Source organism: Dermacentor variabilis, chromosome 6 (genome assembly GCF_050947875.1).
Source record: "Dermacentor variabilis isolate Ectoservices chromosome 6, ASM5094787v1, whole genome shotgun sequence".
NCBI lineage: Eukaryota > Metazoa > Arthropoda > Arachnida > Ixodida > Ixodidae > Dermacentor > Dermacentor variabilis.
The window spans coordinates 183,965,532-184,542,247 of record NC_134573.1 but is presented as its reverse complement, the minus strand read 5'-3'; the positions used below and the strand labels follow the sequence as shown (position 1 = coordinate 184,542,247).

At 45.7% G+C, this 576,716-nt stretch overlaps 9 protein-coding genes, 1 long non-coding RNA gene and 1 other non-coding gene across 21 annotated transcripts in view; 6 read left to right on the top strand and 5 right to left on the bottom strand.

Moving 5' to 3' along the window:
• LOC142585938 (plexin-B-like) overlaps positions 1-156,841 on the top strand; it is a 547,589-nt gene extending 390,748 nt beyond the window's left edge. The window contains exons 5-40 of the mRNA XM_075697062.1: positions 7,788-8,361; positions 9,050-9,531; positions 10,729-11,128; positions 11,236-11,412; positions 12,865-12,993; positions 16,580-16,680; positions 47,934-48,081; positions 54,458-54,617; positions 59,233-59,329; positions 59,962-60,070; positions 61,447-61,575; positions 64,543-64,635; positions 71,362-71,446; positions 73,860-74,032; positions 90,651-90,796; positions 98,243-98,348; positions 123,841-123,977; positions 128,620-128,796; positions 129,659-129,755; positions 132,513-132,899; positions 136,052-136,228; positions 138,363-138,606; positions 139,308-139,450; positions 141,477-141,607; positions 141,717-141,776; positions 141,933-142,007; positions 142,218-142,284; positions 142,808-142,954; positions 145,599-145,752; positions 146,259-146,420; positions 149,174-149,358; positions 150,718-150,878; positions 151,941-152,088; positions 152,568-152,708; positions 152,803-152,877; positions 154,984-156,841. Of these exons, the coding sequence (XP_075553177.1) occupies positions 7,948-8,361; positions 9,050-9,531; positions 10,729-11,128; positions 11,236-11,412; positions 12,865-12,993; positions 16,580-16,680; positions 47,934-48,081; positions 54,458-54,617; positions 59,233-59,329; positions 59,962-60,070; positions 61,447-61,575; positions 64,543-64,635; positions 71,362-71,446; positions 73,860-74,032; positions 90,651-90,796; positions 98,243-98,348; positions 123,841-123,977; positions 128,620-128,796; positions 129,659-129,755; positions 132,513-132,899; positions 136,052-136,228; positions 138,363-138,606; positions 139,308-139,450; positions 141,477-141,607; positions 141,717-141,776; positions 141,933-142,007; positions 142,218-142,284; positions 142,808-142,954; positions 145,599-145,752; positions 146,259-146,420; positions 149,174-149,358; positions 150,718-150,878; positions 151,941-152,088; positions 152,568-152,708; positions 152,803-152,877; positions 154,984-155,091 (5,925 nt within the window). The 5' untranslated portion in view covers positions 7,788-7,947 and the 3' untranslated portion in view covers positions 155,092-156,841. The remainder of the gene's footprint in view (positions 1-7,787; positions 8,362-9,049; positions 9,532-10,728; positions 11,129-11,235; positions 11,413-12,864; positions 12,994-16,579; positions 16,681-47,933; positions 48,082-54,457; positions 54,618-59,232; positions 59,330-59,961; positions 60,071-61,446; positions 61,576-64,542; positions 64,636-71,361; positions 71,447-73,859; positions 74,033-90,650; positions 90,797-98,242; positions 98,349-123,840; positions 123,978-128,619; positions 128,797-129,658; positions 129,756-132,512; positions 132,900-136,051; positions 136,229-138,362; positions 138,607-139,307; positions 139,451-141,476; positions 141,608-141,716; positions 141,777-141,932; positions 142,008-142,217; positions 142,285-142,807; positions 142,955-145,598; positions 145,753-146,258; positions 146,421-149,173; positions 149,359-150,717; positions 150,879-151,940; positions 152,089-152,567; positions 152,709-152,802; positions 152,878-154,983) is intronic.
• A 1,741-nt stretch (positions 156,842-158,582) lies between these two features.
• LOC142586386 (uncharacterized) lies at positions 158,583-175,268 on the bottom strand. Its single transcript, XM_075697633.1, has 4 exons — positions 175,065-175,268; positions 168,699-168,931; positions 163,554-163,731; positions 158,583-159,577 (listed from the first exon to the last, which is right to left on the bottom strand). The coding sequence occupies exons 1-4, from the start codon at positions 175,266-175,268 to the stop codon at positions 159,569-159,571; spliced, it is 624 nt and encodes a 207-aa protein (XP_075553748.1). The 3' UTR covers positions 158,583-159,568.
• Positions 175,269-195,597: 20,329 nt separating this feature from the next.
• On the bottom strand, positions 195,598-211,762 carry LOC142585937 (MFS-type transporter SLC18B1-like). 2 transcript variants are annotated; one of them, XM_075697060.1, is made up of 13 exons: positions 211,507-211,762; positions 208,263-208,358; positions 208,106-208,179; positions 207,285-207,432; positions 205,211-205,279; positions 205,048-205,135; positions 204,716-204,867; positions 203,918-204,019; positions 201,283-201,374; positions 199,117-199,212; positions 197,325-197,399; positions 197,151-197,244; positions 195,598-196,194 (listed from the first exon to the last, which is right to left on the bottom strand). In XM_075697060.1, exons 1-13 carry the CDS (start codon positions 211,756-211,758, stop codon positions 196,090-196,092), a joined length of 1,443 nt encoding a protein of 480 aa, XP_075553175.1. In that variant the 5' UTR covers positions 211,759-211,762; the 3' UTR covers positions 195,598-196,089. The 2 variants fall into 2 exon arrangements, with proteins under 2 accessions (XP_075553175.1, XP_075553176.1); XM_075697061.1 differs by lacking the exons at positions 197,151-197,244; positions 197,325-197,399 and having other exon boundaries at positions 196,077-196,194.
• A 16,995-nt stretch (positions 211,763-228,757) lies between these two features.
• LOC142585935 (uncharacterized) lies at positions 228,758-232,905 on the top strand. Of its 2 annotated transcripts, XM_075697057.1 has the most exons (12): positions 228,758-229,335; positions 229,502-229,649; positions 229,854-230,051; positions 230,391-230,568; positions 230,631-231,003; positions 231,096-231,260; positions 231,463-231,646; positions 231,753-231,995; positions 232,059-232,230; positions 232,307-232,452; positions 232,509-232,686; positions 232,767-232,905. In XM_075697057.1, exons 1-12 carry the CDS (start codon positions 229,003-229,005, stop codon positions 232,774-232,776), a joined length of 2,328 nt encoding a protein of 775 aa, XP_075553172.1. In that variant the 5' UTR covers positions 228,758-229,002; the 3' UTR covers positions 232,777-232,905. The 2 variants fall into 2 exon arrangements, with proteins under 2 accessions (XP_075553172.1, XP_075553173.1); XM_075697058.1 differs by lacking the exon at positions 231,096-231,260 and having other exon boundaries at positions 228,762-229,335; positions 230,631-230,781.
• Positions 232,798-234,463, bottom strand: LOC142585936 (P2X purinoceptor 7-like). Its single transcript, XM_075697059.1, has 3 exons — positions 234,220-234,463; positions 233,232-233,450; positions 232,798-232,998 (listed from the first exon to the last, which is right to left on the bottom strand). The coding sequence occupies exons 1-3, from the start codon at positions 234,390-234,392 to the stop codon at positions 232,842-232,844; spliced, it is 549 nt and encodes a 182-aa protein (XP_075553174.1). The 5' UTR covers positions 234,393-234,463; the 3' UTR covers positions 232,798-232,841.
• A 26,991-nt stretch (positions 234,464-261,454) lies between these two features.
• Positions 261,455-329,157, top strand: LOC142585933 (MFS-type transporter SLC18B1-like). Of its 4 annotated transcripts, XM_075697053.1 has the most exons (15): positions 261,457-262,182; positions 266,356-266,421; positions 290,184-290,497; positions 291,681-291,776; positions 300,259-300,332; positions 300,411-300,558; positions 302,128-302,196; positions 303,748-303,850; positions 305,574-305,737; positions 306,389-306,487; positions 307,967-308,055; positions 316,846-316,941; positions 317,051-317,125; positions 325,186-325,279; positions 328,996-329,157. In XM_075697053.1, exons 3-15 carry the CDS (start codon positions 290,237-290,239, stop codon positions 329,098-329,100), a joined length of 1,473 nt encoding a protein of 490 aa, XP_075553168.1. In that variant the 5' UTR covers positions 261,457-262,182; positions 266,356-266,421; positions 290,184-290,236; the 3' UTR covers positions 329,101-329,157. The 4 variants fall into 4 exon arrangements, with proteins under 4 accessions (XP_075553169.1, XP_075553170.1, XP_075553168.1 ...); XM_075697054.1 differs by lacking the exon at positions 266,356-266,421 and having other exon boundaries at positions 261,455-262,182; positions 305,580-305,737; XM_075697052.1 differs by lacking the exon at positions 266,356-266,421.
• On the bottom strand, positions 301,790-352,077 carry LOC142585934 (uncharacterized). Its single transcript, XR_012829154.1, has 3 exons — positions 351,944-352,077; positions 328,419-328,499; positions 301,790-301,842 (listed from the first exon to the last, which is right to left on the bottom strand). It is a non-coding gene; the product is annotated as an uncharacterized LOC142585934 (long non-coding RNA).
• TRNAT-CGU (transfer RNA threonine (anticodon CGU)) lies at positions 342,814-342,886 on the top strand. Its single transcript has one exon. It is a non-coding gene; the product is annotated as a tRNA-Thr (tRNA).
• A 141-nt stretch (positions 352,078-352,218) lies between the features above and the next one.
• Positions 352,219-415,385, top strand: LOC142585932 (MFS-type transporter SLC18B1-like). Of its 3 annotated transcripts, XM_075697049.1 has the most exons (15): positions 352,219-352,346; positions 355,323-355,640; positions 365,661-365,756; positions 365,863-365,936; positions 369,050-369,197; positions 373,803-373,871; positions 374,062-374,164; positions 374,908-375,065; positions 386,233-386,331; positions 387,902-387,990; positions 404,310-404,405; positions 407,736-407,810; positions 408,239-408,332; positions 409,697-409,778; positions 415,271-415,385. In XM_075697049.1, exons 2-15 carry the CDS (start codon positions 355,368-355,370, stop codon positions 415,297-415,299), a joined length of 1,485 nt encoding a protein of 494 aa, XP_075553164.1. In that variant the 5' UTR covers positions 352,219-352,346; positions 355,323-355,367; the 3' UTR covers positions 415,300-415,385. The 3 variants fall into 3 exon arrangements, with proteins under 3 accessions (XP_075553164.1, XP_075553165.1, XP_075553166.1); XM_075697050.1 differs by lacking the exons at positions 387,902-387,990; positions 415,271-415,385 and having other exon boundaries at positions 409,697-409,825; XM_075697051.1 differs by lacking the exons at positions 409,697-409,778; positions 415,271-415,385 and having other exon boundaries at positions 387,888-387,990.
• Positions 415,386-434,080: 18,695 nt separating this feature from the next.
• LOC142585931 (MFS-type transporter SLC18B1-like) lies at positions 434,081-497,347 on the top strand. 4 transcript variants are annotated; one of them, XM_075697048.1, is made up of 15 exons: positions 434,081-434,449; positions 442,163-442,355; positions 459,733-459,827; positions 466,485-466,580; positions 466,663-466,736; positions 476,180-476,327; positions 478,306-478,374; positions 478,732-478,834; positions 489,304-489,461; positions 489,559-489,657; positions 491,158-491,246; positions 492,969-493,064; positions 493,873-493,947; positions 494,313-494,406; positions 495,008-497,347. In XM_075697048.1, the coding sequence occupies exons 4-15, from the start codon at positions 466,548-466,550 to the stop codon at positions 495,104-495,106; spliced, it is 1,137 nt and encodes a 378-aa protein (XP_075553163.1). In that variant the 5' UTR covers positions 434,081-434,449; positions 442,163-442,355; positions 459,733-459,827; positions 466,485-466,547; the 3' UTR covers positions 495,107-497,347. The 4 variants fall into 4 exon arrangements, with proteins under 4 accessions (XP_075553163.1, XP_075553160.1, XP_075553161.1 ...); XM_075697045.1 differs by having other exon boundaries at positions 459,733-460,048; XM_075697046.1 differs by lacking the exon at positions 442,163-442,355.
• LOC142584462 (uncharacterized) lies at positions 447,185-449,034 on the bottom strand. The gene has a single exon (XM_075694607.1). The coding sequence runs from the start codon at positions 449,016-449,018 to the stop codon at positions 447,810-447,812; it is 1,209 nt and encodes a 402-aa protein (XP_075550722.1). The 5' UTR covers positions 449,019-449,034; the 3' UTR covers positions 447,185-447,809.
• Positions 497,348-576,716: the final 79,369 nt, after the last annotated feature.

The window sequence follows — 576,716 nt, the reverse complement described above, 5'->3', positions numbered from 1 at the left end:
AAGCAAGGAGAGGTATAGGGAGGTCTCCCAGACGAGCGTCCGGTTTGCTACCCTACATGCGGAGTGAGGATGCGGAAAATAGAAAGAGGAAAAGAAAGCTGCAGCGATCGAGCACGGCGCGAGCACAGTAGAATGCACAGCTGCACTACAATCGGTCACTGAGGCCAGTGTTCCGCAACAACTGCATTAACGCACGAACACACTTTCTGCGCCATCGGCGGATGGTGCCAGGGTCCACGAATTTCTTTCATAAAATGTTGTAGGCTCTAGAACAGCATGCACCAAGCCGCCCAATTTAGCCTTGTTTTGCAGTTTTAGGGGAAGTCGATGTGTTCAAATGGAGGGATTAGTGATCAACGTGAGGGATGTGTGCTCTGTGCTGAGAATTTTCTAAGTAGGCCTGACGAAGTAAAGAATGGCAAATCATTGTAAGATGAGGTGACGTTAGCCCAGTGGGTCTACGTTTATTTCACAAAACAGGAAGTACGCTTTGGTTGGCTAAAGACTGAGAGACAAGAAATTCGTAGTATACAAAGGTATCTGGTGAAATGTATAAAGCGCGTATGGAAAAATCTTCGACCACAGCCAACTTTTTTTTTTGTCACCGGATCCAGTGAGGGTCGACGCTTGACAATGTATCAGGCACTTTATATATATATATATATATATATATATATATATATATATATATATATATATATATATATATATATATATATATATAGAGAGAGAGAGAGAGAGAGAGAGAGAAACTCAGAGAGAGAGAACGAGAAGAAAGGGGTTTACCCGAGGGGCCCAATTTTCATCAATCGTATCATGAGAAGCCAGCAAACAAAAGCACCAAGGACAACATAGGGAATAATACTTGGACTTACCAATTGAATTAAATTAATGATAAATTAATGGCAATGAAAGTGGATGAAAAAAACAACTTGCTCGTGGGGAACGATTCTACGTCTTCGCATTACGCCTGCGATGCTCTTACCAATTGAGCTACCGTGGCGCCGTTTCCCCATCCACTTTCTTGGGTATGTATGTGTTATTACTAGAATTACTTTATCATTTATTTAATCCAATTAGTAAATACAAGTGACTTCCCCTTCCTCTTTGTTGGCGTCTCAGGATACGGTATATATATATATATATATATATATATATATATATGTATATATATATATATTGTCACGTGGTGGTGACGTTGAATAACACAGTAGCAATACTGTGAACGACAAAAATAACACTTTTATTGGGCGAACCTGTGCCCACAAAACAGGCTACACTTATAGCACAATGATAGCGGCGAATACGCTCGGCGATCGTCGAAAATCTGATCAGCGGGTCAAGCGCGTCGGCTTTTATACAGCAGTCATCGAATGTTCCAGACTAATCGTTGGGACCCGCATGCCTTCTACAAAGTTCTACACCATTCGTGTCAAGCGATGAAATCAGATAACACAAGGTTCGGCGACAACAGACAGCGGATAGAAGCATCGATAACTTTCCAGAAACTTCGGATACATGCAGGCGCGTCCCGCGCTGTGCTATAACATTTCTTAGGCGGCGAAACATGTCGCCCGATAAAGACAAGTACACGCGTCAATATATATTCTGAATGCGTAAGCTGAATAACAACTATGCACGTGCATGCACCAACTAGCCCCGTCTGTTACATTACTGGTAGTTTCCAGCGCAATATTCAGTTTACGTGTTAAGAATATATACGTTCATAGTTGTTCTGAGCTGCATATACAGGGAAAGGCAAAAATAAAGCAATTCACAAGCGAACGGAAGCGCAATTGGGAAGGTGGGAGGCCTTCTAACCAATCTGAACACAACTCTTCCTACTTGGACAGAAACCTCGACCGGACATTCTAGTTACATCTTTCTGTGAGCGCTTGTGCATCCCTATGCACTAAGAACTAATGGGTTGTTTCACATACCACACTTGTCCCCTAAAGTGCAAGGCGAATGGCCAGGCAAGCGTCTCAAGCATCCATCCAAAAATATTTCTCTCTCTTCCTCTCAGAGGTCTAATGGCGGGGTACGGAGAGGGTCAGTAACAGGAAATAACTGAAATAGAGACGAATTGCGGTTGGATGAGAGCTGGCAACGCGTTTAAGAAGTGTTGTAACGGGCATACAAAACACGGCAGTGGCCTGGAAACGCTGGCTGTGTATGCGAGAAACACACCGTGAAGTCGATGCGCGTTTCACGTGAGCCGAAGATAAAGAAGATGCAGAAGGGGAACGCCCCCTGAAGAGGCGCAGCTGTGTAAACGAGATCACATGCAGCAAAAGAACACACAGCATCCCGGCCGAGAACGCCAAGACATAGCGGGAATTGGCAAAAGTGTAGCCAAGTTTGGCGCAATGGCTGGACTGGCTTTCGATCGGGTATTAAAAATGCATCAGTCGTTCGAAACAATAGCAGCTGTTTCGTGCAATACAAGCAAGGAAAAAAAGAGGGACGGAAAACTCGATCTGCGGTGCCCCGTTATTCTGAGCGGCGCCTTTTGATTCTCGCACTTTCTCTCCTGCAGGGAGTTCCGTCTTGCTCCGAACAAAAAGGGCACTTGGGTCCCTACTGGCGCGCTTTTCTTTCAGCCTTCTGTCTTTCTTTCGTTTCATATCGCTGACTTCAAATTGACAACAGTCGGTGCAAACTGTTTTTTTATATATCTATAAAAATTTGTAAGGCAGTACTAAGGCAGCAAAAGGACGACAGTGTGACAAGTTTGCACGCGGGAACAAGACGTCAGTGAGAGGCTGATGTGTTTCTCACTATGATACATAGAAGGTGAAAGCATACATTTAGGGAATTCGGTCTACATTGTGCGTCATGTCAGGATCAACGGAGGCGTATAGCCGTTTTATAGGAGCAGCCTTCAGAAGTTGATGTATGACTCAAGGTCTTTCCATCTGAGAGAACATGGACTCATTGACAGCTAATGTATGGCTTTTCCAGACGGTGGCCTCGTCCCTTTTGCCTCGTATAAAGAAATACGACCTTCGAAAAAAATAAGTGGAATTGCTTTTGAGCCTTTGCTATACGGCAGTTTAATTTTTGCCTTGCGCCCTCAGCAGCCTCCTTTCAATCCGTTGTTTCCTAAGGTGCGCAAACAAGTTTCACTCGAACAGCGCCCAAGACTGGTAAGTGCACTTGAGCATGGGTAAAGGAGAAAAATGGACTCCTTGTTTTATTTGCTCTAGGTGTCTCCGTACCAAAGGCATTTCTAGTGAGAGGGCATACATCCGGTTTAAAAAAAGGGCCAACTTAGGCAGAATTTCAACTTGTCCAGTTAGAACTACCATAAGTATACTATCGTTATTAATATCCGTATAATTTGGTCGCTAGTAAATAAGTGAATAGTTTAAATAAATCATTAAAACGATTTGTGCTTTGCCTTTGCCTGTTAGGCACGACTGATTGAAAGGCATCTCCCCATAACACTTTGGAGTTCTCTAAGGGATCTGTTACATACAAAGCCGAGCATTTCGAGTGGTCAATGACTGGCGGAAGCACATTAGCAGAAAGTTGGCGTACTAAGCAGTGATGCATCAGCTACAAAGTACGCTGGGCGGACAATGTTACTAGCAGAGGAAACAGCTGTCGCTAGATGATTTGTAAAGCTAATAAACCAAAGCTGGTTTTCCTTATGTGGCCGGACCATGCGACTGGACTGTGTTGACGTTAGTGAATTTGTGTGACTGGACTTTAAGCACGTGTGTTCCTGAGTTGACTTTTTTTCAAGTGATTTTTTTTTCGTATACGTGGCCTCCTTTATTTAGGAATTTCTGTGCGAAAGGAATACTCGGCGCCAATTAAAGGCGACAACAATTCCTGAGCGAAGGCTGCTGACTTGTACTCGTTGCCTTCTGCCCGCAACAGACTGTGCGTGCCTTTAGATGGCCCGTATTTCATAGCATTCGCAAGACACCAGTATAATTGCATTTAACTCTATTCCATTATTGCTCATAATTTGTCAATATTTCCCCTTTGTAGTAAATGTTACTATAACTATTCGTATCAGTGAAGACTTGACTGGCTGGAAAAGACGTCGGCCCAGTCGAGGTCCAGTCGACTATCTAAAAAGTGGAATACACTGTCTCATAGTTGTACTTTGCTTAAGCGCTTCACCAATTGTGATGACTTACCTTTAAAAATGAAGAGGTACAATTATTAGGGTATAGGACTTTCGAGAGCATTCATGAATTGGTTTACGACATGTGAGGTTTCTGTACGTGTGACGAACTCCTATAGCTCGCAATTCAGTACAATTCCTACCCCTACTCGAGTCATGATAGACATCAACGACAAAAGAACAATAAGTCAGGAAAGGAAACTCTTTCACTTTAAGGGGTAAGATGCATTGTATAGTCGTTATAAAAAGCGAAACCGAAGATTTGTTAGTCATAAGGTTTAAAGGGTTCTTGCAAGGGACATAGCTTTGGTTCATCCAAATACATGAACATAACAAACAGTTATCATAGCGCAGCCCCTCCTATTTCTTGAATGAGCTCGTAATATTACAGATAAATCTAAAGAACGGGGTTAATACTTCATTCTGTACACGACAATACCAAATACATTTGCCTATTAGTTACTAATAAAAAATTTACCAGCACGAAAAGAAAAACTTGTAGTCATCTACGTCGATCACGTGGTGTTCGACGGAAAAACAAGTTTCATTGAAATTGTAAAAGCTACACCACCTCAATAGCTTTAAAAAGATAAGAAATAAGCACATCTCTTAGCAACAACAAAAACAATAGAGCGAAAAGGTGTGTCCATACGTGTCTTCTTTTGTCCCGTCTTTTAATCGCGCTACCGTACTCCCGTTGAAGTGAAAAGGAGGCATCGATTTCATCTCACCGACTGAGCATTTGTTCTGATGGAGCGTTAGAGACAAAACGCAGCCGTTTGGGCATTGAGTTATCGAATAGAGCGTAAGTTAACAGCTGCCTCTTGGATTCGCCACCTTTGATGTGGCAAACATGTCGAAGTTACCTGTCGCCTCGCACTGCTCAAATACGAGGTTAGTGACCACGAGCCGCATTTTCAGTCATGATGTGAATGCGCATGACGCAAAACCTCCAGGTGGGGGGATCAAAGGACGTTTCCGAATTCACATGTAAGATGAATCAATACTCAACTGCAGTGAAAACTCCTATTTCCTTTATCCGTTTAGATCGAAAGAACTGTCAATGTTATGCTGATCAATGATGGAATGTGTATTTCGTGGAAAAGTAAAATACGCGTGTCTATTCCCATGGAGTTTATAAAATTACTTCTGAATTTACTTTTGTTTCGAAAGGGAGGAAGGACCCACCGTGTGTTGAAACCCTTCAGTCTGTGGTTGGCATCGGTACATATATAACCTTAATTCTTTGTTCACATTTTGTGTCAGACCAGATTTCACTCACAGAAAGAAGGTGCAGTAAGTAAAACAAATTTTTGAATTGCAGCTGGCAGCGACATGGCATGGCACTTTTCCTCTCGGTTCATTCTAGGCAGAAAAGAGCAGCGCCGGTTGAAGTGTGTGCATTCTGTTCGCAAGAAAACGGTCGTCTGCGCAGACGTGCCCCCGCCGTTTGCACGAGGGCACGTCTGACAGTGTTTAGCACTTCTGTAGCTGACTCATGGAGACGCAGTGCTTTCATTACAATTTTTTTCGAACTTGCGCGCAGCCAATGGGTCGACGTTATATTCTCTGGGCATTGTATTGCGAAATGTTTAATTTCAAACGCAGAAGCTAGTGAGATGGCGCGACCTTTCGGTGGGGGGTGACGTTAAGGACAAGTTATTGAATATCACCGAGCTGCTTATACACTGGCCGAAGCTCGCCTCTCACAACAGTGCAAGGAGGAATTGAATATTTTTTTTTAAAGGAAAGCTTATTGAAGACCGTAGAGGTGTAGAAAATTTATAGGACTTCAACACGTAGTTTTGTAAGGACCTGCTTACAGGCATACAAAACACTTCGCCGACTAAAGAACACATAGCAAAAACAAATTGAAATGGGAAAAACATAGTTATTCATTAGGAATAATTTAGAGTAATCGATTTGAAGTACATCTGCTGGCGGCGAGCCTGAGCAATACTTCAAATAAAAAGAAAGACTGTAAATAATTAAAGTTGAATAACAAAAGGTCGTAGCTATTTATAATTCCCACACATGAAACACTGATAGGAATTATGGTCGAATGGTAGAAGTACACTAACACGCTTATGCAATATAGTGAGCGCTAATACATTGAACACACAACCAACAATTCATTACTTGTGCAACAGTTAATAGCTTAGCATACTCAAACTTTCTTTTGAAGCTCATTCAACAACTCTGTTTACACTAATACCGTATATACTCGACTAAGGTCTGCCCTAGTGTAAAGGCCGCACCCCAACTTTGGAAGGCAATATTTTGGGGAAAAAATTCAAAACGTCCCACCAGAAGGCGATCAAGTTTCGCTGCCGCTAGATGACGCCAGCTGCTTTTCCGTCGACGCCACTCGGGCCGGCGCCACCACGTCAATGTTTCTTTCTGTGGAGCGACGTCTCGGCTGTGTTGGCAGTGTTTCCAGTCAGATCGGTGGCATTTCGCCTCTAGAGAAGGAAGCCGCGTTTAGGTCAGTAAAACAACATGATAAAAACGTTTATAAAATGTGATTTTCGGCTCTCCCACCAGTTGCGGAGACAGTACAAACTTCTCATGGGCCGTCATCGGCCTGATTCTTGTAAGGGCCGCGCCCAGCCAAAATTCTAAAAAAAAAAAAAATGTTCGGCCCTTACACGAGTGTATGAGGTACTCTTGACCTCTTCCACTTCTTTTCTATGTTTAAAATAATAAAGTAAAAACATACATGTGCCCCGTGTCGTTTCTACCCGTCGCATAGTAACAAGCCAAACATTAATCACAGGCAGCTCTAGTTCTGCACATCTACAGAGGGAAGTATATACGCACATTGGCCGTTGGATCCGTGGGGACGAATTGCATAAACATTTTCTGTTATTTTTCTGTTTGTCACGTGCGGTCAGAACAGCCGATTGTTACCGTAAATGGACATATTACAAACTAATTGGGGAAGCCCTGCATATATTTATATTCATTTCTTGTTGTTAAAGTCATCGTATTACATGTTATCACATAGAATACAAGCGTAGTGCAAATAATTGTATCTTAATGTCAATATAATGAGTATTAACTTTTTCGTATTGTGTGCCTTCTGGCATAGCTAACTTAAAGCTATCATGACGTGGAAAGTATTGCCGTCATCGAATGGATGTGGCGTCAGATCCAATAATTGCTCCCTGCCTGGCTGTCTATCATAGGCAAGTATTGCATTCCTGGCAGCCAATAAACTAACCAGCACTGTAAATTCAAATATTATTCGTCGAAAAGACAATGCTCCAAGTTCTGCGTCTTTCACTGAAGTAGCATTGACCGCTGTGTAGACAGGCGGCTGCTTGTTTTCCTAAAGTCGTTCTTCTACGCATTTTTTTTTGTCAGAACATTTATCTACCGTTGTTTCTACCGGGTTTATCAAAATAAACGGCTTTGCTGTGCATTGTGAATGACAGTTTAATTACCTGCATGGATGTCACCTGCATGGATGTCACGAGAAAATAAGAGAAATAATTCAAGGTAAATATGAGAAGACTCACCGCTGGGCCATTCTGCCAGCTAAAGTGAGAAAATATAAACAGGAACAATGCTTTATATTTTAATGGCTCTGTTATTTAAGGAGTTGACTTCTACAGTTCCGGCTGCTGCTTCTACTCGTTCGCAGGTCGTCTCCACGGGCGAAACGCAGCAGTCATCGAACCAGTTGTGACGATGTGTCCGCGCACCAGCCCTCGACAGTTAGGCGTCTCGGGCAAACCACCGGAGTGAATTGCGGAGATCAAGTGACGCCTTCAGCTGCTCATCGGAGCGACCGCGCGGAAGAAATGCGCTCCGACGAGAGTTCCGGCCGGCGAAGCGCGCGTCGCGCATGCCGACCGTCATCCGCTTTCACCCGGACAGCGATCGGCTTGGCGCTTGTCGCCTCCCTGGTCGCGGCGACCGTCGCTTCCGCGGCAGTATTGTCCCCGCCGGACCTGAAGAAGTCGTCACCGCCGCAGCAGCTGCGCAACGTGCTGGCGTCGTATACGACGTTCAACGAGACGGTGAACTTCACGCATTTCGTGGTGGACGCAGGCACAGGGCGCGTCTACGTGGGCGCCACGAACTGGCTGTATCAGTTCAACGCATCCCTCGAGCTCGAGGCCTCGGTGCAGACGGGACCCGTCGAGGACAGCGTGCTTTGCTCACCCTCGGACTGCAGCGGTGTCGAAGCCGAACCGACGGACAACATAAACAAGGTAGTAGAAATCAGCTTTGCTGATACCCGCAGGAACGCATTGGCGATTGAAAATTTTACCGTCAGCTTGATTTAAGCATAGTGATACAGAGAAGCAATTCGTAATGGCAAATTTCTCCAGTAACATAAAAAATGTTATTGTTCCGGGAATGGGATATCCACGATCACCAGCTGGATGTAGCGTTGGCATTCATACCCGACATTTAACTAGGAGGCTAGCGGACTGCAGCATGAGGCCGAATTATTTTCAACCTGGGAGCGATGACAGAAAATGAAACATAAGCTAGATGAATTTTGGAAGCAGTCAGCGAGGAGTGGGCTTCGTGAAAACAATATTTCGATCTGACTAATTTCCAAAGTTACAACGAAAATTCTTATGATTTCACGGATTGAGGGGTTACGGTTTAATAAAAATGTAAAAGTTATTCTTGTTATTGTCTGTGCCATCACAGCTTCCAGTTTGTTCACGTCATACGCCATTTCCGGTTACAGTAATCCATTGCATAAGTGTTTCTCACAACCATAAGCAATAATTTCTTGATGGCCCTGGCCGGAATTACTTTTCCAGTTTTTTTGTACGTGTTCTCAGCATACAAAGCACGCGTGTATTACTAAAAACAATTTTTATTCACTACACGCGTACTGATTTAATGAACGTGGCAACTGCCTGGTGTGTTGTCCACCAACAGGTGCTGGTCATTGATTACAAAACACGCAAGCTGATCGCTTGCGGCAGCATCCACCAGGGCGCCTGCCGAAGGCATGACCTCGATGACATCACGCAGCAGGAGGCCCTCGTATCCGTACCCGTTGCGGCCAATGACCGAAACTCCTCCACGTATGCGTTCGTGGGGCCCGCGCACTACCACGGCGGTCGAGGCCCCATGCGAGTAATGTATGTGGCCACGACCAACAGTCGGCAGGGCCCGTACCGGGACATGGTGCCGTCCATCTGCAGCCGGAGCCTGGACGAACCCGGCGGCCGTCGGGGAGCTCTAGGGGGCTCGTCCGACCAGCCTTTGTTCGCCATCATAGAGCAGTCCTTCTCGGCTACGGCGCGCGTGGACATTGCAAACCACATCAAGGATTACTACCTCGTACACTACGTGTACGGCTTCCACACGGAGCACTTTGCCTACTTCGCTACTGTTCAGCGAAAGAGCCACCTGAGGTACGTGCGTGCGGCGCTGTTCGTTGCGGCACTTCGCGCGGGTGCCGTGCTCTTCGTCGTTGACGGGTGCGCGTGCACTGCGGATGCCGAGAAAATTGCGCGTTCCCGAAGCTATAATGTCGATAAGCCACTCTGTACAAGCCACCCCGTCGATAAAGAGCGACGGTGGCAATGTGGGCTTGTTGGCGTGGCATCGTAACGCATTCAAGTAGCGCAAGCAAAAACACGAACGCAACAAGGCACGCACAAACACACCGTGACCGTTCTAGCCTCGACAAAGACGAGTCTTCCCACCAATAAGTTGGCACTACACATTTTATCACTAAACCAGCGTAATATGACTCCTCTGCTGAAGATTGCATGAATGTAAAGACACATCATACTGAGTAATGCTGCGATGCGTTCGACTGGAACCTCATTGCCTGGAGTCCCCCCCTCCCCCCTCCCCCCAAAGATAGCTCTATTTGCCATGGCCGTGTTCAATTACCTAGAGGCCTTGCATGCATTGAGATACCGGCGACGAATATGTAAATTCGTTTTTCTCGTTGCACGCAGTCAACTTTTCTCATACATTATGGCGTTTGACCTTTGCGTTCTCTTTGAGCGATCACGGACCTTTTTAAGAGAAGAAGGATTACAACAAAAGGCACACACACACACACACACATACACGCGCGCACACACACGCACACGCACGCACACGCACGCACACACACGCACGCACGCACGCACGCACACTAAAGTGCGCTTAAAGCAGATATTTTGGCCGTTATCAACAATTTATTGAGGCTAAGTGTCAAGTGCTGTAATGCTTACTTCTACAAAAGAAAGATTTCATTGTCATTAGTCGATCAACAGCCACAAATTAAGTATAAAGTACACACCAATATTCTTAACTGTTGAATGATATTGTAAAGGAATATTCAATGCCCCATTTCTTTCATTTGGTTTAGTTTAAGATCACGTTGTGGAATGCAGGTCATATATGCGGGCTAATGGTTCTAAATTTAAGGGAAGGGTTACATATAGTGAAAATGTGGCGGACCTCAATTGAGACAATTTATAAGTAAAATTAGTAATAGTAAGTAACTAAAGTCTAAAGAACAAGTATTCACGCATCATGCAGAAACAAATATTTCTTTTGTGCTCTTAAAACACACACATTGCTCGGGGTTTCCTCATTTCGCTGCGCCGCAGGGCATCTGAAGAGCTGGGCTACGTCAGCCGACTAGCCCGCGTGTGCACCTCGGACCCGGCGTACAGCACCTACACTGAAGTGACCCTCCAGTGCCTCGGTCCTGATGGCACCGACTACAATCTTCTCACTGATGCTGGAGTCATGGCGGCCGGCGAAGACGTTGCCGATGAACTAGGACTAGAACCTGGCTCATCAGACTCCCGAGTCCTCGTTGGCCTATTTGTCGTAAGCGCCGACCACACCACACGGCCCAGTCGACGGTCAGCTGTCTGCCTTTTCGCCATGACAGACGTGGAGCAGAAGTTCACCGAGAATGTCCACATGTGCTACAACGGCAGCGTGCTCACCAGAAACATGGACTACATTGCAGGAAGCATCAACCAGTGTCCGGAGCCAGGGGTGAGTGCACAGAATTCTCACTTGATATCCATGCTCAACGATTTCTGTCCTGGAGAGGAATCTATAACGAGTAGTCAACGATACCCTTTGTCCTCTACTTCTTGCAGAAAGCGGGAAACATAATCAACTTCTGCAACGAGACCGTCAAGCTCAACGGATCAGTTCCCATCTCTGCGAAGGCGGCGATCACGTACCCCAACGACACGCTGACGTCACTGGCTACCGTCCTTGTGGGACACCATAATGTTCTCTTCGTGGGAACTGCTAAGGGAACGCTCAGAAAGGTTCGCCTACTCTCCTATACCTGTAGCCCCGCAACTTCACATTGCTTCGAGTGATAAGCAGATTTCTCAATAATTCCTAACAACTAATATACACCAAATAGTTCAACCAACAAACAAATTGATACAGAGCATAAGATTACCAGCTGCTGCTTTAGAATGCACATGTAGTAAAGCTCGAGTGACAATGTTTTTGTCAAAGCGAATACTTGCTACTGGCATACATTGCTTTTGTCGTTTTAATCTGAAAGTTATTAGAATATGCTGTTATAACTCCGCGCTTTTTATAACTACGTAGTCATAATCAATGGTTTGATATTTGCTGTCTGACAATAGCTTCCACCGTATTGTTTTATCTCTTGACCCACTGGCTGCCACCAAACGCTTCGGGCCTTATGTGAGCATGCAAGAAATATTTCTAACAGATGTGTCACTTAGTGTGCTAATGCATGCACCTATATAGAGACGTGCATATTTTGCTTGAAATCTTAGAAAAACGATTCTGCCATTACTGCCGTTTTATTTTCGCTCAGATTTCACAGAAAGATTGTAATTTATGGTACGGGTCACATAGTGTAATACTTCGTATAGCTACATGCATGGTATTTATGCTGCTTTCCTTTGCGTCCTCGGTTGCACCGATAAGGAATCAACTTGAAATACCCTCTAAAGCTCTGCTTTTTCGTAGCTTGCTGACAATGGAAATGACGTAGCCGCCATGTTTTAAACATCACGTACACTGACGAAGCCAACTTTATACTTTTTTGACATATCAGACAAGTAACTGTGCCGCGTTTTATCTTGCACAATTAGGGCCATTAATGCGATATTTCAGTGAAATTTTAGCGAGAACAAATTAGTGGTAAGTGGAAAATCGTTTTTTTTTCTAACATATTAAGCGAATATGCATGTGCCTCTACAATGCAACAAAATTTAGCCATTGTTCTTTGTTGACGCAAGATGAAACGCATGTATTGGATTCCGCTTTTGCACGTAGTGTCTTGGCCTTGTTTCATGTTTCATCCGAAACCGTAAATTTAACCCATAAGCTTGTGCGATGACTCTGCATGCGCATCGTAGCTGCTTGCTGCGTTCACTAGGTGCATTTGACTGACGGTGCAGCGTGTTCCATGTTTTATGTTGTAATGCACAGCGCACAATGCGCATTGTTTCCATTATTTGGCGCTGTGTAGTAGCTTACCGTACAATACAAGATCGGCAAAATATCATTCAAAATATAGAACTAAATACTGCGAACCAACCTCGGCTATTGCTCAGTTATTAAGGTAATGTGAGCAGTTCGTGTTCTTTGAAATGCATTTTACTGTACCTTCGACAGCTAATGCGGTGCTGAGGTGATTTTTCTATAAGTATGAACACCATGGCAGACGCCACTGTGGTTACGGTGGTCATCGACTTTGCAATGGAATGAGTCGCGGAGTGCTTTTCTTCCAGATTCTCATCACCGGAGCCACAGCCGCTGAAGAGTTTGAGCAAGTGCCTTTAGATCCGGGACATAAGATCATCCCCCAGATAAACGTGGATGCTGCTCAGAACTTCCTCTTCGCGGTTTCCGTATACAAGGCAAGTAAAGCACGGCCCAGCTGCAATTACTATTCCATTTCCCTTCGCAATCAAGGCGTTGCACAGTACGCTTACCAGCGATAGTCTTTCCTAAGAGAACACAGAAGCAGACGTTATAGTGCGGCAAGATTTATAGTAGGACCATCCTTCAATTGTTATCTCAAAGGGGCGCAGTGAGATGGAGGAGGTTCGTTACGTTCGTCAATATTAATGCACATTTGAAGAGCTGCTAACTTGCTGAAATATTAGTCTGACTGGTTGTCTGGCATGATACTTCTGGTGCTGGTCATAATTAGGATGTACTTCCAAAGTACACGGGGAATGATACTGAGAAGCTGTAGCATTTTATGTATCTTATGCTGTAGTCGCATGTGCTTGGACTACCTAGGGGAGGTTGGGCCTTTATTATTATTATTATTATTATTATTATTATTATTATTATTATTATTATTATTATTATTATTATTATTATTATTATTATTATTATTACTTGTTTTGAAGGTGGCTTTTGTGAGCTGTTTCAGATCACCTTTAGCCCAATCTTCTTCGGTCTGCAGTGTATACTGTGAACCAAAATAGAGAAGTTTATTGTTGAAGAAAGCTAAGAGTGAAGTCTGCGCAAGGATGACACGTTAATTTAATTCCACCGATCGCAAAGCCTGAAAATGCACAAGGTCACGTTTAACTTGATGTCTAAACTATATGAGAAGTAAAAATGAACAAGAATAGGAAAATTAGACGAATAAAATTAGTTGGGCCATGGGTTTCATTGTTATCTATTTTGCTAGCAGTATATAGAAACGTGTTAGCTGATAATTTGTTTGCTCGCATCATAATTGTATCGCTCAAAGTGAACTTTTCGGTTATTTCATGGTCCGACGCAGGCTGACTATTCAAAAGCAACTTGAAGGTGACACAAGTAAAGGGAGATAAAGATAGACAGGCAGAAACCTTCACGGTATGGTGGCCCTTTCCCCTGCATATAACCGTAAAGCTAAAGGATGGCAAAAAAAAAAAATAGAGAGACAGAGAGCAACAGAATGTTCGCACAGGGAACACTGAAACCACTCCTACACAAGCCTGCAGATGGCGCTGCCACTACGGCAAAGGAAAATCCTTGAAGGGCTTAACAGCAAGACACTAACTGGATACAATTCTTTGAAAAAACCGTGAAACGCCTTGAGAGCACGCGTTGGTCAGTTAAGGGCCAAATTCGCAAGAGTAATACAGTAAGATTCCCTGATTAGCCGGCATCCGTGGATGCGCAGCTATACATGGCACGATGCGGCAAAGAGTGTGCCGCCAATTGCCACTCAATTTTATGCTCGAACAGCTTTGATGACTCAGCTTTCGACCGGCTTTCATGAACATGGAAATATACAACACTACGCGGTTTTACTCAGGTATAATATACTTGGCCTGCGCTTGACGGAGAGGAGCGACACAGAGAGAGACTGTGCAAGGTGTCCGTTTCAATCTGGTGCACTGCTCGAGCGCAGCGCGACGCAAAGCTCCTCGCTGACCTGCGTCCAAGCATCCGAGAAGAGCGCCGACAAAGCGCCGCGCGGCACCTAATGGACGGCGCGACGACCCCTCGACACCCTCGCACTCCTCCCCAATTCCCGAGCTCCCTTCGGTCAAGCCCCGAACACTCACTGCGCCGCCCCACGTGAAGCGTGTCAGGTTCAACACGGCTCTGCTCTTAGCCGCGAAACCGACTGAGCGCTGCTCCGTTTGAAACTCCACTCGGGGGATGCAAAAGTTGTCCGCCTCTCTGTTTGCTTTTTCTTTCTCATAGACGCATGCGAGAAACGCGACCTTTGCAGTTGTTTTGCGTTATTCTTTCTGTTTTTTTGACGACGCACGACGCGGCACGTCTTGTTTTCTTTGCGCGCATTTTGCCCGCTTTTGTTTATTTCGTAGCGTGGACCCTGGTTTGCCTCGGTGCAGTGGAGGTCTCCTTTTGTTGACAGCTAGGAGTGTTTTCGGGCAGAGGTAGCAATGAACAAAATAAAGGTGACCAAAGTATTGCATGAAAAGCTGCGAGAGAAAAAGGCCAAGAACGCGATGGAATTTGTCAGATTCTATTTTTGGAAGCGTTCATCGAGGTGCAGTGAGTGCGTGCCGTTGCCATGGCCGCTGTTTGCATTGAATTCTGCTCGATTTGTTCGATCACGAATTACGGGGAGAGTAATTAACGTGAGAGAGAGGAACGAAAGGTAACACTAGCCGCACTGATGCACGAGGGTGCACGCCAAGAAGAGTCGCCGAAGCCAGTCATCGCCAGGTACTGCACCAGCGCCAGCGACGCATAATACCACAGCCCAATATTTTCCTTATTTGGAAATGGTGTAGTCCGTCCGCTGTCACACATTCTGGAGAAGGTCGCATCGGTCATCGGAACAAGGATTAGAATGCAAGAAGCGATTCCCACATGCCCGTGTCCAACAATTAAACAAGGATTGCGTGAACCACACTTAGCCACACGTGAAGAATCGACACTTACCCACAGGTAAAGAGTACGGGTGCATCGCAGAGGAAATGTTGCGGCAGCCGCTGCAGCTGGAGCCGAAGTATAACTGCGTGCCGACAATACTTCGATGTTAGCCTGCTATCTAAGAGCCTTCTGAGCAGCTAAGCAGTCCGGCTCTCGTCGTTTTAATTAACCGAAAAATTCATTCCGCGTCAGTAATCGCTTTCTTTCTTTCTTTGTTTCTTTGTGTTCGAAACGCATAAAAAATCAATGCCATTCCACTCTGTGAAGGTGGATGAACAGCGGAACTCTATATACGGTGAGACACTATATTAATTTAAATAAGGACACACAGAAAACGTGAATTGTCGTTTTAATACAGTCTTCATTATTTTGTCACTAGGGTGACCATAGCTTTGTGGTCGCTATGGTAGACTCGTCGCTAGCAGCATCCGGGCCCATTGCCGCTTCTGCTCACGCCGTGTCGTTCTTCGTAGGCATGCTGTTCTTCCTCGCTCCGCACAATACGCGGCCTACGCACTAGACGGCCGGAATGCAATTGATATGACGTGTCTATGCAGTGCGTGTCGTCACAGCCAAAGAGAGACGCCGATTGGCTATTTACAGTTTGACGTTGTAGTTTTATTTTATTTATTATTATGATTTAGTTTGTAGGTATACTTCACTGTAGCGCTGTCTACGGACGACGCACAGGAGGTGAGCGGAGAGGGTGCGCCGCAGCTTTGAGGCGAACGCAGACGCCGCACTGCAGTGGAGAGGGTACACAGGCGATGCGCTTTTGCTTTGATATCATCGAGGCTACGGCGTTTGTGACCTACGCGCTCGGTCTACGCACGCAGTGATCAGCTGGAAACTAAAGTGTAACATCTCCGCTGTAAAAACAAAGGCTCCAGATGATCTTTTCCGACGCGGGTTTCAGTTCCTTTGATGGGCGGCACACACACAACTGCGGCTGTTACTAGAACAGTGTTGTCTAAAAATCCACCTCTTAAAGGAATATTCTTTATTTCAATGCGGATGTGTCAGTGGTTTCGATGTTCTATATCTTTGTGTTTAGAGCTGTATGGTGACGTCAGGTGATTTTTCCTACAGGTCAGCAAGGTTCGCATCGAGAAATGTCAGCTGTACGAGACCTGTGAATCATGCCTCGCTTCCCGCAATCCGTTCTGTGGATGGTGTTCTTTGGAAAGGAGGTGAGTTCAGATCATTGATAGATTTCTGATCCTGCTGTACGGGACACCGAAATATCATCTTGCTCTGAAGTACCGAAGCCGTCACGCGTAGGCGTACACAAAATATTACGACGACCGTCAAAAGGGCATCGTGTTCTACTGCATATTATGCCTTAATGTCTAACTTCGACACTGGCTTCGTACTTCTACCCGATGCCAATAGCAATTTCATTTTCGCGCCAAATGACATTCTTTACCAGTAGCCCCAACCCTATTCTAAGATTTATTTTAACGCATACGTGCGTACACATCACTAGGCAACGGTCGAGATACCCATCGTCACACTATCGTTCAGCCGCCACCAACTTCGTAATCTGCGGCCGAACTAACTTAAACGTTAGGCCCTTTGCGCGCCAAAGAGCATCTGGTCTTGGGCGGCAATGTGCTCCCCCTTTTGTCTCGCATAACTTCTCGCGATGGTCACGCGAGTTCACTAAGCACCTGAAACTTGTCTCATCAATGCAACATGTATGTGCTATTGAATAAAAAAAAAATAAAAAACTCGGTAACCTGCTCTCATCAACTGTTCTTGAAATGCCGAGAATTTCAGTGTTAATAGCCATGGAGCATCTTTTACAACTGTCTGATCACACAGGCAAGAGATGTCTAATATGTGCAAAGGATGCTCCAGCTAACGCTAACCATGACCTTAAAAATTTTAAATTTCTACAGTATACCATTATTAGACCTACAGTGTTTGGAAAGCAGTCCGCTTCCGCCTTCAGAATAATTTCGTTGCACTAATTACTGAGTATTGATAGAAGAAGTAGAACAACAACTTTATTCAAAGGTCCGGCGAGTTATCCAGGGATCGGGCGAACATCCCCGCCTATGCGTCGGCCACTAGCCCTTGACCTAAAGTTATTTATTTTGTGAGTTCTTGAACTAAGGGTTTTCCGATGAGAAATCCGTTATTTAATTCTAAAGCGTACCATTTTCTGAGCGCGTTATTTTTTGCTGGTCAGGCAATGGTCGCACTTTGTTCTTTCGTATCCCTTTGCAGCCCGCTTTAGTGCCACGGCCGGCGTGCGGGCGCGTAATCACGCGGAACTTTTCGTATTGCCCGCTACGAGTAAAGCTCGCAAAAAATATCTACGCAGTACATAACGCGCTGAAAACTTCTAAACTGGATGTTTTGGGATCCAACAACAGCTTTCCCGTCGGAATTCAAGCATCTGACTGAAAATTTAATGCTTATTGTACATTTGCTGTAATCACCCAAGTAATAATCACAACAAAAATTACCCTGGTGGCAGAAGAGGACTGATGACCTAATGCTGTAGCTATTATAATTGTATATACCAATTTCCTTAAGAGCTTGGCTAACGGTAACTGGGGCTCTCTGTATGGTATTTGAGGCTCTTAGCCAGACGTAATGCTAACAGCAGTACTTTTTTTGTTGGCGAAACGTTCGAAATCCTTGAATGTGAATTGTCGGACCCTATTCGAATCGTGAAGTTTTCTGCACAAGAGAAGGATGTTTGAAGGCAGGTCAACGCGCGCAGTCGCCGGGAATGCGAGCAACCACTTAGCGCATCTGTTTTAATTTCTTCCAAGCGGTGCCTCTCCGAACTACATTATCACACTTTTTGAATCACACTTCCCCAAAGCAAATTTAGATCAGCTAGCGAAGGCGTATTTTTTTTTTATTTATTTGATACTGTCAACCCCGTTGTTGGGGTCATTACAGGGAGGGTGATGTGTCAAGAATACATGATACATAATTTTCTTTCTATGTAACATACAACATACATACATAAGGCTTTCCCGTCTAAGCATAGTCGATTACTGGTTTCTGAATATATACATTTCTGTGATAAGTATAATTCACTGGCAAGGTGGATGTATACCTCCATTTTATCGCTGACGTACGGATTGAGTTCGCTTATTGATCGAATAAATAAATTCATACAACCGCCTGCACCATCTTGGGAGCCTTAAATGTTGCAGTGTGCCATGTGTTATATAGTTCAGCGTGGAAATTCAACTCGGATATACAGAATTTCTACCTTTCGACATCCTTGATGCAGTTATACTTGGCTAAATTTGACCGAATTGGTCGTATGCGACAACTCACTAAGCGATAATAAATACCCCTTTGCTGCCGCCTCCCGTCACAGACAGTGATTTTCGCGAGGCACACGGTTCCTAAACTTAACCTCGGTGGGTCGAACTCACCTCTCGCATCCGAAGGGGGCATCTCCTCACGAAAGCAGAAATTAGAGTGACTTAAAATAAAAAAGACAGCGTTCCCTTGCGGATACGCGTTCACCACAAGGCACGTGGTATCGCACCAGAGATTGCGCTCCTTTTTCTTGCTGCATATCGCGCGCATTTTTCTTTTCCCTCTCGCCTCAAAGAATAGCGTAAGTTTTCATTTCACCTCCAGCTTGCCGACGTGCAGGGTTGAAATGTGGCTGTGAACTGGGGGGGGGGGGGGGGGGGGCACGCTAGTAGGAGCTGCTGGTTGTGGGGAGAATGGTCTCGTGTTTTTACAGCCATCATATTACGCTCGGTTTACGACCCTATAAAAAGCGGAGGCGGCCGGCACTGCAGATTTGGTTATAAGCACGTCCTCCAGCCAAGGTGGCGCTCCCATCTTTTGTCTTCCTTCTACTCCCGTGGCAACACTTCGCAACCGCGCGCTCAGCGCCATCGTGGGCGTTGTTGCAAGTGGAGGGTGAGCTTTGTACGCGCAACGAATGCTGCTACCTCGCACAAAACACGCCGCATTTGGTGAGTGGGAGTGAGCTGTGGTGGTCGTGCTATTGCCTCGTGCACGAGCGGCCATGACGTAAGAATGCGTGAGCAAAGAGAGAGAGACACTTGCAAGAAGAAACAGAACGAAACGAAAGACGCGAATGAAATGAAACGACAAAGTAGCAAAACGCAGGCTACGGCGAAGACGGCAGCGTCCCCGAATGGAGGAAACAGTGCGCTCTTATGACCTTAGCCTGCTATTACTCGGCTCTTTCCACCTGCGGTGGTCATAACATCACGGAGACCGCGATAAGAGGCATGCTTGTTTACGCAAAGTAAGAGGCCAGCTATGAAAATATGAAAATACAAATCAGATGGCGCGCGATGGCGTGGTGTGGAAGCGAGAGTATCGTCACGGGTGAGGAAGCGAATGAGGGCGGTGATGTGTGCCGCAGAACATGGCTTACAAGGTGACTCGATGTACCCAAACTGAGAAGAAACAAAAAATAGAATGAATGGGTAATAAAAGAAAAGGGCCAGAGAGAAAGAGAGCGCATGGAAACAACGAAGCAGCGTAACCGAGACTAGATAGCGGGAATTAAACCTCGAGAAAGTAGAGAAATTGAAAGCCGCCTTGGTCGGACAGGGAGGATGACCAAATTAACGGAATAAACAAGGTCCTGCCTTCGAGCCGAGGCGTCCTGTACGAGGGGCTGCCGTGGCACTCGGAGAAGCAAAATCGAACAAGGCAGTTCTGGCGAGTGGCTTGAGAACGTTAAAACACCGGCTCACCTCCCCCACCCGCAATACTTGCCTTCGGGGCTTCTCGTTTGCGGGCTGCTTGTTCGTCCATGAGAACCGGAACCACCGGGTGCCGCGGCGGCGCAGTAATCTCGACGGAGCTATTTCGAGTAAGACGATACTTGTTTTCCTCGCATCTTATAGCGAAAGAGAGAGGAAACGTGATTAGATATCGACTAGCTTCCGCACGCCGTTGCTCGGCGGTTCCCTCGCTTTACGTATAGATGGGGAAGTCATCGGAGCCGCAACGAGAGATGCCTCCGACGGCGTCTTGCTCGCAGCTCGAAGCATCCGGCCTCGGCTTTCTTTTGCGGTTTCGCGCAAGTCGGGCGCTTGCCAATTTGCAGTCGCCGCGTCGTTACAGGAAGGCTGCGCTCCTGGGAATCGGTTTGGAACCCTGTTGCGCCGATGCTTGCTTTTGTTGCCGTTGTTTTTACTCTAAACGAGTGTGCGGGCAACCACTTTGTCCCGTGGGTCTCGGAACTCAAGGAGCCAAGCCTAAAGTGGTTAATCTTTTCTTCCTTTCTTCATTCTTCCTTTCCTTTGATTGGGCACACGCGTAGAGCCCCAAGTTGCGCTAGATGTGAGTCAGATACGTGCAGGGAAAGCGAGAGTACATCTTTATCTTCTTTTCGCTGACATAAATACATATACGAAGATGAATAAACTCGCGCATCATGTTTCTTGTTCGAGGTGTACTGCGTGTTCTCTGTTACTCGAATAGTCAACCATTACTGTAGTGGAACGCTGACCATAGGTAAGCGTGAATGTAGGAAAGATGCGTCCTGCATGCAGTGCAGCGGCATATCGAAGGTTACTGGATTTTGCCTTCGAAGACGAGTACGACATGCGCCGTACGGAAGTTCATTTAATACTATACACTTTTCAGGAGAAACAAAAAATGCCGCCCGAGCCCACTTTTGTGTGATGCGTAGCTCTCAGTTAATCAAGGACGGTTGATGTAAAAGCAAGTAAAGTACTATATTCCAAAGTGCTTTTCATCTCGTCCCTCTTTCTTGATCTGAGTAGATTAGGCACCATCACATTTCGATTGAAAGAACAGAGAAGCGCAGACGCGGATGCTTCTAGACAGATCGCGGGAACGGGGCCGTATCATGTTCCTGAAATTCAGATTAGGAGTAATGTTCTTCCCGAAATAGCACGTCATCCGAGCGCGTCGCAATTCCTCCTGCAAGCCAGCGCGATGCACGCACCACGAAACCCCGAAAGAATTCCGAAGAAGTTCCCATGATTGCATTTGAAGAGCGCCTGAGAGAGATTGTTGTGCGGCATTGGTCGCAATAACGCGCGCATTTTAGGCGCAGCGCGTAGCCGCAGAAAGCTTAAGTAATGGCCTCGCTGTCTTTTATTCTGTTCCCACTAGGCCGTCTCTTTGTTTCACAATGCTTTTTTATTTTTGTTTGAGGTGCCTGCTCTATAACACGGACTGTTATCCGAATTGTGATTGGTCGAGATGTCGCGTCTTGAACATTTGATTGGCCACTAGAGCATAAGATTGTTTCAGTACACTGCGCCTCTCCCTTTTTCTTCCTTTTTGGTACTAGGCGCAAAACCTCCTAAATACCAAATTGGGAGATTCGTGCAGCGTTTTTGGCACGCTGCAGCTGGAAATAAAAAGGCTTTGCAACGCCATTACTTAGCCACTCTCTTTCTCATTATTTTCCGCAACTAACTATTTTAATGCTCCTCTTGAAAGCCATTATTACTAGGACACCTAATGCGGTGATCAAATGCGTTCTGACTGATTATGCGTAATATTATGCTGTATATAAAACTAGAGAGGTACGCAGTGCAGCCGCAATGGCATGCCACCTTCGTCTTACAATTAACATAAAAAATGCTTAGTATGTCCTGGCCATCAATAATGAAGATGACTTGCAAAAATGATTGAAGACATTAGCCGCCATAGCTTAAGGGTACGTTTGAATATTATTATGCAGAATATTGTTACGCGAAGGACAAGTCAGTAAGACGAGCAACTATTTACAGGTTATATTTACAACAGCGGTTGCAGCGCTGACCGGTTAGATTCACAGCGTTCGCCCAGTTCGTTCTTCCTCCTCTTTTCTCGAGTGATGGCGCCCACGCGACTCGTTCAAACAATCAAATACCACTCGCGTGTAGCATAATCCCCCGGCGGCAGAAGCGAGGTCCCGGAGCGTCTAAATGTCATCAGCGGGAGGGTGATACTGCTTCAGTCGTGTAACGTGCACGATATCACTGGACTGGGAAGCAGATGGGGCGTCAGGGGCGATCTCGTAGGTGACGGGGGTCACGGCACGAAGCACTCGGTATGGGCCTGTGTAACGAGACAGCAGTTTTTCTGACAGGCTGACCTGACGCGACGAAGACCATAGAAGAACCAAAGAACCAGGTGGGAAGTGCTCGTCTCGGTGTCGCCGGTCGTACAAACGCATTTGACTGTCTTGGGATTTCAGAAGGCGGTCACAGGCAAGTTCTCTTTCGTGGACACAGAGGGCGATGGCGTCAAGTGCATATTCACTGGTCGGTGCAGCGTGAACAAGAAGGGTTGTGTCGAAGGGCAGTGCTGGTTCTCGGCCGAACAGAAGGAAAAATGGGGAATAACCGGCTGTGTCGTGGCATAAGGAATTATAAGCAAATGGGACAAACGACAGAGCGAGGTCCCAGTCAGTGTGGTCTGAAGGGACATATTTCGCCAGCATGTCTGTGAGAGTGTGATTCAGATGCTCCATGAGGTCATTTGTTTGCGGTTGACGTGGATAGCTTGTGCCTCGTGGCACAGGATTGCAGGATGTCCGCGATAACTTTTGATAAGAATGTCTGGGGGAGTATGCTACACGCGTGTAGCAATATTAATGTAATGCTCCATAGACTGTCAAGATAACGAGAAATCGTGGTGGTCCATCAGCCCCTGCAATCTGTATAAGAGTGCGTTTATCTTGGCCTGTTAGCCACAGGAAGCCTTGATGATGGGAAAGAAATTTAGAGAAGATTAAAAATGGGTTGGAGCGCATAATGTAGGTATTACCAAGTTATGAATGGCTATCATACTTGATTGCCGCCCTTTAATAGAAAAGTGTACAATTATTGTATTCTCTTGCCAATAACATATGGGGCAGAATCTCGGAGCGTAACAAAGAAGCTTCAGGAGCAGTTCAGGAGCGGGCAATGATCTATGGAACGAAAAAATGATAAGTGTAACGTTAAGATACAGGAAAACATCTGTAGAAGAGAGAGGGAGAGTTAAGTCATAGGGGAAGGGCAAGGTTAACCAGACTGAACCCGGTGGGCTACCCTGGAGAAAAGTGAAAGGGGATTGAAAGGTGAGAAGTATAAAAGAGGTTCACACTTTGCACTGGAACACACACAATCAAGCGTTCATCGTTGAATCAAAACCAAGTGTTCTTAGAGAGCAAACTAGAGCAGTAGATATTCTAGTTGATATTAAGAGGAAGAAATGGGGAGCAGAGCAAGATAAATTCGTGGGGATATACACATTTCCATCGGGTGCGAAGGAAAGTGCTGGCGGTGAGTGAGCCTTTACTCTTTTCTAGCTTGTGCGAGCCAGTGCAGCCCTGCGGAACAATATGCAGATTATTTATCTCGTTCTACGTGAAAGCTACGTGATGCCAGTTCCTTCGAAGTCGTCAAAGAACCACTGTGTCGTCTTTCGATGCTGCGGTAACTACAATATGCAGAATTTTTCTTAGCTGCCAAAACATGCGACGCGCATCGTCAGCCGTGGTGTGCGCGCGTGTTGGCTGTATTGGTTTTTATTCAAGGAAGAGTAGCGGCGTTTCTGAACTGCCCCAATGAATTGAAAAATGACACTACCATGTGATCGCCTGGCGTACGAACTAAAACATAAGAGTGCTCATGTATAGTCAACTTACAGCAACATCGAAACATGTAAGCGCCAATCACGATAAAACATTTGCGTCAGCCACCGGCATCGTTCTCAGGCATTTCAAGTCTAGTGAACTTGAAGTAACTATACTATGTCTACGATGGCTATTTGTGAGGACACAATTTTTCGTAAAACGGTTGTGTGCGCCGTAGATGACAGGACGAATAGTAAGACCGAAAAAGAAATGGTTTCCATCCTCTTCTTCCGAAAAAGAAAAAAAGCCCCACTGACTAACGCCGCACTAAGACCTCGCATGGATATGTCGGATGCTTGGACCATGCGCTATAAAGCCCAAACAGATCTAAAACTCAGTATCTACCACTGCTCCGGAGACTCGCGCAGTCCTCAGCCGATCGCTCGACCACTAGACAAATGTCATTCACATTGTACAGTATCCTGTTCATCGCCGTCGTCGTCATCATCATGATGATGATCATCATCACATCATTATCATCATCACCCTCCTAGGTTTATGTCCACTGCTGGATGAGGGCCTCTCCCCGTGATGCCGTTTCCTCTATCCTGTTATTAGCAACCAAATAATTTTGCTCATAGGCGAAAAACTGGACGCCTAGTCAAGGTGAACAGCTTAACTTACTGCGCGGCAGAACAATACCCACGTTGTTAGGATCGTCTTATGTTCCGTAACTACTCATTGCTGCTAAACCACAGCTTAGAATTGCAGTGATAATGCTGCGGTAAGGCCAAATTTGGGAAACGGAATTTCAGAAATACATAACTGATGGGTCATAGGCTCAAACACGCACGCCACATAGCGCCGGGTGCTGCGTCCGCCCCAACGCCAGCAGGAACTCCGGCCATGCCGACTTAAATAATTTCACTACTACGTCCAACAAGAGCGTTTCCCATTTAGGAGACGCCACGTCATACTCAGTAAACCACGCGATCGCGAAAAACAGCCACTAGAAACGACCACCAAGCGTATATCTTGCATGCTCGTCTAAGTCCAGCATGCCGAATGCCCATAGATGGTACCGCTGCCTATGCGATGTGGCGGCGCTCATTGTAGAAAGAGGTCTATACTAGAGTTACAGAATTGGTGACAAGAGTAAGTGTAGACGGGGATGACGGAGACATAGGTAGAGTGATGAAATTAGGAAATTTGCAGAATGCAAGATGGTGTCAGATTACACAAGCCAGATGCTTTCGTCCTGCAGTGCACATAAACAGGCACATGACGATAATGATTAAGCCTGTACAAGGTCACCGACCTCTGGCGGGAATGCCTCAATAATAGCAAATTAGCAACGAGAGACAGACAGGCATTAATCAGTGCACGGAAACTGAGGCTGACGAAAGGAGCACATCCGCGCCACCTACCGTGCTGGCGCGCGTTAACAGCAATTTTTTTCTGGTATTTGAACTGCTCTCTGTAACTTTTCCACACCTTCTAAACACGCTGTCGGCTTATAAATTCTTGTTCATGAAATTGCTAACTCTATTCACTGCCAGTTGTTGAAGCCATATGCGCTTGGTTTTACAACGAAGCATTTCGTGTAATTAAGTGATTTGTGGTATATTCTTGTATATTCCCTTCTTGCGATATTTTCATCGTGTATAGGATATCTCGTTTCATAGATGATGGCATATGTAAACCGATCAATCGTTAATTAATTTATTTAATGTCCCCAGGAACAACACTGAGGTCTGGATACCGCTGCTACAGAAAAACAACACAAAACTAAAAAATATAAAGCAACTAAGAGTAAAATCTATGAAATAAACAATTTGATGATGATGATGATGATGATGATGATGATGATGATGATGTGCGAGATATTCTGGAGCAATGATGATTTATGGCCAAAGAGTGCCAGAAATAGGAAGCAAAGCAACAATAATAATGAAAATGATAAATCAAACTAATCAATAAAAAGAGAGAGAGAGAAAACAGGGATGGGAAAGGCAGGGAGGTCAACCAGAACAGCATCCGGTTTGCTACCCTGCACTGGGGGTGGGGGAAAGGGGAATAGAAAGAGGAAGAAAGGGATAGAGTAAGCACTGAGTACGTGTAGGAGTGACACCATACACAAGGACACTATAAACGGTCTCTTAAACCGGTGCACTTCAAGTACTGCACTAGTGCACGAAGCGCTTTTCGAGCCAGTGACGGGTGAGGCCACGGTCCGAGTATCTTTCACTCGGTGAACGGTCCCGAGTCCAGTCGGTGTAAAGTTGCCCGCAGAGAGAGGCGTTGGACATCGTAGCGAGGGTAGGCACACAATAGGTGCTCGATGGTTTCCTCGCACCCACAGGAGTCGCACATCGGGCTCTCGGCCATTCTCATACAGTAGGAGTATGCGTTGGTGAACGCCACTCCCAGCCACAAGCGGCACAGCAAGGTTGTTTCGCCGCGGCAAAGGGCAGATGGTAGTTGTAGCCGTAGCGTGGGGTCTAGTTTGCGTAATCAATCTGCAATTGAAGGCATTTGAAATCCAGAGATCTTGGGACTTCTTGCGTGCAAGTAGGCGAAGTTCCCTGGCAGCGTCCGACCTGGCCAAAGGTGTTGGACCTGTCTTGGTATCTTCGTAGGCATACGGGGCAGCCTTGGTGGTGCACTTCCCTGATGTCAGATATCATCTGATCGTAAGTTCTGTGATGTAACGCAGATTTTATACTGTGAAGAGCTGCCTTAGACTCACAAAATACGACCCACTTCTCTGTTGGCTCTATTGGAAATGTACGTCATAGCGGCATGGAGAGCTGCAAGTTCTGCCGACGTAGATGTAGTCATATGTGACAATTTGAATCTAGCTGTAACCTGCCTAGCTGGAACGACGAACGAGGCAGTTGAGCTGGTAGGTGATGTCGAATCATCGGTATATATATATGAATATCCGTGGTCATGATACGTCTGGTGCAGTAATAGGAGTGTAAGTTGCTTCAGAGCCGGCACTGGATGATTGGACTTTTTTGTAATTTGAGGAATAGCAAAATTCACTTGAGGCTGTCGCAGGCACCACAGGGGAGATGAAGGCTTCGCCGCCGGTGTAAAAGATGTCGGTATGCACTCTTCATGGGCGCTAATCACTCGTGAAAAGGTCGCTTGAGGTCTCGCGGCTGGTAGGGAGGCCGAATGATGGTCGGGGATCCTTGACAGATGGCGAATGTGTGCTCTGAGAGAGTCGACAGCTACATGTGTCTGGATTATATAGTCTCCCGCGATGGCAATTGTTGCTGCTGTTGAGGTGCACCGAGGCAGCCCTAAACACGTGCGTAGGGCTTGACCTTGTATGCTCTCCAAGGCGCGAAAGGTCGTCTTGCACGCATTTGACAACACTGGTAGACTGTAACGTAGGAGTCCGAGAAACAATACCCTGTACAGCTGCATCATAGAATTCACAGGTGTACCCCAGTTTTTCCCGCAGAAGAACTTGAAGACCTGAGCAATGGCGACTAACTTCTGCTTCAGATAGACGCAGTGAGTGCTCCACGAGAGGTTGGGGTCAATGATGACGCCCAGAAAGCGATGCGTCTTAACATAGGATACAGCTTGACCATTGATGGAAACAGGATACAATGACATTTGTATGCGCGTAAAACCAAGTAATGCGCACTTTTCAGTAGACACACTGAGGCCTTGTTCTCGAAGATAAAACGCCGTCATGGTTGCCGCCCGCTGAAGCCTGGCTCTTAGCTGAGGGCGAGTCAATGCAGAGGCCCAAATGCAACTGTCGTCGGCGCATATTGAGACATGAACTGTCGGTGGTAGGTACTCCGCTAGTCCTACCAGAACGAGGTTCAACAAAATAGGGCTCAACACTCCACCCTGCGGCACACGACGGCAGGGGTAATGGTCTGAAGTTGGGGCGTCTTCGGTCTCTAAGAAACAGCGCCTCACAGTCAAATGGTCCCGAATGCATTGATATATCCGGCCACCAACTCCAACAGCCTCAAGTGAGTTCAGTATGGACTCATGGAAGATGTTGTCATATGCTGCTTTTATTCTAGAAAAAGTGCTGCAGAGAGGCGCTTGAGGCTTTTTTGATTTTGGACCCAGGTTACGATGTCAATGGCGTTGTCGATGGACGAGCGACCTCGACGAAAGCCCTTCATGGCGTCCGGATAGTTGTTGAATCGCTCTAGGTACCATTCAGAGCGAGTAAGAAACATCCTTTCCATCACTTTGCCGACGCAGCTCAAAAGCGCAATCGGACGATATGATGAGATCTCAAGTGGAGACTTTCCAGGTTTCAGAATGGGGATCAAGCGGCTCGATTTCCATTGTTTAGTAACGGCGCCGTTCTGCCAAGACTCATTGTAGTAGTTGATCAGCTCATTACGTGCGTCACGTCCAAGGTGGCATAGGGCAGCATACGTGATGCCATCAGGTCCTGGTGACGAAGAACGCCTGCAGGTCGCCAACGCAGCATCAAGCTCTTCGAGTGAAAATAGCACGTTCATTTCTTTTACACGTGCCTCAGGGATGTCATTTAATGCTGCGTCAGTATTGATGGCCACGGACCCAGCAACCCGTGCACAGAACTCTTCAGCCACTTGTAGTTCTGAGCGGAGTTGGTAGAGGGCCAGAGCAGCAAAGGGCTTCCTTCGATGCGGAGATGATGGAATACCCGTAACCGCTCTCCATATGTGCGAGAGCGGTTTTCTGGGATCAAGCGACTGACAGAAAGTCTTCCATCGCTTATCTTCCAATTAACCATGCGACGCTGGACTTTCTTTTGTATGCGTCGTAAAGCCCTCAGATCAAAGACGGACTTCGTGCGCCGATACTTCCTCTCCGCCTGTCGGCGTGCCGCACGCAGCCTCTCCAGTTCCATGTCCAAGTCCGTTCGCCTTGCTGTCCTTGTAAGCGAGCAGACGGATGTTTTCAATGCCTCTGCGATCGCTTCTTCGATAGTGTGTGAAAGGCCTTCCCTACATGTGTCATCCATATCCTTCTTAAACTTTGACCAATCAACTGTACGCAAGACAGTAAAGGAGCGTTGCTCAACTCCTCTAATCTTTATGTATGTTGGAATATGGTCGCTTCCATGTGTTTCTATGTCCGTAAACCATTGGACGCTCGAGGCAAAGCGCCGTGACACCAAAGTTAAGTCCAAGCAGCTACTATAGGTCGTGCCTCGCAGAAATGTAGGGCTGCCGTCATTCACACAGCACAAATCATGGTCTGCAGCAAAGGAGGCTAGACTCCTGCCTTTGGAGTCAATTTTAGTGCTTCCCCATAGCTGGTGATGCGCGTTGAAGTCACCTGTGAAAACCCAGGGGCCGTTGTTCATTAGTAATATTTTCTTAAGTCGTTCGCCGTCAAAGTGACCCGCTGGGGATATGTAGGCTCCAATTAGTGTAAATGACACATTCTTCTTTTGGACATTTACGCAGACACATGGTTGTCGTCATGAGGCTCTACCGAGTTAGCGACTTATGTTAAGTCGGTGCGGATGTAGATGATTACTTTCGTGCTCGCACCGCATGTGGACGAGACGAAAGATTCGTAACCGGAGAGGCTGAGTGGAGTTGATGTATTTGGTTCGCAAATGACAAGTACGGGGAAGCGATGTGTGCAAATGAATTGGCGAAAGGCTGATATACGGGTCCTGAGACCTCTGGCATTTCATTGATAGATCGACGCACCTTTAACTTCAGTGCGGAAGGGGACCATTGATCGAGTCATGGTGCTTAGACGATGCTAGCAAGCACTGGATTTAGTGCGTCCAGTATTTGCAGAGCACTTCGAGCTGCTGGTGTTTCCAGCTTGTTCAGTAAGGTGCGCATTGTATTAATTATCGATTTCAGGATATCAGCCACCTGTCTGTCTTGGTCGCACAAATCACCGACAGTAGACGGAGGAGGTTGTCCAGCAAAAGTTTGCTGTGAGTCTGTTGGTGCATGCTGTCGTTTCGGTAGAGCCGGCCAAGATTCTGCAGATGGGATCTTCTCAGTGGCCTTGTTCTTCGCGGTCCTTTCCACAGTGTCTGGCCTTGGCTGTAGAGGAGGAGCTCGTGTTGTAGGAAGTGGCATGCGTGTCGCAGAGGCAGCAGCCTTCCTTGAGGAGCGCCGGCGACGGCAGCGTCACTTCCTGATTTTATCGGCGGCTTCACGATGCGATGAATGATCTCTCGCCATCCCTTTCAAGATGGCCATTTCCTTCTTGATATCTGGGCATTTCTTCGATGTAGCTTCATGTGACCCTCCACAGTTTGAACATTTCATTACAGTCGAGCCACATTTTTCTGCAGCGTGGGGCTCGGCGTAGCGGGGGCATGCTGCCTGATTTTCGCAGACGCTGCTCTTGTGTCCTAGTTTCATGCATTTGCGGCACTGAAGAGGCTTCGCAATAAAACGCCGCACTGTATCTCTGAAGTGTCCCCCCTTAGCATGCAAGGGTATATATTGACCCTTGAACGCAATTTTCACGCAGCGTGACTTGCCTAGCCGCTTAACATCAACGTTGACCTCATCATTGGCTGACTTGATAAGAATCGGCAAGTCGTTATTAAGGTTGGCGACGTCTACGTCGTAGATAACGATGGTGACTACGTCAGATCTCAGAGGGATGTAAGAGCGCACCTGAATGCCATCAAGGTCCGTTACGCTGCGTAGAGTGGTCATAGCAGCCGCGTGCTGGACATCAACTGCCAGTAGATTATTTCGGGTGTTCACTCGAATGTGCGATATTTCCTTTGGCACCAGGGCTTCCCGTGACATCGACACAGATTGCCTGTTAAGTAGCTTCATATTGACGGCGGGAAGCAGGGGCACAATTATGATGGTATTGGCGTCCGGCCTCTGCGTCTGTCTCACTGTTTGCGTGCTTGACGATGAGGACGTCCTGGTGTTCCTTCTCTTCGCTCTGCGGCTCTGCACAAGCTGGAAGTCGTCATTGGAAGTGTCCTCACTGCTGAGAGAGTAGACATGGGTGTCCTCGCTGTCACTCTGCTGACCGATGCGCTTCCTGGAGGCGGCCGCCGCTGTCGCCGCCATATCCGGCAGACTTGCGTGGTCGTCTACTTCCATCACTACCGACGAGGTAGCGAGGACCAGCGGATGAACTTAGGTTCTCACAGAAATAACCCGGAGCTAGAAAGAACAGCGCTCTATCAAAAGACACTTCGTCATCGTCTTTTTTCAATCAATCAAAGGTGTTTATTAAAGTGCCCAGGAACAATCTCAAGGCTCTTGCTGCTGGCGCACTCGCAAAACAATGCAGATGGAAAACAATGCAATCTCTCACACAGATACACACATACATACACACGCACGCACACACAAAAAAATAGAATAATAATTTCGCGAAAACAAATTTTAACAGAGCATAATATGTGCACACGAAGAGAATACATAGCAAGAGTGGAAAAACAAGAAAAAAAATGATTACAGAATGACGGAACACACAACAGATATGAGAGTTTTTGTTCATTTATTGAAATACCTCTGCAACTCCTTTCTGGAAAATGTAAAAATTACGCATGAATATATCCAGGCGCTCTGAATAGGCGTTATATGTCGCCTGCACTCTAGACAGAGGGTAACAAAAATCTGAAGGCTGAAAGGAAGCTGTTTCTTTGTGCATTTCTGCGAAACGTAAAAGCGCACATTAGAAAGCAAGTGCGAGCAGCAGATTTTTCCAAGTATTAATTTGTGAAGAAAAAGAACATCCAATTTGTTGCGTCTGCAGGAGAGCGTAGGTAACGTGAGTGTCTGTTAACTCTATGGAGATGGAGTGTTTTTGAGAGAATCAATGTTTAAACATAGATGTGAACTTTTTTGCACATCTTGACCTGCTAGTGCCGCCCCAAATCACGGAGGTATACTCAAGAACTGGAAGGCATACGCTTTTATATAAATATACAAATGGTCCAGGTTGTTTGGAGTCTCTTGTCACCCAACATAATGTGCCGAGTTTTCGAAGTGCACGCTGCCTCGTTTGTTGAGCGTGGGGTGAGAAACTCAGAGAGCTATCGAAGTACTACACTGCAAGGTTATTCGTTCCCTAAACATTTTTAACATTGTAGGAAAAGTACTGTTAGTCTTCCGCGTGGAGCTTACAAATTTCGTTTTTGATATATTTATGACCAGCTTGTTTTCAGCACACCATGACGCAAAATCTGCAATGTCATTCTGAAGAGCAGTGCAATTATTAACATTTTTTACCGCTCGGAAAGTTTCGCGTCATCACTATATAACAAAATTGAGGAGTTTTCAATGACTGCCGAAACGTCGTTAATAAACAGCGATAGAAGAAGAGGCCCCAGGAGAGACCTTTGAGGAACTCCGCGTGTAACCGCATAAAGTTCTGACGACTGACCATTACCGCTAACGTAGCAGTACCGCTCGCGTAGGTAGCTTATCAGCGCTGTGACAGAGCGGTGCAGCTCAAGTTGTATCAACTTTTGAAGGAGTATTTTGTGCCATACGACATCAAACGCTTTACTGAGGTTAAAATATAAAAAATATAATAATAATAATAATAATAATAATAATAATAATAATAATAATAATAATAATAATAATAATAATAATAATAATAATAATAATAATAATAAATATTATTATTATTATTATTATTATTATTATTATTATTATTATTATTATTATTATTAACTTATTTACCATGCCCAGGAACAACCCTGAGATGTGAGTACTGGCGCACAGATACGTTAAAAAGCAAGTAAGCAAAACTGCAGGGGAATATAAACAAAAACATTGAATAAAAACAACAAGTCTGAAAAGAAGAGTGTGAATACAACAAGATGCAAGGCGAATACAAAAGAAAAAGGAGGAGAAGGGCAGTTGAACAAAATGTGAAACTATGAAACAACAACGCAAAGCTCGGGAAAGAACGATCATGGCGAGTTACGAAAAATATCAAGATCATAAATATAAGCGTTATAAAGCCTGTATTCTGTAGACGGTTGAGGGTTGGCGATGACAGGCAGGGTCTTGGAAAGGTCTATGTTCCCTGGTGATCTTGCACGGAATACGAAGCATGATACAAATGAGGAGTGCGGGACAGCTGAGGATACCATGAAGGAGCTTGAAGAGGAAGAGAAGATCAGCGCGTTTACGTCGGGAGCGGAGTAAGGGCAATGACAATAATCCAACAGTATTAGACAAAGGTCCAATGTCTGCAAAGCGGTGATCGTATACGCTTAGAAACTTTGTGTGCACCCGATCTATAATGTCGCTGTTGAATCTGGGAAAAGCCATTCCAGACGACCGACGCACATTCAAGTTGAGGAAGACAAATAATTGTGTGTAACTTGCGGAAGGGTGTAGAAGACTTGAATTCCCTCGATAGTCTGCAAACAGAGCCAAGAGAGCGCATACCCCGCATAGCAACGTGTTTAGTGTGGGCAGAAGTGGGCAAAAGTGTGAGGTTGCATCAAAAGGTACACCAAGATCATTGCTCTCACAGACCTTATACAACGGCACAGAATCTACAGAGCAAGAAAAAGAAATTCTTGCTGTCTTGCGTACGAAGGTCACGACTTTGGTCTTAGCTGCATTCAAGGAGGGGTCCTTGCACTATTTAGAAAAGGAAAGTAGGTCCGACGGCAGGCGGCGACAGTCATCAACGGTGTAAATTTTCTTTAAAATTTTTATGTCATCTGCATATAAAAGGAAATAAAAGTTCCGAATACCGGACTGAACGTCATTAATAAAAATCCTCTTCTTTTTTGTTATTGTGCAATAACTCCTTGCTCCTCGCCTTAATAGGCTTCGTCGAGTAGCATTAAAGCGAAGCTTAACACTCTGCCTAAGTTTTGTCTGCTTGAGACGGCTAGCATTTATTGTTTCTCGGACACCGGAAGAAGAGCTCGCGCTTTCATGGCATGTTCTGCAGCGTGAACGGCGCACACCAGCGACAAAAGAGCGCTAATTAACAATTTACGTCACACTGTGTCTTATCTCATTAAAGCGATGGTAATCGCGCCGTCTGTGACGCCTACTCGGGCAGCGGAAGGGAAAGTTCCGACGCTAGACGAACTCACGCGGCACGATTGCGACGCGTCCAGAAAACTGCTCAAATCGACGAAAAATAAGGAACCTCCGTTTCCCGCCAAGGCAGAGCACGAAGAAAAGGGAAAGGAAATGGGCCATCAAGGAAGGAAGTGAGGCCCCCTATTAATCCTCGCAAGAAAACAAAGGGATTTCCTTCCGAATCATGCAGCCTCTAAGTTCCCGCTGTTAATCACATGGCGCGCGCGGCAGCTAGCGGCGGAGACCAAGAGACGCAGAAGCGACGCCGAAGCGAGCGGACAGGCGCTGTACGACGGCCTCCGTGAGCGAGTTTTAAGCACGACGCCACCGGCTCGCTGTCACGCCGGCGCTGCTCTCGAGAGTTATTCGGCCGTTTACACGCGCTCCAGTTGGCCGCGAATAAGGCAGACCGGGCCTCGGTAGATGTGCGCAGCGGGTGGCTATAGAAGCTGCCACGCTCGGCAGTTGCTCTGTGGCCGAAGTTTGCAATGCGGCGTGCTCTTGCGTAGGAACAGCCCATGAACGGCCGGTGGTGCTGGCTATCATTTGTCGATAATAATTTGTTCACGTTAATAATCAAACCTCTAGGTCTCTTGCAGTAACATCAGGCGTCCCGCAAGGATCAGTCCTTGGTCCCCTTCTATGTTTAATATATATTAACGACCTACCAACACAGGTCTCCTGTAACGTTCGCATCTTTGCCGATGACTGTGTTATCTATCGCACAATCAGTAACCCCTCTGATCAGCTAACTCTTCAGATTTAACTTGCGTCCAGGACTAGTGTAACCAATGGCTCATGGAACTAAACCCCGATAAATGCAAACTCATGTCATTTCATCGAAAACGTAATCCTCTCCTGTTCCCTTATACAATTTCGCACGTCACGATAGCATTAACACAGTCTTACAAATACCTAGGCGTAACGTTGTCTAACGATCTAACCTGGAACACGCATGTCACTAGAGTGATATCATTTGCTAACAGAAGCATTGGTTTCCTAAACCGTCATATACGTCTAGCGCCACCAAACCTAAGATTGCTTGCATACAACTCACTCGTACGCTCTAAGCTGGAATATGCCTCTGCCATCTGGAGCCCTAACCAAAAATATCTAACAAACTGTCTAGAATCAGTGCAGAATCGTGCCACAAGATTCATCCATTCATGCTATTCATATAATGTCAGTATATCATCGTTAAAAGCAGAATCCGGCTTAACAAGCCTGACTTGTCGGCATCGTATCGCTACTATGTACTTATTTCATAGGTTTTTTTACAGCTCACTTCATCATCCACCCTACATCAGTCCTCCTGCACACATCTCACTCCGCATTGGTCATCCCTTTCAAGTCGCCCGTCCACGTGCGCACACTACCACTTTTGCCACATCATTCTTCCCAAGTTCAGCCTCGGACTGGAACGGCCTTCCACACGACATCGCCGCAATCACCTGCCCATCCACGTTTTTGAACTGTATAATTAACATATTTACCAGCGAGCAAACTTGTACCTAAACATCTTTCCCTTGTGTTTATAATTTATTTTAATTGCTACCCACCCCTTATGTAATACCCCCAATCCTGGGGGCCTTTAAGGTAATCAAGTGAAGTGAAGTGAAAACTGGCCGAGTTGGAACAGGTTCCCAGTTCACAGCTCCAAAAGGCGGAGATAAGAAGGGAAGACACGAGCGCTGGCTTGCAAGTGAAAGCTCGTTGTAAACTGGCGCCGTATAAATGTATAAGAATTAAACGAACGAGACGAGGGGTGACCAATTGAGCGGTTACAAGCACGAGGTGAAGTTACGTACTGTTTAGAAAAAATAACTTATGATCACTTAAACTGATAAGTGGATGGCAGCACATGCACGACCCCTCATGCTTAATATTGTGGAAAGCTTTGGCTATTTCTGCGGGTACGCAGGCCTGTGTGCCTGATGGTTGTGGAACTGTTAGTGAATTCCGGTGAATAACTGCGTGGCTGATTTATTTATTTATTTATTTATTTATTTATTTATTTATTTATTTATTTATTTATTTCGCAATACTATCAATCCTTTTTGGAATTTTTAGAGGAGTGGGGACAAGAACGGGTGGTACACTCAACATTAATTTCAATAGCTTTAGTTCTGAAGCTCTAACATTAGCACGATAACACAAAAAGTACATGTGTTATAGACAAAAGAGGCAAAATGAAGCAACAATAACGGCACTTCGATTTAATAAACACAATGGAAAAAGAAAGCGCTGCAGTAGTAGAACACAATGACTTGATAATGACTTGATAAACGAACGCTGTTCCCTCAAGCGCACATTAACACAACAACCAGTTTGGCCTACGTTTATCATACCACAAGCTATGGGGACCTCATAATCCGCACCCTCACCGCACCGATTTTGCATAAAGCGCGCGGGGTGGTCAACAGAACACGCGTCACCCTGACGAACCGCTCCACCCTCCACTTTCCTCTGAATACCCGCGCAAATGCCGCCGAGCTTGTTTTTTGACGCGTCAACGCCATACATGCTGCCGACTTTTTTTATGCCAGTGTGACACCGAATGCAGGTACGGAATGCAGAACAAATTGCTGTTTTCGAGAGCGGGAACAGGATCTTCAGGGTTGCGTCTTGTAGCAGCATTCATTTTCTGGAACTACCGCTCAAATACGCATGCTACTGGATAAGTCGAAACCCAGAAGACAGAAAACGGTCGATTTGCGTCCCAAAACTTACATGCATGGAATGAGTGCAAGATTTGTACAACTTAGATTGTAAGCAAGACATCGTCAGGCCATTTTTTCTACAATCTTCGTGTGCACTGAGCCAGCATTCAAAAGAGGCTTGACAGTTCTGCGGGAGTAGTTCAAGCATACTTGACTGTCATGCAACGCTAGAGAAAGATCCAAAAACTGGAGCGTGTTATCATTGGCATCGTTGCAAATAAGACTATGGCCTTGACCTCTCTCATGAAAAAAAAAATTAAGGATATAAGAGCTTTGTGTAATTGTTTCTGACGACAGAAACCAAGTATTCATCTAAGTAACAGGAAACACTATGGGTCAGGCCGACTAAGTACATTAAGTCCGACCTGAGATCAGGTCTCCCTATCCAGCCAACCTAAATGGTTTCCTATCATTGCACGAACTGGACGATACATAGCAGCGCTGTGTATGTCGTCTATCGCTGTCCTTGTCCTTCGCGCTGTACGTTATTTTTGATCATGAATTACCAACTAGCCCAAGCAACCACCCTTGTGGACAGAGACATTGGCACTGTCAGGTAGCGCTGTCTGTTTCTCTTTTTTTTTTTGCTTCTTTTTTTAACACAGCGCGGGAAAGAAGAGGATGAAAAACTGCAGCAAGGCTTCTCAAGAGTACATTTGCACGCATAAAGTTTCGCAGCAAAGCACCGCATTACCGAAATGCTGAATTTGTTGTTGTACGATTCCAGCAGCGCGTAACGCATCGGCCCATTGACGCGTCTCTCTTTCATTTTCCCCTCTTGCTTCTTCTCTTGAATTAGAATAACGATGTGGGCGAGAGGGTCTCAGTTCATGTTGTGATTGCAGCGCAAAGCACCCTAGTGCGAAAAGGCAAACGTGAGGTTAGCGGGAAGACTCGGCGCCTGTGTTTGTTCTTTTCGCACTTCGGCGCTCTGCACTCTAATCACGCCAACTCCTTCTCTTGGTAGCGCAACAGTTCATGGCTCGTATTCGCGAAAGTTTTGCTTAAGTTCTGTCCGAGATAGACTTCCGCATCGTCGACAGTATCGTTTTAAAGCCGATCGCTAGCATATTGGCAGAAGAGATAGCACTCTTACGATAAAAAGAGTTTAGTACACGAGGGCGCAGGGTTGTCCTCCTATACTTGAGACTGTTACAATTCCTGCATTCTATCCTCCTTCACTACAACAAAAGCAACAAGGAAATTTGGTTAGGCACAGACGCTAACAATCGCAATGTGAGATACGCTTTCTTTGCTATCATCTTATGTGAGCGTATAGCTGGTTAATTGTATTTTTTTTATGTGACGAGTGAACTTATTCAGCATCTGAGGAAAAGATAACAAATGAGAAAAAGTCTAGTTTAGCTGCATTGTAGAGCACCAAAAGGATTTTTCAGTGAGTGATGTACAGATGTTAGTAGCAAACCAAGCGAACATCGGGCGGCTGTTGGAGCCGCGTGATGACTTGATATGTTCACAACAAAGTTCTTGCCGTGGCTGTTTGTCTTGCGCTTAACGCCGAGCCTGCCACCTCATAGAAGAAAATACGGTTTGTAGTGCTACCTTCCGGGCAAGCCAATGCATAGTGATGCCTATTGCTTACTTCGCGGGCTGTTTTTTTTTTTCTCTTTCTCTCTCTCTCTCTCTTCAAGTACCCATAAAGAACCACCTATATATGATACCTTCACGAGGCCAGCTGCATCTAGTGCTTCTAAACACGCTTCCCGAAATATTGAAATCTACATTACGTTAAAATTTACAGAAATAATCTCAATTGAACACAGCAGATCTTACTGCAAAAAAAAAAAAAAATACTGGGTAGCTATAAGTGTGAGCAACATAGCTTCGGTTCCATACGCTATACACTGTGTCTTGTTTTAATACTTGGCGCATACATGAAACACACTGCATATTCATTACGTAGACGAGAAATGATTAAATATAAATAATATAGGTCCACAGCTATCTATGACACTTATGTGACTTACGCCTATGAAAATTGTGCATTGTCAATTGTCGATAAGTGTATCGAATGTCTGTAGATTTGGCAATTGTAATCGTCGCGAGGGCTACGTAAGTTTCTGCAACTCTCCCCGATATTAGGCAAACAGAATTACAGGCATCAAGTCTCCATGAGCACAGAAATGGCACATCTGGAGAAGCAGCGTCGTTTAAGATGTCGCTAAAGAGCGTACAGAGAAGGCACTCCGCTCTCGAGTCGCTGCAGGTAGGGGGGAGGGGGGGGGGCGAGATGAGGAAGAGCGCAGCGACCGTTGTCACGCGGCGCTCCTCCGGCGACGCTGGGGATCGTCGTCGCAAGAGGGGCGTTGTCGCGGAAGTGGCATTTATCGCACCGACGAGAATGGATGTCGCTAATACGATGATGCATGCTCGGCCGGGTTACGGAGCGAAACCGGCTGAAATTAGTAAGAGAAAATAAAAATGAGCGCAGCGAGGCGCGAACATCCCGAGGCTAGGTTCCTCCTCGTCGTCGTCTTCGAGGGTGTGCGAATAACGACCGCCGTCAAGAGCACGTACTACTATGTACTATACATACCAGGGCCTCACGAAGTGCGCAGTGACTTGGAGATGTACCCACCTTTTTTCTTTTTCTCTTATGTTGCAGTGTAGTGACTTAGAACACCCCTGCGCTTGGTTACTTTGCACGTTCCTTTTACGGCTTTACGCTGAGCGATGAGAGAAAATGCGCTTGCGAAGGTTGCGAAGGAAGGAGTCTAGGGCGAAAAGAGGGGGGAAAAATAAGTCCCGGGAGTAGAGAGATGATGAAAATTTATCGCCATCATACACACTATAGGCTTTTCGCGGCGCGTCTATCGCCTTATATATACAGTCCCGCCTCGTCGTCATTGTTTCTAGCGCGCTAGGCGTCTCTGCTCCTGTCCTTTCGTTTCTTTGCTATCATTTTGCACCGACGTTTTCGCTCCCGCCTTTGTTAGCGAAGCCTCCTCACTGGCTACCGAAATGGCTGCCGGGGCCTCAGCATGTTTCTGAAGAGGCTAAAGTCGGGACGGCGCCTCTTTTTTTTCTGAGAACTAAGACTAATGGCTGTCTGAGTTGGCGCTGATATTGAAAGAAAAGAATTCGCAGAAGAAATGACATTACAAGATGACTCATGGCGATTCATATCGTGTCGCGGCTTTACGGCGAGCCCGAGTGCGTCGTTTACGTCGGGTGGCTGTTGTGTGCTTCTAGCCTCGGCAAAAATAATCGGGCCCCACTGACCTTTCGCCCTAGTTTGTCGTACCAGAAATTCTACGGGGAGGATAAAATAGAGAAGGCAGGGATGTTAATCAGAAAATTGTTTGGTTGGCTACCCTACGCTGGGGGAGGAGAACGATATATAAAAAAAAACAGCGAGATAGGAAGGAAGTACGCGGTGAAAGCTTGTACGCGCACCGACAGTAACACGCATTAAAAGACGTTCGCAAAGAGAGTCGCCCTCAAGAAGCACAAAAGCGCCTCTACTGCTTTGTGGACCACCAAACGATGGGGATGGTACTCCAGTAGCGCCTACACAGACAGCGGCCGATCATCCGGTTGTGGCAGTGCGTTGGAGAGTGAACTCTAGAGAGACAGAGAGAGCGAGAGAGAGCAAGGATAGGAAAGGCAGGAAGGTCGGCCAGGCAAACATCAAGTTCGCTACGCTAGACCGGCGGTAACTGAACGGGTGAATAGAAACAAGAGGGAGAGAGTGCGCACTTTGTGGCCGTCGGAGTATGCACAAGAAGGCTATAAACGGAGAAGGAATAAGCTCTATTGGATTTCAACTTTATGTACTGGCTACGCCCCAGGCAAATTGAGCTAGATTTTGCGCTCTAGATGAATCTACGTGCAACCTATATAACATATCTGATTTCTAATGATCAAATGAACAATGGACGGATTTGCACCAAAGTATACGAAGCCTCGAAATTTGCACAGCGTCGCGTACTTACTGGATTGAGCAAGAAACTACTATTTGTAGGATTCGCATTATACGTATCAGAAATAAAAAAAAGGGACATGGTTCTGAAAAGAAAATTCCTTTGTTACCACGTAAAAACAACTTAGTGCCGCGTTTACTTACGAGCGTGTTGCACCTTGCAGTTGTTGCACCAGATCGCGCGCAGGAGCAGTGGGACCGAAGGACAGGCATCGTTTCCGTTCAGTGTGTGGCGTATGTCTAGGGGTACGCTCGCTGTAAGCGGAAACTAATAATTGCCATATCTGTCACGACAACTCGGGTAATCCTACGCATTATCTTAGCACTATGTTTAGCACTATTTATTTCTGAACCACTGATAGAGCCACACTTTCCCATAACAAATCAAAATAAAGCAGCTGATCGTCCAGAAACGCACAGTAGGTTAGAAGGGCGCTGTAGTGCAGGGTTCCAGACTAATTTTGATCAATCTGGGGTTTTATCACGTGCACCTGAATCAGTCCTATCGCAACAGTCCTATTTGCTGTCTCTCATGTTTGTCACATCCGCCACTGCTAGGTTATGCTTAGTATTAATATATTACGTTTTATTCTTGTGGTCGAAAGTTTGTTGATTGACCACTTGGTCTTAATTTGATAACACCCTAGCTCTTTTAAAACCACATATTATATGTATGTGGCCCCATTTACCCTCTGCTTCGGTGAAGATTTCTTGTTGTGACACGCTCTCGCTCCAAGAACTATGTACCAATAGGCCAGATTGTCGTGTTTGGGGTGGTCGGAAATGGCACTCTGTAGCGTTCATGTCACTATTTAAGTGACGTGGTGTAAGCAGACTCCTTGGCGGAAATTATTCATTCACTCATTCACAAAATTTGAGTCCTGAAGCCCAGTCTTTTCAGACCGAGGCGGGCCGCGTCCACGTCGGCACCGCCAGGCCGAGCCTGGTGGCGTCATCGTGGACCCTCTGGACAGCCCATAGTTGATCTTGATATGAAGAGCTTGATATCATCTTGTGCCAGTAAAGCCACTTTTCTTCGGGGTCGGCGAGAGTCGCGGGACAGCCCGCCAGCATGTGTGATGTCAATGATGCCATCGCACACGTTACATTCTTTCCTAATTTCTCTTTCGGGGTGAATATTATTTATGAAATACGGAGTGGGGTACGTCCCGGTTTGCAGTAAACGTAGCGTGACTGCCTGAGCCCTGTTCAATTTTACGTGTTGCAGTGGGAATCGCATATGCCTCAAGTAGTAATATTTAGTGATGTCGTTGTAACTTAGTAAGTAATCTTTATGCTCCCCGGAATGGTAGTGGGCGTCGGTTCGGTTCTGACCGGCACGGCAAGCAAGTCCTCGTGCCAGGTCGTTCGTCACCTCGTTGAGATTGGGCCGAGTCTCGTCCACTTGTCCCATAAGTGCAGGAAACCATCGGATTTCAGTTTTGATAGTTTCGACCATGTCGATAATTTTAGCCACCGTCCCAGTGACATAGCCTTTGTCAAAGCTCGTAATCGCTGCTTATGTGTTCTGCGTTTTGTCTTCACGAGACAACGATGCTCCTGAAATCACGTGCTTTGGTTCGATGGTTGAAACATTGGAAATCGTATGCAAGCGCGTGATCATCGGTTCTGTTTAGCTGATGCTGAACATTGGCACTTACATCATGTAGAAGGAAAGAAACGTCGCCATATTGGGGTTCTGCATACGGAAACATTGTGGCCACGCCACCGAGGAGTACTAGTTAGGCTCATGTGGAAAGCATCTTGGTATAATCATGGAGACACATATAATGCTGAAATGAATGATTATGTTAAGAATTCGTCTAAACTTAGCCGGTATGGTTGATGCTTATTCTGACCTCAGCGTCTCTTCCTGTCATGAAATTTTCATGCGTGCGAGCAAAAACTATCATCATCAGCAATGGCTCGTGCCACTGCTCGCGCGTTTGTAGTCGTCTCCTTCCCCCGCTGGCTCCGATGGCGCTCATCTTGCCAGCGTTCCCATACTGCCCCTCCCTCTGCGAAGGCGCTGACGGCACTGGCCCACTGCCAGTCGGTGCGGTGATTTCGGTCTCAAATTCTTTGTCTCAGTTTATCGCGAAACGAAATGTGTATAACGAACGAATGTGTATAACGAACGTACAACACGAATGAACGCGAATGCATAAAAATAAATGTGTGTGCATACTTTTCTTCACGATGACCACCGATCAAAGCAATAAAATTGTTCGTGCCGTTGTTCAACATTCTGTGTCACATCTTTGTCGTTTGCTACACAGCTTCACTGGTCACCCAACTTCACAGAGGGGAAGGACTCATAACTCTTTCCTTCCCGACTTTCATGGCGGGGAATCGTTAGCAGAGTGTGCGGGGGTTAGAGCGTTAGTACTGTCGAATAACCTCTGCGAACTACAGGTTAACTTCCATACCACGATTCGTTTATCGAGAACTGTTTTCCGAGACCTACTGCACAAAAAACAATTACTTGTTTCAATTAAAGGGTCAATGTATTTAAACTGCTGCTTTGAGATAAATATAGAATACGCTTATTGTGGAATTCGACGCTCAGGAGGAGGCACCCTCTACAGCTCGGAGCTCACGCACAAAGCAGTAATACAGAGGGGTGAGAGACCTCTGTACTTTGAAAACCATGCGGGGACCAGATAAAGCTGGGCCCCGTGCGAGAGAACTGTGGGACTGTGATTCACTGTTCTCCAACGCTTTGGCTGTGAACTGTCTTTTCTTCATTGCTCCTTGCTTTTGCAACGTCGTATGGATGTACTAGAAGCTGACTTCTCTCTCTTTTCTTCCTTTCATTGTTTTTGAGCGCTCACTGGTAGCCTGTACTACTCGTCTTAATTAGTTTCTTGAATGTCTTCTTTGTCCGCACTGAAGCGCCTTTGGGTTCTCGTGATTAGGTGGCGCTTTACCGCCCTCGCCCTCCGATTTCTTTCTCGCTGTTACTGTTTTTCATCAAGGTTTCTTTCACTATGCTTTCATGGCTTCTGGTTCTTTTCTGTGTAGCTTAAGTTTTACGTCTCAGCCATCGTGTTCTTCTTGACTCATCGGACCGAGTCCGGCATTGCCGTGAAAGAACGCGTCTGTAATTAAGTTATTTTTAGTTCCTCAGTACTCGACAAAGACGTGAGTTTGCTTTATCCTGTTTTATGCTTCTTTTGTTTGTATTTATTCGCTGGCTTTGATAATAAACTGTCCCTGTCAAAGTGAGTGCGCTTCTCGAACCCATTTTCTCAGTTTTTCGCTATATGAGTTCAGCGAAGGAAAACAGCAAAGTGGCGCTAAACAAAAAACGTCTTCAAGGCCACATATATGAAACGCAACGTTTCATGTTACGCACGTCCGCACGTCTAGTATGGTTTCATTTTATGTGTGGCTCGTAAATTAGGAACAAAAAGGTCAGACCAAGAAATCGGCAAAGCACAATTGCCAAGGGCGTAGAGAGCTTCTTTATCTTTCTATCGCGTGCTCCATGTACCCGTGCGGCAAGAAGAATAAGCATTAGAAAGAACAGCGTGAAAATTAGCATTTAGGAAAAGACGAAAAAATTAATCGATAAAACCGAGAACTCACAAAAAAGAGAGAAAAGAAAAATGCATATTTGTGGTCTTATCGCTTCATTGTGCACACAGCAAACTGCCGCGAGTTGCCGGCGTTAAAGAAACGTTGAAAGCAACTAAATAACGCGAATTAAACGAAATAGCACATCATGATAGTATGAATCAACTTTGTTTGCTTTCGTGTAATGTGCAGCTCGATGAGCGCGCTCTCTTTCTCTTCTATCTTGCCACTCGATCCAGGCAGCCGCCTGGTTCTCCTCGGCAGGAAGTGAACCCCAGATCAACCAGTCTGTCGGCTAACTCGCTCCAGTGCATCGCCGAGGTTTCTCCGATGCCAAACTCGGTTACCGAGAATTTATGCCAAAAGAAATTAAATAAGTCGAAGTGAATTGAAACACACGCCTCGCTCGCTTTCGACCAGCCGTAGCGATTGGTGATCTGGTTATTCTGTCGAGCCGTCACATCCGCTGTCTTTTGCAAAACAATGTCCATTTCTTTTTTTGGAGAGCGATGACGCACGTGCAGAAAAAGAAAAGAACAGTGAGACAGGGCACGTCGAGTACTTGGCTGCTTTCTTCAACTTGGCCGATTAAGCGCGGAACGGAGTGTTTAATATTATTCCATTCTACACTTTCTTTGCTATTTTTCGCGAAGTAATTGAAGCATGGAAAGCGATAAACGAGTGCTTTGACGTTGGCAAGGCGCTCAGCTCCAGAACTCTGTTACATGGTCGCTTAATATTGTGCGTAACTTAGGAAATAACTTTAAGATGATATTTCGAAAAAAAAGAATGAAGATAGATATTAGGCATGAAAAAAGCAAGAACCACGGATCCTTTTCTTTTTTTATGCTCCACAATACGAGACTGGCGAAGCGAGAAAAAGCTGTTGCGTCAAGGAACACTACAGTTAAATAGAGATGCTTAATTGTGGATCGAATATGCGGAGTGATCATCCCATCTTTTTAACTTCCTTTTGATGGCATTTTTATGTATGTTAGTTACCCCAGTGAAGGCTGTTTCTGCGCTTTATTAGTTTCCCTAAATACTCTTGTTTAATAAATGTACACTCATAGCTGAAAAAAAAAAGAAAGAAGACTCTCAAGGACGACTTCCCCTCAATAGTCGTGACACAAGAACCACGTTCAAAAGCCAGAGCATACGATAAAGGCAACTGTGTTAAAAAGAGAAAAAAAAACTAATACTCAATTGATGCTCTTTTATTGTGCCGTATGGTGTATTCTGGTAGCCTAACACATTCTTAAAATTTTGTAACATACAGATACTCGTATCGAATTTAGTAACGACGGCTTATTTGCGAATTCAGGGGTCATTTTCTGGGCGTGTCGTCAAAACCAGTAAGCCTCGTGCTGGCTCAAGCTATATGACAACCAAGCCAAACTATAATACATTACCCAGCGTATTGAAAATGCAGCGCCCAGAATATAGTGATTATTCAGGCAGCAGCCGTAACAGCATCATCATCATCACCACCATTATTATTATTATTATTATTATTATTATTATTATTATTATTATTATTATTATTATTATTATTATTATTATTATTATTATTATTATTATTATTATTATTAGGTTTGAGTACATATACATACATACACATAGGAGGAAAGGCAAGGTGAGGAACAGGCTGCCAACCGCCACCGGAAGGGGCAGAACGCCTGCCTACTTTTCAGAAAGGAGGGGACAGAAACAGAAATGGAAGATAGAAAGAAGGGGAGAAAAGAGGAAAGAAAGAGAAAGATGACAAATCTCAAACATGAAGCAGAAAACTCACAGCACAGGTCGCACACAGTAGGGCCGGTCACTGCAGGTCAGGCTACTAAAAATGTTGGAATAGTGCCAGAGCTATTGCCATTTGAAAAACTGTAATATGCTATGAACGTGAACTTAAATCAGTTGCTTCTGGAAAAGCAAGGAGAGCGCGACAAGCCTGACTGCGCCGAGACGCACAACCACTGGGGTACAAACATTCGTCGAGCGCCGTACACCGCAGGCCAAGGACATGATAGGCCCTCACTAGCAACGCGCGCTGCGCACTGAAAGCGGGACACTCCAACATCAGGTGCGGGAGTGTCTCGCAGCAACCGCAAGGCGTACGCGATGGACGGGCCACACGTCGTTGCCAGTACAGGCGTTCGAACACGTTCATAAAGCCAATCCTCAGTTTGAGTAGTAGTGCTCACGCACGACCACGCAAGCCTAGACCGCGAACACGGGCCGGGAACGTTCCGTTTGCGGCGCGCTGACCTCGATACTGCTTGAGTAGGGGGCAACGAATCAGGGGGCGACGAATCAGCAGGCGAGCGTCATCAAGCTTGCGCGAAATTTCAGGGCACACACAGTCGTTATGTGCGCAAGTTGAAGCCAGCCAATCAGTCTCTTCATTTTCGGCTATCCCTGCGTGTGACGGTATCCATTGGGCAACGAGAGATACCCCATACGATGCACTTTTGTTGGCAGAGCCATTAATGATACGCACAACTGCAGAATCAATCTGACTGTGTTGTAATCTGCTAAGAGCAGTGCGGGAGTCCGTAAAGATGACAATCTTCGATACGGGCAACTCCTCTTGCACGTATTTCAGTGCAGTAGTCGTTGCTAGCTCTACAGTTGTTGACGAAGCTGATGGGGTATATGATTCGGCGGGTGCACTGAAATAACTCAGGTGCACCACAAATAACCAAACAGATGTACTACCCTTCCTGACACTAACACTCAGGGATGTTAAAACAGGGCATGACTCGGATGGAACGACGAAATCCGACGTCATCGGTTGCTGGTGGCGTGAAGCGCGGTTGCTGGCTCCCAAGCTGCAATATATTTGTGTGCGTGTGCAAGCACAGAGGGAGAAATAGAGGTAGGAGATGCAAAGCGTATAAATTGAACGGAACAGTCGGAGGAGACAGGAAAAGTAGCTGTGGAAAATAATGAACCGCAAGCACATGCGTGAAGCACCTGGCAACGGTCGTAGTCTTCAAATCAGCCAGTATGCGTGTAAAGAAACACACCGGCCCCCTTTAAGCTACTCGGACTAAAATATAGATCGGGGCTATCAACCTGTAGGCCCTGTACAGACTGTATTGTGAAATAAACACAATTTTACATCATGGTGTGGCCTACATTTGATTAATCATCGCTCCGTACTTAACATTTGTATGTTAGCTATGTGAACACCGACGTGCCTAAAGAAGCATGCTGAATTGCAGCTACGGCCTTTGAATTTGTTCTTTTTCAATTCAGAGACACAACAGTTCAACTCGTCCAAACGTCCAACGGGCTTCGTATAGTGGAAAATGCTTAACTTGAAAGCAGGTCACGTCAGTAGTATTTTCTTTCACGGGTTAAAAAAAGAATCCCACATGGAGGACGAGATGCAAGCGCGCTGACACGTTTCAGTCACGAAGCATACAATATGGGACGCGTACAAATGCCGGTCGTTGTGTGACCTACATTGTTTCGCTATACTGAGCCCCAACTTGCCTGAATTTTCGCGTTTCCAAGTCGTTTCTTTAGCTTCAGTACATCGTCCGAAACTAAACTGTAAGTCTTTCTTCAATCGCTTTTCGTCCCTGCGCAGGTGCACAGTGAAGGCCCACTGTCAGAACGCCACGGGCACCTTGGCTGAGAGAAGCAGCTCGGCGCGTTGGCTCTCTCTTGGCTCGAATAAGTGCATCGACTTCCTCGCCGTGCGGCCAGAACAGCTGCCCTACAAGTCCATGTCCATGGTAAGAATTATTTCACATCACCATCATCGAAGGTCTAGTGCAAACAGAATGTGGTAACAGATAAACAAACCGGCTGCAGAGGTACTCTGTATATGAGCGTTTTAATTACTGCGAAAGGACACAAAAAGTTTACTCAGCTTCTTGAGATTGAACGGCCTGTGTGAACGCCTATGATTGGAACACCTTTTGTATTACCTGTTTCCTTTCTTTTTTCTTTTCTTTCGTTTTTTTTTGTTCCATTTTTTTTCTCCTCTCGCTCTTTGTCGTCTTTACAACACCTATATCCCGAACCCCAATGCAGGGTAGCAAACCGAAAATTCGTCTCTGGTTAACTTCCCTGCCTCTCTCTCTTTCTCGTTCTCTCTGCATCTTCGATCATGTCTCTCTTAACGCAAATAAAAGCAGTTGTTAGCATATCGAACATAAGGAGATGGTTATTTTTGTTTCTTGTGCATGGAGAGTATGCTCCTGGAGTCTAACAGTGGCAATAAAAAAAAGTTTTCGTGCTCATAACATAGAAAACAGTAATAAAAGCAGGATTGATAAGCGATTATGTGCCTTAAAATAAATTCAATTCTGATGGTTGACGTGCCAGAACCACGACCTGATTATGAGGCTTATTGATATGATTACTACCTTGTGAAAATACCGATTAACTTGCACAGCCTAGTTCTTTCTTTAAGTGCACCCAAGTGCATAAGTACATGGGTGTTCTTGAACTTCGCCAACCTCGAAATTCGGTCGCACGGGTGCGGTCAAACCAGCGATCTCCAGCTCAGCAGAGCAACGCCATAGACACCGAGCTACCGTGTTCGTAGCTACCCTCGCCTTTCAGGAGAATACATCGCGTTGCCATGTGTGAGCAAGCGGACGACTCATTACAGCTGTAGATTAGAGGTGTAACAGGTGCAACAACTCCATGTGTACGCAAACCACATGGGTACCAGCGAAAGCCAAGCAGACTTTGGATTCTTGGGACCGCAAGCCACTTGCGTCGCCGAAATTAAAGCGCACTATTGCCTGCCGTAACATGACGGCCACACGTACCAGAAGGGGAATGTCTGGGACGCTGGCACCGTGCAGTTTCCTACAATAATTACTAGAAGGAACTCTGGAGGTAGTTTCTACGGGAGCTGCACGAGGGGCGGTTCAGTCAGAATGGGAATCGTGGTTAGTAAATGAAATTGCCTAAACTTCGTCCTTCTGGCTTTCGATGGCTTCATGACTTTGCAAACTCATCCCTTTCAACAACCCCATACTGCGTTATAATTCATTAAATAAAAAAATAATATTGTGCGATAAGAGGATTCAAACACAGGGCCTCTGAGACACAAGCCCGATATTGAAACTATTACGCATACGCATGCACTTCCACGGACGAACGCGGGCAAGGCAGCGCATTGAGACGTTTGGTTAGTCTGGATTTCGCCGCCGCGACAGGCGGAACTACAGAAATTAGTAGCGATTATGCGTGTTCGCACAGCCTTACCGTCTTCCGAATTACAAAAAAACGCATAACTTTATTTGGAACTTACGCCACTGAATGCCAATAAAGCGCAGTAAATGAAGCCGCAAGGACGTCTGAAGCCACAAGCACGAAGATCAGACAAGTCCATGTACTAACCATCGTTGCCACTATGACTAAACGATCGTAGCGCCAGAGTTTCTGCTAATAATTATTGTACGAAACTAAATCTCTTACCTACAAAACAAAGACGCAAACACTGATCAGATTTGCACGAGAGGACGGAACGCTTTTTTTAATCGCTACTAGCCCAACTTCCTTACTTGTAAAAATGGAATCAAGTAATATTAGAGTCATAAAGCAATAGCACGAATAATACACAAATTGAAAAAAAAATAAAGAAAAGAACACAAGTTCTACGCAGAGTCAGATTAACGCCGTTTTTAAAAGAAAAAGAAAAAGAAACTACTCGGCAGCTCAATGGCCAACACGTTCATTCGCCCTCGACATCCTTCGCGTGAAGCGAAAGAAAGCGCTCGCCCCCACACTGTCCTTCCACTCACCCTCTCTAGATTTTGTACAGCGTGTCAAAAGGTTGCGCGCATTTGTAGCGCACTCGCGGGTTGGTCACATTTTGATGCTGTACACTAGGTACTCCACCAGAAATATCATTCCACGAAAGCTGTGTGCAGGTAAGGTGCAGAGCAAGGCACTTTCTATATATGACCCACGTGGTTTAGTTTCCACGTCAGCAACAAGGTACAGCTGTGTCCAGTCGTGTGGATACGGAGTCACCTTCTGCCGCACAACCCAACTAAACTTTCCGCGAGCGAACTAAAGAGTGCGAGAGATGAATGCGTTGAGCAACGCACACGCTCAAGTTGAACAATAACACTAGAGCTCCCAGTGCGCAGCAGGAAGTGCGCCGTACAAGATCGTACGAGTGGAACAGATATAACAACGCAGAAATGGACACGTTATACTAGCAGAGACGAGGCCGAGCAGAGCCAGTGCATAGTAAGAAGATAAAAGCCTCTTTCCAGCTCTCTTCCGACAGGCCAGCTCCTCCAGCACCGGCTCAAGTGGTCCCGTGGCTCAGTCAACTCGACTAGCTCGGCACCTCTCTCCCTCCCCCCCCCCCTTTTTTTTTCTTGCGGCCTGTGCATCAACATATTAATTGAGTTAAGGACTCTGCGAATGAAGGCGCTCTTCTGCGGCTCGCTGCCCGATAAACCACAGCCAGCCAGTGGCGGCGGCGGCGCGCTGAAGCTCCTCTGTCGCCTTGCGCCTGCTTCGCTCCTACTTGCAATGCTTTTGGCTTCAGTTATGTATTTCGATTGCCAGCAATGAGAGTATGTGGAGGACTCGCTTGTAGTTCCCCTCATTTTTTTTCTCTCTTTCTCTCGTCTCTTCCTCTATCTCGTTTCTCGTAATACTCGCCCATATTTCCTTTGTTGTCACCCTCCGCTTCTCTGGCTCATAAATATTCCCCCGATTATCATCAGCGCTTACCCGTGGAGCGGGCGGAAGGCGGTTCGTGTATTTTTCGTCCTCCTCCTGATCCTAAGAGCGCATCGGCCCCTACGCCAAAAGAGGATTCGGCGTTGGTCGTCCCTACCGCGCTTTCCTTTTGTGTCTGAGGCGCCGAGACTTGTTCGCTACTAATTCAATTGAGCCTTGTTATGACAGTGGTTCGAGACCTCTCGCCAAATGAAAGCAGCGTTCCGTCGGCTTCTCTCGTTGCTCTTTCTGTTACTTATTTTGCTTTCCCTACGGTTGAGCAGCGCAAAAGCTTCTGGTTCCCACACGCTTCTCGGTCCGCCCCATCGACGCGTTGCACCCAGATTTCAGTCGACTTGTTGAGTCCCTGCAGGTGTGGATTGCGAGCCCTCTCTGAGCGCGGAGCAGCAAAACATTGGGCGCGAACCGCCAGCCAGCACGCTAGACAGCGGCGCTTAAACTCAATAACACCGCGAAGGCGAGCCAAGACAACAAGGCCGCCGTGTGCTTCGCGGCGCCGCCGTGTTCCGAAAGCATGGCCCGCGAATCTGTGCAGAGTAAATAAAGAGCATTCCGGAATTCCGCACGTCGCTAGCAAAAAAGAAATACGGCTGGCGGCGGACAATCGTAGGATGGGACGCAGGTGCGAACGCTGATAAGGTGCTCACGCATGGCGTAGTTCCTACGGGGCGTCTATAGTTCATTTTATCTTATCCTTGTTTCGCAAACACGCAAGCTGGCGCTATGTTTCTTTCATTATGAATATTTAATTAAGTTATAATATTTATAGGGAGGTAGGTAGTGTTTATCGATAAGGATGAGCTGTTAACCTGGATGTTTCAGCAGTATATGAAACGACTGCAAACGCTGAATAACGTCGTTCGTTGCTTAATCGCACTTACTTGAATGTGTTATCGCGAGGAAACACGCACGTTTTGTTCTTTGTTTTTATTGTTGGCTGCAGAGAGTATTATTTCTTTTGTAGCGTTTGTAACAATAATTTGCTGTAGTCACGTCCAGAACCGAATTACTATATTTTTTAATTATTGCTATTATAGTTAACACGTATACTGAATTTGAGGGAACACCAGGTCCAATATTATGCTTACTTCTAGTGAGTGTTATATAAGTTCAGTGTTTGGAACACCTTTGACAAAGAACCAGGTGCAGCAAACGTTGACGCCTGGCAATTGTGAGAAGCAAAAAGAAAACATGGGAGCTGGCAGGAAGAGGCCACCTTAGTATACAATGATCCTTACGATCGGTATTCGAGCAGTATATGCGGCTCCACCGATGACTCAAGTTTCCCTTTCGAGTTCCCCCACTGAAGGATAAAGAAAGAAAAATCTGCTCAGGCTCAGCCGACAAAACCTACACTCGAAGTAATGTATTGTGCCACGTCAGACAATCGCCCAAGTTGAATGCAACGAGAACAAAACTTGAAATTTAGTCACATTTTTTTGTCTTTTGCACAGGCACTAGCATTCGAACTAAAGCAAAGGAACGCAGTGGTAACGTCGTGCCCAACAGTAGCCAGCAAATTGGGGCCCTCGTCTACGAACAAGTATTCTGTTGCCGAAAGATCGCCAAGTGAAGCTTTGAAGAACAGAAAAATGAAAAAACAAAGTGCAGTAATCTGTGCGGCAGGCCCATGTCTGACGTTGACAAGCCTGCAAGAGGAACACCTTATTGAAAGAATTATCCTTCCTGTCCTTTAACTCTTTCACCGGGCCTCCCCTTTTTACACTTGCAAGCTACATTCCCTATTCTCGCACACGGCACGCAGGAGGGCGCAGCCTCCGTAAAGAAAATGAGAGAACGGAAAGGCGCTCGGCTGCTTCGCCCACTCAGCCACGCGTCGCTCGAGCAAGAGAGCTTGTAACGCTCTTCCGATCCGCGCCGCCCGGGACTGATGGCTCGGTTTGGCTAGGCTTGAGGTTCGCTGCCGCGCCGGCGAGCACCCTTAATTGGGAGTGACAGTTTCGCAAAAGCGTGCATAATCGAATTTGATTGGACGAAGAAGAGCGCCCGCCGACGCCCGGAGATGAGGATGACACTGGCGGCGCTAAATACGGAAGCACTGCCGCCGATGCAGACAGCGTTGCAATAATCTCCCCCGACCCCCACCCTTTCCCCTTTCCGAACCCTCACATTTCCTTCCACCCTCTTTACCTCGGTGACTTGCTCCGGCTTTCCCCTTGTGTGAATGTTCACGGCACGTTGCTCTGCGCAGCAGAGAGCGAGAGAACGACATCCAAAGGGTAAACGCCTGCCTGACTTTTAATGAAAAGGACAGGCTCGCCCACGAGAAGCGTACAGGGTTACGGTGCCCTCTCGGGCGTGCATAAAACTGTCCGAAGACGCGCACGTCGGCGACCTCGTGCGCACGAGGACGGCGCGCGGCTTACTTACAACGGGTTCTCTCCGCATCAACTCTTTGGCAGTGCAGCGCCGTCGCCTGACTTGTGCGCCCACTTCAACGGCCGTGTCGGGTTGCGTGCAGTTTTAATAGATCCGCGCGGAAGAGCACAGCTACAACCTACATGGCGAAACGTTTGCCGAGACCCTGCAACTAATCTTTCCTCATTCGGCTGTCCCACACTCTTGAGTTCGGTTAAGTGCAAAGTTTGTAATGCCTCGTAACGAGCATAGTCCTGAGCAACTTGCGGCCATGTCCACAAGGTTGCCCTGGCTCGAAGCTTTTGGTGCTCCGTCGAACATGTGGCAGCAGCGCCAATCGACCGCAGTATCCACAGCTACTCTGGTAGCGGAGGTATCTTGCTAAAGGTTTGGACTATTTTAGTTGAGGACTACAATTCAAGGGAGACAAGCAGGTACGTCGAGTCACTGCTCCTCAGTGAGCGTCCCCAATAGCTCAAAACTGAAAATAAATGTATCCGAGTGAACCAACTATGTAGATAGCGCCGGTTACCTTCATTTAGGTTTCGAAACGCACCCACAAGGTACTTACTATATGTTCAACTTCTGCTCCCATGGCTGCGAGCGGCTTCATAATAGTGTTGAAGTTTGCACAGTTGGCGCCAAAAGAGCACAAAGCATAGTGTCTAAGATAAACATTAATATTTGCACAGCCTTGGCACGCAGCCTTGATTTCATATTTCCAGCCTGTAAGAGAACAACATACCGTTTTGCTGGTTACGGTCAAGAAGAGCTCGGTAATTGATTGTTTTTTGTAAATCCCACGATCCGTCAAAATTTAACGCCATCCACACATCACTACCTAGAAAACAAGTGACCGAGGTCAATGCTGCGATGTGGTTGAGACACATGTAGCGTGGAAAATGCTTCTTTTTAAACTGCGTGGAGTGTATACTCTCACAGGCAGAAAACAGCAGTGCAATTTTCCTTGCACTGACCTTCACCCAGTACAAATGCGCGTCCCTGTTGCAGGTGGACCTGGTGATCAACCAGCTACCGCAGCTTCCGTACGGGGCGCACTACCTCTGCGTGTACGGCAGCAGCGCCCCGATTCAAGCGCGCGTCACGCACTTGGGCCTCGCCTGCATGTCGCCGCTGGTGGCGGCTCGGCCGCCCATCGTGCCGGGGAGAGGTGCGTGCGCAGCGCCAATATGGCAGCGTTGCCGCCACACTATTAGGCCTGAAGCCCCGCTTGGACAGAGGGCACACGCATGTGCAAAGCACGGACGCAAGAAAAACGAGGACGACGACACAGACGCCGCCTACTGCCGGCCTTGTATTGCACGCCTTCCTTTCCGCACTGTGAATACCTGTCCAATTTTCCCAGCTTCCTGTCGTGAAAAGATGCCCTCTGAGAGCGTGATTGTATTTAAGCCAAGCTTCACTAAATGCCGCAGCTGAAGGAGAATAGACTGCTTTTTGCACATATTAGATAACATCTCAATAGAAAGCATCACAGAAAACATCGCAGGATGAATTTGACAATTTTCATATTCGTCATATGCATAAATTATTCATGGTCTACTTATCGATAATATAGGAGACTATAGCATCCTATTCCAGTAGCGTGTCAGAAGTCAGGATCATGAGTAGCCTACGTGAAAAAGGAAGAAGAAAGTAACGAGCGTTGCACTTTCTTTTTTTATTAATACGATATAAGGAGATGCTGGCGCACAATTTCAGGCGCCGGCTACTCCTTAGCTCTTGAATGGGTCTAGCCTGCCACATACAGGGTTCAAGATTACACGTAAAATAACCTTTTCATACAAGCACCAGAAATTGTCAAGCAACGTTTTCACAGTAACACTATGACGTAAGAAATACATGGTACATACAATATACAAATTAAATGACTTCACAGTTCTGTAAAAGATAGTCTTCAAAATAGAAATCATACAGTGGCCTAATAATACAATCTTTAGTTAACGGGTGGTACAAACATTGTGTAAATGCATTATCACATATAGTCACAACAGAACAGCCAACGCAACCTTATCTACAAACGCATACATATACACAGCGACATTGAAATGAAAGGAACAGTAAAAAAATTGGCATTGGCTTAGCTCAGCTATGCCAGGATATACGTAGCGAAAGCTAAGGCATAGCATGGTTAGTCCTGGTTAATCTTGATTGCAAGTCCAGGTTAGCCTGGTTGTCTAGCTATGTTGCGGCGTTTAGCCAGTCATTCGGCGCGCTGTTCGTCTGTTTCATGGGCGATTCGCTTCCTCTTCATCTCGTTCCGATGTCGATTTCAGGCCTCTTCTTGCTTATCAGAATTTGTCGCCGTCCGTACTGCCGCCTCAACTGTGGTTGCGGCGCACGCGAGCTCTCTTTTTCAATCCTCCGACATGTTATCAGGCATGCGACGCAGCTGACGAAGCGAGCGAAGGCGAGCGCAACGACGAGAAACGCGGTGTGACGTCATATCAAACAGTGGCGGCGGCGGTAGGCGCGGCGCTGCGCAGCGACGGAACACCTGTGCCTAGGTACTACTAGCCGCGGCGCATGCGCAGTAGTGACTAGGGAGCGAAATAGAGAAATATCCCCGGCGACGTGCGTGTTGTGACGTCATGTGCCTCCTCGGAGACCCTCGACGGTGAAATCACAAGTTTGCGGCCAGTAAAGCTTTCGCTTTAAAGCGCTAATAACGGCCTACAATGCCGCTGTCTTCGAGAAAAGCTTCTAATTCTTTTAAAATGCTCTTCTGTAAGGCTGTTGTTGGCCAAAGACCCAAAACTTTTTTTAAACTGAAAGGTCTGTGGTCTAATGTAATTAGTGTTGATTTAAGTCGGCGTCTTGGTGTGTCGCGATGTGGGCAATCTAGAAGGAGCTGATATATATATATCTTCATCTACAAATCCACAATCCCATTCGGGTGATGCACGTGGTAACGTGCATCACATTGATCACTGCCTCAGATAATGCTGTGTGTATTGAAGTCTCCGCTTATAACTACATTAGAATGAGCTATTTTTGAAAATGTCCACTAGCGCTTCTACTGAAATCCGGTTTGAAGGTTGCAGATATAGATTAATCACTTTTATATGGAGCTTCCCAAAGGATACTTTACATGCGATGAATTCTGGAAAGTCTGAATCGTTGGACTGAATTTGATAAGATGGCGTGTCCTTTCTGACGCACAGGAGCACTCTGCTAACAGCAACTTAATGAGACGCCTTGTATATCACATAATTCTAGAGGAGAAAATCTTCACTGATTCCCGCCTCTTGAATGCAAAGTATTGGAAAGTTGTATTGTACGAACAGTTTGCGAAAGTCAGCACACTTCCTTCGAAGACTGTTGGCATTCCGCTGAAATATAGAGACGGTTTTGTAGCGGTTATTAATGTACTGCTTATTGCAGTTTTGGCCCGGATTGTTTATACAAGAGTGCTTCCAGAGGCAACAAGGCTTTCGCTTCTGGTAGGTTGTTTGCCTCCGGCAGAGCAGATAGAATTGCCTTAAGAGCTGTGAAAAGCATTGACAAAATCAGTTGCACCACCGATGGGGTGGTATGGCCGCTATTAACTGGTTTTACATCTTCAGTAGTTGCATAAGGTCACTGAGAATAATGTGTGCGAATATTGGAGCTTTCTGGTGTATTACTTTCTGCCTGTTGTCGTGTGAGTTTCCGTGGCATTGACGCATAAAACTGGGAGCTTGACTGTGATCCTCTTGCTTAGTCTCTTGATTGCACTGTGGGTTGTCCTCTTGAGGAGGAATATCTTTGTTCTTTATGTTTGCTGTTGTGGTTCCGGTGCGCGCTGAGGTGGGTGACATTGCACTGGATGAACAATCTCAAGGTTTGGGGAGGGTTCATTGCGTCAAGGTTGTCTTGCGTGGATAAGTTCATGTCGATGAATGTGTACCGCTGCCTTGTTCTGAGGGCAGCCTGACTAAAAGACGGCATGGTTACCCGCATTGGTGTCACATTTAGGCTGATGGAGTGACTTGTACTCCTTGTGGTCATGATCTTCTGAGCAGATGTTGCATCGACGTGTGCTGCGGCAGTTTTTCGCTATGTGCCCAAATTGCTGGCAATTACAGCAGTGAAGTGCTGGTCCTAGATATTTCTCGGCATGATGACTGGTGAAACCTAACTAAATTATTCCTGAAATAGTGCGATCGTGTCTAAAAGTCAGAATTACTGTGTGAAGTGGATGCGACTTTAATGCTCCATCTTTCTGGCGGTAATACTTTATCTGTCTGCGTGACGATATAACTCCTGCATCTTTCAATAAGTCTAGGAGTTGCTCGTCTGTATACTGCAGAGGCACATGTCTTTCTTTCCCAACGTTTCGCGTGTATGACTATGGAATGAAGGGCTTGACTTCCAGGCCGCCTACACTTGAGAGCACCATGAGGCGTTTTGCGGATGCTAAGGAAGCAACGCTGATACTGAAACTTCCATCTCTGGTCATCATGAAAGACCATATATTTAATTTGGCAGCGAAAACAATTTCAGCAGACATTGAGGTTTGATTCACTTGCCAAAAAAGTAGTACCTTCGCCTGTTGGGCGAAAGACAACCGGGATGCCTTCTGCTCGTTTTTTCTTATATGTGACCAAAGTAAATGGTGCATCCTCCCCCCTCTCTTCTTCATCACTTGGCTCATAATTCAGTGCTGTATCGTCGTGCTTGCTGTCTTCCAGACGAGATTTCTTGCTCTCGGCTTCACCGTCAGCCATTATTCTTGAAGTCGCCGAAGTTGATTCCGAGTTGGGCAGAACCAAATGTGCCGATATTATGAAGCTTTGTGACGCCTGCAAGCCCCCAGGTTTTTCATTAAAGACTGTAGTATCATTCATATGGGTTGCTTCACTTGGATGTGCATAAGGCTCATGACCAATTTCTCAGCTTCCGACTACGGTAGTGGCAGGGTAATGGCCAGGTCCTCAAAAAAGAAATATCGTAACTGTAAGGCGTCCTGCCCGCTAAATCTTCACACGACGTCTTGTTAGTCAATCGTCGTCAATGCTGACCGTAAATGTCCGAAAAGCAGTAAAGTCAGAGCACCGCACACAGACAGCGACCAAACAGATACACTTCTTCTTCTTCTTCCTCCCTAATAAGCACTGCGCTTATTGTGTGTCTCTGCTAACGAATGGTAAGTTTTCAATCTACATTAAAACGGAAATTCGAAGTAGTTGCTTTTTCATCATAACTAAATCCCAGCTCATTAGACAAGGGACGACCAAGGAAAATAGACAAAGATAGCGCTGACTTACAACTGATTTGTTGGTTCATAGCGCACATACTGTACAAAATACGCCCATAAAGTGTGTGTTCTGTGACAATAAGTCATTTGGAAGTCAGAACTCTGCGTATCTTGTTTCTGCAGTTGTACTTTGTGTAATACGCCAGGCTTCACTAATTAAACCTATCAGCGTAGCAGCGCCATATTACTTCGCACTGCAGCGAATGCTGCATGCATGCACGTACATGTGTACTATAATTCGGTGTTTACAAAAAGTTGCTGGTCAGTTTCCGTGTAACAGTGCCTGTACCAACAAGACCAGAGTACAACCTCCTAAACACTATAGCATCATGCCGAACTGGCACAACTCACGGAAGAATTTCTTTATAATTTGTTGAAAGGTCTTTCATTCCTAGTATTAGCAACATTTTTTTTACGCGTGAAGACATACATTTATCGAGGCAAGTGCATGGCTCCAGAACGCGCCTCCGATACGGCGCCGCTCATTTCTTCGTTACAAACTTTCTTTTTGCATATTTCCAAGCAGACCACGTCATTGTGGACTTGGCTGTGCGCTCCAGTGAGACCGACACCGACTTCATTCACAGAGAGTTCGCCTTCTTCGACTGCAGTGTTCACAAAACGTACGTACATCGGAGCTTGTACGAAAAGAGACAATAATCTTACTTTATTTGTTATTTTTGAACGCATCACCTTCAAGTGCTTTCGATATTTCTCTTGCCTGTGCACGCCACAAAAATCAAGCGCTCATGATCACCTCAATATATCGCAAATAATTTTTAATTATACGCACGTTGAGCATCCCATGTACAGATAATCTAATTATTTACTTGGGTTCTAGTTCAAGTTGAGAACCAAATAAAAAATTATTTCCCTACAGCTCCTATAAGGTCTCTGTGAAAGCACTGAAGTGGGTCACTTCGCTAAGATTGATTTGAGTAACTCGAGGCTGCAAACACATGGTAAAAAACACTCCGAGAAATTATTTTAAGGAGGCTTCCATTCCGGTGACTTCACTTACATGTAAGCATTCTCGTTATTGAGTGCGTGGCATTCGAGTAGAGCCTTGTGAATAAAACCTATGAAAGAATAAACTGGGATAAAAAGAAACTCACAGAAATAGAGAGCTACAAAATAACAGTGTGAGCTTCTGGAGCAGTGCGACAATTCAGATACCTTCTAATCGTATGTTTCTATTGTATATACGTGCAATTTTCTGTCAACACTGACAGTTTCGAATCTGTCGTTGTTTCAGCTGCAAGTCTTGTGTGATGAGCTCGTGGCCCTGCAATTGGTGCCTGCACGAGAATTTCTGCACCAGCAACGCTACCGACTGCGCCCGACGCGTCATCATCGGAGAAAGCGTGCGTTTTTTTAGTTCTTTTTACCATATCATTTCTTTGAGGAATCAAGACCGCCAGATAAATCTCCAGCGCTAAGTCTTTGGAACAACACCGTTGAGAAACCCTTTCTTCGTGTATACAACCTACGGTAGCTTCGCGTTACTATATTTATTCTAATCTAAGCATTCAAAAAGGGAAGAAAACAAAACAGTAACAAGCAGCTTCCTCGTTCTAAAACCTATAGAGAATGCGATAACTGCATGAAGCGTCACGCCAACTGACGTAGTCCGCACTGCCAACACATGCCTAATCAAGCATGATATCGAGCGGAGCCATCAAGTGCGCACCATGCTGGTAATGCAAAATTTAGTTCGGAGCGAAATATTGAGCAATTGGTAATAATTTCCGACTGCAACAAATCGGCCTTATAAAGCAGCGTACTCAGCTAAGGCGGACGAACCAAGGCCAAAGAAAATTTTTTACCATATGGATTAGTTCAAGCTCCTACTTTGTTCTCCAAGCACGTTCGTGAAATGTCGAGATTAAGCCGCCACGCTGGCTTAGCGGCTAATGGTGTTGAGCTGCTAAGAACGAGGTCGCGGGAACGACTCCCGGCTGCGCCGGCCGCATTTCGATGGGGGCCGCTGTGGAGAACGCCCGCGTCTCGTGCGTTGACGGTGCGTCGAAGATCTCATTGCGGTCGAAGTTAAACCGGAGTCCCCCACTACGGCGTGCCTCCTAATGAAATCATGGTTTTGGCACGTAAAACCGAAGAATTGAGTTCAATTCAGGAGCAAGATTGGATGCCCCCTTTGATAGTCCACCAATTAGTGCCAGTATCATTAGCACGGAATGGCGCGATGTGAAAGCGTGGCTGAGCCGCTTTTAACGTTATCGCACGAGTGCCGCTCGGTGAACGTCACAAAGGCCGTTGCCGCCATGCTTCTGCTGTAATCCGGGCGCAGGCCTCAAACAAGCCAAAAGCACTTTGATCCAACGAAGATGACGTTCCCTCGAATGCATCCGTCGTTATTGGTAGCCGCCGTTGGGAAACCGCAGGTTTAGGGCGCACCATAACGCAATATGTTCTATCACTTTTCATACTTCTTATTCATAGCTCATCTAGGTTGCGCACTTTCTTAGTAACTGTCCCTGTGCTCACGTGCTTGTTTTTGTCATCTTTTCTGACATTATTATGAATTTTTTCCCTGAATTTTTCTTTCTGTTGCCGGGATATCGCTTTTTCTCTATCTTCTCTAGCATGCGAGCATGCGCAGAATATTATAATGCCTCAGTCTCGGACGGAGGAATTGTGCATGCTTGGCGGGTTTCCGTTCTCACCTGTCTAAGACGCTGTCACTACGTGACCAACTGCGTGATTTTGTGGCCTCTCGCAGAACTCTCACAACTCACTCATCAAGGGTCGACAGCACTGTCCAAGCTTCAGCATCGACGATGAAATTCTGCTCCCCCATGAGGCACGCAAAGAAATTGCCGTTGAAGTGCGAAATATATTGACACCCCTGGTACGTGTATGTTTCTCTTACTGCTTTCCGGAAACCATAGGAACGATATCATATATTTTATTATTAGTAATATCATTAAACTTACGTTAGGAGATGTTCTTCTTATCCGTGATGTGCGATAAGAATAGAAATACCCTGAGACGACAAAGCCATACAATTGAAGGAGGAGCAGGAAGAGAGAAGCTCACATTTTACAAAGTTACACTGAGGAGCGCTCATCGCTGAGCTAGTCACAGGCGGTTATACAGGCTTGTTCATTTCAAAACACGCAGCAGTGCCTTTGTAGGCTTGCACATAGCAGGCGCACGAAGCCACGGGGTCAAGATGCTCTCCTTTGTAAAGGGCTTGTCATCTAAGTGCCCCAAAGCTATCCGAATGACACTCCTCTCATCTTCGTATGCCGGGCAGTCACACGAGGGACGTTTGGTGGTTTCCGCAACACCACATGTCCTTTGCCCCTTCCCCAGCGCAGGGCAGCCTATTGACCGAGCTCAACCTTGTTGACGTCCCTGCTTTTCCCTTTACGACTTCTATCTCTCTCCGTCATACAATTTCCTTGTCGCGAGCTCTCGCTGCAGATTCCTTGGCGAGCTCGCAAAGGATAGTATATTCGAAAGCGATAAAAATAATTTTTCTTATCTTCAGAAACAACCGCTATTTATTCGACCTCAGCAGGCAGCACGCTTTAGAGAATGGCGTCTCTAGACATGCACAAACGCCGTATCGCGTATTTAATGCCGTTAGACATTCAGCGCTTCGTAGAGCTAACGAGGTGAAAGGGGGGAGGTCTCGCAAACACAGAGTGGCCAAGGTATGTTCTGGGAGGCGTCATACTAGTTCTTTTCTTACCATGGAACTTGCTTGCGTAAAAATGAGGAAGCATGCTCTGTAGGAGCAGGGCAACCAGTAACAAACGAAAACGCTGTCTGGGGGCTGGAGACAACCCGGGAAACCTGTAGCTACAGGTCATTCGTAGTTACCACAGTGAAGTGAATAGGCTTATTTACTGAGCAGTTATGACAATCGACAGTCGACTTTCCATTGTTACATCTCTAATGTTGTTAAATAAAGAGTCGACCGCTCCTCCGAACGCCTGATCTACACTTTTGTACTTCCTCTGCTGGTGTATCCTCTACACAACAATAAGCCCCCCCCCCCCCTCCTTTTTTTTTTATTTAAGCGAAGGTGCTCTCCACGAATACTCAAAGTACAGAAAGTTTAACATTTTCTGCCAGTTATGAATAATGCGAACGGGGCATATTCATCTCTAGACCTCTCAATGCGGCTTCATTACGCCACGTAAAACTCAATATACGTAATAGAGTGCTTCTGAAAAGTCCTTTTTAGAAAGCGTACAATGATGAGAAGAGCCTGCAAATGCGTTCAAGGACATCAGACCTGTCATTTGCGTCGCGTTCCTTGAAGCCTAAATTGATGCGGCTGTTGTTTCAAGGGTATTGATTCATTCTGAGCGGCGAACCGGGCTTAATGGTCTGGAAGGAAGTCATTTATTTTCTTTATTCGTATAAAAATGGAGAACACTTTTGTGTCCGATCCTCCCTATGTGTCGTTATACGTTTCTTCCTTTCATTATTCACACTTTTTGCCGTAGGTGAACTAGAAACGAGAAAGAAAGACCACTTGATTAATGACATTTTTCGCGCGTCGCATACTGGGGATTCTTCTAAACTCCTTCGTGTCATTTATAAGAAAAGAGTGCTACTCTACGCTACATTTATCATACAAAAAGAAAAGCGAGATCTAGAAACTTACAAGTTGAAAGAAAAAGAAGATGGTAAAACGCAAAGCGTTGGATCCGTTCAATTTGTAGCTTCTCTTTTAATCAATACAGTTGTGATCACTGACACGTTCAACTGAGGCTATGTTTTTGACGTAACTCAAGTGCGTTTAGGCGAAAAGGTGCTGAATGTAGACGCCCTACGAAATTCTCAAATTTTAATGTTAGCTGAGATTGCTTAACTTCATTAACCAAGTTAGGCAAACTTTATGTACGTTATTCAATTGTATAAATCACTCTGTCTCACTCATCTCCACAGCTACTGCGTCGCTTACATACTACGCTTAGATAGTAGCCGCGACGCTTATATATAGTAGCTCGTAGAGGGGGAGGTCAGGGGCGGTGGGGGGGAGCGGGGTGGTGTGCTTTTGTGTTGTTTTAGTTGCTTTACAATATCTATTGCAGCTGCAAAGGAAATTTCGAAAATAGCTCCACTAAGAAAGAGAAGCCTGTTCGATAAAGTAAAACAACGTGCGTAGGTTTAAATTGGAAAAGCAGCGCAATATTTGACCGGAGCGGACGCCTTATCTTTTCTTTTTAGTACATACTGCTTTCTGAAAAACAAGCAGGGGGGTGGAAAAGGGAAAGTGAATGAAACTGAGCAAGTTATACAAAAGGATATAGCAAGCATTACCACTGACACAAGAAATAGACTAGCAAACATGATTAAATATACGTTGGGTCAAAAATTTCACAGCTCTGTAAAATAATTTTAGCACATGAAGAAACAAGAAGCAATCACAAGTTAGTTCACGAGTTGTAAAAATATAGACAAGAGTATGGCATTGTCAACAATGAAATTTACCCATAATTATATATGTCAGGCAGGAAGCCCACTTGTTGAAAAAAAAAAAACATTTGAAGGCAGTGCGTTCCGTTCGCTTCTGGGTCAGGGGAAAAACGAGTGTTTTTAAAGGTCAGTACGTGCAAAGAATGGTGTCAGGTCGTGGTTCTGACTATGTCTGGTCTCCCTGGAAAAGCTGGGAAAAGGGTATTTACTAGGATTCGTATTAAACTGCCGAGTGTAGAGCAAGAAAAGAAACTTGAGCCTGGCGATAGTTCTGCGCTGTGCCAAAAGCGAGATCTCGTTACTAGCCGTAAGTGATGAAGGCGAGCCAAGCTCGTAATAGGCGTTAATGTGTGCCTTAGCATTTTCATTTGTTCCGCAGGAAGGATTTCAATGCGTCGTCGAAATTGAAGGCGCCCGGGAGCGGGTGTTTGCTCGGCTCCGGGACAACAAAGTCATCTGCACGGAGAGCACGGTATGCATCACCGAAGGAGGATTGTGCTTGCTTTCGCTGCTGCGACAGTCGGCAATCGGGTTAAAACGTGGGTCCTTGGGCGATGTTAGAATTGGAGCCTTTGTGCATATTCTTGTTCAACAAACTGTTTTTATGCAAGAACAACTGACTTTCGATTTGGGACGTTGCTAGCTGCAGGCACAGTTAGCCCTGCTGTAAATGCTGCAAAGGATGGGTCCAAGCGCTTTTTTTTCGAATAACTCAGCGAATGTACGGTCGCTTTCTATATGAGCTTAAACACGTTGTCTCTGGTCGAATCAACTCCAAGGCAGCACGGCGGCGTTGACATCAGAAAAATTGTTTTAATAAATTCCAATAACTAGAACGGCGTTTGGTTCACCCATTTTCTGTACGCGTCTGCATCGCCGTGCAGTCTTGAAGCTCCTTCGAGCGCAGGCACCGTGTTGCAGCTCATTTGGAACGTGATGAACTGTAGATGCTAGTTATGCAGGTAATGTATTACTCTCGGGAAACGCATCGCGAGGTGAACGGATAAAACCAGTGGATTTAACAGGGCAGAGAAGAGCGCACATATTAGACTTGCAAATGGATCACTTCTATTTACTACCAAACGCACTCCATGAATTATCCTATGCTTCTCTGAACTGTCCATGGTCTTCGCTTCAATTTTACTTGCCGAATTGCCCAGTCACGTGCAGGAAGCATTTAGGTTCACTTGCCTGCATTGATACAACTGCGCAGTCAAAGCATATAATAGATGGCTGGGACGCTGTTCTGAAACTAGTCCGTTCTCTACATAACATTAACCACTGCTGGCTGGTTCCCGACATTTGCGCGCCTCTTGCAGTATTTCTTTCAGACCTGAAAGTGATAGGCTACCATATCATATCAGTGTGCTTTTGAGACTTAAGAAAGCAATTCAGAAGCCGTGTCTTCTTTGAATACATAATGGAAGCAACGCACTTCCGTATGCGGATTACTATTTTACACGTTGGCTGTTGGCGAGTAAGTTAGTGAATAAACTTTATTACGGAGACCAAGCTGCTAATGCCCGAAGATGGGCAGCCACACTATTCCAGGTAGCTGTGGCCCTGTGCTGAAAAACCCCAGAATATATATGTATTTTTTGTCTCCTACAGCCATTTCAAGAGTAGTGGCTGTTGGCGACAAAAAAAAAGATATTCTAGGATTTTATGTGCCAGAACCCCTGTATGATTATGAGGCACACCGCAATGGGGGACTTCGGAATAATTTTGACCCACTGGGATTCCTTAGCGTGCACCCAGTGCACGGTACATGGATGTTTTTTTGCATTTCACCCTTACTGAAATGCGGCCGCCGCGACCAGGATTTGATTCCGCGCCCTCGAGCTTAGCAGCGCAACACCAAAGCCGCTACGACACCAAGACGGGCGACATCAAAAACAAGCGACATTCTTCTAGAGGCAGGAAGCACGACAGCGTGCAGACAATTAAATAAAGTGGTTTAAGAATAACTAAAATCTGGATGCTTCCAGCGTTTTAAAAAATGGCTTTTCGGTCGTGAGGCGCATCGGGGTTTGAGACTGGGGGCACGTCAGCGGCACTTGCACAGTATTCCCTTATCCCCACGCTACATATGCGACAGAGAAAAAAAAGGACATCAAGTATCATCTGCAGAAAGAGTGCAGCAACACACAGTAACAGTGGTGGCAGCTGTACATCAGAGTCATTGACTGCAGCAGCGTTAAGGGACCGAAGCCTGCACGGTCGCAAAGGCGCGATGCCAAACGACGCACACTCGCGGCGGACCGCCGAAGGGGTGAGCCTCACGATGGATGAAGCTGCTTGCGATGGCGGGGGCGTAGCGATTTTCTGTTTCATCGCTGCCCTTATGCAGCACTTGTTACGGCTGTGAGTAAAGTAGTTTCACTCTCGCGCTGTGCCCCTGCAACTCTCTCTATCTCTTCCTGTCGAGTGCCCGACCCGCGGCGCTCAACGAACGGCAAAGCACCTCGGGCTTGCATCTCGTTTTCTCGCGCTGTATCACAGCCGAGGCGTAAGGAGCCACGCGCTGAGGAGATCAGAAGGCCGCTCTCTGACCTGCTAGTCGCGTGCAGCAAGATTAACGTTGGGTGCAGAAACATGGTACGGCTTCAGGGAAACAACTGCGGTATTCAGGAATTCTTTCAGCGGATAGGCCAGATGGGCCTCTTCCCGTAAGCGCGAACCCATTGCCCATGAACACACCAGGCTTCGAAGCTTTTGTTTCTTTTTTTCTCTCCCTCTCTCTATGCAATCGAGCCAGATTTGGAGAGAACGACACTTAAGAAGCACTATTGTTGCAAAGCCTAGCTGCTGCTCGCGACAAGACCCAAAATAAGGCAGCCATATATTTAAAAGAAAACGATGAAAAAGCACTGGGAGAGAAGCAGGGTGCATGCTGCTTTCGGTTGAGTACGATTCTAGCCAGGAATTATGAGCTGTTCTATGCGGCACCGTATTGTTATAACAGAAATGCGGGGTATTCTTAGGGAGTAGAAAATGAGAAACAGACTGAGCCTAAGTGCACTTGCGCAGCGCAGCAGCGTATCCAGTAGGCCTTTTCCTTTTTTTCTGTTTGCCTTGCACACACATGAAGGTGCCGGCAGTTTTATACAAGAGGAGTGGTTCTTACGAACACGAAATATTTTAGGCGAAGCTATAAGATCGGCTAACTTTCGCGTTCGCATGTGCCACTGGTTTCACTTGCAACGCTCGCTGACGAAGTATGCACAGGAAGGAAAAAATTATCATTAATGATAAAAGAAACAAGGAAGCATGAAAAACAAAACAGGCCACGCGACGTAAATTGTCGTGCCCTGTTCCACTACAATTCCTACTTAGAGAGTTTTCATTTTGCCAGGTATTTCGCAAGCAATGATATGAACAGACAAGCCGTTCTGTAAAAGCCTTAGTGGCGCTAGAAAACAAAGTAATGCAACAAAGCGCTCTTGTGTTGCACGAGGCACTGTTCCCGCGGCGATGCGGTGCACGCAACTTGCCGACGTGCGTTGTGTCAGAAGGGTCGAATGAGCACGAGAAGAGAAGAGAACGAGAAGGCGGAGGCAAGTTAGAAGGGATCCTAGGTTAAGCAGGAAGAGATACAGAAGGTGGAGGAGAGGGGGCGTGTCCCTGTTGCCACATTCGCCCAGCGCGCTCGCGACAGCACAGCTGCGCCGAAACGCTGCCCGATGGATAATCGATACGCTGTGTCGTAGAATGTAGTTAGGGAGCCATTCTTCTTAGCCGCGAGCGCCACCACAGGGCGCCCTTGTGGCCCGAGCTCTCTCCCGATGTCGTGCCGCTATTTTGCCCCCTATCAGCCGAAGAATGAGCGAACACCCCTTGGCTTCCTGGTATGCCCCTCGGCTGGTTGTCTTCTTGTTGTTCTTGCCGCCTGCTCTTGACTCCGAGGCATCGCGCTTGCAAAGCTCGAAAGCGAACTCGTTCAGCATGCGGCTAAGAGGAGAACGGGAGCGCTGAGCGGCTACCCACGCATTTTCTCAAAATGAAGAAATGGGCGAGGTCAGCACGAATCTTCATCTACGGTGCTGATTCGGTGCCCGTAGTACAAACGATCGACGACCAAGCAGCGTTGTTAGCGTCCGGAAATCACAGTGAATACAACATAGCAGGTGATCAAAATAGGCTTAATGACGTAAACAACTTGGACAAGAAACGATCGGGGAGAATGAGCAGACGGAGCGCGGAGAGAGCGAAGTGGTAGAGGACGCGGTTGAGAGCTGGAGAAGCACCTGCATGGAAAGCAATGCCGGTGAGCTGAGGAGGAAAAATATTAGCAGGTGTCATCAGGGGAAGCTTACACAAGTGCTTCCAGCACACTGTCGTGAATGAACACCAGTAACTCAACTTCAGCAGAAACTGGAGGAGCAAACGAACAGAAAAGGCTACGTAACGATCACTAAGTATATACAAGGTGAAGAAAAGCGTAATTTTGTTGACCAATCATCACGAGAACAAAGAAATTGAATGAAAGAAAATGTGGTTCTATGGCGTTCAAACTTGTATAATATTATGTAGAACGAACGAGTGGCGATTACTTTTTCAACAATTAGGCCTTGAAAAGCGATAATATGCCTTTACGGCTGTATAATTGCAAGGAACCATCATGAAATTCACGTTTTATTCGGTGTCTCAAAGCGACGCTGGTTTCTTTAAACTCGCCGAAAGCCCCACATCACGGTTATTTCGTAGTTTCTTTTTTCTGTGCAAAGTTTCTTTCAACACTTTAGATTTTCATCCAAGTAATTCATTTCTTGAAATTCAGCAGAAGTTTCCAAAAATTATGTATGTTGCCCTATCACAGAAATCACGTTGACATCTGCTCCCTAGCGCGCTACAACTCCGCAAGTACCCCTGGATGTAAAGTCGACTGTGCTTCCACTATGACCGGCGGCTTTGAGAGAAAACTGTGCTGTGAATTTGGGAAGTGCTTTTCATAACGGAGCTGTATGGAAACCTAGTTTATTGACACTATTTGCACACCTCATCGACTCCAATATCTCGCGGAATCTTGCCGTTACCATAACAGGTTGAGTGCTGATGAGCAGCACAGTAAATGCCGCGGGCGCCGGCGAAGGCTCGCTTCTGCAGCTGCCGCGCTCGAGGTGGCGAGCATTAGTGCGTTATTTGTGTCCGGGACGACGCCGAGCGCTTCGATTGGCGGCAGCTTTCTTTCGCCCCTTTGGCCCTGCAGTAATTACGGGAAACGCGCCAGGGCTCGTGGCCGCCTGACACAGAAGCTCCTGAGGGAGAGAAAGCGTGCGGTTAATGAGAAACACGTCAATCTGTCGCCCACGTCGTCAAGTCAGGCAGCGGTGGACGTCGACGGGTTCTGGCCCCATGGCGGCGCGATATATACTTCGGGACACTTAAAGCGTGCACTGGTATAGAACGTAGAGGTGGTCTACGCTAACCAGGAGACATGTCGAAAACAGTGCGCACACACACAAAGCCCGAGGCGAAGGTGCAACAGCATCACAGGGCACGTGCACAAAGGTAGCGGGAAGGTCCTACAGCCTAACACCTTCCGTGTGATCCTCGAGCTTCGCGTTATTTATGCGCTGTGTTTTGCTAACGATATCATACCTGTAGAATTAGGCGCAGCTTGTAAAGTGGCGTATTATCTACCTTTCCTTTTAAAGAGGACAACATTGCTACTACTACTACTACTACTACTACTACTACTACTACTACTACTACTACTATCACTACTACTACTGCGTGATTGACTCGCCTTGCAAGCCGAAATTTATTACTTTTTTTCTTTTTCTTTCTTTATCTTTTTGGCCTTTAAGATTTTGCGTGTGCAGATATAGGGAGGTGTTACACTGATATAAATGTGAAACTCGGTGTAAAAAAGTTCATTCGGGAAAGCTAGCACATTTATGTTCATAATAAGAAAGTACTATATAGACCCTATAGACCCATGTGCACTGCCACGAATGCACTGATGTATGGCCGGGGCTACGTACTGCTGGACAGAGGCAGTTTGTGAAGTACTCATAGCAGCAAACCGAATTTCTACACCATCGTTCCTTTTTCCTAACGTCGTGCCGCTAACAGTAGTACAGCGGCACGAATGGACGCAAGACAAAACAGGAGTAAAACAAATAAGTGCCAATATCCGCTTGTTTGTTTCACTCTTCTTTGCCTCTCACCAACGCGTGCCTCCGCATTCCCAGCACAACTGAAGTCTCGCCATCTAGCTTATCTCACTGGTCGTCTTACCTGAGAAATAATTCACAAAGCTGCGCACGACTAAGAATGGCATCGGTATTGGCCAATATCGTACCACTCGTATCGCAAGTGGGCCATTGTATATGGTGATGCCCATGTGTCTGCGACAGGCCTGCACAGGTGACGATCGCACAAGCACCTTTATGTTTGAGCAGCGCAGAGAATGTTGCCCGTGGTTATCTGCTGCGAGCTGTCGCTTCTACAGCACTGCACGTATTTAGCCAGCTGGAACGCAAAGGCGGCAGTGAATCACCCACGCAGAAACCGCTGCCGCTGTTCACTGACGAGCCAGAGACGCAGACGTCAGCCGGTTTTCGCAACGAAGAAACAGAAAGCGAGGGAACACGGAAGAAAGGGCAAACCACGGAAGGAGAAATGACGAACGGACGCAAGTCGAGGCTACGGGAACCTGCAACAACAGTTACGACCGTGTCGACATGTACGTTTCGTGCCAGACTGTGACTCAGAAAGTGGTGATTACAAGTGGGAGGGAAAGAGGGGCGGCGGGGTCATTGTGTTATGGCTTTACGAATGTTAACGCAATTTATTTTTGTTCATGTATTTTTAGACTTGAACAATTTGTTGTTGCTTTTCTAATATATGAGGAATTGTTTGATGCTAAGCGCGTGACGTGCAAATAAAGACGCCGAGGCACACGTGACATTTTTGGGCGACAGTGAGATGATGCAGCTGCCATCAACACAAATTTTTGAAAGTGCCCTACAGCTTCTGCGTGAAAGGGTAATTACAAAAGTAATCTCGTACGGGTGATTTTAAGGACTATTTAATACGAATCAGCAACCAGTTGAATTTCACGAAGGTAGCAGATGACGTATGAAGCAACATTTCATTATGCGGTCAGCCCCGTCAAACGTAGCAGCTCTTGACAAATGTGTTACCACGGCAGTATTCTAACTTTCTGCGGTTTGACACTTCTCGTTTGTAGTACACCTACCAAGCTGAGCAAGGAGAACTACAAGCTTCCCTCACTGTTCTGTGGAATGGCGACACTTTCATCGACAAGACTAACGGTATGCTTGGAATTTATTAGGGGTTTCTATCCTACAATGCCGCGGGAATATTGTAACAATTCGATCTCGTGTTCTTTCGAAGCCATTTATTTTCATCCTTCCACACTGACTCAACACTCCCTCTACTATATTATCAGCTTGAAAGAGCCGGAGATTCGCAAGAAAACATAACATTGAGTAAGAGCTATACTCATTGTAGTCTGCTACAAAAAGTTGTATCAGCGCTCACTGTAGGCACGATCAATCAGTCAAACAAATTTAAATTTCCAAATAAGAAATCATGTTCAACAAACAAGGATACAGTAAGGGGCATATCATGCCATGTGCACTGTGTATCACCAAAAAAAATTAAGATAGAAAAAGAAAGCAAGTAACTGGATCGACAATAATAATAATAATAATAATAATAATAATAATAATAATAATAATAATAATAATAATAATAATAATAATAATAGTTGCACATTTGTTACTATAGTTAATTTATTTATGCCTCTGCCAACAACGTACACCCGACCACAAAGGCTTCTGGAGCACAAAAGTTATAAACACTTTGGAGGACGCTTAAGCTTCGCCTTTAAGAGTGCAACGCGATAGCATTCAAAGATTCCTGAGTACTTCTCACGCTTCCCGGCGACTGCAGCTTATGTAAACGTAATGTTTACCGTAAAATACTGGCAGTGAGCACTATGCACGAAGGCGAGCTTTGTGGGGTTTCTTTTTGATTCTGTGCAAGGAACCGAGCGTGCCGCGTCGCTCCTGCTGCGACAAACCTCGAACGGCAGCTGGAAAGCGCTGTCGCGTTAAAAGGCGTTTGTAATTGCGCTTTCGCGTAATAGAATTGTTTTCTCGTATATCCAAATTACAATCCGACGCTATCATGTGTGTACGTTGTGTGTAAGCCGTACTTTACGATATATTTTTATGCAGTTTACATTGAGAAATTCAATTATTTCAGTAACTTCCTTGCTCCACACGGAGAGCCTGCGTGGTTGGGTATGCGTGGTTCGGAATGATCACTCCCAAAACGACGGTCGACGCTGGAAGCCGACGCCGGACTTTCTGCGACACAGGGCCCTTAACGCTATGGAGTTCAAATTATAGCATGCAGGTTGTTTCAGATAACTAGTGTCAAAACTAAAAAAAAACGCGCATGTGCGTCACGATAATCCAATCAATTTCACTGTCCCCTTTAGCAGCTCAGTATTTTTTGGTATGCACTTAGGTTATTATTTAACGATGACTGATTAAAAAACTTGTTAAGTATTGCTTTAAACGTAAAATTCTCAATGAAAAGGTTGTAGAGGCTATTGAGAAATACCCAAATAATTCGTTTCCGTGATGATAGATTCTCTAGTTTTAATTTTTCCGAGCTCGAAAGCAAGTGCACGAGTTGGAAAAGTACCACGTGACCAGGCATTTGCACGTAGAGATATTAGTTCCCTGAAACACGCTACCAAAAATGAGTGACGCAGGTAGACCAAAGGCATGACTAGGCTGCACGCAAAAAATAATAGATGATGGCCACACCTGTCGTCGTCGATGCATGGCCATGCTCTGCCAAAACCTTCTCCCCCTTTAGTTGGTAAACATAAAAAACGCTGGCGAATCTTCAAGGATTGCCATGCGTTATATATCGTATATTATATTGCCCCATTTTCTTTATTACTTCAAGAGACAGGATATCTCGGGTGAATGTGGAAGCCGAGATCATTGCATTCCGTCCATTCGCGTTGCTCAAGGACTGTTCTTGCCTTCGGTCAGCGTGCAGCATCGATCATTCAATCTTGTCACGTTTAAGGTCACTAATGTTGCTGTACGTAAGAACCTAGTAAGCTGATTCATTTTCGAATTTCATGCGCTTTTTTTGCATCTCATAAAAATTTAAGTTACAGAAGCTATCCTCGCGGAAAGAAATTATTGGGATATTTATTAATAGCAGCAGCGGGGGAGGGAGGGGGCGGACGCTCGACAATTTTTCCATTTAAAATTTTGGATGAACATCAGAATTTCAACATATGGTTAGTTAATTGTCGTTCTTTAGCTAAGCTCCCAGTAAAAAAAAAAGCACTTAAACTTAAACACGTAAACTTTTAAAACCATGCCGTACTTTGAGACACGCTCTGAATCGATGGACGGAATGAGATGTTCTCACAACAAATTCTTCAGTGCACCTGTTCTTGCGTGCGCGGATGCGACGACTGCGAAATTGCGTTAATTATTCCGTGTTTAAAAGCTTTTGTGGGCATAGATACATTGATTTTTGTCAGCGTAGGCCCGGTCTGTTTGACCACCCAGAACAAAGCTTAAGATGGAAGAAACCCACGCGAAACAAGAACCGTCTCTGCATCCGAGCAAACTGAGCGTGTGCAGCCCCGGTTAGGCCACCGCGGTGCGCTTTCCCGACTCCCAGTGACATTGTACAAGTGCCTGCTGCTGGGAAGCCACGGTGGCCGCCAGGACTGCTCCCTGTGCCTGACGCGCGACAAGCGCTACCAATGCTCCTGGTGCGGAGGGTCGTGCAACTACGGACCATCGTGCGTCGAGCCGGTCACCACGTCGTGCCCACCGCCCAGGATCGATTGGGTGAGCAGAACGATCTCGGGAGATAAGCCCGTTACTCGATCACGACAGGAAATATTCAGCGCAAACATAACTAGGACTCAAGGAGCCACAGATCCCTTGAGCACTCGTCAAACTCTGCAAGCACAGCTGCATGTGCACAGGCGGCGGACGTCTCTCCAAGTGGATTACTTGAAGATGCGAAGTGGATATTACTTTGTCTATGAATGCGCTTGCGTTAAATTGGCTAATTTATGCAGTTTTATTGCCTTTTTAATCGTTCCCTTCTGTGCACACATTCAATTTGGGAAGTACGAGCACATGCCGAGCACTTCGCACTGCCTTCGCTACGTGACCACTGACTCCATTTAAATTATTTCACCTTGGAGCTGTATCATCGACAAGCTGCAGAACGTGCCATCAGTCAGTAATTATAGCGAACACTCAAGAGACCTGCAGGCGCAGCTATTTTCTAGGCGACGCAGTATTTGACGCATATCATCGGCGACGTGGCTCTGAGCTGCTGGCTATAGGCGTCGTTACTATAGCTGGTCGCTATATATATAGGCGCCAGTTGCTATGCTGGCTGTTACGTACGAAAGGTTACGGACGTCACTCCCAACGTCTCGAGCTGCCGTCGCCTTGCAGCTTGTGAAACAGTAATCTTTACCGGGAAACGTATGCGGGGAGCGATAATTGCTTCGCATTGTTATGAGGAGCGCCTTATCATCAATTATGTGGTTCCGACGCTTGTTTTGCGCTTCGTACGCGTAATTTCAAAGAATGTATGCACTGTTCGCTTCACTTTGCTGAGTGCTTGAAGCCTCTGCCTTACGGGGGTACGAGCCACTGCTCCTGGCCCCGCACGTTCGCTGGGATCGGCCCACATTTTTGCTCCAGGCAACTCGACGCAAGGGACTGGCGCCGCCTGCAAACTAACACACACCCACACTTGTCTCGTCTACACGCAATCTCCCCAGACAGTTATACGTCCCGGACATGTCCCTGGTGTAGCAACCACACAGTGACACTCGCGCACATAACACACGAATGTACCGACCGTCCGGGCGACGCAATTTCGCCACGAGTCACAACACACAAACTCACTACGTGCTCTTGGGAGGCGAGAGTCTCCGAACTGGACCTGGGAAGCCAACTGGCGACTCTCGACCAGGCCCGGCGAGCCGCGATTGCCAGTGGAGCCCTGTCAGAGGGAACCACCCAGGAATAAACCGCGCAACAGTTTCTGCAATAATAGAGTTCCTCCTCTTCCACATTTTTGCTGGTGGACGCGAACGAGAAAAATACCGACCAAGTAGTGGCTAACAGCTTCACTGTAAGACGAGATAATGCCCGAGAGTAACTCATGCATACCTGTGTAATTTTGTCTGCTTCATCAGGATAACGATGCGCGCGCGTGCACAGAAGCGTACGCGCACCGAAATCAGTGCTGCCATTTTTGAAGACCAGAACCGCAGTCAGATAACTTAACGACGAGGTCAGGCTAGTTTAGTTCTTTAAAGGCTCTTTTATAAGTGCTGTGGCGTAAGGTGGTGGGGTACCAGTAATAAAAACTTCTAACGGAAGAACATAGGTAAATAAGTAAAATGTAGGTTCACCTTAAAGAATAAAGGGTAATAATAAAAAGGCAAACGCACGTGTTAGATTATGCATTTGAACAAGAACGGAATAATGATTTGGCAAGACAGAAAAATAAAGCATCAGCAATGACCACGGGGCCACTAGTGCTAGCGACAACATGGGGGAAGGCCTTTCGAATCTGATGCCCTTCAGGAAAAAATATGAAGCGAGGAAGGTAGTTGTGTGTAAGCGTGGTTGAAGTAGATAACCAGTACGTTGTGATATTTTTGTGGCTAGGCTGATGTATGGCCCATGATTGAGTGAACTACAAAAGAACATGATAAAGGCCAAGGACGGCTATAGTACGAAGGTACGAGAGCGACTGTAAATCAGCTTTTGCTTTTTGGGATGATACGCTTACGTCACATGAATAGGATGAATGAATGATTGTATCTGGTCGCAGGATTTTGAAAAGACCGAAGCACGTTAGCAAGATCATTTTAATATGAGTCCCACTTATGCGACGCGTATTTTACTTTGGGCCTGATTAATTATTTGTTCGAAAGAAGTTTAATATGTTGCGGAGCATGACGCAAGTGGCGTCTCATGAAGCCAAGTGTTTTCGAAATCACTTGTCGGCTACGTGTACATTTAGAAAAATGTTTCATCTATGTTGCAGTCAAGAAACGTAAAAAAGTTGCAGTAATAGCATCTTTGTGTCCTGTGGTGAGTGAGAAACTTAAATTCTAGCTTCTGAATAAAGCAGTATTTTCGTTTAGGCCCAGTAATGCTGTAGAAGTTACAGAAAACCAGTATCTTAAGGAAATTGAAGTACAACATTTCCTTATTTTGTAACTCTGTGCCGAAAATAGATCTCATAGTTCTGTAAGCACGACGCATCTAAAGGGGACGAACCTATCATATGAATTGACCACTTACGCAATATTATTAGTGTTTACGAAAGTTTGCAAATGTCCAAGTCACAAATCATTTATGTATTTGATAGCTCTGTGATGTGCACAAATTCTGCCCGCTTTAGGTGTCTCAGCTGGTGCAGTTTACAGCATTCTAATATCGTATTTGATTTTTGAGTTACACAACTGCAACTTGATACTCGAGCTTCTCGTTATTTTTATTTTCATTTTTCTAATGTTTCTCTGACAATATTAACCGCCTATGTAAATATATGGCTTCACATCCCATAACTTCAACGTAAAACCTGGTGCGTTTGAAACTAAATCATAAAGCAAGGACATAAATTAGCGTATAGTTCAGTTTCAGTTATGATATTTCTAGCGCCTGTAACAACGACCTTGATAATTTTGTGTCACCCCTGCCTTCCGACCTCGACAATTCCCCATTCCGCTATGTTTTACTTAGCAGCGAGCCACATATTGTCACTGAACTCGACAACTGTTTATTTTATTTCTTCTGTCTTCATGCGTAAGTCTGAAACAGGACTTTCTTTTGCCGGCATGGCACCTATTCTGTATCATTTGGCTTCTTTGTCAGTTTTCCCATGAAAAGGCAGCTTCTGTGCAATGTTCTGCCGGTACTAACCTAAAAAAACAAAATAAGAATTACAGAAGCACTTCTCAACACTGGGGCGATTGACAACGAGCACCACAGCCCTAATTTCGCTACTGTACGCTGTCGCAACCTGTGGCTAATTGAATTAAGAGGAACCCGTGAACGCCTCACGTCTTCTCCTCGAGCACAAAGCTCCGTTCAGAACTTGCCTCGCTATCTAAGTGATTTATTGCCTATGTTCCTTTTCACCGAGCCTTTCGTTCCGACATCTGTCTCTGGGAAAATACTCTCTCTCTCTCTGTCTCTCTCAAGGTGTTTCAGCGAACACTTTCAAAGTTGTCTATGGCAGATATCACAGATCTAGTAGATGAACTGGTCTACTCGAAGCGGCGGATAATACTTGCGCAAAAATGGAGATGCAAAATCGACGAATTAATGAAAAATTCATTTATTCAGTTTTTAACTAATTACATTGTGGCCCATATTGCAATTTACAAATTATAGGCGTGGAGTTCGCAAGGCGGATCCACTTGGAATGAATTCTCAGGACGACACCAGTTTCAATATATAAATTCCCGAACTTTACAGAGAAATGCATTGGCGTTCTAGTTGATTTATTAACAAAACGTGCTTTCATGCACTGAAGCACACAATTAACTGGAACGCCAAAGCATTTCTCCGTAAAGTTCGAGAATCTATATCTCGAAGCTGGTGTCGTCCTGAGAATTCGTTCCAAGGGGATCCGCCTTGCGAAGTCCACTGCTAGAATTTGTAAATTGGAATATAGGTCAGAAGATAATCAGCTAAACAGTTAATTAGGGATTCCTTATTTTTTTTCAATTTTTCGTTTCAATCTTTTCTGCAAATAGTGTCCGCCGCTTCGAGTAGACCGGCTTATAATGTACAATTGAGCTATCTGCCACAAGCAACCTTTAAAAAATTTTCAAAATTGTGGCTGAAACACCCTGTATATATAAGCTAGCAAACAATGACACCAAGGGCAATGTAGGGGAAAGTACTTGTACTCACGCTGGCTAACACTCCCAGGGTTAGTTCTAGTAGTAAAACATAAATACTCAAGAAAGTGCATGGGGAAACGGCGCTGCGGTAGCTCAATTGGTAGAGCATCGCACGCGCTAATGAGAAGGTTGTGGGATCGTTCCCCACCTGCGGCAAGTCGCTTTTTCAGCCACTTTCATTTCCATTTATTTATCATTTCTTTAGTTCAATTGGTAAGTACAAGTAATTTTCCCTGTGTTGTCTTTCGAGTCATTGCTTGTTGGCTTCGTGTTTTATGATTAATAAAAATCTGGCCCCTTCGTTAACCTCCTCTCTTCTTGCTCATTTTATATATATATATATATATATATATATATATATATATATATATATATATATATATATATATAAAATGAGCAAGAAGAGAGGAGGTTAACGCAGGGGCCAGATTTTTATTAATCATAAAACACGAAGCCAACAAGCAATGACTCGAAAGACAACACAGGGAAAATTACTTGTACTTACCAATTGAACTAAAGAAATGATAAATAAATGGAAATGAAAGTGGCTGAAAAAGCGACTTGCCGCAGGTGGGGAACGATCCCACAGCCTTCTCATTAGCGCGTGCGATGCTCTACCAATTGAGCTACCGCAGCGCCGTTTCCCCATGCACTTTCTTGAGTATTTATGTTTTACTACTAGAACTAACCCTGGGAGTGTTAGCCAGCGTGAGTACAAGTACTTTCCCCTACATTGCCCTTGGTGTCATTGTTTGCTAGCTTATATATACAGGGTGTTTCAGCCACAATTCCACCTGTTTAAGCTTTTTCCTAGACGCTAGAGCTACACAATATCCGCGCAACCTTGAGCAATCGGAAAGCGCGTTTTCCACCCTGGGCCGACGGAGAGGGGAGATTTCGTTCCGGCCGCGAAGCTCTCTACAGCTCAGTAAGGTGCCTCGCGGTGGTCTCGTGCTGAAAATGCCCTCTCGGTGAGCGCATATTTCCCCCCTCATCTTCTAAGAGATTCAATACATGCAAGCATTTGTCTCGCAAACCAGATTTATTTCAAGGGAATTTCCGACGTCTCAATAATTTCTCTCGTCGTATACGAGTGCTGATTGCCGTGTTATAGTTTGTTAACGAAGCTTCCCCTCAAGTCTAAATATTTTAAGGCAGTTTTCCTAGTGTATAAAGCCGCTCGAGTTCACGCTGCTCCTCTGGCGGCCATTTTTCAAAGAAATTATGCCTTCCAACCACTCAGAATGCCGGTGACAGCTTCACGTTTGATCAATTCTGGATATTGTAATTAGTAAACAGCTACTTTTGCTTACATGATCGGCCATGACATTGAAATTGCTGATACAGCGGAAAGCATTGCACCGGATGCACATATATAGAACTGTGTATGTTGAGCGAGATAAGAGCTGCACTATAGGCATCGCAGGCAGTTTTAACTGGAGGAAAACTTGGCAAGTGCGCCTCGAATGATAAATTGTTTTGTCTAAACCGAAACAGCGCGAATTGGTAGGCTGCATGAAAGAGAGACATTCTTATTGAATGACAGGAAGTTATTCGGCATATATCTGGCGATCACTCAGGAAATGGTTGTTGTGGAACGACGAGTCGGTTCTGATGTACTTCGCTATAAAAACGCGCGAGATAGTGTCGAGCAGCCTATATTGCCTTTTGTGTGTGTATATATATATCAATTCTAAATATTGTAAGGCAGTTTGTCGTGTGCGTATCATGGACACGCATGCTTATATCGCCTTCCGTTTCCCTACCACGGTTGCGCTTTAAAACCAACAGCGCGCGCATGCGATCCCATAGATGAGATGAATACATATATATAGAAAAGTATCAGTCATAGCTCTCGTAGTATAGCCTTCTGAGCCGTTTCCCTTTTCTTTTTCTTCTCTTTGCTTTTTCTTTGAAAGAAGTCCTATTAGGGTTATTATAATTACACGAAGGTATTTCGCCCTCGCCAGCAGCAGTACTTGAGATAGCTATTCCGGCGGCTAGCTTCCCACGCTATGCGTGGCGCCCCCGCACCTGTTTAAGCTTTTTCCTAGACGCTAGAGCTACACAATATCCGCGCAACCTTGAGCGATCGGAAAGCGCGTTTTCCACCCTGGGCCGACGGAGAGGGGAGATTTCGTTCCGGCCGCGAAGCTCTCTACATCTCAGTAAGGTGCCTCGCGGTGGTCTCGTGCTGAAGATGCCCTCTCGGTGAGCGCATATTTCCCCCCTCATCTTTTAAGAGATTCAATACATGCAAGCATTTGTTTCGCAAACCAGATTTATTTCAAGGGAATTTCCGACGTCTCAATAATTTCTCTCGTCGTATACGAGTGCTGATTGCCGTGTTATAGTTTGTTAACGAAGCTTCCCCTCAAGTCTAAATATTTTAAGGCAGTTTTCCTAGTGTATAAAGCCGCTCGAGTTCACGCTGCTCCTCTGGCGGCCATTTTTCAAAGAAATTATGCCTTCCAACCACTCAGAATGCCGGTGACAACTTCACGTTTGATCAATTCTGGATATTGTAATTAGTAAACAGCTACTTTTGCTTACATGATCGGCCATGACATTGAAATTGCTGATACAGCGGAAAGCATTGCACCGGATGCACATATATAGAACTGTGTATGTTGAGCGAGATAAGAGCTGCACTATAGGCATCGCAGGCAGTTTTAACTGGAGGAAAACTTGGCAAGTGCGCCTCGAATGATAAATTGTTTTGTCTAAACCGAAACAGCGCGAATTGGTAGGCTGCATGAAAGAGAGACATTCTTATTGAATGACAGGAAGTTATTCGGCATATATCTGGCGATCACTCAGGAAATGGTTGTTGTGGAACGACGAGTCGGTTCTGATGTACTTCGCTATAAAAACGCGCGAGATAGTGTCGAGCAGCCTATATTGCCTTTTGTGTGTGTATATATATATCAATTCTAAATATTGTAAGGCAGTTTGTCGTGTGCGTATCATGGACACGCATGCTTATATCGCCTTCCGTTTCCCTACCACGGTTGCGCTTTAAAACCAACAGCGCGCGCATGCGATCCCATAGATGAGATGAATACATATATATAGAAAAGTATCAGTCATAGCTCTCGTAGTATAGCCTTCTGAGCCGTTTCCCTTTTCTTTTTCTTCTCTTTGTTTTTTCTTTGAAAGAAGTCCTATTAGGGTTATTATAATTACACGAAGGTATTTCGCCCTCGCCAGCAGCAGTACTTGAGATAGCTATTCCGGCGGCTAGCTTCCCACGCTATGCGTGGCGCCCCCGCACCTGTTTAAGCTTTTTCCTAGACGCTAGAGCTACACAATATCCGCGCAACCTTGAGCGGCTAAAATCGACTACCGCGGACAACATCAGTCCCTTTCCACATAAGTATGAGGCTCGGAGCAGGAGCTTTGGCGCTTGGAAGTAACCGTTGGCTTGACGAACCAACCGACTGAGCTACCTTTCCGGGCAACATTGAAGGATCACGAGTTCAAATCACATGTTATGTTCCTTTTTTTTCCTTTTTTTTCTTTTAATGTATTTTCCTTCCTTTTACCACTGTACGGAAACCCTCCTAAAAAAAATTATATATCCTCAATTATGTGTGGCCACACATGTGCAGGTCATAAATACCAGGTTCTCTAGCCGAGTGCCATCCATGCGGTATAACCGAGCTCAGATTGGTCCACCTTGACTGATCAAATAGGGCACCACTGTAGGTTAAATGAGGCGTACAACTCCTGCGGGACCCGCCGTGGTTGCTCAGTGGTCATGGTGTTAGACTGCTGAGCACGAGGTCGCGGGATCGGACCCAGGCCACGGCGGCCGCATTTCGATGGGGGCGAAATGCGAAAACACCCGTGTACTTAGAATTAGGTGCACGTTAAAGAACCCCAGGTGGTCGAAATTTTCGGAGTCCTCCACTACGGCGTGCATAATCAGAAAGTGGTTTTGTCACGCAAAACACCATAATTCAATTTTTAATTTAACTCCTGCGGGGACGGTAGAGTATCCGTCTCCAGTGCAAGAGGACCGTGATTCAAATCCCGGTGCCGCGCAATTCTCCACCGGGAAATACAAAAAAAAAAACCGTGTGTTGAGAAAATTGCACAAACAGGCCTGGAGTGCGGCCTGATCCCGGTGACCAGAACCGGTAACGCACTCTCTCACCAGAGCAGGATTGGCCACCCTGGTGCAATACTTGGCCACAACCTCCTATATGAATACAACAATCAAACCCCGGCCCTCAGTCCCCAGCAGCCGCGAAGCAACTGACCACGGCGGCGGTCAGATCTGTAACGCTGCAGAGGGTGCTAAGAATACCTGGCTCCGGACAGGCCGCCATTGGAATCTGAACCTGGCAACGTTTAACGTTAGAACGCTATCTAGTGAGGCGAGTCTAGCAGTGTTATTGGAGGAATTAGATGGTAGTAAATGGGATATAATAGGGCTCAGTGAGGTTAGGAGGACAAAAGAAGCATATACAGTGCTAAAAAGCGGTCATGTACTGTGTTACAGGGGCTTAGCGGAGCGACGGGAACTAGGAGTCGGATTCCTGATTAATAAGGAAATAGCTGGGAACATACAGGAATTCTATAGCATTAACGAGAGGGTGGCAGGTCTTGTTGTGAAACTTAATAAGAGGTACAAATTGAAGGTGGTACAAGTCTATGCCCCTACATGCAGTCATGATGACCAGGAAGTCGAAAGCTTTTATGAAGACGTGGAATCGGCGATGGGTAAAGTCAAAACAAAATACACTATACTGATGGGCGACTTCAATGCCAGGGTAGGCAAGAAGCAGGCTGGAGACAAGTCAGTGGGGGAATATGGCATAGGCTCAAGGAATAGCAGAGGAGAATTATTAGTAGAGTTTGCAGAACAGAATAATATGCGGATAATGAACACCTTTTTCCGCAAGCGGGTTAGTCGAAAGTGGACGTGGAGGAGCCCGAATGGTGAGACTAGAAATGAAATCGACTTCATACTCTGCGCGAACCCTGGCATCATACAAGATGTAGACGTACTAGGCAAGGTACGCTGCAGTGACCATAGGATGGTAAGAACTCGAATTAGCCTAGACTTGAGGAGGGAACGGAAGAAACTGGTACACAAGAAGCCAATCAATGAGTTAGCGGTAAGAGGGAAACTAGAGGAATTCCGGATCAAGCTACAGAACAGGTATTCGGCTTTAACTCAGGAAGAGGACCTTAGTGTTGAAGCAATGAACGACTATCTCATGGGAACCATTAAGGAGTGCGCAATAGAAGTCGGTGGTAACTCCGTTAGACAGGAAACCAGTAAGCTATCGCAGGAGACGAAAGATCTGATCAAGAAACGCCAATGTATGAAAGCCTCTAACCCTACAGCTAGAATAGAACTGGCAGAACTTTCTAAGTTAATCAACAAGCGTAAGACAGCGGACATCAGGAACTATAATATGGATAGAATTGAACAGGCTCTCAGGAACGGAGGAAGCCTAAAAACAGTGAAGAAGAAACTAGGAATAGGCAAGAATCAGATGTGTGCGTTAAGAGACAAAGCCGGCAATATCGTTACTAATATGGATGAGATAGTTCAAGTGGCTGAGGAGTTCTATAGAGATTTATATAGTACCAGTGGCACCCACGACGATAGTGGAAGAGAGAATAGCCTAGAGGAATTCGAAATCCCACAGGTAACGCCAGAAGAAGTAAAGAAAGCCTTAGGAGCTATGCAAAGGGGGAAGGCAGCTGGGGAGGATCAGGTAACAGCAGATTTGTTGAAGGATGGTGGTCAGATTGTTCTAGAGAAACTTGCCACCCTGTATACGCAATGCCTCATAACCTCGAGCGTACCGGAATCTTGGAAGAACGCTAACATAATCCTAATCCATAAGAAAGGGGACGCCAAAGACTTGAAAAATTATAGACCGATCAGCTTACTGTCCGTTGCCTACAAAGTATTTACTAAGGTAATCGCAAATAGAATCAGGAACACCTTAGACTTCTGTCATCCAAAGGACCAGGCAGGATTCCGTAAAGGCTACTCAACAATAGACCATATTCACACTATCAATCAAGTGATAGAGAAATGTGCAGAATATAACCAACCGTTATATATAGCTTTCATTGATTACGAGAAAGCGTTTGATTCAGTCGAAACCTCAGCAGTCATGGAGGCATTACGGAATCAGGGTGTAGATGAGCCATATGTAAAGATACTGGAAGATATCTATAGCGGCTCCACAGCCACCGTAGTCCTCCACAAAGAAAGCAACAAAATCCCTATAAAGAAAGGCGTCAGACAGGGAGATACGATATCTCCAATGCTATTCACAGTATGTTTACAGGAGGTATTCAGAGGCCTGGAGTGGGAAGAATTGGGGATAAAAGTTGATGGAGAATACCTTAGCAACTTGCGATTCGCTGATGATATTGCCTTGCTTAGTAACTCAGGAGACCAATTGCAATGCATGCTCACTGACCTGGAGAGGCAAAGCAGAAGGGTGTGTCTGAAAATTAATCTGCAGAAAACTAAAGTAATGTTTAACAGGCTCGGAAGAGAACAGCAGTTTACGATAGGTAGCGAAGCACTGGAAGGGGTAAGGGACTACATCTACTTAGGGCAGGTAGTGACCACGGATCCGGATCATGAGACTGAAATAACCAGAAGAATAAGAATGGGCTGGGGTGCGTTTGGCAGGCATTCTCAAATCATGAACAGCAGGATGCCACTATCCCTCAAAAGGAAAGTGTATAACAGCTGTGTGTTACCAGTACTCACATATGGGGCAGAAACCTGGAGACTTACGAAAAGGGTTCTGCTGAAATTGAGCACGACGCAACGAGCTATGGAAAGAAGAATGATGGGTGTGACATTAAGGGATAAGAAAAGAGCAGATTGGGTGAGGCAACAAACGCGGGTAAACGACATCTTAGTTGAAATCAAGAAAAAGAAATGGGCATGGGCCGGACATGTAATGAGGAGGGAAGATAACCGATGGTCACTAAGGGCTACGGACTGGATTCCAAGGGAAGGGATGCGTAGCAGGGGGCGGCAGAAAGTTAGGTGGGCGGATGACATTAAGACGTTTGCAGGGACAACATGGCCACAATTAGTACATGACCGGGGTAGTTGGAGAAGTATGGGAGAGGCCTTTGCCCTGCAGTGGGCGTAACTAGGCTGATGATGATGATGATATATATATATATATATATATATATATATATATATATATATATATATATATATATATATATATATATATATATATATATATATATATATATATGCGGGGAGCGCTGCGTGTTTCTCCTTGTTCTGAAGAGCGCTTTATCAATTATGTGGTTCGGATGCTTGTTTCGTGCTTTTTCTTTATTGAAACTTAGGTTATTCTGTATTTTGTACTCGTAATTTCAAACAATGTATGCTCTGTTCACCAGGACGCGGAACAAGAAAAATGTATCGTAAGTAGAAAGTAACTATCATGGTTTATATACAAATGTTACACGCGTATATTTCCTATGTAGCCCTAGTTGCCCTACTAGTCTCCGCGGATGGCCACTCTCAAAAAAATAAAATAATAATAAATGCTCAAAAAACAAGAAAATAAGTCTTACCCATTCCTTTTCAATTTTGCAAAGGAGCACTATCTAAGTTTGAAAGGGTGTTCTTTTTTCATTAATATTTTTAGGGGGAGGGGGAGGGGGAAGTATCGATTATGTACATAATATGCAAAACGCCAATTTATTACCAGAAACATTACTGATATGAGCATAGAATGACCTAATATTACATGCTGGAAGTTGGGGACACTGTCTCTCAATGTCGGTTGATGCGGCCCCGAAATTTCAATGTTCTTTGGTTACGTATTGGATTTATTGGTACAGCTACCGCAAGTGTCAATTCTCACATAAGGATTTTACATGGTACAATACTGGAACGCAAATTGTTATGCTGTCACAAGGCAAGTGGCCTGATGCAACATTCTGGAATGTAGACTGCCTACATGGTGTCTGATTTGATTCCACTTAACAGAGAGACATTATTGATCAGCTGCCTAACTATAGATCATGTTTGCTAAGCGCTCAGATTAACTGCCTAAACTAATGAATGCCTTAACTACAGTGAGGGAAAACACGGGGAAGGTGGGACATAGAAACTCAAGACGATGAGCAAGGCGAGAACAAGTTAAAAGCGGGAGCCAACGTTCCGGCAGGTGGACTTCTTGAAGGCGGCACATGCGAGACGAGTGAGCGATCTTATGAATACGCGCGCGCGCCTGTCTCGCTAGATGTGATTACGTCAGCAATGACTCGTGTGAGGCGTTCTAGCAAAAAAGCACTGAACGTTCACCTTTCATGTTTACAAACTTTTTTTATGCGGAGAAACACACATGATAAAGCGGCGCTGGCAGATTGTGACATACAGAATTGCACGGCCACGTCGTTGGACTTATACTTCATCACGCCAAGGTCGGGCAGCGTTGTCAAGGGCACAAGCAGGCGTTAGCAAACGAAGACACAAATTCACAAATCCGGCATTACATGTTAATTGCTCCCGATTGGCAAACACATGGGACGTCGTGTGCAACTTCCACAACACTGTACCCTATTAATGAGGTTTTCAAAGAGCCATCCAACCATTTCGAGATGCCGAGAGAGAAAGATCTCCTGTCCAGTGCAGTAACATGTAGAAATCGGTGGTACGGACTAATTAATTACCAGGCTCTCGGTGTCGATATCCGACGACGTATCATTCCTCTATGGCGCATATGGTGTGCGTGCTTTGAGTTTATATTTCACCGCGTGTTTCGCCAATAGTAAGGCTAGTGGATAGAAAGCCAGCACCTGTACTCCACGTAAGGAGCACGGGGCAATGTAAAGAAGATACGTTCAGGCGTTGACTGACTCGAGTCATATCGCTGTAGCGTAATTGAGAATGGTCACGTATATCAGAAAAAGCATCCTGCATAACTAAATTAAACCGGTACATTCAAAAACGCCGCTGCGGTCATGAATATTAGAGCGCAGTTTGCTTTATTAATGTGCCTGAGTCTTCAGGCAAGCCTTGTAGAGACATTCCAGCGAATTTATGCTACACGGCGCCCTAATATTTTTAGCTATAACAGAGGTCAATACGTGCTGTTACGTTGCATGTTGCGAACAGAGTCACTTGAAAGTCACCTAACTATATCCTTGTTCACTTCATCACTAAACCGCTTCTCAACCTGCATCTAGCGGCCGTGTACCGCTTTTGCCTTGCGACTATGTATTCATCTCTTACCATCCGTCGCCCCGAGTAGGCGATCCCGGTGACTACGGAGGCAAGGCTTCATGTGAGCCACTGACAAAAAGGAACATAATTACTACCGAATATCGCGACAACGAATTTTCTGCGAACCAAGTAATTAATGCTGCAGTGACAAGTTTCCTTATGTATTGGCCCGAATAAACAGATTCTACGATCTTATCAACAAAACAACCGACACAGAAAGAGAGAGATAGGGAAAAGAGAGAGAGAGTTATAAGGTAAAGGCAGGGAGGTTAACCCAGCTGAGACCGATAGGCTACCCTGCCCCGGGAAAAGTGGATTGAAAGGTGAGATGGAAGAGAGAAGTTCACATTTTGTACTGGTGTACACATAATCAGGCGTTCCTCGCTCAGTCCATCGAAAGCGATCATATAGGCTGCAACCGAGAAAAAGAAAACTAAATAGAGAGAGAAATGATGCAAAGAAAGGCAGGGAGGTTAACCAGAAGTTATTCCGGTTGGCTACCCTGCTCGGGGAAGAGAATATGGGGAGGGAGAGCGGAAGGGAAAGAGATAGAGTGGATCACAAACCAAACGCGTACACTATAGAGCGGTAGGCGGCAGACTTCTTAACCTGAAGCCCCGTAGACCGCAGGAATTTTGGCATCGCTAATAAGGCCTTCAGCACGGATGCTAAATCGAACTAATCCATGCAGGTTGGTAATTTTGTGGCTGCATGAGTTTCTTCGCAAAAAGAACTAGCTCACAGGAACCTTTAGGGGCACCGTTTCTTCAAATACTTATAAGCACTTTACTACAGTCTATGCCCACAGAACTTGAGAAGAATAAAAATACAGTGGCTAGTGCTGGCATCACTTCGCTTGCAAGTAGTAGTTCATTTATAGCAACAGATTTGTGTATATATAGATGCATTCAAAATACTTGTATAATATGTATGTACGTGTTAGACTCCCAATTTCTCCCTAACAGTTTTGCTCTGACTATGTTCAACAACAGCACATAGCACAGACATGCACTTTTCTCTCTGCGAAACAACAAAAACTAACCGTTACATCGCACACAATTGATGTCGCAACTAATCCGAAAGCAGGTATATCTTTTAAACAAGAGGAGACCATTATTAGCTCACCTTTCTGAAAACCTTTTTTTGAGATAACGTGCAGATAACGAGCGCACTACTGAAAGGCGTCCCTCAAGCTACTGTTAAACAGCTTGGAAATCTTGATCTGCAAAGCCTCTACGAGAGAGCGGTTTAGTGAAAGTTAACAAAAATCGAATGTCACGTAACGAAAAGAAGTGATAACAGTAACCATCTAGCTGACGTGCACATTTGCATGTTTCGCTCGTTAACTTGCGCTGTTCGCGAATTCACTCCTGTCGCAGTTTTGCGGCTTCATTTATCTCGTGAGCGCTGTTCACCGCAGCGTCTAACCCGCTCTCTCGTTTTTTTTCTTCCGGAAGCAGTTATGTCCCGCTTTTCATATTGTTTACTTTTAGTACCGAGCGGCAGTCACCCCGACGGCTGGCTGAAAGTCATTTGAGCACCCGCAGCTATCTAATCGGGTCATCGTAAAAACGTATGTCAACGACTTTTCGGGAGACGTGTTTTGCCGACGCTTCCCGCAGGACCAAATGCGGCGAACTTTGGGGAAGTGCACTTGCTATTATGGCGCACTTTTACTGTTCTCTTATTTCGTTGTTGCACGGTTCTCTAAGAGCAGTTACGCGCTTCCCGTGCATCGCGCCGCCGCGCACGCCGGCTGCAGCTGTTTACCCCGTGACGTTCGGCCAGCTCGACCTTGGTCTGGTTTTAGTGCCGGGACGAGGAGATAAAATTGTTTTCGCTATGCGAAGAGGTCACACTGTCAAACAGTGTGGCCGTTCTCTGCCGGAGAAAGGAAAGAATACGAAACATTTTAACGGAAGTTGAGCATGTAAGCCAACCATGCACAAAATAATACTGCACGTTGTTAATATGGAAGCGTTTACTATTTCATCATGCGTTGTGTCCCACGTTTAAGTGCTCTTGCAGAAAGTAATACTAACCATAAGGCATCTAAGTAATGCCCCGCTGTTTTTCTTTATTAATGGTCTCGGCAAAATTTCTTTGATCAGGGATTATTTTAAGAAAGCGTTGACTTAAGAGTACTACACGAAGAAAGAAGACAGACCCAATGTGACAGGACGATATTTGCGCCTTATTGCTTAGGTTAGTGCTTTTAAGTCAGCCTGTTCTTAAAAGAATTCAATATCGAATAACGTGCCCTATTTATTGCTCTTTTATAAAAAGGCGTAACCTACTTAAAGAAGCGTCTTAATCGAAGTATTTCAACAAACGCAAAACAAAGCTGACGACATAAACATCCACGCAAAAATTTTAAGAACTTAGCTTACTTTGGGTTGCTTTCAGTCGCGCTAGATTTATTGTTTAGCTAAATAGAAAAACGTACACTGCTAAGGTCATAATTGCGAGCTCAACGGTTTCTTTATTAGATGCTGAAAACGTCATGGAAAACACCAATGAACAAGTGAAAGAAGCACATTGAGGCGTCTGCGTATGCAGGCGTTACCGCAGGTTTATAAACATTTGATGATCAGCGCACAGTCATTTCAGAAGGTGTGACGTTCATCCGCTTATAAATCTGCGCTTGCTACTATGTGCGTTTTTATTGCTTGTGCAATTTCTAAGCCATCTGCAAATTCCTCCCTACTCACCGTTTTATTCCTGCTTTCTCTCTTTCTTTCCTCCTCCTTTATCCCTCTGTTCCCTCTATCACCGAGCCGGTTAGCCGAATAGACGCAACCTTCTTCACCTCCCTTCTTATCATTGCTCTGCAGAGTCTACACTTTACGTTATTCTAAGATTGTATGTGTTGCGTCGTAAGCCGGTTTAGATATCCAAGCTGAAGCTGAATGAAGTCGCGATGTACGATGAGGCTTAATGCAAAGGTCGCTGGAAGATGAAATGTTGTAAGCTCCAGAGGTTCTCTTCAACGTTTTTACAAAGGCAAGCATATTTGTTGCAGCGTCACCATTGCAGTAACGCTGCATTATTCTGAGCCTATATTCCGTTCCTGCAATTTACGTTTCTGATAGAGAACTTGAACCCCGCCACGTAATAGCGAGCAGTTACTCATATTAAATTTTTCTAACATCATCCACTGGAGATCATTATCTACGCATCGCAAATGGCCCTGTCGCTGATACATTTGACGGTCATATTAACTGAACTCAGCCAACCACTTTTCTATTGCTCACCTCCCGCATAGATCCACCCTCTCAACGGGCCTGTGGAAGGAGGCACATTGGTCACCATAGAAGGCAGCAACCTGGGCACGAGCGAGGAAGAAATAAGAGACAAGATCCTCGTTGGCGGCCTTCCCTGTGTGCCAGTGGAGTACAACGTGTCAGTCAGGCAAGTACCACAAGTGGAGTGCTAACACAACGTTAGCAGGTCCTCATTCAAGAACGTTTATCGTGTGGACGGCGAAGAGCTTCGCTAATGGCAGTCTTCCGATAAAGTGGAATGGGTGGTATACATCTAGTGTACTTTCTCATATACCGATAAATCTAGAGTGAGTGAGTGAGTGAGTGAGTGAGTGAGTGAGTGAGTGAGTGAGTGAGTGAGTGAGTGAGTGAGTGAGTGAGTGAGTGAGTGAGTGAGTGAGTGAGTGAGTGAGTGAGTGAGTGCGATGGTGCGTGCGTAAAAGCAGGGGGTTTCCCTCTGCTTCAAATGTACGTCAGCTACTTAGAGATCACAAAGGACTATTACAGCAACTAAAGATTTACACAATTTACTAAATATATCATGGCTGCGGCAACAGCAAGGTGTATGGAATTCACAAACGCTGTAGAAAACATAGTTACGAAAGTCTCTGACATGCAAAACATCTCACAAAAACTTCTCAAGACCCCAAAATACACATGTATTTTGGGGTCTAGGTCGTCCACTACAACACTTGCCACAGTTAGAGTTACCTGCCTGGTTTTTGAAAAAGAGCAACAGCTCCTTCATTTATGGGAATAAAAGCTGCTGCCGAGGCGGCTCTAACATAAAGTTGCGCCGCCATCTTACGGCAGCTGTCGGAAGCAATATTGTGGCTGATTGGCGTTTTGATACAACATGTTGGTGAACCGCAGCACAGACATACACAAGGACAAAAGTAATTAGACGACAGACGATAGCACTCGTCTGCCGTCTGGTTTACTCTGTCCTTGTGTATATAAGCGCTACAATTCACCGACACGCAGAAAGCAGCCGTTCAGAAAAGGTTGCCGCGTGCTGCCTGCTCCGCTGAAACACGCTGCAACCTTCCTTGCATGGCTGCTTTTTGCAACTGCCAATAGGCGGCGACACAAGTTTATGCTAGCGTTATTTTGGCAGCAGCTTTAATCCTCTAAACGAAGGCATCGTTTCTTAAAAACCTAGGAAGTAACTGTACCAAGGGTTGCTATGAACGATGTAAACACCAAAATGCGATATCTCTGTGAAAGCCCAAATTTATGTTACTCAGAATTTAGCTTAAAGAAAAAATAGGAGCATCTACTTGTGGAAACACTGGTCGAACAATTGCGCCTGATGCAGTATTGCTGATTTGATAAATGTGGATTTGAACGTCGTTTTCATCAGTTTGAATAGTAATAAAATCTAAACTCAATACAGGGAAATGTTTGATAAATATACGGGCAAATAGAAACTTCTGCGTCATCACGCAAGAAGCTTTGTACATCCACACGTCCTTTAGAAAAAAACATCACATAAGAAGAGCATGGTAGTAATATTTTGGGGCCTTCCACATATTGATATTCTTAACTTAATGATAAAACTAAGCATTTCTAACTGTCTTGTAGGAATTGCAGCAAATTCGCTGTAACAGCACTTGTAATTTCACGCATACTTATGTTCACCATTCTATGTCATACGAAAGATTCCGCAACACTTTTTACCAATTGGGACACTCGCGTCAATTGATATTTATTTCGGCTGAATATTTCCTTTTTATACTTTAAATAATTTGCACTCATTTGTAATAAGATGGTTCATGAAGGTCGTTCATATACTAGTCTAACGAGCATTCGGACTTTGAGTGCGCAAGCACTGAATTAAAAATATATTTTTTCTCTTGTGGTAAGAATGAGCGATTACTTTCAAAGGAAACTGCGTGATTATGAGTTGTAAATGATTAGATCCTAGTTTTCTCATGTCGTTCTTTCATTAAATAAGGTGCTGACACGGTAGTCATCTGGCTGCTAGGGGAAGCTGTCCTGATAAGAGTGAATTTATTATGTTCGGTTAGTGCCTGCCTTATTAGTCGCTTGAAAAGCCATGGTCTCGGAAGGCATTATCTTAATACATGGCTCAAGCCTGGTAACTTGCTACGGCCTTCTTTTCAATTAGCGCCAGAACAAAAAGCTACTGTTCCTGAAAGAAGGCGTATAAGAACAAACACACTCAAGAGCGTCTTCAAAATGGCAAAGGCATTAAAAAGAGTGCTCAGATAAAATAAGTAGCCGCGATAAACAAAAGCGAGGTTTTAGGAACTTTCCACTTTTTAATGGAAGCGCATAAGGCGCACTCTAGGCACAAGCTTTCTTATCTGCACAATTTTCTCTAAATGGGCTCTGCTCTATCTATGAGGACGACGACGCAGCAAGCTCGGGAAAAGCGAAAAATAGGTCGCAAGTAAGAAGAGCTATTCCTCAGGCCAAAAGCCTGGAAACATTCAGGAAGTTTCGAAACTACCAGTGTTACTCCTTGGCTTTGCTTTTAGTTATTTATTGCTTGTTGGTTTAGTTGTTCTGCTAGAAATAAGGGGTCTTCAATGGGTGTCATAGGGCCTTGATCCGTCGTCAACGCCACTGATCGAGATACCCTGAGGTTAGGAACGCTTTCTCGTAAGGAGGCGTGATTGATCAACTTCGTTATTTAACGTTACTGAAGCAAAAGACGAGGCAAACACGATTTCTCTTATTAATCCCAGCGCTAAAAGAGTCTATTAAGCTAATGGGAATAAGTGTCGCTTACGCACACTCGGCGTTAAGGCGCGCTTGCGGGAGAAATCTCGTGAGAATAGCGCGGGCTCTTAAGGCTCTTTCCTGGGTGCTTTTGTTGATGAAAGGTTATCCATTGTGCGTTCATTAACATAAGCACATCAGCACAGTAAGTGCTCTCCCTATGCGGAATCAGTTTATGGAAGCTTTCTACATTTTAATGAGAAACTTTGTCGCAAGACCTTCACTTGTAAGGAAAGTTTTCAGAACTCTCACTTTGATAGCTGTCTAGACAACGTTTCCTTAAGTAAGCATTCTATACTTTGTGAATAACAAAATAACGCTTGTACAAATGATTACGAGTACGAACATATCGTTCAGAAAACGCCGCCCAAAATAGAGGGAAGGAGAAAAAAGAATAGTGGACCGCAGGGATTCAAGGGGTGCACACAATTGTCCTTCAATATAAGGACGTCAGCGCCTGCAGTAGCCTGAGATACAAAAACAAGTACTTGAGATTGTAGTGGGAACTGAACTAGATTCGAGGCTGCTTGATAGGCGTTCTACGCGCAGGAAGGAATGTAAGAAAAACAGAAGAAGAAAAACAAACAAACAAAAAAGACAATGCGCTCCTGCGGCCTTGCAGAATCACAGCCAGATTTCTAGCAAAGCTGTTTGTTTCGAGTGGTTGCATTAAGAATTTCAGGTGCCTCTAATTAAACCACATGCGCTTTAACATATTAGCTGCATATGACTCACCCGCTCTCAATGTTGCCCGTATATAACGTTTTCGAACGCTTTGTGAACGAATTGTTTGCAAAGCTTGAAAGAATTCCTTGCACAGTTATCTAGACACATATAACTGCGCGTGCTTATCTTCAATATTGCTGCCCTTACTTTATCCAAATGTGGGCATGGTGACAGTTACAGTTCTCTGGTGACATCGGGCTGAATGCTGCACCTTTTGTATAACACTGCGGACCGTTTGCATACAGACTTCACTACAAACGCCGTAAATAACCCGTATGCACGGCGCCCACAACCTGCCCCTTCCTTTTACCAAATGTAAATAAGGTGCCTCGCTTCGTTTAGCGAACACATTAGAGAAACCTACGTTGTTCGTGGAACGAAGGAAAATAGAGAGAAAACGTGGGTTCAGTAACTATTTAAAAGGTTCATAATTAATCCAAAGATGTTAACGTTTCTCAACTTAAAATCTGCCACATTATCATCAAACTTAAACTTGGTGTAACGTAGACTTCTTTCGGGACACTGGGAAACAGTGGGTAACGGTCGTATAATGCTTTCAAGCTCTTGTTTATGGTGGTAGGCAACAACGCACACAAAAATCTTCTTCAAATCGGAAGAGCAATTAAAGAACTTTTTTCCCTAAGTAAGCATGCCTCATTTAACTTATTTAACCATTTAAAGTGCAGTAAATGGTTCATTTTATTGTTTGAGACCCAATTCTTGCCATAAAGTGTGGTAAAAGTGCTAGTAGCGCCAGGAGTAATAAGTAACTAATGAATTTCTGAATTGAGTAAAGCTTTGGCGTTGATATAGCTAAGCGGGGGACGAGTGCAATGAACTAGGATGAATGCAATGTGATACATATTAAGAAACTAATTTTCGAGAAATTAAGCAAAGCGAGAAACATTGCCAATTTGAACAAAATGCATTTGCAAAATGAGCAGTAAATGCAAGAATGTTACATCAATTTTTTTGCTATAGTTCTTTGCACATATTTATATGTGAGAAACTAGTGTGCAAAATTTTTATCAACATGTTCATTCAAGACAAAGTTGTCAAAGTTTGCGTAACATTAGGTGGAACAAACTCTTGCTTTGAGAAAAGCAAACAAATCTTCAAGCCACGTGAAAGATGCCAAAAGCACACAGATGCCCAAAATGCGCCAGCTCCATAGCTGTAGCACCCACGGGATGCACTAGGGCCTCCTGTTGCTTGTGTGGCTGCTCGGCGACAACATAAACTGCAAAAAGTATTTTGAATAATATCTATATAAAAGAAATAGTACTGACTTTCGGTTTTGGAATACGAGGGCATGGGTTGAAAAACTCACTAACTCCCAAAATAATAGTGATAGGAATATAATTTTCTTGCAGCGTGATGCAGAATGTTTGGGAATATACAAAATGTAAAATAACAAAAAGAAATCCTGTACAAAATATTTGACTACCACCTTAAGGGATATTTCGCACTGGTGCAGTAGTTAACTGATGTACTTGAACCTGTTATCAAGAAATAAGGATGAATATTTCCCTATTTCCTCAAAGTGTCAAGTTTGTGGCGCAAGGAGTTCTTTCGGGACATTGAGCAAAGTTCCTACGCGTTTCGTAAAATACAGTTGCAAATCTATTGAACAATTAGGTCAGTAATTTGCTGCAAAAGCTGTAACTACGTATGCACTTAAAGCTTTCGTTACCCATCAACGATAACACGGACCCTTTTATCTTTAAACTTATGAGTGTTACGAACTTTTGCTCTCCCAGGACAGAGGAAACAAAAAAATAGGCCAGCAACAAGAGCTGCTCAAATGTTGCTTAATGCACGCATTTATACTTTATTTCTGTCCTGTATTATCAATCAAAAACAACAGAAAGTTGAGTGAGTTGGTGCTGATTTACGGTAACAGGCAGCGTGTCGGATTTTAGTGAACGTGACATGCTTTTCCAGTTCGAAAATCAGAGGAAGTGCGTGCGTCAGCATCACCTTTAGCAGGTGAAGTAACCTCGTTACAGAAGGGCCAGGCAAAAGGACAACGTTTATCCACTGATGTCGAACTAGTGTGTCACGATTTGTACCTGGTGTCAAAATACATGTTTTCATATTCGTTTAAGGATGTGTTGTCTTCGGGGTTTGCTGCAATTAATGTCGTCATGTGGTGTGATAGCTGGGCCTACATAATCTTGTTCGCATTTAAACAAGCGTTTTCTCTGAATATAATGTAGTTGGAGTTTCACGCTACTCGTCGTTCGCGCTGCCTGTTATCACGCATCTTTATCAATCAAGCGAAAAGGTGGTAGCCGTCGTCAGCAAACGGCGGCAACTCCTCTGTAAGGTTTTATCTGATTAGAAAGAAGAAACGAGGGCGTCGCAATTTTTTATTTAACCCTAAATAATTCAGCCTCTTAAGAACTTTCCTGCGCATTACCATACCTTGAGCCCATATTCTCTCTAACTATAAACTCAGTGAATCCGATTCGCGAGGGACACCATGAAAACACACATACAACGTTTTCGAGCGCTTCTACTCGCGCTAACAGCTTCTCTGTAAAACAAAACAAATGAAACAAAGTCCTTGTGTGCGGCACTTGTTCGAAAACCTAGCGCTGTCAGACGGGGCATCCCAGAACCAGTGCGGGAACCTTCGGGGGCAGTAATCGGCTTCTTGACGCTTTGGATATCAAATTACCGGCTGTTTTTTCAGTGAAAGCAACATCACAGATTTTAAGAGGGGATTTCCCTCCAATTTCCTGTGTGTGGCAACCGCGTGTTGTGCATCAATATGTAAGTTCTTTCCTTAAGAAAACAAAGGAAAACCCTTGCATGCGTGCGTTTCCACAAAGTAACCATCTGTGAGCTCCATTACATTACTTGTCTCATTTTCTTGCACCATGCACGTACAGGCAGCGTATTTTCCCCCCAGTATAATTTTTCTTTTCACATTTATACAACACTTAAAGAGTGTGTAAATGACAAATCAAAGACTGCCTTAGGCATAAACACTGTCATCACTCAGCAGGCGCCCCGAACATCAAGCGCGTGAACTGTGGCACGTCAGATGCCGTACTTCTCGCAGTCGAACTAGCACCGACAATTCTTCGACACCTGTTTTCCGCAAAGTTTGAAATTTCCGACAGATGTTATAGCATGCCTTACCCGGCCGACTTCTTTTATTGCAATAACAGTTAAATGGAGGCTTAAGGAGCATTTCTGCCATCGGCGTCGCCGTGAGGTTCCGTATAAACTTGCGATCAAATTGTCGCTGCGTGCCGTATCCTGTATGTGCGAGTGAAAGCGTGCGAGGGTAGGCCGGGGATCGCGGCTGAATCTCGAGCACGCGACGGACGAAAGCGGGGAGGAAGCGTGCCGCGACGGGCTCGGGGGGGAGGAGGGAGGGCGTTCTACTCCGGGTGGCCACGCGCGCCAGACCGGGCCGTTGCATCGTGAGGGTCATCTGCGACGGGGACAGAGTCGGCGCTCCGCTGCGTTTTCACAACTTCGTTCGCTTTGATGCGACCGGCTTCGCGAAGGTCAATTCGCTCGCTGCTGCTGCTGCGTTTCCTCACTGCAGCGTTTTGACAGCGACTTTCCGCGATCATCGAGTTAAATACGTTCACGTTTGCTTTTGCGCACGTGACACGGACACCATGCTTGTTAATTTATTTAGTATGCCTATGTTTGCAAGTTCATACGGCCGATAAAACTACAAACCTTACTTCATATAGCAAGCTGTCCACTAATTTGCTATCCCAGTCAATGTTTCGCCTTCCGGGCCGAACTGCGACTTTTTTTTAGGGATAAGTAAGCGATTTATTAGAGACAGTGGAGGCGCGATTCTATGGCTCAAAATCGGCACGTACTCTCGGTGATTTCTTAGTGGCTGTGGTGTTGGTCTGCTAACTATGAGGTCGCGGAATCAAGTCACAGCCACGGCGGCCGCATTTCGATGGGAGCGAAATGCGAAATCACCAGTGTACTAAGGTTTAGGTGCAGGTTAATGTGCCCCAGGAGGTCCAAATGATTCCGAAGTCCCTCACTACGGGGTGCCTGATAATCAGATCGTGGTTTTGACAGGTAAAACCCCATAACTAAAGAAAAGTGACACGTATCCTTTCCATCATCGCAGAGTTGTCTGCCGGACGCAACCGAGCCCCCATGGGGCGCAGGCGACGTACGTGGTCATCGGGAATCGCGCCGGCATCACCAAGGCACAGGAAAAGTTTCACTACAAGGTAAATAAATGGACGTGGTGCATGCACAGCTTTACTTGGTGTCTCGTCAGGCCTCGCGATCCTGTTCAATTATTCATTTGCTAGAATACTATACGTAGTTCTGCATGGCGTATTTCGAGTATCCTGCATGAAGTTTGCCCAGTTATACGCTCTTGTTATATGCCCGGTTATACGCCTTTACTAGACTGTCGGAAGATGAGACTGCTTACTGACTCGCCATATCGTCGCTGCCATCTGTTCGCTGTCCAGTAGCGCACTGCTCCTTGCCACTGTGACTGACCGCCGTCCGCTTTAGCAAATGTCTGCTGAATCGCCTTAACATTGCGAATTTGCCCCGTTCAAATGCCTTCTGCTTGCATATCTAAAAAAAATATCGATCATAATTGTCAATGGACGTCGAAATGCATGATTAAACAGTGCAGTACATTTACTATATTCCTAAAGCTAAGACCAGACCAAAATCGGAAAGACAAGACTTCGTTTATTCATTGTTTCTTTGCTTTTGAACATTAATCATACGAATGCAGTATCTCCCCGGCCGGTCGCAGCTTTGGTGCTATTGAGCGCGGAACAGGGAAATGATGTATTTTTTTTCCGTTTCTTCGTTTTGTTTGTTGCACGCAGCTATATTTGGTCAGTTGTCTCCACGCAACCAATAATTTATTCCAACTAGCCCTAATGTCGTGGTTAAGGACAAAGCGAATTTTCTAAGGAAGGATTCTATTTATCATATGCGATAGCGGCAAGATGCTCACCGTTCCTTTGTAGTTTGTACTGTAATGGAAAGAAGTTTCATTGACAGAAAATGCCTCACGTCTTTCCCGTGAGTCGAAAGAAGAGTTATGACCTAACCGAAGTTTGTTGTCGGCCAACACAGTTCGTGTCTACAGGAAGCGAGAGTGTTGATGGATCGCCGTGCAACGATCGTGTCGGTGAAAAGCCTCCTCATTCGTGCTTTAAAGCTTTAATGCACGCCTTTAAATATAAAGAAAAGAGAACACTAAACGATAAAAAACCGATAGCGGCATGGCTTTTCTCGCAACAGTCGAGACAAGAAAGAATCTTCCTATAGCCGACACAGTCCACACAGTTCATCATGCTTGCGAGCACGTTTTCACCGTAGGTCACATCGTTATCGGCTCAGCCAAGCGAGCTCATTCAGCGCGATGTCAGACCCAACATACGCGCTCGGCCGAGAAGCACGCACCCGTCGTCAGAGAGTTGCTTTACACAACGGCAGCTTTAATTTTCCGATGGGCGTCAGTCAGCCGGTGCCTGGCACAAAGGCCAAATCCTTCGCTTCGAAAGGCGTCAGGCAAAATCCTTGGCTAGCCAGGGGATTATTTTCTGGCGCGCACGAGCGCGCGTTACGTCCGAGCAAGATTGCAACAGCGTATACGCGTGAGCCTAGTGCTGCCGGAGGAATTTATGATCCGTCCTTCGCATTATGTGCAGAGTGGTCGATTATTGTGGATTAAGCCTACCGCAACTCGGAAAAAGCGTCCCTTGTTCGCCGGAACGAAGGCACAGCGCGACACCACTGACGACATTGCGAAATGCTGTCGCACCGTGGCTACGCATTTATGACACGGGAGATTAGAAGACTGATCACCACTGCGGCACCCGCTTGACGGGTAATGAACGCACGCAGCGAGCGCCGCGCGCGAAGCTTCTCTGCGCCTCTTATACCCCTGACACACGGGCAAAACTAAAGTCCTTTCCAGTAAACCCCTTTTGCTACTCTGAAGGACCCTTTGCAGAAAGGAGTTGCGCCGATGACACACGGCACCGCACTGAACTTCTTTAGATGGTTCTTCAGATGAACGCCGCAAGAAAAATAGCGCTGGCTGTTAAAGCCACAAGAGAGAAAACATTCTTAAAAAGCTGCGCATATAATTACACTTAGCTACTGTAGAACCTGAAAATATATTTTTTTCATTGTTGATGGCTAATAATGCTTATAGTCGTTTATTTTATTGGCGTTTTTGCGTTGTTAGCAACCATTTAACTTGGTCCAGCAACTATGTGCAGCCGGTGTTTTGCTGTGCGTGCAATTATTCTGGTGATACCCACGTTTCTGTCATCCTTTTTCACGTCTATGTCGTCCCTTCCTTTGTGCGCGCAGGCGTAACGCGTTTTATTCAATATGTTATTCCAACAATTCTGGTTTCTTCTGGGTATTTCCTGCGGGCGCTGATTGTGCAGTCTCCATCTCGCGACGTGAACACACCACATGCGCGCACCAAACGACGACGACACTGCCGGAATTCAACATGGCGGCTCTAGCGACGTTATGCGAGCGTTTGAGAGTATAGCTAGAGGAAATCTTCACTATTCGACAAATTCTATTACCGCTAACAAATAAAACATTTTAGCAAGGTAAAAAAGATACCTATGGGCACCGTAGTTGTGTGGCAGGTTTCCTTCTATTGACGAGTTGTGCACGCTGTGTGCGAGAGTAACTCCTTTTCCGCTCGAAAAGTAGTTGCACGATCTCCTTTCCCGAAAAGGAACTTTGCCGTAAAGGAGACACTTCTTTGTCGTGTGTCACTGCACTTGAACGCCTTTCCGGTAGATGTCCCCTTGCCTAAAGGACTTTAGAGTGCCCGTGTGTCAGGGGTATTAATCCATTACCGTCCAGTCTGGTGGTCGGCTCAGTGCCGGCTGCGAGAAGACAGGACGGGCTCTCGGCGTAGCTTACAAAAGGCATTCTTTAAAGAACCAGAAAAATTAGTAAATATGCACTGCAAGGAAATGATAGTGAAAGGAAGTTTTTACAAACTAGATATGAACGCCATTTGACGGCATTTCGAGAAAGCTTGCGATAGATGCACTCACTAATGAGATCAGGGCTTACATTTCAGAGCAGGTACGATAACAGGCGACGTTTCATCATTTTGATATTTGCAACTTGGTAGAAGGATGTGCCAAATGACACCGAGTCGGCCCTCCTAATATTTCGCAAGAAGTTTTTGATAGCGGAAGAGATGCAGGTGCGTAAATAGCACTGCTGCGTGACCGACATAAATTAATGGTTTATATAAGAGCTCACATCGATCGGTACAATGAACAACAAATTCGTCATTCAGTTGTCGGTTAACAATATTTATTGCTCTTTCGCTAAGAGGAAGAGGAATAAAAAAAATGCTAGTGCCAAAAGCAAACGGTTGGTTTCCAACGCAAAGAAGGAAGCACTTCCTTGTTCCTGATTTGCTGTCTTTCTATGATTAATTCTGGAATACAGGTACCTCCACAACGGCCCCCATTTTATTTTTCTTTCCTTTTCCTCTGTGCAGGCTAACAAACTAGACACTTGCGTCCATACATTTCCTTTTCTTGCTCTCTCTCATTCTACATTGAAGGTGGTCTCAAATTAGTCATCCTCCACCTAGCGAAAATCTATGGTTCGACTTACGTCGATTTGCTTATATCAGAATATTCAACGTTGACCAAAATAAGGACATCAAGGACGATTATCTAAATTAGCTTATATTTCTGCAATGAAAGTGTGAGGAGAGCAACACTTCTGAGAGAGCAAGTGCACAAGCAAAATTCGCAATTTAATAAAAAAATACGTGCAGAATGTGCATATTACATGCGCCTGGAATGTTTTTGCCACCCTGAGGCTCCTAGATCCATCATTGCGTATCATGCGTCGCGTTATTCGTTCTTCATGAACCAAGCGCAAGAAAGAAGAGAAAGACCTAGTAAGTACGCCATTCGTAAAAAAAATCCTGTTTTTGAAATAGTACTCATTCTGCACAAAGTATTGTCACTTCTTGAAGGGCTAGTTACAATGAGAAAAAAACGTCATGCACATTAATTTATTGCTGTTACGTCGGCACTATACCAACCTGAGGTTAGTAGCGCATCATAATATATTAGGAAACTGGGATTCAGAAAGAGAGAGAAACAAAAGCGAGGAAAGGCAAGGACATTAAACAGACGCATGTCCGGTTCGCTACCCTGCACTGGGGGAGAAGAGATACAGGGATAAAAAAATGAGAAGTAGAGATAGGGTGCAGTTTCGCGCCCATTTTAATATGCGCCTTAGGCATAGAAACAGCTGCAGAGACCTGTGGATTTGAGGTAATGCAATGACGATTTCGCTGCTTTCTGTGCCATCGACGCGCACGGTCATGGTCGAAGGATCTTTGGTAATTCACGTACGGGGATTGAGACAGTGCTGGATGCAAATTATTCAATCGTCTCTTCAAAAATAAATATGATTGATAATTAATCATTGGTATTTCATTTATCTTTTATTGCAGACATAAGGAGAGAAAGAAATCATATGGGAAAGGCAGGCAGTTCAATGGGAATAGAAACTTTTCGTGTGTTACCGCTACATTGCGGGAAGGGGTGAATAAATACTGAAAGAATTCCAGTGAATCCATGCACATTCAGGAAAACAAAATAGAGGAAGCGAGGAACGCTTGGGAGTACCCAAGTCTTTCTAATGAAGGGGGAACTCGAAGGTATAAACTTCAATAGTGTCTTGATTGGCTTCTTGTGTGGCCGGCATTTCAGGATCGTCTGCTCCAAAAGCGGCCGGTCATCTTTTAATGGTACGATACTATTGGAGCGCAGCACTTGTATAGGCGCCCGTTCCTGCGATGAGCATGGGCGTGCCTCGGCGTCGTACCTCTTGACCGAGCGAACAATGAAAGCGAACGCGGAGCGCAGCCGGAGATGAAAGAAGAGAGCGCGAGGAGGAAAGTGAAGGAGGAAGACGCTAAAGTGAAAGCAGAGGCGGAAAGTGGAGCATTAAGAGTTCTTTCTGGGCGAGTTGGTGCATACTTGACATAAAAATTGTTACAGCGCGAACACATGCAACCACAAAGTATGAAGGACGGGACACAAGCGCTTGTGGCCCGTCCTTCATACTTTGTGGTTGCATGTGTTTGCGCTGTAACATTTTTTTATGTCAAGAAAGTGGAGCAAGAGCGGAGGAAAAGGGGCCTACGCATGCGTTGAGTTGCTGGTGGCCACGGCATCCGCAACCGCGTAGGCGATCGCATCTGCACTTCCGAGGGTGGAGGGGAGGGCAGGGTGCCGTGAAGTAGGAATGGCTACGCTGGTCCATGGCGTCAACTGCTAAGGTCAGTCCATGGTACCAGCGTGTGTGACTGGGATCACAGCTCCTGCAAAGGGCGATGGCGAGTGGCTACGAGTAAGGCTCGATGTGACGCTCCCTTGGGTGTTGTCGCCGCTTACTCTGGTTGCATATCATATTGACCGCGAATAAGACGGGGACAGAGGGAGAGAACACATAAACAGCACGGGCGGTAACTTTCAACTATTTTATTCACAGCAGCCCGTGGGCATATATAGGCAAATGGAACATGCGCAGATCGCAGCAAACAAGAATACACATCAGCTTAGCGTGGCAACCAATTATCAAAAAAATCTATTTCCGATTGAAACAACCTAATGGAGGTATCGCTAACACAGTCTTGGCCTTTCTTTTTTATGTGATAAGCCTCTATCAGTTCACGTGCAGTCTGGTCATGGCTTCTCCCCAGAACCTTTATCTCGTCAAAAAGAGGTACACAGCGACAGGCATTGCAGTGCGCAGGTAAGCGCGCCAATTCATCTTTCGTTAACTTTTGTTCATGTTCCCTGGCTCGATCATTAAGGCACCGTCCAGTCTGCCCTATGTAGGACTTGCCACACGCCAGGGGGATTTCGTACACAACTCCTACATTGCATTTTGCATACGGCTTGGTGTGGTTCTTGCCACAACCTTGACTTCCTCTAGAATCACGGGAGGTGCGGTGGCAGAGCCGCGCCAGCTTAAAAGGGGCTGAAAAGACAAGGGGGACTCCAAATGTGCCTGCCACCTTCCTTAGGTTGTGAGCGAGTCCCGGGAGTCCCCCTTGTCTTTTCAGCCCCGTTTAAGCTGGCGCGGCTCGGCCCCCGCACCTCCCGTGATCCTAAAGGAAGGCAAGGTCGTGAAGAACCACACCAAGCCGTATGCAAAATGCAATGTAGGAGTGGTGTACGAAATCCCCCTGGCGTGTGGCAAGTCCTACATAGGGCAGACTGGACTGGTGCCTAAATGATTGAGCCAGGGAACATGAACAAAAATTAACGAAATATGAATTGGCGCACTTACCTGCGCACTGCAATGCCTGTCGCTCTGTACCTCTTTTTGAGGAGACAAAGGTTCTGGGGAGAAGCCATGACCAGACTGCACGTGAACTGATGGAGGCTTATCACACAAAAAAGAAAGGCCAAGACTGTGTTAGCGATACCTCCATTAGGTTGTTTCAATCGGAAATAGATTTTTTTGATAACTGGTTGCCACGCTAAGCTGATGTGTATTCTTGTTTGCTGCGATCTGCGCATGTTCTATTTGCCTATATATGCCCACGGGCTGCTGTGAATAAAATAGTTGAAAGTTACCGCCCGTGCTGTTTATGTGTTCTCTTCCTCTGTCCGCGTCTTATTTGTGGTCAATATGATATGCAGTAAATACCAACTAGGCCAAAGTGAAGTTCTTCTTACTCTGGTGGCACGATTTCACCCCGACGAAGCGCCGCTCTCGTCGTTGGTAGAACGAAAGCGCGAGAAGAAAAGCGTACTGCGGCACAAGAAGGGCTGTGCGGTGACGATGGCTACGATAGGGCGTTCGAGTAGCGCGTGTCGTCTGTATGAAAACAAGGCGCTGAACGAGCGAAGGTTTGTCTGTGGCGGCTGCTGTGAATCGCACCCACGTGTCGCCCACGCACTGCCTCTCACGATATCCTGATTAGCGAGGTGGTCGCGCCACACCGCTCCATTTGCAATGTGCCGCATGAGACAGATTGTCCGCGCCAGCTACGCTACTCACAGCCTTCTCTTCCCGATATAAACCGCTGACCTATATAAACATAATAGAAGATATTGACACGCAAAATGAAAATGCATATACAGCGGCGCTCAAATTTGGTATTAGGGAGAGAGAGAGAAACAAAACTTTTATTTTTACGCCAGCGTCCGGCGCTCAACCCTGGTCGGTCAGCTACCAGTCCTCACCCAACACGTCTCTGACGTACTGGATAAGCACCGGCAGGAGAATGTTAGTTGCATGGGGTGGTGGAGTGAGCCAGTCCGTCCATGACCGTGGCTTGATGTTAGTGGAAATGTTGGATAGGGCTGACTGCAGTTTGGGTTGAGTGTGAGGGCAATGCCATAGACAATGCTCTAATAATAATAAATTATGGGGTTTTACGTGCCAAAACCACTTTCTGATTATGAGGCACGCCGTAGTGGAGGACTCCGGAAATTTCGACCACCTGGGGTTCTTTAACGTGCACCTAAATCTAAGTACACGGGTGTTTTCGCCCCCATCGAAATGCGGCCGCCCTGGCCGGGATTCGATCCCGCGACCTCGTGCTCAGCAGCCCAACACCATAGCCACTGAGCAACCACGGCGGGTGCAATGCTCTAGGGATGGCTATTCCATGCAGTTCGGGCATTTCGGTGGCCCAGGTAGGCCTTGAATATAGTGACGGAAAAGTGGAGTCACTATTAAGTTTGTTAGAAGTCTTCGGAGAATAGTGCTGTCTTTTCGCGAGAGGTTAGCAGGGGGAGTATTAAAGGCGACTGCGTTGGCGCGAAGTTGCTTTAAAAGTGATGTGCGCTCCTTGTGCAAAGTCTTTCTGTATTCCCTTGGGTCAAATTCGGATGGCCACAGGCACTGGGGACCCAGAAAACTAACTACGCTGGTGAGCTCATGAGCTCGGGAGTATAAGCAATATTGAAGAGAGTGGTTGATAGGATTGAGCCTTGAGGGTCCCCTGTACTAAGAGGGCATGGCGCTGAAAACTCTCCATTGATTTGAATTTGTATAGCGTGACCGGCAAGAAAATCTTTAATGTAATTGTAGAGGCGGGCACCGGTTCGTAACGTCAAGAGGTTGTTGAGGATAGCAGAGTGTTTCACGTGGTCGAAGGCCTTGTGTGTATGTACACCTGCGATTACTCTGGTTTTTACAAGACTGTGCTTTTGATACACATCTTCTGAGATACGAAGCATGGTATCCTGAGTGCTAACATGTGATCTAAAGCCTGTTATTGTGTAAGGAAAAGCACTACTGTCTTCTAAGTGCCAGTTGAGACGGTTAAGGGCTATGCGTTCCATCAGTTTGCTTACACACGACGTTAAAGATATAGGATGTAGGTTCGTGATACAGTTGGCTGGTTTGCCGGGTTTCGGGATATGTATTATTATTGCCGTTTTCCATTCCTCTGGAAGGATTCCGGATTATCAAATATTGTTGCTGTATTCTAAAAGTTTCTCTAACTGAGAAGAGGGTAAGTTATGAAGTGTACTACAAGTAATCCCATCTTTGCCGGGCTTTATATTTCGTTTCAGCGAAAAGAGAGCCGTATGTGGCTCAGCTAAAGTAAGCAGGATGTTTATGTCTGTTGTACTCTCTTCGAATGACTCAGTCAGAAGACAGAAGACCTCGGAAGTTGTCCTGCATTTTGGACCAAAGGATAGAACGTCTGACGAATTTCGTCAGCTATTTCTTCGCGTCTCTGGCCAGAGCTAATCATTATCTTGTCCATGGTGTGTCGTGGTTTTCCTTGGCCCAAAAGTCATTTTAAGATATTCCACACTCTCGCAGTATCTAGGCGGCCGTTGAGCTTGTCACATGTTTCTAACCAGTTTTCGGTGCAAACTTTTTGCGCGGAATTTTGTGCTTCTCATGTTATTTGCTCAATAAGCTTGCGAAGGCCATGATTCTGTTTATGTTTCTTCCAATTCTGCGCTATCCTGTGTCTTTTATCCCATAAGTTAAGCAGATGAGAGTCTATGTGTGGGTTTTCAGCACTACGCGCAATCATTTTGGTGTACTTTTTTCTCGTCTCGCTGATATTCTTCACCCGTGAATGTAGGTTCGGCTGTTCGTCGGCCCTGTGTAGGTCTGATCGGAGTCGGTGCCAGTCAGTAAGTTGTGTAGTGGAAGCTGCGTTAGCAAGGCGAGCCTTAGAAAGAGGAATGCTTAGAGTAACTTCAAAGATGTAATGAACGAGAATAAAGGGGGTTAACCGAGGTGCCCGATTTTTATTAGTCATATCATGAAAAGCCAACAAACACTGACACCAAGGACAACATAGGGGAAATTACTTGTGCTTAATAAATGGAATGAAGAAACGATAAATTAATGGAAATTAAAGTGGATGAAAAAACAACTTTCCGCACGTGGGAACCGAACCCACAACCCTTGCATTTCGCGTGCGATGCTCTACCCATTGAGCTACCGCGGCGCTGTTTCTCCATCCACTTTCTTGGGTATTTATGTGTACTAGTAGAACCTTGGGAGTGTTAGCCAGCGCCACCACTCACAGACCTTGGCGGCGGACGTGGAACGTCCTTTTTGCCGCAGGCGTCACGAGAACGTGATCTTTTTGGGTGAAGGCAACTGGCCAATAAATCCACATATGCTACCTGAGGGCATCAATGTTGCCGGATTCGAGACCCACGTTATGTAATAAACGAGAAGAAAGGGGGTTAACCGAGGGGCCCGATTTTTATTAGTCATATCATGAAAAGCCAACAAACACTGACACCAAGGACAACATAGGGGAAATTACTTGTGCTTGTAATGGCGCTGTAAAGATGTAATTCAAGGCGCTGTAAAGATGTAATGGTCACTTCCAAGACTTTCGTGAAGATTCGCCCAAGTTACATTCCCAATTCCGCGGTACCAGCTTAAGTCGGGGTTAGAGTCACGTTCGACACTGTTTCCTTGGCGCGTGGGCTCGGTTGTGTCATTAAGGAGCGTATACTCGTTATCTTGTATTTTTCTTTCGAGGCGCTGCCCTGCTTTTGTTGTACGCTGGTAGCTCCATGATATTTCATGTGTACTGAAATCCCCAGCTATAATGATGTCTTTGTCCTTATGTAGCTTTGTGTATGTGTCCAACCATTTCAGAGAAGGACAGTCGAGCCTTGGGACAGAGTATGCATTGATAATTAGAACGTCACGGCTGCCGAAGCGGCCTTGGACAGTAACGTGCTCCTCAGTCGAATTGTTTATGGAATCGGTATCAATTTGTATAGCTGGAATATGTTTGGCCATGTATGTTACAGTGGTAATGCAAATGGTCACGTCCTGTGGAGCTCTTTTGTCTCGTTTAGTAATACTTCTTTGGGTAAAGTGTTCATATCCTGGTAATGATATAAGTCCGCAAGCTTCTTGAATTAAAAGGAAATCTGTTTTTTGCGCTTCTCGGTAGATGAATTGTTGTAAGAGAGCTTTCTTCCTTCGAAGGCTCCTGCAATTCCATTGCCATATTCCTAGAGGTCGATTACGGCCTGACATATTACAGCTTTGCCGGTCCAGAGGGCTCATCGACCTTGCACTGCGTGGATGTCTGTGCACGTGCGAATATTTGCGCGTTGGCTACTAGCTGTTGAACGACGACATCTGTGCGTGCAACATTTTGTTTTACATATTGCATTTCAGCCTGTATCGTGCGAATCACTGCAATCTCATTCGTGAGGGTGTCTAGTTGAGCCGTTAAAACCTGGACCGCTCGTTCAAGGCGCTGCATGCTTGTTTGGTCCGGCATGTGCGATAGTGTCATAGGGCGCTGAAGAGCTTGAGAGTACGAGTAATGAAGAACTGGAGTCAGTAAAATAGAACGGGTTGGCTGTGAAGTGTTAGCTGAGGGTTGTGAGGAATTAGTAGGTAGGTTTGGACGGACTGGCTCACCGTTATCAGAGGCTAGCTGGCTCTTGTCATTTCTGGGACGTTTCGGCTCCGGAGTGGTGGATCGCTTGGCGGCCTTAGACGGCGGGCTTCCATTAGGGGATCTTATTATGGATTGGTTGGCACTGCGACTGCAACTCCAGCTGCGACTCGTCTGGCGAAGCACGGCAAACCGGTCGGAAGTAGCGATGGAGGTGTCTGGGGTCCTGTCACTTATAGTGACCCTTGTGTCCAGTTTACGGGGATGGTGTGTGCCCTGTGGCAATTCAGGGAAATCTGATGTATACTGGAAGAGCTTTGTGTTGCGTATCCGTCGGCGATGGTGCTTGGATGCCCGCGAACGCGCCGCGCGGTCCGCTTCTTTTCTTGCTGGGCAGTCTTTCGAAGTCAGCGAATGTTCAAGGCCGCAATTATGGCAGTAGGGGAAGGACTGCCATAATTTTGAAGGAAGGATTTTGAAGTATATATATGTGTCGCTGCGTTCCACTGTGTTGAGTCCTGCCGCCGAGCGGATAGTGTTGCCGAGGGTACCGACATCGATTGCGGCAAGGTTCAGGCATGCCGTGAATTTAACAATCACAGACGTGGCTTGCTGCTGGCGCGGCTCCCTACGGTGCGCCAGTGGCCAAATGTCGTAGCGGACGCCGCTGCTTGCTCGATTTCCATGCTTCATAAATCCGCGAACGCGCGTGGCGTCGGTGGTGTCGAGGTGACGTCCAGCCAAGGACTAGGCTTAGTGGCCGGCCATGTCGGCCAAGTTCTTCCATTAATTGCGCAGAAACGATGAAAAGTTCGTCTCACCGGAAGGTGGGTACGTTGAGACGTCTTCCTAGTACAAGTTTGGAGTCCTATCGAAGAAGGTTCCATTGATAGGGTGAAAACTTCGACGAGCAGATGTGGATCCTTACTGACTCGGCGACCGCGTCTGGCATCAAGGAGTATCCTAATTTTCGGGGAATATTTTTTTGTCTCTCCATGCAAATGTTTCACTCTCTATTACAGTTTTGTACCGGTCTGTATATTGTATGCGCTTCGCCAATCGAATACTTGCGGTCTACGAAGAAAGCCTAAGTTAGCGCCCACTCTTAAAAAAATGGCAAACATTGTTTATTTTTCTAGAAATCAGCATATTCAGCCATTTCGACTCCTAAGTTTTGGGCTTTGCTGACCCCCGACCTCACCTTGCGCGCACTGGCAGCACCGGCTGCCCGTGTGTCGGTGTCCACGTGGTGAGCTGCTCGGGGCAACCTTCGTCATATGCAGTCGGTCTCCGTGCGTGCAGCCCAAATTCAATTCCGCCGGTCCGGCACTGGCACCGCACGTTACCTGCAGAGGAGGCAGAGAAGGAGGAGATCGGATTTGCATACATTTTAATTCAGAACGCTGCGGTAGCTTGCTGCTGCTTGATTTTGTCTACCGCGTGCTTTTTCTGAGGCGATTGCGCGTGAGCCCGGCTTCGGCGGCGCGGAAATTTGTGCGTATCTTCATTGGGGCATGCAGTACGGAAACAGGCGTACGGTATCTTTCTCCCTCCCTATTTTTTTTTTTTGCCTTGGGTGAGGAGGCGAATCCAATTTCGACTGCGAAGACAGCCTGAAACCAACTTCTGCCTATGCGTTATTCAACGTCGTATAGAATGTCATCTCCTGGAAGAAAAGAAAGAAAGAGAAAGAGGTACAGGGACCAGAAAACGATGCGCCGATGATGCTTGCCTTATTCTGCCTTCTTTATTTCACTCACTTTATAATTTATCCTCGTCGGCATGCAAGTTCAACAATATATGGGACCACTAAATTTTTAATTCCCGTCGAAGGTATTAGAGAAGCGTGGGATGGAAGAAAACGTGCAATGTGGAAAAGACGGCTTATACTATGATCTTGTGAGTTAAAAGGAAAAAAAAAGAAAGAAACGACTAGTTTCGGGAAATGGCGGCACGACATGCTTTACAGATGTCCCAAATCAAGTCAAGATAGAAGGGAAATGTGCACCAGGTGGGGTCAGGAAATTTCAATACCATTGGCTGCTTGGAAATGTTTGCATTGTGTTTCGGTGTTGCCATTGCCTTTACGGCACATTCGGCTGGCGACACACTTATTTGACTATCTATGATGTACACTCATAGATATGAGCGTATGAGAGCGCCAAGGTTAGTTATTATTGCATTTTTGGAGGGACCAAACACGCAGATGTTCTAAACAAAAATAAGGATATGCCAATTTTAGTTTAACTCCCTTTGTGTATTCTTGCTGAAGTACTTGCGAAAGATTAAACCTGGGGCCCTATAACGTAAAACTATTCCAATATGTTTCTATTCCGATCTCCTGACGTCAAATTTGCGTAACCACCGACGCAAGCACCGGGCGGTCACCCACGGGGTTGTCTGTACAGACCAATCAAACACTCACCTCGTTCATAAGAGATCACTTTTGTTCGCTTGAAAAACGAATAACATTGCCTACACTGAGCGGCTTGTCGTATCTAATTGGCTGACAAGAGGCGAGGAGAACGCTCAAGTAGAGAGGGATCCGTTGCCAGTGCACTGAAAATCGATAACCGGATGAAGAGGGTGGTGCCGGCGCCTGCGATTGGTCGGCTTTCCCTTACTTAGCTTGTGGTGGCTGGTCGAAAATCGCGGCGGCATGCAACGGAAGCTCAAGAATGACGCTAAAACGGACCCTCAGCAAAGAAGAGTTGGCAGAATGAGGTGGTAAACGTGCCGAAAGTGTTCGAAAACGTTACACGGCCACGCAAGAAGATTTATTATACGCAAATACACCCATGCTTTCCGGCAGGTGCGAGTAGCCAGCGTCTCAGCTATCGGCGGCAGCTATCTTTTATTCCTTTCGGAACGGGGCAGCCTGCCGCTATTCCGAAGAAAATTCAGTTTTGTTCGGCATATTAATGCATCTTTATCGCGTTCACGTCACTTTGACGTGGTGAGTTTGTGCGGTTTTGTGACGTCGCGTGACAGGCAGGTGAAGTGGCTGCAGGCCGAAAACTTTTTACCAATAGCCGAGGGCTAATGTCGAAAAGGGGTCAAATCAGAAATAACTGTTTTTCTTTTTTCTGTCAAATCATGCATAATCAGTATGTACACATCATATCAGATGGGGAGCTATCGCGGTTTTCGTGACGTCAGGTGACAGACAGGTGAAGTGGGGGTGGTCGAAAAAAGTTTTTGACCAATCGTGGAGGGCTGATAGCAGAATTGGAATAGAAAAGTTTGGAATAGTTTTACGTTATAGCGCCCTTGGTATAGACACTTTAGAATTTACAAATCAATGTGCATGATGATAATAACTGTGCAACTCCAGGGGAACGGTCACTCATATTACGATCTTGATTTCCTGTAAATTATGAGAGCGCTCACATTCAGTGTATCAACAAATTAGTAACGAACTACAAGCTCTGAAGCTTTCTACAGGTGCAGAAAACCACCGAATGCGCCAACGTGAAGCAGAAGAACCTGCTTTGTGGCAGACTGTCTGCTCGCAAGTTTATTTGCATGACCGGTAAAAAAAAATTCCCAGGGCAAGTGGCAGACGGCAGCTTGGTGTACGAAATTTAAATTTGTTCAGCGTTGTGAAAGCTGTCTTACAATGGTCAGTGGCTTTATTCACAAGTTGAAGCCTAAACAGCGCAGACAAAATTGAAAGGATCACTCACACACAAGACGCAAGGCGTTCATACATATTTCCATATTGATAAATATTTTGTAACCCAGCAACCGGTAGTTAGTTACCAAGCTGAACATCGGCTTTCGTATAGTCTCCGCTGCCGGGACCAACTAATGCGCAGTCGGCCAACGCTATCATTAACAGAATATTCAAGAACCGGGAAGTCACCATTCGTTCATACGGGTTAACAGCGTCGTAAACTTGACTTCTGAATAAATGCCAGGCCTGACTCGCAAAGCGCTGCATGTTTTAGGCGGATCATACCACCAGTATCAGTTTCAGTAGCGCCGGTATCGGCAAGAGTATTAGAGAGAGCCGTGAAACATGAAGCGCAGCCAGCGTTATACTAAAAGACCAACAGTCTGCTTGCACAGACAACGATCGAAGAAAGAGCGAGCATTCAGCTTACGCATCACTGCACGGTATTAGACCGAACAGCAGACGAGAGCCTCACACCGTCGTCCATGATCTTAGCTGGCTACGCAGCACGAAGTGCTCGAAACACAAGATTACAGGCGCCTCACTCCAACGCACAACCGAAGACACAACGTAGCCACAGATCTCCTCACGCTTCAGCGCTTTCCGTCATGCTTCAGCTTGCAGCTAAAAAGAAATAAAAGAAAAAGATGCGAACAAATTCTCATCAACTGCGTCTTCTCATATATGTACAGCAACTCTTCGCTATTGCGCGATATACGGGCGTTCCCATAGAAACTCTATCCCTCGTTCTTCTAGGCTCGTAGGTTGCATGGCGTGCCGCGGCCGGGAGCAAAGAGCAAAAGAGAGGGGGGGATCTGCTGGGGTTTCGGGGTCCGCCAGCGGCTTAGCTCTCCGCGGAAGCCAGTGTGCCCAAGGGATCTGTGGCAACGAGGCCGAGATGAGCGACGCGGGGAGAACGAGCCGCGGAACGCGCGGCCATGATAAATGGCTCATTAATTGTTCCTGTCACGAAGCACGCCGAGCGAGAGGAAATTTGCTTCCGTGATGCCACGAGGAGGCTGCAGCCACGTGCCGCGCGTGGCTTCGTTGCTATACGGGAACGAATCATTGGCCGGAAGCCGCGTAATAATAAAAAACGGCACATGCGCAATTTCTGATCCTGCCCGCGCTCGCGCTAGTGAGCGTCGCTCATTTCGGGACTCCATGATGAGAGTTCTCGAAGCGGCACGAAGGTGGCGAACATTGGGGAGAGTTTCATTCGTCGGCAGGCACGCCTATCCCGATTTCGCCATCTTTCACGCCATCGACTTTTTCCTGGCAGCCCTGTTACGGTATATTCCCTACTGTACCGGGATAACGTAACGATTCTATTCCAATTGTATTCCTTTCCACTCCGCGAGTGGTGCGAGCGCTGCTCCGCCTGCGCTATCGCCGTAGCCTTCAGGCCGTAAGCGGCTCCTGACCGGAAACGAATGGAATCGAGGGACAGGAATGCTTACGTTACGCCAACGCAGTTTCTCTAGCAGGGGTGAGGGAGAAGAGAGAAATGTTGTGCAGAAATGCAGCGAAGTTAACCAAAGGTAGTTCTGGTTGACTACCCTGCACACAAGGGCAGGGCACGGGAATAAAAAGAAAAAGGTGGCGTAAGCGAGAGAAAAAGATAAACATAAACCACCAGTATCCAGTAGTGTAGCAGTCAGTGTTCTTAATGTCTATCATGTACACTCGTGGGCTTCAGGAATTTTTACTAACTATACATATTATAGTGTCCATAGACTACAGAACAGCAGCTGATTAGGGAAAATTTCCATGTGGCACTGGCGGCGCAAGCTGCAGTGTTCGTTGATAGGAACGCTGTCTGCACAGCCCCGAAGAGTACAGTTTTGAGCGATACATCGAAGGCAACAGCCCTCGGCGTAGCAGCTGCTCTAGCAGATGCTGGAAGTTAAAGTGTCTGTTAATTAGCACACGAACGATAGGAAGTACCTTGTTCGTAATAGAACTGATCAAGAAGGCGTAAGGCTTGTGCACCGGCCTTGTTAAAAACCCACTTTTAGTTTTATATTACGATTTCAAATACTTCTGTGTACATTTTTCGAAATTTTGATGTGGGAAAGCCACAATTTTAGATATATCTGGTTTAATGTCGCGATAGCAATACAGCTATCCTGCACAAACCACAAGACGATAAGTATAAATGAAAAACGAAAGCAACTATGTATAGTTGCATTACCGCAAAGTTGCTTAAAAAAGCCAAACTCGTCTAAGAACTTGTTAACGCCCGCAAAAGACGCAAGCAGCACGCTGTGTATAATTCACCATAGTATTTTCGTCTTTGTGTTTTAATAGCACAGCATGTAATTAAGATGTGTGTTGCTATGGTTCTTGACATTTATTGCATACAGATCATTGCTTATTCCTCAACATGGTTGTGCGTTAGATGGCGGCGTCCTATACGTAAGCATAGAATATACGTATACGAATATAAGTATACGTAAACATAGAATCACAAAAAACATGTCGGCACCAAGAGAGTAAAACGCTCTTGATGGCGACATGTTTACCGTTCTGGAAAGAGGAGTTTCGTAAGATAGAGTTGATTTTTTCGCAGTTACCAATCACATTGCCATTTCGACGTGAGGGCCTGTCGAACAGCTTGGAGACTGTCTTCAGCAGTATTCTTTTAGATGCTCTTTTATGGGCAGGATTCGATGCGCATTCATCCACTTTTTCACTATATACTAATAATTTTGACGTGACTTGGGACCCGGCAGCAAGGAACAGATTTAGCTTGACCCGTGGAAGAAAGTATTATGTATAAGATGCCGCCTATAAGTGGGCTCTGATGCTCACACTTTGAACACAGGCCTTTTGACACGCTTAACGAATCTGTGTACACGACGGCCTTTTTAGGTTTGCTATCGACATTTTATTTCAGTGCAGTCGATAGCTCATATACCTTAGCTGTCATGCGCACAGATACAAATTGTGAATCGCAATTTAACATTGTAAGATGACTAAAATATTTGTAAACTTTAATGCGTTCAATAAATGACCACCGTGTTGTATCGCACTATCCGGTGAATGCTTCAGAGTGACGTTCAAGTACCCCAATCATTTTACACCCAAGCTGTTAAAGAGTTTCGCAGCCGTATTCGTGTGACAAATTCTAACCTACGATGGTGTGCTTGGTATCAATAAGCAAAGCAACCTGCGTCGGAGTGCCAAGCGTTTGCTTGGAAACGAAATTATCACTGACTCTAAAATAAAAGTTGTCTTGCGCACATCTCACACAAATAGACAACATATTTGCGCGGAGCTTTATAGGTGGCAATCTGCATTATCTCACGTTGTGTTTTACCGGCTCCAGGTTCGAGGTCAGCTAAGAGCTTCTATGAGGCGTCGACATCAAAGAACCGCGAGAAATGCAGTCTCTGCCCAAAAGCAGCCGCATTACCAGCAGGGCGGTGGTGATGAATCACCTCTAAGAAGAATCAGCAAACAAACCCCTGTAGTACTTCGGAAGAGTGTGAGGACTCGCGTGTACAGATTTGAAGCATCAAACGCACAGACTGACATACATCTGTTACTCATTCTTTTGGCAGGTATAAATGCTCTGGAAACAATCAAGCGATAGGTAATAATAGCTGCATAGTGTTATCACGGCCATATAAACTATTTATATCGACCTGTCGGGACAATATAGCGCGAATAAGAGAAATATAAGCGGTTACAAGGTTATTCAAAGAAAAGGGAAACAATCTAGAGACATCTTTGTATTAACTATTACCACAATGCGCTCTCTGCTGCATCTCGCAATAATAATCAATATTGCTTTAACAAGGGATGTCGTGGGAGCCATCACGGGACTTGTCTTCACCTGCCCTGGTAGGAACGATGGGTACGGCAGTGACATCCCTCGTCCACTGTAATGACTTCAATCCGCCAGCTTCCCGTGAACATCTAGAATGCCACAATAATGTAGCGCTAGCGTTGAAAGTTGCAGTGGACGTGGCAACTCAGGCGTAAGATTATGTCAAGACACTTATTGCTACTAGGTGTCCCTTCATGTGGGAGTGTCGTCTACTCGAGCATAGTATTCAGAGCAGTGTATAATTCGAAAGCACGGCCTCCAGAGTCCAATTATATCGATATAAGGTGTACAGATGGCTTCCCGTCAAACTTTGTACCAAACTCCACGCCTAAAGCGACACTGACTTTTCTTCGGATGGCGATACCACAAGCATTTCACGTGAATAAACGCAACGCAATAGCTTAAAGGCACACTGAAGAGAGAAACCTAATCAGTTCAATGTAGTATTTTTTTCAAAAATTATCTATTTATTTATATAACAGGAGAACGTCGATTACTGTCAGAGAATATAAAATACAGCCTTTATTTCTAACATCTCGAACTGAAACACGGCAAGCCCCTATAACGCAACAGATTCAAAAGTACTTTCCCTTATTTCGGCCGTCTCTGCGCGCACAAAGCTATCAGAACCTGCAATTTCGACTCTTTGTTACCTGCAGAAGGCAATCAAATCATTCTTTATTGAAAAGTCTACAAAACTCGAGATGGCGCAGTGAATATTCATTATGCAACCGGTAGCTGATGTGGGGACTTCAGCCTGCCTTTGCCAACCGTCTTTCATTGCCCCTCTTTGGTGGCCTATCAAGCCTCCACTCATGATGAGGTTGGTCGTTTCGGTGTTAGAGAAGTTATTTATGAATGAAGCTTCACTTTATATTCCTGTGTAGTATATCGTCAAAAGACCAGTTGGCAGCACCGAACACACTGCGGGTGCCTATGCGACACATCTCCTTTTAAGGGCACGGACCCGCCATGTACACTTGGAATTAATTATTTGCAAGCAGCTGAAAATCAATGTTTTGTCGTCGGTTTTCTTCATGAACTATGAGACGAACAAGAAAGAGTAATCATAATGAAGTGAAATGGATGCACTGCTAGAATAAAGCGGTTTTCCCAAACGTGCGTAAACTGTCAAACGAACAAAGGGAACAGGGAAGCTGAGCAATAGAACAGCTCGGTCCGTAGTTTTTGAGATTACACACAGGTCACTGAAAACACCACAAATGGAAGTTTATGACGGCACTCTCAACTACATCCACGTGTGCGTGCGTGCACGAAAGACAGAAAGGCGCTCTTTAATGCACTGGAGAAGTTTGCCTGCACCTAGCACGGGATAACCCAGATTACAAGTGTGATGCATGGAAAATAATGTCTTGGGTCGATAATTCCGAGAAGTTCATACTATAAACTCGCCGCTAGCACATAAATACTGGCGTCCTCTCTGGTGCGATACGATAAAGTATGTCTGCCGCTCAGCCCTATCGGAAAAGGTCTAGCTCATTTATACTCTCTTCGTGTCTTAGCGGGTCAGAACTATGGCAGCTTTGACAGACATCATAGTTGGTTACTGCAGTTTCTGTCGACATGAATAATTCACCAACGCATTAATTAAACGAAACCTCGGTGGTATAGTTACAAACGAGGAACAAATGCTTTCGAAGAAGGTCCGGTAGATGTTTGCTGCCAGTGTCGTGAAGTTCATTGGACCTAAAAAGCTCAAAAACGTGCGCATCGTGTTTGGGAAGGGAGAAGCCGACATGTGCTGATGGCTTCTTGTTGTCGTCACGAAAATAGGACAGGATGAAAGATAAAGCGAAGCTAACCGGATGCGTCCTTTAACAAAACAGCAGTACTATGGAAAGCAATACTGGTTCGAAGGCCAGAAGCAGATGAGTTCTACGTTTCGATCATGCTTGACTAAGTGCAGGAAAGCAAGATGTAGCCAAATGTAAGCCGACACTGCTGTCAAGAATTCGCACGTGGACGATAGTGAGTTCTCGACCACCTTTACCTCAGGTACGACTTCGCTAAAAGTGCCTTGTTTCTATTTGATCTTTTAGGGTTCAAATAAAACAAGTTGCGACCACCTGACATATATTCCAATTAAAGAAGCGCTATACTTGGATCAGGGCGTATAACTTTTTCGCATACTAGCGCGCTTTGACCGAAGACCTCTAACAAAGGAACTTGTTTTAAAATGCTGTCATCACAAGCCATCGCAGCAGAGGGCGATGCGGGCACTGTTGCAGTTTTTAAGGACAACAGAATTGGACAAGCCGCTGCAGCCTGAACAAATTTTTATAGTGCTGCAAGTGTTACTCTGCTGTGCGGTGACAGTATGCTGTGACATTGACCGACTGTGATTGTGTCTATGCTCCTTTCTTTCTTTCTTTCTTTCTTTCTTTATTTCTTTCTTTCTTTCTTTCTTTCTTTTTCTTTCTTTCTTCCTTTCTTTCTTTCTTTCTTTCTTTTTTTCTGTCTTTCTTTCTTTCTTTCTTTCTTTCTTTCTTTCTTTCTTTCTACGTTGTCATCACTTTACGTCCCCCTGCCCTATTTCCCCACCGTAGGATAGCAAACCGGATCTTCCCCTCTGGTTAACCTCCCTGCCTTTCCCCTTTCCTCGGTCTCTCTCTCTTTTGCACTAAGGGAAGGGAACAGATGCATATAACCTCGTTTGCCCACGAAATGAACATCGTTCGATAACCAACGCTGGCGCATTTGATGGACGGCTCAAATAGGAGCTCCACAGATGTGCTGGTATACACTGGTTGCCTGCCATCGCTTGTGGGTCACTATTGTACACGCGCAAGCCTATTTGTCGGGAGTCGACAGCAAATAACCAACTCCATCATTCACTCCAGGGGCCATCAGTCATGCGGAGCAACACCCAACGTCCGTTCAAGAGCACCGTCATGACCTGCATTCCTCTTGATTTAACCTTAATAATCTATTCCTCGTGAGGCTGCGGCACTAGGAAAATATATCGTGCGGCGGGTAATCTAGCATGTATTAAATGACTGCCAAAAACGACCCAAAGGCTGGTTCCATAATTTTCCTTTAGGACCCAGAGCCCCTCTAGGTGACTGCAGTAAGGCGAAAACCCGGGAAGTAATCAACGCATGGCCTCAGCATGAACCACTATCCTCTCAGCTGCCAACTCCGCAAGCGGTGCGTCGCGATTGCCAGGAGGGCATCAAACATGCCGACGATGAAAAGCCGGCACGTCTGAACGCAGTGCACGTACACCCTGCCATCGGCATATCACAAGGGCCCTGCGCGCACGCCCGTTCCTCTGTCGGGCAAACTTCGAAAACAAAACAAACAGGACGAGCAAAACATTTGACCCAGCGATTTCTTCTTTTAACTGATGTTAATATTATCAAGGCAGCGAAGGGCAGCATCACTGGCTGTTCCTGGTGACGTGGAAGAAAGAGCGCATTGGGTGATCCACGTGGCTGCGCGTTCCATCCTCTCATTGGCCAAGCGCTGCCGCCATGTTCCTTCTATTGGGATCCTCTCTTCCTCTATACGGGGCAGTAATAATAAGCTCTGCTTCCTCACTGAAGGCAGCAGAATGGCTAACTCATTCGTGAGAGCCAGCGCAGAAAGAAAAGGAACGATCCATCTCGGTCGTCATCCGTCATCCACGCCTGGGATTCGAGCGAACGCCCCATTGGCACACGCCCCACGCGAAATAAGGCGCCTGCGGGCAGCAGGAAGTGAAAGGGAAAATGAAAAAAATTCCTTTCTTCAACTCCCACACATCTTTTGGCATATTTTTTTTCTAGGTACGCGGGCGCTGCAGCCCCACCTTGGGTAGCGCCATGTGCGGCTCGCTGGTGGTTGCCGAGCTTTCGTAGATTAGAAAAGAACCGCTCCGCACATATCTGATCTTGCTCTTCTTTCTCCATAAGGCTTTATTTTGTTATGTCCTATATATCCACGACACGGGCAACTTTGTGTTTGGTGCTAAGAAATGAGTTGCTTTTTTTTCCCCGTGCAGCTGGTCCTGAAAGGCAGACTTCGATCGCGGGAAGAAACAGGTGACCCCATTGCAACATTGCAAAAAGGTTCGCTATGCGAAATATGGAATGTTTGCCATGGCCTGGGTGTCTCCTTAGTGTTCCTATTCGACTTGACACAGCGTTTTCATTTCACCCTTTTTGATCCTGAATTGACCAGACCTGGTCATGCACCCCGGCATCCATGACTTTGGCTTGTACTGCTATTTGAACTATTTCATTCACGTCACATTTCTTTTTCTAACACGCTGCCTTTGCATACATTAAGCTTAAATCCTGGGTTAAGGGGATGTAGAGGCCCCTGAAAACCGGGCGCTGCTCAAAACTCTCCTCAACTATTGGAGCGATCTTCCGCTGCGTAATGGCACTGTCTGAAAGAGTAACCCAAATTGAATTATTGGTTTGTAAGTGCCAATAAGCGATGTTATGTTTATGAGGCACGCGGGACTACGGATTTATTGTTACCGCTCGGGATATTTTTTATGGGTATACCTATATCTAAGCACACGAGCGTCTTTGCATTTTAGCACCCGTCGGAATGCGGCTGCCTGGGTCGGAATAGAACCGGCGACCTCGAGCTTGGCAGGGCCACTCCATATATCGACTGGGCTACGTACTCGCCTCGAGACGCGTAAAACTTCAATTGTTTCTTTTTCTTTCTTTTCTTCGGAATCCACCATATAAGAAAACGGAATAAATGAGTTGGAGAAGACCGCAAAATAAGATTCTTTTCTCAACCAAGGAACTGCATTTGCATGGCCAAGTTGATTCCTCATATACGCGGGAATCTGCTTTTATACGTCGACCTAAGCGCACCGGCGTACTCCTCATCTTTGACAGAAGAGAAGCAATGCCTGACAGTCGACCACGTCATGCCCATGTTCAAGAAAGCCACGGCACGCTCTTCAACGGTGTCGCGAAGGCTATTTCTTCACGGCGCTGCCACTGCGCGCGCGTTCAAGTACTGTTTCGTTATCGACCGACACGGAAGCACGAACGCGTTCCGCGCCAGAGTCGCGCTGAACGTGGGGCAGCATCCGCGCCACCGAGCGCAGAAAAGCTGCCGACTCGGGCGCACGCTTCGTCGGCCCATTGTCGGGCACCGGACGCTGTGCACGCTTCGACGTCAGCATGCCTCGTGTGCGAGTTCTGAGAGTGCGACGAAGGAACGGCAGGATAAAACAAAGAACTTTGAATTCCTGAGAACTTCTACGCAATAATAACCACAGTGAAAAGGCACGAGGAAAAGCAGTGTTGTTAGCGAGACGGGCGTGGTGATGATAATGCTTAGTTCGTAAGCTCATGCTTCAGAAGAGAGAAGCACTTCCAGCAAATCATTCCATAATGAACTGGACAAAGCCACGGGTCTATACCTTGGTGAGTACCATCGGCCTTGTAGGCAGAGTTAAATAATGGAAGAGGCGCAAAGGTTTGTTTCAAAGACACTGGACATTGGCCCGATGATATATCAGGTACGCAGATTATAGAAGCAAGGTACGCAAGGTTTCCGCAGCACTGCGTGTGGAAACGTGGCCAAGTCACCGAAAGCCCTTGGGCTCCCATTGAACAGTCAACGGGAGCCCAAGGACACCTTCGTTATAGTTATATTGGGCGACGCATTTTTTCCATTTTACACCAGTCTAAATATAGTCCAATGTAAGCACATTCCAGCATAAGAGCTCTGGTTTTCCGTGCTCGAATGACGAACATTAAGTTGCTGATCAAAAATATTCTTCTTCGCCGAGGCTAATAGAAAAACAAAGGATAGGATAAACTTAGAATATTTCCAAGCTTGAGTCATTTAGTGGCTATAAGCAGTTAACTTGAAGCTTTTTCGTTCGTTCCACTTCTGTCGGTGGATCTTGCCGGGTTTACGGTGCGTCTGACTTTTGCGGAACGCTGTAAGTTGGCTCCACGTAGTACATGTTGCAGTAGTATAGTTCTACATACCTTCTGATGAGCTTTGTGTTCACCTGGATTTCAGTTTCTCTATTTTCGTACTTAATTACAGCACTTAAGGTTGTCCCCAGTATTTACAAATCGGCAGTTTTTATATTCTAAATATTTTCCCTGAATGTTTTCTCATTTTACCAAGGCCGACATTACGTAGCTGGAAAACTTAGCACGACATTGAGTACACTCTTTGGCACGTAATAACGCAACTAAAGACACACTCGAGCCCTTAAAATATTTTGTACATATCTTCGCTTTATTCACTCATTGAAATATTCGCCAAATGGACGTAACGTTAGGTACTTACTAACGTGGCTTTCTTAGATTTAGCTGCATGTCACACTAAAACAATACATATGATGTTGAAAGGTTTGTTTCGTGTCAAATGTCAGCTCTAGCGCTGTAAAATGCTATTCGGACGATGGCCACGCATTTGAGTTTATCCTCGCGAAGTAAACGCTCTTGCCAGTGACGTCAAAACAACGAGTAGTGCGCGCCCGTTTCGGCAGCGCCCTCCTACCGAGCGCATGCTTTTGCTGAACTGAGGCGTAGAAACGTGAACCAAAGTTACAGTATGCACTTGCACTATATTGGGCATTCGTTTTCGCGAATGACGCCTGCACCGGGGTGAAAAAGCAACCGCTGGCGTCTCTTCCCCGGCGCTCGAACTCGTTAATGCTGCCTCACCAGGCGTGAATGCGGCCTCGTTGGGGTCGCAGACGGGGCGCGGGAGCTGCTCCACGCGTTCCGAACGTTCGCGTCACGGAGCGCTCTTCCTTGCCGCTGCGCTCTCGCTTGACAATGCGCGTGTTGTGTATCGGCACGAACGGGGGCAATAAAAATAAGCGCGAACAAGTATGCCTGCCATTTCAGCCGTTTAAGACGCGAGCAACGCCCACAGTCAGGTACTCCATATCGCTGTGATCATTGAAGACCAATTAAACCACCAGTTGTAACTTTTGTGGCTATTAGTTCGCACTAAGTTTGTGTTAGGATCCGTGTGATTCATCTGGACTATGATGTGTCCATGCTACCGGAGACGACGCAACGCGTGATGCACGCCTGATAACAGTCAGCATTACTTCCCGCAACATGACTGGACGATTCACTCCTTTTTAATCCTGTTATGCACCCCCCCCCACCCCCTTATATTTTTGTAAAGGAAAGGTGACGAGGCGTTTTATTACTTAGCAAGAACATTGCTTTCTGCTATATGTTTGCATTTTTGTAATTAGGTGCTTCACATATTTGCCGGTCTTAACACTTCTCAGAAAACTCGCTGCGAAGCATGCACGATGACGCTCTTACTGATGCGCAGCCAGTGGAGCTGACCGGAGTGCAGCCCCGCGTAGGACCTCAATCGGGTGGCACTCGTCTGTACCTGAACGGAACCAATCTGAACGTCGGCAGTCATGTGAGCGTTTACCTGGACGACATCGTGTGCCATGTCGAAAGGTAAGGGTTAGTCCCGAGCGACTTTTGCAAATGCGCTGCTCACGTGCTGGGAAATCACTAAGTGCGAACTTTTAAAGAAATTTGTGCGGTATTTACAATGTTTCTTCGAGGCTCCGCCCGATAACTTACCTTCGACATCTGTGAGCAGAAGACACAGCAGCTTACAGCACTAGCATTCTTTCATGACGCTCTAGGAACGATGGCCGCTTCGATTCTGTCCAGCCTCAGCAACTTGGCAAATACCTCACACGGCGCGAATAGGCGACACGCAAACCCAGCAGCCGCCGTGCAGCCACTCGTCTGAGTGTTACCCGCAGTATGACGGTCTCCGGCGTTTCGGTTGATAGCGAACACTGGCTAACATGCCCAGACGACTGTGCGTATGCCATTGACCTCAAAGCAAGGCGCGTTTCGTGGCTCCAGTATGGTCCACTGGGAAAGTTTCTTTATCTCGCTTTGGTTATGGGCTATCAACGTATGTCTTTCATGGTCTCGTTACATAGTGACGGTGATATTTTAGCCATGCGCTAACGAACGAAGCTGCTATATAAGCCAGCTCGGGAGGCTCACCTTGGGTAGAGCATAGCCTCCCATATGGGAGGCTACAGATAGCGCCAAACGGGAATCACTGATGGTTGCTGAGCTGTCGTAGACTAAATAAGAAGCGCGAAAAGGTGCCGACTAGGGCGAATGCTCCGCCGGCCCATTGTCGGGCACCGCGAGCTATATGAATGCTTCGTACGTCACTGGGTCTCGTATGAAATTTTATAGGCGGATAATGTAACATACGAGTGGCAGGGAAGAACATTGCATTCCACTGATGGTCTTCTCCTTGAATGGAAGGGAGCTTTAGCGAAGTGCCAGGAATATAAGGGACAGACGGATGGAGAGAACCCAATGTGGCACTGTGGGCAATGGGTCCAAACGACGTCCAGGTAGCCCTCAACGGTGCTGCTGGATAGGTTTAACGCACTAGGAGATAGTTGCCGCTAAGAGGATGCACACGAAAACACAGGCACGAAAGAAAAAGCAATCACGACGATTGTTTTCTTTCGTATCTGTGTTTTCGTGTGCGTCCTCTTAGCGACACGCATGTCTCACAGCAAGTACCAACTAGACCAAGCTATTAGGCTCAGCAGAGCTGCTTTTCTTCTTATGTAGTTAAGCGTTGACACCTGTTACGCCTCCTGTGTGCGCCTGTATTCGTTCGCGTTTAGCTACACATCAATGGGCTCAACACGGTGGCCTCCGGCACACACCTGCCCTCTGTCAACCATGCTGCCTTTGTTCTTCGAAAAGTGTTCTACAACACACAGGACGTAGACGAAGCACCTGACATAGCTACTTTTCTCTCCAGAAAAAAAAAAATTCTGAATGAATGCTTAGGTTTTACGCGCCAAAAGCGTTATTTGATTATGAGGCACGTCGTAGTGGATGTCTCCGTGTTAATTTTTACCACCTGGGTTTCCTGAACGTGCACCCTATGCACGTTATACGGGCGTTTTTGAATTTCGCCTGCATCGAAATGGGGCCGCCGCGGCCAGGATTCGATCCCGCGACCTCATGTTTAGCAGCCCAACACCACAGCCGCTAAGCCATCGCAGTGGGTTTTGCCGAAAAAAATTCAACCAAAACGAAATAACTTAGATTTAGCCAGTTATGATGCGAAGTCCTTGTTTCTTGTCATCCCTTATTCAATGCACAACGGTGCGACGTTGGGCAAATGCAGAACAGACTTCTTTCCCTTGATTTCGCTTACTAGAATCCTCCACGTCAAAAGAAAAAATTCAGACATAGCATACAGGGTTTCATCACCTCGGTCTAATATTGAGAGCCGTGCCTTTGAAGGACAATGCCTTTATAGCTTTTGTACGCTTTCACCTAGTCTATAAAGAAGAAGGCAGAGTTAAACGCAGTCTTCGGGATAAAAAGGGATTCAGAAAGAAGAGGTCGCCTAATTTCGTTAAAAGGTCCTTTGCCTCGTGCTCGATGACAAGTCTAGTCACGTAGCGTCGAGAATCAACAGATGGCGGAGTCCGCTCGGTGGTTAAGCTTTGCGAAGGCGTGCAGCGCCTGTAGAGAGAAAAAATATAGCTGGAGATACTAAGTGCAGAGGTAAAATTGGGGAAGACCCTTAGGACTTTCCATTTGCCAAGAGGTGCACCGCTTCAAAATTTGATTACGCCCGCCCAATGGACGGAAATGTCCCGCCGCACATTTGTTCTTCATCGGTGGGAGCGGACTCTTAGTTTACCCTCGGCCAGGTGGTGTACGCACACCGACCCGCACTTTGCTGACGAAGTGTTGACACTCGAAAATGCGTCCTCTGCACTCGTTCTTCCACTTTTTCTTGCGTAGAAGGTCAAAAAATATAAAAAGCTGTTTGTGTGGCTTAAAAGAGTGTCTCCTGTACAGAGATAATATATCTAAGCTTTGGTCACAACGGAAACGTATAAATAATACGGATCCGCCTCTAACGCAGCGGTGTAGCGCGGAACCCACTTGTCCCGATGCTTTCGAGGTGACGCAGGCGTTTGGGACAATTTAATCGCGAGCTACATGTCAGGTCGGCTCGGAAAAAAATGTTCGTTTTATCGTTGAGATTACATTTCCGTATATTCCTGTTTTGGCTACGGCGCTCGTGTTGGAGCTGTTCAGTTTACCATCTCCCATAAAAAGTATGATGTGCACCTACTAGGTAAATCCTTAAATGGATATCACAGTGCGTTGGTGTGGAGCCGTTATCTCAAACAGCAGTCCTATGGGTTCAATAGAGTGTTTATTAGTGGCACCAACATCGAGTGACATTCTCGTTTCTTGCCCAGCATTTCCGGTTCACCTCCTGAGACCACCACCGCGGACGAAATTCAAAATAAATCTAAAAAATAATAGAAAAACATTGTACAGTACAAAATTCATGGCTTTCATTACAGATATGATACCAGAACATAAGTTTAGTTACAAATTGAGTTATTGAAGAAACTTGAATAATTATATTTATTTCGATATCACTGATTACCGCACATCAAAGCACACAATCGTAGACTTTAGAACCCACCACGTGAGCAAAACTTTGGCGAAATTTCTGGAAACCCGGAAGTAGAAAGCGGAAGTAATGACGTGACTAACGACGTCACACACATGGTGATGACATAACCGATGATGATAATGGTGATGATAAATAACCGGCTAATTAATGGAGAACAGTTGCCTGGGACAGACTCAACATCTGCCCAGCAGCGCGGATGTGACGTTACTCTCCCTCCTCTTTCGCTTCTCCTTTCCCGGCGCTCACTCGCTTGCACGCAACAGCTGTACGCGCGCACTCGTTACATGCTCTGACGTCAGCACCAGAGAGGACGCGTAAGGTACGCTTTGTGCGCCGCTCGCTAGGGGCGACGCCCCTCCACGTGGCGCGCGCTGCTCTTCCTCCTCGCCCGCATATCGTTGCGGGGGGAAAAATGCTCGCTTTCTTCACCTAAAGAACACCAACGCCGAGGTGCGAGTGCCACTAACAGACACCTAAGTCAAAGATTAGGGTCGCCTAGCATTTTTTTTTTTCACCTACTTCACAATTCAACCCTGTCGTAATGTGCCTCTGTGAGACCTGTGTTCTTTTTAGCTCTCTCTTCCACTATTACATCATTACTACATTTTCGGTCCTGATGATTCTAACATGTAGTATTTTTCCTACTCACGCATAAAGGTATACTTCAATTAGGATGAAAAACAAGAATGAAACGGGAGTTGAGGTAACCAAGGTGGCATTCGGTCATCAGTTGAGGCCGATGATTATGCTAGGAAATTCGAGTAAAAAAGGAAATACATACACACATGTGTGCAAGTGATGTCCATTCAATAACGAAGAGCATTGCGACTAATAAACCAACGCATCACTGATTTAGCCAGTTATGGTCGGTTACCAGAATTATTTAGGAACGTGTGGTGTTGCCCGCCATAGATTGCACGAAATCTCAGGGTAAGAGAATGCGGCTGCTGTGTGTTCAGGTTCGTTAACTTCTTTCCTCCAGAAACTGAATGCCCTCGGATTTCTTTATTTCGTCGTTCATTCCGCCCCCCCCCCCCACAGAGTACATTACTTAACATATATCATAAAAATCTACGAAGCAAAAAAAAAAAAAAACATATCTGAGCGAGAAGGCGCATGCTAGCGCCTTATGCAGGCAACGCCGAACCAAGGTGAAGCTGATTAAGCAGAGCGAACCGATATTTTGATGGTGGGACACCTATTTCGAATGGCACTTGTCTCACAGTGGCTTTCTAGCTTGATAAACTTTGTACCTCCACAACACTAATATTATGCACAAAAATAAACTAAAGATCCAAGGGAACGCGTCCCCTTTAAATATAGTGTAGGCCCATCTACCGAAACATGTTCCCGCTATTTCAAGGAAATTCACCTGGGTTCGACACTACTTTGGTACGGCGTTGTTTTTTTTTTAATTGCATAATTTTCGTTTTGTAGCTTTATACTAAGCTTCGACACTGAGAGGCTAGTCGATGCCGGCTTCTTTGACAACAAAAACCAGATAAATAAGGGTTAGCCTGTCTGGTGTTTCTGGATGTATACAGAGTCTTTCGCGTATGGTCACACATTTCTCATGCTGTGTGTCACTCGCAGGTCTCTTGCAAGCAGCAGCCAGATCAGTTGCAGAACGTCCAGGTCTCTGTACCCATCGTATCAGGTCTCCCAGCTGATCCTGCGCATTGACGGTGCCAACCTGACCCTGAGCAACCCATTTTTCTACACTGAGGACCCTTCTTTGCACAGAATTCAACCGCTTAAAAGCTTCCTCAGGTGCGCAGTGTAGAATTATTTTTTAGATGAAGAAATAACGACAACTACTTTTCTCATGACTAACATGGAAGTATATCACAGAAAACCAATTGTCACATACATTAAAAACGATACATTATAATATGGCATTACGATCTTTTCAAAGCACGAAATGTCAGCATAAAAAAATACACTTTAAAATGTCGCAAACATCATAGCTACAATATAGACAAGCAAAACTACACAAGCTAGGAAAGTGCATAAAATGTTAAACATACTATATACTATAATATAGCATGCATATACAATAACATCTTCAGTAGGCAAAAATGCCCTTGAAATTGTTATGTTCTAGTTTTCATACACGCTATGAGTGATCTCCATAAACTCGATCAGGGCGGCAATATCACGTTTCTGAAAAGTAGCTGTTGGCCGCAGTCCCAGCCGCTTCTTTAGGCTCATTAGTCTGCGACCCAGCCTCATCGATATGTGTCTAAGATAGCTGAATGGCGGGCAGCTCGTACACAAGCTGGGAACAATTCCCAGTTATAACTGCGTTCCACATGAAACAGTAAGATTTAGAAGACACGTGGCTGGCTCATGTGCAAACACAATTTCTCATGGGGTGAATAAAGCACATTGTAACTGCAAGTTCATTATCTTGCGTTTGATCGAAGTTAAGAATAATTTGTTGATTATTTATCTCATTGTGAACCTTATGCTCTGAAATTGTAGAGCAACGTGAATAATTGGTATTTTATTTCAACTGATATCACAATAAAATTAAATACTTGCTTAGTCATGAATCACGAGCATGCTGTAACCATGCTGGTTGTGCGTAGCATTGAGTACTGATTAACTTTTCATTATATTTACTTTTCAGTGGAGGCAGACACATCCACATTTACGGCACCAACTTGACGTCTATTCAACAACCACGTATGGCGGTGTTCAACAGGTTTCGCCAAGTAAACGAAACGGTACGGTGAATCTCGGACTCCGCTTTCTTATGCTGTTAATCCAGAGGTACACGCACAGACGCGAGTTATTAAATAACTATTTGACTTAAACTATAGCATGCGCGTTACTTATTTTACTTAAAAAATATCATGCGCAGTACCCTCCAGTACGATACAAAAACTGCACTAGAGACAAGCTGTGGTCATTGGGATTAAAAATTCCACAATAACGCCAAATCCAGACGTCGCTGCAGCTGTAGAAGCTGCGGTAGTTTTGAGCCCGTTCTGTCAGTTCATCAGATTATAGCGTATTCTAGATGGTATAGTTAGGTTGCCGAGGTGTGCAAGGAGATTAAGAAATCCGGTGTCTCAAAAGGCACAGGAGGCACCAAAAATTATATACTCTGAGAGCTTGACAGGGAGTGCTCCGACAGCAACGACAAGCGATATCTAGTTCCCTGCAGCCCAGATACAGCAAGTCCTGTTTTCTTAAGTGAGAATAAAACGCCACTTCTCCATCAATATTGCTACAAAAACTCGTGAGTGAACAATCAAGGACCATTCAATTATAACTTCTTGTAGTATGATAACAGGGGAGCGTGTTATAATCGAGAATAGCTCATCATATTTATTCAAATAACATTACATCTTTTTCTGCCGGGAACATTGGCTGAGCGTGAAAATTGAGTAAATACGGATTATTGTACTGCTGGGTCCAGGAGCTGTGCAATGTCACGTATATCTGGCCATCAAGCTTATACGAAGCACGAGAGGCGTGCACATTGGGGGCAGCACGGCACGTGCTGGAACGAGCCACCCTCGAGCGACGCTCTCGCAACGCAGCCGCAGCAGGGCGCTTCGATCCGGCCGTTTTGCGTGTGAGCTCTGCTTACTGATACCTGTGACCATGCGTCTGAAATTTTAAAAAAAATTAATTATGGGGTTTCACGTGCCAAAACCACAATGTGGTTATGAGGCACGCCATAGTGAGGGACTCCGGAATAATTTGGACCATTTGGGGTTCGTTAACGTGCACCTAAATCTAAGTATACGGGTGTTTTAGCAGTCCGCCCCATTGAAATGTGGTCGCCGTGGCCGGGATTCGATCCCGCGACCTCGTGCTTAGCAGCCCAACACTACTGTCACTAAGCAACCACGGCGGGTGTCACCATGCGTCTGGGGAGGAGAACTTACGCGGGAAATGGAGGAGGGTCCCTGGAATGCAAGATGGCAGCGCCGCTGACTGATTGCCTCCGCGATATTATGAGCCTGTTTTTTTATTACTTGGAACTAAGAGTAACAAAGTATGGTGGTAGAACCGCAGTCAGCTAGATTCGCTGTTGAAGGCACATTTCATGTACGCATCGAAGTTATCGTAGCCTGTTTCTCATTTATTTTCGTCTAATATTCCTGGAGATCTGAAAATCTTCTACTAATGCGTAAGCATTGGCCCGGCTGTTACTTCGCTATTGCTTACTAGCTTTTCCTAACTTATGCACATCTACCCATCCCTTTTCCGGGGACCAAGAAATGAAATCCGTGCACTGTGGAAGTTAGTTTCCAGGAAGTTGCATGGCTCCTTCAAAGCGTTCGTATCAACTGAGCGGGAACGCCGTCATAACGGCTTTCAGCACAGCTGTTTCTTCCCTATACTAAATTTCATTTTCTCCTTTTTTTCTTATGACCTTGACGCAGCGACGGCACGGCAGCAAGTTTTTTTACGCTACCAATAATTTATTATTATTATTATTATTATTAATATTATTATTATTATTATGCTGTTATCACATGTACCAATCAGTTATATTTTACTCAACGGCCCCACAGCAGGCTTTTCTGCACACAGACCCGTAATGCGGGAATGTAAGCTTTCAATGCGGCCTGAAGAGAAGGTTTTCTTACTGATCAATTTCTTTTCAATCGTTTTTTATCACTTATAAAGCTATACCAACCATCTATATTTACACTACTATTAACTTCGCAAATTACTTATTTTTGCGCAGATATAATTCATTACACTTATCACCTGACAGACAGATTTTGCTGGGGTACACGCCAAAGTATGCTTACACATTGAATGCTTGTTGCGAGGGCGGATGGTAGAAGATGTTTGTGTGCAGAGTACAGGGTGCTCGGTAAATAATTCCTGGTCATCAAAATTTATCCGCAGCTCCCCAGTACTAAACCTTCGGCAACTCGTGTGTTGTTTTGGGTTGTGAAACCATTATCAGTCAGATACGGTGTTCGGTGCTAGCAGACAGCGTGCACGGGAACGCTGTGGCTTCGAAATGCGGAGCTATACGCCAGCAAACATTCGTTTCGCAAAAGCCGAAACCAAATTCAATCTCAAATGTTCATTTTCTTCTGATAACTACACTGTTACAATTAAATTAAACTTAATATGACACATAAAAACTTGAAGACTACATAAACAGGCAGGTCGAACAATCGAGCCATGTCCGATATTTTGATAGGCCATTATTCGTTCAAACGGGTTCACGTGAAGTAAATGATAACAATAATTGCATATGATAATTTCTCACGTGAGTGTTTGTTTTGATGAGGGGCAACTACATTCTCTACTTTAAGTCAGAGCAACTGGATTGAAGTAGCCCGCAACTTCGACCACATAACGCCTCCTCTGTCGTATACACTTTGTCCGCGTCTTATTTTGGACTATACATTCCTGAATTACATTGTCTGGGTCACCAAATAGCTTGATTGAACATTCCACAGGGCTGTGATTTCACTGCTATCTCTCTTTTCCTGATATCGCAGTCGTGCCACGTGTTGAACGCCTCTGTCATGGTCTGCCCTTCTCCGGCCGTGCTCCTGCGCAACCCAGGGAGGGACAGCAGCTTTGACGACGAGGAAGAGCAGGCGGAGAGCGCCGACGTAGTTGCACACGCCGTTGCCAGAGGGCAGCACCAGAGGAATACGGCAGCAAAGTCAAGAGGGGAATCCGAAGCTGGATCCGAAGGCGACGAGCTGGACGCTGTGCGGCTTCGCATCGGCTTCATAATGGACGATGTTCGATCGGTGCAGGAACTGAACAAGTTCTACCCAGATGTGGCGTCGGACCTCACCTACGTTTCCGACCCGCGTTTCTTTCCCTTCGACAACGACGGTGTAAAGCTCTACAAGGGGGAGCCACTCGTCATTGAGGTTTGTAAAAAAAATCAGAAAATGCAATTATGTATAGGTGTCAGATATTTACAAGGTAGAACAGCGATTGCTTATTAAAGGTAGCCGTTCAGCCCTTAGGTATGACCCGAGCATGATGCGTTTCGCATCACAGGCATAACGTCCTCACACCGATACTTGTCTTGTTCTGAACTGCGTGTACGATCGAGTTTCACGCACGTCTAATGTCATCGACGTCGCGCTCCCTAGTTCTCTCTGCGCTTCGTACAAAACTTTCTCGTAATGAAAGCCGGCTCTGACAATACGACTGAGCAACAACCACTATTATCGCCTCGTTTTATTTCTCCGGCAGTTTTTCTCCATTTAGAAAAATTCGTAGCGAGCATGCTAACTAAGATTTTTTCTATAAATTGGTGAAATATCATTTGTCAATTTCAACAAAAGCTACTGCCATTTATTGAAAACCATTCGAACCAATGTCGATAATTTTATTGAGCCCTGTTAAACATTGCAGTTGTATGCTGCATTGAAATTACAGTCAGAGAAAGTAAGGCACGATGCTTAATAGGAGTACACCTACCTCTCTCAGTCTAGCCACATGCCTTAGCCAGGCTACAGAGCCAGTCTATGCAGGCACTTAGATTATTTACGGCAGTATATTGATTGAGCGTTGCTTCGGATGGTACCTAAATGAGGTCTACCTCAAATTCGGAAGCAAGCACTTAAACCGACGATGATACACGTGTTTATAGACAACTTCACAAAAAATCTCTTTAGTTATGATAAAAGTGTTACATGGGCGTCGGTTTATTATTCTTAAGCTCCTGGAAGGCTCCCTCGCGATATAGTCGAATACCGGCGCTCCTATGTTCACGCCCTTGGATCGAGCCACTCTATCCCCGGACACAGAGACGCTCCTACCACGTACAATAAAATTATTAAATACTTTTACTTTGAGAGAAGGATTTTCCCGCCACCTCACTCCAAACTAAGCAGGCCGCAGGCGGTCACGCTCAGACTCTTGCAAACTAACTCCTACCCAAATCCGGCGCCCCTCAACAGCATATATCCTGAGATTTATCCGAATTGTTCTTGCGTGGCCTGTGGTGAGGCTGCTACTTTGTCTCACATGCTCTGGGAGTGCGGGTCGTCGGGTCTGAAGTTCGCCAAGGAAGAGTGGGACGCGCACCTGCGAAGTCATGTTTTTGAGGACCAAATCCTGGCCGTCAAGCGCGCCCACGATCGGGCCGGCAAGCTAGATTTGTCAGTCCCGTCGTAGGATTAGCCGGATGCGCGTTTTATCGAATTTTGCTGGCCCTAATAAAAGTTTATTCACTCACTCACTCACTCACTCACTCACTCACTCACTCACTCACTCACTCACTCACTCACTCACTCACTCACTCACTCACTCACTCACTCACTCACTCACTCACTCACTCACTCACTCACTCACTCACTCACTCACTCACTCACTCACTCACTCACTCACTCACTCACTCACTCACTAAGTTCACATGTTACGTGACATTACGGTTTGTTTCGTCGGAAGTTTCCAGCGAGGTTATTAACGACGCATCATATCCTTGGCACTGGCGTGAAGACGAATAGGCTTGCACAAAATTCCGCCTGTTTATCGCTTCTTAGTTTCCTTATGTGACGGCGAATCACTGCGTTAATTTTGTTATATATAGTCTGCATTATGGGTGGCCCTTCGTCCTCATCGCCCTTCGTTCCGATCTTCTACGGGCAGCGCATAAATTCTTTAGCTTTAATTCCGGAGTCGGGAAGTGGCCGGGTAGCTTAAGCTCAGCGGTAGCTCATCTTTGCTACGTAGCATGTCCGCCTACAGGTTTCTAGAAGATTCGCCTACGGCGTCCATGTACGTATCCAAAGGCGTCACAGGACAGAACCTTCGGCCGGTGGTTCGAAATCCAGCAATGTTGACGAAGACAGGAGAATAGTCACTGTCCATTCTATCTTTACTCTTATGTTGTTGTAGTGCAAGTTGAACAAGGACAACAAAAAGGCACATCTGACACACACTTTTGTCCTTGTTCTTTCTGTTGTCCTTGCTCAGCTTGCACTACAACAAAATAAGATTTGCCGTACGAACAAGCCCCTGTAGCTATCCTCATCTATCTTTACTCGTCGCTGATGATGCGAGGATGTCCGCTGAGTGCAATGTCAAGTCAATGACACTGTAAGAGGCCCATGGTCGGAAAAACGTTGGCTGTCTGTCATTCGCCCCACAAAGTCCCTCGGTATTTAGAGCCCTAACGACTTGTTTCCCACAAGCATCAGTCACCTTGTCACTCCAGACAGTATGGTGCGCGTTAAAGTCCCGACATATAATCATCAGAGCAGGGCAACCGGAGAGGTCTCTAATGATTTCTCCCAATGAGTCGAACTGAGGAGAGCTCCCATATACGGACGCCACGCTGAGGCTTCGGTTTCCCAACCGCACTAGCACAGCAGTTATCTCCAAAGCACTGCTGCAAAGGTCTTGAACTGGAAGGGCGAAGTGTGGTATTTCATGTCTGACATATCGCATGGTGCGTTGGTTCGAAAATCTCGATACGTGCTGAGATTGCGATCCCTGAGAGTGGCTTGCAATTAGAAGGACATTCATATGTTCATCTGACTGGACTTCTAAAGGAAGGGCCCCTTGAGCAGTAAGTCGGCTCCTAACTGGCGATGCGTCAGTATATCCCATTGCTCTGTCTATATATATATATATATATATATATATATATATATATATATATATATATATATATATATATATATATATATCACGAATCAACTTGTAGTTGTGAGTCGGCGCTCGTGTGTGTACCTTCGTTTCTAAGCCGCCCTAGTCTGTTTTAGCGCTGTTTTGTTTGTAAAGTATAAAGGTCCACCAACAAGTCCCACTTTCCCCACTACTGTTGGCTACATAGCGCTATATTACTTGCTTTGTGTATTATATAGCTGAATAGATTATCAGCCTATGAGACAGGACAAGCGGAAAGAACAAGCGAAAATTAACAGTCTCTGCTTTTACTGTTTGTTCCACTTGTACAGCTTCATGCGCTGGCACTCTATTCAGCTATAGGAATTTACAGAACGAAGTAAAAGAACGTGACAGGATAGTAAATGTATGTCTCAGCGCAACATTTATTTTTCTGTAGGGTGAAATGCTTCGATTGGCCACCACGGAATCCGAAATTAATGTTACAATCGGCACGCGTCCTTGCAACTTAACATCGCTCAGCATGAGTCAACTGGTCTGTGTTCCACCAGACGTTCAGCCTCCAAGCACCGACGAAATCGGCCACCGGACAGAGATGGATTTGCCTGTTGTTGTGGTACGTGTGTATTTTCTCTTTATGGCTAACTCTGAGATCTCCTTACGCGGCCCTTTAGACAACCAAAGTGGACGCATATTCGTAATAAAGGATGACGTTTTGAAAGCGGATACTTGCACAACTGTTTAAGAAGTTGGTGCGATTCCCGTACTTCGCTTGAATTGCTCGAAAGGGTATACATTTGTCAAGCTACACTTTGGCACTGGCAGTTGCATAATAAACAGGATTCCAATACTTGCTGTTTAACTCGTACTTTAGACAGAAAATATTACTGCAGATTTCAAGCCATTCAGGCCTCGAGGGATGCACTAGTTTTCAGGCATTAAACTCTGTGGACTACCCTCAAATGCAGTGGCAGTTTATGCAGTTGCGACTACCGGTGATCAAGGAACGTGTTTCCGGACGACGTAAGGTGGAATACCTATGCACTTATCCACTGATGACAACGGATACCTCAAAATTGATGCTAGCTTTCAGGTCACGTACTGAGTGAAATCGCCTTATTGAGTACTGGCCGACTTCAGGCCCCAGTAGCATAGGCGCTCTAAAAATAATTAAGATCGTAGTGAACTATCGCTGAATCTCTAATAACCCTGTGATTTAAATGACAATGTTAAAAGAGAGTGTGCAAAACCACAATCTGAAAAGAAAGCACCCCGTAATGTATAATAGTGTATGCATGGCTGACTACTTAAATGTCACCTTTTTATGCCAGAAGGCTTGAATAATGAATAATGCATGGATTCATCTGCTTCTGTATATATGCTCTCGTAATGTACTTGTAAATATTTATGATATATTAATCATGAACATCAAGCTAAGAGTGCATGTCCCACAATCGACTTAGTTGTGCTATATGCTTGAATATTGTACACCATTGTTGCTGAAAAACTTCAAAATATGGTGCGAGAGTAGTGATGGGGCCCTACGATGAACAGCATACATGCAAGAAAAACTAAAAAAAGAAAAAAGAACATGTTTGGTGAGGCACTAGGACGACCGGCACGATGTCGTGCTCTTTATATCCTCACAGATAATCCCCAAAACAAGAAACTGGGCTAAAGTGAACCTTGTGCTTCGACCATCTTTGATAGATCTTGGCGTGAGGATGCTCATTTCTCGCATACATCGTGGCCTTATTATCCGATAGCTGACACTGACGTATAAGGCAACTAATAAAATCATTGTGCGGACGGTTTTCTTTGTTATCACCTCGACACGCTAATAACTCTTGTTTTCATTGGTTTCATTGAAAAGGTACTGTGAAGATATAGTGGGCGAAGCCAGATATGAATACACAGACGTTGAGGTCGAGCAATATGTTTAGACTTAATATTAAAAACCTAGTGAACGAAAGAAGCGGTCTAAAACAACTAAGCATAATATATCTGCTATCTTGCCGTCATTCGATATATTTATGACATCTGGCTCCAACAGACGTGCAATGTAGAGCGAATATTTAATAATTCCTTTTTCGCACGATAGTAAAATTTTTGTGTTTGTGTGGATGCTTGCCAGAGCACGTAATCTGGACAGATTACTACGGGTCATGCGGATGTCCACTTTATGCTTGCACACAATCTTCTTAATGTTGTACGATAGCCTGAGGACGTATCACAACGTTTTGTCTGTATGTTGGGGGAATGGGGAGGAGGGCTTATTACGCTCACTATGTAGATTTATTATAACCTTTATGATAGAGTACGCGACTGATGTGGGCACATTTCCGATAAATATTCATATCCTATAGGTTAGTACTACTACTGCATGCCAATGGTTCGTAACCAATCCCCTTTCATCGTTGTGAGGTTCGCAAAATTTTATCCTCAACTTTGCATAAGTGATAGGGTTTAGTGTCATTCATGGTTTAGTGGCAACATTGCGGATTCCTTGTAATAGCGTTTCTAAGAATTCCGCGGAACAGAATTTCTGGCAATAAGAAGAATAATCAAAAGGTCACTATTAAATAACGGAGAATGCATCGACAGGCATAAGCGGCACGGAAGAGAAACCAACTACACTAGAGTGAAGAAAGATACCTAAACTGGCTCTTCCATAACAAAGCACACATATAGATTACACTTATACTTACGCTACTTAAATGTGATGTCCCTTTGTTCTTTTGCTATGGTAGGTACGAGTTGGCAGTAACCTGCGCTATGAAGTGGGCTACTTGCGGTACGAAGTGGCTAAGATATACGAGTTTCCGCCGGAGACTGTAGGAGCCATTGCAGCCGGCGGAACAGTGCTGATGCTTTTGAGCCTCGTAACGTTGGCCATCCTGAAGCACAAGAATTCACAGGCCGAGAGGGAATACAAGAGGATCCAGCTCCAAATGGACACGCTAGAGAACAGCGTGCGGTCCGAGTGCAAACAAGGTAGGACGTCTACCACGCCTCCTGATATTTAAACGACTAAGCAGAAGAGTCTTTACGAACGATAGGACTAGGAAATAATGCTAGCAATAGAAATGCAGTGCTTCCTACTTCCACATCGCTTTGCGATGACTTCACCGATAACTTGCACCTGTTTCACTACACAATTCAGTTACAATTCAATTTTATTACAGCCGTTGTTCTTCCCGTTGAAATCACGGCGCGTTTTCTAACAACACGCATATCTTGAAGTACGAAATCTTAATAAAGAACAAGGAGTGATAATAGACATTTCCTAAGCATCACCTAAATTATAGATGTGCGAGTATATAGTAACCACAATAATTTGGCTACCGTGGCTAATGGAAGGCGAGTGATTTAATATAAATGTATAAACAAGTAGAATGGCAATTAAGTCATTTTGCTTGCAGCAATAGCAGTTAAACTCATGTTATAGCCATGCGGCGACAGCCATTAAAGCCAATAGCTGTTAAAGCCATGTTGGCTATGCTGGCTAAGTGTATGCATCTACAGGGAGAACTTCATAGAGCAAGTGCAAGTAAGAGAGACGCACATGTAATATTTTGATTCTGTTCTTCTGTTACTGTCTTGGCCATTTCGTCCCCATATGATTAGATTGAATATGCGTAGAGCATGTGAAAGCTTTAGTGACCATTTTTTCATTGCTTTTGTATTTTGCGCAGCGTTTGCGGAACTACAGACTGATATGACGGACCTCAACAACGACATTCAAGCGACGGGGATACCCACCCTTGATCACAAGGCGTACATTATGAAAGTGTTCTTCCCGGGTGTACCAAATAGTCCAATCTTGCAGGAGGTCAAAGTAAGTGCGAAAGGAACATTATGAACGGAAACGTAGGACTTTACTCCCGTGACAGATGATTACGATTACATTCAGCCATTGTTTATTCATAATTCAGAACTTCCTCTTGCAGCTTAACTACAAATTGACTAAAGGTTATCTGCTTTCGTTAGTGTAATGCGTGTGCCACCTTGCCTGATCGTTTAATATCAACAGATATTATTCCAGTGACTTATATATGGCGGTGTCATGTTATTTAAGCTAAAGTGACTGGACCAATCGAATGACAAGGCTGTTTGAGATTGAACAAGATGGCGGCGCAGATGTGGAATTATGGGTTACAGACTGAAGGGTAATGAGTTGTCGATTCTGGGCTCAATATAGTATAGTTTATAGCTTATGAAACTTAATCACAGTGCAGTGGCTGAAAAGCGTGCATAATTGTTTTGCTTGCTTCGGCCTTGGCACGAGGCAGTATTGCGCTACGTGGCAGCGTGAGGACTGCTCGCGCCGCCTGTGCGGGAAAGTTAGCGCCACTCGTTAGATGTAGACAAGTTGGTGCTCATGCATTCTCAATGTGTGCAATCGGGCGGCAGAAGTTCTCTGTAACGGAACAATAACCCGTCATCTCTTCGCCGCATAATTCGGCAGTGCCTAACCAGCGGAACCCTGGAGCCGCATGACCGCGTTTCTATGCGACAACTTGGGGCTATCGACGCTGTGCCCGGACGTCTTTCCTGTCTGCATTAAGGTTTCCGTTAACTGTTCTTACCACCGCGACAATCATGGTGTATTACCAGCAAGACAGAACGACGCCGCAAGCGAGAGTAAGCGCGTGAATGACGGACGTGTCTGCATATACTAGGGCGTGTCACTTTACCGATACAGCATCGAAGTACGCTGTTGAAGACGGCAATGTGCGCGCTAGTCGGTACTTCATTTTCTACACTGCCGCTTCGAGGTTCGTTATCGCGAATATGAAGCGAGATTTTAGTGTGAAATCACTAGTTTAAGAGCCTACATGCACCTCGCGTTAAGATGGTATCCACACTTCACACACCAGATGACTCTCGTCAAACCTCATGTAAGATTCGCACCCACACTTTAGTTAACCATAATGCCAACGCACCCCTCGTTCGATTTCCCATTAATAATTACGGAGAACTCCGCCACTGGACGACAAACGCGTGCGAAAAGGCAAGATTTGTTTATGTCAAACGCCGATTACAGAAGTGCATCGGGGGGGAGGGGGTGCTCGGCACAGTAGCGCAGCACGACGAGTTTTAGCGGGGAAGACGGCATAAATTAGACCATCTCGCTGGTACGAAAACACGATTCGGGTCGGCAAGTTCCCTTGCGCACACGCACATCTGGTCTCTCGAGGTAGCGCGTTGTCGCATTACAGTCATATCGTGATGGATTCGCATGGCTATGGCCCATTTACACAACTGTCCTCTGCGTAATAATTGTAATACCACTACTATTTATTTTATTTCCGCTTCTACGGAAATTCGCGGGTGCATTATGTGCGTGGTCACGCTATATTTGTGAAAATACGGCATTGGCTTGCAACAGTAACACGCTTTCTCTGTTCAATTTTGGTCTTTAGTTTCTGTTGTCATGGATTTTTTTAAATTTTATATACTTACAATGAGTGTACGTTCCCCTGGGACACTACATATTAACTAAGCTATGCATGCTAAAAATGGCGATCCTGCAAACGCACCTTAAAGATTCCTGCACTATAATACTCGCATATATTGCAGCGTTAAGATGCCCAAATGTACTAGTCTAAAAGATAATTGTTTTTACGAAAGAAGTTAGCTCTTGCTCTTCAAGAAGGACAGATAGGTGGGCTAGTTTGTAAGGCATTATTAGAAAAACTTAGAGCGCTATAAACACACAGGACGTAGAGAAGCAACACACCAGACATACACCACCAGAACGCGTGCTGTATGTGTTCCTTTGCTACGTCCTGTGTTAATAGCGCTCTAAGTTTTTCTAATTCGTTCTTACTCTTTTACTAAACGGAACATTCCTTTCGCAGCAAATCAACGGCCCTTACAACAACTACGAGGTGGCGATGACAAATTTTGAGATGCTTATCAACAACAAGAGCTTTCTACTGACATTCATTGACACTCTAGAAAACCAGAACACTTTCAGCATCAGGGACAAGTAAGTGTTGCTGTGTGATTTTTGCAGGCTTTGTCGTTGTTTGATAATCACTGGAAAAGGCACTTATATTTCAGAAAACCAAATTTTGACGTCTCCTAATTATTTTCAGAGTGAACGTAGCATCGCTGCTCATGATCATTTTGCTCGACAAAATGGAATACGCCACAGAGTGAGTAAACACAAGTAGTAATGTCCATGTATAGGTATTGTAGACATACAACCAAGTTCAACATGCTTTACTTCATTGACTCAAGTCTAATGATAGGGACTTTGGTAGGTCTGAATTAGGTGTTTTGTCCTAATACACATACAATTCCTCTTGCAGCATATTGCGAGAGCTCTTAATCCGGCTTGTGGAAAAGTACGTTGGCACAAAGCATCCTCAACTAATGCTCAGAAGGTGAGTGAACTAATAAACTGTAGTAATTTGCCCTTTCATCAGGCATACTGGAAAATGCGCTCACGTACATGAAGGTGCAGATACGTTTATGTTCGCAGCGATGAAACGAACGTGATAAACGAATAACAACGTGCATTTTATACATCGCTACGCCAAGCGTGCGCCTCGCAGTATGTTCTAAAAGGCGCCTCTTCTTTTTTCTTCTTTCAGGACTGAATCAGTCGTCGAAAAGATGCTAACAAACTGGATGGCGCTGTGCATGTATGGTTACATAAAGGTACGAAAGCAAAATAACACAGTGGAGTTAGGCCTATATATTTATAAAGCGAAATATATACCTCTCTGTGTGTGGATATGGGGCATGCGAAGCGGCGCATTTTTTGTTACATGTGCCATTTTAATGCAATCTTATAATCCTGAATACGATGAATAATTTTTGTCTTCTGTATACCAACAGAACATTGACTTTAAAAGGCTTATGCCACCACTGACATATTGAAACACGTGCAACTTCAAGAAAAACACGTTCTTTGACCAGAACAAGTTTCTTCTGGCAGAGGAGAACGGGATGCACACGGGCAGACACGTTGGCATTCATATCGGCTTTCTGAGGCAGGCAAATGAAGATGTTCGTGTGTACATAACAAATAATATTGTTTCTTGAAAGATTCCTATTCCCGACCACAAAATGATCCAAAAAAATTAAATACGAACCAATTGCTGCCGAACAGTTTTTAAGGTTGTTGGGATAAAACGCGATGCGAGATGACCACCTAACGTCTTTCTTGTGCTTGCTGCAGGAACACGCGGGAAGGTCACTATTCCTCCTGTTTAGCGCGATCAAGCATCAAGTGGAGAAAGGCCCCGTGGACGCAGTGACACACGATGCTCGTTATTCACTCTCCGAAGAGCGGCTGCTCCGAGAGCAAATCGAGTACTCCACAGTGGTGAGTTACGTCTATTAACGGCAAGACTTTAGTGACCCTAATCGGACAGTTGTATGAAAGGAGTTTAGCGAGTGAAGTCTTTTATTGCATTTCCTGACAAATCCTGCGCACGGACTACGTACATTGGCCTATGCGCGGAAGCAATCAAGAGAATTTTTTGATTGTCCGATTTATATATAAACTGAACTAGTGACTTGGCGCAATAAAAACCACAGAGACAAGAAAGGTGGACAAAGACAAACGCTACTCACAACTGCTTAATGGAAGGATAGAAAGACCTCATGTCTTGGAATTTTGGAAAGTCACCCTTATTGCTTTAAAGCAGTGAAAAATCATGAACATACCTAAAAACCTTTAAGACCTGCCTCTAATAAGGGTGATTTTACATCCCCTGTTTTCATTTTAGGCGCTTTTACCGACCAAGGCCAAAGGCTCGTTTTTACGCATGAACTTCCTAAGTTACTTGTTATGTAAGTTCTACTAGTTCGCGCTAAGTTACTAGTTCAATTATGGAAACCCAACTAGCCCAACAATCAACCCTTTTATTATATATAAATGACTGCCATTCAAAAACCGATTACTTCAAGAATAAAATGCCAATATCCTTTATTTAAATACTGCGCTACTGTGGACTAAACACTATATTTTTCGGTACAATGAACCAGGAAATTCATGTTCTGCTGAATAGCTTTTCCGTCTAGCAGAAAAACGTGATATATGAGTGTATTTTAGAGGGCAGAATGAAAAATCTGAGCACACTTTAGCACTAATGAGTTATGAACACGAAGACATTAATGTTCAATTTAACACCGCTGAGCACTCCTTCGAGTAATGAACTCCACGCGTGAAGCGAGCGCACTGGGACTTTTTGACAAACGCCTCCTCGATAAGACAAGGCTGCTGCACTTCGATCCGTGACGTCGCGCTACCTTGCCCGACTGCCATAATAGCTAATGGGGACGCTGCCGAGTAAACTGCGGAGATTTTGTCGTCACCGCTCTCGTTGCACCAGGCTTGGCAATGGAAATTTTGGTCCAAGTAACATGATGTCATAAAGCAGCACGCGCAGGCCTGCTATCTAGGTGGCGCTGGTTTAGCCAAGTGGGCAAGACACTCAGCCTCTGAGCGTGGGGTCGTAGGTTCGATAGTCGCTTCCCTAGCGTTTTCACCTTCGAATTTATTATTTCTCGTACATTAATTTCCTGATAGAAATTACCGACGCCAAGCTAGAACACCAGCAAGAGCTTGCGCAGGCAAGGAAGGCAAGGATAACACAGGCCTCCGAGAGCGAGGGTGACGTAGCGTCGCGGTGATGCCCTCTCCCCTCAGGCGATGCCTGGCACGCCAGCCAGCGCAGCAGCAGCTGTCACCTTTCACCCGCTCTGCCCCGTCGAGGCGAGCACTTCACGTGACGTCGCAGCCAATGGGAATTTAGGTGCCATTTTTCGGCTACAGACGCCGGCTTTCTCGCTGAATGGACCATTTGATGCTTTTGCCTCAAAATATGAACGTTTTCCCTGCGAATGGAAACATTAGTTCACAGGCGACTGTCCGAAGCGTGCAGCTTTTCCAGTGCCGTCGTACGCGCACGGTCTGCTTTTCTTTGTTGTGTGACAGGTCGTGTGATCCATTCTGAGCGAGATAGTTACTGCGTCCGCGACAGGGATATTCGTTCACCGTGAGAAAGTACTCCTCTTCTCTATATCACTGCGCTCTAAAGCCGTTCTTTGGGGTTCATGACGTTTTCTAAATGAGCACTAAATGCTGCATTAGGTGCATTAGAAAGTACGCTGCTGCGCCAGCAAGATGACCACTCTTACCGCGAGAGAAGGCTTGGTGAACCGGAAAAGATGCAGCACCAGCAAACTCCCACATGTTGCTGCAACAGCTCGCCACCACTTCACTGACAATGTCAACTCGGCTCTGTCAGCCAATGAGGAGTACATTGCAGTTTTAAGGAATCATAGACTCTGCCTAGAAATTTTCTAGAGACCTTCCTCCAAAAGAACGGCCCAAATGACAGAAATACCTTGACAACCATGACGTTACACTGACGATATGGTACTGCGGCCTGGGCGTCCAATCCAAGACGGGAAGATTGGCCTTTATTTTCTCCAGTAAAAATGAATAATTTGTCACAAAATGAATAAAAATAACGTGTTGAGAGAATACTACTTCACCCCTAAGATTGAGTTCATGTTGGTCGGGATAGATATAGCGTCTGGAACGCAAGTTGCATGACCGTGCCAATAGCGCAGGAAATGAGAGCTGCAACTATGTTTACAAGTTAACGCACCAGATCTCTATTAGGTTACACAGTAAAGCATGCAGTGTTTGTCAAAGGATATTTAAGTCTTGAAAAACGAAGAGTTTTCTCCTAAAGCATTATCAGCTTCCGCACAGTTTGGTAATGCTGTCCGTGAAATGCTACATTGGTGTGTTGACCTCATGCTCTATACACAGGCTGCAATTGAGATTACACAGAAAATTGTGATTTTACGCGCATTCCTCACCTCATAGTCGTTTGACACCGATTGTGCAAAAGTTCGCAACGTTTGTGCAGGGTGGGGTCTCCGTTTACACTAGAAAGTCCGCAGAAAGTGTGAGTCTTCGACAAGCAATCCTTCTTGGTGTCTTCATTAAGGTCATTCAGGTCGTGCAAGAGGACCAGGATGAAAAAGTCTTTTGTCGTGTCAACGACTGCGACACAATCAGCCAAGTGAAGGCCAAAGTATTGGACGCCCTCTACAAGAACACTCCATGCTCAATGCGGCCGCTGATATCGGAGGTTGACCTCGGTGAGTGAGCGACACTAGCCTTTGATAAGGAATAGCTCCGACAAGAGCAATTTAATGGAAGAGCAGTATATTAAGTCAGATAGCGATGCACTGGATAAGAAACTCGATGAGGGAACTATTCGGTGCTGCGTAACTAACAAACAAATGTGAAGCTGAAAAAAATTCTTAATATATGAGAAAAAACAATTTAACCACCTTCAAAAAAAAAAACGCGAATTTTGCTTTCGTTGCCACACTGCAGGGTTAGCTCAATCTTGTAGTCCTGGGCCAAATTGCGATTTCTGGGGCATTCAATGTAGCTAATCAGATACCTTTGAGGCCAAATGCAGTACTATTTACGGCTTTTATTATTATTGTCATACTTACGTTGACTGAATACAAGGGTAACATTTTTAATCTAGGAAAAGAAAATATTTTTTATTGATTGCTTTTGGCACTCCGACAAAAACTTTGCTTACAAACTTGACTGTTGGCAAAAAACGACTCAGCCATGCTATTGCATACAGAATGGCGGCACGGAAGAGGCGGTCACCTGATTCTTCAAGACGAGGACCTCACTACAAAGACGGTCAGCGGATGTCAGAAACTCAACACGTTGGCTCACTACGGCATACATGATTCAGCCATCATGAGCCTTGTCAACAAGAAAAGGCGCTACTGCAAGAACGGTGAGCGTGTTGCCGATAAAACGCTTGTAGCTACGTTCAATTTCCTTTCACCCTTACGTTAAGCAGCATTTGCCTCGGATGGTAGAATTCACTCCATACCCGGCGCTGACGTCTCAATCGCATTCGATTACGATCCCATAACGTCAATCGGTCATCACATCTTACCGGTTATAACTATCGTAACTTAGCCCAGAACAGTGGACTCAAAGAAACCTAAAAAACGACGAGGGCGCACCGATCCCTTCACGCAATGCACTTTCACATTTCAGATAAACACGACGACGTGAAAATTCACTGCGTGACTGGGCACCAGTAAATCCTCCAGCAGCAGTTACTCAAAAGAAAAACATTAAAGGCAGCGCTTGTGTATCCCACAGTTCGCATTTCATAAGCGCCTAATGGCGCCTGCAAGAGACGTGGCTGTTTGATCCCGCTCTGGCCCGCTGAATTCAACATATAAATTTAGCTGTTTGCCTTTCCGCCAGTCTTCGATCATACAATGCACTTAATTCTATTACTCTGATACCGCGCCCTGCAGTGATTAGCCTTATTTTCTTCTCTCAATGCCTCGGTGCACACACAAAGCTCTCTGCACTGTCTTGTTGAGATCAGTAACCACCGACCATGTCGACAGCCTTTGTCTCTCGCCTCCTCGCCCCCCTTGTTTTAGTGCTGGCCGTTCGTTGCTGCGCGGTGCGATAAGTATGCCGAGGCACGCACGTAGTCGAAGCTTGCCCGTACAAAAGCCACACAGTGTTATGGATGCTAGACCGTGCCTAAGCTGTATGAAGGGCCACGTTGGCAAGGAACCTGCGTAGCTCGAATTCTTTGGTTCCCTATACACCGGTGCTTTGACTAAATTAACGTCAACAGAAATTTTCTTGTTAAATTACATAGCAGTACACAGACAAATAATACACGCCGTATCAACCCCCTAACTACTTAATGATACTATACAACAACTACTACTACTGTTACGACTACTACCACTAGTAATAATAATAATAATAATAATAATAAAACCACAATAACTCCTATTTTATTTCCAGAGTAGGGCGCAGGCCACGATGTTGGTACTTTGAGTCAATCAGGGCGTAGCCACCGAGTAAACGAACAAGGGATGAGAATATGGCGATTTTTATGGCGTCCGGAATAGGCTCCCCCCATCTACCCATAGGACAAAGGCTTCTGCTAACAATCTCAAGACATCCTTGTCTTCCGCCATCAGACAACATACTACGACTGCGAATTCCCTAATTTCTTCACACAACCCAATTTCCTGCCATCATCGGATGCAGTTAGATTTTCTTGGCACCCATTCTTTTCTTCCGATAATAGTAAGCTATACTCCAGCTATACGCCGAAGTCATACAATGGTCACGGCAGATAACAGCAGAAGCAAAATACAAGAATGAGTGGGACCGGAGGAAACTAAACCTTGTACTATGTACTATGTACCTCGTACCTAAAGTAAGAGGATTGCCTGTTGTGTAAAGCGGCGTCGCCGATGTGCTAAGTAGAGCAGTCGGTCACGATCAAGTGTTTACTGTCGAAAGTTCCGATCAATGGGCGCTGGCTGATTCTCAACGGCCATGACGTGCATATAGTGCCGTGAATTCGGCCTCGGATAATTAGACGGCTGCTGTAGCTTCCACAACGCTGCTTGGCCTTAGTGAGAGAGAATACAGCGACACCCTGCCGCAACACTGCATCCGTGCTCGTGTTAAGTGCCTCGATTCTCGGCCTAACTAATTAATTACCTTTTCGAAAGTTGTCGCTGCTGTTCATATTAAAGTCAAAATCACGAAAGAAATGAGATCCCGCGCCTGTATACGCATAGCTTTAGTCGATAGGAGAAGCCAAGCTCACAAGTGCGGCGTGTGGCGTACTAAACGAGACGTTCAGCAAGAAAAACAGTGTACTTCACCACGAGAGACAAAGAAAATTAGAAGAGAGGAAGTACAGGACAGCAATACTAGGCCCAGTTTAAGCAGTAGAACCTGATACTTTGCCGTTACGACAAAAGTTATTCTCGTGACTCGAGCCAGGTTGTTGGAATCGGGCTTACGGAGTGGAGTTGTGTAACGTGAAGGTTCGGTGTGTAACACAGCAATTTCCCAAGGATATATCAGAGGCCTGTTGTAGGAACGGTCGATTTTGTTGTTCAAGTCTATCTTCACGAAAGCCGCTGTTATTACGACATTAAGTGCTTCTTTTCTTTCTTTGCGGCGATGAGGGTGGAAACAAGAGGTTGCGTTGCAAAGTCATATTTCATGGAAACGAAGTTTCAGTGCCAGTCGTGTATTCAAAGTGTTCTAACTAAAGCTGTTATAATCGTGCCACCATAAGTTCACATGGACTTACGTTTATTCTGTACATTTTAAGACTATACCATGCCGGAAATTAGAACAAGCTAACTACAGCACAATGGGAAATAGGTTATCTTTCTGAAACCACGAGCGCTTCATGGCTACGTGTCTCACCGCTTCCTATACTGGTAACGTTTTAAATGACGTCCAGGCTACCACCTGCTGTCCCATTTTTGCACTCTTTCTTTGCTGTGATAAGTCAACAAGCAAGTGCCACTTGCACCTTGCCCAGCCGACATACATTATGATTGTGACCATTTCAATCTTGCTACACAATAGTTAGCTGAAAGCGTCATAATATAAAGCTTTCATGCCTATTTTGACTGCAACTTTTCCTACCTTGATTTAGGAGCTAAATTGTCAGAATTTTATTTGAATGCAAAGGTACGGCGACATATGGACCAATCAGCACACTACCAGCACGCAACAACAATTACGAGGGTCACTACGGCAGCACCGCGAAGTACTGGCACTTGGTCAAGCCCCTCGATGATCGCCATGAGTCGCAGCAGGACCAGCGGCACAAATCTATCCCGGAAATATTCCTCACCAGGCTGCTGTCCACAAAGGTATTTGAATATGGTGATGCAATATATTGCAACTGTTGCATCATTGACTCATTATTAGGATTTAAAACACCCCTTTTATCGTTTATTTTCTTCCTACTGAACACGTTCTCTTACAGGGTGAGAAGCGGTAAGCTGAACCTTCATGACGCGTTGGTCAATTGACCTGCCCTGATCCATTTTAATACCTATGTCCCTCCTGGTGAACACGAGACGCGCATCAACAATTTGCGTTAACAAAAGGGAAGACTGAAGTGTTGGATACGTTAAGGACGCAAATTCTCCTTAAAAGGGGAGCAACGCTGACGAAATGAGAGTATTTAGGAAATAACATACAAAAGTGTCAGAACATTAAGCTTGCTACTACATGACAGTGCATTACAGAGAAGCAAAGCAGACGTCGTCACCGCGCATGAAAAGCGACGCCTGGGAAGATTTGCAGCAAAATTAACAGTCATTGGATGGAAGTAATGATTGCATATCGCCACAGCACGGCAGCTACCTCTTGTTATACATTCTACGTCCTATACAATGCCGAATAATAATGAACAAGAAAACTGTGCACATGCTTCTCCCTAACGCCGTGCATTAACCACGTATAACAGTCGCGCATAAGGTAACAGATCAACACACACAGAAAAATGAGCCTGAGTACTTACATCAAAGTGAGGAAGACATTTTATAACTATACCCTTACAGCTCCTCTATCTTTAGCTTTGATGAGCTGTAGCAAAAACAGAAAAGTGTTCTCGTTAACTTCTACGAAAGAGACCCTTTCGATAGATTTCATAAAGCCAAGTCTCTTTACACCTAATGAGTCGCATCTTGTTAGGCGTAGTTATGCGCTTGTAGCATGTAGTTTGCATTTTCAAAAGTGTCTACATGTGAAGTCCAGGGGAAACTGTCTCGCTGCGTTTATTATCCATGCGTATTGAATATTATCGTGATTTCACCAGAGCGACGAGCATCGTGCCTCAAAGAATGACATTGCGTATTTGTACTATTTATCATATGCCATCCATACCATTTCGCTTACGACACAGACTTTTTCCTTCAAGATAAAGTTATTGCTCTCTACTTACCGTGGTATTCGTGGTTTCTAAAAGGGTATGGAGGTAACGAGTATTAAACCTACGATAAGGTATTTAATACCGGCGCCCTATAATACACAATGTACAACCTATATAATACAAAAGGTAAACGTGACTTGACATGTAAATTGTACATATATGGGCATTGTAAACTGTTCCTAACATCTCAGAGATGCTAATCGCACCTTTCTTTTGCCTAAGTAGTGCATAAAGCAAAGCAAGCACATAGAAGGAATCAATTTTACGGAAACCCGTGAAACATCTTGCGCAGGGAACCATACAAAAGTTTGTCGACGACTTCCTGCACAACATCTTAACCGTCAACGAGGCACTGCCTTGTGCCGTCAAATGGCTCTTCGACCTCTTGGACACAACTGCGTCCACATACGGCATAGTCGACGCGGAGGTGTGCCATGCCTGGAAGAGCAACAGGTTGGCGTCTGAATGGCATTTAGTATAATAAAAGCTTGCAGATTCTACTCATATACGTATACAAACCACAGGCAGAAGTGTGGAATTTCCCTGAATCACTTTTCACTTACTCCATGCTCGAAATTTCACGCAATAGGAAAAAGTAGCATTTTGGAAAGGTCAAACTTCATCTATAAGATCCATTACAAAAGCACCCATTTTATTTATTTGTTGTGCAATCAATGACATTTTTCAAGTGCTTTAATGGCCAGGGTAGAAAGTGGCAGGGGCTGTTACAACAAAAGCTCGGCGCAATAGCGTACAACTCTCGTATTCGCTCTAGTGTGGTCACATTGACCTGCTTTAAAACAGATAAGTGTATTTTTAAAGGTATTACCTTATTCTGCGGCAACCTTTTTTAAAGTCGCGTAGTAAATTATGCAAGCTCTAATCGCAGTAACGTGGGAAGTGCTGTCGTGGGGGCGGGCAATCGTCTCCTAAGGATAACTTGTGAACTTCACGTTTCAGTTACCTTGAAGTTTTTGATTTGTGTAACATTGATAGTCATTTTGCATCGTAATTAACAATCCAAGAACAGACCACTACAGAAACCAACTATATTTTTTTTTAGGTGTAAGAAGTTTCAATTAAATTTTTTCAACGACTTAAAAACAAAGGTTACGGCACTAATCAGACGAGGGTGAAGTGAGACACAAACGACATATACAGGCGCCAACTTCCAACTGTTCATTGACCAGAGACTAATGAATAAACAGTTGGAAGTTGGCGCCCGTATATGTTGTTTGTGTCTCACTTCGCCCTCGTCTGCTTGGCGCCATAACCTTTGTTTTTAAGTCATGTACCAACTAGCTCAGAAACAAGTTTTATTGTTCAACGAGGTTTTCATATCAAAGTGTTGCGTCCCTTCATATGGCTTTAAACAAAAATATGACAGCTGGGTTTTAGCTGTAACTTGCTTCTACAGTTCAAGTACACATGCATTGTCCGATTTGTACATCTTAAGATTGGTAGTGCAAATTGTTGTTAATTTTCTCTGCTGTTACCACGTTTTCTGTTTTTCAGCTTGCCTCTGCGATTCTGGGTCAATCTAGTCAAGAACCCCGACTTCATTTTTGACATTGAGAAGACGCCAATTTTAGATGCTTGCCTTTCCGTAATTGCACAGACATTCATGGACGCCTGCTCAACAACAGAGCATAGACTTGGAAAGGTACCGGATGTCTATTTTTGACTGTGTTCATTCGAAATACGGACTATACTTATTAAAGATATTTAGATTTTTGTTCTGGAAATACGCGAATAAATGTCCAATGTATATATGTGAGGCCGTGCAAGACGACCCAAATTGCCGATCAAAGATTATGAATGTAAAATGTTTTAACCCAGATAAACGTAGTGTATCCAGCGCAAGAAAAGCACCGCATATTTGAATGTATGCGTAAGTTGGGGTCACACACGCATTTCTCTCTGTGTTGCCTACCTTGGTCTTGAATTATCGCGTCATTCGCGATGTTGTTACAGTAAAAGGCGATAATGGCATTATGCGCCGACAACTCGGCCACGTCACAAGTAACATTTTATTCTACCAATGCGCCTATTTTTAAAGAAACTTTTTACGCTGAAGACTCAGTGGCATTTACTTTGAAATACAATACAGACGTGTAATGTGTCGGGTCTGTCGTGCTGCAGGATTCTCCATCCAACAAATTATTATTCGCAAGAGATATTCCAAGTTACCGAAGACTTGTGTGCAAGTTCTACCAGGATGTCGCGGCGTTGCCTCCAGTTTCCGACCAGGATATGCGATCTGCTATGCATGCGTTGTCTGTGGTAAGGGCTCATATCTCCCTGTAGTCCGCCCGCGCATTGCATGTGAGTGGCGGTAAACGTGTTTACTCATAACTTGCTTTTCTTTCGTACACAGGCGCATGCAGGGGAAGTTGATGTCCTGAATGCCTTGAAAGAATTGTATATTTATGTTACAAAATACTCCGAGCAGGTAAGTCGTGAAGGAGATTTTTGATTCGGTAGGAGAGAGACAGACAGCGAAAGTGTAAACAGATTATATTTAACACATGCACTAAGCAACGCGCAGTTTGCCTACCGTCTGACACTCATGTCACCCACACCCGCGTGTACGGCATTCAACTGGGCAATGTCCAGTAAACTCTCTTCATTTCTTTCTCTCTATATATCTGACACCTTTGTACTGCGTCACTTTCCAAAGAAGGCAATAATGTGTCTGACTTGAAAGAGTTTCGCTCTTCTGGTAAACTGCCAATCTCGATTATGTCGGTCACGAACACACATAAACACAAGATGTCTGCGCCTGTTTATCTGTGCTCTGTCGCAGTTTGCGTGAAAAGCACAAGGAAATCAGAGAACGAAATCACGTCCTCTTCAGCAAAATCGCCTCGTCTTCAGGGTGATATGAGGTTTTATTTTAATCAAGTTTCATGACGACTCTTGTGTCTTTGTAATGGCTGTTTTGGCTGTTGGAAGCCGTTAGGTTGGCTTGCGATTGCAACGTGTGGCATCTGGTGCAGGTTTTCTTAAAGCAAAATCGCATTCGGTGTCAAAATTTCAGAAGCATAAAATAGTAGCTCCCGATGGTCTTCGTCAAGTAGTACTCCACGGATCGAACATCCGTATTATTTTTCTCGCCCTAATATTCGGCTTGCATAGTTCGTGGTAACGTGGGGGAAGTTGAGCTCGAACTTACTACAAAGAGAAAACACATTCAGCTGCAAAAAAAAAAAAAGAAAGCTAGAGCAGAAACTCTGTGTTATCAAAGACCTTCTTTAAGTTTCGTCTTCACAGTGTCCGGAAATTGCACGTTGTCATTCTCCGGCCTTTTAGCTAACATTAGCCCTACTGTGTCCTATGACAAGTTGTATTGTCATCCGCGCCAACGGAGATATACTGAATGACTTCAGGTGTAGGTCGGAAAGGCGAATTTATTGAGAAACTGAAAAGTCGACATGTGGTTTCTAGCCATGATTGGCCTCCGCCACTAGTACCTTTCATTATGAGCAAGATTGGCAATTATGTCGCGTCTGTTGGCAACATTATCACCATGCGCCAGAGTATAGGCTTCCGGAAGGAGTCGCAGCACCTTGGATAGCCATTAACCAACAGCGACCTGCGACTTCGTTAATTTGCTGCTAAAACGCGCTTGATTCCCCAAATAGACATTGGAGGAACAAGTGCAGAGGTTGGATGCATGTGCTTGCTGCTACTCCCTATCTCCATGGATGCTAATGTGCTATTAGTAATTAGATCACTCATAAAGGAATGCTTATTAACATAAAAAAATTAAAAAGAAAAGTACGTCTTCAAGCTACTTGAGTCGTCTCAGCACACTTCTTAAATTGCGAAATATTTTTTCTGGAATTTTTCAAGCCGACGTGGTCAGCGCGGACTGATCTCCCTTTCATCGATTCTTCATTGAATCTACAGAAATGTCTAAACATGTAAAGTAAGGTGCTTTGCTCACATGGTTTAGCCCAGTATTATTACATGTATTTTACAAGTTTTTGCATTTCTCCCGTAATATTGCAAGTAAATGCCCTAAATATAACGAATGGTATACTATTCTAGAAAAAAACTTCCGACACAGATTGATGTTCTAAATTATTTGGTACACAACCTTTCTTCAACTTGAAAGTCTACCATACTAGAAAAATGTTGTTGCCTGTTATTTGTATGCTACCAATCAATCCCGTGTGCACTCAACTGATTGCGGTGGCAGCTGCTGCGGTAAGCTGACATTCCATCGGCGCCACATGTGGTGCTTGTATGATGAACGTAACATTTAGGTCATTAATTTGCAGCAACACAAATTTTATGTGAACCATGAAACCATTGTGGCCATATGTTATGTTAGTTCCATGCGCAAAATATGGAATACTGCACCGTACACGGTGTACACCTACGTCAACGCGTATAACACCGGTTATTCACTCTTTTGTGAAAACCCTAAACTCGTGAGAACCTGAATTTCTCGTACCATGTTTTGTGGTCGAAAACCGCCACGCTGTTATTTTCCCACAGCCGGTGCCACGAGGTAAATTTGATTGTGTTTTGTTCTGTTTACTTCTCTCAGATACTGGAGGCCCTCGAAGATGACGAGGCGTGCCAGGAGCTCCAGCTGGCCCAACGACTAGAGACTGTGGCGTGCACATTAAGCGCTGAGCGAACTTTGCCGTGCTAGAACTTGTCCTTGACGAGCAGTGTGGTGACCTGTAGCAATGCGTAAGGGGCCGCGCACATCCCGAGGCACACAAAAGATGGTCTCCTAGGTCTCGGGGCCCCCTGGGGCGCTCGAAGCAGCACGCACCGGACACCAACGGTGAAGCCATGTGATCAACCGCCATTTGTACAGAAGCCAGCGCGGCGGCACGGCAGCGCGGTTCTCATTGTGGTGCTTGCAGCGTTGACTTCGCTTCCTGCGGCATGGTGGATTTGCGAACGCTGTGGGAGTTCCTTTTCCTGTTCTTCTACCGAGGACAGCCTGCGCCGCGATGGCGCATAGCAGTGTTTGTGCCTATGTGTGAGTGTTTTCTTTTCCAGAGAACCCACATTCGTGCCTGAGTGTGCGCTTACGTGCTGGTATAGATTAAGCTGGCGTGTCTCTGACCGGTTCAGAGCATGTAGCCTATTCCACCGATTGTGCGCCGCACAAGGAGGCAGGGTGTTTTGTATATTCCAAGGCGCGCGTATTTGTGTTACGTGCGGTTTAGGAAAGCAAGCGACTCGAAGTTAGTTGGGATGGGGCTTACACCGAAAGGAGAAATACGAGTACTTCGGCTTTTGAGTCTGTACCTGGGTAGCAGTCTTGAATAATGAAAACCGGAAGTCATGTACAAATTTTGTTTTTGTTTTCAGTATACAGAAATGTGTATTCTTCTCAAGTATGTTTCTGAGGCCACAAGATACTCCTTTGTTACGATACCTCTACGCAAAGACAAGAGACAAAAAAAAGGAAGTGCACAACAGAAGCGCTCCTTACGAATACTCCTTTTTAGCGCAGGATAAGAAATGTATTGATGTCAAGAGCCGGAATTCCTGCACAATAATGCCACATCCACACACTATCCGTGGTGAAAAAAGTAACTGTTGGAGTCCCAAATGATATTTCGGAAAGCTGTCCAGTACTAATGACAGCAGTCATTATACTAGGCCTTATTCCATTTCAATGTAAATATTACTATCGTTTTCATTGCAGAAAATAAATTATGTGCAAGGTATAAAAATGACGGGCACCTCTGAGAGAAGTCGAGAATTCAAGAGAAGCATGAGCGTTTTGCTGTTGCAACGTCGTAACTTTTTCGTATTTACACAAATGTATCGATATTGTACGAAAGTGTCGAGTCAAACTAATGTCAGGATGACACTTTGGGCCGCAAAGCGACGTGCGCCACAGGAGCGCCTCATATTTATGGAATCACGTGGCGAAAATCAGGGATGTTGGCATAATGCTTAAGACGAAAAGAAAAGTGAACGCACTTCATTACAAACGCACGATGCAGAACTTTTGCCTTCGTGATGTTCAGCGTCATGCGCGAAACAGGCATGCTGTTCGTGCGGTGAGCGCTCCATTGCCAGAAACAGGGTCCTAAATGTTTTATTTGTGCATGTCCTATGCACCTGTAATTTAACACACGGTCCAACTGCCTTGTCAGTATTTGCAGTCGTGACCGTCTGAAATGTAGCCTTGAAGAGGCGAAGCGCTGTGCATGACTAAGTCGTAGTGTTCTATCATTCTTTATCATAGGGAGAGTGCTTTGTCTTCTCACAGCCACCTTCGTCACATATGGCAATGTCGGCGAAGATAGTTTTAATTTCGATGCTATTTTTTTACGAAAAAGAAGATACTAAAGTACATTTAGCGCAATCCTTTGTAAAGTATGTTGTGAATAAAGAAAGTGACAGCTTTAGGCACTACTTCAAATATTAGAGTGTTCGTCCTTTATTTATTCTCTCTGAAGACCACGTGGAAATGTTGCGATGTGAAGCAATTTGTTTTTACGTGATTCGAACTCATTCGATTTGAGGGTATACAAATTCTACGGAAAAGCTATAGTGTAGGAAGCTTTAAAGGTTCTACAGATAATACATGCGTCATTTTGTTTAATTAATATGCTGGGCTGCTGAAGATTCGGCCGCCTTTGCGAGTCCTTCGCTGCGGACAACCTTAAAATGCCACTGCAGTGGTACACAGCGCTAACAGTGGTTTCTGACTCTGTGAACAACCGCCAATGAGTCATGTACGTTCCACACAGGCACCTAGGCACTCGCCGCATTGGCCATGTTGCCGAATTACGTTATGGTGCTGACCTCAAAGTCACGGGTCTGATCTCCGGCCGCGGCGGCCGCACACCAACGCAGAAAAAGAGAGAGAGAATAAACTTTATACAAAAGAGCCCACTACTGTAGGTAGCTCCTCCACTCTGCAGTGGGTGGTCCCCTCAGTCCAGGAGTCCAGCTGCCTTAGCTGCCCTTATCTCTCAGTTGACCAGGTTGAGCTGGTCCGTCGAGTTGGAGCTGGACAGAACTCGCTGCCTCCCATTGCCGTGTGGTTGGGTGTGCTATGGGTGCGAGCAGTGGTGTGCTTGCGCAAGCCTATACCACGTAGTACAGCGTTGCCCATTGATCGCAGTGTGGACATTTATAGGGATACAGCACAGGGTATATGGAGTGGTAGATATTCAAGTGTAGATGCCAATGGAGACGTGATGTCAAAACACACGCGTGCCGAGATATGAATGTATCACAAAGAACCACTGACTGTTAAAGTTAATCCCAAGCTCTATACGACAGAGTACTTCATAGTCAAACTGTAGCTTTTCTCTCTGTGGCTTCGTTGCCAAGTTCATCTTCAGAGATGAATGAAATGGCAAGTATGTAACATCGCCGAGCCTTTGGCTCCTCATTGACTGTAGCTACAGAGACACATGTCCTGTAAATGCGCCACTCTAGTGTATCCAAATACAGACAATAGGTGTGATATCTCGGTTCATGCGTTCAAGTGTAAGTCAATTAATAGGTTACTTTGGTAATGCTAATTAGAAAGACATGCTGCACCTGACAACAGTATGACGATCGCGAAAATGCTCAAGAATTTTAAACATTGCCCCTTCGGCCATTTGTCAAAATTCACACTAATGCGCCTGCGCAACTCAATGGGCAGTAATAAAAAAAATGATATGTTGAGAGACCGGCCGATATTTAACAACTTTCCATTAGCAACGTCGGGAGGGTACTAATGATATACGCATATACGGCAATTAGTCGTAAGGTCCCTGCTGTGATATAAGAGGTTCTTTCACATCACCTTACTCAGCCGATGAAGCAAAGCGATAGGAATGATCACAAGCAGCTGAAGGCTACGAACGATGTTGTGTCGTGTGGCCGTGCCTCAATAGAACACGCTGTTAACCTACACCAAGAATCACCAGGTGAAACATCCTATGGTCTGTATTCCCAGCCAAGTGTATTATCGGTCCCCCAAGCACTTCAGGATTATTTTTCTTTGCCAAAACAATTCATGCGTGACTAGCTTCAAACAATAACCAGCTTGAGGCAAATACCCTAAAGTACATGAGACTGTGAGTCGTGGGCGATTTCCTAACGTAATGTCGCCAAATACGGTTCTCATTCCCACTTCTAATCTTGAGAAATTGGTGTGTATACAAGAAAGAGGACATGGCATGTCAATTCTTTATTACTTGCAGTCCACACATATAAAATATTTAATTATAGCTGTGATGTGCTGAAAAATGTGCTAATTGTGCACAGCGCTAGTAGCTAGTAGACGAAGAGATGCAAAAGACTAAATGCTTTTTTGTGTTTTTGAATCACACGAAGAAAGGCGCAGAAGCTGAAGATACAGCAATGACTGAGATTTCTGTACTTAGTGTAAAAAAAATAGAATTTTTGTAACACCATCTCGCAGGATTCACTCATTAAATCAGCGTGTCGTAAACAAATAAAGAAAAATAAAAACGGTGTACATTTATAATTTATATTAATGAAAGGAAAATGAACACTAACAAAAACATTCATCCAATGAGACCTTACTCATGTGCAGTGCAAATGTCTAATATGTGAAACATGAAATACAAGGAAATGTATAACAACTACTTTCGATCCACATAAAACAATTTAGTCTGATATGCATTAAAACGCAACAAAAATTGCTTAACTTTGTTTGTATCGTCTAATGACTCGTTTGTTAGTTGCTTTTTAAGGATATCTAGAATGGTATCAAAGTTCATATTTGTTTCGAGTTGATTGAGAAGCAACCTTTCGGCTGTGTTCGTTCGCGATCCAACAGCCTATATAGGCATCCTGCGCTGAAGCTTTCCAGTGACAGCAGCGCCTCAACCCGGGATCGGCCACTGTTAAGCTACGCCGGCCGTGCTGCGATGATAAGGCGTGATCGCGCTTGAACACGACAGAACGAACGACCTCAAACTTGACCATCAAGATCGGCAAAGCTCGGCGTGTAGCACTCAGGCGAGTGATGAAGCGTGAGCTTGTGTCCTTGCTTTTCAAATATTTCATCTTCATAGCGGCAATAGCGGCTGGTGTCGGTGACACTGGTGTGATAACTGAAAGAGTCGCAGCGCCATCTGGCCGATGCAGGGTGCCTATATTACTTGGCTTCCATCAGCGCCTAAAGCAGCTCATCGCCTCTGAAAAAGAAGGCACATATGGCGAATTAAGAAATGCTGAAAAATTATGCAATAAATTATCCGTTTCGCTTCATTGTATCCTCACCCCAGGTGATCCAAATTTCCGGAGTTCCCCACTAGGCATGCCTCATAATCAGATCATGGTTGTGGCACGTAAAACGCCGTAATTTAACTTTTTTTATTGTATCCTCACGGCGAATCAAAACCATGCTATACGAGTACAGTCTTTAAACATGAACGAAGTAACTTAAGATTGCTGAATGCGTAATATGGCCAAAATAATAAAACTAAGACGACGGCTGTGAGGAACTTACTGTAATTATAAGGCCACTGTATCCAGTTAAGCCTGCCCCGCGATCACACAGTCATGGTTCCAATTAAGTTTGATACTACTGGGCAAACACTATCTATACGCTGGTTCTGTTACACATCTCTTTTCGTCCACAGATATAACTGAAACGACACAGCCGTTTTCTCTAAGACAAAACATCTAACATCTGCTCATTTGAAACTTCCCTGTCAGAGGGGCGTGGAAACAAACAAAGGCCACAGTGGTCTTAATCCCTATCTCCCTTACTACTTGCATTAGCAAAGTAGCGGAACATGCAGTGCATAACAGGATATCGAGACATATTGAGCGCAACGAACTATTCCCGTACAATATGGTTGGTTTCAGGCCCTTGCTTTCAACGCAGGATGTCATGCTCCTGCTCAAAACACAGATAATCGACTCCCAAAGCAAAGATGTAAAAGGGGTCCTCGCACTGTATCTATCCAAGGCATTCGATACAATTGCACATGACTATATCCTTCAGGAGATATCGGCCTTGGACTTAGGAGTTAAATTCTTCTCTTTCGTTGCATCCTTCCTCGAGAGCAGTACGGCGGCCATAAAGTTGAGGCAATCAGTCTCGGAATATTTCGCACTCGGAAACAGGGGTACTCCCCAAGGGGCAGTTATCTCACCCCTTCTGTTTAATATAGCAATGTGCAAGCTGTCGGAAAGCCTTGCAGCAATTCCTTACGTAGGTCATGCATTCTATGCTGACGATATTACAATCTGGTGTCCTGGACGATCGGAGGCTACGGTCGAACAAGCTCTACAGGAGGCTCTGGATGTTACAGAGTCTTTCTTGAAAGGTACGGGACTGGCACTCTCGCCTGGAAAGTCGGAACTCCTGCTGTACAGACAGGCTAGACGAGGTGCTAGGGGACTCACCCCACTTGATCAGTTGCCCATTAGCGTTCGTACCAGAGATGGACACACCATCCCGAGAGTAGACTCCATCAAAATACTAGGGCTTTCAATAAACTCAAAGGGATGCAACGCTAAGACTATAGCCCAACTCACCACGAAAACTGAAAACATTATTAGATTAATTATGAGAGTGTCCAACAAGAAAGGTGGCATAGGCGAGGATATACTCCTTAGGGCTCACCATGCTTTCCTCATCAGCCATGTCATTTACATAGTCGCGGCCCTCAATTGTACGAAAACAGTAATGGAGAAATTAGACACGCTTATGCGCAAAAGTACCAAAAGGGTGATCGTCGTGCCAATCACGGCTAGAACAGAGAAACTCATGACATTGGGAGTACAGAACAGAACTTCGGAATTAATAGAAGCACAAAGATCAGCACAAATTATTAGATTATCAAACTCCAAAGCAGGCAGAAGACTTCTGGATACGGCAGGCCTCCGTCCTAGCTTCGATCAGGGAAATATCCCGCAACTTGATATTCAGACAAGGAACTCCTTTATTGTAGACCCTTTTCCAAGAAATGTCCACCCCCAACACAATAAAGGTCGAAGGTTAGCGAGGGCTAGAACTTTCTTAAAGAACATATCCGGAACGGAGACCTATGTTGACGCGGCGCGACACGCCAGTGCCAACAAGTTCTCCGTAGCCATAGTCGATGACAGGGGAGAACTCCTCTCGGCAGCCTCGCTGAAAACCTCCTCGGTCGATGTGGCGGAACAGGCTGCTATAGCTCTCGGATTACTGGACTCAAAACGCACTACGGTGTACACGGACTCCCGAGCAGCCGTTAGAGCGTTCGCATCGGGATTGATAGCCAAAGAAGCAGCCAGGCGTCTAAACGGCAAACACCCCTCTGACATTGTTCACCACATAGTCTGGTTCCCAGCTCACATGGGACCAGACGTATTACCGGGTCACCTGAACCCCAATGAGATAGCCCACGACCATGCGCGAGGTTTCGTATGCCGCGACGGGATGGCGTCTCGGGAGAGTTCGGGAGAGCTCGTCCACAGTGATCCACTGGTTACTTTTCATGAAATCACCTCTCATTACAGAGGGAATAGGCAGAGTTTTCCTTTCCCCCATCACAAGCTCAACAGTCTACAAGCTAGCACGCTTCGTATGCTCCAGACGGGGTCTTACCCCTCTAGGGGCTTTTTGATCATCCTCCACCCGGACATCGATCCACTCTGCCCAGATTTTGGCACTGAATTTAGCTCATTAAATCACATGCTCTGGGCACTTACAGGATTTCAATACTGAAGAAGACTGGACGAAGGCCATCACAGACCCGAGACAGGACGTCCAGCTCCTGGCTGACCAGAGGGCCCGTGAACGAGCGGAGAGGCATGGCCTCTCTGTTCCGACATGGGACTAGACAACGGCTGGGTAGGGACCTGCAGGCCCCCGCTTAGCTCCTCAGGACCCCAATAAAGTCGTTTGCTGCTGCTGCTGCTTTTTTGTTTTTGCTATTTCTTCAACACGTGCTCACTAAGCTTTAGCAAACCAGAGCACACATGGACTTTGGAGTTATCATTACAGACGAACAGTCCTGGAGCAACACCCGTAGTGGTAAATAGATGTCAGGTTAGCCCGGTGGTTCTTACAGCTGACGGGTCAACCATGCATCTACACTGCGGTGTCCTCGCTCTCTTTTCTTTCGCCATTCATAAACGCGTTACCCCATCACAGGGTAGCCAGCAGGTGGTTACAATGGGTAAGCTCCCTGCCGTATCCTCGCTCTTAAATCTTACTCGATTTACGAAAAAAAAAGAACACATACGAACTTCGCGCAAATCACACAGACTTTATCCGCAGGCAGCCAGTTAAAGAATTTTGTCCCCTTTTGTCTCGATTCACTGCCCATGCCGTTGTCGTCACTTTCGTGACCAACTACGTGTTCGTTTCTGTTTATGGAGTCTTCTACGAAGTTGCGGAGGGCAAATGGCAGCAAAGTTCTTGATAATCTAGGAATGTGGTGATTAACACGATTACGTGTGGCTAACGGTGGAGTTGTTGAGTTCTGACGATTTTACGAAACCAGCTGTGGCGTAGTAGTACTTTTCACACTGTTCCCGCCTGTGTGGTGCCATCATTATCTGCCCTCACTTCTTAGAACTCAGAACTCGGTTAGATCACAAGAATGGGGAAAGAAGCGCTTCTCGACAGAATTGCTGCCCATTCCAGCCGACTGCTTGCTCTTTCCTTGCATGCGAGGGCGCTCTTTTATTCACTCGCCTCACCTCAAGCTCTAATCTATTACTGTCTGAGCGTGCGCGCTTGTGAAGCGTGCTGTCGGGTTGAAACGCTTGGCGGTTTTTCTTACTAAGCGCCCATAGCCACATATCGTCGCTTTGCGCACCCCACGCAACAAAACAACTAAAACAAGACAATGAAATCAAGACACAGAAGCAGACCAAAGCATGCGGGCGCGTGTTGCTGCAGTATACTTTGTCCTGAGCGCACGCTTTGTCTTTGATGTACTCCACTTTCTGTCGCGACAGTAATCCCGTGCACGCATGCGTGCGTGGGCTGCGCTTCCCACGGCAGCGACTTGACATGCTCTCTACGTGAATGTACATGTTGCTTGGCAGTTTACGCAAACAGGCATTCCCGTTTTGGCTCTGGCGCGTCGCGATCTTCGTGTGAAGCATGACGGGTTCTTACGTGTGTCAGGGACATACGTTAACGCATGCAGCGGCACACGAACTCACCTTCAGATCAACAGATTTATCATGCAGTGCTGACACTGTGGTGGGCAAAGAACTGGGTTCAGGCATTCTTTCTTGCAGAAGCTGGGGCACTTCTTGGCTGGCGCTGCCATGACCAGGGCCAGCAGACACACCACCAGTACAGCAATGATAAAGATCTGACGAAGTGTAGTCATAGTGCCTGCAATAAGAAAATGTTTTGCAAATAATCTAGGACTGAAAAAAAAGAAAAGCTGGTTTAGGTTCTCAAGAAGTGCTTTCCGACAATACGTGAATATGTTTTGAGATGTAACGTTGACTTTCCAAATAGATGATTTTCTTGTTTCAAGCAATTTTTACAGTTTTATTAAAGTCACGGATGTTATCCGAATAGAATAAGATAATCAGATGTCTGTGCTTGGCGAATAGTATTAGTGAAAGCTGAAATAACTGGCAGGGCTACATTATTGAAAAAGCTTACATCCGTTTTAGTAGAGTAGTTTGCTGGGCCAGTTGGTGCATGGTGAACGTATAATGGTTTCCAATAGGTACGGACGCGAGCACAAGTAAGTAGAAACGGACAGGGAATGTGGACAGGGAACGGACAGAGAGATTTGTGGAACGTTTTCAAAACAAACTTCAGTTGTAAGTCCAGCGTTGTCCTGTCCGTTTCTACTTGTGCTCGCGTCCGTACCTGCTGTAAACCATTATACGCTCACCTTACATCCTTAGGGTCGTATCTTGTCCCGCAACAATAATCGTCATCTGACGTGCCCACATTTGATTTTTTTTAACTCTGCGAGTCCGGTATTTCCAAGTCACGAACGGCTTGCGCGTTATGAGCGTGACATAGCATTCTCTACAGGAAAATAGCGAGCGATGAGTTTTCAAGAAAGGAATCTAAAGCAAGGCAGATGACGATTATCACTGTGGGACAAGATAAGCCCCAAAGGGTGTAAACTATTTTAAGAGTGCACACACTCATGTAAATAACACTCTAAAAGGCGTATTAGATGTCGAAATACTTTTTTACACCCTTACTTTCAGCGAAGATTCACTCTTAAAAAAAAGCTGCCCCTCTTTGGGGCTCATCTTGTCCGACAATGATAATCGTCATCTGTCTTGCTTGCGTTTCCTTTCTTCGAAAATAAGCGCCTGCTAGTTTCTTCTCGAGAATGCTATGTTACGATGATAACGCGCATTCCGTTCGCAACCTGGAATATACCGGGCCCGCAGCGTTAAAGAAAAGAAACGCAAGCAAGGCACATGACGATTATTGTTGTGGGACCAGATAAACACTATAGGGTGCAAACTATTTCAGTGTTTTCTAAATGGGTGCATTAGTGAGCAGAGCACACTTAGTGCACTCTTTCATTAAATTCAGGGTGCTTAAAGGAGTTTTGTGCGAGACATCATCATCATGAGACTATCTTTATGTCCGCTGCAGAACAAAAGCCTCTCCATGCGATCTCGAACCCTGTCCTGCGCTAGCTGATTACAACTTACGCCTGCAAATTTTTATAATTTCATCACCTATGGAGGGGGGGCGGAAGTGGTGATTTCAGCCGACCTCGACTGCGCTTTCCTTCCCTTGGCACCAATTGTGTAAGTCTAATGGTCTACCGGTTATCTTCCCTCCGCATTACATGGTCTGCCCATCTCCATTTTTTGCCTTTATGTACACTAGAATATCACATATCCCTGTTTGCTCTCTGATACACACCATTCTGTTACCGTCACTCAACGTTACGCCTAAAATTTTGTTCTTCCATCGCTCTTTGCGCGGTCCTTAACTTGCTCTCGAGCTTTCAAAATTTAACTCTTCAAGCAAGTACAAAGCCAATAAGCGTTCATTTCCCGGCAGTGTGCATCAAGTCATTATTAAATTAAAATTAAATTATGGGGTTGTACGTGCCAAAACCACTTTCTGATTATGAGGCACGCCGTAGTGGGGGCCTCCGGAAATTTCTACCACCTGGGGTAGAAATTGCTCCCGTGCTCCTAAATCTAAGTACACGGGTGTTTTCGCATTTCGCCCCCATCGAAATGCGGCCGCCGTGGCCGGCATTCGATCCCGCGACCTCGTGCTTAGGAGCCTAACACCATAGCCACTGAGCAACCACGGCGGGTAAGTCATTTTTCACGTCATATGTGTTCACAGTAGGCTATGGATGTCCACCTGCTACTTCATGTATACGGCGTCCCCGGTGTTGAAGTGCGAAGACATAACTTTTTTTGTTCGCTTGTTTCTTGCCCTGCCTTTTGTTATTTACACTAGCTTTGTTTAGGTTGGTTTAGCTCAATATTGTTTGATAGATCAGCTGCCAATCGTACAGGCGCGTCAGCCCTTCAGAGTTCTTGAGGCGCATGCTGTTTGAGGTGTAGCATTGGGGCCAGCTCAGTAATATGCACAGTAAGGCTTGCGCTGTTTTAGGCAGTGTAAGTTGAAATAAGCACTCGATCGCAGGTGCATCTTATACCCATAAGAACAAATCACTTATTATGGAAGTGGTGCGTCCCGTTGTAGAGTGGAAAGGCGCAACTACTTTGTCCTCTTATTTCCTTTTTGCTTTTCACATCCTACTGCTAGCTGTGCTTATATTGTTTCACCTTGCCGCTGATTTATAGATAAACTGAAGCGCAGAAGAGCATAGCGTCAGCCTATCAGAGCAGCTAGAAGCTCTAGCGCGCTCTTAAGGCCCTCTATTATTCCCTTCTTCGTGTCACCAGAGTAGCTGAGAGGGAAAGCTTCCGACGGGAAATCTGTAGGTCAACAGTTGAAAACCAGGCAGCGTGGCTTTTCTTTTATCGCTCTTATTTTTTTATAAACGTTTCAGAAAAACAGTTCGGTATTACTTCAGCGGACGTCCAAAAGACTTTGGTACTGATCGAATGAAATATAAAACATTGTGTGCATTTTGGCAGAACGAACATTGGGGAAAAATATTTAATTCCAAAAAACCACCCTTTCAACTGGCTGTACTAGTTCGCCAAACACCATTTTCTATGGGTATAAGGGCATGAGTAAAGACACAAGAAAACTCCCTTAAGAGGAAGCTTTAGCTCGGGCGCTCGCATATAAATACATCTAAAAGGAGAATTCGCTTTTCTCGGCAACCACTGCACCAAATTTGACGAGGTTAATTTCATTTAAAAGAAAAACTTAAAATCTAGTGAGTGTTTCTTTCGAATTTTTGATTGCGGTCATCTTTTCTTTGGTAAAAAATTGGCAGAAATTGCAAATTTCACAAAACGATACTATCAAGTTTACACCTCTGTAACTCAGCAATTAAAAATGTTATAGTAATTATGTGAATTGCGTCTAATAGTACATCCAAAGCGGACAAAATTCATATGTCACACTATAATATAAAATATATAATAATATAAAAATATTAGAAACATAGCTTTTGCAGAACCCTTATACACAATGTACCAATTTTACGGTAGGTATAAAATGACATATTGTATTTATCCGCTTTGAATGATCTAATGGACGCCATTTAAAGAAACGCGATATCTGTACTGGATGCAGAGTTATTAATTTGTAAACTTCGTGCTTCTATTTTTTTCGAACTTCCGAATGTTTGAAAATTCTTTTTAAAAAATTCAGGCCCTAAATAGAAATGGCGCTTCCTACAATCACTAGAATTTGCCTTTCTCTCTCAAATGGAGCAAAACTCATTAAAATCGGTCCTGGACTTATCTCAGAAAAGCGTTTCTTCGTTTTACATATATCTGAGTGGGCCGCGTCGGAGGTGGGGCCGAGCTAAAGCTTCCTCTTAACGGTCCAATCTTCCCTAGTGTGTACCAACTCTCCGCTGAATATGCCCGTGCTTATAAGATCATCAAAGCTAGGGATTTCGCGGGATCGAATTTCGGCCACGGCGGCCGCATTTCGATGGGGCGCAATGCGAAAACAACTTCATTTAGGTGCACGTTAAAGAATCCCAGGTGGTCCAGATTTCCGGAGTCCCCCACTACGGTGTGCCTCACAATAAGATGGTGGTTATGGCACGTAAAACCCCATAATTTTTTTTTAAACGTAAGGATCAGTGTGCTTTGCCGGTAAGTGAGCCGAGCACATCTGAGAGCGCCCAGTATAAACGGCTTCGGTTATGCCGCGGAATACTTTGAACGAGAGAGTTGCAGGTTTAGTGGTAGATTGTATGCCTCAAGAAAACAAACAGTGACGATGAAACTAGTCCAGCTTGGGCAGTATGCTCATCTAGCACCTCCGTTTCGCTGAAACGAAGCCACTGGGTGCATGACTTCATTAAATTGGCTTCATTGGATTGTTGAATGTTCTGTTTTATTATTTCTTCTTTTATCTACAGAACAGAATACCTCTCCGAGCGCATTCTTGAGGGAAGTAGCGCATAACACATTGTTGAGATATCATACGAGCACACCGCCCATTCGTAACCGGAAGATAAAGCGGAATGTTTCTGCCTGCAGTTACGTGCCCAACGCTTCTTCTAGCGTATATCCCGCGACAATGAGACGGCGCGGAAAGCTTTATACAAATGAAAATTTCAGCAAGTTATGCATTTTCATACATGAAGCATTGACTGAATAGGGGTACTGGTTTTGCAACAAAATAATTACTACCAAAGCATTGCGTATTGCGAGTCTGACTCGTAAAAAGTTATATTTCTCAGTATTCATTAAGATAACCCTGAAGATTATCGTATCCTGGCGTTGGCACGTAAAAGCTCAGAATTCAATTCAATTCAACCGTGGACATTCGCATGGAGGTTACCATGAAGTCCTGAGAAGACGCGTAACTGGTGCCAATAATGGTGCTAACATCTCCTTTCCGTTTATATAAATAAACAAATGTAATATACCATGAATGTTTACAACCGAAGATGAGCAAGTGACGCGGTAAGAAACCGATGTAGCTCAACATGAACGAGGTTCGTCCAGTGCAGGAACAACTAAAGACGCCAATATTTAGATACGTATTGAATGAAATTGTGCAGAGCTTGGGGCTTCTAAAAACATCTTGCGCGTATGTCAATTCCACCTAGCTCAAACAAAGCAACGCTAACCATGGTACGAAGTGCAACCAATAAAAGCGGTTAATATGGTAAAATTGCAATGCGCAAACCAGGCGAAGTTGGTCACAAGCCATTATACATGAGCCCAAAGCGTGGATTCACTAACCCTGTTCGTGCACCTTGCTCCCTCGTGGTAGACCGGCGGCGTCCTACGGATGCAAAGACGCGCAGTTTTATGGTGGCACGTGTCAGGCCGCCGTGCAAAAGCCCGAGCGCTATCGCTTGCTGATTGCAGGTGTTTGCCCCGTCTTTTGTGGGAAATACGTGCGAAGATAAGGGTCCGACGGGACAAGAGTTCACGCGATTGCAGACATCACATAGGCTGAAAACTTCGGAAAGCTTTTGGTGCGGTATTCTTGTGTCATAAAACAACGGCATACTTAAATTCACCCTGAAGAAGGAAAGAAGAACAATTGTAGATAACCAGAGTAAAAAGGTAGGGGAGTGGGCGATCTGCACTGTGCACTAAGCTCAACTTGGGGACAAAACTATTTTACAAATTAACAGAAAGTATACAACACAGGGTATTTACGGCAATAATTTTGCTATTGCCACTAACAATGCTTCAGTGATGATTCGGGATGGCCCCCGCCTTCAAAGGAAGTTATTTTGTTTCGTTGTCGCTTAAGTCGAGCGTATACAACTACACGTAAGGAAGTAAGTGGGATTTAGGAAGAATACTTTTACAGCGAAGTTGTTTGAGCGACTTGAAGCGTTCGAAAATGTTATGTGGGTGTTTTCGTGGTGTCCTGAGAAAACGAAGTCAATCACCAAGTTTCCATTTAAAATATTTATGGGACATGTTCGGAATATCTTTCAGGCAAATTTTGAAGTCTCTGGGTTAATTAGAGGCAATAACAAAAGAACGAAACTCCCGTGTTCCGCCTGTTTAGAGGTGTTATGTGAAATGCTTACAAATTTTTCACGCTCACCTGGAAGAAGCAGCAATGGCAGCCTTAGTGACTGGTGTACTGGATAATGGTCAGGGTGTCTACCAAGTTGAGGTTTCCAAATTCCCTGAGTTTCCCTGGTTTTCCCTGAGTGCCTTTGGAAAATTTCTTGAGTGATCCAGAACTTTGTCTTATGTCAAGACGGGCTGACACCACGTCGCCCGATGCTGTCATTCTTTAGCAAGCATAAAAAAAAAAGCTGATTAATCCAGTTTGAACAGTAAGGGGTAACGTTTATTTTATTCCAAATGAAAACAGAATGGAGGGGTTAGTAAAATGCACAGCGAATAAAACATCTTCAAAAGAAATTGTAAAAATCATTGCAAATAGAGTCAAACATTCTCAAATACGAATAAAAAAGAGATGCATATAGAAGCAAATATTTTCGAATATGAACTATTTCTACGAACTGATAACAAGCTTATTGGTATGAGGCCCGAACTTTGTCACAAGTGAGATTCTCTCGCAACAGCTGGCAAGTCAACCTCGACTGTCCTCACATTCTCTCAGCCCGAGAACAACGTTTCAGTGTTGCGTTTCGCTGCTTTAAAGAGTTTATTTTGGTTTGGATAAGCGCCACCAGCAACTTCACGTCAGCCAACATTTTGTCTTTTTGAGCTCAAGCTCCTTCAGAACAGTGGCAGCACGTTCTGAAGGTAAATATGGGCTCTGTAAAAAAAATGTTAAACAAGGACTCGTTACCCACTCGTTATCCGCCGTTCTTCCCAGTGTCACGAGAGAACCAAGTTGAACACAAGCGTTTTATGAATCTCTGTCTTCTGCCTTCATTATGACTTTTCCGATAAGTTACTGATCGCTTGCACTTAGGTTATATTCAGGCGTTCCACGAGGTGCGTATGTCATAAGAAAATTAAACGAGGTACCTGGTTTATAATTGGTGAACCAGCTACATGAGCGGCTTATGAGTCGTGCGTAGGAAGGCTTCAAAGAGTGTGGGACAATTGCGGCTTTTGGAGTAAATTACGTATTTGTGTCCTAGGCAGCGTTATAAACATGTTAGACGAACTGCGCCAAATTTGACCCGTTGTCCTGAGGTAGCTGCCACCGAGCCTATATTTATTTAAAATATAGGTAACATAACGGGCAATGCTCAAGCGAAGTTAGCAGTGTGTGGATAATCTACAGCTTTTGTAAAACGCCCTTTCAGTATGCTCCGTAAGGTTTTCCTTATGTTTTCCAAAGTACAAATATTATGTTCCTCCTACATAGCTCTCATTTGGTGAAAAGAGGCGGCCAGTTAAGAGTAATGTGTAGCAAAATTTCAACGTTCTTGTACTTTGCAAATTATTACTTAACCATACAGTTTCCTCCTTATTTTCATGCCTAATATCAGGTTCCTACGTTGTTCCCGGTGAAATAAGCTAGTCATATTGTTCATAGCTCGTGTAAATAAGGGACACATTACAGGTGATCTGTAGATAAAGTTCAAAGTGTGTGGCCTAATTAGAGATTTTTTAGTAAACTACGTATGCAAGTGCTCCGGAGCCTTATTTGTGGGTTTTAAAAACGGCAAAAATTTAGCCCACTTTCGTAGAAGAATCAATTCTCGCCGTTATTAAACTTAGCGAAAAAGAAGAAAACCTTATCACGAATGCGGACGTCAAACTTGATATGTGCGGCTAACTTACAGTCTTCGCAAACTATTCCTTTAGCAAATTGTCGGAAGCGTTATACTGCCGTTATCCTCAATGTGCGCCACTGTACTATGAGAACTGCCTCTCATACACCAAATTAACATTCGTTGTATAAGCAGGCAATGCTAGGGACGATATATGGGGAATGGTCAACGCTTCTGGCTTAATTACGATTGTTTCAGATTATTACTGAACCATCTATTTTCCATATATACATGGCGGTTATATGAGGCGCCCAGCTCATCCTTAGTAAACTAAACTAGTCACCTTGTTTATATTTCATTTAAATTGGGGGCAGGTTAGAGGCGATGTTTAGGCAAACTTCAATATGTGTGGCTGAATTAGGGCGCAGTATTTTAGTCCCTGTCCTGAGAGAACTGTAATCGACATCAGGATCAAATGGGGTGAAAAGGAAAGTAACACTATGTATGATTAACTTAGTCTTTCGAAAAAAATGATTAACGAAAAACTCGACTGCGTCATATGTGGGCAACGTTTCAAAGTGAGTAGTTTAATGATTGACAAATGCTGGTCTCAACGTGACTGCTCGAAAGAAACAAATTCATTGGGAATTGGCCTTTAATTCTCCAAGACCCCCCCCCCCCAATCTACTCTTTCTTTAGGGGTAGGGGGGGGTGTGAGTTTATAGCAAGCTGGGAATATGCATATTTTACCAGATGTGTTCGTGAAGAGGTTTGCGGGCGGGACTATACCTTTCGCGTTCTCATATAAAACTGTGAGTCGAATCGCATTCCGCAGGCAGAAAGGAAACCAATATATCTGTTTAGTTTAATACGTTCTCTGTGCGAGCAGGCCCTGGTCACGAAATTCTTCGTTAATCAAAAGAGCATTAAATGCAATGCAATCCTGCACTGTGTTATCAGTGCCTAATGTTGCCGCAGTTACTCTTCAGCATTACGATGCTGTCTTTATGTCCCTTACTTCCAGGATACTGCAGCGCTGTTGCACAGCTTACGTCGTTCCTTGCGTTCAAGGGCAACAGGTGTATTACGAGGCCTAGAGCAGTGGAGGCGCTCATATATATTAAGTACCTGGAGCTCTTCCATATCCCTCCACTCTGTCAACTACAACGTTCCTATCCTCATACGGACTCATTCGCGGTTCCCATAAGAGCCGCGCTGAAAAGGCACGCACGTGAACCACGTCACGTGCGCTCCGTTGAGGCGCGTACGCGACGTGGGGTCACACCAAATAGGAATTTAAGTGCTGTTTCTCTGCTACAGACGCCGACATTTTTCCTCAATCAGACATTTGATGCTTTCGGATCAATAAAAGAGTAAATGATTGGCTCCAAATAGTCTGGGAAAAATTTGGCTGCTGTAAGATAGCTTTATAGCTATCGATTAGCACGTATTTCGAATAAGTGGGCGCCTCTGTTCGTTCTCGCGATAAGTCAATCTCGTTTGTCTTCACATACGACGGGGTCTGAAACAAACTACTTCCTGCCCAGCGCGTCGCAAATAGAGCGTTCTCACCCTGTGTTCGCGGTCGAGGCTTGCCTCGTCACGCTAGAGTGCAACTACTTAGGCTAAGGCTTGGCTGTGTGAACGTATGCGAACGTCTATACAGACGAGGCCGTATGGCCAGACCATCGTGTACGTCTTACGGTTGCTGCGACACACTTCAACACCTGATATTGGAGTGTCGAGCTTTCAGTGCGCTCAGCGCAAGTCGCTAAGTGACGGACCATCACCTTTTTGGGCTAGGTGCACGATACTCGACGATGTTTGTACCCCAGTGGTTGTGCGTCTAGGCGCGATCACGCCCATTGTGCTCTCCTTACTTTTCTAGAATTAACTAACTTAGGTTCAAGAGAAGAAGTAGTTTAACGACAGGAAACTGCAGAGAGGTCGGCCGGAAAATGAAGCATCTGGCCTGCTACTCTACGTGAAGGAAGGGGAAAAAGGGAAGAAAAAGGGTCACAATAGGGGATGATAATGGGAGGAACCAGGTGAAGGACAGATTGCATAACTTGTATCACAAGCGTGAATCCAGGCCCGTGTCGCCTAAGAAACGTGAAAGAGCAGGCATTGTCTCTATCGTCTGCAAGCTCTGTGGCCATGCGCCTAGCAAGAGGTCCTCCGTCAGTGGTCTATTGTGTAAATGTCTCAAGGTATCTGCCACTGTCAGTCTTTGCGCGCATACTTAGGCACACCACAAGCACATGGTCAACAGTGCCATGCACTGAACAGTCCGGGGAGTCTGTCCGTCCAGTGATGTGAAAGTATTTGCGCGTGAAGGCGACGCCTAATCACAGTCTGTGTAGCAGGCATGCATGAGGGCGTGGAATTCCACGCAGAACAGGAAATTGCATATCGTGATCCAGCCTTTTAAGGCGGACGTGACGAGCGTATGGCTGGGCCCAGTATCTTCTCGTCGCACTCATTAATTCCGACAGGAGGCATGCGATGTCCGGTCTCGAAAATGGCACTACACTTGGCAGGCCATTGCTGAGGACACGCCTTGCTGCAGCATCGGCCATATCATTACCACCGAGCCCACAGTGTCCCGGGATCCATTGCAACAACTATGCGGTGGTGTTTTTCGTGAGCGCATGAAAGTAGCTCGGTGATCTGCAGTGCCAGAACCTGATATGTGGTGTGGCGCAGGAACCATCCGAAAATTTGCAGCGCGGGTTTTGAGTCCGTGAAAATGCACCACTCTTGATGCCTTTCCCTGCAGATGTGGCGAATCGCTTGCCGAATAGCCACAAGCTCTGCCGCGGTTGATGTTCAATTATGATCTAGTATGAAACCTCGAGTCATCAGTTGGGCTGGTATCACCACAGCTGCTGTCGATGCCTTTGGTGACGCGGAGCCGTTTGTGTAAACATGAACATATGTCTGGTATTCTGACCAGATGTATGCCAGAGCAAGTTGTAGTCCGCTAACGGGAACGAATGATTTCTTTAGTATGCCGGGGACATGCACGCATACGGAAGGTTGAACCATCACCCACGGTAGTTTGACGGGGTGATATGGAAGGGCCTGATGCTATGTGGGGTAGATGGCAACGGACTGCACTTGGGAAACTTCTGTCCGGACGCTCATGTAGAACCCACATCAATGTATGGCAATGGTGTCGTCTCAGTAAGCGTAAATACACACGAAGTGGTTCGTGGGACAGGTATATCGATAATGGGCATACGCGGGCTTCTTCAATAGTGCCTTTGTTGGAGGCAAGCCGTGGCAAGCCGAGGCATATATTAAGTGCCTGTGCTTGAACCCTTTCTATTGTCCGTAAGGAGGAAATGCTCAAGTTTGAGAGTATCGGAAGGCTGTATCGAACGTAGCGTACGAAAAGAGACTGATAAAGTCGTAGTAATGAGCCTTCCGTTGGGCCCCATTTCATGCCTGCTACGAAGCGTATAACATGGCAAAACAGATTAAGTTTTTGCTTCAACATATTAATATGCCTCGACCATGACAAACCGCGGTCAATGATAATGCCCAAGAATCTGTGGTGGGAGACATAAGGTATTGTAACACCGTTAATGGAGATCTGGTAGCGGCAGACGAGTTTGCGCGTGAATCCAACCACAGCACATTTTTCAGCTGCTAAGAGCAAACCCTGACGCCGCATGGAACGTAAAGTAGATGACACAGCACGTTGTAATTTCGCACGTAGTTGTGGGCATGTTGTACCAGAACCCCAGATGCAGATGTCATCTGCCTATGCACTGATGTGGATATGAGGTCGAAGTTCACTTACCAGGCCAATCAGTGCCACATTAAATAATGTTGGGCTGAAAACTCCTCACTGAAGAACTCCACGGCATACCTGATGACAATTAGTCTCTCCATCAGGCGTAGACATGTAAACGAAACGACCGCTGAGGCAGCTCACAATCCACAGGTAGAGCCGGCCACCAATGCCCAAGTCATCTAGGGTATCGTGAATGGCTTCATGAAGGATGTTGTCGTAAGCCCCTTTAATGTCCACGAAAACAGCGGCGACGAGTCGGCGTCGACGTTTTTCATGTTCCACTGTCGTAACGAGGTCGATGACGCTGTCAATCGAAGAACGACCCCGCCGAAAACGGGTCATCATGTTCGGATAAAGATCATTTCTCTCCAAAAACCATTCGAGCCTCGCCAGGACCATTCGTTCCATAACGTTTCCAACACAGCTGGCTAATGCAACTGGCCGGTATGAGGTAAGCTCATAAGGAGTCTTTCCAGGCTTCAAGAGAGCAACCAGGCGGCTTATCTTCCACTGCTCCGGAACAATACGGGAGACCCATGTGTCGTTGTAATAATTGAGCAGCGCAGTGCGACCATCCCTGCCAAGGTGAGAGAGAGACGAGTACGAGATCCCGTCAGGGCTGGGCGCAGATGAATGCCGACACGATGCAAGAGCAGCCTCTAATTCGCGCATCGTAAAGAGCAAGTCGTTGTGGTCACTTGGGGAAGGTGGCGCAAAAACTTCGAATTGGATTGAGGCTGGTTGAGTTGTGCCCACAATCTACCTCTACATCCGCTACCTCTACGTGCGCTACCTCTACATCATTGCGGCGTTGGTAAAGAGTACAAAACCCACTAGAGAAACCCACGAGAAACAAAACCCTGTACAGCTGCAACATACAATAGACTGGTGTACCCCAGTTTTTCCCGCATAGAAATTTGAAGACCTGAGCAATGGCGACTAGCTTTTTCTTCAGATAGACGCAGTGAGGGCTCCACGAGAGGTTGCGGTGAATGATGACGCCCAGAAAGCGATGCGTCTTAACATAGAATACAGCTTGACCATTGATGGTAACAGGATACGATGACATTTGTTTCCGCGTAAAACCAAGTGATGCGCGCACTTTTCAGTAGACACACTGAGGCCTTGTTCTCGGAGATAAGAAGCCGTCATGGTTGCCGCCCGCTGAAGCCTGGCTCTTAGCTGAGTGCGAGTCACCGCAGAGGCCCAGATGCAAATTAAAATTGAGACATGTAATGTCTGCGGTAGGTAATCCGCTAGTCCTACCAGGACGAGGTTGAACAAAATAGGGCTCAACACTCCACCCTGCGGCACACCACGGCAGATGTAATGGTCTGTAGTTGGGCCGTCTTCGGTCTGTAAGAAAAAACGCCTCTCAGTCAAAGAGTCCCGAATACATTGATACATCCGGCCACCAACTCTAACAGCCTCAAGTGAGTTTAGTATGGCCTCATGGGCGACGTTGTCGTATGCTCCTTTTATATCCAGAAAAAGTGCCGCAGATAGGCGCTTGAGGCTTTTTTGATTTTGGACCCATGTTACGATGTCAATGACGTTGTGGATGGGCGTGCGACCTCGATGAAAGCCTGTCATGGCGTCCGGATAGATGTTGAATCGTTCTAGGTACCATTCCAACCGAGCAAAAATCATTTTTCCATCACTTTGCCGACGCAGCTCGAAAGCGCAATCGGACGATATGATGAGATCTCAAGCGGAGACTTTCCAGGTTTCAGAATGGGAATCAAGCGGCTCGATTTCCATTGTTTAGTAACGGCGCCGTTCTGCCAAGACTCATTGTAGTAGTTGATCAGCTCATTACGTGCGTCACGTCCAAGGTGGCATAGGGCAGCATACGTGATGCCATCAGGTCCTGGTGACGAAGAACGCCTGCAGGTCGCCTACGCAGCATCAAGCTCTTCGAGTGAAAATAGCACGTTCATTTCTTTTACACGTGCCTCAGGGATGTCATTTAATACTGCGTCAGTATTGATGGCCACGGACCCAGCAACCCGTGCACAGAACTCTTCAGCCACTTGTAGTTCTGAGCGGAGTTGGTAGAGGGCCAGAGCAGCAAAGGGCTTCCTTCGATGCGGAGATGATGGAATACCCGTAACCGCTCTCCATATGTGCGAGAGCGGTTTTCTGGGATCAAGCGACTGACAGAAAGTCTTCCATCGCTTATCTTCCAATTAACCATGCGACGCTGGACTTTCTTTTGTATGCGTCGTAAAGCCCTCAGATCAAAGACGGACTTCGTGCGCCGATACTTCCTCTCCGCCTGTCGGCGTGCCGCACGCAGCCTCTCCAGTTCCATGTCCAAGTCCGTTCGCCTTGCTGTCCTTGTAAGCGAGCAGACGGATGTTTTCAATGCCTCTGCGATCGCTTCTTCGATAGTGTGTGAAAGGCCTTCCCGACATGTGTCATCCATATCCTTCTTAAACTTTGACCAATCAACTGTACGCAAGACAGTAAAGGAGCGTTGCTCAACTCCTCTAATCTTTATGTATGTTGGAATATGGTCGCTTCCATGTGTTTCTATGTCTGTAAACCATTGGACGCTCGAGGGAAAGCGCCGTGACACCAAAGTTAAATCCAAGGAGCTACTGTAGGTCGTGCCTCGCAGAAATGTAGGGCTGCCGTCATTCACACAGCACAAATCATGGTCGGCAGCAAAGGAGGCAAGGCTCCTGCCTTTGGAGTCAATTTTAGTGCTTCCCCATAGCTGATGATGCCCGTTGAAGTCACCTGTGATAACCCAGGGGCCGTTGTTCATTAGTAATATTTTCTTAAGTCGTTCGCCGTCAAAGTGACCCGCAGGGGATATGTAAGCTCGAATTAGTATAAATGACACATACTTGTTTTGGACATTTAGGCAGACATATTGGTTGTCGTCATGAGGCTCTATCGCGTTAGCGACACATGTTACGTCCGTGGAGATGTAGATGATCACTTTCGTGCTCGCACCGCATGTGGACGAGACGAAAGATTCATAACCGGACAGTCTGAATGGAGTTGATGTATTGGGTTCGCAGATGACCAGTATGGGGAAGCGATATGTGAAAATGAATTGGCGAAAGTCTGATATACGGGTCCTTGGACCCCTGGCATTCCATTGAAAGATCGACGCACTTTTAAGTTCAGTGCGGAAGGGGACTATTGGTCGAGCCATGATGCTTAAACGATGTTAGCAAGCACTGGATTTAGTGCATCCAGTATTTGCAGAGCGCTTCGAGCTGCTGGTGTTTGCAGCTTGTTCAGTATAAGGCGCATTTTATTAATTAGCGATTGCAGCATATCAGCTGCAATCGCTGTCTTGGTCGCGCAAATCGCCGACAGTAGACGGCGGGGGTTGTCAAGCGAAAGTTTGCTGTGATTCTGTTGGTGAATGTTGTTGTTTCGGTAGAGCCGGTCAAGATTCGGCAGATGTGATCTTCTCAGTGGACTTGCTCTTCGCGGTCCTTTCCACATTGTCTGGCCTAGGCGGTGGAGGAGGAGGTGGTGTTGTAGGAAGTGGCATGCGCCTTCCTTGAGAAGCCTTCCTTGAGCAGCGCCGGCGACGTGAACGTCGCTTCCTGATTTTTTCGGCAGCTTCGCGAGTAGATGAATGATCTCTCGCCATCTCTTTCAACATGGCCATTTCCTTCTTAATATGTGGGCATTTCTTCGATGAAGCTTCATGTGATCCTCCGCAGTTTGAACACTTCGCTACAGTCGCGCCACATTTATCTGCAGCGTGGGGCTCTCCGCAGCGGGGGCATGCTACCTGATTTTCGCAGACGCTGCTCACGTGTCCCAGTTTCATGCATTTGCGGCACTGAAGAGGTTTCGCAATGAAAGGCCGCACTGCATGTCTGAAGTGTCCCCCCTTAACACGCAAGGGTATATATTGACCCTTGAACGCAATTTTCACGCAGCATGACTTGCCTAGCCGCTTAACATCAACGATGACCTCATCATTGGCTGACTTGATAAGAATCGGCAAGTCGTTATTAAGGATGGCGACGTCTACGTCGTAGATAACGCCGGTAACTACGTCAGATCCCAGAGGGATGTAAGAGCGCACCTGAATGCCGTCCAGGTCCGTCACGCTGCGTAGAGTGGTCAAAGAAGCCGCATGCTGGACATCAACCGCCAGAAGATTCTTGCGGGTGTTCACTCGAATGTCCAATATTTCATTTGGTACCAGGGCTTCCAGTGACATCGACACAGATTGCCTGTTAAGTAGCTTCATGTTGACGTTGGGAAGCAGGGGCCCAAATATGATGGTATTGGCGTCCGGCCTCTGCGTCTGTGTCACTGTTCGCGTGCTTGACGATGAGGACGTCCTGGTGTTCCTTCTCTTCGCTCTGCGGCTCTGCACAAGCTGGAAGTCGTCATCGGAAGTGTCCTCACTGCTGAGAGAGTAGACAAGGGGGTCCTCACTGTCGGTGTCGCTCTGCCAACCGATCCGCTTCCTGGAGGCGGCCGCCGCTGACGCCGCCGTCGCTGGCAGACGTGCGGGGTCGTCCACTTCCATTACGACCGAGCAGGGAGCGAGGACCAGCGGATGAACTTAAGTTTTCACAGAAATCAACCGGAGCTAGAAAGAATAGCGCTGTATCAAAAGACACTATCAAAGACGCCCGAGATTTCACATCTACCGTCAGGACATTCTTCCATGCGTTGATTCTGACCTCTTGGACTTGTCCCGGAATCACCTGGTCGAAACTTTGAGTCAGCCGCTGTCTGTTAATGGTATTCAAGTTAGCCGTCTCCGATGTGGCACTGAGAACTTGTCAAGTGCGTCAATATTCTCTGTGGGCAATTCTCTCGCTGCTGATGTCCGGCGCAACGCGCTAGGTTTGTCAACAGTCTTTGTAGTCGACTCACCAGCTGTTGATGTCCGGCGCAACTTCCTTTTCGGGCGACGCGATTAAACAGGCGTGAAGCTGCTACTGTCGAAATCCATCTCAGTCACCGTAGAGTCATCTGCCGAATCTGGAAGCTGCACGTCGGTGAGGGCCGCAGCAGAGAAGGCATCAACCGGCCGAGCAGCAGTTCGGTTGGCTGCGTCGCCGGGAAGCTGCACAGGACGTGTGCACGCCATCCCAAAGGATAACGCGATCGCTGTGTACATACAATATTAAAAAGTTACAGAAAAGTGCAACAGCCGAAAACACAGACGTTCTTTATCGCCACTTCTTCTTGTGATTTGTACCTCTAAGAATATTCCATCTTTTTAACATTGATTACCAACGTGACCTGCAGTGAACAGCCCTACTGTGTGTGATCTGCACTGTGTATTCTACTTTATTCTTCGAAATTTGTCATCTTGCTATTTCTTTCCTCTTTCCTCCCCGGCCCCTTCTTCCCATCTTCGATTTCTATGTTTCGACCTCCTCCTTTCTAAAGAGTAGGCAGGCGTTGTGCCCCTTCTGGTGGCAGTTGCCAGCCTGCTCCTTGCTTTCTCTTTCATGTCAAATGTATATATGTTTTCACAAATAATAATAGTAATGTATGATTTTAGCCGCTACAACATTTTGCACAGCGCTATGATTATTTACTACATATGAATTTGCACGAAAATCTTCGTGTCATACTTGTGTGTGCTGTTACATATAAATATAATTGTCAGTGTTTCGAATTCTTGGAATAAGCCACGATTTCTTTTTTTGAACGCTAAAAAATGCTTGCACAAATACCTTCGCGCGTGGCAAATTTTATACACATTTATAACGACCACGACAGGCACATGTCGACGCTGATACTTGGAAGAATGGTGGTATAATAGAACCAAAGCTCACCGTGGCCGATATGGTGTGACGTCGCGCTATGCTCAACCTCGGAAGCGGGTGCAGGACTCACGACCTCCCGCACCCGAGGTGGGCGGCCAAACTCTAGCGTACGCGTGCGGTATCATCGGAGTAGATTACACTAATGTCGGCAACTTACGTAAAGAAGACATTACATTACAGTAACATTACAGGCGATTTCCTGCAATGTTACTTTTCAGCAACACAGCAGGAGCACAGCCTCAATGAAGAATACAAAGGCTTCACAGTGAGCCGCAGTTAGATACCTTCCCTTTACGCACTTTCACAAAAATGTCAACAGTTATCATTTTAATGTATCACTCTCGTCCTCCTCATAAAAAATCAAGTTTATCACCCCCCTCCTCGTATCTTACTTCACTGAAGCCTGGGGCCATATAACGTACAACTATTCCAATATGTTTTTATTCCAATCTCAGGACGTCAAATTTGCATAAGCGCCGACGCAAGCATCGGGCCGTCAATCGCAGGGTTGTTTGACCAAACCAATCAAATGCTCCCCTCGTTCATAGGAGGTCACTTTTGTTTGCTTGAAAAACTAATAACATTGCCTGTACTGTGCGGCTTGTCTAATCTAATTGGCTCACAATTAAGAGGCGAGGAGCATGCTCAAGTGGAGAGGGATTCGATGGGGCTGAGCCGCTGCACTGAATATCGATAACCGGATGAAGAGGGTGGTGCCGGCGTCTGTGATTGGTCCGCTTTCTCTTACTTAGCTTGCGCTGGCTCGTCGACAATAGCGGCGGCATGCAACGGAAGCTTAAGAATGACGCGAAAACGGATCCTCAGTAAAGAAGAGTTAGCAGAAGGAGGTCCTAAACGAGCCGAAAGTTCTCGAAAACATTACACGGCCACGCAAAAAGTTTATTACACGCAAATAAACCCATGCTCTCCAGCACGGGTGAACTATAGCAAGTGCCAGAGCGATCGGCACCAGCGATATTTTATTCCTTTCGGAACGGGGCAGCCTCCGGCTATTCAGAAGAAAATTCAGTTTTGTTCGGCATATTAATGCAACTTTAACGCGTACGCGTCCCTTTGACGCGGTAAGTTTTTGTGGTTTTGTGACGTCGCGTGAGAGGAAGGTGAAGTGGGTGCAGCCCGAAAACTTTTGACCAATAGCCGAGGGCTAATGGCAAAAAAGCGTCGAATCAGAAATAACTATTCTTGTTTTTTTTTTTGGTCAAGTTATGCATAATCACTGTGTACACGTCATATCAGATGGGGAGCTATCGCGGTTTTGGTGACGTCGCGTGATAGACAGGTGAAGTGGGGGTAGTCCAAAAACGTTTCGGACCAATCGCGATTGGCTGTTTGCAGAATTGGAATAGAAAAGTTTGGAATAGTTTTACGTTATAGCGCCCCTGGTTTCGGTCGCTATTCATAGGCATTTATCAAATATAGCTCTCGGAGCAAAGTGTTATCGTCTGTTGAGCATTGAGCAGGCGCTGTTTTCTGTCACAATGCCTCACGCTGTACATGAATTTTCTGAGCCCGTTCTTTGAGGATTGGTACTTCTCGGCACATTTTGGGAGAGAACTGCGCTTTACCTTTGCTTTGTGCATTTGCCTTCTGTCTCGTGTATGTTTAAACCATCTCAGCGTCCAAATAAAGCTGATGGCGATGGAAAGAAACAAAGTATGAAAAAAAGAAAAAAAAGCATTATTGCGGGCGTAAGCGTCCTTTCTCCCGCCTTCATCGCAATTACTCTTGCAGAGAAGCTGGTCCCGAGAGTGTGAGTTGCTGGGTGGTGATGGTAAAATGGTTTGGAGAGGAGGGTGCCTTCGGCTGCGTAGCGCCGCGTAAGGGTTTTAGCAAGCGCGAACCAAGTGGAAACGGAATGCGCTGGCGAATTTTGATGGGCACGTGTGTGCGGTGCGCCGTGCTTGCACGAGGGCGATTTTACGCTTTTTCTGCAGGGTTCGCTGTGTGTGAACCAGAACAGAAAAGCAAGGAAAACGGAGTTATACTGTGACGTATGTGGCGCAAACAACGCGAAAGTTCGTTTTTATTCTTGCATTCTTGTTTTCTTGCATTCTCTTCACTTAGATTAAATTAAAATTGAGATAAATTCAAAAAATATAAACACTGCTACCGCTGCTTCGAAAGACGTCTTTCTGAATTTCCTTGATACGCAAAGCCCATTGAAATGGCTTTTCCTTTATGATCATCGTCAGCTTCCACCATAGTTCATATGTACATGTATGTGCATTACCTCATGATAATAGGCCGCCCACGATAACTTGTTTTTCTGTGCGGCCGTGGGAGTAAGCTTATGCGTGTGCCTTCGCGCGGCTTATGGGTACTTTCTGTTGGCCTTCTTTTGTCTTCTTTTTCTTCTTTTATTTCACTTCTCGTTTTGGCTTGGCTCACTTTCGTGTGCTTATGTCAGGATAACAGTGGTGACATTCACGTTGAACAGAAAGATTGATTCATTAGCGAAACGTTTCAAATATTAAACTGATTCATGTTGCTTTAATACGAAAAGATAGGTTTGGATATTGGTGCGTTTAACTTGTATAATGGAAGTCTGGGATTTGCTTCTTAACAGTCGGCTTCAATTAACGCCGCTTCTCAGTTTTCATTCCCTAAGCGACACTGCAGCACAGACTTCAAGTCAAGTAGTGTATAATCTTTAATGCACTTCAAAGAGACAATTATTGTGGCACCAAAGTGCAACGCATTGGCACCTGCGCATGGTCAAACTGATTATTATAGCAAGAGAGAGATAAAACTTTAATGCGTCCTTGATGGGGTCTCGGGGGTGGGAGGATTAACCCCCGACCGCATCAAAGCATTGATGCGGTCGCGGCGAGGCGGTACTGCGAGCCCGCGACGACGACGACCGCGATGGCGTTCTAGTTGGGGTTTGCGCTTTGTCCACGTAGGCTACGTCAGCGGCTTGGTAGTAACGCTTTTGTAGTCGTTTAATTGTGTCTGCACGTCGCTCCTGATTGTGTTCAGGGTGCATATTGCGAGACATGGGCGGGATAACTAGCTGAGCGCGAAAGTTCGGAGGGACGGGTAGTTTTGGTCCGAATTGTGTGGTGTAGCTTATGGCTAGGGTACCTAGACTGTGCCTGCCCGTGGTAGAAGTGGCAAGTCGTTTCTATTGGCTAATGCGACGAGCTTCAATACTCTCGTCTGTGGTGTTGTGAATGCCGAGGGCGTCTAGTTTCTCGTCAGAGGTAGAGATGGGAAGACGTAGGGCTTGTTTACAGGTCCTCTTGATCATGGTATTGTCTGAGCTTGAGTCTGAGGCTGAGGTACGGGGCGATATGGGTGGTCCTGCTCAGGGCGTAGGCGGTTACTAAGCGTATCAGGTTGTTTTATTTCATGCGGTGATGTTAATTTGCGATGCGTGCAATGAGGCGAGTAGTTTGGCGTACATGAATATCTAATTGCTTGAGTATCACCGTGTTTATGCCGTTTTGATGGATTCATAAGCCATAAATACGGATGCTAGGTACAGTAGGTATGCTTTGCTGATGCACGTGGAGTTGTATCTCGGAGGGGGGGGGGAGGGGCTGAGGGCGTGGACGTCAACCTCCTCAATTAGGCTTGTATAGAAGGATCTCTGATTTCTGCGGGGAGCACTCCGCGTGGTTCTACATATGCCACAACCTCGTTGATGGCTTGCTGCAGCGTGTCTGGGATGACCCCGTCGCTGCCACCGGTGACCCACAGGGTGATGTCGTATGCTTAAAGGCTATGCTTGAGGTTGGGAATGCTAGCTAATCAAGGCGGTAGTTCGAGCAAGGCCACGTTATATAAACACAAAAGGGGACAGAACCAATCCTTGCGGCGTGCCTTTGCTGCTGAAGTGAATAATTGGCGACTGCAACTCTCCGATGGTGACGGTGGCTGTGCGACCTGTAACGAAATTCTTGACCTAGTTACATGTTCGGTGTCCAACCTGGAGTTGTGCCAGTTCTGTCAGTATGGCCTCATGCGGGGCGTTATCGAAGGCCTTGGTTGGGTCAAGCCCCAAGGTGGCTGTGATGTCCAGCCTGGAGCTTTTCACGCCTTCGATAATTTCGTTTTGAGCTATGATATATTCAACAAAAAGTTTAGCGCGGAAGCCAATCCCGGTATTGGGAAAGACATCGTTGTCTTTCATGTTTGTGTGTAGCAAGAATAATTATTAATGTTTCATTATGCGTGTACAGTCGAAAACAGGAAGCTGGAAATTCTCTTAAATATTCTTCGTTGGTTCAGAGCATGAAAGGTTTGTTTGCCTATTGCGAATTGATCATATTTCAGTTGATTACTATTCTGTGGTTGCTTCATTTGCCCGAATTTTCAAATTTAATTTAATAGCTTGCACGATTTCTGTCAGAAGACTCCGAGCTGCATTAGCCTATAGAAGTGAGCATTAACTGTTACGTCTAAAAAAACTAAATAGTGGGGCTTTACATACCAGTAGCCCGATATGATTATGAGGTACGCTGTAGTGGGTGACTCCGGATTACTTGCGACCACCCGAGGTTTCTTAACGTGCACACAATGCCCACGGGAGTTTTTGCATTTCGCTTCTATCGGAATAGAGTCGCTATGACGGGCATCTGATTTCGTGACCTTGTGCTTATCATCATCATCATCATCATCATCATCATCATCATCATCATCATCATCATCATCGTCGTCGTCGTCGTCGTCGTCGTCGTCATGGTCATCATCATCATCATCATCATCATCAGCGCAACGACAAAGCGACTAAGCAACCACGGCGGGTTAGGTGTAGAGACCCTGGTAGATGAGATTGACTTGATGAAAGCGAAATTAAAATAGAGAGAGAGAGAGAAGAATAACGCTCTATGAAGAGGTTAGCAAAGCTTGGCCTGCCACTCGAAATGTAATATACAATGGGGAGTAAATGAAGATGCGAGAAGAAAAGCACATGCAAGCAGACAAGTGAAATGGAAGCACCCCTTGCCGTGATACGGGGCATGAGCCTGAATTTCGGAGACATGTGCGTGGTAAAGTTGAAGGTAGAAGTTTTAAAGTGGGCTATGAACAATGAAGCATTGCTCAAAAGTTGTTTGTAAGCTAGATAGTAAACGTACCGATAGGACACGCAAGAAGCAAAACTAAATGTCCTCCACTCGTCGCAATGTATGGTATATATGGCTACTTGCCATGACTGTACACACGCAGTTATCGACGCTATCTGTCCTCTCTGGCGTCAATACGAAACGCGCCTGATACACACCTATGGGCCCGAAATCAATAAGTGCTCCCTTTTGAAACACGAGCAGTCATAACAACTTCGCGACAAGGCGTCCGTTGAGACGTCACCACATAGCGGAAATCTTAAAATCACTGCGGACGCTGGAAACACCGGATGTCTAAAAAAGCTTCAATCATTTTCCAGCGAACGTGAGCTTGTTTGAAAAACGACCTTATTTTAATGCCGAACTTTTTTGGCAACTGATTTTGTTCACCTCATTCACAGCCACGTGCGGCGTACTCGAAAATTAAGAAACATATAGTCACCGCGGTGACGCAAACAGAGATAGTGCATGCGGACAATCCGCCAAACGAGGAGACACTTGGCGAAAAATCGTAATAATCGCACAAATCCTGGAAGACTTTGAATTAGCCACCGGGAAACCGCAGGAGGATCTTGTTACGAGTGACCCTATTGCTAGCCCCTACTCGGATCATGAGTATATTCCTCCGTTTAATGTTTTGAAAAGGTAGAAAAGTGCTACTTTTAGAGGTGCTTTTACTTTTGTCTCGGTAACATATTGTCGTTATCAGTTGAAAGGAGAGCTTCCTAAGTTATGTACTGTTAGGGTTGGCGTCTGGCACCACGTGCAGAGAAGAATTTCAACCGACCACCTCACCCTGTCTTGTCGAGATGAAGCGTGACTTCCTAATTCGCCATGACCGTTTCGAGTGTCTGCCTGTCTGCCGGAAGCCCCGCAGCGTACAAACCTCTTGTGTGTGAGTATGTGTGTGTGCGAGTTTAGAGAGGCCCTTTCCTCGAATTGGACGTTGAGCAGAAGCTCCACGAAGCCGCAACGCGCAGAAGAGACGGGCAGGCGTCTACAATTGCAGGAGGCGTGACGACCTCCTCTCTGCAGCCAGCTCGGTATAACCAGAGTAGGCGGGGCCCTCTTTCTTTGCCGGTCACGTGACGTCGACGGAAGCAAGATCCCGCCCGCGATTGTAGAGAACCCATGTAAGGGGCTCCGAAATGTACTTTTACTCACTTCATGCTCTTCTCATTTTCTTTCATCTACCTTCGAATAAACCGTGAAAGTTTCGCACTAGAAATGGTCTCGCCTTTGCTTGGTCGCCATGGTCTACCGGATGCCTGCAGCCCGCCGACAACGCCACGCTACCCAATAATTAACGTCGGTCGAGCTTCGATGGGCAGGCGCAGCTACAACTCAGCAGCAATACGATACGCTACCCTGGAGTACGCAACAGTACAACCACTGGCGAACTCTTATTTCAGAAATCTCGCCCTTTTGTGCACAGATTACTCCACATATTGCAGAATTCCCTCCTTCCCCACCATTGTCACATCCTCTGTGGCGGAAGGAAGTTCGAAGAAAGATTAGCATCGCATATTGCGCGATGTGCAGTGCAGCTACCTTTTAAAAAAAAATAAAGTACTTCTTTTGAGAACTCCCGATTTGTAGCCGGTGTGAGCTTTAAGAGGAAGCCCGGGTTAAGGAGCGACTCGGGCTCAACTCCGATGCAGCCTTTTCAAGTACATGTAAAAGGTAAAAAAGTTTTTTTGAGGCACTCTCTGGGCCAATTTTAATCAAATTTGTTGCATTTAAGAGAGGTCGTTAAATTCTAGTGACTGTTAAAAGTGGAATTTCAATCTAATGTCTGCATTTTGTTAAAAAATTCAAAATATTCGCAAGTTCAGAAGAAATTGACTAACGAAGTTTATAAATTAATAGCTCTGCAGCAAGAACAGATATGGCAGTTCTGTAAACGGCATCCATTAGATCATTCAAAGTGGACAAATTTGATATGTGAATTTGTATCTTACGTGAATTTGTTACGTTGTGTACAAGGATTCCGCAAAAGCTCTGTTTCCATATTACTGAATTGTTTTAGATTAATTTGTAGCATATCAATTTTAGCATATCATATCAGGTGTAGCATCAGATGCAATTCACAGAATTGTGATATCATTTTTCCTTGCTGAGTTACAGAGCTGTAAACTTGATAGTCTTGTTTGCTAAAATTTTTTTCGCCTATGTTTAATATAAAATTGAGGACCTAAATGAAGAATTCAAAGCCAACAGTCACTAGATATGAAGTTTTCTTTTAAATGCAACAAACTTTGTCAAATTTGGTGCCGTGGTTGTCGAGAAACTTGTATTCTTCTTTTACAGGTATTCAGATAGGAGCTTCTGAGCTAAAGCTTCCTCTTAATTAACAAAAATTAACTAGGCAGAATCAACGGTCATTTTTGAATCTATGTAAAGTCTACGTGAAGCGGTTGTATAAATGTTATAAAACTAAAAGCAATTCATGAAATTGTTCGCATTTTAATCTAGTGCAACGCATAATCTTATGCAGTGTTTATGTTTGTTCACCGCAAAGGTCAGAACTTTGTGGTTAGGCAATAGTTCAGACAGCCCTGCTATAAACTCTGCGGCGTGGACTACACGATCAGCTAGTGGTGCGAATAAGAGAGCTATATTATCAAATAGCGCAGAAAGGAAATTACGTCACTTTTCAGTATCTTGCGCTGCTGTGGCATTATAGGCAACAAACATGCCAATGAAGCTGCTAGACGGGCTCACGAAGATGGCGTCCAGGAACCCACGCCACTGTCAGGAAAGGATGCAACAGCAAATCTTCGCATGCTCGATCTTAGTGTAAAACAATCAATGTGGAACACGCCAGGCTTCCAGCGTTGCCCTCTGCAACGTCTGGACCCATCGAACTGGCCCGCATTCTCAACTGGACTATCTAGAACCGGGACAACTGTTTTCCGCCAGCTGTGGCGTAGTGCATCTTTTACAAAGGGTTTAGCACGCCACATCCGAATGACTGACAGTGCTGCCTCTGACCGCTGCGGCAGTGAAGAAATAACCGAATATGTACTCTGTCATTGTCCACGCTACAGCACCCAGACCGTCACTAGCGATAACATAGGTTCTAACATGAACGCTGGTACGCCTCAAGGACGGCCCGCTTTCTTATCAGACGACCTTGGAATGCCGGCTTTAACAGTCCTCAGCCGGAAAGCGACTGAAGACCCTATAGAGAAGTTCCTCCGTTCCTGCGACCAAGCTGAATGATACTGACACTCCGCGTTATTCTTTTATGTTTATGCGTGTGTGTGTGTGTGTGTTCCTCTCTCTCTCTCTCTGCCTGTACATTTACTTTTTATTTTTCTGTCCCCTCTTAATTCTTCCCCAGTGTAGGGTAGCAAACTGGAGGTTTGTCTTCCGGTAACCTAGGCTTTAGAGATACCTATGAGACAACAACAAACTGCCCCCTGCATTACGAGAACCAAAAGACGCCCGCAGCATCCTGCACTCCGTTCCATGCATAGCAGTCAGTGCTATGGGAGCTACGCAAGAAGTTCCGCCAAGAAAAGTTATTACTCCGCGCGTTTCGTCTGTGCTTCGCACAGCATTCCGTCCGTGCCTCGCTGCACGCCAATGGCGTTCGCTCCTGCGAGCATGCTCGTGAGGCTCCTTGCGACGGATTGCAAATAAAGAACCCGAAAAGAACAAAAAAAAATAAAGTTATCTAAAACAACGCAATAGCAGCCGTGTACCACAATGTGTTTCTTTCTAAGGATTAAAACTTGTTTCATTCAATACCGAGACTATATAAAAAAAACATCTGAGCACAATTGCGGTCAAAAAACGTCGAACTATATCCAAGTGCGAACGAAGCCACTGCAAGAAGTCTCTCTAGCCTCCACAGCGTTGACCCCTATGGTGCATGTGTCCCAAAGAGCCGTCACACACCAGATGCGTCAAGCAAGGCACCGCAACGCTGGGCCGCGCGTGGCACCACGCCACGTGCTGATAGACCGGCGGCTCTTGCTCGAGGAACGGATGAGTGGCACGCGACAAGAGGTGACAAAGAAGGGGACGAAGAAGCGAAGCTCGAGTGACATTTTTGTGTTGAGTCTCTTGTGTTGACGGTGCACAGGTTCGGCCAGAATCAATTAGTTTTCTTAGAAACGGCTGTCGTAACTGTTAGTTATATGTTCAGATTTATGCGCAGGTATGGTGCTTTATTATGCAGTAAAGAGGTGGGCCCACTCGCTGTACTTTGCTTAACATTTATATTTATAGGCGTTCGGCTTTCTCCACCCTAAATCCTATTTCTATGTCTCCTGCCGTTCAACCATGGCGACAACTACACATTGCCGAAATTGGCATTGCAATAATTAAGCGCCATTTTAACCCTTCATTAACCCAATAGGTGCTGTTTTCACATATTTTACCATTAGCATTTATGTCTTAAAAGCTTCAGCTCATGATTCCAAAATGTAGTCACCGTAAACGTTCCTATTCGCTCGTAACAATTGAAATGGGGCTATAGAAGAGTATCGTTACGTTAGATTACGTACGGTACTGAAGCGAATACCCGGCTTACTAGATCTTAACAGCTTGTCGCAATAATACCGGTGTTTCCAGGTGTTTCCACTTATAAGTTTATGAGGGAAGGTTCGAAAAATCAGGGTAACGGAGGCAAAACCTTCGTTGCCGAGGGAAACGAGGCCGTTTTCATTTTTGACTGACTCTGTTTGAATACAGTGATGACAGAAGTGAAAATGACCACGTTAAGTAAATACTAGAAAAACGTGTTAGTACTGCACACTTGCCTAATACTAGCCAACAAATAAAGTCCCACAGTACTATATAGTCCCTCACTGCGGTAAGTAATGTTTTGTGGGCGTTCACATTTGCTTGTAGCATTTGCTTGTAGGTCACGGAAGCTAAAAGCGCGGGTTACTGACGTCCTGTAGAATGGTGCCTTGAAGTTCCGACTCCTGAACTTAGTTTTTCTGGCAGCTCAACGGTGTGGGCTGTAAAAATCTGTAGTAATATCTTATGTGTACAGCTGCATGCGACAACAGAACAGTGAACCATGAGATATTACGCCACGATATACCTTTGCCTTTCAAAGTAATTTTATTAGCCATGTGCTTAGTGGCAGCATCAAGAGGTACTTATTCCCAGATTGTGGTATCCATAAGAGCGGCGCCTGATTGGCAGAAAATTTGGCTATTGTCTTCACCGATGATTGGGCGCCAGTCAATACACACGCTTCGAAGGCAGAACACTTGCGAAGGTGGCACCTTGTTTTTGTGACATTGACATTGTTTATGACTATGTGGCGCTTACAGACAGTTCTACATTTTTCAGTCTTTCCTTCACCTACTTTCCCCTTTTCTCTTTCTTTCTTTCACACCTTCACTCTCCTTCCCTGGTACAGGGTAGACAACCGAAGATATCCTCCGCTTAACCTACCCGTCTTTCCTTTGCTTTTATCTCTCTCTCTCCCTTTTCCTTGTGCTTATGTTGTTTATGAACCAATCTGCAGCTGGAAAAATAGGGCACCGAATCGCCTGCGAGTCCACAAACATTAAAAATAAACCCAAGCGCGACTATGTTATTTTAAAGAATAAGCAGATGCGCGAGAGAAATAGAAGAAAAAAGAAACCACAAGGAAAACAACCAAAGGAATAAAACATATAGTTAATCAAGCATACCTTATAATTGCAGGTTAAAAGCGGGCTCAATACGCATGCTATACACGCATTCAGTAAGTGGGCACGAAATATCTGCCACACATGAACATAGAACTTAAGACGTAGCGCGCATTATAAGCACATGCCGCTCATATGGATCTTTACTACCTATATTTGGCCGAAAATACAGCTGTATTGCAGAAGCGAACAACCATGCCGAAGCGACCAATGTCGCAAACAATGCGTGCAAAATGAGCACGACCCCTTTTTAATGAGGATAAAACCAGTAAACCATTTCTCACTTGCTTTGTGGAGTACGTTATCGGACAGGTTGGCGCGCACCGTAAGTGTAGTGTATGGTCGATTGGTGCGTACTTGGAAACTGTTATGTTAGTTTATGGTATGAAATTCCATTTTCGTAACAGAAACTCCATACAAACAATACAGCTTTCCTTGCTATTTGACGTTTCCAACGGCATCGAAATCTAAATGCTCCTCATGATGAGAAATTACGGCATTTGAGACAAGAAAACAGGTCTTTTCCACTTCTCTAATCCGGTCGTCCCCTGTTCTACTTCTATATATGCCTTTCTCCGCGGCCTTGAGATTGCTGCAGACACGTGACTCGTCAGCACTTTGGGGTTGAGCGGAGTGTTTATGTTGCCTGTGTGTGGCCTGTCTCTATGGGCATGTTGGCAGCGATGAACAATGTCTCCTTAAATGTGTAGTTTTGTGCCAGCCAGGTAAAGCATACGCTTAGCATGAACTACAAATCAATATCTTTCTGATAGAGCTCAACTACCCGAGGAAAGACGTTTTCATTAAAATTGCCTCACGTAGAAGCAGCTGCAAAACCAATACCATTTATTTCAATGCGGCAATTCTGACCGGCTTAAAGGCCAAATGGAACGAAATTTCGCTTTCGGCTAAATTGGTTATGAATGAGTAGTGTTTACGAGTAAAGTAATATGGGCAAAGCCGCGGAGCGGCCTGTAAATGGCATCTAAGCAGACCAAGCGTGATCTCGCTGGTCAGCGTCTATGACGTATTTCCCAGCCCGTCGCCCCCAACATTTCTTCTTTCAGTGCTCCGCGGGTAGTCGCGTGCGCCGCCTAATCTCAGAGGTCATGCCCAGCAGCCGCACATTTTAGGTCCTGCGTCACTTCCTGAGAGAAGTAATGGCGACGTAATCTTTTCAGTTCCAGTGCCAAGACTATTTTTGCGAGCTTTTGATGACGCTGCCACTCGTATTACAGATGTAAGATTTTGCAAGGAGACTACCTTACATATCTACACTATATAATGCACAGGCCTCTTTACTCCATCAAAAATTTAATTGCAGTAGGCTTTTAAAATGAAGCACGGTTAGAACTTCGGAAAATTATGTATAAACTTGTTACACGCCGCAGGTAATTACACATCTCTAGATATATTTAAGTGTGTGTGCACATGGCGACATACACGCTGATGTTCTCATTTCTTTGTTTTCATTTCTGAATGGGAGATTTTGCCTGCCAGAAATATCAGAACTGACACCTTGGGTTCCCTCTACGGGCCTAATTTTTGTGTGACGCTCACTGAAACTAAGGGTTTAAGTGGCGGGGTCTAACTGAAGTCTAATAATAAAAGAAAGCACAAGCGCAGTACTATATAGCCAACCATGATTAATCAAATACATCTTCCTTTCCGGCAGTCCTTCTACAGGACAGCTATTTTAATGAATAATTTACTTCGCGCCCATTCCTCTTTTTTTTTTCTGTTTACAGCACCCTTTTCCTGGATGTTATTTCAACTTATTGGCTTACCGTAGTTCAAGTCCTCACATGTTCGAAAAATAACCGTCCGTTGTTTTTTTTTTAAATATACTTCATTCTTCTTTTCCGAGCAACTTCGCTGAAGTCGCCGTTTAGCGAAAGCGATGGGATTACTTGCAATGTTACTTGATTGGTGGCATGTCGCGCCAGCACTTATCCTCAGTCCATTTCGCGAACGGCGGCGACGTCGGCACGTAATATTGATTTCTCACCAGACACTTTCGTTTAACTTGCTATTGGCCTACATGGCCTACAGACATCGTTTGTATGACGGGCTCCGTTGTTACAGAATGCCCACAAACGCCCTTCTCCGGGAGTGTTGCATGGCAGGAAAGAACGCTGAGGCGCCAGACTTTACGAAGCCTTTCTACGAAGTGCTAGCTGTGTAGATTAGAAGCACCGCTTCAACGCTTCTTTGTCTCTTATGTACTTGGTTATGTTGGGTCCATGCATGTGTGTTAAGCGTAGTTTCATATTTGCGTGCAATGGGAAACTACGTGTCGTTCTAGTGAAGTTATTCCCTGCTTACTTCCTCATCAAGACTAGGTTCTTTGGCCATAAGAAATGCGAGATGAAGTTTATTGAGCACATCCGACTAACGCGGGTGCAAAACTTTGGAAAATAAGCGACCCTTGCTCACTTCACCATCGTATATAATTAGCAAAGCATATGCCATATTTATCCGACCCGCCGTGGTGGTATAGTGGCCGTGGTGTTGCGCTGCTAAGCCCGAGGGCTCGTAATCGAATGTCGGCCGCGGCGGCCGTATATTGGTGGGGCCGAAATGCAAGAACGCTGGTCTACCATGCATTGGGTACAAGCTACTTTACAAGTTACAAGTACAAGTTAAAAAATCCAAGTGGTCAAAATTAATCCGAATTCCCCCACTACAGAAAGCCTTATAATCATATTGTGGTTTCGGTACGTAAAGCCACAGAATTTAATTTTTAGCCCTCATCTGAACACGCATGCACGTCGATGTTGCACTCTATTGTATGCCACCGGGGCCACATATTTCTTGAAGCCATTCATCACAATGCCTTATTGTCTGTCCCCCCTAACAGGGACGTACCCAGGATTTTTTTTCGGGGAGGGGAAGGGGCAGGGGCCCAACACAAGGCAACATTTTTTATGCAAATGAGGGGGGGTGCCTTTATTAGTACAAAAGGGAATAATGCCTACCATTCGATTTAAAGACGCGTAAACCCACCAAATAGAAATGAAATGAGGTGTATCTCACAGGTACGCCTGTGAGATACACCTCTCCTTTACTTGGCAAACAAGGAACCACATCAGATGCACTCGCGCAGGAAAGAAGCGCAAGAAGAACACTGCCAAGAACAAGTAAACAAGCGAAAGTGTAAAATAAAGATTTCTAGTAGCGTTTTCTGAATTAGCTCTAGAAGAATTGTATAGGAATTTATATTTGCGGAACAATCACAATTCTTTTGGATCCCTCGTTTGCTGCTCTACCAAATGCCAAAACGGACTCGCATTGTTATTTGGGAAGTTGCGTAACGATGCGTAGCAGCCAGTCCCGTACAACCGCGTAGAGCGCAGGACGCTGCGGTTCGAAACGCAATGCGCCAGCCGCAGAAGGTTAAACAACACCCCCATAAGCAAAGCAGAGAAGTGGCTAGGTCAGTCGGCTCGATTGACAACTGTAGAAGCGTCATTCAATATACGCAGAATGATTCCCGACTTCCGGCACCGTTTTCTCTACTTCGTTTTTAGGTAAAAAGATGTTGATTCATAAATATTTTCACCAGCAACGGTTAAATTTGTTAATTCTCGCCTTTCCTACCGGTTTGGCTGTTGCCTTTGCTCTCTCACTTGGTAGATCTCTTAATTTTTCAATTGATTGCGACTCTTGTTCCCAGCTGCCAATTTTGCGCGAGATGGGCTGTACAATTAGCGAAAAACCAGACAAGGTAACGGTTAACATTCACGTCGCTTATGGGTTTAACGGTTATTGCAGGGTTTGATGATGGCACGTACCCAGGGGGGGGAGGGGGAGGTGACCCCCCCTGGGTACGTGCCTGCCCCCTAACAATCAAGTGATAATGTGGAAACTGAATTTAATTGATTCCTGAGAGCGCACACATCATATGTCCCCGCCCCCTTATGTATTACACGCCGCGTACAAAACTACTGAACGTGCCCCACTCTGTTCACTGCCAGGGCAATCCGAACACAAGGCATCAGAATGAGCTTGCTCCAACATTCATATTACACTAGAGCAAACGTTATCCGCTCTCAGTATCCGGCCACACTACTAAAACGGATGAATTATTGCCCAGAATACTTACAACAAGCAAGTCGAAGGCTCTTAGTCAAGCATGTTAGGAATACGGTGACTCCAGAACAGGTGTAAAATGTGTATTTATCACTTTCCCGCTGACCTTGGGCTTCCGCCAGCCGCACATTGGCGGTTCAACTGTCGTTACTGCGGAAACACCAAAGCTTGCTTTTTTTTCTTCTTCAGTTTTACCAAAGACGACAAAAGCTGAGTGTCTTGTGAAAACTAAGGAGGGTTTGCCGAAACCATGAGATCAACTTGTTTTGTGGTGTCTATATAAAAAAAAATTAAATGTCTATGTAGACACAAGTCCAAAATCAAAGCTGGCAGATGGAATAGCACACTGTGGTATAAAGTTTGTAAACAGGGATAAGGTGCCTCAGAAAGGCTGGCCAACGTTTCGATAGGAGGACCTATCTTCGTCAAAGGCGGACGCAAGGAACTTGTGGCAGCCCAGGTCGAAGAAAGACCAAGGGGCTTTGTAGGCAAGTAGTAGTCGCATATCAGAGGGAGGAGACGATCATTAAAAAGACAGGTGACAGTTTCGTCAGGGATCACCACTCCTGTGGTACGCTTCGTTCTCCGTTGTGTCGCGAAGGATAGTCCGCCTCCGCTTCGAGTTTCTGATGCAGGAGCCGAAATTCACAACAACCTAGAGAAAAAGAGACGTCCGTTTACATAATAACAGGCAATAGTTAGAAAATGGAGCGACTTTGTGATTTGAAGTTACCTACATATTACTATATATACGGGGAACTATTGAGACATCGCTATAATTATGTTAAAAGCAGAAACTGTTCTAAATTTAGCTATGATTCCTGGGTGTTCGAGGGAAAGATAAAGGAAGTTAAACATTCAGTACGTCATTGCGTTATGTAAGCTACATTTGCTGCCTCAGCAATGCTGCTGATATGTCATGGTACTCTTTAAGTTTTTGTTTGCATTTGTGATAACAAAAATAAAAATAAAGCGATAGTTATCACACGTACGTACAAGCTTTATTAAAAAAAAACTACCACCTATAAATCAGCTAAAATATGACCTCACCAAAGATGTGTCTGTAAGCTAAACATCTGGTTTTAGTGAATAAGTAAACAGAAATAAATTCTTTGGTGAGCCTTACATTTCTAGGACCATACAGTATACCCGGAAGATGCTACAGCAATACGATAAACACCCTATATTTAGCTTCGTCAGCCTCTTCCTAGCGTCTCGCATTTCTTTTCCCTGGCCATGGGTGTGTTCGCGGTCACGATCGAGCAGCCTCTTGGAGACCTTGAGTGCTAAATATACTGTGACCACCTGTTTCATGTCGCAGAGTTGAAAATAAAAGTTGTTGCGCTAACACGATCGCTTAAGTTTATGCCTATCAATATGTAAAATAGCTTAAATAATTTGCCATAAATGGTCCTTAACTGTTGCTCTTAAAAGATCGTTCTACTAATGAAACCTGTATCATATAGGCTCATTGTTTCGCTTTCTAGATGCCTTATATTAATTTGATTTCTCACACTATATCCCAGTCAAGAGCAGCTGGAGTCTTCCCATGCAATATCGGTTCCACCGGCTCCATCGCCCAACCTCCGAACATGGGGATAACATACTCACACCGATGGCCAACGCAGCAAGCATGAACAGAGATGCATTCTCGTAGCGTATGTTCTCTGCGGCATATCTGCTCAGCAGTGGTGCCACCGATGACCTGTTGACCGAACAGTCGAGGCGGCAGTTGTGCCACTGCTTTGTAACCCACACTTGAATTCGAGAATAAGTACAGCTTACCCAAGAGTAATCGCACCGAAGAGGAACCCACAAACAGAAGCGTAAGTCCACATACTGTCTGGAAACCCTCGTTCACTTTCATGTGCAGAGTTGCAAAGAGAATAAAATATACTCATTATATTGCCTACGCCAGTACACAAACAATCCTTCCTGCATAATTCCACATGGGCACTGGCTTATGTACATTTGTGTTTTTCTTCGTAATTTTTTTCCATAACCGCTCAGCTGTAGTGGGACCATCTGTCCTGTCTTCCTTCTTCGCTTTGTCCCTCGCTTTAAGTGCTGCCATTTCAGAGACGAACCAATACCAACTCTCCCAGTTTGCTAGCATTCTCTCTGCTTGCGAATTTCGTAAAACGACACACCAATAATCCCAGCCCAAAACTCTAAGTCAAAATTGAAATACGTGAGAAAATCACGGGAGAGTGTTCGATGGCTGAAGTTAAAGATAAAAGCGAGCGGCTAAAATATTTCATAAATGTACATAGTAGGTGGTGTCCGAACCACGCCGAGAGGCTTCCGATTTCATCACGCAATGTACGCCTATGGTGTGCAGAATGAAAACTATACTGGGTGTCCCACGTAACTTAAGTCGAACATTAAGAATGTGCAGATGCCACGTAGCTGGACAGAACGAAGGAATGCTCTGCCTAATTAGCTAATTAGTCTAATTAATTATTCAGATTCTGAAATATTATATTTAGATGATAAGTGTCAATGAGAAAATTGAAGAGCCACATGAAAAACTCCAGGATCAGCTTTCTGCTGCTCGATACGTCTACATACAAGTGCTTTACTGAGCGTGAAAGAATCCCGCAAATACACGCAAAATTGTCGCGCGACTGGCCGCTCGAGGCGTTTTGCATGAACTTGTATTCGCGGGCTTGTATAGCTTCCTGTATAGCCGGAGCGTCTGTTCTTTATGAGTTGGCGCGTTCATTGTAGTAAAGTGTATGAGGAAGTGATGCACAAACGTCGGTGAAATTACGACCTCCCGTGAAGAGAGAGAGACTACGAGTGTGGCCTATAAGACTAACCGGCTGTATTGTTTGTGTTGGATATGCTCTTGTCCCGTGCGGCGGTTTCTTCTCTTGTCCCTCTTGAAACCGCGCTTAGCAGTATTCATTTATTGTCTTCACAATGCACAGTGTATGGCATATTCTTAAATGTAATCTTAGCCTGTTGGCGCGAACTCAGAGGTGTGCAGCGTTTTTCACGTGGCCCTACATAAGCGCAGAAAAATAAATAAATGATGTAATGAATTAAACGGAAAATGAATAAACAACGTACACAGGATAAAATGAATAAAACGAAAATGAATAACACAGAAAAAGCCAATGAATGAATGCCTTCGACAACTAAATAAGACGCTGTATTAGACGACACCTTCCGACTGGTATTAACCTTTTTCATTACTTTCATAAGCATACAAGCATACATACTTATGAATGCTTCAGCGCAGTGCCAGACGGGGACAAGCAAGCGGACCGACGCACAAGTGCTTGCGTGGGCTCACTTATCTGCCCCTGTCTGTGGCTGTGCTAAGTCACTCCAGAGTTAACGCACTCGTTTCTGTAGTTGCCTGGAAGCGTGTTGAGTGATTGAATGAATGAACAAATTCACGAGAACAGAACCTGCCACATGAGAACTAAGAATAATGGCTGCCAGCTAGAAAACTCGCTAATGAAATAATTGCTCCATTAAATGGTTGTGGCAAAAAATAAGTAACATAAAATATTCACTTGTATAAGCCGATGTACACGTATATAACTACAACGTTGAACTGTCTTACATGGCTTTCTTGAGTGCAAGGCTGTAGCTGGCCACGACCACAGCAGCAGCACCAAAACCTATCATGGCTTGGGTGAGGTATACGATCCACAGATATCTGTAGAAAGGAGTCAAAAAAGGTATTTATGGCGTAAATAACAGTAAAAATGAAACGAAATGATACAGATCGCGAGAGTCATTACAAATTAAGACTGTGAAGAGTAATCTGTAATACTGAACGCTTTTTTTATCATACAAGAAATTAAGCGTTCAATAAATTTGCTGTAAGTAAAGTTGCTCGTTACTATCTCGCACTTGATGAATCAAACATTTTTGTTGCCTGTTCCGGCACGCAAGCAAGTGCAGACCCTATATAGGCCCGTCCACGTTTGAGGTTCGCGCCGCGGAGTAGTGCCGCGGATACGCGAACATTGAGTGCGCCCTATCGGCATTCGCGGAATTCATGGTTTGCCGCCACACTCGACTCTCTGTAGGTCTAAGAGATGGAGCTGCTGACGCCAAAAAAAAAAACTGACCCGAACGGGTTCGTTTTATTTGTTGTAAAGTTGAAAATTGTTCTGGATAGTAGCGCCACAATTCCCATTCCAAGTAATATGCTCGTCCTTTAGTCATTTTTTCTGCAAAAAGAATCATTCATCGTTAAAGACGAATTCGACGGCTTAAAGTGAAACATTGAAGAGACATGACAGAGCCCGATCGAGTAACAGACAAATGTTCTGACAAAGTGTCAGAAGACATTATTTCATCAGAACGACAAAAATGACACGCAGGAATACACTCAACTGAGAAAACATAGTAAAAACCAAGTTAAAACAAGTAGTCTATTGCTGATAGACGGTATAATGCAGTGTTGATAGGGTAATATTTCGATGCTTACGATAGTGCTCAGCCGATACACAGACGTTGCACAGAACACACTATACGTCTTGGAATGGAGGTAGGAGAGGGAAATTTCTTGGAGTGTAAATGCTTACCAGAGTTACATACAGCTTTTAAAGGTATCTTCATCTATTAATAAGAGTACATAAACCGTGGATTTCACAATAAATTTGAGTTACCGTATACGTTCGATTATAGGCCGCTCATGAACGTGTCGGTCCACTTGCGCGTTCAAGCCACATTCCGATGAGCAAAAAAGTTTAAAAAACGTATGTGAAGATCTGTATTCCAGTGAACGAAAGCTAGAATGAAGAAATGGCCAAAGCAGAGGAGGAGGAAAGCATCCAGGCGGCTCAGTGCTTCACGGCATAACACAACGAAAGAAAAGTGTTTGGGCTCATAGCAGAATGCGTATCCCTATGCCGTAGTTACAGAAGGGCGATTCAACGAACCCAGATGCAAGGGCTTGAATTCAGTAGGGAGACACGTTATCCATCAAATAACTGCACCCGATAGAAAAGCAATACCAAGAGATTGAAATGTTGGGCCAGTCAGTCAGAAGTGGTTTGTTTTCAAAACATGGGGGCCCATAGGAAGTGCAGAAGCTCGTGTCCTGAATCCCAGTAGCAGGTATCCACAGAGTAGTGCCATTCGAGAAACACAGCGATTTCATATAAGTCAAAAACTCGCGTTAATTCATATTAAGTAAAATTTCCCTTCTAGACACGAAAAGGTAACTGGGCCACTCAAAATGAGAAATGGCATCCTTGATGTGTTTATCGTATTCAACATACACGTCCATGTCGTTATCTCTTAAACAGTTGCTGGATAACGACGAATGCGGTGTACGTATTGCAATAATACCAGATGCATCTAATGCAACAGCATCGCCGGTTCCAGAATCTTGTAACGCTACGCCCTACACAAATAGACTACATAAATTTGTGTTCGTAGGTGTATTTTTTGTAGTTTATTTTTATTTTTTGCTGTACTTTGAGGAAGAGGATGGTTGCAAAAGAAGTAAGGACAAATGCTACTGTTTCCGTCTACTTTTCTAGTGACACGGCAGTTCCAAATACGCATACGCCCGTACGCCCGGAAAAACTTCACTGTGCACAACCTCTGAAAGAATTACTAAACTACCAGTCCCACGCTAGTCTCCTAGTCGCAAACACTCTTGATTACGCTGTAGGTGCATATAATTTTGAATTTTTTCTCGAATAATATTGTGTGGTCTCTGTGAAAAAATATGCATACACAGTTAGCTGAAGTTGGAGCGGAGACTCACGGCTGAATCGGCAGGAACGGAGCGGGACCCACGAATAGGAACGCCCCGGCCATTATCATAAATCCGAGCAGCACCGAAACATCCTCTTGTTCCTGCAGGAAGCCATGATATACTTCTGTTTCCACGAAGGGAAGCCGCGAAATATTTTTTTTCACCGCCACCTCTAAAATGGAAACAATGAGAGAACCAAGCGAACTAAGACAAAAAATGATAGTCGTGAGAACAAAAAACGTTAACCTTACAACTTGCGCCTAAAGCGCTTTTGCTCTATATATATGGCAAACTGCCTGCAATTATGCATCACTGTGGCACTGCTCGTGATGATCTAGCAATCCTTAACGCTTCAGCTTCCGAGCTGTGCTTGGTATGTATTTATTTTGCATCCTCCTTCGATGGGCACTACTCCAATATGCAATGGTTCGAGATTATCGCATGTATATATGGCGTACATATACATTATAACAGAAAAACTGCAGCATCGAAATCGAATGCTATTTCCAAAGGCAGCCATGGTGATGGTGGTTCCCACATAGTAGAGCCGTATGTGGTACGAGGATAGCAACAGGGTGGACGCCAACGTTAGTTCGGATTCATATTTTCATGTAGCTGAAGCTAATCTGTCATAGCATGTATACCATACGTCACAGTCAAGCATCAACTTTGAGATCACACTTATTTGCTGCATTCAGCCTTCCATCAAGCAAAAAAAAAAAATGGTAAACAACATTCCCGTGGTGACAGCAGAAGCTAAAGTAACAACGCAATATTAAGCCGAAAAAATTTAAGACATAGAAGGAAATGCATGATGTGGAATGTTATCCTCCAATCAAAATATGTGTACACCTTTCCGATGCTGAATTTAAACTCTGGCGTTCTACGTACCGAAACGAAGATTTGATTGCGATCTGCATCTTAGTGGGGGACTCCGGAAATTTAGACCGCCTGGGGAGCTATTAACTCTGCCCAGCTAGAAGAATAAAACCGGCTGAAGGGCTCACGACAGGCAGTGAAAGAAACCAGGGAGACATAGCGCACTGCTTAGTTAGAAAAAAGAATTAACTGATTTCTTTGGCTTTACGCGCCAAAATCACGATTTGATTTTGCCGCACGCCGTGGTGGAGGACTCCGGATTAATTTTGACCACCAGGGGGAGCTTTAAGGTCCCTCCGACGCGCGGGACACGGGCGTTCTTGCACATCGCCTCATCGAAACGCCGCCGGTGCCGCCGGGTTGTGATACCGCGACATCGTGCTTAGCAGCGCAGCCACATAACCAATAAGCCACCACGGCGAGTAGAAGCGCCTGAATGTGGCGCCACCTCTCCAGCTAACGCAAAATCGGCGTCACGGAACTCAAGGGGCCGCTGGCGCTCAGCGCTCAATGCCAAAAGATGACAACTTAGAGTATATTCTGTTGTATCTGCCTTTTGAACGTCGCTATTGCAAATAACCAATAAAGCTTCCGAGTGATAGAAGTTACAGCTTGAGTGGTATTGTGAACAAACATTATGAAGAACTCAGAAGCAACATTTTTTGTATCTTGTTTGCGCAGTAACTAGTCTATGTAACGCGGTTCTGTACGAAGGGTTGGGGGCCAAAGCCTGCATTAGTTCACGCTTAGACTGACTGCCCCGACAATCTCGCTGTGTTGGCGCAAAGTTTCCCACATTTTCTCGTCTGAGGGCACGGAAGACGACGCTATCATTGGCTCAAGATCACTTGAACGTTACGGACCACCGAAGCTGAAAGGATTTCGTGCATAAAAAATGCCAGATAGAAACAAGTGCTGTTAGATGGAGTAGCTCGTTGCTAGATTTATCAAACATGTTATTAACGCAATGCAGACCCGGAGACAAATACTATAAGCAGTCCCCACATACGGTATACTACGAAATGTGTAGTCAAGATTTTGTGGTTTTGTGTATACTCTATGTCCCATTCGATTTTGCGTTGGGATCGTGTTAAGCAAATCAAGGGCAGCTTAAAAAATTTACACACATAACGGTGGAAGGAATGTTTAAAGACTTAAATATACCCCTTATATTGGTGAAATTATTCCTCCCTTTGCTTTGAGCCACTTAATTAAGATAGAACTCAACACACGGCAGCAGTTCTTGCTTACCATTGCTGAAATTGCTATCGCTCCCACAGGTGAGCCACTTAGTTTCTAGAAGCTGTCCACCCAGTAGTCTTGAATCGACACTGCGCTTTCGCATTTTTGAACGCATTTTGCAGGCATAGAAGCCGATACTGTGCTCTGGAATAATTGAGCTACCGCATTTAACGTCGCAACACTGTTGCTGTGTCAGACGCCATCAAGTGGGGAAGGGGGCTCGGGGATAATTCTGACTACCTGTACTTCTTAAAACCTACCCCGAGAGTTGGCTTATTTTACGACGTGCGCCTGCTGGAACACGGTCACGATGGCCAGGAATAAAAGGTTGCAAACCAACCTCCTTCAGCAGCAGAGAATCATAGCCGCTGAGGCACCGCGACAGGTGAATTGTCATGAATATAGACCGCGCCATGCACATCAATGGCAATTGTGGCGCTGTGTGTAATCAATAATTTGGAACAAACCATATTTTTTCCCACATATGTGCCGCCATGCATACAGCAGGTGTAACAAATCTTACCATCTTGTATGTGAAGAAGTATCCCCAGAAGAGAGCTCCGAGTGAATAAGAGATGTAGAGAGCAGAGAACACAGCAGCCACTTCTATGTCGGGAAGCCGGAACTGTTAAAACACAAAGTACGGGTTCAAGAAAAAGACAAGTACGAAAGGCAATAAGGCTAGCATGTAGCACCATTAGTACAAATGAGGTACAGATATCGCTCAGAACAAGGGCGGGTGCCTATCGTGTCATACAAAGGGAGCGTAAATTATAAGGCGATGACTCAACCACTCCGAGATATGGACTATCAATAACCTTTCTTTCTCTGTTACTAGGTTTTGCCGTTTGCATTAGGGAGGAGGCCACGGAGGAAACGGCAAACCACGTCTGCATTGCGTGTTTCTCTTTTCCGGCTCTACTTGGCAATGCGCAGCTCGTCAGCTTCGTTAGGTAAAGCGTACGTGCACTCATGTGCTTTTTTCTCTATAAAGCTATAAGCACGAACTAAAGAAACCAAATCATTTGATGTAAAACGCACGCAATATTACGGAGTTTAGTCAGTCAAATGCATTAAAAGAACCTTCAGTAAGTGATCTTTATTAGTATCATATAGGCGAAATGTGCTGAATGAAGTTTTTTGAATAGCGTTTGTTGCACGCGCTAGTAAAGCATTCAATAAAAAAGCGTCCGCTGCTCATCCGAGCAGGGCATCCACAATATGTTCTACGCCTTAACATGTGGTACAGTCAATATTTTTAACGAAGGGCCTATCAAACGCGACCACGAAGATTGGGGTAAACTTTATAATAAGGGCATACCTCCCCTTCCTTGAGGTGGAATTCCAAGGTGCCGTCGTGGAAGCCGAGGGCCGATATGGCGATTGCGACATTTGCAACGCTGATAAACATTGGAGCGTTGGACAAGAGGCGGATGGCACTTTGGTCTGGTTGGTCTATCGGAATTTTAATTGCTTGAAAGAAAGGAAAAAAGCTGCGTTTATTGCACAGGTTTTACGCTTACGTCCAATGGAAATTATTTTGAAGATGCACCTTGAGAAATCTGAAGAACACCGTGTTAGCGAAGCCACGAGTAAAACTCTTAGTGAAAGATATTATTATTCTCTCGAGGAATAAAGGAACTATAGGCTTACATTTGGCGGGAGACCGTAGCAGTATAAACGGCGCAACCAGAAACATAAAGCCACCAGAAATGAAGAACGGTATACCATCTGGCCACCACTGAAACGGGACAGCTTTCGTCAAGTCGTAGAGGTGAAGAATAAAATAAGAGCACATATCAGAAGCTATGCGTACCTCAATGAGAGCAGTTCCAACAAGGAAGCCCACTGTGTTAGATATTCCGTACACACACTCCATAGAAGACTAAAAAAAAGAAATTAATTAGGCTAACGTCAACTACGCATTTCTTTCATTCATTCGCAAGTGCCTTTGCAAACCGAATATTCTTACGAATAACGTGGCATTTCAGCAGCCATAACGACAGGGCGTGGCCCGGGCATGCTACATACTGTACAAATGAGATTGAACAGAACACTTGCACAATACTACAATGCTTGTCAATTAATATCATTCCGTTCACATTGGTGCATTCCCCAAATGCCCGACCATGCTGATAACGCAGACCCGCCTTGGCGGCGCAGTGGCTCTGGCGTTGCGCTGCTAAGCACGAGGGCGCGGACTCAAATCCCGGCCGCGGCGGCCGCGTTTCGATCGCGGCGAACAACAACAACAAAAAAAGCGCCCGTGAATCGCGCATTCGGTGCACGTTAAAGGAACCCCAGGTGGTCGAAACTATTGCGGAGTCCCCCATCACGGCGTGTCTTATAGTTACATCGTGGTTTTGTCACGTGAAACAGCAGAATATGTTATAATAAGTGCAGCAAGGCACCTGTCCAGTGAATACCGACGGGCGAAAGGAATATACTCGTAACGGAAGTGGCACTATTCCAACTTTTATACACACAACACCGTCAGTTATTATAAAGCTCCTACAAAATAAAATATCTGACTAGGACAACACGTAACAATTGTTTTAAGAAAATCTTCCCAGGTGATCCGCCAAAAAAGCTTTGGTAAGCATCTTAAACGTCCTTGAGAGAACGTGGGTGTGCAACTGTGTCCATGATTTCCCATAAAAATGGCAAAATGAACTACTTATTGGTACCGAATTGCGGAGGACGTTGTCAGAGAACAACATTATCTGACAAAGCAAGACTCGAATGGCTTTGTAAGCCCAACACTCCATGCGGCGTAAGCTAGAATGAAGCCTTATACCGGGAAGGTGTCCACACAGGCGTATGCGTACAACGCGTGCGACTTGATGCCTTTTATGTGTTCGCACAAGTCTTTGCCTGGATGGAAACATGTGGCAAGAGCACCTTCGTGTTTTCTACTTTCGAATAGCCAAATTTATGGTGACTTCCATGCAAATTTCTTTTTAATTTACATGTACATTACTAACAAAATCAGTAAACGAGTAGCCCTCTTTACACCGAAAGATCATAAAACTTTGGCTTCTTCTGTCTTCTATAGCACTGAGGTCAGATTGGGCAATACATGACTGAAAGAGGTAGTCAATATTACACTTCCGTTAATACGCCTAGTACCTTAATCTTGAGTTTTCATCGCGAGTCCTATAGAGGCGCCCTCTGCTAACATAATATAGTTAAGAGTAACATTAAGTAAAGCGTTGCCAGTGGTTTTTTATCTGCTTTCCGGTATTTATGAAACTCGCTTGTTTGCCACAATGTACAAGAAAAACTGACAGTATGACTGCAGATAAAAGGCTACAGGATTCACGAGCCCACAGCCCCTAAGTAAATACATTTTTGGCGGACACAATTCTCGCAAATGCAGCAGACAGAAGACGTAAACTATATCATTAACAAAAAAACAAAGGCCAATAGGCAAATTATAACATCTCGTGTGAGAACAACATGGTAATTATTATTATTTGTTTATAACACATATACACATATACAGAGGTAACAAGAAAGGGAAAGCGAGTATGCAACAGTGAAGAAGAAGTATACATTTCATGTAGCTCGTCAAACTAGCAACCCAAATAACAACGTTCCTGGTATGATAGTTGTTAAGGAGCGAAGGGAATGTAAAGCGCAGACACCGTTTGCTTGAATTCAATCGAGGTGTACGTGAAACTCAAAGCTCACCATGTCTCCGACATGAATTCAATAAGGCAGCCATTTATTTAGTATATACTATGCGTGAACCTGTATGCACTAGTGAAAATAAACACTTATTACACAGCTCCGCGAACTATTCTAGAAGCATTGATGGACTCCTGGAATCAAAATGTGATGTTAAGATTGCCTCTAAAAAACAAGTGGTGCAGGCTAGACTCACTAACAATTATTATACCACAGCTCCGCTGGCTCCTAAAGGTGGCGGCTGCATAAAGCGTCACCACAAAAAATGCATAGAAGAAACCGAACACTGTTCCGATTGTCACAGTAGTGCCCACAAATGAGCTGCCTTCGCCGATCCAATACGTAGACCTACAAAAAAGGAAAAAGAAAATATTGTTGCTGTAAGAATCATCGAGTAAATCCCAATTACTTAGCAATTCATTTTTTAGATTTGAGTGCGTATTTGTAGCGGAAAATTGTTGCAGAAATGAGAGCGAGACAGAAATAAAAGAACCAGCAGGCGGAGGTTACTCTGGCTTCACCTAGTTTGCAGGAGTGCGCTGTTGGAGAAACAGGCGAGATGAAGAAAAAGGGACAGTAAGAAGTATAGGGATAGAAAGAAACAATAAATTCCAAGTCTCTGCATGCTTTGGCGCGATATCGACTTGCAAAGTTAACAGCGGTTAGATTTCGAGCGACAGTGCAATACTAATGTTTTCAGAGTATACCACGCTTTCGGATTACACCCCCCCCCCCCCCCCTACTCCTGCTAATGGTTCTGATGCCATCGTGATGCCCTTGCTTAAATTTTGTACTGTCACTTCCCTGGCCAAAGTGATTTTTATGAGGGATATACTACTTTCCACTATCTATAAAAATTATTTTCAAAATTATGTTTAGGTAGCATTCGAAAAAATCAACATTGAGTGAACATCCCGAAATTAGGCTACGTTCAATGCGCTAGTGCAGCAATATTGCGTTAAATTAGGCGCCAGTTTTCATACGTTACATCGGTAATAAAGCTTGCAGTAGCATGCCTTACCCGTAAAATGATACGCATACAATCATGCCAATGAATGCAACAATCAGAGTGGTTTGAGGTGTGAGGCGCTGAACCTGCAAAGTTATAAACATGAATGCATTTATGACGCACAGACAACATAAAGTTACATTTTAATCCCATTAAGTATTTAACTTACCAGTGCCGTATTAAGAAGGCTACCAAGAAGCATGGACGCTCTTGTGCTGGCATACATGATGTTGAACTGCCAATGCTCTGCTCGTTTTTCCGCCGCCTGAAAATGACCCTAAGATGCACCGATTGTACACACACCACATGACAGCCACAAAACTTCAGTAAAGATTATTTGTGGCAGGCGACGCCCCAACCCAGGAAAATTTCTAAGACTAAAAGCTTCCCCTTGCAGCCATGTGTTGTGGCGTCAACTTACACTGCGACCAGTAAACGGAAGCAATACACGGAATAGTGTTTTACGCGACAACGTTTCAGGCGAACGACCATGACTTATCCATAATGATATAGAAGGAGACAATCACGAAGTGATCATCGAGGCCGTGACAAATTATGCCATCGTATAGCAAAACCACAGCGTATCGAGAAGCGACCGACTAAATATTTCACTAAGTTTGGTGTGTTACCCACTATACACTTTGATTTTCGCGCAGGTATTTCGCCAGATTTCGCACTACTCTCTTTTACTGAATATATTAAGCACGCCCTAGACTTGGAAGGTTTTTCCGGTGCCCGGTTCATTGAGCTCTCCAAGGCTTTTGATTCTATATTTCATTATATACCCTTAGCTAAACGTAATTTGAGTGGTAGGTAGCGCGCATGAACTATTTTCAAGCTACGTATCGAAGAGTTAGCAAGTTGTTTGTGTTTCTAACATTCTTTCCACGTTTAAATCCACTGACAAAGGTGTCTCCAAGTTCCATACTCAGCCCCCTTTTATTCCTAATTTATATTAATGACCTGACTGTAAACGTAACATACATGTAGTCAAGCTTTCTTCTATGGAGATGATGCAGCGATAGTTACAAGTGACAGGTCCACTGATACGTTAACAAGCAAGCTGACCACTGACATCACGAATATTCACAACTGGTGCAAAGGTAATGGTTTAATAATTAATGCTAAGGAAACACAGTTCGTTGTCTTCCACTCGAGTAAGAACCCTCTTTCATCTACTCCTGTCATTAATATCATCTAGCACTACCTCCTTAGTACCCCTCAGTGCACCTTTCTAGGAGTTGTTCTTGACGCCCATCTGAAGTATTCCCATTGCATTCCTTAAATAAGGAAGAGGACAGCCCACGGTCTAAGAATATTAAGTAAAACACGACCATTCTTCAATTTACCTACTTCATTTAAGATGTACTACGCCTTAATGCACAGTCATGTTGCGTGCTGTATCAAGTCACGGGCAAGTACCCATCCATCTCGCATTTACACTTACACTCCAACGCCTTCAAAGCCAAGTCATTCGTAAATTAACATTCAGCCAACCATTCACCAGCGCATCTTCCTTAACTCAACAGCACGGGGTATTATCAGGGTACAATTCGTTCAAATATAAATTGGGAATTCTTGTTTTCAGGTCTCCAAACGGTATGATAGCAGCCGATATATTGCAAAAATCGCAGCTGTTCAACACTTACCCGACTAGGATTGCCTCGAACAACAATTTTTACTACCATGTGCCCCCAATAACTATAGCAAACATACTGTTACTTTTGCGGCTGTTCAGTTTTGAATACGATACCATTAAGTACTAAGCAATTGGTACCTTTATGAGCGCTTCAGAAAGAGCTTTTTTAATTTATTATTTTCTCTTAAACGTTGTGTAACTAATCTGCCCTGCTGTATTGTTGTCATTTTTTTTCCTTTTAATGTTTGTGTGCCTTTACATTATTGCCTGTGCTTATATTCTTATGGTGTATATTACTCATGTATATTTGCTGTGTTCCCATTGTTACAACTAATTGCATATTGTTAGTTTGTTGCCATTTTTGTATTTATCTGTACTTAATTTCTCTACAGGATGTCCCATTTCAGCCGTTGGCGATGGGGCCTCTTCCTGAATAGTCACCCCAATACGTTTATTTCATTTCAAATAAAGATCCCCCCCCCTATTAAAAAAAAAGATTCGTATTAACGCTCAATTTTTCACTGATTCAGTTCCTATTTAGATATAGATAAGGTCCACCGCTCTCGACATTTCTATCTCGTAGAAAAATTGCCGGGCGAGTTAGTACATGTTTATAATAAAAAGATGAGCCCAAAATATTACAAATAGAAGCAGCATTGATTTTGTGTTTTTTTCTTCACTTTCATGCTATTTTGGGGCCCTATAACGTAAAACTATTCCAACATGTTTTACGGTCACCAGCAGTATTGTCTGAACAGACCAAACAAACGCTCTCCTCGTTTCTAGGAGGTCACTTTTGTTTGCTTTAAAAACTTTAAAAACGAATAACATTGCCTACACTGAGCAGCTTGTGTTATCTAATTGGCTGACAAGAGGCGAGGAGCACGCTCAAGGGGAGAGGGATTCGATGGGGCCGAGCCAGTGCACTGAACATCGATAACCGCATGAAGAGGGTGGTGCCGGCGTCTGCGATTGATCCGCTTTGCCTTACTTGGCTTGAGGTGGCCGGTCGAAAATCGCGGCGACATGCAATGAAAGGTTAAGAATGCCGCTAAAACGAATCGCCAGCTAAGAAGAGTTGGCAGAGTGAGGTCGTAAACGCGCCAAAAGTGTTTGAAAACGTTACAGAGCCACGCAAAAAGGTTTATTGTACGCAAATAAACCCATGCTCTCCGGCAGGTGCGAGTAGCCACTGCCTGAGCGATCGGCAGCAGCCATCTTTTATTCCTTTCGGAACGGGTCAGCCTGCAGCTATTCAGAAAAAAATTGAGTTTTGTTCGGCATATTATTGCATCTTTAACGCGTGCACGTCACTTTGACGCGGTGAGTTTTTGCGGTTTTGTGACGTCGCGTGACAAGCAGGTGAAGTGGGTACAGCCCGAAAACTTTTGACCAATAGCCGAGGACTAATGGCGAAAAGGCGTCGAATCGCAAATAACCATATTTTTCTTTTGTTCGGTCAAATCATGCATAATCAGTGGGTATGCCTAACATCAGATGGGGAGCTATCGCTTTTTTCGTGACATCGTGTGACAGACTAGCGAAGGGGGGTTGGTTCAAAAAAGTTTTTACCGATCGCGAAGGGCTGATTGCAGAGTCGGAATAGAAAAGTTTGGAATAGCTTTACGTTATAGCGCCCCTGGGCTTGTTTTTTCGTCTTAACAACGCTTCGGTCTCCATCACGACCAACATGTGTGCCGTACACTTTTCGTTTACAGCGACACATCAACTTTCTGTGTGACAGACATTATAAAGGTAGAGGTTGTACACCTACCAGATGCGGTATGTAGGGAGAAATAAAGGCGAGTGAAAAGCAAGCGGTGCCATACAATGCCAGAATAGGGAACCTTCTCAGCACTCGACTCCGCGCCGGTGGTTTTGTGTCTTCCCGTTCCTGGGTTCGAAGCTCCGTGATTTTCTCCGAAAGCACGACTTCTTCGGGCATGGTGTCTGCGTCATTCTCGCTGAGCGGAGCCACAGCCGTCATCTCAACTGTTCTCGTCCGAGAGCGTTGAATGCTGTGCATTTCGAGACACTGGTGGCAAAAGCAGAAACTTCACTCAGCGTCGAACACACTTTCATCGATGTGGAAGAACATTCATGGAGAATATACACAATACGAATACTAATTTGAGCAGGTTGTTGCATACTTGGGCACTTCGAAAAAATAAAAGCGAAGATGTGCTATAACAGGACATAAAGGAGACGACACACATGAGCGCTCTCAAGTATAATGTTTATAGTGGTGAAAACAAATATATCGAGTGTGTCATCTTCTATATATCCGGTTCTAAGGCGTTCTTTTGTTAATTGCCTATGGAGGGTATATTCTTTACTGGAATGGTGGAGCCTTCTTTACTATTTTTTCGTGCACTCCTCTCACTATGTGAAATTACTAGGGTGGTTATAAGATCCGTAAACGTTACAAGCGCCGGCGCTGGAAGGGTGACACAATGGCTGCAGTCGGAAACCTCTTGACGTTCCTTGTATATATCGCAAGCAACTGACGCATTTTCTCAAACATATGTTCACAATTATTTTGTTAGAAATACATGTGCAAAGTCATTACAATAGGTATGCGAGGTCATTAAGCATTCCTCCTATATAGATTAAATAAGATAACTCTCTGCCGGAAATCCTGCGTGAATGTATGGTACCCTTTTTTTGTTTGTTGTAACATGTGGTCACGCGTTTGTGAATCTATCGTATATATGAGCCTATCAAAACGTCACCACACGTCAAGGTCCAACTCTCCTAAATTTTAAATTTTCTTCGTATTTCCCGAGTTCCACGACTCTATAAATATTTTTACAGCTCCGTGCAAGTTCTTGTAGTGCATTGACGACAATGTTTTCTTCAAATAAAAGACTAGCCAGATGGTAGTTTTACAGGATAAAGCTGAAGGACGAATATTCGGCGAAAGGTTAAAGTGCTTATTCCACGAAAACTTCTTTTTTTTCCGCCTAAAGGCACGTCGAACAAAAGGGTAGCACGCACTGCAAAGTGTTATTGCGACCCAGCAGCGCACGCAAGAGAGATGGCATGTTTGGAGGTGCGTGCTTGGAAGTCGTGTCACTTGAACTATCATTGTTCCTACATTTATTGGGTTGCACAGAAGCCACTAAAAACATCATAGTTCCTGTCTTATATTGTGACTGGTCCTATACTTTTTTCTGCTTGTTCACGTAAAATTTCTCTTTCTCCATACAAGCCAGTATATTATCAAGATATCGTTTGCATGTCATAGCCACAAATCTTTGGCTTTTCGAGCTGGAATTGCAGTGTCTCTGTCGCTGGCGCAGTGTCAATACTTATAGATACTTTATCACCATGTGATCTGAAGAAAATAAATCGCAATACTAAATGAAATGTTTTATTTCTACGATTGAAACAAGAACAATGGATCATTTATATTCAATAGACAACATATCGTTTCGGAAACTTACGCACAGAATGACTTCACAGCAGTAGATACCGTTTCCTTTTTTATCGACTGTTTAACCGATGCAAGCACCGTTTATTAATGTCATAAAGACTTTGGTAGCGCCATCACACTAATTTGTTTATGTGTGTACCAGCAAGAATTTTTATGGAGCAACGAGGAAGCAATTGTATTCATCTCAAGCACAATACACATTGCCAATGAAGTTCTTTCGCACTGCATGAACAATAAAATCCCAACGACGCATCGCTACCGCATTGTGCCAGGGTATGCAGGCCTAGGAGTATAACCACGGGCGTGAGGTACTGCCGCTTCAATTATTTACTGCAAAAAATAGTATTTCCTATATGGTGTGCAAGAAACCTTTTTAATCATGCACTGCAAAACATGTCATAATGCAGTATAGCATTTTCCAATTTTGCGGATGACAACGCCGTAGGCAATGCAGGGCAAGCGCGGAGTCTAAAGTCTGTATGAACCGTATTTTGAACAGAGAGTCTGTCTTTGTGAAATCTGAGGAATAGCGCTTCAAGCGAAGTTCTCAATGGCTTATTGTTGAATCATTTGAAAATGTCGGCTCTTAGGTAACCATAGTGAACTTTTCAAATGGTAAAGCATTGCGGTCAAGTAGCTGGACTATAATAGTAGCCACTCTATGGCACAATATCGTCGACGCAAGCACATAAACGTAGATATTTAAGCACAGGGCAATAATCAAAAGGCAAGGAGTAAAACTCTAAACAGTACTTGCCGAGGAGAGTACGGCGGAGCTTGGTGCAGAGGCAACCGAACGAGCGACGCACTTCTGCGCTGAATTCAGATTGTCTTGCGCGCAGCTCTTTCTCCACCGTGCAGCGTCCTTGACGTGTAGCGTAATTCGGAAGGCCCATTATTTAGGAAGCGGACGTGACGTGACAGACCGCCAACACAATGCGCTTGCAGGCGTGGAATTCGTGCACCGGGAAACTAGGCAGAGGTTCTGAATGAAAATGAGTTCCGCCAATTTTTAGTTGAGAACAAATGCAGGCGTGCGAAGAAAGAACAATACCATGGCGTTCATGGCCATTTCTAGGTCTGGAATATATAGGAAAACTAGCTTCCTATCGGTCTCTGCAAGAGGTAAACGTACGACTTTGCGTAGAGACGGACAAGGGTGCTAAAGTTATGCAACGTAAGACCATATTTTAAAACAAAGACGAAATGAATAATTTGGACGCACTCCTTTAGTTTCTTAATGGTCTCGCTGCCATACGTGTTATTTATTTATTTATTTCTTTATTTGTTTGTTTGTTCATTTATTTATTTACGTATTTATGCGTGCATCACAGGTTCCAATCAGAGCATTGGGTCATGGGGGAGGAAATACAATAAAGTTACACAGAAAATAAACAGTACCAAAGAAAAGGAAAGTGGCTGCCAGAAAATCTGTACGCAATATTGAAGGCAGAAATTGAGAGTATAAAGTTTCGCGGAATGTTTCACTATCAGTGACGGATACAAGGCTCTCAGGAAGATCGTTCTAGAGTGCAATGGGCCATGGCAACACTGAGGAATTAAAAGCTTTGGTTCTACTCCTAGGCGGAAAGTTTTGATTTTTACGGAGGGAGCTGGGGCCCGACCAGCTTTCCAAACACCATATATATATATATATATATACATACCTACCTATCGAACAGTGCGCAGAACAATTCAATAGTCACTTCTCAGGAGTTTATAAGAAGGAATTGCCCATTTACAATCCACTGCTGCTTCCAGAGGCCGATGTCCAGATTCCCTTTTCACCCATTCGAATATCTGCACTTGGCGTGGCTCGTGCAATTGAACGCCTACCTCACCACACTAGCCCAGGACCCGATGGCATCAACGCGAAACTGCTAAAAATTATTTGCCAACACACAGCTTTCCTGTTATGTTTCATTTTCCAACAGTCACTCGATACGACATGTGTGCCAGAAGATTGGAGGTCCGCTTATGTAATCCCGGTATTTGAATCTGGTGACAGATCCGTTCCTAGTAGTTACAGGCTAATTTCACTAACACCGATATGTTGTAAGGTACTCGAACACATATTATACACTAACATTATGACTCATCTTAACCAGAAGAACTTGCTTCAAAACAACCAACATGACTTCCGCAAACATTTATCGTGTCAGACACAGTTATTTGATTAGTTTTCTTTGATGAATCCCCCCCTCCCCTATGTAATGCCCGCATTGGGCCTTTAGGGTATTGAAATGAATCAAAAATAAGAATTATATATATATATATATATATATATATATATATATATATATATAAGAAGGAAATGTTTCCAAAACCTCATGTGCCTTTGTTTCCCTGCTTCTGCCAAGAATATTTATCTCTCCGAACCGCGGAAGCATTCCATATAAAGAAAAGAGGAAAAAACTGTGTTAGTGATACTTCCGTGACCTTCTTCAAAAGCGAAATGTCCTATCTGGAACGGTTTGGCAGATGATGCATGATGGTCATTGTGCGCATGTCTGTGTCTTTCCTTATATTTGCTAATTTTTTGGTGAATAAAGATAGATGAAGTTGGCGCTTGTCCTGTGTCGTTCTCCCCACTTGTGATCCTCTTAGTTGGCGCTGTTCCTTCCTAATTCAAGTATGTACCATCCAGCCCAAATGAATGTTGTCCTGAATCACTAATACTGCATCGCCTTTCCGTCGAAACTGGAGCCTCTCTCTGTCTTTTCTTTTCTTTTGCTGTGGGTCCGAGTATAAGCGCTCCTGACCATGACTGCTGCTGATTCTGATCTCGAGTGAATCCGGCTAGGCCTCATTTCGGTGACTGAGTAGTTGCGCTAATCGAAGAAAACATATTGTTTCTTGTACAGTGGAGTAGCCGCCAGTATTTCTATCATTCCTGAAGTTTAATTCGACAGTTGCAATTAATTAACTAATTCGAGAAGTACTGTAGTAATTTTCAAAGTGTTAATGAGGCATTTCTAGGCACCCCAAAATCCCATCTAACAGCGGTGTTTTCAGCGACGTACTGATTGCGTGCAATTTTTTCCGACTGGTAAATAAACGTTATGAAATATGAAAAATACCGCTTGACTGCGCCCCCTCCCCCCACTTCATAAAGCAGCATCCTCAAATTAGCTGAATGAAAGCAACTGCATTGCCTGTCGCAAACCCAGAGAGACAGCGCATCACCTTGATAATGGTATACGGAAGAAGCACCAACAGCAGGTTTCGCGGCTTAGCAGCTCTTCCTTCCTCTCTACGTCACAATTATCCGTCTTTCAAGGCCGACTGATCACAATGATAACAAAAGCCCCTCGATAACGCGGCCGAAGCTCCGCTCTGACTACGCGCGAAATGCCAAAAGTAATGCAATATGCATAGCCTGTTTCGAAATCCTGGCTTTGCTCACACCGTATCGACAGTGTGCGCGCACAGCAATATTTCGCGCCTGAAACTTGCTTCGGACGAAAGCCGAACTAAAGTGACGGTTTCAGTTTTGATGAGAGTGTATACGGTGCTGCGAAAACAGGTTCATGGCATAAATTAAAAGAGAAATAAACAGAGCGGGAAGCGACCCAAAAGTAAATTAAATTATGGGGTTTTACGTGCCAAAACCACTTGCTGATTAGGAGGCACGCCGTAGCGGAGGACTCCGGAAATTTCGACTACCTGGGCTTCTTTAACGTGCACATAAATATAAGTACACGGGTGTTTTCGCATTGCGCCCCCATCTAAATGCGGCCGCCGTGGCCGGGATTCGATCCCGCGACCTTGTGCTCAGGAGCCCAACACCATAGCCACTGAGCAACCACGGTGGGTGGGAAGCGACCCATGTGTATAGGAAAGACCACACAGATGCATTCAGGAAAGTAAATAACCACTTATAAATAAGTCGAAATGGCAATCAGGACGCCTGCACACACACACACACACACACACACACACACACACACACACACACACACACACACACACACACACACACACACACACACACACACACACACACACACACACACACACACACACACACACACACACACACACGCACACACACACACACACACACACACACACACACACACACACACACACACGCACGCACGCACGCACGCACGCACGCACGCACGCACGCACACACACACGCACGCACTCGCACGCGCGCGCACACACACACACGCACACACACACACACACACGCACACACACACACACACACGCACACACACACACACGCACGCACTCGCACACGCGCGCACACGCACACACGCACACACACACACACACACACACAAAAAAAAAACTTTGACCAGATTTGAGTATGGCTTGATTATCTATGAATTCGTAAGCGCAATTGAACGCGAGCAGCTAGAGGAAGTGTTCGAATAGGTCTCCTTCTGCAGCTACGCAGTACTGAGTCCGCTTTATCACATCTTCAGTGGCCTTCTTGATGACCGACTCGAATTGTACGGCAGACATCAGTTATCGTTGTCTTGAGCTATAGTGTGACTTCCAATCTATTGCGCATGAAAAGTCGCATACTGCCAATTTCGTGCTCGGCTGCTGCTGGGTGCTGGAGCCCCATCTTGCTGATGCCACAAAAGTGGAAGAAATGGAAGACGACAGCGGGACTTCGTTGAGAAGCTCATCCACCACTCCAAGAATTTCTTCCACGTAACGCTGTCCAATCAGTGTGTTATCGAAGAAGATGGGACTGATTATAGAACCGGCGCAAATTCCGCACCCCACATTGAACGACCACTGGTACTGGTGCCGATTGTGTTTTACCCAGTGTGCATTGTAGTCACTCCAATAGTGTGCATTATGCAAATTTACCTGGACGTTTCTGTGAAAATTGGCTTCATGTGTGCACGTAATGTTGCTCAAAAATTCCGGGGATTCATCGGCTTTTGTGAGGACCCAATTCGAAAAATCTAGACGGTAATACAGATCCCTAGCTTGCAAGCATTGGTGCTGATTAAGGTGGTACAAGTGAAAGGCCATCGTTTATTATCCTCCATAGTGATGACTTGGAAATCGGCACCTGGGCGGCCACATCGCGCATGCTAGCATGAGGGTTTGAGGCCATAAATGCTTAATCACCCGTGCGTATGCTATATAGGACTCAAAAATGGAGTCTTACGATGCTGTTTCCTGAAGCTGCCAATAGTCGACGTGTTTCGTGCACGCCACACTTCCATGACTGATATGTATTTGCGGCCTTTCTCTTGTTCTCATTTGCAGCTCCCAAGGTAAGGAAGATTTTTACTTTCTGCTCATTACAGAAAGACTGGGATGAAACAAAACGCACTTTTAAACCTTTGCACTGACGTTGGGAATTCGTTTTTGTGGCGATAGGTCTTGTGGCACAAAAAGAAAAGAATCATCCGTGCACTTTATCTACGCTAAGACAACAGCTATTACAGCTTGTTTCCAACTAACACCAAACGCGACGTGTTACTCCGGCCGAGGCGCGGCATATAAGGCACAAGCTCGATCACAATGTTTTACAGGGAATCGCTATATGGCTAGCCGATTCGTTCATCCGTCCGATTGTCGCCTGTACGCCGAACACTCCTCCTGGGTGACCCCATGTGAATGCACAAAAAGAAGTTCAAGAGGGGCACGCGATTGGCTGCGCGAGTAGTGACGTGGTTGCTCTCCGTCGCAGCCGTGCGGGCGCCCAGCAGTTTCTCTCCGGCGCCGAAATGGGTAGGCCACGCTTCATATGTACTCTTTAAGAGCAGGCAGCTTTTGATCTGCAATGCCGCGAGGAGAACCGAGAACGAGCTCGTCTACGTCGTCCTGATGCAGCAGCCCGAGCACAAGAATAGGCTAGTGCAGCCGTACGCAAGCAGCAACTGCGTACCGAGGATTCGGCAGCCTACGAAGCCGTCGTTTAATGAACCGTTGATATTAATCCAGTGATAAACACCGGGACCGCACGTTTCAGCTTCGCTGGTTAACCATCTGTACGGAGTGCTTGGGCGGTAATTTTTCTCTTTATTTCCTTCGTTTCGTTCTAGCCAACTCAGAGGGAGCCTGTTCGAGGACGCTGCTTTATGGTGCAGGTGGGAGCGCAGTCACGTGGTCATCATCATCACCAGCCTGGTTACGCCCACTGCAGGGCAAAGGCCTCTCCCATATTTCTCCAACAGCCCCGGTCATGTACTAATTGTGGCCATGCCGTCCCTGCAAACTTCTTAATCTCATCCGCCCACCTAACTTTCTGCCGCCCCCTGCTACGCTTCCCTTCCCTTGGGATCCAGTCCGTAACCCTTAATGACCAACGGTTATCTTCCCTCCTCATTACATGTCCTGCCCATGCCCATTTCTTTTTCTTGATTTCAACTAAGATGTCATTAACTCGCGTTTGTTCCCTCACCCAATCTGCTCTTTTCTTATCCCTTAACGTTACACCTATCATTCTTCTTTCCATAGCTCGTTGCTTCGTCCTCAATTTGAGTAGAACCCTTTTCGTAAGCCTCCAGGTTTCTGCCCCGTAGGTGAGTACCGGTAAGACACAGCTGTTATATACTTTTCTCTTGAGGGATAATGGCAACCTGCTGTTCATGATCTGAGAATGCCTGCCAAACGCAGCCCAGCCCATTCTTATTCTTCTGATTATTTCCGTCTCATGATCCGGATCCGCCGTCACTGCCTGCCCTAAGTAGATGTGTTCCCTTACGACTTCCAGTGCCTCGCTGCCTATTGTAAATTGCTGTTCTCTCCCAAGACTGTTAAGCATTACTTTAGTTTTCTGCAGATTAATTTTTAGACCCACTCTTCTGCTTTGCCTCTCCAGGTCAGTGAGCATGCATTGCAATTGGTCCCCTGAGTTACTAAGCAAGGCAATATCATCAGCGAATCGCAAGTTACTAAGGTATTCTCCATTAACTTTTATCCCCAATTCTTCCCAATCCAGGTCTCGGAATACCTCCTGTAAACACGCTGTGAATAACATTGGAGATATCGTATCTCCCTGCCTGACGCCTTTCTTTATTGGGATTTTGTTGCTTGCTTTATGGAGGACTACGGTGGCTGTGGAGCCGCTATAGATATCTTCCAGTATTTTTACATATGGCTCATCTACACCCTGATTCCATAATGCCTCCATGACTGCTGAGGTTTCGACTGAATCAAACGCTTTCTCGTAATCAATGAAAGCTATATATAAGGGTTGGTTATATTCTGCACATTTCTCTATCACTTGATTGATAGTGTGAATATGGTCTATTGTTGAGTAGCCTTTACGGAATCCTGCCTGGTCCTTTGGTTGACAGAAGTCTAAGGTGTTCCTGATTCTATTTGCGATTACCATAGTAAATACTTTGTAGGCAACGGACAGTAAGCTGATCGGTCTATAATTTTTCAAGTCTTTGGCGTCCCCTTTCTTATGGATTAGGATTATGTTAGCGTTCTTCCAAGATTCCGGTACGCTCGAGGTCATGAGGCATTGCGTATACAGGGTGGCCAGTTTCTCTAGAACAATCTGTCCACCATCCTTCAACAAATCTGCTGTTACCTGATCCTCCCCAGCTGCCTTCCCCCTTTGCATATCTCCTAAGGCTTTCTTTACTTCTTCCGGCGTTACCTTCGGATTTTCGAATTCCTCTAGACTATTTTCTCTTCCATTATCGTCGTGGATGCCACTGGTACTGTATAAATCTCTATAGAACTCCTCTAAGTACACTCTAACTAAGTAACTCTAACGCTAATCTAAGTACACGGGTGTTTTCACACTTCGCCCTCATCGAAATGCGGCCGCCATGGTCGAGATTCAAACCCGCGGCCTCGTGCTCAGCAGCCTAACACCATAGCCACTGAGCAACCACGGCGGGTCGAGCGCCGAGTTTTGAAGAAAGGAAACGCAAGCAAGGCAGATGACGATTATTGTTGTGGGATAATACACCCAAAGGATGCAACCGTTTTAAGAGCGTAGTTTCGTGTTTGTGGACCGAACGATCCGTGCATCGGTTTCCCTTCCTGTACAAATATTTTACACCAATGCGCGCCTATGCATATATTTGTGCGTGTGCGCGTGTGCGCTTGTATGAGAGTGGGTGTGACGCGTCACAAGGCCTTGTTCTACTGGAAGCATTGCCCCGCCACGCAGACGACATGAATGTCAATGAGACACCATGTTTCTGCCACGTGGAGTTCTATAGCACTTTCGCCGCTATGTGTACAGTGCTCAATGAAGAAAACGCGATATTCGGAGAGCCTGAGTGGGGCACTTTTTGCACCACTGGCAAGCAGTGGAGGCATCGAGATGATGCATTTTTGAGTAATGTGAAAGCCAGGGCCTTTGCGGCGCATTTCGACAGCATTTGGCGCCTCACCCATCACCCAGCGCCGACCGGCAGCACAAAAAAGCGCAGGCCACGTTTCAATCACCGAGTACTGCACGTACACAGTAAAATAAATAAGTTTTAAATGGTGCTCAAATCACGTTCAAGATGAAGTTCAAAACCGCTTTGCAATCATAGTATTCTCCCCCATGAGTTCCTAATTTATAGCGTGTCTCTTGCCAACGACATATAGTGGGCTCAAATACTGGCGAGCGTCTTTGCAACACCGATGATAGAAGTGCTGGAGGGAGTAACTTACACGTATATTGAAAGTTTCTTGTGTTTTCTCGGATGCATATTGGCGGAATGGCTCTCTCTCTCTCGTCCCTGACGCGTACACACATACACATTTTCTTTTTTATGAAGTTGGAAGAAAAGCGAAGAAGCTAGAGGCAACAACATAGCTGAATAGAGCTATCTGCGCAGTTGCAATAGTCCTGGTATTGCCCTATCAGATGAAGCTGAAATTGAATACTACAAAATTCATGCAGCCCTTGGACAAAATGCAGCTTCAGAGAAGTTTACGTACAGGTTCCCCCGTTTTCGCAGTCTTCCAGCGCAGGGTAATAAACAATTGAAAAGAATTATGCTTGAAAGCTTTAAAACCAGTCGCGTCGCATTTCCAGTCTTCTGTTCTCACTGTGGCACGCTTATTCTGTGAAATGACGCGTTCTCCACTTTCGTCGTGCTCTCTTTATTTCGCTTTCTGCGTACGAACTCTCGCTCAAACCTTGAAACGTAGGCTACCAGCGTTATAACGAAGCGAGAAATAAAACAATGAAAACAGATGGCACAATAAACACACCAGCTTCAAATATACACGACTCAATTCTCCTGTTGTCCTACAGTCCTTGAATTATTCAAGATCAGATATTCGCTCTTGAAGGAACACGGTTTTCCCAGACGCACAAGAGACACAATGAAATAGACAACGCGACTTTGGCACGAAATCTAAAAGCGCGATAATATGAAATGAGTAGAGAGGCGCATTTGCAAACTATAAAGGGCAAATAGAGCGGTATTTTATTTTAACATATTATTTTAATCTTGCCGCATGCAACAAGTGGCTTATGCTTGCGTGGTTACTGGCTAACCGAACACACTTTTGCATTGTCCACATAGTTCGCAAAGTGCTTCCTCACAAAACAGGCTTGCCAGTAGCAGTATAATCACCGCAGCATGCCGGTGGCAGCAGAAAAAGAAAAAAATTACGTCTGCCTTATATTCTTTAGTAAACCAAGAGAGATGCAAAGCGTAAGTAATTACAGAAAATACACCAGATGAAATTATTAAATTTTACAGTATTGTATTTCATGGTGGCAGTTTATCGCGATAGCAATTATGTGGTCACTCCAGGCGCATTTATGCCGTCACTGTCGCCGTCGCCGTGATGTTCCTTATAAAGTCCAAGGGTCATAAAATCGTCGCTGCGCGCCGCATGCTGTAGGTTCGAGATAAAGCGTGCGAGTGATCCGGCAATCTCGGCTCAATCTCGCGCACGCAACGGTCGAAAGCGGGGACGCGCGCTGCCTTCCGCAGCGCACAAGGCTTCTGGGGGAGGGTAGAGAGGGGGGAGCGGGGGCGCGCGTTCTTAAAGTCGCTTGATAATTTGAAAGTACCGCCACTCTTTGAACTCTGCCGCCGCCGCGCGACCTCCTCGCCTCCTCCTCGCCCCTTGCGTGTCCCCCCCACGGGAACCAGTTTTGCCCCCGTTTTTCTGCTCGACGATTGGTCTCCCTGCCGTTGCCCTTGGAAACGCGTGGTTCTTGCGTTTTGCTTGTGTTTTTCTTTTTCGTTCGCGCCATTTTCCTCCTGAGCACGGCTGGCTCGGTGCTTTAGCTCGGCGTAGCGAACGTTGTGCGCAGTGTTTCTGGTCTATGTGCTAGCGCTATGCCGGGCTGTTGCGCATATAACTGCAGCAAGAAGCCTGAAGATGGTTATGCCGTTTTTATAATACCACAACGAAAGCGTAACGGCTTGCGTAGGAAGCAGTGGCTGCATGACATTGGCCGAAGCAACTTTGTTCTGACAAAGAACAGCGTTGTTTGCGAGCTGAGGAGTCTTTCTTATAGCTCGTAGCAAAGCATCCCGTAATGCTGCATTTTTTTATCATTCTTCCGGCCTGCTCACCAGCGTTTTTGTTGCGGTTGTCCTCAGTATGCTTAATATTCTGGAGTGGCTCCATCACTTCGCACGTCGCTAACTGTTGTTATTCAGTCGGAAGCGCAGTATTATTGATTCTGCTTTGCGCCCTGAAAAAATTAGTGGCAAGTATCCCCGTAGTATTGTAGGTGATGAGCGTTCACTAGTCAAAATTGAGCTTTTTTTTTAAGTTTTAAGGCGAAAGCCTTTAGATCTTTATGTTTCAAGGTCGCGTTCTAAACTAGACGTATCACGTGACCCAAGGAAGGCCAGAGGGGACCCAAAGCATGTCCAACCCTGTATGAGAGAATGATTACCCAAGCTAATTAATGAATCATTAGTGGTTGACATAAGGTGGATTAGGGAGGATTAGGTTGATTAGAGTGTATTAAAGAAGATTAAGGTGGATTAGAGTGCATTACGAAGGATTAAGATGCATGAATAAAGATTTAGGTGCGTGGAGGAGAATTAAGGCGCGCGATTATGGTGGATTAAGGTGAAGTGCTGATGAAAGGGTATTAAGACCGATTGGGGTGGATTAGGGTACATGAACAACAATCCAATCAGTAATCAATCATTACTTTGGTAATCATTAATCATCTCTTATACGCGGCTGCACATGCTTTGGTTCGCTTCCCGCCTTCCTTCGGTCACGTGATATTTTCTGTAGCTCCCAATGGGACCTTGAAACAGAGGTCTAAGGCTTTCGCTTAATAAGCCACACACAAAGGGATGTGTCACAAGCAATACTAGACCAGACGCACGAAGTAAAGCATCTGATCATGTGGCAGAAAAATTGTCTGGAGTATAGAACTCGCCTCAAAGCTCCCTTTAAATCAGTATGCCCCGTTCATACGGCTTTAAGAAAAAACCAACCTCCTCATAAACGTTGCCTCCAGCATTATCGATGCTGTTATTAGCATTTCTCAAAATTTTCAAGCCCACTGGGGCGCGCAACTGGCCCAACATAACACGCCTCCATAGAATCCTGCGGCCCGTCCGCGGGAGCTCAGGAGGAATAGCGTGCCGTGCGCAGCCGGCGGGCGAGGAGAATCGAGGAGGAAAGCGCCGTGAGGAGGAGAGTGTCGCTACTTTCAAATTATCAAGGGGCTTTACGCGTTCTACGCCGCGAGTGCACAGCCAGGCCGCTGTATCTTGAAATCCATCTGCGGCGGCTACACAGTCCGCGCTGCGCTGAGTTTTCGGCACTTACTTGGCGTTGACGTGAGCGGTGGCAGGAAGGTCAATTCGCTTGCTGCTGCTGTCGAGTTTCCTGACTGCAGCCTTTCGACAGCGACTTTCTGTTTCCGCGGTCATTGAGTGAGATGTGTTCACGTTTGCTTGTGCGTGCGTGACACCATGCTTGTAAATTTATTTAATACGCCTATGTGCACTAGTTAATACGGCCGATAAAACTACTATTCTTACTTCGTATAGCTGTCCATTAATTTGCTATCGCAATCGATGTTTCGCCTTTCGGGCCGAACTGTGAACTTTCTTTTAAATGAATTTAGAGGAGAAGTTGGCGCCTTTAGTGCCACTGGTTACTCCTCGTCGCAGGACTTACAAAACTAAAAGATTGGGCAAATCCTACCCACTGTGTGAATCGATGTTATGCGAAGCATTTTGCAGGCACCTAGCTTTATAGCATTGTTTCAACTCTCGCAAAACGACGTCAGGCCGACCAACGGGTTTGTGTAATTTGAGTAGCCTGTTTGGGACGCTAGCATACGTGTCTGTGACGACGGCCACGTTGAAGACGACTGTGTGGCGGCAACGGCACGATTTGTACGCCGGCCGTCCAACGCGAGCTTACGACGTGGCAATTGTTTGTTTCCACATAGGCAGTGGACGAGCGTAAGCGAGAGAAACATGAATTGTGATGTCATCGGCGACCTACGTGTTATGTAAGCGTGCTTATTCCTATGGCTATGTCATGTGGTGTTTGTTGAATCGACGCTGGCAATTGTACTCCGGCGAAGAAATGCTAAAACATGATTAACTTGGGCGATCATGAAGTCGGTACAACATCGCAAAATTTTTACGTAGCGTGTTGCTGGAAAGTGCCGAGAAAAAAATTATTGAGTAGCTCCACTCTGTGAAGGTGGTTGACCAGCGAAGCTGTTTAGCACATGACACGAAGGTGATACGCAATTTCGAACAAAGGTACGAATTGATTTATTTCATGATCGGTGGTGATCGTGACGAAAGGTACGCACACTCATTTATTGTATTGATTTGTCTATTTTACTCTCATTTGCCTATTTTACTCGCAATTGCAATCATATTCTTTGACAATGTGAAATCTATGCATGTACGCCGCTGGGTGGTCGGTTGGGCCGGATCGACGGGGCATCGCAAAGGATATGTCTGCAACACGGACCGCTCCCTTTTCGGTACCGACACATCCACATTGAATTCACCGACAATGACAGCAGGGGTAGTGTCATCGTAGCCCATTCACGCAAACTGAGCAACAATTAACCTTGCGAGACTATGAGTAGCTGTAGTAAACAACTTATCGGGGTCCTGAGGAACGAGGCAGGGGGCCTACTAGGTAGGTCTCTACCCAGCCGTTGGCTAGACCCATGTCGGAACAGAGAGACCATGCCTCTCCGCTCGTTCACGGACCCTCTGGACAACCAGAAGCTGTACGTCTTGTCTAGGGTCTCTGATGGCCTTCGTCCAGTCTTCTTCTGTGAGTCATTGCACTGTTGGCTTTCTTACAGGAGTATGAGCCATTGATGATGACAGTTTTCGACATGCGGTTCTGTATGTTGTATGCATGATTACAAAGAATATAAGCACTGTTAGCTTCACTTTGCAGAGTGCTTGTAGCCTCTGCCTTACGGGGCTTTGAGCAATTGCATTTTTTGCTTGCTTACGGGAGCATGAATGCTTACGGGGGTATTGCTGGGTGTGGTCTACACCCACCGATACCTTCACAAGATTGTACTTGCACGAGACTCTGAATGTAGCGTCTGTCACACTCTCGAGACAATAGCTCACGTACTTTGCATGTGCCCTCAATATGCGGCCGAACGAAGAACACTCAAATGTACAGTTGACAGCTTGAACTCCCGCCCCTTTTCAGAAGAAAAGCTTTTCGGTGCGTAGAGGAGTGTTCACAGTGCCCGACGTGCCATAAAATCACTTTAGAACTTTTTAAGTGAGACTGGTTTAGACGATCGCCTCTAGAAGCTGTGAGACGTGCAGACAGTGCGAGATGTGTTTGCGCAATAACTTTTTGTGGCAAGATTACTTTTTGTATGGACAAGATTACTCTTACGTGCATTGCGTCTACAGTGCGCATCCGCATATTGGACAACGTGTATATAGTATCTCATTGTACCATTACATAATCACCCGCCACCTACTTTTCCCTGTATTTCCCACTTCCCCTTTCCCCAGTGAGGAGTAGCAGGCTAGAGACACGCTCTCCAGGCCGACCTCTCCTCCTTTCTCTTCAATAAAATCTGCTCCTCCTACTACGGGGGTATGAGCCATTGATGAATGTTTTTGTTCGCGGAGAACAAAAATGCAAGGAACCCTAGGTATATACAGCTTCGCTGTAAAAAGGGCCGATGCCGAAGATAGTGCGGTCTAACACGGTACCTCAGGGCGCAAGCTGTCACAAAGAACACGAGGAAGTGGAAGAGAGAGTACACGCTGAGCGTTTCGAAGAGCTGGCTGGCTTTGGAATGAGAGAAATATGCGTGGGATCGTGGCATAATAGAGCGGCGGGCTGCTATGCTTAATGACTGACGTTACGATTCCAGTGCAGGGCACACATTATTTTCTTGTTATTAAAGCGAGGCGAGAAAGGAACCGACCGACCGACCGACCGACCGACCGACCGACCGACCGACCGACCGACCGACCGACTGACCCATTCACCCGCTTACCTACCTACCTACCTGCCGCCATAGAGTTTCATAAATTAATAGGGGGAACTATGGTGCTAGTATCTATAGGGGAGCTGCGAGTAGAGTTGATCAGCCTGAATGGAAATGACACTACATGGACTTCGTCCTTCTGGCGTTAACCCAATTCGTGACTTCGAAAACTGATCACGTTAAAGAAAGTACTGCGTTATAAATAATTAGGTAAAGAGTATTAAAATTGTCCGACGGCAGGATTCGAGCACAGGACCTCTAGCACAGAAGGCCGGTGAAAACCATTATGCCACGGACGCAGGGAAAAGCGGATCCCCAGCAATTAGCAGCAATTATGCGTGTTCGCAGTGCCTTGTTGCCTTCTGTATCTAAAAAAGTATATATTGCTTTGAAATTTAGGATAATGAAAACAGATAGCGTAATAAACGAAGCCGCAAGAATGTCTGAAGTCACAAGCAAGCCGTCAAATTCATGTAATCCACAATTTCCATGGTGACTGAACGATTGCAGAGCCAGAGTTCCCACTAGTAATTATTGTGGAAAACACTATGACACCAAGATTTAGGCCAACAGTGCTTCGTATTAAAAGTATGAAAAGCACTGAAACGCACTGAAACGCACTGAAGACAATCAAAGAGCATGAACATCTGCAACGCTCCGTACACGAGCAAACGGGAGGCACAGAAGATAGTACAAGAATACTGAGCCATACACAGAGCTCTGCAAACAAGTGAAAGTGTAAAAAAAGAGTCTGAGAACACGCGCCGAAGTTATGCGACTGTATCTATTATTTTTTAAATATGGGCTTGAACATCACAACTGCAGCGAGATGACAGGGTTTCCACGAAACTATGTGTTGAGTACCGGACTGGACTTCTGTAATTATGACATGCCCCTGTAACAACTTTAGCTGAATTGCTCGTTAATGAGAACCAGTAAATACTAGTTGTCTCGATTATTATAGCGCAAATTCTGTTAACCACCACTACTTTAACCAAGCTATGAGATTCAGGAACAAGAATTATAATTTTGTCTCCTATGCCCTTAAAGGGATACGGACACAAAAGTTGGCGGGTGATTTTATGCGTGAGAACAAAAGTTGATCTCTTGAAAAGGACGATTACAACAAGCTGCTTTGAAAAAACGAACGAGAAACATCTTTCTTTTGCAATTTTCTGTTGCGCCTTGCCTCCAAGCGGCCGCCGGCAGAAGCTGAAATTTGACGTCATGACACCCTCGCGCGCGCGCGCGCGGCCAAGGCCAGCCAAAGCCGTCGCAGTCTTTCCGGAGTGTCGGTCGCTTGCCGCGTTTGTTTACCGCTATCGGCGATCTTCGCACGTGGTCCGTCTGAAACGTAATCCCCGTCGGCGCTCCACGCTGGTAGCGAGTTACACGTGTGTTCCCACGGTCGTCGATTGGTATCGACGCATTCGTCGCGGTGGAAGGAAATGCCCAGACACTGCTGCGCCCAAGGCTGTTATAACAGCATCGTCGGTCGTGACTCGCCGTCACACACGTTTCCCAAAGACGAGAAGGTGCGTAAACTTTGGATACGTGCCTGTCAGCCATCACGCCCAGCCTGGAAACCTCTAAAAAATGACTTCATTTGCGCGGACCACTTCGTCGACGATGATTATGCGACAAGCCCGGCTGTGCTGAAAAGCCTCGGCATGCCGCTCAAAGGGCAACGCCTAAAGCCTGACGCTGTGCCCTCGGTCTTCTCACGAAAACGCAAGGCAGGAAGGATCAGCGGCGCGTTTGAAAAGAGGAGACGAAAAGAGGTTGGTACCGTTTCCGTTCATTTGCCGCCTTCCCGTGTAGTTGCTCACAAAGACGGCATAAATAACTATGCGTGCATGACTGAATACACAATTTCGTCACCTGTACATTCTACCTACGTGTTTTGTGCCCCGTTTTCATGTGCACTCTCGTATTCCTATCTTGCAGATCATTGATCAAATATTGCAAGAACAACCTACCACAGAAAAAGCCTGCCACACAGAAGCAGTTCACATCCAAGGACCACAGTGTGATGCTTGCGAAATGCATACACCTCCAATTGATCATGTTCCGTTTGAAGAAGTCACCCAAGCAGGTACATTTCATAATTCACGAATAACAAACGTATTTCATATTTGTCAATGGAGCGTTTTATCTTAAAAAGAGCGATTTTCTTTGCGTGGGTGTAAAGGGAAGAAAACAAAAATGCACGTAAAAATCTTCAGGTCATCTTGATAAAATTTTATGCTTTGGTGTGTGTTCATTAAATAGTTTTGTCAACTGTTTCCATCTCTTTCAGTTTCCCGTGAAGGCAGTGCAGAGGCATGTACAAATAGCAGGCAGAGCAGTGAGTGTGAGGCACATCAGGAGAAATGCTCTGCAGCACTTCTCCAGCAATTTGCAGCAGAACCTCACGCCGCCAATGAAAGACAAATTACAGCAAAACCACTTCAGGCTGATGCAGCTGTTCAGACATCAATGATCTGTAGAGACTGGGGTAGGTGTATCAGAGGAACCAATGTGCATCCTTATGTCACTGCTCTTTTGTAACTAGCCTCGCTATGCATAGCATATATACGTAACAGCTACCAGCATAAAATCTTTGCACTGTCATTACTAATCAACGCACCTAAAGTTCTTTTGGCACATTGAGCCAGATGGTGCAGGTATGTCGTTTTCCACCGCACTAGGAACAACCTGGACACAGACGAGTGCACCTTCGCGTCTGTTTTTTCTGTATCCGTGTTGTTCCTGGCGTTTTGTTGAAAATAGCATATCGGAGCAGTTCTACTGTTGCTGCTAAATTATATTTTCGCTTATGCTATTTTTTTTCCAGCAACACAGGTTAACATCCACGGGGACAAACGTAGTATTTCAACTAGCTCCTTTATGCCACCACGGTCTTCGACACCATTGCCAGAATGGACGGATGCATCTGAAGACGAAATGGATGAAAATGAAAACCGAAATCAATATGATCCTTCCTATGTACTCTCTGATGTCAGTTTGGATAAGTATGTATTAGACCATCATATAATATTGTGCAGTGCTCAAACAAATCTTTTTCTTTTTTCAGAGACAGCACTGTTAACACAGCGGTGCCTCTTTATGAAGAGAGGAAGTTCATTGTTTTCGAGTCTAGCCTGGATGAACTGCTCTCGGTCTGCCCTCTGTGTTCACATCCATGCAGAGCCATTGACAAAACTGTGAAAGGCATATTATTGCAGGTGACACGCATGTGCATAAACCATCATGTCTCTACATGGGCAACACAGCCAATAATTAATTGGAAGGCAGCTGGTAGCTTGCTTCTTTCTGCGGCAGTATTTTTTTCAGGCTGCAAAGCTTCGAAGTTTTATAGAGCACTAAGGAGTGTGGGTGTTGCCTGCAGCAGTGACAAAACACACTTCAGAGTCCAAAATGCATTCGTCATTCCTGCAGTCACCAAGGTGCGTAGGCTCATCAAATTGGTTAGGTCATGTGACCAACCTTACAGTGTATGCATATAGATTCATGAGCCGTACACGTTCACTACTTCAAGGTCTGGACACACCACCAAAATGTGCTTTTTGATGAAGCCATTGGCCGTCCACTCCAGGTTGCTGGGGATGGTAGGGCAGATTCCCCTGGACATTCTGCCAAGTATGGCACATACTCTATTCTGGATATAGAGCAGAACAAGGTGTTGCACATCGAAACTCTCCAGGTAGTTATTATTGTTGCATGAGAGAGTGCTATAGGAAAATCTGCAGGCTTGCTTAGGAGGTAATGGGTAGACTAGTTGGTTGTACACAACCTTTGAGAAACAACAGCGCTGTCAATAAGACAGCACTGTTGTTTCCCAAGAAACCTGCAAGCATTCGTGACTACATGCACATGTGCTTGGTTTAATGATGCTTATGTTGGAGTCAAATGAAACCAAGGGAAGCAACCATATGGAGCTTGAAGGACTCAGGAGGACACTGCAAATATGCGAGGCTAATGGCCTCGAGATTTCAACTCTTGTGACTGACCGTCATTCTCAGATAAAGGCATTTACATCAAAGGAGACCTGCATAGAGCACAGCTTTGATTGCTGGCACGTTGCCAAGAGTAGGTTCTGCATTAATAAATTTTTTAGAAGCACAAGTACCATTAAGATATCTGGGCTCTCAAATTTTTATTCATGATGCATCTGGTTATCTCTATTTTTGTACAGTGCTCAAAAAGAAGCTGACAGCCGCAGCGAAGCTCAAGAAGTTTCAGGAGCTGACTCTATGGATTCCTGCTGTCATCAACCACCTGTATTGGTGCGCCCTTTCAAGCCGGGCGCAACCTGAGCTAATTCTTGCCAAGTGGTGCTCCCTTGTCCGTCATGTCGTTGACATTCACGTACATGATGAGAGCCTTTATCCGAGGTGCGAGCATGAGCCATTGCCTAAGAAGAAGTGGCTGGAAGAAGGTATGTGGCTTTGAAATTTTGTTTTTTCAGTATTTTTGCATTATTTCCAATGAATTCCTTTAGGATCACCAGCGCACCAAAAACTGAAAGCCATCGTCCTAAACAAGGCTTTGCTCAAAGACATTCCTCGACTATCCACGAGTGCACAAACATTTGCTGTTGAATGCTTTCACAGCACCATCACTCAGTTCGCACCGAAAAATACCCATTTTGGGTATTCCAGCATGGTAGCAAGGTAAAACATACTTTGTGCCTAAGCTGTTTAGGTGGACTGTTGTGATGTAAACGGATATGGTCCTGTTTTCTTTCAGAACACGCCTTGCCGCACTTCACTATAATGAAAATAGTGCAAGGCAGCAAGCAACCACTGACAATGGGACAAAGAGGTGGCTGGTCAAATACCCGAAGGCAAAAAAGGCTGCCGTTGTCGCACCAGTGAAAGAATCTTGCACATACGGTACTTCGTTTGCGTGTTTTTGCACACACATTGCCATTTACTATGCTTTGTTCCAGGCTATGTGAAAGAATTACTGGAGTGTGCCGTGGACCTGTGCCAGAATGCGAGCTCCTACAGGGAGGCATCGGCACGTTCAAGTGTGAACGTGCCCCCTCCACTTTCAAGCAACTTTGAACGGGCTGACAAAGAAGCTCTCGTGGCAGCACATACAAGGCGCTTTAATATTTTACCAACGTAAGGCTACTTTCCTTTCATGTTGCAGCTGGAACTGAAGCTTCTTGTGTAACCACTTATTTCCCTGTCTCGTGTTACAGACTGCAGTAGTTCACTGAACAAGACACGTCATTCTGAGAAGAAAACTCTGGGTGTTTATTCAGGAGAAACTGCCATCATGCGTCCAGGTAGCCAGTGTAATGCCCTCCTGGCGTAGGGAACTCTTTCCTGATTCTGTGGACAGCACAGCTTGGCAAAACGACCCGGTTACCTTGACCAAGTCGTCTGTACACCCACCAAACAAACTGTCGGTAGGCAGTGTATCGGTATTGCCTGCAAAAAAAGAAACACACGGACAACAATGTAGATTAAAAAATTCACTTCGTGTTTTTCTATTGCATACCATGCACTGTTCGTTTGAATTCATCTAACAAATAAAACGAGCCCTCGATTCATTCCCTCTGTCTCGTTCATGCTATGCACCAATAGCACGAAATATATGCAGTGGTAACAGGGCTCCAGGATTTTTTTTTCTCGCCTGATTACTGATTTCTTATTGTACTTACTCATTCAAGGTGCGTTGTCCAAGGTGGTATGGGCAGTAATGCTTCAACTTGAGGTATTCCAGGTCGAGTATGTGCCTATTGAGGCAATACAATTGAAAAAGCGGGTGCTTCGTGATGCATTCATAAGTTTCAGCGGCGTTTGCCACCTTTTGCTGCTCTGTACAACAGACCCTCTCTTTTTCTGTGGGCATGTCGCCGCAGCGGTGACCGCAGGAGCACCTGTTGAAAGAAGGAAAATTACCCTATCAATTGCTGTGCAAGAACAAATATTCTCGGGTTGTGACAGAAATTGTTCATCCTGTGGATGCATGTTATTGTCACAAAACAAAATAGTCATGTTATGTACACTTTCGCTGTGTCTAATATCGAATTAAAGCATATGAGCGCCGTTTTAATTTATAAAAAATACAAAAAAGCGACTGAATGAACGCCAGACAATTTAAAATGCACAGCACATTTATCTACATTGCTTTTTCACCCGTTCCTTTTCAACTTGAAGCAAAAAATGACGGGTTTTCATTGGTCTCTGCATGATCAAGCCTCGGATTTCATGACTTGATGGTTCACGCAGCATTTCCCTAGTTAATGTTACAGCCAAAGTTTTTTCTTTCTCTATGGCCACATAATCGGTGTAGCTAAGTGATCTGGTTGACGGGTCCCTAGCGCAGCCGCTCATCTCAACGAGTTCAACCAGTAAATGGCTTCTAATGGCGTCAATGTTACAGTAGCCGTAAACGCAGGGCTATGAAACAGCTGGAAAATTCCACACCCATGCTGTGCCTCGTCACGCAAAAACGAACTGCGTAGCGGTCGAAAGCCCACCGCGTAGGTAAGCACAAAGCGACGAGCTACGATGCTCTACGATTCAGCCATAATAGCTGCCACTCTGCCTCGCGTAGGTCACGAAACTAGGCGCTTTACATCCTACGTAACATTACTTTCCAAACTGCTGCCGCTGCACGTTAATTTTACTAGAAAAAAGGCTTACCATGTTGCTGGCCCTGGCTGCCTGACCGGCACGTCTACGGCCACCTGCTCCTCTTCGTCGCTTGACGCGGAAGGCTCGTAACCGTAAGCGATTATATTTTTTGCCAAGCTGGAACGGTCCTCGTCTTCAGAGGTATACTCATCGCTAGTAGAGGTGCCTGAACCCGTATCCATGCTCGCGATGACGGCGGCGGCGCGCCTCGAATGACCGCGGCAGGCCGGCTGGCTATCCGACGAGGGTGTCGTGACGTCACGCCTTCCGACTCGCGTGGGCCGGGCGGCGTTGCGCGCGCTCACAAAAACGTCAAAAATAAATCCATCCGCTGAAAAATGAGCTAAGTGGCCATTTGTTCTCGCTGTACTCGCACACTGAGGACTCATTTTCAGCATTTTCGTAAAATTTTCAGATTTTGTGTCCGTATCCCTTTAATGATCAGACACGACGCGGAACCATCCGTCACATCGTATAGATAAATTTTCTTTCAGGCTATAATTTTGCTTAGCTGTTTAATTTTTGAAAATAAAAAATAAATTGCTCACTAGCCTACATATACCGTATTAATTCTCCTTCTTTCTTCTTTGTTACGATTGAGCAGATAGCTAGGCACTATTAGAATGACAGCGCGCCAGCTACCTCTGTTGTTGTCAAAAAGTCAACAGGGACAGGAAGTTGAGACGTGTAGGCACTTACGTTACCGCGCAAGACCCTCAGTAGTTCATCCCCTTTAAGAAGAAAGCAAACGTCAACAACGCATGTTAGCAAGCTCAGCTCAGCCATAAACTTTTCCACATAAAGAATGTAGACAATAAACAACGAAACGATATAAATAAAACGCCAATTGAAAAAAAAAGTGGTTTAATTGAAGAAAGATACTTTCAACAGACCGCTGACACTCCGTTCCCCAGACTTGCACTTCGATAGAATACAGCAAGCTGCTAATTCCAAAATAAATCCAGCCACAAAACTAAAGGAACTCAACTTACATAGATGTCACACACACCCACACAAGTAATAAAAAAAAAGACTGAAACATTAAGATTACTAAAATAAGAAACACATGATAATATTTGAATGGTTAGCTTTGAGCAACCAGATCTTGAACGTCATTAAAATGACGCCAAAGCATTTATTTTGGTTTCGAAACAACGTCAAGCCATCTAACCGCGGATCGAAGAAAGTGTGCAGCGCCGTGGAAGTTGGAAGCGACGTTGTCAAAACTTACGGTCAGAAATTCAGAAAACATTTCACAGTTGTTCAGTCTATTGCCACAATTTATAAAGACTGCAATTAATCAAAGAGTGATGACACTGTGACGTCAATGTAGCCGTGTTTGACAAATATTTGAAAAGTTCGGTGTACAGCATAACTTAACAAGTTTATACGTGCAGTAATGGCATGCAGAAGTCAGATAAAATCCGCCATGGACCACAGACCATACACTAACTTAAACTTATCAAAAGAGACATACAACAACATTAACAGACGATACCATCGTCAGAGTTTCAACAAACCGTAGTCGCGAACGTTTAGGCGCATGTGGTAGCTGGCTAAGTTAGGCCAAACCTATAGCTGCTACAGCGTCACATCGCCTTGGTGAGGAAGAGCACGGACAGGGGGATGTTGACATAGCCGCTTGTTTTCGCGTCAGTGGAAGTGTGAAGAAATAGGTCGAAACACGCTGAACACACTGTCGGAGGCTTCGAGGCTTGACAGCTCACGTCAAGGCGGCCTGCGCAGCTTGTTTTCGAAAGAAGTTCGCCGTAGTAGAGCTACGCACAATACGCCGGGCGGTACAAGAGACTCGTTGCTGCGAACTTGGCAAGTTGAACACTCAAAGACGATAGTGGCACCACAAAACTATAAACAACTATCACGAAGCAGATGACAGGTCATACACGTCACTCAGTGCGACTTGCTGGCGCCATCTTTGCCCTCGCGACATGGATGGCAATGTGTCGCAAGACAGAAAAGCAGGTTTAGAACTCTGATCGTGCAGTGTACGAGTGCAGTATATACTCTGATCGTCCACTGCAAGAACAACTGGCCAGAAATGAGATACGAACTGCCGCTGTCATTTTACGCGTACGATGCTCTTACAAAATGAACTATCACGGTGCTATCTTCCCCTCCACATCCTTGTGTATTATATCTGTGTAAAAATTGGCCTGGGAGTAGTAGCCCGCGTCAGGACTCACGACCAACATGGCGGATGTAGGACATAATTTGTGTGGCAGGCTTTACGCGATGCGTGAACTTGGGAAGAGGCAACTGTCTCATACACACTTGTGGGGCCGCGCAAGGAGCAGTGCAATGACGAATGCTAGGCATAGCGTTAAAAGACAGAAAGAGCGGTTTGGATCACAGAGCTAACAGGTATAGCCGATATTTTAGTTGAGATTAAGAGAAAAGAAGGGAGATGGCAAGGTCATGTAATGCGCAGGTTAGATAACCGGTGGACCATTACGGTTACAGAATGGGTGCCAAGAGAAGGGAAACGCAGTCGAGGACGGCAGAAGACTAGGTGGGGCGATGAAATTAGGAAATTCGCGAGGGTTAGTTGGAATCGGTTGGCGAAACAGAAGAACTTGGATATCCCGGGGAGAGGCCTCTGTCCTGCAGTGGACATAAATGATGATTATGATGGTGATGACGATGATGATGATGATGATGATGATGATGATGATGATGATGATTCTACCTGAAGGCACCCAAGCTGCAGGGTTCGAGTATCTGGCTATGTAATGAACGAGAAAAAGGGGAACCAAGGGGCCAGTTTTTTTGTTAGTCATTAAGCTAACAGCCAATGACACCACGGAAATCATTGCGCAAACGGCGCCGAGTAGCTCAAATGGTAAGAGCACCACACGCGTAGTGCGAAGACATCACTTTGTATTTCATTTGCAGCCAGTTGTTTCTTCATCCACCTTCATTTTCCCCGCATTTCTCTTTTCTACATTTTCATTCAAGCAAATCATTTACGCAGTTATTTACCGGACACATGGCTGTTGGCGTCATAAGACTGCAGCTATCAAAAAGTCACGAAGAGGTGTGACAGCATGTCTTTGTTTTGTCTCGACACGACAAAAGGCCCCCCGAAGAAGGAATGTGTAAACTCTCCAATTGGTTTGAACTAGCGTAAGAAAGAGGCACGCCCGTATCCTAGTATAGCAAATTATTGATGACAAAGCGTAAGGTTAGTGCGTACGGGGGCTGAGTAAGAGACCTGACGTAGCGTGCCAGGCAATCAGTCATCTTAGGGAGACCTAAGTATAGGCGAAGAACTGCACTCCAAGTAGCAAATGAGTTTATTTTGCGCATTGCACTAACAGAAAGCAAAACTGCAAAATTAAGAATTAGCGGTATGCGAACGAAGGCTGAGAGTGGGGCCTTCGTCTGGCCACGTGCCGCCTCCCTCCGCCAGGCGGTAATATATAATTTGTAATGCGAAAGCATTGTATGGCTCATCAAGCGGAAATTCCGGAGGTGTAGCCGGAGGTGTAAAAAAAGTCACGCAGAGACGCACCCGTGCCACTGCTCACGCGTTCGTCGTCGCCTTCTTCCACAGCGGGCTCCGATGCCGCTCATCATGCTAGCGCTTCCATACGGCTCCTCCTGCGAAGGCGCTGATGCACTGGCCCACTGCCAGCCAGTGCGATGATTTTGGTGGTGGTGGAAGAAACATTAATTTCCACTGATATGAATGGTGGGGGCTAAGCCCCCTACATGGCACTTGGGTGCTCCCTTACTATTAGGGGGCGCCCTTACAAAGCGAACGACAGCCCTTGGAGCGCGATCCTTCTTATAGCACTGGAGATGATCCGGAACTGATCTTGAGCGGAAGTGCAGGTCAGAAGAGTCTCCCAGTAAGACTCCGCCGCGGCAGGTGATGGGGGCTGAGGGAACGTGGGGTATGTGAGGAGGGTGTGTAGGAAGTCTCCTGGTTTGCCGCAACGTTTGCATGTTGAGGGGAATTGGTCTGGGTATCGGTCATGTAGTAGTATAGGCTATCGAGCAGTCCGAGTTTGTAGTCGTCTCCAGTGTGCGGCCTGCTCTATGGTTAGGGATGGGGATGAGGTGTGTGTATTCCCTCGTTTGTCCCGGTAGTACGAGAGAATATCACGGAAGGAGAGCAGGCACTCCCCAACCCGTAGAGGGGGCTCGGCTCGTACTGCCCGGAACGTCAGACCTCGGGCTAAGCACTGAGCCTCCTCGTTGCCAGGGAGGCCGGCATGTACTGGTGTCCAGATTAGGGTTATGCGGCGCCGGGGCTGCCAGAAGCGTAGTTAGCGCGCAGCGGTGCAGGATATGTAGCCATTGGTATAGTTGAGAATGGCGGATTTGGAGTCAGTGATAATTTTGGTGGCAGATGTAGAGGTGAGAGCAAATGCGATGATTGCCTCTTCTGCCTCTTTGGTGGAATTGGTGACGATTGAGCTGGAGGTTAGAAGCGTTGTTTGATTATCGGCTACCGCCAGATCCATACGGGAGCCTGATGTATATTACGCTGCGTCCACGTAGACCCCCTCATGGTCCTTGCCATACTGTTTGTGGCGGGTCCGAGCCCTTGCTAATATGCGGTTCCCGTCTCGCTCAGGATTCATGTTCTTGGGGACAGGGGTTATGTCGAGGTTGAAGCGGAGGATAGGAGAAAGGGGGACCCCCTCGGTAAGCTGTGTAATTGGGCTTATGCTCAATTGGGATAACAGAGTGCGGCCAGCCTCTGAGTTAGACAGAAGGTATATATGTGCCGTATAGGTAGCCTCTCTGAGTTCCTCAAAGGTGTTGTGGACACAGAGTTTGAGGAGTCGGTCGTTGGATGTGCTGGGAGGAAGGCGCAGAGCTACTTTCGTGCAACTCCGTAGGAGCGCGTTTACCCGATCTCTCTCCTTCTGTCGAAGGGGTAGGTATCGAAGAGCATATGCGGTGCGGCTTATTATGTAAGCCTGGGTAAGGCGAAGGGTGTTTCCCTCGCGTAAGCCAGCCCGGCGGTTCGCTATGCGGCGAATTAGTCGGGTGGTCTGTTGAGCGTGCGTTTGGAGAGTCTTTATGACTTCTCCATGCGCGCCATGAGAGTGGAGAACTAGACCTACCACTTGGATTTTGGATACTAGTGCGAAGGTGTGGGTACCTAGCGTAAGGATGATGGGAGGCACGACTGAATCATGTTGCTTGTGGCGGTAGAGAAAGAGCTCCGGTTTCGAGGGGGAGCAGATAAGGCCACGCTCCCGTAGATATGTGTCAATGGTGGCTAGTGCCAATTGTAGGTGTTCTATTTCTGCGTCACTGCCTCGGTTTGTCCAGAGAGTGATGTCGTCGGCGTAGAGGCAGAAATAGATGTCCGGGATATCAGCTATTTGTTGGGGTAGGTGAATGAGTGCCATATTGAATAATATAGGGGAAAGGACGGCTCCCTCGTACCCCCAGTGTGATACCTGGGAGGCGGTGGTCGCCGAAAGTAAGTGTGGCTGTGCAGTGGCTGAGGAAGTCTCGGATATGTAGTTGTACATCCTGGGGCCGACTCCCAATGTTGTAAGGTTTTGTAGGATAGCTGAGTGTGTAACGTTATCAAATGCGTTCGTAAGATCCACACCTAGTATAGCTTCGGTGTCGTTGGTTTGGCATACTAGAATGTGATGTTTTATCTGAAGGAAGACGTTCTGTGTGGTAAGCCCCGGACGAAATCCAAACATGCAGGTGGGCATCAGATGATTGCTTTCTAGGTACCGGCAGAGCCCGGTCTGGAGTACGTGTCCCATCAGTTTGCCGACAGAAGAGGTCAAAGAGATGGGTCTGAGGTTAGAGGTGAGAGGAGCTTTCTCAGGTATAGGTATGAAAACGACTTTGGCCTCGTCTGGGCCGAGGGCTGAGGACGTGTTAAGCCTCTGGAGTCCAGCCTGAACTTCTGCTTCTGTAATGGGTTGGTCGAGAAAGTCGGTAGGGGGGCCTGCATAGTCGGGGTGTGTAAAAAGGAGGGTGTGTGGGGAAGTATAGATTTCGAGGTTCCTGGAGGAGTTCCAATGGAGGTGTATCGGAAGAATGTATGAGTTTGGTGAGATTGTGTCTTTTTGTAGTCTTAGACTTTGTGTAGTCTGACTGAGTGTTTAGACTGAGTGTCTAAAGAGGTTCCAGGTCTGAGTTAAACTCATATTGCCATCTAGCTTGTTGCATAGTGACTCCCAGTTTTGTCGTGAAAGAGTCGCTGCGTGCCTCTCTATCTTTTTGTTGAGACGGGCGATGCGTCGTCTAAGTGTCCTGTTCCAACGCTGCTTTTGCCTGCTTTAGCTTCCCATAAATGTAGGAGACTGGAGTCAACTGTGTCGCTGGGGTAGTTCTCCCATAGGGAACGAGTTACGAATCGGACATCACTTTGTAGTTGTTTGGATCATTCGTTGATGTTATTGATGGGGGCGCAGGTGCGGGCTGCTCTAAATGATTGGAAAGAATCCGACTTCGTGAAAGCGGAGCCTCTGGGAGGTCTGCGGGGTAGTTGAATTTCGATGATGCAATGGTCACTACCCAAATTCTCTTGTGAGTTCAACCATGTGGCGTGAGGTAGGCGATGTGCGAACGTAAGGTCTGGTGTAATGTCTTTACAGACGCTGGTTCTCTTGCGTGTAGGGGAGGTATGGTCTGTGAGTAGGGAGAGACCGGCTTGTTGCGCTGCTAACTACACCCGATGGCCTTTCGGTGTGTCATGTGGGTAACCCCAGGCCGTATGCGGGGCATTAAAGTCTCCTACACCGAGTAAGGGACACTCGTTTGCTATGCGCTTCGCAAGTGTAAAGAGGCGTTCGAAGTTGTTTTGTAGGCACTTTGGGTGGCTATATAAATTTAGGACAAAGAGACTGTTCGCTCGAGCGTGTTGCGGTACAAGCTCAATTAGGAGGTGATCGATGGTTTGAATCGCTAGGGGATGGGAGATGGTGGTGATTGAGCGACTAACTAGACACGCTACCCGAGAGGGTGGGGGGGATGCGGGCAGAATAGGAGTATAGCCAGGAAGGGGCGGGGGCACGTGGAATGCGAGATCCAGAGGCAAGAGTACTTATCTGGGCTTCCAGTTTGGCGATAAGTTTACGAAGGGCGGCAGCTTCTTTTCGGGCTGCTGTAGCTTCTGCTTTGGCCGCCGATGCCTCCTCCTGGGATTTCGCAAGGTGGTGCTGTAGATTGGGAGTCGCTGTCATGGATGCCGTGTGCTTGTGAGAAGAGAGGGGAGTGTCCCAGGCTTGCTTCAACGTCGCTGTCCAGGCTTGCTTGTGTTGGTTGGGCGACAACTGGGGAAAATTGTCCCCGCATTTGACGAATTCTTGATGCTGCGTTTGTGCGTGGGTCGGCTGTTTCCGTGTCTGGTGAAGGTTTCGTCTCTTGCACGATCCCGTGCCGGTAAGGTGAGGGTCCTCGCTCAGAATGCACTTAGGCGTGCGAGGAGGCACTTGTTGCGGATGTTGTGCTCCACAGCGGGGGCAAAGATTGGTCTTGGGGCTTGGGAATACGTCATGACGGTGACCAGGCTGTCTGCAATCGGTACAGGCATCCGGACTGCCGCGGTATGAGGTGCAGCGGTGGATGGCTCCCATGTATTTGTTGGAGTTCAGGAATGCGCTTGCGTCGAAGATGATTAGGATGGAGTGCGTCTTTCCCATGCGTCGAGCTGCTAGTATGGTGTACTCTGGATTTTTTCTGACCAAGTCTTGGTATACTTTCGTTGGAGTCTCGTCGTCGTAGGTGTTTGCGATGACTCCTCTGGTAGCTCCCGCTTGGGGTGCCACGCAAGCTGAGCATGGGTAGGTTCGGTCTCCAATGGTGAGGGAGGTCAGCGTCTTCAGAGTCTCGCCTGTTGGGAAATGTGTTGTTGCCATGGTGAGAGCATTGTTGGTCGGGTGGATGCACAGGCAGAAGGCGTCCGGTAGAGTGATTTGGAGCTGCGTCTGCACTGCCTTCCCGAGTCGAGGTGTTGGGAGGTCTAGGAGTCGCATTTCATCTCGCGGGCGAACTACCAGTCTAATAGCGTTGGGTGGAAGCGGCGGCAGTAGCTTGCTACATTGGACTGCGAGGTGAGCCTCCTTGGTCGCCTGTGGTAGGCGGGCCGGCGAATTGCCGCTGCTGGTTGCGGCTGCTGCGTCGCGCACCGCGATCCTGGCGTTCGGGTTTGCTGCCTCGGAAACTGGCTGGTGGGAGGCGTAGACTGTATTTAGAACTGGTGTCCAATCGTCTGGCTGGAGCTCTTGTGCGGTTACGGTGTGGTCTTCAACCATTACTTCCATGTTAACGGCTGGCGTCGCCGGCGGTGCCACCGGAGTGGCGGAGTCCGAGTGAGGCTTAACTCGGCGGCTGAGCCTCTCTGGCCGATAATTGTTCTTATCACAAAAGAGGTCGGATTTCGCCCTGAATGGGTGCCTTCCCTGTCTTCCTTAGGCACTGATGTCGCTTTTCGAGCAGATTAGTGGCTGTAGTAGAGATTGGGTAGGAGTAGCACGTACCATTTGACGAAGCTGATGTTGCAGGCATCCGCTCGCGGTGACCCCTAGCGGCAAAGTGATTTCGGTGAGCTACGTCGTGCGCTCCGATGGAGGAACTTCCGACGGAGATTGTACAAAAAGTCACGTGGCCACAGAGACAGACCGCGCCGGTGACCGGTCTATATAGTATAGCGCCGCGCGTTGCGGCGCTGCCAGTCAGTGCGGTGATTTCGGTGAGTTCTGTAGGGCGCTCCGATGGAGGAATCTTCGACTTTTCAGTCAGTAGCTGCTCCCGGCTTCTTTGGAAGTCCATGGAAGTACGGGAACGAGGCCGCGGCACGTGATGCGGTAAATGATACAAGACAATGCGAAAACAATATCATACACGTTTCTTAAAACAAGCCATCACCCGGAAGACGTCGCAATGCTTTCGCTTTCATCCACGTAGGGATGCCTAACTGCCTTTGACTTTTTATTACTGCTATGTAAGAAGGTGTAACCGTCCCTGTAAGGTGACTAAAATTTCTCCCTTTGCTTTTATTTTCATTTCAATGATACAAATAATAAATGTATTGGTTGCTGTGCCCGTGCCCTTTACGTCATGAAAGCAAGCTTTTTTGCGATTGACTAAGGGAAATTTTTTCGGTCGGCCTCTTCAGTGGTGGTACCAAACCACAGCGAACGCACAGGGGGAAATTATAAATTTACAGCGCGTTCCCTGATCACACCAAGTCACGCTCGATTTCAAAAATGTTCTGACACTACCGAAACAATGTTATTCCTGCAGACTATAGGTGCATGCAAACAGCAGAGTCAATTCTGTGTCTCTCTAGTCTTCTTTGAACTGACAACCTCGTGTTCTTTGCCGAGCACGTTTGTGTTAATACCACCGTTTGTCTTTGCATTAATGACGCGAGAAAGAAAGCATAAAATCTGGCTTTCGGCATAATACGGGTCATTATTGGTTCACATATTTCTGTTATCTTAAACCATTTCGGATGGCGGACAACTCGCCATTTGCATTTAAGCCACTGCTGCAATAGTTCCTTTAAGCAAAATTTACCTTCTCTCCCGCGAAATATATGATACATGCGAGTAAATAAGCATTGGCTTAAAGTTAGTTTTTGCTTCAAGTTGGAGTATCACCCTGGAATCCTTTGTCTCAACTGATAGACGACTCCGACCAATACTGTTCACCGCTTTAGTTTTCTGCATGCTGTAATTTTGTGCAATAACGATGTTAAAGTTTTCCTGCGCTAACTCGTCCTTTTCGTAGGTTCTCTTCTTTGTTATCTATCGTTGAAATATTTGCGAGAGTTTGCGGAGGGTTGCCAACAGAAGCTGAAAGCCACCGGTGGTAAGTATATAAGCAATCGCTAAGTGAGAAAGAAGAATATGGGTAGTGTACGTGAGCGCCCGAGGGAAGAAGAAGAAGAAGAAGTTTCTACTCCAGAGTGTGAAATCCTAGCTATAAAATTGGCTCTCCCGGGATGTTGTCCTTTTACCATAGTTAATGCATATTTTCCATCTGGCGTACAGGACACTCGCACACTGGATAGTGTTATTAACTATTGTGGACGTGACATTGTGATCTCAGGTGATTTCAATTCTCACCATATCTCATGGGGTTTAAGAACAGATTTATGCGGCACCAGATTGTGGAACTGGTCATTGGACAATCGCCTCACGTGTGTAAACTCCGGATCTATTACGTTTGTTAGAGGCCGATCTTACTCTTCACTAGATCTTACATTCTCTGGCCCGAGTCTCTTGGTAACTTCTTGGTCGACTATTGATTGTTCGACAAGCAGTGATCACCTTCCAATAGTATTTGACGTTGCACGTCCGGTAACATATATAATTGATCAGGTTCGAACCTTCATAAATTACAACATTTTTAGAAAATGCTTACGAAATGTTCTTTCATCTCTGTCTGATGCGCCTACAGAACAAAAAACCACGATTATCTGTTCCGCTTTGGAAAGTTCTCAAAAAAAGGCTCAATTTGAGATTGGATTGAATAAAAGAAATTCTTACAGTCCTTGGTGGAATGAAGAATGCACCCGAGACTACAGAAAGAGAAAAGCTGCTTGGAAAAAATTATTGCATAGCCAGAGTCCCCAAAATTGGAGTGACTATAAATTTTTTCGAGCTGTCTTTAAACATACAGTTTCTAAAGCCAAAGATGAATTCGACTGTAAGCATTTTGATTTCTTATCTAACAATAAAAATAAGCGTGCATTGTTCCGTTTTCTCCGCGGTAGAAAGATTCTTCCACGTCAAATTAATATTGCCTCTATAATCTTAAGTAGCGATGAAATGAAACAATCACTGCAAGAAATCGCGAAGGGATTAGAAATAAGATTTTCTTGTGTCTTGCCACGTGGTTCTCGCTTACGAAGGGCATCAGATGATTTTACAGAAATCTACATGTTAGAATTGGCTGAAATCGTGGAGCGACTTCCAGATTCAGCTCTCGGTGTGGATGGGGTAACATCCACTATGATCAAAATTTTATTTAAGGAAGCTCCTGATGACCTTTTAACTATTGTAAATTACTCAATTCGCTTCTCATGGATTCCGTCTGCGTGGAAATTTGCTAAAATCATCCCTATTCTTAAAAATCATGGGGAAGGATATACAATAGATAACATTAGGCCAATTGCGCTAACTTCAAATTTGGTTAAATTAATTGAAAGAATTCTATATGCCCACATGATTAAATTTATACAGAACAAGGACTTGCTTAACCCCTGCCAAATTGGATTCCGACCATCATGTTCAATTTGGCATGCTCACGTGGACCTAGAAAGTAGAATAAAATTAGCACGGCGCCAGAGGCAAAAAGGTGCTCTTGTGACATCAGACATTTCCAAAGCCTACGACAGTGTAGAACACTTAATTTTATTAGATATATTGCGAAATTTAGAGATTCCAAATTATTTTTCCAACTGGATTAGTGAATTTTTAAATGGGAGAACATTTTACTGCAGTCTGAGAGGCGTTTCCCCGATTACATATAATCAATCACGAGGTGTTCCTCAAGGAGCTGTCACTTCATCATTACTATTTAATATTCCGATGTGTTCCATTCGTCTTCATCAAGATGTACAAACATACGTATACGCGGATGACATTGCTTTCTTCGCATCAGACAGTGATATTCACTCTCTATATTATCGACTACAAAACTACCTCAACGCCATAGAAACCTGGTTAAACAAAATTCGCCTTTCACTTAACGTTAGCAAATCCTCGATATTGGTTTTCCCTCTTAACACTCCCGTTAATATATCGATATCCTATCGCCTCGAGACTATACCTCAAGTGGAGTCGGTGAAATACTTGGGTGTAGTATATGACGGTTCCCTCAGCTGGCTCGGCCATATTGACCATATAGTTAAAAAAGGAGTACGAGCAGTTGGTATGCTACGTAAGCTGTGCAATAGTCGGTCCGGAATGCGGAGAGATCCACTTTTAATGATATACAAAATGTATGTCCGGCCCATTTTAGAATTTGGATGTGTTTTATTTTCTGGTGCCCCAGCTTATAAATTACGACCCCTTGTTCTACTTGAGCGGGAAGCCCTGCGACTGTGTTGGGGATTACCGAAATGTGTTGCCAATAACATATTACACCAAGAAGTCAGGTTGCCCTCAATATTGTGTAGATTTCGGTTACTGACGGTGCAAACAGTATTGAAATTGTATGAAACCCCTATTACAAGATTGAAATACATATTCATTTCCCAGCCTGCACTTTTCTTCGGAGTACACTGGCATCGTTTTCATACACCACAGGTGGTCTTCGTACAAACATTGATAAATCCCTTAAATGTACGTCTCTGGGAGGTACCGCCTATTTGTGATGTGCGAGAGAACCTACAAATTATATATGATGACATCTACCCAAATAATGCAAAAGATCTCTCTTATAATATATTAAACGGCCTATTACAGGACCATTTATTGAGTTTATCTATAAGTACGGTCATTGCGACAGACGCCTCACAGTGTGCAGAAAAATCTGGAATTGGCATTTTCTCTCCCGCACTGAACTGGTCATTTGCAATCAGGATTCCGGACTTTTATTCTGTATTTTTGGCTGAATTTCTAGCTGTGGTCCTAGCCTTACGCAAACTAAATTTGTCAACATCGGCGGTAGTAATTATGACAGATTCTTTATCCTTATGTTCCTCGCTCACAGCAAATGGTGTCACTAACCTTTTACGTACATTTCATTTTCTAGTGCCTGCCCACATAAATTTAATTAGATTGCTTTGGGTGCCTGGGCATAAAGGATTAGTCATGAACGAAATGGCTGACAGTCTCGCGAGAGCGGCCCTCAGTGGCCCTGTATTACCATTACTTCCTACAATAGCTTACCTGACGACTACTAGATTCAGGAGATATACAATTACTCAAGACTTTTTGAACCCAGCTGTAGCAAATTTTTCAGAATATCGACACCTCCTATTCCCTTGGCCTAAAAATTCTTTTCACACCAGAAAAACTGAAGTCATCTTTACCCGATTACGTTGTCGAATACCAAAATTAAACTTCTATCGTCACAGGGCTGGTCTGGTGCCCTCCCCTCTGTGCCCAGTCTGTGGAGAAGATGAAACAATAGAGCATTTTTTCTTATTCTGCCGCCGTTTCACTTGTTTAAGAAAAAATCTAGAATCAAGATTTACACAGCTTGGTTTGAGCTTTTCAATTATAAATATCCTTTCTCTAGGAGCCTCCTCTCTTGGACAGTGCCACAGGGATATTTGCTCAACCGTGGAGGATTTTATAATTGCTACAAAGAGATTGTCTTGAATCCTTAAACATATTATTTTTGTTAATTTCCTCCAGTTAGCTTTACCATTTTCAGTTTTTAATAAAGCTAGCCTAATTTCATCCAAATCTTGGCCAATCCCCCACAGTGGGTGTGTGCCATCGCATAAGGACTACCATACCATACCATACCAAAAACTGGCTGGTCGGGAGGCGTAGGCTGTATTTAGAACTGGTGTCCAGTCGTCTGACTGGAGCTTTTGTGCGATTACGGTGTGGCCTTCAAACCGAACTCCGGATGGCCTCGGCCAATTTTCAACAAATCACCGAGGTTCGACAGTTTGGCCGAGGGGGCATTCTTTGCTGCTCGTCAGACCAGGCTTGTGTTCAAGATTTGCTGAAGTACGGTGTTTTTGCGACACATCCGGTGAGCAGTTTCATTCCTTATCACCTTGCATGTACCAAAGGCCTAGTCCGCGGTGTCGGCATAAGTCTATGTCCGGCTGAAATCTTGGAAATTTTTTCAGCGGCAGGCGTGATTTCTGTGTATCGTTGCAGCCGTGTCGTTGATAATAAGCACATGTCCACTGAAACAGTCATAGCTACTTTCGCTGGAATGAACCGCCCATCGGAAATCAAGGCATGACCACTTATTTATATACCGAGTTCAGCCTCTATCACCTCGCGTCCTTCAGTGCCTAAAGTGCTGGCGGTTTGCGCACTCGATAAAAGGCTGCAGGTCAAACACACGATACCGAATTTGTGGAGAAGGTCATCATTCAAATGAATGTTCTTCCCGAAATGAGTCCTGCTGCCTTTGCAGTGGTCCCCACCCCGCAATTGAACCTAATTGCCCTGCAAGGGCAAAATACATGCAAATCCTCGAAATAATTGACAGACGTCGATGCTCTCGTCGTGAGGCCATTGGAGAAATTCAGAGCAGATCTCAAGGGTATGCTGGTATAACGGCCCGTCAAACATTGTCTATGGAGAACTCAATCTCTGAGGCTGTGGCAGCTTCAGTAGAAAAGGCATTGGAGAAAGCAATGGAGCGCATCATGACAAATCTCACCGACTCTCTTGTTCGTGTGCTGTCCTCACAACTAACTCCGTGGCTTCAACTAACTAATAAACCTAACATTGAGGATCCGGTGTCGGGTCTACCGCGGAGTCCACCTATTGAAATATCGACCGCGCAGCCATCCACAAATAACGATTCACCAAAGCCATCAACTCCTAAGAAAGTCGACCAAATCTGTCTCGCCGACACAGATGGGGTGGAAAATCAAGATGTAGATATGGACCCCCGATTTCTTCAACGAACAGGGTCACCGACAAAGAAAAAATATAGCTCTCCCATCAACTCCAAAGCAAAAAAGTACGTTAGAGAGACTCCGATTAAGAAGGACTTCTTAAAAGAGAACGTTTTAGACCAAGTAGTCTCTGCTGCTCGGATTTATTCACCATAGGAACTTTAACAGTAATTCAGTGGAACTGTCGTTCCATACTTTCGGCCACAACAGATTTATTATATCTTATTTCTACATACTCTCCAGATATTATTATTTTACAGGAAACTTGGCTTGCTGCTAGTCAATCTTTTCATCTAAAAAATTTCCGATGTTTTCGATTGGATCGCCCATCCCGAGGCGGTGGTTCAGTGTTGTTTGTCTCATCAAAAATCTGGCATAGAGCTACTATAGCATGCCAGATAATGTCCCTAGACTGTGAAATCCTAGCACTGGATATAATACTACCTGGTTGCACACCTTTTTATGTAATTAACACGTACTTCCCCGGTGGAGTACAAGATACTCGTTATCTAGATATCTCTATTGCTAGCAGTCAGAAGAACATCATACTAGTGGGAGATTTTAATTCTCATCATGTATCGTGGGGTATCCGAACGGACACTTGTGGCAAACGCCTGTGGCATTGGGTCTTAACGAATCATTTCTCCTGCTTAAATTCGAGAGCACATACTTTCGTGCGTGGTCAGTCGCGATCGGCCCTAGATCTTACGTTTGCTACCCCGAGCATGACAGTCCCCTCCTGGAAGACTATAGATTCCGGAACTAACAGTGATCACCTTCTTATAATTTTTGAACTGCTTACTCCGTTAACTAGTTTAAATAATAATATGCGTACTTTTGTTAACTACGAAAAATTTAAACATGCTTTAAAATCAGCTTTACAAGCCCAAGAAGGCATGGAGATTGATATTAAAGCAATGAGCCTATGTTCAATACTAAAACCGTCATCAAAAAAAAGCTAAATTTGCGGTGAAATCTTATAAGGATGGATCATATTGTCCCTCGTGGGATTCTGAGTGCGAACGACATTTTAGAAGTAGAAAAGCTGCATGGAAAAAGCTTTTATACAACCAGTCTCCTGTTAATTGGGCTGATTATACATATATAGCTACCACATTTAAACAAACAGTCTCAAAAGCTGAGGATTACGATTCCAGGCACTACACATACCTTTCGAAGTCTAGCAATAAAAAAGCCCTGTTTAAATTTCTTCGATCTCGCAAAGCTCTACCGGCCCCCGTGAACGTCGAATCTGCCGTTCTATCAACAAAAGAATTATCAGAATCACTTGAGAAAATTACTCAAGGACTTGCGCGACGTTTCACACATCAATTGCCGATAGGACTAAAGAAACCTGCCTTGGTAGACGACTTTCTAGCAGTAACAGCGACAGAGCTTGAAGCCATTATTAATTCTTTGCCGGCGTCAGCCCCAGGTCCAGATGAAATTACAACAGGAATGCTAAAAGTTTGATTATGCGCATCAGGACCTACTAAACTTAATAAATTTTTCTCTCAAGAATTCATGGGTTCCAAGAGGGTGGAGAGTAGCTAAAATTATCCCACTATTAAAGAAAAAATCATCCGAACTTGACTTAGAAAACATAAGAGCAATTTCTCTTACCTCAAATGTGGCCAAATGAATAGAAATGGTTTTTCACGGCCGTATAACAAATTTTATGCAGGATGACACCCTTCTCAGTCCTTGTCAGATTGGATTTCGTCCGGGCCACTTAATATGGTGCGCCCATGTAGGTTTAGAGAGCCGCATTAAACTTGCTCACCGCAAAGGAGAGTACGCAGCTTTGGTGACGCTAGATTTAGCAAAAGCATACGACTCTGTAGAACATTGCATTCTATTCGATAAGCTTCACTGTACCAATTTCCCAAAATATATAACCGCTTGGATCTGCGAATTTCTAAGGGATAGAGAATTTTATTGTTACCAACACGGTATTTCGACGTCTAAACATAAGCAGACAAGAGGTGTACCACAGGGTTCCGTTCTTTCCCGTATATTATTTAATATTTTGTTAAGCACCATTCCTTTGTCTCCGGAAGTATAGGTTTATGTTTATGCGGACGGTATCGCATTTTTTTCCTCCGCAAGCAATATACATTCTCTACAACAGTCGTTGCAAAATTACTTAGGAATGTTGGAGACATGGCTAGAGAGATTAAGTATGTCATTAAATATTAGCAAAAGTGCGGTCTTAGCCTTTCCATTAACTGCACCAGTATATATATCTTTGCAATACCGACAGGAAATCATTCCTCAAGTTGACGAAGTCAGGTACCTTGATGTTATTTACGATGGAAAACTCACCTGGCGCAGTCACATTGAACATATTAAAACAAACGCAGAACGAGCCGTAGCTATGCTTCGCCGGCTCAGCCACCGCCGCTCTGGACTACGCCGGGATACCTTATTAATTATTTATAAAATGTATGTTAGGCCCATATAAGAATTTAGCTGCTTAATATTTTCCGGTGACCCCGCCTACAAAATTAAACCTCTCATACTTTTAGAAAGAGAAGCTCTACGGTCATGCCTCGGGCTTCCTAGATTTGTTGCCAACGATGTTTTATATCAGGAAGCCCATATACCCACCCTAGATTGCAGATTCCGCATGCTTACGGTTCAGACATATTTAAAAATTTATGAGTTTTTAAAAAGGCGTACGCAATATGCTTTTATCACTGAACCATCTGAGTTTTTTCAGGTATCGTGGCCAAGATTCCACAGTCCTAAGATATTATTTGTGCAAGCAACAATTAGATGTGGCCATATGCCAAGTCTGTCATTCAAATAATGACTTAACAGACCTCAAAATTGAGTTCGAGGATATATTTCCGAATCATGCTAAACTGTTACCAAGGCGAGATTTAATTAATATCTTACACGACCACCTATACCAACTAACCAATGAAAATGTAATAGCCACTGACGCTTCTGTGTGCAATGAGAAGGCGGGAGTGGGGATCTTCTCTGAATCTCTGCAATGGTCTTACTCGTGTCGCCTTCCCGATTTCACACCTATATTTCAAGCAGAGTTATTAGCGAATATATTAGCGTTACGAAACCTTCCCCAAAACGGCCCATTAGCTGTTATTGTGACCGACTCGCTATCTGTATGTGCAGCACTGACTGCATCTTTAGATACAAGAATTCAAAGAACCTTTCGTTCGATGGTACCTCTGTACTTACGGAAAGTATGTTTGCTTTGGGTACCGGGACATCATGGGTTACACTTGAATGAAATGGCCGATTCACTCGCACGAGCATCCCTCAACGGCCCTATCGTATCTGTTTTGCCGACATCAGCTTATGTCACCGCGGCTAGGTACAGAAATTTCGCTATATCTGAAAACTCTGCAACATACATACTAACACCGTCTTCTGATTTCCACCATCTTGTCTTCCCATGTCCTTCAAGATGATTGGAAGTTTCTTTTACAAAATTGAGATGCCGTATACTTCCTCTAAATTTTTACTTACACAGGTCTGGTCTCGCTATGTCCCCTCTATGTTCTTCTTGCAGTGCACCTGAAACTATCGAACGTTATTTTCTTTCCTGCCGCCCCTTTATAATAGAAACAAAATTATTAGTACACTCATTAACCAAACTTGGGCTATCGCTAGCCTCACCAACCATTCCTTCTTTTGGTGCGACCTCACTGAGATCCAGCCACAGGGATGCTTTTCTTGCAATTTACAATTTTATTAGAGATACAAAAAGAGTACCTTCCTAACTTTCTAAAATTATTAATATTTTCTATTATTTCATTTATTTACGTTAACTTATTTTATCAAACTTCTTCACAATATTTTCATCACACGTCTAAATTACAGTTCTAGCCTCACGCTCCACAATTTAAATCTAGTTTGGCTTTACTTCTAAGCATACGAAAAACCACCAGCTTCTTGGCCAATCCCCCATAGTGGGTATGCGCCACTGTCTGGGACACAAGACTAGACAAGACAAGACAAGTAATGCAAGCAGGGCGATCGCTGTTCTCTGTTCCCTGTTCCCTGATCTCTGCGGGGAATTGGTCAAGTATCGGGCGGTTTTATTTTCGTTAGTTTTGTTTTGTACTTTCCTCTTATTGTGTCGTCAATCTGGTTGTGAGTTCCTAATGTCTCTTTCTTCTCCTGGCCAGACATCTTTCCTCTGGACGGCTTCGCTTCTCACTAATGACATGCCTATAGAGGCTTTCTTGCGCAGGGGCATTCACAGCGTTCTAGTGGCCCCAGTTACGACCAATGGAGGATTCATCCGCGTGAAGAATCCCAAGGTGATTCAAGAAGAGCTGCAGAAAGCAACCCTGCATTTCCAAAGCATAACCGATGTTCGACAATTTGGCAGGGGGGGCGTTCTATGCTGTTCGCCAGACAAGACCTGTGTCGCTGACCTTCTGAAGTGCGAAACGTTCGCGAATCACCCGGTGAGGCCTTTTATTCCTGCTCATCTAGCTTGCCTTAGGGGTTAGTTCGTGGAGTCGACGCGAGTCTGTGTGCTTCCGAGGCCATGCAGATGTTCTCCCTGGTAGGTGCCGTCTCCGTCTGCCGACGTTCACGCATTTGTGAGAATCAAAGAGCCCCCACAGAGTCGGTTATTGTCACCTTTGCAGGCACAAATAGACCGTCAAAGATCAAGGCGTGGCCATTAATATCAGGGTGGAATAACAGGGTGGAAGCAATTTCTCCCCGCCCTGTGCAATGCGTTCAGTGTTGGCGATATGGCCACAGTATTATGGGATGTCGATCAGAGCTTCGGTGCCGCATTTGCGGAGAAGGCCACGATGGAAAAACGTGTTCCTCTCAGAGCAAACGATGCTGTTTGTGTGAAGGTTCCCACCCTGCGGACTGTGCGCAATGCCCTGTGAGAGACCAAGAGCTCGAAATTCTACAAATTATAGAACGGAAACGGTGTTCGCGTCGTGAAGCTCGTGCACTCTCATTAGGGAAATAATGTGGCTATGCTGAAGCTGCTGCTCGTTACTCCAAAGCAATGGATGCATCTCTTGGTGATGTTGTAGCTGCTGCCGTAGAGAAAGCTATGGCAAAAGCCCTTGACAGTTTATTTACGAACCTTTCAGAGACCGTTGGACAAGTTCTCACCTCTCAGTTGTCGCAACTTTTGCATGTTACTGCGCCTCCAAGTGTTGCTTCTAAAATCATAGTCTCTGATGAGAACATAGAGACACACGTATCGGCAGAGGCCTCGCCTCGCAGTACTGATGCCTCCGAAGCTCCCGCAACTCATGTAGAACATGAGGGCTTTCACAGTCACGAATCCGGTTCAGATACCATGGAGAACATGGATTTGGATACTAGAACTTGTAAACGTCGGGCTTCTCCATACTCCCCGAGAGCTACGACCCTCCACAAACTAAATGCTAAAGAGAGTGAAAATAAGAGCTTATGAAAGGATGGTTTCCTAAAGGATTACACTCTACCGACGGCAGTTAATACTGCCGGAATATCGTCAACATAGGAAGCTTGAAAGTGCTGCACTGGAACTGTCCTTCCATTTTTGCTGCAGCCGCTGATCTCTTATATCTCTATGAAGATCTTTCTCCTGATTTGATTATTCTGCAAGAAACTTGGTTATCCACATAAAAGAGTTATCATTTAAAGAATTATCGCAGTTTTCGTCTAGATCGTCCTTCTCGCAGATGGGGATTATTATTTTTCATCTGAACAAAAATTTGTCATAGAGCTAAAATTAGTCACCAGTCATTCTCCACTTAAAGTGAGATTCTAGCGTTGGATGTAACGCTTCCTGGATGCGCCCCATTTTCGATAATCAATGTTTATTTTCCTACAGGAGTCCGCAATACAGGCTCTCTTGATGCCGCGGTTGCCGCATGCAGAAAAGATATAATCATAGCTGGTGATTTTAATTCTCACCACTTATCATGGGGTTATCGGTCCGACTCTTTTGGTAAACGATTCTTAGATTGGGTTTCGTCAAATAACCTTAATTGTGTAAATTCGAGAACCCCAACTTCTGTATCCTGCAAATCGCGTTCGGTGTTAGACCTTTTTCCAGTTCGGGCTGTGTAATTTCCTCTTGGTCTGCTATTACCTCGGCAACAAATAGCGACCATCTTGCAATAACTTTTGAAATAACGCGCCCAATTAATTTGGTTGAAAAGCATGTCCGCACCTATGTTAACTACAGTAAATTTCAAGTTTCACTGCGATCAGCTTCAGAAAAACAGGTTGGCCTAAATGATGAAGTTAAGGCAGTTAATTTGTGTCAAGTGCTAAGTGAAGGTTATAAAAAATGCAAGTTCAGTATGCAGTCAATTAAAGGTGGTACTTATTGACCATGGTGGAATCCGGACTGTGCACGCGAATATAGAAGAAGAAAGGCAGCCTGGAAAAAGTTACTGTATAATCAATGTCCACGTAATTGGAATGACTATAAGTTTGTTGCAGTTACATTCAGGCAAACAGTTGACAAAGCGAAACAAAATTATAACACCAAACATTACAATTACCTATCGCAGTCTAGTAATAAAAAAGCCCTATTTCGGTTTCTTCGGTTTAAAAAGATTGTTTCAGCCCCAATAAATGTTGGAGTCTCTTAGCTTAGCTTCCACTGAATTAGTGCAGTCACTGGAGGATATTGCAAAGGCTTAGAGCGCCGATTCACATCACTTCGACCCTATCATATAGCGGCACCTGAACCAGCTAATGAGTACATAACAGTCACATTAGAAAAATTAATGAGAGAGGTAAAGATGCTGCCAGCTTCAGCCCTAGCTCCTGATGGCATAACTACAGCAATGATAAAATTATTCGAATTGTCTCCCCTGGATTTGCTTAATTTTATAAATTACTCGATTAAAAATGCACGGTTTCATGCAGATTGGAAGGTTGCCAAAATAATTCCACTACTCAAAAAGCCAGGTGATAGATATACAGTAGACAATATTAGACCTATTTCTCTGACCTCAAATCTTGCAAAGTTAATCGAGAGAGTTCTGTATGGTCACATCGATAGGTGGATAGGCGAGAACCAAATATTAAGTGATTCTGAAATACGATTCAGGCCTGGCTGCTCAAATTGGTGTGCTCATGTTGACTTAGAGAGTAGAATTCAACTCGCTCGCCGCAACAACCACTACGCGGCCTTAGTGACATTAGACACTGCGAAGGAGTATGACAGTGCCGACCACAGTACTTTAATCAACAGACTCAATAGTGTGAATCTTCCACAGTATATAATTGCATGGATTCAAAATTTTCTAAGCGGACGAACATTTTATTGGTATCAAAACGGTGTTTCTTCTAAAGTTACAAACAGACAAGGGGCGTCCCTCAAGGTGCAGTACTTTCTCCAGTATTGTTCAATATTTTACTCGTACACGTAGCCTATATATGATACACGTAGCCTATATAAAACTTTGCACTCGTATTTGAATCAGATTGAAATTTGGCTAAAAAGAATACAAATGTCGCTAAATGTCAACAAAGTGCGATCATTGTCTTTCCCTTAACTTTTCCTATCCGAATAACATAGTCGAATGGCCAGGATATTCTTCACGTCGCAGGTACATTCATTATAAATATCTGGGAATGATTTACACCAAAAAGCTTAATTGGCAAACACACATAGAACACATCGCATCTAAAGGAGCACGCGCTGTTGGTTTATTACGAAGAGTCTGCAGCAATCGTTTTGGAATGTGCAGAGAGACCTTGCTGATGATTTATTGTATGTATGTGCGCCCGTTCTAGAGTTTGGATGCGTGTTATTTTCAGGAGGTCCTACGTATAAGTTAGTCCTCTGGTTCTTTTAGAACGCGAATCACTACGACTGTGTCTCGGCCTTCCAAAATTTGTAGCCAATAATATTTTATATCATGAAACTCACCTGCCTTCTCTTCAAACACGATTTCGTATACTGACAGTCCAAACATTTCTACACATCTATGCTTCTGGCCAGAGACGCTCCTTCTATATTTTTATTCGAGAACCAACTGCATTCTTTGAGAATCAATGGTCCAGACTGCATTGTCCCCAGGTAGTTTTTGTGCAGAAGCTATTAGAGGCATTACAAATATCAATCCGTTATGTGGCTTTTCAAAATTTACCTAATTCGACAATAAGTGTTGAATTTGGCGATATTTCCCAATAACGCTAAGCTCCTACCTATTCGATACCTAAAAGGTTTATTATATGACCATCTTGAAAACCACCAAATAAATGCAGTAATAGCCACAGATGCTTCTGTCAGTGAAGAGCAGGCCGGAGTGGGCATTTTTTCGACATCATTAAATTGGTCTTTCTCTCTTCGACTACCCGACATTACGCCAATATTTCAAGCAGAGTTATTGGCGATTATCCAAGCTCTACGGAAACTTCCCACATCTATTTCTTCAGCCGTAATCTTAACCGACTCCTCGTCTGTTTGCTCCGCTTTATCTGTGCCCAATTCAAGTATCATTCTCCGAGAATTTCATTCATTCATTTCCCAACGTTTACGCCTCATCCAACTGGTATAGGTGCCAGGGCACGTGGGGCTCACTTTAAACGAGTCAGCAGACGCACTAGCAGCGGCATCTCTTAAAGGTCCGGTACTGAGGATCCTAGAACCTTCGGCATACGCCACTTCTGCGAGATTTTAAAAAAAATTTCCATTCAAGAAGTACACGCCAAATCATGTGTATTAGATAACGCTGATTTTCAGCACCTTAGATTTCCTTGGCACAGCGGATGGTGTGCAACAAGAAAATTTGAAGTTTCATTTACGCGTATGCGTTGCCGAATAGCACGGCTTAATTTCTATTCCCATAGGTCTGGTTTGGCACCTTCTCCTAAATGTTTTTACTGCAATGAATCCGAAATTATGGATCATTTCTTTATATAGTGTCGTAGGTTCAATGTGCATAGAAAACGACTTCTAGAAGGTCCCTTCCGCCAACTTGGATTAGCCATTACGTAACCTATCAATTTGTCTCTGGGGGCGTCGGCACTAGGACACTGTAATGGGAACGTATGTGATGGCATATATAATTTTCTAATGGAAACAAGGAGACGTCCATGCTAATTTTACTGTTTTATTTTCCACAAAAAACCAAAAATATTAACTTCTAACTTTAAGAAACTATAGCATGAAAATTATTATTAACGATTTGAATTCATTTAATATCTCATTTTCAGTAAAAAAAATCCTATTTAAGTATTTATTCTTTTTCGACCCACTGCCGCCCGATTCATGGCCAATCCCCTGTAGTGGGTTGTGCTATAACTACAGGCACCAAACCAAACCGAACCAAACCAAACCTGAGCCTCCCATAAATTATCATCCTGAATATCCTGGCCATTGCCCGTGATTCACCAGGCGCAATGCGATACACTTACACTGACAATGTGAAAGATAAAAATATGTATATACAGGCGATCTTTGGCAATAGGTGTTACAGGGTCGCGTCTGTTTCCCACTGACGATCCTGTCTTCAGTCATCCTCGATGCACTGGAAGATCGCGTTTCATGCGCTCGTTCTCTTTGCTCGTCCCGCGTGTACTGCTGCAATTTCGCAACATAAACGACCGCTTGTGCGAGCAGCGACTACATCTGGTGCCAGGATGTCCGCCGCAATGTTATCTGGCGCTTCCGACAGCCTCCTTTTTCATCGACCTCAAGGTCGCCATGCACTCTCTCGGGTCTTGCGCCGTAGATGATAAACTGAAACACGATATCGCCGAGCGTGCGAGTGGAGCTCACGACGAGCACAGCCCTTCACGGTCGGCGTTGCTGCTCTCCAGTTTCGCAGGGGGCTTGTTTTCCGTTGCCCGCAGGGGACGTCGCCAAGGCAACGATTAATCTTTCTCAAGCTGTAAACAAAAATTCTAAGACTACGCAAGCGTTTGTATTCCCTGGCATTTCTAGGTGAATAATGGCATCTGATTACCAGCAGTTTTTGCTAACATCTCGTTCTCCCTTTAAAAGTTTACTTTAGGCCAGGTTAACAAACGTCTCTTTGAAATCTTCATAACTGATAATATCATCTGAGAACCTTGGATTGCTGACAATCTGCTGTATATAGACGTTCATGTGCAGTGTAAAGTAATAGCTGAAGCGAGTTGAGTAATAGTGAAAGGTTGCTGCCAGTTTTACAATATATATATATATATAATGAAAGAAAAACAAGATACACAAATACCTGACATACAACGAGGCCTGATAACATAACAAAAGAGGAAACCACCGCTGCTTAGTATGTCCGAATATAGGCTTCCTTAATCAACCCTCAGCAAATTATTTGTTTTTAAATGTGGCTGAACATTTTTATGCATTAACTAGCATACAATACTTATTTGCTTCATTTGGCGCAATTTATTTCCGCAAGGTGTTTCACTAAAAATAATAAAGACCATGAATCCACGGTAGAAGAGTGTTTTCTCTTTGTTTGCTTGTTTTTTCGTTGTGGCTTTTTTTTACACCGTAGAAATGCGGCTATCGGGAATCGATACCATGACTACATACCCAGCAGCCATAGCCACCGAGCTAATGCAGCGGGTTTATCTGCATTTGACAGATTTTTATCATACATCCAATCTTTCCCCCTACCTTTGTCCTATTTTCATCCTATAAAAATACTTTATAGCAATACGATCCCAATAAAAGAATCTAATATGACACATAAGACACTTATCCAATATTCTTGTATGATCATATAAGACCACCTTTGACACATATCCAATAATAGTGTATGATCACATGAGACCACATGTGAAACATATAAAATGTTGTATGATTATGTGAAAGCAGATATGATTAATATGTGTCGATCTGTCATCATACTAGATTATTAATCATACGATCATACGAGATATACGTGTCCCATACATTGGGAGCACGTCGAAAATTTCCTGGTGGTCAAAATTAATCCGAAGTCCCGCACAACGCTGTGCCTCATAATAAAATCGCGGTTTTGGCACGTAAAATCAAGAATTCAATTCAACGCCATTTTTCTATAGGTGTCATACGTGTCATGATATTGTTAGATACGGGGTCGATAGGGCACCTAAAATATCATTCTGAAAATTTAAGCTAAGTTACAACTGTGCTTAAAATTTCAACACCATACTCTAAGTTCATCAGAGGACCCGAAAATTGCCATTTTCAACCGGACCCACACTAATATGTAATCAATGATCGCTATGTTTTAGTAGGTTCGGGCTGCTTGCCCAGCTTGAGTAAAAAGAAAACCAAAAGTTATCAGTATCCCCGATCAATCAAGAAAGAGGGGATAAAGTGATGGAATGAGACTAAACACTTCGTCCGTTGTTTATACAAGCAGGTCGGAAAACATTGGTAGCCTTCGAGCGAGGCACCGCGCCGTGAAACGCGGAACTCCTCGCTGGCTCTGATTCGAGCCGGGGGCTCAGAACAAAGCTCGAGTAAACAAGCGCCAGCGCGCAGCCTCTCGACGCCCTCGCCTCGCATTCCTCTGCGCCGTCTGGGGCGTTCGCTTAGCAGCGCTCCGTCTCGGTGCACTAGGGGGCGCTGCAGAAGTTTTAAGCCTTCTACAACGCGATCACTAAGCGCCTAATTTCCGGTAAAAACTTACTTGGCAGATTTTGGGAACGGCGTGTAGAACAAATCATTTAACGCGGCTTTACTAAACTCAGATTTTGCAATTGAAGAAGTCGTCACGTCAAAGTAATATTACGAATATTAATATTTCTATCTTGTGTCCTAATTTGCGTGTAAAAATCGAATGTTACTTATGAGAACTAAGAACATCCGGTACGAACTTCCGGCAAGTCCGCTGCGGGTTATTGTGAATGTCATAGCTAATTATTAGTTGTTATTAAGGTGATAACGCGGTGAAGCAGACGGCACTGGGCACCACTTTAATATGAGCTGTTTAGACCTGTTATGGCGTAATCACGGGCAAAACAGGGCTTCCCTACGGACAACGACTTCAGCCGGCATACGAATATCCCACCAACAAAGACCGAAACTGCTTTTACTGCATCAACTTAATTCTGTACACGAAACGATCATAAAGTTGCCGCCTTTTGTATTCATAACGTAGAGAAAACAGCACAATGTCTTAATATCATACTGTATTATTCTGGATTTATGAAAATTCTCTGATTTAGTACGCAACCTTAAAAATATGTATTTTAAATGGAAAATAAGCTAGAGAAGGCGAAGCGGCTTTAAACTACACAACAGTTAAAGCGGCTTAATGAGCCATTCACCATCTGTTGATGACGTGGTCATTCCAGTGTTTAGGCAAACTAATTTGGGCTCCCCGCGGCAATTTTAGTAAACAATTAAGGATCGATTCTGACAGTGTGAAGCCTGACTACGGCGTCAGGGATTCCTTCGTTGCCTGAAACTGCATCGTTAGAAATTGAATCTCGCACCTTGAGCGGTATGAGATTCTGCAGCAGGGCAACGCCCGTACACAATCGCAAATGATTTTCGCGCTCATCACGGCAAAAAAATAAAGAACACAATAGAAAAATACTAAAAAGGATCAGGGAAGCGATCTGGTCTGCATCAGACGTTTACGTCCGTCAACTCGCCGTAGCGCCTTTCCCTCCATAAGCGCGCCCTCTCCTGCTGCTGCCTCTCTCTCTCTCTCGCATGCCGGCGACTGGTCGGAAAGCGGAGACGCCACTCTTCCCCCGCTAACCAACTCTCGAGCGCGCTCGCCAACGCAGCGATTCTTCCACTTCGAGAAGCCGCGGGCGAGTGCGACGTTAAGCGTCGACGGCGCAGCGGCCCGCCTTGGCTGTTTCGGCGGTTACTGGCTCCTCCGCGAAGGAATGCGATATTTCGGGAAGTCGGGCCGAAGCCTGACGGCGAAGCTACACTGAGTCAAAACAGGCACACCGCGCTGTCGACATGCCCGGCCTTCAGCGGGCCGACAACGCAGCACCGTTGCTGTTCCGCGGAGAAGCGCACTTGTGGCAACACCGCGGAGTCGAGGCGCGCGTAGCGCCCCACCAGAAGCGCCTCGGCGTCGCGAGTCGCCCCTGCGAGTTGAGCGACTGAGTGCGACGACGCCTTTGGTCGAGCGGCGCACAAAGCGACGCTCCTCCCGCTGCCTGCGCCGGGAGGGCGACCAACCGCCGCTGCTCGAACGACGAGTGGGGGACGGCTGCCAAGAAAGACGCGACGTCACCACAGCGCGCGCTGAAGAAGAGCGCACGCGTGCGCGACGCGCGCGGGGACGACGTTTAGCGGCGGCGACCTTGTCGGGCTTAACCAACCTGTCCCGTCGGAGAAGAAGAACCCATTCCTTCTCGGACTCTTTTGGCGGACTTCTTTTTTTTTTTAGTTTAGTTTATTGTGTGTCTTCTTTTTCTTCACTCGGCCGTCGGAAGAATAGTGGTGGGACGAGTTGCGCAGAAAGGAGCGCCGACGGAAACGTGTGAGTGCTGCAACTTGCTTGCTTGCTTCTTGTGCTGATTTTCCCACCAGTTCCGCCTCCTTCGTGCAGCCCTTTCCCGGGGGAACACTGACCCCTTAGCTAACAGTCAGAAAGGCGCACGCGGCAGCGAGACAACGTCGTTTGCATGACAGTTTACCGAGAAGTATTTCTACAGGCTGGCGCTTACGTGAGTAAGGAGTGGAAGTTGTCCTGATTGCAATAATGTCGCCTTTATGGCATCAAAAACGCGCCGCTGTGACTGTTGTGCAATAGCTTATCTTTCACTTAACTTTTACGCACTACCAACAGTAATCATCACAATATTTTGCTGCATGTGAATTCTGGCGTGCTTCAACCAGTTCAACCAAAACAATAAACAAAGAAACACAAACAAACAAAAAACAAGTGATGGTTGGTAGGCTCAAGCGAAACTGAACTCTAGATGCTCTTTATTGTGTGCATGTTTTCAGAATTACTGTGTTATAGAAGTTAAAAACTATACGCATTTGTTTCATTCTGAGTATGTTCGCTAAAGTTCGAATTAAAGCATTAGCATTTTCTAGAAGACAGCACGAACACCAGTAGTAATAAAATGTGCCACCAATGCAACCAGAAATATATGCTCTAACTGCACAGTTCATGGCTTTTCCCCGCATTGTCAAGCAGTAAGTGATTTCATCTCTACGGAAACCAGACCTTGTACTGCAGAGAGAGAGAAAAAGGAAGTAAGGTACACGCAGGATAGTTCACCAGGTTGCAGACAGTGAAGGTGACATTACAGTTTCGTGCACGTAGTCTTGGCGGTTTCCTTGAAAGAACAACCAAGTGTCACACTGCGCTGGTCAAAGAGATGAGAGTGACAACTGGGAATAACAGAGCCCAAAATTAGCAACGCCTGTAGCGATGACGTTTACATTAGTCCTTATATAGCTAAAATATAAATCTAAAGAGATACATTTCTTGCCACATAGAATTAACTGGTTACGGCTTTGCAGTTGGTATTTGAGTAACTACGTTGTTCGATCAATGTGAACCTAGTCCTGCGCACAGAATTGTCTTCAAGCCTGCAGTATTCATGCCAAAAGGAAGGTAACGGTGCAACGGAGGAGTGGTTCATGTGTAATAACTGCTTTACATGTAGGTTTAACTTACACATCCAGCATAAGTAGCCCTGTGTCGTGGCAGCGTGCTCATTCGCTTTCGGGATATTCAGAGGATTGCGTTTTCTTTTTTTTTATTTTCGATTGTGTCATTCGTATCTTCCATACGTAGATTATATACAGTTCGTGCTACATTCTGTTTTCTGTTTAACAATATTAAGCGGGAATTACATTTTCGCACACGAAGTTAACAATATAACCGGAAGCAAGCTGGTATCGTCCCTGACCACACACGCGAACTTAGCTAAGCCTTCACGTATTAGTTCAGCAATGGTACACGTGCGCTATACTCTGACTTGCTGAGAAATATGCCTCACGCGTTCAAAATAAATTCCAGGCCAACGCAAAAGAATCCACTCGTGATTACTGCATTTACTGCACGCCACAAAGTTTCGGCAGCAGTTTACCTGTGATTGCACTGCAAGATTCTATAGAGGGTAATCCTATTTAAGTTATACGGAATTTTAAAAAAAATTCTTGCAGCAAACAGAATAATTCATGTCGATGAGCTGGATTATTCGAAAAGGCGGCCACTTCTAGCACACGAAATTGAAACACATATTCAAAGAATTAGCAAAAATTGACTATATAACTCCTCAAGTAGTTTTTTTACGGCACATATTGCAATTGCAGCCTGTGAGCTTGCAAGACGCGTGCACTTGAATTGAACTGCCGAGATATTGCACCTGTTTCAGGATTTTCTTTTCCAAAGTGTGAGCCGAAATACATGGACATTCTAGATGCTTTTGTGCTTCAATGCATCCAAGAGCGTTTTGTTAAATAATGTAAGCGGAACAACAATGCATTTTCAACGCGACGTTGATGGCGCATATCTTATATTTGGTGTCATTCTGGAAATTCCTTCGAAATGAATACGTCTGACAATCTCACCGGCTACAATTAGAAAATTGTAGTATGTGCCGTATATAAAGTATTCAATGAGGAACTTAATTAGCGATTTTTTTTACTTGGCTGAATATGTGTTTGTTTTTTGTGCAAGCAATGTCCGCTTCTCTGAACAATCCCGCTGAAGGACTGAAATTATGGATATGCAATAGACGATTTTTAAAAATTGCATAAAACTTAAGAATGATCACCCTCTATATGCATGCAACATTTTATAGAGCCTGCCACATAACAGAGCGTTGGCAACCCTAATGCTACACCAGCGTGCTTGCTGACGTATCCAGTGCCAACACCGGAGCACGTGCCAACTGTCTTCTTCCTATCTGACATTTTACCCGCGTGAGCCCATATGTTTAAGTCATATAAAATTCAATATAACGTTACAATTTTCCATAACAATAACTCACTCAGTCGCTTAGAAAATAGTTTTTTACGTCTCACAGTGTGCAGGTCTTCACAAGAAACGAAGCTGCCGTGAGAAAATGTCGTAATTACTTACAATATACAACATATTGTATTAAACCTCTCAAGTTTACATCAGCAACAAAGGAGAGAGGACGCAACGCAAAAAGCTGCGTTGTTGTAGCTTGAGAGCCACCCTGCGCCCTCTGCCTGCGTGTATAGCCCAGCAGCTGATCACAACAACAGTGGAAGTACGCATTCACAAACACAAAAGAAATGCAGCCACAAAATATCTACATCTGACATTTGCATGAAGTTACGCCTCTACTATCACTGGACGTTATTTGACGAAAACTACTCCACATATTCTGTGCACAGGAAACTCATTTACAATCAACCGAGATACAATGCAAGTAGAATGAGTGTACACGAAGCTATATATATGTTCTAATCGCAAACTATATACATTCAAACATGCGAAAATGTTTGACTAATTTATGCCCTGAAGTATCTTCAAGTATGATGTTGTTCTTTTGCAGAATATTGAGATAATGTGATAAATTATATGTCAGTGACTGCTTACCGTGTGCTGTGCGGCAGAAAGGTACACACCATAAAATTTTGTTCCGTGTATTGTAGGATAGAATCGAACGAGTCAGGTTGAGACTTTATAAAAGGAACTCATTTATAATGGAAACATAGTTTTTATAATTACTTGAATGGGAATAACTATGATATTGTCATGATATTAAACCTTCGTATCAGCATTTCCTAATGACCTTACTATTGATTCAGTTCAGTTGAATTTTGCTGTCTTCACTTAAACGAATTCTCAATCTCTGCCACCTCTGCGAGGCAACAAAATATTTTAAAAAATCGGGGACCGTATCTGCAAGAATAATCTGTCGCTACAACTATTCGTAAGATGAGGCGCCAGCGAATCGTCATAATTGACATATTATTAGCGAAGGTGGCTGACCGATGGCAAGCAGTACTATGCACGGAAAGGCTCATGAGCTTGGCAAATGATGCTTGCTTGTGTGCCCACACGCACATAGCGAACACGCACGAAAACACACTTACACGCAAACGCATGTGCAGTCACGCACATCTTTCCCCCACGCACGCATAGACATCTTGTAAGGACTCAGTACAGTGCTACGTAAAATTGACGCTACCAAAATTTTATTCTAGTATTTTGCTACAGCGCCGCTTACGTCTACAAAGACCGTCTCGCGATATCTACTCATGCTAGTGGAGCTACGGATTTGGACGCGCTTTTCCTCGCGCTGTTTTGCAGCCTTCTGAAGGTTGTTCTGAAATTTTCATGTCATTGTCTTACTAAGAACATTGTCAGACCGGAGCTGCTTCGATGGCAAAAGAAAAAGAACGAAGAAAAAATAAGAAAAAGAAACTAACCATGCCAAATGAATGAGGGAATCTCACGACTAAGGTGAGTTTTTGTCAGTACAGAGTTTCTCTAGGAGAAGGCGAAATCTCGACAGCACGTCACTTCTGAATGCACAAAATTACGTTCATTCAACTACAATCTCTCTTTTGTTTCCGTAGACGCATGCGTAGAGAAGACATATTACATCAGTATGGATGTTTCAGTGGTAGCGCTTGCTAAAGGGTCACGTTTAGCTGTTTTTACGTTAATTTATTCGTTTTAAAGCAAATTTACATTTTCCCTACATGTATGTAGCTGGAGGTGTACTGCTTCAAACCTCTCCAGCCAGTGGAAACCTGAACTGAGGGCTTCACCCTATAAGTAAGCCACCCCACCTCATTAACAATACATAGTTTTTTTCTCTCTCTCCTGTTGAACACAATTTAACCCTTCGTACCCACCTACCTAAGGAAAGAAGGATCTGCTGGTTGTAGTCCCCAAGGGAAGCAGTCCCATTACTGCACAATTTGTTGTACAATTCAATGCATAAACATTTGCGTGCAGGATGTGTAGAAGCACGAAATACAATTGCTAATTTGCTAATTCCTCAGATGGCCCAGGAGGCCGGCAATGAACGCCGAAGGTTTAGCTTGCTTGCAAGCCAAGGAGCTCTCGATTTGGTCTTAATTCGCCCCCATTCCCGGCGCTACTTCATGACCCGATCTCTCTCAACACAGCCTTAAACAGCTCACGTACCATGGCTTTTTCCCATGCGGCCAGAAAAAGCTTGCGCTCTGCATTCTTGTAGTTTACATACGTATACTGTCTTCGAGATTATAGAAGCAAAATGAGTCATAGCAAGAACCTTTTATTTAAGGCAAAGAAAATGCGTCGATCATTGCACAAACATTACCACTGCACATTTTTCGCTTGAAAGCTGATCAAAATAGATGTAGGGCGTTAGCGCTTGACCAGACAAGAAGAGCAAAATATAAAGAAAACTGTGTGCATTCATCGGTTCACCCGCAAATACAGTGCTCAAAGCACTGCACCCTAGCAGCGGTGTAGGTGGGTTCTTTTGATTGGCAGCGTAGGGAAAAACAAAGGGCACGGAGATGTACGTCTAACTGCGATTTGTCCCGGGGGAAGTTGATGGTACATCTGAGTTGGTCATACATGTTCACGCCTTTTGCTTTTCGCTAAGTTGCGCAACAGGTACGCACTCCGTAGTTCGCCCTTTAGTCGTTTAGTACAGTAAACCAGGTTGCGCGCCTAGAATAGGAGCATCTGCTGATCTGCACGGCCTGACTGTGGACGCCTGAACGACAACTCGGCGAAGGTTGTGCCATCTAACTTCACGTGCATTTGAGCGGAGCAAAGGATCTTGTGTTGTAAGCTGCAAAGAAGCGTATACAACCTACTGGCATTTCGGTGGCTATGACAATTATGGAATACCTATATTTCATAGCACGTTGACTTTCGGGCGGGGATGCCACACAAACTGATTAGCTTATTCACACAACGGCATGGGTGGAGTGTGTATGTGTGACGTGCTTTTGCTCGAAAACAACAAACATAGCTGCGAATTATCAAGTGCCGCTGGTAACAATGCTCCTTGTGTGTAAAGTGGTCGATGACCCCATTTGTTGAGCTGCCTCTCAGATTAATCCATCATGCAGCGCAGTCCTACGTGTCTGCAGTAAAGTCAGTGCTTGCAAAAAAGAAAGGAAAAAAAAGACACTGAAGGCAAGAATCACTTTTGTGCAGTAACTTCTCTTCAAGTACGCTAGTGATTTCTCTGCTCGCATTCCATTGTGAAGGAAGTCTTGTTAGTAAGCTGCATGGGTCGACATTTCTTGCGTTACCGAGTGCTCTTATGTAACCAGATAAACAATGATGGGCTTCAGACCCAACTGCGCTTTATAGATGCACTCGTAAAAAAAAAACGTCGCCATTTTCACTAACTATATACTAACATGGTACTTGTTCCAAAAAGCACTACTTTCTTAGTAAGTGCAGGTAGTAAAATGATGGTTAGTACTTTCGCTACCTGCTGAAGCTAGCAAAAGGCACTAACTTAGTACTAACTAAATACTACCTTGGTAGTGCAGTTACTAACGCAAATGAAATACAATTACGGACAATACAATGTGGCCTATTCGATTTAGAAGTGCCGCTTGCATTGGCATATGAAGCCGAGGGTATTGTAAAAGCACAAGAAAGCAAAATAATAAATATATGTGAAAAAACGAGAGCCGCGTCCTTTCGCCATACAGTAAGGCATAACTTAAGTGTATATAAACGTAATGTATACCAGAGATATTAAGGCGCACTGACGCCAGGTAAGAATGTTCTACATGTCTCCAACAATAACGATACACAAGAACGCAGACATAGAACGGCTAATGCGCTAAGCAGCTTTCTTTCTTTTTTTTCCAGCTTGGCGACAAGCCTCAGAAGAACTTGTGGTCATAGATAACACTCGTTATATATGGGTTAAAGTATCAAGCATTGACACCACACAGCACTTCCTAAAAGATCAAAATCAATAGTATTTATAGCCCTAATTTTAGGCAGCACATGTTAAACCGGTGAGGACCTATGTATTTGGTTAAATAATCAGAGCTTTGTGCACAAATTTCTAAAGCGTACTGTCTTCGCATATGCGTGCGACGACGTCGCACATAACAGTTAGTTTAGCATGATGAACAACACTGCAGTTTATCTCAATTTTGCATAAGACTGTCACAATGACAGCATAATAGGCCACGTCCAGCGATTTAGTAGTAGCTCAGTAGTTACTTAGTAAAATCTACTAAGAAGCCTTCCTGGCTAGTAAAGGCAGCACTCACTGGCTTTACTAGCAACTGGCTGGTACAGAACTAGTGAGAAGGTGGTATGCGTGTGATTGCGTGTGCATGTGTGATTACTATGTATTTACACAGTAGTCTAGTAAACGCGTGCATTTACTAGCTGTTCACAAACATTATTTTTAAGAGTGTGGTTTTCGAGTGGATTAATTTGCCGGCAACTTTTGCAACGTTAGGTCCGCCTGCAGCAAGCAACACTCATGCTCGTTTTCTGTTCGTAGTAAAGAGAAAGCAGCCTCGCCAACGTGTCGAGCAGACCGGAACAACGCCTTGGTGAACTAGCTCGAAAAGCGTGGCTCGCGACACGCAGGGAAGGTGAGCCCGCGCTTGGGCCCGGTGTGTTTGTACCGGTTCGTTCACCGCGGAGCAGAACCTCCGGGGGCAAGCCTGCGTGTCGAGCGCCCCTCGCCCTTTCCCCGGTTGGCGTTCGTCCAGAGCGATTGAGTCGGGCCTCTCTGCTCGTTGACGAGCGCGGGTACTCCTGTCGGGGTCAAAGCAGATGGATGGCTTCCCGCCGCCGACGGAGAAGACGCGCGCGCGCTCCGCCAAAGTGGAGAGCCACGCATCCGTCCCCTTCTTCCTCTGTGTAGAGAAGACGCGGACGTCTTGACGTTTGCAGAGGGCGCCCGCAACGCGTCATCCGGCGGTACGTACGTACGCGAGGTGACGTAGCGTGCGCGTGTCGTCATGCGGGTCTGTTCGTATACACTGCGGAGGCGGGGGCAGGCATGCGGGAAGCGAAGAGTGCGACAAACACGGTTTCCCAACCTACCTTTGCGCGATGAACGCACGTGAAGACGCGGACGCGTTGTTCATTACAAAACTAAATTGCAAACAGTGGGGACTGCGCGCAAGGCTGCACCTGCGTGATGAGCCAAAATGCTACCGGCGTCCTTGAATACCACGTCCTGTGTGCCGCTTCACGTGGTTTCTAGTTGACGATATCCTTGAAGCATATGGGCATGCAGAAGTGCTCACTCAAAGTGGCGCAAAAACTACGTGTAGTGTCTGTTGAGACTGTTTTGAAGCCGGTCCATATTCTGGATAATTCATGTTGCTGGCACCCTGAACATCCGTTGGAATGACCACGCCGATCAAGCCGCCCGATGTGCACGTGAAAGCGGCGAATATGTTTTGATGCCGGTTTTACTAACAGAGGCTGCGGCTGGTCGGTGATTAATGTCCCGCGAATGTACGTTGCCCCTTTTGGACTCGAACGTTTCCACCATAGTCGTTTACGTTCTTTGTTTTTGGATGTACAGATGCATCTATCGGCTAGGTTACCACGACCTGAACAGACCATGTTGTAACCTTTGGGGTTAAGCATCGCATTTACAAATTCTCATGCCTTCCCTATTGGAACGACCAACAGCCCCACGTGCCAGACATGCAGCTGCAATGAGACACTCGGACATTATCTGTGTTGCCCGCACTATAGTGACGAGAGGGAAATGATGTACATAGCGCTGGACCAATCGCAATATCGTTCACTAGCAGAACAAAAAGTTCCAGACCAGCGTTTCCAAAGAACATCCACGCAGAAAGCTCTATTTGAGCTACTAAGGCTTCTGCTGTCTACGAGCCTCCGTGACATACTTTAAGAACGATGCCCGCTACCACTCTAGAGCACGCGATTTGTTAGTGCTCGTCAGTCTTTCATCCGTATCTTTCCTTTATTCCTTACTCCTTCCCCCGTGTAGGGTAGCCAACGGGAACTACCTCTGGTTGCCCTCCCTTTCTTTCTATGCATCCTTTCTATCTGTCTCTCTGGTCGTTCGGAATGTAAAGTAGGAAGTCAGCCACAAGTTTATCGTTACTACGAAGGGTTTAGCTAGCTGGTGGAAGAGCCGGATGCAGAAAACAAGCCTTCTCCAAAGCATTCTTTTTAAACACATTACTTCTGCGGAAACCCAGTGTGGACGCAAGTATAAAACGGAAAGAACGTATATCCATCTGAACTGTAGCAGGAACAACAAATGGTGGTTGCGCGTGTAAATTTCCTTTCCGTTATATCTCCTTCGCTATCCGTCGGCATCCTTCTTCCTATTTGAACCATTCTCGTTTCTTCAATTGACCACCAACTTTCAGAAGAGCCCATTTGTCTGAGCGGGGCCCCCCTTAAGTGCTTTGAGTTGCCAATTAAATCACGTACGTATGGTCACATTGCAATTTCCTCGTTGTGCGCCGGCTCTACAGAAAAAAATCTTTAACTGCGCGGCGCTCTACAAACGAGAATGTTGTACTTGTTTTCTCTGCAGGTTCAAGGTATTGTGTGATGAACTGCAACTTTCTCGTTAAGGGTCACTTATTGGCGTCATTTCTTGGATTTCGAAATACCCCTCGCCAGCGCCATGCTGCACTCATCAGCGCCCAATAGAAGGGCGTTCATAAGTGAAGAGAGCGTTAGTAACCTTATGTTTCTTGTTACCATGCGCAGTACTTTTTTCATATAACGCAAGTTACTAGGCAGTTCCCTTCTTCTTTTTTTTTAAAGGACTGCAGAGCGAACTGAAGCAATGAACGTGCAGGTACAGGAACCATCAAATCGCCACGAACAACATGAAAGTTAAGCCGCCAGAACACCGAGAATACCACAGTGCTGGCGTATGAACATCCGTCAGCGGTAGCAGTAGGAATGACTTGTGACGAATGTCATAGACTCGAGGCGCTTTCAGCGCATGTGTGCTGCCAGCAGAATAAAAACTACGGTGCAACACATGATAGAGTGTATAAGCGCGACTGAACGAGGACGTAGAAAGAAACACATACACAGAGACAGCGCTTCACTTTCAACTGCAGATATCATTTTCGCTCGCATCAATGTATATATGCCGTACGAGTGGAAAAAAAAACCTGACAGGAATGAACAAAAAACATTCAGTGGTGCATATCGATGAACCGTACCAGTGTGCAAGGCATGCTGAAAACATATATTGCAACGGTTACAAAGATAAACCGAGGAACCGTATCTCCTTTTCAAATAGCGAAACTGAAGGCTTGCTCACACACCTTTCCTGTAATTTTGCAATTTCGTAGGCTTCCACTATTTCCCTTGTCATCCTGCTTTGAGCCCTAAACAAAATCGAAATACTTTCAAACATGGGTTTGTAGGAACAATCTCGGCAATAAATACCCAAATGACCCGAGATTACCCTAGTGGCGTTATATCGATGCTCTTTTAATCTCTCATTGATGCGTCTGCCGATTTGGTCAACATACGTCCTTCTTGAAAAAGGGGTACCAGCGAAACACCCTTTCTCCTCCTTCTTCAAGTTCATTATGCACCAAGTGGCCCAAGAGTTTGCGCCAATTCGTTCTTTCGCACGACAGCGGAATTGCAAAGACAACGTTATTAGTGCAGGTTACAAATTGTTTGCGATGCTGAGTAAAACATGCGTGCCTTTTGTTATGTTATGTATTAACCTGTTTGCATAGCTTCTGTAGACGTTCAGCGGCAGATAAAACCACGCGCACCCCAGCTTTTGCCGCTATTCTTCCGAGATTATGTAAAATGCAATGAATGTATGGTATCACAGCAGCTTTCTTTACTCTAGCAGTGGCATTGCTTTCATTCGATGCGTTTCTACACTTCCTGCTTAAGCCCTCCGCGACAGAGGTGCGTATACGCATCGGGTAACCGTAATCTGCCAGGCGCTTGGCCTGATCTCTAAACCTGGCTCCCACTTTGTGGTCACATGACTTTGTCAGATACTTATTGAAGCACGGTGTTACTACTGCGCGTTTGACGAATTTTGAGTGAGCAGAATGAAGTGGTAGGACTAGCCTATTGCCTCTCGGCTGATTCCTCCAGCAGGTCTTTTGTGGCGAAAAGTACAATTCCAAGTCTAAAAAGCTTATGAAATTGCCTATGGGGACTTCATGTGCCAATGATGAAGGGGACAATACTTCAGTGAACGAGGTTACGGTTTTTGAAACCAGAGACAAAATTTTCTGATTCGTTATTTAAAATGATTAGAAAATCGTCAACAAATCTGAACACTTTCACGACACCGGCGTTATTTTTCAGGCGTTCATCAAGAACCTGGTCACAGTTAGCTGGATATAAGTCACTTAAGCAGGGAGCAATACATGACCCAATGCATATGCCATCTCTTTGTTTGACATTTTCCTCCAAAGTCACGTATGTCTAGTTAGCATAAAAACGAAGAAGTTCTAAAAATGTGTCGCAAGTCAAACCAGAAGCGTTTTCAAACAGAACGGCTTCAAACTTGTCAATACATTCAGTTACATATTTCATCACGTCATTCTGCGGGAGAGAATAATACCGGTCCTTTATATCTATAGAAAAAGCGCAAAGTTCCTGTCTTGCCAGACTTTAAAGAATTACACCACTTGTTGACGAAATGGCTACCCAAGCCTTTGAATTATACATGAGGACAATGTATAATTAAAAGGCTCGAGACAGGGGTTGCAGAAGAAGCCTTCAGCATCAACAAGCCAGGTACACATCGTTGGTGACGTGGCGCGCTGCCGGACAAGGTACAGCAATACTTAAATGTGGGCCGATGTTCGCGACTGAGCCAAGAAAAGTCTGCTCCCGATCTGTTGGCAATGGTACGACAAGTGTCAAAACGAAAACCTGAAGCAGAGTCGGAAAGGTGTGTATCAAAGGGAGTGCGAAACCCTTTGCGAAAGGTCCCCTTTGAACAAGACTCTTAAGTTCATGGAAGATAATGCGCTCGCACTTATCCCTGCGGATAAGGAGGGTGGTTTTGTGGTGATCAACAGGAGGATGAATAATTCAAAGGGTCGTGAAACCATTTCTCCATCTTTTAGGGTCCACAACGAGATAATACTTAAGAAAGTACAAAATGAAGCAAGGAAGCTGTGCAAAAGCTTCAAACTAGATGGTTTATCCCAGTGTATCGAAAAAAGCACGAAGGGGTACATTGAATTGTTTTTCTCAGCCAAAACGCACAAGCCGCAATGCCCCCTGCGAGTGATAGTGTCAGAGAACGCAACCTGGCAGAAACTTGTAAGCATGTTTTTACAAAAGCACTTAAAGCTCTTGCCGATCGACGACAAATTTTTGGTAACTAAGTCTGTACAAGTGGTGCAATCCTTTAAAGTCTGGCAAGACAGGAACCTTGTCGCTTTTTCTATAGACTTAAAGGACCTGTACTATTCTCTCCCGCAGAATGACGTGATGAAATGTGTAACTGACTGCATTGACAAGTTTGGAACGGTTCGGTTTCAAAACGCATCTGCTTTGTCTGGCGACAGATTTTAAGAACTTCTTCATTCTTATGTAACTCGACATACGCGACTTTGGAGAGAAATGTCAAACAAAAAGATGGCATATGCATTCGGTCATGTATCTTTCCGTGCTTAAGTGACTTATATCTTGCTAACTGTGACCAGGTTCTTGATGAACGGCTGAAAAATAACACCGATGTCGTGAAAGTCTTCAGATTTGTTGACGATTTTCTAATCAGTTTAAATAACGAATCAGAAAATTTCGACACTGGTTTCAAAAACCGTAACCTCGTTCACTGAAGTATTGTCCCCTTCATCATTGGCACATGAAGTCCCCATAGGCAATTTCATAAGCTTTTTAGAGTTGGGATTGTACTTTTCGCCACAAAAGACCTGCTGGAGGTATCAGCCGAGAGGCAATAGGCTAGTCCTACCACTTCATTCTGCTCACTCGAAACTCGTCAAACGCGCAGTAGTAACACCGTGCTTCAATAATTATCTGACAAAGTCATGTGACCACAAAGTGGGAGCCAGTTTTAGAGATCAGGCCAAGCGCCCGGCAGATTACGGTTACCCGATGTGTATACGCACCTCTGTCGCGGAGGGCTTAAGCAGGAAGTGTAAAAACGCGTCGAATGGAAGCAGTGCCACAGCTAGAGCAAAGAAATTTGCTGTGGTACCATACATTCATTGCAATTCACATAATCTCAGAAGAATAGCGACAATATCTGGGGTGGTCGTGGTTTTCTCTGCCCCTGAACATTTACAGAAGCTATGCAAACAGGTTAATACAAAACAAAAGGCACGCATGCTTTACTCAGCATCGCAAACAATTGGCAACCTGCACTAATAACGTTGTCTATGCCATTCCACTTTCGTGCGAAGGAACGTATGTTGGCTAAACCAGCAGATGCTTCAATGAGAGATTGAAAGAGCATCGATATAACGTCACCAGGGTAATCTCGGGTCATTTGGGTATTCATCGCCGTGATTGTTCCTGCAAAGCCATGTTTGAAAGTACTTTCATTATGTATGGGGTTCAAAGCAGGATGACAAGGGAGATAGCGGAAGCCTACGCAAATGCGAAATTAGAGGAAAGGTGCGTGAGCAAGCCTTCAGTATCGCTATCTGAAAAGGAGATACGGTTCCTTGGTTTATCTATGTAATCATTGCAGTATATGTTTTCACCATGCCTTGCACACAGGTGCGGACCATCGATATGCACCACTGAATGTTTTGTCTTTTTCCTGTCAGGTTTGTTTCCGCTCGTATGGTATATATACATCGATGCGCGCGAAATTAAAATCTAAAGCTGAAAGTGAAGCGCTGTCTCTGTGTATCTATTTCTTTCTACGTCCTCGTTCAGTCGCGCCTATACACTGTATCATGGGTTTTAACCAACTAGCCCGCCAACTTCTTTTGACCAAGTGGAACACACCATGAATAAGCAGCCGTATGAAAAGAGTGAAGAATGTTTAAGCAGGCAAAGCATCCGCCAGACCGAATCAGTTATCAGCAGCATTACTTGGCTTTATTTTACCAGTTAGAATACTTCAACATGATCAAGCTATTTCCTGCATAGATTGCCACACAAAATACATTGAAAATTTCAAGCCCAAACGGAAGCAGAGTCGAACGTAGCCGTCTTGCGAAAGCCACACTCGAACAAATGTTCACTATCCGACAGCAAAATCTGTTTTATGTTAAATGCGTCAAGTTGACCAATTCTGTATGGCATAAATGGAAATCAGTAAGGTAAACAAAACCACAAATACAACAAGGCACTCGATTAAATTCTGGTAACCAATCGAGTGATACATTTTAACCGACGCAAATTAGCGAAGCAGCCTCTGCGCTTAAAGCTTCAAGTGTCCAGATTTTTAACACAACGTTGTTAAGTAGGAGCAAAGACTACGATGAACCCAGTCCAAGGTGCACAAATGCAACGCATTTATTGTCGCTTATGTGATTCCTTCAGGAGGAAGATATATATGAAATGCTCCCAGAAAATAAAGGCAACCAATTTGTTTCTGCAAGGGTTTGATTACTTCGAGGACAATTGGGCTTTTGCGAAGTCTTGCTTTTGCTTTATGTATGGCCTTTGTGAATGCACCGTCTGCGCCTTCCACGTCATCTCGACACAAAGTAAAGGAAGACAAAAGGAAGGACGCGCGTTCAAAATAACACAATTCTCTCAGTCTGCAAACGGCATGTGGTAGTATACAACGAGCAGTGCGGCTAAATATAGGCCAAGGAAAAGTGGGGTATGTAGACACACTGCATCATTGGACTATGCAAACGTTAACAAAGAAAACCGAATGTGAGAAAAAAAAAACAGTTAATGAAGGTAAGATACCCCCTTGTGTACTTGCGGACAACTTTCTGTGGCTATGAAGGAAAAGCTATGGAGGCAAAGTGCGCACGAGCGACAGAGCTGCTGGAAAGAGTCTCGCGTTTTAATCCAGGTCAGTTTAGGCTGGCGAAGACAAAATATGGACGCCTTACTAGCAACTCTTAATTCAGATAGGACACACCACTCAGTATAAAGGTTTACTTACGTTTGCGGCTTTTCCTTTCGGCGTCTGGGGAAGCGCTAAACCGTCGCACGCGGGAGCTGCGTAGATTCAGCGTCTGTTCCGAGCAACCAAAAGCGCCGTCACACGCTGCCGGGCTCCTCGGCGCGGTAACACACGTGCAGCTGCCACGCGCCCGTAGCTTTCTTTTCGTAGCCACAGAAAGTTGTCCGCGAGTTTAGCTCTGTCTCTTGAACTCGTCCATGCTACAAAAAGTTATGCTGGTGTCAATGGGAGCTATGTATGTGTATATGACAATATCTATGCGTTTTTCTTGTTGTTTTTTCCAAGACTATGCCGAATATACAAAAATCGCCTGTGGCAGTAGCACAGTTATGGAGCTTGACTACTCGAGAATGCGGATGTAATTGCACGTGAAATGAAAATGCATAATCGACTAGCAGCAACATTTCAATAGTGAAGGGTTTAGCTTATTTCTTTAAGGTACAAATAGCAATTTGAGCATTGTAGCAGGAAAGTTAACAACAAAGTTCGATCGCTTGGAACGAATTGTCAGGATGACGCCCGTTTCAAGAATGAGGACGAGGAAAAGAAGAAAGGGCAAGCAGGGAGCCCTTTCAAAATATTGGCTCCCAACACTGGCCTCACCTCAAGGCGCTACGGCTACATGAAAGACGCCTGGGCATTGTGGCGTGGCTGAGGTGTGTGCGCAGAACGTGCCTGAATATAGCACGTGTACATAGTTACCTGTACGCTATCCCTATCGTCTTCCCGATTTCCCCTCTCCAATTTTCCTTCTATTTAAATCTAATACGCAGAGCAGAAGGACAGAGGCATAGGTCCTCCGGCCGACCTCTCTGTTTTTCTCGCAAAAAAAATGTTTTTCTCTTTTCATAAACGAAGCATTAGGGAGAGCACTGTATTTTTACTGCAAATTTTACGGCGCATGTTTCAAAAATTACGCCATCCTCATAATACGCTGCAAGTACATGCATGTCACACTTCGTAAATTGCAATGCGTACCGTGAAATATCTAGTTAGAACTATAATTAGTGAAACTTCGGTAATTATTCCAGCACGCATTTCTATTTATTACGCAAATAATGTCCGCCTCTTTCAGAAATTCTGTTCAAAGATTAGGACTGTAGTATCTACTCCAGACTATCTTTGAAAATTCTGTATATATGGCTTAAAAATAACGAAACTGGTATATCTTCGTACTAACGCGCTTTCAACAGATCAAAATAAGCAACACGCTTAAGTCTAAGACAGTCCAGCGTGTAGATTTAGGTATTTTTATCGCGTCTATCACGGGCGCTTCGTTATTGAACGCTTCCAAATTATTGAATGAATATTAGTTAAACGAGTGATTCGTGAGTTTTACAGAAACTAAATAGAAAAACGATCCGACAACCATTCTGTCATATTAATGTAGGTTAGTAATTTCGGTCATCATGTGTTACTTAACAAAACCAATTGCTTTGCGTCTACATCGTAGGCGCGGCTTCGTCAAAGTTCTATTAAAACGTACCATGAATGTAAACTTTCTCGCCCTTCAATGAGATGGTCCTGGGGCATTTTCACATTCTTTCGCTATTATTGCACTGTCCTGCTGTATTTTCTGTTGATAAAGTGTTCCCTTAAAACATAAATCCCTTTAGGGGTGTTCTGTTATATTTTTGATAATTTTTGTATTTATGAGGTATTGTAGATCATTACTGATGTTTCGTTCATCTTTCTCTACATATGCGTCCTCTGTTGTATGGATGTCAGGATAGCTAGCAGCATACGGAAATTAATAAATAAGAACTGCAATTCAATAGAGCAGATTGATCTGCCAATAGTGACTGAATTATAAAAGGAAAATATATATGATAATATCACGAAGCTATTCCTTGATTCCTTGCACATCCCCGCAGGGCCATCTGCTTCAGCAGGTGTTTGGCGTGTTGCGACACCACGTACCCGAGCACACGAGGGTTGGACCCTGCCGCGTGTAGCAGTGCACGGCGTAGCCGTACTTGGGGAGAGGGAGACCCTGGGGGTTGAGCCAGTGCCGGATGTTTGGACCTTTAAGGCGCTCCGGCGGAGGCAATACACCTCTTTGGCCTCTGCTTCAGATAGACGGCACCTCCGCACTGATCTACCTGGAGGAAACAGGCAGTCGCCTTTTCCTGTCTCTCTCTCCTCAAATCTTCGTCTCTTTCCCCCCTTTTTATCCTTCCCTGTATTCTTCTATTTTCCATTTACTTCCTTTCTTCCTGGCGGCAAGGTTTAACCTTGTGTGGCTATCCTACCTTCCATGGGTACACTATATTTGGTTATAGTAGCGGCGTATGACTGGAGTCGTGCAGACGTATGCAAGCTCTGCCGCGCCCCCACGTTGGGCTCCGTGGTAGGCAATCGGCACTGTTGCCGAACATACACATTTTCTTATGGCAGCACAAACTTCTGTTGTCTATGATCGGGGTCTGAAAAGATGCCGCACCGACGCGCCGTTCCAGTTATCCTTTCGAAACAACGTACCATCATTTCCCAAGTGCTGCATAATCCAAAGCGAAAACATTATACTAGTAAAAAAGCTCTCGCCGTTTCTAGTGGCCAAGTGCCTGAAAGGCCAAATCGGACTGATATATAAAGCCTCCAAAATGTCTAGTGGGGAACTCCTTGAAACAAATGACAAAGATCAAGCACAAGAACTCTCGGAACTTACCAATATTGGTGACGCAACAGTAACGATTACAGCTAAGCGAACAATAACTACAAGCAAGGTTGTGATATCTGAGGAGGACTTTCGTGGCCTGAGCGATGAGCAACTGTTCGAATGTTTCCACGAACAAAACGTGACTAAAGTACAAATAATTGTCATCAGCAGAATTGATGAATAAATCCCCACAAAACACGTTATACTCACCTTTGGAACAAGCGTAATGTCTACCTCCCTGGATGTAGAGTACGTAAAAGTAAAGGTCAGGCCATATCTCGAACCCTAGACAATGTTTCAAATGCCAAAGGTTTGAGCATGCTTCACATGCATACTGAGGACAAGCAACTTGCGCTAAATGCAGCTCCAATGATGCCGAATCCGATAGTTGCACGTCTTCCCGACCAGGCACGTACCCAAGGGGGGAAGGGGAGGGGCCAAAATTAAGTGGCATACCTCCTCCCGCCCCCCCTCCGTCCACACCACCAATCCTTACACATATTCCTGAAGCACCGCCAAATCAAGTTTGAGACACTTGACAGCTATTCGGCGGTCAACATTCTGCTGCCTCTTTCACTACTTTAGGATGGCGGTAGTTATCGGCATCTCCTGGGATGTGAAGGCCAGTTTTTTCATCGATTCGGTGCCCGCGCGATTAAGTTGAGGTGCACTCAGTTGTCACCATCTATTTAAATGGTCACGCGCATCGCTGTTTTTTCGTTAGTTCAACCTTCTTTGTTTAGACTTATCCAGGAACCAGGAAAGGGATTCAGTTCGTTGTAAGATGGTCTGCATGCTCTTGGAACGAGTGGCGGCAGGAAAAAATGCCAGCTGCCTTTAACTTTTGCTTTTGCCTCATCACTTCCTCGATTGACGGCTCACCGCAACGCTGGCAGATCCTCGGAACCATGGTATGAGTTAGGAAGAAAATTAGATCATGGGAACCACCGTCCATCATCAATCCCTGCATCAACCGCTAAACCCATAAACAATATGAATATCACTAGCGTGAATGTCAACCGTTACCTTGTCTGGTTTTTCCCTAACTGTAGAGCACCTCTCGTGCAAATTGGCAACTGGAAACGAGAGTCGCAAGGAGTTCAGAAATTACGCGATCTACTAAGGGAGAGAGCCGAGGCAACAGCCGAACAGGAAGAAAAAGCGAAAATTAAGAGATTTAAACGTCGTTCGTGAAAACATTTATGGGTCAAAATCTTTTTATTTATGAAGAAAGTGCGGAAAGCGCCACCGGAAGTGGAAAATGATTCCGTGTGTTTTGAATGACGCTTCTACAGTTATCAGTCGAGTCGCCTGACGCAGCCAATTCTCTGGTGTGCTTATGTGGGTTTTTTTTCTAACCTTCTGCGGTGGGCACAGTGCGTGTAGAACCGTAGCGCTCGGCCTTTTACGCGGCTATACGGGACCGGCGGCTACACATCGTTACGCAACTTCTTAAACAACAATATGAGTCGGTTTTGGCAGTTCGTAGAGCAGTAAACAATGGATCCAAAGGACCCTGTGTTTGTTGCCATATATATATTTCTCTATAATTCTTCCAGAGCTAATTCAAAAAACACTATCATAAATCATTATTTTAGACTTTCGCTTGTTTACTTGTTTTTTGGTAGTGTTCTTCCTGCGCTTCTATCCTGCGCGAGTCCATTTGATGTGTTTCCTTGTTTGTCAAGTAAGGGAGAGGGGCACCTCACAGGGCGTACCTGTGAGATGCCCTCTTATTTCATATCTCTTTTGAGGGTTTACGCGTCCTTTTGGAGAACGGCAGGCATTATTCACGTTTGTACTAGTAAAGTACCCCCCCTCCGCCCTTCATTTTCATAGACAAGTTACCTTGGGTTAGGCCTCCTCCGAAAAAAGATCATGTGTACGTGCCTGTACCCGACATTTCATTAACTGCAAAGGAGACAACCCTGCTTAGTCGCGGTCTTGCCCTTGCTGCAAAAAGAAAAGAAAGCAATTGCACTAAATGTGAAAGGAAAAAATCTCGTTCTTTGAAGCAAGCAACCGACTATAGTTCCTTTCGAGGAGAAATTACGGCGAGTGACGCAGGTGGAGGCAGCGTCAAATAGACCTCAGGAGTCCTCCGAGCCCACGCACACTGGTCACGCGTGATCCCTCCCGCCCCATTGCTGGAAGCAGCCAGTGCGGCTCCATCCTCATCGAAGGGCCTGCAGACACCAGTCCCTCAGCGCGCACAAATCCGTCGAACCCTAAGAGGCCCATGACACGTGTCTCGGCGCCCAACTCCCGTCCTCTCGGACAGAGCGATGGTGGTCGACGCAAATACCCTGGTGTCGTCGACACCGAAGGACAAGTGTTCTCGCGATCGTGGAAAGAGGGAGAAAGTCCCAATAACCATGCTGAACAAGAAAGTGATAACGTAAAGGTTATCGCTTCTTTGTGTCAGCCTTCTTTAGATCTGTGTTACCTTACATCTTTCTTATTCTCATTCACTTTTAATCCATTTTATACCTTTCAGTTTGAAAATGGCTTTTATCATCCACTGGAATTGTAGTGGGCTCTTACGCAACTTAATTAGGTGACATCAAAGATATTGTCGCGGTACAACGCGGACAGAACACAGGGAAACATTCTTCACGAACAACAGGACAATCTGTTCAAGAACAAACAGAGCACAGACACGTCTTCTTCGTCATCATCCAATCTCACTTTTACCCACTAGGCGGAGTCCGTTAGTGCTCCCATCGTCGTCGTCTGCATGGAATACACGCGTAATTTGTCCCTCCCTACGAGAGCATCGTCCCGATGGTACACAAGAAATGTGAGTTGCGGAAGTAAAGGCCGCTAGCATAGTTATTCGCTCACATACGGCTTCATGCGGACAACGTGCACAAGTTCAGGACGTTGTGTGCGGCGCCGCGTGCAGTTGGGATTTTCGGGAACGACCTCGTAGGTGGCATCACTGAGTCGCCGCAGTACCCGATATGGTCCGAAGTATCGGCGTAACAGTTTCTCGGAGAGGCCTCGTTTCCTTATGGGTGTCCAAACCCACACTCTGTCGCCGACTTCATAGGTAACTACTCTACGGTGAAGATCGTAGCTGCCTGCGTCGTAGTCTTGCTGCTGGCAGATCCGCAAGCGCGCGAGCTGCCGAGCCTCTTCTGCGCGTTGCGAAAACACATCGGCATTTTTTTCTTAGTTTCTTCTTCACTGCTTTTAGGCTTCCTCCGTTCCTGAGAGCATGTTCAATTCTATCCATATTAAACTTATGTTAGCTGTTTTACGTTTGTTGATTAACTTCGAAAGTTCTGTCAGTTCTATTCTAGCTGTAGGGTTAGAGGCTTTCATAGATTGGCGTTTCTTGATCAGATCTTTCGTCTCCTGCGATAGCTTACTGGTATGCTATCTAACGGAGTTACCACCGACTTCTACTGCACACTCCTTAATGATGCCCACAAGATTGTTGTTCATTGCTTCAACACTGAGGTCCTCTTCCTGAGTTAAAGCCGAATACCACTTCTGTAGCTTGATCTGGAATTGCCGAATTTTCCCTCTTACGGCTAACTTATTGATCGGCTTCTTGTGTACCAGTTTCTTCCGTTCCCTCCTCAGGTATAGACTAATTCGAGTTCTTACCATCCTTTGGTCACTGCAGCGCACCTTGTTGAGCACGTCCACATATTGTATGATGCCAGAATTAGCGCAGAGTGTGAGGTCTATTTCCTTTCTAGTCTCGCCGCTCGGGCTCCTCCACGTCCACTTTCGGCTATCCCGCTTGCGGAAGAAGGTATTCATTATCCGCGTATTATTCTGTTCCGCAAACTCTACTAATAGCTCTCCCCTGCTATTCCTAGTGCCTATGCCAAATTACCCTACTGCCTTGTCTCCAGCCTGCTTCTTGCGTACCTTGGCATTGAAGTCGCCCATCAGTATAGCGTATTTTGTTTTGACTTTAGCCATCGCCGATTCCACGTCTTCATAGAAGCTTTCGACTTCCTGTTCATCATGACTGGATGTAGGGGCGTAGACCTGTACAACCTTCATTTTGTACCTCTTATTGAGTTTCACAACAAAACCTGCCACCCTCTGGTTAATGCTATAGAATTCCTGTATGTTACCAGCTATGTCCTTATTAATCAGGAATCCGACTCCTAGTTCTCGTCTCTCCGCTAAGTCCCGGTAGCACAGGGCGTGCCCGCTTTTTAGTACTGTATATGCTTCTTTTGGACTCCTAACTTCACTGAGCCCTACTATGTCCCATTTACTGCCCTCTAATTCCTCCAATAGCACTGCTAGACTCGCCTCACTAGATAATGTTCTAGCGTTAAACGTTGCCAGGTTGATATTCCAATGGCGGCCTGTCCGGAATTGGCAATAAGAATTGGGAAGAATCAGATGTATGCGTTAAGAGACAAAGCCGGCAATATCATTACTAATATGGATGAGATCGTTCAAGTGGCTGAGGAGTTCTATAGAGATTTATACAGTACCAGTGGCACCCACGACGATATTGGAGGAGAGAATAGTCTAGAGTAATTCGAAATCGCACAGGTAATGCCGCAAGAAGTATAGAAAGCCTTGGGAGCTATGCAAAGGGGGAAGGCAGCTGGGGAGGATTAGGTAACAGCAGATTTGTTGAAGGATGGTCGGCAGATTGTTCTAGAGAAACTGGCCACCCTGTACACGCAATGCCTCATTACTTCGAGCGTACCGGAATCTTGGAAAAACGCTAACATAATCCTAATCCATAAGAAAGGGGACGCCAAAGACTTGAAAAATTATAGACTGATCAGCTTACTGTCCGTTGCCTACAAAGTATTTACTAAGGTAATTGCAAATAGAATCAGGAACACCTTAGATTTCCGTCAACCAAAGGACCAGGCAGGATTTCGTAAAGGCTACTCAACAACAGACCATATTCCCACTATCAACCAGGTGATAGAAAAATGTGCGGAATGTAACCAACCTTTATATATAGCTTTCATTGATTACGAGAAAGCGTTTGATTCAGTCGAAACCTCAGCAGTCATGAATGCATTGCGAAATCAGGGTGTAGACGAGCCGTATGTAAAAATACTGAAAGATATCTATAGCGGCTACACAGTCACCGTAGTCCTCCATAAGGAAAGTAACAAAATCCCAATAAAGAAAGGTGTCAGGCAGGGAGATACGATCTCTCCAATGCTATTCACAGCGTGTTTACAGGAGGTATTCAGAGACCTGGATTGGGAAGAATTGGGATAAGAGTTAATAGAGAATACGTTAGTAACTTGCGATTCGCTGATGATATTGCCTTGCTTAGTAACTCAGGAGACCAACTGCAACGCATGCTCACTGACCTGGAGAGGCAAAGCCGTAGCGTGAGTCTAAAAATTAATCTGCAGAAAACTAAAGTAATGTTTAACAGTCTCGGAAGAGAACAGCGGTTTACGATAGGTAGTGAGGCACTGGAAGCGGTAAGGGAATACATCTACTTAGGACAGGTAGTGACTGCGGATCCGGATCATGAGACTGAAATAATCAGAAGAATAAGAGTGAGCTGGGATGCGTTTGGCAGGCATTCTCAGATCATGAACAGCAGGTTGCCATTAGTCCTCAATAGAAAAGTTTATAACAGCTGTGTATTACCAGTACTCACGTACGGGGCAGAAACATGGAGGCTTACGAAAAGGGTTCTTCTTAAATTGAGGACGACGCAACGAGCTATGGAAAGAAGAATGATAGGTGTAAGGTTAAGGGATAAGAAAAGAGCAGATTGGGTGAGGGAACAAACGCGAGTTAATGATATTTTAGTTGAAATCAAGAAAAAGAAATTGGCATTGGCAGGACACGTAATGAGGAGGGCAGATAACCGATGGTCATTAAGAGTTACGGAATGGATTCCAAGGAAGGGAAGCGTAGCAGAGGGTGGCAGAAGTTAGGTGGGCGGATGAGATTAAGAAGTTTGCAGGGACAACATGGCCACAATTAGCACATGGGAGAAGTATGGGAGAGGCCTTTGCGCTGCAGTGGGCGTAACCAAGCTGATGATGATGATGATGATGATGATGATGAAGAAGAAGAAGAAGAAGAAGAAGAAGAAGAAGATGATGATGATGATGATCGGCGTCTGTATCAGTGTCGTCAAAGTCGTGTGGAAGCATCGCATCCAGCATTGTTCGTACATATCGTCCGTGAAAAAGGGTGAACGGAGTCATGCGCGTCGTCTCTTGTTTCGCCGTGTTATATGCGAAGGTAATATAAGGTAGAATGTCGTCCCAATTTTTATGTTCAACATCTACGTACGTTAATAGCATGTCTTCAATGGTTTTGTTTAGGCGCTCTGTTAACCCATTGGTTTGTGGATGGTAGGCTGTTGACTTTCGATGGGCTGTTCCACTTAGCAGCAAGACGTGATCTAAAAGTGCAGCCGTAAATGCGGTTCCTCGGTCTGTTATTACCACTGCTGGCGCGCCGTGTCGCAATACCACATGCTCAATGAAAAAGCGCGCTACCTCGGCTGTGATGCTGCCCTGGATTGCCTTTGTTTCAGCGTAACGTGTGAGATAGTCGGTTGCGACGATAACCAAGCGATTGCCTGCAGTAGAAGTAGGAAGTGGGCCCAAAATATCCATTCCGATTTGATCAAATGGTCTTCGAGAGACCTGGACGGGTTGTAGGAGGCCGGATGGTTTCGTCGGAGGCGACTTGCGCCTCTGGCAGTCGAGACAAGTGCGAACGTGATGTTTCACGGCGGTTGTAAGTCTCGACCAGTAGTACCTTTGCTGCACTCTGGCTAATGTTCGTGTGTAGCCTATGTGACCAGAAGTCACCTCGTTGTGGCAAGCTTGAAGTACTTCCGTACGAAGAGCTGTAGGAATGACAAGCAGATAGGGGGACCCGGTCGAAGAAAAGTTTTTTTGTAAAAGACCTTGGCCCGTAAACAAAACGACAACAGCCCTCTTGCGAAAACTCTAGGTGGTTTCGCAGATCTTCCCGCCAAGTAATTAATTAGTTCAAGCAACTCAAGGTCGTCCCGTTGTTGTTGCGCGATGGCGGATGTGTCCATAACACAAAGAAATGCTGAGTCTTCTTCTTCGGGCGGAGCAGCTGACTCTATCGGCGATCGAGACAAGCAGTCAGCATCCGTATGTCGTTTCCCTGACTTGTAAGTGACAGTCATGTGAAACTCATTGCAGCCTTAGGCTCCAACGAGCCAGTCGTACAGAAGGATCTTTAAGGTTTGTCAACCAACAGCGTGAATGGTGGTCGCTGATAACTGTGAAGTGGCGGCCATACAAATATGGCCTAAATTTCAAAACCGCCCATACCACGTCTCTCCGTTAAGGGACGTCCCTCCTGTGGCCTTGTGCTTACAGAAAACAAACCTAGACGAAAAACACAATAAAAATATTAAAAGGTTTGACTGTTCTACGGCGCAAGCGTACTCAGGAGAACCGGCTTTCGGGTGGGGTAGTCAGTGTTTTGCAGGGCGTTATTGCTGTTAGAGAATTAATTAATTATGGGATTTTACGTGCCAAAACCACTTTCTGATTATGAGGCACGCCGTAGTGGAGGACTCCGGAAATTTCGGCCACCTGGGGTTCTTTAACGTGCACCTAAATCTAAGTACACGGGTGTTTTCGCATTTCGCCCCCATCGAAATGCGGCCGCCGTGGCCGGGTTTCGATCCCGCGACCTCGTGCTCAGCAGCCTAACACCATAGCCAATGAGCAACCACGGCGGGTGCTGCTAGAGAAGTTGCCATTACAAGTCACATAGAAGCCGCTGCTGTCACCGTTTTAGCACACGAAACCATAACCATTTGTTCAACATACATTTCACCGTATTCGCATTTTACTGTAAGATATTGGGAGTTAACTTAAAGCAGCCACCTGAAAATTTTTAATAGCGGGTGATTTTAATGCACATAACACGTTATGGGGTAGCAAAACAACTGACACGAGGGAAGAAACACTTGAAGATTTTATTCTAATAAACACCATATGCATTTTAAACACTGGTGCGGCAACCTATTGCTCCCCAAGCACAGGAACTATGAGTTGTCTAGATCTCACGCTGTGCTCTCTATCTCTCTTTATCGATTTTAAATGGAGCGTCATCGACAATCTCTATGGTAGTGACCATATGCCTGGCATCATTAAAAATTATCTCCTTTCCAGACAATACGGTCCAGATCACCTCGTTGGAAACTCCATCTAGCAGACTGGACATTCTTCGGCGAAAAGGCCAGTCTGGATGACATATCAGCTGACCTAACGATAGATGAAATGAATGAAAAGATTGCTGCCGCTATACTTGCTGCAGCTGAACAGATAATACCGCAATCCTCCGGCTTCTTAGGAAAAAAATTAAAACCCTCTTGGACGAATGAATGTATAAAAACTAAAAAATTACAAAACAAAGCGCGGGGTAGCTTTCGGCGATACCCAACCCAAAATCACCTCGTCTCTTTCAGGAAGGCAAAAGCAAAAGCCAGGTATACAGGCAGACAAGTCGAAAGACAGTCTTGTAAAGACTATGTATCCTCCTTAAATAGCTCGATAACATCCAGAAGAACGTGGGATCAGTTTCGTAAGTTTAGAGATAGCTATGATCCTTACACTATCCCCATACTCTCACCCCCAGACACGCAAACAAATTTAGAAGAACAAGCAAACATATTAAGGCAGCATTTCCATGACATACCAAGCTCAGTAAATTACGCTGCTAGATTTCAAAAATATAAGCAATCAGCAGAAAAACTAAAGCATCCAACCACAGCTGAGGTCGGATTCTTTCGGTGACCAAGGTCAGCAGCATGCATTTGAGCCGTCATCCGACGGGATCCGCCAGCACAGCTGCCTACAACCATCACAACACCGTGCCGCTTCACCGTCGCTAGGCACGATGCAGCCGACCTTGTTCCAAGGTAAATATACCTGGTAGCGAAGCTTCCATAGGAGCCCGTACGTTCAAAACATGGCGGTCCATCTGCGGTTCATGGGGCTTAGCGCCATCTGTATGTGGTGGGAACACTTCCGGCGGAAGAAAAAATAATGTGACGCCATGTCCGTTAAAAGCAGAAGTGACGTCATTTTGTTTTCGAAGGCGCGAAATTTGTTTTGTTGTCCTTCCTTTGGAGCTATATATTCAAATGCCCCACCATTCGACTTGATGGGCGTTCCGAGCTTTCAGCGTGGAAAGCGATGCAGGAAAAGGCCAGCCATACGGTTGTCGAAATCGCATCCCTGCACAGAACATACTTTCTTTGGAGGCCGACGCAAGCTTTAGGTGTATAGTGCTGATCCTATTGTCGGATGCCAAGCCCGTCGGCAGGCCAGCGCAATCGCACGAAAACAACCACACAATTATCTGGCGGTCGTAACTCACAACTTTTGACTGAACAGATTAAGAAGCGATGAAGCTACCCGCGCCACCAAATTCACACAAACTTCGACAAGCAAGAAAGCACAAACTGTGAGGGGGGCGTATTTCAACAGGTGACCTTTACGAGTGCGCCTTTCAGCCCATTTCAAGACGTACATTGCATTGCGAGTGATAGTGGCGTCAACGCCCCCTGTAGCGATAGGCGCTGAAAATAAATGCATTTATTAATAATAATAAAAGAAACTTGTATTTTCTTAACTCGTCACGAATATATAAAATTGACTAGGAATTTTATTTTCGTTGAATGAATCTAACTATGTCTCGTTTGAATTAAAAAACGCATTTTTCTTTCCCAATGTTTGTTCCCTCCAAACATAGTCGCGCTTCAATCGCTTCTCCCATAACCCCCCATGCTGATGTCGGTGACAATCTGTACTGAACCGCTTTTCGCCCGAAGCTTCGCGACCTATTTGAATCGACCTTGCTTGTTCACCCAACGCCCGCTTGAGAGCAGCGCGATACCACTGCGAAACCGCTCCGTCACGTGGCTTTCTTCATATTTCGCGGGCTTTCTTCGCAACCCAGAAAAAAGGAATACGTGAGACGTATCTTACAGGAAACAACTCGATCGATGGTTTGTGAAGGTACTCCACAAACCTGCTTATCATACTTGGGCTGCTCAGCAAATAATTACAAAGTTGGGTAATTAAACTTGATTAACGAGTGAGTTATGGGGAAAGGTTACTGAGTTACTCTAGGCTATTGCGAATACTATGCGTTCGATTCAATTCGTTTCCGACGCGCCTTATATTTTTAAAGTCTTGGGTCAAGTTACGTGGGAAAGCCTGCATATAGCTTCGATGTAAAAGTATCACCCACAACTCAACAGACATAACATTGCCTTTCATCGCATGGTTATTTACTGCCAACATGACCGAGAAACAGGAAGGTATCTTCAACATGATAACGCTATCTTTCAGTGGTACATTGATGATGATTATGGACGTTTAGATGCGAAATAGTGAACCCAATGGCCTAAGTGAACATTTTCGAGGGATAACATTCTCCCCCATCGCAATAAACATTAATAATTAAGCAAATATAATGAAAAGTAACGCATTCAAAGAATAATAAAATATAAGTAAACGTGTAACATTTACAGCCGTGAGCATGTCTATAACTCGTGCAAATAAGGTAACACTTGTTAAAGAGCAGTTCGGTGGGCTGAGGTTTAAACAGCGCAAAAGTCCCGTAATCCGCAGTGCCACACGGCCTCCAGTAAGCGCGGTTACGTTTCAATACACCAGTAAACGTTGTAGGGAGAATACGATAACGGCGAGTTGTGCGTGTCAAGCTGAAGCTCAGTGCTGGGGAAGATCAGTGCACCGTCCATGGACGTTGAAGAAAATGCTTTTGTCGAGTTGCCGCACGTACTTTTCTTGTTCCTTGAGAACCTCTTCTCAATTCCAGACAAATGACAAGGCGCCACATGGAGCGCTGAAATCGGCCGGTGCCCGTTCACCATGGGAACGTCGGTGCCGGCGCCAACGGGTGCCGACAACTCCCCGTGTGAAGGTCACCGCAAACGCGGAGCCCTGTCGTCGCGCGACGAAGAGGACGCCGCCGCCGGTTCCGAAAAGGACTCGCGAGGCGGCGAGAACCGTCTCCGGGACGCAAGCGTGCTGTCCAGGCTGAGGCAGTACACATGGCTCGTGCCGCTCATACACACCCACTTCTGGGTGTCGGCGGCATTCTCCCTCATGCAGCCGTACTATCCTCGCCTCGTGAGTGCTGATAGGTTTAGTTTTGAACCTCTCACGCATGACATTCTCTGCAGACGGTATAAAGAGTACTGTGGTGCCAACCTGTCGACCGGTTATTATAGCCGCCTCCTCTCGGTGTGAGCCTGAGCATACTTTCACCTCTTGTCCTTTGGCTATTGAATTCTACAAACTAGGCACAAATGTTCACACTTGCCAGTCAGTCAATCACAAAAAGGAGGAAAGAAGGTCAGAAATAAAGATTCATTGATGGGAAGCACGTAAATTTTCTCTCCTACCATAAAATTAATACGGACACCTGAAGAACCGGGGCGACTGGCTCATCATACAATATTTATTTGCTGTCGCAGTCCTTAATAAAATAGGTTGACACACTAGTCATTCAGAATAAAAAGAAGTGAGGAACTTCTGTCAAAACAGGCGGTCTCCGCTTTTTCTCAGTCAAGAGGAAAGTGGTGTTTTACCAAAATGTCTCGTATGATGACAACTTCGACCATAACTTCGTAGCACCCCCCTCACCCCTCTCCATTTAAAAAAAGTATAGAAAAAAATAGGAAGGAAATTGTGTGGCTTGCTGACCACTTATAATGTAACGAAGAAGCCAAGCCACTAGCACGGGGTCTGTTGACGTCTTCGCAAGTATAGTAACGTGTAATGCGTAACGGCCTTCTTGCTGGCCGATTAGCATGTGAGAGCTAGTCACATGTTGAAGACTCACAGAGGGCAGACGTAAAATTGTGTTCCTTGTGTTTACACGTCCGGTTGCTGAGATTGAATTTACTGACGCTGTGCGCAATGGCTGCTGACGTGTTATTGAATAAGTGTGGATAGTAGGCAGGCGTTGTGCCCCTTCCGGTGGCAGTTGCCAGACTGCTCCTCGCTTCCCCTTTTTTGTCGAGTAAATATATGTTTTCAAATAATAATAATAATAATAATAATAATAATAATAATAATAATAATAATAATAATAATAATAATAATAATAATAATAATAATAGTAATAATAATAATAAAAATGTGAATAAAACTTATAACTCGTAATAAGATTGTGGTTTTGGCATATAAAACCTCATAATTTTTTTGCTTTTATTATGCATCAACAGACATTGGCCCTGGCTAATACAGAATATGAAAGCATGCAATCTTTTACTGCTTGCTTTGATTTCTCGCCACGTTGTTGTTGCAGGCGGCGAAAGCTGGTCTCGAAGCATGGAAGTACGGCTTCGTGTTTTCTACCTTCAAGCTAACAATGCTTCTTGGATCCATATCCACCGAAAGACTTGTGAGTCCGCAATCCTGTATTTCATCGCCAAATTCACATATTAATTTTCTGATTCTCTTGCTGCCTAAGTGGGCTGACATACTCATATGTCTTTTGATCGCGTCGCACTTTACCTAACGTACCGTTACTTGGAAGTTGGATTTGACGCATATTGGAAAGGCGGAAAGGCGATATAAGCCTTTCCGTTTCTCTACCAAGGCGCAACCGTTGTCTCGCAAACGGAAAGGCTTATATCGCCTTTCCGTTTCTCTACCACGGTTGCGCCTTAAAACCACGGCGCTGCAAGTTTGCTTTCTTTTCCTTCCCTCTTCTCGGCCCTTAAACTGGCTCTCTTAAATACTACACGCAGAGGCAAGAAAATGCGCGCTTTAGATCCTATAGATGAGATGAATATTTACAATTATTATTAGGGTTATAATTATATTCGAGTGCTGATTGCCGTGTTATAGTTTAACGAAACTACCCCTCAATTCTAAATATTGTAAGGCAGTTTGTCGTGTGCGTATCATGGCCACGCATGCTTATATCGCCTTTCCGTTTCTCTACCACGGTTGCGCTTTAAAACCACGGCGCTGCAAGTTTGCTTTCCTTTCCTTCCCTCTTCTCCGCCCTTAAACTGGCTCTCTTAACTACTACACGCAGAGACAAAGAAACAGCACGCGCATGCGATCGCATAGATGAGATGAATACATATATATAGAAAAGCATCAGTCATAGCTCTCGAAGTATAATATAATATAATATAGAATAGCTCTCGAAGATAGCTATTCCGGCGGCTAGCTTCCCACGCTATGCGTGCCGTCCTCGCACCTGTTAAAGCTTTTCCTAGACGCTAGAACTATACTATTCCTACGCAACCTTGAGCGATCGGAAAGCGCGTTTTCCACGCCTGGCCGGCGGAGAGGGGAGGCTTCGTTCCGGCCGCGAAGCTCTCCACATCCCCGTAAGGAGCCTGGTGGTGGTCTCGCGCTGACGACGCCCTCTCGGTGAGCGCATATTTCCCCCCTCATCTTTTAAGAGATTCAATACATACAAGCATTTGTCTCGCAAACCAGATTTATTTCAAGGGAATTTTCCACGTCTCAATTATTTCTCTCGTCGTATTCGAGTGCTCATTGCCGTGTTATAGTTTGTTAACGAAGCTTCCCCTCAAGTCTAAATATTGTAAGGCAGTTTGTCGTGTGCGTATGATGGCCACGCATGCTTATATCGCCTTTCCGTTTCTCTACCACGGTTGCGCCTTAAAACCACGGCGCTGCAAGTTTGCTTTCTTTTCCTTCCCTCTTCTCCGCCCTTAAACTGGCTCTCTTAAATACTACACGCAGAGGCAAGAAACAGCGCGCGCTTTAGATCCTATAGATGAGATGAATATTTACAATTATTATTAGGGTTATAATTATATTCGAGTGCTGATTGCCGTGTTATAGTTTGTTAACGAAACTAGCCCTCAATTCTAAATATTGTAAGGCAGTTTGTCGTGTGCGTATCATGGCCACGCATGCTTATATCGCCTTTCCGTTTCTCTACCACGGTTGCGCTTTAAAACCACGGCGCTGCAAGTTTGCTTTCCTTTCCTTCCCTCTTCTCCGCCCTTAAACTGGCTCTCTTAACTACTACACGCAGAGACAAAGAAACAGCACGCGCATCCGATCGCATAGATGAGATGAATACATATATATAGAAAAGCATCAGTCATAGCTCTCGAAGTAGAATATAATATAATATAGAATAGCTCTCGAAGATAGCTATTCCGGCGGCTAGCTTCCCACGCTATGCGTGCCGTCCTCGCACCTGTTAAAGCTTTTCCCGGACGCTAGAACTATACTATTCCTACGCAACCTTGAGCGATCGGAAAGCGCGTTTTCCACGCCTGGCCGGCGGAGAGGGGAGGCTTCGTTCCGGCCGCGAAGCTCTCCACATCCCCGTAAGGAGCCTGGTGGTGGTCTCGCGCTGACGACGACCTCTCGGTGAGCGCATATTTCCCCCCTCATCTTTTTAAGAGATTCAATACATACAAGCATTTGTCTCGCAAACCAGATTTATTACAAGGGAATTTTCCACGTCTCAATTATTTCTCTCGTCGTATTCGAGTGCTCATTGCCGTGTTATAGTTTGTTAACGAAGCTTCCCCTCAAGTCTAAATATTGTAAGGCAGTTTGTCGTGTGCGTATGATGGCCACGCATGCTTATATCGCCTTTCCGTTTCTCTACCACGGTTGCGCCTTAAAACCACGGCGCTGCAAGTTTGCTTTCTTTTCCTTCCCTCTTCTCCGCCCTTAAACTGGCTCTCTTAAATACTACACGCAGAGGCAAGAAACAGCGCGCGCTTTAGATCTTATAGATGAGATGAATATTTACAATTATTATTAGGGTTATAATTATATTCGAGTGCTGATTGCCGTGTTATAGTTTGTTAACGAAACTAGCCCTCAATTCTAAATATTGTAAGGCAGTTTGTCGTGTGCGTATCATGGCCACGCATGCTTATATCGCCTTTCCGTTTCTCTACCACGGTTGCGCTTTAAAACCACGGCGCTGCAAGTTTGCTTTCCTTTCCTTCCCTCTTCTCCGCCCTTAAACTGGCTCTCTTAACTACTACACGCAGAGACAAAGAAACAGCACGCGTATGCGATCGCATAGATGAGATGAATACATATATATAGAAAAGCATCAGTCATAGCTCTCGAAGTAGAATATAATATAATATAGAATAGCTCTCGAAGATAGCTATTCCGGCGGCTAGCTTCCCACGCTATGCGTGCCGTCCTCGCACCTGTTAAAGCTTTTCCTAGACGCTAGAACTATACTATTCCTACGCAACCTTGAGCGATCGGAAAGCGCGTTTTCCACGCCTGGCCGGCGGAGAGGGGAGGCTTCGTTCCGGCCGCGAAGCTCTCCGCATCCCCGTAAGGAGTCTGGTGGTGGTCTCGCGCTGACGACGCCCTCTCGGTGAGCGCATATTTCCCCCCTCATCTTTTAAGAGATTCAATACATACAAGCATTTGTCTCGCAAACGAAGCTAATGAAGCTTCCCCTCAAGTCTAAATATTGTAAGGCAGTTTTCCTAGTCTGTAAAGCCGCTCGAGTTCACGCTGCTCCTCTGGCGGCCATTTTTCCAAGAAATTATGCCTTGACTGTCGCGGACTGTCAGTGAATGAATCGAGTGAATCGACAGGAGTGAATCGACTGTCGCGGACAACACCAGCCTTTTTCCACATAAGTATGAGGCTCGGAGCAGGAGCTATGGCACTTGAAAGTAACCGCTGGCTTGACGAACCGACCGACTGAGCTACCTTTCCGGGCAACATTGAAGGATCACGAGTTCAAATCACAAGTTATGTTACTTTTTTTTTCTTTTTAATGTCTTTTCCTTCATTTTATCAGTGTACGGAAACCCTCCTAAAAAAAGATTATATATCCTCAATTATGTGTGGCCACACATGTGCAGGTCATAAATACCAGGTTCTCTAGCCGAGTGCCATCCATGCGGTATAACCGAGCTCAGATTGGCCCACCTTGACTGATCAAAGTGGGCACCACTGTAGGTTAAATGAGGCGTACAACTCCTGCGCGACCCGCCGTGGTTGCTCAGTGATCATGGTGTTAGACTGCTGAGCACGAGGTCGCGGGATCGGACCCCGGCCACGGCGGCCGCATTTCGATGGGGGCGAAATGCGAAAACACCCGTGTACTTAGAATTTGGTGCACGTTAAAGAACCCCAGGTGGTCGAAATTTTCGGAGTCCTCCACTAAGGCGTGCATAATGAGAAAGTGGTTTTTTCACGCAAAACCCCATTCTCCAATTTTTAATTTAATTCCTGCGGGGACGGTAGAGTATCCGTCTCCAGTGCAAAAGGGCCGTGATTCAAATCCCGGTGCAGCGCAATTCTCCACCGGAAAATACAAAAAAAACGTGTGTTGAGAAAATTGTACAAACAGGCCTGGAGTGCGGCCTGATCCCGGTGACCAGAACCGGTAACGCACTCTCTCACCAGAGCAGGATTGGCCACCCTGGTGCAGTACTTGGCCACAACCTCCTATATGAATACAACAATCAAACCCCGGCCCTCAGTCCCTAGCAGCCGCGAAGCAACTGACCACGGCGGCGGTCAGATCTGTGACGCTGCAGAGGGTGCTAAGAATACCTGGCTCCGGACAGGCCGCCATTGGAATCTGAACATGGCAACGTTTAACGTTAGAACGCTATCTAGCGAGGCGAGTCTAGCAGTGTTATTGGAGGAATTAGAGGGTAGTAAATGGGATATAATAGGGCTCAGTGAGGTTAGGAGGACAAAAGAAGCATATACAGTGCTAAAAAGCGGGCATGTACTGTGTTACCGGGGCTTAGCAGAGAGACGAGAACTAGGAGTCGGATTCCTGATTAATAAGGAAATAGCTGGCAATATACAGGAATTCTATAGCATTAACGAGAGGGTGGCAGGTCTTGTTGTGAAGCTTAATAAGAGGTACAAATTGAAGGTGGTACAAGTCTATGCCCCTACATGCAGTCATGATGACCAGGAAGTCGAAAGCTTTTATGAAGACGTGGAATCGGCGATGGGTAAAGTCAAAACAAAATACACTATACTGATGGGCGACTTCAATGCCAGGGTAGGCAAGAAGCAGGCTGGAGACAAGTCAGTGGGGGAATATGGCATAGGCTCTAGGAATAGCAGAGGAGAATTATTAGTAGAGTTTGCAGAACAGAATAATATGCGGATAATGAACACCTTTTTCCGCAAGCGGGTTAGTCGAAAGTGGACGTGGAGGAGCCCGAATGGTGAGACTAGAAATGAAATCGACTTCATACTCTGCGCGAACCCTGGCATCATACAAGATGTAGACGAGCTCGGCAAGGTACGCTGCAGTGACCATAGAATGGTAAGAACTCGAATTAGCCTAGACTTGAGGAGGGAACGGAAGAAATTGGTACACAAGAAGCCAATCAATGAGTTAGCGGTAAGAGGGAAACTAGAGGAATTCCGGATCAAGCTACAGAACAGGTACTCGGCTTTAACTCAGGAAGAGGACCTTAGTGTTGCAGCAATGAACGACAATCTCATGGGCATCATTAAGGAGTGCGCAATAGAAGTCGGTGGTAACGCCGTTATACAGGAAACCAGTAAGCTATCGCAGGAGACGAAAGATCTGATCAAGAAACGCCAATGTATGAAAGCCTCTAACCCTACAGCTAGAATAGAACTGGCAGAACTTTCTAAGTTAATCAACAAGCGTAAGACAGCGGACATCAGAAACTATAATATGGATAGAATTGAACAGGCTCTCAGGAACGGAGGAAGCCTAAAAACAGTGAAGAAGAAACTAGGAACAGTCAAGAATCAGACGTGTGCGTTAAGAGACAAAGCCGGAAATATCGTTACTAATATGGATGAGATAGTTCAAGTGGCTGAGGAGTTCTATAGAGATTTTTACAGTACCAGTGGTACCCACGACGATAGTGGAAGAGAGAATAGCCTAGAGGAATTCGAAATCCCACAGGTAACGCCAGAAGAAGTAAAGAAAGCCTTAGGAGCTCTGCAAAGGGGGAAGGCAGCTGGGGAGGATCAGGTAACAGCAGATTTGTTGAAGGATGGTGGTCAGATTGTTCTAGAGAAACTGGCCACCCTGTATACGCATTGCCTCATAACCTCGAGCGTACCGGAATCTTGGAAGAACGCTAACATAATCCTAATCCATAAGAAAGGGGACGCCAAAGACTTGAAAAATTATAGACCGATCAGCTTACTGTCCGTTGCCTACAAAGTATTTACTAAGGTAATCGCAAATATAATCAGGAACACCTTAGACTTCTGTCAACCAAAGGACCAGGCAGGATTCCGTAAAGGCTACTCAACAATAGACCATATTCACACCTTCAATAAAGTGATAGAGAAATGTGCAGAATATAACCAACCCTTATATATAGCTTTCATCGATTACGAGAAAGCGTTTGATTCAGTCGAAACCTCAGCAGTCATGGAGGCATTACGGAATCAGGGTGTAGATGAGCCATATGTAAAAATACTGGAAGATATCTATAGCGGCTCCACAGCCACCGTAGTCCCCCACAAAGAAAGTAACAAAATCCCTATAAAGAAAGGCGTCAGACAGGGAGATACGATATCTCCAATGCTATTCACAGCGTGTTTACAGGAGGTATTCAGAGGCCTGGAGTGGGAAGAATTGGGGATAACAGTTGATGGAGAATACCTTAGCAACTTGCGATGCGCTGATGATATTACCTTGCTTAGTAACTCAGGAGACCATTTGCAATGCATGCTCACTGACCTGGAGAGGCAAAGCAGAAGGGTGGGTCTGAAAATTAATTTGCAGAAAACTAAAGTATTGTTTAACAGTCTCGGAAGAGAACAGCAGTTTACGATAGGTAGCGAAGCACTGGAAGTGGTAAGGGAATACATCTACTTAGGGCAGGTAGTGACCACGGATCCGGATCATGAGACTGAAATAACCAGAAGAATAAGAATGGGCTGGAGTGCGTTTGGCAGGCATTCTCAAATCATGAACAACAGGTTACCACTATCCCTCAAAAGGAAAGTGTATAACAGCTGTGTGTTACCAGTACTCACATATGGGGCAGAAACCTGGAGGCTTACGAAAAGGGTTCTGCTGAAATTGAGGACGACGCAACGAGCTATGGAAAGAAGAATGATGGGTGTAACGTTAAGGGATAAGAAAAGAGCAGATTGGGTGAGGCAACAAACGCGGGTAAATGACATCTTAGTTGAAATCAAGAAAAAGAAATGGGCATGGGCAGGACATGTAATGAGGAGGGAAGATAACCGATGGTCATTAAGGGTTACGGACTGGATTCCAAGGGAAGGGAAGCGTAGCAGGGGGCGGCAGAAAGTTAGGTGGGCGGATGAAATTAAGACGTTTGCAGGGACAACATGGCCACAATTAGTACATGACCGGGGTAGTTGGAGAAGTATGGGAGAGGCCTTTGCCCTGCAGTGGGCGTAACTAGGCTGATGATGATGATGATGATGTATTACGATCAATTTCCTCTGACCTAGACGTTGCCTCAAATTAAACTAGAATACCTTAATCTTAACCTCCATGACGATTGACAAATAACACAAGAAAGATCCACTGTTGACAACTGTTTTCTTTCTGTTAGCTACCATAGGACTGCAATCACGAGGACAACGGTAGCGTTCGGCAAATGCAGACAGTAACGAAGGAAGGGGAAACAGATATAATCGCGTGTTTATTTTTCCCTGGCTTTACAGTAGAATATTCGTTACAAACAAGATTGATAGGCTAGGCGCCTTCCACTTGAGCATGTTTAGAGCGTTTATCAACCAAGACAGCTAATAAAAATTAACGGCAGTCAAACTTAGCCTGAACCGAGCTCAGTCGGAATTTTGTTTCCCCTGCCCGCCAGATGTAGCGTCTTCAGGTAACTGCGCTTTGAAAGTGCAAGCGTGACTTCTTTAATTACTAGGCGCACCAGTGCTTCCGTTCTCTATGCTGCATCAGTTAAATATAACTACACAGCGACGGCGAAGGAAAATATTTTTCAAAAGAACTACCAGGTGATTCCATATCACCACTATTTCAATATTTTAGATTAATCAATGCTTCATAATTTTTCTAACGGACGGTTGAGAAACAGCAGGGAAATGTGTGCATAGCAGGAAATACATTCGATAATTTTTTTTCATAAATCTTCATTACTGGCCACATTGTGCGCCAGCTATAACTGCATCTGCTTTAAATATTTCCTCCGAATTTCCCCTCAAGATGCGACGATTTATTCAGGTGTGGGTCTCCCATTTCGTGGCGGGTTGTGACCTCCCACTTTCAGTAGAACGACGGCAAGTAAACAGTGCATCTGTCCTGCATGAAATGCGTGAAACTTTCAGTAAGCTTTTTAGAATGTTTTGGAACAAATAGATTGTTTTCGTGTCTTCATTTATGCACTAAATTAGTGATGCACCACATCGAAGTGCTGTGACGGATCACAAGAAACCTTAATTCATAGAGACCTACCGAGGTGCCCTCTTTGTCAAACGCATACTGACTACGTTGCCTGCCACCATCAGGCTGACTGCAGGCGTCTTAGAGGAGCTTACATGCTATACTCTACAGACCCGAGAAGTGAAAAAAACAACGTACGCACCAGGGTTTGGAGTGTCAAGAGCCCCGCGGGAACCGCACTGCGCATCCGGAGGACATATATATGATGAAGGCGCGGTATAGCCTGTACGCATTTGACAAAGGCTATAGATAAACTTTTATATGGACCAGATTCGAATAACGCTAAATTAGACGAAAATTTTATAGCAGGGAACATATGGCCGACATACCAGTGTATCTATATGGACAACATTTCCTCTAGCTCTTTCGTGTAGCTTTTAATTAAGTCGTTTCATCACTCACTAACTCTTGTTGTCTGGAAAGCCGCATACTTATTTTCACTTATGATGTTTTCACTTGAAGATGCTTTCACTTATTTCAGATGATTCTTTCGACTCCACTTAAATGCTACCTCTGCGGCCAAGTTGGCTTCTTCCTGTACAACGTCATGTTTGGGTAAGCTGCAAACACCAAGCCCCATCTTCACGTAGCACCGCAGACAACGGTGCGCGTCCATCTTCCTTCATGCTATAGGTCCCTCTACTGGTCACCGGGAGGCACCGTCTTCCTGGCCCTCTCCTTGGTGGCAGTCATCTTCGGCGGCTTCGTGCAGACAGTGTACCTAGTCTCAGCGTACTCAGTAGTCACCTCGGAGCTGCACCAGAGCAGCGGTGTCATCATTGTAAGTCATATGCTCAGCGAATGACCGGACATATTACCAATCTTAACTCGGCTGTTCCGTAACAAGTGGGTAATTTCAATCGATGCTGCTCAAACATTGTCTTCGTTAAGAAACGTTAGCATTCCAGAATTGATATCATTGCTTGCATCACTGTGGTGATTTGTTTAGGCATTTTTTTTTTACTTGACGTGCAGCAGATGGTATTAGCAATGGGCCAGGGAGGGGCATTAAATAATAAATTTGGTTGTATCTTATTTTTCACAATAACGACAGTGACTGACAGTAAGAATGTACGAAAAGTGGGATGGCATAACATACTCAGCAGTAAAAGAAACAAGGCCCTGAACAAAAAGAAAATGTTATGCACATCCAACACACATGTCGGGATCTATGCGAGGAGAATCCTGCCACACTATGCAATATGTGATGTCAAGCAATGTTTTGTTTATGTATTATATAAACAAAAAGGTGCCCGTAAACGCAGAAAAGCAGTTCTTGCGAATGCGTACCGGGAGACGCCGACACAGCGATATCATGAGAACGAAGGCGATATTTCATTTTTATCGAAACAAGAATGGTGGGGAGAGTAGTGCACAGAAATATATGACGCAAATTTTGGTGGTAAACTTTACTATTAAAGCGAATAGCTTTCTTTGGCTCTCGAGGCCGTGTTCGAAGTCGGTGGCTGGCAGTCGGCGTTCGCTAGTCGGTTTGCCTTTCACGGCCAATATGAAGGTGCCGATGCAAAAAACGCCAACTGTTGTAGCTCTTTGAGACGCACGTGCTCTCGCGGGAGAGCTTTGGGGCGTCTGCAGGTTTAGATGCTGTGGTAGACCGCTCGATGTATATTACCTCACTGAAGAAATACACGCCTTGAAGCGATTCATTCCTTTATTAAAATGATTAGGTTCCTAGAAGTGTTCGACTATCAGCTTTCATTGACAATCATATTCGATAGTTTCCGCAGAACCGCCATTTGCTCGTTTCCTTTCTGCGTTTTTGACATAATAAAACTGGCACATGCTCTCGCACTTGCTACACGACGCGCGACATGCGCCACAATCGTCTCAAAGAGGTAATTGGCGTTCGCACGAGGAGTACGCGTTCGAGTCCACTCCAATGCTGCTAGAGCCTGTTGGGTTGAGAGACCAAGGTCCGATCCCACCATCAAACACGTGACTGTGTTATTAAAGCGGAGCTTCGAAATCAACAAAAAAAAGTTTATACTCACAAGATGTACCTTTCGATTCTTCTTGAGAGATCGCAGTGCCTTTATATAGTTTCCTGGTGGGAAATAAAAAATTCTGTTTGTGGCTGTGGCACGCCAGTCAATGAAGCCGTTCTTAAATCCTAGGGCATTGGAAAATTTTCAAAAATTCTTTGTTCTCTCTTCGTCTTGGTGAGCTTTCTCTCGTTTCCTATTTAGTTTTCTGCCTAGAGCAGAAATGTATGTCTCATAATTTTTTGCAGCGTTAGGACCTCTACAGGAAACGCTTAAAACAATTTAACCCAAACAAAGAATACCGCAATGTTTCACACCCGCATGTCTCATTTTCTTTCGAAATTCAGGCCATCATGGAATTCATGTTCGGATGCGGGAACATGGCTGGTTCCGTGCTCGGAGGAACTCTGATCGACGTGCGTAAAGTGGTTTTCTTTTTTCTTCTCATCGTTCACTGCTGCTAATCATGCGTATATATAGAGGTGTAGAAATGTCAGACTACGAGAAAAAAACATGGTCACCCTACGTCGCCACAGAAACATTTCAGGACATAGTTTTTTTTAGAGCGCCGCTCTTAGGCATCCGTTGCTGCCGCGAGCGTCTGCGTCGGCGGCACCACCGAACGAGCACAGCGAAAGATGAAAGAGCGAACGCGGAGCGCAGCGGGCGATGAAAGACGCGAGGAGAAAGGCCGAAGAGAAGCGTGCAGCATAATCATGAGGCGGAAAGTGTAGGAGGAAGAGAGTACGAGGAAAGGGTGACAAGAAAAGCGTAGTTCGGCGACGGTGGCTACGAGATGGCGCCAGAGTAGCTCGCGTCGCCTGGCCGGTCTCTCGGCGGCAGCTGCTCTGAATCGCGGCCACACGTCACTCACGCGCTGGCTCTCGCGATGTCCAGATTAGCAGAGGAGTCGGGCCACATTTCGCTCCGCTTGCAACGTGCCGCGCAAAGCAGATTGTCTGCACCAGCCAGTATATCGCGAAACGGAAACACCTATCGAGCTGCGCTGACATTTCGCATTAGGGAGTATCGTAATCGTTGGTATATTTTTAGTAGAAATGAAAAAAAAGAATAAATATCAAGAATGTTAGGAAGAAATTACCTACTGGTAGAGAAAGTAGGAGGTGATGCATTAGAAATACACACATAAAAGCCCAGAAATTATAGTTAACGCAACCGAAGAAGGCGAGGGAGAAATTTTAACCTCAACTACAACACAAGGATATTGCCCAAACCTAATTTTCAACCCCGTCTTGCAAGTTTCTGCATTGCAAGTTGGATCAATCATATAAATGAGCCTTTACAGTTAATGCAGAAAACGGATTATGCCACAATATCTGGCTGAAATTCATCTCACCAGCCTGACCTGCTGTCACATGAGTTGTGAAGACAACACGTGAAATTGCGCCAGGCGTAGTTGCTAACGAAATCCCGCATTTGTCATCGGGACAGGACGTCCCACTGGATTGCAGAAATGTCTGCTACTACCGCAAAAACACCTGTTGTGGCAATAAAACGACGTCCCAGAATAGGACAAGAATGTATCTCGATACGACAGATAATTTGTCATACTTTTCGGCAGTGCTAATATAAAAGGCAATTCTTTAAAACACGGAAGGTGGCTATAGGGAGAGAGAGATTAACAGGATGTAAAAGGCAGGGACGTTAGCCAGATAAAATTCTGGTTTTGCAGGCAGTTATACCCTATGAGCAATATGGAAGCAAGCATGCAAATTTCCTTCAAGACGGATGGCTAAACATACATGGCCCATATAAATGTGTTCAGTGAGGTTAAATATTCTTCGGGAATGCGAATTGTTACATATTAAATGACCCATTCGAGCTCACACATTAGGAGTAATCGTTACGTAAAAAGGAATTCAGTGTTTCCTTTCATATTGCCCACGACCGGACATGAGTTTTCAGAGTTCGTGACCGAATTCTTAGAAAAACTTTCTTCGTCGCAGTTGTGGGAATACCCTCTGCCGTTCTTTGTCCTGGGCACCATAATCATCCTATCGATTCCATGGATTATCAAGCACAAGAAGGTCCCAAACAAGCATCCCGAAGGCAGGTAGCCTTCTGTTCAGCGAGTCATTTATTGCGTGCATTAGACAAACAGATATATTATTGAACAGGTTTCCTGTTAAGTGTGTTTAGCGGGTTTTAATGACATGAAGAGTTGCATGCTTTCATTATTTTCACATTAACACCTGTAGCGCTTCTGTGGCCCAACACGTAAGTGTAATGAAAAAAATTAACAATTTCTTTATGACCAATACTTTAGTACTCTTCACTACCTTCACGAAATCTTGCGGTAGAAGTTTTATCCAGGTGCAGAGTGACGCGACGTACCGCGAAATATATCATGGCATGGAATTAATGACCATAACCATCATGCACACCTCCACATCAAAACACGCATCGTACCAGGCCCCTTGAACCACATGAGCACTTCACTACGATCGCTTGCACGTGGCGAAGTTTGCGCATCACTTGAGTCAAGCATGTGCCTCGCAAAAGAAAGACTGTCAGTTCAAGATCACAAAAAAAGAACAAAAAACGAGCTCATTATAACTTCAAAGGTTCAGCGCAACAGGTAGACACATGAGAAAATAGAAAGAGCACAAGGGCATTTCACTGCATCTCCGTGCACACGTGGCAAACATGGTGCTTCGTTCAACTGTTTACAAAAGATCTCGACACTCTGTCAGGCAGGTATTTGCATTCATGTAAAGCCCCCTTTACCAACTTTATTTCATTTTATACTGTTTACACTTCAAACTTAAGCGTGATTCGGAAATTTCGCTGTAGCTACAAAACATTTCTTGAAGTCAACTCGGTTAAACTTCTGAGATTAGCATCACTGGTTTAATGTGATCGAACTTATAGGGCTCATTTTAGTAGTGCCATGTAGCACACTCTCTGAAACGTATTGCGAAAGGCTGACCAAAAGTGGACGCTACCAAGTGCAAGCGTTCTCATTCAAGCCATAAAAATTATAGAATTCAATAATTTATTGAAACAACTCCAGTCGAAAGTTTTTATTAGCGAATTTACTGTGACTTGAAAGTGATATGTCCAGTACGAATATCACATACTGTAATTGAGCTTTATAAAAGGCAGAAAAGCGATGAAGCGAAATAAAAACGATGTCGCCACTGAACACAGTACGAATTACTTTTGCGTTACAAATACTTTCAGTTCATTTCAAAAGATTCCCGAAGTTCGTCGTACCCTGGTAGAGCCGCTACTCTCGTTGGTGTATTTGCATGGATTACTCTCGGCATGCGAAGGTTATCGATTCGGCTCACATCTGCGATAGAGTTGTCTTTTCTTCCACTTGTGTTTAGCTTTTCGTTTATGAAATATATTAACTTTATCGTAACTTGAATCTTGATTTTTATTTAATCACAATGTATTGTAATAACGAACACTTCCTTTGCAAATGCTTTGATTGTTTATTGTCCATTGGCTTCATATGGTTGTTACTAAATATTGAGCCCATAGGTACTCGCATAACAGGCACCTACGTGTACTACCCACATGCCCTCGTAGGCTCTTTAGTATGGTCCTTCCTGTTTATGATAATTCACTGATTTTCTTTTTCTAGTGCGCGGTCTTGACCTTTGCACCCTTTATTATTGATATTTTCGTGAGCTCCCACCTCTTCATTTGGCTTAACCTGATGTGCACATTGAGCCACGTTCTGCGGTGTTTGCTTGCTAATCCTTATTTGATGACAGCGATACATCGTACATTGTCAATTTCAATTTGAAAAATCTTGCTCCAGCTTCAGCTCCGCCTGAGGAGGCCCTGATGCAGGAGCAAGGCTCGCAGAAAAAGCTGTATAGGCTTCTTTGGGACCCACTGTTCATGGTCAACATGGTAACCCTTATGCTCTCTTGGGTCATCATGGGTTTCAACGAACCCACTCTGGAACCATACTTGAGACAGGTACGTCGCTTCACGTACGTAGGGATGTGAATGACAACGGAGGAACAATCCGGCTTATCCGCAAAATGTTTTTAAAACAAACAACAAAATAAGATGCTGGTGTTCACTGTGTGCGAATGGCGCTTTTGCATTAATTGAGTTCACAGACGTAGGAATCACTGAAGTCTGCAATTTTTTTTATTTACCTACAAGACATGATATTGCGTAAGCATGAATTGCTACCCTGACGCATACGGGACACATTACAACTGTGACGGGGGTGTTTAGATACTCAATCAATTGAAAAAATCCACTAATGAACCCACCTTAATTGAGAGTTCATGTCGCATATCAAACCAGCTCGACGAACCAAAAATATGTGAGAAGTACTTTTCGAATGCTCAAACAGGCTCTGGAATATCGAAGACTTGCAGGGTACAGGTGGCAGGTCGTGTGGCGATGTCGTGGGGCAGAATACTCGTGTTCCGTTTGCTTTTATGCTTTTTGACAAGGTTATGCTTTTCTGAAATGCGTCGGTGGCAAAGCTTACCAGAAGATTTACGATTACATAAACGCGCCACTTCAAAAATTGTACTTAAAAAACGCATGTTGACGTTCAGCGTCAACTGTATTTGTTTGAACTGTTGTTCATATTTTATATGTTCGTTTCAGTTCAACCTCAGCAGCACGAGACTTGGAGTACTGTACATGGTACAGTTTGCAAGTTACACCGTGGGCGCGGCATTCGCGGGACTGTTTTGTTACGTCAAGGTGAGCAATCCTGTAATTACAATGTGTTGGGCATGCAATATTTGTTTAGGAGATTACACATGCCTCCACATTAAGATAAAATATTCATTATTCCCTATCAAAGCAAACTGCGTGCGGTACTTCGGCCTTTTGCGAATGAATCCGTATGTATCAGACGTACCCGATAACATGCTTGACTTTCCTGCAGTTATTCGTTTCATATGTCGTGTGTTATACACTGTAAACCTGGCTCGGCTACTTGTTTTTAAAATCATATTAAGATTAACCCATATTGTTGAATAATAAAGTAAACCGCCCTGAAGCCCGATAGGCGCTTAATGAGCATATTACGTTAATGTCAAAGCAAGAAACAATCAGATGGCCCAAATATCAACAGCTGAGTGCCTCGAAGGTAGCAACCGGTAGCCATTAAAGAGGACCAAATGCGTGCATTATAGCAAACAATATATGTGATCAAATGATTCAAAAACTATTTGCTTTGAATGCGGTTATCATTCTTTGCCTACTTCAGTTGTTTTGAATCTATCTATCTATCTATCTATCTATCTATCTATCTATCTATCTATCTATCTATCTATCTATCTATCTATCTATCTATCTATCTATCTATCTATCTATCTATCTATCTATCTATCTATCTATCTATCTATCTATCTATCTATCTATCTATCTATCTATCTATCTATCTATCTATCTATCTACCTACCTATCTATGTAACGCCAACCCAGGAACCAAGTTGTCTACCACCTTGTACTTCGAGGTGTGTGCTCGTGGTCCCGTTCTATCATCGCTATTCTAAATTCGTCATCCGATTCTCGTCATGCCATCGTCGTCTCGCCATTGTCTTCACACAATGGTTGTCATATCATTATCGTCATTCAGTAGTCATCATGGTGTCGTTTTACCCCATCGTCATCCCTTCAGTAAAGTTATTATATTGTTTGCACACCGTCGCCGTCGTACAGCCTTCGTCTTTGCATCGACGTGAATCCTTCTTCGTCATGCCATCCGAATCATGCTGTCTTCATTGAATAGCGAGTATGCCACCGGTATCTTGCCATCGACGTCATTGCCTCACTGTCACACACTTGCCATCGTGCATCCGTTATGATACCATCACCGTTATGCCGTCATTGTAACGCCATTGTCGTCCCACCATCATCATCATGCAGGCTTCGTCATACAGTCATCATCAAGCCACTGTCGTCAAACGGTCGTTGTCATCGCAATGTCATAATATCGTCGTCATACTGTCGTCGTCATTGGGTTGCCGTCATAAATCAATCACCGTCCTCCACTCATTGTCATACCGTCGTCGTGATACCATCGCGGTCATAAGATCATCGCTATTCTAAGTTCGACATCCAACGCCCGTCATGCCATTGTTGCCAACAGTCTTCGTCATACCATTGTCGTACTGCCTTCGTCATCGTGATACCTGTGCTGCCGTAATTTTTTTGTATTTTACCTTTGCGCAGATGGCAGCATTCTTTGCTTTTGCCGGACAACTGATGACGGCGTTTGCCTACCTGATACTAGGCCCAGCGCCATTTATTCAGCAAGACCCGTAAGTATATTCGACTTTTTTTGCGCAACCATACCAGGTCATTTTATTCAGCCTCGCAAAAATGTTTGTGTACACTATAAATTTGTATAATATTCTGTTCCAAGGATTATCGCACAGAGTACGTAGTGCTCATTAGCATTACGCGCATCTAACCGAGCTACAGGCTCATTGGGTTAGCAGTGCTGTAAGGAAAACTTGGCATCGTTAAAGGACCACGCAGCGAGCCTCACACTCTACACATTCGTTATAGTCGCCATTTCGCTTGACACAGTTGACGAACGTTGAGTCAAACCTATTGCTAAGAATGTCAGACATGTTCAGCCTAAGCGTTTGGCAACGAAGCACACCAGCCGGGCTCCGCCTTTCGCGACACTACCACCAATGTGTTTCGTACTCGGAATAATAGAAAAAACTCTGGCGCTAGCATCTGAGTCCACCGTCGGCATGGCCAGCGTGAGAATCATGAACCGCTTGTACACGAATTTGCTAAACTTCGTCCTTCTGGCAACAAATTACACTACTGAAGCTCGTATATATGTAAAATGATTACCAACAATTAGTCTAAGCTACACTCTAATTTATGGGATATGATCTTTAGAAGATTAGAAATAAATATATTTGTTTAGAATATAAAAATATTTACTCACGTGAATATATCGTGCAGAAAATTTTTCTACATTTCGCGAAAGGCTTGCTAAATGTGTGAAGTATTTAGGCGGTGGAAATAAACCGACGAAGCGAATTAATTATGAAGTAGCACACCTAACTCGCTCTAATGAAACGCTTCTGGGGTAGACCGCTACGTACTTGAACCACAAAGAATAATAAGAATAAAAACTGCAATGTGGCTTGTCAATGAATCCAAGCCAAATCATTCAATGACCCATCTAAGCTACCAATGGCTTTTATGGTGGCTGAAGGATCGCAGAACCAGATTTCTTGCAAGTAGCCATAATAAGGAACTCTATAACCACGACAAATTCATTCCTTTATGAGAGGCTCTATTTTAAATTATATATTTCTGCCAATATCTCTGAATATGCGCTTTGTCTACATGTTTTAACCAGCCCAACATCACCAGGAGATAAGGTGGCCAAAATAACAGATTCAGCTACTAAAAGGGCGGAGTATATTAAATACGGTACATTGCTAAAAACAAGCCTCACTAAACATGACTTCAGAGACAATGATTATTCCGTGGCGAAACGCCTCGTGATTTACGTTGTTTCTTGACGTGCTATAACTAGTCTCCGCAATTCAAAGTTATTTGCGTCAAGGGGCCTACTGTAACGCGTACGATGCCTTTCTACGACGTATTAGCCTTTTTTTATTGCGATAATAAATATATGAATACTCCAGGCGCATTGGAAAATGAGCGTGTGTTTGAGTTTTCGCATAACAGAATTATGTTTTCTGGTATATTATATTTACAATCCAACGCTATCACGCCTGTAGGTTATGTTCAGGTCGTAGTTTATTCAATTAGTTCAGTAACACCTTCGTTCCACGCGGAGGGCCTGTGCGGTTGTGGTTCGGAATGATTTTTCGCGAAACATGGTCCAACGCCGGCACCCGACATTTGTGAAGCGGGACCCTTAACTCTTTCCATACCGCGCCCATTGGACATCGTTAGCCCGCTTACGATGGTTTGAAACGCCGGTTTTGAGACTTTCCACGCCGCTCTCGGACACACTGCGCTATCGGACGTGAAGGAGGAGAACTATTGTTTGGTTTTCTAAGCAGCGAGTCTGGGGATGTTGCCTGTTCGCCGGACTTTGAGAGCGAAGACGACGGAAGCCAGCCTGGAACATTGGCGGCAGCTGCCCGGCTTGCCGAACTGTAGGGCTTGCCCTTAAAGTTTTGTGCTGGAATACCGGTCCAGTGAAAAATTGTAATTTCTTTCGGAGATAGCGCCTATCAGACGGCAATACATTTTTTATATCTCACAATTTTTGTTCGATTTCTTTCTTAGTAGATACAAGCATGTCTTTACAAACATTGTTTCATTTTATGCCACGATCTTGATTCTGGCAATTTATATCTTTTTAGTACATACACCTGGTTAATAAAACTCTTATGCGTGAAAAGTGCATTCATTTTGCTTTTTGTTTATATATTACATAAAATATTGAGTGCAGTAGTTCCTTCAGAAAAAAGATATCTAGCGTAACCTAGAAAAACACTTCTCCATGGTAGGGAAAAAGTTAACGCTATCGTGTTAAGAACGCGCCCACACCATTTCTCCGACGGTTGCAGGCGGCTGTTCAAATCGGCGCGCGGGTTGGGGGTCGTTCTGCGCATGCTCCGACGAAAGCCGCCGACACCGCACGCGTCGAAGTTGCCATTTAGCTGCTGCTACGAACGCCGCTGGCTTTTTCTCTCAATGGGCCATTTGACACTTTCGCATCAGAACTCTTAGCCATGCATAACTGCGCTTCTCTAAATGGTAGGAGCAATTTTTCATGAGGCTTTCGCGATATGCGAATAACTTCATTAAACAAGTAAACCATGCAATTTTGTAGAAAGCTAGAAAACACAGCAGCTCAGTGCAAACATGCTATAAAAGCTATTCGGGCAGAAATTCGACTTACGCTGATACCTACGAATATTTTAGCATATTAAGCAAAAATTACAACAGAAACTCCACTGGGAGTTGTCTAAGTATGCGTAAGCATTGGGCCACTTGCTTATATCCATGCCGCCCGGTGTCATTATCTATGTTATGGAGCTTGGTCTCACTAGTATAAAGCTTATCATCCCTTAGCAGTCGTTATCAACCTTATCGGATTAGTTCAGCCCCTTATCAAACGTTATCTGTTATCAACTGTATCGGACTATATCTGATATTTAGCAACCCTTATCTGTCCCTATCAACGTTATTCGACATGATCCCATCCTTATGAACTCTTATTGGTCCTTGTCAACCTTATCGGATTTGATCCGATCCTTATAAACCGTTATCATTGCTCATTAACATTATCAGAATTGATCCAACCATTATAAGCCCTTATCGCTCTTCAGCACCTTGTCCATCCGCGTCGAACCCTTATCAAACGTATGAGACCCATATAATCCCTAATCACTCCTTATCAAGTCATTGATTGCTTATCCGTCTGTGTTGCGCGACGTGAAGTGCATGAGCCCTAATAGGTCGGGGGCATTTCGGTAGCGGAGCATGTGGTCCTCAATCGACTTTCCTATTTCTCGGCCAATAACGAGATTTACGCCCACAGTATGATAGGATTCAGAGCAGGCCTATCCACACAGGATACTATGAAACTGATTAAGCATCAAATCATAGACAACGTCTCTGCCCACACTCGGGCCGTTATGGGGCTTGATCTTGAGAAGGCCTTCGACAACGTTTTACATTCGTATATCCTGGCCTCAATATCTCGGCTCAATGTAGGCGAGAGATACTACAATTACGTCAGATCGTTCCTCTCGTATAGGAAGGCTACCCTCCGCGTGGCCGATTCCGAATCACAACTGCTGGAACTTGGCAAGAGCGGCATGCGACAGGGGGCGGTCATTTCCCCCTGTTTATTCAATATAGCCATAGTCCGCTTAAGCAGAAAGCTTCTCGAGATTGAAGGCATCAAGCACACAATGTATGCTGATCATATCACTATAAGGTGCACAGGAGGCAATGATGGTCAGGTTGAGGGAGCCTTACAGCAGGCAATGGACACTATCGAAACCTATCTCGAACCCACCAGTCCCAGATGCTCACCCTTGAAGTCGGAACTCCTACTGTATAGTCTCAAGAAACGCGGTCCAAGGCCCAAGGGGTGGACATCGTTAGAAGACATCAACGTATATACAAGAAACGGTTGCCGCATATCCAGAGTCGATTCGATCAAGGTCTCGGGCATGATCGCTCAGCCAGGGGGCACAAATGGCAAAACTATAGGCAAGCTAATTGCTAGCACTGAAAGTGCCATTCGCTTAGTTCGGAGGGTATCAAATCGGCATCATGGACTCAAGGAGGATAACCTCATTCTACTAATGCATGCTTTCGTTCTGTGCCACTCTACATACTTGGCAGCCATGAATCAATGAAACGGGCTGAGCGGGATAAATTGAATGCACACCTGAGGAAAATCACTAAGCGGGTTCTCGGGTTACCCGTATACACTTGCACAGAGCGCATAATGCAGCTTGGCATTCACAATACTATGGAAGAGATTGCAGAGGCCCAGGAGCGCGCACAGCTAACTCGCCTCACTATAACGAAAGCAGGCAGATCCATCTTGCAGGAACTCGGATATCACTCCAATAAAATAGCGTAGGAGTTCTCTGACGTTCATCCGTCGATTCGTGAGAACATTACGGTCGCACCAATACCTAGGAACATGCACCCCGATCATAATCACGGTAGGAGGGCAAGGGCGGCCAACCTCCTTAGGCAAATACACAGTGATCACCGACAGGTCAGCTTTGTGGATGCCGCTACTTGTAAGGGACGTTGGGCGTTCACCATCGCCCCTGTCGATGGTCGGCAAGGAATCACCAACGGTGCCTCGGTTCGGAAAAGGGACTCCGAAATAGCTGAATAAATGGCTATTGCACTAGCCCTGCTGGATAGCTCACGGGTTGTCATCTATAGTGATTCAAGATCTTCAGTCAGAGCATTTGAAAAAGGCACCGTTTCCAAACAGGCCCTCAGACTTCTTGCGGGCAAAGCGATCACGCGCCACTTCATTTATTGGTTTCCCGCACATCAGGGTCAGATAAAGGGTGCTCCTCCCAACCTCAACGAGTCGGCTCACGGCGCTGCGCGTGAACTTGCCCACCGCGCTACCCTCGACCAATCGGAAGCCGACTCCCCAGAGAACAGGGACACGCCCTCCACCTACAGCGAGATTAGTACTAAACACTATAGTATCTCAGCCGTAGAACCTACTTTCTTCCTCATCCGCGGCTCAATAGAGCTCAAGCACTAACGCTCCGTCTCCTACAAACGAATTCGTATTCCAATCCGTCGCTCTTACATAAAATCTATCCGGATACTTACACCGATGGTACTTGCCACGATTGCGGAAGCCACGTTAAAACGCATGCTCTGGCGGTGTGCCCGGTCACGCTCTATCATCGATAAGAGCTCGGCCAGATGGCAGGCGGTTCTCCGCAGCTCTATTCTCGCTGACCAACTCTGGGCCATACAGCAAGCCCACGATACGGCCGAGAAGCTTGGTTTTCCGGTTCCCACGTGGGAGCGGCCCGCTTCTTGAATACTCACTATCTGCAGGACTTCAAAAAAGTTTTAGCATACTATACCATTTCGCTCGGTGAAGGAACACCCAAGGAAAGAGGTATGCCGTCACCGCCGAAACGCAACGGGAATGCGGCGTGCTTCACATTATATTTTCGCGAAATCGGAACTTTCCTGAAGTCTACAATGCTCCAAGTCGGCTCTAGATGTGGTTCTAGAGGTTGGTTTTATTTCACCATCACCAAATCTTTCAAAAAGCCTTCACTAAAACAGCTGTTTTATGCATTATTTTCTTTTAGCGATTGATCTTACGTGACGGACTGGCTTCCTTGTTGAATAGGCATATAAATGCTTACGCATTTATAAAGGGTCATCAAACATGAAGGTCATCTAATAAGTTGCCCTATAGATCGTGGAATCTTTCGCCGAAAAATCTCCTCATGGATATCACGGTGACCGTCACTTAGTAATGTCTCTCGCTAAGCATGTGGCTACTTCTTTAGGAGCATCAGGATAGATTAGTTAATTAATTGAGACTGCAAAATAGCGGATAAAAACATGGGCGAAACTTCTACCCTCGCCAAGTTCTCGATCCCTTGTGTATCTCACTCTCGCTCACGTGTACGTGACAGTCTCCGATTTCCAAACCGCCATGTCGCCATCCAGAATACCAATCAAATGCAGTGTGCTATTATAAAAACATAATGAACCCGGATACAAGCTCAAAATTGCAAGAAAACTTAATTAAGAAATTACTGCAGCATACAGTAAGGAATCCAGTAGAAAACTTCAGTGCTAATTCTTTCTAATAGATGACGCTATAGATAGCAATAACAAAACTGTGGACTCGCTGTCATGCAAGCTGCAAACATCATCTTTGATGGAGATGATGTTAGCCTATTTTTTTTATGCGACTTCATGCAATATCACATTATTAAATTTCAGGATGAGGTGGCTTGTTACCTGTCGCTGTCCTCGTAACATCATGCGTATGTCAGTGCGTCCACAGAAAGCGCAGGGGTCCGAGTTGCTGTGCGCTCAATGTTCGGTACTTGGGCGTATAAAATCATGCGGGTGACATGTTTGACAGCACTACGCGCAGCCTTATGTGCTCACAATGACAGTCAACTAGTTATTGCTTTTGGAGACGAACGAGAACTTATTTGGTAGCATTGCTCTCCCTGAATAAAAATAAGCAGCCTAGCTAGCCACATAAACGACATGTGACCTGAAGAGGACAGCATTCAATTTGTATTATTATATTTGCTTATTTTATTCGTTTAAAAGCGGCGACTACAACAACTCCTCCTTGTCATTCAATATCGCACCATTTTTTAACCAAGGGCGCTTTTATGAATTGATGCGGTGCGTCGGCTGAGTGCTTTCTGGAATTCTTATCAGACTCGAATGGCCCCTCCACAATATTACATTTACAGTTCTGACCCTTGTCTGACAGATTCTGTCTGACAGTTCTGACAGATTAAAATTTACAGTTCTGACCCTTGTCACGGTGATCTCGTGGACGCCGCCATGTTTGATCACGTGGTGACGCAGCCATTGCTTGCCCCAGCTAGCTCTGATGACTCCATGCTTACAATGAATGGGCATGACGCCGGTGCGAGTCAGTAAACCTCTGTTTCGGCGGATACCGTAGACTGCGACTGGGTGGACGATACGAACCTTTGGCTACAGCTTCAAAGGACATGTAAGTGCCCTCAAAGCTGTTGCGTACTCCAGGGTAGCGTATCGTACTGCTGCCGAGTTGTAGCTGCGCCTGCCTATCGAAGCTCGACCGACGTTACTTATTGGGTAGCGTGGCGTTGTTGGCGGGCTGCAGGCATCCGGTAGACCATGGCGGCCAAGCAAGGACGAGACGATTTCTAGTGCGAAACTTGCACGGTATATTCAGAGGTAGATGAAAGAAAATGAGAAGAGCATGAAGTGAGTAAAAGTACATTTCGGAACCCCTTAAATAAGTTTCTACAATCGTGGGCGAAATCTGGCTTCCGTCGACATCACGTGACCGGCACAGAAAGAGGGCCCCGCCTCCTCTGGTTCTACCGAACTTGCTGCAGAGAGGAGGTCGTCACGCATCCTGGAATCGTAGACGCCTGTCCGTCTCCTCTGCGCGTTGCGGATTCGTGGAAGTTTTCCTCTAGGCCCAATTCGAGTAAAGGGCCTCTCTAAACTCGCACACCCACGCACACGTACACAAATAAAAGAGGCCTGTACGCTGCGGGGCTTCCGGCAGACAGGCAGACACTTGAAACGGTCATGGCGAATTAGGACGTCACGCTTCATTTCGACGAGGCCTGGTGGAAGAAGGTCGGATGAGAGAAAGTTCTTTGTGCACGAGGTGCGGGTCGCCAACAATAGCAGGCGAAGTCACGCCTCATTTCGACGAGGCAGGGTGAGATGGTTGGTTGAAATTCTTCTCTGCATGTGGTGCCAGACGCCAATCCTAGCAAAGCTCATTACGTCTTGTACAAACGGCGCAAGCAGCGTATACGGCTCTTGCACTACAAGCGGAACTAGAGGTGTATTCCAAGCTGTCGAAACTTCCCGCTTGTGAATTAAATCAAGATCAGTGCCTTTTGCTCTTCTATCTTTATTTGCCAGATACTCTGACGCAGCGGGCTTGTCCTCTTTCTTAGTAAGGTTCATCGGTGCGGTCACTATCGGATTGTTTTTCTTCCCAATCGCTCACTGGTGTGTTCAGTTGCGGTGGATTTGTTCTTGCCGTGCACAATACTTGGAACATAGGTGTCGTCTACCTTGTGATAGCTTTTAGCAAAAACGTATTGTCGCTGGTCACCCGCTTACTCTGTGAATCATCACGAAATATTCCGCTTCGAACTTTCGTGTGCTGTCGGTGCAGTATGTCACTCATGTTTCGGCGTATTGATTCAAGAGTGCGCCCATTCACTTACGTGGGTGATAGAGTGGGAGGAGGAGAGTGGGAGTGACTGTGTATAAATAACCCGCAAGAAACTTAGTATATGCCAGGAAGGGGCGCTATACAATCTACCTGTGTAAAGAACGATGCTCTCTTGCCGACTAGCTATGGTTGAATTACTTTCTTTAGAAATTAATGATCCAACGCTGGCTTAGTGATTATGTTATTCTCGAGGAAAGACATGCATCGCGGAGAGCTGCCAAAACACAGGCACTCCTTGTGTAGCAGTGGTCTGTGAACTTGGCCGCACAAATTCATTGCCTTCCTTGATGTGTCGGTCACTATTTTGAAACCAACTATACTACGAATGTCTTCTCTCTACCATTCCACATTTTGTAACATCAATCGATCACAGTGCGTTGGCGATCGCCCAGTCGCATATCGGACAGCTGATTTCACGGTAGCAGGGAAGAAGCGGTAATGGTTTCGCATTGGTGCGCTTTCGCCTGAGGCAACGTGCGGTGAACCGCCGAAATCGCCATCTCATTACTTCGCGAAAAGGGTTCATAGCAGCGGCTAAACTTCAGAATCGCCTTGCCAGTAAGATCTCTTTGAAATACTGAAATTTAGATGTAAAAAATTCCAGACTAAGATTATGTTTCTTTGTCTTCCTCCAAAGGCAGCTCTGGATGGTTTACGTCTCCCAGACGTTCACGGGTGTTGGAATGGCTGCTCAATTCATTTGCAGCTTCTCATTAGCGCTCAGCCATACAGCGTAAGTGTCCTTTTACAGCTCCGCCAAGTACCAGTATTTGACTACCTATTCAAAAGAAGGTTAATAATGTGTCACGTTTTCTTTTCTTTCTTACCCTTTTATTTTGCAGTAAGCGGGGCTACCCGGACGACATACGAACTACCGGATTCGTGTCAACTGTTGTAGTGACATTCTTAGTTATCGGGTAAGTGAAGCGTGTTACTAGTATTATTTTATCGCTCTTTCCTGAATCAATAAAGAGCCAAATAATAGAAAACACGAATTTTATTACCATAATGCGTAACATTATATGGCTAGTCAGTCGAAAAATTCCTTCGAAGCCAGAGAGGCTCTTTCTCAATACAGGGTGAGAATGCGCAGTTTAAACCCATTGTGTGCGTGGTTGTTAGCTGCCATCTGAAGTCAGGGACAAGTAAACCATTGTATGCGATAACCATAGGCGCGCCGGCACAAAATATTCTGCAAGCGCGTCCACTTTCGCCGTTCCCCATACGCCATGCGTAGAAAGGAGGCGTTAAACATAGGCCTAAAATGCCGAAGCCTATAATAAAGATGGGATAACAAGCAATATGCGACACCCTGGTAAACATCTGCTCAGTGAGGATGGAGTGCGACTAAATGTCATCCAAAACAAAATGATGCGTCACTCGTGCATGCATTAATTACGAACACATACAGCCGTACCCTCTCCGGTGTATATGACGGAATTAGGCGTTTGGTTATGCCGCGCCAGGCATCGCACAAACAAATTAAGTGCTACCTCCCTGAACGGCAACTGTCGAAGATATGCATAGCATTATATAGTAGTCGCCGTAGTGTGGAAAGTATATCTCCGGCAATGTAAATATGTGGCATCTGTCTGCTCGTACTCCTAACACATATATAGACAAAAAATACATGCTGCATCAGCATAACGCCCCCAACCCACCACATACACACACATACACACATCATTACCATACATAACACATTCCGCATAACGCCGACCGCCATATAACGCTACGTTTATCTTGGACAGCTCCCTTTCAGGGAGGTTCCGCTTAACTTTTCTGTTCGCGGGGAGGGGGGGGGGGGGTGCGGAATTCATGGTAACATGTCTCGCCGCAGGCACGTTTCTATGCCTCTCTAAGTGAGTCAAAGTAAAGGCCAACGCTTCTGTATCAAATGGCAGCAGTACGATTAAGTTTGGGGCAGGATTCCTTACGCTTATTAAAGGATATATTATGCTGCGATGCGAGATTCTGCGAGAAACTACGTGAAGCCATCGCGCAGTTGAGTAATGCATATTCGAAAGTGTGGATCCTACATTGTTCCCTATAACTTGTGTCAGTCGCGTTGCGCTGTTAAAGATGGCGGCCAAAATTAGAAAGTCAAAATTTGCGCTGAAGAAAGGCTGCATAATCTGCCATAATTACGGTAAGCCAACTTGTTTTGGAATACACGAGAAAAGAGACCTCTCCCAGTAAATCAATAATTTTTAGCATGAGATTTATATTGAGTTGGCCACGCAACCTCCGGCTGTAAGAGTTGGATGAAGGCAAAATGGATTGTTACAGATAAAGAAGAAGGTGCGCCGAGCACGTGCAGTGGCCATGGGCGCTGCTCACGCAGTTTCTGCCAGACGACGAACGAGTCAGGCGTCCAAGTCCAGGTCTAATCCCCATCGTTGTTTTGCTACATTTCAAGTGGTACCGAAACCCGGCTCTCCCGGAGTGTCCCCCGCGGTGTCGTTCTACCGCGTTGCCTTGACAAAGCTGCACATCCCGAGCTTTTCTGGCGAGTGGCGCGACTAACAAGGCCTTTGCAACGAGTACCAGGCAAACATTTACGGCAATGACTCGCTATTCAAGATGGGAAATTTAAATATCTGTTCGCGGAGCTGTCCGCATCAGCGAAGACGGTAATTCAGGGTCTCCGTCTCACCGAGGCAAACTACGATGCCGCCATCAAAGTGTTGTCTGACCAGTTCGGCCGTCGCGACATGGTGCACGATGACCATCTGGACCACCTACTCTCAATGACACCTGTTCGTAGCTCAGCCGATGTCGACAAGCCTCGAAATATCTATGCTGAGATTACTTCCTGCACAAGCGCACTGGAGTGTCTTGGCGTTTCACCAGACGAGTATGCTGCTGTTCTGCGACGCGTCATCAAGAAGGCCTTACCACCTGACCTTGGTCTCATGTACCGCCAGCGGCCGAAGGAGACTTCATCAAACCACGCTGACACGGCAACGGTTACAGCAGACAAGGCCCAGAAAAGTGAAACATCCTATGACCTTCTTACGAATGCATGCCAAGGCAAATTAGGAAGGTGGTCTCGACAAAGCCAGCTCATCAGCAAGCCAGTGGCATCATCAAAGTGAATCGCGACCTGTGAAGCTAAACCCCACCTGTGCATCGGCTCTATCAGCTGAAGTAAGATCGCCGTACATGCGTCCCTACCTCCAGTGCAGCACGTCGAACTAAACAGTTCGGGAATGCTCAACGTCGCTCCCTTCAGAAGAAAAAAACGTAGGAGGCTTCACGCGCTCAGACTGTGCTTCTGTTGCGCCAAGCGCTACCACGCCGCCAGTGAATGCCGACGCCCCAGAAGTCTGCAATCTGCCCACTGTGCTGGACAACGCTTGGCGCCGCTGTGCAACGTCCGTACTGCAAGTCAAAACCAAACAAAGTGTCTGGGCAACTCGTGTGCGCAGTTCGTGCAACGCGCAGGTGGGCCGTAGTCCATCGACACACCACCTCGAGCCACATCCGTGTTTACGAGGGACACCGGATTGATGCTCGTATTCCAGCAGATGGGCAGATCTTGGGCTGTCGCACCAGCGATGTCAATTTTGCTGTGGCTCCTTCTAGACACGGGCTATCAGCGCACTTTCCTTCGGCAGGACATTGCTCGAGCACTTAATTTCCCTTGAAAGAGCGTAGGTTAGGGCGTGTTGGTATTCCATAACTGAGGTTTTTTAGCGCACGAAAAGAAACGAGAGACAGAGGCAAGACGCGGACACAGCGCTAACTTCCAACAATTGTTTTATTCCACGAAGCGGTACCCATATGTGTAGGTAACAGACAACACCGTACGCATGCGCATATGTACTGATTTCTAATCAAATGAGACAGCAACGAGACATGTGTAATGGAAAGTTAAGATGATCTCGAAGATAAAAAAACGACCATGCATAGCCAAAAAATTTTTTTTTGTAATTGCATGATTAATATATCATCTCCATCAGGCCACCCTCTGTGTCACATTTAAAAAATCGAGTTCCTTTTCTGAAAGATCGATTGAAGGCGCGCTAACACTAGCGCTCCCCACACTAGCGATCTTCGCCGCTTCAATAATCTCACGTGTTGTTTGCGTTTCGCTTCTTCCTATCACCGTGCACTGTATATAAATGGGACTGCACCCATGCTTTCTGCAGGGAAAAGCCAAATGCCCACTCCTCCATTTCGCAGATTATTTGCGTGTTCACGCAACCTATGATTTACGCACCTTCCCGTTTAGCCTATGTATTTTTTGCCGCACGACAGGGCCAGTTCATACACGATATTGTTCTCACAAAGAACGTAGCATCAATCAATATTGCGACAAAACTTTCAAACAGCCGGGGTATATTTTGAAAACGAAGGTGGCGATCCATACACGATAAAAGTCCTAGGGCTTTACTGGAAGAGAAGCGATGGTTCAATCGTACGCAATACAGAGCATGTCATTGGGTTTGTGTCAACCATACGTATAGCAAAATAACGATGCTTCAAGACTTCGCAAAGCTGTACGATCCTCTCGGATATTCGCGCCATTCCATGTTCTGGCCCAATTGATTTTTCAAGATCTCTGGAAGTTACAGCACCCACGAGTAGGTCACTGCGAGGAATGCCTGGTGTCCCACGTTTCATATTTTGAGTACGTTTCATTCACCCTGACAAGTCAACAGGCCGCAAGAACATCCCATTGGAGTCACGGAGTTGCACGTTTTCGCAGACCCCACTCTGAGGGCGTATGACGTAGCAGTCTACGTGTGTTCTGAATTGATGCATTCACACGCGCGCAGTACACATCTTTTACTGAGCAAGGAACAAATTGTGCCGTTAACATCCATATCGCTACCTCGTATAGAGTTTCTTGCCTGCTTGACCGCTGCCCGCTTCTACGACTGCATGAGAAGGATACCTTGTTTCAAGGTAGTAACACCTTTCTTCTGGACAGACTCTCAGGCAGTCATTCAATGACTGTCACAATATCCCAGGCGTCGCAACCCGTATGTTAGAAATATGGTCGCAGAAATACAGTGACCCATAGCTGGCGACAAATGGACCCACTGAAGAAGCAAAGGAAACCCGGCCGACTTACGCACAAGCGGTATCGCGGCGATAACGCTCCTGAGTTCATCGCTGGGGTGCGAAGGCCCTACTTGGCTTTCTATTCCCATGCACACATGGGAGGCCGACGTCACATGATCAATTCCCTCAACCGCGAACGACATAGCTCCGGAGACAGCACGCATCGTCACCATCGTGCAACCGCAAGCGTTACTCCAGGTCGCAGACTACAGCCAGTTCTAGCGCCTTCTTCGGGTTATTGTTAAAATCTACCGTTTCGTTGACCACACAAGGCTACAACAAGCCTCACATATGGTTCACTGACTGCTCAAGAAATCGCACGAGCCGATCATGCATTACTGGATTAAACAACTCCAGCATGCAAACTTTCCTGACGACGTAGAAGGACTTTCCGTTATCAAACCGGTACCTGTTTAATCTAGCCTGCTGCTTCATCGGTTCCTCGTCGACAATGGGCTCATCCGAAGTGGAGGACGTCTGCAGCTTTTGACAGGCCCTCGGTAAGTTTGCCACCCTGCAGTGCTTCCTGGTCGCCACGTTATCACTCAGCTGCTGATTCATTCGACCCACGAACGGGTGCTTCCATCAAGCGTCGACAAGACACTCACCGAGCTACGCGAACGCTTGTAGCTGCTAAAAGGACGCCAAGATGTGAAGTCGGCCTTGAGAGACTGTCTGATTTGCAGAAGACACAAACTGACACCAGAGTCCGCACCCATAGCACCAGTGCCACGACACTAGATTTCATAGGCGAGTCCATTTACAGTTGTCGGGGCTCACTTCTGTGGACCACCTTATTGTCATCCCAAAGCTTACATCGCCGTCTTATGTGCGGTAACGCGCGCTCTTCATTTTTAGCTCACACTGACATGACAGCCACCAGCTTCATCGCCACCTTTCGGCGTTCCATCTATCCTCGTGGCATTCCTACGACCATTCATTCAGACAACGCTCTCTGCTTTCATCACTGCGCTCGACAACTCGGAAATCATCCTGCATCCAGTTGGGCAGATTTCGGCGGTGCACGCTGCATTGAATGGAAGTTCAGCATCGAGCAAGTCTTGGGGAGGATGGTGGGAACGATTGGCCTGCATCGCCAAGAGCACACTGAAGCGCGCTCTAGGTGACAATTCCCTATGCTTTGAAGAGATAACTTTCCTTTGCGAGGTATAGGTGAACATAAACAGCCGTTTCTTAACATATTTGTCTCAAGAACCTGATGAGTTATGCCCACTAAAGCCTTCACGCTTCTTGCTTGGCAAACGTGCAACATGCTTGTCTAAACAGTTGGGTGCCATGTTACCCCTATCAACAAGCATCCATCTGCGACCTCGAAGCATACATCGACAAGCATCAACAGACCATCTCTGGAAGCACTGGCGCAAGTACTTAGTGCTTGTACGCTCCGCACACGAAGCGACACAGAAGCTGCCACCATGAATTCAAGTTGGAGACGTCGTCCTGGTACACGAAGACGATTCGCCGCCTCTCCTGTGGAAGGTGGCCTGGGTAGCCGAACTGCTTCTTGGTCGCGACGGCTCGCTCGAGGGTGCTGCCTGAAGCTGGCATCTGGCTCTGTGACAAGGCGTCCTGTGCAAAGGGTTTACTTTCTTTAAGTTGGCAGCCTTTAGCAATTTTGTGGCCCGCGGGAGTGTGTTGCAAATAACGAAGAATAAGGTGCACGAAACATGGGCAGCGGCCACGGGCGCTGCTCGCGTATTTGCTGCCAGACGACGAACGAGTCAGGTGTCTGGGTGCGGGTCTATTCTCCGTTACTGTTTTGTTACAGTGACCTTGTTTTATCGTTAGTTTTCTTCAGATCAGTGAAGTTATGTTCAGGCAACACTCGGAGCCCGTTTCTAGCCTTTATGCAAGACAGATGGCCCACCATCCCATGCATTTAAAAGCATGTCTACGCGAAATCCCCCTCCACCACCCCGCACACATTGAGCTCGAGAAAGGCGCAACGTTCGTCAGCGAAACGACGAACAGAGCCCTCATAAAAGGCGCCTCATCGGCGACAGCTGACGTCTGCTTGAACTAAAAGCTGTTATCATACATATCACAGCTCAGCATCTATTATAACGAATACAGAAGGCTAAATGAACTTTTGCACATGTCGTTAGTCACGGAATGTTAACGTACGGGTGGGATCGAAGGCAGGTTGCGGGCAGTTGCGAAGCCAAAATTATAGTGACACAAACAATATTGAAGCTTAAATCGAAGTGTGGGGCTTCGCAATTGATTTAAGTGGCAAAGCGTCAAAATGTTAACGCATTAGATCCTGAATCAACTTTTACAGAAGTGGAGAAATGCATTTGAAGTTAAATTAGGCTATTTCAGAAAGACTTTACCGTAAAAAGTAGTTACGTTAAGCAGAAGAGAATTTGTTAGAAAGTGTTAGATTAGGGGACGCAAGCGTTCAGTCCCCCTAGCACTTGGGCGACTGTACTGCGCATGCGTACACCCCTCGGTGCATGTGCAGTGCCGTCCCTCCGAGCGCTAGGAGTTGCATGCCCACAACACCCCGCTTACTGAACGTCACCATGGCGCGCAATTCAAATTAGATTTCGGATGTTCAGGTAGACGCCGCTATTTGCGATTTTGGCGCCTATTACGCGCCAAACCTAGCCAAGTGAGCCAAACGCGGTTGTCCTGAGCAAGTCGCAGTGCGCTTAGCCAGTAGACTCGTCGCGGCACCCCACGGCGGCCGCGCTATCTGCGCTACATAGCAGACTGCAAGCCTCATGCAACAGCAGCGTTTGCTTTGTGCACGACAGGGATAGACTGCACGCTCGTGCTCATATGCTCCTGCCTGGCTGTGCCGCGTGTTGCCGACCGGCTTTGTCCTGCACCAACTTGGGAGATCGATAGCATCCACATCTAATTTGCACATTTTGAAGCGCTATCAAAACCTTGATTATCGCGAAGCGTAATCTGCCAAGGCGCCTAACCAGAAGCGGCCAGGAGTGAGGGCACACTTGCAAGCGTGCGTGTGGTCTGACCTTAAGTTTTCCGTGTTTCGAGAGTAGTTAAGCGTTCAAAACTAGTCGAAATGAGCGAGACCTGACGGCTACGATACCGATAACTAGAGTTGCCAAAGTTTAATTTCTACGTGGGCGGCCACGGCCGAGCGTGATCAGACGATAGTCGGCTTTTTCGGAATGGCGTAATCGTTTTAAAAATTCGAAAGCATATATTTGCTTACTTCAGCCTGTTCATTAAACTGCGCCAATAAATATACATAATAACAGTGGGAAGCACCCTCCTTCATTGACGTCATCTATTGGGCAACGCCAGCCGCGTATGGGAAGCCGCTATGATAAGACATAAAACGTCCAGAAAAGAGCGAGGAGCAGGCTTCTGTTGAAAAGGGAACGTTTGAGAGAAAGGTGACTTCGCGCCTCGGCTTGCGAGCTCGACGCGCCGCGCGCGACTCTAAATTTGGCTGAGATGTGCACAGCAGCGTATGCTTTTTCACCGAGCCCGAGGGGTGGTTCAGGGCCCCTTTAGTATCCACTTGATCGGATGGCAAAGGGACTTGGTCTACTTTCAAATGCTACGCATAAAACCACCAACAGAGGCTTTCATCCGCTATCAAGAAAAGAAAGTTGTGGGTTTTACTCAGCGCTGACGACGATATATGCGCTAAGTTTTCGCAGAGGTTTCGGTACCGCTTAATATATGTTTACTAAAGAAAGAAGTGCTATGAAAACGATTAATACGTATGCTGCGTTTAATCATTGGTGTGCGGTGTGAAGCGTAAACCACCCATACACCATCTCCTTTGAAGCGCCTTTCCCGCAACTGTCGTTACGCCATGCTATAGCTGGATTTATCCATTGTGACAATCGACAGGTTACTACGAGTTTCAATAATTATTATCTCCTTTCCATTTTTCCAGGGCCATTACGACGCCCCCAATAGCAGGGTACCTCGTAGAGAAATTCAGCTACAGACCGGGATCTATGTTCCTCTTCGGCATCCTTTTATTCTGGGTAAGAGAAGCCACTCTACGCCCACTACTTGTGAGACTAACCCGTTAGCACAACAGCTGCTTAATCTGACCCGTTGCTACGTAGACATCGCGTATTGTAAGATAAATTGCGAAATAGGAAACTACACGTAAAGCTAAGGTGTGCCTCGTCCTGTCATGTTCTATGTTTTTCAAACGTATTTGTTGTGACGAATTCTGTCCCCTCTTGACTAATGTTATCAGGGGTTGACGAGCTTGGAGTAGTCCTGGTACCTAAGAGTTGGGCCACGAGGGCCGTCTCACCAAGTTGAGCAAGGAACATATCTAGTATCCGCTTGAGCGGACAGTTGTTTACAACGGCTTTCACGATGGTTTCTAATTCAGCTGACATATTACATTATGGTCGGCATATTATTTCTGTGCATTTCTATCCAGCTTTGAGTGTGCAAATAAACACAAAAATTTTAGCACACATCTGTCGCTCTACAAAGTTTTTTTTTAGTCATCTTATCAATGGATTCGCAGTATTATTTGTAATACATCTGTTCAGTCTGGTACAGTGGGACGCTTAGTCCTCATCTTAGTAAAGATTATTTATTGCTAGCCAACTTCTTCAATGCCTCGAATGTAGACGTGATACAGCCGCTTAAGCAAGGGATTCTGATTCAAATATGTTGCGTTATTTGGAATGGCTTTAATATGTTATTGTATTCTGCAACCAGCCATAGTAACAATAAAGGAGGCCAATTATAAGTGTAAGTCAATGAATGGCACATAATAGTGACACAAGAGAGAGAGAGTAAGGAGCGGGAAGGCAGGGAAGAATTAAAGAAATTCGAAGGCTGATCTCTTAACATAGCAAGAAAGACTATGCTGTGAGAAATTGATGCAACCGTGTTTGCCGAGAGGTACGCCAGGTGTCGCGCTGAGTAGTGCCTTGAGCAAAACGAGAACAAGGTGAAAGCAGGAGCCAACGTTTCGTCAAGTGGACTTGTCTTCTTCAAGGCGACATATGCTTTCATCGCCACACTGTATATAGGTAGGGTTCTTCCAAGGGGGGGGGGGAGTTTCTTCTAAAGTACTGCCTTGTTATTTGAGGGTTGAGCTGGTTGCCTAAGGAAAAAACAGGCCGGAGCTAATATTCGCAGCAAGTTGAGACATGCGTGTGCAGCAACATAAATCCGGAGAACACTGAGCACATCCTAATGGAATGGGAAGCGATGCACCCAGTGATGCCCGGAGGTAACGTGCACCTTCCAGAAGCGCTTGCGTTTACATTGGATGGAAGCATCAGCCGGTGAGCAGTCAAGTTAAGCAAGAGATGTTTAGACTATTGGTGAAAAAAAAAAACAGGGAATAAATTGATATGGCTGCATCCGTTAGAGGCATAGGTAGTGATACAAGACAGATATAGAGAGGCTTTGAGGGAAAAAAAGATTGTGAATGTTTATACAAAAATGCTAGAATGAAAAACGTATGCAGTACATATTAATTAATCAAGCAGGCTAGGTGACTATTTGTCACCACCCCGTTCTAAAGCAGATGCCAATAAATCATCGTCATCATATATGGCATGATGGCTTTGGAAGCTCCCGGTAAAACCACAAATGAGGCCCTCCACGGTGACATGGGTTGGGCCTCATTGGAAGTCTGAGAAGTGCAGAGCAAAATTAGTTTTGAAGAAAGACTCAGGAACACGGATCAAAATAAATGGGTGTCCAAAATGCACAAGTACCGTTTTCAACTCCGTATTCCTACACGCGGACCTCGCTGGTTGCCCGTACCGCACCCCGGATTTTGGTGATGCCCTACTCTCATTGATGGATATCAAGGAAATTCTGTGAGCAGGCCAAGATTATATGAGCCATTTGTGGCTCGTCACCTGTTCCAATAGCCTTTCCAAGCAGAAGCTCGTCGATAAAGGTGCGCTTCCTAGCCAACGATTAAGGTGCGTTGTCATCGATCCAGATAGCCGGAACACAAAAATGAAGCTTCTTTGGTTGCCTCCTCATCCAGAGCAGAAACATATTGTTGATGCATTTTAACCATATGGCACGGTTAGTCCATAATTAGAGAAATGTGGCGTTGTAAAGACATGGAGATTTGGCAGATGACGAATCGTGATGCAGTTCATGCTCAAAGAAGGCGTCTCTACAAGTGATGATTACAAGTGTATACGGCCGATAAAACTACTATCTTTACTTCGTGTAGCTGTCTTCAATTTGCAATCGCAATCTAATGGTATACTAGTTTGCTAATAACAATAATAGCAATTTAGCAAATGATAATTCATAGCAATACAATAGTAATAGCAATACTAATTTGCTATTGCCTGTCGGGCGAAACTGCGACTTCTTTTTTTTTTTTTTTTGGAAAGCCATTTCTACATACAAAACCAGGGCGGTTCCAAAGCACTTAATGCTTAACTTTCTGGTATAAGATAATACTATACTAATCTGCTTTATTCCAAATCCGCCACTAACCCTTCGTGGTAGGTCAAAATAGCTTAGGCCTCGCCCGTATGGGCATAAAAACACATCGGAATAGTGTTACGCCCACCGGCCTTGGGAAAGCGACGCACGCCCGCATAATAACCGACTGCAGCGCGCGCGTCTCTCCGTCAGCCTACTTCTCTCTGTTCTTCGCCCCAGCGGAAGAGCACCGCGCTGCTCGACCCGCTCAAGCGTGTTCTCGCGCACTCTAAACGCAATCGCCCTGGCAGTTCCGACAGTAGCGACGACAGCCGGGAGTGGCCGCTCTGCGCTGGCTACTTCCGGCTAGTCTAGTGTTATAAGCTCAAAAATTATGGCAAACTATGCGGGAGGCGCCGTCGCGCGCTGTGCGGAATGTGAACGGTTGAACTGTTTTTCGGAGAACGAATCTGCTCGCTGTTCGCGCCACTGCCGAAGCATACATGCCGAAGCCGTTCTGGCGCAGCGCGGTGCAATTTCGGTCAATTTTATGTGTTTAGCGCAGTTTGGCGCGGGAATTTGCGTTTGTATCAAAATGGCGCAATTGATGCAGAAGTCCCACCACTGGCATAGCTATATAAATAACTAATGAGAGACAACTGCGCAGTTTACGGCATCACTGGTGCAAATGAGGTGTGATCGAAAAAATACCTTCTTTATCTCTGCGACACGGACTCAAATGTAGCTTACCTGGTGATGTGGCTTACGAGAAATTGCAATTTGCTGCCGAGCATGAGGTCGAGTTCTCGATTCGCGTCCATTCTTGTAGTACTACAATGCAACGAAAAAAAAATGAAAAGCGTTTGTTTACTGTGCAGATTTTCAAGAAAACCAGCTTATGAAATTCAACCCGCAGCTTTCCTCTATGCGGTCTGATTTATTGCCCTTGAATTTATTTAAGACGTTGAACTCTGAATGAAGTTTTAAGTGTATATTAAACATATCCGTTGAGACACCCGATATATCTCAATGTGCAAAAGCGATCAGTAGCTCGGAAGCTGCTACATGAAACGCTTGTTCATGAGAACGCCGCGACGGCACACGTTCGCAAATTCAAGATCGCCTATTCCTGGCACAAGAACACAAGGACTTGTAATAGTTGTCGTGCTGAACGTCAGATTGCATCAAGACATATACCCTAATCGAAAAGCTTTTCAGTCACTGGCTTGAGCGTGAAAGATAGTTACCATTTCTCCTGAGTTCTGCACCTTTGTTCGCAACAAAATGCGATGCACTAAGCAACGATAATATTTTTTTTCTTTTTCAGACACCCATAACGCTTCTCCACTGGATTTATTTGATGTACGTTCAACGCACGAGGAGTGCCGACGTAGCATTGCAGGATCGGTCCATTTCTTCTCGCAAGTCATAAGTGTGCCAGGAGTTCTCACTTTCTGTCAGTAATAAATATATATCCATTTTTTCTAAACACGATCCTTCTTTACACTAGCGCGATGTTCGCGTATTTTATTTATCAGTTTCTCAAAAGCTCATACCATGTAACTGACGATTACATGAGTTGTACTAGTTTTCAGCCGACTTTGTAGTGTGAAATGTTTTATTCAGCAACCCTCTCTTGTACTCAGACGCTGCATATATAGTAGATTTTTGTCGCTCTCAGTATCCATTGCGGTGAACACGTGTAGTGACTTTACATGTTATATTACATTGTGGGGGAAAGCGGTTGGGACAGGGCTGCGACTGAATACGAGTAAGCTGGCTACTTTACAGCGCACCAGCTGGGGGGGGGGGGGCGAGAGCAGGAAATTAGCCAAGAACGGGTGCCGCGCATCTGTCGCGAAGCGACAGAAACACTAGCAGAGAAGCCTGAATAGGGCCTTGCTTTGTGCCCTAAGCATTTTACTTCCACTAATACTACAGCTGCTGACAATTGTTGAATTAAAAGAAGAGCAAAACGATTCGCATATTGGTTCCAAATTTAGAAAATTTGCAATGCTCGCGTAACTTTGCCCTAGGCATTTCAACGAGTTTAATTACTTTACGACAAAGAAATACATCCAGCAGTGTTCCACTTTGGTTGGGGACTAAAAGTTTATGCATCCGTGGAAACGGCAACAGGCTCTCTTTTTTTTGCACGATTTTTATTCGAATTTTGCCTGCCCCCACGGTTAGAGGCTGGTCGAAGTGCACTTATTGGCTCATGAAACAGCTCTTAACAACGAAACGGGTGGAGAGATAATAGAGTTAGTCAGAGATCATAATGTAGATAACACAGCGTAAAGCAACCCAGAAAGCAGCGAAAACAACTTGCATGCGTGAAAACGTCCAGCAAAATTTGTTTCCGTCGCGACAGTCTTTCCCAGGACGAGCCAATCCAGCATGCTTTCAGCCACTGGCATCGCACTCGGCAAACCTAACTGAAGAGGGCATGCCACGAGCTCTAAAAATGCTTTGACTTGCTACGAAAATTAAGGTCGAATTGAGCCGCGAATAGAGAAGTGATAAGAACTGTGCTCTCTTGAAGTAGTGATTCGAAGACTGACATTTTAAAAAAAATCGTGTTGTTGTCAAGCTCACAGTATTATTGAGTTTACATACGCGCACGCGATTTCGCAACAATCTTGAATTAGTCACAAATTTTGGAAAGAAGGGATGGTGTAAAAGCGAGCCGAGCGGCGAATTACCATTATGTGTGCTGCATTAGTTTGTTGCAGAGAATGCAGTTCATCAAGTATGCCTGCTCAGCCGTGGAGGAATTCATAGTTGTTTCAAGACGATTGTCCTAAGTTCTTCATACATCATTATCTGTTTTTACATTACGCTTTTACCAGTTTGTGTAATACCAACAGCTTCCTAATTCCATCCAAATCTTGGCCAATCCCCCACAGCGGGTACAGGCCATCGACTAGGATATCCTATCCTATCCTTTCTATATAGCACTCTTTATTTGCGAAGGATTGATTCGAAATAGAAATGTTTAATTGCATGTGCTTGTATGGGCTTCTGGTTATTGAAAAGTACTTGGCGCCCCATAATTTATAATGCTAGATATTTTGATATCTCTACGTGAGTGTCAATCGAAGAAGAATTCGCTACGTGCACAGAGAATTGCTTAGTTTAGATGTTTAGTTGCCTAATTGATAAAGGTTCAAATAATAAAACGGAAATTATAAACTTTACGGCACACGCTGAAATTACAGAAGCGAAAGTGCATAATTACCACGTTGTAGGAATATTATGAAAGGTGTGTGAACGGCGCCTGTCCAAGCATGTCGGTTTTGCGCGCGCTTCAAGCACTTACCGTAAGATGGCGCGCTCGTATTGGGGCCATCTTAATACCTCGGGTAACAGAATATAAATATCTTGGTATATGAAGAAACGAAGACAATAGATATATGGAAACACAGGAAAAAACAATAACAGTGAAGGGGAAGAGAAATACAGCCACAATGAAGCAAAGAGCCCTATTGGGATACAATAAGTACGAGGTCCTCCGAGGTATGTGGAAAGGTGTAATAATTCCAGGACTTACTTTTAGAAATTTGCCTGTTCGATTTAAATCAGGGGTACAATCAGGACTCGACGGGAACCAGTCAGTGGGTCGCCTCGCATTGGGCGCTCACGGGAAGACTACAAATGAAGCTGTGCAGGGTGATATCGGCTGGAATAGTTTTGAAGTGAGGGAAGCTCACAGTAAAATTTAGTATGAAGAACGGCTGAGGAATATGGAAGAAAGTAAATGGGCTGGGAGAGTGTTCAGGTATCTGTACAGGAAAAATATTGATTCACAGTGGAGGAAAAGAACTAGGAAGCTTACCAGCAAATATGCGGCCTGTAAAACCAGTAAAATGCTTCTATAACGACCTGTACAGTGCTCAGAACAGCTCCGCTACCTTCATTCAAAGCAGTGTTATGATCGACCTAAGTTTTCCGAGAAGCCATCGACTGCCACATCTGGTGACGGGGCGATGCCCCACCAGCAACACGCAGCTGTCCCGGTTGATGTCAACGCCTCATCCTTCATTTCGCTTCAAGACAGCAACGTGGCCCTCCTGACCGTCACGAAGTGGCCAATTATCGATGAAAGGGTCCTCATCGAGAACTCCGACGGCTCCGACCAAGCGCCGACGGCAGAACCTGACGAAAGCCCTAATACTTCCACGGGCTCCCAAAGAAGACATCGACGACCACCAGACCACAAGCCGTAATTAAGGCCATCTTGGCCCCCACATCATGGACCGGCCAAGTGTGAGAAACGTTCAAGCGGGCGTCCCCATGTCGACATAATTCTCCTCTACCCCGAAAAAGCGTTACAGCTTTATTCCCTGAGCAGACACAAAGGCAAGGACGAAAAGAAGAAAATCCGAAGGGCAGAAGCTCGTTGACGGCCGAACTTGACTATCGCGAAGTGGCCAATTATCCATGAAAGGGTCCTCGTCGAGAACTGCCGGGGAAAAGCGTCGACGGCAGAATCTGACGAAAGCACTAATACTTCCACAGGCTACCCAGGAAGACATCGATCACCACAAGTCCGCAAGGGGTTATTTAAGGCCGTCCTGGCCCCCATGTTAACTAGAACCGCTCGAGACCCAGATAAGAGTCGCAACCATGTACCAATGAAGCGAATACAATCTTTCCTACTTTTTTTACTCATCACGATGTCCGGCTTCGTCATCGTTTCCTAATTCTTGCGGTAAAGGCCCACCTCACCCCGTCGAGATCGTATCAGTAGTTAAGAACAGTATACATAGGCTCGTCCTATAATTAGCGACGAAGTTAGAATGGCCAAGCTTGCAAGAAATGACCCGGGACAAAGCGGCAGAAGACGATGGAATATCAGTTGATTTTATCAAAGAGGAGGAAAAACATTATGCTGTTTTACGTGCCAAAACCACGATTTTATTGAGAGGCACGCCGCAATGGGAGGCTCCGGAATAATTTGGAGCACCTGCGATTCCCGCCACCCCGCTATGGCCGGGATTCAATCCCGCGATTTTGTGCTGAGCGGTCCGACACCATCGACACTAATTACAGAGATGACACTAAGGTGGGTACAGAGATGGAGGAGATATCAAGCTTCAAAAGCTTGCCGCCCTTTATGCACAATGCCTCACTACTTCAAGCGTACCAGAGAGCTTGAAGAATGTTAACGTTATACTAATAAATAAAAAGCTAGACGTTAAAGAATTGAATAATTTTGACCACCTGTGGTCAAAATGCTTTTCTGCGCAAAACGCAAACGCGCGGCCAGAAACAGAGCCAAGACAGAGCCGACAGCAGCGCGAAAGCGGAACTATACTGGCTTGCGGAAGGGAAAGCGCACGACGATAAGCTATAGTTCTTTATTTTATGACGCCAAGTTCGACGCTCAATGCAATGGACGACCCCGACAACGACACATTGGCTCACGAAGCTGGGCTCGACTTCAGCAATTTAAGCACTGACGAACGTGGCCCGCTGCTGAGGGCTCGCGCTGCCGGCGTCGTTTCGCACTACTACGACGGCAACTGTATGTCTGTACCCGAGCCCCGCGGCGCTGCGCACAAGGTCCTCCGAATGGTTTCCAAGCCCGGACTGCCCTTTCTGTGGTGATTATGCGGACTTCGAACATGTCCTGTGGGGCTGCGCCTCGGCCGGTCACCCTTTCACACAAGAGGAAATATTGAGGCTAATTAGAGCCCAGGATCAGACCTCTCAAATCTTGGCAGTCCAGAGGGCTCGCGAGAGGGCCGTCAGGTTTCACCTGATGGTCCCCGAGTGGGTCTAGCGAGGTGACGTTGAGTTTGCTTGCGTCTATAGTGGACCAAATAAAGTTGTTAAAGAAGGAAGGCCAGGGCGGTGGCGCTCCTACGCCGCGCGACAGAACTCCTTGGCGGCAGCTGCTTCGTTGACGCGGCCCAGTATGGCAACAGCAACAATTTCACGGTAGTGTCGATCAACCACAGGGGTTCGACCGTTAACGCCGCTTCGGTACGAAACACGTCGTCGCGTGCGGCCGAGCAAGTGGCCATTGCCTTGGCCCTCCTGGACAACAAACATGCTAATATCTTCAATGACTCCAGGGCCGCCATCCGTGCCTTCAGCGTTGGGGCTATGTGTAAGGAAGCCTGTCGCATCCTCGACGGCAAAAGCATCGCCACCCATACATTCACATGGTTCCCCGCTCACATGGGATCCATCATGGGATGCCCCACAAACCTCAACGAACTGGCCCACTCCAAAGCGCGAGGTCTCGCTTTCCGCGACCATGGAGAACTCCAACGCCAGCCCGCAGTGGTGGAGAACAGAGATCAACCGACCACATACAATGAAATTGCACAGCACTTTCATCTCGGCAGAAGAGACTTTCCCCTTCCACACAAGAAGTTAAATAGAGCGCAGACACTGACCCTCAGATTATTGAAAACAGACTCGTATCCCAGCCCGGCTTTATACCACAAGCTTTATCCCGACACCTATGCCACTAGTTCTTGCAGGCACTGCAATGACAACGCTAGCCTAGACCATATGCTCTGGCGTTGCCCCTCGTTACGAGGCACAGAAGAAATCATTCCCCTTCCACACAAGAAGTTAAATAGAGCGCAGACACTGACCCTCAGATTATTGAAAACAGACTCGTATCCCAGCCCGGCTTTATACCACAAGCTTTATCCCGACACCTATGCCACTAGTTCTTGCAGGCACTGCAATGACAACGCTAGCCTAGACCATATGCTCTGGCATTGCGCCTCGTTACGAGGCACAGAAGAAATCAATGTGGACAAGTGGCTCTCCGCTATCAAGAGCCCCGATGCCGGGGCGCAACTATGGGCTGTCCAGAGGGCCCACGATGCGGCGGTCGGCCATGGCCTGACTGTCCCAACGTGGGAGCGGCCCGCAGCGCGCTGAGTCGCGTACCTCAGGACCTTCATTAAAGTTTTGCATCCATCCATCCATCACTCACTCACTCACCACCTGCGGTTCTTAAACGCGCACCTAAAGCTAAGCACGCGGGAGTTTTCGCACTTTGCCCCCATCGAAAGGCGGCCGCCATGGCCGGGAGTCGATACCGCGACTTCGCGCTGAGCAGGCCAACACCACTGCCACTAAGCAGCCACGGTGGGCACAGAGATGGAGGAGATATAAAGCTTGAAAAGCTTGCCGCCCTTTATGCACAATTCCTTACTACTTCAAGCGTACCAGCGAGCTCGGACAATGTCGACATTATACTAATACATTAAAGGGAGACGTTAAAGAATTGAATAATTATAGGCCTATTAGCTTGCTTTCAGTGTAGTATAAATTATTCACCAAGATAGCCCTATAATCAGGGCAACACTTGACGTCAATCAACCAAGAGAACAGGCTGGCTTCGGGAAGGAATGTTTTATAATAGACCACATCCATGTCACCAATCAGTAATTGATAAATGCACCGAGTACAATCAACCTTTCTATATGACTTTCATAAGCTGAAAAAGCATTTGATTCAGTTCAGATACCAGCAGTCATAGATGCGTTGCGTTATCAAGGACTACTGGAGACATAGGTGAATGTATTGAGATATATCTACAAAGAATCCACAGCTACCTTGGTTCTCCAGAAGAAAAGTAGAAAGTTACTTATCAAGAAAGCGGTCAGGCAAGGAGACACAATCTCTCAAATGCTATTCACTGGATGCCCAGAAGTATTCAAGCTATTAGACTGGGAATATTTAGGAGTAAGGAACAACGGCGAATATCTGAGCAACGTTCTGTTTGCAAATGGTATTGTGCTTACGAATTACAACAAATGATTGATGAGCTTAACCGAGAAAGCTTAAGAGTGGAGTTGTAGATTAATACGCAAAAGACAACGGCAATATTCAATAGCCTGGCGAGGGAAAAAGTGTTCAGGATCGCTAGTCACCCTCTAGAGTGTGTGAAGGAGTATGTTTACCTAGGCCAATTACTCACAGGGGACCCTGATCGTGAAACAAAATTCACAGAAGAATAAAAATTGGTTGGAGTGCATACGGCAGACGTCGTCAGCTCCTGACTCGAAGATTATCCTTATGATTAAACAGGATGGTGCACAAACGGTGCATTACACCGGTGCTGACATATAGGGCAGAAACTTGGAGAGCTTGAGAACAAGTTAAAAGGACACTAAAGATTAATATTAGGTCAACGTTGACTATTGAAATACCATCCCTGAAACCTCGAAACGCTTGTTTCATGCGAAGAAGAGACTTATTTTAAAAGAAAATGCATTCTGAAGCGTCCGCGTATACCTCTAGCGCCGTTCAAGTCACCCGCCCTCCGATCGAGGAGTGGTGACGTCATGGTCTCATAGTGACGTTGCACCGTCGGTGAGTAAAACGGCACCGCAGACGGCGCTGCTGCTTTTCTGCGCAAAACGCAAACGCGCGGCCAGAAACAGAGCCAAGACAGAGCCGACAGCAGCGCGAAAGCGGAACTATGGTGGCTAGCGGAAGGGAAAGCGCAGGATGATAAGCTGGTTCTTTATTTTATGACGCCAACTTCGACGCTCATTGCAATGGACGACCCCGACAACGACACATTGGTTCAGGATGCTGGGCTCAACTTCAACGATTTAAGCACTGACGAACGTAACCTGCTGCTGAGGGCTCACGCTGCCGGCGTCGTTGCGCACTACTACGACGGCAACTGTATGTCATGGCTGTACATATTCGCACATATGTAGCTTTTCCGTCGTGAAAACAAAATGCCGCACTCAGCGCCCCGTCTTCGTCCTGCAATTCGTGCGCTTCGGAGAATGCAGGCAAGACCGACGGAACAGCGCTACGGGAAAGCATTGCTTTGAAAGGCACTCCCCATGACTTCAGTAAGTCGGCATTGAACTCGTAATCCTCTGGACGAAAGTGCAGCGAGCACACTATGCGATTTTTTTGGCTCTTTGCCAACGCGCTGTGCCAGAGGTACGGCTTTTAACCACTTCGAACGGAGAGGTTTACTCGTTGGCACACAGTGATAAGTAACGTTGTATTCGCCGCTGCAACTGGCCTTGGCCAAGTTCCGCGGACCGTTCGCGCATCCCACGATATCACATGGACATGGCATTCTCGCTGATAGTTCCAAATGCAAGTTTCGCGAGCCAGCAGAACCAGCGCAGCACGACGCGATAACGAAACAACTGAAACTACATAGCGCGCGCGGCGCAGAGTCGAGCGCGCAGAGTCGAGTGAAAACGAAAACTTTCGACCACCCATACTATTCGAAGGTAACGTAAAAATGCTACTTTTTTCTTAGAATCTAATAGAAGTAATCAAGTAGCATTTTCTTCCGTGTTATAACCTAACGAAATGATCTTTTTAATACGAGTAGTTGATTACTGGTGACATGAATTATGATGAGGAGTGCCTTTGTCATTGGGCTAGTACTGGAATGTCGCTGGGGGGTCTCAAATCGTGTCATGCATTTACCTCAATTTCTCGGTTACTAAAGCTCTGTTCGCGGTTATATTGACGCCTTAGACTTTCTAGAGCAATGCTTTATCACTAACTTGACTTCATAGTAACCTTTAGTGTCGCTTTAAGGACCGCGCAAAGAGCGATGGAACAAAGAATGCTAGGTATAGCGTTAAGAGACAGGAAGAGAGCGGTGTGGATCTGAGAGCAAACGGGGATAGCCGATATTCTAATGGACATTAAGAGAAAAAAAAAGAGCTTTGCATGCCATGTAATGCCTAGGGCAGGTAGCCGGTGGACCATTAGCGTTACAGAATTGGTGCTAAGGGAAGGGAATTGCAGTCGAGGACTGCATAAAACTAAGTGGGACGACGAAATATGAAATTTGCAGGAGCAAGTTCGAATCAGCTAGCGCAGGACATGACGAAGTAGAGATCGCTGGGAAAGGCCTTAGTCCTGCAGTGGACATAAAGGTAGACTCACGATGATGGTGATCTACACGGCAAAAAATTGAGACAGTAGCAGCCGATTTGCGACATCATCCTTAAATCTTGCCAAAAAGCATGCTGACACTCCAGTTAGCTTCATTTCGCGTTTTACGAAAGCAGTTTTGAAAACATTTACCGAAAACGCCAACATTTTCGGTGTGTACATGACAGAAAACTCGGCATTGGTAGCAGTTTCGTAAATTCGGCTGTGTGATTGTGACTCGTTAATACACGCTAAGCGAAATTGCACCCTTACGATGCTTTATCGTGTCGACAACTCACCCCTTTACACCCATAGAAAAGGGTGCTTAAGCTAACTAATACACCCATCTGAAAGGAAGATTTTTCTTTAAATTGCACCCCTTCCCACAATGTGTTTGCCAAAATGCACACTGCGTTTTATTTTTGCAGGATATATTTTAGTCTATTACTACGTTAGTCTTTCGAAAGTCCGCAAAAGTAATCCCGAAGTGCTTATTTATTTATTATTTATGTACAATACTGCTAGCCCTTAGTAGGGGCCGTGGCAGGGTAGGATTGACATCAATAAACATTAATATAGCAAAACAGTAAACGAATAAAGAAAACACCTGCATACGGGTTAGATGGTGCATTCCAGATCGACGGAAAATAAGCGTACTGGAAGACCCACATAACATCCGAGAAATACTCGGGACAGGCGTTAAAGAAAATCTTGAATAGAACGCTATACATGAATAGTAAACACAATTATGGCAGTACAAAGCATTAAAAACAAGAAGTGACACACAACAGATTTACCACATACTATTCAATAAATGCCCGAAATTGGTCCACGTCGTCCACTTCAACCAACTTACTATTAAGGTTGTTCCACTGAACTACCAAGCGAGGGAAATGGATTATGTAAAAGCATTGTTTTTTGTTTGAAAAGGAAGCAAAGTAAAATTATTTCTGCGTCTCGTAGCGTAAGCGAGAGAATGTGGGATGTATTCATGAGTGTTGCTTTTTAATTTGCTTGTAACGGCTTTAAACAAGCAACGCAAGCGCGCTATTTTATTTCTGTCTGATAATGCCCTCAAACATTCTCTTTCCCTTAATTCATTAATGGACGCAATTGCATATTGATTGAAGATGAGCCTGCGTGCTTTCTCTTTCACCCGTTCTAATATACTGATATTAACATAAGTAAATGGATTCCATATTATACTGCCATATTCAAGAAGAGGTAAAACAAGACATTTGTACGATAAAAGTTTAGCATCCTTAGAGGAATTGCAAGGACATCGCTTCAAATGATGTAATTTGGTCATGGCAATAACAGCAATGTACTTAATATGACAGTCTCAACGGAGATCGTGAGTTATGTAAAGACCTAGATATTTGAGTTCAGAAAGCCGAAGAAGTTGGTTACTAAAATTGGCTGAATAGTAAAAAATCAACGGGCGTGTCCTATTTGTAATGGTGAAAACAACACTTTTAGCGTAATTCACACACATCCGCCTTGTATCACACCACTTCAATAGGCAATTGAGGGCAACGTTCAGTTTAACTTGATTATCATGTAAATTTATAAGAGAATACAGTATACAGTCATCAGCATACAATCGGAGTTTTGCGTTACAACTATCAACAATGTCATTTATATAGAGCCGAAAAAGTAAGGGTCATATATGGAATCCTGGGGTACCCCTAATACAACCGGTAGAAATTTAAGTGATCAATTCTTTCAACATGTGGGCACAAACGAAAGTTTGTCAAACACGGCACGAAACAGCCCCTTTTTATCCAACCAGGTTTTGAGAGGAATGGATGCCGAAGGTAAATTAAAGAAAATGTTTTGATCCCTAGAGGAATTATCTGTTCTTCCTTTTGTGGGTGGGTGCCTTGGTCTTGTTCACCTTTTTGTTAGGCAGCTTGTCTCCCAGTTATTCTTCTTTCCTGATGTAAATCGTCCGTTTATATGAGAGATGTCCGATTCGATTGATCAATTGCCATCGAGAAATGATTGCGTCATCTGTCGGAGATTTACCAACGGCTCCCTGGTGCTTCTAGAAAGAAGTTATTGAAGGCTTTTGCTTTCTAGTGGCTCGATGTACTATGGATTATATTTTCACTGCCTCCCGCAAAGAAATTTCTGCTGCACTCATAGACACATTATTTCCTGTTCCCCATTATCGTGCGCCTTACTTGGACTGCTATTAGATAGATGTAGGTTAACGACTCCGTTGAATTCACCCCTCCAACGACATAAGTGCAGAGAATTATAAATCACATTTTGAGTGCAGTACCGCTACTAGCTGCTCGGATACGCTAACGCCACGCTCTACAGTTTCACGCTTCAGTTACCTATAAATCAGAGCCAAGGTGAAACAAATTGAAGCTAGCAGGAACATGTGAAAAACAGGAAGGAGAGCAGAAAAGTAAATGTCTGTTTCTATTTTATAACAGGGGGCGCCACCTCCACAATAAATGCTGTGTTCTTAGCCGCAGAAGATTGTTTCGAACGCATCTGCGAATGTTTATTCGTACCAATAGACTGCATGACACAGCACAAGGTTACTGCATATTATATTGCCCCAGTCCCTATTCTACACCAGAAAGAACATACGCCAGAATATTATGATTGGCTGACACGCTATGATTTGCTGACGATTGGCAGCTGATCTATGAAGCAACACCGAGCTGAAACAACCAAAACGACGACGAGGGTTGAAACTGAAAGGCAGGGTAGGAAATGAAAGGAAAAGGTAGATATTTCTACTTCGCCACCGTAAACGCCATGTATAGAAAGTAACAGGCTGGCATTCATAGCCTACTGTGACCATATGATTGTGATGTTATTGGGGCCGGATCACTCCAGTAAGAGGCAGATGCAGCGCGCAGCAACACAAACGCACATCCGACTTGTGTTGACGTACGTAACACAGATAACGGCACACACACGTGACAGTTCCCCAAATACCCCATAGATGACATGCAGCTATAGCTATGTATCGGTGACTTATGATTGGCCTACAGTTCAGGCGGAAGCGCGTGTCGCCGTGTCGGAGACCTCGTGGAACAGATGTCGGCCAGCGGAGTCGGACAGCAGTGTCGGCCTGGCGGGTTGGACGGCCGGGTCAGACAGCCGTGTAGGACCACCTTGCGTGGCTCAGGTGCCCGGCCGGAGTCAACGGATCGCGTCCACAGCTGGCGGGGTAGCCCTGTGGCCGCTCACCCGAACGCTCGATCGCCCCGGTTCAGGACCGCCAAACCTCCTGGACCAGTTGCCCAGTGGAAGAGCGGGGCGAGGTAACTTCTCAGCGGGTGACAGCGTTGACTCGGGTGTGGCGTAGTGACGCGGGCGGCGACAGCTCCTATGGGCCAGACGCCCAGCGAGGAAGCTCTTTGCCGTCGAACGCCGAACCTCGCGCACTGCTCACGCCACGGGGCCACAGGCCACACTCTCGCGCCACGTTTTTTGAGGCGCCACTACCGACGCTCGCAAATTGGTGTCGATGATGATGATGGTCCTCTTCGCCACCGCACGGCGCACTGTCTTCATATCTTTATGCTTCCACTCCCGCGTACCGTATATTATCACAATGATGTCCTTGAATAACGACTTGGCGCAAGCTGCTAGAAAAAACACACTTATAACTTTTTACTTGGTTGAAATGTTGAAGTGTCGAATGCCTTCAGATTCTGCGAGATATATGTTCTTCACAAAGCACCCACTTAGCCCACCGAAATGAATGAAACGGGGCACTAAGAGCGTCCTGCTGACGAATGCACTCATTGTCAAAAATTTCAGAGAAAATGTTGTAAAAAGAGTGTTTCGACACCCAATCCACTCACGTGGGTATAATTCTCCCTAGAGTTCACCCATCTTCAAATTTGCGACTACGCTATGAGCGCTAATGATAATTATTGTTAATAGGCTTGTAATTATTCTTAGCCACACATGTTTATTAACGATTTAAGCGTCAGTTCTCCAACTGAACATCTAGACCTTTTTTTGTGCGTGTTTTGTCTACCCATTCCAGTAGACCTCCCGAAGAGACTGCATAGTGCAATTTGCCAAATAGTGATAAAGAAAAGAAACTAGTGAAAATAATTTGCGAACGAGAGAGAGAGAGAACATACGGTATTGTGTAGAGAAGTACGGTGTGCAGTAGGAGCGATGCGCAACAAGCACATTTTAATCAATGCCTTAGCGCCGTCAGCAGCGAAAGAAAGCAAACATGAGACGGCAGTGAATTAACTGGCGATGAAAAAAGCCATGACATAATATGAGAGGATGTAATAGTAATCTAAAACGATGATAGTGTTATATTTAGTATAGTATTCTAACAAGTCCTTCATTGTTGCGCTACTCTGCCAGAAGAACCCACAGCACCGTCTTACTGCATAAATCTTGGTCAATTCTGCGCAGTAGGCCGCGAAATTTTATTTCTTTCTTACCAACCAACATACGTGGTCGAAACATAACGAACTCGCTCTCATTCAACCTTTCAGGAAAGGTGAAGGGGTTTATTTTTGGGCAATAAACTCGTTATATGAAAGGTTTTGAGGTATGAAGGAAAACTCCACCATCAATAAACTAAGGTGCATTCTGTGACGCCCTTGCGCTTCAATAGGAGCTAAGATTTTCCAATGAAATTCAGATGAACTTTCTAAAACAGCTTAAATACCAATTATGATTTGATTGAGGCTGTATGCCAAGATTATTATATTCACGGAGGGCTGGTAGTTGCTCGCTTGTTCCCAATACGAGGCAACATAGTTTCCACCTTGCAGGCCCCAGTATCCGCCATCACCGAGATACTGCAACTTATTTTCTAATCAGGAAAAACATAATTTCCACAAACTAACTACCAGTAACTACTCGGGGGAAATTTCTTTAATTCTATTAGTAAGCACAAGTAATTTCCCCTATGTCTTCCTTGGTGTCCTTGTTGGTTGGCTTCTCATGACATGATTAATAAAAATCGGGCCCCTCGGTTAACACCCTTTCTTCTCGTTCTTACATAACGAAGATCTCGAATGCGGCAACACTGATTCCTTCAGATAGCATGTGCGGGTATATTGATCAGTTGCCTTCACCGAGAAAGATCACGAACTCGTAATGCCTGCTGTAGAAAAAAGGATGTTCCCCATCCGCCGCCAAGGTTTGTGAGTGGTGGCGCTGGCTAACACTCCCAAGGTTAGTAGGTTAGTTCTAGTAGTAACACATAAATGCCCAAGAAAGTGGATGGTGTAACCGCACCGCGGTAGCTCAATTGGTTAGAGCATCGCACGCGTAATGCGAAGACGTGGGATCGGTCCCCACCTGCGGCAAGTTTTTTCACCACTTTCATTGCCGATAATTTATCAATTCTTTAAATCAATTAGTAGGTACAAGTAATTTCCCCTATGCTGTCCTTTGTGTCTTTGCTGGCTTCTCATGACATGATTAATAAAAATCTGGCCCGTCGGTTAACCCCCTTTCTTCTCGAACTTGGGGTAAAGGCACATACTTTAGCGCTGTACAATATTCTGAGTACCATGGCGTAAGTTGCAGTTGAATAGCAAATGTGATAAGCAGAACAGCGTATATTCATATGATAACGTACATCACCCGCGGCGGGCGCAGCTGGCATGTTGCCAAGTTCCTTTCTGCACCGGTGCTTTAGACACGTGGAGATATTGTATCTCATATTTGCACAGTACCCGTAAGAGTTGCTGTGGCAAGCGCTACTCCGATTATTTTAGCTATAATTTAATTTTGGCATGGAAGAACCAAAGTGAGAAAGCTTAACATTATCATTCAATATTGTCACGTAGTGGCTACAGGAAAGATAGCAGCAAAACTGGGAATGGCGAAACAAGCGTTTTATTGGGCGAGCCTCTGCCTCCAAAAACAGGCTACACTCGAAGACAACGATAGCGGCGAACACAGTCAGCAATCGTCGAAAATCTCACCGGCGAGTCAAGCGTGTCGGCTTTTATGCATGAGTCATCGAAGGTTCCAGAGTAATCATTGGTGCCCACATGTCCTCCAGAACGTACTACACAATGCGCGCCGCTCATAGAACCAGATTACACAAGCTTCGGTGACATCAGACAACAAATATAACCATCAATACCATTCGAGAAACTGCTGATACATGTAGGTGCGTCCTGCGCCAAACGATAATGTTTGACAATTGTAAGCCGGTGAAAAGCGGTCACGGATGAAAGATAAACAAGTACACGTGTCAATATCGAGGCACCTGTAGATATTCTCACTGCACATGACACTCAGTATTTAATTTCTCTTAAAGTGGATGTTTATTTGTCTGCTTGTTGATACGCCAATCGTTCGGTCGGTTGGTCGGTTTATATAGCACGGAACTGACACTTAAAGCAGCGCTCCAGAGGTAACTTATGTTCGGCGAAGTAAATATTAAATGACGACGTAATACTTCCACCTATAATGTCGACTCACAGCAATCTCTAAAGCACACAGAACTTCTAATCGCGTAATATATTCGATGGCTTCTTTGATTTTGATAAATTTATTATATTTGATCTAATATATTATTGAGCAGCTCGGTATTGCCCCCTGATGCTCTGGCTTATAGTGGAAAGCGTTTCATGAAAGAAGTAGTGACCGCGAGCGCACTTGTGTTCTCCGTAATTAAGTAATAAATGACGGCATAAAACCAGTGCATATAATGTCGGCCCATGGGCATCGAAAACAAACAGGCCTTTAAATAAAATAGCGTATGATGTCACTGAGCAAGATTACAAAGACAAAGATTACAAAGCCTATGATATTCAACGGTCTCCTTAAAGTTATTAAATTCCTTGCACTTGGCCTACTACACACTGATCTTAGCCAAAAGGCCGAGAAGCGATAATGGATTACTACATTCCTGGATCACTTTTATGTGCCACTGGACATGTACTAACTCTCCGCTTATTCTGTAGAATAGATATGGGTCACTGTTACAAAAGGGGCATAGAATTGAAAGTATATTTGCTTACACAGTAAAAAATAATTGTGATAAAAAGCGGAAACTCTTTATTTTTTTTAATTTGCAAGGTTTCTTTCAACTCATAATGGCAAAGCCTTTAGCGATCGTTCAAAAAGACAGGGACGTGACAGATACACTGGACAGCGCTCTCTGTCACGTCCGTGTCTTTTTGAATTGTCGCAAAAGGCTTTGCCATTATAAGTAAACCGTACCAACTAGCCCAAGAATCAGCCCTATTGAATTTCTTTCGACATAGAAAATAGATTTGTAGATTTTAATAATGTTCTTTCTTTATGCTGAAAGACCATGTTTTTCTTTATTTTCAAAGAATCCGTTCTCCATAAGGAATTGAGGGAATAAACTTTATTTCGGAGACCAGACTGTTGATGGCCGAAAGCGGGCGGCCACCCTACTCCAGGTAGCCCCTGGTCATGTGCTGATAGCCTGAATCTGTTCGCCAGCCGTAGCTGGTCTTCAGGTTTGGGCTTTTAATTCAGCGATGCCTCCCGCTGGTGTTCTGTTGCTGCCTAGATAGGCGTTGTCCGCGGGTCCTTTTTGCATTCGACCATGTGGTAAAAAGTGTTTGGTGTACTGCAGCATTGGCGGTCTCTTATATATGTTGAGGGGTACATTGAGTGTAGTAGAGTGCCGTGGAGGTAACTGCCCATCTGAAGTCGGCGTAGTAGGACGGCTTCTTGGCTTCCCACCAAGGATTCGTGCCTCGGGGTCCAGACAGTGTACGTTTCAGGGATGTCTTGGTTTTCTACGATGTTGAATGCGTTCTCCATACGGTAAAGTGAAAAAAAAATATGCTTTTTGCGGTACACATGTAGTTGCTATGCTTCCCTCAGCAAGCATCATACATCCCCTGCGCTCTAAAAATAGTTGCACCCTTTGAGGTGTATATTTGCCACACAACAATAATCGTCATCTGTCTTGCTTGCGTTTCCTTTCTTGAAAACTTTCGGGACTTTCTTGTCGAGAATGCTCTATCGTGCTGATGACACGCATGTCATTCGTGACTTGGAAATATCGGGCTCGCGGCGTTAGAGAAAGGAAATGCGGGCAAGAGAGATGACGATTATTGCCATGTGACAAATATACACCCCAAACGGTGCAACTGCTTTTAGAGTATATGTCTTCGTGACATTGCAGCGTCGACCTTTCACTGTACATGTCCAGCCAATTTTGTGTTTGCATTTCGCCATAGCTGGTTAACGGTCTGGCGCATAAACGCAAACATTGAATTACGCCAAACTTGCGACATACACGATGCATACACATAAACATTGCATGAAATTACGCGATGCATAGAAATAAAATAAATGTAATTATATGCATCGTATTTACTTGTACAGTACTGAATTACCCGCTTCAATAAAGCTTCACCTCACATAGGCTTCAAAACGTGTTTTGCATAAGCATATTGTTCGGCAGTTGTTTCGCATTATTGTTCATGCCAAAAAGTTCCGTCGCATAGTTCTTTTTTCTTTCCTTTTCACATCTCCTGTAGTCCTTGTTTTGGGCATGCTAACCACACACACTGGTTATTATGTAATAGGCTTGTATAATGTAACCCGTCCCCGTTTTGTTCCAACCCTCTTGAATATTACACTTCATTAATAAAACACATCCACACAGTAACTTATCCACGCAGTACGTGATATTTCATTAGTTTGCAGTGTTCGTATTTAGGTGCAGGCGGATTTCGCATAACAAAATAAGAAAAAGAGGTGAATAAAACCAAGGACAGCTGGCACAGCCTCGACACGGTTCAGGGTTTTCAGGGTCAATACATGGAACACCTGTGTCCTGCCTACAATGCCGGGTAAGGACTTTACACGTGATGTACGCTTTTTTGCCTTTTTCTCCTTTTAAAATAGCAGATGGTGTCTGCATTTTGTGTCGAAACACCACACCACATCGCAACAGTCTACAGCCTATAGAGTGAATTGCAGAGCATATTCATACGAATCTAGTGTTCCTTTGCCATATGTGGCCACACGCTCGCGTTAGGCATAGCTTAATAGATACTACCGTGGTCTAAGTAAAACCTTAGGTGTTATCTGCACAATGGCGTTTGTCTCCGAAAGTACTCATCAAATAATAACACTTCGTAATCCATGAGCCTACAACAAATACATGGACAAGTGCGTATGAATGCAGCAGAACAGCGAATTTCCAGCTGTTCTTTGATATTCGCGTGTGTGCTCGGAATGACTCGCGTTCTCCAAGAGTAGCTTATTTCACTCCTGTTTGTTACTCAAAGCAAGCGCCTCCAAAGTACAGGACACATTCTGCTCCTTCTTTAATTCAAATAAACTCCCTGTGCCAAGATTAATGTTCGTGCAACTCGGAAGTCCTTAAAATACGACGCTCTGTGTCCATGTCCTCAAAATTTTTGGTGAAGTTCACGATCAAGAAAGATTTTGTATTAAGATAAAAAAGCCCGAACAAGCGGGCGTGTTAGCAACCTCTCGTTGGGTGCAATATACGCTAAGAAGTACACGGTATGGCGACCCACCATCACAAAAAGTGGCAGTTTCTTCCAAAGCGCGAAGCAATGGCAAGAGCACTTATACCGCTATATTAGGGTCAGTAAATGTCGCTGTATTTCTAATGGTCTCGCAAGCAGCGGGGTATTTAGAAGGCGGCGTAAAAATGTATCAGCATCACTCAGATGCAAAAATCTGGCTTTATGAGCAGTTGCCCTGCACAGTACGATGGCAGTTTGCTCTAGTTTTGGCCCTCATAAAAACAAGAGATCGGCAGCCCGAGATCAGCCCACAGAGAGGGCCGGATGTGGTCTTTCGCGCCATCGCGGGGCTGTCCAACGATATACGAGTGCAGGCGGCTTGGATAACGGCTTTCATGGGACCGACTTTTACGTGCTATTTCTTACGTGCTATTTCGCACCACACCACTGCTCATTTTCTTTCTGCGATATTTATGAAAATACTCTTTCAAGACATGCCAAAGTGTCATAATGTGCAGCAGCGGCAATACGCTTATTTTTTGGCACAAACCTTTATTTTACTTTCCCATATTAACAACACAATTAAAAAAGGAAATACCTTTTTTTGAAAAATATACGAAGTTGTCACTCAGTTCTCAACAGCACGGTGTCAACATCAGGAATATAGCTTTGAAGTTTCAGTAACTGCAATCGCTTATAAAACACATCATGCATCCAACGTCGTAAAACCAACACAAAAGTGTTTGTACTTCAGATTTTTGCAGAAACCAGAGTGCGTAGTTCACACTAACTCCTTCTATATTATGTGCAAAAATACTCACTCAATGTATCTCTCACTCTTCTGTCGCGTTGTTTTCATGGCGCACTAGGCTGAACGCACCATGTGTAAAATTCAGCGTCGAAGCCGCACTCAAAAGGAAAGCGACTAAGTGTCAAAGTTGTATTGCGGTTGTGAAAAACCCGTGAAAAACGTATGGATCTCACGCACTGCCTGAATTACAAAATCAGTGTATACAAATACTCGTGTTAGCCCTTTAATAATAGCACATGTGAAGACGTGGAAAATTTTTATTTTCTATTTTAAATGTACAACCAGTAAAAAGTATAACCACATAAAACAGACATTTGCGGAATCTTTTTCAGTCACAGGGGAAACACCATGCAGACAACAGGAAACGGGCTTCATTCCTAGCCACCTATGGATTCGCTTGTAATTTGTACAAGCAGCTCTCGTCATATGTGCAGCATAGGTGTACATTTTATTTGCTTTACATCACGTGTGTGACACCACCACAGCCGGAAATTTTCTACCGGCCTTTCTTTTCTGACCGTGATTTCGAAGTAATCCCAGTCGCGTGCCGGACTTCTACCTCGTCCTGTGTTCCTACTCTAAACCAACAAATTATGCTTGCTGCCTGTCAGTCAGGGTTAGTTGAAGCCATTTATCCAGAAACTTTCGTACTCAATACCAAAACTCAGTAAGAAAATTTTTACCAGTGCAACATTCATCACTAAAGAATTTAACAATAACTTAATTCTGACGTTATGAGATCGTTTGATGTGAATACTATGTTACGTTAGGTAGACGCCATGTTCACGTCCTGCCGATGCTATCTTGACGTCATGAATGCTATTAAGTTGCTTGGGTTGAACAACACACGGGAATGAACTAATCTAACTTTATTCCTTGAACAAAGTCGCTTATCCTCAGTGGTTCACACTAGACCACATCGATGCCCGCGACGGCTATCATCGCACTCCGAACATCGAGATGCTGGTAGTCTCTGGGAGCAGGTATATATAGTTGTAGGCAGGGGTACATGTATTGGCATTTTAGAAACGTAACGCTTGACATATAACGGGTCTACGACCTTTGCAAGGACATGATAAGTTGCACTTCCCCATGGAAGCTTTCGTAAATACCCTCTAGCGTTGCATTAGAGTATACGAACACCTTCTGTGACGCATATATCAGTGCCACTAATTGATTTCTCTGCAAATTACTCCACGTTCACGCTCAAAATATTTTTAGTGCGAACGCGCTACAATACAGGTTGTTCTCTCTCCATGCCGCTCTTTCCAATGGTACGCGTATGTCCTTTTCTTCCCCACATGCGAGTACGATGGCTGTACAAGAGAAACCTCTCTGTGTCTACTCTGCGAGACACCGACTCGAAATCCGGAAGAAGACAAATACGGCAGTTTCACATGCTATAACCTAGCTGGTTTACTCGATTTGGCTATACTTGCTGAACCAGTTCACGCGGATGTCGTGTGCAGTGCCGCACAAGTTCATGTCGTGAGGGTGCTGCGCTGAACTTAAGCTTGAAAATCGAAGAAACCCCCTGCAAATCTAGGAACAAAGGGCGGCGACGGACGAGTTATGGATGCCACCGGTGCCCCACGAATGAAGCTAATTTCACTAATGGCACCTTGGACTGGTCAAACCAATCATCTGGTTAGGGACGGCCGGGTCCTCAGCTGCTGGAGACAGAGCGTCTCAACCGAACACGTTTCTGCAATTCATAGCGACGCTGCCATGCGAAAGCGCTAGGAACAGGATCAAATGTGCTCTATACTACAACGCCGTCGTTGTACATTTCTACATTACACAAAAAACTGATGCTCAATGCACCAACAAGAATTTGAACATCTCGTTGCTTTAACTTTGTGGCACAGGTTACTGTGATTAGCGCTTTCTGTGATAGCAAGTAAAAAGCGCAAATTCGAATCAACGCGGGCTGTCCAGGTGCTGCCATGTTGTCATGCTGTCGCTGTAGCCGGTGCTAAAGCGGACAGCGTGTGACTATAACTTGGCCAGATCTCACAGCCGATTCGACGGAACGGTCAGCGCACAGTCGACGAAACAGTCATCGAGCTCTCGCTTGAAGCCGATCACGTGGAAGGAATCAGCCGAACACTCTGTCAGTGCTCCTTTTTTGTTTCAACGTAACTGCTTGTTGGCCTAGTTGGTGCTTACTAAAAGACATGTTTTTTGCCGCAATTGAACACTCACAAAAGGAAGACATATAAAGACAACACGGGCGGCACTTCCAACTGATTTATTTTCGGCTGTGTTTGTTTTGGGCTTTATGTGTCTTCCTTTTGTGAGTGTTCAATTGCGGCAAAAAACATGTCTTCAGTGCTCCTTTTCAACCAGCTAAGCATGAAGCCGCTTATAAGAGCGCTCTCGAGTGCTAGAAAACGACCAGCCAAAGATAACATTAGTTTTTTTAATGCCACTCGAAAATGTTGATGACGTTGATGGCAGTTGATGATGCGAATACTCGCGGCTAGAACCTAGCAAAACGAGTAACAGCGTTGGACAGCAGGACGGGTCTGAGACAGATGAAGCGTTGATTTTAGTCATTCTCAGTCGCGTCCAGTTGTACAGCGCTGTTACTCATTTTCTTCAGACCAGCCCAAGCTAGCACGTTATTGCTAGAACCTAATGCTCTGGCACAATCTACAAAAATATTGTGTTGACTTTACCACTGACACAAAGTGCCCGAACAGGCTTTCGACGGCTAAAAGTGGATACAAAACGCTTAAGCAGAGATCGCGACGGAAGCGATGAACAGAACGCCCTGCCACCAGAGCCCTTTTCTCACATCTTCCAAACATGGCGACCCGTGTTTCACTCGGGAGCCACGGCAGTTAACGCCCGACTTCATCTGTCAATGAAATTTCCCGACGGCCTTTCTGCTATAGGCGTACACAGCTCGTGGCCAAGCCTAAGCGTCCCGTCTAGAAGTTGCCGTCCCAACAAAGGCAATTGGATCATTGTTGTTCTCTGTAGATCACGTGCAAGTGCCGCACCAGGATGACCTTGGGTCTTCTTACATAATCACTAGCGAGCGCTCGCGTATAATCATAATCACCAGACATAATCACTAGCGCTCGCGTATGTTCCACAATGTACATCAGTATTCGTTCTGCGTCCACAATCTGATCAGGCAAACTTCTTCCGGTATAGAATCGGGCAGAACATCCGGGAATGTTCCTATACGTGTAGGCGCGTATCACACCGAGTGATGACATGGTAAACGCGGTTGGCCGTTGAAGAGCGATGACCGGAGAAGGCAAAAAAAAAGCAAAAAGAACAAGACACACGTATTAATGTCCAGTGCAAATCGTCACTTGTCGCAGTGGCATCATTCCGTGAAATATTTGTACGCGAAAGACAGACGAGCGGTTACTGCTCGTCTGTCTTGTTTCGCTTTTGGTTGAAGGACTGTATGGTGCGCGGGTGTACGCATGTGTCAGTTTTCCTATTCCTATATATAGCTGTTTGAATGCAATAAACTTGTAGTCGGGAGTCAGCGCTCGTCTTTCGTCTCTCTTCTTTGTCCGTGTTTGAAGTGCCCGCTGTAAGTAATAATAGTGTTTTGGTGATTTCGTTATTCACTAACGCTGCGCTATACTGTGAACTAAAAACAAAGAAGTCATTCGAAAGTTGTTAGCAGAGTTTTAATCCCTTCCACTAAAGTGAAAGTCTATCCTCCCACGACAACAACTGTGTACTGATTTCACTGAAAGTAAACATTCCCCCCCCCCCCCAATGGAATCACAGATATTTCAAAAGCATAGGATGTACCTTTATATGACGGGTATGTGAATAGACCGGGAGACACGCTGCTAAGCTGCGTTGGTGAGTTGTAGCAGCTCTGCAAAATGCGCATTCCGCGCTCTCTTCAGCGACTATTATAGCGCAAACTATAACGTGAATTAATTCAACTAGTTCGTGCGCAGAACTCGAGGCGCTCTGCATAGCGTGCCTTATTTCAAGCTCATATCTGCTGGCGCAGTAAAAAACTGCCTATCACTGCAGAAGCATATCTTGCTTTCCTTTCCACTGTTTGATGCAACATCTTATGCACGCCTCACCTCCTCCCTTCCTCTCGCGTGGGAGAGACTCACCGTTTTCATTGCGAGAAGCGACGGCAGTGCCTCGCACATTTATCTCCACGTATCAGTTTCACAGCGTGCACAAGAGATCTTGTGCGTAGCCACTTTCGACACTTTAGCCTTGCATTCATTCTGACGAACAACCCTCTCGAGGCTGACGTAAGAGCCGTCTTGATAGAAGCACAGCGCCAGCGCTCGTTTGCCTTTTTTTTTATAGTCTCAAAAGCGTTGTTCAAAAGCGTCGCTGTAGCGGGTGGCAAGCAGCTGTTGATTTCCGGTCGTGCAGTCTTCGCATCTTTCCTCGAGCGCAGTGCCTGACGGCGGCTCGTCGATCCCAGTCCGCGCAAGGACGGTTCTTTCCCGCTGTAAAACGCATTCGCCAGGTGCGACAGTTCTATTGAGAGCATCGTGGCAGGTAAATCGATCAATTTTTTTCTCACTTTTCGTGTCGCTCGCGATGCTGTATTATTAGAAAATTGTGAATAAAACTGCGTTCATAAAGGGCTTGCGTTACACTTCGAAATTCTTTGTAAAATTAGCACATTCATGGTCTTTAGAAACACGATGTGACAAGTGGCAAGCAGAGCATGCATACATCCGTAGTGCATGGTGCCTTAGCTCTACAGCTAGCGCTTTGCCATCTCTAACGCACATATTATTGCTTTACTACGTGTTTAAGCTTTAAAAATAATTTGTGAATACCAACACCAACCGGTTTAGGTCAATTACCATCCTTCGCTTATAAACGTATTTTTTTAAGTCATACACATTATTCGTTCATTATAATTTAGGTAGTGTGGTGTTTTCTATTGCTCTATCTGCAAACTGGCGGCATTATGGAAATTCATTTCAAGTGGTTACGCCTTGCAAACCGACTGGCTACAATTCGTAAATTGCAATATGTCCCGTAAAGTAAATAATTCAAATAATAATTGTGAATTTTTTAATTAGTTGAATATGTGTTTCGATTTTTCCTGCAAGTAATGTCAACCTCTCTGAAAAATCCAACTCAAGGACTATAATTATGTTATCTGCAACAAGCTATTCTTAAAAATTCCATAGAAATTAAACATGATCACCTTGTACGTTTATGCAAAAGAGAAATAAAATGAAAAAAAGGGGGGGGGCATGAAATAATTGAGAACAAGTTGCTTAACTATTGGAGTAGTCAAAAAAAGTATAAGGACAGTGTATCAAACAACATTTCACCGTCCTTTCAGGAAGACGAGGACCCTTTCACATAACAGTGGGTATTCTACGCTGAGTATAACCGCGGGACTCCTATCAAAATACCTTAATGTCGCGCGACACGGTTACCAAACGTGTCTAAGGGTTCACTATTTCTTTTCATAAAATACGAGCGCATTTGAATCTGAATAGTTAAAAGTGAATGTGATATACTTCAAAAGAGAGATGCTACTATTTTTGTTCTAATACGACATTTATTTCTGTAAAAATGACGCTGTAATGTAATGACGCTGCAGGCGTCATTACGGCTCGCACCGCGCACACAAGTGTCTGAAGGCTAACGCCATGCACGCACTACTCTTCTTTATGCCATTTCACTTCATCGCCCCCATTGAGCTGCCCCGGGCTCGAGGCTCGAGTGGCGACCGCAGCACAGCCGCCGCTTGGCGCGCTGCACCCTAAGTGGACCTAAGTGGACCGACTACCCCTCGCCCCAACCCGCTTTCCCTAATGAAGCCACTGGACGCACAGCTTGTGTAAGCTGTCTTATTTCACGTGCCGTCAAAATTGCACAAAAATTGTCGCGGTGTTAGCAGTTGGCTTGAACACAAGAACGTAAGTTTGACCCTTTTATGCACGCGTGGATTTCCGACCTGCGCTAGGTGTGCTTCCCAAATAAATGCTTCTATTTGTAGCTCCAGTAAACCGAATTTAAACACGCCGCGAATAGCAGCGATATGCTTCGTTTATATTAAGGCTCATAGCATTACAAGCGTATACCAGTAGTCACAGGAAAGAATTCGTAGCATTTTCTCATTCTTTTTCTTCTACGAAACAGTGTCAAGGTGAAATAATTTACTGAGAGCCATTGCGAATTCTGGCTCTAAAAAATATATGAGCAATGCGTAATATGCAGTGCTGGCCATCACAAGTCATGCCGTCACAAAGTGCAAATAAATATGAACACCTTTAGTCAACAACAGGTACACCTAGTTACAGTGAAACAAATTCCTTACTTGCAGCGCAGTTTTGCTGAGCTTGCTGAAATTCCTGGTTTAATAGACGCTCTCATGAAAGAGGCAGTGAAGAGCAGTTTAGATAACGCACCAAATTATTCACTGGCAGTCTCCTCAAATCACAAATAAGTATTCGGAAGGAATTCGAATGCTACGATAAGTACAAGTGAAAGTAATGTCCCGAATAAAGTACACTGTGCAAACAAAGGAAAGAACCACTTTTCAACTATGAGCAGCAAATGCTCAAGGCAGTAATATTTCTTTTGAAGGTTATGCGACTATATGCAGCGAAAGAGTTTCTCATTAAATATACATAGCAGAGAGAAATCTTTCGCTGGTGCCTTGGCGTAACCAACGTTATTGATGGGCAGCACAAGTGCATACGATTGCCAAAAATTCCATTTTGTGCCTTAGAACAACCTCGAATATTTTAATATTAACGTTCCCGAAGCTCGTTTTTTGTCTCAAGTACGGCAAGATTGCTTTAATATCTCTCTCAAGTTCCAACTTTTGGTGGTGTTAAGATTAGAAGCAATTACCCACAGTCTATTATACTGATACAATAGCTAATTTATTGAAATTCACGAGCGTAAGTGTCCTAATTCAATTGTGCAATGAAAGTGATGTCGTGAAACTAATGAAGTGTAAATGTATAACATATATAACTTCTCTAAAGAACCACATGACGACATTACTGGACATGCTTATTCAAAAAGGAAAACAAAAGAAAAGTCTCAGTGTGCTTTCTAAATGAATCCAAGCTAACTTGCACAATGATGGCCGTAGTACCCACGATTTACGACACACTGGTGGAGCGTTTGGCAGCGCTACATTTCCCATCAGTAAACTTCTGTGCGGGCATTGTGTGAGCGTACCCCCCAGGTAGTCTTAAATTGTTCATCTTTATGTGCGGGCTCCTCCACATCTTTGAAAGCAACAGCTTTCTTTGGCTCTTCTCCTCCCTTTCTAGTTTGTCAGTGCATGGCCATTTATGGCCAACATGGGACATGAGATATCACTAAATATCGCTATAAATAAATAAAATAAAATAAATTAGGATATAAGCACAGAAACAACACCACAGCACCTTCATAGTTAAACCCGGTGCACACCCTTTTGGAGAAATGCTCGGATTTCGGTTTTGAATCATACAGTTGCTTAGTCTCACAGAATGCTTCTGTTCACAGGTATACCAAACTACCAAACGCCGAGGTATCGATTATCTCAGCAATATGCCGGATACCGTGGAAATCGCCAAAGAGGCACCGGAATCAAAAAGTGAACATGTGTACACCAACGGCGCGTTCGCATTCGATCCACTTCATATTGGGAACAATGTTTTGGAAAAACCTGGCCCAGACAACATTGAATCAAGCCACGCCTCGATGCCAACCAAAAGCGCGTTGACGGTTATTCGCCAGAGCCGATGGATGCTGCCGTTGGTGTACACTCACATCTGGTTGTCAGCAGCGTTCTCACTGATGCAACCATATTTTCCACCCTTGGTAAGTACCAATCTAATGAAAACTCCGTCTGTTTCATTGCAATGTATTATGAAAGTTCATTACATTGGAGGAGCCTAAGGATGTTATACGGGTATGGCTTAGCAATTTAATACATGCTTATGGGCAAATCTGGCGCGCCATTTTTAAACATCATCGTTCTGTTGCGCTGTGGCAGGCAAGGTGACATGCGAAGTCAGTGGAAAACAAAGAACACGCGACAAGTGAAGCGAAAACTGTCAACTAGGTTTTATTGAAAGACAAAGAATTTATACCCATAACCGCCATCAGCAGCTGGAGTTTACATGAGAACGAAAAACGGAAAAAAAATGAAAAAGGAAAGAGAAAAGACGAATGAAAAAAATTGGCTCGCCATCCCGGCCCTGCGAAAGTGGAAGTCCAGCGAAGCTGTTGAAAGCCGCCACTACAACTGCTGAGGGGGGCATGCAGTTATTTATTGCTCTAGAGTACTGGTAGTAATGGTAATTTAGAATAATGAGAGCATTAATAATTTGACAGCACGCCGCCGCCCATAGCAGTGCTGCAACAACGTTGCTGCCGTCGCCGCGGCAGCTTGCCCAACAGTAATCTTTACGGGGTAACGTAAGCGGGGAACGCGACGTGCTCAGGATTGTTATCGGGAGCGCCTTATCATCAATTGTGTGGTTAGGGTGATTGTTTTGTGCTTGTTTGTTATTCAAAGGTAAGTTGTTCTGTTGCCTTACGGGGCTACGAGCCACTGCTCCTGGCCGCGCCCTGCCACCGGCATTGGCACACGTTTTTGATGATGGACCCTGACATGAAAAATGCCCCCCAGCTAAATGTTAATAGCTTCACTGTAAAAGCTCCGCCTCCATTTCACCTTGTGAAAGTGCATGTACAGCGAAGCTGCTGCCGATGTTAAGCAAGCAACACCAACCATAACGACGTTACCCACGAGCGCTTGCACGTGTGCGAAACCTGTTGCCTACATCCTCATTCTTCTAGGCCATTCGTCAAGCACAAGTACTTTAGTGAACTAAAAGAAAGTTTAAAAGTACATTGCGACTGAAAATGTGTAAATTACGACTTACACACATGCTGCAGACATGATAGCTTCGGATTGTTATACGAACATACGAGAAAAACATGAATCTGTTACGTGATACCTGAAAGAATAAACCCTTTCCCAGCTACCGTTGGAGGCCTGTCTCACTGTCCATGGCCGCTAGATGGCAGTACTGTTAGCACACAATACTTCCTCATTCCTGTAGACCCTCTACCTAGTGCAAGTGCGTTATTGAACTAGCTGAATTTCTCAAAGTAAAATGCGTCAGAAAATTCGTAAACTACGATTTACACACAACCTGTAGACATGATAGCATAGGATTATAATTCGGATATACGAAAAAACATAATCCTGTTACGCGGAAACCCCAACAGAAAGCCTTCCAGCTGTAATTTGTTTTCGGGTGAGCAGTCCACGAAAAATCACGACCAACTAGAGGCTAACAGCTTCGCTGTAAAATCTGGTCTTGACACGCGTCTCACTTGAATCAAATGGAAGTAATACTCTCTGAGCAGTTGTGTTTGCAGATCAGTGATTGACACTGACGGCTCACTCCGAAGGCTTCTGCACCAGCTGCAACGATGGAAAATGCTTTCCTGATCTCTCTGCTCACATTATTCTCGCGTCTGAGCAGAACTTCCGTACTGTCAGAAAACGTGCTGTCGCATTCTTCTTTTTTAAAGCGCAGATCTTAGGTGCCGGTTCCCGCAACGAACGTCGGCGTTGTGCCTTGTAACCGAGCGAACGAGCACCGTGAAAGTTGAAAGCGAACGGGGAGCGCAGCGGGAGATGAAAGAAGAGAGCGCAAAAAGGAAAGCGGAGGAGCAGGATGCAGTGAAAGCGTGAGGCACAAAGCGGAGAAGGAAAGCATGGAGAAAGAGTGAGGAGGAAAGCAGAGTGCCGCACGAGGCTACGAGATGGGTATTTGTAATCTCAGTGTCGTGCGCGACGCGAATTGTGTAATACTTTCTGGAAGCCACGTGGGCACCGACGACTACACTGAAACTTTCGACGAGTCCTGTATAAAAGCTGACGCGCTTGTCCCGCAGATCGGGGAAAGGGGGGGGGGGTGTATTCTGTAAGAGCCCAGCCAGTGGACTGTAGATTTCTGCCGCTGCTGGTTGGATGCAGCTGTACGAGCGAGGAGGAGACGAGCGGCCCCAGCCAATCAGATGCGGCCGAAATGGACAGTCCACTGGGTGAACTCCTACAGAACACCTCCCCAGATTTTCGAAGATCGCCAACTCTGCTCGCCGCTATCGTTGTCTTTTAGTGTTACTTGTTTTGCAAGGCTTCGCTCCGTTTGCAACGTGCCGCACGCGGCGGATTGCTCGCGACAGCCAATACATCGCGAAATCGATACACGTATAGAGTTGCACTCAGATTTAATTCTCATTAGGGAGTATCGTGATCGTCGGTGAAGTTTTCTAAAATAATGATTAGTTGACAGTTTTGACAGTTTGCGATTCACTTGTAATACGTTCCTTGTTTTTGGCTTACTTCTTGTGTCTTCGTCCTTTCCACAGCCTAGCAGAGCGATTACCACAATTCTAACGCACACCTGTTTTGAATAAAAAGTGCATTCAAATTTGCAGATGCTTTACAATCGTAATTATTTCTGCTAAATATAAAACGAAACCAATTATTACTAAAGAAAAAGCTCAATGCGAGACAGCTATGCCACACTGCAATCGAGCGTCGGTTTTTTATGCCTTTGTTTGCGGTCGCCATTTTCCAGCTTCCTGTACGTGTGACATTTCTAACGCGTTAGGTGGAATTGCAGATGACTTTCTGTAGTCGGTAGACAGTGACAAAGAGGTTTCGTCAGACTCCGACAGCGACTAGTGGCTAAGATTCAGCTGTGTGCATATTGAGGGCTTTTGTATATTCCATAAAGTTGTTTCAGCATGGTAGCTGTCCGACTCAGGCTTCTTTATTATTATTTTTCCTTAGGGCGGTACTATAACTGCCCGTTACAATCGGCGACGCAGTGGAATCGTGCAAATACGGTAAGCTTCACCAACTAGGCCTTGTGCAAGCTCTGCTTGCTTTCATCATTTGAAATACTTTCTCGAAATCACTGTTTTATCCTCTTCTGTGTATGTACGCTGATTATTTCCATAACAAGTTTTACAGCTCCAACTTTTCTTAGCTCGTTGCTCAGTTTCGTGCCGTTGGCACGATCAGCATTGAGAGAAGTGAGCAAGAGAAGCAAGAGAGGCTCCCTTCCCCCCCCGCCAGTAGGCGCTTATATTAATAGAAGTGCACACGACTCCACCTGCTAATCCATCAATGAGGGAGGAGTGCTCGGTGACGTGACGCAAGGTTCGGTCACTGTAACACCACAACATCGTGCTGCCCTCCGCGTCTCATGGGCAGCGGCATCCATTGACTGCGCTTGTCGTCGTTCTATCGGCGTCATTACTTTTTCGTCACTCAATCGTAGTCATGCTGTCGTCATTCAAACGTCATTATGACGATTATGATTATGCCATCGTCACCATGGTGTCGTCGTCATACAGTCGTCGTCACGCATTTGTTGTCGCACGGTTGTCATGATGCCGTTAGGCATGTTCCATACCCGTCCTTGTAGATTTGTCATCTCATTCTTGTCATGCCGTTGTCAACACGCCGTCATCGTCATATACAGTAGTCGTCGTCATCCGATTCTCGTCCTACAGTTGTCACGCCACTGTCGTCACATAGTCGTTGTTCCATGCAGCTTCTTTGCCACCGAATTGTCATCGTGCCATAGTCTTGACGGCATAGTCGTCCCGCCATCGACATCATACATATATCCTCACACTATCGTTGTCATAAAATCGTTGTAATACCATTGTCCTCATGCCTTCATCATTCCGCTGTCCCAAAAGGACTTCTTGGGCAAGTTGGTGCTTAGATTTCCTAGGTATACTTTGTGGCGCAAAATACATTTCTTGAAAAAGGACAGAAGAAAGGGAGACTGTGAAGCGCCAATTGGCGCGTTACTGTCTGCCTTTCTTCTGTCCAATTGGCGCTTCACTGTCTCCCTTGCTTCTGTCTCTTCTCAAGAAATGTATTTTGCGCCACAAAGTATACCTAGGACATCCCGCTGTCGTCAATATGCCAACATCATCACTTCAGACTTGCCAGTGTGCCGTTGTCAAACCCTCGCATCTCGCCTTCGTCGTCATAGTGCTTTCGATTGCGTCAGTGTATACTTAAAAGCCGACGAGCGCTCGAGCTATGGAGAGGATCTTAGTCGTTTAAAGGAGAACGCTAGAGAACATGCTTTGCACTGAAATGTTGAGGAAATGTTGAAATGTTGTCGTTGCAAGGTTTTGTTTCCCATAGAGCACACGTGCAGTGCCGTAGCCAGAAATTTTGTTTCGGGGGGAGGGGGGGAAGGGGGGGGGCTCACTTGCAGCTCGACCTCCTCCTTATAGAATTTGTCGAGGGATCAAATAGATGAATAATAACTGCATTTCCATTGCCAAAGATGCTGGAAACGAATTCTTGTACGCTACGCACTGTCAAGACAAGTAAAACATGTATTTTTCACAAAATAATATATTAGCATGTTCCAAAAATTGGGCCAGAACTCACTGATATCAATCGCTCCATGTTTTCTGCTATTTTACAAGTAAATAAGTTACAATACGAACTTTAGAACTATATCAGTTCGAAACCAGGAAAGCATTGCATGCCACTGATGTCAAAAACGTAAAGGCCATGAAGCGAACCAGTCGAGGGCAAATATTTGAATGAAACTTTGTCATTCAAGAACATTGTTTACATTTTTGTATATTTGCAACGACCAGTGATAAATCTCAATGACGCTGTCCTTCGTTCCAATGTACTGCGTAGGAGCAGGTCACCGGTCGTGTATCGTGAGTGCACCGAAAATATAATCACAACAGAGAGCACATATAAAAAGCAGCTCAGCAAAATATACATTAGAAATGCGAAGATACAGCTTCATGAAGGGCAAAAAAGCGTCATTATAAACAAAGTTCACTGCATTTATACACAAAACCTCGCAACAAGATATGTAAATATACTTATAAGTCTCCAATAAATCTGCAAATCTGAGCAAAAGTGACTGTATGTAATGCGCCGAACAAGGCAAACAAACATGTTGCGCAATATCACAGATCACAGAATCCTAAGGCCCGCCCCCCCACCCTCCCTCCACTTTCCAGTATGCATCGCGGGCGACGGAACGCGCTGCGCTTCCTCGCCGCTTTTCTCCCTTGCACACAAAAGACTGAGCCACCATCGTCGACTCATCAATCCCCTTCGCCCCCCCCCCAAGTTTTCACTCGCACATACAGCATGCAGCGCGCGGTGACGTTATCGACCTTGGGATTTATACGAGACATGACGACGGCTGGAATGCACCAGGAGTGCTCATATAATTGCTATCGCAATAATATAATAAGAATATCCGACAACTGAAGAGCCCCGTGGCCCATTATTTTCCGCAGAAGAAGAAGTAACAAACTCGAACTTTCGCCATGCGACAACTCACTGCGCCGCAACAATGTCCTTCCCTTTCTTTTTTGGGGCGGAGGCCCCGAAATTAAAAGAGAAACGCCAAGAAAAGCATGTTGGCCACAATCGAATGCCTACATTAAGCACCTAATGTGACTACGGGAGTACTAACGACGAAAACGTGAGACGTACGCTTGGTCCACAGAGAATCATACGCATATTGCTCGGTGTCCGACACCGGTGAGACAAAAGACTTCCCAGAGAGGTTGCGATAACATCGAAGTGAAGGTGATGCCCTCAAGCGAAAACGTTGCACTCCGTCGAATTCCAACAGCGATGACGGCGAGCGATCATTGTTTGTTTTTATCGTTTGCTAGCCAAAAAGCGTCTAAAACTCTGCCAGGCCAAAATCCAGTCGGCTAGAAAAAAACGAACGCGAACCGAAGTACGCCTCGCAGTGGTCGGGGCAACACGAGGAAGCACATGAGCTCTGGCTGGCTCCGGCAGCCCGCAGTTAGCGAGAAGAAAATTGAGGCTTAATGTGTCTTCGCGAATGAAAGTCGAAGTAGAAAAAATAAATAAGAACGCAGTCACCTTCGCTGGCTCTTGACATGGATGCCTTGGTGTAGATGAAAAAAATGTTGATACTCTTTTTTGTCATCATCATCATCATCATCATCATAATAATCATCATCATCATCCTATTTTATGTCCCCTGCAATAAGCAGGCCTCTCCCTGCGATCACCAAGTACCCCTGTTCTGCGCCAGCCGATTCCAACTATCACCCGCAAATTTCCTAATTTTGTCGCACCACCTAGTCTTCTGACGTCCTCTACTGCGCTTCCCTTCTCTTGGTGGCCATTCTGTCACTCTAATGGTCCAACGGCTATCTACTCTACGCATTACATGACCTGCCCAGCGCCATCTTTTTCTCTTCATGTCAATTAGAATGTCGTCTATAACTGTTTGTTCTGTGATCCAAACCGCTTTCTGTCTCTTAAAGTTATGCCTAGCATTCTTCGTTCCGTTGCTCTTTGCGCAGTCCTTAACTTGTTCTCAAGCTTCTTTGTTAGTCTCCAAGTCTGCCCCATATGTCATCACCGGTAAAATGCACTGATTGTACTCCTTCTTTTTCAACGATAACGGTAAGCTTTCAGTCAGGAGCTCAGGATATCTGCCGTATGCGTTCCAACGCATTTTTATTCTTCTGTGAATTTCCTTCTCATGGTCAGGGTTCCCTGTCATTAGTTGATCTAGGTAAACGTGCTCCTTCACAGACTCTAGAGGCTGGCTGGCGATCCTGAATTCTTGTTCTCTTGTCCGCTTATTCATCATTAACTTTGTATTCTGCATATCAATCTTCAGCACCACTCTTACGCTCTTTCTGTTAAGGTCCTCAATCATTTGTTGTAACTCGTCGGCAGTGTTGCTGAACAGAACAATGTCATCGGCAAACCGAAGGTTGCTTCCCAGTTGAATAGCTTGAATATTTCTTCCAAACACGCAGTGAATAGCATACGAGAGATAGGGCCTCCTTGTCTGACTCCTTTCTTTATAGGTATCTTCCTACTTTTCTTGTGTAGTATTAAGGTGGCTGTGGAATCTCTGTAGACATTTTCTAAGGTATTTATGTAAGCGGTCTGTACTCCTTCATTACGCAATGCCTCTATGACTGCAGGTATCTCTACTGCATCAAATGCTTTTTCGTAATCTATGAAAGCCCTATAGAGAGGCCTATTGTACTCTGCGGATTTCTCGATAACCTGATTATTGACATGGATGTGATCCATTGTAAAGAATCCCTTCCTGAAGCCAGCCGCTTCCCTTGGTTGACTAAAATCCAGTGTTGCCCTTATCATATCGGAGATTATTTTGGTGAATATTTGATATAATACTGGGATTAAGCTAATAGGCATATAATTTTTCAGTTCTTTAATGTCTCCTTTTTGTGGATTAGTGCAATGTTTGCATTCTTCCAGTTTTCTGGGACCCTTGCAGTCGATAGACACTTCGTATAAAAAGCCACCAGTTTTCCTAGCCTTATGTCTTCATCATCTTTGATTAAATGGACTATCATTCCAACTTCTCCTGCCGCTTTTCCCGGTTTCACGTCTTGCAAGGCCCTTGTGACCTCATCTATAGTTATAGGAGGAGTTTCTGTGTCCTGTTCATTATCATTCCGAACGAAGTTCTCCTGAGTCCTCTGGGTACTGTACAGGTTAGTATATAATTCTGCCGCTGCATTTATTGTACCTTCATTATACGGGATGGTATTACCCTACTTATCTTTCAGTGCATACATCTTACTTTGTCATATGGCAAGTTTCCTTCTCGCTGATTTCAGGCTGCGTCCATTTTTACGGCTTCCTGAGTCTTTCTCACGTCATACTTTCTAATATCACTTATTTTCGCCTTATTGATAAGTTTTGACACTTCCACAAATACTACCTTATCTCTTGATTTGTACACTTTGATTCTTTGTCGTTTCTTTATTAGGTCCTTTGTTACTTGAGAGAACTTAATTGCCTACTGGTTGCCTTGGTGCCTTGCCTACCACTTCAATTGCTGCCTCGGAAGCCAGCCTCGTTACGGTTTCATTCATTACCTCTATGTCAACATCATCATCTCTCTGTTCTAAGGCTGCATATTTGCTTGCAAGTAATAGCCTGAATTTGTCTGCTTTTACCCTTACTGCCTCTAAGTTGACCTGTGCTTTCTTGACCAACTTTACTCTTTCTCTGCTTAAATTGAGGTGGATCCTTGCCCTCACTAACCTACGATCACTACATTTTACCCTACCTATTACTTGAACATCCTGCACTATGCTGGGATTGGCAGAAAGTATGAAACCAATTTCAGTTTTTGTTTCACCATTAGGGCTTTTTCAAGTCCATTTTCTTTTGCTACGTTTCCTGAAATAAGTGTTCATTATTCTCAGCTTATTCCTTTCTGCGAATTCTACCTGCATCTCACCTCTAGCATTTCTAGGATCGACACCGTAGTTGCCAATTGCCTGTTCACCTGCCTGCTTTTCCCCGCTTTTACATTGAAGTCCCCCATTACTACTGTATACCGCGTTTGTACTTTTTCTCATCGCTAATTCAACATCTTCATAAAACTGATCTACTTCCTCATCGCCGTGACTGGACGTTGGAGCATAGGTTTGTACTATCTTTAATCTATATCTTTTATTGAGTTTGACTATGACTACTGCTACCCTCTCGTTGATGCTGTAGAATTCGTCAATGTTGCCCGCTATGTCTTTATGGATTGGGAATCCTACTTCGTATTGCTTCTTATCCGGGACACCTCTATAGCAGAGGACATGGCCGTTATTCAGCAATGTGTAAGCCTCACCAGGTCTTCTAATCTCACTAAGGCCGATAATCTCAACCAATTGCCGTTGTCTGATAGTTCTTCGAAGACACCTGCTAAGCTTGCCTCATTCGAGAGGGTTCGGGTGTTAAACGTTGCAAGGGTCAGTTTTCATTGGCGGCCTGTCCGGACCCAGATATGCTTAGCGCGCTCTGCTGCGTTGCAAGTCTGACCGCCGCCTTGGTCAGGTGTTCCGCAGCCACTGGGGACTGAGGCCGATTTCATTGAGGAGATCATTTCATTCAAGCAGATCATTTCAGGAGATCATTTCAGCATTCGAAGAGATCAGTTCAAGCAACCCACAAAGTTCCGGGATGGAAATCCAAAGCACAACTTTGCAAATGTCAATGCACCTTTCGAATCAAAAGTTTATGAGAACTTTATACCCATAAAGTTCCGGCATTGAAATCCATGCGCTCCGTAGATTCCGTGGCCTCCGCGTGATGCGGTGACGAGCCCTCTAGCCATCAAAACGCCCCTGAAACTTTGTGCTCGCATCGGCTTTTTGCGTTATGTGACTCCACGAGCATGGGCATTGCCATGAAATCCAGCCCGACTTCGCAATGTTCGCGCCGAAAAGTATTGTCGAGGGTGAAAAAGAGATTCTAGACGAATAAATCCAGAATAATTGCCTGCGCCGGGGCTTGTTGTGGTCGGCAGTGCCTGACAGCACAAAAAAAATTGGGGGAGGGGCTGAAGCCTCTTAAGTCCCCTCCTCTCCTGGCTTTGCCCCTGCACACATGCAAAGTGAAGGGGCTAAGACACACAGACATCTTTGGAAGATCTAGACGTCGAGGTCGGAAAGGTATACTAAATATTAAAAAAAAACATCAAGCCCCTGTTCGCGCACGTTGCCGCAGCAGCGGCAATAGGACCCTGTGAATTGGTCCCTGGAGAGTAATAGAGGAAGAAAGCCTCACACAATTTGTAACTCTAACCCGTGTCTTGCATTGGCCGGCCATCTTCTTGGCGCGTTTCCCACGACCCACTGAGCTTCGTGGGCAGTGAGGCACCCTTTACCTGTTGTGATCTGCTTCACGCAGAAGCGATTCGTTTTCCTGACTTCTGCTTCGCTTAACATGTATATATTTCCTCTCCCCCCCCTTGTTTTTCTACGTGCACACAGGCTGAAACGGCTGGTCTGGAAGCTTGGAAGTACGGGTTTTTCTTTTCTGCAGTCAAGGTCGCAATGTTACTGGGATCTGTAGTAAGCGAACGAATTGTAAGTTTAAATTCTTTGAAGTTTTTCAGTTTGTACCCTTTGATCCGTGAACATTATTTCTAGCTATGCAAATGAAGCTTCTAGTCCATCGTTATTTTTCTTCAAGATGGCCTTTGGATCACCACGGAAGTGTTATTTGTCAGGACAGATTGGTTTCTTACTGTTCACCATTCTTCTTGGGTGAGTGTATATCCAATCAACATATGTAGTTAGCTGCATTAGTGAAAACTAGGACCGCTTCATCAACAATTTGTAAAACATAATGCATATGGCTCTATTATCTTTATGCAAACGATAATTGACATTACAGTACTAACGGCAGAATGCAGCATGAAATCGTTAGGTATATATGAAACTTCAACAGTACACGCGATCATAGTTGCACAACGACTTATTCAATTCATGTCACTCATCTTTTCAACTGACGTGTTCCACATTTTAAATGCGAAAGATTTCCTTGCCTGGTCGGTGCCAAGGTTAAAGCAAGGTCACTTGCTAAGACGCGCGGATTTTGTCTTTGAAAAATGTTGACCGACCTTGGCGGTAGTGCAGCTCGAAAAGCCGCTAGACAAAGCGAAAATAAACATATGATATAGTGTGAATAAAGGCAGCCCAATTTGTCGTTATCGGACCCGGTTCAAACGCATAATACAGGGCGAATAATGGCGGCCCGCGGCGGCAGGTGATGAACTCTAGCGTAGACGTGAGCCTCAGCACCAACATGCCGTCATTGTCATGCTGGCGTCGTCATTCTGTCGTCGTCCTACCATTGCATTCATCACATTGCGATCATTCTTTAGTTGTGATGTTATCGTCATCTTCCCGCTCTTTGTACTCTGCTGTTGTCACTGCGTCATTATAACCATCACGCCGTCGTCATCGTCGATACGATCGTCATCACCGTCAAGCCATCTTCGAGCCGTCATCGTGATGCTGTCGTCATCATTTCATTGTTGTAATGTCATTTTCGATATCGCGTCGTCATCACAATCTCGCTGTCATGCCATTGTGGTCGTTCCACCACCGACATTTTGTTGTAGTGATTGCACTGTCGCCAACCCATTGTCGTCATGCCTTTGTCGTCATACCTTTGTCGTCATACTGTCTTCATATTTTAATTTTCGCCATCCCTTTGTCGTCATGCCATCGACGCACTGTCGTCATCCCACAGTCGTTATCACAACAGAGTCATCATGTCGTCGTCGTGCATGATATAATTGTAATAAATTTAGCATCGTCATCCTACGAGCATCACTCCGTCACCGTCACACCATCGTCGTCACTCCAGCGTCCACATCTCATAGTTGACATGCAGTCACCGTTATGCCATCGTATTCATACGATGGTCGACACGCCGCCATTGTTATACTATCGTCTTCACTCCAGCGTCGTCATCCCATGGTCGCCATCTAATCTTTGTCCTGCCGTCATCGTCAAACCATCGTCGTCAAGCCAGCGTCATCATCCCGTGGTCCTCATGAAGTTGTCGTCGCACCATCGTCGTCATACCATTGTCGACTCTCTTTGAAAATATTTGCGTCGTCCATACTTTTCAGAAATGCTTCATATGATAGAAAATTAAGAATAATTTCTGCCTCAAAATTTTCCTTTCAATTTGTTGTTCCACAATAACACTTGAAGCCACAACGATCCAGGTCTTTCTGCTTGACACAGACATAGGATCCGCTAAACTGTTATCCATGACCCATATATAATGTTCTTTCGTGTTAGCTTTGAACAATGTGAAAGTGGAGGGCTTAAAAAGAGTTCTGCTCTTTACAGCCTCTCGCATTTCGGCTGTGTCGCACGAGCACACTGTGATTTGGGTGTGTGTTGCCTTGGAGGGAATGGAATAGCAGGCGACGCTTGCTTTAGGGAATGATTTGTGCGCCCATGCGTACTTCTGTCAGTCTCGCTGATTATCGCCATTCTAAGACTATAAAAGGGCGCGTGGTTGGCATCGGGCGACATAGCTAAAGATGCGCGAGGCTGTACGGTTGAACCCGCATTGCATAAGATACTGTCCCGCATATTTTCATATTGTACATATTGAAAGATAAGCCATTTTACTTATGCGTAGATGTTTGCGTACGTTACCTCTATCATAATTGCGAAGTAGGACGGCCGCGCCACATGGTACGCACATAAAGGGATGCATGCCGTGTTCTCGACATATCACTGATCAAATGTGAAAGTTCCTGTTGCTCTGACAACAATTAGCCCAAGGGTTATCCGGTTTGGTAACAATAGTGCCAGAAAGAGTATAGAACCACAACTGTTGTCGTCAGGCCCAGTTTCACTGGTGTAACCAATCATCGAGAATTAAAAGCGACGTCTTCGAAAGTAATTAGTCCAACGGTGCTATAACGTAAAACAATTCCAAATGGTTCTATTTTATATCTGCAATCAGCCCTCAGCGATTCGTCAAAAATTTTGCGAGCGACCAGCAGTTAACAGGGATAAAGAATTATGCGTCGCACTGTAACATTCTCAAGCCCTACCGACACGTACACGGCATTGCTCAGCAAACAATTGTTCGGGGACGATCCATTTTAGCCGCATTTTTATACTTCCGTTCCCCGCCACCGTGATTTTCGACCATCCACCGAGAGCTAAGTAAGAGGTGCAGGCCAATCGCAGACGCTGGCCCCACAGTCCTCATACGGTTATCTTCGTTCAATGCGCTAGCTCGGCCACACCAAAACCCTCTCCACATCTTGCGTGCACCTCGCGCCTAGTCAAACAATTAGAGAAGAACATGTCAAGGTAGGCAATGCCATTCGTTGTCAAAGCAAGCAAACAAAAGTGACTTTCTCTAAACATCTAGACCGTTTGATTGGGCTATTGGAACATCGCTGCGGGTCACCGCCCGATGCTGCGTTGGCGGTTACGTAAATTTGACATAAGGAGATAAAAGAGAAACAGATTGGAAACGTTTTACGTTACAGGGCCCCGGAATGAGGCATATATACATACAGAAGTGCAGTTTATTAGAAATCGTGACTTGTTTCGAATTATTTACAAAGTGTAAAAGTACTTGAAAGTGCTTCACTGCTAGAAAATTCATTTTAGACTTATGAGCAAAAAATACTTAATTAGTAAATATAACGTGAAAATAAACGTAACTTCGCCACCTTTATTTTTTATCTTTCTTAATATTGGTGAAGCGTAGGGCAATTTTGCGAGTACTTAATAGCTAGAATTATTTGTTAACCAAGCGAAAAAAACCTGCCTACTCTTTACGCACTGCATTTGTCCTCTAAAGCTATAATTAAATTGCGCTTTTCTGGCAGGTTGATGTACTGGTCACCCGGCGGCAACGTTTTTCTTGGACAGTGTATAGTACTTGCCATCGTGGGCGGCTTCTTTTCGACGGTGTTTCTCGTTTCGGCATACGCAGTAGTCACGTCGGAGTTTCCCATGCACGTGGGCCTTATTATAGTAAGTATCATGCTTTCTTTTAAAAGAATCTCGGTTCTATGCATTGGCTAAGTATTTTTAGCAGCAAACTATTCCGTGTTTGAAGTCGTTCTGGAAAAGCGAGGCGTTTGACCCAAAATGAACGAGAAGTGACGGGCAGTCACATTCTTTTCTTTCCGAACTCACACACCATGCTTGTACCAGAAGGTCGGCAGAATTGAATAAGCAAAGAATCATGATTTAGGCAGTGCCCACTTACAGATTTTTTTTTTTACGAAGCACTCGAGCGGATAATAGAAGGAAATCTGTCAAGAAATAATATAGAATTAAGAAAGCGTATTCAGCGTGTATAACGAAGTAATCACCTGTCTTTTATTCGTGACCAAAGTGCAAATCTGAAGATGCCAACGTTTTTTTCTTTATATTGAAAACTCGCTCATGCACCCCAGGCTGCAACGTACGTGCACGGCGTATTTGCTTTTTAATGCGAAAGCGTCAAATAGCGCATTGAGCTAAAAAGATGGCGTCTGTACCAGCGGAACCGCGCTAAGACGGTTTCACTTGCGCGATAACTGCAGCGAGAGAACGCTCCCAAGAAACTTCCCGTCATGGGCCTTATCAGTCTACTGCACCGGGACACAAAGCGCGTTCTTAAGTTGTTACTGGTGGAAAGTCTACTTTGAAGTTTTCAGATAAAAGAAATGAGCGTTATGCCTCAACACAAATGCATAAACATTTCCGGGTAACTTAGGGCAACATTCACTTGTAAAATTGTTGTTATGTACCGAAGAAAATAGCTGAAAACCTGCAGGCTTAAATTTTAACGCACTCTTGCGCAATCACAATCGCAGCCAATGCCTTTCTTGTTCGCTGAATTTAGCGGGCTATGCCAATGAGCAAAACCGGAAACCGTCTAGGGCCTATGTTTGTAAACAGTGAAACGGTCGGCACGAGCCAAAGCCACCTAGAAAAAATTGGAGGACGCTTAAGCTTCGCCTTCAAGAGTGGAACGCGACAGCGTTCCCGTCGACCCGCCAAGGGGTGTAAGACAATGGGCTACGGCGCAGCGACTACGCGCCCCGCATCGGACGCGGTGAGCGTCGAGCAACGCAGCGTTCGGCGCGACAACGAAATGTGCGCCTGAGCAAGCGACGCACGCCTGAGCCTCAGAAACAGCTAGTTTCTAAGGCAACACCGCGTTCACTAGAGGCGCTTTTGTACCGCTCTGAAGCATCGAACTCATGGCTCAGTGGTAACGTCTCCGTCTCACACTCCGGAGACCCTGGTTCGATTCCCACCCAGCCCATCTTGGAAGTTGCTTTTTATTTATGAAATGCCTGCCGTGATTTATCGCTCACGGCCAACGCCGCGGACGCCGACGCCGACACCGACGCCGACTACACCGGCTTTTCTGCGACACGAGCTCCTTAACGCTATCGCGTTAAAATGCACGAGCGCGCCTCGGCGGAGCAGAGCACGCGAAAGGGAACAACACCTGCTTCTGCAGCAACCTGCCTGGTGTTGCGTGAGGGAAGAGGGCTTCATGCCACCTTCGCTTTCACTCTAGGAAGCCTGCGTTATTCACGCGTTCCTCATCCACGCAAGCTCTCGCTGCGTTTTACCTGCGGTTCGCTGAGGCCAAATCAAAACGCCCCAAGCGTCTCAACGCGCTCACTTCCCCGCGAGGTTTTACAACTTGAAGGACTGCTCAGCGGCGCTCAATTGGACATTAATGCTTTTGCATTCCGAACTCATAAGAAGTACCAACGTGTCCTCGAATTTTTTATTTATTTCATTTCGCTTTTTATATACCCACAGAGCCTATCGGCATTACACAGGGGAAGGGGAGGAAGAAAGGGAGGTGAGTTACATACATATGACAGAAGAGCTGATGAACTTCATGCGCTATAGGAGTTTACATACATAACCATTTGTAGCACACACATTAAATGCGTCCATACAGCGCAGACAGAACGCACACTAAACAGGCAGATAATACGAACAGAAAATCAAACAATATTTGCACGTTCAGCATTTTTGCGGGTGTTCACATAACTTAAAATTGCTTGTTTACGCCTTGAGATGTAAAATGAGAGTAGTGTGTTATCTCTAGATAACAAGAAACAAAGTTAAAAAAGAAAAACCAGGGGAAAATAGCACAACTGGTAAGGAGCTGCAAGAATTTCACGCGCTTCGTATAATGTCACAGGAATCATTGATGGCTTTTAATGAAGTAAAAAAAGAAAAGGCTTCTTGAGAAGTCGCCTTCACCACCGGGAGAGGGTATAACTTATTCCAGTATACCGTACTTCTCGCGGGAAAACGTTGTCAGCAAGGGGTGGCTGTCCTACATATATCAGCTATAGAATTTTATAATTGAGATCAAGTCACTCAGAAGTATAATAAGGAGGAAAAATAGTGAGCGATAGATACTACAAAAATTTTAAACATAATTTAGCCCTTCGATATTACAGTAGATCCCAGTGTAATCTTTCTTTTAAATGTGACGTGCTCACTTTATTTTTCAGTAATTGTTTTAGCCACGGTACACTGGGCAACCACGTTCTCAATTTTTTCGGGTTTATATGTGGGGGCCACGCGGAGGCCCCCTCAGTAAACGTACCTGAATAGGGACCATTACCTAAGGAGACCTTCCTAAATACATGAGAATGGAGAAATCATCTTGCATGCCAACCACTGCACTGAATTTCATGAGGTCTATTGCGTATTAAAAATATGCTAAACTATTCCAATGACACGAAGAAGAGTTGACTAATGGTCATCAATTATGTCTTGTTTTGCAGATATATAGAACAATCTTAAAAATGGAAGTCTCAAGTTTACAACTCGTTAACTAAGCAACAAAAACGTTTTCCCAATTCTTTAAACGGCATATCATGAAACAATGTGAACTAGTTGTAACAGTGATTAGGGCCTCTAACGGACGGTCTACAGATCCAGCTTGTAGAATGCTGATATCTCTTTTGTGCAGATTTGCAAAGTACCAAATTTTTGGTTAGAAGTTGGTTATTTTCAGCACTTTTAAAAACTGAATAATGCTGTACATAGAACATTACGCACCGTTCTCTACACAACATGTAGTTTAGTCTTTGAAATGAAAGCTATCTTATTCAAATCATCTCAAGAATTGTTTAACGAGAGCATTTATACGGTTCAGTTGTACATGCATATGGAAATGGCAGCTGACACCAAGCTAAAGGTTGTTACGATGGCAGGCAGCCGCTGCTCTTTGCTCCTGACGTTCTGAAGCCAACTTCATAGCTGTGTGGAAGTGCGGTGAGAAAAAATACAATGTCCATCAACAAACAAGGCGTTAAATCTCATCAAAAGCAAAGTACAATAACGCCATTCCCTTAAGTTTAGAATAGTGCTCTTCCATAAATGAAACTGCATGATGCCCACTCGTTGAAAATGGTGCGCAAAAATCTAAAGAAAAGTTTCATCAAAAATTTCAACTTGTATAAATTCCTATTAAGCGAGAAGTTTCACAGAATAATGTATTAATGAAGATCACAACCGTCCAGAAATCGGCATGCGCCTTGATACACGTAAAATGAAGGATGTGTTTCGCGCAATGTATGAAAACATCTACACTACAGTGTGTGTGCCAATGGTAGTCGACGGTTGCCACTATTTATCTTCCAATACAATATATTTTGGAGGTAATCATAGAAAGTAGATGTCAGTAAACGTACGACAATAAAATAGTTGTAACTTTAAAGAATAGAAAAGCTTACATAGGGGCCTCGTTGAAGTAGTTCTGTTTTGGGCATTTAAAGCTGCCACGGCGTAGTACGTGAGTCCTGGTGTTAAGGCAATGTGTCCCGCCATGTGCTGCGGCCATGAGTGGCGCTGACTAAGACTCGCAGTGCCTAATCCAGCACAGACAGAGAAACACACAATGAAGTGGACGGGAGGGTAGCCATTGCAGTAGCACGATAGCTAGAGCATAGCAAGTGTATTGCGTAAAGTGTGGGTTCCGCTCTCACAGGTGGAACTGCAAATCATCTTTTCGAACAGTTTCAGTTTCCTCCTATGGTCAGGTACAACTTCAGAAGGCAGCCGAATTTGCCCCTCAAAGGCGGGTGCACACGAGCCTCCACCAATGGGCGCGCACTCTAGACTGACGTCATGAGCCACACGGCCGGTGAGACCGCCGACGTAGGACATGGCAGCCCGTGCTTTGAACTGGTCCCAGTCGCACCTGCGGGACTATTTCTTTACTCGGGGAGGCAATCGGCTGCCGCGCTTTGGTCCTCTAGATGGTGCCTCTACTGTCTTCTTAAGTTGTACCTGTCTATAGTTTCTTTCCTCTACACTTTTCTTAGCTTTATTGTCTGTTGGCTTCATACGGTTGGGAGTGACAAGAAATGAAGGCCCTCGGTTTCCCCCTTTTCTTGTTAAAGCTAATAAAGTTAAAGCTAACACCAGGAAGAACATTCACAAAGCTCTTCGATTGTTACTCGTTAGTGTTGGCGGGCCGCCTTCACTAATCAACTGTTAAGCATCAGGAATGGCTGGTATTTGCTCTGACGAACAATTATAGCACCAGGAAACTTTTGAATACAAGTCCTCATCTTTACTCAGAAAGTTCTTTTTCTTCAGGCCACAATGGAGTTCCTGTGGGGCGTGGGAAACATGGTTGGGACTGGCCTCGGCGGAGTACTTATTGACGTAAGTGAAATATATGACCGACTCTGCAAATACTATATAGATAATATATACATGAATAAGAGATTCTTGTATTGCGTTTAAAGTGCTGCCACTTGGACTATTATCTCGCTGTTATATTGAACATCTCCATCCGTTTAGCATCTGTGTCGACGTTGACCTGTAGGCGTAAATATACCCGATTCGTCCTTAGGCCTGGGCCTACCCACTGCCTTTCTTCGTAATAGCAGCGCTGCTCGGATTTTCCCTGCCTTGGACGACGACCTCGAAAAGACTATCTGCAAAACCCGTAAAAGGTAATAAAGAGCTGTAATTATTACAAATAAAGCTTTCCAGGTGTAATTATTGAACAACCTGATTTATGGCAATCCACAAAAAATCCATAGTTAAAAAAACGCCTTGCATAGCTCGCTCCCAGACATCGGAAAATGGGGCTCACAGGAACTCACTTAACAATCATCTAAGCCTTCTTAAAGATACAACAAATGTTGCGCGTATCACATTTCCATGAAATTCCCATTCTAAATGTGCGAGTTTGGCTGGTGCAACTTAAGAATTGCAGCCACGTGCAACGATTTAATAACATCTTATTTATTTGAAAAGCCCTGCCAGTCTGAGTGTCAGGCTTTAAGCTGATGTGGACGATACAGAACCCTAACAGAAAAGCATATTAAAAATTTTTTTAGGAAAGGAATCAGCATAATACACTCTTGGCCCCATTGCTACCACCCTGTTTATTTGATTTGCTAATTTGACGGACTCAATCCATCAGTAAAACAATATAATGATTAATACTGATAGCAGTTTACACAACCACGTAGCGTCACACCCACAGTGGACAAGAAAGCAGCAAACCCACTTATTAACTTCCACCCTACCAGCGCGTAAATACAGGCATACAATGCTTACAACAAGGGAGGGCTAAAAGTAGGTAAACGAAAAATTCTCACAATGTCATATTTCCATTCAAAACAGCTTAGTCATCCCCACAAAAACTGGTAATGAGTTTGCTAAAGTTTCTTTATTTGACTAATTTCAGATGGTCAAGGATGTTCAAGCTCCGAGTCTCCGAAGAAGCAAATCAAGTTACACAAGCTACTCATTGATCCAGTTTTCGTAATTGATATGGTTACTGTGATGTTATGCTGGATCATCATGGGATTTAATGAACCTACATTGGAGCCACATCTCAGACAGGTAATTGGCATCTCAAGGCAGCGCAAAAATTTTGTTGCTCACTTCTGATCATTTCATTCACTCAGTCATTCGTTCGCTTCCACGCGCCGCTGCCTCGGAAAAGCCTACCAGACATGTAGGGAGCACAAAAGGAGCTGTAGAATCAACCGGCAAGGTTTACACAGTCAATATGGGTTTACAGAAGTATCAGAAAAATAGAACAAGCATATCTTGTAAATGGGTTTCAATATTCAACTCCATGGAATGGTCACTTAACTATATTGCGAGCAAGCATGGATTTTCAGTGAGCGACAAAATTTTGCAGATGTGGGTATAGTTTAGAGACTCGACATTGCCCGTGTAGAAAATCTGTCAAACTGCGTTGTGGCCGCGTGGGAAGAAATTAATCAGTTGTAAAACCTCTATCGTAGTGACGATAAACAAAGAAGTCCGTTTTTCTAGGCAGATTTCATTTTTCAACATGTCATATTTGCAGAGTTACCTTCATCTTCCTGTGCTAAAGCCGCAGATCTGTTCACGAGCACTAGAATGTATTCATAAGTTCTTATCTTGACTACTTGCAGGTTGGCCTATTGCCGGTTGGCTAATTTTGATATTTCTCTATACAAATTGAGAACAATCGTTGACTTCACTAACCTATGATCACTGCTGCTTCACCAAACCTATCACTTCTACATTCTGCACTATGCTGTGGTCGCCACAGAGAATGAAGAAAATTTTCTTTTCAATTTATTTCCCAAATGGAAAAGGCCCCCAGAAAATGTAGAATTTTCTTTTCACTTGACAGCGACAAAGGCTCCCTGTGCAATGTAACAGCAAGTAGACAAATTTCAGTCAAACAGACTGGACTAACAGAAAACGCAAAAGAAAGAAAATCAACCTAGCCTGTGCCGAGGCACCTTATTTGTACCGTGCATACTTTAAAGCTACACAAGTAGCAAAAAAAAAAAGAAAATCATAAAAAACACACGTATATATACAGTACATATACAAAGACACCGATGTATGTACCGCACACAAATTCAAATAATGTATTGAATATCAGAAATCGATATACAACAGTCATTCATCATTATTATGAGCATTAAAAATTACAGGCATACAGCTTTACAATGGAACAAACACAACGCGTTAATATACATTCCATATCGATCAAGTTTCTTTAGTAACGCAACATAAAGTCGTGATGAAGCCTTCAGCAACCAATGCAAAGCAATTCCGCAAATCAGACTTTGTGAGGTTAGTAGTGCGAATGCTTTGTTCACAAAATAAATTTAACAAAACTGGAAGTCTACGTTGAACGCTCTGCTAACAGCATTTCTTTCTGTAAAAAGGCACTTCCCAGCACTCCAAGTTGAGCGTGGCATGCGCAGATTTCCTTGTTTTTCATTGTGCCAGAAAAAGTTACATCTGTTCATTATTCTGCAAGCTTTCTTGTGCCTAATAGACAAAATGCACGAGTAAAGATTAGGAATTGAAATTAGATTGAACCGAGGGAAAAGCTATTTTGTGTGCGCATTATAAGACACACCAGCCATTTGCTGAGTGTTCTTTTTTTTGGAAGTACGCGTTTCTGAAAATGTGATATTCTAGCATGTAATAACTTTCCTGTGCCTTTAGAGAAAATTGGCAATACGGAAATGGGAGAATAATTGCTAAGAATATTTTTGTCCGCACCTTTAATTATTAAATCATTGACAACTGCATACTTTCTAGAAACGCACCAGTCAAAAAGCTAAGTTGTAGATATGGCCAAGATGCGATGCAGTTAATTCTGCTATATATTTATACGTCTTATTTGTAAGTTGTAAATATTCTGAGTAGAATTATTTTTCAAAGAGCTAAAAACAGTTTGAACTTCTGATGAACTAGTAAGTTTTAGCTACAGGCTGCTATAGTTTCTGAAAACAAGGTTCACAGCATGAGTTGTGGGAACTAGTAACTAGATTGACGAAAACGTCATTAAAAGCTTCAGCTAAGTCAGTACGTCACAAACTCTGATTGTTTAGCGTTAATGCAATAACATCATGATCGCTAGTAGCACGATTTAACAGCTTATTTATTCTGTTCTACAGAATTTCTGGCTTAAAATATAGTTAGTATGAAAGATATTATGCAAATATTCGGGATGAGCATTACGAATAAACGCGGTAGTTTGATTGCTTTGTTGCCTGAACACCTCACCACTTTCAGGTTTCAGTGTAGTAACACGCAACCCTACAGTGTTACGAGGTACTTCTTTTTACCGAGTTAATTCTTTTTCTTTGCTAATTTGAGGCAACGACTCGTGATGCAGGGTTTCCGAGATCGTTTAGATTTTATTAACACGTTGTGGAAAGGGGGCGGGGGTGAATGCATCATACGCTTCACCACACGTTGAATTCTACACTCCATTCTAACCAAAATATTTTAATTTAGCGCAAATGCATTCAAATGTATTGCAAGTAATGATTCGTGCTTTTCGATTACGAGGTGTAGCTTTGTTGATTCCCTTGCCAGCAAATTTGATAAATATAAATGTAGGCAGGAAATCGCTAAGATGCTATGCGTGAAATCCACTTACACTGCCACTTGGAGCGAGGTTAGTTATAAAGAGGTCTATTACGGTGCTTGTGTGCGACGTGATACGTGCAGGCGTATTAGTGTCATTATCGAACCCTAGTCAAACTACGTACAGTAACGTTCATGTGACCCAGAAGCATTTGACATGTCAATGTAGCCGGGCCCACCTAGACTAAGCGTTATAATATTCTGATTTAAATATTCAAGTAAAGTATCATATTGTTACGGGGGTAACGCATATTTACAAATTATTACTATATACAAGGTTACCACAGCCACAAGCAGTAACGGGTGATGGAAGGCTTTCGCGCGTGCCTCTGGTCACTTCATCGCCGTCGTCTTCGTCCGAGCGACAATAACAGCCCGTTCACACTCTCGTGGTACCACCCTCCGCCCCCCCCCCCTGGGGGGAGGGGGGGGGGTGAGAGCGCCGACTTGGTGCTTGTTATGACGAACCAGAGGGGCCCGTTACGTATGGCTTAAGTCTCACTACGTGCACTGCAGCCGAGGGCGGTGGCGTAGACGGCGGTGGCTGGATGACAGGTTCGATTTCGTATGTAACGTCGGTGACTTGACGTAGCACCCTGTAAGTACCGTCGTAGCGGGACAACAGCTTTCAATCAATCAATCACACAAGCCGGTGGCTGCTGCGCCATCGTCCCTACCGTGGTCATTGCGGAGCAACCAAGACGGCGACCGCTTCGACGGATAACGTATATTTACAAGATAGATAGAATAAACCTTATTTTCCAACGGATAAGGTGGTCTACCCACCCCCCGACAAACAGGTCAGGGGCCGAGTGCCGCCGCCTATGATGCAGGCTTGGAGGTCTTGGGTCCCATCATCCTCTTGAGCCAGTTGTACGAGCCGGAGTTGGAGCTCAGAGTCCGAGCTGCGCAGCAGGGTCTCCCAAGTGTCTCTACCACCTATTTTGTGCGTTCCCCCGGGAGAGTACGGACATTCCCATATTATGTGGTCGAGCGTCCTTCTCGCCCCACAAAGATTACATCTATCGCTCCTGGCCTCGGGGAACATGTGGTTCGCCATAACCGGGTGCGGATACGTATAAGTTTGTAGTCGTCTCCACGCGACTGCTTGTCTGTTGTTTAATTTTGGGTCTGGCAGGGATACCAGTCTACGAGCCAATCTATAATGCTGCGTGATCTCCCCATATTTTAGCATGCGCTCCCCGCTCCCTCGGTCATCGAGGGGGCCCGCAGCGGCTCGGCGGTAGAGATCTCGAGCCAGCTCGTGGGCCGCCTCGTTGCCGGGGACGGCTTCGTGCGCCGGAGTCCAAATTATTTGAATTTTTCTATCTAACTTTCTCTGGCGTAGGATTCTGGCCGCTAAGGGCGAGATCCTTCCCTTGCTAAAATTTTGTATGGCAGTTTTGCTGTCACTGATCCCAAATTTCGCGTCCGTTCCAGCGCAAGCTAATGCGATCGCAATTTCCTCGGCAACTTCTATGTTGCGCCCGTGCAGAGTGACAGCGGTCACGGGAATACCCCGGCCGCTGACGGCCGTTGCCACCGTGAAACTGCCGCTACCTCCTGCTGCGTCTACATAGGCCACCTCATGTTCCGAAATATTACAGAATCTAATTTTTAATGCTTCGGCTCGTTTATGCCTCCTGTCTTTGCTATGTTCCGGGTGCATGTTTTTTGGCAGGGGGGGGGATAATCAGATTTTTTCTCACTTCCCTATCTACTTCCACCTTTCGGGTGGGGCCTCTGTCCGGATTTATACCAACTTTAGCCAATATGGCTCTTCCTGTCCTCGTGGTGCTAAGACTCTCAATTTGAGAGGTTCGCACCGCTTCCACCAGTTCTGCCCATGTGTTGTGCACTCCTAGAGCCATCAGTCTCTCTGTTGATGTACACATGGGCAGTCCCAGCGCTCCTTTTACGCATTTTCTCATTAGAGAATCAATGCTTTCTCTTTCCACCGCTTTCAAATCGAGATATGGCGTTGTATAGCTCACCCGGCAGAATATGTACGCCTGTATTAGTTTAATTAAATTTTCTCATTTTGCCCTTGGCCTTTGCTGGCCACCCGCCTAATTAGGCTCAGGGTCTGTATTGCGTGATTCTGCAGCCTCTTGACGGTCTCGCCATTGTGTCCGTGTGACTGGAGAATCAGGCCCAAGATTCTAATTTGCTCGACTATTGGTACCTCCTTACCCGTTATTTTAATTTTGATCTCCGACGGTGCCTTGCACCTTAAGTGTTTCGGATTGTATATAAACAATTCTGATTTTCGCGGCGAGCATGCTAGGCCTCTCTCGGCCGCGTAATCGACTATGATGTCGGTGGCGGCCTGGAGCAGGCTTTCGATGGCTGAACCCAGAGGGTGATATCATCCGCATATATACTAAATTTTAATCCCCCGAGCTTTGCCAATTACTCGGGGAGTTGTCTCATAGCCACGTTGAAGAGTAGGGGAGACAGCACTGATGCCTGGGGCGCACCCTTACTCCCAAGCTCAATTGTGGGGGTTCCAGCGTTTGGAACCAGATGCAGGCAGTTCTTCCCGTCAGGAAGTCCCTGATGTATCGATATGTCCTGGTACCTACATTAATCTTGTTCAGCCCTTCCAGGACCGCCGCATACTTTACGTTGTCAAAAGCCTTCGTGAGGTCCAGTCCCAGAATTGCTTTTGCATCTTTAGACCTTGAGTCTATTATATGATGTTTGATTTGGAGCATGACGTCCTGCGTACACAAGTGAGGTCGGAACCCGACCATCTCATGTGGCCACAGATCGCCCTGCTCCATGAAGCCCATCAGTCGGGTCTGGACGACGTGCTCCATCAATTTCCCCACGCATGAAGTTAAGAAAATTGGCCGCAAGTTTTCCAATTGCGGAGGCTTCCCGGGTTTCAGTATTAAAATAATGCTTGCCGTCTTCCACTGTTGTGGGAGCTCGCCTTTATCCCAACATTCCTGCATGCGTTAGATAACTAATGGAATCATCGTCTAAGTTCCTGAGCATTTTGTTCGTTACCCCGTCAGGGCCCGGAGCCGACTTCGTTCTGAGTCTTACAATCTCTGCCCTCACTTCCGCTTCTGTGATGGGGGCGTCCAACGCCTCGTTAGGCTCTCCATCATAGTCGGGTAGTGGAGTTCGCGATATTTCCCCCACGAACGTCTCAATTTATTTCTTCAAGAAATAATCATCGTTCCCTACGAACGCGTGCCTAGCTTTTGCCAATCTTATACCGGATTGAGTTTTCGAGCTTGCGGGGTCCAACAAGTGCCGGAGGATGTTCCACATCTTGGAGAGGTTCATGTTTCCCTCCATTTCGTCACACTTGTTGGCCCAATTTTGTTCGCACAATGTAAAAGTATAATCTTCGATTTTCTTATTATGCCTAGCAATCCTTCTTCTGAGGTTGCGGTTCCATTTCTGATTTTTGAGACGACGCTCCATGCTTTGCTTAGCTTCCCACATATGCAGAATACGGCTCTCCGCTATCTCCGGGGCGTTATCCCCTTCGAGCGTTTTTGTCGTGTTTCTAACGTCCGATTTGAGCACTGTCGTCCATTCCTCCATGTTTCTGATGGGCCCCAGTTCCTGCGCTTTCCTGATATCTCTAAACTTATCCCATTCAACGACGGCCGGCGCGCGAGCCCTGCGAGTTTGAAGGCCCTCTTTCAGTATGGCAACAATTATGTAGTGGTCGCTGCCAAAATTTTGATATGAATTATGCCATTCTAGATCTGTAATGTTTTTCGAGAATGTCAGATCTGGAGATGTATCCTTACGCTATTGCCCACCCTCGTTGGACTCTCAGGGTCCGTGCGCAGAGTGAGCCCTATGTCATGCGTATCTTCCCACAGCTGTCTGCCTTTCGGGCTTTGGTGCGGGTACCCCCATTCCTGGTGTTGTGCATTAAAGTCCCCCACTATCAACAGTGGCTGGTTGCTTGAAATTTTGAGGGCCTTGCGAAGCAGAGCCCTGAACCTCACCTTCCTTTGCCTGGGTGAGCTGTATAAATTTAGAAGGAATAAACTAGGGTCCTTCTGTTTTCCGGTTAGAATTTCAACAAACACGTTCTCGATCTCTCTCGACTCTAGATCGTGTTCAATGACCGCGATATTTCTTTTCACGAGCGTTGTGGCCGAGGATTTCTCCCCCCTGCCACTATGAAATGCCTGATAGCCTGACAGTTTTGCGGGTGCTCCAGTTTCCTGGAGGGCAATCGCCAAAGGAGTCTCATCTAATAGCGGAAGGTACTGTTGCAGAATCGACCGCTTGCGCCGGAAGCCGCGACAGTTCCACTGCCAGATTTGATTTTCATTTGCGCGCCTGGCCATTTTGCAGTTGCGTGACGATCTGCTCCATATTCTGTTGCCACCCGTTCATGGCGACCATCTCATTCCTTAGCCTTTGGCATTCCTCGGCCTGTTTCTGAACTGCCCCGAGGACAGCTTGAATTTGGATGTTGATATGGTTCATAAATTCATTAATCTTGGCCTCTAACCTTTCCAAATTTTCGACCCTTTTCTCTATAGCCTCAATAGGGTCGGCGTCTTGAATTTTGCGTTTCGTTGGTGGCGGGAGGGACGCCTCTGTGACCATCTTATCCTCTCCTTGCGGCTGTTGAAGTGCCGCTGGGGGGGGGGGGGTCATCTGTCTAATGGGTTGTTGCGGAGGAGGGGTTGCCTGCCTCTGTGATTTCTTTAAGTTTTGGATTTCGGACCGTTGCGAATCGACTATTCCCTTTAATTTTTCGACCATTTTTTTTTAATTTCACAATTTCCTCGTCCCGTTTATACCTCAGATTACTTTCCTGGGAGACCTTGCCCGCAAAATTCAAACCCTTACGCTCCTTGCTCCTACCTCGTCTCCATGGGTTGGCAGGGTCCCTTGAGCTCGAGCGCCCCCTGGACTGGCTCCTGGCACGGGAACCGGAGCGTCCTTTGGGCGGCGGCGACGGTCTGCTCTGATTTGCTGCCAGTTTTGGGAAAGGTTCCTCGTGGAACTTGGTCTTTTCCCCTTTTGGGTTCGCGTTCTCGACTATGATGTCCCCCACCAGTCGTCGTTGCTTGTTCCATCTTCTCCCACTGTCGCTTCTTAACTTCGTAGGGAGTGCGGAAGAGTTCTCGACACGGGGTCTCCTAGGGCACGGCCTTTGGCACACAGCTGGCATTTCAGCTCACACCTGTGGTCACTTGACGGGTTCTCGAGGCAGCAGCCACGGCACTTGACGTTCGTCGGGTCCGGGCACTCGTCAACGCGATGCCCGAGTCGGCCACAGGCGAGACACACTTCGTATTTTTTACGGTACAGCTGGCATCTGTGCGGTGCCCCGTTGAGGTAAATCCATCTTGGCACTTCTTTCTCCTTGAAGAGAAGAAAGATCGACTGTGAATCTTTGCCCAGCCTGCGGACGCCTCGAATCTCGGGGTTATCCTTGCGGTCTAGGCGGTACAGAATGTCTTCGATGGAGTATCCGAGTGTAACCCCGTGGATGGCTCCCTTTCCGCAGTGCTCGGGGGTGGCCACGTAGCCGAAAGTCTCCACTTGTTCACCGTCGAACATGAGGTGTTTCACGCTCGCGTACTTCAGCTTCCTCTCCGCACTCGTAGTGATGACGAGAACGGAGTGCTGCTTCATATTTGGAGTTATAATAACTCCAAACATGGAAGATATATCTTCCAAAAAGGAAGATATAATTTCTTCTCTTCGCGTGGGTTAATCCCCGCCGACATTTTGATAATGTCAGTCAGATATGCTGTTTCATATTTGGTAAGCTTAACTAGGCCGCCACGTGGTCGGAGAACAATTTTCTCGGCGCCGTCTGGAATGCGCGTATGCTGACGCTCGATAGACTTAGACGCCATTTTCCTGCCTGCTTGCCTCTGCCGGGCTCGCTGTTTCGCAGTTTTCTGTCTGCTCTTCTCTAGCGGCACATACCTTCCTCCTTCGCTAGTGTACCATTGTCCTGGAACCGAAGATTCCTCGGGTGTAGTCGCTCCTTCCATAGTGGCCATGATTCGCACCTTCCGCGCGACCACGAGCGGCAAACGATCCTCCGGTGGGGACGCCGCGGGCCCGGTCGGCCGCGGTAGCCTCAGCGCCTCAGCTTCGTGCTGCGTTGAACACACAAAGTCCAGAAATGGAGGAAATAAGGTCCCACTTGAGAAGTAAGCGGTATCCTCGTGGTCCTCTCGAGTTCTGTCGTCGATTGAGCACAAAACCTAGGAAAACCACATCGAAAGACTGCCGAAAAAGGCCAAAATTCGCGCAGCCCGTTTACAAATTTACAGATTATTACTATATACAAGGTTACCGCAACCACAAGCTGCAGCGACTGATCCAAGGCTTTCGCGTGCGCCTTTGGCCACTTCGTCGCCGTCGTCTTCGTCTGACTGGCAGTAACAGCTCGTTTACCGTCTCGTGGCAATATATTCAATGAATTAAAGCGTATTTCCCTTCGGTGGGCAATACGTCACTGCGATGACATGTTTTTTAGACTTGACAACAAGGATTTCAACATCGAATGACACAAAACTGTACTGGTCGATAATAGCAGATTAAATATCTTTTTTCACATGCATCAATATTCCACCACCAGGTCGGCCAGTTGAATTATTAAAGAATGATAATTTGAGTTGCTTATAACGACACCCTTAGATGTAAACCAGGTTTCCGTAAGCATTACTATAACGAAAGCGAATCGAAAACTTTCTAAAAGAGTACATAACTGGTCTAATATGTTTCATGCCGATTACATATTCAAATGAAAACATTTTAGTCATTTTATACTCTCAGAAGCATACGTGCGCTTTATCCCATCGGAGTTTAACGCCATTTTACAGTATAATGTACTTTAAGCACCAAGAATCAAGTGTTAATCGAATCTTTTCCAGGTCGTGGGAGTGGTGCACATGAATGAAACGCGAATGATCATCCTTCCACGCGAATATATTCCCATGTTTAGTCCACACAAGCTTCCCCCTTGAAATACATTTCTTCTCAAATGCCATGCCTAGCAAACACTTCACAGCCGGGCAGAGATGCTCGTTCATAAATACAATTGTGCTGGATGTACAATCCAAATCGGAAGTCGACAGGCCAGCCTTCTTAGCCTTAAGCAGAGATGCGTCACGTTTCCTTCGGTTGTTGTTTCCCCGTTAGGGTTTTTCCAGGTTCACTTCCTATTATTGCGCTTCCTGGAAGAAATTATCCGTTATTCGAACGCCAACAACATGTCTCCTCTACTAGTCATAGGGTCGATCTCGTAGTTGACGAGTACCTGTTGCACAGCCTGCTTTTTCTTCATTTTCTCAATGAAATCCGCCAGGACCACAGAATACAGAGTTTGCAATTATTTCATTGATAAATCATCATACTCATATACAGTTCTATCTATTGATCATTATGACTGAAAGTTAGAGCATAGGATTATACTTCTTTTAATCTCTATCTCCTATTTGGCTTTCTTACAACGACTGCTACCTTTGCATTATTGCGATAAAACTGATCAGTGTTGCCCGCTCTGCCGTTATGGTTCGGAAATCGTACATCATATGCCTGTTGGCATATGACATTGTCCGGCTCAGCAACACTGGAAATAACTTGGAACAAATGATTGGGGACCATATCTCACCATGTGTAAGGGAAGGATTGCAGATTAATATTCAGGAGACAAAGATGATGCTAATAAGACTGACACGCTAAGGAGATTTTATGATTGGCAGTCGGTTTCTAGAATCTGTGCAAGAGTACGTTTATCTAGGTGAATTATTTGCAGGGGATCTTGATCACGATGATAAAATGTACAGAACTATAAGAATGCATAAGAATACATATGGCAGGTATTACCATATCATGACCGACAACTTACCGCTATCCCTGAAAACAAAAAAAAACATCATAGTAGACGGCTTTTTCTGCATTTTGCCCCCATCGAAATACCGCCGCCATGGCCGGAATTCGATCCCGCGACCTCGTGCTTAGCAGCCCAACACCATAGCCACTAAGAAACCACAGCAGGTATATACCTGAAAACAAAAGTGTACAATCATTCGACTCTACCGATACTAGCATATGGGGTAGAAATTTAGAAGTTATGGATTGAAAAACGAGCGACGGAGCAAAAAATGTTTGGCGTAAAGTTGAGAGACAGGAAGACAGCAGTTTGAACTAAAGAGAATAGAGGCGCATCTGACATTCTAGTTGACATTAAAAAGAAAACAATGGATTTAGGCAGGCCATGTATCGCGTAGGGCAGGTAACCGGTGGTCTATAAGAGTTACGCAATAGTTACCAAGGCTAGCGAAGCACTGTCGACGATTGCGGAGAATTTAGTGGTGTGACGAAATTGGGAAACTTTTACGCATAAGATGAAGTGAGCTGGCTGAAGACAGGGGTAATTTGATATCGCTGGGAGAGGCATTCGCCCTGCCGTGCACTTAAATAAGTTGATCATGATAACGATAATCACTTAGCATAGATTTTAAAGTGAAAGATTTTTCGTTGATGGGACTGATGAGCGCTTCATGTGTGTAAAGCAGCAAATGGGCAGCTATTGGACCTTCAATAATACTATAACATGTTATTGAATAAAATCTTTAGATAATGAAGTCATCCTTTGCAGTTTGGCCTCGACACTACCAAGCTGGGCGTCGTCTTTATGGTTCAGTTTGCCAGCTACACAATTGCGACGCTTCTTTTGGGCCTCTTCTGCCACCTAAAGGTACAGCGTGTCTTTGATTACGCCATCCAATGTATTTTATTCGTTTTGCTTGTCTGAAAATTGGAGAGAGGCGGGGAGAGGCGGTAGTTGGGGGAGTGGGACAGTTCAAATAGATTTAACACAAGTTAAGCTCCGCAGTTGAGCTAGGCAGTTGAGGTAACCCATCATAAAAAGCGGCAATGTGAATATCGCTTCTGTGGTATTTTGTCACCGCTTCGTTGTGGAGAAGTGCAGACGAACGAAAAATCGCCTTTTCGAGTGCACAAAGTAAATAATTAGGAGTTTTTGTTATTATTCTAAAGCCATAACAGCAGGGTAGGCGCGTGGATGAACAAAATCTTCCATATTTGCATCTATGGACTGCTTTCCGCCACTGTGCTCTTAGGCTTCATTAACCACTCTTCCACGGGAAAAGTGATTTCACTCCATCCTGAATCCTCAGGACGAATGAGGCAGCAGAATGAAAGGAGAAGTGAGACACCTGCTCTGTAGTGTGCTACTTGCTGTGGTTACCATTTTGATTGAAGATTCATTCCCCCATAAATTACTATATTTATTCTTGTATGTTTATGAATTGCTCCTATTTTTTAGAACAAGATTATGAGATGAAACCACGTGCACTGCATAATAAACGAATCGGTCCAGAAATTGCAGCATACAAAAGGCGTGGCAAAGTAGTCGTTCAAGTGACAGCTAGCATGTTCAGTGACAAGTACATTTCTTTGACGTCGGAGGCAACTGAGTTGAAGAGTGACCTAAACTGTCCAGACAATAAGCCGCATGCCTTCCAAAATTTTGTGCAGTTGAACATAACTGTATCTACCTGACACATACACAAATCAAGAAATTAGATAAAAATTTCAGCATTGCCATTTGTTGGGCGCGTTCGTAAACTGACATTGAAAGCATATTTGGCGCCAGCGAACAAGGACAGGAGGGAGATTTGTGTGGTGCATTGTGGTTTCGTATCCCTTCTGCCCTTGTTCGCTGGCGCTAAATATGCTTTCAATGTTAGATAAAAACTCAGCCTTTTATCCCGCCTCTCCCGTAGTTCACCGAGACCCCTGATTATCCCCAAATCATTAACCATTAACTGAGTTTATGTTCGCAAATTTTCTTGTAACAGTCTTTCTTGACTACGGAAGGGCTCCAGCTTTTTTTTTATACTAAGGCTAAAACAGCGCGCATTTGAGCACTCAGCTGTGACACAGACGCTTTTTTTAATCCGTATGATTTATGTTGCACTGAAAAATATTTCCTTCATTTACGGCACATAGCACCGAACGTGCATCGCGTCATCTCAGCAACTAATACGCGAACAGGGTCACACTGTTTTTATAGCATAATGCCCCCATTTGAACAAGAAATGGTTGGATGTATTTATTTACGTCAAATGTAGTTAGCACGCAATTGGAATTTATAGTTTGACGAAGTAGTTGAGAGAAGTGGCATTAGCAACCATCTGCTTTCCATTTCTAGTACAGGTATCGAAAACAGGAAGGAAACTAATCAATCCTATATTGAATGAGATAACTTCATTTCCAATCATTTCCCAGCGTTTCTGTTCCAGATGGATGCTTTTTTTGCCTTTGTGGGACAATTTCTTACAGTTTTCGCTTTTCTTATACAAGGACCAGCGCCTTTCATTCCAACCGAAGCGTAAGTAAAGTTTTTTCAAAGCCATTTGTTAACTGTTCAAAGCCATTAATAACAAAAAAAGGACATGGCAGATGCTATGTAACACAAGACTTTGATGTGTTAAGTATGGCTGGTTTTCCCAATATTCGTCACTTCGTGATGACAAATAAACAAGTACATTTATTTCGTAAACGCTTTCAAAAACTAAAAGCCGAGCGGTCTCGGTATAATAATACGTACCAACCCAGAAACCTTTTTCATGACTTGGAACAGATATTCGCACCGGTGCCACAAGCTAATCAACATATACTCTCTGCAACTTAAAACACCCTTTCTGAGCAACTTTTACGTGGCGATCATCTGCTCAGGGGACTAGATCGATCAGAAACTATAATTTAGCAGACTCAACTAAGTGGTCGAATGAGCCACGATAAAGAAACTACTTTGATTGCAACACTAGTGAAATTACGACCATAATAGGTATGGGAGGCCTTCCATAAATTCGATCAGCACATATCATAAGAAGCCAACAAACAAAGACACCAAGAAAAACATTGGGGAAACTACTTATACGTACTAATTGAATTCAAGAAATTATAAATTAATGACAATGAAAGTGGATGAAAAGACAACTTGCCTCAGGTCGGCAACGATCCCACGTCTTCGCATTTCTTTAATTCAATTCGTAAGTACAACTAATTTCCCCAATGTTTTCCTTGGTCTCTTTATTGGCTTCTCATATCATCAATAAAAATCGGGCCCCTCGGTTAACCGCCTTTCTTCTCGTTCTATCACCACATGTGTTACATGACACTAGTGTACCTAGTTTGGTAAGCCAGCGAATTCTAAAAAATGAAACACTGCTTAGCAGTTGCACGTCAAATTCTACGCGATAGTTGATTGATTTATTCCTGGGGTTCAACATCGCAAAGCAAATCTGAAGTTATGACAGGTGTTATAATGCAGACCTCCGAATTCATTTTGACCACCTGGAGTTCTTAAACACGCACATATATCTCACTACACGATCGTTATTGCATTTCGCCCCCTCGAACTGCGACCGCCACCACCGGGAATCAAACTAGCAACATCACGCTGAGCATCAGAACGTCATCGCCAGTCGGTATCGCGGCGGGCTTCCGCGAAGCTGGCGGCTCACCGTCGGAGCTGCAGATAAACGCAGTTCTCGATTATCTATGCTCAGCTTCAAATTGCGGCAACTGCTGGCGTAGACGGGCACTCGACGTTTTAAATGCACTTACTATGAGGCGATGCGGCCACGTTTTCGCGATACCACAGGAGACAACTTCTTTCCCTTAATTAACACCCTTCTCTTGCATTATTGCTATGAGTCTGCTGATCGGATTAATGCTACGTTAACGCGACAAGTTTAATAGGTGACATGAAGCCACTACAGGTGCATTGATTTAAACGATGTGTTCCTCAAGTAAGAAAATTGTTAACTATTCACTGCGCATTGACTGAAAGGTATTGCTATAGGGGCACTGTATCAAATCTGTAACAAAAAAGGCGATCCAACAGTGACTTACATCGAAGAATGGCAAGGTCTTCTTGGATACTTGAGTGTACCATATGGTTTAATTGTTGTTTAGCCTGCGCTACCTTTAGGATCGGCACACATCTTTAGACTCAACAATTTCAGGGATCGGCGCTTTTTGTTGAGTAACGCCACGCTTCCGCTGCAGCTTCCGGCGCGCGCAGTTGAACAAGCGCGTGTGGGCTTAATTTCAGCCTTTTCGTGCTAGTTAATTATGCATTACTATAAAAAGCTTTACGCTCAATTGGTGCATCTTTTTTGTTTCATGCTTCACTTTGACGATTTCTTTAATTGTACTACGTAAATTTGAAGACCTCAAATCACCTTATTTTACATACGTGGTCAGAATGTCCCACGCGCATGGGCGATTATTCATAGATTAAGCGGCCCTGTTGGTCAAACACAACCATTTCGTGCTCTCGCAATAGCCAAGGATGCGTCAGAATTCGCGACTGCTGAGGAATTTTGCAAAGAGCTAACCAGAACAAGCATATCTATGACTAGTTTTGAGTTTCAGTGTTCAATAGAAATGACAAAACAATATGTTCTTGCGTGTTTTCAGTCACAGCATGCAGAATTCGAATACGAATTCGTTATGGCTATAATGTGAGCTTGCATCTTGTAAGACAAAGCCTGCTGCAGGTTCAGATTTCATTACATACCGTATCCTGCAAAACAGGGGACCTAATGGTCGACTGGCACTTTTAAATTTACTCAATGTATTGTGGAAAAAGGAGTCTATCCAGAACTCTTCCAAAACGGCACGTGTGATACATATATTGAAGCCTGGCAAAACACTTCGCTGTTTTTCTTGAATATTTTCGTCCTTTGAGTCTTACGAGCCGTTTAGGTTGCAATGTTGGTGTGAGCAAACAGAAGCACTTGCCGACCACATGACAGGATTTCGAAGGCGGCGATGCACCATGCATGCAATTTTGGATATCGTTACTTATGTTCAACACGAACGAGCTAGGAGAAATCTCACAACAGCGGGTTCTTTTAAGACATTAAACGAGACTGACGCAGTCAGCCATGCTCATATATTGTGTGGCCTGTTACAACGGGGAGTCACTGGAAGGGCGCTACGGTACATATCCAACTTCTTGAATGGCAGATCAATACTTATTCAAACAATGGAAGCAAAAAGTTCCTCTCATAATATTATTCAAGGAGTCCCACAAGGCAGTGCGTTCAGTTCGTTTCTCTTTAATTACGTGATGGTGGATTTACCGCGAAGATTTCTAACTGCGCTACAGTACTCTATATATTTGTACGATGTTTTGTTTGCGTCTCTGGTTCAAGTACCAGCATTGTTCAATCAACTTTGCCGGAAGGCCTAAATATTGTACACAAATTCTTAAAGGAAAGAGGAATGGAACTATCTTGCAGTAAGACGGCTGTGTTGCCTTTCGCCAGAGGGTATCTAAAGGACTTTCAGCTATGCCTTGAGGGTCAACCACTAGACACAGTGAAACAGCACAGATTTCTGGGAGTCGTACTAGACAGGCAAGTTTCTTGGAGCTCTCACAATAAAGCCCTCGAAGCACAAATAAACACAATAATAAATAAACTTCGCTACGTAGCCGGTACGAGGTGGGGAGGGCCGGTTTCTCCCTTACTAAAAGTACATCATCATCATCATCATCAGCCTAGTTACGCCCACTGCAGGGCAAAGGCCTCTCCCATACTTCTCCAACTACCCCGGTCATGTACTAATTGTGGCCATGTTGTCCCTGCAAACGTCTTAATGTCATCCGCCCACCTAACTTTCTGCCGCCCCCTGCTACGCATCCCTTCCCTTGGAATCCAGTCCGTAACCCTTAGTGACCATCGGTTATCTTCCCTTCTCATTACATGTCCGGCCCATGCCCATTTCTTTTTCTTGATTTCAACTAAGATGTCGTTTACCCGCGTTTGTTGCCTCACCCAATCTGCTCTTTTCTTATCCCTTAACGTCACACCCATCATTCTTCTTTCCATAGCTCGTTGCGTCGTCCTCAATTTCAGCAGAACCCTTTTCGTAAGCCTCCAGGTTTCTGCCCCATATGTGAGTACTGGTAACACACAGCTGTTATACACTTTCCTTTTGAGGGATAGTGGCAACCTGCTGTTCATGATTTGAGAATGCCTGCCATACGCACCCCAGCCCATTCTTATTCTTCTGGTTATTTCCGTCTCATGATCCGGATCCGTGGTCACTACCTGCCCTAAGTAGATGTATTCCCTTACCCCTTCCAGTGCTTCGCTACCTATCGTAAACTGCTGTTCTCTTCCGAGCCTGTTAAACAATACTTTAGTTTTCTGCAGATTAATTTTCAGACCCACCCTTCTGCTTTGCCTCTCCAGGTCAGTGAGCATGCATTGCAATTGGTCTCCTGAGTTACTAAGCAAGGCAATATCATCAGCGAATCGCAAGTTGCTAAGGTATTCTCCATCAACTTTTATCCCCAATTCTTCCCACTCCAGGCCTCTGAATACCTCCTGTAAACATGCTGTGAATAGCATTGGAGATATCGTATCTGCCTGTCTGACGCCTTTCTTTATAGGGATTTTTTTGCTTTCTTTGTGGAGGACTACGGTGGCTGTGGAGCCGCTATAGATATCTTCCAGTATCTTTACATATGGCTCATCTACACCTTGATTCCATAATGCCTCCATGACTGCTGAGGTTTCGACTGAATCAAATCAAACGCTTTCTCGTAATCAATGAAAGCTATATATAAGGGCTGGTTATATTCTGCACATTTCTCTATCACTTGATTGATAGTGTGAATATGGTCTATTGTTGAGTAGCCTTTACGGAATCCTGCCTGGTCCTTTGGTTGACAGAAGTCTAAGGTGTTCCTGATTCTATTTGCGATTACCTTAGTAAATACTTTGTAGGCAACGGACAGTAAGCTGATCGGTCTATAATTTTTCAAGTCTTTGGCGTCCCCTTTCTTATGGATTAGGATTATGTTAGAGTTCTTCCAAGATTCCGGTACGCTCGAGGTTATGAGGCATTGCGTATACAGGGTGGCAAGTTTCTCTAGAACAATCTGACCACCATCCTTCAACAAATCTGCTGTTACCTGATCCTCCCCAGCTGCCTTCCCCCTTTGCATAGCTCCTAAGGCTTTCTTTACTTCTTCTGGCGTTACCTGTGGGATTTCGAATTCCTCTAGGCTATTCTCTCTTCCACTATCGTCGTGGGTGCCACTGGTACTGTATAAATCTCTATAGAACTCCTCAGCCACTTGAACTATCTCATCCATATTAGTAACGATATTGCCGGCTTTGTCTCTTAACGCACACATCTGATTCTTGCCTATTCCTAGTTTCTTCTTCACTGTTTTTAGGCTTCCTCCGTTCCTGAGAGCCTGTTCAATTCTATCCATATTATAGTTCCTGATGTCCGCTGTCTTACGCTTGTTGATTAACTTAGAAAGTTCTGCCAGTTCTATTCTAGCTGTAGGGTTAGAGGCTTTCATACATTGGCGTTTCTTGATCAGATCTTTCGTCTCCTGCGATAGCTTACTGGTTTCCTGTCTAACGGCGTTACCACCGACTTCTATTGCGCACTCCTTAATGGTGCCCATGAGATAGTCGTTCATTGCTTCAACACTAAGGTCCTCTTCCTGAGTTAAAGCCGAATACCTGTTCTGTAGCTTGATCCGGAATTCCTCTAGTTTCCCTCTTACCGCTACCTCATTGATTGGCTTCTTGTGTACCAGTTTCTTCCGTTCCCTCCTCAAGTCTAGGCTAATTCGAGTTCTTACCATCCTATGGTCACTGCAGCGTACCTCGCCGAGCACGTCTACATCTTGTATGATGCCAGGGTTCGCGCAGAGTATGAAGTCGATTTCATTTCTAGTCTCACCATTCGGGCTCCTCCACGTCCACTTTCGACTAACCCGCTTGCGGAAAAAGGTGTTCATTATCCGCATATTATTCTGTTCTGCAAACTCTACTAATAATTCTCCTCTGCTATTCCTAGAGCCTATGCCATATTCCCCCACTGACTTGTCTCCAGCCTGCTTCTTGCCTACCCTGGCATTGAATTCGCCCATCAGTATAGTGTATTTTGTTTTGACTTTACCCATCGCCGATTCCACGTCTTCATAAAAGCTTTCGACTTCCTGGTCATCATGACTGCATGTAGGGGCATAGACTTGTACCACCTTCAATTTGTACCTCTTATTAAGTTTCACAACAAGACCTGCCACCCTCTCGTTAATGCTATAGAATTCTTGTATGTTACCAGCTATTTCCTTATTAATCAGGAATCCGACTCCTAGTTCTCGTCTCTCCGCTAAGCCCCGGTAACACAGTACATGCCCGCTTTTTAGCACTGTATATGCTTCTTTTGTCCTCCTAACCTCACTGAGCCCTATTATATCCCATTTACTACCCTCTAATTCCTCCAATAACACTGCTAGACTCGCCTCACTAGATAGCGTTCTAACGTTAAACGTTGCCAGGTTCAGATTCCAATGGCGGCCTGTCTGTAGTACATAATGCACTCATAATGTACTCATAATGTACTCATAATGTACTCATAAGTACATAATGCACTCATAAAGCAAAAGATAGCACATTCTCCGCTGTTCTGCATCGAATCTCTCGTTCATCTGAAGAGAGACCCCAATGATTAATAGATAGGGGCCTTAGAGTGTATTTAGGCATTCCGCCAATAACCTCAAGTTCCTTAGTAATTGCAGAGGCACGTCATCTTCCATTTCCTGTTGTGAGGACGGTTGAAACCTGTGGACACTACTTTCGCGTTTCAGTGCAGCACAAAAGGCACCCACTAGCAGGTGCACTTATTGAGAGAGACAAGGCAAATATCAATTCAATGACTTAGGTGCACAAGAACCTACCACCACATCACGAATTTAGGTTTTCAGATATCCTCTACCCCCCCCTCCATGGTGACTCGTTAATTCATTCATTCAAATAACTTTAATGAGTGCCCTGCGATGTCGTGGGGTGGGCCTTGACCCCGCCTAGGTTTCGGTCAAGGGTTGCTGGCCCTTGGCGACTTCCTCGGCTCGCTGGACGGCCCAGAGTTGGTGCTGCAGGTCCCAGCTGAGCAACGCACACTCCCAGCATGCGCGAAGGCTGTCGCTGTTTGAGGCTACATCAACGTTATCCTGTATTAAAGCCGTACATTCCTATAGGATATGCTCCAGGGTGGCTCTAGAGTCACAACGTGATTCGTTGCTCAAAAAAAAAAAAGAAAGTCGCAGTTTCCCCCGAGAGGCGAAGCACCTATCGCGATAGCAAATTAGTGAATCGCTGTGCGAAATAAGTACAGTAGCTTTAGCGGCCGTATCAACTTGTAAACATCCGCTTACTAACTAAATTAACCATGACAGAATGTGTAAGCGTGACTGAACGAGGGCGCAAGAAGAAACAGACACACGGAGACAGCGCTATCTTTATGTGTCTGCTTGTTTCTACGACCTTGTTTAGTCGCGCTTACACATTCTATCAGATTCAGACCAACTATAGCCCGCCAACGTGTTTCAACTAAATTAACAAGTATGGTGCCACGCGTGCACAAGTAAACATGAACACATCTCACTCGATGAGCGCGGAAACTCACTGTCAGAATGCTGGAGTGAGGAATCGCGGCAGCAGCAAGCGAATTGACCCTCGTGGATCTTTTTCTTCAACGCGAACGAAACGTCCAAAGCACAGCGCATGCGTAGCTACCGTCACTACGTGCACTCTGTAAGCATCGCAGATCGCTTTGAAGATGAGGCCCGCGCTGACTCGCACTTTGGCCACGTAGCAGATCGCTTCCAAGACACGAGCGCCGGCAACGCGTTCCTATGGCGTCCGCCAAAGGCATCTACTACGGCGTCCGCCAATCGCGTGCCCAACGCCGTAGTAGACGCCGCGTTTGTCTCGACTTTGTACGGAGCAGTGGACGATGATGATGATGATGATGATGATGATAGTCATCGAAAGAAGGGCATCGAGTCACCCTAGCAGCCGGAGAAAAACGCCCCTCCTCCCTCGTCTGACACCCCCCCCCCCCCGGCCTGGTGTGCGACAGGAGAGGGCACGCTTCAGGCCTGCGTTCCTCGCTCAAGTACGCGAGATTGAGGCGCGTTCGCCGGCTGACCCTCGCATGCTTTCACTCGCACATACAGCATACGGCGCACGACAACGATTTTATCGCCTTTCGACTTTATGCGGAAGCTCACGGCGACGCCGACGGCAGAAATACGTCCTGAATGTTCTTATAATTGCTATCGCAATAAAAGACAGTCTCAGTTTCGCCCCAAAGGCGAAGCACCGATTGCGATAGCAAAATATTGCATAGCTGTGCTAAGTAAGGATAGTAGCTTTAGCAACCGTATAAACTTGTAAACATTCGCTTTTAACTAAACAATCAATGATAGAATATGTAAGCGTGACTGAACGAGGACGTAGGAAGAAACAGACACACAAAGGCAGCGCTATCATTGTATGCCTGCTTCTTTCTACGTCCTTGTTCAGTCACGCTTACACATTCTATCATAGACTCAAACCAACTAGACCGCCAACGTGTTTTAACTAAATTGGCAAGCGCTGTCGCCCGCGCGCACAGGTAAACAAGAACGCATTTCGCTCGATGAGGGCAGAAACTCGCTGTCAAGGTGCTGGAGTGAGGAATCGCGGAAGCAGCAAGCGGACTGAACTTCATGCAACTCTCGCTTTAAAGTGAACGAAACGTCAAAATCACAGCGCATACCGGCACTACGCGCACTCTGGAAACATCGCAGATCGCTTTGAAGATAATGCCTGCGCAGACGCGCACAATGGCTACGTCGCAGATCGCTTTCAAGACGCAAGAGCACCTGGAACGCGTACCTACGGCGAGGATACAACAGCGTGGCTGTTGTAGTCTCTGTTGTCTCCACTCTGTATGACGCGGCGGGGGAGGAGGACATCGAGGTGCCCTAGCAGCCGCCGTAGAAGAACGACCCTCCTCCCTCGCCTGACCCCCTGCCTCGTGCGCGACAGGAGAGGGCACGCCATAGAGTTTCATATTTAGAAACTCTATGGGGCATGCTTCCGGCCCGCGTTCCTCGCTTGCGTAGCGAGATAGAACCGCGGTTGCCGGCTCACCCTTGCGCGAATTCGCTCACACATACAGCATACGGAGCGTGACGATGACATTATCGCCATTGGACGTTATACGGAACCTCACGGCGGCGCCGACGGTGACGGTGACGCCCACGGCAGAAATGCGCCTGGAGTGTCCACGTAATTTCTATCGCAATAAAATTGAACTCTCGGTTGAAGGCATTACTTGCAAACGAGATACGTTTATGCCAGCGCCCAAAAATGCTAGCGTTATACTAGATGCACTTTCGGTACCCTGGATATATTCAAGCGTGTACAGATGGTTCTTGCTAAACAAAGACTTCTACAGCTGCCTTTGTCATTCCAGAATGGAACCAAATATAGACGTTTAAGCTATCTCACACGACGTAATCAACAGCAGCAGAGCTTTTTGCAATATTGTCTTTGCTACGCTAAACAAATTCAATGCAAAAAACAGAAGAATGGGCCATCTTTTGTGATTCGCAGGCAACTTTGTCTTCACATCATGGTGACATCAACCATTCGCGAAACATGGCATGAGTTTACGAGACATTAAGGAACTCGCGAAAGCAAGTGAAGAAAATCGCACAACAATGTTTCACTGGATACATGGCCTCTGCAATATCCCTGGAAATGTTGCAGCAGACAAGGCAGCTGGAGAAGGACATGTTAATAGCGGTACACATGGTCTGCCTATAACGCAAGGCAAATTGCGGCTCATACTAAAAGAGATCTCAACCCGTGGTTGCAAAGCGACATGGTTTGATCAGAACTCGAAATATTCATATTTATTTCTCATTGACCCATCACTTCAACTTAAAACCCCGTCCACATTTGATAGATACAGCCACCTTTGAAACATTAATTTACCGTCAGCGCCTCGATACCACGTACACAAAGTATTTTCTACGTAAAATTTTAAAAGCTGATAGTCCGGAATGGAGTTGTGGCCACGGGCATAACGAAGTACAGCATCTTCTGGTAGAATGTCCGCGACATGACAAGCACAGGCAGTGCTTAGCACGTGATTTAGTGGTATTAGATTGCAGGCCATTCAGCCTCAGAAATGTCTTAGGTCCTTGGCCAACATACTCATTGCAAAGGCGAGCGTTACTGGCCCTTCAAAAATTTCTAGCTCTCCATGCGGCTATGACGTACGTCACCGAAGGGCCAACAGAGACAGGGGTCGTATTTTGTGATTCTAAAGAAGCTCCTTGCAGTATCAAGTCTGCATTACATCACGGAACTTACGAGCAGATGATATCTGACTTAAGCGAACTGCACAACCATGCTCTCAAAAGAGGGCACAACATTACATTTCAACAGATTCCTGCTCACTGTGGCATCGACGGCAACAACCTAGTTGACAAGGCTGCCCGGTCTGCCCACGAAGATACCCAGACGCGTCCAACCCCTTTGGCGAGGTCGGACGCTGCCAGGGAACTTCGCCTACTTGCACGCAAAAAGTCACAAGATCTCTGGATTTTAAGTGCCTTCAATTGCCGATTACATAAACTGGAACCCACGCTACAGCGACAACTGCCATCTAGCTTTACCCCCGGTGAAACAACACTGCTGTGCCACTTGTGGCTGGGTGTGGCGTTCACGAACGCATACCCCTATCGTGTGAGAATGGCCGAGAGCCCGATGTGCGACAACTGTGGGTGCGAGGAAACCATCGAGCACCTCTTGTGTGCCTGCCCTCGCTATGGTGTACAACGCCTGTCTCTGCGGGCAACTTTACACCGACTGAACTCAAGACCGTTCACCGAGTCAAAGATACTTGGACCATGGCCACACCCGTCACTCGCACGAAAAGCGATTCCTGCACTAGTGCAATACTTGAAGTGCACCTGCTTAAGAGACCGTTTATAGTGTCCCTGTGTATAGTTTCCCTCCCACACGCACTTAGTGCTTACTCTCTCCCTTTTTTTCTCTTTCTATGACCCTTTCCCTACCTAGTGTAGGGTAGCAAACCGGGTGCTATTCTGGTTGAGCTGGCCGCCTTTCCTGTCCTTGCTTTTTTTCTCTCTCTCCCTCTCTCTCTAGAAGTGAGCAATATTATTACGATATCATCGAGCGATGCTCAAGGGACGAGCCGCCGCGAGAACGACGACGAAGTGGGTCTGTGCCCTTGGCGCGAGTGAATGTCGGCCTGGCGCTCTGGTTCCAGTCCAGTGTAAATAGCCTGTAAATAGCCTCTTTCGTCTGTGTCTTTCTACACGTAACATTCTGGTGGAGGTCAGCGATCCTCGTCCTTGCCACGGAACTCCGGAGTGGTCGGGTACATCGAGCTTGTCACCATGCCTCCCGGTGACAAGCCCGCCTCTGCAACTGCTTCGGCTGGTCCGACTGCTCCAATCATCACGGTTGCCCAACATCGCGACCCTGGTGTGTTCTCTGTCCTGGAGGGACAGGACGTTGACGAATGGATCAAGCTATATGAACATTCCAGCTCTAATAAGAGGTGGGACCCAACCATTATGCTCGCCAATGTCATCTTTTACCTTGGCGGCACCCCACGCGTGTGGTACCAGACGCATGACGACGAGATAAGCAGTTGGGACACTTTCAACGAAAAGCTACGGGAACTGTTCGGCGACCCCATTGGCCGCAAGGTTGCCGCGAGATAGGCTCTTGCGTCTCGTGTTCAGACATCTACAGAGCCGTACGTTTCATACATCTTTGACGTCTTGGCTCTATGCCGCAAAACTGACGATGCTATGTCTGAATCAGATAAAGTGTCACATGTTCTAAAAGGCATCGCCGACGACGCTTTCAATTTGCTTGTTTTCGGAAACGTCTCCACAATCGACGCCACCATTAAAGAATGCCGCCGTGTCACACACCACATCACGCGGCTACCCAACACCGCTGCTACGTCGACATGTGAGGGTCGACCGCGTCAGGCCACCACCTGTGACGACGCCACCCATATTGTTCGCCGCGAGCTCGAGGCCGCCTCTTCGACAGCTTTCTCCATGACGCCTGCCGATCCGCCAGCAACCACAATTGCCATTATTCATGCCGTAGGCAGACAGGAATTTGAGAACATGGGTCTGAACTCCGTGTGTTCAACATCTCAACCCAGCGTTCCCCAGTTCTCTACCGGCCCTCCTCATCCCCGACAGTCCTTTTCTACCATATCTCGCCGCAACCCGTCCGAATGGCGTACCCCTGATGACAGACCAATCTGCTTCCACTGCTGTCGCATCGGCCACGTCGCTCGTTACTGCCGCAACCGATGGCCATCGCCTGCTCGGACATACACCGCCACTTATTCCCGCACCTTTGGGCCTTCTGTTCCCTATCTGTTCCCCCCCTGCTCCAAACCTTCGCTACAGCCGCTCGCCCTCACCTCGAAGCCATCAGTCTCGTTCGCCCCAACCCCGCCGCTTCTCTTCGCCGCCTATCGCCTCCCGGGCGCAGCCGGAAAGCTAGGCACTGCAGCTTCTGGAGGTGAAGCTGCGTTGTCGACACTGCCCTCAAATCCTCTGCTCACGTTAAACACGAATACCAAAACCTCCTTGACGTTGACGTTGATGGCTATCCTGTCACGGCACTCATCGATACAGGGGCACATCTTTCTATTATGAGTGCTGCCTTCCGACGACGACTGCACAAGCTTCTCACCCCAGCGTCGGCACGCGTCGTCCGCGTTGCGGATGGCGGTACTGTGCCTATCATCGGCATGTGTACGGCACGTGTTAGCATCGCCAGCCGTACACTCCTGTCCTCTTCACCGTGATTGCTAATTGCCCCCACGACCTCATTCTCGGCCTCGATTTTCTCTCCGCGCATTCTGCTCTTATTGACTGCTCTGCCAGTACCCTTCGCCTTGAGTTGCTGATTCTCTCAGAACCTTCTGACACACCCCAGTACCGCCTACGCCCCACCGGCTTTATTCACCTGCCGCCAAAATCAATAGCCTATATTAAACTCTTGTCTTCCCCACCAATCCCTGATGGCGAGTACCTCGTCACTCCTCTACCCGAAATTCCTCTACAGTATGACGTTACCGTGCTTCACAGTATACTTACTATTACTGCGCACCGCCCTTTCATGCCTATCTTTAACTTTGGATTGGCAAAGCAAATTCTACCGCAAGGTATTTGCCTTGCCAACGTTGATTGTCTCGGCGACCATAACGTGGCAACTTTATCGACCGATGCTTCTTGCGAGCCTAGCAGGCCCATCGTGCCAGCCTCGGCCGCCGATCCCAAGATACAGAAAATGGTTGCGATGGACTTGTCTTCTGCGCAGGCTGAAGACCTTTACCAAGTATTATCATCCTACAGAGATATTTTCGATTTCGACGATCGCCGTTTAGGCCAGACGCTCGCGGTCAAGCATCAGATTCTTACTGGCGACGCTACTCCTATTCACCGACGACCGTATCGAGTTTCTGCGTCGGAACGCCAAGTAATTTAAATTGAAGTGAACAAAATGCTAGACAAAAACATCATTGAGCCTTCTTCGAGTCCCTGGGCGTCACCTGTAGTGTTGGTTAAGAAGAAGGACGGCACGTGGCGCTTTTGTGTAGACGACCGTCATCTGAACAACATTACTAAGAAGGACGTCTACCCGCTCCCACGTATACACGACGCCCTTGGCTGCCTCCACGGTTCCAGCTATTTCTCTTCTATTGATCTTCGTTCTGGATACTGGCAGACTGCTGTTGACGATATGGACAGAGAAAAAACCGCGTTCATCACACCTGATGGCCTATACCAACTTAAAGTAATGCCGTTTGGATTATGCAACGCCCCTGCCACCTTTGGGCGTATGATGGACTCCTTGCTCCGAGGTTTCAAATGGTCCACATGTCTCTGCTACCTCGACGACGTCATCGTCTTCTCGCCCACGAGCGTCTAACAGCTATACTTGATGTACTTCGAAAGGCGAAGCTGCAACTTAACTCGTCCAAATGTCGTTTCGGCCGCCGCCAAATTACTGTTCTGGGCCACCTCATTGACGCTTCCGGAGTACAGCCTGATCCCGACAAAACTCGCGCTATCCCAGACTTTCCGGTTCCGAAGACAGCCGCAGACGTTCGATGTTTTGTAGGGCTATGCTCGTAATTTCGTCGTTTTATTCAAGACTTTGCGGCAATTGCTAGACCCCTCACTAATCCTTTAAAGAAAGGCGCACAATTCTCGTGGGGTACTGCAGAAGCCGCCGCCTTCTCTCGTCTCGTCACTCTTCTCTCCTCACCACCCATCCTCGCCCACTTCGACCCTGATGCCCCTACAGAATTGCGTACAGTTGCCAGCGGTCATGGCGTAGGTGCCGTCTTAGCCCAGCGTCAGCGTGGCCAGGATCGCGTTATTGCTTATGCGAGCCGCCTCCTCACACCATCGGAGCGCAACTATTCCATTACGGAATGAGAATGCCTTGCTGTAGTCTTGGCCGTTGCAAAGTTCCGTCCTTACCTTTACGGTCACCCTTTTTCCGTAGTTTCTGACCATCATGCTCTCTGCTGGCTCTCATCGCTAAGAGATCCTACAGGCCGGCTTGGTCGATGGGCTTTGAGGCTACAAGAATTTTCATATTCCGTGGTCTACAAGTCTGGCCGCCTGCACCAAGACGCTGACAGCTGGTCGCGTTACCCTGTTGACGACCCTGACTCCTCCAATGTTACCAGTACTGCTTGCGTATTTTCTCTGTCGCAGCTGCTTCATTTCGCCGACGAGCAACGCCGTGACGCCTACATCAGAGCACTCATCGACCGTTTTGAACACTCTCCGGCCGACACCTCACTACGCCTCTTCGTCCTCCGCGACGGTACTCTGTACCATCGTAACCTTCATTTGGACGGCTCTGAGTACCTACTTGTCATACCCAAACACCTCCGCTCAACCGTTCTAGAAGAGCTTCACGACGCAACAACGGCAGGACACCTCGGCGCATCTCGTACCTGTGACTGTGTACGTCGCCGTTTTTTCTGGCCGGGCCTTACCCGTTTCGTACGACGTTACGTCGCCGCTTGTGAACTTTGCCGACGACGCATGAAGCCTTCCCAGCTCCCCGCTGGTTACCTGCAGCCGCTCGACATCCCTGCCTAGCCCTTCCATCGTGTCGGCTTAGACCTTCTCGGCCCATTTCCGGAATTTACATCAGGAAACAAGTGGGTTGCAGTCGCGGCGGACTACGCGACCCGCTACGCCGTAACCCGCGCTCTTCCGACTAGTTGCGCAACTGATGTTGCGGACGTCCTCCTGCATGATGTCATTTTGATTCATGGTGCTCCGCGTCAATTGCTAACAGACCGTGGCTGTACGTTCTTAACCAAAGTCATTGACGACATCATGCGTGCCTGCTCAATACAGCATAAATTTGCCACCTCGTACCACCCTCAAACGAACGGCCTCACTGAGCGTTTGAACCGCACCCTTACAGACATGCTATCCAAATACGTTTCAGACGACCACCGTGACTGGGACCAGGCTCTACCTTACATCACCTTTGCGTACAACTCTTCCCGTCTCGACACTGCTGGCTTTTTTCCTTTTTACCTCTTGCATGGCCGCGAACCAACGCTACCACTGGACACTGTGCTTCCGTCCACCACTGCATCAACTAGCGCTTATGCCCGTGACGCTATCGCCCATGCTGACCATGCTTGCCAACTTGCGCGCGCTCGTCTACAAGTCTCTCAAGACAAACAAAAGCAACGCTACGACCTCCGTCACCGTGATGTCAATTTTGTGCCCGGCACCCTCGTGTTGCTTTGGTCACCATCGCGCAAAGTTGGCCTTTGTGAAAAACTGCTTTCCTGCTACACGGGCCCATATCGCGTGCTTCGCCAAGTGACCGATGTCACCTACGAAATCGCTCTAGCCACGCCTACTACGTCCTCTGCTGTGACAACCAGTGACATTGTGCACGTCCCCGACTCAAACACTACAACTCTTCACGCCCCTTGGATATTTAACAGCACCGTGACAGCGCTTTTGCCGCCGGGGGGTAGTATTACGATATCATCGAGCGATGCTCAAGCGACGAGCCGTCCCGAGAACGACGACGAAGTGGGTCTGTGCCCTTGGCGTGCGTGAATGTCGGCCTGGTGCTCTGGCTCCAGTCCAGTGTAAATAGCCTGTAAATAACCTCTTTCGTCTGTGCCTTTCTACACGTACCAATATTCTTGGAAACTATTGTGTAGAATGTTGAAATGTGATAAGCGCATTCTATGGATTTTTTTTTCCCTGACTTCGTAATAAAGTTGCTTCGCTCGCTCGCCTGACTTTGGCCAATTCAATGCCTGGTTTTATTTACCTTCACATTATTCTAATCCGTGCTTTCTTATGTTCTCTGATTTTAGTCCAGTTATGGAAGCGGACTTAGGATTTACCTTAGTGCACTTATGTAACTGGACTTTGTGTCGCTGTGTTTCTCAGCTGACTTTCAGTTTTAGTATGACATTAGTGTACTTATGTGATTGGAACTTCTGTTATTATGATTCCTAAATACCACCTAATAAAAAAGGACAGCTTCAGTAAAACGTGTAAATTTTGGGGGGATTATCTAACGAAATATTCTCCCTAGATTTACACCATCTTGCATTCCAGAATGCTGATGCCACAAACATTATAGCTTTGAGAACTTGATGAGAAATATGAATGCAGTACCCAATATCTCCTCGCAAGTCATTCGTTCTTGGTCAAGAGCCAATTTTCGGCGCTTATTTCTTTTCTCTCTTCAGAGCTATGTGGATGGTATACCTCTCTCAAGTGTTCACGGGGGCAGGCATGGCCGCTCAATTTGTTTGCGGTTATTGTCACGCACTACAACACGCTGTGTAAGTTTCATCACGATGAACTTATTCAAGCATGTTTGGGACACTGACGATACTTGCCGTTAGTTTTTGGGGTAATGAGCGACACCATGAATGAATGATGTCATCAACGTGTTTTAGTCTGCAAATATCTCAAGAAACATCCAGCGTTAGGCGGTTAATAAATAAGCGACCTGCTACTGCAAGTCTTTTGCAACAGGAAATTGTCACAAAATTATGAAAATGTCACTGCAGAAATTTTTGCATTTATGTCTGTATACCATGTAGGGAGGTGGTGGGGCACTGTACAGAAACTGACCACCTACTCCCGTCAGCAAAAGTTTACGGACCACGGGAGCGGGTGCCAGACTTCATTGACGCGCCCCCTGCCAGCGTGGAGACTGCTGCCGAGACCCCGCTCAAGCGTCCGTAAACCTGCGTATCCCATCACATCTCACAGTCTGTTATGGTGCTTCCCTTCCCTTGCTTCCCTGGTAGACTAAACGATCAACCGGCGGCCGCCTGTGCCACTTCCTCTGCTCCGTCATATCTGCGCGGTGTCAGGATTAGGGGCTCAATCCCATCGGTCGTGATCCGTTGTCAAGATTGGAGTCCGCATGAATTCGAAGGTAGCTGGCGCATGCCGTCATCCAACTTATCCACGCTGAGGACGTTGATGAAGGGAAGGACTGCTTCTCATCGAGAAAGAGGAATATGGGTTTATTTAGAGTATTTATATCAGTCTAACATGACTGTTTGAGAAAGTACATCAGTCTAACATGACCGCTTAAGAGAAGTGTGTCGAGCATCCGCACAGCAGCAGTTTTTAAACACTCGGTCCTCCCGCGATACAAAGTGACGCAAACGTTCGTTTAGTCATCGCAAACTATCCGCCTCTCGGCAGGACGGTTTACACACACACATGCACACACACACGTGTTCCCTGTCCGAAACCGACACCACACGAATTTCGTAGAACTCAGAGCCGTTCCGGGTAGCGCGTTGTCTTGCGTCTTGGTCGGTGCGTGGGAAGGAGCCTCCTTCGGCGTTCCCGCGGCAACTCCCCCGCCCGTATGAGATCAGGTCCGCGCTGTCGTGCTGCGCACAAAACCTGCTTCGTCGAACTCCTTCAGTCACAACGCATCCCAGCTGAAGCGACGCGGAGTGGAGGATGCGCGTATTGTCATCGACACAAAGTCGGCTTAGTCACGCCGTGGCTAGAGGTTGGCGGCGACGCTCCCGGAATGTTGCCTCCACAGTCGCAACTGGTAGGCAAAACTTGCACGGCAGCTGGCCGTTCTTAACAGCGGCTGTTTCACTGAGTGGTTGAGGCCAAGCTGGTTCGCAGTCCGTCGTGCATTGCATTTCTCCTGTTATCTCGGGGCCTACCGCCCACTCTTACACGTTTTGAGATTCTGTCAGAATGGCTTGCTTATTACTACGGTGCTATGTTGTCGGAAGAACTTCCAACATTTGCTACCGACGTGATGCTGCTACTTTCATAAAGTGCCGATAAAGGTCGATCCACACGACGGACCAAATTGCGCTTTTGGACCGCGGTCCGCACATCACGTGATAGGACGTCACCAGTTCGTGCGTACCGCCGTTGGCCCGCGCAAGACCGCGGCCCTCGCGGTCCAACAAATCGCCGATTCTTTTCCCGCTTCCGTTTTGGCGGCGGACCGCATGCAAAGCGCAGCGATTTTCGCTTAGCCAATGAATATTGTCCGGCAACAGAGTGTCTTCAGCCAAATCCAATCTAGTTTTCGGCTCAGCAAAAGCCGGTCAAGCCATTCGTTTCATGTCCGCCGTTCCGCCTACACGTGCGTTCAGCAGATATATTTTTTAAACACCGTGTCGTCTTGGAGTGACGAGGAGGTTTTTTCGTTTTGTATACCTCGTTGAGCAGTTCCCGGATTTGTGGGACTCGAGCCGGAATGATGACAATGATGACTCTGGCCGAGAGTGTAGCTGGTTTGTCTGCTCTGCCGTCTGCTATGGCGGTCCGCCGTGTGGATGTGCTCTGCGCCGGACCGGACCGCGCCGGGCCGTGACGTCGCATCACGTGACCGAGCGGCCCGCGGTCTTGGTCCGTCGTGTGGATCGGCCTTAAACAGTTTCAATGCTTTTGCACGACAAAGGGCACCGATGGGAAAACCATGCTTGAATAACTGGCAGCTGATATTGGAAGCGCTTCCGATAACATAAGACCGCAGTGAGAATCAAAGCGTTCTGCGTCAAAAGGTGGTAGAGTATACAGTAGACCGCTCGATAACCGACAAACCGAGACTTGCGACGGACGCGCGAGCCAGCTCTGCCGCAGTCATTCAGTGAACGAGCAGCGCAAATGGGACGGAGCAGATGAAGCTGCACATGCGGCTGCCCCCGTTGAACGTTTCATCGTCGAGCACCGTACCTCGTTCAGGAAGGCGACGTGACCCGATGGCACTTACACGGGACGCGCATGCACACCGCCGCTAGAGCGTTAGTCTCTACAGCAATCACCGCGCCGCAAGATGGCGCGTCGATGCAGTTTGCCAAGTTTGCCAAGCGCTCCCGCGGTCCATGTACTTTTGCTCACGGGTGTGCGTATATCTGAATGCAAACTTCTTACCTCATATGCTCAACTGCTTTGCCACTGTTGCCTATCGACGTTTTTTTTTTCAGCGATGGTAGAGCGTGACAATTTGGATATTGTAAGCGACGTTTTGTTGTACATTACTGCGCCATTATACCAACCCCGGTTAACATATAGAAAGCATAAGAAGAGACGGCTGTATACTCCATCGGCGCCCGCATTAACTGTTGTGTGCCACGAGCCAATAGCGCGCATGTGGTTGGTCGGTGTAATGATATCTTTGACCGCACCAAAATTTAACATGACAATGGTTTATTTCATTTTCAGAGAAAGCGTATACTTGTGCCATGTGAGCCAAGAGGCTGCTGAGAACATAAAAAATACATTAAAGGGTAAACAACTCGTTCCATTATCTCAGTTAACACCGTAGCACGCTTATCAGCGCGTTTAGCGAAACTCGGTCTCAGCTTTTTTCAGTCAGCACTCCAGTATGCGTCGACCTAAACACCAGACAGCGTCGACTTCACGCCGGCAAGTGAAATGGAAACCATGCGACGCTTCCTGGCGTGGGGAGACGCGCGCAGAAGCATATTTTGTTTATTTTGACTACTGACGACGTCCTTGTCGCCTTCCGACGCTCAATCGCTTATTACGACTTCCTCTGTCATCACGGGAATCACAATACAAAATATGGAGCAACGCTTTGTGTCCCTAAAACTTAAAATTTTTGTTGCTCATCTGTCTGTGCGTGTGACAACAAAACCAACAATTTCCAGGGTACGAGGATATCCAAACGATATAAAAACAACATCTTTCGTTTCCACCGTCGTAATTACAAGTCTTGTGCTTGGGTGAGTCCATTTTTTGTTACGTTCGTATGTGTCTCAGCCTCCCGCCTCTTTCTCTCTCGGCGTATATACATCCTAAAATCTGAGTGCCTTTACATCAGAGCATTATTCATGTTTGTTGTGGTGCCTACCTAGCGGAATAAACAGTTGACAAGCAAGTGCATCGCCCAGGCGAAATGCGCTGGTGGAAAAGGATTCGAACGTTTTCTTCCTTGTTAAACCCACCGTTTCAGGGTATGACACATATAGCTTGCAGTGCCTTCGGTTGTTCCCATCCCGAAGCCCGCAAGGCCATCGATGTCGTTCATTATCAAATTTCGCAATAGTCTAAACTTTGATTCAACGTTCCTCTAGCAATGTATCAATGACACTTATATGTCAGCTCGTATCTAAATAAAATTTCAGCACTCAATATGTCTTACTTATTACAGAGCTACAATAACTCCTCCAATTGCTGGATACCTTGTGGAAAGGTTTGGATATAGGAATGGGTCGATGTTCCTTTTCGGAATTCTTGTACTTTGGGTGAGCACGTTCCCTCTTCAAATAACACGTATGGAAAAAAAGATACGTACGGTATATTGCGTTGCTGGCTTACGCATTTTAACTTTTAGAGCAATAAGTTATCGGCTATAAGGAAAGGGAGTTCGCTGACACGGAAATTATTAATAACAATTAAGTTGTGTGCGGCAGTGCAAAACAGCTAGACATAAAAGTGAGAACATATATCCGCATGTGGTTTTGACTAGCTTTATATAGACAGAAGTTCCCATAAGACAATTGGAGTAAGAATCAATATAAATTGCAGAAAAGAGGCTTAACATTATGTGTTTTTTACATCCTTCCCAGCAACCTTTCACATTACGGTGTGTTATCATTTGCTACGTAAAAGAGTGCCTAGCACATTCCTGCAGAAAAAGCTCCAATGTGCAACCTTCACAATTTTTTATCTTTTGCGCATGAGTACTGATATTCTGCAACTTATTCCATGTTTTAAGTTTGAATCCAAGGCTTAAATTACAAGAATTAGATTCCATTGATCCCATTTACCATGCATACTTCAACTCTTGCTGATGATGCCCACAGTTCAGAGATGAGCTCGTCTGCGTTACGTGTATTTCGCCGCATGAAGATGTACAGTCAGTACAGTTCTCAGCGATTGAAACGCGATACTCAGACAGCATGTCGGCCGCCGCTTCTTGCGCCGCCGGTGATCGCTGAGGAGGCCGAATGCAGTTAAGATGCAACAAAAAGATTCTCACTTTTATGTGACACAGAATTTCGTCATCTCAGTGTCATCAGCGCCCACCCGTGGCACAAGAAAGTACGGGCCGCCATGTTGTCTGAGTATCGCGTTTCAATCGCTAAGCACAGCACTCCGACGTAATAGTCGCTCTCGCACGCTCCACACAGTACGCTTCCCTGGAAGTCCTGATCGACGGGATTCTGGCAATATTTATCTAGTTCTGCACACCTTTGGCCGCTTCGACTGCTGTCTCTTTTGTGTAAACCGTAACTGGTCAGTGTGTCACTTAATCGGGGATCAGCTTTGTCGTTAAAACGAAGACCGAAATGTGGGACGAGGCGTTAATATTACGTTCTAACACAACGACTCGAGACTTTGGTCATCCTTGATGATTATGGCAATATTTTTTTTAAAGTAGATGCGCTCCCCTCGCTTGCATTATCTGGTTTTTCTTATTAAGAGAAAAAAACAAGTAGTGTTTACCTTATGCATTTTCGGTGTCGGCACCTTGCAAGGTCCTAAAATCACGCGTGTTTAGAAATGAAGCTTCTGACAATCTCTGCCATTTGCCTACCTCACTTCGTTCTCTCTCTGGTAACACGTATGTTATTTCTTCCCTCTTTTTCTTTTTTCTGTCCTGCAGACCCCAGTTACATTCATTCAGTGGATGGCATCGTCCTGCAGCAGGCAACGCAAGCAGCAGTGGGACGTCACGACTGATTCGCGTACATGCTGACCACCCACCTCTATTCTATATTGCCTCCAAAGCGGGAGACGGATCTCGCCTCCCCCCACTCCAAACACAAAACATCCTCTAACCATTAGGCCACAACCCCAAGTGCACTGCTCTCCTGCCAACACTAATTAGCACTTTAGGTGGCCACCAAGTGTTCATTATTATGATGATTATGATAATGATGAAGTATGACGATGGTGATAGATAGATAGATAGATAGATAGATAGATAGATAGATAGATAGATAGATAGATAGATAGATAGATAGATAGATAGATAGATAGATAGATAGATAGATAGATAGATAGATAGATAGATAGATAGATAGATAGATAGATAGATAGATAGATAGATAGATTCAAGGTGTTGGACGTAGGCAAATACTGCTAACCGCAACGAGGAGGTAAAAGTAAGTGCAAGTGAACGAAAAAAAAAATCCCTTGGCGCAGGAGGGATGCTAACCCGAATCGACGGCATTATGTGCGCAGTGCTTTACGAATTAAGCTACCGCGGCGGCCATCCTCCTGTCCACTTTGTGAATGAAGAAAGACGCGATGTCATAGAGTCGGTGCCTGGACAAAGAGGAGCAAAATAGCACAGAACCGAACGCAATGTCATCGCCAGTGGCATGCAGTACGTGCAACGTCGGCGCTCGTCCAATAGTCAGATACCTATTGTGGGATCGTCCCGATCTCGCGATAGTAAGATAGAAATAGAAGGGATGCGGTGTTAATTCACTGGACTACACCACCCTCTCAGGTCGGCGACTGGCGAATTATAAATTCTCTATTAGAGTCTGCGAGCGAGGCCGGTTTGATTGGCAGATCATCAACGTGCTGTTTCTTCTATATTTCTTTACAATTCTCACTAATGACCATCGCCCTGATTAAGCCACTGAGGCAGCTTTGTCATTAAAGTTCATTGGCATCCCTCTTGAGTATTTGAGCACGTGTGCTAATCTGGGTAAATCTGGGGGTGTTAGCCAACGCCGCTCACAGCCAATGCGGCGGATCCGAAACATGCTTTTAGCCATAGCAGGTACCACACAGTACGTAAGCTTCGGAGGCGACCATAAAGCCTCGCATGCTACCTCATGGAATCAAAACTGCCAAATTAGGAGCCCTCTCTACGTAGCGATATCGAATAATAAGGGGATTCTGGGGGAAATCATATAAGGAATCATATAGAGGAAATCATTTGTTATGCTTCTTTGGACCAACGACGGAGCCAGCACGAGCTTTTGGTTACGGTTGGTTATTTTCTACTGGCAAACTGATACTGACCCTTTGCACTAGTAACTCCACAGAAAATGTTTTCAGAAAGTTTTCGGTCTTATTACTGCTTCATTGTTGATGAACGGGATCCCATCCAAAGCGCGTTGCACTTAATAGATACAGGGATGTGCGCTGTGCCACCAATGTCTCTGGGAGAGCACTCCAGTAGAAATCCTGCCGAAACGTTCCGTTGCATACCTGGAGGAGCTTACGTATTTTGCGACATCTGAATGTGCCCGGGCGCACATTCAGCTAGGGAGGACAGCCGGACAAGGCTTCGAAGGATAGAGGTGACATAATAATTCTAATTTAAATGATCGACAAATCGCATCACGCTTCAATGCCTTTCAAAAATGATGTGCAAGGCAGCGCACGCAGCAGTGTCTCAATACAGTTCTCAAAGTATTATGGGCTAGTACAGCCATATGGATGTGCAAACGACATTGAAGCACCGTATATAGAGCACAGCAGCTTCTGCAAGATATCATGTTAAATAAGCTCCCCCATGCGCTGCTCGTCAACAATGGTGACAGTAAGGCCTAGTTCTGTACTTGTTGTGCTGGTATGCGGTAGTAAGCATATATTTTAGCCTCGACCGACTAAATAAGCGTATTATGAAATAAACGTACGTGTGTCCGCAAATAAAAAAAATTACGTCACCTGTCTGCAATATTGTTGGCTAGACCTCTGAGCTCAATAACGTAGTGCTTTGCCTAATACATATTTCACCGTCTTCTGGATGGGACACCATTGCGCTGAAACCAGTCACATTCATTTTCACCAGTTCAAGCGACAATGTATTACGTAGCTTCAATGTAGGTGTCAATGGTGAGGCCAGATTCTTTAGCTGTATAAAACCTTTTGCCTTCCAAGTGAGCCTCAAAATTGTGCATTTATTGCTTTGTATTTGTTTGTTCGTCTGCCTTTCTTTTATACGCATCAGTGAAGTCGCATCATATTTCATACAGGTTATTCCCGTGATGGTTATGGGCCTTAAGGGCGAATCACTAAGAACAAACACAGAATTAGCTTGACTCTAGACCTCTGCTCCAATTTCGACATATTGCTCCACTGCCTACGCGCATTGGATGTCCTAAGTCTTCAATAAATTATGGCCGCTGTGACCACTTCCAATAGTTTGATGAGTGGACTCCCGGCACCAGCTATGCCAGCAACAGTGCAACCACTTGTCACTATGAATAGGGCGTGCTTCAGCTCATGAATGCCCAAATGATGTACGCCCTCCAAAACTTCTGCTTTAAGTACCGTGTTCTTGTTCAACTGAACAGTTATATACTACACGAACAACGTAACCGCACTCGGGAAACCATGGTGGCCTCGACATGGACAAGGAGTCCGGCACATTAGCGTTCCCTGTTACAGTTCATCGTGCCTCCTTGTCCCATCTGCTTGAAGGCGACCACAAGCTCCGCGCCTCGTCATGACTGGTATCGCCATGCGAGCGACCGTAGCGCACACCACCTCTACCTCACAAATCGAGGAGGAGGAGGAGATAAACTTTATTATAGAAGAGGTCTTAGGCGGGGGTTGGGGTGACGTTCCCCGCCCCGCAGTGGGCGAGTAAGTTTGCTTCTACTCATCCAAAATCACCGCCTCCGCCACACTGAACCGCATGAGCAACATGATGCACTAAACTAGATGGTCTGTGCCGACGACTACACACGCCTACGAGTTCGCGTGAGCTTACATAGACATGCTCCAGAAACATACGGAAGAGGAGCATGGCTCATTCTCATGCGGTACCTTTGCTGTATACCCTTGCAACGATACCACACGTCTCTGCACTGACAATAGCTAAAGACAGTCTTCTGCGTTGCTCTCACGTCAACTATTAACGTGCAATGTAATAAACTATTTTAGATAATGTGACTAAAGTGCGCCCTATATTTGAACCAGTAACGCTCATCCGCGTAGACATGAACAACTACAATACTCTGTAATAAACATGACGACCTGCACGCCAAAACATTTACATGTTTTCGTTGGAAGTAAGGTCAATGGACTGGAGGCACTACAGTTTGATACCGAGTTAAATAATTTGACTTCGCCGCATTACCACTCTTTTCTTCGATAATTCGTTTTTCTGTTTTTATCACTTTCTGCGGCTTTTAGGCAGCAGACAATAAAACTGCGACCCAATCGGCTTGCTGTGGGTACACATTGCAGGTTAAATTACGTATCTTTGAACGTGTCATCAGCAGTGTAAATCACATTAGAGCAGGCCAGAACCATCTCTTCAACGCTGCAGGGCGCTCAAGTGTCCAGAACTAAGCAGAGCGCCTAGCGGATGAGGCTGAAGTGAATGAGGGTCGGTGATTTGTCAAGTGCTCGTGGGTTTTACAGCCGTGTTGCGAACAGTTGGAAAACGGTATATGTGGCTTTTCCCGGCTCCCTGGATGAAATTGATAATTCACCGAGGTTTTATTTGTAGGAAATTGGGGGCATATTAGGCAATGATGCGCAGGCAAATTGTGAACTATTTTGGTTACATGTAGGATAAATAAAAACTGCTGAAAAGCGCCACGGCTGGCATTTCGGGAAATGTCGAGGGGTCGGCGCAATGGCGGCACGGCGTCGTCTGCTACGCCTCCTCCCCTGGCGTCGAGGACATAGCGTGGTGCTGTCTGCCGGAATCTATCCGTGACGTAGAAAACGTCATCACTGGATAACAATAGCAAAGTGTTCGACGTCTCCAGTGGCTGAGCCCGCTGAGTCACCATTGTTTTCGTGTTGGCAGCGTTGAATGTGTGCGTCTTAGCTGCAAAACAACCTGATGTGCAGGCCAACAAAGGTACTTAGCGAGCCAACGTACGGCATCGTCCACTCGCATTGGAGCGTGTGCACGCGGCACCACGCGGCGCCATTTATGTTTATTGAGGCAAGCGGGATCGAGCGCACGGTGCGCGGCCGAATGGTAAGATGTCGATTTGTGTTGGTTGCCGTGCATGATTCAGAGCAACGCTTCGCCCTAGTTTTGAGGGCGTAATTAAACTGGCGACGCATATCATGCTTTGAAATCGGTTATTAAGCTCGCATGGCTTTTAATAAAGGTAGCCATATGTGCTCTTCGCGCTATATCAGTGCTGCTCGCGGCATTAGTCTTGGCGAGTGCGGCGTGCCCCTTTCACCAGAATTATCGCGGGACGATGATTTATCACCAATGTATTTTAATAAGTGGAACTTCAGCCGATTATATTTTTGCGTCCTCAATCCATGCTTCCACCCTTGCGCTTCTCTGCGCAGGGTATTTTCACTAATGTGATATCAAGTGAGTACGCTGCAGAGCCCAGTGTGCATCGCTTGCTCGGCTCTTAATTACGATCACCATGATTCGTTTTCAGTGGCTCTGCCAGTCTCTAGAATAAACCATCTCGTTGACCAGCGGTTCAGCACATCACGGCTGCTAACAGAAGGAGAGGCAGTGTGTGAGGCTGACCACATTCGAATATGCAGCGTAAAGGAAAAGCATGAGGACAAATTCACTCTCGCCGCCCTTGCGCTGCAAACAGCTGGAATAAACGTTCCTCTCCGCGAGGTAGTGATCAAGGGCCGAGTAGTGAAGACCGCACCGTGTAGTTGCAAAGCAGCATATGGACGCGTGTTCTTACTCGAAAAAAAAGAAAGCGTTTACTTCTGTGCAACACTGAATTGCTTTTGCATAGTCTATACACATATTACGAGCTTAAATATGTAGTTACTTTTTGCTCAAGCTAGTTATCCTATTATTAAAATTGAACTAAGTAGGCAATAAGCGTGCTGAGTCAATTGTAGAAACTAAGTTTACTTCTCTATGCTAATGCATAGTTGACTATTTTGACTATTTTATAGGAAACACAAATGCAGGCATATGGTAGCGTTGCTCCTGTACATACACGCAAAACAGAGCGTTCAACTTCTATCCTCAACTGATTTGCCCCAGCGGTGGGCAAATCTCAGAAGGCAAGCTTAGCAGAGACGTATGCACCAAGAAAAGTTATTGACTTGCCATGTGTAAAAAAGGTAAATAAATGCATATACCAGTAGGTTGTTTCAATGTTTCACAGCATGAGCATTTTTATAGCGGATAAGAAATATTTACTGATTTATATATATGTAGTTATAATAAGTTATAACTTTATCTTTTTATGGCTGATGCAGATGGGGTGGTGGATCCTGAAAATTTTTTCTCATTTGTGTTTTGTTTCAGCCAAGGAGAAGCAATGTGGTTCTTCCTGAAGGGGACATTATCACGAGGCACTTGCACCAGCGGCCACCCGTCCGTCACCTGCACTTTGACACAGCCAACACAATATGTACATGCACCAAAGTGACTAGAGTCTGATATATTCAATTACTTGTTTCAGTGTGTCATACATTAAAAACACAAATACTTGGGCCAGTGGGTCACACTTGAAAAAGCTCAATGCATATTTCATGTTTTTGCTTTATTCATTTTATGTGTCATGGCACACTTCAAAGCTGTGCTGTTTGCTTCTTTCTGTTCTTTTGCATGTTCGCCAGCACGACGTTAGCTACCGACCCAGCTAATTTTAGCAAGAGTTTAAAGATATGTGAATGCCACGTAGCTCGACAGAACCGAGGTAATATTGTTTGCCGTCGCTTGGAGGTACTCAAATTATTTTTTTCATTCCACATAATTAGATTTTTAGTCTCAATTAATTAAACAACTTCTAAAATATTATAACTAGATGGAAAGTGCCATGGAGAAAATTGTAGAGCAACACGAAAGACTGCCGCTACAGCTTTCTGTTGCTGAATATGTGCTATATAAAAGTCTTTCCGAGCGTGAAAGAAGCCCGCGAATACACGCAAAGTGTCTCGAGCGGCCAGTCCCCCGATGCAGTTTCGCCCTTGGATTTATACGGAACTTCACGGCGACAGGTAAAATGCGCTTGGAGTGTCTATATAATTGCTCCCGCTATAAATGTTTTAGGTAATCTAATCAAACCGAGCGCTTCACAAAGGTTAGCAAATCGTCAGGTTTCGCATTGCACGTTGCGCGTAACCTCCCACAAGTTATGCAACCTGAAGGAAATCAGCCGCGAGCTTATCTCCAGCTCCCGATTCCGGCGAAGCTCGGCGTGTTTCGGACGGTCCAACGGCCAGACAGGAAGGTTCTGCGTTGGCACTGCTCCGGGAACAAGGCACACCAGCTTGGCACAAATAAACGTCGTAAATTCTAATACGTACAGTCCCGGACCAACGCCGTACACAAAATCTTCTTCGCCGAAGTACTCACTACACACACGATAATGAATGTTGGGCTGCTTCCCCATTCTCAGCTTTAGCAACCATGCGTCCTGCTGCTGACCGTGGTCGCAGACTCCAAGACCGCCTACGCAAACTACCGCAAGGGGAACATCTCTTCCGCGGCACTAGCGATCCTCACCAAACGCAAATCACCGGGATGAGCCGTTGAGCTCCGTGTGGGCCCCGGCTCACTCGCAAGTGGAAGGCGACGCACTCGCCGACCACTCGGTCCGAGAACTGTCAATCCGGGCCGAGGACGAGCCAGAGCTACCGCACCTCGTGACAAATTACAAAGACATCACCCAAATGTTCAGAAGCGCCAGATGTAGGCTTCCCCGTCCACATCCGCAACTTAGCCGAAGGCAGCAAACGATCGTGCAACGCACGCAAGCAGGGTCGGTAGCGCGTCCCGTGCTCTTGTACAAGATGTTCCCAACAGAGCATGACACTTCATGCCCGTTTTACAGACGATCAGAAGGCACTCTAGCACACATTTTTGCAGAGTGCACTAAGCTAAAGAACCCCCCAGCATCCCTCCCCCCCTCTCCCCCCCCCGAGCGATGGGAGACCTTGTTGTCCAGCCCCGACCTACCAACCCCGCTCGCGCTGGTGGCTAGCCGCCAGGAACTGCTGGACGCAAATGGGACCTCAGAAGAAGGTTCCACCCCGTCTGGTGCCAGCGCGCACCAACCTTTACTAAGGGCTCAATGAAAGTTGATTGTCTCCCCCCTGCCGCTGCTTGGTTTTGGAGTACGCATGAAAACTCACACCAGGTTCCGTCGAATACGTTCGTCACAGCGGCACCGAGCAGTAAACCATGCTGAAACAATAAACCAAATTACTGCCTTCGGGATGAAAGGCAGCGAGCAGCACTGGCGTGGCTGGTGGCGACAAAGCGAGTCACGTGATGTTGTTTGCTACGTCACATCGACAGCAGCGCCGGTCTCTCCTGTGGTGGCCCTCGATGGCGTTGGTTTCTATGCAGAACGCGCGCACTAGCGACTCTACGTATTCATGAAAGTGATGAGAGAGCCAAATGTACGCAGGCTGATTTATTATGCTCATGCAGGCGCACAGAATTTCGAATGGGAATAATACTTCCATAGCAGTTTTCATTCGCGACGTATCATACAAAAATTTTATTGATTTGTAAAAAAGAATGCAATTTTGAAACACCGCGCTTTCAAGTTATTCGAAAACAAATGTAAATTATAACTCTCCGGTGTCTGGGCTGGCACTGTGGAAAATTGGCGAAAATCCTGGGTTAAAATTGGAGCAGCCATGCGGCTATGCGAACAACTATGGGGAAAACAGCTGGGGTGATATCTTGGGTGATGACTTTCGCGAATATGTTTACGGCCATATTGCCTATCTCGGGACGCGGCCGCATTTATGCTTAAACCGTTTGTGGCGCTGTTCCAAGTTCGCTGTCTTTACACAGTACCAATTCCAACATCGGCTGTATATTTCGACGGGTACAGTGCCGTCTCACGAACACTCCAAAATCCCTGAGAGTGATCGCCAGAGAATTCCGCTCCTGTAGGACGAAGCATACAGCCTGTCTTGTTTGAGCCCGTGATGCGATGAGCGCTGGATTTTATAGCTCTCAACGACAACTGTGGCATAATCCAACGTAGCAAGGACCAGTGAGGCATTCCAGAAGTGACATACCCAGCTTCTGTGTAATGGGCGAACGACAACAAGTAGCGTCTAATATTTGGTCGCATCAACCTCGCCAACTGTCGCGGAGTGTTCATACTCTAGCACTCGAAACATCTCTAGTCATTGCGCCACGATTTTCGAAGAAATGAAGTGGCGCAAAAACGCGGTAGTTCTCTATAAAGTGTTACGGAGAACAAGACCATATGAAATGTTGGCATCATACAAATTGCGCCAGTGTGTCTTTCAGTATTTGCCATAAACCCACTGAGGTTGGGAAAGGTTAGTGTGCGCTAGCTAGTCTTCATTCTCTGCAGTGCAGATGTAGCTGCGCTATCTATGGCCTTTGCATCAAGAAGAATGCAGCCACGTTCGCGACCTGGCTTTTAGGCTTGATTTACATGACGGTACGGATTGCCAATTTACTCCGAGGAGGTCGTCGAGCTGCTACACCTGACATTGGCAGCATCGACTCCGGTGTTGTGACGTTGGCTGGATCGGCCATCTATCCTGTCGTCTGAATTCCATTTTAGTCACAAAACTCCATTGCCGTCGAGAACAGCAACATATCACGAGGCATCGGTGGTGGCGCTCCGCGGAGCGCTGCCACGGGCTCCCATGTTCCCGCTAGCAGTGGGCGTACCTGAACACACTCAGTAGAGACGTGCCTTGACACAAACAGAATCACACAGACCGTTGAGAAAAGCAGAGGCAAAACTCCTGAGTACTGCTCATAGTGTGGTTTAAAAGTGGCTTTTAAACAAACACTTGCGTCGTTCCTAGGCGTGATCTTGTGATACATTGTAGTATCGACAGAGCCCGAAACAGGCTGGACGTTGTGAATGTTTCACGTATGATTTTTTATTGGTACAGGCTCCAAACATAGCTTGCGAGTTGCTGGCGTCACTTTCTCGCCATGACATCTCATTAAGCAAGCGCCAGTGGCTGTAAGAAATGTCGCCACAACTGTACCGCTGCTGCATCTTGGTTTGCAGAGTCGACTCTCGCCATGCTACCAAAGCAAGAAACGAGAAACTATACCATTGATGCCTGCGATGCATTTTTGTACTTTCACGAGGAGCAAAGCAGTGGGAAGAGCGTAGAGGAAAGCATAAACGTTGAATACATGAAGAAGTGACCGCTAGAAGGGGCCCCTAAAGTTCTACAGGCTTTTACAACATATACACATACACCGGACACATTTGCGTGTTAGGTGGCTGATACTTGATCACGCCACCCACCAGAATTCAGGCCTAGGAAATGTTGCATCGGCAGCAAAGACGGAACCGCTACCAGCAAACACGTAACCACTCAAGAGCAGAAATATCACGCCAGAGACATATAATTATATCATTAAGGCATGTCACATGCTATTACATTTCATCACAAGTCACTTTTCAATCACAAGTCGCTTTTTTGTAAAGCATACGCTTTACTATCACAATAAATCAATTGTTTATAGGCATGCATTACCAACAGCACTAAGAGCGTACACTAAGTATAATGAAAGCAGCGCAGGCTTTCGCGGGTTCGATCCCCGCCGTGGCGGCGGCGGCGTCATTTGGATGAGGGCGACAATGCAACACGTTGGCACAGTTGACGCCTATGCAATGCGAAGCATTCAGGGTTTGAAGAGAAATGTCGTACAATTATAACTGTTGTGGTGGCTAACTGTTATGCAGGGATACTGGGCTGTAGCGCTTATAGCGGCTGTTCAAAATTATGCTTGATGGTTTTCTTCAAATTAGGCACTGCAGGGAGGCATGCGAAGACCACCTGTGCAAGTAAGTTATGTGGCCAAGGGGACGCAAAGTGAGATGATAGTTATCGATGTCAGCAGCCCAATTAACTCAAATTGAATAATTATTTTTTGTTGACTGCGGTATGTGGGTATGTTTGTATTGAAAAGTTAGAGGTAGGGGTATTTCTACGGAGTATCAGTTCGAAGAAATCTTCTAGCCTGTCTGTGCTCCGAGATATGGAACTCCAAATTTGAATTGTCGTTCACGTGATTACGCATGTAAGAGAGTTAGGATCGGCGGAAAGGTCCTCCTTGATATGACGCGGCTGCTGCGTGCGGCGTTCAGACTGACAACGGGGTGGAGGCATAGACAAAGATGATAACTGTTTCCTTTCCCCTTCTCGGCTGGCGAAATCAAGATATGACAGCGCGGTGTGCCGTGAAGTTGTTGCTCTTGATTTCAATAAAACTTACAATGCTTGGAAATCAGCAGTCACTCTATTTGCGTGGCCCAGGCAAGGGCCATGCCCGCTCGTCTAGTCACCATTACGCAGGCGCACTTCCCTCCGGCTTCTCCGCTCGCGCCATTATGTCGGCATGGCAGCTGCCGCCGTCGTTACAGGCTGCGCGGTCGCGTGTTGCGACAGCGGTTCCGGGATCTTCGATTTCTTTTATCTCGCCAGCCAAGAGGGGAACGGGGACAGTTATCATCTTTGCCAATGCCTCCACCCCGTTGTCATATTAAACGCCGCCCGCAACAGCCGCGTCACATCAGGGAGGAGCTTTGCGCCGATTCTATCTTGCATGCGTAATCATGCAAATGACAATTAAAATTTGGAGTCGCATATCTCGGAACACAAACACGCTAGAAGAATTCACCAGACTGATACTGTGTAGAAACACGACTGCCTCTAACTTTTCAATACAAACTTACCCACTTACTGCAGTCAACAAAAAGTTAATTATTCAGGTTTAGTTAATTGGGCTGCTGACAGCGATAATTATAATCTCACTTTGTGTCACTCTGACCACATAACTTATTTGCACAGGTGGTCTTCGCGTGCCTCACAGTGCCTAATTTTAGGAAAACCATAAAACTTAATTTAGAACACCCTGTATATATAGTAAGTCAGCCAGAATGTTTGTAATGGCAAGATATAAGGTATGAAGCAAACTAATACCCAGTGGTACATGTCCAGCCATCCTACTGACCCATAATATTCTACAGCTATCACCGGGACTGCCGCACAAAAACGGTTAGATAGGCTTCACTATCCCACATATCTGTCCATGAAACAGGGCGATAGGCTCGGAAATGCTTTGGAATAAATAGCTCTTGTGCTTACATATAGCTACCCGTTACAGAACCCCAGCTGGTCAAAATATTCCCGAGTGCGGTGTGCCTCATAATCAGATCGTAGTTTGGCACCTAAAACTTTTAATTTAATTAACAGCGCACGCTGTCATGTTTTGCCCGAAAAAAGTGTGACTTAGGGCCGTCAGTTCAGCATGGGCGAAAATGTGGTGTGAATAAGAAATACATTAAATGACAGCCTTCCTTGCTGGCTCCCATTGGGCACAGGTGCAGAAAATTGCACTTGAGGGTTCACTGGCATGCACTAGTGTTTTACAATAACAGCGTGCGATTCGGGAAATTTTGAAAGAGAAACACTTGCTAGCACCGCTAGAGTCCCGCGGTTGTCATCCTGTTTGTTCATGATTATTGTTTCTTTTTTATTGGTTCTTAAGTTTTCTTTCCACAATTGGCTCCAGGTGGGCGTTCTGTCTTCTAAATATGTGTAAGTAGCGTTGACGTGAAAAGCAGCCGTGCTCGTAAGCCCTCTACAGAAGTGACAACCGAAAACACACGCACGCAGACATACACACACTGCAGAAACAAACAAAAAAATATGCTTAGGTGGTACGTTCGTAGGCATGGTTTTTTTCTATATCTTTATTTTTTCATGCTACAAGCAACAATCTTCCCACTTCTTTCACAATATCCACCGAGTCGACTGACTGATCAACCAGTGGTGACCAAAATCCATTGTTTCTCGAAGAGGAAACAGAGTTCGCGTCCGCTTGACATTGTTGCTGAACAAACAAAAAGAGTTTGAGGTTTCAGGCCGACATAATGGATCACATGTGAGACACCTGCCTACTATTCCACGTATAAGCAGGCCGCTGTTGGGGAGTCTGCATTATGGCGCAGCATTGCCTGCCAGCGCTTAGATGGCATCATTCGAAGGACCAGTTGTGGTGCCTTTTATGCTACTCAGACTACGTGTACATCAGTTCTAGTAGATTGAATGCAATCCTCATTAACATTACCTCAGAAGGGATTAAGCGAAATATTCATCACCGATATGAAGAAATGCTCATGCGGAGCTGCGTGGACGTGGTTTTCATCGTTTTCTTGCCGTCAGCTATCGACAAAATTGAGATTATTACCCGTGAGCTGCGTTTCCAATAACGCGAAATGAGATGAAAATCGTGGTGGCATAATTAACACGGTAATCAGTCGCGTGGTGTTAGGTTTTAATCCCTGCGTTCAGACACCAAAATGTAGAAGCGGTTGTTACTTGAGTACGATGAGGCGGTTACTTTGCCCACACATATAGCACTCTTGCTATCTACATTTGTTCAACACCACTTAAGGAAAAAGTCGCAGCTTTGCCCGAAATCTGAACCATAGATTGCGATTGAAAATTAAAAGACTGTTGCACATAGTAAGGATAGTAGTTTTATGGGCTGTATAAACTTGCAAACATTCAATTACTAACTGAACAACCAAACATGGGGTGCTATAACGTAAAGCTATTCCGAACTTTTCTATCCCAATTCTGCAGTCATCTCTCTGCGATTGGTCAAAAACATTTGGACCACACCGACTTCGCCTGTCTGTTACGCGGAGTCACGAAAACCACGACAGCTCCTCATCTGATATGACGTGTACACACTATACGTGATTCGACTGAACAATAGAAAAATAATTATTCCTAATTCGACGGCTTTTTGCCATTAGCCCTCTGCTATCGGTCAAAAGGTTTCGGACTGCACCCACTTCACCTGTCTGGCCCGCGACGTCACACAACCGTGAAAACATACCACGTCAAAGTGACGTATACGCGTTAAAGATGCGTTATTACGCCAAACAAAGCTAAATATTTTTTTTCTGAACAGCCGGAGTCTGCCCCTTTCTGAAAGGAATAGAACATGGCTGCACGCCGATCGATCAGGCACTGGCGACTCGCACCTGCCAGAGAGCATAAATTGTTTGCATATAATAAAACTTTTTTCGTGGCATTATAACGTCATTGAGCCCTTCAGGCACGTATACAACATCGCTCTGCCATCTCTTCTTTGTTGAGCCTTTCTAACCTTCCGTTCATCATCGCCACGATTTTCGACCAGCCATTCGAAGCAAAGTGAGGGGAAGTTGACCAATCGCAGACCCCGCCGCCACCCTCTTCATCCGGTTAGCTATTTTCAGTTCACTGGCTCGGCCCCATCGAAACCCACTCCTCTTGAGCGTGCCCCTCGCCTCTTTTCAGCCAATTACATAAGAAAAAGCGCTCAATGTAGGCAATTCCAGGTAAAACACGGGGAATGCGGGAGATCGAAATTAAAGACAATGAGCAAAACAAGAGCAAGGTAGAAGTGGGAGCATACGTTTCGATAACTGGACTTGTCTCCTTGAAGGCAACATATGTTTTCCTCGGCGCAGTATATATAGGTAGGGTTCTTCGAAAGGGGAGAGGGAGTAAGGCGGGTGGGTGCGGCAACGACTGAAGGTATGTTAGCGGCAAGGGTGTAGAGTTAAAAACAAAGGGGTGCTGTGCACAAGGCCGGTGACGCGGCCATGTGTCAGCCGGAGTGTCAACGGCCGCGTGCACAGCACCCCTCTATAATCTGCTTCAATGGAGGTCGCTGGAGGTCGTATCAAGTATTTGTACAAGAAGGATATTGATACGAAAGCCTCAAATGACCCAGGGAGCGAAAAAGCCGGTATCTGTCGTCTGTAAAAGCGAAACGGCACCTCAATTCGCATTCCCATTGGCTACGGCGCCGCGGCAAGAGCACGCCTCGACGGAGCAGAGTGAGCGAAAGAGGACACCTAGCTGTTGCAGGGTTGCGCGCCTGGTTTAGTTTGAGGAGAGAGGGCATCGCTGCGATGCTACGTCACCCTCCCTCTCGCTCTCAGAAGCATACGCGCGGTGCGTCTCTCTCTCTCGCCGCCACTGGGCGTAGCTGCTGCAGATGCCTGCCGGCCTTGGTGGCCGCTGCTTCTTCCACGACCTCTCATTGCGCAAGATGTCGGTGACATGCGGCGTTGGCACAGCAGGCTGGTTGGTGTCGCTTGCTGGCTCGGGCAGCACGCACCGTTATGGTACATCCCTAGCAGCGCAAATCACGAATGAGTGCTCAGCGGTATTCAATTTGACATTAATGCTTTCGCATTAACAACTCATAAGAGGTACTTAGGTGTCCACGAATTTTTTACTTATAGTGGAGGAATAGAATTAGGAAGCCTACAAGCAACTATGCTACCAGTATAGTAAGCAACATGGTAACGAAGAACGGCAAACGCAAAGTCAGAGAGGCTGATCGAGACAATCTCCTGGGCGGTGGGAATGTATAAGAAACACGCTACGAGTAACTACCTAAGAAGTAAAAACGAAATCAAGTATGAAATATTTTATGATAACTCAAAGGGAAGTTTTCACTTTTTGAAGCGAGATCAGTATGCCTTGGAACGCGTGCTTATAAAGCGACTTACACCAAGGAAGAAGAGGCATTAGCTTGCCGTGGTAAAGCTAGGGGAACAATGGAACATGTCTTATTAAAATGTCGAAATATCTGCGCAGCTGGTGATTTAGGTTTCGCTGGCTTCCTTGAAGCTCTTGGGTAGAGGGATAGCAGATGGAAAGTAAATATCTCCACTATAGAGATTAGTGAAAGGCCATTGCAGGTCTGGTGGGAGAAAAGCAGTGAGACCACAAACAACGGAGGCGTACAAAAACAAAGTTTCCAATAATAATTCGGAAAGCTTTGTGATGACAATTTTTCGTCTGGTAAAACAAAATAGGTAAGACATTAGGCAAAAGAAAAAAAAGGCTTGATGTTGCAATTGACCACCCCGTATGAAAGGGAGTGCTCATACCGTCCATCGATCCATTCGAAGCGCGAAAGAAGAGTCCCGCTGCGCTACACACCTCATACATAACTCATACATACATACATACATACATACATACATACATACATACATACATACATACATACATACATACATACATACATACATACATACATACATACATACATACATACATACATACATACATACATACATACATACATACATACATACATACGTCATACATACGTCGTGTTACTGCATTTATTATTATAGCGACAGTCATCGTAAGATGGCTTCTGTCCAATTCTTTAAGTGAAGAGTGGCAGATTCACAGTGATCCAAATTGGCTTGAAAAGGGTCAGATACCGACAAACGAACATACCACAAATTGGGTAAACTTCGCAGAGAATGCTAATCGCATGAAAATAAATAGTGAATAAGTCTACCTCCACATTAGCTTCTCGATTTTAAGTACCCATAATTCAAGAACACATCATATATCGTGCAACCACAAATTCCCCAGCACTGCCCCACAACCCAGTCGACGTTTAAGCTTGCTCACCCTCCGGACAGAATGACATAGCACACAATCTCCAGTGCACATGTATAGGCATGTTTTTAGTGAAAAAACGACAGCTTGACTTCTCTAGAGCTAGAAGTTGTCGTGTACAGTTCCACATTAACCATATTAATGTAACCTTGAGAGAGTTAATAAAATATATTGTATATTGTAATTTGAAGTCCGCGTTTCATATCTGCGCGCTCATCAGGGCACACCAGCACTTTCCTCCTTGTGCATTGTTTTTTCTGTACTTTGCAACAATTCATTGCACACTTACTTTAGCATAACTGTTTGAATTATTACGTATATTTCCCTTTTGAAATATCCATATGACCCATAGCTCCCATATCCAATAATACGATATGAAACGTATAGGATCCCATATAAAAACCCGTTTTTCCCATATGGCTTACGATGTTATTGGACATAGGAGTTATGAGGAGTACGGGGATTTTTCAGTAGGGTTGGTACTTATCTTTCATTCAGCATATACAAAAACAAGCAATATCGTCACCTGAGGTTCTCCACGTTTTAATGGGCTTCAAGTATTTGTACAAAAGCTACTGCATTACAATTTAGCGCTAATGTTTCATACATCCTTGTTGCCACCCCCCCCCCCCCCAGCTGTCTTTTGAATACATACAGGATAATTCACACAATTGAGAATACTAATCCCACTACGAATGAGAAAATAAACCGAGGGACCTTATTTTCGTTAGTCCCAGTCGTATGATGCCAACAGATTACGAAGCTAAGATAAGAATAGTTGAAATCCTTTTATGGCGATAGCAATTACCTGGATACTACAGGCGAATTTCTGCCGTCGGCGACGCCGTGAGGTTCCGTATAAAGTGCGAGGGCGGTAACATCGTTGGCGCGACGTATTCTGTGTGTGCGAGTGAAAGCGTGTGAGGGTTAGGCAGCGATCGCGGCTCACTCTCGCGCACGCAACTGACAGAAGCGGGGAGGAGGTGCGCCGCCTTTCATCGTGCTTCGGTGGGAGGGTAGGGAAGGGGAGCGTGTTCTACTCCGGGCGGCCGCGAGCACCGGGCCGCCCGGTGTGTCTTGAAAGCCATCTCCGACGGGTACAGAGTGCGCCGCGCGCTGAGTTTTCGCGACTTGGTTCGCGTTGATGCGAGCGGCTGCACGACGGTTAATTTGCTCGCTGCTGCTGCCGCGTTTGCTCACTGCAGCATTTTGACGGCAAGTTTCAGCAGTCATCGAGTGAGATGTGCTCATGTTTGCTTGTGCACCCGTGACACCATGCTTGTTAATTTAGTTAGGATGCCCATGTTTACAAGTTTATATGGCCGATAACGCTACTATCCTTCCTAAGTAAACCTGCGCACTAATTTGCTATCGCAATCGATGCTTCGCCTTTCGGGCGAAACTGCGACTTTTTGTTTTTAATTCAAGCACAGAAGTGATAAGGTAAAGGGAAATGAAAGTTGCCGAAAAGACAAATTGTCCTCCGTGGGAGACACACCAACACCCTACGCAGGAGGTTAGGTTTAGTGAAACCGACTAGGTTTTCTTCTAATTCTAATTTCTTTTTACCAGTTATCCGCACTGCATAAAAAAAGTTCTACATTTACTAGCACTGCACTTTTGAATAGTTTGCATGTTCCACTTAAAACCCTGCATAGTTTAACAAATATCAAATTCAATAAACAATTTTCTGCGAACGTTGGATAAATTGCCTTAATTATTGGATTGTGCTTTAAGTAAGTACTGTACTCTTTCTGTACTTTTGTCCCCACTTTTTTTTGCACTCTTTGCACTCCTTCGTACTTTTGCCGCTGACTTGTTATCTTGTGTTTATTTCTACACTTTATCACGAGTGTATGCTTTTCTCACTTCCACTGGTTTCCATAATCAGACTGAATAAGAACCATATTTCTGATTTTATGATTAATTAATATACGCTTCGCGTGTGCTCTCTCTGCTATTCGCTCATTCTGCTGTTGCTCTGCTCTGTTGGACACGTAACGTAAATTGTTGTATTTTGATTTCTAACCGACGGTGCTGATTTCAATATCACAAGTCTGGGTCGTTGTCTGTATACACGAGTTTTATCATTTTGACTTATGAATAGAAGGTCGTCTCCTCTCAACAAAATTTTCTTCTAAATGGAGGTCAGCAATGCAGTGCATTCCATAAACATATTTAAATGTAACTGTGCAAATACCTTAGACGATGACTACCAATGTAAAGTAAGAGTTAAACTCTTTTAGAAAACCATATTATATATATATATATATATATATATATATATATATATATATATATATATATATATATGTATTTATATATATATATATATATATATATATATATAAATATATTAACTAGAGTTCAAAAGTACCCCACTGGCGACGTAGCTGGACAGAACAAAGGTAACGTTGTTTGCCGTCGCTTGGAGATACCTAGATTACTTTTCTTTATCAACTTAATTACAGAATTACCCTAAATAATTAGCCAATTTCTCAAATATTATCATTAGATCAAAATTGTCAGTGAGAAAATTGTCGAGCGACACGAGAAACTCCCGCTACAGCTTTCTGTTGCTCAACACGTGCTACATAAAAGTGTTTTTTGAGCGTGAAAGAAGCCCGTCAATACACTCAAATTTCCTCGAGTGGCCAGTCACGCGGCAATTGTATCATGAAGCTACAAAGGAAACCCATGTGGGTTACTAAGAAAAAGAAAAACCTCGCAGTTGAAGAGAACTCCATCTCAGCTAACCAGCCCAGCACGAATTCTTCTTCAACTGCTAGGCTTTCTCTCTCAGAAACACGCATGGGTTTCCTTTGTAGCTTCGTGCTACAATACGGGGGGATGCCCAATTTTTGCGTTTCATGTACTTTCGTCCACCTTGCGGGCTTCCGCAGAACTGATTTGCCATATTCATTGTGGCACTATCTCTAGTTAGGGAACAATAAGTATCTTAATCGTCGAGAAATTTTTAAAGCGAAAGCTTTACTGGCCTAGTCCAGCGAGTTTTGCCATGCGTGACAGTCTGACCTTGAAGTGAAACCACATGACTCGGCGCAGCTGCAGCGGCGTGCCGTCGTCACCGCTGCACCGACCGCCACCTCGCGACCTGTGTCCACGTGACTAACCACGTGACTCACTGATCGCTTGGAAGTACTTGAAAGTAAGACGGCGGCGCTCTCACTGCCGCCTCGCAGCCCAGTGCTGTAGTTCAGCCGTTGCGCGAGGAACGCTGATTCATATGCGCCCAATTTGCCTGCGTTGTCCCAGCGGTGTAAGCGCCAAGCTGGGTCGGACCATCCTGCCAGCTTTCGCTTGCATAACCTAGCCTAGCCGAGCTAAGCCGCAGCCATTCTGACAGTGCAGTGCTAAGATTCTCGGATTTCGCACGCCAGCTCTTCGTGGAAAGACTGACTGCAGACTTTAGAGGTCCGCCTTTGCAACACAACATATGGGCGCGGTGTTCCACCACCATGGAAGATCAACATGGACGTGCTTTTCGGGGATGTCGCGAATCAAAACTGGGCATTTTCAAGAAGGTGCTCTGTTTATCTCGGTATCTGGCATGAATTCTTACTGTGTTCCGCTAGCGGATATGCTGAGGTTATTATACCATACGCAGATGACTCGTTATACCTCACTCTTTCCTGCCAAGGTATCATTTACGAAACGATTTGTCCTCTGCAGGTTTGTGTCCGTGCAAACTCTGCGAATAATCCTGCTGCGCTTTTAATGCTTCGTTTAATTTTTCCTTGAGCGACATGTTATGGCTCTGTGGAATATTTTGACAAGCATTGTTTGAGCACCAGCCACATCGCGCATGTGATAAGTGCAGCAGCATGAGACGCAGAAGCGATGCATCGAATGGCGCACTGAACATCAAAATTTCATGCTGGAAGTAGCTGGCACGTAGCCAAGCTGTCTCCTAGTTCCACCTGGTTCTTTGTTGTTGATGTGCAGATATGTTTATTTGAATTTGGCATAACAACGAAACAGTTATCATTCGAAATAAATTTGTAATCTTTTTTTAGCGTTTCTATCCTGACGTTGCGTGTGACACGTGGTGCTTTTATTCTAAGCCTCAACTGAAAAACAGCTCGGAGTTGGCATTCACATCGCTGATTATCATAATATTCTTAACAGTGTTTTTGTATTCCTATTCTATCTGCGACGTTATGCTCTGATTTCTGTTTTTATTCTCTTTCGTATTCAATGCTGTAGTTGCTTACGTGAGGCGTCATCCACACTTTTATCCGCCGACTAGACCAGGTAAAAAAAATCAGAGAAACAGAAAAGCATGTGCAAGACTTATCGTCTACAGAGTTCAACTGAAGCATTTCTCACATGGGCTCTCTCCTAAAACAGAAGCTGTGTTGGGAAAGCAGGACGAAAATATGCATACACAGAAGGACGATTGGTGCCGTCTACACTGACATCGCGCTTTTTTTTTTTTTTGCATGGGGCATGTCATCTGAGTATTTCTTGCCCTAATACGCACAAAAAGAAACCAAAGAAAAAAAATCGCTCTTTGTTCCCATTTACTTTTTCCCTGGTTATCCACGTGCCAGGTCAACATTGATTTGGGCAGATGGAGTCATGGAGTCATTTGGGAGATGGAATCTGTATTTTAACCTTATACACGCCTATCCTCCTCGTTTGTGAGGCGCTCACTCGCTATGGACACGTGTAAGGCCACGCGCTCTGTGAATTCCACGGGCTCAGGTGATACAACAGCACTCGAAAGAAACGGCGTTGCGTACGACACGTAATAGATAACTCGTCACTTAAGAAGACGGGCGCACAACACGCCTGCAAGAGTTGCAGGCGTTCGGTCGCTCCTTTGCAGTCACTTGCCTGGAGTGAAGGCGGCGCTTGGATAGAATACAATTAACGTCCTATCTCCTCTTAAGACTCTTCAAACCAGTACCTCCTAGGCGCTGGCCAAGGTACGTTTTTGTTCTGTTCTGGTATGCTTAAACTAATGTTACTTTTCACAAACACAAGTATTCACGTCTATAACAGCTTTCTCCAACTTGTTTACACCATAGTAAATTTTCCTTGCTAAAGTTGAGCTACAAGAGACTTCAGCGGGTAGCATGTCAATGATCGAGTGTGTGTGTGTGTGTGCGTGTGTGTGTGTGCGTGTGCGTGCGTGTGTGTGTGTGTGTTTGTGCGTGTGTGTGTGTGTGTGTGCGTGTGCGTGTGTGTGTGTGTGTGTGTGTGTGTGTGTGTGTGTGTGTGTGTGTGTGTGTGTGTGTGTGTGTGTGTGTGTGTGTGTGTGTGTGTGAGTGTGTGTGTGTGTGTGTGTGTGTGTGTGTGTGTGTGTGTGTGTGTGTGTGTGTGTGTAAAACTTTATTGAAGATAAATATAACGGAAAAGAAAAGGCTGCCTAAGGATGGGGCCCTTGGTCCAGAGCTCCACTGGCGCGGGCTGCTTGCCGTTTGCAGAGCAATGGACCCCTCCAGATCGCAGTCCATGAGTCGCGTCTCCCATGGCAGCGAGAAGTTTGAGGGTAGTGTGAGTGGTGAGCACACTGCGGAGAGGGCGCGTCTAGCACTGTCTTGTGATATGTCTCAGTGTGGATCGATTGCCGCGCCAGGGGATGTGTGCTCTGGCGCCGCCGATGCGATTTTGCTCTGTCGGAGGAGGTTTGGATACGTCTTGGTTTGAATTCTGCGTCAGTGTTTTCCCTGATTGTGGGTGAGTTTAAGGTAAGGGGGAGTGAGCATTCGTCGCTCTGGAGGACAAGGATCTCCCGCGCGGTGACCGGTGATGCGTTGGTTGGAGGGGGAAGCATCAAGCGAGCGGTCGAGTCCACCGCTCGCTTGTTTGCTTCTCGAGCGCTGGACACCAGGCGATTCCGTGGTGCAGTCCGAGAGGCCTTCTTAGTAGCCCTGCTGCCGCAGCATGCAGGAAACGCTTGAGATAGGTCCTCCACGTCGCTTGGCAGGCGGTTAGCATACGGGCGGGTCAGCACGGTTTATGGCCCATGCAAAGACCACCGCCTCTGCGGTGGTTACCGATCGCGTCGTGACTGTAGCCGCGAGGATCTCGCGGTAGTGTCTCGTTACTGGAGTCGTGCAGTAATTTGTTCCCGGGAAGCGGCTCGCGTCCGCGTAGTAGGTGTTGGGATCGGGCTGGTATAGCCATTCGAGTGCTCGAACGCGCGCTCCATCTGCTCGCCGCGTGAATCCTCCATTGCATGTTCTTGGGGATGGGCGTGATGTGAATCTTGTCTCTGTTGGCTTTGTTTAGCATCTCTCTTGCACCGTTGAGATACTTGGCGTTCAGTGGATAGCCTGATCATTCGAGGACAAACATTCCCTGCGCTTGATGGCGAGTCCTTCCCGCTGCGCCATTCGCACAGTCACCGCGTGTTCGTCGAAGCTATTGTGCATTCCCAGGTTCGTTAGACGTTCGCTTGAACGGGAGGCCGAACGCAGTTTTGTACGCCCCTCACCGGAGAAGGTTTGCTTGGTCCGTCTCACACTTTTGCGTAAGTTGCTATGGAAGGGTGTACTTTAGGTGACTGACCACGAAGGCTCATACGATCGGAAGCGTGTCCGTCTCCGACATCCCAACCCTGCTACGCGAAATGCGACCTCTGAGGCGCGAGACACGCTTGACCGTGCTACGCAAGTGTGTGAACGCTGTTTGCACGCTACATGCCGTTGTCCTGGACGTGCAAGCCCCGAAGTAGTAGTTGTGGAGTTCCCTCTACTTGCATGCCAAATAGCGCAAGCTCGATTCGTGTGTCGGTCCTGAGACACGCATATTTAGATTTTATTCTGGTGCACGATGAATTCTCAGGAAAAGACTTCATGGCCACTGAGTCCATTTACGTTTGTAAGATGTTCGTAGCTGTTTGGGAGAATGTCTTGCTTCTGCTCGCACGATCCCTTGCACGCCCATGGCGTTATGTCGTCGGCGTATATGGCACAGCCCCGGCCCTCGACGTCTTGAAATTGTACCTCCAGCCCTTGCATTCCCATATTGAAGAGAAGAGGCGACAGGAATGAGACCTGTGGTGTCTCTACTGGGGAGGTTGAATGTGTCCGATTCCATTGATCCCATTCCTGAGGATGGTTTGGGGGGCTAGTTGGTAAAGCATCTTACAGAGTTAACAGCGCACACAGACGGGGACAAAGTGAGGAGCAACGGGACACAGCGCTGCTACTGGGTGGCAGACACAGAACTGCCACCCATTCCTAGGCTGGCAATTCTGTTGGTAAAAAATTCTTGAACGATAGAGTTTGCGCAGAAGTTTATTAATTGAAAATAAACACACTTCAAGTTTTCCTGCTTGTGTTTCTGGAAACGTTGGCATGTTCTGTCGCATGATCGCCGTGAACGAAAGCGTTGCAAATGCTACAGGCGACAGGGGATGGCGTAGGTGAAGGGAAGGGATAGAACAAATATTGTTCGAAACTTCACGAAGCACAAGTATCTCTGAAGATATGAAAACGATGTTGCTCTGTAGTGCCACATCACAAACCCAACATTTGCAAACACGTAAACGAAATCAACATTTCTGTCACACCACATGTACATACATCGCTTGTGTCTGCTGAAACATGCACTGACGCAGCAAACTTTCTCGGCATAGGGATTACTATAAAAAATAATAAAAAATGATGGTACATTTTGCATAAAACCAATCTCGGAAGCAATGCCATCGTAAGCGTGTCTTTGTAGCATCATTGTATCTGTAGATGCATAATATTTAGGTAGCGTCATGTTGACCTCTTTTTCTTTCGTCTCGTGTGTTTTGGTTGCGTCTACATCCACAAATACACCATTCAAGCGAGATAATATGTGCATAATTTTTGTACTACGAAATGATGTGGTTTTACATGCCAAAACCACGATTTGAGTATGAGGCACGCCGTAGTGGGTTATTCGGGAATAATTTGGACCACCATTGGTTCTTTAACGGGCACCTAATCTGAGTACACGGGCGTTTTAGGCCCCATCGAAATGCTGCCGCCGCAGCCGGGATTCGATAGGGCGACCTTCTGCTTAGCAGCCCAAAACCATAGCCACTAAGCAACCAGGGCGGATGATTTGTACTCCTACAAATGCTTCTCATGTTTCACTAGCTTTTCTACAGTTAGCGAAAATGTGTGGGCCGTCATAAGAAAATACCACGACGTAAATATATCACGTACAAAATAAACATAATTGACGTTTAGAACGGTCGCTCCACCATTCGAAGTACGTAAAGGAATGCATGCCCATGTGACTCTCATGTAAAATAAGCGGTGGTACATGCAGTCTACTGGTATGCTGCTGCGGTTGCAAAAGACGTGAAGCCTCTCTCGCCTCTAAAGACTGCATGCGTCACGCTCGGCTTTGAATAGGTGGCCGTTGCTACCGGCAAATCGCTCCACCGTAGTGCTCGGCACTCGTCCTTCAGCTTCCGGAAGTTCATGAAAAAAGCTAATGCGACTTTGGACTGGCCTATTCGAGCGCTTCGTCAACGCGAAAACACATAAACAAGCCTTCGTTCAGACACACACACACACACACGCCTTCGTGCCCTTTTCCGCTTTCCACAACAATCCTCGCCTCTTTCTCTTTCGGCGCTGCGTGCAGCGACGCGAGTCCCACCTGCAATTCTCAGCTGTCTCAGTTTGACGGAGCGCACAGGAGCGTGTGCACAACCCTCTTTCGACACAAACCTTTGATTTATCATTCACGAATAATCAATTCCAGTTGCGAGCTAGCTAAGTTCCCCACCGCGTGCCAGCACACGCTATATCGGAGGAAGTCGCCATACTAGTGTTCTCTTGCTCTAACTCCTTTTCTTCTTTTTTTTTTCATTTTCACACGTGTCATTTGTTGCGGTAGCTGGCGGCAAGCGGCTTCTGGTTTCCGATCGCGCACTCCGCACATTTTTCCTTGAGCGCAGTGCACGAGTGCAGCTCGTCGCTTCCAGGCAGCGTCGGCAACCGTTTCCAGCCGCTTACGAGTGAGCAGCTGAGCCTCGCTGCTTTTGTCACGGACGCTACGACAGGTGAGTGGACTAAGCCACAGAGGCAATGTTTGCCGTAAAAGCCGTAATAGATTACGCAATGGGGCGTTGCGAACAGCTCGTGAGTTAAGCACGAATGAAATCTTACAGCTGCTATGCAGAGCTCGCTTAATCCTACCAATCTACCAAGCCATGCAGTGAAAGAGATTGTGCATAGGTGTGGAACAATTAAATACGATTCTCTCGAAAACTGCTAGCTATCGTCCTTTACATGCTTACATTGCTTACGACGTTTAAAATGAATCGCAAGAGCGTTGCTGCCGCAGTGCACACACACACACACCCATTTATATATATATATATATATATATATATATATATATATATATATATATATATCATCATATCATATATATATATATATATATCATCAGTGCGTGTTTCACTGTCCCAACACCAGAAAATGAGGCATTGTGGACTTCCCACACCGTAAAGATAATTTTAACCTCACTGGTATTCCCACTGTCGGACGCGATTTCCTCTTTGCAAACCCGCTCCAATGGCAATGTGGTTAACTTGCCCGAGGATAGGTTCCGGGATCTTTCCGGGTCAGTTTTCATCGATTGGCCACGATGTGTAGCTGTATAGGCAGTTCGGCTGCAAGTTATCCTCAATATTCCCTCAAAGTTCCAAAAAAATCCTGAAAGTCCGTTCAAAATATTAATAAATTATATTCCATCATTAATGAACCATGCTATGTACGGCGTCAATACCAATGCAACGATTTCATGTGCTTTGGAGTGATCTAGCTAGCCTTTCATGACTATAACATTACCTAATGCCAGAGAAATTATAGAAGTAAGTCTAAATTTCAATTTGAACTGCACACCAAGCAAGCCCACGAGTTGTTTTCGCAAGCCGGGCGACTGTAGCTCAATATATCTTATTAACAATTGTTTTGCATAGTGATCCTTCTTCTCCGCTCTTTACGTACTGCATGCAACATGCGACGTTTGGGGATTTTGCTTGTGCAGTGACAGTCCACGGACACAGACAACCTGCAGAAACTTAAAATCACATGGCTATCTTGGTGTCCTAAAGGCGCGCGGTGGAGAGCGCAGGTTTCACGCTTGCCGTGCGCCAGTGAACTCACTGTGATCGCCAATTTCTTGAAAGGCTTGATGGCCTAGAGTATAAAAAAACACTGCCTTTGAACTTATTACAGACTTGCTATCGTTTGAACTTGTGATGCATTGCGAATTCCAAAAGCTTTAGCGCGAACTTGGAGAAATGATACCCAGTATATATAGTGACACATTCTCTCTCACTTCAAAAACTCATCTTGAAATGTTATAAACAGGGACGAGTTGCCTCAGAAAGGCTGGCCAACGTTTCGATAGGAGGAACTATCTTCGTCAAACCAAGATAGGTCCTTCTATCGAAACGTTGGTCAGCCTTTCTGAGACACCTTATCTCTGTGTATAACTCAGGTTTTTTAGCGCACGAAAACGGACGAAGGACAGTGGCAAGACGCGGACACAGCGCTAACTTCCAACAACTGCTTTATTCCACGAAGCGGTACATATATATATAGGGAACGGACACCACCTTACGCATGCGCATATGCACTGATTTTTAGTAAGATGAGACAGCAACGAGACATGTGTATGATGATATCGAAGATGAAAAACGACCATGCCCAGCCCCAAAATTTTTTATTTATTTTTTTAATTGCAAGTATAAAATGTCATCTCCATCAGGCCACCCTCTGTGTCACGTTTAAAAAATCGAATTCTTTTTTTGAAAGATCAATTGAAGGCGCGCAAACACAAGCGCTCCCCAAACTAGCGACCTTCGCCACTTCATTTATCTCACGTGTTGTTTGCGCCGGGCTTCTTCCTATCACCGTGCACTGTTTATAAAGGGGGCTGCATCCATGTTTTCTGCAATGAAAAGCCAGATGCCCCACTCCTCCAGTTCGCACATTATTTGCGTGTTCACGCAACCTATCATTTACACACCTTCCCGTTTACATACATCGGCCATCATACATCGGCCAAACGGGAAGGTGTGTAAATAATAGGTTGCGTGAACACGCAAATGATGTGCGAACTGGAGGAGTGGGGAATCTGGCTTTTCACTGCAGAAAACAAGGATGCAGCCCCATTTATAAACAGTGCACGGTGATAAGAAGAAGCCCGACGCAAACAACACGTGAGATAATTGAAGCGGCGAAGATCGCTAGTTTGGGGAGCGCTTGTGTTAGCGTGCCTTCAATTGATCTTTAAAAAAAAGAATTCGATTTTTTAAACGTGACACAGAGGGTGACCTGATGGAGATGACATTTGAATCTTGCAATTACAAAAAAAAAATTTTTTTTTCGCTATGCATGGTCGTTTTTCATCTTCGATATCATCATACACGTGTCTCGTTGCTGTCTCATCTTACTAAAAATCAGTACATATGCGCATGCGTACGGTGGTGTCCGTTCCCTATATATATGTGTACCGCTTCGTGGAATAAAACAATTGTTGGAAGTTAGCGCTGTGTCCGCGTCTTGCCACTGTCCTTCGTCCCTTTTCGTGCGCTAAAAAACCTGAGTTATGATCCAACACGCTCTATGTATAACTTTTATACCACAGTGTGCTATTCCATCTGTCAGCCCCTTTCTTCATTTTGGATCATCATGAAATGGTAATGCATGTCACTGCCAGCCAGCTATAGTTACCAGTGAAAGACGATATTTTTATTAGTTAAGAAGCGACAGTGGTTACTTTTAAAGCGAAGCTTTCCGTGCTTAGAAGTCTCACACTATGTACCCGTGAGATTTTTTGTCGGTATTTAAATCATAGCTTGTCAACAGTGCAAAGCATAGGCATAACCATTTCACTAAAATACGCGTTTCATATGATAAAATACAAACAATTATAGACGTCGCATTTAGTTGAATAGCATTTTATTATCTCTTACAATAAAGCTTCACGAGACAGATTCTGACATATGCGTTATGTCTGCAAATTCTTATTCTCTTTCTTTTCCCGCCTCTTTCCGCTCCCGTACTTCCTTTATTGTGGGTTGTAACATCCGGAAACTGCAAATTGTGCTATAAGAGGCATCGTAGTAAAGGGGTACGCATCAGTCAGGACCTCATAGGGTTGTTCAACCTGTGCTTAAATATAATATAAATGGCCGAGTTCTTGTGCATTTTGCCCCCATCGAGGTGCGATCGCTGGGGTCGGGATTCGAGAAAGAGACCTCGTGCTGATCAGCAGATCATGTATGGTGAACATGTATGGTGCTCAGTAAAAATGGTACAAACGCATGTGAACGACAAATCAATAAACGCTGCCAGACGTCTGATAAAGGTTACTGACCTGTATGGAATTTCTCGTGTCTAATGAAACTTAAAGAACCTGCTTCCTTAGAGACCATGACACGTTGCGCTACTTTACAGAACATCTTATGAGTGCCTCGTTTAAAACCACACTGATCATCGTACTATTAGTATTGATAGTTAGTTACACTGCTGCTTTACCCCTAGAGCACCCAAAACAGATTACAGCCATATAATAACAGCTAAACAGACATTTCAGGCAGTCTCAGTGTTGTAGCCCTAGGCAAATGCCACTATCAGCAATGCGCTCACCCTAAAAGCCCTGTACCGTTGCCTGTTCCGTTTTACTTTCATTCATACATTTACAATAAGCTCGTCAACATGCAAGTTATTTGGCGTAGACCTAGCTAACAAACAAGTGGCACGTATAGAAGATAAACGGGCATAAGCTGACAGCAGCACTTGAGCTGTACTGTTTTAACGTTATGTTATGTACCCTTGTACATCGCTTGCGCAGTGGCGCTTTAGGAATAGCAAAATCAGGCAGTGACCCCGCCAGCACCCCTCACCATTAGGGTGGCAAATACCTACATATACAGGCGCCGACCATGCACCGACGTCGGAAGGGGGGGGGCGGCTCCGGGGCCCGAGCCACCTCTGCAGTTTTCTGGGGGGGAGGGGGGCTGATGAGGCTCCGCAAAATAACAAAAGAAGTGTATAATAAATCTTAACAAGAGCGGGAACGAGCACAAAAAAAACAAGCATTTAGTTCGACATTTCGGCGGCAGTCCGGAAAAGGCCGGACCCAGCTAAAATGTCCAATATATATATATATATATATCTATATATATATATATATATATATATATATATATATATATATATATAATATAAGATTGGCCGATATATCGACCCCAAAATATAACAACGTAACGTTTCAGATATATTCTGCAGAAAGGAAACCCTTTCGTCACCTTTCTGCAGCAGGAGTCCCCAAGACAAAGCAGTTCTATCGACACAGAATAGGTCGGATGCTAGCTTTCCATTCAACGTGTTGGTGTTTCGAAACATTTGTACTGTGTTCTTAACTGTCAAACATTTACCTCATATTTTGATGTCACGTAGGCTAGAAAAGAGGACGGTTTGCTTCAGGAAAAGCTCTTCCCATAATCTCGCATTTTCATCATCATCATCATCAGCCTGTTTTATGCTCACTGCAGGACGAAGGCCTCTCCTTGTGATCCCCAATTACCCCTGTCCTGCGCCAAGCGATTCCAACTAGCTCCCACGAATTTCCCAATTAATCACTCCACCTAGTTTTCTGTTCTCGACCGCGTTGCCCTTCTCTTGGTACCCATGCTGCAACCCTAATGGTCGACCGGTTATCTAACCGACGCATTACATGACCTGCCCAGCTCCATTTTTTTCTCTTGATGCCAATTAGAATATGGTCTATACCCGTTTGCTCTCTGATCCAAACCGCTTTCTTTCTGTCTCCTAGCGTTATGGCTAGCAATCTTCGTTCCAGCGCTCTTTCCGTGGTCCCTCACTTGTTCTCAAGCTCCTTTGTCAGTCTCGAAGTCTCTGGCCCATATGTCAGCACTGGTAAAATGCACTGATTGTACAGGTTCCTTTTCAATGATAATGGTAAGCTACCCGTCAGGACCTGACAATGTCTGCCGTATGCGATCCAACCCATTATTATTCTTCTGTGAATTTCGTTCTTATGATCAGGGCTCCCTGGGATTAATTGACCTAGGTAAACGCACTCCTTCACGGACTGTAGAAGCTGACTGGCGATCCTCAACTCTTGTTCCCTTGCTCGGCTATTCATCATTATCTTTGTCTTCTGCATATTAATCTTCAACCCCAATCTTGCGCTCTCCCTGTCAAGGTCCTCAATCATTTGTTGTAACTTGTCTGGATTATTGGTGAATACACCAATCTCATCGGAAAACCGAAGGTTGCTGATATATTCGCCGCCGAACCTTCCTCCTAAGCCTTCCCAGTTTAATAGCTTGAATACTTCTTCCAAGCACGCAGTGAATAGCATTGAAGAAATTGGGCCTTCCTGTCTGACCCCTTTCTTTATAGGTATCTTCCTGCTTTTATTGTGAAGAATTAAGGCAGCTGTAGAATCTCTGTAGATGTTTTCCAAGGTATTCACGTAAGCGTTCTGTACTCCTTGATTATGTAATGCCTCTATGACTGCTGGTATCTCTACTGAATCAAATGCCTCTTTCGTAATCTATTAAAGCCATATAGAGAGGCTTATTCTACTCTGCTGATTTCTCGATAACCTGATTAATGACATCGATGTGACCCATTGCAGGTTATTCCTTCCTGAAGTCCGCCCGTTCCCTTGGTAACCTAAAGTCCGGTGTTGCTCTTATTCTATCGGACCTTATTTTGGTAAATACTTTAGCTAATAGGTCTCTAATCTTTCAGTTCTTTAGCATCTCTTTTTTTGTGGATTAGTATAATGTTTGCATTCTTCCAGTTTTATGGGGCCCTTGCAGTCGATAGACACTTCATATAAACAGCCACCAGTTTTCTTAGCATTCTTCTGGCCTCATCGCTAGGTATAGGAGTAGTTTCTGTATACTGTGAGTTGCTCTTTCTAATGGGGGTATCCAGACTCCTCTGGCCATTGTACAGCTCAGTATAGAATTCTTCCACTTCTTTTACTACATCTTCAAAACTGCTGATGATATTACCCTGCTTATCTTTCAGTGCATACATCTTGGTTTGTCTTATGCCAAGTTTCTTTCACACTGATTTCAGGCTGCGTCCATTTTTTACGGCTTCTTCAGTCTTTCTCACGTTATGGTTTCGAATATTACTTATTTTCGCCTGGTTGATCAATTTTGATAGTTCCACGAATTCTATCTTATCTCTTGAGTTGGACACTCTCATTTTTGTCGTTTATTTATTAGATCCTTTGTTACTTGGGAGAACTTGCTTACTGGTTGCCTTGGTGCTTTGCCTCCGACTTCAACTGCTGCCTCTGAAGCCAGCCTAGTTACGGTTTCATTCATTCGCTCTATGTCATCATCATCTCTCTGTTCTAAGGCTCCATATTTGTTTGCAAGTACCAGCCTGAATTTGTCTTCTTTTACCCTTACTGCCTCTAGGTTTACCTGTTTCTTCTCGACAAATTTTAGTCTTTCTCTCTTCAAATTGAGGTGAATCCGAGCCCTCACTAACCTATGATCACTGCACTTTACCCTACCTATCATCTCTACATCCTGCACTACGGTGGTATCAGCAGAAATTATGAAGTCAATTTAATTTCTTGTTTTACTATTAGGGCTTTTGCAGGTCCGTTTTCTGTTGCTACGCTTCCTGAAAAAGCTGTTCATTATTCGAAGCTTATTCTTTTCTGCGAATTTTACCAGCATCTCTCCTCTAGCGTTCTTAGACTCGACACCGTAGTTGCCAGTTGCTTGTTTACCAGCCTGCTTTTCCCCCACTTTTGCATTGAAGTCGCCTATTACTACTGTATACTGAGTTTGCACTTTTCTCATCGCTAATTCAACATCTTCATAACACTGATCTACTTCCTCATCATCGTGACTGGATGTTGGAGCGTAGGCTTGTACTACTTTTAATTTACACCTCTTATTAAGTTTTATTAGGACTATAGCTAGCATCTCATTAATGCTGTAGTATTCGTCAATGTTTCCCGCTATGTCTTTATGGATTAGGAATCCTACCCCGTATTGCTTCTTATCTAGCAGGCCTCTATAGCAGAGGACACGTCCGTTATTCAGCAATGTATAAGCCTCACCCGTTCTTCTAATCTCACTAAGGCCGATGTTATCTTAAACAATGTCTGATAGTTCCTCAAAGAGTTCTGCTAAGCTAGTCTCACTTGAGAGGTTTCGGGTGTTAAACGTTGCAAAGGTCAGTTTCCATTGGCGCCCTGTCCAGACCCAGATATTCTTAGCACCTTCTACTTCGTTACCGGTCCGACCACCGCCTTGGTCAGGTGATCCGCAGCTGCTGCGGACTGAGGGCCCTTTGGTAATTGCGCCATATGGGGAGGGGTTGGCCGAATACTGCGCCAGGAAAACCAATTCCTGTTCTGGCGAGGGACTGCCTGTTCCGGCGAGGGAGCTTAAGGGGCCTTCCTAATTTGGTTGTACCTGGATTACTATAGCCCCACTCACTCTCGGCATTTTTTGCCAGTGACAGGCGTCACTCCAAGCCTGCAGATGTTATCCTACCCGAGAGTGCTTATGTTGCATCTTGAGCTACCCGAAAATGCCATAACTTTAAAGCAGACTTGAGGTATATGATTTAGCCCTAAATCCCGCGGTGTTTCTTGTTATAGACGATAATAGTTTGTTGCGCAGCTGTATAAACATAGAAATGGCAGTTCCTATAATTGAGATACAAAACTGGAAATGTTTTCTCAGCTGCTTTCCAGGCAACAAATTGCTGGCGTCACGGAAACATGATGCAGTCAAGGTTACGGAAATCGCCTCGCTGAGACGCGATCCTGCGTTGCTCAAACACGCAAGCAGCGTGTACCTTCTTGTTTTGTATTGCGTGCCTTTTCCCGTGTCTCCGCAAGAAACAGGCCTGTGTTTCAGCAAAGGCTACACGACCGTGAGTGGCTGGCCATGCATGTCACGTCTCTGGCGTCACGACATCTATTCTCCTTGCCTATCACTTTTGTTAACATCATCAATCCGTAGGCAATGGTGCAAATTCCCAATTCCATTTGTTTTTAAGCAGTGTTTTTGACAATCTGGAGACCTGTCCCAATCATAATGACTAGCGCTATAACCAGCTCATAACAAGCTATTAGCACATAACAAGCTATAGCGATTAGTGAGCGCTGTTCTCACATGCAGCAGTTTCCGGTAAAGAAAAATGCAAATTATTTATAGCTCTAAGCACGTTACAAGTCAGTGTGCTTCGCATGAATTAGATTCATGTGGGGCCCAAGTTACACTTCAATAATTCCTCATATTTGCCGCTACTTTGTATTACACATGAATTACCAGCCGCGCAATACCACTTAAAAATTAAGGTTTTCCGTCACAGTCATGAAGCTTTACAGGTCTGCGCGTTAACTTTGGGTCATGAAGCGGAGCAAAATTACGCTCCATAAGCAATGTACCGGCAAATCATTTACAGCAGAAAAACACTGCAATTGTAATTGTCTTCTAATGTGGTTCGCATTACTTTGCAAGTTCACCAAGTTTGCGGTGTTCACCAAGTTCCTATCTCAGCTCTTTCACGTCAACTTGAGTCACTGGGTATGTGCAACTCCTTATGTGCCGCTTTTTTCACGTTTTTTCTTTTTGTCCCCTGTCTTCTTTCCGTCTTTACTTCCCTTTTTCCTTCCGCTAGTGCAGGGCAGCAAACTGGAGGTTTCAACTCTGGTTTATCTCCCTGCCTTTCTCTCATTTGCATCTCTCTCTCTATGTGCCGTTCTTCAATGATAAAAATATCCTTTAAGAATTCTTCGTTGCTGGATGGGGTCGAACCTGCGTCATATACATTCAGACAATCTTGTCTGAATATATCCACATACACGCCCCTCGCGCGGCCATCGTGGCGGTGCCCCTAGATGGCGCGACCTGTCCTGAGGGAAGCGTGAGAGATGAGCCAGGCTGCAGTACGCGCCTCGAACATAACGCGTTTATGCGGTGGCACAAAGGTGTCTAGCTTGTGATGACCCTAATATGGGGGCAAAGGTTCGTGCACTCAAATGTTTTAACGGTTCTCTTAGGCGGAGCCTCCGAGAACCCAATTGAGGACAAAGCCGTTCTTTCCGACCACACACACAAACTTTTAATGGAATTAAAAAAAAGCTTAGAATAAATAGAAGAAAACAGAAAACATAAAAGAAACCCTCAAATACACATCAAGACACACATTTGGGGCTAGTATGGAGCTAAGTAGTGCGCGAGTCCGGGCTTGCCACGACGGCAGGGATACATAACAGTCTCGAAGCTGCGACGCTGCGACAAGCTGGTGAAGGGAGTGGCGCCGGTCTCACCAAAGGTCGTGATCTAAGTTGGTTGACCAGGCGACCGGAACTGGCCAGCTCTGTCTCGGAGAAGTAAACCAGGCAGCTTGGTGGCACGAGCAGACGGCCTCCTGCCGGCGCTTCCTGGAACTCTCCTTGCGTTCCTGCGTCTCCTCTGCGTCTCCTTGCGTGTCCTCTCTTCTGCCAGCGCAACACGCTTTTAACGCGACAGCGTTAAGGAGCTCGTGTCGCAGAAAAGCCGGTGTGGTCGGCGTCGACATCGGTGTCGGCGGCGTTGGCCGTGAGCGATAAATCCCAGCAGGCACTTCATGAATAAAAAACAACTTGCAAGATGGGCTGGGTGGGAATCGAACCAGGGTCTCCGGAGTGTGAGACTGAGGCGTTACCACTGAGCCACGAGTTCTCTTTTTTTTTTCTTCTTTATTTCCTCGTTACAGAAATGCCATGCGAATACATTGTGAAAAGAGAATCAGCTTAGCTTATGCTGACTCTCTAAAATTAAAATCGCTTGAATTTAGCCAACTCATCGAACAGCGGCAACCAATCGGGCGGTTCTTTCTGGGCTTTGTACACTTCACGCATGTAGACGACATTTTCAATAAAGTTTTCTCGCACAGAATGGGCATTCACATCAGCATGACATACCGACATTCTTGTGGACCATATACTATGGAGGCTCAGCAGCATAATAAGGTCATATGGAATATCGTTATTGCCTGTGTCTAAGTATCTGATACCACGTGGGGTTATTGGTAATGCTTTCTTTAATGTTCGTTGTAAGATGTCCCAATGAAAAAAGGGATCCCAACAGTCAATCAAGACGTGATCGACAGTCTCTGGTTTTTTACACAATATACAATCGGTGGTCCACGGCACATATATTCCCTTGTCGGCCAGCCAAGTCTTTACAGGCAAGGTATTTGTGTGGAGTTTGAAGAAGAATGATTTTACCGATGGTTTCACAGGCATTCTTTTGACCCTTTTGAGGACATCATCGCCTGAACCTCCATAGTATGCTAACCTATACATTGGAACTGGCATTAATGAGTCTATCATATCATGGTACAATTTCTTTCTTTTGACGGAGCTTAAATATTCTAGCGAGAATCGAACACTAAGCATACGGAAAGATAACACTACTTCCTGAAGGAAACCTTTCACTGGAGGGGATTCAACATTGGAACACGAAACAATGAAGTCAGGTAACAGATTACCTAATCGCACTTGTGTCATGGTGCGCAAAAATGGATCACTGTGGTTCCGCAAGAACATAAACCGCGATACAATCTGGCGCACAAATAGGTGTGACAGTCCAAGACCACCGCTGCGAACTGATCTGAACAGATTAGAGCGGCTACAGCGTTCCCAAGTTGAGTTCCAAATGAACACAGCGAACACTCGATGCAGTTTCTGTACATTCACTCGCGACATGAATAGCGCTTGTAGTATGTACCATATTTTTGCAACCAGAAAAATGTTGCACACAGTGGAGCGCGCGAACATTGAGAGATTGCGCCCTTGCCATGTCAGCGCTTTTTCCTTCGCCGTCTGTGTTTCCTGTTCCCAGAACTGCTTACTGTCTTTGTAATGTTCAAGCGGCACACCAAGATATTTCACAGGCATGGTCACCCACTGTATGTTTGCGAAACTGCGTGGTTTGCTTTGCCACGCGCCATGCCAAAACCCGATGCACTTATCCCAGTTTATGGCACTACCTGTTTTTTCACAATAAGTTTTCGCCAGAGTTACCACTTCGCTGACACTGTCATAGTCATCGCAAAACACCGCTAGATCGTCTGCGTAGGAAAGCACTTTCACCTCACTTTGCTGTAATTTGAAACCTCTTATTTTCTCGTTCTCTTTAATGGCTAAGCAAAAAGGCTCCAGGTATATTGCGAAAAGCAATGACGAAATTGGGCACCCCTGTTTCAGAGATGAGCAGACATTGACACTTCTCGTGAGACTCTTGTTAATAATCAGCCGTGTGCTGCAGTCTGTGTACACCATTTTTAAGCCATCTATAATCACTGATCCTATGTTCGTGTATTCTAAAATCTCGAAGAGAATATCATGAGCCACACGGTCAAATGCCTTCTCCAGGTCTAGCTGCAACATTGCAACTTTACCCTCGAAAGCATCGACGCATTCTAGAATGCTCCTGGCGACGTGTACATTGGTAGTTATTGTGCGCCCTTTAATCCCACACGTTTGGTGGGTGCCAACTAAAAGTTTTATTACGCTCTGTAACCTTTTCGCCAGTATTTTCATAAAAATTTTATAGTCAGTGTTCGCAAGGCTAATTGGGCGGTACGATGCAACAGACAAGCGCTTTACAGGATCGTCAGATTTTGGTATCAGGACCATCTGAGCTGTTCGGAATGACGCGGGTATTCGGTTGTTTTTGTAGGACTGCACTAAAAATTTCTTCATAATTAGTGCTATTTCTGCTTTAAATGTTTTGTAGAAAGCAGCGCTTAATCCGTCCGGCCCAGGTGCCTTTCCTGAGCCTAGTTCTTCTATAGCTGCTTCAACTTCACGCACAGTTATGGTCGCTTCGAGGCCTTGTTTAACGTTTTCTTCCAATCGTGGCATAAAGTGTAGGAAGTGGCTTATGAAGCCACCCACATCAGTTTTTCTTTCGCCAAACAAGTCTCCATAGTGTTCAACAAAGGCGCGTTCAATGGTCCTGCGGTCACTCGTTACTTCCTCATTGTAGCTTATCTGTTTTATATCACTGCGGCGAGCGTAAGCTTTCTCGTCACTTAGCGCACGTTTATTCGGTGTTTCCCCTTGCCACAATCTTTCTGCACGGGATCTTATCATGGCACCACGGTACTTCTCTGTGTCGATGATTTCTAACTGGCTTTTAACTTTCTTGATTTCCTTCATGACTTGGCCAGGTTCTGTGCTTTCTAGATTAAGTAGAAAGTCGAGTTTAATCCTCAGGGCTTTTTCTTTCCGTTTTTCTTCTTGTTTCAGTTTAGTTGCCCTTTCTATAGCACACATCTTCAATTCATTTTTAAAATCTTCCCACATGGTGACTACATATTTCTCTTCAGCTACAATCCATCGTCCAAGTTTTTCTTTAATGTCATTTACGAAACAGTCATCGTTGAGTAGCTTATCGTTAAATTTCCACAAATCCCACGAGAAGTTTGTTTTTCGTTCTTTTGTTCCTATTGTGAAGGCAACCAAACTGTGGTCACTAAAAGAGACTTGCTTGTTCTCGTACGTTTTGCATAACGGCACCAGTTCCAATGACACATAAGCTCTATCTAGCCGAGCATGGCTAAGTCCTTGAAAATGAGTAAAACGCGGAACACTGTGATCGTACAACACATAGCCGACGTCTTCCAGGTTGTATTCACTGACAAGATTGTTCAATAGCAGTGCGCTACGATCATTCAGCGGTAGTTTTTTTACGCGATCCTCCGGAAAACAAACGCAGTTGAAATCGCCAAGTAAAACCAAAAGCTTGTCGGTCTTTAAATAATCCTCAACTCGTTCAAAAAAAGACTGTCTCTCGCCCTCTCTATTAGGCGCGTAAATACAGATAACTCGCCAGAGAACTTCATTCAAGGTAAAATCGACAACAACCAGGCGTCCCGTTTCACACACTGTGACTGCTTCTACACTTATATTTAGGCTATTGCGCAAAAAAATAGCGCAGCCCCCCGATGTGCCGGCCGCATGACAGACGCATACATTGTAACGGGGAACGAATTGTTGCACCATGCGATCCGTTTGCTCTTGACTCGCTATCTTGGTTTCCTGAACTGCGATTATGTCGAGATCGTTTTCCAGAAAGATACGACTCAATTGATATTGCCGCCGCCTCGTGCTTAGTCCTCGGACATTTAGCGTGGCAATACGAATCGCGGTGTTATTTGCGGCCTCCATTATGAGCAAGAACAATCGGGTCGCATAGCGCTTACCTTGAGCGACCCATGCACTATGCATAAAGTGGTGTCCTCTATTCTGTAGTACATGGCTCCGCCAGTCAAGCTGGCGGTATCACACGTAGTGACCATATCTAGGTTGCACTACCCGAAACGAAGCCGCTACGGGGGCGGCCCCGTCTCGGGTCTCCGCTCGACCTGGACGTTGGGCCTCGGCTTGAAAGGCGTACGTCGCAGCTGAGCCGCCTTTGCAGGTGGTCCGCTGCATGTCGTTGCTCCAGAGGTCCCGGTTACGCCGATCGTTTCCTCGTGTGCCCGCTTCGTAGGCATGCTAGTGGCTGCTGACATGTCGACGTCAGTCGTAGCAGACGCCTCCGCACACGTAGTGGCAGGTGACGACATCGAGGGGACTTCACTCTGTTCAGGAGCGAAACTCTGATTTTCAGGCGCCCCGTTTTCAGTCTCTTTCCGAGTATCAGCCTCGTCGTTGGTTTTCTTGTCTGGGCACAAGTTTTTGGGGTGGAGAGTCTGCTTCTGTGTGACCACGTTGCCAACCTTGTCGCTCTTAACCGGAGAAATATCTTCAACTTCAGCCTCATCCATGAGGTGTTCAGATACCTCTTCTTCTCTTCTCGCTGGTCCTGCGACGACGGCGTATGTCTTGACGCACTGAGATCGTTCATGGCCGAAGCGGCGGCAGACCTCGCAGCGTGGAACTCGACAGTCCCGGCGAATATGACCGGTTGTATGGCACCGCAGGCAAAGAGGGGCGCGGCCCGGAATGACGGCAAGGACGAGCTCCCCTGCTATGCGTAGCTGGTGCGGAATATCGTCGACTGTAGTACCTGCCTTAAGCTGCAGGGTCACCGACCGCGTCGTTGAGCCCTTGTCCAAAATCCCTTGAACACGCCACCGTTCTTTCGCCGCGTCCGTAACCGTTCCGTATGGGGCAAGAGCTTGTCTGATGTCTTCATCTGACACGTTTGGCAGCATCCAGTGTAACTTCAAGCGCACGCCTTGATTGGTGGGGTCAACGACAATACAGCGGCGTTCTTTGACAATGATGCTTCGGATAGCAAGCAGTTTCTTTGTGGCTTCAGTCGTCTTCATCATGACCGCCCACACGTGATTCATCTGATACGCCCCCAAAGCAACTACTTCGGGGAGCAGTTCCAGACGAACCAGAGCGTCACGGAAATCCTCAACCTTGTACGGTCTTCCACGGACGTCCGCGTGTAAAAAAACAGTATTAAGGACGATTCGACCGGTAGGCAAGTGCGGCAAAATCACCTGATAATCCTCTCCTTCAAAAACAGCATTCCTGTTACCGCGGCCGTTCGCGGCCGCCAACGCCGCTCCGTCGGAGCACATGATAACACGTCCGTTCACTGCGGTGCCCGGAAGTGGAATCTGAGCCACGAGTTCTCTTTATTTATTTCGATGCTTCAAAGCGGTACAAAAGCGCCTCTAGTGAACGCGGTGTTGCCTTAGAAACGAGCTGTTTCTAAGGCTCAGGCGTACGTCGCTTGCTCAGGCGCAGATTTCGTTGTCGCGCCGAACGCTGCGTTGCTCGACGCTCACCGCGTCCGATGCGGGGCGCGTAGTCGCTGCGCCGTAGCCCATTGTCTTACACCCCTTGGCGGGTCGACGGGAACGCTGTCGCGTTCCACTCTTGAAGGCGAAGCTTAAGCGTCCTCCAATTTTTTCTTCTGATCTGGCCGATTTGGCATTCTCGGATTCGCTGCCTGACGCCCCGTGGTCTTTTCTAATTGGTTTGCTTTTCTTTTTGTTGTTTTTCATGCGCCGCGCGTTCTCGTGCCGGACGCTCTTCGGCGTCGCTGTTTTCCTTCTTCCAGCATGGAATCCGCCTCGGCGCGCGTGCACTCATTGTCGTCTGCTCCTGACCGTCCCGATCACCGCACCATGTCGCGCACCACACATCACATAGCTACATTGATTCAATGCTAGTGGTGCTAACGTCAACTGTCATTTCTAGATTTGATTCTGGCATTATTTTTCGGTCTTATAGCAGCATGAAATGTGTTTACTTGATGTTTGAAGTGGCGTCAATTGATTTTTTTCTTAAATTTTGAAGGGGTAACTGTAAGGCTGGCAAAATCTGAAGTATATGTGCATTCCGGCGATAGAAGAGTCTCGTGCGTGGCTTGTAATCCGCGGGTGGGGGGGGGGGGGGATATGCGTGGTTCTGTTATCGCAAACATCAGAGACCAGTGGAGCTGGGGGAAGGCCAGCAAAGTAGTGCCAAACCGCCGACATGACACGCGAGCGCAGGCAACGCGTCCCTGCAGCGTCCGCTAATTCCCGTGGCCAACGCCGTAAGAAACGCCGTGGTTGTCTCCCCTCTGTGTGGAGTGGCGGGCGAGAAATAATTCGAGGCGCACTAGCAGCCGCAGGAGAAGAACGCCCCTCCTCCCTCGCCTGACCCTCCTGCCTCGGGCGCCCCAGGAGAGGGCACGCATCAGGGTCGCGTTCCTCGCTCTCGTACGCGTCGCTCCTTCTCCTCCGCTAGGCTCCACCCACCCTCGCCGCGTCGCTATGCTGCGCGATGCTATTTTTATACTCTGCTTTCACACCCTCTCAGTTCTCTTTTCCCCAGCTCGGCGAAGCTGCTCACGTCAAGAGAAACCCAGCGAGCTTCTAACAGCTCCACTTTAAAGAGCTAATTTACAGGCTCCGGCAATTTCTTTGGCTCTAGTTTCATTTACTTGGACAACTGTAACTCGAGTCCTGCCAACGCCGCAACCTTCTGCAAAACTCATGCAATCCTCTGCACTCTCTTCAAATTGTTTTTAACGAATACACAATGACGATAACGAAGAAAGAGTATTCGCTATTGCTTAAATCCTTTAATAAATGAAGATTTCAGGTTCAAAAACAGTTTAACCAGAAGTCGCCAAGTTACAAACGTCATAGAATTATTGGGATAAAATGTCCACGTGTTTGTTGTTATTCTAGTAAACCTGTAAGAACGCGTTTTAAAGGAATGAAGATGACTGTGAGTAAAATGGTAAAATCCGAAGAACACGCTCCGAACACATAAAGGGGGTCAATATAAAATATTCATAAACACAATAAGCTGGAAGATCTAGCGCATGTCGACTGTGGGCCAACAGCTTGGTGAAGACGAACTAAAGGCGGACACTGCGCCCATGCATGCCTTATGATGTGGTTCGTCTTCGTCATGCTGTAGGTTTGTTATGTGTACAATATCCACAACTGCCCCTGCAGAAAACATTTATGCTCAAAGGTTACTTGGAGTGAAAGGACTGATTATGAATTGATAGTATCCTCTCCATGGGTTAACTTCGAGACCAATCTAGTTGGAGAGTTATGGAAGCGGATCCTGCGGTGGAAAATGCTATGAGAAAAGAACTCCATGCTTGATAATTGAGCAACGTTAATTTTGCAGTCGGCGAATTTTCCGGCCTTTTTTGCCACCGAAAAAGCTTTCAGGTCTCGTTAACGTGACTCAAGCAGAGGAAAAGCCTCCAGTACTTCTGAAACGTTGAATCAATATGAAAAGTTAGAACCACCATCTTCGCAACCGAAAAACTTTCCTGTCGGTCAAAAGGTGGCACAGAAACCAAAAAAACGGAGCCCCTGTATTAGTAAAGACGCATATGTCGAGCAACCAAAAAGAAATAAAGTGGGGGAGGGAACTATAAAGAAGGCAACGTGCAAGTCTATGGCATGTTTGTGACGCTATGGATAAGAACCTACGAAAGAAATAGAACAGCATGCGCGATGTGCGACGACTGCAACCAACCCGTTTTCTTTTTGCGTTATATATGCATATATATGATTCTCCGGTAGGCGACAAATGGGTGACATTACATATGTATATTTATTTACCCAGTTTAGCGTTGAGGCTACAAGGCAAGTATTGGTCAGCTCATACACGGAGTGAGTGTATGGAGGTCCACGTGCTTGTGCTTACAAACATTTTGTTTGCTAATGTTGCATTTGTTATGACTACATCCCATTAGGCAACCCTACAGAGAAATATCGAAACACTAGACTTATAGATTACTACTTTAGCACTCTCACATCGTTTGTTTTAGACAACGGGATGATTTTACATATAAAGGAAAAAACAGAGTTCAAGTTAACGATTCTTCCTCGATGTTCGATGAAATGGCGAAAGTATACAGAACGCCATTGCTCTTTTCATCCATCGCTTGGTTTGCGATACGTTTCGCCGCAAGGAACATAAAAGAGCCGGGCGCGAAAGGCGCCACATTTAAAGAAATTAACTGACTCATCCCATCAGCAAGTGTTCATCCTTATCCTTGGATTCTTCGTTTTGTTAGAACATTGTTTTTCTTTTTTTTCTTTGCTCCATTATGGTCTCTCCTTGATGTTACCTATACGTTCCACCTCCTTCACATGTATCCTTGTTCTCTGCACGTGTACATCCTATGCCACGGCGTTGTTCACGGCATGAATACAGAGTTAGAACGGAAGCAGCCTCGCTCTTCATCGTTTTAAATGTCAACATAGGCTGCTATACCGTAAAGCTATTCCATACTTTTTATTCCAATTGTGCAGTCAGCCCTCCACGGTTGGTCCAAAATTTGTCAGGCCAACCCCCACGTCACCTTTTAGACGGAAACCGCCAAACTTCCCCATCTGAAATGATGTGTAAACACTGATTACGCACAATTAGACAAAACAAAAATAATGATTTTTGATTCGACGCTTTTTTCACCCTTAGCCAGTCCTCTATTATTTGTCAACAGTTTTCGGCTGGGCCCACTTCGCCGGTATGTCACGCGACATCACAATAGCGCGAAAACTCACCGCGTGAAAGCGCCGTGTACATATTAAATGTGGATTAATATGCCGAATGAAATTGAATTTCTTTTTGATAGCCGGAGATTGCCTCGTTCCGAAAGGAATAGAAAAAGTTCGCCCGACGATTGCTCTGACACTGGCTACTTGGAGCAGCCGGGGAGGATGGATTGATTCGCGGATCATCATCATCATCATCATCATCATCATCATCATCATCTTGGTTAGGCCCACTGCAGGGCAAAGGCCTCTCCCATACTTCTCCAACTACTCTGGTCATGTGCTAATTGTGGCCATGTTGTCCGTGCAAACTTCTTAATCTCATCCGCCCACCTAACTTTCTGCCGCCACCTGATACGCTTTCCTTGCCTTGGAATCCAGTCCGTAACCCTAAATGACAATCGGTTATCATCCCTCCTCATTACATGTCTTTCCCATGCCCCCATTTCTTTTTCTTGATTTCAACTAAGATATCATTAACCCGCGTTTGTTCCCTCACCCAATATGCTATTTTGTTATCCCTTAACGTTACACCCATCATTCTTCTTTCCATAGCTCGTTGCGTTGCCTTCAATTTAAGTAAAACCCTTCTCGTACGCCCCGTACGTGAGTACTGGAAAGACACAGTTATTATACACTTTTCTCTTGACGGATAATGGTAAAATGCTGTTCATGATCTCAGAATACCTGCCAAACGCACCCCAGCTCATTCTTATTCTTCTGATTATTTCAGTCTCATGATTCGGATCCGCCGGCACTACCTGCCCAAAGTAGATGTATTCCCTTAGCCCTTTCAGGGCCTCGCTATCTATCGTAAACTGTTGTTCTCTCCCGAAACTGTTGAACATTACTTTAGTTCTGCTGATTACTTTTTAGTCCCACCCTCCTGCTTTGCCTCCCCAGGTCAGTGAGCATGCATTGCAATTGGTCCCCTGAGTTACTAAGCAAGGCAATATCATCAGCGAATCGTAAGTTACTAAGGTATTCTCCATTAACTATTATCCCCGATTCTTCCCAATACAGGTGTTACAATCTATATATCTATTAATCAGGAATCCAACTCCTAGTTCTCGTCTCTCCGCTAAGCCCCGGTAGCACAGGACGTGCCCGCTTTTTAGCACTGTATACGCATCTTTTCTGTATATGCTTCGATGGCAAGGTAGGCAAGAAGCAGGCTGGAGACAAGGCAGTGGGGGAATATGGCATAGGCACTGGGAATAGCAGGGGGAGCTATTAGTAGACTTTGTAGAACAGAATAATGAATACCTTCTTCCGCAAGCGGGATAGCCAGAACTGGACGTGGAGGAGTCCGAATGACGAGACTAGAAATGAAATAGAGTTTATTCTCTGCGCTAACCCTGGCATCACACAGGTTGTGGACGTGCTCAGTAAGGTGCGCTGCAGTGACCATAGGATAGTAAGAACTCGAATTAGCCCACACTTGAGGAGGGAACGGAATAAACTGGTACATAAGAAGCCGATCAATGAGTTAGCGGTAAGAGAGAAAATAGAGGAATTCCGGATCAAGCTACAGAATAGGTATTCGGCCTCAACACAGGAAGAGGACCGTAGTGTTGAAGCAATGAACGACAATCTTATGGGCATCATCAAGGAGTCTGCAATAGAAGTCGGTGGCAACTCCGTTAGACAGGATACCAGTAAGCTATTGCTGGATACGAAAGATGTGATGAAGAAACGCTAATGTATGAAAGCCTCTAACCCTACAGCTAGAAATAGAACTGGCTCAACTTTCCAAGTTAATTAACAAGCGTAACATAGTAGACAGTTAGTTAGTTAAATGGGTTTTAATGGCGCAAAAGCGACTAAGGCTATGCTGCGCCAAACACGAGGTGTTTTAATATCCAGTTAATGAAGGAAAAGGCTTTGTTAATAATATATATTTCATGTAAAGATCCAGTGTCGTCTAGAAATTTACGAACGTTACATAATGGGACTAGCGGATCATCACCTAAAATTAGAGCAGGGTGTAAAGGTATGTGTAGTTGATATAAATTGTGCAAAAGCTTTCCTCTGTGTGTTTCAATCTGCGTACATGTGAGTAGTATATGCATAACTGTTAGTTGCTTTCGACATTTCTCGCATGTTGGTGTGTCTTCTTTCGTAAGTAAGTAATTGTGTGTGAGGTGTGTGTGCCCAGTGCGTAGTCGGCATAAAACTACTTCGATGAACCGCTCCTGATGATAGCATGATTTCCACTCGCCAACTATGGGTTTTGTGAGGTGTAGTTTGTTGTCAGCACAACGGTCCCATTCGCGTTGCCATCTCGCCGTTAAAGCTTTTCTAATCGCGCGGATGCTATCTTTGTATGGAGGTGTTGTGTTTGTTATCTCTTTGTTCGCTGCCATCGATGCACATCTATCGGCTGTTTCGTTACCCGGTATCCCAACATGACTTGGTACCCAGCAGAAGCGAATCGATCTCCCATATTTGTTAAGCGCGACCATGTTTAGTATGTCCCCTAACAGGGGCTCACACTCAGATTTTAGGTTTAGAGCCTTCAGTGTACTTAAGGAATTAGTGTATATGACTGTGTTTTTGTGCTTGCCAGTGATAATCTTTAAGATGTGTTCTAAATTTCATAGGAATCATTGTAATCTGATTTTATGTGTTTTTCAGTATGTCCCTAAATTATTCAGTTTGCCTTGTGACTGATCAATAAAGATTTTGACCTTTTAAGAGAAAATTATTCGTGTGAATAACTCAGCGACTAAAGATTACATCACGTTCACCAAGCATAAGGGCAGAAGCTGCTTATGAAGGAATAAAATATTCCCCATATGTAAGTATTGCGAATCCCTTCAAACGTGATCATGGTTCTACATCGTGCTTTCACACTATTGGGGAGAGTACTAGCACTCTGTTTTGGAGGAATACAAGCACTTTCTTTTGGGGAGTAGAAATACTCGCCTTGGAGGAGTAGAAGTACTCGGTTTGTAGGAGTAGAAGCACTCGATCCGCGGGAGTACTATTACTGCTGTGGGGAGAGTATTGGCACTCGGCGGAAGAGTACTAGCACTCCCTTGCGGTGGAGTAACAAAACTCTGCCAGGAGGAGTTGCCCTGCTCTCTCTCAAAGAGGGTCGATCTACTCTCGAAAAGAGAGTGAAATATGGGACAAGCAGTTACTCCCTCAAAGAGAGTGCCCGGAACTCTCTCTGTTTTTAGAGTGGTTTTAAAAATATAAAGGAAAGGTTCATGGAAACTAGACCTCACACCGTGATAAGCAAGCGGTAATTTCTAGCTGCTCAGCCCACAGAGAAGGGTAGAGCGGAGAGCTGGTGGGCGATGGATCGATAGTGATGAGGGCGCTTCTAAAAGCTGGCATGAATCAAACAATCACTTGAAATGTCCGGCAATCATGTGCGGCCTATTTCCCAAAGGCCAACAAGCATGAGGGTACTGAAGGAAAGGATGGCTAGGGTCTGACGATCATGCTCCCACCTAGTCTTTCTAATTCCTCCGTGCTGGACGAGCGAAAATACAGTGCGCATCAAGTAGCCAGCCTTCTCTGTTCACACTAGCATACGCAGTGGATCATGTGACCTCCAATGCATGGTGTGTGTGGGCGAAAAAGCGGACTCGGGTGGCGCATGCACCAGTGCGCCCAGGACAGCACGACGACGGCGACGATGACGGATGAACGCGCGTCAAGTGTCCGCGTAATTGTTGTCGCAATATAAAACCCTAACACCATGACCTCTCAGCTAAAGCCAATATGAAGGTGCCACAACGCCTGTGAAGTCACCGTATATACTATCTTAGTGGCGCTGCCCTTGAAAGATTACAATTTAAACCATATCGATACCTGGCAGAAAGGTCATTTTCCGCCCGAAAGAAACAATGCACATACCCTTCCATCACCTGTGGGCGTTCGACGGTTGCCCGGTATTGCTCCTTCGCAAGAGAGCACTGCGTCGTCCCTCAAGAACCGGAGATGGCGCATGAGGTTATCCCACACCAGCTAAGGAAATTGCTGTGTTTAAACAGAAGCTTCGCAAAATCTCAAGGGCTCAGCTTTCGGCATCGCGATTTACAGTAAAGACGTGGCACGCCCAGAAGTCGGCATTATGACAATAATTTGGTTTTGTCAATTTACTGCTTTATGCTTATGCTACTGCTCATTCGACTACTATGAAACGAATCTTAAAACGCTGCTGCGTTTGTACTCGCTTGTTTTTATTGTAAAGTATGTCTAACCATACTTATTCTTATCTAACTGTGGCGGACAGACGAATTGGTGGTCTATTTACACACTCGATTGCAGTAGGTACTCCCGATAGAGCCGAACTGTTGATTCATTCGAGTTAATAAGAGTAACACGACTCAGCGGCATTGAATATCAATAATGATGGCTCCGCAGCGAAACCTCCAGCAACGGCTTGATTCTGTGATGGTCAATCGTGTCATGATTAGTCCACAGAATCAAAGCAACTTTATTTCGCAATTTTACAAGGTGAAAAGGGTGGCCGGAGAACGAGTTGCTACACCGCAGCTTGGCTGGGCCCCAGCCACCCATAAGCAATGGAGACGAAATACATTCATCGTTACTAAACATTAATAAAAAGCACTGTACAAATCATACAATAAACGAAGGTTACATACAAATGTAAGCTTCGCCACTCGCCACTCTAGGGCATGTAGGAACGAAGAAATAAAGAGAAGTCCTGAGTACTCACAGTATACATATATAATAGAATGGCTGGACACACAAAAAATATTGGTGTTCGTTTTAATTGCGAGAATAAACTAATCATGTCTTTCTTTGTTAACGTTGTGATGTCAATATTCAGGGCGTCATAGTGATTTAATGTCGATGGAAATGTGTGGTGAATTCTCTGTCGGCCGTACTGTGTGCGCGAAAAAACGAACGCGCCGTAGAGGTTTGCACCGAAAAGGATACGTTATCGGGGTGCACTCAAGTCGTGCAATGTAGAGAAAAGCATCTGATCTGCATTGAACTGCTTTCTTATACGTACACAGTAGAGTGTAGGTGTACAAAATTTGAACTTTAAGGATTTGACGTTTTTCAAGAAGAGGCGCGGTGTGCTCTAAATAGGAAGCACTTGATACCGCGCGGACTGCATTTGTTTGTACTAAAGCGAGTTTGTGTAGGTTCTCAGCTGTGGTGTTACCCCAAACTAGCGCACAATAAGACGAATGAGAGCTGAACAGGGCATCATCAAGCAATCTTCTGATTTCTAACTGAAAGAATCACTCTAGACATTCTGGTAAATCAATGACCAATTATCTTAGAGAACTCAGATCTGGAACCCTATAACGTAAAACTATTCCAATATGTTTTTATTCCAATCTCCTGACGTCAAATTTGCGTAACCGCTCACGCAAGCATAGGGCGGTGACCCGCAGAGTTGTCTAAACAGATCAATCAAACGCTCTCGTCGTTTGTAGGAAGTCACTTTTGTTAGGTTTAAAAACGAATAATACTGCCTACACTGAGCGGCTTAATTGTCTTATCTAACTGGCCGGCAAAAGGCGAGGAGCACGCTCAAGCGGAGAGGGATTCAACAAGCTCGAGTCAGTGCACTTAAAATTAATAATCGGTTGGAGAGAGCGTTGCCGGCTTCTGCGATTGGTCCCCTTTTCGTTACTTAGCTTGCGGTGGCTGGTCGAAAATCAGGCCGGCATGAAACTGAAGGTTAAGACTGCCGCTAAAACGAATCCTCAGCAAAGAACAGTTGGCAGAGCGAGGTCGTAAACCTGCCGAAAGTGCTCGAAAACGTTACACAGCCACGCAAAAAGCTTTATTGTACGCAAATAAACCCATACTCTCCGGCAGGTGCGAGTAGCCAATGCCCGTGCGATCGGTGGTCGCCATCTTTTATTCCTTTTGGAACGGGGCAGCCTGCGGCTACACCAGAGAAAAATGCAATTTTGTTCGGCATATTAATGCACCTTTAACGTGTACACGTCACTTTGACGCGGTGAGCTTTCGCGGTTTTGTGACGTCGAGTGACAGGCAGACGAGGTGGGTGCAGCCCGAAAGCTTTTGACCAATAGCCGAGGGCTAATGGCGAAAAAGCGTCCAATCAGAAAGAACAATTTGTCTTTTGTTCCGTCCAATCATGCATAATCAGTGTGTAGACGTCACACCAGATGGGGAGCTATCGCGGTTTGCGTGACGTGGCGTCAGTGACAGGCGAAGTGGGAGTGGTCCAAAAAAGTTTTTTACCAATCGCGGAGGACTGATTGCAGAATTGGAATAAAAAAGTTTGGAACAGCTTTACGTTATCGCGCCCTAGTTTAGCGACTGTCCTTCAGGGATTTGTTAAACTTCGCTCTCCATTCTCGCGGTTTATTTGTGGCTGTTTGTTGTTTTTATAGGTTTTATTAACCCCAGTTTGGGACTATTTGATGGATATTCTTGCAGTGATAAGTGATTTCGCAAAGTAGGATTTCTAGTTAACCTCAAGTGGAGCATTTATTTGAACCTGTAGCTCTAACTGAAAACGAGCACAGCAATTCCAAAGAGTATCGCCGTAACCTTGAAGTTCATAAAAATGAATTGCATGCAGAAGAATGCAGTGCAAAAGTGTCAAAAAGATGGGAAAGAAATGACACTTTCTTGCTTGTTGCTCGTGCTCGCGTTTTATTCAGTCGCCTAGTAAGACGTGTATTAAGCTAGCTGCGTATATGAAGCGTGGCGGTGACGCTGTAGTTCACACTTTGCTCACGTCGGCACCTGCCTCACATATGTTGCCTCTTAAAGTCAACATGTTTACTATTTGAAACACTAGCATACCAGTTCACCCACTTTCACTATTTGTTTTTAAATCTCGTTAAATTTCCAGCATCCAGAAATATAAACGCAGTACCTTTATCTCATCAAGGTAAACTTTTTTTTTCATACAATTCACAGAAAAGGGCGGAAGGTGACAGGCCAGATCACTATCCAGAAAGAAAGAAACTTTTCCTTAATGAAAGAATGCTTCACCAACCAGTCCAAGCAGCAACCCTGTAGCGCCTTTAGTATGCCCATTCTGCTTATTATCATGCTCTAGATTCAACTTTCGGCATGATGTGATCTAGCGATATCACCATGCTAGTATAGTCGCAATAGGCACGAAATACATCCCTGCAAACACGCTGAGTTGCGAATAGATGAAAAGGCTATTTCCATTTATCATTTAAGCCATTTAGGGCCGTGTAGGAAATTTGTTTGATATTAAGTTTTTTTATTAGCCACTAAAGTACCAAGAGATTTTGAAAGTCTGACACCGTACGTACATTTACAGGCGCTGGAGTGCAGAACCTTGGAGTGTCAATCTTCGCATCGTCATGCTGGATGTTGCAGAAGTCTCAAGACAAACGTTTCAATTGAAGAACGGAGGTGGGTACATCAATGGTGTATTCATCATCGATCCATCAGATTCAGGAAAGGAAAGCATCGAAAAAGGCAGTGCACGCGACAACCAACCGAAGCATGCCTCGATGCCGACCAGAAGCCTGTTGGTCGTTATTCGCCAAAGCCAATGGATGCTGCCGTTGATCTACACTCACATCTGGATGTCCGCTGCCTTTGCAATCATGCAACCATTTTTCCCGCCTTTGGTAGGTGCTTTTCTAATTCCGACTTAGCTGCTTCAGTTAATCTTTAATTCAGCGTCACAGGCCGAATTGTGCTACACAGCAATGACTAAAAAAAATTTTTGAGCTTTTGCTGCGGATGCATTTCACCATACTTGTTACCCATGCAGAACAGTACATTTATGCGTTATCATGCTGTTGTGTGTTATGACGTATGAGTTAAGTTCTCTTCCGCATATTTTTTTATTCATGTACTATACTAAAATTACTACCGGATGTGTCTATACCTATGCACAAATCCGTTTCATTCCCCGTAATTACTGCCCTATAACCTTAACCTGTATCCCTTGTAAACTACTAGAGCATATATTGTACTCCTGCATTGCATCTCATTTAGACCAGCACTTTTCTTTATTTCCCAGTCAACATGGATTTAGACGAGGCCACTCATGTGAAACACAACCATTCGAATGCACCACATACCTTTACCTTCTCCTTGACTCCCGTTTTCAAACCGATGTTATCTATCTTGACTTTACAAAGACGTTTGATCGTGTTGCCCATCGTCGTCTTACCGCGAAACTTGCTTGCCTTAATCTTGACTCCATTGTGTCGTCCTGGACTGAATGTTTTTTCACAAACTGTTCGCAACACATTGACGTCAATAACCCCGAGTCGTCAAGTAGTCCAGTCTTGTCAGGCGTACCACAGGGCTCTGTGCTTGGGACATTTATGTTTCTAATTTTGATAAATGAGCTCCCTAACAACATTCTTTCATCAATTCGGTTATTATTAGATGACTGCGTCCTGTATCGGCGAATATCTTCCCATAGTGACCAATAAATACTCCAGGAAGACCTAAGCAAAATAATAAATTGGCGCTCTCTTTGGTTCATGTGCCCCAACATTTTCAAATGCAAGTACATGTGTGTAACTCTCAAGCGGCAGATCATTAACCACCAGTACACTGTTGATTCTACAGCCCTAACCCAAGTTTACTCTTACCGTTATCTCGGCGTTACTATCACTAATCAGCTTACGTGGTCTGCGCACAACGCAACTTACAAACGACTGTTCTAAATCACTTGGCCCCCTCAGAAGATCGATATTTCTGTCTCCTGTTCCTGTGCGCAAGCTCGCCTACGAAACGTTAATTCGGACTAAGCTTGAGTGAGCCTCAGCAATTCGGAACTCTCACGAGACTTACCTTATAAACTCGCTTGAATCAGTGGAAAATTGCGCGGCACGTTTTATCGCTTCAAACCATGACTAGCATACAAGTATAAGTGGCATTAAGTCATCCCTCAGCATCCCTAGTCTGACACTGCGTAGGAAGACTTCAGAACTTTCCCTTTTCCCCAAACTGTATTATAATTTCCCACTCCTCAGGAACACTATTCTACTTCCACCCAACCTCACTTCTCATCGTCCATTTAACAACCTGCGTTTACAACGTCTGCACGGTACCTCTAATGCCGTTAACAAATCTTTCTTACCTACTGCTATTGAACTGTGGAACGTGCTACCCGACAATATTGAAAATGAAAGTGGTTCAGATAAATTTAGGCACCTATTGTAATGTTTTTCGAACCCTCAACCTACCATTACTGCGCTGTTACTCTGACGTCTACCTTTTTTACTGCTCTGTTATACTGCCAGTTGTGCTGCCAGTTCTAATGCCGGTTTAATTGTACCTTACTTTTTGTTTTGCTTTTGTTTTTTTCTCGCCCATCGTGTTCTGGCATGCATGCTAAGTTTTGTTTATGGTTGTATAGATAAGTGAACAATTGTATAATAATGACCATAGAGTTTATTTATGCATTTGCCCCCCCCCCCCTTATGTAATACCGTGAAAGGGGTCCTTAAGGGACAATAATTGTTGGCGATGAACAAACAAGCAATAGTGCTTTTGGTGCTGCTTAAAGTCTGCGAAATAGCAGACACTTTCCTTAGTTTGATTTGTTGCGATTCGCGGCTCTAGCAAGTACGAATACCCCCGTAGTATAAACAGTGAGAGACCTGCCTAACTGTCAGGAAGCAACACCTGTAACATGAAGCGGCGCCTTGTGACCATGTGTTAAGAACGAGCTTCATTGCATGCTCTTTATGTGCCTTCTGCCGTTATGTGACATTCTAGTGTGGTTCTTCTTTCCACAGCGCGACATATCTAGTTGTGCTTATGTGTGTCAAGTGGATCTAAGACAGATAGGAGAAGCGTTTATGCAACTGCATTATTCAGCGTCACCGCTCACCTTAGTGACATTACAGTACTTTGTGCAAGGGAAATGCAAGGCGAATTCACTGCAACGTATCTCGGAGCCCTCAACTTGCTCTAAAACGTAATGATGAATAATTACAAGATAAAGGTTACCTTGCGCATATCCCATTCGAATAAACAACAAGTTACATGGGTGCTTTTTTTTAAAATCAGTAATCCGTTTTTTTTTTTGTTCTCATGTCGCGTTATACCAGCTCCACGTTGACGGTCAACTAGCAGTTTGTGCAGCTACGGCGGGGGAAAGTTTCAGTCGTGGTGATGCAACGCAGCCTGCGTGAAAGCCGTCGCTATAGGAAAAGCCAGCCACGACCACACTCAATTACAGCAGCAACTGCGGCTGCGTTCGAGCGAGGAAAACAGACACATGGTACTCCCGAATGGTGTGAGAACTGACTTACGTGCATAGTGCACAGAGGCGCCACTGATAGTCACCAAGCGGGCGCTTTCGAAAGTACACTCGTGAGCAGTGGCAGACGCCACCTCTTGCAGCAAGGGTGGGTGAAGTTTGCGGCTGCGATTTCTCTTTCTTTTTTCGGGCTCCATACTGCTCCTTCTGCAGTGACAGCTCCAGGAAAGGCGCGAGCCTCTATGATGAGAGCGGACTTGTACACGATGTTACCGCCGTTCGGAACGACCCAGTCCACATACGGATCGGGTGCGTCCCCCAGACAGGCGCGATAAAGTTCAGTTATACGAAGGAGAGTTCATGTTAAGTAGTCGTTTGGTGTTGTTGTGTAACGCGATGTCTCGATGGTTTTTCAACTCTTCTCCTTGACGTAGCACTGTTTCGATGCGTCAATATAATATTCACACATGGTTGGTGCAGATCTGTATTCAAAATGACTCCGCACTGCGCGATGCACACATTGTAGTGACTTCTCTGCAAATCAATGCATGTGACATCGCCGAATAACTGCTGTCGAAGTCGCCTCAAGAAGGGTAATTGCGAATTTGTCAGTGGAAATGCGTACACTAGTCAACGAAGTAACCAAACGCACGAGCAAATAAAATTGCGGGTTAGCGCCGTACCGCCAATGCGATTCCGCGGCATACGTCGATAAACTGCCCTCACCGCTACAGTTTTCGTAATTTGAAATTTCCTTAGCGACCTGCTTGGAAACACACAAAAGCTTAAGTCTTAGAAACTTTCAGCAGCTCTTTCTTTTTTCTTTCAAATGTTAGGTAGAGAGATGCCACACGATATATTTAAAGGCGTGGCAACACCGACTAAGGCTGATGGGTGCTGGCGGCCAGGCCGGGTTTAGTTCTTTGCGGCGTAGGATTTGCTCTACAAAAGTTCAGAAAGTATTCAACTGAGTACAAGATGCGCACTTAAAGAGGGCTACACTGGGAAACAAATAAAGCAGTCACTCTGCATGGTAAGTCTGCTTAGACAGCATAGAGGCGTAAAGACTTCCCAAACGTGACGCGAACTTTCCAGAGAATATCAAACAGGAATGCTCGCCCTGAGCTACCCCTTTTTCAACACATTCCCCAAGAAACCGCAATATTTAAGATGTCCTCGGGCGAAAAGAATAAAGCTGTTAAAGAAGTACTTGCCTGTATTCATTCCGATAAAATACAGCGTCATTTAAGCCCCTTACAAACGAGGCAAAGCAGAAGCCTAGCACTTAAGAAAGTCAGCAGTTTTACATGAAGCAATTAGAAACAGTTACATGCAAGAAGCCACGCATAATATGGATTCCAAAACATGAACTACGTGACAGCTTGTGCGATGGCTTAGCCGGCCGCATAAAACGAACAAATCAGTCCATGCAATCCTCAACAAATTTAATATACAACATGATGATACACTTGTGCAGTCACCCGCCCTCGCTAGAGAAACACTGTCTAGAAGCGGCAAGCAGCATTCATAACTTAAGCTAATTGCCTTTAATCCATGTTTTTTTCAGAGAAACCGAACAAAACACGATCAGGCCGTGATGAACTTCGTTGCTTACTCATGCAAACATCGTGCTTACCCATGCTTACCCATGCAAACATGATCGAGTGCAAAAAACACCGCGATAAGAAAAAGAAAAGATAAGAACAAGAAATTTCCCGCTTAGCGGAGGCGATCCATGGCTGCCGTTGTTGCCGCTCATGCTGCCTCGCGGGGAATAAATGAAACCGTGTCATCGGCAAGTTCTTGCAGGTATTTGAGAACCCCACCATACCACACAAGCCTTGAAGCATTGGCCACCACACGCGTGCGAAGGGGGCTGCTTATCACGCTCCGAAAACTCGAATCAAACAGAGAAGCACAAGAAACGACGCAGAAACGACGGCTGACGGCTGCCTCCTTCTCCGAGCACACATCGCAAGGCCGCCAACAGTGGCTCGTCCGTTGGCATGCACTACGCGTATTGAGCCTGGCTATCTTAGATATATCAGTTGTCAGGTAAACATACATCTGCGAAGAATTTTTTCGAGTGGCGTGGGGACAACAGCACTCTCCAGTAGTCTGGCACAGCTTCAGTATACCAAATGTTTGCTTTTCCGAATAGCATGGACTCAAACATTTAAAATATCATATGCACAGTTGCTGGAAGCAATGGCAATGTCACAGCTTTTCCCTTAGTATTCGGGCCATGAAGTGAGCGCTCAAAATTGCAGATTTTAGTAGAATTGCAAACGAACGTTAACTAGGAGTACTACAAGACAATTCTACGCTTCTGCAACAGTTTATCAGTCGGCTATATGCACCATCTATCTGTAGCAGATCGCTTTTGCCCAGCTTGGGGTGCAGTTACGTTAGAAAACGGGTAAACTTATTTTCCACACAAATTCCCCACACAAATAAAACACAGATAAAGTGCAAGCGGTGTTCTTCCATAGGTCCCTCCGATAACACAAAAGAAATATTCGTTTACAGAGCGCGTAGGGATGGTGGTGGCGGTGGTGGTGATGGCGAGTTATAGCAGCAGGCGCGTTTAGCCTGGCGATCAAGGCCGGCAATTGCTCCGCCCGAACGTCGCTTATAGAATGACTGTGGTGTTTCACCGCATGTCAGTCAGACCAGTCTCTCTTAAGAATGCGATAAGGATACGGGAAGTTTTTTGGGGGGCTATAACTGGTCCTTCGGGAAACATTAGGTCTTGCAGGCACCTAGGCGGAAGGTCCTTTTGTTGCAGACTTTCTAGGAGAGCGTCCCTTCCATCTTGGAATTTCGGACACGACCAGCGAAAGTGTTCATTGTCTCCGGTCTGGCCGCATGTGGGATAGAGTTCGGAGAATTGATGCGCCGTCTTAAAGGGACACTAAAGTGAAAAATGATTTCTTCTGCATCAGTAAATTACCGTTCTACAACACCAGAAACACCACTCTTACAACGATAAGACGTTTGATAAGCCAGAAAAAGCGAAAGAACGAAATACGGGTGGCGACGCCTACTTAAGTTCCCGCACCTGGGGGCTGTGACGTCTTGGATCTTGATGGCATCTTCTAGGGCCAACTAAATATATATAGCGGTACAGATTGACTACATTGTGTTCTAAAGGAACCAAATATTAAACATGGCAAGTTTCGGGAACCTTTACTCAGCCAACGCGGCCCTAATGCGAAAACATACTTTGGAATCCCTGACGTCACACTGACGTAGCGGCGTCGGGGTTTCGGAGCGAAATTCAAATACTGATACTTGCACCTTCATTTCCTCATCTAATAATCAAACTAGTTTTTTTGAAATGACCGCCTGCAGGGTTCTCAAACAATGATTCATTAGTCTAAACTGATTTATTGTTCAGCTTTAGTGTCCCTTTAAATAACCATGCCGGTGTACTAGTAGTTATTGTCCTTGTTCGATATAGAAGTGAGGCTTCCTCTCTATGAAAGCTCTTGGTTGCGCATGGCATATGTGGTGGAAACCAAAGGTGACCCAAAGTGATGGACACTTCGCTCCCACAACCATTGTACAATGTGCAGCAGATTAGCTGATTGTGGGAAGGAGCTGCAGGCGCTGTCCAACTCTGATTCTCAATAAATAAATGCATAAATTAATAAATTAATAAATAAATCACCACTACGTTCTTCGTATCGAGCCACAATCTTCTAGATGCGATGTTCTTACAGATCTCTATATGCCATGTACGGTGGAACAACACATGCAATACAGGTGTATTCATAACCTCTGTTTTTTCCCTAATGTGTGGCTTCTTACTGTTTATTTTACATGCTAACAAGGCTGCTGCTGCTGGTCTGGAGGCTTGGAAGTACGGCTTTTTCTTTTCTGCCACTAAGGTCGCGATGTTGCTGGGATCTGTGCTAAATCAACGGCTTGTAAGTGTCATGCGATATTTTTAGAGCAGATTTTCACTAGCCACAACACGCTAGTTTTAAATCGATGTTGTCTTACTTCTAGATGGCCATTACATCACCACGGAAGTGCTATTTGGCAGGACAGATTGGTTTTATGCTATTTACTGTTCTTCTAGGGTAAGTTTTCTGCTTGTTATTGTGTACGTACTGGCTAGCTCCATAACTGCTACCTGGGCTCACGCATTAGTAGGGTCGAGAAAAAAGTTTTATGTCTTTGCACCAGACAGCACGTGATGTAAAAATAACTTGGATGCTGGGCACATTAGTTCATGTTTGACAAATCCATTAGAGCGCTAATAAAACAGCCACAAAGAACAAAACACTGGACACCACGAGTGCTACGTGGTTTCCTGGTTTCTTTTCTTTGTGCCTGTTTTGCCGGTGCTACAGTGGATTTCCCACGTACGTGAACTGTCAGACTGCGGAGGAATTCACTAAGTTACGCTGTTCCTACGCATTCTTCAGCCGAAATGCTATCACCCTAAGATAAGCGCATTTAACTCACGGCATCGTACGAGGGCGAGGAGGAAGCAAAGCTCGAATTAAACGAAAAGAAATGAATGAAGCGCGTCCAACTGCTAGTATGATCGCTCATCTTTCGTGTGTTGTAGAGGCTATATTTTTTTTGGCAAATAACTAAACACCCCTATTCGACAGCTTCCTTTTCCGGGCGCCGACAAGCGCAACCACACTGCCTCGTTCAACGCACCGTCGTCAAAAGAATTGCAGTGGAAGTGTTACGCACTCTTGTGACATTTCTGTGAGACACATAACTGGTGGACACATGGTGGCACAAGTGCCGCAGAAAAAGACGCTCAGGCCAAGCAATGCCGGCAGGGTCTGCCAGGCTAATCCCACCTATGGCAACAGCACCGCCACCATAATACACAGCGACTGAATATATTATTGCGAAAGCAATACTGCTCGCACTTTCGGTCCATCGGTGGTCATGGCGCCTCCTTACACAGCTGCGCGTCACGTGGCCGTGTGACGTCACGCCAGACCGAGAGACGGGGCCCCAGCTCGCGGCATCGATGCTGGAGGCGAAGCCTTGCGCGCCGCTGCTGCGGCGCAACCGAGAGAGGGCGCTCGCTGGTGTGACGTCACGCTAGGAGGATAAATGGGGCTACAGCTCGGCTCCTCGCAGTGGTCGGGGCGCCGCCTTGCGCTATGTCGGATGATGTATAGCCATAAGGTTAACAAAGGGCAAACATGTCCACACCACCAGCCGAACCAAGGCGCAGCCAAGGGTATTGCTTTCGCAATCTTCCAGGCTTAATCAAACTAAGCCTTCAGCCAATTTTTTTATTTTGATACTAATTATGGAAAGGAAAAAAAGCAAGTTGCATAATATATAGCTCATATGAACTCAAGGGAAGGCGACCAGCGCCCTGATGTTCATCGATATGGTATGTCATCACGTTGCACATGGTTGCAGGTGCGGTTCTAATGACGCGCATAGGCTCAATATCACTTACGTTGACACCTGTTGCCGTCCAAAAGGGCTGGTCGACGATGTCGTCGAGCGCCAACCGATGACGAAATGTGCGTTCTCTTCGCATCGGATTAGTGACAAAGGCATGGATAGCTGCGGAAGTAGCGCTAAGAGATAAATTATGATAGAAAAATTCACTACGCAACATCCGCACGTGCAAGTTCCGCTGCCCCTCACACTTTGACATTGTATCAGCATTCATCGCTTCTTCTGGACTTCTCCTCGCCCGATAAAACGCGATAGTGTCTCGCACCAGGTCAAGACCTTGTTTTTGCAGGTTCAGGCGGCCGCATTCTGATAGAGCCGAAATGCAGAAAGGCGTGTACACTTCAATTTTGGAGGCCGGTAATAAATCATGGGATGGTGACATCAGGGCCCGGCGCCCACAACTACAGTGCACCTCATAGCACCTCGTAGAACTCAAAGCTAATTGGTCACGATCACCACAATGATCAGCGTTTGCAGTAAAGAGCTCGCAGCGCTCTTGGTTGCCCTTCATTACATTGGTGATGAACCACCACACAAGTGGACGGTATTCTGCGATTCGAAGGCGGTACTGTCACCTTTACGACGAGGACCGCACGAACAGCTAATATTTCACATTACAGAGACGTTACACTATATAAGTCATGCAGGCCATCAAATAACTTTCCAAGGGCTTCCAAGTCACTGCGGGATTATCGGCAATGAACGGGCCGATCAAGCTACCCACTCAGCCCATACTGAGGAGCACCACGTACCAATTCCACTTTCTAGGTCTGACGCAGCACAGAAGCTCCGCCTGTTTGCTCGGTAGTGCACCAGGTCGCAATGAAATGAGCCACATTTAAGAAATACTCTCTTGTGCTCCCTTGGAACCCACATTAAGTCTTCGAGCGCCATCACAGCTTCACCGTGGAGACGCCATGCTTCTGTATCGACTGTGGTTGGGCGTAGCCTTTACTAAGCCCTATGCATTCCGCATAGGGATGACCGACATCATGACCTGTGACCACTGCGGCCATGAAGAATCGATTGACCATATTATGTGCGCTTGCGCGCAGTGCAGTCCACAGACCAGCTAGACGACCAACCGCTATCGGAAGAAAAAGAATTTTACACCATCGAAAGGACCAACGTCACCGAAGAAGGCCGTGAAAGCACTATTGCGTTTTTTTGCGACCTACCGGCCTTTGTGAACGTCTTTACCTGGAACGCCTTTTGTATGTGTGTCTCCATGTGTGCGTGTTTTTTTTTTATGTTTTCCTCTCTGTCCTCATTCTAACCCATATCTCCCATCCCCAGTGTAGGGTCGCAAACGGAGACTGATTTCTGGTTAACCTCCCTGCCTTTCCTCTTCATCTCTCTCTCTCTCTCTCTCCATAAATTCACCAGCCTCATAAGAACGAATGTTCAAGTACGCGTCAGAATATTGCGCAGCACCGTACACGTAGCAGATAACGGTTCAACATTTTAGCTGGTTTCGGATCAAATCTGTTCAAGTAGTCGATCTTGCGACACTGACGCACTTTGTTCGGTGCTGTCACTGCACATACAATACTAGGCCAAGGTTGGCGTGGTGGTATCGAAGAGGCGACAGAAACTGTCTTGTGAACATGCGAATGTGTCCTCGCCGCACGAAGTGGGCCGTGGCTCAACAGTAACAGTGCGTTAAAATTCCGGTCGAATTTGGGATGTTGAAAGAAGTCATCAGCCTATATTTATGTTCACTGCAAGACGAAGGCCTCTCCCCGTGATCTCTAATTACCCCTGACCTGCGTTAGCTGATTGCAAGTTCTGCCTGCAAATTTACTTATTATTGCGATGGCAATTATATGGACACTCCAGGCGCATTTCCGCCGTCGGCTTCTGCCGCCGTAAGGTCCCGCGTAAAATCCGAGGGTGCTAAAATAGTCCCCGTGCGCCGTATGCTGCATGTGCAAGGGAAAGCATGCGAAGGTGAGCCGGCGATCGCGGCTCAATCTCGCGCACAGAAGGCAAGAAAGCGGGGAGAAAGCTCGGCGTCTTCTGGCGACGCAAGGCTCCGGGGGCAAGGTAGAGAGAGGGGGTAGGGGGAGAGGGGCATTCTACTCCGGGCGGCCCGGGAGTGCCCGCGACGGGGACAGAGTTCGCCGTGCGTTGTGTTTTCGCGACTTCGTTCGCGTTTATGCGAGAGGCAGTGCGAAGGTAAATTCACTCGCTGCTGTTGCAGCGCTTCCTCACTCCAGCGTTCTGACAGCGAGTTTCGCTGGTGATCGAGTGAGATGTGTTCATGTTTGCTTGAGCGCGCGTGACAACATGCTTTTTAAATTAATTAGTATGCCTATGTTTACAAGTTTATAATGCTGGTAAAACTACTATCCTTACTTCGCATAGCTGTCTACTAATTTACTATTGCAATCGATATTTTGCATTTTGGGTGAAACTGCGACTTTTTCCATTACCTCACCTAATTTTCTACCGCCGTCAACACCGTTTGCTTTCCCCTAGCACACACTGCGTATTTCCAATGGAGCACTACTTCTCTGCCCTACAGTCAACGTGGCCTGCCCAGCTCCATTTTTCCTCTTTATTTCAACTACCAGTATTCCCATTTGCTCTTTCACCGACACCGCTGTCTTACTGTCTCTTAACAGCATAGATCTGACATTTTTCGTTCCATCCCTTGTTTCAGCTGCCCTTAAGTTGCTGTCAAGCTTCATTGTTCGCCTCCAAGTTTCTGCGCCGTATGATGGCACTGGAAAAAATGGAATGATTGCACACTTTTCAACGATAGCGGTAGAGCCGTGTCATTTTTTTTGTAATACCGGAAGTATTCCCTCCGACCCATTTTCATCCTTCTGTGAATTTGCTTGTCATGATCAGGGTCCCTGTGATTAAGTGACCCAGATAAACTTATTGCTCCACACATTGTTGAGGCTGACTGTCGATCATGAATTCTTGTTCGCTTCACTGGTTATTCAACATTACCTTCTGCATATTGACCTTCAACCTACTCTAATACTTTCTCGGTTAAGGTCCTCAACCAATTGCTGCAATGTTCCTCCAGCGTTCATGAACAGGATAAGGCCATCGATAAGCTGGAGGGTGTTGAGGCATTCGCCGTTGATCATCGCTCCTAATCTTTGCCTGTTTAATAGCTTGAATAGTTCTTCTAAGCATGCAGTGAATAGCATTAGATAGATTGTGCCTAGTTGACTGACCGCTTTGTCGTGAAGCATTTTTCCACTTTTTTTGCGGGTAATTAAAACATGTGAAACATACGGCAAAATATGCCGTTTATATGCAGAAATGCGCCCCGTTTTAATTATTAAGGACATTTCACTGTAATAATACAATGGTTACACTGTTTTGAACGAAACAGACAGAATTCCGTATTTTTGTTACGCAAACATCTGTATTTCTGCGAGGCAAACTACACACGCTGTGTGAATGAGCGCTTGTACTCACAAAGTTTCATCTAACAATGTTTTATTGAAGACGCAAGCTGTACGTATTACGAAGATACGTACAAAATGTGGGAGTTCGCCGTTTACGAAAAACCGCAATAAGAGATCTACAAATATATATATATATATATATATATATATATATATATATATATATATATATATATATATATAAACGCAACCTCTATACCAGTCGCAGTTTGCCCCGCATATGGGGCAAACGCTCCTCATATGCGCAAATATATGCGTGTGTTTGCAATGTTCTAAAATTAAGCGCTTTGTAATTATTAATACAGCATTTTTTGCACAAAAAATTGAAATGCATAATCGACTAATTAACAGAAATTCGCTAAATAACTTTTAGCTAATGACCTTATGGCCCACATTCCAATTTACACATTCTAGCCGTAGAGTTCGCAAGGCCGACGCACATGGTATGAATTCTCAGAATGACACCAGTTTCGAAGTATTATTTCCCGCACTTTGCGCAGAAATGCATAGGCGTTCCAGTTACTTTTGTGCTTGAATGCATGAACGACGTTTTGTTAATAAATTAACTGGATCTTCTCTGCAATTCTCCGCAGATTTTGGGAAATAATATGTCGAAACTGTTGTCATCCTGAGAATTCGTTCCAAGTGGATCCTCCTTGCGAACTCCACGGCTATAATTTGTAAATTAGCATAATGGCGCATGAGCCACCTGAGGGTGAAGCTGCTTGCTCGTGAATTAGTGAAGGTTCGTATTGGTTCATATTGCTGTATGGGCCATAAAGTAATTAGTTAAAATGATAATTAGTTGTTTTTAATCAGTCCATTATGCATTTCAATTTCTTGTGCAAGTGGCCTATTCAGTGCCGGAAATGTCACAAGATAGGACGCATGAGCGCTGTTTGTAGAAGCAAAGCCACCTGCTCGCGTTGCGGCGGAGAGCATGATACCACCGACTGTGAGGCGTCCTCATTTAAATGTCCCAACTTTACTGGCTCTCACGAAGTGACTTCGAAGAAATGCCTGAAGATGAAACAGGAGGTTCGTATTCTTCGAAAAATGGCAAGAGACCAATCTTCACGTAAAGAGGCTGCTCGGTTTGTTCGCCAAAGTGACCAACACTCGCGACAGAAGCATCACAAAACCATTTCAGGAGAACTACCTAGCGTGGCACAGGTACCACAATGACCTCTGCCTGTGCGTGCACCGAGAACGGTAAAAGCGTCTACTGATAATAAAAGGTCGACGAGAGCACGCGGCAAACATTCACCTCCACCGGCTGATACAGACACGGAATGGCCTTTGCTGCCCTCTAGGCCCACGGCCATGCCAGCGGGCACTAGCGGTCCTCTGTGCCATGAAGCCAAGAATTATAGGGCCAATGAAACCGGTGGCACTACGGGCAGGCAAAGAGATGAACACAATGAGAAGGAGAGTGTACAAAAAATGCGGAAGCACCTAGTAGAATCAATGCGCGTGATTCTCGGTGGTCTCGAGACTCCGGCCGCTAAAAGTGCCCTACAAGTGCTCGCCGTGCTAGAGACGCTTATCGCAGCTCTTTATATGCTATAAATATTTTGTTTGGCGCTTGTGCTGTTCACGCAGGGGAGGCCCACGCCAGCTTCGTCCTAACGCCTCTAGATTTAAGTTCACTCAAATTGGTGACTACAGACTTGAGGCGAAACCTGACTGTGGCTTCATGGATGACATTTGTGAAAGTTTATCATCAGAGTGTTGAACTTGCTTTCACTTTGTGCATCACTCTTGCTATGTCATCATCATCCCTCATCACATCTTTATGTCCCCGTTCCCCTCTCCTGTGCAGAGTAGCAGGCTAGAGCACCTTAGCTCATGCCGACCTCTGTGCCTTCTTTCAATTAAATTATTTCTCTCTCTCTCGTGCAAGTAATGTCCGCCTCCTCGAGTAGACCCGCTCATGAATTAGGATTGTGCTATCTGCAACACGCAACCTTTAAAAATGTTTGAAAATGTTCGCTGAAACAGCTGGTGTATTCTTGTTTCTGTTCTTACAGTGAAACCTCAATCTTTCTCACACTGCCCCTAGCCACACTACTCAAAGAAAGCTTTTGGAAAGTTGTGAACTGGAATGCCAGTGTATTTAGGGGTACATTTCGGGCGTGGACATCTCAAAAATAGTATAGGAATTTTTATAAGTTGACAGCAATTCATGATAGTGGAACGATTCCGTGATTGCTATTTGTGCCCTATTGTGAATAATCTGAAATAATAATTTGTGAGCATATAATAGCTAACAGAATACTGATATTAGTCATGCATCTAATATCCGTCGCTAGGAATAAGTCATTTGAAAAAGGCGTATTGTGAAACCATCTATATGTAATTCTTCAGAAATCAGTTCAAAGTAATGGAAAATATAGCATATTTCATGTCTTAATAAGGAACATATATTACTTGATATATATTTATAGACGTGTGGACCCACAGACACCTACGTTACACCTACATACGTATGTAGATACAATGTTCCCAAGGAAGTGTGCCTGGGGACAACCATCGCTATAGCTAAAATGACAGAGCACCGCATACATATTGAGTGAGTGAGTAAACTACCTTAATAGGTCCAGACAAGACGCAGGGGAGACCCTGCGCCACTCAGCTAGTCCCACGTAGGGACCGCCAAGACGAGCTTGACTGCCCAAGAGCGCAGCCCACCTATCCTCGCTGAAGGAGGAGCCGATGGCTTTGCCCTCCCACAACACATGATCCAATGTTGCCGTTAGTCCTCAGGCAGGGCAGTCCGCACTGGGATACCTTTCAGAGTATATTGCATGAAGAACCGCAAGGTTAGGATACTCACGGGCTTGTAAAAGTCGAAGGGTCACCGCCCGCGCCCTGCATAAGACGGGATACCTGGTGTGTGTGGATGTGTGCTAATCGGATGTGTGGTAACCTCATGGAACGTGAGCAAGGGTTTCCCGTGGGGCAGGGGTACTGCGGAGGCGGCGCGGTCAGTGAGTCATCGCGCGGCCTCGTGCGCGCCCTCGTTAGGGTTAGAAGGAGAGCCCTCAGTGGACCCCAAGTGAGCGGGAAACCAAGTAATAGAATGCGGAGAGATACTATTGACGCTTTGGAGAATGCGGAGGGCCTGAAGGGAGACCGTCCTGGTTTGGTAGGCCTTAATACATCTTGCCGAAGTGATTGCTGCGTCTAAGGCCGTTGGTAAATATTTCTGGTTTTCTTACTAGTTTCATTCACTATTATTATGAAGATTATTGCAAAATAAACCATTATGGTTAATTAAAAATTCGGGTGAAACTTTCTATTTCCTTTTTAGCCATGTTTATTGCAACAAACGTAGTACATAACATGTGAGTGAAGCAAGACGGGTTACTAGGAGATGAAGACTTGCAATGGTCAATGTAGGACCTCCTTTTTGACGAAGGAAATTAAATGAATGAATGACTGAATGAATGTTGGGTGAACGAGATATTGCTGAGCCCGGAGCCAGTATTTAGACAAATGAACTTGTCTTCATGAGTGCATCAGCTGCTTTAAGCGCGACCTTCATGGAGCCACGTCTTCGCTTCACCGCCACTCATGCGGCGATACAGCGGCAAACGCCGCCGAGCCGCTATCAGTGTGGCCAGCCGTAACGCAGGAGATTACTGTTTCTTAAGTGTAACCGACAGTAAAGTCTAGCATGTTGTGACACTTAATAACGCCATAACTTAGTGTTTGAAAATTCTTCCGCAGTTATTTCTTCTATTTTTACGCCTGGCTATTCGCAGCATACAGAAAGCGCAGAAAACAGCTTAGCTCTGCCAACGTTGTGTCTATGCTGATACAGTTGCTAGTGCAGACAGAGAACACCTTCAACGTGCGGACCGCTCACACACACCGGTGGACAGTCTAGGATATGTTTAGGTGTCGTGTGCCAGGGTCCGTCCGGGTCCACACTCGGCGACCAGCTCTTCCCATGCCGTCATCTTGCGCTGGTCTTTGTAGTCGGACCTGCATCAGTACCACAGCACTGATCCTTCTTGCACCGCGGTTATCAGTCTAATATAGAATTGTACGCGTGCGGCTTTCAATGACTTCTTTTGCGAATGCACTGGCTGGTCGTACACTTCTTGCATGTTACTACACACGGGAAATGTTGCGGCGCTAGAAAAACAAAAGATTACGAGCGGGAGGCCACAAGCGATGATCGTGGATTCACCGCCGCCATGAATCCCATGATGAAACGGCCGGAAGTGCTTGCTTATGATTGGCTCGAGCATGTCGCCGCGAGCTGAACGCTTCCGGCGGTAGGCGAAAATGTCCCCTCCAAATCGGTGGGGTGCGTCCCGATTTTTGACGCCGGACGTAGAGCGGTCGCCGCTGGACGAAGTTCGCCACTTGGACGCCGGAATTCGTTCTATGAGGGCCTCGCTTTCAGTGGCGGCTGCTTCGGTTTTGCCGCACCCTTCCAAGAAAGCTGTTGCATTGTCAAAGACAAGCCCCTTGCCGAACCATTGACTCCGAGCTGAGGCTTAGCTTGTTTGCTGATCAGTAACTTGTAAATGTTACGATGACAACTTTGCCACTCCTCGCCTCCTTGAATCTACCTTATGCACTCAGTTCTTCCATTTCTAAAGCCTCTAATATTCAATGCATGTCTCTTGCAGGCTTATGTACTGGTCACCCGGCGGCAAAGTTTTCCTTGGCCTCTGTCTAGTACTCGCCATCGTTGGTGGCTTCTTTTCTACCGTGTACCTCGTTTCGGCGTACTCTGTTGTCACTGCGGAGTTTCCCGTGCACACGGGACTCATAATTGTAGGTGGGCTCTTGCCTAAACTTGTTTACTTTTAGCGCATCTACACATATATTTTCGCATAACGCTCGCACCAGTACATTGGCTGTGAATTTTTTTTTTCTCTCGAGTAATCATGACACTCTCTAAATTTGCTCCAGCGACAGTCGTTTGCTTCTTCCGATGTCACTGTTGACGCTGACTCTGAATACATCAGTCAGAGTAACAGTATTTATTCGTTTAAAAATTATAGGTTCCGCTAGTGCCTGGAAATAAATGGAATTTGCAGTTCCTGCTTGTGTAGAGACTGCTCATATTACAAAGCTATGTGCTGTTTATCGGTATTACTTTGTTTGGATTTACGCTAGCTGCCGTAAAAGCTTACAGCCACTTCTTTCTCCTTTTTTTAGTTGTTCTGTCGGTAGATTTCTGTCGCGTAATTATCGCATCCTCTAACAGAGCATCAATTTGCCGCGAAAAAACGTGTGAGCATTATGCGAGTAAATACGATATATTTCACTGCTTCTTTTTAGGCGAACCAATTTGAACATCGCCCTTTTGTAAAATGGCTCTGCTTCTTACACCTCAGTCGTGAAGAACTCGATAATTTTTAACGAGCCACTAGAAATTATTTTCATAATAAGCCGTCAACAGAATTGAAGAAACCTTATACTCTTATAACTGTCTCCTTCATTGTAGTTGTCTCGTTTCACTTAAAGCAAGCACCATCTAGCCTAACACCTTCAAATTTGTTCTAGTGCAGGCAAAACAACAAAACCGACATCGAAGGCACATGAGACAGCACACAGCCCTAACTTTATCACTATGAGCTGCTTCGTGTTCCTTCGATGTCTTTCTCATTGACCCTGCTCTACAGCAAATTGGATGACGACTTACCCACAAGCCTTTCTTGCCACTCCTATAGGCTGAGATATCCTCCTCCGGTAGTTTCAGGCTACGAACGGCATGTCCTTATCAGAGTGGCATAGCGTTCCTGTCGGAGTAAGTAGAGAGCACAGAGTGTTAAATAAAGGAAGCGTATACGCCAAATCGACAATAATTATTATTGAGGAGCAAAAAACATATACAATACGTGTACAGAGTGTTATCCCACTACTGGTAATATTCAATGTGCTCTCGCATGTATAACCGAGAGCGTCAATAATCTTTCTAATTGCTTGGGCCCAATTTTTGGCTACTATCACGGTGCTCTGTATCTCGACGTGGCACTGGCAGCTGCGGTGGTGCTTAGCCAGGTGCCCAGATGACACTCCGTTTAGGATAAAAACACGTTCTCTGGCTCGGTCATTCCCAAGTATTGCGTCAGACCGATATAACACAGTCTACAGGAGTACACCACATGCGCATGCCTGGTACGGTATGAATTCTATAAGCCCAGGGCGCCCGATTTCGAGTTGATGCAGTGTTTTGTCCTCGTCACGTTTAGTTCCGTATTATTTCTTTGATTGTATTCACAATTCTTTCACAGGATACGTGCTATTTAGCTAAAGTTAAGATGTTATCGAGGGTACTCAGCTATGAAAAACGCTGCAATTAAACGCCGTATTTTTGGTGCTCTTTAGCACCATATTCATTGAACTACCCCTGCCCGAAACCTCAAAACACTCTTTTTTACTTCTGAAGGCCAGAATACAATCTCCGCTAGCGAGAGCCACACGCGCGATTGTAATCTCAGCGATAAAATTTCATGGCCACCAAACTGCTGCGGCCGCTATTGTGCGAATAATGTACCTGAACAAAAAAGAAAGCTCAAAGCGCTATATTTCAAGAGCTGCGAGATCAAGATGTCGTAGTGTGCATTGATTGTTGTTGAACTTAAATCCCACTACCTACGATTCACAGTTGACCGTCTGCACTGGTCTTTCAACATGATTTCTGAACATTTACTAAATAAACTATCATATGTAATATGCCGCTATTGTTTCAGAATATAAGTTTGTGTCAACCATAATAAAAGTGCAACACGTCCTGTCTTTCCAGTCTACAATGGAATCCATGTGGGGCGCAGGATGTATGATCGGGTCTGGCATCGGCGGGGTGCTAATTGACGTAAGTTACAAAAAATATATTTGCGCCGATGCTTACCGGAACTAGCCCCGGTATTCTCTGACGATCCTCCACACGAAGCCGCACCCTCGTTACGAGCAGTTGAGCACAGCGCCACCCGTCGACTGAAAGACAATGCTACGCTTCTCAATAACTGCTATGGAGTGTCAATGAAGCGCAGTGGGCGCCACCATCAACTTTCTCGAGTAGAGGTGGAGGGTTCGGTGGAGGAACGTTCTAGAATATTGGAGTAAGTGTTTCTTTCTTGAGTTTCAAGCCACGCATTTCTTCCTCCTATTATTATCTTACAATTCATTTCGATGCGTAGCCACGAGTGGTGTTTCTTTGTTTCGTCTTTAGGCCTGGGCTTTTCCTCTGCCCTTCTTCGTAATGGCAGCACTGGTGAGCTTTTCACTCCCATGGACGACCCGGTCGCCAAAGATACCCGGCAAACCTCTAGAAGGTAAGACACGTATTCAGACTTCTGACAGAACTGCAGGGAACGAAGCCTTCGTGAAGTGAGCAAAGATATCGACGGTCTCTTGAATTAATTTAACGAAGTGTGTTAGGCTGCTATATGCACGGTTTTTAGAGACAATGATCCTTGCGACATGGCCACACATGTCGCAGGCTTACAAAGTAAAGCAGCTACTTCTACAGTTTATGAGATGGACTGGCCTCAGCCACCGACTGTAGACGTGATGGGCAGTCCCACGCGTGCGCTCTGCGAATGCTTCCTCCCCTCCCTCCCTCTTCTATCTTTGTTTTCATCTGTTAACCACATTCCCCCTGCTTAGGGAAGCAAACAGGATGCGCCCTTGGTTGACCTTCCTATAATTCCTAACCTACCTCCCCTTCACTCCCCCCCCCCCCCAAAAGAAAACATGTCATCCGACTGAGAGCCGCATGAGAGAGAGAGAGAGAGAGAGAGAGAGAGAGAGCAACAAAAGAAAAAGAAGGCAGGAATGTTAACCAGAAAAGTGTCGGTTGGCTACTTTACGCTGGAGGAAGGAAAAAATGGGAATATAAAGAAGGGAGACAGAGAGTAATACTAAGCTACAAAGGGAACCACGGGTTTTCAAGAAACTGCTGTGTCATATTCAGTGTGCCTCCGCTTCGACTTGTCGACTTTTGGGCCTCGCTCTACAATCTGCCAGTTAGCCTAACCGGTAGAAGAACCACTCCGGAAAGGCGTTGTTCCCGGGGTTTATCCCAGACGTGGGGCTGTTTTTGAACACAAAACCTTTTTTGCTGGCCTCATGCAGGTTTAGTGTATCCGGAATCTGGTTACCTATTTTGTAAGTTCTTCACAAAAGGGACAATTTTGTTTGTGTCTAGTATCGTAAGAATCATAAAAAGGTATCAAATGATGGGTCTCGATAAGACGAAATTAAAACACTTAATGAAAATCGAAATGAAAGTACAAAAATATAATTATACGTGCGCTATAATGTCGGATGCAACAGCTGTCATTCTAAGGGCATAAGATAGATGGCGTCACAATAGCGGGCCGCCGTAGGGTGTCTTGATAGCAGAGCTGCCGATCAGGGTAGTGGCGCTCTTTGAGCAGCCCCGCGGCTCTGTACACCACAACGACGGTCCAGATAAAGCTCGATGTGTCTTTTGTGTCACTGGTTTCAGCATGAAACGAACATCTGGGCAAATAGTATGGGAGGTCAAGATATTATTAATTTACCAGAGATTATATTTTAGCCCGGAAAAACGAGCTTCTACATTAGAATAAGCCTATAGAATTTTATTTCACTCCACGAGATGAATCCACTTGTCAACGCAGTCAATGTGGAAGAACGGAAACGCAAACGGGCTGACGCCGCACCTGTTCGCCGCACCAAGGACAGCGTCGACACTCGCGAAGCGCGCCTTGCCCAATTGCGTGAAACCGCACGAGTCTGCCGTTTCAAGGACAGTGACTCTGTGAGTCTATGTGGTGGGGAAGAAAAGAAAGGAGTATCAACCAAAGTCGAAGGGAACGAAAACAAGGTCTACGTATATGCGCATAAAAAATGTGGGCAGTTCGCACTAGCGGTGCAACGCTGGGTCCCAGCTGAGCTATATAGTTCCGGCTTTTGCTAAGTGTTGCTAGGTTTTGCGAGGTTATCCATGGCTCGGGTAGGTTCATACTAAGTGTTGCTAAGTTTTGCTAAGTTTCGCCAGGTTATGCATGGCTCGGTCAGGTTCACTCTAAGTGCTGCTGTGGGTTTTGCTAAGTTTTGCGATGGTATGCATAGCTTGGCTATGCTCATACCAAGAGTTTCTAGGTTTTGTTAAGTCTTACGAGGTTATGCATGGCTTGACTATGCTCATATTAAGTGTCGCCAAGGCTTGCTAAGTTTCGCGCAGTTTTTGCGAGGTCATACACAGCAAGGCCGGTAAGCCACACAAGTCCCAGCATGTCACACACACACAAGCCCCACTACGTGCATCACAATTTATTATATACAGTGCTTCTGTACCAGTCGTCGACATCGTCGATCCGGTCATCGTTCTCGACGTCCGATCGTCGTCGTGGTCGTTGTCATGGTCGGGGGCGGCGGGGAAGGCTTCGCAAAGCACTTGCAAGACAGAGCTCTTCTGTTCAAAGTTCCGCACCGATCTCACCGTGGACAGATTCGCGTCGAACCAGAGGTGGTCACAGATGCGGCAGCTGTGCGTGACCTCTATGCCGAGGAATTTGCGCTGAAAGCGGTCGTTCGCACCTCCCACGGATTTGCGGATCTGGCGTTGGAAGTTGTCGGTGACGCGCAGGCCCGGAACCGATTCCTGGCGGCGCCGAGCATTCAGTCGGCAGCGTTCATTGTCTCTGGCCCGAAACTCGGGATACTCGGCCCCGTGACAGCGTTTGTCGGCGGCGGCGTCAACGCCATGGGTAGAATCAGCTCTCCTTCGTCGATCGTAGTCCCGCTGAGCCACGCGCCGCGCTTCCTTGTAGCTGTCACACATTTGGGCACAGCTGTCACAGACGTGACAGCTGTGCCCAAACTCTATGTCCAGAAATTTGTGCTGTAATCCGCCGTTCGCACCCACCGTACCATGGCGGGCTTGATGCTGGAAGTTTTCGAGCAATCGCTGGCCGGGATGGGTTTCTCGGCGACGTCCAGCGTTCAGGCGCCGACTCTCGCGTTTCCTGGACTGAAACTCGGGATCCTCGACTCGGCGTCGCCTCTTCTCAGCCGCAGCTTCGGCGCGGTATTCTGGATCAGCCCGGCGGCGACGCATCGCTTCTCGCTGAGGTGCGGGGACCCCGAGACTCTGGCGCACCTTCCCTGTGCCTGCCCATCCTTGACGCAGGAACGCTCCATAGTAATCAACACTTACAGACGCCGCGGCCTTCCAGCGGCCACAGAGACCGACCTGTTGTTCCCTGTGTGACCCGCGTCCCGGCTCCCTGCGCTGCGAAGCCTGTGGAGTTTATAAATTCCACTGGAATAGACACCCTGTAAGCGCCCGCTACAACGCTGGCCACTTTCCTAAGGAGTGCCACCTGTCGCGCATAGTGGAGTCCTGCGTTTTGTGGCTACATCCTCCCTCTTTCTCTATCATCTTTTACTTCCCACTCCCTCTCCCCTTACGACGTTTCGCCATGCTCCCCTACGGGTTGCAGAATCAAGCGTCTTTCCTTTCTTTAGATCACTATCATCAGTACGGTGCTCTTTCTGGTAAGCGGCTTCTTAGTCGGACTTCTTCGGGCATCCGGAGTTTCTTCGGTGTTCCCATGGAAGCAGCTCGTACGAAAGGAGTTGACGACGCGAGAGTTGTGTCGCTGCGCCAGCCGGAGCCTTTACTCGCCTGCGACGTCACGACTTCGCCCTATCACTGTCTAGGTTGTGTCGACCCTACGCGCGTGGGTGCGAGGAGGTTACGTGGCTCGGTGCTCTCGCAGGTGATTGCTAGGCAACGCGAGGCGGCGCACAGCTGGGTTTAGTTTTCTGGTAACGCTCCACGGCCGAACGAATGCTTAAACAGCTCCGATGTTAAAAAATGCAAATGTAAAACGCGTATGAAAAGTCGACTTGCACCTACCGTGGCGTTGTAATGGCTTTCACGCTGCGCTGCTAAGCCCAAGAGTGCGGAATCAAATCTCAGTTACGGCAGCCCAATTTCAAAGGGGGCGAAATGTAAGTACAGTCGTGTACCGTGCACTAATTGGGTGCACGTTAACGAACCCAAGGTGGTCAAAGTTTTTCTGGAACGCCCAAATACGGCGTGCCTCATAATCATATTGTGGTTTGGCTCGTAAAACAAAACAATTTATTTAATGGGTGACATGTATGTCACAATGGAAGATATTAAAAAGAGAACGCTGGATCTGGACATGAAATAAAGAAAAGCAAAAATTAAATGCATCACTTTTAGTGACCCAATGCCAACAAAACACATAAATACACCTAAGTACGCACAAATTATGTCATCTACGTCGACCTTGTCTGTCACGTCGACATTGGTTGGCGCACCTTTCTCTATTGTTCTTCCATTCCGGACCTTTCTTCTAGACTAATCCGCAAAAGTTTCCTTTAGCAGCTTCGTGCTATGGTCGGGTAAGAACGACAATTTTCCCTTTCACGAAAATTTCGCCACCTGGTGGACTTTCACCAACAAGCGTTGGCGTATTTCTTGAACTAAGCGTCGGTGTAGACACACGGTAAGCATCACAAGGTTCGTTCGCTAGTTGAATGACAGAATTTGGGATATCCTTAGCCCTCCGACACCTTTGAGGTACGAGCTCACTAGCACCTTCTTGCCCTGCTTGGTGGCACCGGAGGCTTAAATGAGTACATCTGCATCTCTGGCAACGAATCAAGCAAAAATCTTCGCATGACCGTGCGGATTTTTTTGTGGTTTATACTCGTATTTGTTACCCCAGATAGAGGCAAAACGGCAGAGAGGTTAACCAGATAAGCATATCCAATTTGATACGCTGAACTTGAGGAAGAGAATAGGGGAGAACAAAAGGTAAAATGAGAGAGAGAGAGAGAGAGAGAGAGAGAGAGAGAGAGAGAGAGAGAGAGAGAGAGAGAGAGAGAGAGAGAGAGAGAGAGAGAGAGAGCAACTAACACGACCAATACGAGTGCAACACAACCTATTCAAAGTAAGCACGCTAACTTCCGCGATTGCAAGCGACGAGACTGCTTTTCTGGTGCCTGTTATCCGTACACGGAAATATATTACCTTACAGAGCATTCCTGCACTCGGCAGAAAGAGAAAGGATATTATAGAAAAGCACGGAGGTCGGCCTACAGCAGTCAGAGTATTGACTTTCAGCCGAAGTAGTGTGCTAGCTCAGGCAGTGGTATTGCGAAAAGATTGTATGATTTTTAGTTTTCATTTGTGGTTAGCTACCGCCCGAGAAACATCCAATAGCAACAAAGTAAAGAGGGACAAATTCATCATTCGCACTGCTGTACATGAATATATCAATGTAATATTTACTGATCATTACTGCAACACGGACATCACGTATCCAATATGTATACTTGTAATTCTAAATAACAAACTGTGGAGGGCTTCTTAAAAAAACGAGTTGCCTTCGTGGTCGCAGCGCAGCAAACTTCGTTGTCGTCGTCATCGTTGCTGTTCTTTCATTTATGAAATCCTGCAGGATGAGAACATAGGCCACCGAAGTACCGGCTATCGCAATCATCAAAAATAAGCTACAGCCACTAGGGAATGTAAAAACAAAAATAAGCTGAGACAATACATAACAATCGCGCCCAATAAATGGTAATGTATCAGGCACAGCATATGTGATACTCTGGACACATTCATACCTACACAGTTGGCTCCAGTTGCTCGATTCCTCTACGTCAGAGTTTGCCATATAGAAGCTATTAGAGTGTCACGTGCTACGTTATCCAAAACGGCAAACTGATGGCTAACCTGTCTGCAGTTCGGTCTATAGCATCGACTTCATGATGTACAAAAATTGGTTCAAACTGGTTTACAAAAATGGGTATACAGGCAGAAATTACCATTTCCTGTAGTAAACTCGCACGCAGAATCTTATAATCGCGTCAAGCGCGCAAGACGCTAAAACAACCTAACAAAGTGGACGAGTTCTTTCAGTGGATACTGCGACAGTTGAACATTCCTAAAGAATATGCAAGTTACGTAGAAGATCTGAAAGCCCATCAAGAGAATACGACGACCGCAACTCCCATAGCAAAATCTGAAATATGCTGCAACATTACGAGACACATATGCGCATAATGGTAGAAGAAATGGGTTTGATAAAATTTTCTAACTTTTGACCGATAATAATTTGATCCATTTATTGAATGCCATATACCGATAGAGTTAACATACGTCATCGTCTTCATCAGCCTGTTTTATGTCCACTACAGGACGAAGGCCTCCAACTGCGATTTCCAATTACCCCTGTCCTGCGCCAACCGATTCCAACTAGCGCCCACGAATTTCCTAATTTCATCGCTCCACCAAGTCTTCCGCCATCCTCAACTGTGTTCCCTTCTTTTGGTACCCATTCAGTAACCCTCATGGTCCAACGGTTTTCTAACCGGCGCACTACATGAACTGCCCAGCTCCATTCTTTATCTTGATGTCAATTAGAATATCGTCTATACCTTTTTGCTCTCTGATGAAAACCTCTCTCTTTCTCTCTCTTAACATTATGCCTAGAAATCTTCGTTCCATCACTCTGTGCGCGGTCCTTGACTTGTTCTCAAGCTTCTTTGTCAATCTCCAAGTCCCTGCCCCATATGCCAGCGCTGGTAAAATGCATTGATTGTACGCCTTCCTTTTCAATGAAAATGGTAAGCTTCCAGTCAGCAGCTGACACTGTCTGCTGTATGCGATCCAACCCATTTTTATTCTATAAATTTCCTTCGCATGATCAGGGTTCCCTGTGATCAATTGACCTAGGTAAACGTACTCCTTCCGAGACTCTGGAGGCTGACTGGCGATCCTGAACTCTTGTTCCTTTGCACAGATATTGATCAGTACCTTTGTCTTCTGCAGATCAATCTTCAACCCCACTCTTACACTCTCTCTGTTAAGGCCCTCAATCATTTGTTGTAACTCGTCTGAATTGTTGCTGAACAGAACAATGTCATCGGCAAATAGAATGTTGCTGAGATATTCGCCGTCGATCTTTACTCCTAAGCCTTCCCAGTTTAATAGCTTGAATACTTCTTCCAAGCACGCAGTGAATAGTATTGGAGAGATTGTGTCTCCCTGTCTGACCTCTTTCTTTATAGGTATCTTCCTGCTTTTCCTGTGTAGAAATAAAGCATCAGTAGAACATCTGTAGATATTTTCCAAAGCATTTAAGTAAGCGCTCTGTACTCCATGATTAGGTAATGCCTCTATGACTGCTGGTATCTCTACTGAATCAAATGCCTTTTCGTAATCTATGAAAGCCATATAGAGAGGCCTATTGCACTCTGCGGATTTCTCGATAAGCTGATTAATTACATGGATGTGATCCATTGTAAGGTATCCCTTCCTGAAGCCAGCCTGTTCCGTTGGTTCGCTAAAGTCCAGTGTTGCCCTTATTTTATTGGAGATTATTTTGGTAAATATTTTATATAATGCTGGCAGTAACTAATGGGTCTAAAATTTTTCAAATCTTTAACGTCTTCCTTTTTGTGAATTAGTATAATGTTTGCATTCTTCCAGTTTTCTGGGACCCTTACAGTCTATAGACACTTTGTATAAAGAGCCGTCAATTTTCCAAGCAAAATGTCTCCTATATCTTTGATTAAATCGACTGTTATTCCATCTTCTCCTGCCTCTCTTCATCGTTACATGATTTGTAAGGCCCTTCTGACATCAGCGCTTGGTATGGGAGGAGTTTCTGTATCCTCTTCATTACTGTTTCTAACGGAGGTATGCTGACTCCTCTGGGTATTGCACAGGTCAGTATACAATTCTTCCGCGTCGTTTACTATATGTTCGAGATTGCTGACGATATTACCCTGCTTAAATTTCAGTGCATACATCTTGGTTTGTCCTATGCCAAGTTTCTTTCTCACTGATTTCAGGCTGCGTCAATTTTTTACGGCTTCTTGAGTCTTTCTCCCGTTATAGTTTCGAATATCGCTTATTTTCGCCTTGTCGATCAGTTTTGAAAGTTCCGCGAATTCGATATTATCTCTTCAGTTTGACACTTTTACTCTTCGTCGTTTTTTTATTAGGTCATTTGTTACTAGGGGGAGCTTGCTTACTGGTTGCCTTGGTGCTTTGCCTCCCAGCTCAACTGCTGCCTCTGAAGCCAGCCTACTTAAGGGTTTCATTTATTAGCTCTAGGTCATCATCATCTCTTTGTTTGCAAGTACCACCTTCAACTTTTCTGCTTTTACCCTTACTGCCTCTACGTTGACCTGTTTTCCCTTGTCCAATTTTGCTCTTTCTCTCTTCAAATTGAGGTGAATCCTAGCCTTCACTAAACTATGATCACTGCACATTACCTTACCTTTCACTTCTACATCCTGCACTATGCTGGGATCGGCAGAAACTACGAAATCAATTTCATTTCTTATTTCACCATTAGGGCTTTTTCATGTCAACTTTCTGTTGCTATGCTTCCTGAAAAAGTGTTCATTATACGATGATCATTACTTTCTGTGAATTCCACCAGCATCTCACCTCTAGCTTTCCTAGAACAGACGCCGCAGTTGCCAATCGCCTGTTCGCCCGCCTGCTTTTTCCCCACTTTTGCATTGTAGTTACCCATTACTACTGTATAACGAGTTTGCGCTTTTCTCATCTTCAATTCAAAATCTTCATAAAACTGATCTACTTCCTCATCGTCTTGATTGTACGTTGAAGCGTAGGATTGTACTAGCTTTAATCTATACCTCTTATTAAATTTCCTGACACTGCAACTTCAATGCGTGCAACTAAAGTGTTTTCGAAGTTTATGCAGGACACCAAGCTCGACGAGTGGCTCAAGCAAAGCAACTGTCTCATGTGCATAAGCACTCACCACTTCTCTTATCATCATCATCCATCCCAGTATTTTCACTCCCCTTCCCGTTTTCCCTGTCCAGAGTAGCAGACTAGAGCGCACTAGCTCAGGTCGACCTCTCTGTCTTTCCTATCAATAAATTTTATTGTATATATGTTATAGTCTTATTAAGTTTGATTACGAGTACAGCTACCCTGTCATTAATGCTGTAGAATTCGTCAGTATTGCCCGCTATGTTCTCATAGATTAGGAATCCTACCCGGTATTGGTTCTTATCTAGGAGACCTCTATAGCCGAGTACGTGTTCATTATTGAGCAATGTATAAGTCTCACCAGTTCTTCCAATCTCACTAAGGCCGATGATATCTCAAACAATGTCTCATAGTTCCTCAGAGAGTCCTGCTAAGCTTGCCTCACTTGAGAGGGTTCGGGTGTTAAATGTTGCAAGGGTCAGTTTCCATTGGCGGCCTGTCCGGACCCAGAGATTCTTAGCACCTTCTGCTGCGTTACAGGTCTGACCGCCGCCTTGGTCAAGTGCTCCGCAGCTGCTGGGGACTGAGGGCTATTCGGTAATTGAGTGAGCCATTTGGGGGAGGGGGTGGCCGAATACTTCACCAGGGAGGCCAATTTCTGTTCTGGCGAGGGAGTGTTTTGTTGAAGCTCAGTGGGCCTTCCTAATTTGGTTGTACCTGGATTAGTGTAGCCCCACTCACTCGCAGCATCTTTTGCCGTTGACAGATATCACTCCAAGCCTGCAGATGTTGTCTACATATATACAAAAACGTTTATTTAGTGTCTGCCTCCCTACCCCCCCCCCCCGCGTCCAAGTAATAGTTACATAAAACAATTCTTATCAGCAGTGCTACAACCGTTACTGTGAATGTGTCAAAGCAGATGAGGCCTTAAAACACCTTCTTTTACAATGCTGCATACAGTTCGAACCAAGGATGAGACGGATGACCAAATTTGAGAGGCTCGTTTAGAGACCAATGAATGCCAAGAGTCCGTTTAGCTCATTGACAACTACTGCTCTTCCGAAGTGTGCACTTTTTACTCTCAAGAAAACAATTTTTAGCCAAGTGATATCGCCTACTATTCTACGAATACTAAAAATGTAAGCTTGTTATGTTAATTCAACGTGTGTGTGAATGTATCGTATTTTATGCACTTTCATACTGAAGCAGCAATGTGTATCATGTGTTCTCACATGTGAAATTTAATTTTTAGTATCTACAATGTGTGCGATAAAACGTGGTTGAATAAAAATTGTCACTTTTGATCACTTTGATCAGTTTTGATTACTTCTCGTGATCCTCTGCCTTTTATCGTTTGTGACATTTCAAGCTGTTTCTATACTGTGACAACTTGTGCTTCGGGTACTTCTCGTGTTTAGCCATTTTGCAATGCATTCTGTTAGCTTTTCTGTTTTGCCACTTGCAACAGATTTCTTTGTTTCTCATATAAAATGTGATGGGTAGCATCTCATGCTGCAAGCGCCTGCCTAATTTTTCGTGTAAATAAAAAATTAAAACATTTGCATAAAGCTTTTCTCACAATCGCAAAGAAATTTTTTAGAGCATTCTGTGTACTCAATGATAGCTTGTTATACACCTCAAGCCCCAGTTAAAAGCAGGACTCAGCGTTTTCGTCCGAAAAATCACCTAGAAAAGCACAACTTTCATTTTTTGCTTTTCCACAATCGATTTGCTAAGTAAATAAACCTCAAAGACGATAAACTACTGTATCCATAAGGAAAACACGGAGGTAGAATGATGTAACTTACACTTTGTACTGCCCTAAACCAAGCCATAAGGTGCCGCACATATTCTAGATATTAGATCTCGATACCTACGCTTCATCCGAAGGGGCTAAAGAAAGGGCTCAAGCGATACGATGATGAAATGATCTCAAGCAGAAGCTTGAAAACAAGAATCCCGTACTGAATATGATTCACCCGATAACGCATTATGGTCGCCGGCTCTTTTCAGAGGTTAAACAGCATTCAAGCTCCGAGTCTCCAAAAAACCAGGAGAATTTGTTCAAGCTACTCATCGACCCTGTGTTCATAATTGACATGGTTACGGGGATGTTAAGTTGGATCATCATGGGATTTAATGAGCCTACATTAGAGCCACACCTGAGACAGGTAATATATATTTTATGGTTAGTGAAAACGAATGTGGAACTTTATTTTTCGTTATGAGAAGCAACGGTAACTTATATAAAGGTCATTTTTTTTTCAGTTTGGCTTAGACACAACTGAGCTTGGTGTCGTATTCATGGTTCAGTTCGCAAGCTATACTGTCGCAGCCCTTGTCCTTGGTATTTTGTGCCAATTAAAGGTTAGTTGCAATGTGCTTTTCGGCGAGCATTTTATTATGTTTACACATAGTATCTGTTTATTGTGCGCTAATTTTAAAAGAATGCTTGAGTCACCACACAAGCTCCTTCCCTGTATGTAATATTCGTGAGCTTCCGGAAATAATACTCTCTTCTTTTTCTTTTTGTGGCTGTTTTCACATTGACTAGTGCAAGCGGCGCCCGCTACCCGTCTTATCTGGCACGATAATTTAGCTGAAGTTGCTGTAAAAGCTACGAGCAAAAATGAAAAAAAAAGCATACCAGTTGGACAGCGACGCCTAGAGTTTATTAGTTCATAGCTTAAAAGTAATTTATCTATATTCTCCGCACTAACATCTGAAGAATGTGCTTTCCTGCGTCCACGCATATATATGACAAAACCATTTCTCTACGCGCCATGGGTGTCCTGCGTTTCAGAGTGACTTGCTAACGCAAGCACCCAAGATGGCAAAGTGTTCGGAAAGAGGCAAGGCCGGGAGAAACGCAAATGCGGATATAAAGTAGCAAGGTTAATTCGACAAGCTTCCTTGCAAGTGACTAGTTAATATGCGCCATTAGGAGCAGATCACCTTCTAAAGAGAGCTTGTTGGATCGCCCGGTCAGTGTCCGGCGCTTTTTCAAGTGTGGTGGTGGTACACTTAGTGCACAATTCAAGAGTGGTAGGGGTACACTTAGTAAAGCCGAAGCGAACACCACAGACATAGTGTCGCGGGCAGCGATATTGGCCGGCTCTAGTGTTACAAAGTATGCAATCCGAGGCTACCGACCATCATAAGTAAAAGGCAAGAAATCAAGGCTCGTGAGATCTGTTAGCGCAGCAAACGTCCTCCCAGAGCTTTACAGCCACTGCTTCCGTTAACTGGCCAATCTGCAAAAGCTGCTAGAGGATCGAGCTGATGATATCGCCGTGGTCGGTCACAGGCACCTGCCGCGTTCCAGCCACATTTCCACAGCACTACAGGCAGGCTAGACAGGCCAGGTAATTCATGAAAGACACGTCACATGGGGCAACCTGGAATACTGGAAAGCGAAATAGACGCGTTGCGCAGGGTGCAACCACTGTGAAAAAGACTCGGTGCGCTAACCGAGGATTTTAGTCATATTTGCAAAAGACGCCAAGATGCCTGACGTATTTCAAGTGAGAAGGAAAGCACAGTTGCCACTAAAAAGAAGCAACAGGAAAGCCCGTAATTCAGAAGACAGGCGACGTAAGTGTGCATCATTTGAATGAATGAATGAATGAATGAATGAATGAATGAATGAATGAATGAATGAATGAATGAATGAATGAATGAATGAATGAATGAATGAATGAATGAATGAATGAATGAATCATCAAGCGCGATTTTTGGTGTACGTGCGCTCCCCTCCTTGAATATTGCTGTCGCAGTTGATCAGCGATGAATTCCTTGGACATTACAGATCTACAACACTTCATATTTTAACGTTTGATGATTTTATGTTAAATGCTTCTTTTCCAGATGGACGCGTTCTGTGCCTTTTTGGGCCAGTTTGTGACAGTGTTCGCTTATCTTATTCTAGGGCCAGCGCCCTTCATCACAACAGAAGCGTGAGTATACTTTTTTCAAAGCAGATTCTTCAGGAGTATTACGAGCGCTTGTAAATGTGATAGAAAGAAAAGTGGTAATAAAATTAAATTATGAGGTTTTACGTGCCAAAACCACTTTCAGATTATGAGGCATGCCGTAGTGGAGGACTCCGGAAATTTTGACCATCTGGGGTTCTTTAACGCGCACCTAAATCTAAGATCTAAGTACACGGGTGTTTTCGCATTTCGCCCCCATCGGAATGCGGCCGCCGTGGCGGGGATTCCATCCCGCGACCTCGTGCTCAGCAGCCCAACACCATAGTCACTGAGCAACCACGGCGGGTTAAAGTGGTATTCTCGATGCAATCAAGAATGTAACCTTGGAGTTATTTCTTCTTCGCGCATATCGGCGACGTAAAATGAGACAGTCAACCACAGATCTTAAGAAGTATAAGAACCCAATCCGTCCAGTGGATCCAGTGACACTCGGGCATACCACACTAAGGTGCATTAAAAATATAGGGATAATGTGACAATATATTGCTGCGCGAATAATGCGTCTGTCAGACCGAATGGCAAAAATTCAGGAAAATATCGCAAATGAAGCGTGTGCAGTACAATCACGTCGTGTAAACGTTTATCGGAGTCTCATGCGCGGCCACAGAATCAAGCAACGCTTACGTAATGTAGCTGAACGTGGGCGAGATAACTGATCATAGCGTTTTCTAGTGCAAGAAAAGTGCGACTTTTTGAGTAAAACCTCTGGAAATGAGAAGTTGCACTTAAACAGGCAATTTTGGTAATATGCCTTCGCAGTAGAAAACAGAAAGACGAGTAGTTTATGCGTGTACATTTGGGAATGCTGCTGAGAACTTACGGAAACTTGCACTCTGCTATCGCTATCAAGAAGGCGCTGCTATGACGGTAACAAGGGGGGTCAGTGATTAACGCTAATATTCCTTTCCCTCGCTCAAGTTTACTGTACGAGAAAAGTATGGGATGTCGCGAGGGCAACTCGAAGCCACACCTATTTCATGGCGGCACTAGTGCTTGGAGACCACAAAGAGCACTTGTGTGTTTCAAGGCCAGTTGCGTCGCCGGACATGTAATTCATAAATGGGCAATTGCATTTCGATATTGCTCGGATTACAGTGATAGATTGACAGTATTTTCAAATAAATAAATAAATAAATAAATAAATAATTTCTCGCTCACAGGAAGTGGCAAACTAACAGTAATGGTGATAAGCGCAGATCCCATTGGAATCTTTTCGCAGCGGTGCAGCGCGGAACGATGTGTTTGTTTCGTGTTTATAAAATGCATGAAAATTCTGTAACCTCGGGCAATCAATTAGTCTGCGCAGTGTGTATTTAGGTAAGCTAGAAAATTACCGTGACGATGCCTCCATACATTCTTCTGCACCAATTAGAATGCATTCATGGCCTTCTGACGTCACGGTCGCATTGCTTATTTCCAGTGAACACTTGTCACTTGCCGAGCAGTGGAAACAACGTTCCCGCTGCTTAACATTGTCATTCCATGTATGCATAAAGCGTCAGCAGAACCTAAGGATTCTTTGAAGGCGACACTTTTCGATAACTCTTGCGAGGGCCTCAGCAAAGGTCGTTGCTAACTTTGCTTCAAACAAGAGTTGTAGGCAGTAACCTTGTAGAACTAGTGGAGTAAGAGTAGATGGTCTACACCATAGAACAATGCTAATTTTTTTTTCTTTTCATTCTTTAGGACTATGTGGATGGTATACCTATCTCAAGTGTTCACGGGAGCAGGCATGGCCGGGCAATTTGTTTGCAGCTATTGTCATTCATTGAAGCACGCTGTGTAAGTTTGTTTACGGTGAAGATGTTCAAGCACACTTTACAATGAATGACTCAGCGGATATTCTACATGGCTAAAAGCTACAGCATAACCAAGTTGCATGCAGTCTCTACTCGAAATTTTGTGGGAAGCATGCAGAATGGCAAAATTGACAGGCCGGAAAAGATTATTTTTGTTCAGTGCACAATAAACTTTGTCAAGGTGAAGCAGGGATGGGACAAGCGCTTTGTCTCGTCCAATTTTCTGCAGCAAAGGTGCCGAAGGACTCAGCGCATAGTAATGGAATGCCAAGATATTCGCCCATCAATACCCGTAGGGAATGTCCACCTTCCTGAGGCGCTTGAATTCAGAAAAGATCGAAGCATTAGCTGGTCTGCAGGCAAAATAAGTAGGAGACGTTTAGTAAGAGACGCTTAGGATACTTGTGGGAAATAAGCAGAGAAGAAATTGATAGAACCGAAGTTGTTAGGAGCACAGGTAAGTGCGCAACACAGATATGAAGGTTTTAGTGAAGAAAGAAAAGAACAACAAGAGATAGGCAAAATGCAAGACTGCGATAAACTTATTAAGACCTATTAGTTCAACTAGGCTAGGTGACTATTTCTCATCGTCCAGTTTCGAAGGGGATGTCATCCTCATCCTCATCATCGCGTTGGGAGCCTACATACAAAAACAGCGTTTGCATCTAGGCTCCCCGACCGGTGAAGAGAATAGGCTTCGAGACAAGACACTTTATGAAAATGGGGGATAGCCTAATCCCTTGAATCGCGTTCAGTGTTTTGCTGCTGATCAGTCTATGTGGCTCATGCAGGGCAAGAGGATACTGTGACGACATAAACACAACATCGTTCATATCCACCATAGTAATTACAAGTCTGGTGTTTGGGTGAGTTCTCTCTTAGCAGCTCTGCTGTATTGCATTATCAAGTGTGATTTGTTATCTATAAGAGCATGGTGTCTACTGCGATAAAGAGGACCAAGGGCCTACAAAAATCTGTACAGCAGGTGCATTCTGTATGGTAGAAACACTGACAATGAAACTGAACAACAAATATTAATGAAGCAGCAAGATCTCTGGTAAAACATGGTGTAATCATCACTTTCAATTTAGATCAGTGACTGTCTCTGGTTTTCATTCAACATCGTCGTTCGTGGTCCATAAATATACATTGATATGAGCTATAGACCAATGGTTTCATGTCCGACGTCTATTTAGATTTTAAGTACTGATTATCACTTGCGCTCTTTCAGGGCTACAGTGACACCTCCAATTGCCGGATACCTTGTTGAAAGATTCGGCTATAAATCAGGATCAATGTTTTTGTTTGGACTTCTAGTGATATGGGTAAGTGTGGTGGTTTTTATATTCTGTAATAAGAATAAACCATGCATATAGTGTTTGTGTTGCGTGACCCAATACCTTTCAAGCAATCAATTAAGTCCACTGATAAAGAGACTTCGGCTGCTTTGCACATAATAAATAGAAAATCTGCGAAGGTGCAGCTCCACCTGACTGTAGAATACAGAAATTCCAAGAGCTGGCTCTCAAATAGCTTACTGAGGTGAACAGTACACATGTGTTTACAGTAACATGGCCGAAGAAGACTGATAAGAGCAACATGAGCGCAACGTAAGGACCGCGTTTGCAACCTTAGAACCACGTGCGACTGTGTTTTATGGTATTATATTGGTGCACCAAGCAGCGTACGGCATACTCAGAGAGACACAGCTCAGATGTGCCATCGTCTTTGCTTTTGTGATATGCCATGCCAGGATGTTAAAAATATGGTATTTACTACGTGGCTCGAGTTCGAAATGAAGAATGCGATGTCTACGGTAGATACTCTGTTTCTTTTCTGTTCCAGCACTACTTTATACATTGTGGCATTTGTGTATGCTTAAGCTAGCATGTAGCAGTGACTCTCTTTCTTATTTTGATCTTTCAGACACCAGTTACGCTCATCCAGTGGTTGGCGTCATCATGCAGCAACAGAAGAAAGAAACAATCAAAGTTCACAACTGATTCGCAGATATCTGCATGCTGACGCAGCACATGTAATTTATGTTCACCTAAAAACATTCTATAATGTGGTCTACTCCATACAATAATCGAAAACAAGCCTGAGCACTCAGCTAGAATAACGTGTCCGAAATAATTACTAAGCGCGCGTTACCCTTTGTATCGGCAGGGCATATATATTCACTGAGTCGACAGGAGTGTCGATACTGACAGCTCACATGCCACAACAGGCACCACGCAGTAGTTTTATAGCGTGGTGCCGCAGTAGGCGTTTCAGCACTCCCCTATTTTCTGGATCGGTAGCGTGCTTCGCAAACAACTCCTACATAGAACAGCAATTGATCGCCCAAGGCGCCATCTATCATGTCCGGTGTGCATTTACGTGAAAAAGACGCCTACATGTCCTGTCTGATATGAGAGTAAATGGGCAAAACTATGGCGGAAGAGTCTACCTCTCCGAGTTAATCAATAAGTACGCAGGTGTGTTATGTAAGTACACTCCTGATATAAAAGAGAGTCGCCGTCAGGAAGAGCTAAAAGGTGATTTTACTTAAGGAAAGCATTTGGCCTGTGCTAGCATAACAGAGGAATCTCTAGGCAAGAGCGAGAGCGCTGTCTCAATCTATAGCTTCTAGGTTACAGTGGCCAGTTATATGAGAAAGAACAGCCATCTACATGATAGCCGAGCAGAAATAGGCGTCGCAGTTCGAGCGTAACAGCCGGCACGATTACTATTCTCATTTTTATAGTTTTGTAGCGCTTCTGTGGGCCTTATTAAGAGATGGTTATATTGTTGCTTGCAAACAACCCCGTGCGTTGCATTTATCAGGTCCGCGTAACGCGAGACTGTGCTCAAAACCCATAAACTAAGGAAGACACGAAACGCTATTCAGTTCTCCGCATCCATATGCGCACTAAAAAACACTTTCCTTAGTGCACATATACTCACACCTGCTGCTCACATATAGATAACAGACGTATCGGTCGATAGCCGGCATAAAAGTAGTACCTGAAGTTGCATAACGTGTGATGTGCATTGTGTTCGATCTCATGTCGTCGATTTACCTTCCCAGTGCGGGAATAAATTCATCAGACGCAATTGGAAAATTAAAAGTGTATACAAAATTCTGTCTTCGCGATGCCTGAACTCTGTAAATCACTCTTGCAGAACGGTACCACGCGTTTTATATCGAGATCCTACATTATGTGTACGTGGCTGACTTCACATTTAGATGAGCATTTTAGATAAGCCGGAAGGCCATCTGGCCCGCCTAACGAAACCATGAACTGATTCCCCCCACCTGATGAAATTATGTTGTTTTTATCTCTCTCTATCTCTCTCTCGAGAACTTGCTAAAGCTCTGCGACATGGCCTGCAAGCATGTTTTACATAAATATATGTTATATTGCAAAAAAAGCCCTTGCCTATTTCAGAGTCAATGGACCCTTGTGAAACGCGTTCACGCTGTCGCATGTGCATGACAGCGAGTGGATACCCCTCCGAATAAGCTTATTAAGTTCATGGTTCTCCTTCACGCTAGAATGAGTCTGAGTCCAGCCGCTGACACTGCCAATGTTTCTGTAACCATTGACGTCACCTTGAATGTGCGCAACAATCAATATTGATTATGATAGCTAGCCAATACCTCCTCCCCCATGTTAAAGAAAAAGGTATTATTAATGATCAAGTGTGCCCCCTTGATAATGTGTTACACTTCCGAGTCCAGTACAGTCTGCAAAAAAGAAGCAAAATATTGCTTTGCCAGCTCGAGCTCCTGCATACTGCGATGTGATTTCGCCATTGTGGCTGTCCTTAACTCAAACCTGCTTCCTTTTGCCTTTCTTTATTTGGCTGAGTAAATTTGGTACTTTATTGCAGCCTTCACAAACGGCTATAATTATATTAATAAAGAATAAAGTTCCACAGGAATTATGCCAGTATAGTTGCAAAATACAAAAGTGACATATCACTTGCCAGATTGACACAGTATTCGAACGACACCGCTCAAGCTAAAAAGGCGGAACAATAATATGTCTTGCAATGAATTACATAAAAAGCGTCATGCCAAAAAAACTGAATTTAGCGGGACACCTCAAAAAATTAAGCCAATTCCTACATTAATATCCTATAACACCGGCGAGGTTACTTTTAACGGCACCAGAGCATTGGCGAACTTAGAAATAGAATAAGATCAATATACGGATGGAGAGGCTGCTTTATAGGTCCCGAATCGGCATCCTGTGAAATAAAAAAATTGTTGGAACAACTCAGTCTAGACGGCTGTCGATTGCTTTATTCTACTTTATTTGATGCAACACAAAGTTTGACGGGATCCCGTCTGGTTGAGAAAAGGCGGGACGATAAAAGGGGACATCGACCGAGAAAAAAAAAACAATGAGGGAAAAATCAAAACGCGTTTTGGCTCCCGTGTGGGAGCCAAAACGTCTTCATGTTCAAGGTGAACAATTCTCCCTCGTAGACAGCGAGTGTTCGCGGTCATCAAGAGAGATCTGTTCATATATGCCCATGCGTGAGTCAAATCGTGCCCGTTCATTTATTTGTTAGCGAATGCTTACTGCAATTTATACAGCCTATGAAACTGCTGACCTTAGCTCGTTGTGTAGTTGTCTAATACTTTTCTATGTCTATTAATGCTACGTCATTGGGAAAAAATTGCCACTTTGTTGACGGAGTAAGGTGAAGGGTAGTGAGGAATGCAACCTCGCTGCTGTGATTGTCGACAGGTCGCACAGAGGCTCAATTATTTAAATACCGATACATCGTAATGCTGGAGCTTTCTCTGTGTTCCCGACAACTTCATCGTTATTCTTTCCTGCATGCAGAGAACCTCAAAGTCTCGCGGCTAATAGTTAATATCTCGCTGGCACAGATTCTAGTGTGGTGAAGTCTCTGTCACCGTCGTTATATAGAATAGCTCAGTCGACATTCTATTAATGTTTCCTTTATTAATCCGTTTTTAAACTTGACGTAGCTTGACAAAAACAATCCGGCTTCAGACATCGCACTGACACCGGCGTATACTGCAGATAGCTGTTAAGAAGGCGACTGAGCATTTTGAGAGCCGACCGATGACATCAGCTTTCGACAGAGAACCGTCACGACCATTCATCCTTGAATTGATGCCTCTGTTTGCACTTTCTTTACAATATTTTCTAGTACCATGGCGTCATTAATTGTGCAGGAGACATTAAAACCAAGTAAATGCCAAAAATGCGGCAACGATTTTCCTGTACAAACTGCGTATATTTGTATTTTATTAAGATGGCAGTGTCGACAGTTCAGTGTATCTCCTTTCATCGCGCGATTAATGTTATGCCCTATCACTGTGTATCCAAATTTTAAAAAAATAACCATGAGCACTGGATTTTCGCTACAGTAAGGAAATGTTACAAATGACGAAGGGTGTTCACGTTATGAGCATATCCAAGTCTTCGTAGTAGATGGGAGTCATTAGCCGGCAATCATATTTATTGCATGCCACGAGATAGTGCTGCGGATAACGAACGTAACGTTTTCGAGCGACGAAAGTAAGTTCCTCGCTAGAACAATTTTACTATGCAAATCTTACGCAAGTGTAAGATGCAAATGCAGATTTAGAAATATGGCCAAAAAGAATTCAGAAAAGAAAATCTGCGCGACAACACCAAGGGCCCTGCCTTGCTATTAGAGGCCCAAATTGCCTGCCTGTAGAAAAAAAAAGGTGGGGGGGCTCCAATCCACGCTCTGAAAGTGGATGGCCAGCGAAGCTCTATATAGTATAACCTGATCCGGTAGACCAATGTGACGTATCCTTGAAATGACTCTTGCGGAGCCTCAGAACGATGCCATTGTGCATACTGACGTTCGTTTCGTCGCTCATCGCATTCCCGCTGTTCTGGATTACACTAGGCAGGAACCGCTGCGTTCTGCCTAGCCTGAGCACGATGCCATTCGTCGTGTTCACGCTGCTCTTCGGGAGTCCCAACTATGCGCGGCCTTTCCATAGCACTGTCACAACACAAATAAAATCAGTTGCTAAGTGGTTTCCTCTTTTACATGCGAAAATGTAGTTGCGTCGCTCCCTCGGTCTCTAAAAAGTAAAACTATTCCAATATGTTTTTATTCCAATCTCCTGACGTCAAACTTGCGTAACCGCCCCGACGCGAGCATAGGGCGGTGACCCGCAGCGTTGCCTAAACTGCCCAATCAGACGCTCTCCTAGTTTATAACAGGTGACTTTCCTTTGATTTCAAAATGGATAATCTTGCCTACATTGAGCGGTTTTTCATTTGTAATTGGCTGCCAGGAGTCGATGAGCACACTCAAGTGGAGAGGGTATCGATGGGGCCGAGACAGCGCAATAAAAATAGATAACTGGATGAAAAAGGTGGTGTCGGCGTCTGCGATTGGGCCGTCTTCCCTTACTTAGCTTACAGTGGCTGGTTGAAAATCGCGGCGGCGTGCAACGGAAGGTTAATAATACCGCTAAAAGGATCCTCAGGAAAGAAGAGTTGGCAGAGCGAGGTCGTAAACGTGCTGAAAGTGCTCAAACACATTGCACGATCACACAAAAAGCTTTATTATACGCAAATAAACACAAGCTCTCCGGTAGGTGCGAGTAGCCAGAGCCTGAGCAATCGGCGGCAACCATATTTTCTTCCTTTCGGAATGGGGCAGTCTCCCACTTTTCAGAAAAAAAAGAATCAGTTTTGTTCGGGATAATACCGTATATTTAACGCGTAGACGTCACTTTGATGCGGTAGCTTTTCGTGGTTTCGTAGCGTCGCGTGACAGTCAGGTGAAGTGGGTGCATCGCGAAACCTCTCGACCAATAGCAGAGGGCTAATGGAAAAAGGCGTCGAATCAGAAATAACTACTTTTCTTTTGTTCGGTCGAATTACGCATAGTGTGTACACGTCATATCAGATGAGGAGCTGTCACTTTCGCAGGGCTGGGAGGCAGAGTAATTTTTTTTTCTTTCAGTCGCATATTTCGGCAATTTTCCGGACACCTGCTATTATACATCGAAAACTGTGGCGTCGACGGAATCGGCACGGAATTCGTACTGAAGGATATCAAGTTTATGAGCGGTACGTGGAATTACCCTAATTTTTTTGCTGTTTGAAGGCTTCACGCCACGCTAGCGGAGCTAACGCTACAAGGCTAAGCGGCCAGCCGAACGCGCGTGACTCGTGACCCACGGAGCGTATCCCGTGGCTCGTGAGCGCTCGTGAGCCGCCGCTCGCTCTCTTCCGAGAGCGACTCGGCGCTGCCGCTGTGTACCAATGACTGACGCATCCGACGCAACAAGTGCACGAGAACTGAACCAGGAAAACAACAGCATTGAAATGCAGGTGGAGGCGATACAACAGCAGCAACAACTGGAAGCGGAGTGGACGTATGACGTGAGCATCGGAAAGGCGATAAACAGACAGGAAAAATGGCACACATGGGAGAGGAGAGGCAAGAAGACTCAGGCGCATACAAAACCTACAGCCGAGGACGCAGACCAACTACTAATGCAACAAGCCGGAATAACAATACCTATTGCGGGACACATACCACATTATAGAAAACTGAGTCTTCCGCCTTTGCCAGTGGACGACACGAAGATCATCTACAGACCTAATGCGGGATTACAACTCTACAAATGGACATTGGTGGCAGTGACACATGCCATCAGCCGAACTAGCAAGTTGTCCCAAAAAGACTTCTACGACAACATCCGGATTCAAGTGCAACATGCCGAGAATATAATAATCGGAAGTACACCAAACAAAGACATAGCGTACGACATGCTCCTCCAGATCACCAGCATCCAGCTTGAAGGGTTGATTTACGAGGTCAAAGCACATGTCAGGACCCCAGAGGGCATCAGCAAAGGCGTAATCTACAACATCCCGCCAGGCACGAGCGAAGAAGAACTACTACAGGCGCTACGAGTGTCCCCAAGATACACGGTTCTTGCAGCAGGCATGCTGGGAAGATCGTGAACAGCACTCATCTACTTCGACGGACCGCACGTCCCATACAACATCATATATAAATGCTGTGACTACCGCTGCAAACCATACAGGAAATCCGTGCAATACTGCAGATCCTGCGGAGAACTAGGGCACCGACAAGATATTTGCCCGAAACCCCTTGTCAACTTCTGCTACAAGTGCGGGATGGAAAATCAACCGGAAGAACATGACTGCCAACCCAGTTGTAAAATCTGTCAACAACCCCATGAGACAACAGGGAAGGGGTGCCGACATAAACTGAAGCCGAATCCACCACCGTACAAGATCAGACTGCAAAGGGAAAACAAGATCCAAGAGCAGCAACGCAGATGGAACACAAATTCAGACTCAGACTTCCCGGCACTATCCGAATCAAACAGTACCTCACTACACAGTCCACGCACATCCAGAAGTGACTCTAGATCAACAAGTCAAACAATGGACCCCGGTCAAGATCACGACCTGGATCCAGTACACGCAACCCACAAAAGCGAGTCACGTATGCAGAGGCTGGAAGAGGAAACACACGAGCACAAGAACCCACAGAAACCGAACGTGACCTGCGAGCGCAACTCCAAAATGAGCAAGCACTCATTGACAAGCTCATACAAAGGTGAAAAGAACAAAACACCGCCAGACAAGCCTCGAAACCTCAAGGAATGCCAAACATCCCACCGCCCTTACGGAATAAAGAATCAAGGAAATCGTAACAATGGATATGCGGAAGCAGATACAGGAGGCCATGGGCACTTTTGCAAAGGAGATAACACAACAGCTCCAGCAACACATCACCACTCAGCTGGCCCCTATCCATGCTACCCTCCAAGAACTCAGCAACTTCATGTCCTATGCCAAGCAGAACCACGTAACGAAAGCCACAGTAGAAAAGCTACTCAACAACACCGACATGACTCGCGAGAAAGCACCTCCACAATGCAGCCAGACCGGAATCCATGGCCCGGGGCGAAGAGAACGATATCGAACAAGATGGCGAGTAATACCAAGAAGAGATTACCACAACTCCCAATGAAGCTGTGGCAATGGAACTATCGCTCTATCCGAACCAAGAGAACAAACCTCCAAGAACTGACCAAACTGGAACAACCAGATATCATCGCTATCCAAGAAACTTATCACACTGATTTGCGCATACAGGGATATGATACACACACCGGATCTCAGAGAACAGCCATCCTGACGAAGAAAAATCTGACCACGCAAGATCACACAATTCAGGGAACAACCGTGGAACACACCTTAGTGGAAGTACTACCTGAGAAGAAGACACACCAAAGACTATACGTACTATGCTTACATAGCCCACTCAGGGATCCGTTATTCGACTTTGTACACTTCACCACGCAAGCCAGAAAACTATCTAAAGGCCATAAACTCGTAATAATGTGGGATTTTAATGCCCCCCACACAGCATGGGGTTACCAGCACACGACCAAGAAAGGAGCGCGAGTGTACAATTCGGCGCAACAAAATCACCTCACCCTCTGGAATGATCCTAAACTAAAGACTCGAATAGGCAACAGTGAGTCCAAGGATACAAATCCCGACCTCACCTTTACAATAGGAATATCCAAGGCGGAATGGACCCGACTGGAAGAAAATCTCGGCAGCGACCACCACATCCTTCAGCTTGAAATCCTGCACCATAAGAAGCCGAGCAGAACCAGAACGGCAAAGCTGAGGAATTGGAAGGCCTTCCGAGAACATGACATAGAAGAAAACGTCGAACATATTGAAGAGTGGCTCACCGAAGTGGTCAAGACGGCGGAGAAGCACACTAAAGTCACCCAACTCACGATGGACACGCCGGCCGTAGACTCTCACCTCCTACATCTTTGGGATGCCAGAAGAGGACTACTGAGGCTGTGGAAAAAGATGAAACGTAACCGCAAACTACAGAGATGCATCGCTCACATAACAAAGCAAGCAGAAGAATACGGAGATCAACTCAGCAGGCAGAACTGGCATAAGCTGTCCGACCAACTTCAAGGCACACTCAGCATGAAGAAGACCTGGCATATACTGCGAGCCCTTCTAGCTACCACCAGAACCAAGACCCAGCAAAGACATGACCTCAAGAAAATCATTAACTCCCATCCAGGAACCGACAAATTCTGGAAGAAATCAAGAGCAAGCTTGTCGGAGACAATGCCCCCAAGGTTACCGATCCCCGACCGTACGAAGGCGAACCAAATCTCACCCTCGACAGCCCTTTCACGCTTCCTGAACTCCATGTCCCCCTTGCCAAATTGACCCATAACACATCACCAGGAAATGACAAGGTGACCAACAAGATCCTACGAAACCTCCCAGACAAGGCCCTAAATGGACTCCTCGACTACATGAATAACAGCAGGGAAAAAGGTGTGAACCCGGCAGAATGGAAGCACGCAAAAGTCTTTATGATCCCAAAACACAACAAGCCACTACAAATCAGCAGCTTACGGCCCATCTCCCTTAATTCCTGTGCTGGAAAGTTTCTCGAATACATGTTTCGTGATCGCATCACTACATACCTCGAAGACTCAGGACTCATGCCCGACACAATGTTTGGCTTCCGACAGCTCCTCTCAGCACAAGATATACTACTACAGCTCAAGGAAGACCTCTTGGACCACCTAAAACGCTCTATTTCTCTATTCTCTATTTCGCTCTAAAGTTCTCTATTTTAACAATAGATGTACAAGGAGCCTTCGATAATGTGAAGCATGAAGCAATCCTCCAAAACCTCGAAGACACAAACTGCGGAATCCGGACCTACCAATACGTACACGACTTTCTCAAAGATCGCACGGCTACGGTGGGTATCGGCAACATCCGAAGCGAAAAGTTCGAAATGCCCAACAAAGGAACTCCACAAGGGTCAGTCATTTCACCTTTGCTGTTCAATCTCGCAATGATTAAGCTCGCACAACAACTCGAGGGCATCGAAGATTTAAGCCATGCAATATACGCCGACGATATAACGTTATGGACAAAAGCATCCACAACCGGCCAACAGCAAACAACCCTCCAAGAGGCAATCGATCAGAAAGAACAATACCTCTCAAAATGCGGTCTCCATTGCGCCCCCGAAAAATCAGAGCTACTTATACTGAAGGCAAGGACCCGGGGAAGACCAACAACCTACGTCGCTCGAGATCCCAACGTCAGAATCAATGGAATCGATATTCCTCAAGTTGGCTCCCTCCGCGTCCTTGGCCTCACACTACACAAAGACAGTTCTGGGGCAGCTACACTTCGGAAGCTTCAGAAGACCCTAACACAAGTAACCCATCTCATTCGGCGTATAACTACTCAAAGAAGAGGACTTAATGAGCAAGAAACCGTCCAATTAATCCAAGCACTCCTTATAAGCCGGATCACATATGGCACACCGTATCTACTCCTCAAGAAAGCTGAAATTGAAAAACTCAACATCATCATCAGAAAAGCAATCAAGAGCGCACTAGGACTCCCGAGCACGACCTCAACCACGACACTCCTCAAACTTGGCCTCCATAACACCTGGGAAGAAATGAGCGAAGCGCACAGAGCCAGCCAGCTGGAACGCCTTAAGCTGACTCAAACAGGCAGAGCAATACTTCGCAAGCTCGCATACAGTGAAAACTTCAAATCAGACTCAGACGCGAAAGCCCGATTGCCGCCACTTCTTCGTGACTCTATCTCGGTCGCTCCAATACCTTGCAACATGCATGCAACATACCACAAAGACACAAGACAAGCAAGAGTTAAAGCGCTTAGCAAGAAATACTGAAAGAACCCCAACACGAGATATACAGATGCGGCGAAATACCCAGGTAGAAGAGCATACGCAATTACCGTGACCAACAACCAAGGAAAGGAGCTAATTGCTGCCACCATACCGGCCAGAAATCAAGAAACGGCGCAGGAAGTGGCCATCGGACTCGGCATCGCCACATGCAAAGACACAGCAATCATCTTGAGGGACTCGCACACGGCATGTAGAAACTTGCGAAAAGGCCGAATTTCTGCCGCAGGAGTGAAGATTCTAAAGCAAATAACAAGACGCCAAGAACTACCCGAAACCTACGTCGCATGGACCCCGGCCACGAACACCTGGCAGGAAACGAAGCAGCACATGCTGTCGCCCGAGAGCAGACCAACCGGGCTTTCCTGCCGCACGGTCTCCGGAAAGCGACGAGGGTGGAGGACATTCCCATCAACTACGCCCTAATATTGCAACATTATCGACTGGAAAGAAGACGATATCCTCTACTTCATCCAAAATTAAGCAAGGAAGAAGCCACCGCCCTCCGCAGACCACAAACGAATACGTATGTGCATGGAATTATCATGCACCGAATGCACCCCACCAAATTCTCATACCTATGCCGGTATTGTGACGTACTAGACACACTCCTACACATGGTTTTCGTGTACCCACACAGCGAGAAAAACAGTCAAGATGATGCCTCAGACCCGCTACAAGCGATCGAAGAAACGTGGCGGGCAATGTTAAAGGCACAGAGCCTGGAAGATCAGCGAAGTCTGGTGCACCGGGCCCGGGCTGCGGCATTAGCCAACGGCTTTCTGGACTAAGAGAGCCGCCCACCTAGGGCGAAGAAAGAACACTTTCTCGCTGTTTCTTACAATAAACATTCATTCCTCCTCCTCCTTTCAGCCGCATGGCTGGCCATCCCTTCGCCGCTCCCGCGAATGGATGGCCTCTTGAATGAAGCTCTCGTTCTTATTTTGCCTAATGGCCTACCTATCTGATGGTTATGATTATGACTTATAGGTATCCCTTTGATACAGAGTGGTGACAAATAGACATCTAGTCTGCTTGAATTACTCCAGTACGCACATGTTTGTCATGCTAGCCTTTTCGCACACCTTTCATCCTTTTTGTTTTCCTCAAAAGGTCTCTATTTAACTTGTACCGCTACCTAAGCCTCTAACGGATCCGTTCGTATCGCTCACTTTGCTTTCTCTCCACCAATACTCCAGGTGTCTATGCTTGATCTCGATTGCTGATCGGTTTATGCTTCCGTCCAAGTTCAATCCAAGTGCTTCTGGAAGGTGTACATTACCTAAGGGTCTCACTGGGTTAATCATTTCGTATTCCATCAGGATCTGCTGAGTGGTCGTTGGATCATTGCTGCAGCATACACATGCGTAATCTAGTTCCGAATATTTGCTTCTGTATGTTTTGTCCTTAGGCAACCAGCTTGAGGCTCAAATAGCAAGGAACATTCCTGCGTGTTATGGTACAGATTTTGCTTCTAATTCCTTTCTTCATATTGTTGTAAATCTACATGGTCTTTTTTGTTTCCATTCTTTGCACTCAGTTCACTATATCTGTTTCTCTCTCTTTCTTTCTGGTGCCTCCTGATTCTCTATTTGCACTTTAAACTGCCGTGTACTTTGTTGTCAACTTTCTTGAGTTCTTTCTCTATTCTGTGTGAACGCTTTTAAGATAGAGATACTTGTGTACTTTAGCTGCCCATTAATTTGGTCCATGTTCCTGAGTCTCTCTTCAAAACTAATTTTGCTCTGCGCTCCTTCAAATTGATAAGAGGCCCAACCGATGCAATCCTGCACTGCCGCATTGTTGGTTTTATCCTGGGTACCCAAAGTCAACCGACTTAAGGATCGTTGGTTACTTTCCAGCCCCGACAAGGTATCCTATCTCAAGCACAGAATTTGAGAACGTCCGCGCTGGCACTGTGACTCTATCCGAGAATCACGCACCACCTTATATTTATTTTGGCCCCAAAGTGCTCCATGCTTTGCTGCATTCCGCTTCCCTTTGTTTTCAATTTATCTTGGTGGGTGCTTGAGTAAGTCTTTCCTTCTTTTGTGCATATGCCGACGTATTTGTATTGCTAGACTATGGGTACGACTTGCTGTTGACACCACGTAATTACTCGTCTCTTAATTAAATATAGCCACATCCTATATGGTCGCCGCGGGTATGTGCCAGCCGACGAAAGGGCCTGTCGAACTTCCTCCCGAACGACATCAGCGACAGAAGCCACCGCTGGTGCCATAGGAGAAATCCCGAGCTCCCGGGTTTCCTCTCGCACGATCTCTCGGATGACCTCACGCAGATACGTGCCGCAGCTCTTAGGTAGAATTGAAGCATTCACCGGTGAGTTCCTGCGATCATATTGGCAGTGTCGTTGCTTTAGTGCCCGTTCTATAGCGGTAGCCTCCTTGGTGAATTCGGACACTGTCGTCGATGGGTTCCTGACGAGTCCGGCAAACAGTTCCTCCTTCATTCCGCGCAAGAGATACGGTAACTTCTTTTCTTCGGTCATCTCAGGGTCTGCTCTGCGGAAAAGGCAGGTCATATCTTCCGCAAACATGGCAGCACTCTCGTTTGGTTTTTGGATACGGGATTCGAGCATTCGCTGCGTATTGTCTCTTCTGTAGCTACTAGTGAATGTGTCTAGCAGCTGGGTGCGGAAGGCATCCCATGTGGTCAAACTTCTCTCCCGGTTCACAAAGCACGTCCGTGCACTGTCTTGAAGCGCAAAATAGGCATAAGTCAGCTTTTTGCTGGGAGCCCCAGTCATCATAACTGGCGATACGCTCAAATTGGTCCAGCCAATCCTGGACATCTTCAAAAGCATCACCATGGAAACTTTCTGGTATCTTAGGATTCTCCAGCGTCACTTGCGATGGAGTTGCAGTGGCCATAGCGGAAGTAGGTAGACGCATTCCAGCAAGGTCCTCCAAGGGGTTGAACTCGGGCGTCAGGCCTAGCAGGCGGCGACTGTACCGGTGAACAGGAGTTTCGACGAACGAAGGTGGTTCCGCGGTCGACGTATGGCTCCGCGAAGGGGTGCCGAGCATGAGGCAATCCTACCCAGCACCTCCACCAGTGTCACAGCCTAGTAGGAGACGGGAAAGCCGGTGTAGAGACCGTATGAAAGCACTTCTTTAGAGCAGTCAACGCGACGTCGTTGTCGTCTCTGTTTTTCTACTCTCGCGCTACTTCGACGTCGTTTTTATCGCCTGGCACATACCCGCGGCGACCATATAGGATGTGGCAATATCATAATTCCCGATTTAGAACAGGGAACTGCTGGACTAGTTGGTTATCCGACATAATAAACGAATTTCGCGCCAAGACCACACACACAAGAAAGGAGACAACACGCGCTCTCACTTGAATGTAAAATGAATGAATACATTACATTCATGAATGAATGTAAAAGCATCGTACATATGTAACCCTCCCAGACCCGAGCACGTGCACACGCGTACATGGCATCAAGTAGATTCGGGTAAAAAACACGTTATCTGAGAAAGCATGAAGAAATTTCTGCTCGGCCTCGTACAGGAAAACAGATGTGTCACTGACACAATTTGGACCTACTTTTATAACGTAAAAAACTTCCAAAGCTTCACGTGCCATTTGTTGCCTGCCTCTACCCAAAATCCTTACATATCGGAACCGTGCAATACAATCGGTGCAAGCCCTACAGTGTTCGACTAGCCCTTCACCATCATTATTTTCTACATCTTTTGCATGTTTCCTAAGTCGGCCATTCACGCAACGCCCCATCTGTCCAGTTTAGGCTTTTCCGCAGGGCAGAGGAAATTCATAAACGACGTTTGTGGCACACTTTAACAAACGCTGGGCATGCATTCTCTGACAGCCAACCTTTTAGTCTTCGCAAGTTATGCGTTGGCTAAGCTGGGCTAGCTTTTTGGGAGCTTGAAACATTACCAGTACGTTGTATCGGTTAGCCACTTTTTTCAGGCAGTGCGAAGCCCTGTGGATGCAGGGAACCAGTACAGGCCACTCTTTGCCCAGCGATTTTTTGTGCTGGCACCAGCTTTTATCTTTTTCAGAAGCGTTTCTGCCACAGGGACCAAGTCCGACTAAGGGAAATCAGCTGCAACCAGCCTGTCTAATTGGTCGTCAACGCTAGCTTGCATTTCTGCTTTTCCTAATATTTATTAACGATCTACCTTGAAACATTTTCTCCGGCATACGACTGTTTGCCGACGATTGCGTTGTTTACCGAGCGGTTTAATTTCATTACCGATCATACCACCTTGTAGCATGACCTTCACATTATTACCAACTGATGTAACATACGAAAAATATCTCTTAACGCTTCCAATTGCAATAATATATCGTTCTCACGCAAGCGCACTAGCTCCATACTCACATACACCATAAATAACACGACTCTGTCACGTACCGCTACCTACAAATACCCTGGTGTAAACCTCACTACTAACCTTTCTTGGTCTTCGCATATTACTACAATTTGCGCAACTGCATGTAAAACGCTTGGCTTTCTGAGGCGCCACTTGCAAAATTCATCTGCTGACGTGCGTAAACTCGAATGCGTTACGCTCCTACGCCCGCAATTAGAATTTGCATCCGCTTTATGGTCACCATTACAAGAATATCTAATAACCATGATGGAATGCATCATGAACAGAGCTGCCCGATATATCATTGGGAATTTTGATTGGAACTCCAGTACAACGCTGATCAAACTCGACATTTCTTTACAGCCCCTAGACATCCGCCGTAATGTTGCTTTGCTCTGTCTATTTCACAAATGTTCAATCCGATAAGCCATGCATATTAGACCTCGAAACCCGTCCCGCCGTACGTCTTCAAGATTACATAATCATCTGAGCTTCAAGCGCATTTTCGGTAAAAATACTGCTTTCAATTTATCTGCTGTACCTCGTCCCATATCCCACTGGAATGGTCTTCCCGATAAAATCGCCTCGATAACTCATCGTATAATATTTCGTGAACGCCTGTGCGCGCTTTTTACTTAATCCCCTTCCTCTTATTTCGCTGTTATGCTTGAGCATTCTGTACTTTGTCTTGCTTTTTTAGTTCAGCCACAGTACAGTTGTGTTACATTTATTTTTTTAGTTGTTTCCATTGTACTCAACAGCTCATTGTTACATTTCCCCCCTTACTCAATGCCCGACAAGGCCTGTAAGGTGTTTTCTAAATAAATAAATAAATAAATAAACAAATAAATTTCATGCGCACACGACTTCCGCAGTTACGACTACAGGCAGAGGTTTGTGATGTTTCTTTATACTACTTTGGAGTGGGCGAAATTATACGGCACGAGTTCTTTTTGCGCACAAGAGGAATAAGACCAGCAAATATGCCCATCTACAAACTTTAACCGTAAATCTAAAAACTGAAGCATGCCATTAACGGGCAGTTCATGGGCAAACGACAGCCCTTTACGGAGTTTCTTCAACTCATTTAAAATATTGTTTACCTTTGCCCCATTGTAACAGCCCTTTGCTTTTTTTAAAATACCAAGAAGTCGTCCATGTAACTAAACACCTTAAGGACTTTGTCATTATTAAAATGATTAAAACGATCGTGTAAAGAACGATCGATGAATAATAAGAAGGTATTGCGAAGTATAGGGGCTATGCAAGAGCCGATGCAAGTGCCTTTCCTATGCTGGTTATCTAGAGTGTTACAAGCGGTTTTTTGGAAAGATACAGGGCATCTATCATCTATTAAAGCTTTTACAGAAGCAAATAGCTCAGAATGTTGCACTGAATAGAATAGCTCTTCCAAGTCAACTGAAAAAACCTAACCTATGTCACTATTCTCTGCAAAAAAAAAAAATGGGCTACATCCCCGGAACTTTTCATAAGGAAAGGCTATTCATACTTATCTGCAGGAACCTACTCACGCAGTGCTGCCGGTTCCCACCTTCACTCAAAACCATGCGAAATGAAGTTTCAGGTTTGTTTGTTTTAATACTGAAGAAAACATTTTGCTGCAGTCAGTTATATCCGTAGCTATTCTTTGCATATTTAGACGTTTAGAAAGAGAAATAGCTTTAGACTTAATTCTAGTTTGACCCTTTTTCACAGGCCTTATCATTTTACATTGTTCTAGGCAAAACGACGAAGCCGCCTACCTTATCTACCTGCAAGAGACAAAGTTCATTATTTTTGAAGAACTTCACAACATCCCGTAAACGGTGTTTAGGTCAGTTCTGTTATTTCCGTGTGACACACTTGTCTAAACAGTAAATTCCGACCAGTACGCAACGCTCTCGATCTTCATGTGGGGCCTTTTTCGCCACAGTCCTGTTGAGGGCCATCAGTTCGTGGGGAGGCCCACTTGGCTCAAGTCCAAACTTAGGGCCTTTCTGAAGTATACTTGAAATGTTAGAGGAAACAGAGGCACCGCTCATAAGTATGAGACTTCCATTTCCATGTTCCGATGCCTTCGACTTTCCAATAGCCCTAAGGATTGCTTTCCAATTCCAGTTCCACCAGATCTCTTGTGATACGGGCCGCTTCCCTTCTAAGGTAATGAAACCTTCTTTGGGCACTCCATTCATGGTACTGGGCGCAACAGGTAACACGTAACCAATCTGTAAACGAACTTGCTGCCACAGTTCGGATTGCCAAATCTGGCAAATACGTTTCACGTGATCCCTTGAGGGCGTCACTGAGCCAAACAAGGCACTCACTTCTACCGGTGTAAAACACTTGAAGTATGCGTCCGCGTTCTCTTCTTTTTTGCGTGTGTGGTCCTGGCGCAAAACTCGTTTATTATTGCCGATATTTTGTGCTAAACTTAAAGCCTAGATTTGCGGCTGCGTTACCGCACATACTCGCAAATGTCTGCACATATCTAGCATTGTCCCCTAGTAGCACTACGTTGTCCACATACATCAGTCCGGGGACTTTCTGTTGCACTATTTGTCCATTACGAATGTGTCATAAATCAAACCCTAATTCACTGTTTTCCAGACGTCTTTCCAAGAGCTTAACATAAAGTCTGAACATCAATGGAGACAACGGACATCGTTGCTTCAGTCCTTGATGAATTTGCACTTCATTACATTTTCGACCTTGTTGCACAATTTGTGCCAGGTATCCTCTATATGTCTCCCTCAGCAGCTCGACGAAATCGTCATGTATGCCTTCGTGCTTGAGAATCATCATCATCATCGGTCTGTTTTATGTCCCCTGCAGGACGAAGGCCTCTCCCTGCGATCACCAATTACCCCTGTCCTGCGCCAACCAATTCCAACTAGCAATTGCTGTGTACTTTGTCGTATGCTCCCTTATTATTCAGAAATGCTATCCATAAAGGTCTATCTATGCGCGGAGGCGAGTGCCATTTGTGGTGCTGCAAAGCACTTAGCGGAGCACGCGGCGCGCGCTTTCCGTTCTGATTGGTTGAGCTTCAGGTCGTGGAGATCGCGGGATCACCGGACGGGAAATCCTGGGATCCTAGTCATGTAAAGTTGAGCTGTAAAACACACCGCATCGAATGTTCGGAAAAGCATGAGGTATGCGTCTGTTACAGTTCTGGAGACGACTTAGCAAATCGTAATGAAATGCTAAGATATTCACCCAGCAAGAATCATGGGGAACACCCATGTTCTAGAAACCCAGGTAGCACAAAAGAGATACGTAACGTTTTCGTAGCGTTTATCCAAGACGATAAAAACGGGTTAAAGAAGACACGAATGAGAGAACTTCGGCGGGAAAACGTCGGATATTTCTGCTAATGTCCGGCTTAATTACTTTCTTGAGACGATCTAGAACAGGTCTGCAAGACGTATTCGAAAAGCTGGTCTAGAAATAGGATTGGGAAAGACACAAGTAATCCCTTTGCCAAAACTATTCGTAACCAATTTCTAAACGTTTTTAGGACGTTATCAAAAAGCTGGTCTAGAAGCGGTCTTGAAAGGTTTACGATCATCTGAAGCTAATTTTCGCGGGTGACGGGCGCGATCAGACATCGTTGTTCAAAACACGCGTTTAGTTTCGCCTCACGCGACTGGCCTATGCCGCGCAAACGTCGTCAGCCGCACCCGTTGGCACGGCCTAGGCCGATCGCGTGAGGTGAAACTGATCGGGCGTTTCGAACAACGATCTCCAATCGCGCCCCAGATGAGTAGAAGCGTCGGTGTTGACTGTAAGAGCCATGGCGCAGTGCCAAGCACTGTTCCCCGCATGGCCGGCGCATCGTCTACCAAGTCGCACGAAAATGAGCCTGTTAGGAATAATAAATCCTTAATACCGCCTTTAGTAAGCTACGATGCTTACAACCACAATGGGAATGACATCCTGCAAAGAACAAATGGCCACGTCTTGGCAGGTGGCCAGACCAAGTCCTTCATGCCAAGAGCGCATGAAATGAGAACATTGTGACAAAGCAAGAACACTTTATTGAAATGTAATGCTTATGCAAGGTTCGAACAAACTGTGTGAGAAATGCAAATAGAAATAAAAGTACATCAACAATGACAAAAGTCGCAGAAAGGATTCGTAATGAACTCGAAAGTGAACATTCACTAGCACATAAACAAAATTCCAAGTACACATACAAAAATGAACAGAAAAACCTGGAGTGTACTAAAGTGTCTAATTTATCATAGTAAAGTGCGCGTGCTATTAGATGGACTAGAGTTATGCAGAAGTGACATCGGAGCGAATGGAAGAAGTAGATTGAAAAATGCAAGAGTATGAATTGGATGGTAACTGCCTCCAAGCAATGTTACCAATCATCTAGAAGCTTGAAAAGAGCACAAAAAGAAATACCACCGCATACCATCATAAAACAATCCTGTGACAGAAATAAAAAAAATGGGAACAATGCAAAATTGGAAATATTGCCTTTAGGATATATCAAAGAAGGTAATGGCGAGAAAAATAACCATACAACAAAAAAGCAATAAAGTGAAATTAGTACAGAATACTTAAACGGGGGATTCAGTGTAACAAGTGAATACTACTGTAGTACAGCGAACGATGAGACAGTAATGCTGCATCTTGCCACTCCAGAACGTGAGAAATGAATATGCAAGCCTCATATTAGAAACTTACATAAACATGGAAATAAAATGGAATGCACTGGAAGCTGCATTTGTGTAACAAAGGAAGCAATGGTCATAATAAATAGTAAGTGTTTTATCTAAAAAGCCCTTTACAAGAGGCAAAGTTGTACCTCTCTGGCAAAAATAAAGTTGCAACGAATAATTTGCAAACCAGCAAATACATTAATTAGCACACTGACATGTCACACTTTGCGCACATCTCCAGTCTCCTAAAGAAAAAAAAAGCACCCTGAATGAGAAAAACGTGTAACACATGTAGCCCAGAGCAAATTCTTTGCCAGTTCACTCACACTTTCACATCCAAAAACATTTGCCACAAAGTCCAGGCACAGTTCCACTGATGTTTACCAATTCACCCCAACTTTCACGTCCAAAAATATTTGGCACACAGTCCAGGCAGAGCTTCATAGATAAACAGCTTGAGAGCACCCTACTGATTATTGTGCAGTCCCGCTGCTGGAAATAGAACTGCCGCACATGCTAGTAGTGGTTTCAATCTAGACACACTTGCTGCCCTGGACAGGTATGTTCAGATATCTGCACTGGTGCTCTATTTTGTCGAAGTAGACACATTGATGCACTACGCTGGTAATTGAAATGTTTTGAATGCACAAGTATTGGCTTCACCAGAGAGACTTGCCCACATACCACCACTGGCATATATATGCACTTGCTCTTCACTCAGTAGCATTGAACTTAAAGTGTTCCCTACGTGGGAGCCATGTGTAAAACCGGTGTCACACGACCACTCTCGATCGCAATCAAGCCCGATCCGGATCGAAATTATCGATGCGACTGGCTCACTCTCGTAGCTTGCGCAGAGGAGCCATCACGACCGAGAAATTCGATTTGTAACGGACTGGATAGCGGCCAAAAGAGCCCCGTGTGAAACCGGTATCAAATGATGCACAGACGTACGCTAGGAAAATGTGTTGCACAAGGACAAAGAACTGCGACATGCCCTGTTGTGCGAAGCGCGCGAACAGAACACATGTATATATATATATTAAAAAAAACTGCGAGAGCGCTTCGCGAACTCCATGCGCACACATGGCACCCGCACGAACTCGGCAGGCCGCCGTAAAGCGCGAAGGGCGCACAGCGTACATTCCGACACATGTCCCAAACTGCAAACAATCGTACTACCTAAAGCATACAAGTTATTTTATACCAAGGGCATACTCGACTCACGTATGCAGTATGCACAAGCTAGTTATGCAGCGTACATGCTGTATCCATTCGCCAAATAGTAAAATTGATAACAAGCACAAAGCTACAAGGGACTCAATACATTACTACCATTTGAGGCGTCAAATAAAATCGAATTTGGCCGTTTCATATATTGGACAGAATATATGGACACATGTGGTACCCGGTAAGACCATGAAATACCCATCACGTGGGTAAAGGGGGCGAAAACACAATCGAGAACCTGAAGCGCAAACGATAAAAGCACGGTATGGTGCACGCAAAATTCTGTCAGTGCGCTGTAGCGCGAGGGAAGAAAATAGGGCGAGCACTTGACCTCACCTTTTGGGATACCGCACTAGTAGTGAATCATTAAAAAAAAAAGCCTGTTTGAACCAGTTCCCTTGTCTGCAACACTCTTGCTAAACGGGAGACTAAAATACCACAATGATGGCTCTATTGCGGAGATCGGCAAGGTGCGCACAGACAGAAATTTTGCCGCCTTTCTTCGCATTCTGCAAAATGCTTTCTTGTTAGGATCACGCATAGCGGCCGACCCCGACGCTAGGGACACACAGGCACGATTTCGTCCCTCTAACTTTCGTCCTTATACTGCCCTTAACGCCTTAATTACAGCGTCAGTGAAAAGGCGCCTCACATAACATGACAATGAACTTGAAGAGCTGATTAGTGCCCTCCACTCCGCGCCCTCCAATTGAAAACACTACTGATTTCCAAATTAAACTACACAAACAGATCGCACAACCCAAACTAATCACAGAACGTCGTTTTCTTGACAGCAAAGCACTGCAACACTTACATGACAAAGGGCAGCGGCAGCACATTCAGAACAGTCGCAAACAGACCATAGTGCCATGCGAGTGCGATAACGTAACTATGCCCGGCTTCACGAATAACGTGGCCGCCTTGATCACATAACAATTGAAAACACTACTGATTTCCAAATTAAAACCACACAAACATATCGCACAACCCAAACTGATCACAGAATATCGTTTTCTTGACAGCAAAACACTGCAACACTTACATAGCAAAGGGCAGCGGCAGCACGTTCAGAACAGCCGCAAACACACCACAGCGCAATGCGAGTGCGGTGACGCGACGACGCCATGACGACGCGACTATGCCCCGGCTCGCCCGGCTGCCCGGCATCACGAATCACGTGGCCACCTTGGTCACATGATTGGACGACGGTATCGCCACCTTGCGCAAGGTTGGATCGCGTTGATGGGTTGTTGAATATTGTAGAAGCCGCTAAAGAGGCTGACGTGCCGTGGCGTGGCGGTGGCGTTTTGAGTCGTTTGCAAAACGTATTCACCCCTCGTTTTTAAGCTGTCTGGCTTCCAACGTTATCAAAACGTATTCACCCCTCGTTTTTAAGCTATCTTGTTTGGAACGTCTTTGATGCGTCGATTTTGGTCAAAAATCCGTTTCAGACATTGAATCCCTTAATACGACGTTTTCAAGACTTTGTGTGCTACCTGGGACACTGAGATTCGAAGCGGCTGGAACCGTTAACTGGTCAGCAGTCGAGATGAACAAAATACCTTTAGAGCATTGGTGGGAAACGATATTGATAGAGAAGGAACACTTACATGCATAGGTAAACGTACAATGTGGATTATCATAGAGGGTGAATGAAGAAAGAAAAGAAATAACATAATGTGACATAGGCAAGCTAAGATAAACGGGATGAGAAATGCAGGGGGTTTAACCGGATAAAATTCTAGTTTGCTACCTTGCACTGGGGGAGCGTTAGGGGAAATGAAAGACGGAAAGAACACTGGAGAGAAAAAGCAAAGGAATGAAAGGAAACGTTTGGGAGATCGTGAACGTCCATGAGAATTACAGTCTCTCGAAACGAAAATCAAGAAAAGGGTTGACAGATGAAATAGCACACAGTGGTATATAGGTTATAAACAGAGATAAGGTGCCTAAGACTGGTTGGCCATCCTTTCTGAGGCGCCTTATCTCTGTTTATAACCTTTATACCACAATCTCTCCAATAGGCCACTGGAACGTAAAAATTTCAAGAGTGCCTTCACTGTATTGTGGTGTGGCGAGTGTATAGGGTGGCGTTCAAGGACTGTCTGTCCCGAAAACGGCCGGTCGTCAAGACACGCCAGCGTGGTCGGGAGAGACTGCCTGTGTGCGCCGTATCGGGGTCAATGACAAAGAACGCGTTCGATAATTGCCTCGTCGACCCGGTGGTCACACGCAGCGCTATCCTCCCATCCGATGTGCAAAAGCAAACGACTTCGTAAATGCGACGCCAAGTCACAATCGGTAAAGTACCGTTGTCTCGGGTCGCGATAGGCCAGGTGGAGGATGACGTTGCAGACAGGGATCCAGTCGATGTGGACGCGTTTGCTGGAAACCAAGTGGGTTCCACAGCGATTGTAAGACATCATATTGTCACGTAGTAGTGACGGTGAAGAAGGCCGCAAAACTGTGATTAACGAAACTAGAGTTTTATTTGGCGAACTTGTGCCCTCAAAAGCAGGCCACATTCAATTAACAACGATAGCAACGAACACACTCGGCGATCGTCGAAAATCTGATCAGCGGGTCAAGTGCGTCGGCTTTTATACATCAGCCGTCGAATGTTCCAGAGTAATCGCTGGGACCCGTGTGTCTTCCACAAAGTTCTACGCGATTCGCGTTGCGCATACAAGCAATCAGACTACACAATGTTCGGTGACAGACACCGGATGGAACCATCGATAACATTCCAGAAACTTCCAATACACCCAGGCGCGTCCGGGGCTGTGTGATAACATTTGTTAGGCGGTGAAACGTAGTCACCCGATAAATATAAAGAAGTACATGTGTCAGGCATCATCATCATCATCATCATCATCATCATCATCATCATCATCATCATCATCATCATCAGCCTGGTTACGCCAACTGCAGGGCAAAGGCCTCTCCCATACTTCTCCAACAACCCCGGTCATGTAACAATTGTGGCCATGTCGTCCCTGCAAACTTCTTAATCGCATCCGCCCGCCTAACTTTCTGCCGCCCCCTACTACGCTTCCCTTCCCTTGGAATCCAGTCCGTAACCCTAAATGAACATCGGTTATCTTCCCTCCTCATTACGTGTCCTGCCCATGCCCATTTCTTTTTCTTGATTTCAACTAAGATGTCTTTAACTCGCGTTTGTTCCCTCACCCAATCTGCTTTTTTATTATCCCTTAACGTTACACCCATCATTCTTCGTTCCATAGCTCGTTGCGTCGTTTTCAATTTAAGTAGAACCGTTTTCGTTAGCCTCCAGGTTTCTGCCCCGTAGGTGAGTACTGGTAAGGCACAGCTATTATACACTTTTCTCTCGCCACCTGTCAATACCCCCCTCTTACAAAGCATTGACCCGATGCTGCAAACAAAGGAAAGTAATAAACAAGAACACCTGTAGCAAAGAAATAACAAAATAAGGAGGTTCGTCAGCGTGCGTAAAAGGGCTTAAGACGCACCACGTGGACCACTTCATATCGTGCGCGGCGCTGCTGTGAATTCTCAATGCCGTCTGGCACGACCTCATAGTCCAGTGCGCCAATACGTCGGATGACCTTGTAGGGTCCGAAATAGCGTCGTAATAGTTTCTGACTGAGTCCTCGTCGGCGTATCGGGGTCCAAACGCAAACACGGTCGCCGGGCTGGTACTCGACAAAGCTACGTCGGAGGTTGTAGTGTCGGCTGTGGCTACGCTGCTGGTTCTCGATCCGTAGGCGTGCGAGAAGTCGGGATTCTTCCGTGCGCTGGAGATAGGTAACGACGTCGAGATTCTCTTCGTCAGTGACGTGCGGCAGCATGGCGTCGAGCGTCGTCGTCGGGTTCCTGCCGTAAACCAGCTTAAACGGCGTGATCTATGTTGTTTCTTGCACCGCCGTGTTCTAAGCAAAGGTTACGCACGGCAGGACCGTGTCGCACGTCTTCTGCTCGAGGTCGACGTACATTGCTAGCATGTCGGCGAAGGTCTTGTTCAAGCGCTCCGTGAGACCATTCATCTCCGGGTGGTAGGCAGTTGTCCTCCTGTCGCTTGTCTGGCTGTATTGCAGAATAGCTTGGGTGAGCTCTGCTGTAAACGCCCCTCCTCTGTCGGTGATGACTTCTGGGGCACCATGTCGCAGCAGGGTGTTTTCGACGAAAAATTTAGCCACTTCGGCTGCGCTGCCTTTCGGTAGAGCTTTAGTTTCAGCGAAGCGGGTGACATAGTCCATCGCCACGACCATCCACTTATTTCCGGATGTTCACGTCGGAAACGGTCCCAACAAATCCATCCCGATCTGCTGAAATGGTCGGCAAGGAGGCTCGATCAGCTGTAGTAACCCTGCTGGCCTTGTCGGTGGTGTCTTCCGTCACTGACAGTCTCGGCATGTCTTAACGTAAAGGGCGACGTCGGCGGTCAGACGTGGCCAGTAATACATTTCCTGTATCCTCGACAGCGTCCGGAGAAATCCGCGGTTCCCAGCGGTTGGGTCGTCATGTAGGGCATGCAGTACCTCTGGACGCAGCGCTGACGGAACAACAAGGAGGTAGTTGGTGCGGACTGGTGAGAAGTTATTCTTCACCAGTAGGTTGTTTGGTAGCGTGAACGAAGACAATCTGCGTTTAAATGCCCTAGGGATAACGTCGGGGTTCCCTTCCAAATACTCTACGAGGCCTTTTAGCTCTGGGTCTGCTCGTTGCTGTTTAGTGAAGACTGCCGCGCTTATTATTCCTAGAGAGGCCTCGTCGTCCTCGTCGTCTTGCGGCGGGGGATCGTTGGGGGCGCGTCATAGGCAGTCGGCGTCAGAGTGTTTTCGTCCGGACTTCCAGATTACCGTGAGGTCATATTCTTGCACTCTGAGGATCCACCGCGCACGCCGTCCTGAAGGCTCATTTAAGTCAGCTAGCCAACACAACGCGTGATGGTCGCTGACGACTTTGAATGGCCTGCCATATAGGTAAGGGCGGAATTTTGCTGTAGCCCAAATGACGGCGAGGCATTCCTTTTCAGTCGTAGAATAATTGCCTTCCGCTTTTGCCTGCGACCGGCTAGCATAAGGTATCGCCCGTTCAAGCCCTTCTTTCCTCTGGACTAGGACGGCACCGAGGCCTAGGCTACTGGCGTGAGTGTGGATTTCGGTATCGGCGTCCTTGTAGAAGTGTGCAAGTACCGGCGGCAACTACATGCGTCGTTTGAGTTCTTGAAATGCGTCGGCCTGCGGCGTTTCCCACTTGAACTCGACATCACATTTGGTTAGATGTGTTAGCGGCTCCGCGATGCGTGAAAAGTCCTTGACAAAGCGCCTATAGTAGGCACACATGCCAAAGAATCTACGCACTACCTTCTTGTCGACGGGCTGCGGAAATATTGCGATGTCAGCTGTCTTCTGCGGGTCGGGGCGGACTCCAGGTTTTATGATGACGTGGCCTAGAAACGGAAGCTCATCGTAAACGAAGCGGCACTTTTTGGGCTTCGGAGTGAGCCCTGATAATTTTATGGCCTCCAGTACTGTCGCATGCCGCTTAAGGTGATCGTCGAAATTTCTGGCGAAGACAGCGACGTCATCCAAGTAACAAGACAGGTCTGCCACTTCAATCCTGCTCACACCATGTCCATGACGCACCGAAACGTTGCAGGCACTGAACTTAGTCCGAAAGGCATGACCTTGAACTCGTAGAGGCCGTCTGGCGTTATCAAGGCAGTCCTTTCACGATCTCTCTCGTCGACTTCTATTTGCCAGTAGCCAGACTTGAGGTCCATCGATGAGGAGTATTTAGCATTGCAGAGCCAATCCAATGCGTCTATCCGTGGGAGGGGGTATACGTCCTTCTTCGTGATCTTGTTCAGTCAACGATAATCGACGCAGAAACGTAGGCCTTCCGTCCTTTTTCTTCACTGACAGTAAAGGAGATGCTCACGGGCTTTCCGATGGCTGGATGATGTCGTCCCGCAGCATTTCGTCGACTTCTTGCCTAATAGCGTCACGTTCTCGCATCGAAACTCGGTAAGGGCTCTGGCGGAGTGGTCGAGCACACTCTTCATTAATTATGCGATGCTTTGCGACTGGTGTTTGTCGAGTCCTCGATGACGTCGAAAAACACTCTTTGTATCGTCGGAGACTTCTGATCTCTTGCTGCTTACTCATAGGGAGACTTGGATTTATGTCGAATTCAGGTTCGGGAACTATGGTCGTCAGGGTATATGCGGCAGAATCCGAGAGGACAAATGCATTGCTGCTATTCACAAGTTCCTCGATATACGCGATTGTCGTGCCTTTGTTGACGTGCTTGAACTCCTGGCTGAAGTTTGTCAGCAACAGCTTCGTTTTTCCTCCGTGCAGTCCAGCGATCCCTCTTGCAAAACAAATTTCACGGTCGAGTAGTAGATTTGGTCACCCTCGATGACGCCTTCTACGTCAGCGAGTGTTTCGGTGCCGACGGAAATAATAATGCTGGAGTGCGGTGGGATGCTCACTTGATCTTCGAGCGCACTCAAGGCGTAGAGACTACGAGAGCTCTCAGGCGGTAACGCTTTATCTTCCGACAGCGTTATCCATTTCGACTTCAGGTCGATGACTGCCCCGTCTTGGTTCGGGAAGTCCATGCCGAGAATGACATCTCGTGAACACTGTTGGAGAGTAAAGAAGGTGGCAGGGTAAGTCCGGCCATGAACAGTAATTCTTGCCGTGCAGATTCCAGTCGGCGTTATGAGGTGTCCTCCAGCTGTCCAAATTTGAGGGCCTTCCCATGCAGTCTTAACTTACTTTCTTCAACTGGGCAACGATGTGTCCACTCATGACGGAGTAATCGGCTCCCGTGTCTACTAAGGCGGTGACTGCATGGCCGTCGAGAAGCACGTCGAGGGAGGTGGTTTTTTGTCTTGCGTTACAGTTAGGTTTTGACGTCAGATCACGGCTGCATAGCGTCGACCTGTGGCTAGAACGTCGCGTCGTCAGGTCGTCTTTCATCTGCGTATTCTTTGCTTCCAGACTTCCTCGGGACGCCGGTGTGTCATCGTTGTTATGTCGTCGAGATAGACTTTTCGGCGTCTTCGTCAGCGGCGCATGATCTTCGTCAGTTCGACGAACCGCTACCCCACCTCCATCGGTTGCTGCCTTTAGCTTTACGGATATGGGCTAGCAGACCGGCCCAGGGCTGCGCCAGTGTATGGTCGTTGTTGCCGCGACAGGTAGCAGCCTGGTGACGGCGAACGGGTTGGTCGTCGAGAGTTCCACTGAGTGGCGGCTAGGTAATCGGCAATGTCACATGGGCACTCCTCAAGCGGTGGACGCGGTGTGTTGACGGCGAACCCTCTCAGTCCCAAGTCGCGTTATGGACATCGGCGGTACAGATGGCCGCCTTCTCCGCAGTGATAGCAGAGCGGGCGGTAGTCGGGTGCTCGCCAAATGTCAGTCTTCCTCGCGTAGGTGCGCTGGGCGACGGGTGGGCGTGCTGGCGGCGGACGACGGAATTGCGGCGTTACAGGGCCCTGGCGAGGTCTCGGAGGGCGACCTTGACAGCGTGCGACGGAGGCGTAGGTCATTGCTTCTAACTGGCGCTTAGGTAATTGAGGTTGTACCTCAGGAACTCTAAGCGATCGCTGAACCTCATCTTTTACGATGTCGGTGATCGAGGCCACTTGAGGCTGCGACGAAGGCAAGACCTTGCGCAGTTCTTCGCGCACAATGGCCCTGCTGGTCTCTTGAAGGTCGCCGGAAAGCAGTCCTGGGATGGCGCAGTGCCGTGTGAGCACCTGGCGGTTATATTACCGGGTGCGCATTTCCAGAATTTTCTCGATCGTCGATGTCTCTGCAGAAAACTTAGTTACTGTCTACGGCGGGCTGCGAATCAGTCCGACGAAATGTTCTTGCTTGACGCCCCGCATCTGGAAGCGGAATTTTTCTCCGACATTTCCGGATCAGCGTGCTGGAAAAGACGGGCAATCTCCTCCGTGAAGATCGCTATGGACTCATTGGGAAGCTGTACTCGGGTTTCCATGGTAGCGCTTGGGCGCGCTCTTTACGCACGACGCTTGTGAATGTTGGCAGGAAGCCTTTTCGGAACAGGTCCCACGTCGTTAAGGTGCCTTCTCGATTCTCGAACCACGTCCTGGCCGCATCTTCTATTGCGAAATAGACATGTCGCAGCTTGTCGTCACTCTTCCAGCTGTTAAACGTAGCGACCCTTTCATACGTCTCCAGCCAGCTTTCCGGGTCCTCAAATCTGGAACAGCGGAACATCAGTGGCTCCCTGGACTGCTGCAGAACTACTGAGGCAACTGCGGCTGCCATTGAGGCTGTCTTCTTGGTCTTCTCTAGACGATCTTCTTGGACGATCTTCTTGGTCGTCTCTGGTAGAAGTGCGCGTTCCGGGGGCAGCTGCTGTAGGCGACGGCTTTCCCGATGTTCAGGGACGACGTTGGCGTTGTCTTTGCGGTCCAGGCTTGGATTACGGCTTGTCGGGGGCGCACGGCACATGAACGTACCCAGCACCTCCACCAGATGTTATGTAGTAGTGACTGTGAAAAAGGTGAGAAAATTGTGATTAAAGAAACTAGCGTTTTACTGGGCGAACTTGTGGCCCTCAAAAGCAGGCTACACTCAAAGAACAACGATAGCGGCGAACACACTTGGCTATCGTCGAAAATCTGATCAGCGGGTCAGGCGCGTCGGCTTTTATGCATCGGTCGTCGAACGCTCCAGAGTAATCGCTGGGACATGCGTGTCTTCCGCGATGTGCTACACGATTCGCGTCGCGCATACAAGCAATCAGATAACACATTGTTCGGTGACAGACAGGGGTGAACCATCGATAGCATTCCAGAAACTTCCGATACATCCAGACGCGTCCGGCGCTGTGTGATAACATTTGTTAGGCGGTGAAACGCGGTCGCTCGATAAAGATAAACAAGTACACGCGTCGATATGCAAGCACTCCATGTTGCGCTGCTCAATCTGTTTTTGACAGCCGGAGTGGCTCCTGCACGCCGTCTTCATGAACTCATCAAGCAGCTTCATCGGTCTGTTCATTACCTATTATACCACAGTGGCTAGGAAGCCACTGAACTGTGACGTCATGTCCTTTTCATTTCAATTCATTTCATTTATTTACTGTCAAGGCCACACAGGCATTACACAGACGAGTGGCAATAGAAAAAGGGAAAAAAAGGCTAATGAGGCACCACAAGGAATCATATAGCCAACTTGAACACATCATGATCAGTGATAGTGACGATGGAGGCGGGTAAGGGATTCCAGTGTTGACTTGTTTTCGGGATGAAGGCTTCAACGTAAACATTGCTTTTACACTGAGGCACCGCAGCCTTCATTCGGTGATCAATACGGAATCACAAATGGCTCGGAGGTGAAAGAAGTGTCATTTTTAGGTCATTATTAGTGTAGCATATTTTATGAAACAAGCATAAGCGAGAAATTCGACGTCTAGTAGAAAGGATAGGTAGGTCAAGCTTTTGCTTCATGCGAGAAACGCTGGCTAAGCGGTAGTAGTTAGAGAGGATAAACCTAACTGAGCGGTTTTGAACCGATTGTAAGGACTGTGTTAATGAGATAGTGTACGTGTCCCATATCGATGAAGCGTACTCGAGTTTAGAACGCACGAGTGTTTTATATAGTAGTAGTTTCAACGGAACGGGAGCGAGGCGGAAATTCCGCCGAAGAAAACCTAGGGAACTGTTGGCTTTGTTAATAACGTGGTGGGTATGTTTCTGCCATGACAGGTTATTAGTGATATGGACGCCTAGATATTTTTAGCTCTCGAGGAACTGCAGAGGGCAACCGTTAAGATCATAGCCCTGAGAAATGGTCTAATGAATGTTTCGAGACACCCTCATTGCTTTACATTTGTTAATGTTTAGTTTCATAAGCCATGTGTCATATTATTTTATTTTATTTTTATTTTTAGCCATTTTATTTAGGTTAGATTGAAGAACGGAGAAGTCAGACTGATTAGAAATAACGCGGTACAGAATGCAGTCGTCTGCAAAGAGCCTTATGTTAGAAGTAACAGAATCAGGCAAGTCATTAATATAGATTAGAAAAAGAACAGGCCCAAGGACTGACCACTGAGCAACACCGGATGTTACATTGCATGATTTAGAGTCATGATCATTAACAAAAACGTACTGTGTTCTGTTGTGCAAGAAACATTCAATCCACTTAAGCAAGCCACAATCAAGATGAAGTGTGCTAAGTTTCAGTAATAGTAGTCGATGTGAGACGGTATCGAAAGCTTTCGCGAAGTCAAGGAAGGTGCAGTCAATAACTGAAGCTCGATCTAAAGCAAACGACAAATCATTAGTAAAGGTTAATAATTGAGTCTCACAAGAATAATTTTTATGAAAACCATGCTGCTGTAACGCAAAAAAAATTATTAGATTCGAGAAAATTAATCAGGTTGTAGTAAATTATGTGCTCTAATAACTTGCATGGAATAGAATAAAAGGAGATCGGCCGGTAGTTCAAGGAGTTACGTATGGTTGTTTTAGAATGGTTGTTTCACTAGTACACTTCACTGTGTAAAATACGGCTTGAGGCGGACGACATGTACAGTCTCTGCGCGTGGTAAACGGCGCTTGGGCGATGGCCAGTCTCCGTCTGGAATCACTTCATAGTTCACTTCGCTTACACGCCTTAGTACTGTGTATGGTTCGAAGTACTTGCTCAGGAGTTTCTCGCTGAGGCCTCGCTGTCTAATGGGTGTCCATACCCAAACGTGCTCACCAGGCTCATAAGTACCTTGTCGATGGTGGAGATTGTACCTTATTGCATCTGTACACTGCTGCTGGCTTAAGTGCACACGGGTCAGTTGAGGCGCTTCCTCGGCGCGCTGAATGTACTTCTCGACGTCAGGAGCTAACTGGTCAAGCTGGTAGGTATCTTCATACGGAATCATGGCGTCTAGCATAGTTTGGACATCTCGACCATAAACGAGGCGGAATGGCGTGAAGCATGTAGTTTCCTGCGTGGCAGTGTTCTACGCAAATGTTATGTACGGTAGGATTTCGTCCCACGTATTGTGCTGCACATCCACGTACATAGCGGTCATGTCTGCCAGTGTTTTGTTTAGCCTTTCTGTCAAGCCGTTAGTCTGAGCGTGGTATGCAGTGGCCTTTCGATGACTCGTGTAACTCAGCATGAAGATGTCGTCCAAAAGCTTCGCCGTAAATGCCGTCCCTCGGTCAGTGATGATGAATGACGGTGCGCCATGCCGAAGCACAATGTGATGCATAAAAAACTGGGCAACTTCAGATGCTGTCCCGCGTAGTAGTGCCTTCGTCTCAGCGTAACGCGTCAAGTAGCCAGTTGCGACAATGATCCACTTATTGCCGGAGGAAGACAAGGGAAATGGTCCAAGAAGGTCCATTCCAACTTGATGAAACGGCGTACGCGGATGGTCAATGAGTTGTAGAAGGCTGACAGCTTTGAAGGGTGGTGACTTGCGGCCCTGGCATTCACGGCATCCTTTCACGTAGCGTTTGACGCAAGCAGTCACTCTAGGCCAGTACTACAGTTGCCGTACCCTGTCCAGAGTCCTTGAGTAGCCCAAGTGACCAGATGTCGGCTCGTCGTGGCAGGCTAATAGGGTGTCGTCGCGAAGGGCTTGAGGTACTACTAGAAGATGTGGTTTGTCGCCGGCACCTGTGTTTCTTTTGTATTAGATGCCCCCTCGTAGGCAAAATGACGACAACCATCGCGAAATAGGGCGAGGAATGGACGCGATGCCGCCTTCTAAGTGATCGATGATGGGTCTTCACTCAGCGTCCGATCGCAGTTTAGCGAGCAGATCCGGCCCGCTGATGGCTCCCATAAATGCGCTGTCGTCATCCTCGTCAGGATTCTGAGATTCAACAGGTGCTCGTGATAATGTGTCAGCATCTTCATGTTTTCTGCCTTACTTCTATACGATGGTGACCTTAAATTCCTGGAGTCTCAGACTCCAACGTGCCAATCGTCCAGAAGGCTCTCGGAGGTTGGTCAACCAGCACAAAGTGTGATGGTCGGTCACAACTTTAAATGGCCGCCCGTAGAGATACGGCCTAAACTTTGTGGTAGCCCAAATAACCGCGAGGCACTCCTTATCTGTGGTGGAATGATTGGACTCTGCGCGTGACAGAGTGCGGCTCGCGTAGGCAATAACTCGTTCGTCTTGCCGTTGCACCAAGATAGCTCCGAGACCGATATTGCTGGCGTCAGTGCGTACTTCTGTGTCAGCATCCTCATCAAAATGACCGAGCACGGGAGGAAGACAATCGACGTTGTAGCTCCGCAAAGGCGGTCTGTTGTTCATCAGTCCAGAGGAATGGCGTGTCGTCACGCCTAAGGCGAAATAGCGGATCTGCAACCTTCGAAAAATTTTCAATGGAGCGTCGATAATATGCACACAAGCCCAAAAATCGTCGGACACTTTTCTTATCAGTGGGAGCGGGAAAAACTGCTACGGCAGCAGTCTTCTCGGTATCGGCTGAACACCTGCCGCGCTTACGACGTGACCAAGGAACTTCAGTTCCTCGTAACCGAAATGGCATTTCTCTGGCTTGAGTGTGAGGTCAGCCGATCGAATGGCTTCGAGTACATTCCGAAGGCGTCGAAGGTGCTCGTCAAATGTTTCCGAAAAGGTAACGACATCATCGAGATAGACGAGGCAGCTTTTCCATTTGAGGTCAGCGAGAACGGTATCCATCATTCGCTCGAATGTGGCTGGAGCGGAACAGAGGCCGAAAGGGAGTACTCTGAATTCGTAAAGGCTGTCCGGAGTTACGAAAGCACTTTTCTCGCGGTCCCGCTCATGTGCTTCAATTTGCCAGTAGCCACTTTTCAGATCGATAGAGGAGAAATGCTTCGCGTGCCTCAGCCTGTCCAGAGAATCGTCGACACGAGGCAACGGGTACGCGTCTTTCTTTGTGACGTTGTTTAGCTTCCGGTTGTAAACAGAAAATCGAAGCGTGCCATCTTTCTTTTTAACAAGAACGACTGGCGATGACCAGGGACTGCATGAAGGCTGGATTACGCCGTCTTGAAGCATTTCCTTTACCTGCGTTTGAATCGCATGTCGTTCGGTTGGGGAAACACGATAAGGCTGTTGCCGTATGGGGGGCACGTCGTCCTAGGTGATGATACGGTGTTTCGTAATCGATGTTTGACGTATCTTCGACGACCGTGCAAAGCAAGAGTGGAACTCAAGCAACAACTCGCGCAGGGGTTGTCTGTTCTCTTCAGGAAGCGTTGGACTAATGTCGACGTTGCGTAGAGGTGCGTCAGCAGTGCCGATTGCCTCGGAAACAAAACACTCAGTGACATCGGCGATCGGGTCGGCGTAGGCGATGACAGTATCGGGGAAAAGGTGCCGGTGTTTGTAGCTGAAGTTGGTGACAAGAACCTCACAATGGCCATCGTGGAGATCGACAAGGCTTCTTGCTACGCAAACACCATGAGAAAGCAGGAGAGAGCGATTGCTTTCTGCGACCGCTTCACCGTGTACGAGCCTGTCACATGCCACTTGAACCACGACGCGGTGGTAACGTGACAGCGTCATCGATGACACGAACAGATGCTCGAGGGTGGATGGTGTTGGTCGTCGCTGCGGCGCTCTTTGTCGAGAAAGTGACGAGGCGTTGTCGAATGTTGATGATAGCTCCGTGCTCCCTGAGAAAGTCCATGCCGATGATTAGGTCTCGAGGACACTGAGGGAGAATGCTTAATCTGGCAACAAACGTAGAGCCGCGAGTCTGTATTCATGCCGTGCACATGCCGAGTGGTGTGACGATGTGTCCGCCAGCTGTACGAACTGGCCTTTGGTTCCAAGGCGTGGTCACTTTCTTCAGAAGGGTGGCCAGTTTTTCGCTGATTATAGAATAATCCACTCCAGCGTCCACTAAAGCAGTAAATTCACGAGCGCCGAGCAGCACAGGAATGTCCAAAGAAATTTTTCTTCCGTAATCAGCAGGTACTGTCGTCGTCGATGTATCGTCGGTACGCGTACGCGTCAGTAGGGGTCCTTGAGCACGTCCAGACTGAGCGGCCTCGCCCCCAAAGGTAGCTGTGGTTGGTTTTCCCGTCGTGGGCTGGGCGGCCTACCCTGCACCACGCTTGAACACGTACGGCGAGTCGGAGAAAACCGCCGCGGCGAAGGGGAGCGTGATTGGTGTCGACCTGATGGAGATCCGCGCTGCTGGGCAACGTATTCTTCAATTTCAGAAGGACGCTGGCCGAACCTAGGTCGCGGCGAGTTCGCTGAGAATCCGCGTAGTCCGAGCTCTCGATAGGAGCACTGTCGGTAGACGTGCCCAGCTTCGCCACAGTGAAAGCAAAGGGGACGGGGATCAGGTACCCGCCCCACGTCTGATTTCCTTGGGGCCTTTCGGTGGACCTGGTAACACGAGGTAGCTTGGACGGGCTCTAGCATGACCGGGCGCGCGGCGCGAAGCGGGGAGGGAGGTGGGGCAGGTTGCCTCAAGGCTTGCGAATATGACATGCGGGGGCTGTCATTTCTTAGCGGTCGAGCTTTTGTGTTGAAGAGTGGTTCTCTTAACGCATGCTGGACTTGGTCACGGAGAACGCTGGACAAGGAGCTGAGCGTCGGCTGTGTAGGTACCGACAGTTTCTGGAGTTCTTCGCGTATCACGGAACGAATGAGCTCTCGAAAGAAATCGACGTGACCCTCGAGAGCTCCGAAGAAGTCCGCAGGTGAGGCAATGTTCACTTGGCGTTCGTATGATGGTGCCCGCTAGCGAAGAGTCTGCTCCATGGTGATGGCATCGGAAACAAAATCTGACAGTCTTGGGAGGACTGCGCACTAGACCACCGAACAGCTGCTCTTTCACTCCGCGCATCAGGTACCGCACCTTGTTTTCTTCCGACATGCTGGGGTCGGCTCGTCGAAAGAGACGCGTCATGTTCTCGACATACATTGCGACACCCTCTCTCGGCATTTTTATACGGGACTGGAGATCACGCTCAGCTCGCTCTCGGCGATCAGGGCTCGCATAAGTCTCAAGAATCCGGCGTTTGAATTCTGCCCATGAAGTTAGGGCATCTGCACGGTTCTCATACCAAACACGTGCGCCATCTTCAAGGCTGAAATATACGTTTTTCAGTTTGTCTGAGTCATCCCACTTGTTGAACGCGGCAACACATTCATAATGCACCAGCCAATCTTCAACGTCCTCATGTACGGCGCCGTGGAAGGGATTCGGCGTTCGCGGATTCGGTAGCGTACAATGAATCGGCGTTGTGCCTTCCATACCGGTTGTGGTGGTCGGAGCTGCCATTTTCTCTGGGAGGAGTCCAAACTCAGGGGCTTCTCCACGGATCCCTCTGCTGGCGCGGTGTACAGGCGTAACCACCGGTAAGGGGCTGGAGCTCCTGCTGCCCGGAGGGATTTGGTGCATAGATTAGATTAACCCGCAACTCCACCAGTTTGTCACGCGCTAAGGCTAGACTAAGCAGCAGTATCAGCAGCCAGACACGAAAATGTCAGACGCAAAAAGGACGGCTCTCCAGCTGGCGCGAGATCTTTGTCTTCGTCGTCTTCAATCACCGTTTTTGCTGGGCACGCAACGCTGGCTCAAAACACCAGGTGGCAGTATATCACTAGATTTGTGGACTGGAATCACCTTCGCCGTCTTCCAGTCGTCCGGAAGTGTTGAACTCTGCAAAGACTGTATAAAAATGTATGACAAGAAAGCAAATGAATACGCTACAGTACTCTTAAGGAATTTAATTTATGGTATCAACCCGTGCGGATGAGGAAAGTTTAGCTTTATTAATGAAATTGTATATGCCATAAAAGTCTATCGAAATCGGCTCCATCTCAGGGTACGTCAAGGCACGTGCGGACGGTGAAGTATCTATTAGAGTGTCAGAAAAAGATAGCGAGAATGTGTTGTAAAAAACTGTTGAGCAAAGCTCACGGGGGACAGAAAATTCAACGTCAGTTTTCAGAATAATTTTTTTAGGTTTGCGTACGTTTATAACGGTTTAAAAATACTTAGGATTAGTTGTGACCAGATGAGATAGTGTTTCAGAAAAAAAAGTAGTTCTTGGCTGAGTGGATGGCCATCTTATATTCAGATGCGATAGCTACGTAGGCAGCTTTTGCTTTGGTTTCCCCAGGCAACTTGACGTGCCGAAAAATGCGTTTTTTTTTCTTGTTAAGAAGCCGTTTTAAACACAAGCTAAACCAAGGAACCTGATTGAATGAAGATAATAGGCCAGTCGGAATATATTTTTCAGTTAGTATATCAACCTTGTATTTGAAAAGGAGCCAGTTTTCTACGATATTCCTTTCCCAGAACTGTGGAAGAGGCGATGAAGGAGTTCCCGGATTTGTAGCACTATTTGTTCGTAGGGTCCACGGCGTAAGGCGGAAAGCAAGCACTATAGAGCTGCCTTAGAGTCACTGAAAATCCTCCACTTTTGAGGTGGTTCCTCTCGAATTATGCGTAGTGCGCTGCGAAGAACAGCAAGCTTCGCGGCTGTCGGTGTAGTCTGATACGATGTCTTCAACTTCAAGGCGGTGACTTTGGCAGGAATAATTACTGATCCTCCGTCCACTGTGGTTGAACTATCAGTGTATATATTGTTATGATCATTATATTGTTCGTACAGCAAGAGCAAGGAAAGTTGCTTGAAAGCTGGTGATGAGAGTTGTGCATTAGTTCGATTCCCTGGTACTTCCAGTCGAACTTGCGGCTGAGCCAAGCAGCAAGGTGGAAGCAAAACTCTCGCTGCAGGTGTGTAATCTGTGGCAGGTATACACGATAAGGCAGTATCGTCTGACAAAAGAAGGCACGTGGTCGGTCTTCTGGCAGTGAGGCGAGATAGCGGAGAGGGTGGCGAGCAACGTGCCTGACGTGATATCTGAGAGTTTCTACAACAATGTCGATCTTAGCTAGGTGGTGATGCGCAATTGCAATGGCTTCGAATGTTGATGTACATCGTGGCAGTCCTAGGCGAACACTAAGCGTCTGAGCCTGAGCACTTCCGAGTCTACGGATGTTAATTCTGTAGGTATTGGTCAGCACTACCAAGCTGTACCTCAGATACCCGACAAACAGCGTCCGGTACAGTTGCATTATCATGTGTACTCAACTAGCCCAGGCTTTTCCTCTAAGGAACTTAAAAAGATGGGAGATGGCTGTCAGGCGCTTCTATATGAAGGCCACATGGGGATTCCCATAGAGGTCGCGGTCGATGATTATACCTAGAAAATATCCTGTGCGTCCTTACGTAACATATAATTTGTCCATCGATGGATATGGCGTACGAATTCATTGGCTTCCAGCTGAATGCCATCAATGCATATTTTTCTGGTGAAATCCTGAGGCCTTGTTCCCTAAGGTACGTCGATATCACCGTCGCAGTTTTTGCAACCTTGCACTCACTTGAAGACGCGTCACACCACATGCCCAGACGCAGATGTCATCGGCGTCTTCACAACTTCATCGTATTTGGTGAACGTTCTGTGAGACCAATGGGCACAAGGCTGAACACTGGGCTCAGCACACCACCTGTACTCCACGGTGTGTATAATGTATGTCGAGAAGTTGAGCTGTCTTCGGTATCCACAAGGACAGATGGCATATGTAAATAACTGCATGTCCAACGATAGAGTCGGCCGCCGACGCCAACAATATTCAGAGCCTCTAATATAGCCTCCTACAGAACATTGTCATATGCTCCTTTGATGTCGAGGGACATGGCGACAGATAATCGTTTACATGTCTTTTGATGTTTAACGTACGTAACCAAATCGATGACGTTGTCAATGAACAATCGTTGACGTCGAAAGCCAGCCATGGCGTGCGGGTAAACCTCTTAGCGGTCAACGTATCATTCAAATCTAGCGAGGGTCATTCGCTCCATCACATTCCCAATACGGTATCAGGCGAGCGGTACCAGGTGACTGCTCTTCCATTCTTGAGGAACGTCTCTATCCTGTCATGGCTCAATGACGATGTGCAGCAATGCACTTCCCGCTTGTTCAACGAGGTGGCACAATATACGGTAAGATATACCATCTAGACCTGGTAACGACGACTGATTACATAAGGCAAGTGCCGCGTCGAGCTCTTTAGTGGTGAACGGCAGATTCATGCTTAAATGCCGTGTGCCTGGAACGTAGTTAAACGCAAGGGAACTTGTGCCCATTGACTGGCATGCAATTATAGCACAGAAATCTTCCGCTATGTTGAAGTCTTGTCATCGATGGAAGAGCGCTAGGGCCTCGAATGGGAAGCGTTGGTCCGGAACAGAGCGTAGGCCGTCACAGTTCTCCATATTTGAGACAATCGTTTACGGGGGTCAAGAGTTTCACAACATTTTCTCCATCGCACGGGCTCCAGTTTATCCATGCGACGTTGTATCTTCTTTTGGGTGCGACAGGCTGTTCTTAGATCGTGAAAGGACTTCGTTCGTCGGCATCTTCGTTCGGTGGGACGACGAATCGCGCGAAATCACTCAAGCTCCAGGTCGAATTACACGAGTTATTCGGTGAGCACATGAACGTGCGCATAGCAGTCTGCGCAGCTTCTTTGTTAACTTCTTGCAGTCCAGAGGAGATACCTTTCTGGCAAGGGTCCTCCAGTAGGTTTTTAAACACAGTCGAATATATTCTTCGTAGTGTGTAGGCGGATGAATGTCCAAAAACCACTTAATGCGCGTGGCAAAGCGGCGTGGCACAAAAGTAATGTCCAGGCAGCTGCTGTACACTGTACCCCGTAGAAATGTAGGACTAGCGACATTCAGCAGCAACAGGTCATGATTAGAGACAAATAAAGCAAGTCTTCGGCCCGCTGCGCAAACTCTTGAGCTTGCCCAAATGGTGTGATGGGCGTTAAAGTCCCCTGTGATAATCCAAAGGCCAGGATATGATTTTATTATGTCTTCTAGACTTTTAATGTCAAACGGGTGTGATGGAAATAGGTAAGCCCCTGCGAGTGTAAAGGCGAGCTTTTTTATTTTTGACTGTTAGGCAGACATGCTGATTGTCGTCATGAGGTTGTACAGGCTGGACGACGTAAGTAAACTGACTGCAAATGAAGACGGCGACCTAGCTATTTTCATGGTTGCTTGTGCCTAATTGACTCGCAGCAGGATAATCTTACCGGATGGGATAATTTTGGTTCACAGATGAAGATGATTGCAAATCTGTTAGCATGCACACACTGGCGAAAATCAGCAATGCGACATCTTACACCTCTGGTGTTACACTGAATAATCATGTATCTCTGACCTCCTTACGAAATGAATGGCGCTTGTTAGCCATGGTTCACATGATGGTTGCTAGGACTGGGCTCTGCGAGACGAGCACTTGTAGTACCCTTCGAGCGGATGGACTTTCGATGCTGCTGTAGTGTTGGGCTGCTAAGCACGAGGTCGCGGGATCAAATACCGGCCACCGCGGACGCATCTTGGATGGGAGCGACATGCGAAAACACCCGCGTACTTAGATTTAAGTGCCCGTTAAAGAACTCCTGGTGGCAGAAATTTCCGGAGTCCCCCCCCCCCCCAAGGGCGTGCCTCATAATCAGATCATGGCTTTTGCACGTAGAAACCTACAATTTAATTTAGTTTCGATGCTTGCAAACATTTTCTGATGACATTCATTAGGGACTACAGCATCGGAATGATATGGCAGCCTATTGCTGCCACATCATTAACTGAAGTGTGCTTCCATGTAGGCATCAAGCATGTAGGCTTTTGCAAGGCTAGATGCTTGGGAGCGCCTGCCAGTCTCCTACAGAGGAATACTTTTCCGTTTGACCCCTCTATGGGATCTCTGGTCTGCTTGTACTAAAAGCTGATGTCATTGGGAAAATCTGTGCATTAACTTCATTTTGCGTTGTACGCTACCTTCGATGAGGACGTTGACGCCGGATCTTTTCAGAAGCTCCACTATAAGACTAGCTGTCCCTAACCATTTGTTTCAGTATAGCAACTTCTTTTTGATACTTGGGCAATCTTTAGGTGTGGCTTTATGAGATCCATCACAGTTACCGCACCCAATATTGGTTGCGCCGCAGACGTCGACAGTGTGCGACTCCGAGAACCGGGGACACACCGTAGATTTTGCACAGGCGCCCTTGACATGCCCGATCCTGAAACACTTGTGGCATTGAAGCGGCTTGGCGAAAAGCGATCGAACGATGGGTCGGAAGTGACCGACTTTGACATGCGAAGGGATGGTGTCGCCCTTCAACATTATGTGCATGCAGCGGCTGTTCCCAGGGCGGCATACGTGCGTTATGACACTCCTTCAAACGCCAGTTTAATCAGAATAGGCAGGTCGAGTTCGTTATTGCCAGGTCCATGTCGTATATGACGCCGGTAATACAGGTTCCTTCTATTGGTATAAGCGGTCGCACTTTGATGTTCCCCAATTCTGTAATCTGTCGGAGCCTGTCTAGCGCATTTCCATGGGTCGTGTCGACAGCCATGACATTCTTCCGCATGTTTAGTCGGACTTCTTGTCGTAGCGCAAGCTTTGTGTGTGACGTCTTGTGATATCTAACTATGCTCTGATATAGTGACGCCACACGACCCTGTGACGTCATAGCGTTTTCTGTATAAGAACAAGCCGTTCTTGGCAATAAAGTTAGTTGCCTTTTTGCTCCTGGACCGTTGTCGCTCTTCTGCGTTAGTTCACTTCCTTAATTTCATTTGGCGCAATTCCCTCAAAGAAAGCGGAGAGAGCTTGCCTGTTTAATTCTCGAAGGCAGATTGAAGAACCCACAGGTATGAAGAAGATGGTGTGCGGCCAGTGCTCGTGCTTTGCCTGCAGGATTGATGTATTCCTAGGTGATGACGTCCTGATTAGCCTCCTTTTGGCCTTTCGGCTCATCACCGACCCAAATCGGTCATCACACGAGTCATCGCCTGAGGCTGAATAAACATCAATGTCTTCGCTGGTGCTGAACCAAGCGCCTCGCTTCCTTGAACACATTATCAAAGTAGACCTCTGGCCTGCCGGGCAGACGAGCTCCGCGTCCATAGCCACGAGGGCAGGAGCCTCAGTGGAGTATTCACTGCTGGTGGACCATGTGGCATGTGTCAATGAAGCTGTAGTACTCCTGTGGCCGTTCGAGTCTGTAGGACGTTCCGCGTCCATGGCTGCAAGGCAGGACGCGTAAAGCGACCTGGAACTCGTGCAAAAGAACGAAGTATAGCTAGCCGAAAGAGATGGGTTCCAGCAAAGAGCAACTTCGTCGTTTTCCGACGTAAGCAAAATGTTAAACTGCACTATACAGGGTGTCCAACGTAACTTGAGCCAAACATTAAAAATATGCAGATGTCACCTACTTGGACAGAACCAAGGTGATCTTGCTTGCCGTCGCTCAGATTATTCTAAGATACTCAGATTATTCTTTCATTGCGCCTGATTAGATAATTTGTCTTAATTAACTTTCAAATATTGTAATTGAATGAAAGGTGTCAGTGACAAAATTGTAGAGGAACCTAAAAAATTCCCGTTACAGGTTTCTGTTACACGATAGGCGCCACATGAAAGTGTGTTTCCGAGCGCGAAAGAAGCCCGCCAATACACGCAAAGTGCCTCGAGCGGCCAGTGGCGTGGCAAGTTCCGCGGCTCAGGTGTTGTGTTCCGTCGAAAGATGGCGCCACGCTGCTTGGCGTCTCCTTCAGGCGCTTTTCTTCAGTGCGCTCTGTCTCTCCGGAGTCTCTCGCTGCCTGCCATGCCGCCTTCAGCCGCTTTTATTCTTCTAGCTGGACAGCGTCCATATGAACCAGTGCACAGTATGGCGTGGAGCCGTGTGGTGTGGTGCGGTGTGCGGTCGCGAACATCCACAAATCCCCTGTTAAAATGGTGGTTAGTATCATCCCCAACCAATCTGCTTTGCCGGTTGCCATTTCATGCGTATATCTACTCGCGATTACGGGAGAGCCAGGAATCTTTTTCTTCATCCTGTTTCTCTGCACTTCAACACCAGAATAAACTGTAGAGCCACCATCGACTTTAGACCAGGGACTTCGTTGTAGCGGAACATTTCTCATTATCTTACAGCGCTATATATAAGTTGTTTTGGGCTCCCTCCCCAGGTCATTTTACTGTACGCTGTAGTGGTCGCTACAATGTAGAAATCCTTTGCGGGAAAATTCCAAACTAAATTTCATATTGTGCCTCGAGGACTCGAACTTACGACCAACACATTCGAAGTCCAGGATTCTATTTCTCAGCCACTTTGCCTTCTTTTTTTTTCTTTTTTCATGTTATTCATTACGAATGAACAAAATGGTGCATGCACAGGCACTAATTTTAGTATCGCGAGAACTAGATGATCATATTCAATGACAACACAGCGAGCAGTACATATTAAAAAAATTACCTTATAAAAGGCAACACCATGCATCACATTAAGAACTAAGTAGTGAAGCTGAACACCTAATCAAAATTTACAATAATAAAGTAAAAAATTCGGCTGACATGCATATCGATCATTGATGTCCTTGAAGGCGCAGAATTATCGAAAAGCGCTGCTGGCGTTCTTGCGGGCCTCGAGTCTGAACGAGTATATATGTGTGTGTGTGTGTGTGTGTGTGTGTGTGTGTGTGTGTGTGTTTACATACACACACACACACACACACACATATATATATATATATATATATATATATATATATATATATATATAAAGTGTGTGTGTGTGTGTGTGACTGTATGCGCTGTTAAGTGTTTATCACTGTATGTAGCATAATCGTCACCCGCACCTGCAGTAGCATGTGAGACGTACACTCAGGCTAACATCTCCAACATATCATTTAAGCTTGTTTCTCTCTCACATAATTATCGGACTGAAATGTACTTTTGAGGAAACTGTCACTTCTGCACTCCGGTTTAAAAAAAAATAAATTAAATTCTAGGATTTCACTTGCGAAGGCCGCGATCTAACTAAGGGGCACACCATAGGGCCGAATTAGTCTTGACCACCTGGTGTTCTTTAACGTGCGCCCAATGCACAGCATACGGCTGTTTCTGCGTGGCATCTCCATCACAATGTGGCCGCCGCGGCGGGAATTGATCGCGCGACCACAAATTCAGCAGCGCAACCATTTCGGTCCTAATAAAATTCTTCCCGCAAAATTCTAGAACAAGATGAAATAGTTCCAGTTAGTAAAGCAGTTTTCAGTAAGTTCACTCACGTTGCAAAGGTTGCAGACAATAGGGCGGACGAAAATATTTTACCAACACCATAGTTTCACTGGCCAGGTTTACGTATGCAATTAGTAAAACAAAAGTATTTTTGCTATACGAAGCTGCCATTTTGCGAACTCTTATAAGCACAGTATGTCCTCGTAGTCCGACGTATGTTGATCAACAAAATTGCGGTGGGAGGATTATCGATAATAAATTTCTGTAAAGTTCTTTTTTCGCCACACAGAGAACAAGCAATCTTATTAAGATATGGACAGTAAACAAAGCAACTGAAAATAAACCTCACCAACGAACCCACATAAGCAAGGTCTACAAAGGTAATTTGGACATTGACACACCCCCGTATCTACCAAGACATGAACCAGCTTAACCTGCAAAGAAACTCGAAGTATCTAATTAGGGATATTCTGAAAAAAAGAAGAACCGTGAGAGTCCCTGTCGAACACACAGATGCACAAGAAATGGCCCTCCACCAATAACTGGTCGGAAAATGTTATCGCGCCTCATGGGTTGAAAATTTGATGCGCATATACATGTCAGGAAATAAAAAACTGTGACCGTTTAATGTAATGCCTTGCGCAATGAAGAACCTAAAAGGTGGAAAGCTTTAGTTGCCCGAAACATGTTAAAGGCTTCTGCTCTGCCAAATACTGAAGGATGGTGCGCGACAAAGGTATGCCTGGCGCGCTCAACAGATGGAACGTGCTCTCTGTAATCATGCGTACTTGTGGCCTATAGTGCAACACCGAGATATTAGGTTTCACAAAAGTCCATTCATAGCTTGCATATTGTGATGTTGTGATTGCCCGCGATCCAAACCATAGGCTGAACTTTTAGAATTATTCATTTCAGCACCAGAATCTGCACTAAACACCTCTGTGATAGAAAGAACTTTAGCAAAACTGGGCTTGTCCATTTAGAAGAATGCGAAATCATTGAGCGTATGCTAAATCTTTTTCCTAATTACCCAGGACATTGAAACAACCAACGTTGCAGTAGCTCGAAATGCTCATAGAGTGTTTCTAAGTATAGGGCGAGTAGGAGTGCGACATGGGAAACTTTTGTTTTACGCAACGCAACGAGCTATGGAAAGAAGAATGATAGGTGTAATGTTAAGGATAAGAAAAGAGCAGATCGGGTGAGGGAACAAACGCGAAATAATGACATCTTAGTTGAAATCAAGAAAAATAAATGGGCATGGGCAGGACTTATAATGAGGAGGGAAGATAACCGATGGTCATTAAGGGTTACGGACTAGATTCCAAGGGAAGGGAAGCGTAGCAGGGGACGGCAGAAAGTTATGTGGGTGGATGAGATTAAGAAGTTTGCAGGAACAACATGGCCACAATTAGTACTTGACCGGGGTAGTTGGAGAAGTATGGGAGAGGCCTTTGCCCTGCAGTGGGTGTAACCAGGCTGACGATGATGATCATGATGGCCCGGGGGTGCGCCCCCCCCCACACACCTCCCCACCCACGCCACCAATCCTCACACGCATTCCTAAAGCGCTGCCAAATCAATGTTGAGACTTGACAGCTATTCGAGGGCCAAAAAGTTTGCTGCCTTTTTCACTCCTTTTGGGTGACGGTATTTATCGGCATCTCCTGGGGTGTCAAGGGCAGTTTTCTCATCGATTCGGTGCCCGCGCGACTAACTCCAGATGCGTTAAGATGTCACCATCTATTCAACGGTCACGCGCATGGCTGTTGCTGCGTTAGTTCAACCTTCTTTTTTAAGACTCATCCAGGGAGCAGGAAGAGCATCCGGTTCCTAGTCAGCTGGTCTGTATGCTTGAGGAACGAGTTGCAGCCAAAGAAAACGCCAATTGAGTTTAACTCTTCCTTTTGCTTCATTATTTCCTCGAGTGGCAGATCGCCGCGACGCTGGCAGATCGTCGGAACCATATACCCGTGATATAGGTTAAGTATAAAATAAAGTAATACGAAACAGCGTCCATCATCAAACGCTGCAATAACCCTTAAACCTACAAGCAATATGACTGTCACCCGTTACCTCGTCTGCTTTTATCCTAATTGTACAGCACTCCTTGTGAAAAATTGGCAACTGAAAATAAGAGTCGCAATGAGTTGAGAAATTAAGTCAAGGCAACAGCCAAACAGGAAGGAAAAGCGAAACTTAAGCAATTTAACCATTGTTTACAAAAATATTTGTGGATTAACATCTTTTTATTTTAAAAGGAAGCAGAGAAACCGCTGCCGGAAGTGGAGAACAATTCTGCGTATTTTCAATGACAGTTCTACAGTTATCAGTCGAGCCGTCTGACGTAGCCACTTCTCTGCTGTGCTTATGTAGCTGTTTTTCTAACCTTCCGCGTTGGGCGCAGTACGTCTAGAACTGCAGCGTCATTCGCTATACGCGGTTGTAAGGGACTGGCGGCCACGCATCATTGCGCAACTTCCCGAATGACAATGCGAGTCGGTTTTGGCACTTCACTTGGTAGAGCAGTAAACTAGGGATCCAAAGGAACTGTGATTGTTCTGCAAATATATATTTCTCTATAATTCTTCCAGACCAAATTAAGCAAAGAAAAACTCCACTATAGTCGGATACAACTTAAGTCTGCAGGGAAGCCCCGCGCACGCCTCATAACTGCCAGCCACTGTTCCGCCGCGAGGCTGGAAATAGTTCGTACTTCAAACTTTTCCTATTACGCAAATGAGGCGGTAATCACAAAATAAAATTATTTGCGCGTAATTTTATACGTTTCTCCTCGCCTATTATATTGGAATGACGAAAGCCAAATTCTTTATTAAAGTGAAATAACATGCTTCCTTCGCTGCAACTATTTATTGTCAAGTTTCACTTCAGTTGGCAGTGAAATTTCATGAGTAAAACGGGCTCAGTAGTGAAATGAACTGTACCGCAGACTTTTGAAGATTTAATTAACTATGGAATTTTATGTGCCGAAATCACGACCTGATAATGAGGCACGCCGCAGTGGGGGACACCGGAAATTTGGACCTACTGGAATTCTTTAACTTGCACCTAAATTTAAGTACACGGGTGTTTTCCCATTTCATCCCACCGAATTGTGGCCGCCGTGGCTGGTATTCGATCCCGCGACCTCGCGCTTAGCAGCACAACACCATAGCCATTGAGCAACAAAGGCGGGCAGACGCTTCATGAGTGAAATTCTCAGACTCCATACACTTTGTCCACGTCTGTTGCACACTTCATTGCTTCCGTCGATAATAAGACTCTTCAATAACAGCAGACGCTCCGGAGGTATCAAGTACGAGGCCATTCTGAAAAGGTCGCACGACGACGGTTTTTTTGCTTCTTTGATTGGCCGACGGACTAACACAACCCCGGGCGGTCCGTGCGCCTTGGTTGCCAACTGCTATTTCTTTAAGTTTTATGCTACTATAGAAATCTACTATAGGGAGAGGTGTTCGTCCTGCAGGGGACATAAAATAGGCTGATGATGATAATTAAAAATGATTTCGCACTTTCGTTTGTGTACTTGTTCTTGGCAGGGTTATTCCTGCGCTTCTTTCCTGTGCGAGCCCATTCCATGTGGTTCCTTGTTTGCCAAGAAGTGTATCTCACAGGCGCACTACCTGTGAGATACACCTTATTTAATTTCTCTTTTGCGGGTTTACACGTCCTTATGGCGTATGGCGGACGTTATTCACATTTGTACTAGTAAAGATACTCCTCCCCCCTCATTTGCATAGAAAAGTTACCTTGGGTTGGGCCTCCGCCGAAAAAAAGAATCCTAGGTATGTGCCTGCTTGTATGAAATGACCTTTTACAATATATTACATGTCTGATAAGGACTATTAACAATTGACATCGCTAACTGTAATCGATCTGACAAAAATCTTTCAGAACATTCTGTAGTCGTTCTGTCAATACTAAAGCGGTGTACAATATTGACCCTGGAGAACGCGTTCTCGCCAAAAGCTGCCATCATTGGCTAACACCCACTCGTCATATTCGTGTTGTAGCACGTCGGCTTCCCAGCCAGTTGCGGAGGTGGTTTTAAATTAGGTTGAATTCATCAACATCTAATGAATATGATAGAGCACGTATGCCTTGTCTTCGTGAGTCTTTCCTTTTAGCGCTCGGCTTCTTCTCATGGTTACTGGGTGGCGCTGATGTTGTCCAGGACTTCTCCAGCAGTAACAAATCCAGCAGTAAGAAGCTAAGGTGCTTTTAGTAGATACCTGTGGCAAAGTCTGGGTAAGTAAGAGGATGAAGAAAAGCCGAGTTTTACGACTTCACCACCGGGACTCCACAAACAAATATGACTTACACATCCTTAACTTTTTGGAAGGAAATCACTTTAACACACCTGTGCCTATTCACTCTAACAAATACTTCACGAAACAATCCAGGGCTTAATTACTGCGCATTATCTGTCGCCTATTGCGTCAATACTTCGCGTGACGGGTAAAACTGTAGTTTTATTGTTTTTGTTTTTGACAAAATACGCGAAAATAATAATGGCTAGATATAGCTCGCAAAATTAGCGGGCACTCGTGAACGTTAGTAAATTTTTTGCTGACTATCGATCCACGACTATCAATGAGCGCACTCAGTAGTGCTCAATAATGAGTTTTTACGTATCAGTTACATACGAATGTTTGAAGCTGACTGTTTTGCCACAAGCCACAACGTAAACGAGTGACGAGCGATATTACGCCTTTTTCTACAAGCTAATACAATAGTTCAAAACATATGCGTGAATATTAAGCTGGGAACGCGGCAAGAACAAGTCTATAGGAACTTGGCATAATTGCGAGTGATTAAATAGAAAATGAGTAATCGGAAGACAAAGATCCTAAAAATATTACTTATACATATATATGACCAGCGGTGGCTGCTGCGGTGTTGGGCTGCTGAGCACGAGGTCGCGGGATCGAATCCCGGCCACGGCGGCCGCATTTCGATGGGGGCGAAATGCGAAAACACCCGTGTACTTAGATTTAGGTGCACGTTAAAGAACCCCAGGTGGTCAAAATTTCCGGAGTCCTCCACTACGGCGTGCCTCATAATCAGAAAGTGGTTTTGGCACGTAAAACCCCAAATATTATATTAATGATAGGCAAATAAAGAAAAAAAAGTGCCCCAGATTCATTTCAGAGGCGGAATGTGAGCAGTAGCTGTGTCTTGGAATAGTTTACAGCCCTGTCTGTTTTCTTGTTTACGCATCGCCCAGTGCGTAAACAATTAGCACGATAGGATAGATATGCGACATTTACATGTCCTCTAAAGCTATGGTTAAATTTTGATTCGTCCAAAGTCATTGTCGACGACAGCCGCGAAATAGCAGCTTGCTGCGCCAAACTGCCATCAAGCGCTGTTATCGTAAATAGAGACAGCGGAGGCAGGCTGCGGCAGGCCGACACAAGCAAGCAACGAAGCTTCACCACGTGATCAAGCGTGACGGCGGCCACAGTAGAACAATGAAGAGCGGCTCTCAACAGCAGGCGTGTGTGGACGACTTTCTCGCTGTAATGAAGCAGAATTTCACACAACGGAACAATTTGTCGACTTTTGCAAATTAGTAAATACTAATTTGAATTTCAACATTCGTCATCTCGCTCGCATGCTACCTTTAGTTCTGCAGTTCGAAAACCCTTGTAACACAATGTACCGGCTTATACGCTCTTTTTCTTTCTTTCTTCCTTTCTTTCTTTTGTTCACACTCTGACTCCTCTAAATAAATAAATAAATAAATAAATAAATAAATAAATAAATAAATAAATAAATAAATAAATTTTGTGGCACTAGAAGTGGACCTGTTTCTCACCTGCACAAGAACATTTAAGTATTGCCAACTCCAAGAAACATTTCTTATGCAAGTCAACTTTAGAATTATTCGTTTCTTTTCAATCCCCGTTCTGAGTACAATTATGTTGTGAGAGAAGACGAGTAGCCGGCGTCACCTATAGCCACCAACATCTCTTCAAATACAGTTAATAACAATAATAATAAAAAATCGGTGGCCGAGAGAAGAATTAAGCTACTGCAAATCAACGTGCGTCTAATTTACCAACCGGTAATTCCGACCAGGCAGCAATCATTCAATTTGCTGCATCAGTTCTTCTCTACCTTCTCCAATAATTTTGCCGGATGGGGTAGAGCGGGGTACGAATCCTATGGAGTCTCTGACGAGAAAGCACTAGTTGTAACCCTAGTCAAAAGAAACCTGGCAGTGTTGCTGCACGAAACCGCGGTATAAAACGTACAGCATCTCCTCTTAGAAATCATATCGGCATGCAAGAACGACGGCAGCCTCCTTGTCCTAAATACCTACAGCTCTCCGAAACCCAGCACTAGGTTCGAGCCCCTGTTCCGCCAAACCGTAAACATAGCCAAGCGATATAAGGGGATGGTAGTTCGGGACTTTAACGCCCCGCAGCTCGCGTAGGGCTATCGCAGCGGAACCGTCAAAGGACGGAATCTCTGGATAGACGCGCCACAGGAAGGGCTCACATTCATTACGGATTCTCAACTACCCACGCGAATGAGCAACAGCGTGAGCGTGGACACCACACCCGACCTCACATTTACAAAGAATACACAGGACCCCAAGTGGGCGAACGCACAAGACGATCTGGGCAGCGACTTATTCAATATAGCCACAACAATACCCGTGTGCCTTACAAAAATCAACAGTAGGAAAATGATGATATTGAATTAGGATATATTCAGCCAGACACAGGCACACAACACATTGGCCGACATCGATAGCGCAGAAATTCTTACAGGCAGTAAAGCAGGCTACTCCGGAAATTTCCGAGGAAGCAGGGCTCGAAGCAGCCGACAGAAAACTCCTCCACCTGTGGGAGGCCCGCAGCAGCCTACAGTGACATGGGAGGCGCCAGAGGCTGAATCGGGCCCGGCGGCGGCGAATAGCACGCTTGGACAGGGAGACTGAGGATCACGCGAACCGCTTAGCCCGACAGCAGTGGGAGTCCACATGTAACATCACGGAGAGCTAGTTCGGGCTGGGCAAAACGTGCAACCTCCTCCAATGTCTCTTAGACCCCGAGGGCAGCAGAACTTCAGCAAGATCACCCACACTTACGTAGGATCTGACGACGAACTCATTCACGACGTACAGAACAAATACATAGGAAGCATTATGCGAGAACCGCAGAACGCGTACATATCGGAAGGGAAAAGCCCGGGATGGGACGAGTAAATCACGGATGCCGAGGTGAGGGCCGAAATACTCAGGCTAGGCACAATGTTGGCGGCGGGCCCGGATGACATCACGAATAAAATTTGCCGAAACCTAAGCGACGAATCCATCGCGGCAATCTCAAAGTACATGAACGAGTGCTGGAAGTGGGGCGCAATACCATGGCAGTCGAAAACTGCGCACGTGGTGATGATGATCCCAAACCCGGCAAGAAATTACTGACTGAGAACATCATGCCCATCTGTCTGACCTCTTGCGTGGGAAAGCGTATGGAGAACGTCGTTCTCACTAGATTAAGCAACTACATGGTGGGCAGAGGCCTGTATTCACTAACGATGATCGGGTTCGGCCCAAAACTTTCCACGCAGGACGTCCTACTCCATATCAAGCACCATGTCTTCAATGCAGCTTTTTGCGCTCAAGATGAAGACTAAGAACAGGTTAAGACCCACGAGCGCAGACTTACAACTCTTGTAAGTCTGCGCTCGCGTGTCTTAGCCTCTTCTTTGTTCTCGTCTTGTGAGCAGAAAGCTGCATTCATCATCATCATCATCAGCCTAGTTACGCCCACTGCAGGGCAAAGGCCTCTCCCATACTTCTCCAACTACCCCGGTCATGTACTAATTGTGGCCATGTTGTCCCTGCAAACGTCTTAATGTCATCCGCCCACCTAACTTTCTGCCGCCCCCTGCTACGCATCCCTTCCCTTGGAATCCAGTCCGTAACCCTTAGTGACCATCGGTTATCTTCCCTCCTCATTACATGTCCGGGCCATGCCCATTTCTTTTTCTTGATTTCAACTAAGATGTCGTTTACCCGCGTTTGTTGCCTCACCCAATCTGCTCTTTTCTTATCCCTTAATGTCACACCCATCATTCTTCTTTCCATAGCTCGTTGCGTCGTCCTCAATTTCAGCAGAACCCTTTTCGTAAGTCTCCAGGTTTCTGCCCCATATGTGAGTACTGGAAACACACAGCTGTTATACACTTTCCTTTTGAGGGATAGTGGCATCCTGCTGTTCATGATTTGAGAATGCCTGCCAAACGCACCCCAGCCCATTCTTATTCTTCTGGTTATTTCAGTCTCATGATCCGGATCCGTGGTCACTACCTGCCCTAAGTAGATGTAGTCCCTTACCCCTTCCAGTGCTTCGCTACCTATCGTAAACTGCTGTTCTCTTCCGAGCCTGTTAAACATTACTTTAGTTTTCTGCAGATTAATTTTCAGACCCACCCTTCTGCTTTGCCTCTCCAGGTCAGTGAGCATGCATTGCAATTGGTCTCCTGAGTTACTAAGCAAGGCAATATCATCAGCGAATCGCAAGTTGCTAAGGTATTCTCCATCAACTTTTATCCCCAATTCTTCCCACTCCAGCCCTCTGAATACCTCCTGTAAACATGCTGTGAAAAGCATTGGAGATATCGTATCTCCCTGTCTGACGCCTTTCTTTATAGGGATTTTGTTGCTTTCTTTGTGGAGGACTACGGTGGCTGTGGAGCCGCTATAGATATCTTCCAGTATCTTTACATATGGCTCATCTACACCCTGATTCCGTAATGCCTCCATGACTGCTGAGGTTTCGACTGAATCAAACGCTTTCTCGTAATCAATGAAAGCTATATATAACGGTTGGTTATATTCTGCACATTTCTCTATCACTTGATTGATAGTGTGAATATGGTCTATTGTTGAGTAGCCTTTACGGAATCCTGCCTGGTCCTTTGGTTGACAGAAGACTAAGGTGTTCCTGATTCTATTTGCGATTACCTTAGTAAATACTTTGTAGGCAACGGACAGTAAGCTGATCGGTCTATAATTTTTCAAGTCTTTGGCGTCCCCTTTCTTATGGATTAGGATTATGTTAGCGTTCTTCCAAGATTCCGGTACGCTCGAGGTTATGAGGCATTGCGTATACAGGGTGGCAAGTTTCTCTAGAACAATCTGACCACCATCCTTCAACAAATCTGCTGTTACCTGATCCTCCCCAGCTGCCTTCCCCCTTTGCATAGCTCCTAAGGCTTTCTTTACTTCTTCTGGCGTTACCTGGGGGATTTCGAATTCCTCTAGGCTATTCTCTCTTCCACTATCGTCGTGGGTGCCACTGGTACTGTATAAATCTCTATAGAACTCCTCAGCCACTTGAACTATCTCATCCATATTAGTAACGATATTGCCGGCTTTGTCTCTTAACGCACACATCTGATTCTTGCCTATTCCTAGTTTCTTCTTCACTGTTTTTAGGCTTCCTCCGTTCCTGAGAGCCTGTTCAATTCTATCCATATTATAGTTCCTGATGTCCGCTGTCTTACGCTTGTTGATTAACTTAGAAAGTTCTGCCAGTTCTATTCTAGCTGTAGGGTTAGAGGCTTTCATACATTGGCGTTTCTTGATCAGATCTTTCGTCTCCTGCGATAGCTTACTGGTTTCCTGTCTAACGGAGTTACCACCGACTTCTATTGCGCAGTCCTTAATGGTTCCCATGAGATAGTCGTTCATTGCTTCAACACTAAGGTCCTCTTCCTGAGTTAAAGCCGAATACCTGTTCTGTAGCTTGATCCGGAATTCCTCTAGTTTCCCTCTTACCGCTAACTCATTGATTGGCTTCTTGTGTACCAGTTTCTTCCGTTCCCTCCTCAAGTCTAGGCTAATTCGAGTTCTTACCATCCTATGGTCACTGCAGCGTACCTTGCCGAGTACGTCTACTTCTTGTATGATGCCAGGGTTCGCGCAGAGTATGAAGTCGATTTCATTTCTAGTCTCACCATTCGGGCTCCTCCACGTCCACTTTCGACTAACCCGCTTGCGGAAAAAGGTGTTCATTATCCGCATATTATTCTGTTCTGCAAACTCTACTAATAATTCTCCTCTGCTATTCCTAGAGCCTATGCCATATTCCCCCACTGACTTGTCTCCAGCCTGCTTCTTGCCTACCCTGGCATTGAAGTCGCCCATCAGTATAGTGTATTTTGTTTTGACTTTACCCATCGCCGATTCCACGTCTTCATAAAAGCTTTCGACTTCCTGGTCATCATGACTGCATGTAGGGGCATAGACTTGTCAGTGGTTGCTCAGTGGTCATGGTGTTAGACTGCTGAGCACGAGGTCGCGGGATCGGACCCCGGCCATGGCGGCCGCATTTCGATGGGGGCGAAATGCGAAAACACCCGTGTACTTCGAATTAGGTGCACGTTAAAGAACCCCAGGTGGTCGAAATTTTCGGAGTCCTCCACTACGGCGTGCATAATCAGAAAGTGGTTTTGTCACGCAAAACACCATAATTCAATTTTTAATTTAACTCCTGCGGGGACGGTAGAGTATCCGTCTCCAGTGCAAGAGGACCGTGATTCAAATCCCGGTGCCGCGCAATTCTCCACCGGGAAATACAAAAAAAACCGTGTGTTGAGAAAATTGCACGAACAGGCCTGGAGTGCGGCCTGATCCCGGTGACCAGAACCGGTAACGCACTCTCTCACCAGAGCAGGATTGGCCACCCTGGTGCAGTACTTGGCCACAACCTCCTATATGAATACAACAATCAAACCCCGGCCCTCAGTCCCCAGCAGCCGCGAAGCAACTGACCACGGCGGCGGTCAGATCTGTAACGCTGCAGAGGGTGCTAAGAATACCTGGCTCCGGACAGGCCGCCATTGGAATCTGAACCTGGCAACGTTTAACGTTAGAACGCTATCTAGTGAGGCGAGTCTAGAAGTGTTATTGGAGGAATTAGAGGGTAGTAAATGGGATATAATAGGGCTCAGTGAAGTTAGGAGGACAAAAGAAGCATATACAGTGCTAAAAAGCGGGCATGTACTGTGTTACCGGGGCTTAGCGGAGAGACGAGAACTAGAAGTCCGATTCCTGATTAATAAGGAAATAGCTGGTAACATACAGGAATTCTATAGCATTAACGAGAGGGTGGCAGGTCTTGTTGTGAAACTTGATAAGAGGTACAAATTGAAGGTGGTACAAGCTGCATTCATGTGCTACCAAAATGCCCAAGCAGTCACCTTAGTGAACATCAAATCCTCGACGCGGGGAGTAGAAGAGCCGGACTAAACGCGATCAAAGGGCTGGACTTCAAGGCATTCGATAAAATTACGCACAAGGTGGTCCTAGGGAACCGCCGGGACCTGGTGGTAGCTCGCAAGGCCTACAACTATGTCCGGAACCTGACAGCCCAAATCACGATCGGAGAAATCAAGTAGGACGACGTAGAACATGGGTGGTAGGGGAACGCCGCAGGGATCGGTATTGTCGCCCTTTCTCTTCGACGTGGCCGAAAATCCTCAACAATATCCCCGGCCTCTACCACAGCCTGTACGCCGACGACATACTGCTGTGGGTTACAGGTGGCAGCGAGGGCCAAATTGAAGAAACCCTCCAGCAGACCATGGATGCCGTCGTACGCTACGCGGCGGAGAGGGAGCTCAGTAGGTCCTCGCAAAAGCCCGAACTCCTTCTTGTGTGCCCTGCGACCAGGAAACAATAAGGAGGAATACCGAACATTAACGTCAAGGTGAACGGGGGCCCGACACCTATTGTAGATCACATGAATGTCTTAGGACTCCGGTTGCATACGGAAGGCAGATACCACGATAGCATTAACGCGCTAGAGGACAGCGCACAGCAAACACACAGACTAATTAAACGGATTGCCAATAGAGACTGCGGCAATAGTGAGGTTGGCCTAAGTCGTTTAGTCATCAGCCGCGTCATCTATGTGGCACCGTACCTAACATTTGGCGTGGCAGAAAAAAGAAACAAGAGAGAACGTATCATCAGACAAGCGCTCAAACAGGCAGTCGGCATCCCAGCCAGAACACCCAACGACAAATTCTAAGAATTGGGGCTACATAACACACCTGATCAGCTAATCGAGGCGCACACCACCGCCCAATACGAAAGACTCACACAGAACCCCTCGGGGCGACACCCATTCTACAGAAACTAAACATTCACTATGAAGCACAACACGACACGAAACTCAGCATTACATTCGAGACGTGGAAGAAGCTTAAAATTCCTCCACTGCCAAAGAACATGCACCGGGAGCCCCACAAGGAGCGACGAGAGGCAAGGGCGCGCCACATTGAGTACAAATATCATGATGCAGAGGGCGTGTCCTAAGTAGACGCTGCGGAATACAGAGAACGCAAAAGAACGGCCGTCGTAGCGGTGGATGCGGACGGAGAACCCGTAGCGGAACCGTGAAAACGGACAACCCCGAAGTTGTGGAGGAATCAGCAGTAGCATTAGCGATGGCCTCCGCCAAAGCTAGAATTATCATAAGAGACTCAAAGATCGCAGTTTATAATTTCGCAAAAGGACAGATCACGCCAAAGGCGCTCAAAATTCTAAATGAATAAAAACAGCGACCATCATTGCGGGATGACTCAAGTTATTTGGACGTCTTCGTACTCCTCTCTCCCCGACAACGAGGCGGCTCACAACGTAGCTCGAGGACTTACTCGCCGAGCAAATGGGCCAGCCCAGCCGGGAACGAGGGGAGACCGCATGGACAGCTACAAAAATCCCCGATTACTCTGGGCTGAAAAGGGCCCGGTACCCAGCAGCTCATCCGGAGCAAACGAAGAAAAAGGCACTAACCTGGCGCCTCCCGCAAACAAGCATGTATCCTAACCCGGTGACCTGCAGCAGATTCTATGCAGGGCAATATAATGATCAATGTAAATTATGTGAGGTTAGGGCGGATCTGCCACGTATGCTATGGGCATATTCGAAGGCGGCTTCTTTCAAGGGCCGCCAAATTAAAAACCAGCAGCTGTGGCTGACCCTACTGCTCAGCCCAGACCAGCGAGACCAGGGGCGGCTTGCCCGAACATCTAATAACGAAAATAATAATGAATTTAAGAACGCGTTCCTCTGCGGAGTAGGCGTTGTATATCAAACATTTAAGAACGCGTTCTTAAAGTCGTTATTATTTTCGTTGGTAAATGTTCGTGCAAGCCGCCCCAGGTCTGGGCCGTCCAGCTAGCCGAAGCAGTCGCTGAGACCCAGGTCTCGGCCGACTGCTAGGTGGAGGGAGGCTGCGTCCGCCCTCAGCATTACTGGCATCAATAATTGTTGACTTTCTCTTTCTCTCTACCCCCTCCAACCCCTTGCACCTCACCCCCGCCCCCACAAGAACAAAATGAGAAATAAAGTTACTTTATTTATTTGTTTTCATCGCCGGGGTCATCGTTGCTGACGGCTGCAAAGCACATTTCTTTATTGAAGGGGCAGCGCAAAAAAAAAAAAACGACGACAGAAGGCAGGAACACACAGGACAGTGCTGTCCTGTGTGTTCCTGCCTTCTGTCGTCGTTTTTTTTTTTGCGCTGCCCCTTCAATATGTTCAACCAGTACCAACTCGCCCAAATGTCGATCCTTCTACAGTACATTTCTTTATATTGGTATTCCGGAGACTGAGTACGCAGGTGCAGCAAATAAGGCCACCCCGTTCGTTTTGATGCTCGCTATAGAATGGCTCCGGATGCGTGTACTCTTGTGCAGTGCAAAGGAAATAAACATAAATGAAAGAAAACAATCCGTTTACACGTTGCGACGCTTTGTTTATAAGGGAGAAAATCAGTGCGTTCTTGCGTCGACAAAATAGGGCAACCGATTTGTGACGGTTATTTTGCATGCAAAAGCAACTGGCTTATGGCAAACTAGCGGCCGACAAAAGCAGTCTGTCTAGAGTTTAGATTGGGACGTTCCACCGGGACGTATTGTGCAACGGTCAACTTGTCACTCGAAGCCGTCAGACAAAGATGTGAAGGAAAAGGAGCAGAAAATACGCAGACTTCAGGAGAAACATTCCCTTAAGGAGGTGAACGCACCTTCCTGCGCTAAGGGAGTCGGGGCTTTCAGTAAAGCAGTCCTGGCACTGGCTGCGAAGCAACCTCAGGATACTACCACAGATGCACACCCACATATGGCTGTAAGCCAGCCAATCCCTACTTCAGCCTTTTTTCCCGCCCATGGTGAGTAATATTACGGTTAATAATAGCACACATTGGAAACAGAGCAATCTGTCACTCAAAATCATCCGTCCATCTTCGCAACTGATGCACACTGATGATGACTGAACTTTGTTTAGAGCAGACGAAGTTAGCCGATTTGCAGATTTGGGAACAGCCTCCGCATGCGTGTATGTGTATATATATTCATGGGTCACAGCCCAAATTAAACCAGTTGGAAGTGCCGCCCATGTTGTCTTTAGGTGTCTTCCTTTTGTGTGTGTTTTAACTTGCGGCAAAAAAAAACGTCTTTTAGCAAGCACCAACTAAGCCAAGAAGCAGTTCTTTTGCAACATATTTCTAGTACAGCTGGCTTGTCTTGTGCGCGTTTTCCTAACTCGTTTCCCAGAATCGAAACAATCGCCAGTTATATCATTGCAACGACATGCCATACAAGATACATCGGATTCTGCGTGAAGAAAAGACTTACGCCCTCTAAAGTGAGTGCCCTCTTTGGTCATGCTGCACCGTCCAGAGGACACAGTAATCGCCTATGCAAGATACTGCGTCCGGAACTTTGGATACAAATACGTTTGCTTAATGATTGGCTTCGTATAGTGCATTTTAACAATGATACTGCTTGGCTAGCGGAGAGGAAGCTGAAGACGTCTAGACGCGTCATCCATCATATGACGGAGTACTGGTGGAACCAAGACCTTGGACAGCTCCGCAAAGCCTATGGTGGAACAAAGACAACAGTAGCAACAGACAACCAGGTGCTGCTGGAAAATTCCAGCATTCCTGAGGATGGCACGACTCTTCTTATGAAAGGACCTAAATATAGCATTGAGCCTGGTGTTCCTTTGCATGAATTAGTGTTTAGCAGAAATGTGGCTAGGAAAGCTCCCCAGGAGGACAAAGGAAGATGTTTGCTTGATGGTGTGGACAGTCTAGAAAAAAGTGCTTCAGGGTATAGGTCAAGTGGTGATGCTGCTGTTATGCGGAAGACTTAGGTTTTGTAGAGATCATAACCCAGCTATTTTGGAAGCAGACAAAGAGGGGTGTGTTGTGGTACTGCCTTGAGGAATGTGCAATGAGAAAGCCGCAGAGGCTGTAAACAAAAACTTTGTACAGATTAAGAAATCTGAATCAAAGCTAACGAGTAAGGTTGTCAAGCTGTGTAAGGCGTTCAACTTGGACAAGTTGGCCAAAGATATTAACAATCTGAGAGCTACAGCGCTAAACATATTTTTCAGTGCAAAGACGTACAAGCCCAATGTGCCGTTTAGGAGCATCGTGAGCGAACGAGGCCCGTGGCAGTTGTTACTTAGTAGGCACATTCTAAAGGTGCTAAAATCTGTTAAGTAACTGACCCTTTCTCGACAGGCAATTCACAAGACATAGTGCAGTTTCTACGAAACAAACAATTCATAGGCAATGCGTTTACTGTGTATGTTGAGGATATGTTTTATTCAATTCCACATGATGCATTGTTTGTTGCGGTAAAGATGTGCATAGAGGAAAGCGGCACGATAGAGAGAGAGAATGAAGAGGAAAAGCAGGGAGGTTAACCAGATATGAGTCTCCGGTTTGCTACCCTACACTGGGGATGGGGGATAGGGGTTAGAAAGATGACAGAGAGGAAAACGCAAAAAAAAAAACGAACGCGCACACATGGAGACACACACACACAAAAAGCGTTCCAGTTAAAGTCGTTCACACAGGCCGGTAGATCGCAAGAAGCGCAAAAGCGCTTGCACGGCCTTCTTCTGTGACGGTAGGTCCTTTCGATGTTGCAGAATTCTTTTTTCGGATAGCGGTTGGTCGTCCAGTTGGTCAAGTTCGTGGCTAAGGTATGCCCTCTGTGGACTGTACTGCGGGCAGGTGCACAAAATATGGCCAATTGATTCTTCATGGCCGCAGTGGTCACAGGTTGGGGTGTCGGTCATCCCTATGCGGAAGGCATAGGCTTTAGTAAAGGCAACGCCCAACCAAAGTCGATATAAAACCGTGGCGTCTCTACGGCGAAGCTGTGATGGCGCTCGAAGACTTAATGTTGGATCAAGTGAGTACAGTCGCGGATTTCTTAAATGTGGCTCATTCCATTGCGACGTGGTGCACTGCCAAGCAAGTAGGCGGAGCTTCCGTGCCACGTCAGTTCTAGAAAGAGGAATTGGGACGTGGCGCTCCTCAGTATGGGCTGAGCGGGCAGCGTGATCCGCCCGTTCATTGCCGATAATCCCGCAGTGACTTGGAAGCCACTGAAAGGTTGTTTCGTGGCCTGCATCACTTATATGGTGTAATGTCTCTATAATATGGAATATTAGTTGTTCGTGCGGTCCACGTCGTAAAGGTGACAGTAGAGACTGCAGTGCCGTCTTCGAATCGCAGAATATTGTCCATTTGTGTGGCGGTTCATCACCAATGTGATGAAGAGCAGTAAAGAGCGCTGCGAGCTCTGCTACCGTCGATGTTGTCGCGTGGGTCGTCTTAAATTTGATTGTTGTAGCTTTCGCTGGTATGACGATTGCCGCCGCGGAGCTGCTTGGAAGGACAGATCCACCAGTGTAAATATGCGTAGAGTCACGGTAGTTCTCGTACAAATATAGTAACGTGAGCTGTCTAAGGGCTGGTGATGACAGATCAGCTTTTTTCGAGATACCAGGTATTGCGAGGTTGATTTTTGGCTGAGCGAGGCACCATGGAGGGATCGAAGGTCTCGCAGCCGGAGTGAAACAAGCTGGCAATGATTCATCATATGCAGTTATCGTTTGGCTGAAAGATGTGTGTGGCCTGTCCGCTGGTAGAGAGGCTAAATGGTGACGAGGAGTCCTGGCTAGATGCCTTATATGGGTCCTGAGTACTTCAATTTCAATGTGGGTCTTGAGAAGGTGGTCTCTAGCGATTGCTATCGTAGCCACGGTTGAAGCACTCTGAGGCAGGCCTAGACAGATCAGGAGCGCTTGAGCCTGCACACTTTGTATTGTGCGTAGATTCGTTTTACCTGTGTTGGTTAGTGCTGGCAAGCTGTATCGATGCAATCCCAGAAAAAGCACCCTGCACAGTTGTAACATGGCACTTATCGACATTCCCCAGGTCTTGCCAGCGAAAAACTTGAGCAGGTGGCAGATGCCTGTCAACCGTTTTTTCACGTAAGATATGCGTGGGCTCCATGACAATTCCCTGTCGATTATGATACCTAGAAACTTGTACGATCGGACCCGTCGTATTATTTGGCCATTTATCGTTACACTGTAGTTTGCCATGGGTTTGCGCGTAAATGGCACTAGTGCGCATTTCTCGGAGGAAATTTCCAGGCCTCGATTACGGAGGTAATAGCAGTTTGTGTCGCGGCTTTCTGAATTCTCGCTCACAGCTGTAGGCGTGTGACTGCAGATGTCCATATGCAGATGTCATCCGCGTACATGGATAGCCTTACTGTGGTTGGCACGTGCTCAAGGAGAGCAATTAGTGTTAGATTAAATAACACGGGGCTAAGTACACCGCCCTGGGGGACGCCGCGGTAGCTATAATGTAGATAAGTATGGCCTTCCTCGGTGCTTACAAAGAAGGATCGCATGGATAGATAGCTCCGTATCCATTGAGACATCCGACCACCCACTCCTACCTCTGCGAGAGCAGAGAGGATGGCTTCATGCGTAACGTTGTCATACGCCCCTTTAACTTCGAGGAATAAGGATGCGCAGAGACGCTTACGGCGTTTCTCATGTTGAATGTAGGTCACCAGGTCGACGACGTTATCGATCGATGATCGACCGCGTCGGAAGCCCGCCATGGCATCTGGGTAGGTGTTGTGGTACTCCAAGTACCACTCCAGGCGTCCTAGGACCATCCTCTCCATTACTTTGCCCACACAGCTCGCCAAAGCGATCGGGCGATATGATGAGAGCTCCAACGGCGACTTGCCAGGCTTCAGCAGTGGAACAAGGCGACTTGTCTTCCAGGTTGTTGGTAGCGTACCATTTCTCCAAGATTCATTGTACACCTCAAGAAGAACCCCTCTCGCTCGCTCCCCCAGGTGACACAGAGCTCGGTAGGAAATTCCGTCAGGTCCTGGCGCTGATGTGCGGCAACACAAAGCTAATGCTGCCTTAAGTTCGTGGATCGAGAATGGTAGATCCAACGGGTGATCACGTGGTGGCGGACAGTTGCTCGAAGGCGATGGAATGTTGGTAGCTGTGAGTTGGCCGGATAATCTGGCGCAGAAATCCTCTGCCACGTCAATCTCCGATCTCTTTTGAGAGAGGGCAAGTGCCTTGAATGGGAATTGCTGTACGGGAAGTGTCCGCAGTCCGCGCACCGTTCTCCATAGTTGCGATAAAGGCTTGCGTGGATCTAGCGACTCACAGAAGGCAGCCCAACGTTGCGATTCGAGCTTGTCTAACCGGCGCTGTATCTTCTTTTGCGTGCGCCTGGCGGTCCGTAGATCGTCCATTGTTTTCGTACGTCGATATCTTCGTTCAGCACGTCGTCGGATTGCTCGAAGTCGTTCTAGTTCCACATCAAAATCATTAAGTTTCGAGGAGCATGGTAGAGTACGCATAGCGTCTTGCACCACGCTCTTGATTGCCTCTTCCAAGTCGAAAGATGGATTGGCGCCGCAGTGTTCTTCCATAATAGACTGAAATTTAGGCCAGTCCACTCTTTGGATCGTATCCCGTATTTTGGAAGCGGTCAATCCTCTGATCTTGATGTACGTGGGGATATGGTCGCTTCCGTGCGGCTCTATGTCCGCAAACCACCCTGCACGTCTGACTAGGCTTCGTGAGACGAAAGCCAAGTCAAGACAGCTGCTGTACGTGGAGCCACGTAAGAACGTAGGACTTCCATCATTCAGAAGCCAAAGTTCATTACTGGAGGCGAAAGATACCAGAGCTCTGCCTCTTGCGTTGACGATAGCTTTTCAAAATTCAGCCGGTGTTACGCTTGAGCATTTTGTAACACTATTGGAAGCCTATCTTAATAGTACCTTTATTTGCGTTGAGAAACAGCTTTTCTTGCAAAAATGCGACGTTTGCATTGGTTCGTTTATTGCGCCGCTGCTGTGCAGCATATTCCTATCTAGCGTTGATCGCGTGCTCGATGAGGCTTTTAAACGGGACAGCACTTTAAATATTTTAAAGGTTTTTAGATACATGGACTACTTCTTAATCTTTTTTTAACAGACTAGGCACATTGAAGCGCTGCGATGATATTTTAAACATTTTAGGGACAATGGCAAATGGCTTTCGTTTTCGCATGAAGTGCTACAGCGTAAAACCCTGCAGTTTTTAGATTTAAGATTAACGTTTCATGATGGGCGAGCTTGTTAGCAATATTTCCCACGTGCCAGAAAAGGTTGCTGCCGTATAATTCATGTAAATCGAAAATTGTCAAGCGTGGAATTGCTATGCTCTGCTTGGAGCCTGCCCTTGGACAGTCGTGTACACACACGATGCAGGCCTCGTTCAACAATCAGATTAAACGACTTAAAGCAGCACGGTTCCCTGACTTGTTGGTGAGCTCAGTCACCGAAAGCCTTTTACGGAAGGTTAAAGGTAACAGCGCCACAAGGGAGGAAGAAAGTTTCAGAAACCTGCAGTGATTCCTTATGTTCATAAGGTCTCCCATAACCTTAAGAAGGTGGCAGGCCGGTATGGCGTACCCATTGCCTTTTCTGCCCCCGTAAAACTGGGTCGACTCTATTCGAGAACCACTCGCGAGCAGACCGGTTCGCAAGGCTGTGGCAAGAAACATGGCACGTCTTACAGCAGATGCGCTACTGGCGTGGTGTATGAAATTCCCCTTGAGTGCGACAAGTCCTACATAAGACGGACTGGACGCTGCATAAATGAACGAGCCAGGGAACACGAACTAAATCTAATGAAAGAAGGCGTGGCACATTTTCCAGCGCACTGCAGGGCCTGCATGTGCAACCCATGTCTTTCTGAGATCAGGATTCTTGGCTGAAGTAGAAATGAAACAGCACGTGAGCTAATGGAAGCTTACTATATAAAAAAGAAAGGTTAAAATTGCATTAGCGATACATCTATCGTGCTGTACAAATCGGAAACAAGGCTGTTTGACCGCTGGGTAACGTAGATTTGTGAACAGCCTACGCATGCGTGTATGTGTATATATATTTATGGGTCACAGCCGAAATTTAACCAGTTGGAAGTGCCACCCGTGTTGTCTTTATATGTCTTCCTTTTGTGTGTTTTTTTAACTTGCGGCAAAAAAACATGTCTTTTAGCAAGCACCAACTAGGCCAACAAGCAGTTCTGTTGCAGACGAAGTTGTTTGGTCGTCTTCCATGCGGGTGGCCTCCTCAGTCGAGGAAGCCATGTGACCTGGCCGCCTACCTTGTCTTGTCCATCAATAGAGGCTGGACACCGGCATTAAGGCTGGTGAGCTAGATCTCCCACTGCTCCGGTATGTGGTGGGGAATAGGGGTGATGCTGGTGTTTCAGTCGCATTTCCGTACCATGCGACACCGTATGTTCGGCGCGGGGCAAAATTTGCCCTAGTATTCGGATAGTGCGGGGTAAATTAGAAACTGTTTCGTGCCGTGTGGGAAAGTGCTGGTTTGAATTCGTCTTTGCGTCATCGCGTCCACTTTCGAGAGTTTCTAGTGGGGCGGAGTAGATTCTTCTCCCGAATCAGTTGTGTGCGAGTATGTCCGTGTATCTGCGCGGTACGGTTTCCTTTGGAGGGACCGTTACGCTGTGTCCTAGCTAGGCTGCCCGGAGAGTATTTATTTATTTATTTATTTATTTATTTATTTATTTATTTATTTATTTATTTATTTATTTATTTATTTATTTATTTATTTATTTATTTATTTATTCAACATATCTTACAGGCCCGAAGAATGGGCCTGTAAGGTATTTAACCTGCAAGCCCGACAGTATGTTGTCGGGCTTGCAGCTTAGGCTGCCTCGTTGCCTGCTAGGGACGAGTGTCCCTGCGTCCAGACTATGTGCAGTTCGGGTAAGCGGTTCGTGCGTTCGAGGATGCGTCAGGCAGCTGTCGATATTCTGCCTACTGTGTAATTGCGGCAAGCTGTTTACGAATCTGTGAATATCGTGACGTAGACTGTTGAGTTAGCCGTGGTGGCGGCTACGGATGCTGCTATGACTTCCACAGTTTCTGCGTCTGCTGCATATACCCTGACCGCTGCCAGTTCTTCCTTAGGATTGTTTAATACACTAATGGTGTATGCCTACCAGCCTCTGTACTTGGCTGCGTCGGTGTACTTGCCGTTTCTTCTTTCCAGTAAGAGTGCTGCAGTGCGCGCACTCCTGGCTCTTGTTTCGGTGAATCGTGTTCCGGGGGCACGTTTTGTGGGATAAGAGAAACTTCTACTTTGTTTCTGATTCACAGTGGAATTAGTTGGTTGCCGTTTGGTTCGTCTTCTACGTCGTATCCCACCCGGCGTGAGGTAGCCCGACCTGTTGTGAGTTTCAGGCGTCCTAATTGGCTGCTGCTGTGCGCATCGGCCAGTTCTCGCACGTGTTGTATACGTTTAACTGGAGGAGTTTCTCCATGGATGACGGGGGGGAGGGGGGGAGGCCTAAGGCGAGCTTCTGTGTATTGTTAAAGAATGTTCAGCTCCTCTGGTTTTCTGTTCTTCAAGCCGAGGGAAGGCGTGCCGTACGTGATGCAAAATGAAAAATATTGGAATCATGCGGGGGTAAGTGGAACACCAAATAAAAAACAAACTTGTTCTTTTTTCGGACGATTTTGTGACGCTGGTGTCAGAGATAACAAATCATTTGCTACAAGTACCCTGCGGTACTCTCAAATGAACTCCACAATCCCCAGCCAGAGTAAATGTGCTCGGCAGTTAAACTACCAGAGAAATTCATTGATTAACGTCATTGATCCCAGAGGCAAGGGAAAGTGTTCATTTCATGTATTTGGGGAAGAGGAAGATTGGCGGCTGATTAAAAATGCCTCGCACTCGGTTAGCATGCATGACACCAATACGGCGGCACAAACCGCGCACTGATAATAAAGCACGCCGCAGTGGAAAACTCCGGACTAATTTTCACCACTTGGGGTACTTTAACGTGCCCTAAATGGATGCAACAGGGGCGTTCTTGTATTTCGCCCCAATCGGAATGGAGCCGCCACGGCCAGGATTTGATGCCGCAAATTCGTGCTCAGCAGCGCAACGCCAAACCCACCAAAGGTCCGGTCACACTACGCCGACCCGACACCGACGCCGATAAGAGAACGACAAGGCAACGACGCCCATAATTGGCCAACTAGTGAGCAGACCGTCGCTGGGAGGTATTCTTCCCGTTAGGCTGACAACGCCGCCAACGCTGCTCATGACAGCGAGTTGTTGCAGTGTGACATCTTTCGTGACGCCGACAAAACCAGTCTGCAGACTTTCGTTCGGCCAGTCTTCGTGAAATCGGCCGCACAGCGAAAACACCACACCCACAATGCCATCATTACAGCAGCTGCGCTTGTATACAGGGTGTCCCAGCTAACTTTAGCCAGAGATTAAAAATATACGAATGCCACGTAGTGGGACAGTACAAAATTAATGTTGTTGGCTGTCACTTAGAGATACTAAAATTACTTTTTTCAATTCCACCTAATTAAATAATTAGTCCTAATTCATTAATATACCAATTTCTCAAATATCATAATTAGGTCAGAAGTGACAAAGTGAAAATTGTAGAACGACATGAAAAACTCCCGATACAGCTTTCTGTTGCGCAAAACGTGCTACATAAAAGTGTTTTTTGTAGCGTGAAAGCAGCCGGTAAATGCACACAATATTGCCGCGCGTCTTGCAGCTCGTGCACTTCCCGTGTATTCGCGGGCTTCTCTCACGCTCGAAAAAACACTTTTAGGTAGCACTTATTAACCAACAAAAAGCTGTATCGGGAATTTTACGGCGAAGCAGTTACGCGCTATTTCCCCAAGGACCGTGTGAGTGTGTTAACACAAAACTATCATCATCATGATTGCCTCCAGCATTACCAGGTTTGGCTCCAGCGTCTTCTACCACAACAGGCTCGTTGGCGCGCTCGTGCCACTGCTCCCGCGTTCGTCGCCGTCCTTAATTGATTAATTAATTATAATCGAGAAGCACAAAGCCGTAACCCATTTTACACCGAATTACAGCGAAGCTGTTAAGGGCTAGTTCCCCCAGGATCGTGTCCGTCTGTAGACACAAAACTCAAGATACGGGGGCCGATCCCCAAGATAGTGCAATAGAGGGCCGACCCGCGGCGGAGGTGAAGCAGACGTTAAGCGTTCTCCATACGTGGGCCTATGCCGAAGATTGTGCAATGCCGGCCCGACCCGCGGCGGAGGTAAAACAGGCGTTGAGCGTTCTCAATACGTGGGCCGATACGGAACATTGTGCAATGCCGGGCCGACCCGCGGCGGACGCAAAACAGGCGTTAAGCGTTCTCAATACGTGAGCCGATCCCGAAGATTGTGCAATTTCGGGCCGACCCACGGCAGAGGTGAAACAGCGTTTAGCGCTCCCCATACGTTGGCCTATCCCGAAGTGGTTCAATGCCGGGCCGACCCGCGGCGGAGGTAAAGCAGACGTTAAGCGTTCTCCATACGTGGACCATCCCGAAGATTGTGCAATGCAGGGCCGACCCGCAGCGGAGGTGAAACAGGCGTTAAGCGTTCTCAATACGTGGGCCGATCCCGAAGTTGCGCAATGTCGGGTCGACCCGCGGCGGAATGAAGCTGACGATAAGCGCGCCCCATACGTGGGGCAATCCCGAAGATTGTGCGATGCCGGGCCGACCCGCGGCGGAGGTGGAATTTGACATTAAGGGGCCCACATAGCTTCGCTGGTCATTTTTCTTCGCAGAGTGGAAAGGCACTGGCATTTTTTTAATTACAAACTGCCTATATCACTTCGCTCTGAAATTTTCTCATTGAGAATTTTCATCTAACGATACCATTTGAAACGTTGACTAACTAATTAAGACTAATTATCTAATTAGGCGGAATGACAAAAATAATTTGAGTACATCCAAGCGACGGCAAACATTACCTTAGTTCTGTCCAGCTAGGTGGCATCAGCTTATTTTTCAACTTTGGCTAAAGTTAGTTGGGACCCCCTCGACACTCAAACGAGCTCAAAATGAATGGAAACATACTTCCGAAGTGCATGACCGACAGCCATTGCCAGTCAATAAAGTGCCTGTGTTGATTTTCTTCAGCGCACAGCGCATACCTGCAACCGAGGGGCTTGTACGCCAACTACGCTACAAATCACGCTAGACCGATGCAGCGCTGATTTTGGACTCCCGAGTTTCGTTCGGGGGATAGCGACATGAAATGAACCGTTCTTGACTTCGTACGGACCACACACATGAAGCGGAAATGGACGCCAAGTCATGGAAAGCAAGAACGTCCTAATAAAATCATCAAAGAGAGCCGTTTACGAAGCCCGGCCGGTCATATGAGCTCGTGTCTCTGTGAGGGGCCGGAAATTATTCGAAGCGAACGACGGCGATGGCAAAGCCCGTGCGCCGCTGTAAAAAAATGTGACGCGATCTGTCAAGCAAAAACCACGAGAAACATGCATAATGTATGGAATGCGATATCTGGCCAGGCATAAAATCTTGGAGGTCATGTGCAGGTAATATAGCCGCCTTTGTCATGCCTAGTGGAACAAGAAACGAAGAGCGAATCTCTTACACTGGCCCCAGTTGTGGCTAATATAGCTTGTTGTCGAATCATCGTTACTGAAATCTAAAGCAAATACAGGCGTATGTTGTGAGCGACAGGAAGAAAGAGCGGAAAAGGACGACTTGTTAGATCCGAAGGGGCCGGCTTTCGCCTCCAAGGCACCTCCCTTTTCAGTCGCCAATGGTCGTGTCGTTGCAGCAGTTGCAGTGTGACAAGAACATCGCCCGACTGTTCACAGACCAGTCTGTTCCCGCCGACGCTCCGCTGACACGGTGGAGTGTACGGCTCGGTTCAGTGTGACAGGGTCGCCGAAAGGACAGAAAATTCTGTTGCCGGCAAACTCGGTGCGCGTCTGAACTGAGCTCACTATAGGCTGTGTCCGGCGATACCAAAAATCGTGCCACATTTTCAGGTAACAGTGGAATTTCTATCTTCTCCGGAGATTTTCATTGCTGTGTCCACACTGGAATGAGTAAACCGTGAGCACGATTGTAGCAGTTGGGTAAACGCAGTGCAGTTAAGCATGCTGCAAGGAAGGGCGTGGCACCAAACCAATGCCACCCTTCGGAAGTGCCGATTTCCGCTGTCTTTCTTTTTCTTATTTCTTCGTCTTTATTCAGTCCTGTGTGCCCTGCGGGACAAAATTGGGCAGCTAATATGTAAACGGAAATATAGCTGCGTTTTTCGTGCGCTTCATAACAATTCACGGCATGTCAGATTCAATACAATAGACCCTTAGAGTGGGCGCGCGCTTTCAAGTACAAGTATAATCGTTTTTATTTTGAGAACTGCATCAAAGAAACATGACATTATGGTTCAATGAGCCCTATTAACACGTGTACTTAACTTTTTCGCGTGACCTCTTTTCACCATTTATGGTTATCGCTCAACGCGGGACGCGCCAGCGACTATCGGAAGTTCCTCGAATGTTATCGATGGCTCTTTCTACTGTCGGTCGTTACCGAAGCTTGTGTAATCCAGGGGCTTAGCCAATGGGTAGGGGGGTCATATGAGCCTTCAGCCCCCCCTCACCCCCCGTCATTTTCTCGTGCTGTCATGCACCGCCGACCAAAACAGCCCCCGGCGCCGGAAATCATGCTGGATTATGTCCAGCGCGTGTTTTTCACGCTAGAAAATACATTTCAGCGCGAACACTGCGAACTCGGGCTGGATTTCGCGGCAATGCCCATGCACTGAGAGTGACATAATGCAAGGAGCCCCAACCGAGCACAAAGTTTCAAGGGCGCTTTAAAGGCGAGCGGGCTCGTCGCGGCATCTCGCGGAGGCCGCGTAATCTACGGTGCGCATGGATTTTAATTCCGAAACATTATGGGTACAAAGTTCTCACAAACTTTTGATGTGAAAGGTACTAAGACCTTTACAAAGTCATGCTTTAGGTTTTCCATTCCGGAACTTTATCGGTTTGATGTTTTTATGAAAATTTGACACCAAAGGTGCACTAACTTTTCTAAAGTCGTACATCCGACCACACAATGAGACAAGCCAAATCAACACACTCTCAGACACGTTGACAAAGCACGAAGCGAGGGCCGATGAGACGAAGCGTTGTGGTGGTTGATTTGTGCCATCATGTCAAAAAAAAACATTATATAAACATTCTTTTCACCTGCGCCGAGGCATCCATGTCAAGACACTAAAACCAGCTAATGTAACTGTACGTTCTTATTTATTTTTATGCTTTTAGTTTTATTCCTGAGGACACATTGAGCCTCTTCAATTTTTAGAGCGCAGCTCTTTGGCGTCCGTTCCTGGGTTTCGCGTCGGCGTCGTCGTCGGCCTCGTAACCAGCTCCGCCCCCCTTTCATCCCCCCAGCGCTAGCAGCGATCGACTGATTCCGCTGGATGCCGCTGACGCCGCTAGAGAGTCAAGATAACGTGACTGCATAGAACACCGTCGCCGCCATGCAGAAAGAGGAGGAAAGGGCCCCCCCCCCCTTGTTCTTGTGTGGCGGATAGGGTGCTCTTCAGTTGCCGACGCGCCGGTTATTCGTTGTCCCTGAAACCAACTCCGCAGCTGGGGTTGACTCACTATAGGCGTCAGCGGCATCAGTCAGTCGCTGCTATCTCTTCCCTCCTCCCTTTATCGTGTTGTCCGCTTGCTGCGCGCGCTTCTGCCCCCATCGTTTGCCGCTGGGTGTACACGCCGCCCCCCTCACCCCTCTTCCTGCGAGTCTCCGGTTGTCAAAGCGCCGGCTCGAACTTAGTTCCTTTCTTCGCTCCTCCTCCAATGCAACCCCTGTGCGGTGGCAATCAGAGAGCCAGATCGGTGGCGGCGGATCTGTATATGTGCACCGCCCGAGCCGAAATTGCCGCTGCCGTTCGCCCTGTGCGGTGGCAATCAGAGAGCCAGATCGGTGGCGGCTTGACATAAAGACAAACAGCAATTTCCTAACACTTATGCGGGAGAACATCCCGTTCCTCTCGCTCGTAACGCGTCCCACGACTGTGACAACCTCGCGAGGCACTTGTATACATCTCGTCTTTGAGAATCAAGCATTGGTGTACCAAGTCGAACATATATCAGTCTATTTCTCCGACCACAAAGCTTCCTTCGTGACTGTCAAGAACTGTTAGTGGAGTCTTTGTTAAAGGAATACGTGTGAAAAATAAAAAAAAAATTCTGTGATAGCGCATACATGTGTTGCTAGATTTCTTTGCCTCAATCTATCGAAAAGGTGAAACAGCTTATTTGCTGCGCTCAAATTTCGCATTAGGAAGTAACGTAATCGTCGGCAATTTTTTTGTCCTCACTACCCGCGTGCTGCCAGAGCCAGCCAGAGCGCGTGCGTTTTCTTGTGTTGCCCCGACCCCCGCTCGGCGCACTTCGGTAGTAGTAGTGATTTTTTTAAGATGAAAGGAAGAGAAAAGTGCAGTGCCGTAACTGTCTCTCAAGGGAGGGCACCTCAACAGCACTGCACGGGGTAAGGGGAGTGGGGAGAAAAAGATTAGAGAGAGAATAAAAGAGAGCGAAAAAAAAAACAAAGAAGGTTAAAGAAGAAGCAAAGCGGGGCTTACAGCCGCGCTCTCAGCTGAGTCTCGTCACAGGCGCACTTCGGTGCGCGTTCGTTTTTGTATGGCCGTGTGGACGTTTGGCTGGCAGAGTTTTGGACGCTTTCTGGCTAGCAGACGAGTAAAAGAAACAATGTTCGCTCGCCGCCACCACCGTGGGGACTCGACGGATTGCAACGCGTTCGCTTGAGCGCAACCTTTCCGGAAGCTCCTGTCTCGCCGGTGTAGGATACGGAGTAGCATGCGTATGGTTCTCTGTGAGCTGTTGCGTACTCCAGGGTAGCGTACCGTACTGCTGCCGAGAAGTAGCGACGCCTGCCTATTGAAGCTCGACCGACATTACTCATTGGGCAGCGTGGCGTTGTCGGCGGACTGCAGGCATCCGGTAGATCATGGCGACGAAGCAGGGGCGAGACGATTTGCTAGTGCGAAACTTGCACTGTTTATTCAAAGGTAGTTGAAAGAAAATAAGAAGAGCATGAAGTATGAAGTATGAAGCCTCTCAAAGTATATTTCGGAGCCCCTTAAATAGGCTCTCTACAAGTGTGGGCGGGATCTTGCTTCCGCCGATGACACGTGACAGGCACGGAGAGAGGGCCCCTCCTCCTGCAATACCGAGCACGGGTAGGAGAAGTCGATCCTCTTTTCGACGAATCCGGGGAGAAGGTCGGGTGAATGGCCTCTCCGGCGCCGTGGGGTCCGGCCAAGAGAAGGTGAAGGGGATGAGGTAAGCACACACGATGCCACGCCCATGAGAGGAGGGGAAGGGAATGAGGTCGCCCGTGGGCTCCGGCTCAGGGGGTAGGGTGAATGACCTCTCCGGCACCGTGGGGTCCGGCCAAGAGAAGGTGAAGGGGATGAGATCGCCCGTGGGCTCCGGCTCAGGTGGTAGGGTGACTGACCTGTCGCCACGTGGTGTCAGACGCCAACCCTAACAGCATCTCCGGCGGGGGAGGAAGATCCCAACGTGTAGGGGCCAGCAGCCGCTGTACGAGGGATCGGCGTTTCGGTATCAGGATTCCCCGTAGAGGTCACGAACCCTTCGTTCGTAGCAGGTAGATTCCGGGGAGTGGTCATCCGTCCTCGTGGTGCTCTTGTGACTTTTCTCCTTGGTTCGGTCCGGTGAAATTGGTCTTTGCAAGCAGGTCTCGCAACTTTTCGTCTCCTGCGTGGGCAAGCAATCACCCCAGAACAGTGCCGGACCCACAACCACAAAGCAGCGGGCACAAGGCCACTCTCCCCCAAGACACACCCGGCTTTTAACAAAAAAAGAAAACACCCTTTCCTACGCGCGTCCTCCCCCCCTTAACAGTAAACACAGCCATTTCTTGAAAGCGTTAAGACGTGGTTATTAAAATCAGCTAACAATCGGCTTCACTTCGGAAAAACATATGAATGCACGAAAAAAATGCCACGGAAACCGGGATGAGCATGAGGCTTTCGATACTCTAGGGGCAACGACTTAAACCGTCGGCATTGCCGTTAAGCTTACCCTTCTTGTAGCGAATATCGAAGGTGTACTGTTGAAGAGCCAAGCTTCAGCGCAAAATACGACCGTTCTTTGTAGACATGGACTGTAGCCATGTGAGGGGACAGTGGACAGTGTCTATGGTGAATCTTGAGCCAGCGATATAGCAAGCTAGCTTCTGTACCGCCCAAACTACGCAGGTGCATTCCTTTTCTGATGCACTGTATGCTTCCTCACGAACTGAAAGCTTTCTACTGGCGTACAGTACAGGATGTTCGTTCTCGTCATCTTTCTTTTGACAGAGCACCATCCCCATACCCCTGTCACTGGCATCACGCTGAAGAATGAATGGCTTATAGTAGTCGGGCGCGTTCAACACTGGCTGACTCGCTAGTGCGTTCTTCAGCATACTAAAAGCCTTTTCTTTTGCGTCATCCTACTTTACCGTTTGTGGTTCTGTTTTTCAGAAAGCATCCGTTAAAGGAGTCGCAATCGCGGAATACCTCGGAATATATCTTTGGTAATAACCCGCCAAGCCAAGGAATGATCTGATGTCCCGCTTGGTGCGTGGTTGCGGGAAGTTGTCTATCGCGGTCAGTTTAACCTCGGAAGGCCGACGATAGCCTTGCCCTATTACATGACCTAGATAAGCTACCTCCGCGCGCCCTAATTGGCATTTGGGAGCCTTAACAGTTAAGTTGGCCTCTCGTAGCCAACACAACACGGTTCGCAGGTGTTGCATATGGTCCGCCCATGATGAAGAAAAGATAGCTATGTCATCGAGATACGGAAGTGCAAAGTCCTCCATTCCTCGTAGCACCTGGTCCGTAAGGCTAGAGAAGCAATATGGCACATTCTTCAATCCAAAACTCAGGACTTTCGGATGAAAGGTTCCCATCGGGGAAATAAACGCTGCAAGCCTGGTTGCCCTCTCGGTCAACGGAACCTGCCAATACACTCTGACTAAATCGAGCGTAGAAATGAAATTAGCACTGTTCACTTTCTCAAGCCTTTCCTCGATATGCGGTATTGGATAAGTCTGGTCCTTCGTGAGTAAATTGAGCCTGCGGTAGTCGATACATGGCCGCGGCTCTTTTCCTGGGACCACAACCAAGATAAGGGGTGAGGTATAATCACTCTCTCCTGACTCGATTACACCTAGCTCTAACATCTTGTTTATTCCAGCGGTCATGACTTCACGTAGACGAGGCGAAACGCGATAAGCTTTCGAACGAACAGGGTCCGGCGAGGTTAACTCGATATCGTGAACGATCGCAGTCGTCCTGCCCGGTGTGTCTGAAAATACGTCTTTAAATTCAAACACGAGTTCCCTCAGTTCGGCCCTCTGAATGGGATTCAACTCTGCCCGTTCTACTAACTTATCAATAGTCTCGTCAATGTCTTTTGTCTCCGTCACTGCTGTTAACTCTGGAAAGTCGACAGGCATTTCCACAGATTGGTTATTCAACGAGGTTTCAGATTCATTATCTTTTCCCCAACGCCAAAGTGTCGCGTGCGAGCCGTGCTGTCATAATAATACTCAGCATTGCTTTGTGCCTTACGCATTTCCTGCTCAGCGATCATTGTGGCAGGGCTTACGTTCAATAACTTGCTGCATTCTGCTTCTCGCGACATTTCAGGCTCCGCTGCTTTCCTGGTTTTTTCATTAGCTGGTGTACTTTCCGTCTCATCCCATATAGGGCTATCCTATTCAGTACTAGTTGACCAATCAGCTGTCAAACCGGGTTCTTTCGCCACTGGACTTCAACCCACTGCTTTAGCCGCGAGCTCCTTTGCCTTGGAACAAGTTAGGGCTTGCACTGTTCCCTCACTAAACCCGATTCCCTTGCGTCCTAGCAAATACTCTGATTTGTTAGAAAACAAATACGGATACTGCGGCGGAAGATGTGCCGAGATGGCGGCTTCAGTGTCCAGTACTCCGAAAGGGCCTTGAATACGAATTTTGGCCACCGGGAGACAAACACTGGAGGCCTCAACGGCTTGCCTTATCGAAGCACACTCCCCCGTGAAATGGCCTGCCTCTACGTACGACGGATGCACTACGTCCATTGTGGCTGCCGGGTCGCGAAGCACTCTACACGGTTTGCCGTTTACCACGAGGTCTCGAATGTACGGTTCGAGCAAGTTCAGATTCTCTGCGTTACTACTTAGTGGCATCAACACTAGTTTGGGATTTCTGCATCCCACGGAGATATGCCCCGTTTGCCGGCAGTTGTAGCAAACTACTGGTTTCTTGGCATCGAAAGCCTTTTTCTTTTGCTTTTCTGCCCTCTGTTTGGGTGACTCCTTATCTCCTTCGCTGTCCTCGTCACTACTTTTTCCTGAATCTGATCTTTCGTTTGTTTTATACCGACTCGACTTTGACCATCGTTTTGGCTTGTCGGGTCTGCATTTATTCATCTCCTCCTTAGGAGCTTCGCTGGCTTCGTCCGCACAGCGAGTTACGTACTTCTCAGCGAGATCGGCCGCTCTCGAAACTGTCTCTAAGCCTCGCCGATCCTGAACCCAATACTTGATGTTCATTGGCAGCCGGCGGTAGAACTGTTCTAAAGCAACGCACCGCATTGCCTTTACGGCGTCGCCGAGTGCACCCTCTTCTCTGAGCCATTCCTTCAGGTTTACCTCCAAGGTGCATGCAAAATCTGAGTATGACTCACTTTTAGTCTTCTCGACTTCCCTGAATTTTCGCCTAAATGCTTCAGCTGATAATCTAAACTTTTTAAGCAGATTTGCTTTGACTTCATCGAAGTCCTCTGCTTCTTCTTTCCCCATGCGGGCGATAATATCAGCTACCTCACGTGGCAGTAACGTAAGTGAGCGTTGCGGCCACGTGTTTCTCGCAAATTTTGCCTTCTGACACGTGCGCTCAAACTGTACCAGAAGAAGATCTATGTCCCCTCCTACTGCGTAGGGTGCCATCAAGTCTGTCATTCTGCGCTCGCTTTCACGTGCCTCTTTGCTAGGCCTTTCGCTATTTTGTGCTTTCAGAAGCTCAATCTCTAGGCGCTTCATTTCGAGGTCGCGCTCTTCTTTGGCCTCACGTGCTGCCCGCTCGCGCTCTTCTTTGGCCTCACGTGCTGCCCGTTCGCACTCCTCTTTTTCCTCTGGGCGCTTACGCTCTTCTTTTTCTTTAATGCTCTCGAGGCATTCCGTCAGTTCCTCGTCGTCTGCCCCGGTCGCTTCGATCGCCTCAATGATCTCCGGCTTTCTCTTTGATTCGGCAATTTGGAGGCCCAACTCTTTGGTCAAGCTCAACGATTCCGGCTTCTTTATTGCCTTCAAGTTCATGGCTGCCCTTAGTGCTGCTAAACCTTCACTCTATACAACCTTGACGTACTCAAACTTCCGTCAACGGTTTAAAGAAAAATCACTGCTATGTACTTTCCAAAAAATAGGTAAAAGCCAAGTGATATCTCAGTGAAGAAAATCCGTGCAGAGAGAGAGAGAGAGAGAGAGAGAAGTTTAATGATATGAAATGCTGAGAGGTCGGCCTGAGGTAAATTCCTCTAGCCAGCTACTCGGCATTGGGGGAAGGGGAAGAGGGAAAGAAAGAGGGAAGAGGTGCATGATGGGTGACGATGACGATAGAAGGAAGGAGTAGAACATATCACAAGCAATTGGGCACGCTCAAAGTCTGCAATCCAAGCCCGTTGTTTTTAAAAAGTTCAGTAATGCCTGAATGGCCTTGAAACTCGATTGAGGATCTGGCCAAGGGCCTAAAATAACGTCCTCCGACAACGGTGCGCTGTCGAGACACGTAAGGTCGTTGTCCAACCATTCACGCTCTTCCACGTACTTAGGGCAGTCACAAAGCACATGACCTATAGTCTCAGTCACATTGCACACCTCACAGTGTGGAGACTCGGTGCGTCGCATGAGGTGCACGTATCCGCGCGTAAACGCTACCCCCAGCCTTAGTCTGTGCAGAAGACTGGCACAGCTTCGTTGAAGTGTCGGTGGTAGCCGAAAAGTCATGGCAGGGTCCAATCTCTGGAGTCGTCTGTGGCGATTATCCGGATTGTCCCAGTGCTGTGCTGTCAATTTTCGGATGACACTGGAGAGGAGACAGTTGGCGTCCGCTCTTGAAAAAGGAATTGAAAGCAGTGACTCTCGTTCGTCGAGCGCTTTCTTCGCTTCGGCGTCGGCCAGTTCGTTGCCCTGTATACCACAGTGACTGGGAATCCACTGAAATGTGATGTGGTGGCCGTTTTCTTGTGCTAAAGTGTAGAGCTCAGCAGTTTGAAGAGCCAACACTCTGTAAGCGCTTTCTTTCAACACCACTCTAAGTAGTTGAAGAGCCGATTTTGCGTCGCTGAAGACTGTCCATATTTGAGGAGGCTGTCGCGAAATATATTGAACGGCCTCTCTGATTGCCACTAGTTCCGTAGATGTTGAAGTCGTCTTGTTATGGAGACGAAACCGTGCACTCACCACATACAGTCATGATCCAGACACCTTCCTTCCGAACGTTGTTGCCAAGACGAAGAGGCTACGATCTCGTAGTTGTCGTCCAAGTTCGGGTCTCCAGGATTCCGTATCCCAATCGCTGCCAGCCAGTTTGTTGCGTACTCCAGGGTAGCGTACCGTACTGCTGCCGAGAAGTAGCGACGCCTGCCTATCGAAGCTCGACCGACATTACTTATTGGGTAGCGTGGCGTTGTCGGCGGACTGCAGGCATCCGGTAGATCATGGCGACGAAGCAGGGGCGAGACGATTTGCTAGTGTGAAACTTGCACTGTTTATTCAAAGGTAGTTGAAAGAAAATAAGAAGAGCATGAAGTATGAAGTATGAAGTATGAAGTCTCTCAACGTACATTTCGGAGCCCCTTAAATAGGCTCTCTACAAGTGTGGGCGGGATCTTGCTTCCGCCGATGACACGTGACAAGCACGGAGAGAGGGCCCCTCCTTCTGCAATAGCGAGCACGGGTAGGAGAAGTCGCTCCTCTTTTCGACGAATCCGGGGAGAAGGTCGGGTGAATGACCTCTCCGGCGCCGTGGGGTCCGGCCAAGAGAAGGTGAAGGGGATGAGGTAAGCACACACGATGCCACGACCATGAGAGGAGGGGAAGGGGATGAGGTCGCCCGTGGGCTCCGGCTCTGGGGGTAGCGTGAATGACCTCTGCGGCGCCGTGGGGTCTAGCCAAGAGAAGGTGAAGGGGATGAGGTTGCCCGTGGGCTCCGGCTCAGGAGGTAGGGTGAATGACCTGTCGCCACGTGGTGTCAGACGCCAACCCTAACAGAGCCAAACGTCTCACGTTTTCTTCGATATTCCTTGGGTAGCCACATTAGGTGTCCAATGTAGGCATTCCATTCTGGCCAGCATGCTTTCCTTTGTTTTGTTTTTTTCATTTCGGTGCTCAGGCCCCACAAACGAAAGAAGACATCGTTGTGGCGCAACGGCTTGCCGCATGGTGAAAGTTGGATTTCGTTACTTCTTTTGCGGATAGTAAAGGGCCACTGCACGTTTCAGTTGCCGGATGCTCTTATTATACCATTGCGATAGCAATTACATGGACACTATAGCGCGTTCCTGCCGTCGCCCTCATGTTCCGTATAAAGTCCAAGGGCGATAACATCGTGACCGCGCGCCGCCTGCTGTATGTGCGAGTGAAATCATAAAGAGGGCGAGGGGTAGCATGGGTGAGCCGACAATGATGGCTCAGTCTTCCGTGCGTAAGGGAGAAAAGCGAGGAGAAAGCGCGCTGCCTCCTGTCGCGTGCGATAATCAGGGTGAGTGGATGGAGCGGGGGCTGTTATCTGTGAATCTGTAATTGCCCAATATATTTATTTGCCTTGTTTGACGCATTCTATAAGGTGACCTTTTCCTAGGTTTATAGATTTATAGGAGACTTATACGTATATTTAAATATCTTTTTGCGAGGTTTTGTGTATACATGCAGTGAACTTTGTTTCAAGTGACACTTTTTTGCTCTTTATCAAGCTGTATCTTCGCATTTGTATATTCCATTGTATCTTTGCATTTCTAATGCACGAGGGCGGTTCAAATGAAAGTGAGCCAACCTATCCCGCGCAATAATGGTTCTGTTCATTATCTGCGAGGCATGCGCGTAGCGCACAGGCATCTCTTATTTACAAAGGTGGCATGTAGGTGTGAGGATACATGGTCTTTAATGCTCTCATACACTGCATTGAACGTGGTTGTGTGGCATAATTAATGGACGCGCCAGAAGTTAAACAGCGTGGTATCGTGAGGATTTTGACAGCTGAAGGTATTTCCCAAAAAGAAATTAGTCGCCGTATGGCTGCCATAAAAGTTGAACATTGCATTTCATTAGCCACTGCGAAGCGGTGGAGCAAACGGTTCAAAGAAGGACTACTTTGCAACTGCAAAGACGATCCAAGACCAGGCCAAAGCAACCATGCAATCACCCCCAGTGCAATTGCAAAGGTTGATGAGCTGTTTAGACAAGAACAGAGGATAAGCATAGATGAACTGGCGGAGCGTGTGGACATCATTTCGGTTCACACCATAATTCATGAAGATCTTGGTTATCGGCTCTTGCGTGCGCAATGGATGCTCAAGATTTGGAACCACTGCCAGAAGACGGAGAGGTTCGGCACTGCTTTGACTCATAATATACGGTATCAAAATGAGGGTGACGACTTCTTGTCTGCAGTTGTCACTAGGGACGAATGGGACAATGGTGCCACTATTACGAGCCTGAATAATGATCACCATCATCAGCCTGTTTTATGTCCACTGCAGGACTGAGGCCTCTCCCTGCGATCTCCAATTACCCTTGTCCTTCGCCAACCGACTCCAACTAGCACCCGCGAATTTCCCAATTTCCTTGCTCCCCCTAGTCTTCTGCCGTCCTCGACTGCGTTTCCCTTCTCTTAGTATCCATTTTGTAACCCTAATGGCCCAACGGTTATCTAACCGGCGTATTGCATGGCCTGCCTAGCTCCATTTTTTTTCTCTTGATGTCAATTAGGATATCGTCTATACCCGTTTGCTCTCTGATCCAAACCGGTCTCTTTCTGCCTCTTAACGTTATGCCTTGCAATCTTCGTTCCATTGCTTTTTGCGCGGTCCTTAACTTGTTCTCAAGCTTCTTTGTCAGTCTCCAAGTTTCTGCCCCATATCTCAGCACTGGTAAAATGCACTGACTGCACACCTTCCTTTTCAATGATAATGGTAAGCCGGAAACATGACTGCAATGCTTACAGTGGAAACATACGAATTCGCCACCCCCAAAGAAGGCAAAGAAGGCATTGTTGACTTTTTTCGATCGTAAGGTGCCATTACTGATCGATTTTGCTAATCCTGGAGAGACTATCAATCGTTTCCGATATTGTGAAACGCCGCACCGGCTGCGTGTCGTAATCCAAAACAAACGACGTGGAAAATTGACGAATGGTGTCATCTTGCTCCATGACAATGCCTGTCCCTAAGTCGTTGATGTGGTTAACATAAAACTTGCAAAGTTCAGGCTGAAAACTCTGCAACATCTGCCATACAGCTGAGACCTGTCGCTTTGCGACTTGCACAATTTGGGGCAATTGAAAACACAGCTCTTGGGAACCAGATTCGTGTCGGAGGATGACGTGAAGGAGTCAGTTAAAGACTTTTTGAAGCAGCAAACCAAGTTGTCTTATGAGACGGGAATCACGCTACTTGTTAGTCAGTGGGACAAATCTCTTAATTCTCATGGAGACTACTTTTAAACCAAGTGCCCCGTTTGTCGTATATTCACATTCGCTCACTTTCATATGACTCACCTTCGTGTATTTTGCTGAAATCCTGCTTTTTATATGTGCTCTCTATTGGGACTATAATTTCGATGCAATTACTCACAATGCACGAACGGTCACAGCTCCTCCTGCGCAATGCATTCGAGCGAAGGACAGCGTCATTGAGATTTTTTCCTAGCCGTTGCACATGTCCAAACATGAAAATAAGGTTCCTAAATGACAAAGTTTCAATGAAATATTTGTGTTCAACTTCTTCATTTCACGGCCTTTACATTTTTCATATCAGCCGCATGCATTCCTTTGCTGGTTTCGAACTGATATAGTTCTAAAGTTCGTGTGATATTTTCTTTACTTAATAAAAAGACAAAAAACACGAAAGCATTGATATCAGTTATTTCGGGCACAATCTCTGGGACATACGACTATATTCTTTTATGAAAAAATTCTTACTTTACTTGTCTTGACAGTGCGTAGCGTTCAAAAATTCGTTTGTAGCATATTTGGCAGTTGCAATGCAGTTATTATTCATGTATTTGATCCCTCGGCAAATACTATAAGGAGGAGGCCCAGCTGCAACCTGAGCTGCAACTCTCGTTGCCACCGCTTTCTGTCACTCATATATTACACCACGCACGGGGTCCGTATATCGTAATGATTTTTTATTCGATTACATTGGGGTGTCCTAGCATAGTGATTTAGTATTGTCGCTGGCATAACAGGTGTTCATGCGTTAAATGGGCCTATTCACCTCTGTCACTGCATGAGAAGCACGCGCTGTGGCACGGACACACCACGTGGCAGCACGACTACGCAGCCTTTTGCTGGGGGCTGGTAGTCTGCGAATGACTGCTTCCTAAGAAAACAGCAACATTGCCCTGCCGGGAAAAGGTATGACACATTCACATGTGTCCTCTGTAAGACATTTAGATATCCAGTTATCTGGTGCAAATATGCTGGCCCAACTTTTTCTTGCTTTTTCTTTAGGCTGCAGCTAAAGCGATTGCGGATTGGAAATACCGTTTTACGTTTTCTACATTTAAGGCTGTCATCGAAATCGGTTCCATTGTTTCCCAAAAGCAGGTAAGGGCCACCTTCTATTCTAGTTTTCTCTTGTTATGGTAATAGGAATGATTATTATCACATATACCTACCTATTTCCAGCGCCGATTGCCCTACCGTATTCAACACGTTTTTTTCATCTGTTTTCACTCAGGAGGACATTTCCAATGTTCCAACTTTTCCGGAACTTGATGTCGCATACATGGAACCAATCGATATCACTGTTGAAGGCATTAAATTACTCATTAGTAACCTCAATATAT

Coding starts and splice junctions, on each gene's coding strand:
- LOC142585936 (XM_075697059.1), bottom strand. CDS start 234,392: ATGGATACGGGTTCAGGCACCTCTACTAGCGATGAGTATACCTCTGAA. Junction 233,451..234,219: donor CAGCCAGGGCCAGCAACATG/GTAAGCCTTTTT, acceptor TTCTTTCAACAG/GTGCTCCTGCGGTCACCGCT. Junction 232,999..233,231: donor GGACAACGCACCTTGAATGA/GTAAGTACAATA, acceptor CTTTTTTTGCAG/GCAATACCGATACACTGCCT.
- LOC142584462 (XM_075694607.1), bottom strand. CDS start 449,018: ATGTGCTCCGACGGAGCGGCGTTGGCGGCCGCGAACGGCCGCGGTAAC.
- LOC142586386 (XM_075697633.1), bottom strand. CDS start 175,268: ATGATGACCCGTTTTCGGCGGGGTCGTTCTTCGATTGACAGCGTCATC. Junction 168,932..175,064: donor GCCGGCTCTACCTGTGGATT/GTGAGCTGCCTC, acceptor CCGCACCAAAAG/CTTTCCGAAGTTTTCAGCCT. Junction 163,732..168,698: donor GAGCAAGGTGCACGAACAGG/GTTAGTGAATCC, acceptor TTCTTATTGCAG/GCACTATGACTACACTTCGT.
- LOC142585937 (XM_075697060.1), bottom strand. CDS start 211,758: ATGCACAGCATTCAACGCTCTCGGACGAGAACAGTTGAGATGACGGCT. Junction 204,020..204,715: donor TCCACCTCAAGGAAGGGGAG/GTATGCCCTTAT, acceptor GTGTTTTAACAG/TTCCGGCTTCCCGACATAGA. Junction 197,245..197,324: donor TTCGGTGCGATTACTCTTGG/GTAAGCTGTACT, acceptor TTCGGTCAACAG/GTCATCGGTGGCACCACTGC.
- LOC142585935 (XM_075697057.1), top strand. CDS start 229,003: ATGCCCAGACACTGCTGCGCCCAAGGCTGTTATAACAGCATCGTCGGT. Junction 231,261..231,462: donor TGCACATCGAAACTCTCCAG/GTAGTTATTATT, acceptor CTTATGTTGGAG/TCAAATGAAACCAAGGGAAG. Junction 231,996..232,058: donor GAAGAAGTGGCTGGAAGAAG/GTATGTGGCTTT, acceptor GAATTCCTTTAG/GATCACCAGCGCACCAAAAA.
- LOC142585931 (XM_075697044.1), top strand. CDS start 459,776: ATGCTGGATGTTGCAGAAGTCTCAAGACAAACGTTTCAATTGAAGAAC. Junction 489,658..491,157: donor GTATTTTGTGCCAATTAAAG/GTTAGTTGCAAT, acceptor CTTCTTTTCCAG/ATGGACGCGTTCTGTGCCTT. Junction 493,948..494,312: donor ATTACAAGTCTGGTGTTTGG/GTGAGTTCTCTC, acceptor GCGCTCTTTCAG/GGCTACAGTGACACCTCCAA.
- LOC142585932 (XM_075697049.1), top strand. CDS start 355,368: ATGCCGGATACCGTGGAAATCGCCAAAGAGGCACCGGAATCAAAAAGT. Junction 386,332..387,901: donor GCCTCTTCTGCCACCTAAAG/GTACAGCGTGTC, acceptor TTTCTGTTCCAG/ATGGATGCTTTTTTTGCCTT. Junction 408,333..409,696: donor TCGGAATTCTTGTACTTTGG/GTGAGCACGTTC, acceptor TCTGTCCTGCAG/ACCCCAGTTACATTCATTCA.
- LOC142585933 (XM_075697052.1), top strand. CDS start 290,237: ATGGGAACGTCGGTGCCGGCGCCAACGGGTGCCGACAACTCCCCGTGT. Junction 291,777..300,258: donor CCATATCCACCGAAAGACTT/GTGAGTCCGCAA, acceptor CACTTATTTCAG/ATGATTCTTTCGACTCCACT. Junction 316,942..317,050: donor TTAGCGCTCAGCCATACAGC/GTAAGTGTCCTT, acceptor TTTATTTTGCAG/TAAGCGGGGCTACCCGGACG.